The sequence below is a fragment of the Ovis aries genome, chromosome 2, assembly GCF_016772045.2.
Source record: "Ovis aries strain OAR_USU_Benz2616 breed Rambouillet chromosome 2, ARS-UI_Ramb_v3.0, whole genome shotgun sequence".
Classification (NCBI taxonomy): domain Eukaryota; kingdom Metazoa; phylum Chordata; class Mammalia; order Artiodactyla; family Bovidae; genus Ovis; species Ovis aries.
In genome coordinates, this window is record NC_056055.1 from 202,501,623 (window position 1) to 203,019,911 (window position 518,289).

The following is a 518,289-nucleotide window of genomic DNA, read 5'->3' on the forward strand; positions in this document are numbered from 1 at the left end:
AATTCAACTTCTAAACATGGAGGTGAAAGATCAGATTTAACCAAACAGGCTTATCAGGAATTCATGAATTGATAATCATGATTAATGGGAAATCACAGTACAAAACTTGTTTTAATTTACCTGTTCATGTAACTTGTGTTACAGAGAAATGTGAACTTTCATCCGGAGCAAACAAAGAATGTCTAGACTTCCAAATGAATTTTAACCCCAGGGTAAGAAACATGCATTCACTATTTCAAGGATAATCTTAAATGACAGAAAATGGTGTGGCTAAGTCTGGATTATAGCTTTGAAAATATCCTGACCTTGACTCACTGAAAGAGAAATAATTACTCAGGAATGGAATCTCTAGTTATCACCAATAAATGTTTGAAGGGGGAATTTACTTTGAATGGGATAAATTGAACTGCTTGTCTCCATAGATTCTCAGATTTCTACAGAGCTGGGCTATTTTTGAAAAGTGGTCTTTGAAGATAACTGCTTTAGGGTTTGTATTCATCTAAATATTGACCACTTACATGACTCAGAGACTCAGAAGACTGACCTATAATTCATTCATTTATTGAAATAATATTTCTTGAGCAAATATTATATGGCAGAACCTGTGCTAAGGATTAGAGATAAAAATGATGAATAAAAGAAATCTAATCCTTGAGCAACTGGCAGTTCAGTAGGGAAGATAAGACAAGGAAATGGAAATAACTGATAACAGGGTGAGATGTTGAGAAAAATGCTGATGGGTGTATTATTTTGTTACTGTTTTGCTATGATGAGTTCACCAGGGAAGAGTAAAATACAAGCTAGCACAATGCCGTTACTGTGTCTCTGAAAGTCTTGGATTTCCCTTGCAGATCTTCCAAGGGGGCAGTAAGCATTCTTTGTGTTCCTGGCAGGAATGAAAGGGGTGAAACCAGATGAGGCCCATGGTAAGCTGGCGCCAGATGATGCCGGAGTTTGGGCTGGTGTTCTAGTTTAGAAGGCTGGCCTGGAGCAACCCCAGGAGGCAACTTAGAACTGAAAGAAGATGGTAGTTGAGAGCTTCTTAAGAGAGGCAGAGATGCACCCTACTTATATGTAGGACCCAGGAGAGAGTGATGGCTGGATGGTGGGATGGCTATGGGCTGCTTATGGAAACTGGAAATTTAAGTGCTATGACTTAGGATCTCTATTACCAAGTCTTCAGTTCCATGGAAAGAAACCCTGTGAGACAACAGCTTTGAGCCTACCTTGCTCACCCCATAGCATGGCAGCACACACCCAGACAGCAGGGGACCCACACGGGGCAAAGCAATGATGATGGTACTGACACCATTCTCTGGGAACCACTCCAGCACAGACAGCGTATGCCTTCCTGCACACTTTGGGAAACTGTACTAACATGACTGAGATTGAGTTTCTTGCCTGGAGAATCTATTGCTGGGGAGCAAATCATCCCAGGTGTTGTAAACCAGATGCTTTCAGGTACTGCAGGCCCTACAAAGGAAGCTAGTGATGAAGTCGGTCTGGTGTGGTTAAGACACGCTGGAAACTAAGGCTTTTAGAGTGACTGTTTCCCAACTCCAATTTGTAAATTAAATTTAAAAGTGTAGAAAATTATGGGGAGTTGGTAGAGAAGTTGAATTTCGAGATGGGAATAACATGAAGCTGTGAGACAGCAGAGACAATTGAAAAGATGTAGTACCAGAATTTTTGTTTGTTTATTCATTTCTTAGGCAATCAATGGTTTTTGAGTACTTCTCATATAGCAGACCCTGTTCTAAAAGTTGGTATGGATGTGAGGGGGGTGGAAAATGGTGTAGTGGTTAGACTCTTGAAGGATAAAACATTATCTGTCAGAAAAAACAAGGTAAAGGAAAGTGGTCAAGGCAGAAGAAACAGTACCCAGGGAAGGCCAGAGATGAGCATGAACAAGGTATCTCTGCAGAGCCTAAGAAAGTCTACACACCTGGATAACAGAGGTCAAGGGGAAAGCGGTGAGAGGAGGCTAGAGAAGCTGTGAGGGGCCAGGGCCTGGAAGGCCTTGCAGGGGAGTTATACTCATTCTAAAGGCAATGAAAAGTTAATGAAGGATTTTAAGCAAGAGTCCCATGATCAAGTTTGACCATTCAAACATCTCAAGGTTAGAGTATAGGACATAGAAGGGAAGCCCAGATACAAGGCAGTGCTGTAATTCAGCTGAGAAAGAAAAGCCAGGTAGAACAGAAAGACATGGAAAGAAGTGAATGGATTCAAGAAACATCTATGAGATGGGAGGAAGATAAAAGGTAATCAATAAGTAAAGAAAGAAGGAGATGGGGGATTTAAAGGTAAACTCTCCAAATTTCTGAATTGGGCGGTGGGTGAATGGTGGTGTTATTTCTTGAGATAGTAAATTCTGATCTGGGGAAAAAGAGAGAAAAGTAGGAAGGGTGTGTAGAGAGAAAGAAAGAAAGTAGGTTTAGGAGAAAAGTTGATCTGTTTTTTGGCATGTTAAATATATGGCATCAGAGAGACATCTATGCATCCAAACAGAGATGTATAAAAGGCAATTGGGTGTATAGCTATGAACTTAAGAGGAGAGTTTACACTAGTGTTGTAGCTTTTGGTGCTATCAGCTTGTAGCTGGTACCTAAAACTGAGGGGAGAAGACCCTGTTCACTGAGTTTGAGTGAAGAAGATCAGATAACCAGGAGAAGATTTTCTTGGGACTAGAGAGATTTCAGGAATAAGTAGAAAGGGAAACACCGTAAAGACATCTAAGAAGAAGCAGTCAGAGAGGTAAAAAGAAGAATCAGATGATTGTAACTGGAAGACAAGTGGAGAGAATTTTTGAAAACATAGAGCAAAATAACTACTGGAAAATATCCCTGAGATGTAAGACTTTGGAAATTTGGGCCACAGAAGTTTGTGGCCTGAAAGCCCCAAGATAAGGTATACCTTTAGGGATAATGTAACAGGAAAAGTCTGGTTATGAACAAGGAGGGTGTGGTTGCTTGGGCCTTGACTGAAAGGTGTTAGTAGTATGGAATTAAGCAAAGAGATGTGTCTGTGTTTGTATAGTAAGAGGCCTGAGCTTATCTAGATGGGGATTGAAGACAGCAGTTGAGAAAAAAAAAATATAAGAGAAAAAAGGAGCAAACTCCTAGCAGGTGGTAGAGAAACGCATTTCTCCCAGCATGAGTGTTGCTAGTGGGTTTGGAGGTTTGGAGACAGAATCATGGGAATTTTATCCTCATATTTCTTTTCCTATGAATTGGGAAGCAAGGTTATCAACTGAGAATGAACGAAGGAAACAGAGAGCTGGAGACTGGAAGGGACAGGACAAGGTTTGACCGTTCTTGTGGAAAATGAGGATGAGAAGTAGAGTTTCCGGGTGGTGTCAGGAGCCCTGTTGAGACTGGTGCTCAGAGCTGTGCGGCGACGGTGGTCTGCTGCACAGTGATGCTTTCTTTGGCAGAGCTCAGCAGCCCAGACCCCTGGCTACAGGGACAGCAGTGGGGCAGCTGGGGTCCCCTAGTGCTGGCGTTTCACCAAGGGAATATAGCAGAAGGAGACTGGAGCTGGGGGCATGGGGAATCCAAGAGAAAGAGTGACTGAAATGTTGAGGTCTGGAATCTAAGAGGTCCCTATTAATAACATTATAATTTTAAAACTATTATTATTATCACTTATACAAGGCTTCATAAGTGCCAGGCAATGTTCTAACTACTTTACATAAAAAATTCACAACAGTATGACACCAGTACTAGTATTTTTTTTTCCATTTTACAGATGAAGAAACTAAAGCACAGAAAAGTTAATTAACTTGCCCAAAGTCACACAACTAATAACTGAAGAGTTAGGATTTGAACCCAGACGGCTGATTGTAGAGTCCATGTTTATAACTATACGCCATCTGTCTTCATCCTCTGTCTCTCGGCATCTTTTTCTCTGACATCCGTGGAGAAACATTCTTTTCTACTCTAAGGAGAAAACAAATGAGCCAAATAGTGCTACATTATGGTAGGTGTAAAGGCAGACCCAGCCCGGAAATAGGAAGCAGAGTTGGGAAGTTCTCAACTCCATTTTTCTCTATCTAAAATACCTATGGCAGACGACTTGGTGTTCCATCCCAGAAGGACTGGGAGACACCTCTTTAAAGACAATCGCAGCTTTACCCCACACTTAACCACCATCGTCATCCCCACCCACACATGTGGACAGTGCTGGTTGGGTGTCTATCAATCCCTTGAGTCAGCCAGATGGTGAGAAAGGATCACTGCCCCTCCACTTCCCTCCTGCTTTCCTGACATTGTATATCCTTGATGGAGATTTACTTCTTTGCATCCAGCTAAACCCTCTTAAGAGTCCCTTGGACAGCAAGGAGATCAAACCAGTTAATCTTAAATGAAATAAACTCTGAATACTATTTAGAAGGACTGATGCTGAAGCAGAAGCTCCAATACTTTGGCCACCTGATGTGAACAGCTGGTTCATTGGAAAAGACCCTGATGCTGGGAAAGACTGGAGACAGAAAGAGAAGGGAGCAACAGAGGATGAAATGGTTGGATGGCATCACCAATTCAATCGACATGAACTTGGGCAAACTCCAGGAGATGGTGAGGGACAGGGAAGCCTGGCATGCTGCAGTCCATGGGGTCACAAAGAGCTGGCACTCTTTGGCACGACTTGGCAACTGAAAACCAACGAAGTGCACAACTATGTGGAAGTCTAACTACCCACTCGTTATCATCTCATTGTGAAAGTTTCTCCTTTAACAGCTAGAAAGACTTACAGAAAACAAGGTTATAGGACTTCCCTGGTGGTCCAGTGGCTAAGACTCTGAGCTCCCAGTGCAGGGGGCCCAGGTTCGATCCGTGGTCAGGGAGCTAGATCCCACATGCTACAACTAAGACCCAGAGCAGCCAAATAAATAAATAAAATTAAAAAAAGAAAACAAGGTCAGTCAGTCAGTTCAGTCACTCAGTCGTGTCCGACTCTTTGCAACCCCATGAATCGCAGCACACCAGGCCTCCCTGTTCGTCACCAACTCCCGGAGTTCACTCAAACTCACGTCCATCAAGTTGGTGATGCCATCCAGCCATCTCATCCTCTGTCGTCCCCTTCTCCTCCTGCCCCTAATCCCTCCCAGCATCAGAGTCTTTTCCAATGAGTCAACTCTTTGCATGAGGTGGCCAAAGTACTGGAGTTTCAGCTTTAGCATCATTCCTTCCAAAGAACACCCAGGACTGATCTTCTTTAGAATGGACTGGTTGGATCTCCTTGCAGTCCAAGGGACTCTCAGGAGTCTTCTCCAACACCACAGTTCAAAAGCATCAATTTTTTGGCACTCAGCTTTCTTCACAGTCCAACTCTCACATCCATACATGACCACAGGAAAAACCATAGCCTTGACTAGATGGACCTTTGTTGGCAAAGTAATGTCTCTGCTTTTGAATATGCTGTCTAGGTTGGTCATAACTTTTCTTCCAAGGAGTAAGCGTCTTTTAATTTCATGGCTGCAGTCGCCACCTGCTGTGATTTTGGAGCCCCCAAAAATAAAGTCTGACACTGTTTCCACTGTTTCCCCATCTATTTGCCATGAAGTGATGGGACCAGATGCCATGATCTTTGTTTTCTGAATGTTGAGCTTTAAGCCAACTTTTCCACTCTCCTCTTTCACTTTCATCAAGAGGCTTTTGAGTTCCTCTTCACTTTCTGCCATAAGGGTGGTGTCATCTGCATATCTGAGGGTATTGATATTTCTCCCGGCAATCTCAATTCCAGCTTGTGTTTCTTCCAAGCCAGCGTTTCTCATGATGTACTCTGCATATAAATTAAATAAGCAGGGTGACAATATACAGCCTTGACAGACTCCTTTTCCTATTTGGAACCAGTCTGTTGTTACATGTCCAGTTTTAACTGTTGCTTCCTGACCTGCATACAGGTTTCTCAAGAGGCAGGTCAGGTGGTCTGGTATTTCCATCTCTTTCAGAATTTTCCAGAGTTTCTTGTGATCCACACAGTCAAAGGCTTTGGCATAGTCAATAAAGCAGAAATAGATGTTTTTCTGGAACTCTCTTGCTTTTTTGATGATCCAGTGGATGTTGGCAATTTGATCTCTGGTTCCTCTGCCTTTTCTAAAACCAGCTTAGGATAAAAAAAAGAGGAGTGTAGAATGGACAAAACACTGCATACTTAAAATTTTATCTTGCAGCTGATGGTGACCATCAGCTTAGTTATATTCACAAAACAATTGGATTAAAATTTTCATAACAACACTGGGATTTCATCTGGACTGTGATTGACTCCTAAATTAGAAGATATATTTTCAGTGTCTTTAAGATGATGGGATCTTGCTCGGTTTTTGTTTTTAAGTACAGATATTGCATGTACAGCACTTTCATAAAGTGTGGCTTCTTTGAGATCTTTTAAAAGACTCCATATGTATAGAAATATCTCATTAGTGGCAAAAACAAAGCAAGTTTTTTTCTGCTTTGTTTGATCTAACAATGGAGGACTCATCACAGACTAGTGCCTCCCATGCTTATAATAATCTGTGTAAGTTGGGCATTTTGTTATCATTCTTTAAACATTTTGCACCTTCTAGCATTTGTCCAGGTGCTTAGATTTCCTTCCAAAGTCACAAAATACAATATGGGCTGAACATCTGGCTCATAAAAGTTATTTGAAGGCAAAGCAGAATGCCTCTCTAGTCAAAGAACGAGATAAGAAAAAGGCTATACCGGAGGACTCCTACCAGATAAAGCTTTCAGGCTCATCTTGTTCACTGAAAACTGAAAAGTTATTGTCATTCCCGGCTACTTAGCTACCTGCTATTGTTGTCAGAAGGATCCACAAACCCAGCATTCACCCAGAGAAAAAAGGTGCAACCAACCCCATGCCCCAAGCATGAAGTCCGGAGAGGCATAACAAGTATTTCATGCTAACTGTACAGCTGGATTTCCCTGAAGTTGCTATTGACACAGAAACCATCTAAAAAATGAAAGTGCTTCATGGCAAATATATATATATATATATATATATATATATAAAGCTCAGGAAGCAAGAAGGGATACATTGAAGCCTCTCATATGGAAGAATGATGAAAAAACTGTATTTGATCAATCCTCTATGACCTGTTGGAGTTGAGGGTAAGATATAATAAAAAGCTTTCTATTCACTTCACATTACATGTTGGGACAATGGATTTGGCTCAGCCATTCTATACGCAGCCATCATACAATCTTTCAGGGCAGGAATCTTGTCTGTCTTAACCAACACTGGGTCTCTTCTACGTAGTAAGAGGCCTTGCATCCAAAGGGCCCTAGATAATTTGTTGAATGCTTTAAAGTCTGAATTACTGAGCTTAAATCATTCTACAAATTGCCCATGAAACAGTTGTCAAAAACACATATTTGAAGTATGTTATTACTAAGATTTGACCTCTAAACAGATGGCTTATGAAATAGATTTTGTTTTCCTCATCTTTGTCTATGTTTTTTGATGGACATACCCAATTTACTTCACAGATCTTCTTTCAACAGGAAAGAAACAGAAAGATCTTTTGCCTTAAGTAAGGCCTTCCAGAAGGATGTATTGCTTCCAGGATTATTTACTAAATCTCTGCTCTGTGAGGTTCAAATCCTGGACATCCAATTTAGCCAGAAAAGAAAAACTATTGTCTCAATAATTAAAAGGGCAAAAAACTAAAGCCAGGCCCCTACTGCCCAATAAACTTCCAAATTGTGTGACAAACAGATATCGAACAAGCACAGAGCCTAAGAGAAATTCAATAGCATCCACCTCCTGAACAAGCTGATTTTGGGGAGGACAATTATTAAAGGACCAACACCTACCTCTCTTATTTACTGCGGTCAAGTCCAAAGGCACCTCTAAGACACCCTGACACTTTCTCAGCGGTTTTTCCACAGCCTTTATCCTGCCCTCTGAAATTGTCAGAAGCACTAACATTCACAGTTGTCTCTTACTTTAGCTACTTCACAAAGACTCCACAAAGCGCAGATTTCTGGTTCCTTCTCTCCTTCCCTCCCTCCCTTCATTCCTCTCTGTTATTTTGATGGTTCAAACTATGTAGGAAGCAGAAGGCATATGCAAAAAGAAACAGATAACTTGAAGAGAGTTTAAGAAAGGGGTTATGAACAAGAGTAGAAAAGCACAAGGAATGATGCTTCACTGCCACCCGCGCCAGCAGCCACAGGAGTCACCATCCCTAGGCCTGAAGGGGCAGAAGAGCAAGGAATTAATGAGACAAGGTGGGCCATGTGGAGAGGACCTCCTGACAGGACCTTGGATGTTCCTTCCATTTTCAGGGACCCCACCAGGAGAGAACTAGCAGAATAAACACCTGCTTCCTCCCACCCCCTTCTGTATTCCCATTGACCTAAACCAACCACAAGTCAGAGGCAAGGTCAGACTCCTGAAGCATAGACCAGGGCAGAGAGGGACAAAGAGTGGATCTGAAGTGGTAAACAGAAGACACCAGCACAGCCCCCACACTTAGTTTCTAGCTTAATGACATAATTAAGATGTCTTTGAACCCAATTTTTCCCTCCCTTAATTAGATTTCAAGGAATCTTTTTTCTTCTGTCTGCTGAATATATGGCCTATTTTATTTTCATTTCAAAGACTTTGCGTATTTCCCAAACTCCATGATTATTTCAAAAGTCACAAACCAAAATGATCATTTAGAAAACCAGTCTGGTATTTAATGTCAGCAGACAATGATGGATATGCAAACATTCACTACTAGGATTTTAAATATCTAGGGCTTACTTTAACACACACACGCATACTTTTCCTGGCACCTATAGTAAAAGAGTAAAAACTAAAATCCCCAAGTCAGAAGCTACGCTAAAATGCTAGTTCTTTAAAGTTAACCACATAATCAATTTCATGCTAAAATTCATCCAGAGGGCCTTATATTCTTTGTGGAATGGGGGCTCGAATCTGGCTTGATACCTGAAATTCAAACTTGGAAACCATCAAGAGCACTGTACTCGCAAAGATTTTACGTTGGCCACCTCTCTTCCTGTTCCAACACCATAGCACAGGCAGAGATTCCCCTCCACCCCATCTCCCCCTCATATGACCATAATAAAATTCCCCCCAGTTTGGGTTTCCTAGGAGAACAATCAGTTGATGATATCCAGCCAGAGAATCATAAGAACTTGTTTTAAACACAGAATTACTTCAAGTCTCACATGGGTCATTTTTCAAGCATGCATCAGTTTCAATGAGTGGATTTTCAATCAAAACACCATGTCCCTCAGGCTGGCTATTTTGGATACCATATTTTCCAAGTGGAAAAGCAATCGCGGCAAATCAAACCACCTGGCCAGGCACACCTCTCCAGCACTCCACATCCAAAGCGGCCCACTGCCATGATTGAAGGCAGATGTCCGTGGATGTCTCCAGACGAGTGAACGTAAATACACGCAGACACTTGAAGAGCAGACGTTTGACATTATCTCTTAATTTGTTCCACATATCTGGACTCCAACCAGAGTTTCTCAGAAGTAATTTAAGAACTATTGAGTCCACGATAATGCCAGGAAAGAGGAGTCGCTGGCTCTTAACACAGATATACATACATCTGTGTTACTGCAGATTCTAGTTACATTGTACTGAGAGTTAAGGCTGCATTAGATATCTGCATGTTAGATCAAGAATACTTTTATGATAATAATTGAAGTGTCTTCTATGATTATGCTATGCTGTTGTTAAATCCTGTATGCTGTATTAAATATTCTTTGACAGCTGCTCTTGCTCTATAAGTCATGCAATAAAACTTTGGTCAAAACAATGCAATTTTGACCTGCTGGTACACCAGCTTAATTCTCAAGATATCTTTTTCTTTACCTGTTCGTTTGATCCTTTTATTCGGTAATCAGAAAAGAAGCATTTTTCAGGTCCCATCATGTGTAGCACGAGAGGGTGAAAAGAAAATGAACCTTGGAGAGTGTCCCTTACAGGGACCCTTTGGTCCAGAGAAGCAGACAGTCTTCGAGACCCTCACATAGAGGGAGCTGGAGAAATAAATACCCAATCTCACTCCCTTCCCTCTCTCCCTCTAGTTGACTTGAATCTCGTTTTCTCCACTTATCAGTTATGTGGTCTTGGGTAAATTTATTAGCCTCTTTTAACCCTGAATGTTTTTTTTCAAATTTGGGATGATAATAAAAACTTAATCCACTGGGCTGCTGTAATGACTAAATAAAAATGTAAATCCCTTAGGATGCTACCTATAATACTTATTAAGTAAACAATAGCTCCCATCCCTTTCCCCTTTCTTCTCCACTTCACTGAGCCAGATGAAAGCAGCACTTACAAACAAGCTGGGAATCACAGCAGTTTATCCTTCAAAGGGACCCTAGACATCACATCTCCTCCTTCCGAACAGGAGCATTCTCCATCTTCCCACCTTTGCTTGTAATATGCAGAACTCACTTTTTAAATGAAGTCACTCATTTTGTCATTATATAGCTTGAATTGTTAAAGTTATTCCTCACTTGAGCAGAGATCTATCTTTAGGAAACGTCTATGCCTTGGCTACGTATACAATGTCTAACTCTGCTATGGTATGGAGATCTTCCTGGGTTCATAGTGAGAAGATGTGGAGTTTAGGCCTGATTTGGACACTGGATAGCTTTGTGACCTGAAATAAAATCAATTTCCCTGAACCTCAATTACAGTAAGAATTGAGGACAATAACAACGGCCCGATCTCCTTGCAAGAGTTCTGACGAACACGCCCTGGCAGTTCCATCACACTCCTCCTCGCTGGCCACCCTTTAACATTTTGCCATATGACAGCACCCTCTCTTCTTTTAGTGGTTTTTCACTTGAAACATTTAAAGGACATGAAATATGCTGGACTATAAACTGATTGAAGCAAAATGCCAAAGTAGTAATAGTGAGCAAGGGCCTTCCAGACAATGCGCAGCATTGGAAAAGGCTGTGAATATGAGAATAAGTACTCAGGACAAAGAGGAGATGGTTCCTATAGTACTGAGGAAATAGCATGCCCTACTGAGAGTGTGGCTGACATAAGGAAGGTATTGGGGTCCAGCCAAGGAGTTTAAATGAGATACAGTAGAAAAATAGGGAGGTTTTGAAGAGTTGGAAGCCCAAGAAGGAGCATAATACAAGTGTCATTTAAGAAGAAGAAGCTAGCCCAAGAATGCAGTGTAGATGGGAAATGTGAACACTTAGCCTTAGAGATGCTAAATATATATTGTACATGTGCAAGCTGTTAAGAGCCTGCACTGAGATAGTGGTCATGAGATAAGTGGATAAATACACACCAGAGACAGGCTGAGGGCACATTTGATAAGATGTGAGAACTTCCTAGATGGAGAAGCAAGCAAGAGGAAAGGTGAAAGTCAACTCCGCGTACTTGGGGGAATGCCAAGACACAACCAGCAGCAAAGCTGTAAGAGAAAGATCTGTGTGAAGTCCAGACCAGAGACACCAGCCTAAGGGTCGTCTGTGCGCTGGTAATAGACAACATGGAGGTGTGCTCTCCGAGGAAGCACAGACACATGGGAGCAGATGGCTGAGTCTGGCTCCTCTGCTATCACCAACTTGGTTTATTTTGGTTTGTCGTCTTTGAGTCATAGGACTTTTCTTGTAACGCCATCATTTTACTAATATAGTTTATGGGTCTATGTGCTATTATAGTTGTTGCTGTTCAGTCACTGAGTTGTGTCTGACTGTTTGTGACCCCATGAACTGCAGCACTTCAGGCTCCCCTGTCCTTCAATATGTCCCAGAGTTTGCTCAAACTTATATCCATTGAGTCAGTGATGTCATCCAACCATCTCATCCTATGTCATCCCCTGCTCCTCTTGCCCTCAATCTTGCCCAGCGTCAGGGTCTTTGCCAATGAGTCGGCTCTTTGCATCAGGTGGCCAGAGTATTGGATCCTCGCATCAGTCCTTCCAATGAGTATCCAGAGTTGATACCCTTTAGGATGGACTGGTTGGATCTCCTGGCTGTCAAGGGGACTCTCAAGAGTCTTCTCCAACAGCACAGTTCGAAAGCATCGTTTCTTCAGCACTCAGCCTTCTTTATGGTCCAACATCCATACATAACGACATAGTGTACATAATGCACGTACATCTTGTCCTCCCTATCAGACTATAAACTCTTTGAGAGCAGGGATCACTTCTAACTTTTCTTTGTTATCTTCCACTGTGTCTGCAAAAATGCTTACACACAGTAGGTGCTAATTAACACTTGGAATAAGTGAAAGAGGTATGTATGACTGTGATCCAGGAGCTTGAATTGACTACCTGCTTGATAAGATCTTTTACTAAGAGTACAAATCAGGTAAGACTGCTGGTTGGAAACCTGCCACCTCTACTCCAGGCATACATATGAAAAGAATACTTAAAAGAGGACTTCTTTGGTGGTGGTCATTGTGAAGATTCTACCTGCCAAAGCAGGGGACACAGGTTTGATCCCCTGGTCTGGAAAGCTTCCACATGTCTCAGAGAAACCAAGGCTGTGTACCACAATTATTGAACCTGTGCTCTAGAGCCAACTACTTGAGCTCACACTCTAGAGCATGTGAGCTGCAGCTACCAAAGCCTGCATCCCACAGAAGCCTGTGATCTGCTACAAGAAAAGCCACCACAATCAGAAGCCTGCACACCACAACAAAGAGTAGCCTCTACTCATTGCAACCAGAGAAAGCCCTCATGCAGCAATGAAGACCCAGTGCAATCAAAAATAAATAAAAGTTAAATTAAAAAAGAATATTTCAAGAACATGGCTCAAACCATAACCAAAAATTTTCTTGAATATGAAATGAAACTAATTCAAAGCCAGGAGCTGGGAGCCAAGCAATCCACATACAAGCAGCCACAGGCAACGGAGGGTCAACTTCTGCCCCATCATGGGGCTAAAAGGGTCCCATGTCGGGAAGATGAGGCAGGGCTCTTGTATGTACCACAGAATAACAAGCTACCCCAAAACTTAATGGTGTAAAACAACAACCATTTATTCTGCTCATGGATTGTGTGCATTGGGAATTCAGAAAGGACAAAGGAGAGACAGCTCTTCCTTGCTCCACAGTATCTGGGGCCTCAGCTGGGCCAGCTTACTAGACTGGCAGTGATTTGAACGGCTGGTGGCTGGAGCAGCTGGGGCTGGAGAATTCATTTCTAAGGTGGCTTCCTGACTCCCATGTCTGGAGCCTGAGCTGGGATCATGGAAGAACAGGCTCAGCCAAGACTGTATATCTCCCTAGAAATCAGGGAAATGCAGAAAGAAATGAGAAAGATGCAGAAAATAACAAGTGCTAGTAAGAATGTAGGAAAAAGAATATGGCACTGGTTCATCAGTGTAAATTAGTCTAATCTTTTGGAATTTGGGCTTCTTTGGTGGCTCAGATGGTAAAGAATTGGTCTGCAATGTGAGAGACCCAAGTTCCATCCCTGGGTCAGGAAGATCCCCTGGAGGAGGGATGGCTACCCACTCCAGTATTCTTGCCTGGATACTTCCATGGATAGAGGAGCCTGGTGGGTAACAGTCCATGGGGTTGCAAAGAGTCGGACACGATTCAGTGAGTAACACAGAGCAATTAAAAATTCACATTCCTTGTAACCCAACAATCCCATTTCTAGGTAACAGTCTTAGAAATTTTCTTTCACTTAAAATGATATTTCTCATATTAATTAGATTACAGCATAACAACCACAGGATTTCAATGGCATTCAAGAAGAAACATTTCTGGACCTGGTGAATCTGCAGGTTGGTTGACGAGTAGCTGAACTAGGTTGTTCTATTTGCATTAGCTGCGGATGGCACCCACCCATCCAGGGGCCAGTTGCTACAGGCTGGACTTAGCCAGACAGCCCAGTTCTGACCTGCATGGACCTTTCTGTTGGGTCAAGTGAGTAACCAAGACATGCTCTTTTCACAGCAATGGCAGAGACCCAAAAGCCCAACTCAGTCACATAGGTACCTCCCAAGCCTCTGGTCACTTGTGCTTGCTAACATTCCACTGGCCATTGCAAGTCACATGGCCAAACAGAAAATACACTCTGGGGGAGTAACTGCAAAGTCACCTGACAGAGGATGTGGTTACTGGGATCAGAAAAGAATAGTCTATTAATGTAATCTGTGACATTTGCTGCAGAGGTGTTTGTAATAAGACAAAAAGAACCTAAACGTTCTTCAGAAAAGGGAATGGGTAAATAGAGTGCGTGTTTCCATCCATCAGAGGGCTATATAGCAATGGAAATGAATAAACCAGAGCTACCTGTCTAAACATCAAAAACGAAATGTTGATTTTTTAAAAATTGCAGAATAAAATGTAAAGCATAAAACCATTTCTGACGGGTTTTCATATGCTCCAGGCTACAGTGCGTATTGTTTAGAGATATGTACATATATAGTAAACTTGTAAAACAAGGATAAGAAAGATATACTTAAGCCTCAGGATAGTGATCTACTTCTGGAGAAAAAGAGAGACCAAATGGACCGTGGAAGGAGACAGTGGCCTCCTGCAGTATCTGTGATAATCTATTTTTAAGATAAAAGATATGAAGCAAATGTAGGAAAACACTAACATCCACTAACTCTGAATGCTGGATGAGACAGATACTTCTTATATTAATCTGGAGATCTGGTGAGGAAGAGGTACTTATGGTGGCTCAGATGGTAAAAAATCTTCCTGCAATGCGGGAGATCCAGGCTCAATCCCTGGGTTGGGAAAGACTCCGTGGGGAAGGGAATGGCTACTCACTTCAGTATTCTTGCCTGGAGAATTCTATGGACTGAAGAGTCTCGCGGACTACAGTCCATGGGATCACAAAGAGTCAGACGTGACTAACATACTTTATCTTTGGTGAGGAAACAGTTATAAAGAACCAAGCAAATAATTTTGGGCCCTGGGACAGATTGTCCATTACAAAACACCAGGAGATGCCATCATCCTCTCTCCTCCTATCCCATTCCCTGCCCAGATTTGGAAACTCCCTCATAGCTGAGCAATAAAGAATCTGCCTGCAATGCAGGAGACCCAGGTTCGCTCCCTGGGTCGATAAGGTCCTCTGGAGAAGGGAATGGCAACCCATTCCAGTATGCTTGCCTGGAGCAACCTACGAACAGAGGAGCCTGGAGGGCTACAGTCCATGGGGTCTCAAAGAGTTGGACACAGTTGAGCAACTAACACATTCCAGATATGAATGCAAAGTAAATTAGACCAAATAAGATGACCAAGAATGAGCAAATTTCATTCATCTTATTCTGATCACTTGGGGGCTCTGATTTTAAATCCCAGACACACAAACCACTGCTTGTTTTTCTAACAAGTTTGGTTGCCTCATGAGTCAGCAAATCAAGGTACTAGGACGAAGATTCAAGGTGCCTTTGTGGAGAAGACTACAGCTTGGAAGGAGATATTTGCACTTACTTTTTTTTTTTTTTTTTCTTTTTAAATTAAACTTTTATCAGAACACCTCAGAGTCTCTTTCCATCCCTAGGGAAATGAAAAGGACTATTGTGGAAAGAAAATGACACCCAAATTTTGTTAGCGAATATTAGGAAAATTCTAAATTACAGCAGGGAAAAACTGCCCAATGGCCTGAAAGTATAGGGGAGTGTCAATGTGGGGGAGGGGAGCTAGGATGACTGCAAAGCTCTTCACTTGAAACATGTGAATAAAGCAAAAGCCAGAAAAAGAACATTGATTTTTAAGTAATATAAGGTTTGATACATTTTTCCCCCAGCAGAGTTAAATTTTATTTTCACTGTGGTATTTCACTCAAAAGATGTTGGTTTGGAATTGAAATTCACATGCATATGAAAGAGCATATAAAAATTGTACAAGTATAACATCGCCTTTCTAGATGGGCTTTGCTCTTGATCCATGGATGGCTGTATTAGTATGTATTAACAGTAAACAGATGACATGTCTTTGAAACAGCCGCTTAATTGAAGAAAATGGGATTGTTGGATGCAAGGCCACGAAGGGGCTCGCCGGCATATTTTCCAGAGGCACTCAGCTTGAAATGAATGTCCTTGCCAATTTGCAACATTACATTCAACGTTAATCTGAATGGATTTTCAATGAAATAATTTTAGAGTTATTAGCTGTGATTTTGAAGTTGCTTACTGTGGTTATTAATAAAGGGAAAATCTTTCCCCCATCTTCAGCTCCTTTAGAGTTATTGATTATGTGGTTCTACTTTCCAAGCGCATCTTGAATTTGTTCACTTCTCTCCCTACCCACTGTCCCCACCCTCCCACTCTCATCCAAGCCACCCTCCTCTCTCAGAGGACAATCTGGTCTCCCCGTTGCCACTCTAGCCTCTTTCTCTCTATTCTCCACACAATAGCAAAAGAAATCTTTTTAGAATATAAATCTTGTCATACTATTCACCAGGGTTTCCCTGGTGGCTCAGATGGTAAAGAATCTACCTGCAATGTGGGAGACCTGGGTTCGATCCCTGGGTTGGGAAGATCCCCCTGGAGGACATGGCAACTCACTCCTATAATCATGCCTGGAGAATCCCATGGACAGATGAGCCTAGTGGGCTACAGTCCACGGGGTCACAAAGAGTCAGACACGACAGAGTGACTAAGCATACATGCAATTCAACTGTGAAAAAATCCTTCCTTCGCTTGTTTCCTATTTCCTTTAAAATCCTGAATATGGAGAAAATCCCATCTCCTGAGCTGACTCAACTCTCCCCTCACCCAGCCCCATTCTCCTGCCATGGATGAGTTTCCATTCTCAATCCAACTAACAGTACTTGCATATAAGAGAGTTTGAAAGTTCTGCAAAGTCCATCATGCCCCTATTTGGAGAAATGTCACAGATCCCTTTCCCCCAAGCTTCTGTCTGTCCAAGGCAACCACATGCAAGCATTTCAGCTGATCCTCTGGGATTTTGCTCCCACATCTCTAAACACCATGATTTTAAGGCTACTTTTACTTGTATTTTTAACATAGTCTATTGAGTTCTTACTGTGGAAGATGGGAATTTGTTTTCCTCCCCTCCCCTCCAGACCCTCCCTCAACACCACCCAGCCCATTGCTTGTCTTTCCAACATAGTTACCTCCTCATTATCATTGGATCAATACTCTGTGTTTACATCATTTGGGCTATGTAAACATATTTGCAGCTAAGCCATATAGTATCAAAGATTACTTCTTTTCCTGACTAACTTTGAATTTTCCTAGATAATTGTCTTTTTTTCCCACTGGCTTGACTTTCTTATCATTACGTCAACCCTCAGCTTCCCCTCAGGTGTGTGAAAATCTTCTCCCTATTTGCAAACAATGAAATGTATGTCTGTTTGGTATCTGTGAACCTACTATAAAGCACAAAGGCTCAGCTCAGTGCTCTGTGATGACCTAGATGGGTGGGATGGAGGTGGGGGGTGGGTGGGAGGCCCAAGAGGAGAAATATATGTATACATATATCTGATTCACTTTGTCATACAGCAGAAATTAACACGACATTGTAAAGCAATTATACTCCAGTTTTTAAAAAAAATTATACAGGCCCAGAGAAAAAAATTATCTTCTTCTCCTGCTCCATCTTCTACATCTGATGAGGGGCTATCATGCTGGGGTGGCCCTTTGTTTATCGTTTTAGTGGAATCTCAGGAGCAACCGAAGTAAATGCATGTGTCCCATTTGTCATCTTTACCCACACTTCCTGGCTTTCTTTCTCTCTCTCTCTCCATTCGTTTTCTTTTTGGCTGCATCTCATGGCGTGTGGGACCTTTGTTCTCTGACCAGGGCTCATACCCACACTTCCTGCAGTGGAAGGTGAAGTCTTAACCACTGGACCATCAGGGACATGCCCCCTGGCTTTCTTTCAGATCCTCTCTCCTGTGCCCAGGGTCTTCACACAAGCTGTTTTCCTCAAATCTTCTCCCTGTTTCCTCTTTGCTTCATCTCTTCTCATGCTTTAGATTTGAATTTAGAAGTTACTTCTTCAGAGACATTCCCTGATTTCCCAACCCGCCATCCTCATTATGCTTCATAATAATATTCAGTACTTTTTCTGCACAGCACTTCTCCTAAGTGTCAGTACAGTGCAGTAATAACTAGAAATGTGTTTTCTTCCCTCCACAACTTATATATGACCTTTTCCCTAATCAGACACATCCATTTACTCAAGGACAAGTAGAATTTTTATAAAGAGAGTGACAAGAGCAAGAAAAATTTAATGTTTAGTTTTTTGACTTCCAACAGAGGCTTGTGAAAATTAAAAGGGCATGTTGTGAGGACTGGGGTGGAGAGCAGAGGTGATGCTGTCACCTGAGAAGAGATGCTGGGGACCAAGTGAAGAAGAAATATGGGATCAGGGAGCCCTGGGAGGGAGGAGCAACACATAGACGGGGGTGGTACAATAAATATTTGGCAACCTGATACTAGTATTCAGTAGTATATAAACTGATGCAAAAATCAAAAATTAAGAACAGATTCCCTTTTACTGCCTCAGTTATTGAAACTGGAGTATAAAACTATTTACCATGAAACCTAAGTTGCAGCAAAATTCATTTGTTAAACCATTCTAACAATTCCCAAAGCATTTGTTGGGTTACAGCAATTGATGGCATGCATGTGTGTTTGCTGCAGCTGTCGCTGTCTAAGGAAGCTTTTCTGTGCTCCCCCTGCCTCTTCCCCAGGGCCCCGCTCCCCCTGCCACTTCCCCAGGGCCCCTCTCTGATTTCAACTGCAGCTGAGCTAGTTGGTTCCCATGCACACTGTCAGCGTCCCAACACAAGAGCCTGCTAATCTCTCCACTTTTCTGCCTCAGGGCTCTCCCTGATACCCCAGGAGTTCACCCAGCTCATATCCTGGAAATCCCCAGAGAGAACACCACAGAGACAATCTCAGACAATGCTTAAACACGTGTCAACGGGAAACGATGCTCCAGATGCCCATCTTTTGGGAAGACTACTCTGGGAAGGTGTGTTCTATGTGGTTTCTCAAAGGGTTCCCAGCAGAATCGGGCCCCAGTTGTCCACAGTGAAAACCATCCCATTTGCTGGCTTCTGTTCCTTCCCCATCTCATTCTTTCCACTCCTTCCTTCCTGCTCTCTGGGATCACCTTTCAAACAGCCTACCTGTACCCAAGTCCTTGTCTAAGGTTCTGCTTTGGAGAGAAACCCAAACTGAGATGCTCTCTGAATTGTATCCTGTAATGAGTCATGTTTTGATATCAGGAATTGCATCAAACTCTTTCAAAGACTTTCCCATTGCCGTGGTAAGTGTTAGATGCATGGGGAGCCTCTGAGGACCTGAGTGATGGTTTGTGCAGCTGCCCCCATCTCAGCTCAGCTGTGTCCACTGCTCTCTAGGCCTCTTGCCAGTCTCTCTCATGCTAGCAGCAGTAGACAAGCCAGATGGAGGGGTTGATAAGAGGAGGAGAGGAAGAAGGAGTGAGGGGCTGAGCAGTTAGAAGATGCAACACACAGAGAGAGGAGAACCAAAAGAATAGAAGTAAAAGAAAAGAACACACAAATAGCACTTAATTGACAGGTGGGCAAAAGCTTGCCATTCTCGTCGCATAGAGGTGAGTAGGGCTCATGCTGGGGCTTGCTCTGCACATCTGCCCCGGTGAAAGAGAGAGTGGCATCTACCAGGGAATGAGGAAGTGGACTGGTTTCTCTGCTCAGGGGAGGAGAGGTGACAGAGATGACTCATGTCATCACTTATGGGGGCACACAGTTTCCTGGCCAATAAATAGGGTCCTAAGCAGAGCTGTTCAGGAGTAGCTGCCCCCAACCAAAGGATATAGTACCAAATAAAACAAAGGTTTTGAAACCACTGGAGGTGGTATTGCCTACACAAATTCCAGTCTGTGCAACAACCCCCAGAAGGCTATTCAACCTGAACCTGGACCCTGCCTCTCCCCTTGGGCAGAGTTAGGCGTTCCTTAGGGCCTTACAAAATAGGTCCTCCTCAGCTCAGCCCTTTGGTGCTGCCTCCCCCAACAAGGCTTTAGGAACTGGAGTGAGAAATGTGTTCACTAACTAGACAGGGGGAGTCCTTTCACAGCGTGTATGTGTGTGTATCAAGTCATCACAATGTACATTGTAAATGTCTTACAATTTTGTATGTCAATTGCACTTCAATAAAGCTAACATAATGACAATAACAACAACTTTAGAAACTGGAGGCAACCTTTCAACATCTGAAATAAATAACCTAAAGTACATGGCAAGTCCTGCTGATCTGCACTCCCGAGTGCCCAAACCAGAAAAACAAGTCTCAGTTCTACAGTGCAAGGAATTTCTCTGATAAAATCATGCTCACGGTTTTATGAGCTTTACGGTTTTCTCATCACACATGCTGAGATGTACATTATTTATTTAGTTATACTGGATATTGCAATTACTCATATTATTTCCCAACTGGTATGAAAATACTTCCATATTTTGATAACTAGTACAGTCAAACCAGTGAACCTACAGATGATCAGTCCTACCTGCAGTCTTTCAGCTCCATTCCAAGATAGGCCTGAACAGCTCAGTACATAAGCCAGAAAACCACCTTTCCATCCCTAAGGTTGTCAAACCCCATCCAAATTTTAACATAAGGAATTCACCCACCTCCTTCCTTCCAATGTCCTTTCAGAAATAGATGGGAGGGAGGGTTAAGAGAGAGAGGATGGTGGTTTAGTCACTAAATCGTGTCCAACTCTTGCAAAATCAAGCTCCTCTGTCCATGCAATTTCCCAGGCAAGAATACCAGAGAGGGCTGCCATTTCTTTCTCCATGGGATCTTCCCAACCCATGGATCAAACCTCTGCCTCCTGCATTGGTAGGTGGATTCTTCACCCCTGAGCCACTCAGGATTCTACATATACCAGATAAACTTTGTTATACAGCAGAAACTAACGCAGCATTGTAAAGCAATTATACTTCAATAAAAATATTAAAAAATAAATAGAGGTCAGGACCTTGTTTCTGCTGCTGTGTAACAAATCATCCCCAAACGTATGGCTTAAAACAGACATGTATTATTACATTTAATGGTTCTCAGAATTGAGTTTCATCTGGCTAGTTCTGACTTGGGGTCCCTCAAGGGGTTGCTATAGAATGTCAGCTGAGGCTGGTCATCAAAAACTTGACTGAGTGGGACATGCAAGAGGGCTTCTTTACCCACATGATTATTCCCGGGCTGGAGATGCCTGAAACACTGGAGGCTGTCCAGGCACTTCTCTCCCAACCTGGCCTCTCCCTAGAGCTAGCCCAAGCTTTCTTACAGTGTGAAGAACTCAGGCTAATGGCTGGTTTATCTCAGAGTGAGCCTCCCTAAAGACCAGGTATAAGGCTTCTTCTGACCTAGTTTAGAAGCCACACCCTGAAACTTCTGCCATATCCTCTTGGTGCTAAAGAATCCGCCTGCCAATGCAGGAGACATAAGAGATTCAGGTTTGATTCCTGGGTTGGGAAAATCCCCTGGAGGAGGGCATGGCAACCCACTGCAGTATTCTTGCCTGGAGAATCCCAGGACAGAGGAGTCTGGTGGGCCACAATCCATGAGGTCACAGAGAGTCAGACACAACTGAAGTGACTTAGCATGCCTGCATGTTCCTGGTTACAGGCAAGTTACAGGTTAGCCAGGTTGAAGTGAGAGGATAATGCAGAACTGAATCCTGGGAAGCTCAATTCATTGAGGGCTATCTTTTGGGGACTATTTACCAAGGGCCTTGATATTCATGGGGTGAATGGTAGTGAGACAATGTACTTGGGTAAGACCAGACATTAGCAAAACCTACCCATTTTGCTTAAATGTATATTTACTTGTGTGATCATGTGTTTGATTCATTCTGTCCAGATCAGGGGCTGGCATAGTTTTTCTGTAATAATAAATATTTTGTGCCAGATAGTAAATATTTTAGGTTTTGTGCTCCAAGTAGTGTCTATTCAGTTCTGCCTTTCTGGAGTGAAAGTAACCAGAAACAATATGTAAATAAATGGGTGTGGCTGTCAAAATAAAACTTTATTTATGAACACTAAAATTGGAATTTCTTATAATTTTCCTGTATCAAATTACTGTGCTTTTTAAAAAATTTTTTCAATTTTTTTTTTTTTTGACCACTGAAAAATGCAAAAGCTGTTCTCAGCTTGCAAGCAGAGTAGAAATGGGCAGCAGGCCAGATCTGGCCCATGGGCTATAATTTTCCAACCTCTGGTCTAGACTAAGGCAGGGACCATGCCTGCCTTAACCACCCTTATAAACCCTATATTTAGCATGTCATAGCCGTGCTCAATAAATATTTATTGAATGAATGAATAGTTGATTTATAAACAAATTCAAAAACCTGAAATAAAAATTTCTTTGAAAAGCCTTTATTGCTCACCTTGACATCAATCTCTTCTACTTAAAGCCTAGATCAAAAATTACTTTTGCAGCTTCATTGACATTGTTCTGGAAATATAGCAGTATCAGTACACCCAAGTCTCATTTCCCCATGTTAAATGCGACCAGAGTACCTGGAATAATCAGAGATTTCAATACTAAAGAGTGATGGAGGTTTACTGCCTCCTCATCTTCTCACAGCAATGCAAGCACAGGCCGTGAATCAGTGGCATCATAGCTCCTCAGCCACATGCTGCTATTTAAGTGCTGGCAGTGTGACACCATAAAATCCTAGAATCGCCGAGTTGTCCTGGAGACTCTTGCTCACATCATCTTATTTTCCAGCTCTCCTACAGGACATCCCTGAATGGATGCCCTAACCACAGGACTCGGTGCCAAACCAATGGTCTTCCCCTTTTGCATTCCCACCAGCTCTTCCTCTTGACTTCCGTGTTTCTATTAAGGGCGCATCAGTCCTCAATTCCTGAGGCTCAAAACTTTCTTTTTTCTCTCCCTCTGTTATCCTATCTTCTCATTGCTACAGGCCCAGTTCCGATGCCATTAATTCTCATCTAGATCTAGACTAATGTAATCTCCTAGCCATTCTCTCCCCCTACTCAACTCCCCTACCTTTTCCCTCTCTTACCTCCAACACAGCTATAAATCCTAAAGCAGGAGTAACCCTCAGTAACACTTAATAGTTCCTGCCTTGTTTTATTTTTATTTGAGGGGCCATATTCTTCAAGTGTAAATCTGATCACATCACTTGAGTGTTCTAAAACCTTTAACGATCGTCCATTGACAACCTATTTAGACAACTTCCTCAGCCTAACATTCGAGGACTTCTAAATTAACTTCTAACCTAACTTCCAACCTCGTCACTCATATAGAGCCTACATTTTTGGCAAGGCAGGAGTGGAAGAGGCTGTTTGTCTCCCAATATTTATTCTTTCCTTTTTCCTTAGAAATAGCACTTATTTTTTTACATGGACCCAAGGCCACCACATTTCCCAGCTTGTCTTGCCACTAGACATGTCCATTTGACAAAGTTCTAGAAAATAGGATATAAGCAGAAATGTGTGCAACTTGTGAGGAGTACCCTTTAAATGGTAAGGAGTTTGCCCTTTTTCATTTCTTCCATAGAGTTAGGCAGAATGTGGATACAATGGCTGGAACTTGGGCTGCCATCTTGAACTGTAAAAAACCACATGTTAAGAATGGCAACACAACATAATAGAAAGAGCCTGAGTTTTTGTTGTTCACAGAGTCATTCTACCAAAACTGAACTCTCTATTTTTGGACTTCTTTATATGAAAGAAAAGTAAACTTCTATCTTGCTTAAGCCACAAGACTTTCTCAAGCCACAGACTTCAATCTTGTCTGTTTCTGTTGCTTTATCACTTGTAGATAAACCTAATCTTGAGAATTACCAGGGGTCACCCGTCATTTTGTCAGAACACGGCACTCTTCCCCTCAAGCCTCTCTGTTCTCAGTGTTCCCTCTGCCCATCGTACCCACCTCTTCTAATTCCCATAGTACCCTCTGCTATGCAGATCTCTGCCTTTAACCCATTTAACTGTGTGGATCACAATAAACTGTGGAAAATTCTTCAAGAGATGGGAATACCAGACCACCTAACCTGCCTCTTGAGAAATCTGTATACATGTCAGGAAGCAGCAGTTAGAACTGGACATGGAACAACGGACTGGTTCCAAATAGGAAAAGGAGTACGTCAAGGCTGTATATTGTCACCCTGCTTATTTAACTTCTATGCAGAGCACATCATGAGAAACGCTGGCCTGGAAGAAACACAAGCTGGAATCGAGATTGCCGGGAGAAATATCAATACCCTCAGATATGCAGATGACACCACCCTTATGGCAGAAAGTGAAGAGGAACTCAAAAGCCTCTTGATGAAAGTAAAAGAGGAGAATGAAAAAGTTGGCTTAAAGCTCAACATTCAGAAAACAAAGATCATTGCATCTGGTCCCATCACTTCATGGCAAATAGATGGGAAAACAGTGGAAACAGTAGCTATTTTGGGGGGCTCCAAAATCACTGCAGATGGTGACTGCAGCCATGAAATTAAAAGACGCTTACTCCTTGGAAGAAAAGTTATGACCAACCTAGATAGCATATTCAAAAGCAGAGACATTACTTTGCCGACTAAGGTCCGTCTAGTCAAGGCTATGGTTTTTCCTGTGGTCATGTATGGATGTGAGAGTTGGACTGTGAAGAAGGCTGAGCGCTGAAGAATTGATGCCTTTGAACTGCGGTGTTGGAGAAGACTCTTGAGAGTCCCTTGGACTGCAAGGAGATCCAACCAGTCCATTCTGAAGGAGATCAGCCCTGGGATTTCTTTGGAAGAAATGATGCTAAAACTGAAACTCCAATACTTTGGCCACCTCATGTGAAGAGTTGACTCATTGGAAAAGACTCTGATGCTGGGAGGGATTGGGGACAGGAGGAGAAGGGGACGACAGAGGATGAGACGGCTGGATGACATCACTGACTCGATGGACGTGAGTCTGAGTGAACTCCAGGAGTTGGTGATGGACAGGGAGGCCTGGCGTGCTGCGATTCATGGGGTCGCAAAGAGTCGGACACGACTGAGTGACTGAACTGAACTGAACCCATAATCTCTGCAATTAACCCATTTTCATGGCCCATCTCCATCTCTCAGAGGATTTTTCTAACCCTCCAGTTATTAGATTCTCCTGCTCTTTAGAGTCCTCTAGTACCTTTAATTCCCTTCTGTGCTGTCTTCTCTCACAGGCGTCATTCTAAACTAATCTTACCCCAGTATCTCTTCTTCTATGTTAGACAGACTAAGTGTTTGTTGAGACACATTTTGGGTACAGCTTCAGCTCACAGAGGCTCTCCCTTCTTTGAAGACTGCCACAGACCCGTACCCATTTCCATCATGTCTTACTCTGTGACTGTCTATGGCTCTAACTGGTGGACACCTTTCTCAAGCTGACCTAGTCAGGGTCTGTCTTCTGAAAAAAAGGAAGTGGAGTTCCAAGGCAGCAGGTTCCAAGGCTGCCTGTGGGCAGCCATATTTTACCGCAAGGCCTGGAGAAGTGGTAAATGTCAGTCTGCAGTCTAAGAAAAGACGGATGAGAGATGGAGGTTCTGACGACTTGGCAGTTTCTTGACCCAACTCTTCTAGAGGTTGGCTACATCCCTGCATTTGGTTTGATTCTCATCACATGTCCACTTCTAATTTAAACTAATTCTAGCCAGCTTTTGTTCTTTAAAAGAAAAAGGTCAGTATATATCTGTGGAATTTTATTTCACTGACCTGATAGAAAATCACAGACTGTTTAGTGCAAAGTGAGGGAACTTTTTAGCTGTATCAATTTGGTGGAACAACCACATGGGTTAAGAATTTCACACATTTCTTTTTCTTTCGCCCTTGCCCCAAATTGTATCCTCTTTGGGCTTTCTATGACATTTGCTATCTGTGGCCCTCTTGTAACATTTATCACTTACTGCCATATTTGGGCAGTCTCCATGTATAAATCTAGTTTATAAACCACAGTGGGGCATGGCTCCACCTCGCTTATCCTCCTGCCTGAAAAACTGAATGAATCCATTGGTATGTTAACTTTTCTGTATTTGCATTAGGAATACCCTGGACTACCACAGACCAGTTGTTGTTACCCTAATTAGGTTAATACCATGATTGAGTTTATTTGTAATTCAAAGTGGTAAATAACTGAAGTCCACAGATGGCAAAAGAGAGAAAATGTTATATTTTCTTTACCATCTAAAAATCTTGATCTAAGAGAGAAGAAAACCCAGAAGTGAGAATGTTGAAGAAAAATAAGTTTCAACAACTGAGTAACTTTAAACTTTAAAGTGAAATTCACTCTCAAGTGTGCTGTGCAAAGGAACACGTATTCTTCTGTTTTCTGTGTTCAGCAGACAGCTGGAAACTCACACAGGATGCCAAAACTATGTGACCTACATTTGCAGCTAGACAGCATTTGCTAAAATGAAATCTAAGATTTAGAATCTTTTAAATTTCTTTGGAAGTATTATGTGTACTGGATAATGGGGTAACGGGTGCATTCCTTTTTTTTTCTTCCAGGTATTTAAAACTATGTCAATCTCCCTCTCCTTTCTTTAAAAACAAAAATGAAAGCAAAACAAAAAGCTCTTACATGAGCTTTTTTCAGTGTAAGATGTTAATGTATTAAAAATTTAACTAATCATATTTCTGCATCTTTGAAAACAAGGTAGAATCTGAAACAAACCAAACTTTTTGCATTCTGATTTACATTTGCTTCTTGTTGGTGGGATGAAATAAAGCTAAATCATTAACATTGCAGTCAGATTCATTTTCTCCTCATGCAAAAAGTCTGTAAGGACATTTTCAAAAATTAAAAGCAAATGTTTTAAGGGTTATACTACATTTCCATGGGATTCCCTAAATGAGCCAACTAACTCCTTAAAGTGGGCATAGAGTTCATTTTGATAATTGTGGCAATGTTGAGGGTTGGCAGAAGGTCTTTTTCTCTGAGTCTTGGTCCTTGAGGGATTTTTCTTAAAAGTTAAGATTTGTTCTGAACCAAAGTGTTTACATCTTCTGACTCTCAATCTCCACATTGAACAAATTTAGCCTAAACCTGAAGTGACCACATAACCTTGCAGCCTTTGGTATTCACTCACTGTAAAATTTTTATTTTCTCAAATTTTTAGGTGAAATTAACAAGCCATTTCCACATTTCCATGGCTCTTCCTTCTGTCTGGCATGTTTTTCCCACTCTTCTTTCTTATTCTTTCCCTGTTCCCCCCTCATCTCTACTGAAATCTGTCTCAAAGGTCATTTCTTTGGGAAATCTTCACCAACCACCTGAATTAATCATGCTCCCCTTGGTGACACCCACAGTTCTGCTCTGATATCTGCAGCTCTTACAAATAACTCACTAGCAAATAGTTCTGTTCCCTCTCCCAGGGGGCTGCCCCTCCCAGCCCCCTCTTCCAAAACATGAACTCCCTCTGGGAGGCGACCTTATTTCACTCATCTTTGCATCCTTAGTACCCAGCCTAGTCTAACAGAGTTGCAAAATAAAAGTGAATTAGTTGCTTTGGTACATCAATCATGTACTCTCTCTGTCTCCCCTGGCTCTTTTTCCTATGCCTGTAAACATGCTCAAGCGTCTTTATAAACAAACTGTAGTAAATGATTTTAACACTTGGAATGAATGAGAATCCATGAGTCCACAGTGACATGAATGATAAGTAATTTAATAAATGCAGGTGAAGGGAAAGTTCTTCCTTAGACTATGAAGCCAGTTAATAAATGTAGAAGGAATGATGGATTTAGAAAATTACCATCTTGCAACCAATATAACAATAATTGTACCAGGAAATCACCAACAGCTGCTATAACTGGGGTAAAATATTGAAGAGAAACCAGACATTTACACAGTCCCAAAATATCTCCCAGAAGACTATCATTTATTACTTGAAAAAAATAGTAAGTTTACAGTAAAGAAATCTACCAGATACCACCACATTGACCAAATGATTGAACTGACCAAATGACTGAAAAGTGCAAGGACCAGTCAACAACATGCGCCCCCAGATATGATGCACTGAGAAAGACACATCATTTCTACAGAATCCCTGCCAGAAGTGCATTGATCGGAACATATTTAGGAGAAAACAGACTGAACCAAATCAAGAGACATCCTATGAAACAACTGGCCTATTCTCTGCAAAAATGCAAGCGCTTCATGAAGTATGAAGGCTGATGAACTGTTACAGATTAAAGGACACTAAGAGACATGACAACTAGATGCAACATATGAGATGCCGTTTGTTTAGCATCATTCCATTAATGAATGGAATAATTGTTGAAATACTAAATAAGGTGGGTAGACTAGGCAACAGTACTGCATCTATATTAGTTTCCTGATTTTGATCTCTGTGTTGCAGCTAGGTAAGAGAATATCCTTGATTTTTAGGAAGTACACTGAAGGATGAGGTATAAAGCATCATATCTGTGGCAACACTCCCAAATAGTTCAAGGGAAAAAATATGAGAGGGAGGAAGAGAAAGAGAGAGCAAGAGGAAAAACAAATGTGTAAAATGTGATAAAATATTAGCATACAGTATACAGGAGTATACAGGAATTACTAGTACTGTTGGAAATTCTCTGAAATCTAAAATTTTGTTAAAATATAAAATTTTTTAAAAAATCAACCCAACAGCCACAACAAACCAATCAAATTTCATTTCATTTCTGGTCCTCCAATCAAGGTTCTAGAAGGAGGTGCCTGGCAGTCTCTGCACGTTTCACTGACTCTTACCCATGGCAATCCATTAACCTTATCCATTATCCAACTGAAATGACCTTGATTTTCTCTCCAATGATCTCAGTGCCACCAAACCCAATAGCATTTTTGTTCTCTTCCACTTTTCTTCTCTGCAGGGTTTTATTCTCTATACTTTGTCTTTACGAGTTCAACTCCTTAAGCCTAAACATAGCTTCTGGTCTCTTCCTCACCTAACTGTGTAGCTTCCTTCTTACCATTCCCCACAAGGATCCTTCTTTATCATTATCTGAAGTGTAAATAGGAAAAGGAGTACGTCAAGGCTGTATATTGTCACCCTGCTTATTTAACTAATATGCAGAGTACATCATGAGAAACGCTGGGCTGGAAGAAGCACAAGCTGGAATCAAGATTGCCAGGAGAAATACCAATAACCTCAGATATGCAGATGACACCACCCTTATGGCAGAAAGTGAAGAGGAACTCAAAAGCCTCTTGATGAAAGTGAAAGAGGAGAGTGAAAAAGTTGGCTTAAAGCTCAACATTCAAAAAATGAAGGTCATGGCATCTGGTCCCATCACTTCATGGGAAATAGATGGGGAAACAGTGGAAACAGTGTCAGACTTTATTTTGGGGGGTTCCGAAATCACTGCAGATGGTGACTGCAGCCATGAAATTAAAAGATGCTTACTCCTTGGAAGAAAAGTTATGACCAACCTAGATAGCATATTCAAAAGCAGAGACATTACTTTGCCAACAAAGGTCCGTCTAGTCAAGGCTATGGTTTTTCCAGTGGTCATGTATGGATGTGAGAGTTGGACTGTGAAGAAAGCTGAGCACAGAAGAATTGTTGCTTTTGAACTGTGGTGTTGGAGAAGACTCTTGAGAGTCCCTTGGACTGCAAGGAGATCCAACCAGTCCATTCTGAAGGAATTCAGCCCTGGGATTTCTTTGGAAGGACTGATGCTGAAGCTGAAGCTCCAATACTTTGGCCACCTCATGCGAAGAGTTGACTCATTGGAGAAGACTCTGATGCTGGGAGGGATTGGGGGCAAGAGGAGAAGGGGATGACAGAGGATAAGATGGCTGGATGGCATCACTGACTCAATGGACGTGAGTCTGAGTGAACTCCAGGAGATGGTGATGGACAGGGAGGCCTGGAGTGCTGCGATTCATGGGATCGCAAAGAGTCGGACACAACTGAGCGACTGAACTGAACTGAACTGAATATCATCTATGTGTGATTCTTTTTGTGTATTCTATTTTCTTAGCTTATTCTCATCTTCAATTAGCACAATTAAACTCATCCGCCAATGTTAGCTCACATATCACCTCCTTTGAGAAGTCTTCTCTGAATGCCATGTTGAGTTTTGATAGTACTTACATCTTGTGATTCTTCTCCATAACACTTCTCACTATATAATGTAGTTGTCAATTTACTTATCTTTTTCCTTACTGTAAAATCCTGAAGGACAGAGACTACAGCTTCTTCATCTTAATAATCTCAATACCTAGCACAGTTCTTGACACAAAGTAATCGCTCAGTGTGCAGTGGATGAATAATTGATTGACAGAGTGACATGCTGAATCTGAAACAAAAATCTGGGTTTTTATTTCTAGACCTCAAAGAACAAAACTCATTCTAAATCAGAATGTTGTAGCTGAAAGAAGGCATTAGCTCTGGTTTTTTTTGTTTTTTTGTTTTTTTTTTTAAGTAGGCATATTTCATAGTTATGGTTATTTAGTACACTGGGGATATAATACCATTTGTGGAACTACTGTCTGGCTCCTATAAAAATGGACCAAATTGAGAGAGTAAAAGCTTCCTAAGCAGACTTTGCTTGATTTGCAGGTTTTCTCAAGCTTGATGCCAGTTATATTTCTTTTTATACTCTAGTTTCCTAGAGTTTTCCATTTTGGAGAGAAAATGAAGTTTGGCAGAGGGCATAAAATTTGTTCATTAATCTTGTAGTAGTTTCAAAATGATGCTTCAATAATGGTTTATTCTTCTGATACAATATTTGGTTCAACTGTTGAAATAAATGAAATTCTGGAAGAGTTTCACAGAAGAAACTACTTATTTTTGCCCCCCCCCCATAAGAATCCATCCCAGAGACCAACATTCATAATGTCTTCTCCCAAACATAAAATAATTTTAAAAACCCTACAATATTGTTTACATCTAAAACCATGAAGATGAAATAAAGATGACACTTTAAGCCCTTGATGGAGTGTATACCAGGCAATATGTTACAAAATAACAAATTTGATGTTGCCATTCTTTTTTTACTCCATCTTTAATTGGAGGATAATCGCTTTATAATCTTATATTGGTTTCTGTCACACAACAACATGAATCAGCCATAACTGTACATATATCCCCTCCCTATTGAACCTCCATCTCACCTCCCACCCCATCCCACCCCTCTAGGTTATTAAAGAGCACTGGATTTGGGTTCCCTTCATCATACAGCAAATTCCCACTGGCTATCTAATTTTGCATATGGTAATGTGTATTTTTCAATGCTACTCTCTCGGTTCATCCTACCCTGTCCTTCCCCCACTCTGTCCACAAGTCTGTTCTTGATGTCTGTGTCTCTGCTTCTGCCATTCTTTTTTAGCAGTAACAAAACCATTGCTTTTCTTTTTTGGATGGTTATGAGGAAAGGCACATTCAGAGCTGAAACTGGCCTGAAGCCTAGTTTCTTTGGGTTGGAGTTAGTATCCTTCTGTCCTCTTGCTTCCTCTGTTACCTTAAGGAAAACATGGCTTTGGCTCAGTGTGGTTTGGATTTGGATAGGCATTCTGGATGAACAATAACCTACAAAAGCACATAAAAATCTCAGCACCCTGGGAAAGAGAAGAATTGCTAAGAATTCAGAGGTTTTTCTCAAAGAAGAGAAAAAAAAATTAAACTCACACCCCAAATTTAAAATCAAATATCTCTTTTGTACAATACTCTGTACGCAGAGATTCAGTATTTAGTGATGGTGATGATTTAGAATACACAGATTCCAAGCTATAAAACTAGAAGTATAACCAAGCCATCTTTATTACACCACAAGAGAAAAGGAGAAAAGACAACAACAGGACCAGTATGGAAAATTAAGTATTTGAAAACTTTAAAGGAAAGTACAAAAAATACAGGAGAACACTTTGTGTCCTTGGAGAAGGCAAACTTTCTTAAACAGGAAACAAAAATTGTGCTGAGCATAAAAGAAAGATGGATAAATTAGACTATATCCAAATAGAGAAGTCTTGTTTATAAAGAAAAAGAGAATACACCCCCAAAGAGTGGGAGAAAGTGTTATTAGCATAAAGAACTTGAATCTAGAATATTTTAAAAGGAAAAATACCTCCTACAAATCAAGAACAAAGAAAACAGAAAACTCAGTATATACACTGGATATTGACTTCACAAACAAAAACATCCAAATGGTCAATAAACATATGAAATGGTATTCAACCTCACTAGTCATCAGAAAATTAAAATAGTTCAAAGATAAGTGTTTCTGTGTTTGTTCACATGTATAACTAAGCCTCTGAAGATGTGGTTGTTGCTGTTTAGTCATTAAGTTGTGTATGACTCTTTGATCCCATGGACTGTACCTTGCCAGACTTCCCTGTCCTTCACTATGTCCCGGCGTTTGTGCAAACTCATGTCATTGAGTTGGTGATGCCCTCCAACCATCTCATCCTCTGTCACCCCCTTCTCCTCCTGCCCTCAACTTTTCCCAGTATCAGGGTCTTTGCCAATGAGTTGGCCCTTCACATCAGGTGCCAAAGTACTGGGGCTTCAGCTTCAGCCTCAGTTCTTCCAATGAATATTCAGGGTTGATTTCCTTTAGGATTTACTGGTTTGGTCTCCTTGCAGTCCAAGGGACTCTGAAGAGTCTTCTCCAACACCACAGTTCAAAAGAATCAATTCTTCAGTGCTCAGCTTTCTTTATAGTCCAACTCTCACATCCATACACGACTACTGGAATAACTACAGCTTTGACTATATGGACCTTTGTTGGCAAAGTGATGTCTCTGCTTCTAAATATTCTGTCTAGGTTTGTCATAGATTTTCTTCCAAGGAGCAAGTGTCTTGCAGTTTCATGGCTGCAGTCATCATCAACAGTGACTTTGGAGTCCAAAAAATAAAATCTGTCACTGTTTCCATTTGTCCCCCATCTATTTGCCATGAAGTGATGGGACCAGATGCAATGATCTTGATCTTAGCTTTTTGAATGTTGAGTTTTAAGCCAGCTTTTTCACTCTTTCACTTTCATTAAGAGGCTCTTAGTTCCTCTTCACTTTCTGCCATTAGAGTGATAGTATCTGCATATCTGAGGTTGTTGAAATTTCTCCTGGCAAGCTTGATTCCAGCTTGTGATTCTTCTGGCCTGGCATTTCACATCATTTTCTCTGCATATAAATTAAATAAGCAATAAGAGTAACAATATACAGCCTTGATGTACTCCTTTCCCAGTTTCTTTGTCCCACATTTGCTTCTTAACTGTTGCTTCCTGACCTCCATGCATGTTTCTCAGGAGAGAGTAAGGTGGTCTGATATTCCCATCTCTAAGGAGATCCTTTTACTACTTCTATTTTACTTCATTCTGGATTTCATAGAGAAGAATAAAATGGATTCCATGAGGCTAAAGCTCTGTCCAAGTAAAAACAAATGAGTCTTAAAAACAAATCTCAGGTGGTCATCAACAGGCTTCGGAAATAGATCTCTGGTTTCTCTTTTGCATTCATTAGTTTCAAAATCACCATATCTCAGTTACGTCAAACATCTAGATTAAAATAGCCGTCTCAAACTATTCTCTTTTTAAAGTGAAAAGCAAAATATAAACAAATAAAAAAATCTTTAAAGTCTAAAAAGACAAATGATTTACCCAAATTCCAATAACAAATAAGAAAACTTTTGAGTTTAACTATTCAATTATTATTTGATCTTCCTCTCAAAAAATATATATATATAGTCATTTCTTGAGCATCTACTACCTACCAGGCACTATGCCAGAGATAAGGGATATAAACTTGTATGCCAGGTATGATATTTTCAAGTAACTAACTTGAATGAGAACAAATGCAATTTATTTTTTGCGAACTGGATTCAGCTTTTGTCTATCTGATGGCATATTTTTAATTTAGTTATTTCCAAATAAAATCAGTTGTTTCAAGGTCTACTTCCAGATTTTCACTTTCCGTCTTTTCCTTCTCCAGATCATTGGGTTCTGAGTTCGCATGGAGCTGACATAGCTGTTGCAGTGGTAGGAGGACTTAGGATCAGATTGGCAGCAGCTCTCTGTGCTGTTTTCTGCCAAGGTGACTAATTAATTGCTTGGTTTCTCAGGCATGGCCACACCTCCACCTGCCATCAATAAGACAAGTCATGTCTTCAATCCACACTCTCTAGGTCCTTCTCATCCAAATGTTACAAGCCTGTCAATCACTTGCATGACCCTCTTGGAGCCGAAGAGCTTTCAGAAGCTCTCTTAAACCTTTGGAGGAGGTAGTCTCAAGCCTCTCAGTAGGCACATATTATGATGAGCATTTCTACATTATTGGTACTACACTGCTGTAGATGAGATTTTTTTTTCCCCAATTGCTCTTTACCACCTCTTGGGTGTGATGGGCCCATGTTTGGTGAGTAGGACATAGTAACATCAGGGTTCAGAAGAAGTCTGTGCTGGGGGTGGAAGCACTTCTCTTAGTAAATCAAACAATATGTGAATGAAATCTCTCAGAGAAATTACAGTCTCCTAGGGGAAGTAGATCTTTCACTAGTAAGGAAAACACTGTGAGATCTGTATTAGGTAAATATATATAAGGAATTCACTGGAACTCAAAGAAGAATTGGAGAAGGCAATGGCATCCCACTCCAGTACTCTTGCCTAGAAAATCCCATGGACGGAGGAGCCTGGTAGGCTGCAGTCCATGGGGTCGTGAAGAATCAGACATAACTGAGTGACTTCACTTTCACTTTTCACTTTCATGCACTGGAGAAGGAAATGGCAACCCACTTCAGTGTTCTTGCCTGGAGAATCCCAGGGACGGGGGAGCCCTGGTGGGCTGCTGTCTATGGGGTCGCACAGAGTCGGACACGACTGAAGCGACTTAGCAGCAGCAGCAAAGAAGAATGGTAAATTCTGTTAGGAGAAAGGAGTAATTGAAAAGTTTCAAGGAAAATATGATTCCAAAATAAAATTTAAAAGGTGAGTGTGAATCCCCTGGTGATAAGTTTAGATAAAGCCATTCTGAAGAGAAGGAATATGAGCAAAATCCAAGGGCTTTGTCCTAGATACATCCAATTTTGAAAGAAATGTATTAAAATATCATATAATTTTTATTGTTTTTCTTGAATTCCCAATGGATTTTCCTTTATCTCTTTATGTTCTAGGCTGTTTGGTGCATATGAGTTTATAAGTAATTTAAAGTCTTCATAGATTGTGACTTTGATCATTGTACAATTTGCATCTTTGTCCTATTTATCACTTTTAACTTTAAATTCCAGCTTACCTGATATTAACTTTATCCTTCTGCTTTCTTGCTTTTCTTTTATCTTTTCTGGGTTCTTTTTCTTTTTTGTTTCCTTGCTTCCCTAGTGGCTCAGACGGCAAAGCATCTGCCTGCAATCCAGGAGACCTGGGTTTGATCCCTGGGTCAGGACTCTGGAGAAGGAAATGGCAACCCGTTCCAGTACTCTTGCCTGAAAAATCCCATGGACAGAGAAGCCTAGTAGACTACAGTTCATGGGATCACAAAGAGTCGGGCACGACTAAGCGACTTCAGTTTCACTTTCGTTTTGCAATGCCTGCTATTTCTTCCCCCATTCCTTTATTTTCATCCTTCATTGGGAATGATCTTCTTGAAATCAATACATCACTGAGTTTTGCTTTTGTCCTAATTTAATAGTCTCTGTCTTTTATGAGAGAATTAGGTTTATTGCCCATGTACTGTCATCACTGACGTAATATATTTTATTCCTTCTATCTTATATTTATTTTATATTGTCATTTTTTCTTTATTCTCCTGTTTTTATGATTTGATCAAATTGTTTTTCATTATATTTTTCCCCAGCGAGTTTACAATATTTTTCTACTCCATTAAATTTCTACCTCTTTTATCTTTTTCTCATTACTCACCTAATCGTCTTTCTTATTTGAAAACAAAATACTCTATTCACCAACATGATACACTGATTCTCCCATGATAAATTCTGTTTCCCTTCTGTTTTTCTCCTGCTTCAGTAGAATGTGACCTTTAGAATACTTTTATTTCCCTCTTATGCCTCTTATTCTCAGGTCCTAAGTTTTTATCAGACAACTTAGTACTTTAAATTTTGGACTACTTTTGAATTTCACCTGAAATGTGTCACTGAAGTGTTTCAATCATAGGACTGAAATGGTCAAATCTGTATTCTAAAAGAGCACTGTAACTTCAGTGCAGAAGCTGTGATAGTAGCCAGATATTCTTTATAAGTCACATTTTCAGATCATCCATATGCAGAGTCAGTTCAGTTCAGTCACTCAGTCGTGTCCGACTCTTTGCGACCCCATGAATTGCAGCACACCAGGCCTCCCTGCCCATCACCAACTGCCGGAGTCCACTCAGACTCACGTCCATCGAGTCAATGATGCCATCCAGCCATCTCATCCTCTGTCGTCCCCTTCTCCTCCTGCCCCCAATCCCTCCCAGCATCAGAGTCTTTTCCAATGAGTCAACTCTTCACATGAGGTGGCCAAAGTACTGGATCTTCAGCTTTAGCATCATTCCTTCCAAAGAAATCCCAGGGCTGATCTCCTTCAGAATGGACTGGTTGGATCTCCTTGCAGTCCAAGGGACTCTCAAGAGCCTTCTCCAACACCACAGTTCAAAAGCATCAATTCTTCAGCACTCAGCTTTCTTCACAGTCCAACTCTCACATCCATACATGACCACTGGAAAAACCATAGCCTTGACTAGACGGATCTTAGTCAGCAAAGTAATGTCTCTGCTTTTGAATATGCTATCTAGGTTGGTCATAACTTTTCTTCCAAGGAGTAAGCGTCTTTTAATTTCATGGCTGCAGAGACATCTGCAGTGATTTTGGAGCCCCCAAAAATAAAGTATGAACTCAATAAAAATAAATGACACAACCATGAATGAGCTATGTGCAAAAATATGGATATTGTTTCCAATGACAGGCATGTTTTTATATTTTGTGCTTTACAAGTATTCTCTCATAAACTCCATAAAGAAATGGCAGGTAAGATAGAAGGAACTGGTAAAATTCAGATGATGATGGGATCATGAAGTGAGGAACTTAATTTTTCTGATCCTTATCTTTAACTCTAGAATGCTATCAGCTTAGCTCTGGAGCAGAGAAATTAGAGTTGTGGGGGGAGAGAGGAGTACTAGCCTAGAAGTCTAAGGATACCAAAGAGACTTAAATGAAATGTCTGATTTTACTTCTATTTCCTGTGATTTTTGCTTTGTTTTCATGGGATATGTGCATATATGTCCTATGCTGTATTTAAGGGAATCATGAGATATATTTTCTTCATAAAAGACTCACAACTTCTCAGGATAATTCTAATTATCTCTAAGGATAGTAATGATAGTAATAGTATCTAGTGTGTATTGGGAGATTACCATATGCCCAGTGTTGTTCTAAGTGCTTTATGTGGATGTTGTCAAATTGCGTAAGAATCCTCAAAACAAGCATTTCAATTCAAGCTAATTAAAAAATACACTGTGCCTAATCTTCTTTTTTGGAAACTAGCCTAATAAAATGATTCAGAATATGGAAAATACTATTTACATGATCATGACATGGCTTGGAATATGAAACAATAGGGAAATAATTAAGTAAAATATGGCCTATCTAGTTGATAAAATACTAGTCACACATGTTAAATGATCTTACATCTCACCATACTTTTTTGTGATTATCTCTTTATTGCCTTTTTAGAATGTAACCAACCTATAATGTCTGTTTTCTTCCCTACTGTATTCTTGGTGGCTGCATAGTGTCTGTTCATAATTGGTGCTCAATTAAGAAGTCTCCTTTTTCACTTAAGTTTGAAGTAAGGGCTGTCAGCAGAGAGGGCTACAGTAGAGTAGTCCATGCTTCCAGAGTTCATCAAGGCAAGTATTCCTGGTGCCTCACATGGAAAAGAGTGGCCATCACAATCAGTAGCCAAGTATGATCTGTCCTGGGATGACCTCATCCCAAACCTGTGAGCAGTGTACTGCCAGAGGCAGGAACTGTGAGTCACTGCACCGCACCCCTCCATGGGAAACAAAGTGGTGCTGAAAAGTAAGCCATGGGCAACCAGGAAGTGGAGAGTGGAACGTTCTGAGAGGAAGGTCACCAAAGAGCCCCAGGAAAGTGCCCCAGGAGAGAAAATCATCACTTAGACCTCCGCCACACAGAGTCAGACAAGGATCCAGGTGAGAAAAGAGGACCCTGTGTCTTCTCCGCTGAAAGGATTCAAGCACGGTTCAGGTGAAATTATTGGCAGCAGAAACAAAGCTTTAGACTGCATGAAACATGGCAGATTGTGACCTGGATGAAATGGACATGAATTTGAGCAAACTCCGAGAGATAGTGCAGGACAGGGAAGCCTGGCATGCTGCCGTCCGTGGGGTCACAAAGCATCAGACACAACTTAATGTCTGAACATAGCAGTGTTTATTAATATGTGAAAGTGATGGGAAAAAATGACAGGGTTTGCCTTAGCTATCTGTGAGTGATGGAGAAAGGAGAGCAAATAGAGCAGTTTGGGAATATTGTGGTTTGAGAAAATAAAGCTATTTCGCAAGACCATTCCGCAGACCCTACTCACTTATTAAATTGGCTCTACTGAGCAAAAATTACGCCTTTTAATTGTGTGTGTGGCCATGAATGTGTATACGTGTACATATATACAATGTGAGTAGTTGTGATTCTTACAGAAAAACACGAAAGTAAGTAATGGGCATCTTGATTGTAAGGAAAAGAAGGAGGAAAGAAGCCTGTCATAAATCATGGTATAAAAGTGAAAGGAATAAAGAAAAGTTCCAATTACCCAGTATTTACGTATCTTCCTGCGCTAGGACTCCCAGTTTGCTTCTCCAGATCGACTTTGCTTTTCCAGATCTACTATCTACTATCTCTTCCCTTTTCTGAGTCCCAGGAGGCTGACTTCTTGGACAGCTTCACTTGGCCCCTGGCCTTGGTTGGCTCATCCCATTAGAGGCTGTAGTAGTAGATCAATGAACAGGAGAAGACAGATGCTAGAGTATTTAGTCCCTGCCGTATTCCCCAAGCCTCTCCCCGTGAAAGGGTTTAGGCGGTGGTTGAAGTCCCCTAGATTCCTCCAGGCTCTTTCTTTATGGCCTTAGCTTCTCGCAGATGGCTCCTTTTCCAGGACTCAGTGTGCACTGTGTTCCAGTAATAACACTCTTCTTCCCCTTCAGGCTTAGGGGTGGTGTGGATTTCTGCTAATTCTTGTGCATCTTACCATCCCCTGTTGGTTTTTTTTTTAACCCTGCCCACGTCTCTATAAAGAGAATTTTTGTTAAACTCTATCCTTAAGCCTCTGGAGTGGACCTTCTTGTTCTTTCTGGGAATCTAAATAAAACAGTACCTACCCTCAAGATCTCCTACTATTATTCAAGGGGAAGAGACAAGATAATTCCCTTTAAAGAACTTACTTGAAATAAGTGAAGAACAAGCTTACTGATGTGCCTGACATGATAATAGGTCCTGGGGGTGGAAGAGGGGTGTGAGCAACAGAGGTCCCTGTTAGTATAATAGTGAGTTCACGGTCAGAAGACCTGCATTTTGAGTCTCAGCTCCAACATTTGCTGACAAAATAATTACCAAGGAGAAAGAATCCCTACCCTAAATGTTTCATAGGATTGCTAGAGGAAGGAATAAAAGAACATGTCATACACAAGAGTTCTTTGCACTTCGGGCATTAGCATCTTTTCAGCATTTTGCAAGGATATGACCACAGTGCAATGGCTTCCATTGTTCCCTAGTAGGGAAGGAAGCTAACTCTTAGGGGATAGCACTCAAAATGTGGGTGAAATAGCGAGCACAGGAAAACATTCCCATCATGAACTTCTCCCTAGGAAGGCTCAGAAAGGGATAAAAAAGGGCAGGAGGAAGAAATGTGACCTGGATCTTCTGGGCTCAAGCCTTTAAACAGACCCTCCTACAACCTCACCCTATAGAAACCCCCACTCTCATTTCTGTAACCAACAGACTCACCAATAGTTTTGCCTCTACCATCTTTATTCCAGCATTTGAATGAGTTCTCGCTTTTCCAGATTGCCTACCATTTCCAGGCCTCATAGAAACCACAAGATATACAAGTATCTAATGCAGACACCACACATTATAGGCATTTTGTGGACTGTAGGAAACCACTTAGGCAGATGGTTCAGATAGAGAGAACTCCACAGGCACAGCGCTTGATGGGGTTATGTTGCTACCATTCAAACGCTCTAGGCTCTTCTGAAGTTCAAAAGACTTCACTCATCTTCAGCAATCAAAAATGGCAAAGTTCACATGAAGGGACGGTTTCCGAATATATTTATTAATGAGAATTTTTAACCATGTGCATAATTTTAAACCACTCAGAAAATGTTAAATGCTTGTGCTCAAGAAGCTATTAATTTTCCATTGCAATAAACTCAATTGGTTCTGTTGCATGCCTCAATATTTAAGGATTTTGAGGATCAATACATGCCAGCAAGGAGTTGGCTAACTTTTAATTTGCCCTTTAATTTTTAATCTATGTGGTTTTTAAGAAAGAAGTTTGATACATTGATTTGAAATTCTGTTCAGTGAAAAATTAGCTCTCCCTAGGCTGTAGCTTTAAATTAATCATTAATGAGTTTATTGAGTCACTGTGAAGGACCAAAATTTCTGTTATGTGGGTGGTGGCATGTCATTAAGAAGCCTTCTGTCAAGTGAGACAAAGATGCTCTTGCAAAGGGGGATGGGCAAAATGCTTCGAAAATAGAATGTATTTTATTGAAGAGTTGTATTGAGCATGCATACTTAAAGAATGAGGAAAATAAATAACAAGGCTACTTTGTAAAAGAAGAGTGAGTCAAGATGACTGGTAAAATACCATCACTACCCTTTTCATCTGGGACTTCCTTCCCTTCTGAGATTTAAGAGCTCCAATTTTTATGCCATAAGTCAAACCCAATTAAACTTTAGTCATTTAGATAACTTATCCAAATTATATGCCATTTCTTTAAGAGAAATCCATTCATTTATTTAACAAACATGTATCCATCACCTTCAATATAGTAGTCAATGAAGTAATACATACAAAGCACACATAATAAGGTAATTGCTCCATAAATGCTAGTTGCAATGTAAAGACAGTCATCATGATGATGAGACTTCCAGGCACTGTGCTATCTGCAAGACATAGATTTATGAACAAGAAAGATATGGTTCCTGCTCTTGAGTATCTTGCTCTCTGGTTGGGCAAGAAAATACACAGAAAAACAACTGATATAGTAACAGTGGGATAAGTTCTATGAAGCAAACAAATTGAGTGTTTTGATGGAAAAACTAGGAGAGTAATTTTTATAGGATTGTCTTATATGAAGGTTTGAATCGAAGAGTCTGGGGTTGCTTCCTTTGTTAAAATTTGTTGTTCAGTCACTCAGTTATGTCCAACTGTTGGCAACCCAGTGAACTGCAGCACACCAGGCTTCCCTGTCCTTCACTATCTCCTGGAGCTTGCTCAAACTCATGTACATTGAATCGATGGTGCCATTCAACCATCTCATTCTCTCTAGCCCCCTTCTCTGCCTGCCCTCAATCTTTCCCAGTATCAGGGTCTTTTCCAATGAGTCAGCTCTTCACATCAGGTGGCCAAAGTATTGAAGCTTCAGCTTTAGCATCAGTCCTTCCGAAGGATATTCAGGGTTGATTTCCTTTAGCATTGACTGTTAAAATATTCTGCCTTAAAAAAAAAAAAAGTATCATTTGAAACTGAATCTTCCAAGACATTTATTTATACCTCTTAAGAATATCAGATCATTTGCCCCTCTCTTCTTTCGCTTAGGCTACTTATGGTTAGATATATGTTCATTATCTTTATTTATCAGGAACAGAATGTAATCTTTTGAATTATCTTCTGAAAGGGAAACACACGACAAGAATCACACTCCCCCAGCGAAGAACTGAGATATTAGAAATAACAAACACTGAATCAAATCTGTCATTCCAATTCCTTCCTAAAATTAGTCATTGGATTCATTTTTCCTTTTTTTTTTTCCTGACTGTAATCCAATTACTTAATGGTTTAGAAAAAAAAAAATCCTAATGAAGTAAGAGGAAGTTAAAGAGGAAAGAAAATCAAACTCTAAAGTATAACCCCAAAGACTGATGTTATTTTTTCTATTTCTTCGCAAGCATGATGTTTTCGAGTAATTTAATTGGCTCATTTCTCATTTTTTTGTCATCTCTTTCTTGTTTCCTAGCTGAGGGGCAGACCACTGTGCTTTATATCATTGTTTTAGCCTCTATCAAAGGCCTTATTATGCAGACCCCATCATAAGTAATCTCAAAATCCATAATCCTTACCTTCAACTGAGTTAAATATAATTGGACTTAAAACAACCAATTATGTCCTCAATTCAGCTGGTGAGTAAGGTGCAGAATGCAATTTCCCTGGAGGCAGTGGCAACACCCTGACTCTATAAAGTACTTTTAAGGGAATTTTACAATTGTTCCTGTTTCCTTTTGGGCCTGTCTCCCACTGCACTTCCCAGGCACAGATTCCATTCGTGGTATTATCCACCAGATCAGGTCCCCACAACACCCCTCCTCCTCCTCCCCTATCACCTCCTTCCCTACCACTTCCTTCCCTGTGGTGCTTTCATGCCTTTCCTCCTCTGCAGAAGGAATGCCTTTTTCCTCTCCCTGCAATTCCCCAGTTGAAATCTTACTTATCCTTCCAAGCACAGTTCAGTCGTTTCCTCCATCTTAAAACCTCCCTCATCCCCAGAATCATTTCTCCCTCCGGATTTTTTTTTTTTTTTTGCTCCTGTTACACTGAACATCTCTTCTCACCCTGGGCCTGATTTTAGAGATGTTTGTGGTCTCTTCTGTTTCATTTTCTAGATTGTGCATTCTCTTTAGTCCCTCACACGTTGCCTTTGGCCTTTGAAGTTTTCCATAATTGTTTTTAGTGAATGAATAATCAAAACCCTTCTACATTGTCATGGTCCTTTTAGGTTCAGAATCATTGTGGAATGGAATACGGTTTTTCCTTCTCCCCTCAAAATTGCTAATAAGACTTTTTTTTTCTGCTCACGTTTATAGGAAAATATAATGGCCGGTACAGAGAAAGAAGCTAATGTTGGTTTGTTTTTGTTTTTGTTTTCCTTTAGCAAATGCCTGTCTAGAAAAGCATTTTCCTCTAATCATTGCAATGAACATGTAATGTACTCTGGTAAACACTGCTGTCTGATGTGAGCCTCTCCCCATGCAGTCAGCTCTCCGCTGAGGTTTTCATTAAACGTTGCACCATGCTGGGAGCTGTGTCTTGCATGTGCTATGACAAGGAGTCTGAATCTTCTACGGGCATGTATAGGGTGGTTTCAGAGTGGCAGTATTTTCCACCTCTTTAATGATTGAATGTGAAGGTAATTAACATATGTGTATTGGATTGGTAATTTCTTTTAATTAATTCCAGATTCAAGAAGGAGTCTCTTAGAGGATGTTCAGCCCATATGAACTCAGTCTCCAAAATGGAAACGTTGTAGACATCAGGGCATTCAATCCTCTCCCTCCCTAATGTTTGGAAGAAAATATCAGCATGCAGAGCCACACACACACACACACACACACACACACACACACACACACACACACAAGTGTGCATGTGCCTGTTCAATCCCTTCTGTCGTGTCCGGCTCTCTGCAACCCCATTGGCTATAGCCTGCCAGGCTCCTCTGTTCATGCAATTCTCCAGGCAAGAATACTGGAGTGGGTTGCTATGCCCTTCTCCATGGGATCTTCCCAACCCAGGGACTGAACGTGTGTCTTCTGTATTGCAGGCAGATTCTTCACCCACTGAACTACCTGGGAAGTCTCTACACAGACACACACACGCACACACACACACACACACACACACACACATTTTTAAAATACTTGATCAGTTGTGCTAATCTGAAAACAGAGCAGAACATTTGGTTTTTACACATATTGGGCTGATCACCAAACTAGATTAGCTCTCCAGTTAAAGGTATGTTTCCTTAAGAACCAATTTAAGATATGTTCGAGTTATGAAAACATTTGCCATAAGCTCCAACTCCCATTCACCCCTTTTCAGACCCCTCAGAAGGGATTGCAAAGAGTCAGACACAACTCAGCAGCTAAACAGCAGCGGCACACTTCCTTGTGGTGTGGACTAAGTTACCCCCAACTCTGGCTATTAAATTTTCAGACGAACTTTGGATCCCGTTCTCAAGAATAGATCCAGTGCCTATTTGGGGTCTTCTGGAACAAAACGCACCCACGAGGAAGCCAGGTGGTGCCGGCTCACACTCCTCAGAAGGTGGCTCGGGGTTGGGCTCCAGTCGCCCTGTGACACAGCAGAGAACACAGCAGACATTTTTCTGTGAGCTTGAGGCTCCACTGTGTCCAAAAATAACTAGACAGGCCAGGTTTGGATCTAGGAAACTTTTCAGCTCATAGACATATTTAATAATGGAAACACTGGTCTGAAAATTCCTACAGAGACCTCTGCTTTGGAAATGGTTTTATTTATACACAGCTACAAAAATACCATTTTTGAAATAGTTATGTGGGGCCCAGTATTTAATCTTTGTGTGTGTGTGTGATTTCTGGAAAAGTCCTTTCAACTGGTAAAATCAAAAGCACCTCTGTTTTTCCTCAACAGCCACCTCGGTCAATGTAAACAAGGCTATGAAAAGCCAGTGAGACAGAGCCTCTTCATCTGCTTACACTTTGGCACTTCATTGATAAAAACTTTTCCCCCCAGAAAACCTAGGTGTGTTTTGTTCTATTTTACAAGTCCTATATTTAAACATGTAAAAATAGTTGTGGATATTTCACTTAATATTTAACCATGCTGTGTATATTGTCACCATGTGGCTTAAATGTTATAATTCCAAAGGAGTTTTGAATTCCCTGGAAAACCATGTAAAAATGTTTCAGTTCAGTTCAGTCACTCAGTCGTGTCTGACTCTTCGCAAACCCATGAACTGCAGCACATCAGGCCTCCCTGTCCATCGCCGGCTCCTGGAGTTCACTCAGACTCACGTCCATCAAGTTGGTGATGCCATCCAGCCATCTCATCCTCTGTCGTCCCCTTCTCCTCTTGCCCCCAATCCCTCCCAGCTTCAGAGTCTTTTCCAATGAGTCAACTCTTCACATGAGGTGGTCAAAGTACTGGAGTTTCAGCTTTAGCATCATTTCTTCCAAAGAAATCCCAGGGCTGATCTCCTTCAGAATGGACTGGTTGGATCTCCTTGCAGTCCAAGGGACTCTCAAGAGTCTTCTCCAACACCACAGTTCAAAAGCATCAATTCTTCGGCGTTCAGCCTTCTTCACAGTCCAACTCTCACATCCATACATGACCACTGGAAAAACCATAGCCTTGACTAGACAGACCTTAGTCGGCAAAGTAATGTTTCTGCTTTTGAATATGCTATCTAGGTTGCTCATAACTTTTCTTCCAAGGAGTAAGCATCTTTTAATTTCATGGCTGCAATCACCATCTGCAGTGATTTTGGAGCCCCCCAATATAAACTCTGACACTGTTTCCACTGTTTCCCCATCTATTTGCCATGAAGTGATGGGACCAGATGCAATGATCTTTGTTTTCTGAATGTTGAGCTTTAAGCCAACTTTTCCACTCTCCTCTTTCACTTTCATCAAGAGGCTTTTGAGTTCCTCTTCACTTTCTGCCATAAGGGTGATATCATCTGCATATCTGAGGTTATTGATATTTCTACTGGCAATCTTGATTCCAGCTTGTGCTTCTTCCAGCCCAGCGTTTCTCATGATGTACTCTGCATAGAAGTTAAATAAGCAGGGTGACAATATACAGCCTTGACGTACTCCTTTTCCTATTTGGAACCAGTCTGTTATTAAAATGTTTAAATGTCATTAGATCCCCAAATTACCCTTTTTAATCAGCAGAAGGTGCAGCACTCTACTTTTCACATTCTAACACAACCTGAACTAACTCAGCTCTCAGGTCTGCTGTCAATGACCCCTTGTTGGACATAATTTAAAAAAAAAAAAAAAAAGGACTTCTTCATACCACAAAGACAGGAGATGTTTGAAACCAAACCAGAGGATGTAGTGTGAGATATTTACTATGTTCCAGGCTGGCACTGGAAAAACAGCAGCAAACAAGACCTACCCTATATGACATCAGAGGAGAAAAAGGATTTGGACTTGAAAGTGGTGCCACTGAGGTGCTGGCTCTGCTACTGTTAGTGTAAACTTTAAATCACTTAATTTCACAAAGCCTTTATTTTCTCATCTGTAAAATGGGGCAACCCACCAGGATTGTTAGCAGAATTACGTGATGTATCTGACACAAAAGTGCTTTGCAGACTTATGAAGGATCAGAGAAACACAAGATATTACTTTTTAAAAAGAGAAATGAAATGCTGTTTTCAACTAAACCTACTGATTTTCTTTAGATGATGGAATATGTAGTCTTTTATTTTCCTAATTATTTTTCTAATTGCTATTAAGAGGCTATCTTGGCAGAAGAAGGCTTTTCTCTGTATCCTCTAACTTTCTGATGGTTAGACACAGGAAACTAATTGGTATCCAAAAAGTTTTGTCAAACAATTGTCAAAACACAAAAGGACAGAACACATATTCTGTTAGGCCTTTAGCATGAAGGACAAGCACACAGAAATTAGACCAGTAATTCATGTACCTCCAGCTATTGGATGTCTCTGGATTAGTCAAAGTAACACTCTCGTGACAAGCAGACCCTCAACATGTATAACAGCCCACAAGTCAACAGAATTTTATTCCTTGTTCATGTGAAGATTTGAAGCACCAGGTTCCTTCCATCTTCTGGCTCCACCGTCTTCCTTTAACACAGCATTCCCAAGGTTGATATTTGCGTTGAGCTGAAGTAGAAAGGGAAGAAGAGCATGAGAAAACTCACTGGCTTTCCACCTTCAACCCAGAAGTAATCTTTCACTCTGCTTACACTTCACTGGCAAGAACAAGTCATGTGGGCCCACCTGGCTGGACAAAGAGCTAGGTATTATAGTCCCTGGGTCCATAGCCAGGACTTTGTCATGTGGATGGGAGCGTTAATTAGGGTTGACAATTTGTTTGCAGTCTCTGTTGCACTATCACTTACACAACAAGTCTAAAGAATGTTGAGTGTCAGTCCAGTCCTGACTCTGGAAGTTATCTACCTTAGCGTTACTCAAGCTTTTTTGACAGTGACATACAGAATAACATAAATTTTACATCATAACCCAGGACCCCACATGGGTATGTATGTGTGTATCTGAAACCTAAGTTACATAAAATAATACTTTTTCCTCTTATGCATGACACAGATACTTTCCATTCTCTGTTTGATTCTGATTTGTTTTTTAATCACTAATTTCGACACATAACTTGATTTCTCAGCCTAACAGTAGGTTGTGACGCATTAGATCTAGCTCATCTCTTTAGAAATGACGCATATGAAGCTTTGAGGAGTTAAGTGATATAGCTGAGGTCACATGCAGCTGGCAGCCATTTTATACCCACACCTGTGACCACTAGCCATTAGCCCAGGGATTATATTTTTTTGAAACAATATACATTTTCTGGTTAAATTTAAGATCCAAGATTCTTTGCCGGAAAATTTGGAATATACTTGAAGTAGGCAAGTAATTACTTGCAAATTATTATTGACTAGTATGTTATATTCTAAATCTATATATTTTTAAAATTTGAAGATGATCGCCTTTAGATCTATGAGCTATAGTTTCTGAATATTTAGGTATTTTGAATCTTGAGTGAGTTGAAAACCAAGGACTCAATTTTGCTTTTTCTTTTATGCATCTGTCTTAATACTGAACTAAATTTTCTCTCAAAAGTTATTTAAATTCTAAAAACTTCTTGTGTCAGAAATTCTAAGCTTATTTCAAAATCTCCACTCTAAAAAAATAACACAGGTATACAAAACTTTAAATGATATGTGTGCTTCTTTCTTTTTTCACAATGTTATTTTCAAATTACAGAGTCACTTGGAAAGTTGAACTAAAGAGTAACCTTTGGAGACAGAATAGGACTATCCTCATCAGAAACACAGCCTCTTAGACTTAAAGGAAGAATGATCATTAAGAAGCAAACACATCTCTGAAATGAACACACCCTCTTTAAATTCAGTGGTATTTTTATTTTTCTTACATCCTATGCAAGGCTTATGATGTTCTTATGATCTCTTGCCAACTCTTTTGATTAACAAGATTGTGTGGGAGAAAAAAAATGCTTTTTTGAGTACATATCATATATTTTCCTCAAAGAATTGTACTGCACAGGGTAATTAATGTTATAAATAGCAAGTGTTTATTTGTACTAGGAAGCAGCTAGGTGTGGGATCCAGCTGGCTAGGTGAGTGTTTACTCAACTGAGAAATTCACACTGTAGGCACAATAGCGTCCTTATGTTACTTGGGTGGATGGGAGAGAGACTGGGAGACCAAAACAACTCTAGGAGAAGACATTCCCATCATTTCTCCAAATTACCAGGAATTGGCTGATGATCCTGGAATTTGACTTCATTTTCTGGTAGCATCACTGTGGTATTAAGTGGACATGTTCCTTGTCCTGACTCTTCTCCTTCCTGTCTGGATGACTTTGGGAAATTTGCCTAACCTCTCTGAAACCTCCCTTAATACTCTGAAACAGGAGTACCTACCTTATAGGGCTTTATGGGAACTAAATGACATAATGCAAGGAAAGTATTGGGCTGGCCAGAAAGTTACTTTGGGTTTTTCTGTAACATCTTATGGAAAAACTCAAATGAACTTTTTGGCCAACCCAATACTTGGGGAAATGTCTGGTATATGGAAAATGTATGGTGAATGCCATTGTTCAAGTACATTTTTAGGACCTGAAAAGGAACATAGCAAGTATCTATGAGGCTTTTTTTTTTTTAATCTCTCATAAGCAGATCACTTTAGGTTCAGTTCAGTTCAGTTCAGTCGCTCAGTCGTGTCCGACTCTTTGCGACCCCATGAATCGCAGCACGCCACGCCTCCCTGCCTATCACCAACTCCCAGAGTTCACTCAGACTCATATCCATAGAGTCAGTGATGCCATCCAGCCATCTCATCCTCTGTCGTCCCCTTCTCCTCCTGCCCCCAATCCCTCCCAGCATCAGGGTCTTCCCAATGAGTCAACTCTTCTCATGAGGTGGCCAAAGTATTGGAGTTTCAGCTTCAGCATCAGTCCTTCCAAAGAAATCCCAGGGCTGATCTCCTTCAGAATGGACTGGTTGGATCTCCTTGCAGTCCAAGGGACTCTCAAGAGCCTTCTCCAACACCACAGTTCAAAAGCATCAATTCTTTGGTGCTCAGCTTTCTTCACAGTCCAACTCTCACATCCATACATGACCACAGGAAAAACCATAGCCTTGACTAGACAGACTTTTGTTGGCGAAGTAATGTCTCTGCTTTTGAATATGCTATCTAGGTTGGTCATAACTTTCCTTCCAAGGAGTTAAACGTCTTTTAATTTCATGGCTACAATCACCATCTGCAGTGATTTTGGAGCCCCAAAAAATAAAGTCTGACACTGTTTCCACTGTTTGCATTATTATTCTTACTAAACTCCATACTTGTTTAGAAAGGCCTCTATATACAGAATTGACCCTCTCCAGAAATTAATGAAATGACCCTTTATTGGCATCATGTGGCAAAATAATACAACAGATTAATATATATTTAGAGATGAAAAAGATGCATCATCAGAGTGATGTAGCAAGCTATAGATCACATTCCAGAGTGTCATTCATTGAAAAGAGCCAGCCTGTTTCCTCTTGATCACTTGTCCGCCCAGAATCCTTGACAAGAAACTCTCTGGGGATTTTATAGGTTTCAGTACCACACACTTCAGCAGATTCACAGCCCCTGGCTAGGTGATTTGATGCAGTTAATGGTAAATCTCCTTACATTGTTAACAAATTCAGAGAACTTAGCAGCACTAAATAAGTTTTCACATGATCTAGCTTTTCAGGTTATCTTTAAAGACAGAGAATTAAGACAAGTATCTAGATAATCCATAGGTCACATCGGTCTCAGGGAAGGAAATTAGGGCTTTTCTCAACATGATTTCCCTGTCCTTGTCTGGCTGATGAAATCCAGGTTTTTTTTCTGACTCTAAAACTATTTAAATCTTAAAGACGGGAAATTCTGAACTTCAAAAATTATTTTCTATTTAAATGCATTACTTATTTTGAGAGAAGAGTTCATCTATTATAAATCTGTATTAAAATGTGATCTTTTCTGCCTTGGGGAGAACATTGTTTTTCACTCTAGGGACGAAATAATAGCAATTCTATATTTTTTGGTAACTTTCAATTTCTGCATCATATAACATTGGATTGCCCCCATGAAAATACTTTATTTCAAAGGCAATTTCACAGGAAATGCTAGCTTAACTCTTTGGCAATTACTATACCACAGCTTTTAACGGTTTTGCTCACTGCTGCAACTCAGCACCTATAACTGTGCCTACTGCATACTTGGTATAAATAAATGTTAGCTGAATATAATAATAATTTATTAAATCAATCTTAGACATATAATGATATCTTAAATCATAGTTTTAAAATAAAATTTTTATAAGATCATATGGAATCAAAATAAAAATATTGATTGGTGTGGTGTGTGTGTGCTCAGTTATGTCTAACTCTTTTTGATCCTATGGACTGTGTCTGCCAGGCTCTTCTGTCCATGGGATTTTCCAGGCAAGAATATGGGTGTGGGTTGCCATTTCCTTCTCCAGGTGATCTACCCAGCCCATGGATTGAACTGGCATCTCTTGTGTCTCCTGCACTGGCCGGTGGATTCTTTACCACTAGAAATATTGATTATTACTCATTAAAATGAGAACATTAGAATACCTGTATCAATTGTTATGCATTTTTTCCAGAGTCAATAGTGTATGGTTGAACTGAATAATCAGCCAAACTCCTTTACAAAAATAAGTCTTCGATTCTTCAAGTTCAAAGTAAAAAGCATCAGGCAGTATAAACCCTTTTGATCAACTGAAACTATTCCTCCGCTCCAGGAACTGCTCCAACGAACAGAATTTTCTTGTTTGCAATTTTCAGCTGGCAGATGAGAAACGCATGAAGCTTTATCCAAATGGAAAACTCAGCCATTCTTGGTAAAGTAGAAAGGGAAAAAAAACACAACAACTTTCAGCTCTAAGAATTTGTCACTGGGAAGAATATTAGGTGATGCAACTTATTTCTGTGAGCAGGAACAGGCACAGACCAACGAACTCCTAATTTTCACATTTAATTGCACTCTGATCACAATTATCCTTCCTCACAGTTCTGCTGCAGCACACAGCCACCTCCACACACACTCACATCTGGGGACTTTCTAGGGATTTCACGGTGAGATTGAAGGATAGCAGGATTCTTCTCTCCCACGTAAGCTCTCTGCCAGTTTTGTTCAGCCTCGAATTTGTGGAGGAGAGGTTAAGGCAAGGGTGAGTCTGCTGACACTCCCGAGTCAGTTTCCCCTCACCCTCCTGCCTACAAGTTACATGGGAAAGTGCATGCTGCTGATGACTTCAAGGGCCCTCCTGGGAGGAAAGGCAGTGTTTACACAATTATTACTAAGCTGGGGTCCAAACTTTATTGTTTTAGTTGTCTGTTTTAAATCAGAGAGGTGATTAGGAAGTACTTTGGAAACCAACTGAAAAAGAAAAGCGACGTGGACTACTGCAGCGGTTCCCAGACTTTGGGGTTTCATGGACCAGTTATATGTCAAAAATAAGTTGGGAAACGGAGAGACTGTGGGCAGCTTTTATTGGCCAAGTAAGGCATTAAAACAACGATACTATGCCTTATTACCCACTATTACCAGGTTTTCCTAAAAGGAGCAACACTAATAACAAAAAGCAAGAAGAATGTACTCTTGGAATAAAAGACTATTGTGTCCAAGAAAGGAGAGCCAGTAGCCTTAAATAACAGAGTGAGAGCCAGAGAGAGAGAGAGAGAGGGAGGGAGGGAGAAGGCAGACACTGTCAGGAGTTTCTTAGGTCATCTCAGGTCCCTTCAGACACTTCTTTTTGATTCTGTACCATCACCATCCGTTCTGTGCTTTGTTTCTAACCAATTCTACCAGCAGCCTTCTGCAGAGGACCACCCTGGGGCTTCTAGAGTTTCTTTGGGTTCACATTCAGAAAACCAGAAGTACATGGGCGTGCCTGACTCCTGTTGAGTGTGAAAGCCCAGATCCCTTCCTTAGAGGTGGACCTCTCTGATGGGGTGATTTACCTATGACCAGGCTGATGTTAGGGCTCACCCCTGAAGACTTGGCGCTGCCTGGCTTCCCTCCCAACCCACTCTGCTTCCCCTGCTCCTTTCCTGCTTTCTCCCAGGAGCCATTCCTTAATAGTTCACTTGCACATCAACCCTCATTTTCGGCTAGCTTCAGAGGAACTAGGGTAAACACTTCTTCCCAGATCAGCCTCAGCAAGTTCACTGAGGGACCCCTTGAGGGGCCCTCCAGAGACTACAGTTTGGCGGGAGGGCCCATGTTCAAGTCCAAGCTTCACCACCATCCAGAAGTTTGCTCTTGGCCAAGTCTCCTAACCCTCAGATTTTCCCGTTCCACTCATGCTACATGATGGTTGGAGAGAGGATATGAGAGTGAAGTTGGGAACAATTCCACAAGTGCAGGTAAGAAAAAAATAGCTCATTTATCTCCCAGAGCTGTTGCAGTCTCTCATATAAGCCCCTGTTCCACTGTATAAAGAGGACAATCTGAAATTCCAGTCTAGTCAACATTGTTTCATCCGATCATTTAAACAGACTTTAGATAAAACCATCTTTATCAGGCCGGTGCTATTCTTTCAGATGTTCCATTTCTGGTCCAGGAGAACAGGGGAAGATGTGTTTCTTCCAAGTAGCAGAAAAAAGGGGAACTTCCAAGCTGGGCATCAAGGACTCAGACCTGTCAGCCTGCTGCCTGGTCTCTTAGCCCTTGTGCATTGCCTGCAGGGCACCACTGAATGCTAACCTAGGACATAGGAATGGGCAGTGGCTGCCTTGGCTGAATCAGGGAATAGCCCATCCCTCTGCTGTCTGCACACCTCAAGTATCCCTCAGACATTAGGACACCCTGAAGTTCAGCTGTGACTTCCGTTGAATGGCCACCCTGGATGGCGTCCACCCTGGATGGTGTCCACCCTGGATGGCACTCTGTAAAGGTCACTGTGTCCCTGCTGTGGTGTCTCCCTCTGAGAGTTGCCCAGCCAACCCAAGAGCAGAGCGAAGACCAGCACAATCTTCCTCTCTGCCCAGCCACACTGTGACATCACTTTACAGGGAGTACAAGGTACACGCTGTGAGGGGGTATCCTCTACAGTCCCAGATACAATAGGAATGAGGGTAAACACCCTCTTCTGTGGGCTTTCCCATGAACTTATCCAAAATGCCTCACCCTCTGGGATTTCTCTCTGAAGAGGAATGATCGGGATTCACGGTTGATGCTTTCCTTATTTCTGTCTTTCTCTTCCCCCCACAACCCTTTGAGAATCAGAAGGATAAGCTATTTTTTTCCTTCTTCCAATCTAGCAGAGTTTAGCCCTATGTTCCATCAGGGACCACCATGCACAGTCAGAGGCTGTGGTCTTTGCAGGAATGAGACAACAGTAGGATTTGAAATCTAGGCTGCCCTCCACTCACCCAGCAAGAGCCCTGGCACTGGACTGCATAGAGCAAAAAGATCCTTTTTCTCATTTTTACAAAAGAACTACAAGAACTAGCAGCAGCTCCGGTCAGATCTGTTTTTGTTGAGGACATTACTGTCGCTCCCCTGGAGCCACCATGGTTGTTGGAGGACACGATTTACAAGGGAGAAAGATGACACGCATGTTGCTTCATACTTTCAAATAAGAGCCACATTCACGATGCTGAAGCACTTTGCCATGAATCAACCCCGTGCAAAGACTGGGGAGATGCAGGTGGATGGTGGTGGTGGTGGTCTAGTGGCTAAGCCATGTCTGACTCTTACGCCCCCATGGACTGTAGCCCACCAGGCTCCACTGTGGATGGGATTTCCCAGGCCAGAACTAGAGTGGGTTGCATTTCCTTCTCCAGTGCAGGGGGTGGGACCTCCCTAAAGAAGGGAAGCTGGTGTGAGCTGTAGGAAATGATGCAAGAGAGCAGGCGATTAGACAGCAGTGGTGCAGCATGACCTCCCATCCTGGGGGACAAGGGGGAGGGCATCAGAATTGACACAGGCCCATGGGGTCAGGAGAGTCCATCGAAGGCCAACGCCCATGACTGGAACACTGGAGGGGTGGCCCTGCTGGTGTCTTAACCACAACACAACCTGAGTTCTCTTTAGAGATCTTTGTCAGTCTGGGCTTTTCTCCATTCCACCTATCTTTATTTAGTTCCTTAAGAAAATGAAGACAACCTCAGCTCCCTGAGGTAGCTGCTCTTTCTATATGTCCCTAGAACAGGAAGGTTCCTGAGCCTCAGTCATGAGGAATTCAAACACTTCCACAGATTTCAACTTGGTGTGTTTTTCCTGGTTAAGGGAAAAAAAAAAAAAAAAACCTAAACCTGATTATTAAAGCTCTAAGTGGAAAAAACAATGCCAGGCAACTGGGTGTTAAATCCCACCTCCTTCATGTGACCCAGACCTGCCATTTAGTTTGCGCCTTTTCCCTCCCCATGCCTGCCACAGTCTCATAAGATGTGGGGGTGTCTCTGGAAATCTTGTGTGGCCCATGTTCAAAGGATGGACATCTGAGCTGTTAAGGCCAGGTCTCATCTTTTTTTTCGCCTCAGATATATTCCTCGGGCTGTCAAGGGTCATGCTTCCCTTACGCTCTTACTGTTGCCCAAAGGTAATTTGTGTCAATCAGAGCCATCAGTTCACCCAGAGGTGAGTTTGTAATCTGCATAATGGTCCTCCAAAATCTCACGGACCAAGGAAAGGTCAGATCATGTATTTGAACAGGCTGCAAATTCAGGAGATTCACAGAAACTGATGAATGGCTCGTTTTTTAGTGAACTAAGGTTCATATCAACTTTATGTCTATGAATAAATGTACTTCTAAACCTATGTAGTATCTATAAATATTACAAATTGTTTCTAACCAGCAGAAAGAGAAGAAAAATAAAGAATGTTTTTCTGTGTGTGTGTTAGTCGTGTCTGACTCTTTGCAACCCAATAGACTATAGCCAGCCAGGATCCTCTGTCCATGGGGATTCTCCTGGCAAGAATGCTGGAGTGGGTTGCCATTTCCTTCTCCCAGGGATCTTCCTGACCTAGGGATTGAACCCAGGTCTCCTGCATTGCAGGCAGATGTTTTACCATCTGAGCTACTAGGGAAGCCCGACGATGATAAAAAGGTATATTTATGGCCCTTCTCAGAAGATGTTTTGGGTGCTTTTTTCCTGTATTTATCAGAATAGATGCACTATGAAAAAATAATGCTCTACATAAATTCTTGTTATATTAGCATAAAAATGAAAAGTAATCACAGGAAATGATTATAAGTATGCTTATAAATTTAATATTTTTCTTTGTAAAAGATGCAGTTCATGATTTCTAGTGGAAAAAAAGATGTATGTTTCACATCGGAAAATGGACATTTTTTTGGTATAAAAGTGGAAAAACTATCCAGGGTGCTTCACGTGAGTTAATAAAATTACGATTAGTCTGAACAAATCTCCCTACTGCTCTGAAGCACTCACAAAATTTAATAGAAATGCCAAGCCTGGTGGGCTATTAAACGAGAACAGTAATATTCAGACTTGCTGCCCATCGTGCAGGGTGGTTCTGGAAGAGAAATGAGCAAGTAGTATGTACAACAGGCATCCAACCCTGCACCAACACCGAGATTTTTCACATTCCATCACAGCCTCTGGTTGTCAGTGCCTGACACCATCTGTGCATAGGAGGAGGGGTCCAAGCGTCTTGGGTTATTGAAAAGGATGAGAAAACATACAAGAGAGTTTGGCTGGAGCTTAGCAAAGTCTCTGAGGTGTGGCAACTTTCTTCAGATGGGCAATCCAGGGCCACTGTGCAGTCAACTGGGATGAAAGAAATGTACCTCACACTTCAACGTTCAGAGTGGTATTATTTATAATAGCCAAGATGTATAAGCAACCTAAGTGTCCATCAACAGATGAATGGATAAAAAGAGTGTGGTATGTGTGTGGTACACACAAACACACACACATACTTACACACACATATATGTACATTAGACTATTACATAGCCATAAAAAGGAATGAAATTCTGCCATTTGCAACAACATGTACCATGGAGGGTTTTGTACTAAGTGAAATAAGTCAGACAGAGAAAGACAAATACTTTATGTTATCCCATGTGAAATCTGAAAAATAAAAGAAATGAATAAAACAAAACAGAAACAGATTCACAAATACAGAGAACAAACTAGTGGTGAGAGTGAAGTGGGGATTAACAGACAAACTACTCTGTATAAAATACATAAGCAACAAGGATGTGTTATATAACACAGAGACATATAGCCATTGTTTTATAATAACTTTAAATGGAGTTTACCCATCAAAATACTGAATCACTTTTGTACACATGAACTTAATATTGTAAATCAACTGTACTTGAATAAAAAAAGAAACATAGTCCCAGGATCCTGAAACAACAGCTCACATGGCTTTTATTGCTGGCTGACAAGCAGAGCAACGTGCATGACAATGAGCAAAAATAAAGATCGGCATCTTAAGATTTCCTGTCGAAAAAGACTTAGGCTTTTGTCTTCTCAACTTCTTTCTCTCTACTGCTTTACAAATAGCCTTCTTTCTTGGCCAGCCCAGGGTCCAGGTTCTGCGAGGCAGAATCAGGTAATAGAACAGGAGAAAAATAGGACCAGAAATGTAAGAGAAAGTGGAGAGGAGACCAGGGCCATGGGGGCTGAGACTGAGAGAAGAGAGCTGCTAAAAAGGTGAGAAGTAAGAGGTAAGAGAATGAGAAGCTCCTCATCTCTTGGTATTTGAGAAAACTGGAGAGAAATAGAAACCCTCAGAAATGTTAAAAAAAAAAAAAAAAGACTGTGAAAAGACTGTGAAAAACAAAAAAGACTTCTTGATCATAACGTAAAACCATCAATAACCGCATAATAAAATTTACTTCAAAAACACAAAGGTGTGAGTGGCTCTTTGATTACCTTTGGATGCTAGGTTGCGGGTTTTCTTGGATGATACACTAAGTAACATTGTGCCACTGGACGCTGTCGTTTTTCCTCAGCCACTCTAACCAGAGTATCTTTTGGTAGCATATATATTGTCTTAATGATAGCATGTCACAACAAAACTCAAATGAGAAATATAGTGAGATTTTAGTAATGAGACTTACCTCATGCACCTCAAACATTCTTGAAATGACAACTAGAAACTCTTTCAGATCCCCACAAAGATAGGGAAAGCAAAAGATTCTGTTTTACATGAAAGTGAGTGTTCTCAGGATGCAATATGGTCTAGTAGAAATTAATATGTGAGTCATGTGTCTTATTATCTATTTCCAGTTATAACCACAGATTTTTGTTATTTTGCTTTGGCCAAGTCATCCTCTGTTACTCTTTAGAACTCTCCCAAGGATGTAGTAAGAGAATAAATCAGATTATCATTCGTGTCTGTACCATTTGTGTTATATTGAACATTTCAACAAAATGAGCAATAGTATCACAAGGCTAGTCCATTAGTCAGGGTTCTGGGTACTCCACGTGCCAGGCAAGATGACATATAAAATTAACCATCACAGCTGGATTTATAAAATTATAACTAAACAGTATTTTTCATTCGATAGAATGTAGTATGGGATGTGTCTCTGCCTGTTTGTCTGAGAATAGCCAGGACTTCATCTTTTGGGGGCAAGGGCATGCCCGATATTGAAGGAGTCCCCTCACAGATGTTTTCCTACTTCAGCATCTCTGCTGAAGGGGCAACCTTCCTGTGAGTTGAAGCGAATAGATTGCAAAGGCAGAATCAGCAGCAGGGTGGGCGGGGAGTCTGGCAAAGAGCCTCTAAGGGGCTCAGTGGGATGCCTAAAGAGGCTTCCACCTGATATCTTACTAGACACGTCCAGAAAAACCACTTCTTCCCACGTGAAATGCCTCAGACCTTTCACCTCCCTATCACAGGTTCAAGAGCTCCCTTTGTTGGACGCACAACTGAGGGAACAATGAGGTTGTTCAAAGAGAAAACAAAGGGAGCTCATGGTTGATTGTTGACTGGGCTCATGGGTCAGTCCTAGAGAGCTGATTTTTCTGCTTTGCTTTGTCTTTCACGGTTCATTTCATTTCATTTTGCAATCAGAAATACATTGCAGCTTCAAGCCACATCCAAGCCATACCGTCCCTCTTATATTAGGGTGCACCAACACTTCCCAAGGCTTATTTAGGCACTTGTGTGTCTTGCATCCAGATGAAGAATCCATGAATATCATTCTGGCATAATAGCTTCTTTATAATAATGACTTACAAGTAACTTATTACCTTCTCACCAGCCAAAAATATGCACTTCTCTAGGGCATATCTACATGACAGTAAGTAAATATGGAAGGAAAGAATTGACTGCTTTACAAGGAAATGTGCACTAATTTCTCTTCATGCAAACCAACTAGACAAACTGATAGTTCTGCCCTGATTCCTCAATAGGTAAGTTTCTTAGTTGATTAATTCTCATAACAAACAAGACTCTGACATACTGACTTGTTGCTCAGTCCTCCAGCTGGAATGAATTTCTTTTCTTTTTCCATAATATGCATCTGCACATCTCTACTAGGTTATGGGTCTTGTGGGATAATTACTGAAGTTCACAGCTACTCTTTCCTAAGGTAAACTCTTCAGTCTCATCTCATCTTTATGCCTTGCACAGCACTCAGCATGGTACTTTGCTTCTGGTAAGTTCTTTATAAATATAAACAATATAATGAGAATGTATATTTGCCATGCAAAAGCTAACGAACAAGTAACCAGCACTGTGTTATCCCTCTGAAAGCACAGGATCTCCAAAAAGGAGGGATTTATTTAAACATTAGTGAAATGAGAGTTACTAATACCCAGGAAAACCAGATATTTTGCATAGAGGCTATTAATAAGCTACTTTCAGCTTCAGCTAATATAGGCTCCAGCTTAGGAGGCCTGGTGTGCTGCGGGCCATGGGGTCACAAAGAGTCGGACACAATTGAGCAAATGAACTGAACTGAGTGCAAAGACAAATACCAGAAATTGCTCAAAATAAAGGCATCAATACTAAGCAATACACAGTTTTTGTAACTATCACTGCAGTGTATTGAGAAATACTGACTTATATATAGGCAAGTAAAATATTAAATATAACTTAACTAGCAAGATACTTCTGTTTTAGTAAAAATCATATCTGTTAAGAATGAGGGCTTTAAGCTTATTTTAAAGTTCATAGGTAAGAAAAACAAGCAAGAATAGCAGGAGGAAATCTTTTTAAAAGGATCAATTGTAGGGGAACCATAGTTCAATCAGTTGTTAAAATATGTTATCAAGCCTCTATAATTAAAATTGTGTGCCACTGGCACAAGAAGAGAGGGGAAAACCAAGGGAAAGGAAAAGAAAATGCAGAAATAGACTCAATTGCATATGAGATTACAATGTATGAGAAACTTGACATCTTAAATCAGTGAGGGGAAAATGTATGATTTGGTCAATGGTTAGCAAAATGAAAGAATTACAAGAAACAATATAAAATTATGCCAACACCAGGATAAAATCCAAATGGATTGGAAACTTAGATGTAAAAAAGTAAAGGGGGTTTCCTGGCAGTCCAGTGATTAGAACTCAGCCTTCTCACGGCATTGGCCCAAGTTCAATCCCTGGTTGGGGAACCAAGATCCCAAAAGCTATGCTGTGTGGCCAAAATAAATAAATAAAAATGGTAAAAAAAATTTTTTTAATATAAAAAAGTAAAGTCATATAATAATTGGAAGAAAACAGCGTGACTGAATTTAAAATCTGGGAATAGGGAAAACTTTCCTAACCAGAATTCAAATATCCAAAAGCAGTAGGGGAAATATTGATATATTTGGCAATATATAATAAAAATAGCTCTTAAATGGCAAAGTACACTATAAGCAAAATGTGAAGACAAAGGACAAAGTAGGAAAAATTGTGATTTCAAAGGGGTTAATATCCCTACTGCATTTGATAATATAAAGGAATCATTGTCAGATCTTTAGGTGTGATCCTGCTCTTGTGGTTATATTTTTGAAAAAATAGTCTTTACTGTTTAGAGATATTTATTCAAATATTTATGGATAAAATTATAGGTTGTCTTAAAGCAAACCATTCAATATCATGGTAATCCAAGTCTGTGCCCTGAACAGTAATGCTGAAGAAGTTGAAGTTGAATGACTCTATGAAGACCTACCAGACCTTCTAGAATTGACACCCCAAAAGATGCCCCTTTCATTATGGGGAACTGAAATGCAAAAGTAGGAAGTCAAGAAACACCTGGAGTAACACGCAAATTTGGCCTTGGAGTACAGAATGAAGCAGGGCAAAGGCTAACAGAGTTTTGCCAAGAGAACACACTGGTCATAGCAAACACCCTCTTCCAACAACACAAGAGAAGACTCTACAAATAGACATCACCAGATGGTCAATACTGAAATCAAATTGATTATATTCTTTGCAGCCAAAGATGGAGAAGCTCTATACAATCGGCAAAAACAAGACCGGGAGCTGACTGTGACTCAGTTCATGAACTCCTTATTGCCAAATTTAGACTTAAATTGAAGAAAGTAGGGAAAACCACTAGAACATTCAGGTATGACCTAAATCAAATCCCTTACAATTATATAGTGGAAGTGAGAAATAGATTCAAGGGATTTGATCTGATAGAGTGCCTGAAGTGCTCTGGATGGACAGAGGTTCGTGACATTGTACAGGAGGCAGTGATCAAGACCATCTCCAAGGGAAAGAAATGCAAAAGGCAAATGGTTGTCTGAAGAGGCCTTACAAATAGCTGTGAATAGAAGAGAAGCGAAAGGCAAAGGAGAAAGGGAAAGATATACCCATTTGAATGCACAGTTCCAAAAAATAGCAAAGAGAGATAAGAAAGCCTTCCTCAGTGATCAGTGCAAAGAAATAGAGGAAAACAATAGAATAAGAAAGACTAGAGATCTCTTCAAGAAAATTAGAGATACCAAGGGAGGATTTCTTGCAAAGATGGGTTCAATAAAGGACAGAAATAGTATGGACCCAACAGAAACAGAAGATATTAAGAAGAGGTGGCAAGAATACACAGAAGAACTAGACAAAAAAGATCTTCATGACCAAGATAATCATGATGGTGTGATTACTCACCTAGAGCCAGACATCCTGGAATGTGAAGTCAAGTGGGCTTTAGAAAGTATCACTATGAACAAAGCTAGTGGAGGTGATGGAATTCCAGTTGAGCTATTTCAAATCCTGAAAGATGATGCTGTGAAAGTGCTGCACTCAATATGCCAGCAAATTTGGAAAACTCAGCAGCGACCACAGAACTGGAAAAGGTCAGTTTTCATTCCAATCCCAAAGAAAGGCAATGCCAAAGAATGCTCAAACTACTGCACAATTGCACTCGTCTCACACGCTAGTAAAGTAATGCTCAAAATTCTCCAAGCCAGGCTTCAGCAATACATGAACCGTGAACTTCCAGATGTTCAAGCTGATTTTAGAAAAGGCAGAGGAACCAGAGATCAAATTGCCAACATACGCTGGATCATCAAAAATGCAAGAGAGTTCCAGAAAAAACATCTATTTCTGCTTTATTGACTATGCCAAAGCCTTTGAATGTGTGGATCACAAGAAACTGTAAAATTCTGGAAGAGATGGGAATACCAGACCACCTGACCTGCCTCTTGAGAAACCTGTATGCAGGTCAGGAAGCAACAGTTAGAACTGGACATGGAACAACAGACTGGTTCCAAATAGGAAAAGGAGTACGTCAAGGCTGTATGTTGTCACCCTGCTTATTTAACTTATATGCAGAGTACATCATGAGAAATGCTGGGCTGGAAGAAGCACAAGCTGGAATCAAGATTTCTGGGAGAAATATCAATAACCTCAGATATGCACCACCCTTATGGCAGAAAGTGAAGAGGAACTCAAAAGCCTCTTGATGAAAGTGAAAGAGGAGAGTGGAAAAGTTGGCTTAAAGCTCAACATTCAGAAAATGAAGATCATGGCATCCGGTCCCATCACTTCATGGCAAATAGATGGGAAAACAGTGGAAACAGTGTCAGACTTTATTTTGGGGGCTCCAAAATCACTGCAGATGGTGATTGCAGCCATGAAATTAAAAGATGCTTACTCCATGGAAGGAAAGTTATGACCAACCTAGATAGCATATTCAAAAGCAGAGACATTACTTTGCCAACAAAGGTCCGTCTAGTCAAGGCTATGGTTTTTCCAGTGGTCATGTATGGATGTGAGAGTTGGACTGTGAAGAAAGCTGAGCACAGAAGAATTGTTGCTTTTGAACTGTGGTGTTGGAGAAGACTCTTGAGAGTCCCTTGGACTGCAAGGAGATCCAACCAGTCCATTCTGAAGGAATTCAGCCCTGGGATTTCTTTGGAAGGACTGATGCTGAAGCTGAAACTCCAATACTTTGGCCACCTCATGTGAAGAGTTTACTCATTGGAAAAGACTCTGATGCTTGGAGGGATTGGGGGCAAGAGGAGAAGGGGACGACAGAGGATGAGACGGCTGGATGGCATCACCGACTCAATGGACGTGAGTCTGAGTGAACTCCGGGAGTTGGTGATGGACAGGGAGGCCTGGCGTGCTGCGATTCATGGGGTTGCAAAGAGTCGGACATGACTGAGCAACTGAACTGAACTGAACTGAGACAGCATATTAAAAAGCAGAGACATTACTCTGCCAGTCAAGGTCCAGTTGGTTGCCAGTCAAGGCTATGTTTTTTCCAGTAGTCATGTATGGATGTGAGACTTGGACTACAAAGAAAGCTGAGCACTGAAGAATTGATGCTTTTGAACTGTGTTGTTGGAGAAGACTCTTGAGAGTCCCTTGGACTGCAAGGAGATCCAACCAATCCATTCTGAAGGAGATCAGCCGTGGGATTTCTTTGGAAGGACTGATGCTAAAGCTGAAACTCCAATATCTTGGTCACCTAATGCGAAGAACTGACTCACTGGAAAAGACCCTGATGCTGGGAAAGATTGAAGGTGGAAGGAGAAGGGGACAATAGAGGATAAGACGGTTGGATGGCACCACTGACTCAATGGACATGAATTTGAATAAACTCCGGGAGTTGGTGATGAACAGGGAAGCCTGACATGCTACAGTACACGGGACCTCAAAGAGTCAGACATGACTGAATGGTTGAACTGAACTGAACTGAATTTGCTTCAAAATTATCAAGAGAAAGGAGGAAAGGACAAACAAAATTAGCATGGCCATGAGCTGAAAATTGTTGCTGTTGGATGAAAAGCACATAAAGGCTCATTCTACTACAATCTCTCCTTTTGCAGACACTTCAAGTTTTTCAAACTTAAAATGTTTTCCAAAAAACATTTATCTAAAGCACAGTTACCTTCAAAAAGCTCTTATTAGAGTCATGCTCAATACATGCACGTAAATATGAATAGAATAAGAACACGTTCTCACACATTTGGCTTAATAAATCCTTTTCTATTGTATTTTTTTTCCTGTTGTATTTTTAAAACAAAGATCATCTTCCATCAATATGGCTGACTAGACGCTTCAAAGGACTCTTTGGCTGTAAAACAACTAAATTCTCTTGAAGGCACACTGAGACATGACCGGCTTCACAAGAGACAGGGCATGAGTTCAGAAATCTTTTCCCTAAAATCACCTGAGATGAGAAATAGCAGGAACTGGCACAGCTGGAAGGGACAGTATTGCCTAAGACTGGTTGGCCAATGGCATGGCCCACTGTGCCAACAGCAAAAGGAACTTCAGACACCTTATGTGAGCCCAGACCTCCAAGGAGGCTGAAGAAGTGAATTGCATCTGGGCAAACACAGCCATGCCCATTTGTTTATTATATTGTCGGGGGCTACTTTTTGCTGCAGGAGTACTTTTCAATAGTTAACAGAGACTGTTAAGCCCTTACATCTTTGTCATCTGGCCCTTTAAGAGAAAGTTTGCCAAGTTGCTTTAGATTCTTAAAAGTGACACCAATCCCGACTATCATTCCCAGAGGAGTTTTGGAGGCCTCCACTTTGCCTTGCTCTCAGGAAAAAAGATACAATGTGGGAATCATTATAATTGCCATGCATAAGAATTCTAACTATACATTCCAAGACCAAAGAAGTGAAGTGAAATGAAAGTCGCTCTGTCGTGTCTGACTCTTTGCGATCCCATGCGCTATACAGTCCGTGGAATTCTCCAGGCCAGAATACTGGAGTGGGTAGCCTTTTCCTTCTCCAGAGGATCTTCCCAACCTAGGGATCGAACCCATGTCTCCTGCAGTGCAGACGAATTCTTTACCAGATGAGATTCAAGGGAAGTCAAGACCAAAGAAATGACTAAACAGGTGTGCCAAGGGACCTGCTGTGAGTTGACACTGGCCAGGGCGTCACTGACTACCTAGCCCTACTGTGCTTCATGCTAATAGGCCATGCTGACACCTCTCCAACAGTCTTGGGACTATTTGAGTACTTCCCTTCCCCAAGTTACCAGAGTAAATGGCCTTGGGTCCCTGCGGAAAAGCTCCAGGGTAGTGATTCCCATGTGTACTTGTCATGGTATATTTAGTTCTCCCTACTGGGGACCTGGTATTCAGTTTCTAAGTCTGACAATCAGTGAAGGTTCAGACATCAAACAAAGGATTATGACTTTTTATTGCTACTACCCTTAGGCTGTTGGTCATTTATCTTTGATTTTTTTTTCTGACAGTATAAACTAAGTAGCACCCTTGTCAGAGCCCATCTATTTTGCATCTAAGACTGCCATGTTCTATTACACTTCTCTGTAAGTCTTTGTAGGATGATCTCCCTCAGCTGTCCCTTCAACCTACCCAATCATTACAAAAATTGTGTCCAATTGGACTCTTTTATGACAGTCCTTTGTAAGCTACCCAGGAAGCCTTCTGTTTTCATATTTCGCTTTTGAAATTACCTGTTCATCTCTTACTGCATTACATCATCTTTTTCCAGGGCATCAACATTGGGTAGCAATAGCCATCCAATCTCATTGCCCTTAAGGTAACCATTTCCCCATATACTTCTCAACTGCCTGTTATGTCATACCAGCTAGTGAACTACACCCAACTATTACATCATCCCCAGTTCACCTCTGATGAGAATGTTAACCATGGATTGTCACGTTGGGCCAGGGACTATACTTACTCGTCCCACCTCAGTGATGGGGACCTCATTGCCAATAAGTAGGTGCATGGTCTAGCTTCAAACTCTTATATTATCACCCTTTCTCCAACCACTCTGGATATCACAACTGTCTTGATAGGGTTACCTCTGCAGGAGAAATGGAGGCTATATAGAAAAGGAGCAAACCAAGTTAGGAAAATTATAGCTAATGCTCCTATTCTTGGGTGGGTGGCATATTCTCTATTGTTTATTTTACTATTTTATTATTGATTATTTTATTATTATAATTAACATACACTTACTTATAATCTTTGGGCATATCTAACAGCAGTTTTTAATGATAAGAAGGCAAAAAATAAACCAATTATTGTTTATATTGCATAGCATCTTCTGCTACCATAATTTTAAAAATTATGAAAAAATATTACTGCATTTAAATTTTTTCTTTTAGTCTTCCAGATACTTTAAAACAGTATATGTGTTATTTTGTTGTTGTTCAGAGTATACGTTGTCAGTGGGAATTAACCAAGCATAACGGTAGTTCATTATCTTTGTCACTCTTTAATGCAATCTTGATAAATTTTGAATAGAAAAATAACTCAACCTTTAATAATATTGTTTGCTTAGCTTTTAACCAATTAGTGTTTTAAATCTGTTTTGAGATACAAACAGAAATTAATACGTCTCCATAAGAAGTCATGATTTTAACAGGGTTTCAATGTAACTCTAAATGTAATAAAGGGTAGTTTCCTAGGCTAAGTTCTAAAATCTGTGTGTACTGATCTTGCTTCACTAAGTTTCACCTTTCCATAAACTTTGTTGCAATATTATTGTAATGATTCTCAATTATTTGCATGATGCAATCCTTAAATATTGATAAGATTTTTCATAGATCAAAGTTATCAACAAAAACCTTGGATGATTATCTTTTGTTTTTTAGGCAGGGGAGTAGGTACTTGTGTCTATGCTTTGTAAAAATATAAAGTCTGCTGTTCTGTGGACAATAAATAGGAAAGAATAGGAAATAGGACAATAAATAGGAAAGAATGCCGGGAAAGAAAGAGGGAAGCCACAGAGGACACTTGACCAAAGTCAAAGCAAAAAGCAGTGAAGTGTCTAATTTCAGACAGTGACAGTGACATGACAGCGATAATAAAAAGATCGAAACCAAGAAACCATTTGGACATATACTAGGGAAGTACATGTGATCAATTTGATATAGAGATAAAGGCTAAGGACAAGTCAAAAGTGATTCAAAGCTTCCATTCAGGTGGGCTGGGTGGAGACGGTGCCATCAACACATAGTAATCAATGAGGAATTGATAGGTTTTGCAAAGAAAAGATTTGCTCGAGTTTTAGCCATGTTGATTATGAGAAGTCCGCCAGGCCTATAGAGGAAGAGTGAACAGGAATTTTCAAGCAAGGACATTTGCCAAAGGAATACTTTATAAGATTTGTTAACTCTCTTAAAAGTTTTTCTCTGCCATTACTTCAGTTATGCCTTTCTTATTTCCCTAGAGGAAACCAGACAGATCTCTGAGATATGTAGGAAGGGAGAAAAGACAGCTATACAGATAGTCTGAGCTAGAAGCAGCACTAGGCCAATCCTAGTATCATGTACAGGTCCATGGAAGTCTAATGTGGGCTGAATTTTTTCCATATTATTTTAAATTTTACTCTTTTTAAAATCATACCACAAACTATTTTCAAAGTTATGAAAAGTACAAGTTTTCACCTTTGCATCATACAGCTCATGCTAAAAAAATGAATGATTGTATACAAAAAACCACACAACCCATAATTTCCAGTTGAGCCAATACAGAAATAATCAATATATAACAGCAGACGTACCAACTATCAATATATAGCATTACACCAACCAGTCCTTTTATAAATGGAATATGGAAAGCATTAGCAGCAGGCCAACTCGGGTGTTTTATTGGTTTTTTTTTTTTTAGTTGAGTTTAGCTTACCTTTAAATAGATTTGCATTGGGAGAAAGGTAAACGTTTCTCAAAAATAACGCTACTTCATTCAACACAAACCATTAGGAGTGGGAGGTTTTTCTGTTACTTTATATTTCAGTAACACATTAAAAAAGGTTTCACATTAAGTTATTTCTCTGAAATTTTCATAGTCTAGTGAAGTTTATAAATGTGTCTTTGTGTTTAATAAAAATGTCACTGAATGCTGTTGCCTCCTCAAAGCTATTCTCACCTCTGGGATTAGGTTCTTGGCGTCTAGTTTCAGGTGACGTTGTTTCACTGTGATAGCTATCCCTGCAATTTTGCTATCATGCCACAAGATGGCGATAAAAATACCGTGATCAAACTGTAGAGGCTGAGCCCCAAGGATGCAAGATGGGGAGGAAATTAATGGGCATCCTCTCCACCAATGATTTTAACTTTTATAGTCACAACAGTACAAATACATTGTTGTGGGCAAGTTGTAAGCGGGTGAATTTTGTCTTCTGAACCTTCAACTTTCCCATTCAAATCCTTACCACCCTAGGTACTTCTTCCATCTCCTGCCCCATCTATCAGCACCTGTCTCTGTTCCTTCAACAATAACTGTCTAGTTGTTAGGTATAAGATTTTTTTATTTAATAAAATATTATTTCTGCTTTCCTCATATCAGTCTGTAAGACAGGTATTATTATTGCCTTTTCACTGAAGATAACAATGAGGGAAAACTGAGGATCCGTGAAATTAAGTTACTTGCCCAAGATAGCCCAAAGCACTGGAAATTTTATTAAAATTGGAAATTTTTTTACTGAGGCATAACTGACATATAATATTATATCAGTTTCAGGTATATGATATAATGGCTTGATATTTGTATATACTACAAAATGATCACAATAATAAACTTAATTAACATCCATCACCAAACATAGAAAAAAATTTTCTTGTGATGAGAACTTTTAAGATCTACTCTCTTAGCAACTTTTAAATATGCAATATGGTATGATTAACTATAGTCACTATGCTATACACTATATTCCCAGGACCTATTTACTTTATAACTAGAAATTTGTACCTTTTGACCTCTTTTATCCATTTCACCACTGCCAACTCTCCATCTTTAAGAACCACCAAACTGTTCTCAAAATATACCTATGAGACAGTATTTCTCCCTCTGTCTCATTTCACTTAGCATAATACCCTTAAGCTCCATTCATGGTGTGACAAATGACAGGATTTCCTTTCTTTTTATGGCTGAATTACATTCTATTGTGTATATACTGCTTTTTCTTATCCTTTCATTCATCTGTGGACATTTAGGTTGTTTCCATGTGCTGATTATCAGAAATAATGCTGCAATGAACATGGGGGTGCACATATCTTTCCATTCAAAATTTAACATTTTCTTTTCTTCAAATAAATATCCAAAAGTGTTATGCTAGGTCATACAATAAGACACTGGAAATTTTAAAGCCAGGTCTAATCCTCAAAATTCAGCTATCATAATATGCTGACCTCATATGTTACCTGCTTGGGTTCTCTCAAGGTCTTTAGTTAAGGGAATCCTTTTGAAAAAAAATCAGATTTTTGGTATGGAAGAGTTTGAGGGAACTAAGAATTCTCAGAAGATACAGATTCTCCTATTAAACAGACAATATGTTTGCTTACATTATGCAATTCAAAACAATGATCTGGGGTTCCCATGTGCTAGACACTGAGCTCAGTGTTATAGGAAAAACAAAGATAAGTGAAATCAAGTTCTACTTCCGGAGGAGCTCAAGTGCTAAGTCGCTTCAGTCATGTCCAACTCTGTGTGACCCTCTGGGCTGCAGCCTGTCAGGCTCCTCTGTCCATGGGATTCTCCAGGCAAGAACACTGGAGTGTGTTGCCATGCTTTCCTCCAGGGGATCTTCCTGACTCAGGGACTGAACCCATGTCTCTACCTGCGTTGGCAGGTGGACCCTTTACCACTATTTCTCTCCATTTTTGTCTACCAAACATCACTGGATGGCATGTTATCCTAACAGAAGAATTAGGTTTAATGAAAGTAGCAACAACCTGAGTTTTACTAGTTGTAGAGTAATACATAGCACAGGACTTCTTAGGACCTATTCCAAATCTTTACATTTAACAAGGATTATAAATCAAGGAATGCCTTGAAGGGCAGAGGAAGAGATGAGTGGAAAGGAGGAACAGTTGGTAATCTCCCATTTATTTTTAAGACCATTAGAGTTTTACGGATAACTCACATGTTATAGTGGACATTTTTAAAATTTATCTTCATTCCTTCCTTGAAGAATCTACCCCTTTCATACATGGTGAGACCCCAATGGAGCTATTAATCACAACACAGCCCTGCCCCTATTGGCCATAAGAATAGGCACATGACTCCTCAAATCATCCAATCATGTTCTTCAAGGCACTGCGATAGGTCCAGAGATGTGCCTGTGTTCCAAGTAGAGCCAATCAGAATCCATTGGGGCATTGATACATAGACAGAAGCAGAAGCTATTTTGTTTACAGTGTGATTTCTAACCACAGACCAAAACTGCCCACAATATGGAAAGAGTATATAAGTGAAATAAAGCCAGGCAGAGACAAACAGTGCCAAAACTTGGGGAGAGTAACAGGACCCTGATGACATCATTTGAACTCTTGGATATATTTCTTAAACTTTCAGTCATGTGAAACACACACAGACGTAAGCAAAACATTTTGTATGTACTCATTTTTTCAGGGCTTGTTTGATGTAGCTGCAAGTTTAAGAAGCAGCGTGTGTAGTTAGGTTGAAAGTATAAGAAGTTAGACTGAGTATCTGTTGCTTGGACCCAAGAGTCTTAACTTAAAAAAGAAAAAGAAAATCTATACTATCCTTAAACCCTGCAGTTAGTGGAGCTGCAGCCTTTAATCTCTTGAGAGTAACGTGGTGCAAAGTAGAGAGCCTGGTACAGCTGCTCCGCTCTTCATTTGCTGTTCCCAGAAGTACAGCTCTTGAATACCAGTTCACTGTGTTTCCAGGTCTCTTCCAAAGAGATCTGGTGCAATCCCTGCCAGTCTCCTGCAATATCAAGGATGTTACTGAAAGCAGCATCTTGAATCCTACGCAACCAAGGCAGCCTTCGCCTCCCTATTAGCAATTTGAACGGTTTGCCATCAGGTCTTGGGACTTGACCCTTTTTCTTTGCTCTGACTCCCTGTAGATGCTGAGCAATGAATTGAGATCACTGATCTAAGGTTTCTACCTCCACAAACAGAAATATTTTAGCTCATTCCTCCTTGTGATGAATAAATAGACTTCCGACTATGAACAATCTGAAAATAAGCATTTTATGGGCCCTCGCGGACCATTGTTAAATTGGTAAGTCATTAATCAGTTTCAATTACCTGGCAGGACGGGAGGATGAGGTCTGGAAATCATCTTCACAGCTGATAGGCAGTGTGTGGTGCCCTGGTCTGGAATTCGGCTACTGAAAACACATGGAAAAAGTAGCTGAGGTTTCAGCCTCACAAGCTCTTATAATTTACCACTAAAAATAAACATGTGCTCAAGAGACAACTACTATGTAAATACTCCCAGAAAGATTTTTCAGCATCTGCCTACAGAAGCTGCCATCCAATACACAGGGAAGCTGGGGGCACAGCACACAAAGAATGCTTTATCTTTGGTGGGGGGAGAGAGGGGGAGCCAGCATCTGCTGAGTTTGAAGGAAAGGCAGGACAAAGAGTCACTTCTCTTGTTCAGGCAGGGAAATGAAACGTGATTCATTGTTCTGTCTTAAGCAGCCGCACGTTTACTGTTCCACAACCATGCTAAATACTGGAGTTTGCTTTTCCGTGTTAGAAGCATATTAGTCCTTAGTGTTGGTGTCAGGCTACAAAATGCTTCTTGGGAAGCTAAGACATCAACACACCTCATTCTCGCTGAGTGTGCCGTGTACAGCGTATTACGTGGCACTTGGTGGGTGCGTAATAGTTTGTATTTTCCCATTAATAATGTCTAGCGCCCTGTCAATGCTCAGTCCTGTCTAACTCTTTGCGACCCCATGGACTGCAGACCATCAGGCTTCTTTGTCCACTGAATTTTCCAGGCAAGGATACTGGAGTGGGTTATCATTCCCTTCTCCTCGGGATCTTGGACTTTCTTGGTGAGTGAAGGTAGAGAATCTGCCTGCAATGTGGAAGACCTGGGTTTAATCCTTGGGTAGGAAGATCCCCTGGAGAAGGGAACAGCTACTCACTCCAGTATACTGGCCTGGAGAATTCCATGGACAAAGGAGCCTGGCAGGCTACAGTCCATAGACTCACAAAGAGTCAGACATGACTGAGAGACTTTCACTTTTTCTCCTTGGGATCTTACCCACCCAGGGATCCATCCCGCATCTCTTGTATCTCCTGCATTGGCGTGCAGATTATTTACCACTGTGCCATCTGGGAAGCCATTTTTCCATTAATAATGTCTACTTAAGGTAACTATGCTTTGTGAAAATCAAAACATTTTAGGCTGCTAAATTAGAACACAAATACTGCAAAATCAAAGGACTCTTTCCGTTATTACAGGATCATTTTAACTGAAAGTTCCCTCTCTTGGGGTACATTTAAAATGCGCAATTACATCCAACTTTTCCATGATACTTTGAGGGTAAGAAACAGGACATATATTTGTGTGTACCATTTTGCCTCCATCCAGTTTTGTGAAGGAAGGGCTAAAGGAAGAACTGGCTGAAAGAACACTGTTTTGTGAAACAGAAAGCTGAAAACTTAAAAAGCTTTTAACTTAAAATTAAGCTTGGGGATTATCTGAGGTCTTCAAATATTCATACAAATTGTATTCTTCATTATAACAGGTCATGGGAGAGACTGTGTGATGCTTAAGGATTTTACTGCACAGCGTTGTGACAGGAAAACCTCCAGAATCATCAGTTTATGGATTTATGGGGTTTGAATATGAATTCTTGCCACAGATCACAGACTCATCATGATGGGGAGTTGCTTTGGCTGAGCTATGCGAGACATGGAGACCCCTGCCAAGATAAGGAGGGCTGGGGAGCCATATGTGGAAGGGAAAGAACATGTGTTAGTTGATATTCTGCCTTCTTGGTTTGTCTGGAAGTCTAGAAGCCTAAACCTGCCCCCAAAGTAGATCAGCCTTCTTAGCCTCCCAGTTGAGCCCAGTTCCTCACCCGCCCACCCCTGCCCTAGAAGTTGCTATGATGAAATGCTCACTGGAGACGACCGAGACTTGTATTTCTATGGGCTTCTTTCTAAATTTAGCAGATGGTTTAATTTCTTTTCTCCTGTTTTGAATTTGTTTATGATTCTGCATTACCATAACATTACTTAAGGAGGATTGAGGTTTGTCGTGGATTCTGACTACCTGAAGTCTGATTCTTACTTTCAGCATTTACTGAGAAATATTTCTGACTACTAGCTAGGTCCTTCCCATGCTTGCTCCCTACATCAGAATTTATGAGAAATCGTCACCTAATTCTAATATCCAGTAAGTCTGTCATGGGAACTAAATGTCAGAAGATCAGAATTTTAGAAACAGTCTTGTGACTAATTAATTCCATAGGCTTGAGCAAGTCCTGGACTCCAGAATTCTTGTGATGGTTAATTTTATATATTAATTTGGCCGGGCCACAATGCCCAGGTATGTGGTCAAATGTTATTCTGGATGCTTCTGTGAAATATTTTTGCAGCAGTGGACTTTGTATAAAACAGGTTGCCCTCTATAGTGTAGGTGGGCCTCATCCAATCAGTTGAAGACCTGAATAGAGTAAAAAGACTGATGTCCCTGGATCAGGAAAGAATTCTGCAGCAGACAGACAACCTTTAAACTTGAACTGCAACAACAGCTCATCTCTGGATCTTCAGCTGCTGGGACTTGCCAGCCTCTATAATCATGTGAACCAGCTCCTTAAAACTCTCTCTCTCTCTTTTTTTTTCTTCTTTTTAATTTATCAGTTCTGTTTCTCTGGAGAACACTGACCAATACAACCTTATTTTTTTACATTTTAAATTATGGGATAAATTGAATCCATTCTATAGATATCATGACGAGCTAAAGAAATAATGTGTGGAAAAGAAATATGAAATAAATAAAGCACTGAGCAATACATGATTTTTTAAATAATACCTTCAACTCAAGAGTTTGTAGTTAAAATTAGCAGTTTACTTAAAGATGAGCACGAGAAATTTCTTTTTCTGCAAACAGCCCTTGCATGAACTTCTAATCTTCAGTCAGGTCTCCACTATTGGGCTCAGACAAGCCTGACCCAAGTATGGCCCCAAGGGCCTCAGAAGAAGTGGTGCTGTTTTAAGATGAATGTCAAGGTTGTTATCCCTATGTCATTTACCCAGTTATAGTTAGGGAGGGGGGGTCCTAACTAGTCCCCACTCTCTTCACCAAGGCACACAAGGGTTTTCCAGGTGACCTCTGATTTCATGAGGTCTTTACTCACCAGGACCAGACTGATGACACAGTGACTTCTTCGTTCATTGATTAAAAACAAACAAACAAACAAACCTATTCCTCCAACAAGGCTTCATAGAAAATCCATCATGGGCCACAAACAGGTTTCAAATATGATGAAGACATCATTCACATGAAGACACATGGTCCACAGGAGATGATATGAGACTTTCTCAAGTTCCTAAAATCAAGAATATGGAAGTGCCTTTATAGTTTCCCAGCTTTTCTCCTGAACCTTTTTTTTTTTTTTTTTGCTCAGAGTCACATAGAATCTATGAATATGTTCACATCACAAATTAGCCACTTTTTCAACTTCACTAAAGATTAATATTAATATTTTTATAAGGCAGTCACTTTTTTCCTTATAAATGGAAATAATTGCTATGTTTACTATGCTTGCTCCTTTAGCAGAGCAGAACTTTACATGGATCAACAGACTGGTTCAATATTGGGAAAGGAGGACAACAAGGCTGTATATGCCACCTTGATTATTTAACACATGCAGAGTACATCATGCGAAATGTCGGGCTGGATGAATCATAAACTGGAATCAAAATTGCCAGGAAAAAAATCAACAACCTCAGATATGCAAATAATACCACCCTAATGGCAAAAAGTGAATAGGAAATAAAGAGCCTCTTGATGAAGGTGAAAAAGGAGAGTAGAAAAGCTGGCTTGAAACTCAACATTCAAAAAACTAAGATCATCGCATCCAGTCCCATCACTCATGGCAAATAGAAGGGAAAAAAAGTGGAAGCAGTGACAGATTTTATTTTGTTGGTTTCCAAAATCACTGCTGACGTTAACTGCAGCCATGAAATTAAAAGATGCTTACTCCTTGGAAGAAAAAACCTTCCTGTGTGTGTGTGTGTGTGTTGTGTGTGTGTGTGTGTGTCTGTGCGTGTGCGCGCGCGCATGCATGCATACGTGCTAAGCTGCTTTAGTCATATCTGACTCTTTGCAGCCCCATGGACTGTAGCCCACCAGGCTCCTCTGTCCGTGGGATTCTCCAGGCAAAAATACTGGAGTGTGTTACCATGCCCTCCTCCAGGGGGATCTTCCTGACCCAGGGATTGAACCTGTGTCTCTTATGTCTCCTGCATTGGCAGGTGAGTTCTTTACCACTAGCGCCATCTGGGAAGCCCCCATGAGAAACCTAGATGGTATATTTTAAAAGCAAAGACATCACTTTGCTGACACAGGTCCATATGTATAGTCAAAGCTATGGTTTTTCCAGTAGTCATGTATGGATGTAAGAGCTGGACCATAAAGAAGGTTGAGTGCTGAAGAATTGATGCTTTTGAATTGTGGTGCTGGTGAAGTCTCTTGAGAGTCCCTTGGACAGTAAGGAGATCAATTCTAAAGGAAATCAATTCTGAATTGTCCTTGGAGGACTGATGATGAAGCTGAAGCTCCAATACTTTGGCCACCTGATGTGAAGAGCTGACTTGTTGGAAAAGACCCTGATGCTGGGAAAGATTGAGGGCAGGAAGAGAAGAGGGTGACAGAGGATGGGATGGTTGGATGGCATCATCTATTCAGTGGACAGGAATTTCAGCAAACTCTGGGAGATAGTGAAGGACAGTGAAGCCTAGTGTGCTGCAGTCTGTGGGGTCACAAAGAATTGGACATGACTTAGCCATTGAACAACAGAACAACATACCATAATGAGTGGTGAACAGAGGACTCGCGTAATTGATGGGTCGGTAGATTCATAGTCTGTTTCTCATCTTTGTGATTGAATCTACTCTCCCAACTGCCAGCCTCCTAGAAACTCAGTCAAATCTCACTGAAGGATTAACACAGCCTGAAGTGCATCTCTGATCAGAACATATCCTAGAATCGCTCACAGACTAAGGGCTCACTCACTTACATAACAAGTATACATTAATAGTGTTAGTTGTTCAGTTGTGTCTGACTCTTGGCATACATTAATACCTACACTGTGGTAGAAACACAGGAGGGGCACCCCTTGGCAGTTCAAATAAATATCAAATTCAGTAGCCTGGCAGCTGTGTTAGTCACTCAGTCATGTCCAACTCTTTGTAACTCCATAAACTATAACCCACTAGGTCTTCTCTGTCTATGAAATTCTCCAGGCAAGAATACTGGAGTAGATAGCCATTCTGTTCCTCTGAAGATTTTCCTGACCCAGGGATTGAACCCAAGTCTCCAGCATGCAGGCAGATTCCTTACCATCTGAGCCATTGGGGAAGATGAGGGCAGTTGAGGGCCCCACCTTATGGTTCCAGCCTCCTTTTGGGGTGTATCTTCACATACCACACACTCGCCTTCCAACCACAATCCTTGGTTCCAAGAATTCCTTGTACCAGTCTCAACCTCCAGGCAGGTCTGGGCAGGACTGGAATCCCTCCCTGTCTGCAACACCAAAGGGAGAGCCAACCTTTGATCTCAGCCCTCAGGCAGCATTTGTGATGCTGATAATACTGGAGAAAGGTCTTGGAGAAGAATAGGGGAAGCCCTGGGCTGAGAACAGAGAGAGCAGAGTTCAAGACCCTATTCTTCCTCTTATTGCTTTTGTGATTTGAACTAGTCACTTAATCTTTCTGAGCCTCATTTGTATAATAAAGAGATCAAACTAGATTGATCTAAAATCCCTTATGGCCCTATTGAAAACTCCAACCTACATGATTAAAGAGAGAAGAGAGACAGTACTGCTACGTTTGGCTGCATAATGAGCCACAGGGTGTACTGAATGGTTCAGCTACTTTCATTTGTCATTTACTTGGATATAATCTCCTGTGTTGCTTTGCCCCAAATACTGAGTAACCCTGATCTCCATCTGGTACCTATTCTGTGGGCATTTCAGGAACTTTCATTTCCTGTATTCAAGTCTGGAATCCTTGAGAGCCCTAATTTCCATTTGAAGGGAGACATTTCTGAACTTACAAAAGCTGAACATTCTATGATTCACGTCATAAACATATTCACACACAAACACTCATAAAATTCAACTTAATTAATATGTAACACCTATTCTGCCTATTAATAACTGGGATTTTTTTAATTTATAGGTTTATACAATTGAATCTTTATATCATTTTGTATGAGTCTAAAATTTTCAATCATAAGAAACAAATATTCATAATTCTAGGACTGCAGGATTAGTCATTTTAAAATTTTTTGGTTAGAATTTCTGCCAATGATCTAAAAATAGTTAAAGGAGTTCTTTTACTTTTATTTTAAATATGAATTTCTTTTTACAAATCATTTGTCATCTGAGGCTCCCAACTTCCTCTGAATTGAATTCTGTGCATGAATTTATAATCCTAAAAATATTAGTTTAAAATGTTAACATCAACAACATACCCACAATTATGCTCAAGTTAAAATTCTTACTATGAGCGCATGTGATTATGTAATATTTTAAACACTTAAGAACACTAAAAAGATTTTGTCTTCATACAGCTCTAATTTTCCCTGGAGGTTTAATTCCATTTTCAAACATATCTACTTGCTCTTTTAAAAATGGCTAAAGAAAGCCAAGATAAATATGTAAGCAGAAATTTAATGTCTCTTTAAGTATATTAAACAGAGAAAGAAAAGAAACAACCATTTATTATGTACATATGTGTTAACTCATATGCTAGGTACTTTCATATATTTTCTCTCACTTAATTATAGATAAAAAGCTTATAGGAAAACAAAGGAAAAGTAATGAGCTTTGAGGATATAACAGAAGTCTGATGATTCTACTGAATTTACAAAGATTTTTTAATGCCTTATTTATTTATTTATAACTGAAGTATAGCTGATATACAATATTATATTAGTTGCAGAGGTACAACACAGTGATTTGACAAATACATTACAAGGTGACCACCATAAATCTAGTTACTGTTGGTCACCATACAAAGTTTTTACAATGTTACCAACTATATTCTTTATTCTCTTTGTTATTAATACATTCCTGTGACTCGTTTATTTTGTTACTGGAAATTTGCACCTCATCTGTCTCTTCTCTCACCTTCTTTCTGGCAAATACCAATTTGCTCCCCTATGAGCTTGTTTCTGTTTTGTTTTGTTTGTTCATTTGTTTTGTGTTTTAGATACCATGTATAAGTGAAATCATATGGTATTTGTCCTTTTTGACTTATTTCACTTAGCATAGTACCCTCTAGATCCATCCATGTTGTCGCAAATGATAAGAGTTCATTCTTTTTTATGACTGAGTAATGTGCGTGTGTGTGTGTGTGTGCATGCCACATCTTTGCTTCCATATCTCGGCTGTGACAAATAGTGAACATGGGAATGCATAAGTCTTTTCAATCTAGTGTTTTTGTTTTCTTTGAGTAAATACCCAGGAGTAGAATGTATGGTAGTTCTATTTTTAACTATTTTAGGGACTTCCATACTATTTTCCAAAGAGGCTGCACCAATTTACATTCCCACCAACAGTGCACAAAGGTTCCTTTTCTCCACATCCTCACCAACACTTGTCTTTGCTGCTTTTTTATGATAGCAATTCTGACAGGTATGAGGTGATAACTCACTCTGTGTTTGATTTGCATTTCCTTGATGATTAGTGGTGTTGAGCATTTTTTTATCTGTCTGTTGGCTGTCTTTATGTTGTCTTTGGGAAAATGCCTATTCAGATTCTCTACCCATTTTCTAATTGAATTATTTGTTTTTTGATATTGAGTTGTATGAGTTTCTTATATATTAACCCCACATTGGATATCTAATTTGCAAATATCTACTCCCATTCAGTAGGCAGCCTTTTCATTTTGTTGGATGGTTTCCTTCCCTTTGCTGAAGGTTTCAATGCCTACTTAAAGGTCAAGTTGAATAATGAGTATTTATTTGAACTTCCTAAAAATATCACCACTCGTGTATAATTAAAATAAAACCCCCTGGGCTCACCTTGATAACTGAAAATGTGTTCAGCATTTGACTCTCTATTTCTCCTCTTCTGTCATGTTAATTCAATATTAAAATTGCATTTTACTTAGTCCTCCCTTTGTTCGGCTTATTTTCTAGGAAATCTGAGAACAGATTTGCATTAGGTGTGATATGTTCTTCTTCGAGTGTTGTAAAAATGGATTTCATTTGTATCTAATAGACTCCATTGACATAAAGTAAGACATTTTTAGGTTACTTCTAATTCAAGTTTTGAATTGTTAATGAGTGTGTAGCAAAAATAGCAATTAAAAGGTAACAGCACTTATTAGTATCTTTAAAGTGTACTGAAATTGTCCAAGTATGTTACTGTAAAATAGAAATTATTAGTGGGGCAAGATCTTTTTGATCCTGATTGGCAATTAATAGTTACTAAGACAAAAGATTAAAAAAAAAATCCAATCTTCTAAGGAAAAACATATAAAAATATCTGGCCCCTTCTACAAGCAATCTGTGGAAGGTAGAGTATAAGAAGACATTCTTTAATTATCCATAGAGAGAAAAAATATGAATAATATTTTCAAACAAAACTTATAATAGCAATGTCAGTGGCATTTTTATTGATTGATTGAAAGTTGGCATTATGAGAAATTGATGCATACCATTGTAGTTTACTATAGTGGAAATTTAATAAACGGGACTCAAATGACTCAAAAGATTTATGTTATTAATAGCAGTTATTGACATTTGGGAGCAAAGAATCATCACATTATTTTTTCATTTGATTTTTACAAGAACCTAGTAGTTCTGTATCATCATCATCATTCCCTTTTTACTGCAGATACTGAAATAGCGGCAGGCCGAGATAAGAATGGCTGGTCACTTATCTTAAACTCACTATTGGTCCCATTTTCCAAGAGGTTTAATTGAGAACATCAGATGGACACAGTTATTTGCCCTTGTTATGTCTCACCTATATTCAACTCCTGTTAGCTTAACCAAACTCAAGAAATTGTGTAGATTATAGCCCAGTGCTTTTCAAACATAAAAATCACCTAGAAAGCTTGTTAAAACACAGAGTCCCAAAGATTCTGATTCGGTAGATCTCGGAGAGACCTGAGCATCTCAGAAGATGCTTTTGCTGCAAACGGCATTATTTCATTCTTTTTTATGGCTGAATAGCATTCCACTGTATATATGTACCACATCTTCATTCGTCTATTAATGGACATTAGGTTATTTCCATGTCTTGGCTATTGTAGATAGTGCTGCTATGAACATTAGGGTGCATGTATTTTTTTGAATTATGGTTTTCTCTGGATATATACCCAGAAACGGGATTGCTAGATCATATGGCAAAAATTTTCTTAGTGTTTTAAAGGAACCTGTATACTGTTTTTTTAAAGTGGCTGTGCCAACTGATATTCCCACCAACAATGTAGAAGGGTTACCTTTTCCCATGGTCCACTCTTTGAGTTATATTTTACATTCTACTGGTTTTATTTAATGTAGTGGCTAATGAATAGATTACTAGAGCTGCAAGAAAATAGCCAACAGGTCAGCAATAATGGCTTTAGTACTAATTGGGTCATGTGGTGTGAGTGTGAACTGCACAACTCTAGAATGTTCTACTTAGCCTACAACCTACACAACTGTTAGTCTCATCCTTAAGTACTAAATGAGTGTGTTTTAGAAGAAAGAGTGAGAATGGAAGAGGCGGTGGAACGAAAGAAACAGTATTATTTTAACCATTGGATTTTGGGGATCTTCCAGATCCAGGAATATTACCATAATTTGTCTAATCAGGCTGCTTTAGGGTCAGAAAGTTTATCTAAGGAGAAAGTCTTAGATCAATTTTTGGAAGCCAGGTACTAGAGATTAAATATTTGTGTTCCACCATTCCCTAAAATTCATATGTGGAAACCTCGTTCCCAATGTGATGGTATTAGGAGGGTGGGGCTTTTGGAAGATGTTTAGGTCATGAGGGTGGAGCCTTCAGGAATGGGATCAGTGCCTTTCTAAGGAGTGACTTTGTAAGAGCTCCCTCACCCCTTCTGCTATGTGAAGATGTAGAAAAAGACAGCCATCTATGAACCAGGAAGCAGACTCTTATCAGACATCAAATCTTCTGGTACCTTGACCTTAGACTTCCAGTCTCTAGAGCTATGAGAAACAAATTTCTGTTGTTTATAAGCCACTCAGCCTATGGTATTTTGTTTAGCTGTCCAAGAATCTGTGGAGTCTTGAAGTTCATGTAATCCTATTTGGGGTCCAGAGGACAAAAGTCATCACAGAGTTGGGAAGAAAATCATTCAACCCATTTTTTTCTCAGAACACTTGTGGCTTTGGTGGCAGGAGGACTTCAAAAGCATTAGGAGGCAATATCAAGGCATTATCAGTGAGGATACCAGCAGCAGAGGCCATGAAAACCTGCCTCCTTCAAGTGGCTGGCAGACAACTGTCTCCCACCCAAATCTCCCAGAGGCAGGGCCAAAAGAACTGAGCAACCCTGAGATACCAGCTAGGAACTCCCAGGAGGGACCCAGGGGAGCTCAAGGAGATTCCGGTGGAGGGTGGGGCTGAGATCTGAGAGCAATGCAAGGGGGAATAAAGAGATTGCTGAATATTATTAATAAACGCAACTTCTTTCATGTTCTCAGGCTGGTGAATTCCAAGCACATTCAAAGGAAAGAAAATTTTAAAAATTACAGCAATCTTAAGAATGCAGATTATAAGCATGCCCTTTTGTGATGGGAATAGCTTTATTATTTTACTATTAGTCACACACTATAAATAATTCACTTTTCTAATCAATATCAGCTGCTTGTAAACTGACAATTCAACCAACACTTCAGTCTGCTACCAGGTTTTGACACCTGAGACAAACCCACAGGGGCTTCCCTGGTGGTTCAGTTGGTAAAGAGTCTGCCTGCAATGCAGGTAACATGGGTTCGATCCCTAGGTTGGGAAGATCCCTGAAGAAGGCAATGGCAACCCACTACAGTATTCTTGCCTGGGAAATCCCATGGACAGGGGATCCTGGTGGGCTACCATCCATGAAGTTGTAAGAGCTGGACATGACTTAGTGACAGAACCTACCTCCCTACAAACCCACAGCACTGTGAGTGTGAAAACATCGTACGTGTAGATTTTACTGAGCTCAGATTCACTGAGTGGTAGAGATCAGTTTCTCCTCCTCCTCCCAGTACTCCTTCCTTGGCCCATAAAGTCCACTTCTTTGGAAGTAATGGGAAGAGAGCGTCCGTCCTCATTTCACTTCAAGAAATGAAGAGTGATGAATCTACCTGATGGATTTGGGAAAAGGAACAGAACTGTTCCTAGCTTAGTTCGTTCGGCTTTTGGTATGGTGAGTTCTCAGGAAAAAAATCATCCTCTTCTGCAAGAAAAGGCTCACCCTCCATGGGGGAGAATCTTACACTCGTGTGGTGGATCTGAGCGGGTAGTCTAGTTCAAAACCATTTAGCTGCTGTTTCAAACCGCATTCTCCCATCAGGGTCCCGAAACAAAAGAAGCAGATGGCACATTCAAATTGGAATAATTTGAGGAGGAAATATTTACAAAGGGACAATTTACAAAGATGGGAGCAGAGTGTAAGAAAAGTGCAAGGGACTGTGCTAGCACAGAGCTCCCCAGTGTGGGTGGCCACCATCCAACTGTTGAGGACCCGAATAGAACAATAGGACAAAAGAAGGCTGAATTCACTCTCAGCATGAGCTGAACGTCTTGGTCTTCTCTTGCCCTTGGTGTTCCTGGTTCTCAGGCCTTCAGACCCAGGCTGGAACCTACGCCATGGATTCTCCAGTTCTCAGGCGTTAGAACAACACCACTGGCTTTCCTGGTTCTCCAGCTTACAGACAGCAGATTGTGGGATTTCTCAGCCTCCATAATGACAAGAGCCCATACCTTATAATAAATCCCTCCTCCCCTGCCCCTACCTATTGGTTTTGTTTCTCTAGAGAATTCTGACATACAAATAAGCTATTGCAATCCCACTCACATTATCTTGCCATTTTGGCACCACCCATTGCAAGGCATGCTACTCAATAGCTTCTAACGGAAAGCACTGGCAACTCTCTGTCTGATGGATTTCTCAGACCAATAGAATATACTTGACCTGCATACTGAGCAGCTGAAAGTGCCAGACAGATAACGGGTTCTGAAAGCACCCCTCAATCAATGACTGATAGGAGTTGAAGGACAACTGTCTCAGGCTCTTGCTCCTCTGAAATAATTTCAAGGCATCTTCTGTACTATCTCCCAGAGTTCCCCAGTAGGATGGAGTCTTAAGTGTCCACGATGGCAATATGCTTGATTGTACACTATTAGGCTCTTTGTCTCATTTCCCCATTGTCCTACCTATACTTCTAAGGATTACCTCCCAGATAAACTATTTTCCTCAAGTCTTTGACTCATGTTTCCTCTGGGTGCACCCAAATTACACCAGTAGCACAAACAGGGTGGGGCTTCCCCAGTGGCTCAGCAGTTAAAAGAATTCACCTGCAATGAAGGAAATGCAGGAGACGCAAGTTCGATCCCTGGGTTGGGAAGATCCCCCGGAGGAGGGAATGGCAGTCCATTCCGGTATTCTTGCCTGGAGAATCCCATGGACAGAGGAGCCTGACGGCTACAGTCCATAGAGTTGCACAGAGTCAGACATGACAGAAGCGACTAAGCATGCACATATACAGGGTGAATGGATCAATAAATAAATGACTATGCAAGTTTAAGCATATTGTTTAGAAACATAGAGGATTGCACCAGAAGAAACATGTAAAACAATTGAAAGTGATTGCTCTGGGGAGGGGATTTGGGAAAAGCCCTAGGAAACAGGTGGGCAAGAAACAGCTGGTGTTTGTTAAAACTTTGTAATATTATTTGACTCTTTGATACATATACACGTATTTCTTTTATGAAAATAAAGATAATATTAGAACATGCCTTTGACTTACTTTCAGAACAGAGCAGCAAGGGAGTAAAAGAAAAATAAAGAAATATAGGCTGATTAAGCTGGAAGAAGAAAGAAATTTCCTTGGGAAAAAATGGATCTTAGTTAGTAGTTAGGCTAAAAAGATATGAAGAGAAAAATAATATACTAAAGGCCAGACAATCAATGAAGTATGGGAAATCTAACCTGTTAGAAATATGGGAGTATAAAACAGGGTGATGTTTTGGCATTGCTGGTTCTCGAGAGGCCAATGGGGCCCAAAAGAAATGTGAAAGAGAAAGACGCATAATTTCAGGGAGCAAACCAGAACGACATTTCTTGAGAGAATTCCGATGCAAGAAGTACTAAACAGCATTCCCTTAAAGCCATAAATAGGATGCCCATAAAAATGTAAACTGGAAAGTACCCTTTGGAGAATGAAATGGCTCTAATAAGTGGTAACAGAAAACTTGGACAGCTTGTAGAGAAAATGAATGAGAAAAATCAACATAGAATATGCTACCTACATTGTTAGGTATAACAATCTGAAGGTTAAATGAAAGAGGATGGATTCTGGAAAGGAGAAGACACTTAGAAGGATAGAATGGCCTAAGGTGAATTTCCCACTTTTATGGCTTTTAGCCCAGGGATAGGCTCAGTTGACACCATGCAGAGCAGCTAGAACTCTGATAGAAAGCTCAGAACAACTCTGAACAACCAGAAGACAGAGTGCAGAGAAACATAGCTGCAAGAAACAAGAGAATTATCCCAGAAAGCATTTACATAGATGGAGTTAATACTCTCCACACAGAGCTGCCAGACTCCTCAAGTCTAGCTAACAATGAAAGAACTGAACTGAGATTTGAACTGCCATCTAAGGAATAAGAAGTTTGAAGTCTGAGTCAAGCCAAGTCAATTGCCTGATAAACCAAAACCAAGTGAAAAAGAACACAAAGTCAAGCTCTTCTGAAGAATTTAATACAATCCAGTCTCTACAACATAATTTTCACAATGTTTAGGATACAGCCACAAATACCCGCAACATATAAACTCCGAGAAATTGCAATTGAGTCTCAAGAGAAACAACAATCAATACAGACCAAAACCAAAATGATTCCGAAATCAGAATTAGGAGACAAGCGTTTTAAAGCAGCTATTGAACTATTTACAGATTGAAGAAGCTCAGCAAAACTCAAGCAATATAAATATAAGGAAAACTGTACCCAGTACATGAAAATCAAACTGCTTTAAAAAAGAAAATAAAAGTCTTTGAATGTAGCTTGAGATAGAAATAAATACCGCATTTCTTCTAGGTTATTGTTAACATTGTATCTGAAACAATGGAGGACAGAATACAGCGCAGCGACATATTTAAGGTGCTGAAGAAAATTCTATTCAGCAAAAATTTCCTGCAAGAATAAAAACGAAGTCAAAACATTTCAGATTTAAGAAAAAGAAGCCAAGAGTATGCATCATCAGAAGTCCTGTACTACAAGAAATACAAAGGACATTCTTCAGGCTGAAGGAGATAATATCAGACGGAAACTTGGATCCTCAGGAAGGAATAAAGAACATTGGGAATAGCAAAAAGCTAGGTATTTAGAAAAACCTTTTTTTTCTTCAACCTTTAAGGATTCATAAAGCAAAATTATAACATTGTCTTTGAGGACTTACTCCATATGGAGATGAAGAAATAGGGCCATTATAGCATAAATTCCATGGACAGAGGAGCCTGGCAGGCTACAGTCCATGCGCTGTAAGAGTCAGACATGACTTGGTGACTAAACCATAGCATAAAGGAAAAGGCTAGTAAATGCAGTTTCTATGGTTGCAAGGTTTCTACATTTCACATTAAATGATAAAGAAGAACCTAAGAAGGCCTTAAGTTAAGAATGGTAGTTTAATTCCTAGAGCAATTAGTTAAAGCATTTAATGCAAAGAAGTATAACTAGTAGATTAAAAGGGAATTCTAAAATATATGCAATTGATCCAAAAGAAGGCATAAAAGGAGAAACAGAGGAACAAATGATAACAAGAACAAACATAAAATGAATATCAAAATGGTAGACATAAATCCAACCATGTCAATATAAGCTTTTCAATGGTGAAAAGAGTCTTTTCAACAAAAGACCCTAGAATAACAAGATTATACATATGAGGAAAAAAATTGACCCTTAGCTCACATTGGACACAGTTATGAATTTTCAGTGGATCAGAGGTGTAAATATATAAGTGAAAACCATAATGCTTTAAGAAGAGAACCTAGGGAAAAGGTTTCAAGATCTGGGGAGGGATAACATGTTCTTGGGGCTTTGGGATACAAAAGCAATCACTACTCTGGAAAAATGATAAATTAGACTTCACCAAAACCAAAAACTTTTGCTCATCAAAAGACCCTGTTAAGAAAAAGAATAGATAAGCCACAAATTAAAACAAACTGAGATTTACTTGGCAGAAGACTTTTTATAAAAGTGTAGGCAGGATAGAGGGAAACCAAGAGAGATTATTCCAGACCAGAGCTGGTAACAGCAGAGGGCAGGCAACAGTTGCCAGAAACCAGAGAAAGCGAATCATATAGAAAAGCTCACCTTGGGAGTAGCTGTGACCTTCAGAATGCAAAGCAGTGACCTTTGGTCAAGACAGCCAGACTGAGGCTATCCCATAGGAAGGAAGCAGGAGCATAAATAGCCCATATATCACTCTCCTCCATCTCTCCCCTTTCACCATGGCTCCCGCTGGGCTGAATCCAACTGAAAGCCAGAGTCAGGAAAGCTAGTAAATAGTCATATGAGACACTGTCAGGGCCCCACCCACATCACCTGGGCATTTACATTCCAGTGTGATTTTTGTCAAAACCATATTTTAACATTTTTATTATATGATTACATAGGAACTGCCAGCAAGACCATTCCAGAAGTTCCTATAGCCACATGGTCAAACCCTGCCAACTCTCAGCTCCCCATCTCCTAGGATCCATCACCAGTGCAAGGATTCCAGAAAGCACACTGCCTGGCACAGCCCATCCGTGGTGCCTAACAAGACTCCCTTTTGAGAAAGCTCAGAGAGACTTTCACACTTGCAGAGCTTACGAAACAATTGAAGATTTCCTTACCCCCTCATCACCATTCACCGTGCTTTTTAATACCCCCATCTTATTATCTGCCAGGGTGGAGTGGACCAGGCAGATGTCTGGTCCAGATGTTTGCCAGTGATGTTTGAGAGGGGTTCTGGAATTGTAACCAACTGACTGGACTAAAATTTGAATGTGAAATTGAATAGAAGATAATTGGGTAACTGGTAGCATTTGGGGCAGAAAACAGCTAAATCACCAACATAGCTGAGCACCAGAATAGGATTAGACACTAATTTCTGAGGAAGTTAAAAAATTAGATTCAAGCAAGTTCAACTGTTTCTTAAACCAATATTTACTTGTTCAGAAGACCTGCTGAGGCATTGTGTTTTTATCCTAACAAACCTGAGGAGACTTCAACAGATCTCAGTTCTTTGCAGCCTTAAGATATCCCACTATATCTTTCAGTTAAGCGACAGGCATAAAAGAAAAAGGAAACACACTGCCTTATACAGCTGGATAGTCTTGCAGTAGTCAAGTGAAGTTCGATCTAGCAGTTCAATGACACCACCAAGAACTTTTCTTATTGACTGTCCCTTCAGCCCTCTACAGGGCTCGCTTGATTTTCAGGTTTCAAATAGGAGCTTTCCTCTCATGGTGGCAGTGATTTCAACCCTTACAATTTTACAATTCGGTCCTTGGAGGAATAGTGAAGAAACTTCTGGTCGTTTCCATACAAATCTTGGGATTTACTCCCACTGAACCACCTCATGTAATATTCCCATCCATAAACCAATCTCAAGGGCCAGGAACATTGAAAGAGCTAATTTGTCAATGTTCCACACCTGAAGTTAGAAGTGGCTTCAATTTTCATAGAGGTTCATGGCTTCCCAAAGACATTGGGGCCTATGAAGAATTGCATAGCGGAAAATGAATGTTTGGAAGTAACCCAATATCTGCCTATGTCCATTTCCTAGCCTAAATGGCTACCCAAGGATATACCACTTCTGTTGGTTTATTGAGCCCTAGCATTCCAAGCTGAGAAAGCCCTTTGGTTAAGCCTTGGTCCTCTACTAATGTGCAAGTATCCCTTGTGGGATAATATATTCAGACATAATCATAAATCATGGCCAGATGTAGTTTTCAGGAAGCAAGAAAGCACTCGAAAACATGAGAGCCTCGATACCTAGAAAGGAGAAGAAACTACCAAAGGGGAAGTATAGAAGAAGAGACTTAGGATGCTAATGACAAATTATGTCTCATTTTAAACAGTGGATACTTTTTTAATGGTCAAAATTACTTCCCAATACCCACAATAACATTCCTCTCAACTGCACAGAGCCAGTTGAAAATGCCCATTTGTCATCTCTGGCCCAAGAATGGCTTCGGGACTTCATAGACCACTCCAGATATTTAAGTCATTTTTTATTAAACTCTGGTGGGTCATTCCAAAGAGGGAAGATGGGTTTGTCCCAGGATTTTTCTCTTTACTAAACTGAAATAAACAAGATCCATAATCAGCCATTTCCTCCCTGCCTTCTAATAAAATACACAGACACACACGTACTGTTAAAAGTATTCCATTCTTGCCTGAGTCAAAATCTGTACAGGAAAGATGCATCAGGCAATAATCCTAGAGGCTCCTCAATGTGCCAGCTCAGAATTATGAGCATTTTAATGAGGTGTCAATGAGGCACATTTATCCCTACTTCATACTAACCTGCTTCCCATTTATTCCTCTCCCACTCTGAAAGGCCTAAAAACAATCTGGATAAAAACAAGCTTATAGAACTCAAACCTGATAACCTGATAAGCCAGTAGGACACAAGACATAAATGTCAATTTATTCCTTTATAATAAAAATTTAAAAATTAGTCCTATTGCATAGCACAGGGAACTATATTCATGTCCTGTGATAAGTCATAATGGAAAAGAATATGAAAAAATGAAAATACATGTGAAACTGATTCACCTTGCTGTACAGTAGAAATTAGCACAACATTGTAAATCAGTTATATTTCAATAAAATAAATTTTAAACAATTTAAAAGTTAATGAATTAATTCAAAAATAGAATAAGTAAAGACTATGCTTATAAAAACTAGGTAGTTTGGGCACTGGCACATTATTTTTGACTTAAAAATTTTAAAATAAGGACACATTTAAAATAAGGACAGTATTGTAAAGTAAAATTTTAAAAAATTAAAGAAAAAGAAAAAAAAAAGTCACACACACACACAAAAAAATAAAATAAAATAAGGACAGACTCCCCCATAATTTGTTTAAATGTATATGTGTTTCAACAAATTAAATATCCACTTTTGAAATAACAAACTTCAATTCATATCTACCACCATATATAAAAATTAACTCAAAATGGATCATATATTTAATTGTAAAATGTAAACTAATAACATTTCTGGAAGAAAATATAGGATTTTTTTTGGTGACCATTGGTTAGGCAAAGATTTTTTTGAGTATGATACCAAAAGCACAATTCATAAGAGAACAAAATGAACTTCACCAAAATTAAAATTTTCTACTCTTCAAAAGACTAGTTAAAGGAATAAACAAATAAGCCACAGACTGGAAGAAAATACTTGCAAATCATATATATATATATATATATGAGGAACTTATATTCAGGATACATAAAGAACTCTCAAAATACTGTAACAAATTTTTCAAATGGGCAAAAGAAATGAACACCTGAGCAAAGAAGATATGTGGATGGCAGATAAGCCATGAAAAGATACTCAACATCGTTCAGTCAGTTCAGTTCAGTCGTTCAGTCGTGTCTGACTCTTTGAGACACCATGAATCGCAGCACGCCAGGCCTCCCTGTCCATCACCAACTCCCGGAGTTCACTCAGACTTATGTCCATCGAGTCAGTGATGCCGTCCAGACATCTCATCCTCTGTCAACCCCTTCTCCTCTGGCCCCCAATCCCTCCCAGCATCAGGGTCTTTTCCAATGAGTCAACTCTTCACATGAGGTGGCCAAAGTACTGGAGTTTCAGCTTTAGCATCATTCCTTCCAAAGAACACCCAGGGCTGATCTCCTTCAGAATGGACTGGTTGAATCTCCTTGAAGTCCAAGGGACTCTCAAGAGTCTTCTCCAACACCACAGTTCAAAAGCATCAATTCTTTGGCACTCAGCCTTCTTCAGAGTCCAACTCTCACATCCATTCATGACCACTGGAAAACCATAGCCTTGACTAGACGGACCTTTGTTGGCAAAGTAATGTCTCTGCTTTTGAATATGCTATCTAGGTTGGTCATAACTTTTCTTCCAAGGAGTAAGCGTCTTTTAATTTCATGGCTGCAGTCACTATCTGCAGTGATTTTGGAGCCCAAAAATAAAGTCTGACACTGTTTCCACTGTTTCCCCATCTATTTCCCATGAAGTGATGGGACCAGATGCCGTGATCTTCATTTTCTAAATGTTGAGCTTTAAGCCAACTTTTTCACTCTCCTCTTTCACTTTCATCAAGAGGCTTTTGAGTTCCTCTTCACTTTCTGCCATAAGGGTGGTGTCATCTGCATATCTGAGGTTATTGATATTTCTCCCAGCAATCTTGATTCCAGCTTGTGTTTCTTCCAGTCCAAGCGTTTCTCATGCTGTACTCTGCATATGGAAAAGGCAAATCAAGACCACAGTGATATACTACTTCACATCTATTAGAATGGCTAAAATTAAAACTACTTACCATACCAAATATTGTGAAGGATGTAGAGAAATTAGAATATCACAGACTGCTAGTGGGAAGGTACAATAGTACAAAATTTGGGAGAAAGTTTGGCAATTTCTTATAAAGTCAAATATATACCTACCATATATTGTAATGGGCTTCCGTGGTGGCTCAGACAGTAAAGAATCTGTCTGCAATGCAGGAGACTCCAGTTTGATCCCTGGGTCGGGAAGATCCCCTGGGGAAGGGAATGGCAACCCACTCCAGTATTCTTGCCTGGAGAATTCCATGGATAGGAGGAATGGCAGCTACAGTCCATGGGGTTGCAAAGAGTCAGACACAACTGAGCAATGAATATACATATGTATATTATATTCATTCCATTCTTATTTATTTACCTAAGAGAAATAAAAGCATACACCACACAAAGACTGTCCCACAAATGATTCATACCAGCTTTATGTGTAATAGCTAAAAATGGAAATGACACAAAGATCCATCAGTTCAGTTCAGTTCAGTCACTCAGTTGTGTCCGACTCTTTGCGACCCCATGAATCGCAGCACGCCAGGCCTCCCTGTCCATCACCAACTCCCAGAGTTCACTCAGACTCACGTCCATCGAGTTGGTGATGCCATCCAGCTATCTCATCCTCTGTCGTCCCCTTCTCCTCCTGCCCCCAATCCCTCCCAGCATCAGAGTCTTTTCCAATGAGTCAACTCTTCACATGAGGTGGCCAAAGTACTGGAGTTTCAGCTTTAGCATCATTCCTTCCAAAAGAACACCCAGGGCTGATCTCCTTCAGAATGGACTGGTTGAATCTCCTTGCAGTCCAAGGGACTCTCAAGAGTCTTCTCCAACACCACAGTTCAAACACATCATTTCTTCGGCGCTCAGCCTTCTTCACAGTCCAACTCTCACATCCATACATGACCACTGGAAAAACCATAGCCTTGACTAGACGGACCTTTGTTGGCAAAGTAATGTCTCTGCTTTTGAATATGCTATCTAGGTTGGTCATAACTTTTCTTCCAAGGAGTAAGCGTCTTTTAATTTCATGGCTGCAGTCACTATCTGCAGTGATTTTGGAGCCCCCCAAAATTAAGTCTGACACTGTTTCCACTGTTTCCCCATCTATTTCCCATGAAGTGATGGGACCAGATGCCATGATCTTCGTTTTCTGAATGTTGAGCTTTAAGCCAACTTTTTCACTCTCCTCTTTCACTTTCATCAAGAGGCTTTTTAGCTCCTCTTCACTTTCTGCCATAAGGGTGGTGCCATCTGCATATCTGAGGTTATTGATATTTCTCCCAGAAATCTTGATTCCAGCTTGTGTTTCTTCCAGGCCAGTGTTTCTCATGATGTACTCTGCATAGAAGTTAAATGAGCAGGGTGACAACATACAGCCTTGACGTACTCCTTTTCCTATTTGGAACCAGTCTGTTGTTCCATGTCCAGTTCTAACTGTTGCTTCCTGACCTGCATACAGATTTCTCAAGAGGCAGGTCAGGTGGTCTGTATTCCCATCTCTTTCAGAATTTTCCACAGTTTCTTGTGATCCACATAGTCAAAGGCTTTGGCATAGTCAGTAAAGCAGAAATAGATGTTTTTCTGGAACTCTCTTGCTTTTTCCACGATCCAGCCGAGGTTGGCAATTTGATCTCCGGTTCCTCTGCCTTTTCTAAAACCAGCTTCGGGATTTCCCTGGTAGTCCAGTGGCTAAGACTCTGAGCTCCCAGTGCAGGGGCCCGGGTTCAATTCCTGGTCAGGGAACTAGATCCCACATGCCACAGTGAAGATTGAAGATTCTATGTGCCATAACCAAGAAGAAGCTAAATAAATAAATAAATAAAATTTAAAAAATAAAAAAATAAAACCAGCTTGAACATCTGGAAGTTCACGGTTCACATATTGCTGAAACCTGGCTTGGAGAATTTTGAGCATTACTTTACTTAGCATGTGAGATGAGTGCAATTGTGCAGTAGTTTGAGCATTCTTTGGCATTGCCTTTCTTTGGGATTGGAATGAAAACTGACCTTTTCCAGTCCTGTGGCCACTGCTGAGTTTTCCAAATTTGCTGGCATATTGAGTGCAGCACTTTCACAGCATCATCTTTCAGGATTTGAAAAGCTCAACTGGAATGCCATCACCTCCACTAGCTTTGTTCGTACTGATGCTTTCTGAGGCCCACTTGACTTCACATTCCAGGATGTCTGGCTCTAGGTGAGTGATCACACCATCATGATTATCTGGATTGTGAAGCTCTTTTTTGTACAGTTCTTCTGTGTATTCTTGCCACCTCTTCTTAATATCTTCTGCTTCTGTTAAGTCCATACCATTTCTGTCCTTCACTGAACCCATCTTTGCATGAAATGTTCCCTTGGTATCTCTAATTTTCTTGAAGAGATCTCTAGTCTTTCCCATTCTGTTTTTTTCTTTATTTCTTTGCATTGATCATTGAAGAAGGCTTTCTTATCTCTTCTTGCTATTCTTTGGAACTCTGCATTCAGATGCTTATATCTTTCCTTTTCTCCTTTGTTTTTTGCCTCTCTTCTTTTCACAGCTATTTGTAAGGCCTCCCCAGACAGCCATTTTGCTTTTTGCATTTCTTTTCCATGGGGATGGTCTTGATCCATCAACAGATGATAAATAAACAAATGGTGATATACCAATAGAAGAGAATGCTATTCAGCAATAAAAGGGCGTGAACTATTAAGACATGAGACAGAAGAACAATAAAATAATTATGCTGAGTGAAGGAGGCCAGACCAAAAACAAGAGTATATAATGTATGAGACCATTAACTTAAAATTATAGAAAATGTAAGTTAGTATAGTGACAGAAACTGGATCAGTGGTTGCCTAGCGGTGAGAGTAGGGTAAGGAAGACATAAGGAGGGGTCAGAAGGGGCACAAAGAAGAAACTTTGGAGGTTATGACTTTATTCCCCATCTTGGTTGTGGTGAAAGGTATGCACATATTAAAACATCAAATTGTACACTTTAAATATGTGCAATTTATTGTATATCAATTGTATCTCAGTAAATATACTAAATAAATGAAATTTAAATGTTTGTTGAAAATATCCAGCCATGTTGTCATTTGACAATAGTTGCTGAACCCTCTGTGCAGTGAAGATATAAAAATAGGCATGAGATGTAATGTCTATACTACAAAGTCTTTCAAAGTTGATGGAGAGTTCTAATTTTGGACTGGGGAGTGGAGTTGTTTGTGGGACATAATTACATAGATTTAGGATCGAGAAGTCTAGAGCCAAGGACAGAGCTGTAAGCTAAAGATAAAGATATTGGACCTACCATCTGTACAGAGCCAATGAAACAACTTACATGGAGGAGGTAATCTAGAAATATAGATTGAGGAGTGAAATGACCAAAAAAGGACACTAGTAGTAAGAGAAAGATGCCCCAGTGTGAGACTGGAAAGAGACCAACCCGGAACATGGATAATAGCTCAGAGTGGCAGCACAGGGAAGCAGTTCTCAGTCACTCAGTCATGTCTGACTCTTTGTGACCCCATGAACTGTAGTCAGCCAGGCTTCCTTGTCTGCGGAATATTCCAGGCAAGAATACTGGAATAGGTTGCCATTCCTTCTCCATCAGGTCTTCTGGACCCAGGGATTGAACCCGCATCTCCTGCATCTCCTGAACTGGCAGGCAGATTCTTTATGTGTTCTCAAAAGGAGGACAATGTCAGATCATTCAAGGAGGTTGGGGAAGATAAAGGGTGGACACTGTCAACTGAATTGGGCAAATTGGAAGTCTCTGGTGACCTTGGTAGGGAGATACTTCGCGTGTCATTGCAGAGGTGAATGCTCCAGGACACCAATGCTCTAATACTCTTGCCTTGTACTTTGGTTATTATAAAGCAGGCAGAAAAGAAGCAGTTGGGCAGTCATATCATCCCTTCTCAGGACGTTACAGCACACTGGAGCACTGAAGGAAAGACATCTGTGTGTCTAGACTACTAGCTTTCACTTCTCTACTTTGTCTTTCCCCAGATAAACATACTCATATGCCTGATTTTTGTCAGAATTCACAGCAGTCATCACTTTATTCTTTTTCTCCTTCACTCAAGCCCTTATTTCTTTCTATCTCCATCTCTCTCCTTCAAGCTGTTAGAAAGAGTGGTCCACATCCATCATTTCCACTTCCTCAGAATCCTTCCACCACTCATCATCTTCAGACATCCAGAAATTTGGTCCTGATATGATGGGGAGCAGGGAAAGGGTTGTACTGTCAGACCAGGGGTAGCCTAGAGAGTTTGGTCACCAGGCTGTGAGATGCTAAACGTAATTTGATTTTCCAGACAAAAACTACACTGAAATGTCTGAATTCTTCACAACCAATGCAGTTTGCTCTTTAGTATAATGACCTACCTGTTCCCTTGTACTGAGACACGGCACGTCTCTGCTCACAGCTGCAAGCACTTGACTGCTACGGAAAGACCATCTGTTCTTCCGCTTGTGACTTTTGGCAAAAGGGGATGTCTGGTGGAAGCTTTTCAGATTTGGATTTAAGAAGCTCCCCAGTGGCTCAGACCGTAAAGAATCTGCCTGCAATGCAGGAGACCTGGGTTCGATTCCTGTGTCAGGAAGACCCCGTGGTGAAGGGAATGGCTACCTACTCCAGTATTCTTGCCTGGAGGACAAGAGGAGCTTGATGGGCTACTGTCCATGGGGTCACAAAGAGTTGCACATGACTGAACAATTAATACACACACAGCTCTCTTTCAGAGAAGTAGACTTTGAGTAGGGTTGTTAGTTTGGCTTTTATCTTATGTCCTAGGCCTAGTCCTAGTAAGTGTCTTTCCTCCTTCTTCCTCATCCGGTGCTAGAATTCTTGGAATGAAATCCCCACTGTCTTCCTGTTCCTTAGTATCTAGTTTGTAAGTTGGCTATATCAGACAAGAATTTCGATTGGCACAGAGATACGTCTGGTGTGGGGTGAGCAGATCCTCACTCTCCTTGTACGGCATCATCTTCCTCCCCTCTTCTCCTTCTCCGATTAGTCATCATCGCTGTGATAATCCCCTGGATCCAAGTCTTTCATTCCCAGTTTGGCAACTAGATCGCTGCCTTCCAAAATTTCTCCTCTTTGTAGCTTCCTTGGTTCGGGGTCATTTCTGGCTATAAGTCATCAGTCATAGGCTTCATCTCAGAAACTCTGTTTTCTTGACTTTCTCCTTCACCTGCCTGGTCAGAGGCTCGTTCTCATCAATAGCATCTCCAGGTTCTATCTTGAGACTACTGATAAACAAGTTTGTTTATTTCCAGGGATTTGATGGAAGAGGCTTATGGTGGCTTACCAGAGTGAACTGTTAAGTATAAAAATATATTAAAATAAATATAAATAAATAATGTTGTCAAACTGTTGGTAGCTTGAAATTGGCCATGGTAGGAGTATTTATAACATGGAAATTGGTAAATGCTACCAACTGGGGCCATTTTTTCCCCTTAAAGGTGGTATACTATCACACCATTGCTTGTTTCTCCTCCATAATTGCCCCCTGCAGAGCTGCACATGTACACACCACGCACAGGCACTCAGTGGACAGCTCTAATGCCAGATCCTCATCTCTTCAGCCTACATTAGCCTTCAGCCACAGAGAACACTTTCACTCTCACCTAAAACCAGTGATTTTTTTTCTTACTTTAAAACATTCACTTTAAACATTTAGTAATGGAATATATATACATATATATATTTATTTAAATACATCCTGGACCCTAACTGCTGCTACTGCTGCTAAGTCATGTCGGTTGTGCCTGACTCTGTGCGACCCCATAGACGGCAACCCACCAGGCTCCCCCGTCCCTGGGATTCTCCAGGCAAGAACACTGGAGTGGGTTGCCATTTCCTTCTTCAATGCATGAAAGTGAAAAGTGAAAATGAAGTCGCTTAGTCGTGTCTCTTAGCGACCCCATGGACTACAACTTACCAGACTCCTCCGTCCATGGGATTTTCCAGGCAAGAGTACTGGAGTGGGGTGCCATTGCCTTTTCTGGACCTTAACTAGACCTATCCAAAACTACTGACCACACTATTTGAGAAATACTAATGTAGCTAAAGCTGAAGCTCCAATACTTTGGCCACCTGATGGGAAGAGCCAACTCATTGGAAAAGACCCTGATTCTGGGGAAAGATTGAAGGCAAAAGGAGAAGAGAGCTGCAGAGGATGAGATGGTTAGATAGCATCACCAACTCAGTGGACATGAATTTGAGCGAACCCCAGGAGATAGAGGAAGATAGGAAAGCCTGGCGTGCTGCAGTGGCAGAACCACATCAACAGTGTAGTACATCTGTGTCTTCAGAGTGCATTTAATCACATGGAGGAATCATTTTTTGGGGGGGAACCTACTTACTCTGATGTCTCAGTAGAAGGAACTCATATATCAGTATCATAGATGATGCATCACAGGATATTAACTTCTGTGAACTTCAGAGTGGAAGGAAGACCAGCTAATTATTACAGGTATTTCAGAAACCTTGGTGCAAGCCATGCAGTGATAAAACTGCATGAGCCAACCAAAACATCAAGTTGTTTGCTTCTGACAAGATTTTTATGAGATCATGCTGTTACTTCATATTGATCTGGAGCTCTGTCACATATTTCTTTGATTAACAGCAATGAAAAATAAATTATTATTTATCACTGAAGTACTTTAGTAAATAAAATCATTCAATACATGGAAGGTAAAAACAAAAGGGACATTGAATGGCTGGGGACCACTAGACTGAATTTTTAAAGAGCACTGCACATTTTTATTTTTAAAAATCTAATGTTTAGTTGCTATAAACATGTAGAGGTTGCTAGTCAAGTGACTAGAAATACAGACTCTGGAGACAGATGGGCTGGATTTACTCTGGAGCTTTGTCATTTACTATCTCTATGATTTGGGGGCAAGTTACTTAATTTCTCTGTGCCTCATTTTTCTCACCTGTCAAATGGAAATAAAAGCACCTACTTCACATGATTATTGTGAAACCAAAATGAAATAGCACATGAGGTACTTAAAATAATAAATCAGAATTTAAAATATTTGCTTTCAAGTTCATTAATAACACTATTTCTGGAGTGCTTACAGTTTGCTTGGAGCTTACTACATGCTTGATATTCAATCTCTTACTACTCTCTGAGGTAAAAATTAAGCCCATTTTATGAGTAAGGAAACAGACTCTCAGTGAAAAGATGTAACTTTTCCACGGTCTTGTGGCTAGTAAGTGAAAGAGCTTGGCTACCTATATTTTAGTTTTCATTTAAGTGACAGAAAGATGCAAAACTGAAGCTTGTATTGGAATCCAAGCCACCCTGATATTTAATATTCTATCAGGAAATGCTTCCTTCATAGTCAATGCAACTCTTGCTTGCTGTGGCATAAACTATTCTTGTTCTGCCTTCAGCAGAGACAGAAAAACTCATCAACATCCCTGTGTTTCCACTTGAAGACTGTTACTAAGTTGCCCTCCTGACTTGGTATTCTCTTGGTTTTAAAAACCCGCAACTCCCATAGGCCTTCCTCATGAACTCTATTTACTAACCATTGAATAATTTCTACAGCAGCATTTCTGCTTTATCTAACTATAATTTTTAAGTTAGCCTTTAAAGTTCATTATGAATGTAAGCTGGGCGCACTATCCTTTGGCTGAACTTGCTTTGCTTTTGATGCAACTGCATGTAAGGACTCCTGTTTGGGACTTCCTTACTCCACCACCCCATCTAGAAGGTTCTGTCCACAATGTGCCACAATATACTTGGTAAGAATTTTTAAGTTTCTCAAGTTTTCATGTCACTTTGTTTCACAGGGCTGAGTCTGGAGGTACTTATATTTAGTTGTGTGATCAGTAAGACAAATGACAGTGTGGACTGGCCCTCTTTACAAGACAGATGTTGCTCTTCATTCAGTTACCTTGTCTGAGTCAGGCACTGCGCTAGACCCAGGAACAAAAGACATGGTCCCTCCTCACAGCCAGTGTTTATCTCTCACCAGGGAGATAAATGCCTAATTACCTAATTATTACATTAGAGAAATGCCCTGGAATCAATAGGAACCCAAGAAAGGGGGCAGGAAGACTGCTTGGAACACAGAGGTAGGGAGGTCTGATTTTTTTTAAAAAATCCTGGGTAACTAGTCAGACAGCCAGGCTCTGACCCCACTTTTACTGTTAACTTCATTATGTCATCAATTGTGGTTGAATTGTCCCTGCTGTCATGCCCTACAAAAATTTAAAAAAAAAGAGAGAGAAAGAAAAAAAGAAAAAAGATATGTTGGGGTCCTAACCCCCAGTACCTGAGAATGTCATCTCATTTGGAGGTGGGGTCTTTAATATGAAGTAATTTTGCATGCTAAGTCGCTTCAGTCATGCCCGACTCTTTATGACCCTGTGGAGTGTACCCTGCCAGGCCTCTCTGTCCATGGGATTCTCTAGGCAAGAATACTGGAGTGGGCTGCCAGGCCCTCCTTCAGAGGATCTTCCTGACCCAGGGATCGAACCCACATCTCTTACGCCTCCTGTGTTGCAGGCAGATTCTTTACTGCTGAGCCACCATGGAAGCCCATGACATCATCGGGGTGAGCCCTAATCCAATATGGTTGGTGTCTTTATAAAAAGGGTAAATTTGTACATGAAGACCGATGCACATAGACGAGACATGATGTGAACAGACACGGAAAAGTCAGCCATCTATAAGCCAAGCAAAGCCCGGAACAGATCCTTCCCTCACAGCCCTCAGAGAAATCAAGGCTGTTAACACTAGGCTTTCAGACTTTCAGCCTCCAGAACTCTGAGACAATAAATTCCTGTGGTAAGCTGCCCACCCCGTCTCTGGTGCTTTCTTATGGCAGCCCTAGCAAACTAAAACATCATTTCCCTATCACCAGCATATACCATGTTTCAGGCTCCACCCCAGGCAAGGCCAGTCCCACGTGTGGGAAGGGCAAAGGCACTCAGAGTACAACCAACCAGAAAAACGCCCGAATCTGCCTTTGGTTCATTCCTAGGGTGGGCTTTTGTTTATAAGGTAAAAAGTAACAGTCAATAATACGGGGACTTTTGGCGTACAAGCTATGCCCAAGAGATAAAACTTTCTGTTAAGTAACACATCAACATAGCTTTACTTAAATGGTCAATAAACATACATGACATTCTGTCTCACTAGAATCAGACTTCTGACAAAACTACTCTTGGTCAACGGAAATTGCTAATACACATCAGAGAATGAATGAAAGGCCTCCTGAATGAGTGACAACCTATACATCTATAACACACACTGGGGCCATTTGTCTTCCTGTTGGCACAACTAAGGTTGAATGAACCTTGAATTATCTTCCTAGAATACACAGTGACATGGAAACTTTAAAGCCAAATAAATAAATAAGAAACCTTTCTATTAGGTATATATTCATTTCAGCTTCTGAGAAGGTTTTTAACCTAAACAAAATCTGGAGCAATGAAAATATAATATTTAGCACCTGCATAGACTAAGAAAGTTCAGCCAAGGGACATTACTTGGTTTTTGTGTTTCCAACATGTTTTGCCCTTAGGCCAGCAAGGTTATCCTTTCTCTTCTCACCCTAAGTGTTCCTCTTTCCTGGAAAATTTCCAAGCAGAACCCTGGTTCCAGGTCATAACAACTCGGTTTGCTGCCACTGGAACTCCAAGGGAGTGACTCATGCCTGTGGATTTGCCTCCAAAAGTCTACAGCAAGTGTTTGTTCCTATGCCCGTCCACCCTTCAACCTCTCAGCGTTGGCCAGGGTCCACAACGGGCTTCTTTTTCAGTCTCTCTTGACTTTGGTCCTTTCACTTTTTAAAGACACTTTAATTATAAAAATGATATACAAAGAGAAAAAGAGAAGTGTACAAAGTTTAAAATGTTTTCATATGAGGGTTACCAAAGTCAACAGGGTGCACAGCCTTCAAGATAAGTAGATTTCCGCCCTCCTTCCCCTTTTTTTAGAGCACATACTGTACATATTGTTCTGACTCACTCTTATCACTCAAAAATGTCATGAACACTATTCTGTGTCAACACATGCATAGCTCCCTGATTTTTAAACAGTTATTTATTATTCCACAGTGCATATACATTCAATTTTTCTAACCATTCCTCTATTCATAAGTGTCGAAGTGCAGTCTGATTTTTCTCTCTTACAAATAATGCTGCAACAGACATACATGTAAGTACACTCTTGCACACATAAGTATTTCTGTAGGATAGCTTACTTGTAGTGGAAATGCATGGTCAAAGTATATATGCATTTTTAACATTTACAGATACTGCAAACTGCTTTCTGGAAATGTTCATACTATATCATCAATTCATACTACAGTTGGTTGAATATGAAAGTTGTATTTTTAATGTGCACTCACAAACATCTTATATTAAAACATTTCCTTGCCAGTGTAATAAGTAAAAAATGCTGTCTTGTAATTTACACTCTGATCGTTGATGAGGCTGAATATGTTTCCATATGTTCATTAGCACATATTCCTCCTTCTGAAAAATTACTTCTTCATGTCCTGTGCTTGTTTTATTTTGCTGCTTCTCTTTTTTATATTGATTTCTAGAAGCCATTTGGTATTTTGCATATTAATCTTTCCTATTGTGAATATACATTACATTTATTTTTTCCCCTTTAAGTAATATTGTTTACAGTACCTGTCACTGTATAAAAATGCTTGGGTTGTTTATTCTGTAGTCAAATCTGTTTAATCTTTTCTGTTATAGTTCCTGGGGTTTTATCATGATATTTCTAACAAGTTTTACAAAGATAACCAGTATTGTTAAAGAATTTCCTACATTTTCTTTTAGTCTTTTACAATTTTCTTTGCTTATTAATCCATCCAGAATTTTTTCTGCAGTCTGGGATAAGAGAGCATATTAATTATGCTTAACTCATCAGAAGTTTGCTTTTTTAACTCAGATAACATTTCAATGTGTGTGTTCAGCCCGTAAATACCATAGAGGAACTCAGAGACTCAGGATCCCTCCATCCTGTGTTTCTACCCTACACCCTGTGTTTCTACCCTCCACTAGGTAAGAAGTCAGCAAATAATCACCCCGAGGAAATGCGGACCCACTGCCTGTTTTTTTAAATAAAGTTTTATTGGAACACACCATGTCCATTTGTTTACATAATGCTTATGACTATTTTCCTGTAAAACAGCAGATAGTTATGACAGAGAACTCATGACCCACAAAGCCTAAAATATTTACCATATGGCCCTTTATAGAAAAAGTTTGCTGACTCCTGCTCTAGAATCCGTAGTTTCCATGCGGCAGATGGAGATGAGAGATCATGCAGGTTTTCCACAGTGGAGACTGGAGGTGGAGCACAAAACTTTCATCTATATTACACTCGGCAGAATTCAGTCCTATGGCCTCACTTCACTACACAGGAGGCTGAAAAATGTGAATTAGTTGTGCACTCGGGAGGAAAGAGTTGTAGAATTATTAGCCATTCTCAGCTTCGATGCGCCTTGCAGTTATTTATATCTTTTTTCCTCCCTACTTTTAATCAGAGTGGTCTAGATTATACTGCAGAAACAAACAACCCCTAGATCTCAGTGACTTTATTTCCCACTCATGCTCAGGTCCAGTAAGGGATGGTAGGCAGGTATGGCATTCCTTATGGTCGTCATTCACTGCAGTCCAGTAGAGCAGCCACCACAAGTACCTTGCTGGCTAGGTGCTACAAGGAAAAACAGAACAGTGTCATACCTGCACTAGCTCTTAACTTCTGCCCAGAACTGATACTCATCACTTCCATCTACTTTTCACTGGCTGAAGCAAGTCCCAGAGCTACTCTGTCCATTAGTAGGCTTTAGTTATTGTTCAGTCGCTAAGTCGTGTCCAGCTCTTGGCAACTCCAAGGAGCCAGACTTCCCTGTCCTCCATTATTTCCCAGGGTTTACTCAAATTCATGTCCGTTGAGTCAGTGATGCTATCTAACCATTTCATCATCTACTGCCTCTTTTTTCTTTTTCCTTCAATCTTTCCCTGTATCAGGGTCTTTTCCAATGAGTTAGCTGTTGGCATCAGGTGGCTAAAGTATGGGAGCTTCAGCTTCAGCAACAGTCCTTCCAATAAATTTTCAGGGTTGATTTACTTTAGAATTGACTGGTTTGATCTCTTTGCAGTCCAAGGGATTCTTTAGTAGGCTGCAGACAGGCAATCCTCTCATATGCTTTGAAGGAGGTAGAGCTGGAATATTTGTAAACAGTTCTAATGAACACCACACTCACACACAGAGAGCGCATTTATCTCCTCCCCAAAGGAGATCTGCCAGATACCACCCAGTCCCTGCACCTAGTCAAAGTCAAGGCTTTAGATTAGATTAAAGGCTTCTAGATTAAAGGCTTTCCAGTAGGTCTGAAGAGCACTCTGGAGCCCAGTGCTCAGTGGTCTGGAGCCAGGCAACTAAAGTCACTCTCTGTCCTCACTCTTATTTGGATGCCCAAATCCTAAAGACAGCTGACCACGCCCTGAAACAGGCTTCTGGGATCTGAGTGGTGTCCATGTCTGTATGGCCATGCCTAGAGAATCAGGACAATCTAGAAGCTGGAAAATAAGAACTATGGCATTTTGCTGAAATCTTGCAAGGAAAAGGTCAGCCTCCTTGTAGGATACATATTGTTCCCCCATGTTTATAATCAAGCACATCAGATAAAGGCGGTAAGTGACTATATGGAGGGAAGAGGTTAAAGCGTCTGCCTGCAATGCGGGAGACCTGGGTTCGATCCCTGGGTTGGGAAGATCCCCTGGAGAAGGAAATGGCACCCCACTTCAGTATTCGTGCCTGGAGAATCCCATGGACAGAGGAGCCTGGTGGGCTACAGTCTACGGGCTCACAAAGAGTCGGACACGACTGAGCGACTTCACTCACTTCAGTAGATACAGATGAAAAATACCTTTGTGAAAATAGTATACAAACTACTATACTTTGTTCATCTTTCAGAAAATGTTTACTCTTATGATTCTATTTGTTTGCTTAAGGAAAGACTCTCACTTTTCCATTTAGCTTAGAAAATAGTAAAATGAATTATAATCACAGAATCATTCTGAATAAGTCATACTAGCTTTAAACATATTACCTTCTGATTAAACCTTCAAATAATGTAATTTTTCAAGTAAATTCTCAGTATCTGGTGCCAACACCAATACATATCTTTTTCATATTCTACTTCTTTGAATGTTTCTATCTCCACGAAATTATAGGAATGTTAACTCATGTTTTCATCATTTACGCTTAATTCATCAAAATACTGCTTTGTTACTTATTTGATGTCCAAGAAATTTTTACATATTTTTCAATAATCAATTTGAATGCTTATTGAGTAAACCTTCCCTCTCAGAAACAGAAGTTTTCACTTTTCTTTCCCTTAGAGTAAATTAATCTGAGCACCAAAAGGTTGAAGTTTTATTTGAAACTCACTGTGTGTAAACTTTTAAATATTTATCTACTTTGGCTGTGTTGTGGCTTGCAGGATCACCGTTACAGCACGTGGACTTCTTAGTTACAGTATGCATGCAGGATCTAGTTCCCTGACCAGGGCTCGAACCAGGGACCCCTGTACTGGGGAATGGAGTCTTATCACTGGACCACCAGGGAAGTCTTTGTATAAACTTTTTTTTTTTAATTAATTTTTTTTTTTTTGTATAAACTTTTAAAAGTCTAACTTCTTTTGCTAGGTCCCTTAAGTGACTAATGAAAGTTGTAATTATTTTCTTTTACTTTATAATTGTCTCTTGATGGACTAGGCCTCCATTCCCAGAAGAGAATTAGTTTTAGTCTAATTTGTGTTACAGTGGCTACTACTATACACCCATTCTCCATTTATTTAATTTTCATCACATTCAATGCTTTAATATTTTCACTCGCCATACACATACCAGTTACCTACTTTGCCTTGAAAAAAATCCCACGGACAGAGAAGCCCGGTGGGCTATAGTCCATTGGGTCGCAAAGAGTCAGACTCCACTGAATGGCTAAGCAAGTGTGACTACCTACTTACTGAGAAGTAGCCCTTAAAGGTAAAAGGCCAGGTACAGGCCTCTGAAAACCCTTTCTTCCCTCTGGTCATATCCAGGTCGTGAAGGCTTTCTTCTTTCAGACTTTTAAACAAATTGGCTTTGGAGTCCCAGGAGGTAATGAAGTAGGAAAATGGAATGAAAGGACTGAGTTCAATATTATTTCCAAAGCCCTTCCTAGGAAAACAATAATTTATTACTCATTTTGGAATTCTAATTATGAGGAGAAACTCCTCAAAACTTAAGTGAATTATTTTGCCAGAGGACCTAAAAAATGCATCAAATTCCAAGTCAAATTGTTCCAAGTTACCTTTCCATCTAAATTCGATAAGTAGTATGAAGTTTATCCTTTATATTTGCATATAATACGGCTTCTAGAAGCAAACTTTCTTTTCAGTAGCATCGATGGGGACAGACTGTGTAGGTTCAAATCCTCCCTCTACCATTTCTCCTCTCCTTGACTCAGTTTATCTATAAAAAAAAAAACAAAGTTCAAAAATACTACTTATCTGACTGGACTATTTAAAGGAATAATTGAGTTAATACTTAACAAAGCTTTTACAAATTTTTAAAAAAATTCTATGATCCCATACTCCCATCCAGGATAACAAGAACCACAACAAGTTACATGAGAATTTAAGTTCCTCCACTTTCGGCTCCTTTATCCCTTATTAGAATAGTGTTTTGTCAACATGAGCACATTACGTTAGCAGATTTGAGCTTTGCCAGAAAGGTGTTTGTATCTAATTTCAAATTATGAATTCCTGAACATTGGATGATGTACCACTTGAGAGTCGTAAGGAACTCTGGCCTGCGTATGTCTGAGTTTTGACAGCCAAGGAGCCGCTGAGAAAGTTATTGGTATTGAGAAGAAGGGAGGTGAAGTCACCCTGGAAAAAAAAAAAAAAACAACTGAACTGGAGAGCTGCCTGCATTTCACTCTGCTGCCTCTGGAAGAGGTGTGTTATCTGAAGTGCTTCCATCATGAATAATGACGGAGAAACTGCCTTTACTCTCCGATTACTGTACTTTCAGGCAGAAATCCATGGGCTGGTGCCCACGGCATCTATCTGGAACTTGGTTATCACACACGTTTAGAGCAACCAGTACTCAGCGTGAAAGGCAGTGAAAGGGAGGGGCCGTGACACTTCGGGTGAGCAGCGTTTCTAAGGTCAGACCCAACCCAACCCCCCCTACTTTTTCCGCTGCTGGTTCTTCTGGTCATTTCGGAAGTCGGCTACCTTTGTTTACATGTTGAGCTTGGCTCAGCACTAGAAAGCCTTAGTGCTTTCTGAAAAAGAGAAGACTCTTGCGTTTATAGACAGTGCTGGGGGAGCAAAGTTCCTTCTCCTGGGCAGGGGAGGGTGCCTCTCCTGCAACACGTGCCGGTGGTGGCAACATCTCTGAATCGCACAGAGGCAGCTTAAGTGAGGGAGAGGTTGGGGGAAGGCGAGGAGGGTGGTGTGGGGCAAGCAAGCAAAGTGCGGAAGCTGTATGGGGATTCTTCTAGAAAGTGGGGTGGGAAAGGAGCTAGGGAGGGCGTGTGGAGGGAAGGGATCTGTGTCAGAACGTGCGTGTGAGCGGATACAAAACCCGAGAGAGGCGTGAGCAGCGCTGTGTGTGCGAGCGGGAGCGAGGGGCGCCGGCTCTGGGTGTGTGCGCCTGGGTGAGTGACACCGAGGGGCGGGCTGGCCGGCTGGCCGGCGGGCGGGAGCAGCCTGCGAGGGGCGGGAGTGTCCCTGCGTGGAGCGGGCCGACCCGGAGTTGTGTCAGTGAAGGAATCTAGCCCGGGGGCCGAGCCGGCTGCGCCCTCCGCCGCGAGCGCCGGCAGCGCGGGGCTAGCTCCGGACGGCGCGCGGCCCAGGCAGCGGCTCCTGCACGGCCCGCCCTCCGCGCCGCAGGGGCCGCCACCGCCGCCGCGCCTCCCCCCGGCAACCGCGCCTCCGATCCCCGTCCCCGGTCCGGGACGGAGAGGCCGGCGCTCGGCACAGAGGTAAGCCCGGGATCTCCGGCCGCCGCCGCCTCCCGGGACCCACTCCCCGCCCGCCCGCCGGGCTCGGGCCGGGACGCGGCGGGGCCTGCGCAACCGGGACGGTGGCTGAGCCCGGGCCGCGCGATCCGCAGCCTGAGTCGCCCAGCCCCCGCCGCCTCCCGGGGCGCTGGGTGTGGCCCCCGCTCGGCGCCGACGCGGGCTGGCCGCGCGGACCGGACGCGGAGGTCGCCGTCCTGCCTTTCTCGGGCCGGCACTGGCAAGCGAGCCGGCGGGCGGGAGGAGGCGCCGGGTGCGGCGCACATTCGCGCGCCCAGGGCGAGCGTGTGGCGGCGGCGCTCCGACGTGGACCCGCCCGCCCCGGATCTGAATCGGCCGCGGTCCCTCGCCTGCCCTCCCCTACGCGAGCGCCCCCTTCCACCCGCCGGGCGGACGGAGACCGATCCCCTCCCGCCGCCGCGCTCCTGCTCCGAGCCGCCCCTGCCGGCAGCATCACGTCCTCGATCGCCGTCCGGCCCGGGGGCAGCCGGTCCAAGGAAACCCGCTCCCCTCGGTACTCGATGGGAGCCGGGTGCGTTGGCTCCCGGAGCGGGTAAACTCGCCGTGGTAGTCCTCAGGGTGACGGGAGCCGATGCCTGGAGACTTGGCCGCAGGACTAAGCTTTCGCGTTGCCGCGACTGGGCGGGCGGACCCGGAGTCGGCAGACGTTGGCCAGCGCTCGAGACAGCCGTGGTTCCAGAGATGCGAGAGGGTCTTCCCGCTCTATGCCCACTCCCGACTTTTCCGTGCCTCGGAATATCGGTCCCGCTCGCTCGCACTCTGTTTGGTGATTAATACTGCAGACGTGGGAGATGAGGGTTGAGACTTTTACCTGGACAGGGATGCGACTGAAACCTCCTATCTTGTCAGCTTGAGGTTTCCACCTCTTAGGGGGTTGGTGTGTGTGTTTGTGAACTTCCTGAGCTTTTGATTCCCAGTAGTCCGGGTTTTAGCAAATGCCAAGGTTTTGGAGCCCTGACATTTTAAAGATTCTTTCTGTGCAGCATTTTCCTTTGAGTGAGCTACAAAATCTGTAGCTTGAGAACTAGGGAAAAACCTTGAACTTCAAACACAGCCTCTTTCATGAAATGTTATGTGCAATATTTTTTACTTGCTTATTTAATTAAAAAAATTTATATTAAAAACTTTTACCAATCCTCTCGCACATCAGAAAAAAATGACTCAAATTTTAGAACCTATGCAGAAGAAGAGCTTTATGCTAGTATTTAAAAGAGTAAGGTCGTGTGACCTTTATGACTGGTTTAGTTTGTCCTAAAAGAACGATTCATTGCCGCATCTGATTGATTTTGTTTTCTAGAGATTAAGCAGATGTGTAATATGGCAGAGAGAAGAGACAGGAAGTCAGAATTGCTTCATTCTGAAAAAAGAAAAAAATATTATCCAAGTAACAAATCCATTTACTTTGAAATATACTCTGAAATGAAGTCTCCAGTCGCTTTTTGTATTTGATTGGCCTTTATAAAATTATATCAACTAAAATGCAGCGGGTTGTATAGATGGGGTAGGTTTTTTATCAGGTAATTGTAGTATTTTAAAAAAATACCTGTGTATGAAAATATTTGTTCGATCTCTAACTAGGGGAAAATCAACTTTGGGAATGATTTTCTATTTGGACAAGGCAAATGCTGCTGCAGTCTCTAATTAGAGTTTTGGATTAAACTCAAGCTTTGTTAAAAACTATTTTATGGAGCAGCAGAACCAAAAATATGTCCAATTCTTTATCTGTGTGTGGCTTTAAACACATATGCGTGCGCACACACACACACACACACACACACACGGCTAGCTCCAAAGGATAATTTGCATAAAAATACAAGCACTTGAATGCAGACAATATCTAAGAGGATGGTTAGGGAAAAAAAAAAAACGAAACTCAACATCAGGGAAAGGAATATATTAATTGGCAATTTTCTTTCTTTAATCCTTGCCTGTGAAAATATTAAATACTTTTCTAGGAATCAATTTAGTTTAAAGTACTTACTAAGTCAAAATGTTCAAGACTCCTTTTGTATTCATTTTGGTTTAGGGAGCCCCCTAATGAAAGTCTCCAATTGACTGTTGCTGTGCTTGCCTGATTTTCAAGTGGCCTTTGTGGGGATAGATTTCTGTGGGCTTGTGAGGCTGCTCAGCCAATCTCTGTAACGATCAGGAAAAGAAAATGCTTAGGCCACACCATTGCAGTCTTTGATTCTCTGCCAGTAGGAAGCATCTCAAAGACCTACTTTGCCATGCAGATGGAAATACTTTCCATCAGAAGTCAAGCTTTAGAAATGTTTCATTTTTGGTTCTAAGTTTTATCAGTTTCTCTGTCTCTGATGATAGAATTGTGCTGTTATCGATGAATATTCATTTATGGCTTTTGTGTTGAAGGCTCCTAGGTGATCTTCATCCTGTTACCTGTGTTATCTTTACACAGCTTTAGTCAGCATCTTATGAGGCAGGACGAAAACTTTGGGTTACTGTTTGATGGATAAGTGGAAGAAGTTGAGATTGCTCGTGGTATGATCTAAACGGCAACCATGTGTCTCCCCATGTGATTATAGAGTGGAGTGGGTTTTGTGTGACATGGATACTGCCTGCTCACTGCTCCCTTGTGCTTCTTCACTAGTCATCTTCTGTAGACCCTTCACTGTTATTTAAAGGTGGTAATTGAATCAGATGGCTATTACAATGTCTGTACCCAGAACAGTTGCTTTCACAAGCATGACACAGGACATGACGGCAGCTGCATAATATGGGCAGATTTAAGTGATGGAGTCTGTTTATTGATCACTGAATGATTGTGCATAATTCAGCCAATCAATTCATTCCATCACTGTTCTGTCTTAGTGTGTAATCACACAATTAAAATGTGATTTTCATGACACAAACAGTTAAAAAACACCAGTACACATAATTATAGAACAAAAACAAACCTTTCTTTTTTTTCTTCCTTTTTTTTTTTTGAAGTAGTCTGCTGTGAAGGTGTTATTTCCTTGACACATCAAAATGGCTAATTTGGAGTTGTGACGCTTGTTATGTAAATAGGCCATATGTTGAATTTCTACAGAAGTTTATTCATTCAATGCTGTGATAATGGATAGGATCCCCTAAGTACCATAGCTAAGAAAAATAGCCCATGAAGATGCATTTCTACTGTGTATATCATTCCCATTATTTTTGTTAACAGCTAGTGTTTTTATTTTCTAATAAAAATATTCTTAAATGTGATGTTGTCATCTATCCTTATATGTACCAATCATTGTAGTCCTGACTCAAACTCTCTTCTCATTTATGCACTTGTTTAATAGTTTTCATGATTGATGCCCTGTAGTTAGGGCAGAAACTACATGCCTGATTAACTTTTTATATTTTTCTGCTAAACCTCTTCCTTTCACAATGAGCAGACTTTCCTTTTCTTTCTACTGGTAGCGTTTGCTTCATCACTCAGACTCAGACCTAGGAACCATCCTGACTTCTCTTTCATTCATTCCATTAGTAAAGAGAAAGTGAAAGTCGCTCAGTCCTGTCCAACTCTTTTCGACCCCATGGACTATAGAGTCCATGGGATTCTCCAGGCCAGAATACTGGAATGGGTAGCCGTTCATTTCTCCAGAGGATCTTCCCAACCCAGGGATCCAACCTAGGTCTCCCACATTGCAGGCGGATTCTTTACCAGCTGAGCCACCAGGGAAGCCCAAGTGGGCACCACATCTTGTCAACTCTTCCTTTGTAAGAGTTTCTCCGAGCCAGCCCTGACATTTCCTCACTGCCTCCCCCAGTAGCCGAGACCCTCGGCCATCACTGTTCTAGGATGATTACAGTCGGCTACATCCTGTATCTCTGTAATTGAGTTCTCCTGATGTTTCACATTTCATCTTATCAATGTTCCTAAAACTCTGCTCTTTAGAATTCTTATCCAAGGATTGTCTCACGAGAAGACTGAATTGAACTTAGGTTTGTCTGATTCCAAAATTGGTACTCTTTTCACTAGTTCAAATATTTATTATGCCTTTTACCCACCACATTTGGTCCAACCTCTCAACCTGGTTTTAATGTACCTGCTGCTGCTGCTGCTGCTAAGTTGCATCAGTCGTGTCCGACTCTGTGCCACCCCATAGATGGCAGCCCAACAGACTCCTCTGTCCCTGGGATTCTCCAGGCAAGAATACTGGAGTGGGTTGCTATTTCCTTCTCCAGTGCATGAAAGGGAAAAGTGAAAGTGAAGTCGCTCAGTCATTTCTGACTCTTAGCGACCCCATTGCCTTCTCTGTTAATGTACCTGACTCTTGCTCAAATTTTACTTACCAATTTTATTTCCTACTTTTCTAACATGAAGCTTCTATTCCTACTGATTGAATCTCACTGCCCTTCTAATTGGAGAAAGCAATGGCAACCCACTCCAGTACTCTTGCCTGGAAAATCCCATGGACATAGACAGAGGAGCCTGGTAGGCTACTGTCCATGGGGTCTCGAAGAGTCTGACACAACTGAGCAACTTCACTTTCACTTTCATGCGTTGGAGAAGGAAATGGCAACCCACTCCAGTGTTCTTGCCTGGAGAATCCCAGGGATGGGGGAGCCTGCTGTGCTGCCGTCTATGGGGTGGCAGAGTCGGACACGACTGACACGACTTAGCAGCAGCAGCAGCAGCCCTGCTAATTTGTTCGTGCTCTCTGTTTTAGAATGCCTTTTCCTTTTTCCTCTGACCTAAGCACAATCTCCAGGTTAAGTCCACCTGCCCTAATCATGTTACTCTCCTTGGATTCTTCTTCTACCCTTTTGCCTGCATCATTCTTTAGAACACTCTTATATACTCTCTCTTTTACTCCCTTATACCATTGTGTTCTTAATTCTTGCTTTCCCAGCTAGACTGCAAGTCCTCAGAGGGCACTGATGGACCTTGTATGCTGTCTTTGAACCATCTACAAGCCTTGGGCACAGCACACCCTTGATAAGTAGACCTGTAGAATCAATAAATTAGAAAGGTGATTTTTTTTGTTGTTTTTTTAAAAGATGGGCTTTGATATTGCCTATGTACTGCTCATCATTGTGTCTTCAGAGCCTAATTTGCAGCTTGACACCTAGTCATGACCTCAATAAATGTTTGTTAATGTAGAAATTAATGTTGACATTGGATGAAAGGGACCAGCATTTGAAGAAGAGTCTGTCAAGGAGTTTTTTCCCGTTTTTTTTTCAGTGGTTCTAATAAGTCTCTTCATTCATCAGTTGTGAGGATTCTGAGACCTCGGCATTTTCCAGAGTTGAGATAATGATGGAGGCTGGCACTTGTGAGTTAGAATTAAGGAGGCTGTCGTTATTTTAAGGTGGAGTGATGGGTCCCATTAGTGAGCACAAGTGAAAGCACTGAGGCCTTATGCCAGTATTTTATACACAGAGTTATCATTTCTATAAATGGGCTTCCCAGGTGGCGCTAGTGGTAAAGAACCTGCCAAAAAAGACGTGGTTTCAGTCCCTGGGTCAGAAAGATCCCCTGGAGGAGGGCACGGCAACCCGCCCCAGTATTCTTGCCTGGAGAATCCTATGAACAGAGGAGCCTGCCGGGCTACCGTCCATAGGGTTGCAAGGAATTGGACACAACTGAAGCAGCTTAACATGCATGCATGTATTTCTATAAATATTCAGACTAATCGGCTCTAAGGGCTTCCTGGGTGGCTCAGTGGTACAGAATCTACTTGTGAAGCAGGAGACGTGGGTTCCATCCCTGGGTCGGGAAGATTCCCTGGAGAAGAAAATGGCAACCCGCTCCAGTATTCTTGCCCAGGAAATCCCGTGGACAGAGGAGCCTGGCAGGCTACAGTCCAAGGGGTCACAAAGAATCGGACACAACTGTGTGACTAAACAACAGCAACAACAGTTGCAGAGCAACCCAATCATTTCATTTAAAAGCTTCTTGAACATTTAAAAAAAAAATCTGGGAATCCATCTAGGGATGAAAAGCGAGGTAGGGAAAAACTGCCACACCCATTCTGCTGTATCAGGACAAAGTTCAGTTCTTTCAACTTTTAATAAGACTCACTTTGTACAAGGCCCTGTTTCTACCGGGAAGGAGTTTATAGTTCAGCAGGAGAAAGAACATATGCATCCCAGAAACAAAGGTCTAAGAGAGCTCAGAAGGGAAAATTTCCTTCTGCTTGGGGAGTGGTGAGGGCCTTCCAAGAGTGACGGTTGTTTGAGCTGATTATTGAAAGGCTTCGGGTGAGATTTCAGTAACTATATTGGGAATATAGAGGTGGGGAAAGGGCCACAGCATTGGGAGGAGCACAGGGCAGGCATCCCAGGGTTTTTTGACTCTAACATCAGTCCTCTTATATATTTTACTACCACTACACCGAAGCTGAAATGCTTCTAGGACCCTCCTGGGTAGTAGTAATGAAACTTAAAGGATATACGAATACCTGCAACTGTTACTTTTGGTGCCAAGTGCTGAACTGACCATGACATAAAGCGCAAAATAAATCTTGTAAGGATTATAATTGGTGTGTTTCTGGGTAGCATCCAGCTTGCCTAGAATTCCTGAGAAAGATTCTTGCAATGTGGAAACACCACTGAAGGCTGAAACTTTCTTAGTAATGTAAACAGGTCAGCCCTGATCGTGGTCCTAAGTAACCAGGCATCTGTGGGACACTGCGATCCCAGCAGAGCATGAATAAACAGCTGCATGAGTAAACATGCTGTTGTGTAGTTCCCAGGTTCTGATTCTGACCCCATGGATTATGAAGCTAGGACAGATGGGTATGCGTTTCAGGGAGACAGATTTGGGGTCAGGATAAGGAAGATGGTCCTGTAATGGATCGAGCTATTTCACGAGGTGATAAGACTCTGTGACTAAATGCATTCAGGCATGGGCTATACCAGGCAATGTCTACATACATGCATTAGCTCCATCTTTCCTCAAATCAGTACTATTGCCACCTCCCACCTCATTTTACCGATGGGCCATCCTGAAGCCTAGAAAGGCTGAGTGGTGAGTACATTACAGAGCAGGTGTCAACCCTGGCAGTTTGAAAGCAGAGACTGAATATGTACTGGAAGAGGAAAGGGGGCCTCAGATGGCCACTAAGATTTTTAAGGACGATTCCTCACACTAGGATCGAGTCTTAATTCTCCTTTGGGGATCAAGATGCTAATTGTTGCCAAGTACTAATTCATCAACAGCAGCACCCAATTCCTATAAATTCAGAACAAAGAGAATGCAGCCATCACCATCATGATGGCTACCACTCACTGATTTAAAACTAACAGCCCTCTTGCAAGGTAGGGATTATGTATCCTTTTAAGGAAGGGGCACCATAGCTCTGCCAAGTTACATAGCTTGATCAAATCTACAGAGTTGATGAGCAGCTTTTTTCTCATATCACCCTTTAAGGTAATGCATGGTGATGATGTCAGACATATTTACCTATCAGTTCAGCATAGACACCATTCAGAGAGGCCACCAGCGATACACAACACTGTGATTCTTCTCAGAGACGGGAGTCCCTTGAGGTCCTGTTGAGGCAAGGTCTGAAGGGATTCGAAAGCTTGGTAGTTCACCAAGACGACACATCTGGAGTTCCAGAAAACTGTAACACCTTCTTTTTATGTTCAGCATTTATCTGATTTTACACATCAGACGTCTTAGGGATTCCCAGTGACACTAGTGGTAATTCGGGAGACGTAAGGGACGCAAGTTCGATCCCTAGGTCGGGAAGATCTCCTGAAGAAGGGAATGGCAACCCACTCCAGTAGTCTTGCCTGGCGAATTCCGTGGACAGAGGAGCTTGGTGAGCTCTACGCAAAGAGTCAGATACAACTGAGTAACTAACACACACACACACACACTATAATTGTATTTCACACAGATTTCTGAATAAGGAAAAGTAGTTTCACAATGGCACTTTTGTGTTCTCCTTGTAAATGTGTCTTCCTCACTCCTTTTCTTGCTTTTACTTTGCTGTACTCTGAGACCCATCTGTCTGGACACCATCCCCTCTTTCTTCCTCAAGTGTCTCTTTCCATCATCTCTCTTTCCCTCAGGGTCTCAACCAGCCTTCATTTTTGTCTCATAAGCATTCATAAATCTTTCTCATTCTTTAATAACAAGAGACGTCAAACAAAGTCCTCGTGGTCCCTTCCTTGTGAGTCTGGTCGTGTTCCATCTCCCTCCGTGGTCTGAGGAGGCATCTCCTTGAAGAACAGGTCCTCACGCATCACCTTCCCTGCCCCAGCTCCCCTTTATTCTCCACCCTCTACAGCCCTGTCCTCTTGTAACAGCCCCCTCTGTGCTTCAAACTGCCAGACCCGTGGCCCAGGATTCTCTTAGAATTCTTGCCCTGTGCACTGCCTCTGGTGTTGCTGATCTCGCCACCTTGAAACCTTGCCCACCTGTTTTCTGAGTCATTCCTCTCCTGATTTCTTTGCTGTTGCCCAACTGCTCTGTACTAGAGTTCTCTGCAGGCTCCTCTTCTCCTCCAGACCTCAGCACTCTTGAAGGTTCATGCTTCAACCCTGTCTGCTCACCTACTCCTTTATTCTGTTCCCACCTATAGCTGTCGATTCCTCAGTCTGCAACTCCGACCGGGAACTCTCCTGATACCTGTGCCAGGCATCTTAAACTCACTGAGTTCAGAACTCTGCTTCTAGCCAGCCTACTCCTTCTGGGTTCTCTACCTCGGCTAATGAAGCCATTTGATCAGTTTTAAAATCTGGGAGTTGTTACAGGATCCTCTCTCTTACTCAACCCCTATTCTTCATTGATAACTCAGCCATGTAAAAACTATCTTCTGAAACCCTTAATTCTGCCCTCACCTCTCCAGGCCATTACCTCCACAGCTGCCTTGGTTCAAGCCCTCATCACTCTCTCGAGGGTCACTGCCGTAGCTTTGTAACTGGTCTCGCTGCCTTGTCTGGCCTGCTTCCAATCCCTTCCCCACACTGCCGCCTTTCTAAAAGGCAAATTTGATCACGGACTCTCTGCTGCTTAAAACCCTTCTGCAGAGTCACTGCTCCTCCAGGATAAAAATCTAAGCTCCCTAGCCTGGCACAAAAGCTCCTTTGTGATCTGGCTCTCCCTTCGGGTGTGTATCAAAGTCTTCCCTAATGATCCTGGTCCCCACTGACTACCCTTGCCCATAGCATCCCTCCTAAAGGAAATGAGTTGTTACAGGAGAGAAATGAGAGGAGGTATGGGAACAGAGAAGAGATTACAGGGCTGTGGTGTCCTGTACCATGACCACTAGCTGCCTGTGGCTGCCGAGCACTTGAAACACACCTGGTCCAAACAGAGATATGAGTGAAATACATCACGGATTCAAACTCAGCATGCAAAAAAAGAGCGTAAAATAGCTCATTATCAAATTTTAATATTGATCCCATGTTAAAACAGTAACATTTCGAATATAGTAGGTTGAATAAAGCATTATTAAAGCTAATTTCTTTTTATTTTATTTTTTAACATGGCTACTAGGAAATCGTAAACTACCTGTGTTTGGCTTCCCTGGTGGCTCAGATGGTAAAGAGTCTGCCTGCAATGCAGGCATCCCTGGGTCAGGAAGATGCCCTGGAGAAGGAAATGGCAACCCACTCCAGCATTCTTACCTGGAGAATCCCGTGGACAGAGGAGCCTGGCAGGCTTGCTGTCCGCACCTTCACTGTGTGGCTTGCATAGTAGTGCTATTGGACAGCATCAGTGGAGGACAACTCCTTGCTCCCAGGAGGTACATCTTGTTTGAACCACTCCCAAAAGCTTTCTGAATGATTAAGTCAACCCTACAGGTGTAGAGAAGCAGCAGTTGCTCCATTTCGTAAATCCAGAGATACTAAGTTGGTATCGATGGACCGTGCTGCAGTCCATGGGGTCGCAAAGAGTCAGACACAACTGAGCGACTGAACTGAACTGAACTGAGATAGTAAATGCTTTAGATAAGATTCAGTTTCACAGAGACAGATTGTGAAAATTGCAGCAGGGAGCCCCTCGTACCACGTATTCAGGGCTGAAATCCCAAGTCAGGCACATCTGTCTCCCCCGACCCACCCCGTCTCCCTCGGAAGCAGGGAGACTGTGTTGGAAGGAGGCTTTGAGGTAGATAGGAGGAGCAAGGGCAGGGCAAGAGGCGCCCCATTCCCAGGAAGCCTCCTGCTTGTAAGGTGCAGACAGAACACCAGGAGCTACGACCTCTGAAATCCCTCATCCTGCCGTGGATCCCTCCCCAGTCTTGAGTCTCAATAACATGTCCATGATGAAGCCACTGTGCATCAAACAAAATGACCTGCCTAACAGCTGGTAAGTTCTCCTCAGTTGTGCCTTAGGATACTGGGGGCAGCAGTCTGTGGATCATTTGGCCTAAAAGGCTTGGAGTAAGGTATAGAGCTGTCACAAGGACCCGGAAGATAATATGTCCTAACAGATACGCAGAGCTTTCTGTCTTCAAGTGGAAAAGCCAAACAGTGATAGAAAAGCAGAACTTATCAGGTTGGCGCCAGGAGAAACGTGAAGGTAAAGAGAAGAAGCCATGACTCGTAAGGGAAAGGTCCCATGGAATCCCATGCCGGTGAGGCTGATAGGCAGTGGGCCTCAGCGCTTGTATTCTGGTGGTTTGCATGCTGTGTTCTATTGAACCCCTCAGTTCTAATAAGAATGCCCTGGGCAGTTGTTCTGACTTGCCTTTGTATATCAGGCATTAGTATAAGATTCTGGTAGGAGGAAAGGCGGTTGTGTTAAAAGTTTGAAAGTCATACTGTACAGAGACTGGCCTGAGAAAGTGGTGACCACCCAGGTGTGGTGACTGCTCTCCCATTGGCAACATCTGGGACCAGTTCGGGCCCTTGGCAGGGGCTCCAGCTCCTTTCCATCTGAAGCTGAGTGACTCTCCATTGGACTGACCGTGCAGTCTGCCTCCCCTTACCCGGGAAGCCAGAACCGTCTCATTCTCGGGTACTGAATTTCCACTTTGCACCCCAGGTTCTCTCTCACATTCCCAAGTCCCCACTTTGAGTTCTTGTGTAGGAATCCCAAATTGCCTTTGGTAAGGGTCCCATCACTTACCTCCAAGCTTTCTTAAGCCGATAGTCTTGCCTCTGAGCTACAAGCCCTATATAGTAAGTGCCTGCTGCTCCATTTCAAGCTTCTTCAAAACTGACTCCTGCCAGCAAAGGGCCAGAAACTTAGTTTGGCTGCCCTGCTGGTCTCTGTGGTCCCATTTGTACCATAGATGCAATTTGGGAAGAGAAGGGGAAGGCAAGTGTAGGCTGATTTTCCTAAATTATGGTATATCTGCTTCTTTGTTCCCTGCGGGAAAGTTGGTCTTACATGTAGACTAGAAAGGTAGCTGCTGCCTTTATAATGGTGTGATTTCAGAATTCATTCTACTTAAAAGAGCTTTTCAAATATCAATACTTACTCTTCCTTGCTCTCTAATATGCAAAAGCCTGCATTGTAAAAGCTCTGTTTTCTTTCCCAAGACCGATATGGTTTAGAAGAGAAAGAGAGCAAATTTGATGCTTGGAAAGCCTAGTTTTGACTCATGTAATTGACTGGATGTAATGAACTTGAGCCAATTACTTGATCTTCCTGAAGATTAATTTTTCTGAACCTCAGTTTTCTCATTTATGAAGTGAAATTAATAATACCTACTTGCTTTGTTACGATTTTTTTTATGACTAAATAAGGTATAAAGTGCCCAGCAGCAGGGCCTAAAATGCAATGCTAAGGAAGTGGCAACTTATCAGATTTTACAGACCCTTTCCTGAGACTGATAAGGAAGAAGATAAGAAATCTGGATCTAGAGACCCAGAATTCAGCCATCCCTGGGTGAAAAAGGATCAGAAGGAAGTTGCCTTCACATTTTTGCTTAAGGCCAGTCCTGCCTAATGGTTTGCGTTTGTGAAAATATTCATCTGGGATTATGAATGCAGCATGAAGCTATGGGGGAAAAAAAAAAAGACATGTTTACATCCTCTGCCAGGATAATATAAGAATAAACAAAGCAAGTTTTTGAATCTCTGAATAGTCAGGTGCACTGCCATCAAAATAAACTTTTATTTCTATTCTTTGCTGATAAATTATAGATAAAGGAAGCCACTAAAATAACCCAGAAAAGAAAGATTCATATACAAATTAGATACCAGGAACAGGCTTCACACTTTGTTGGAGCCATTCTTTCCTTAACTGTGGGTGTTTGGGAAGTTCTTTTATTTGTCACCTTTGTTGCTGACAAAAAGAGAGAGAAAGCTTTAGTATACTCAGGAGAGAATGGTTTTGATTGGAGGCGTGTTGTTCTCAGTGTGGGCTAACTTTCCTGTATTGTAGTGATTGCTAATACATAACTGAGGAAACCTGTAAACAGAGCTGGATCTGACATACTGCCACTTCTAACTGACCTGTGTTTATTATAGGAATGGGGGCAGTCCTATAATTTTTAAAGGGGAAAGTGGAAGATGTTATGCTGGCTACTGTGACTGCTAGTGTCCTCATCCAGAAGGTCTTTGTCCTTTTTCCTGTGTTTATCCTGTGAAGTCTAAATGATGGACTGGACTCAGTGCATGCAGGGGCTGTCAATGGCTTCCTGGGCCCTTGATGCAATTGATCGCTCCATGGTGATACTAGAGCATCAGTGGAGTGTCGTATTCAACCCATGAACACTCACAAAGAGAGTATAAACCTGCTATCTTTAATGCTGTTAAAAATAATAGCATTAAAAATATTATTTAGTGTTAGTTTGTGGCATTAACATATAAACTCATTTATTGTTCTACTAGTCTTGGAATAAGAACTGTTACAGTGGGCGGTATCAACTGAGGTGGTCATGACAACATTAATTTATCGTTTCCAAACCTTGGTAGGATTTTACCTTCTGAATCTTCTGGATTGTCTGTGGTTATTTCTCATTTGTAAAGGCGAGGCATATTTAGCTGTTCCTTATGGAAATGCACTAGAAGTATCTTCATGAAGGTTGATGAAAATTGTTCCTTTTTTTGCAAATCATTTTTTTCTCTCTATCAAGACATTTTTGGATTCTAACTTTTAAAAATTTAACCTCTCAGTGGTGCATCTTTCACCTGTTTGTCAATTATGCTTTTGAGGAAGGTGTTTCCTTTGTCATTGATAAACTGTGGACCAGGACAGTCCAAAGACAGAGTTCTGTGACTTTCTCCAGGAGACTTCTTGGCATCCACGCATGAATTGTTAGCTGCCTTTTGTTGCTTTGTTTCTTTGAACGAGTTTGATCATCTTGCGCTTGGGTTTATTTTCTTGCCCCCAAGCTCTCTCTAAGAGGGTACAGCCAGGAAAGGCTTAATCAGATGCCTTAGTGATACCGTCATTATTGATCCACTTACTGCCAATCATAGAACCTGTATTATGAAATGCAATGAGATTAATTTGGAGTAGCTTGTAGATTGCATACATTTTTCTTTAGAAAAGTTTACTCAAGAGCATATGTACATGACCCTATTTTTTATTTATTTTTAGAAAATAATTTTGTAAAGTAAACTGATACTTCACCTCTAATTTCAACTCATATGAGCTTGTTTGGTTCAAAGGAATTGCTTTCTTGTGTATCACTCAGTTCTCTTTATGGAATCATTGCTTTGAAAACTAACTGGTGGTGGGGTGGGAAATCAGACCTCGGGCATCACTCCAGCACATCATTATACTCACTCCTCCTGGGGCAGGCATGAATCACACTGAGGCACGTCCGCACAGCGTGCTGGCATCTATGTCAGTGGCTCCACGACAGCTTCACTAACTGTGACCACAACAGAGAGTGCACTGATGGCATCGTGTCCCTAGCGGATGTGTTTTCTCCAAGTGGAAAATTCTGTATTATTTGAAAAAGTGCCCCATCCCCCGCCACCCACCACATAAGCTCTTTGACTTTTTCATTAATATCAAATGTCAATTATACAAACAATATTTATGTGCTGTATTTTGTTTCCTTTGTGTACAAAATAGTCTTCTACATGCTTTTTACCTTGGACTCAATGGGAAGAAAAAATAATGTGAAAGAACAGTAGCACTGAGGAATTCAAACCTGCAATAAAAAGAAATAAACTCTTGCTTCCTAGAAATACGGCTCTTTGGTAGTGCTTTATATTTTACAAAATACTTTCAACAAGTTTTTTGTTTTTTTGCAAAAAACTTTTTTTCTGTCTATAAAAATAATTGCATATCATTGAATTTGGAAAAAATACTGAGTGGGTAAAAGAATTAAAAGTCAGCTAAAATTTCACCATCCAGAGATCATCTTTGTTAGCACCTGGATATGCATTCATGTGTGGTTGTGAGTATGTGCATACATTGTGTGCGTGTGTGTGTGTGTGTGTGTGTGTGTGCTTAAACTAGCTTCATGGTGGACCTGAGAAGTTTGTACTGAACAGTCAGTATGACTTAAAAATGCCTTGGAATCAGACAGTTTGAAATTTTAGACCTGGCTATACTACTTACGTAGTGACTGTAAATTGCCTAAACTATCAAAACTTCCATTTCTACTTCTATAAAATGGGGATAATAATAGTATGCATCTACTAGGTTTATTGCATAAGAATTAATAAAATAATACATATAAAATACTTAGCATGGTACATGCCTCGTAGTAAATGCTCAGTAAGTGTGAGCTATTGTTATTATACAGGTTCTCTTGTCTCTTGTCCTAACTTTATTTTCTAGTAGCAATTTCTCTTGTCAAAAAACATTACTTGAGAAGTATTTGGAATGACTGCATATATTTCAATACATGAATATACCTTAATGTAATCATTTCTCTATGCTTAGACCATTTCCAGTTCTTTGCTGTCACGAAGAGCGCCACAGTTAATATCCTTTACATTCATTTCTGTGCGTAGACAACAAAATGAATTACTAATGGCATTTTACAGAGAGGCAGAAAAAAACGAACAATTGTTTAGTATCTGCTAATGTGCCAGGTGATATGCTAGGGATTTTTTTAATCTCAAAATTCTCATTTAACTCTTCCATAACCCTGTTGAGGTACATCTGTTACCCCAGTTTTTGGATGAAAAACCTCTGATGGGAGACAGGCAGCTTGCCCAAGGTCACAGAGACAGTGGTGGTGGAGACGGTGTTTGAAGCCAGCTGTCTGATTTCAAAGCTTAAGCCTTTCCATTCTGGCAGGCAGCTCGTGCCTATCTGTTTAAGGCTGGCGGGATGAATAGTTACCATTGTGTTTTTCACGAAATGTCACTTGGTGCCACATAAAAGATAGGACACTTGGCTGGAACTCTGAGCTTGCTCAATATAGCACCTCCCATGTGCGTATGTTCTTATATGTTTTGGAATCAAGCCTCATTAAAATAAAGTGTTAACTAAAGGAAATAAAACATTGGTATGATAATTTGATGAAAGCAAACCTTGAGGAAGAAAGCATTTATTTAGTCAAAAAATACAGAAATCGTCTTTGTTTTAGTTGGATGGGCTAGGCCGGAATTGCTTACCTCCCTAGCAATCTGAGTATTTCACACACATCAGTATAGGAATTAAACAATAACAGCCAAAGTAAATGGATGCTGTCAAAAGGGATTATAAGTTTCATTACTTGTATATTAAGGGTTGAAAGGAAAAATCTTTAGCCTTCATTGTAAGATGATATATCAGGAAAGAGCCAAAACAATTGCTATAGGTATAAGTATAGGTATAAGGGAGACATAAAAATGCTGGGACAAACCTCCAAAGAATTATTTGGTGAACTGACAGGTTGTCTTTAAAAAGTCAGCCATTTGGAACATGTATCTTGGCAGCTCTCAAATCTGACTTACAATGTGTAGTGTGGCAGTCAATTTTTGTAGGAAAAATGCATAATTAATACGAAGATCAAGGTAGAAAGTATTGCCAGTCAGTACCTAACACACAGTTTCTTAGAACAAAGGAGCAATTGAAGTTGTCTTTTAATAGGGTAATCCTGGCTTGTCATTTTGTAGGTTTCAGTTCTTAGCGAAAAATGAAAGAGAAAAAAATGCCCTGGTAGTAATATTTCATATCTAAGAGGTACTTTGTTGCTGAGTTTATAACCAACTCTTGTCTAGTCAAGAAAGCTACCTTTGGTTTCTGAGTTCTTGAATTTTCACAGTCCTTGAGCTTATACATTCTTGCCTTATAATTGTCTCAGTTTCCCTTCAGATCATTTTGGTTCTTGCAGGGGAGAAATAATGTCCCTCATAGCGCAAGAACTGAGAAGGTTTTGCATCTTGACACAGCATGACCACCAACTCTGCCTGTGGAGAGTATGTTGCCCATGGTGGTGTAGCAGGTGGGAAGGGCCTGTGAGTTGAGTGTGGGCTCTCTGCACAACTAGTGAGCAGTTACAACTGTGGACAGAGGATGGACTCTGGATCTGCGGAGTGGATCTGAGATGTGGCTTCACCCAGCCCTCGGTAGCTGTGTAACGCGGGATAAGTGCTTTACTGCCTCTGAGCCTTTGCTGCCTCTGCTCTTGCAGGGAGATAATGACTCCTGCACAGTCAAAGGCATAGGGAGGATTAAATGCATTGAGCCAACCGACGGGTTAACTCAAAAGTGCTCTGATGGTTAGCTCCCAAGTTACAAATTAATAGTCACAGGTCCTGCCTCCCAAGGAGAAGCCAGTTTACCATTTTAAATATTTTCAAATATTTGGGAATGTTTGTAAAAATATACCATTCCTGGCGCTAACCTCACTTGACTCTCCTAACTGTTTGCTTATACATTTTGCAATAATAAAGGGGTAGTCTCCATGCCTGCCCAGGAAGCACCTGGCACCCAATGAGCATGGCATCTCTCAGAGCCTGAATGCTCAATCCCATGGCACATCCCTCTGATGGTGGTTCCTTTGAACACAATCTAGACCTTTATAAAAACAGGCATTTAAGTCTGCTGTGTTGTTTCAAGATAGAAGCAAAACTTGTATGTTTGATGCATTATTTTAGCTTTCAATAAAAAAGTTTTATAAAAAAGATATCAGATAGGAAAACATTCCAACAGGGTTGCATTATAAGCAATTATAAGCAGCTCTTTGATTATTAAAGCAATCATTTTGCCAAAGGGGAGAAGGAAAGAGAAGAAGTTAGGAATTTTGACACTGGACATCACACACACTTTTCTGAAGTCTCCCGTGGTTCCCCTGCAGCCCTGGTAATGTTGGCAGTGGCTCAGAAACTGCTTCTCTGTCTGGCTGCCAGAGAGTCCATCTCACCCGTGGGGCTGCACTTACTCCCTTTCCCTGGGATGTTTCGGACTAACCTCCCTGCCCTTTTCTTGCCTCCCGGCTGGTCGTGGTGACCCTTTCAGTCTTTTAGAAGGACAGGATTGGTTCATTGGCCACCAGTTTGAGCTCACCTGAATGTGTTTCAGGTCCATAATGACGGGAGTGTCTCTGTGGCATTCCTCAGGGATGGGGGGCAGGGGAGTGGTGTGAGCCAACTGCTAGATGTTTTATACAAACCCCCATGAACACTTGGCGGTAGAAGGACTTGCTACCCGGGCATGGCTAACCCTGCTTGCTGTACTCATCTCGAATTGGTTTTGAAATTTTGTTTCTCCTTCTATGCGTGTGCCTGCTAAGCTGCTTCAATCACGTCCGACTCTCTGCAGACCTATGGACTGTAGCGCACCAGTCTCCTCTGTCCATGGGATTCTCCAGGCAGGAACACTGGAGTGGGTTGCCGTGCCCTCCTCCAGGGGGGGTCTTCCCGACCCAGGGGGTCTTCCCGACCCAGGGGATCTTCCTGACCCAGGGGTCTTCCCAACCCAGGGGTCTAACCTGCATCTCTTCTGTCTGCTGCATTGGCAGGCGGGCTCTTTACCACCAGCGCCACCTGGGAAGCCGTTTCTCCTTTTATACTGGAAACTATTCTGAACTTCCCTTATTTGCTTTGCTAGTGCATTTCACTCATCTCATTTCTTCATCACCTGTTTCTTGAGTGTCTGCTCTGTACTGGGTACTCTGAGAGGAGCAGAAAGAAATGAAACATTGAAAAGGAGAGAACAGTTCACACCTCAGGTAGAAAGCAAAATATGTCTCCAGGGTTGAGAGAAAGGGAGAAGTTAAGTACATAATGATTTTTTTTTTGAGCTGTATTTTCTATAATAAATTGTGCTACAGAAAAATCTATACCAGTGTTCATTTATGTAACAAATCCAATTATAATATGAAAATTCCTGTTATCTGTGACTGAAGCAAACAGCATTAGAACACAATTTCAATGCAAAAGAAGACTTTGGACAGTCCCTTGGAGTGAGTTGAAATGGGACTTGACCCCTATATCAAGCTTTTCCTCTATATTGTTCATTTCCACGTGTCAACAAATACTTGATTTGATACTAAAGCCAGTTAAATCAATATTTCTTGCTCTAGTGAAGGTACAGCAACATATATCCAAGGGCAGCATATCCCTACCAGCCTTATTTTGTTCACTTTAGTTCAGTGTCTCAGTCGTGTCCAACTCTTTGTGACCCCATGGACTACAGCATGCCAGGCTTCCCTGTCCATCACCACCCACCAGAACTTGCTCAAAAGCGTGTCCTTTGAGTCACTGATGCCATTCAACCATCTTGTCCTCTGCTTGTCCTCTACTCCTCCCGCCTTTAATCTTTCCCAGCATCAGGATCTTTTCCAATGGGTCAGTTCTTCACATCAGGTGGCCAAAGTATTGGACAGCTTCAGCATCAGTCCTTCCAAAGAATATTCAGGACTGATTTCTTTTAGGACTGACTGGTTTGATCTCCTTGCTGTCCAAGGGACTCTCAAGAGTCTCCTCCAACACCACAGTTCAAAAGCATCAATTCTTTGGCACTCAGCTTTCTTTATAGTCCAACTCTTACATCCATACATGACTACTGGCAAAACAGTAGCTTTGAATAGATGGAACTTTGTCAGCAAAGTAATGTCTCTGCTTTTTAATATGCTGTCTAAGTTGGTCGTTGCTTTTCTTCCAAGGAGCAAGCATCTTTTAATTTCATGGCTGCAGTCACCATCTGCAGTAATTTTGGAGCCCAAGAAAATAAAGCCTGCCACTGTTTCCATTGTTTCCCCATCTATTTGCCATGAAGTGATGGGATCAGATGCCATGATCTTAGTTTTTTGAATGTTGAATTTTGAGCTAACTTTTTCACTCTCCTCTTTCATCAAGAGGTTCTTTAGTTCTCAGCTTTCTGCTATAAGGGTGGTGTCATTTGCGTATCTGAGGTTATTGATATTTCTCCCGGCAATCTTTATTCCCTCTTGTGCTTCCTCCAGCCCAGAGTTTCTCATGATGTACTCTGCATATAAGTTAAATAAGCAGGGTGATAATATACAGCCTTGACATACGCTTTTCCCTATTTCAGACCAGTCTGTTGTTCCATGTCTGGTTCTAACTGTTGCTTCTTGACCTGCATACAGATTTCTCAGGAGTCAGATAAGGTGTTCTGGAATTCCCATCTCTTTCAGAATTTTCCAGTTTGTTGTAATCCACACAGTCAAATTCTTTGGGGTAGTCAGTAAAGCAGAAGTAGATGTTTTTCTGGAACTCTCTTGCTTTTTTGATGATCCAACAGATGTTGGCAATTTGATGTCTGGTTCCTCTGCCTTTTCTAAATCCATCTTGAACATCCGGAAGTTCACGGTTCATGTATTGTTGAAGCCTGACTTGGAGAGTGTTGAGCATGAATTTGTTAGCATGTGAGATGAGTGCAATTGCACGGTAGTTTGAGCATTCTTTGGCATTGCCTTTCTTTGGGATTGGAATGAATACTGACCTTTTCCAGTCCCGTGGCCACTGCTGAGTTTTCCAAATTTGCTGGCATATTGAATGCGGCACTTTCACAGCATCATCTTTCAGGATCAAATAGCTCAACTGGAATTCTATCACCTCCACTAGCTTTTTTCATAGTGATGCTTCCAAAAGGCCATTTGACTTCTTTTGTTAAGTACATATATTTTATCATAAACCTACTTGACTGAACTACTTTCACATGAATAGGTTGAAAATAATCCACAAATCTACCATTTAAAAAAAAATAGAAAATTTCTGATCTTGTCCCTCATTCTTCATTTAAGCAATCCCAAATTTATTTAGCTCAATTTCATCATAAGGAATGACAATATGGATAAGATCTTGATTGTGATAGCTATGATTTATTTCTCTTTGCTCTAAAGGGTTCACCTGAACACACTGTCCCATCTTCCGTCCCAGTCAGAGGATTTCTGAACATTCCCACAAAGTGGCAAATACTAGTGAACCCAAGAGTCTCAGATTGTAGGAATCTAATCATCGTGATGGATGGGAGAGTAAGGTGAAAGCCTCTTACTGACTCTTTCTTGGAACTTTTAATTGTTAGAAGCTTTCTGAAAATTACCTATTAAAAGTTCAGTGTTTCCGTAAACAAATGCCCTGAAGCATCAATATAAACATCATCAAATGTATTTACTGTTTTCGGAAAATTGAGCTTCTCTTGCCTGTACTGTGAATAGAAGAGTGACTGTCATTTCTTGGGCTCCTACTCTGTGCTAAGCACTTGCAGTATCTCGTCTCTCATAGTTAAAATGATGCTTTAATGCATGTATTGTTATTTCCATTTCAGGTTCAGTTTCAACTGCTGAATAACTTATCTGAGGGCACCAAGCTAGAACGGGTATAGGCAGGGATTTGAACCCTAGTTAGTCTGATTCCAAACCCTTATTCCAAACCCTTTTCACTTTTTTCAACAGGGGTCTTGAGAATGAAAAAAAAATATTTTTTTTAATTGTTAAAGTTACATATGCTCATTATAGGAAGCCTGGAAAGCAGACAAAATGATAAGAAAAAAAATCACTCATAATTTTTCACCCCAAGGATAATTAGTACTAAATTTTATTTTTCTTTCTAAGCTAAAGAAAGCTATAATTTATATATCTTAGAGAATATTGTTCTTCAGAGTTGTCATCCTTGAACTGTATTCATGTTCTCGAACAACAGTTGCCATTGCTTAAAGCATTTTTAGAACCTTTTTCAGAGCCAATTTAGGTACTAAATTCTCTGTAGATTCCCATGCACTGGGTACTTTGGTAGAGACATAGCAAAGAGTGTATCCATTCCCTAAATACTTGTCAGAATAACACATTTTATGTTCTACCTTTTGTGCCGTCTAAAATTATATGCTGCAAATATTTGACCATCCTGTAAAGAATACCACCATTACCCTCTCTAAGAACCATAAACATCTTCTGCCACTTCTGTTGTGGTAGGAGATGGAGTTTACCAAAATGCTACTTCCTCCCATGTCAAAGATTGATGGACATTTTGGGTTATATTTAAAAGTCTTTATTAAAAATTAAATCTATAAATGTTTACTATCTCATTTGACAACTCATGTTATTTATTACAGAATCCACACGACAATCGTTGCCTTTTGTGGTACATAAAGAAAATCAAAGAATTGTTTTTGTCAAAAGTTTGAAAAAGCACATTTTAAAATCAGTTTCTTTTTAATGGAAGTGTTATACTCACTGAATGATTTCCCTCCAAGGAGCTTCTGTAAAAGCAAATATATCTTAAATGTGATGAACTGATCTTTAAATAAAGTCGGTAGCATCTTGTGTCAAAGTAAATGTTTCTCGAAGCAGGCATGCATGAGCACAGACACACACATATGTAAAAGAAAAGATTGCTATCAAAATGACCGTTGGTATACTTTATTAAAGTGAAGAAAGTCAAGTAGTTGAAGAAGAAAGTCAAGTGCCAGCTGAGTTCTCATCTCTTTGGTTTATTGTACACAACACTGTTGCTTTTAGAAAACAAACCTAACCCTCAACTCAAGCATCTCCCTTATTGTCTGGTTTCTGCCTTATTTTTCGCATTCTTATCTACCCCATCGGCTTAGCACAGCACCCTCTTTCCAGACTGCTGGGCACCTGGGACACCAGGACCCTGGGTCCTAAGATTGGCTCAGAGTTCTTCGGGGCCCCACCCCAAATGGGGGCCCACCGGGCATGCGCAGTTGTCCTAAGGGCTGCGCTCTCCCCTGGTTTTCCGATTGCCAGGATTTCCTGAGACTTCATCAAGCTCTCAGAGCTCATCACAGAGTGTAGGCTTTGTCTTGTGTTGATATCCCGGACACATTCATAGCATTGTGTCTGGCATTGTGTTCACTCAGCGTGTTAGCAAAATGAAGGGTTACGATATATTCTCTCAGAAATGGACTGTTGGAAGGATAAGTTAGTCCGATTGAAAGAGAGTCAGAATAGAATTGTGGATTAGAATCTCAGAGCTTAAAAGAGCCTCTCAGTCAGTCCTCTCACTTAAAGATGAAACCCGGAGCAGTCAGCTGACTTGGAGAAGGTCACCCAGAGAGTTGGCGCCAAGCCAGGCCCAGCATCCGGCGTCCTGAGGTCTTGTGCCGTCCTTCCCGGCTCTCACTCCTGTCATCTTTCCCTGGTTGTTTCAGGGAGGTTGAGCTGACTTTGCAGGATCAGTGACCAGAGCTTTTGAAGCCCCACGCGGAGCTTAACAGCAATGGATGCAGAGGGATTCTCAGGGAAGGCTTGGAGAGATTGTGGACTTAGTGAGTGTTTGCCTGGTTGACTAACCAGCCCAGCAGCTGTCTCTAATGCCTAAGTGGTTACTAGCTGGGCTTGTATGGATATTACAGGCTATCTTTTGGAAAGGAGGCTATCATAGAAACAATAATAACTAACATCTATTTGTGATAAATTAGGCAGGATATCCCTGTGGTCTCGAGTCCAGGCCCTGTGGTCAGATGGTCACAGAATCCCAGCTCCATCACTTGTCCTGTATATTTTTATGAGGCAGGTGCTTTCAACTTTCAGTGCCTCATTTTCTTTATCTGCACAATGCCAGTGGCAAAAGTGATTATCTCAAGAGTACTGGCTTCCCTGGTGGCTCAGAAGGTAAAGGATCTGCCTGCATTGCAGGAGACCCAGGTTTGATCCCTGGGCTGGGAAGATCTCCTGGAGGAGGGCATGGCAACCTACTCCAGTATTCTTGCTTGGAGAATCCCATGGACAGAGGAGCCTGGCAGGCTACAGTCCATAGAGTGGCAAAGAGTTAGACACCAATGAGCGACTGACACTTTCAGTTTCTTTCAGAGCATTGTAGACTTAACTCATGGAAGCCCTGGAACAATACCAAGCAATAAATGTTAGCTATTGTTATTATTAAAATATCACTGCTGTGAGTAGTAAATTCATTGCACAAATTATATACTATCTGGTCTTGCCAACATCTCTGAGGAAGCTGCTATTATTATCCTCCATTTTACAGTTGAGTAGACTGAGGCACAGAGAGGTACCCCACCCACACAGTTTTAAGTCTCGGGTAAGACAGCCTGAGCTTGGGTGTGAGTGTGAGGAAGATGAGCAGTGTGGCTTTAAAACCTGAGATCTGATTTCCCAAATTTCTTTTTTCCCCCAGAGCACTCCAGACCCTGGCCACTTTTAGGACTATCTCCGTGGATTCCCAGGTAAGCAGAGGTGCTCCCTCCCTTCCCTGTGTCGTCCTCCTGCCCACATGGCCGGCTGCCTCTGCACCTGTCGCTGATTCCCAGGGGTTTTTGTCATAGGCTGTCAATCTTCCAGGATTTTAGCACCAGAGCGCTTATGTATGGGTTCACAAGCTGAAGGGCCAAGTTGCTGGTGCTGGGGTGGGAAGTGGGGCGTGGGGGAGAGGAACAGAGGACCGGAAGCACTGCTACCCCACCCACGTACACCTTTTCCACCCACCTCACTGTTTCTGTAGTGTAGTTTCATGCACGTAAAATACTTCAAAGTACCAGGGGGAAAAGTCTTTTATAGAGATCCTTACGTTGTAGAAAGGAATTATGGTTAAGAGTGGCAGGCTCTGGAGCCAAACTACTTGATTTCCCCTCCTTGCGCTGATAACCATGTTTGGTGTTATTGAAAAGCTTGGTTCCGTGAATCTAGAAGTCTGGTTTTCAGTCTTCAGTGTTAACTCAGTGTTGACTTGGAGTGGAAGGACACAGCCTTTTGAGCCAGACAACCTGGCTTGGCATCCTGCTTCTGCTGCCTAGTAACTATAGTGTCTCTGCATGTCCCTGGCTTCTCTGAGCCTCAGTTTCCTCCTGTCTAATATGGAGCTAATTATACCCATCTCTGCAAGAGTTGCTGGGATTTTTCTAGCTCATGTGTGTAAAGTGGACTGCATAAGATTGACATTCAATTCAATGGCAATTGTTATTCTTAGTTATTGATATTTGAATGGGCTCATCACAAGTATTTTCTGGAGGGGAAAGTATGTATTTTTTTTTTAATTCCTCATACTTTCCCTGAAATATTTTCATTTTCTCCACCAGCAGTCTTGCTTGTTTAAAGTAATTTGCTTAGCAAGCCATATATTCATTGTAAAAAGATCATCTCTGATAGAACCTGTCAAATGATTATAAATTCCAAATTGAAGTAGTCCAAAATAAAGAGGTCTTATTGCACCTGAATGTTTCCATGAATATTTAAGCTTGATTCTTTTTCTAAAACCCTGAAACTTCAGGAGTAAGATGACGATAACTTTTTGGAAAAGAGTCACTAACATTGGTGGGAGTTGGTTGTTTTCCATTAATGGAATACAATATTTTACTTCCTCATATCTGAAATCTGAATCACCATAAAAACATTTTCTTTATTGTTGTTCAAAGGGAATTATTATGGAAACTACTGACTGATTTTTCTCTCTCCCTCTCTGTGTCATACACACACACACACACACACACACACACACACACACATACTTCAGTTGTTCTTTCCCTTAGGCAACTGAAGAGTTACTATGTAAATTCTGGCAGCCTTCTCCCCATCAGACGAGCAAGGGCACAATCAATTCCTGTTTTCTTGGAACATACCAAATAATCAGAAACTGATTATTCTGCTTGAAGGCAACAAGCAGCTTGATGGAAAGATGTACCAATTGAAAACAATTCTGATCATATTTTTGTCAAGAGAATGAGATGCCTCCAGCTGTCTGTCACTAATTATATTAGAGGTAGAAAGCAGGAATGTTTTGGCCTGCAAAAGATCACTCTAGTCTCCTGTTGGAACACTAGTTTTACTGGCTGCTTATCCCAGAACAGTGACATTGGGCGTCCATTCTGTAACTCATCTTGCCAATTGGTCACAGTCTGAAACATGTCACATGAGCACACTTAAGGAATTTTCTAATTATAGTTCAAAGGCTTTACTTTTATCTTTTTATGTTCATTCTACAGACATCACTGATGGAAATGATTTCTCCCTCAGCCTAATCCTATTGCCGGCAGTTACAAAAGAACAGAGAGATGGCAAATGAAACCCACAGTAACTGAAGAGGTGTCCGAATTCAATTAGGAAGCGACCTCTCCCATGTGGATGCATAAGCCATATAAATCCATTTTAATTGTGATCTGTGGTACTTATCTGGTCATGTTTATTTTGGATGCAAGTGCCAAAGCTGGATTTAGACCAGAACTCCAGATCTTCAAGCTCTAATGACTAATTTGGGTATCCATTGAATCCCTTAATTCATTTCTTAATTAGTTCTCCCAGAATTAGAGTTGCTTGGTTATAATCATTTTCACAAAATTTTCCAATAAAAACAAGCATACATAGATTTTCCCCCCTCCTATGGTTCACACATTTGCTTATGGTCTTAAAGAATTGTTCTTGTTGTTATCAAAATTATAACTGACTATAACAAAACTAACATGTTGCCGGGCAGTAGAATATGAACTGAGGCACCAGGAACTGGTTTTGATTCCCAGCTCAACTATTTACAGCCATGGGATCTGGGCCAAGTTACTTTCCCTGTATTTCAGTTTCCTTTTGTAAATGAGAGGAATAATAGTACCTACCTCATAGGGTTGTTTTAAGGATTGAAAAGGCATTGCAGGTATGAACTAACATGCAGACAGTCCCTGGCACTATGATAGATGCTACTTATTATGTTTATTGTTGATAAGACAGTAGGAGACTGATGAGCAGTTTGCTGGCGCTGCAATATTATCATGCAAGTTTGTCCCATTTATGTCATCCATTTGGGGATCACTCATGATGGTAATGATACATTGGGGACTCTGAGCTTGGAATTAATCTCTGTTGTTTGTATTTGTACACCTCAGTTTAGCTTAGGATTAACATTTCTGGCTTTCCATGCTTGATCAATATGAAACGTTTTGGTGTAAAATTGCTTTAAAATGTGAATGAACATTTTGTTTTCTCAGTAGGCACAATCCTAGTCCTCATTAAAATGAAAAATGCAATTATGATATGTAAAAAATATATGTGGTGGGGAGAGGAGGCTTGGGGGAATTGACTTCAGTAAATTCATTGGAAACTTTCAAACTATTTTTTAACAGAGTTAAATGCATTTAATGTCTTACTTCAAATTTAATCAGTGTGCAGGAGTAAAAGTCTAGGGAAAGATAAATCTAGTAATTTAATGAGCTTTCCTCATGGCTACATAAGAGTTTATTTTAAAATTGATTGCCAAGTGATTCACTAAAATTACTTTTCTTAAGTTTTTTTCCCCCCAGAAACTAAGGTTGGTCCAGCAGTTCTACTCTCATGCACGCATAGGTATGCACTTATGTGTATATGCTAGAGAAATGTGCAGTCACATATATCCAGAGATGCGTAAGTTGTTCTTAGCAACATTACTTATATTCTTCTCAACTTAGAAACACAGAATAGCCATCAGTTGTAGAACAGATGAATAAACTGTGCTGTAATAATAAGAAGTTATGATTTCTATAATTGTAGGGTGGACTATTATACAGCAATGAAAAAAAAACTTGGAGCTACACACAATAACAGGGATACATCCTAAGACATAATGTTGAAAGAAAGAAGATACAGAAGACTACGTAGCAATCTTATTTCATTTGTGCAAAGTGTGAATACAGACAAAAACTACACTCTGTTGCTAAGGGGTACGGACAAAAGTGACCTGGAGTTTACTGCTGAACAAATCCCTTCTAAAGGAGGGTGTGCTGGGGAAGACAGAAGAGCTGTGGGACTCCTGTGAGTCCTGGCAATGTTCTGGTTTTTGACTGGAGCTTGTAGGTGCATGGGCTTCCCGGGTGGCTCAGTAGTAAAGAATTTCCCTGACAGTGTAGGAGACACAGGTTCAATCCCTGGATCAGGAAGATTCCCTTGGAGGAGGAAATGGCAACCCACTCCAGTATCCTCACCTGGAGAAGTCCATGGACGGAGGAACCTGGCAGGCTACAGTCCATAGGGTCACAAAGACTCAGACACATCTGAGTGGCTGAGCATACGCACATAGTTGCATGGGTAAAACAGTGTAATATATATATATATATATATATATATATATATATATGAGAAAGTGAAAGTAAAGTCGTTCAGTCGCGTCTGACTCTGCGACCCCATGGCCTGTAGCCTACCAGGCTTCTCGGTCCATGGGATTTTCCAGACAAGAATACTGGAGTGGATTACCATTTCCTTCTCCAGGACCTGGGTCTCCCGCATTGTAAGCAGACACTTTACCATCTGAACCACCAGGGAACATTATATATATAGCATATATATATTAATGTTAATTATATTTATATTAATTACATTAATGTTTTATCTGCTCTTCTGGTTGTAGGTTAGAGTTCATAATTTTAAAAGTTTTTTAAAAAGGCAGAATAAACTCTCCAACCCAGGCTGGTTCATCCTTGTCCTGATAGTTTTAGGCCAAGAGATTCCTGTGGTTATAAGTGGCTCTAGAAGTAAACTACTGCCTCCCTGCCTGGCAAAGTGGTCTCTAACATAGAATATGCACCCCAGGGAGCTCTTGAGAAGATCCATTTGGTTGAGGAGGAAATTGATTAGGACTTGCGTTTACTTTCATCTCATTATCATGAAACATTATGATAACAGGTAACTGTATTGACACTGGCATCCTTGCTGAGTCCACGTGTCAGATGTTCAAGTATCACCTGGAGGGAGGGAGGTAAGAGCCCCTCTTCACAGTGGCTTCCCCTCTGGCTCATCTGCCTTGGTTATTTTATGGACTATATCATACCTGGTCACCTGGATTTACAAATTCAATGTTTTACTTTTAACAAACCCTCACAAACTGTCTTAAATAGAGTCTGCAAAGAATTCCCATAAATTGAAGATAATTTTAATGTTGCACGCAAGAAAACGGCAAAGTTTAAAATGAACTTTGTTGGCCCCGGTATGAGGTAATGACTGTGATCAGTCGAATCAGATCTGGCAAGAAGCTGGCCACCAAAATTCTAAATTATCTGAAAGATGTATAGATTTACATCCACTGTGGTTAGTTAATCTTGAACCTTGTCCTGAGTATGTTGTTTTGAGACATCATAGTTAGCAAAATAGTACATCAATTCTGTCATTCTTTTCTATTTTAATCATGTTTTATAAGATATATAACATGTTAGTACAATAACATATATATATGAATTGTAAACAAGGAAACTTTTTTGTTCCAACATCTAGGATGAAAATACCTTGGACTTCACTGCCATGAAGTTCAAAGGTGACTCCTTGCCAACTGTTAAAAGGTGTAGAACAGAGTAAACTTGCTATCCATATCAAAAAGATGCACTTCTTAGCCTTAATTTTTTTAATTGATAAGTACCAACGGTAGAGCAAGGGTTTATATATTTTACTTTATTAAGACTTTCCCCAAGCCCTTGGCTTGCAGTTGGGTAGGAGAAAATGAAAAAAGATATATTCTCAGAATGGCTCTGTTTTTCTGTTTTGTTTATATTCCCTGTAAGATTCCTTTATGATTACATCTATGCATACCCACCGAGGTGCAGTGGACAGGGTGCTTGACCAGCAGTCAGGAGACCTGATTCTGAGCCTGGTTCTGCCAGTAGCCAGCAGCCAGGCCACAGCACAGAGGCAGGATCCTCCCTGAGGGGTCTTTGCCTTTTCTCTATCATGTGGTAGCAACCCTCCCCTGACCTGGCACAGGGATCACATATGAGAGCCTCTTTAAAATGGAGTTTCCTTCAAAAAGAAGGAATTATGGTCCTGTCCCTTCTATTTCGGGCTTTCCAGGTAGTGGTAGCGGTAAAGAACCTGCCTGCCAGTGCAGGAGATGCAGGAGACACGGGTTTGATCCCTGGATAGAGAAGATCCCTTGGAGGAGGGCATGGCAACCCACTCCAGTATTCTTGCCTGAAAAATCCCATGGACAGAGGCGCCTGGTGGGCTTCGGTCCAAAGGGTCACAAAGAGTTGGATGCTGAACATGCACCTGTACTCACAGAATTGAAGGGAGAGTGGAAACTACTGCACAAAGGGCCACCACCAGGGAAGGCTTTGCAGTCTTAGCATAGGACTTTGTGGCCTCTCCTCTAAGGCATTGCTGTCAGTGTGATGGATCGCCGATGACTTCTGCCCTCTGGGGTTCATGGTTCCAAATCTGAGGCTCCATGAAGGGGAAGTCTAATTTATCCAACTTGGGTTGATGAATCGCCTTTTGACCAGTCAGCCTCAGGTGAGGAGATGAGGTCACAGAGGATGGACAAGATTCCTGGGGTCTCTGGCTCTGTATGTCTGGGTCCTCTCAGAACATCAGGCAAACCTGTGAGCTTCTGCCTGCCGTTGGTATTAATGTTTCCATAGTTGCTAATGATTCAACTCTCTTTAAGGGATTTGAATGAAAAGAATCAAAGAAATATTAATACAAGTATGGAAGTATATACAAGTGTTTTTTTCAATAAATGTCAATGCACCTAATTGAGGCTGGGCTTCTCATACATTTCTTGAGGTGAACACTGGACTTGAAATCACTTTCATTAGATGCTGAAGATTCTGTGAAGGTCCCAGGGGGTCCTCCTGCCCAGGCCACTTCTCTAAGGTTTGACTCCATTTCTGCCTTTAGCTACTGGTTTACCTCTTGTTAGAAGAAAGTGAAGTTGCTCAGTCGTGTCCAACTCTTTGAGACCCCATGGGCTGTAGCCTACCAGGCTCCTCTGTCCATGGAATTTTCCAGGCAGTAGTATTGGAGTGGATTGCCATTTCCTTCTCCAGGGGATCTTCCCAACCCAAGGATCGAACCTGGGTCTCCCGCATTGTAGACAGACGCTTTACCATCTAAGCCACCAGGGAAGTCTTTCTTGTTAGAAAGAAGGTATTAAATCAGTTTTAGCGTTCCTAATGCTGATGCTCTTCTCACTGACAGCTTGACTTGCCCTAAAATTTTATGGAATGTGGAAAGAAGGTAAGAGAGTTGCAGAGTCTGTGTACCACAGACAAGTCATCATACCAATCTTGTGAGCCTATCAAAGTATATTTGAATATATCACAGCCATTCCTAGACAGACATAAATAGCTGTCTCACACCCTCACACCAAAAGGGTATTCAGTGCTTACCATTTGTTCTGTCAGGGCTCAAGCAGATACGTGCAATATTCCAATAATGGAAAAGATGAAAATCTTTATATCCCTGAGAAATAAATTTGATATGCTATCAAATATTGCCCTGGCAAGTCCTAAATGGATATTGTCCCCTTAGGAACATTCACTATATAGCTATAAAGAGAGCAGAAACTCTTTGTTTTTTAAGCATATTGACTTAATATAATGATCAAATTTTAGGTTGTTAACACGCAGTTAAATTTTTTAAATCAAAAGACAAGTTCTTTCTTAGAGAAAGAGTACCATAGAAGAAAGAGATGTGGTAAAAACAATCATTATTTTACCCAGTCTCCATTTTCCCAAGTTGCTGAGTTGTAACATAGTCTATGATTTTACTTTTCAAACCAGCTCAGATTACCAACCCAGTGTCTCACACTGGTTAGCTTATAAGGACGATATATTATTCGTCAGATTTTAAATGCTGACCCATGAAATGCTAAAATTGTATTGGCAGCTGTTGTCCAAAGGTTTGCAGATGTCCTGACTAATGCTTTGAAAGTCCAGCATTAGCAATAAATCACAGCATACATAATTTTTCAATAAAGTAATGGAAAGGATTTTGCATTCTAGGTCCTCTAAGCTTTGGTATTTGGAAGTTACTTATATGGGAAATTAAAAGGGTAAAATGTTCTCGGGCTTTAACTCTTGAATTTGGGGCCAGCACAGTCAATAGCTAAAGCATCTTCGTAGCTTTATTCTCCTAACCCTGAGATCTCTTGGCTCTGAGAACTGACAAAGTTGCCAAATATAGGCCTAATTGCATTCCTAGCTACTGAGAAAAAAAAATTCAAAAGAATTTTCCTTTTCTTTCAAATAAATACCTTGAGCATTAACATTTTCTGGAATCACAGAATTGTTTATAAGACTTTTGCAGAGGTTTGTGAAAAGAGAGCTTGAAGAGCCAATTAAGAAGCGTGCGCTGCTCACCTAGAGTAACAAAGAGTTAGGGAAAGGAAACCAACAAGTGAAAAGAGATGTGGCTTTGTCCTCTCAGCTTGCTCTCTGATTAATAAGCTGATGTTCTCTTTTCTTCTTCTCTCTCTATGTTCTACTCAAAGATGTAGCAAAACAGTGCATGATATATTCAGCTAGCCCCATGACAGACCACCAGCTGAGTGTAAGTTCTGTTCGCTAGTATTTCCAGTGCTGTGACCACTACTTGATACCTAAGAAATGTTCAATTAGTATTTGTTGAATGAAGGAATGTATTCAACAGGCAGGTCTGTCTATCATCTGTAAATTGGTGATTTGTATATTGGGCCAGACATCCTGGAATGTGAAGTCAAGTGGGCCTTAGGAAGTATCACTATAAATAAAGCTAATGGAGCTGATGGAATTCAGCTGTTTCAAATCCTAAAAGATGATGCTGTGAAAGCACTGCACTCAATATGCCAGCAAATTTGGAAAACTCAGCAGTGGCCACAGGACTGGAAAAGGTCAGTTTTCATTCCAATCCCAAAGAAAGGCAATGCCAAAGAATTCTCAAACTACCGCACAATTGCACTCATCTCACATGCTAGTAAAGTAATGCTCAAAATTCTCCAAGCCAGGCTTTAGCAATACGTGAACTGTGAACTTCCAGTTTTGTTCAAGCTGATTTTAGAAAAGGCAGAGGAACCAGACATCAAATTGCCAACATATGCTGGATCATCGAAAAAGCAACAGAGTTCCAGAAAAAAACATCTATTTCTGCTTTATTGACTATGCCAAAGCCTTTGACTGTGTGGATCACAATAAACTGTGGTAAATTCTGAAAGAGATGGGAATACCAGACCACCTGACCTGCCTCTTGAGAAACCTGTATGCAGGTCAGGAAGCAACAGTTAGAACTGGACATGGAACAACAGACTGGTTCCAAATAGGAAAAGGAGTCCATCAAGGCTGTATATTGTCACCCTGCTTATTTAACTTCTATGCAGAGTACATCATGAGAAACACTGGACTGGATGAAGCACAAGCTGGGATCAAGATTACCAGGAGAAATATCAATAACATCAGATTTACAGATGACACCACCTTTATGGCAGAAAATGAAGAAGAACTAAAGAGCCTCTTGATGAAAGTGAAAGAGGAGAGTGGAAAAGTTGGCTTAAAACTCAACATTCAGAAAACTAAGATCATGGTATCCGGTCCCATCACTTCATGGCAAATAAATGGGAAAACAGTGGAAACAGTGTCAGACTTTATTTTGGGGGGCTCCAAAATCACTGCAGATGGTGACTGCAGCCATGAAATTAAACGACGTTTACTCCTTGGAAGAAAAGTTATGACCAACCTATACAGCATATTAAAAAACAGAGATATTACTTTGTCAACAAAGGTCTGTCTAGTCAAGGCTATGGTTTTTCCAGTAGTCATGTATGGATGTAAGAGTCGGACTATCAAGAAAGCTGAGCGCCAAAGAATTGATGCATTTGAACTGTAGTATTGGTGTTGGAGAAGACTCTTGAGAGTCCCTTGGACTGCAAGGAGATCCAACCAGTCCATCCTAAAGGAAATCAGTCCTGGGTGTTCATTGGAAGGACTGATGTTGAAGCTGAAATTCCAATATTTTGGCCACCGGATGTGAAGAGCTGACTCATTGGAAAAGTCCCTGATGCTGGGAGGGATTGGGGGCAGGAGAAGGGGACGACAGAGAATGAGATGGCTGGATGGCATCACCGACTCAATGGACATGAGTTTGGGTAAACTCTGGGGGCTGGTGATGGACATGGAGGCCTGGTGAGCTGTGGTTCATGGGGTCACAAAGAGTAAGACACGACTGAGCGACTAACTGATACTGAACTGATACTGATATTGGGCCAGGTATACTCAGAGCTTCCCAGGTGGCACTAGTGGCAAAGAACCCACCTGCCAACTCAGGAGACATAAGAGATCCAGGTTTGATCCTGGGGTTTGTAAGATCTCCTGGAGGAGGGCATGGAAACCCAGTCTAGTATTCTGCCCTGGAGAATCCCATGGACAGAGGGAGTCTAGTGGGCTGCAATCCATAGGATCGCACAGAGCCAGACACAACTGAAGCGACTTAGCATGCACATACTCTAGGCCAGATTAATTCTGATCAAGGACTCAATATCTAAATTTCGTACAGTGTGATTTTCCAATATGATGGAGAATTAAGGGCTTGAAGAAACCAACACTTGGAACAACCTGAATACTCAGGAATATAGAAAGGACTGATACAACCTTCCAGGAGGCTTAACTCTAGAAGTTAGCATATCCAGCTATCGCAGCTTTTCTTAATGTAAATACATTTGCAGAGTTCTTACCATACTGACAGTATCAGTTTCAACTGTATAGAATCTTGCTTTTAACACATCAGTTGGCAAGCACCCAGTTCCAAGGCCAAGGGTTAGCCCTCTGCTTCACTTCCCTTCTCCAAGCTGCAACTTCTCTTGCAGAGCCAGCACAGAGCCAGGCAGCTGTATCCCAAATGTACGCTGTCAGTAACATAGGAAACCAGATGACCCAAAGAGGGTAAATCAGCACAAATTTATTGTCAGAGCTGAGAGAAAGAACCTCAGAGTTAATGCTCTGCTGACTGTGGGTCAGAAGTGTTATCTTTGTGTCTCAAGGACAGAACGTTTAATAAAGATTGGGTACAAAATACACATCACCCTCCAGGCATGCTCAACTGTGTCAACCGGAAAACCATTCCTCAGGATTTACAATTTCCTCTTTTTCCTAAATTAAAAAATGCTAATGTGAACTCTTGACTCTCAACAGCACATGTTATTATTGTATATAGGGCAAAGAGTAAATAAGACACTTGCCTAATGACATAACAGTTCATTTTAACTCAGCAAGCTGAAAGTAATTTTAGCTTGTTTTCTTTTTTTCCATGCTTCTTTATGGAAATAGGCCACAATCATTTTTATTCCACCATTCTTCATTACCTTATGGCATGCTTCCTGTTTATGCTATTAAGAGCTGTTTTTAAAGACCCTTGAGGGATATCCTTTAACACATTCTTTTTAAAAATAATTATTCATCTGTAGTACTGCTTCAGAATGTCTGAGGGTTTGGAAATATAGAAACTTCTTAATGAGATATGCTTAATGGTCTGTGCAGAGTATTGCAATATTTACACCTAGTTCAGTTAATGTAAATTATATTTAATTAGTCATTCTGGGAAAATAGTAGATATTTTAGAATAGATTCAGTACCTAAAACTCACCATTTGCCTGTTATGTATAGTGAGTGTGTGCATGCTCAGTCGTGTCCAACTCTTTGCAACTCCATGGACTGTAGCCCACCAGGCTCCTCTGTCCATGAAAATTTCCAGGCAGGAGTACTGGAGTGGGCTGCCATTTCCTTCTCCAGGCATTATGTATAGTACTTTAGATAAAATTCTATGTGTAATATTTATAGATTAAAAAAAAAGTATTTGCAGTCGTATAAAGCAATGCTTAGGGACTCATAATAATATGAAGAACATGTCTTGTTAGGGTATGAAAAACATCCTGTGGTCCAGACATCTACAAAAAAAGTCTTTATAAACTTTAAAGTGTGGTATGAATGTTATCGTTATCTTTACACTTGTGACACGCAGGACTTCTGAGCTGAATGACAGTCCATAACTTGTGTTTTAATGCTGAATATGTTCCTGTTTCAAGTGAAATTTCCTTTTCACATATAACTCTTGTGTCAGAGACTCCCTGAGTTCCTTAATTGGGTTCCTTCACACAGCACTTGACTTTTGAACACTCCAGACTACACTTGTGCCGGGAGGAGCAGGTTTCACGTGATGGTTTGGAAGGCGGTGTGATTTCTAGGAAGAAATCTCGACTTGCATCACAGCTGCGCTCCACAGATGATGGCTAAGAGCCCCACCATAGCCATTTCCCAGTCCCACTAGAAGTCTACCTGAAGAGGATTGAGAAGTCACTCATTCGTGGCCCTATACGACCCACCTTAGGGTCCTCTGATCCTACTTTTCCAGCCCTTCTCTTCCAGGATGCTCTCTGCTGCTTCGGCATCTCCAGCAGGCTATTCTAGCCATATGTTGTTTTTTCCCTGTGTCTTGGATGTCTTGGGCTCTCCGTCTGTCCTCCCAGCACCAATTCTCTGTACTCCAGCCTCCTTTGGGGTCTTCAGAGCTGCAAGAACCTGGAAGCAAGAAAGTGTGTGCTGGTGCTATTCCTCTGCCCTCTTCCTGGGTGAGATCGCTCTTATCCTTAGCACTCCAGCGTTGCCAGCTGCCTCTTTGTCCTCCTGTCTTGCCCTGAGCTCCAGTGGAGTGGGTGCAGGGGAGTGCTGGGGGTGAGGGGTGCCCGCCCAGAGAAGTGCTTCATTGTCCACACCCAGGGCCAGGCCATGGGAAACAGACTCCCAGACAGTCACCATGGGCTACACAAATATTACTTCCATTTAACTTGACCTTTCATTGTGCTCTGAAATGACTGAAAATACTTAAATGGCATACAGTAATTTTCTGGAAACAAAAATAAATGGGGTTCTTTTAAGAAGCCACACTTGAACTTTTGCCCTTTCCTTCCTTTTCGAGTCATATCCAGTTCAAGGTTGCCTTAATTTAGCATGTCTTTTCCTTTGGTGAGAAATTGCTAATTTCTCTACTGATAAAATGATGAATCATAGAAGCGGTGTAATTGCTAAAGATAAGGATACCTCATCTAGCCTTAAACCCCTTAGCTCTGGGAATTGAGTCTTGTGAACAATTCTTAAGTGCTAACTGTGTGCCACACACCTGCAGACTGAGTAATTCTATAACCTCTTTAATGTACTAATTCAACTATTCCTCACAACGTCCCTGTGAGGTGGGTAGTATCGTTATTTACCTGTGTTCTAGGATGTAGACTTCAAAGCGCAGTGAAAGTAAGTTAGTTGCCCGAGTTCACATAGTTCACAGTGATCAGGACCTGGACTTGAACCTGGGGGGTCTGCCTCGGTGCCCACATTCTCAACTACTGAACTAGCTGCTTAAGTGCCACAAGTACATCATGTAACCCCTGGGAGCCTGATTCCTCATCTCTGAAGTGGGACTGGTGACATCTACCTTACTAAATTGTGGGGAGGATCAAATGAAATAATCATTTGAAAGGGCCCAGTGGATTGTGAAACACTAAAGCCTCGGGGTTAAGTTTGGGCTAACTGTCAATATGATATTTTCTAATAGGTGGATTTTAGTGATTGAATCTGGTCTACACTCCCTGGATGTCCTATTAAAATGCTGAGTGTTTGTCTTGAGGTTTTTTGCTTTTGTGTGAAATTTCAGAAAACCTTAGATCTCACAATGAAAATGATCCTTGTATTCCTCAATGGTGGCATTTGGGAGTGTTTAGAGCAGGGGTCCCCAAACTCTAGGATCTAATGCCTGATGATCTGAGATGGAGCTGATGTAATAATAATAGAAGTAAAGCTCACGATAAATGTAATGTGTTTGAATTATCTCCAAACCATCCCCCCCACCCACCCCCCACTTCCCATCAATCTGTGGAAAAGTTGTCTTCCATGTAACTGGTCACTGGTGCAGAAAAGATTGGTGACCCCTGATTTAGAGCACAGATAGAACTCAGCGTTATGCTTTTAACATGCCAAGTACATTCAGTAATACTTGTTCCCTTTAACCCCTTCAACATTAATGTAGACTTAACACCCCTTGCTTTTTTCCTAAAGCATGCAAAGTTAATTTTCTTCCAAGTCTTCTGTTTACCTCATACCAAGTACTTGTCATAAAGGGTGCTGCAGTGTATAGCGCGGGGTCTGGGACCGTGTCTTTCCAACACGCGGCCCTGACACAGGAGATACCAGACAAGGTTTAGGCTGGTGGAAGACAGATGGACATTGAGTCTCAAGAAGAGGATTTAGAAAGACCATGTGCTAAAAACCCCGTGTTTCAAAGCACAGGACGGGAGACCAACGCCAGACCTCTAAGAGGTCTGACCAGTGGTGCTACAAGGGTGGGAGGGCCTGGGAAGAAACATAAAGTACAGACTCAGAAGAACAAACCAAGCAGGAGATAGAGGTTTCCTGCAACTGGTCTGGGGGAGATGGAGGCTTCTGCCTTCCCCATGATGCCCAGCTGGCTTTCCCTGCCCTCAGGCCCCCTATGCGTTTTAGTTTTCAGGTCTCACAATGTTCTCACAAGTCAATGTTGGAGATCTACATTCTTGGGAGAAGTGAATACGCAAAGGCCTAACTTTGTGTGATGTTGGAGCTTTCACGCATCCTAGAAATGGAGTTCTTCCTGGTTTTTTAATGAGACTGGCATTTTACACCTAGGGCATGCTGTTTGGAGAGGCTTCCAGACAGGAGTCATGATCATAATAAGTTATTTTTTCCTCTTTTCTGGACAAGAACAATATCCTTGCCATTCAATTTTCAAATATAGCAAGTAGTCATGATAGAAGAATATCCTTATGTTAAGAAAGGGGTTGGCAGCCTCGTGACGTGAAATGTCCAATTTAGAAGATACATTTAAAAAGAAAAGCTGCCTTAAGTCCTTTTTTGGAATCAGGTGGAATAAAAATGAGTAAATAAAAAGTTAAAGTACAACACATGGTCTGACAACACGTTCTGCTTCCTCTCTTTAGTCTTGCAGATACTTGTTGATTTTGCCTGAACTTCAAGCGTCATTTTTATCATTTCATTAAACTGTCAGACTCCAAACTGGTTTTGGCATCTAACTGGGAGCATAACTTGGATGATACATTTTCTAGCTGATGCATATAATCAGCACTCTACAAGAATGTTGTCAGAGACTAAGTATCTAGAATCTTTTTAAGAATATTGGCATGTAAAAAGAGTACTTAATATGGGAGGGAGGAAAAGCATCAAATTCCAAAGAAAAAGTCGAAATGGAATGTATAAGTCGGGTATATAGAGAGCTTCTAGTGAAAAGCTTACCTAATTGATTAAGGTGTTTGCAGTAACAAACATCAGAATTATAGATAAAAGCACATCTATTACACTTAACCAGCCCATACCTATAATATTTCTCTTCATGGAGTGATGAACTGATCAGAATACTAGATATGCATGTAACTCAAGTAAATTACACTGTTGACTCAATTTGTAGAAGCAATTGTGTTGTTGTTAAGTTGCTAAGTCATGTCTGACCCTTTGCAATCCCATCAACTGCAATACACCAGGCTCCCCTGTCCTTCATATCTCCCAGGGTTTGCTCAAATTCATGTCCATTGAGTTGGTGATGTTATCTAATCATCTCATCCTCTGCCACCGCCTTCTCCTTTTGCCTTCAATCTTTCCCAGCATCAGGGTCTTTTCCAGTGAGTCAGCTCTTCGCATCAGGTGGCCAGAACGTTGGAGCTTCAGCTTTAGCATCAGTCCTTCCAGTGAACATTCATGGTTGATTTCCATTAAGTTTGACTGGTTTGATCTCTTTGCTGTCCAAGGGACTCTTAAGAGTTTTCTCCAACACTACAGTTTGAAAGTATCAATTCTTCAGCATTCAGCCTTCTTTATGGTCCAACTCTCATATCCATACATGACTACTGGAAAAACCATGCTGCTGCTAAGTCGCTTCAGCCGTGTCTGACTCTTAGCGACCCCATGGACTGCAGCCTACCAGGCTCCTCCGTCCCTGGGATTTTCCAGGCAAGAGTACTGGAGTGGGGTGCCATTGCCTTCTCCGGAAAAACCATATCTTTGACTATATGGACCTTTGTAGGCAGTATGTATTTTTAAAAGATCTTTTAAAATGTGTTCACTGTTTTGTAACAGAAATTTTATTTCTAGAAATGTATGCTAAGGAAATAATCAAAGATATGTGCAACTGTTTTGGCCACAAAGGTGTTAATCACATCATTGCTTATAAAAGGGTAAATAGGAAATTGCTTACATATACCACAATAACAGAGTAGTTGTATATATTAATATGTATATATATTATGTTATAGTGAGCTACTGTTCAGCTACTCTAATGATTTAGACAAATATTGATAATGAAAAGATGTTCATCATATATTGTTAAGTGATGAAATCCTATTATTAAAAAAAGACATTCCCTTCTCCAGGGGATCTTCCTGACCCAGGGATCGAACCCTGGTCTCCTGCATTACAGGTAAATTCTTCACCATCTGAGCTACCAGGGAAGCCCCCATTTAAAAAGCAAAAATTCTTTTAAAAAATCCCTCCAAGTATGCCCAGAATGATCACATTTTTGCTAATATATGGATATATTCTTAGAAAATGATCTGGAAATATATTTGAGGGTTTTAAAAGAGATTCTCTGGGTAGTAAGATCCATGAGCATTTCAAATGTTTTTCTGTGTTTTTTCTGTCTTTAATTTCCTGCTCTAAACATATATTGCTTTTCTAATAAGAAAGAACCAAAAAAGTTTATTTTTAATTGAAAAAAGGAAAATATATGAGTCAAACCACATGATCCAGATGGATCCTAGAGACCTCGTGGTACTTTTCAGTGGAATATATTTGTAAACATTCTTCAGCTGAAAATGCCATGATTCGAGACCAGTAACTGCTCTCTCCTACACTTGATTTAGCAGAGCTTATTAGTTTTCTTCTTAATCTCTGCAAAATGAAGGAACTCAACTTATTAGATTATCTCTGGGGTTTCTTCCTACTCCCAAATGCTAGGTCTGTCCTTTATTCAGAGAAACTGCTGCGCTAATTACAAGCTGCCATATGATGAAGGTGTATGAATAAGTATTCATCTTATCATTTGTAGTACATTCAAACCAACCCACTCTGAAAGACTGTCCTTCAATCTGTCCTCTGATACTTTGGAGAGAGAGACCTCCAAATGATCTAGTTTTTCCATCACATGTTGATTACCCTCGTTTTGAGTGTTTGGGGAGAACTTGTGCATGATGAGGGTCACATAACAGAGCATATAACGCGACTGCTCCAGTGTTTTGGGGGAACATCAGCAGTAGGTGGGAAGCAGTTGAAGGAGACAGTGACTGAGAACTCACTTCCACTAGAAAATAAAAGCCCCGCCAGCTGTTAACCCTGACAGCCTCCTCCTTTGTTATTAAGGAGAGCTCTGTCTGTCCTCGGCCAGGTTTAGCTCAGTGAGGCGCGATGTTGTACATTTTTTCTCATTAATCACTCTGGGTAGATGTCACAGTGTTAGAATCAGTCCCTTCTACCCGTAAACATACAATTTCAGAATGAGTTCACAATCAACATAGAGGTAAATTACAGTACACATCTGGGAGGCTGACTTCCTAATTCTGTAACTCCTGAATGGAAGTTGGAAAGAATATTGTGCCACGAGTTAGGAAAGAAACCTGACTCGGCCATGAACTTGTACAACCTTAGAGGTTTTTTTTTTTTTAGGTCCAAGTTTTTCCTCCTCTCTAAAGTGAGAGGGTTGAATTCAGTGGTTTCCAAGCTTCCTTCCAGCTCTAAAATTATATGAAAATGATCTACAAAGGCCATTTATTGTTGCCTACATGACTCTAGACCGAAAGCAGGGTGTCTGTTAACAATCCGGCTCTTATCTCTCTTGGTGCAACAAACCCTGTTTTCTTGTTTATGTTCCTTTTCTTGTGCCACACTAAATAATTTCCATCTCATTTTAGCATGCTCTATATCTAATGTATGATGTGTCTTTGTGACTAGTGAAAAAACAATTCTTAATAGCAGCTGCTTCTCTAGTTTTTAAAGCTATGCCCTGAGAACTAAATGAGAGCTAAATGTCAATTCAAAGATTCCTATATTTGTTATCATTTCTAACCTAACCTATAGAAGTCTAAGGCAAATCTGAAACAGAAAAATTCCTCCCTTGAGACAGTGAACTCATAGATATGTAGTATGATTTGTCCCTATAATTTAGAAGAAATTAGGATATTTAACATTTTTAGCAACATTTTTTTCACTATATACACTGAATATGCAAAATTGGGCCGCTGCTCATGCTTGCTGATCCTGCATTTTTAATTGTAGATAGCATATTTTAAAATTGAGTAATTATTTCAAATGAATCTACTGTAAAAGGAGAATCAGGTTACCCTAACAAAAGATTTTATAAATCAAACATTTGGGTGTTTTTACTTAATTTCTCATTTGTAGACTCCTGGTAGCTCAGATGGTAAAGAATTTGTCTGCAGTGCAGGAGACCCGGGTTCGATCCCTGGGTCGGGAAAATCCCCCAGAGAAGGAAATGGCTACCCACTCCAGTATTCTTGCCTGGAGAATTCCATGGACAGAGGAATATGGACCCTAAAGTCCATAGGGTCACAAAGAGTCAGACGTGATTGAGCAACTAACACTTTTACAGATATAGGATATCTGTTTTCTGTAGTAAGCACAGGAAACCCAACCGAAACAGGCCACGGTGGAGACTACTTATTGCCCACCCAATGCCCATTCTTTCTTTCGTCCTTAGTAGCCCACTCTGGGTTTATTCAAGGGGAAAGACTACATTTCCCAGCCTCCCTTGCAGTTAGGGGGTAGCCAATGGGGAAATTGTTAGCTGGGACTTTCAGGAAACCTCTTTGGCAGGAGTTGACTGGGATGTGTATTTCTTGACTCTGCTTCCTCTGTGTTTTTCTGTGGACTCTCCTTTCCGAGCTCCATGTGTGCACAGTGCGGCTGAGGACGCTTTGTTGTTGTTGCTGTGCTCAGTCGTATCTGACTCTTTGTGACCCAATGGACTGTGGCTCCTTTGTCCATGGGCTTCTCCAGGCAAGAATGCTGGAGTGGGTTGCCATTTCTTCCTCCAGGGGATCTTCCCTACCCAGGGATTGAACCCATGACTCCTTCATCTCCTATATTGGCAGGTGGCCTCCCCACTGCACAGTGTGAGTCCCATCACTTTCTTCTACTAAAGCCTAGCAGAAAGAAAGTCCAATTCCCCAGTAGCTCAAGCAAAACCCTGAACTGGCTTCTTCTTGACTTGATTCCTCAGTTGGAGTTGTGTTGAACCCATAACTGAGACATACAGAATCACGTGCTGATGGATTCATGGGAGCTCCCAGGAGAAGTGGGAAGGGATAGATACTGGATGATGACCAAACCACACATATTGAGTAGATCATTTGGTTTGCAGAGTTACACTCAATGATGATTTGGTCTTTGGATTCATTTTGTTAAAGAAATTGAAGGCCATACAATAAATCTAGATTAAATATAAAAATATATGTTTTTTAGTTTTCCAGATTAACATCTTGCAATAAGCCATATAACTTCCCTTTTTCATCACTGCCCTATTTATGGCCTTCTAAAAGGATAGAGATCAAAGTTTGCAAAAAAAAAAAATTTTTTTTTTAGACCCCAAATAACTATGTTTCCAACATAGCTTGTTGATGCAGCCGAGGACGTTGTCTCCAAACATGAAGTTATATAACGAGTTACAGCTAAATCAAATTTAAAATGACTTGTGATAAACCCTGAAAAAGTGGTACTTTAAAATAGTAATGTCAGCAAGCTGCCTATTATGTCACCATAATTCCAGTGCTCTGAGTTTAGGTGGAGGAGTCACTGGGCAATGACAGCAAACACCGTGGGCTGCTGTTTTGTAGGAGTGACCACGTAGATGTGATCTGGAAGTGGTTTACTGCAGTCGCATGATGGAACACAGCACACCACAAGACAGATGACTGTGGCCACGGTTCTGAAAATGTTCAGATGGCTTTCAATTAGTTTTGGGCAAGGCTGCTTCTTGCAGAAGCCAGTATTGATTTTTCAGAATGCCCCCATTCTGAAGGAGAAGGAAGGCCTGATCATGTCCATCCTTTGAAGCTACAGGAAAGTATCACTGGAGTGTGGGCTGTAGAAAGCTTTCTTGCAGTGGCCGGGGGACTGGCTATCTGGGCCGAAGATAGTAGGAACGAGAGTGTGGCCCCTGTGATTTAGAGATTTAGGTTTGACACTGGCTCTTCCACATGTACTTAAGCTCTTGGAGCCTCGATTTCATCATTTGTAAGATGGGAGTATTTGAGAATCTAGTGAGAGAAGGTGTTTACATGGTTCTAGCCCAGTGCCTCAGACCTATCCTACTTGCTCAGTAAACATTAACTACTTTTTTGTTTTCAGAGTTGTCCCTTGAAAAGAGGGAAGAGTGCTGAATTTTTCACTCTTTTCTTCTGAGTTTCATTAAGAAAAAAAAAGAAAGTGTGACAGTAAGGCAGCTGAGTTTGGGTCTGCTCCACCTGACGATGCTTTTACTTTGTTATATGGATACGGGCATATTGTAGGTGTTTTAGAGTCCTGTCCTGTACTTCTGATGCAAGTTGGTTGCAAATAGCCTTTTTGGAAGGAGCGTGTCATTGGATCACATCCAGGAATGACAGCCACCTGCTGTGGGAGCTGCAAGGACCTGAGAAGTCAGTGAAGCCTCCGGCTGCATGGTATCTTGTCAGGGACCCCTGAGACTCTATCTGTCTGTCATTTTGCATCTGCTGGGGAGAGTGAGCATCTCAGAGTAACAGGACCCTAGGAATGTAACCCTTCATTGTACAATGAGGGAACTGCAGCCTGGAAAGAGAGAGTAACTCAAAGGCCACACACAGAGTCAGTGTCGCAGGCAGGACCTTAAACCTGAGGTTCCTGATGCCCAGCTCAAGGATGACAGTAGTCCCTAGACTCCTGGGTATCCTCAAAACCACTCTTTCTGGTTTTTTTTCTAATTGCTGGTCTCATCCAACAACTGAAGGACAGGAACTCATTCCTTTCGGCAAGTTCAGTTTGTTAGAAGCCACCTTACTCCCTCCCAGAATGTCAACATCTATAGGACTTCCTATTGTGGCCACGTCATCTCCCACAAACGGAACCTACAGCTCCTACCTAGGGGGTCTAAGAGTAGCCCCCATGCCCACTGTTGAATGGAAGGCCTCACAGTTACTGTCCAGACAGACCCTTATTTCCAGCGTGGTGCCCCATGCTGTCTTCTTCTAATGTCTGGACTCTGGCTCCTTGGGTTCAGTTTCTCTAGAGAATAAACCTCCGTGTCCCACAGGGCTGGGGAGGGATGGCTGCTGGGCTGCCCTGAGTGGTGTGGGCCTGTCCACATCCTGAGCCTTCTGGGCCTCTCTGGGGGCCTCACTGGCTGGCTTCTCATTTGTGTTCTTTTCGCTGGCCTCTGCTGAGTCAGGTACACTCCTCTGTTTGCTCTCTACCTTTTACGATTGTCATGTCACATCTCAGCCACTTTCGTCTCCTCTACCATCTGTGGTCCTTTGGGGTTTATATCTTGTTTATTTCTGTCTCTGTTAATACAAGGTCCTAAGGTGGATCTGAAGCCCAGTGGGTAGTAACTGACCAGAACTGAATGCAGTTTAAAAAAAAATTTTTTTTTTTGAGTGTTAAGGACCTTGGCCCTCAGCAGTACAGAGAATGCATTAAGGAGTTCTTGGGTGTGAGGAGTTGCACTCAGCAAAGAATGCAACATACCTTCCTTCACTGCCGAGAACCTTCTGAAAAACAAATCTTATCAGGTTTTGTGTTATCGCCAAAAATTAACCTCCCAGCGTGGTTCACTATCACGTTTATGGATGTGTTTTGAAAATGAAATGTGCCACTATGAAATCAATGGCTGGGAATCAATGAGAACCACTGAGGGAGAGGTGTGTTTGTGTATTTCATCTGTAGCTGAACTCTTGCTGGGAAGAAGCGCTGAACATCTCTCAGTGTCTTTGTTTTTAGAGGCACCAGCCAGCAAGAAGCTTTCCTCCGCCTGTGTACCTACCAGGACTGCAGAGGAAGAAGTGTTTGTTAAGTGAACAAATTTAATGTATGGTAAATGTTTTTGTGACTCCTGCAATGTGTTTGCAATAAAAACAAGGCAAGATGCTTTTCAAACTCCTGAGAAAATAAAATTAAGTAAATGGCACATATTTTATTTTGCCAAGAACTAAAATTTTCTATTAAAAAAATAAATATATTAGCCTGTCAGTAATTTTTACCCAACTCCTGATGTATTTTAGTTAGTACCCCATTATTCCCAGTGTTCTGACATACATTATTGTTACCAAAGGGGTTCTCTAACATTGTATTCAGAATTGATGATTGATTTACATAGCTGTAAACTGAAGGAGAAGGCATGAGAAATTTTGTATTCACTCCTCCCCCCACCATCCCCAAGGTGAGGGATCACAAATTGAGTTTTATTTTGATACAACTACAGTTCAGCCTTGTGAAACCATGTGCTTTGTTGCTCATTCGTGTCCAGCTCTTTGCGACCCCAAGGATTGTAGCCTGCCAGGCTCCTCTATCCAAGGGGATTCTCCAGGCAAGATACTAGAGTGGGTTGCCATGCCCGCCTCCAGGGGATCTTCCCAACCCAGGGATCAAACCCAGGTCTCCCGCATTGCAGGCGGATTCTTTACTGTCTGAGCCATCCGGGAAGCCCTTAGCTAACAAGAATGTAGAACTTAGTGGTCCTGTGGGCTTCCTTCAGGAAGTACTGGATTCTGGAATTATCTGAGGAGTTTGGTTATAAATCCCTGCCCCCTTGACATAGTTCTTTAAGAGAGGGGTCTAGTTAGTTGTTTAGTTAATGGCTGCTTTCTGTTGTCTCCTAGTGCATTCTGAGAATGCCCTTCATATCTCTTCTCCAGTACATTTGGTCACCTCTCTGGTTTGGGTCAGTGCCTGTTTCAGCGTGTATCTCTGTTTATGTGCTTGAAGGAAGAACCAGAGATGAATGCGCTCCTGCATGTCCCCACCTCTTGCCTTGATGACATGACAACACCTCATGGTTTACAACCCGGAGAAGTATGCTTGTCTTCTGATTTGGTTTTCTCATGTGAGCAAAACTGCCAATTTAAAGATGATGGAAAAGGGCATACACTTAAAGACATAAAATGAGTTTTGCAAGCTCTATGTACAATACAGAACATTTTGGTTTTGATGCCACTGTATAACCAGCAGAAGGTTAAAAACAATAAAGCAAACAGTGTTTCCCTCTGTCTCTCTTAAACATCATCCAGATAACTGGTTTAGCTAGTTTTTTCCCCACTGTATTGATCAGTTGCTCTGGCCTTGTGCAGACACATTACAAAAATGCTCTTGTGAACCTGGTGCCATTTTTTTCCCCCTTAAACCTTTAGCTTTAGAATAGCTGGATTTAATGGCAGAGGGCCTGAGCCTACGTTCCTGAAGGCTCTTTTCCTCCCACTCCCTTGGAGAATGATGCATGATTAATTTTTCCCCTTCTCTTTTGATTATAAGAAAAATTGGTGCCAGCACACCTGAATTCAAGGGGTAGCTCCCAAGACAATTACCCTCTTGTTCCCAAGTCCCATGGGCCTGGGGAGCACTGAGGGCGAAAGGGTAATGAATTCATCTAGGTGGTGATAAGAGCTACATTCCAAGAGGATTAACAGCACAAAACCCCCTATTCTAGGAGGAAAAAAAAACCCCACGGAAAAAGCAGGGGGAGGGGGAACACCCACATTGACACACAAACATAGCTGCACAGGGAACTTTGTAGTGAGTGCTCAAAGCCACACTCCGATTTTAACTGTCAAAAACCGAACTACACTGACAAGAGCATCTACATATTGTACATGACAGAGACAGGCTTTAAAAGGCTGGGACCATCCTTGTTTATAGAGGAAGGGGTCTGGTCGTAGTCTTCACTTTGCCCTGAGAATTAGATCTGGCCCCTATCAACTGCCTCCTTGACCAAGACGCAGAAACATTTCCCAAATACCTTGATTTCAGACTTTTCAACCTAAGGGAGTGAACAGCGGGGAGAAAAAGTCCATGTTATTTGCTAACCACATCTGAGGATGGTTCTGCTAATGGAATTTTGGTCCCATGTAAACTTTCCTAAAACAGCACCATCGCTGCATTGAAATTTAGGATCTTGATTGTGCAACTAAAGTGGAGGTCCCTCGTATGTGTTTGGATGGATATATTTGGTGAAACGTAAAGGCAGCATCATTTCTGTCTGCTAATCAAGGGCCAGAACCAGCCCACACACATCTGCCTAGCTATTCCTCACTGCCTGTTAGGAAAATAAACCTCTCATTTTTCAAAAGAGGTCACTGCCCCTAAAGAGGAAAACCAGAGCACATGACTGTGGTCCTTGGATCTTCTCACCCTCTTCCAAAAAGCCTTCCCCATCCCCCACCCTCAATAGCTACCAGACCCCAAATTTTCAGACTTTAAATCTCAACACCACTTGTCTTGCCACATCCCTTCTTTCACAGAGAAATTTGACTTAGTTTAGCTTATCCCTTAAAAAAAAAAATTCTGAAGGTGTTTGCCACTCAGTCACTTTCTTCTTGAGAAGTAAACACGTAATCGGCACTTATGGAAGCAGTGACTTTTCCAAGTACCGCACCAGAGTCTAAAACAGAAATATACCACGCTATTGTAGGAAATGACAGCTTTTCCATTTTCTTGGCCACACTCTGGTCTTATCTTCATTTGAGAACATTCCACAAATATCAACATGGCCTTCAGTAAAGATGCCTGATCCATATTTTGCATGTCCGAGTCTATTGGAAATGTACCCTCTTGATGTCGTTCAGCCTTAATGAAGTTAAACATTTGCCAAGAGAGTCTGTTTTTGAGAGGAGTTGCTTCGGGAAGGCATGTTGCAGCAGACTGAAGCTTAGCTAACCGTGAATAAGTGTTTTCCTATGTCTATAATTTTAACACTGTAAATCATTACCTCAGACCCCATCTTTTTTCCCAAAGAGGAAAAAATGTATTGGTCAGACCATACAGCTTAGTGAAGGCTCTTTGTTCTTGGTAGAAACAGATACTGAGGCTTCTTACCTTCCTGCAATGAGATGACTTCAGCTTTAGCCGGAGACCCTGGTGGTGGAGCCCTAGGGCTGATGCGGTTAACCAGCCCCAGTATAGTCGTGTGCAGCCATCTCCCTTTGTTTACCTGTTTCAGCCTCTGAGGTCCTCACCGATGTGGGAGGCTACATATGGCCAAGGATTCTTGTTAATGTCTTTTCTTCTCACCTTAAGTAGTTTGTAGAAAATACATGTACCTTTTAACTGTCGGTAGATGTATTTTAAAGTACTTTCTGGGATCTTTGAGAAGATGCTTTCCCATTTAAGAGAAAATAGCCATGAGTTTGGGCTTTCCAGGTAGAGCTAGTGGTAAAGAATCTGCCTGCCAATGCAGGAGATGCAAGAGATATGGGTTCAATCTCTGGGTCAAAAAAATTCTTTGGAGGGGGAAATGGCAACCCACTCCAGTATTCTTGCCTGGAAAATTTCATGGACAAACAAACCTGGCGGGCCACAGTCCATGGGGTTGCAAAGAGTCAGACAACTGAGCATGCGGGTGCACGCGCACACACGCACACACACACACACACAGCCATAAATTTGGTAGTTATTTGCTGTGACCGAACAGACCAGATTTTAGCAACAAAGGCAGTACCTTTGACGCCTTGCCAGGGTTGTGTTTTGTAGCTAAACATGACATTTAGGAAATGTCAACCGTGAATGACTTTTTTAAAAACTGTAGTTAAGTGTGGTTGGATATACATACAATCCCCGACTTACAAGAACTTGACAAACAAGTTTCCAGGAGACCGAAAAGGCTGCCCTTCCTCCACCCTCTGCGTTCTCAGGATCCCTTTCATTTCTCCTCTTTGCCCTTCCACCCCCCTCCCTCCTGTCCTCTCAATGCCAGAGCCATTTCAGCACTGCCATGGAAACTGCCATGGAAAAACTTGGCTCTTTGGAAAAACTGTGGTTTCTAAAGTGGGCAAAGAAGCTGAACACAATGGGCACAATTGGGCCTGACCCCAGAGACAGCTCCTGGGCAGGGCCAGGTGGATGCCCCCATTATTCTCTCTAATGTGGTAGGAGTCTTTTAAGCTCCATTTACTTTTATTCATTTGGACTTTTTTTTTTTTTTTAAGATATGGGATGTCTGTGAGAGAAACGAAAAAGCAGCCTTCTTTCATTTGTATGTTTGTATGAACTGGGTCAGGCTACGATGGCCACACACACCAGCACAGCCCTGGAGTGTCGCTTAGCGTTGTATATCTCACTGTTGACAAAAGGTTTCCCCATAGGCATCTGTTCTTCACAGCTGCTTTGCAAATGGTGAGACTCCTAACTCAGTTTGCAACGTTTGAGATGCTGCAGGCAGGACTTTAGAAACTGCAAATTCAAATTTGGAATCCAGTTCTTGTTTTCCATATCCCACTGGGTGTGTATTTTTATACATGTCTGGGTTTTTGTATATACACGTGATCACAGCTCTGCCTTTTTAAGTGAAGCAAATATGTTTGCATATGATCAGCAAACAATTCAGAGACTCTCAAACCATGTCTGACCTCGATATTCTGCTATTTTTTAAGATCCTTGTACCTGGAAGGTGAAAATTAGATGAGGGGGTCTTATTTCATAAGCATTAGAGATTGAGAGTACTGTGTGTGCCTACAAAACACACTTAGAGGCCATGTTAAGATTTTGCAACTTGACTGACAAATACCTATGTAGTGGTTGGTTAAGAAATAAAATCCATGAATTATATTTCTGTTTACAGACCTAATTCCAACACTGATAGTAAGTTTACATCTGTGGTTTTGAATTACTTATAGTAAGTCAGTCCACTCTCAGTAAATGAGTATTATTTGTAGCTACAAAGTGTATTTGAATTTCATACCTGAGAGCCAGGTTCAGTAAATATTTTCATGTGATAACATTCCTGATCAGAGCCTAAATAACAATTCTGAAACTGAAAATGATAGAACTGCATAAAAGTACACTATACAGGTCGATTTATAGTAATAATAATGATGCGTCTAAACTGATTATCTCACTAGCAGTGAACATACAATGGGAGCGTCATAAGAGGTGAACTAGTGCCACTTTCCGAGATAGAGAATTTTCACATTTTACATAAAGCCAGAAGTAAAAATGCTTCCAAGAGAAAACATGTGTTAAGGATTATAACTGTTTTAACTTAGAAGGAAGGAAAAAATTGGTTTATCGCAAACATTGCTATTTTTTCTCCCAAAGTATAGAAACAGTTTCCATTGTCTGACTCCATGATGTCATGCTCTGAATATGAAATGATGAAGGAAATGGAATGATACACATGAATGCTAAGCTTATAAATTCCATTTAGTAGGAAATGAAAATCTGAAAACTTGATAAATATCTAATAAAACCTCAAGGATCATGGAATTATTATTTGCTAAAATCTTGTTCCTGATTAGAATTGTATAAAGTTCTACCAGAATATTTTCTTGAAAACTGTAATATGTCATCCTCCAAAATTCTTCAGAAATGTTGAAAGCTGTTCCATTCACTTTTATTGTATGGCCAGGTGTTGTTTTGTTTTGTTTTGTTTTAACATAGGTTGATCCTTCTAATATGCTTCACTTGGGTAGGTTACTACTTTTCCCAAGGGTAATTTCGTTGGCAGTATCTGTAGATTTATGCTTTGGGCTCTGCTGGAGTCTTTAGCACTGCTACTTAAGTGAGACCACTGAAAAATTAAGCCAGACCTAGAGTGTGTTGAGAAGACTTTCCCTATCTAAATGTCACAGGAGTTTGCAGGCTCTGACTCTTTCACCCTCTCGCTTTCTTTGGAGACAGGTAGGCAGTTACAGAGACCAACAATTTCTGCCTTTTGATAAACCTGGAAAGAGGAAAAAGGATCATGTAACTGATGTGATTTGTTGTTATTGTTGGTAAATGCCTCTTTTCTTAGTTTAAACAGGATTTGAAAAACCAACCCAGACCAAATTACTTTTCCCTTACTTTAATACACCCTGGATAAATTTTAAAGCACAGGTTGTATTTTATATAATAAGAATAGGGAAACTTTATTCCTATTTTGAATGAAATGACAACTATGGTAATTTGGTTTAAATCCATTTACATTCAAGTAGACCATCATCATGTTAACTATGAACTGGCCCTGGGTTTTAAAATCTTAGTAATTTTAAAGCATCAGTGTATGTACAGGAGCAGTACCTGTCTCAGAGTGCACTGCAGACATCATCTTTGAGAAATGACAAGGATAATCGGTTTGGCTTCATAGCTGACGGCACCCAAGTGCACAGAGCCTGGGAGAGACCTGCTTAACCACTGAGACAAGGAAACTGCCCTCATGTCAAGCAGCTAATGTTCTGTCACTTGCCAAACATTCTTGCTACAGATTCATGTTCTGAAATTTTCATGAACCAACTAGACACACAAACTGTGTGGTCTGGATTAAATAATATCTGCCTAAAAGGAAAGAAGTGAAGTTAGCCAGAAGGCCAGATGGCAGCTGTATTTTCTGCAGAACTCTATTTGGAAAGTGAGCTTTATGTAATTTTTGGTCATTTCTTACCATCTTAGGAGACCACTTTCAGAATGAGTCATTGAGGGATAAAGCACATAGATTTCAAAAAACATGAGCTGCACAAACGTAGGCTCATTGTTTAACCTGTCCACAGAATTATTGCTGTTTGATGAAAATGCTTGGATTTCTTTCTCTTCCAGCATTGTTATAACCTACTCCTCTAGCCTATCCTCTTTTTAAAAAATTTATTCAGCAGGCTGAATTACTGCAGAGCTAAACTCTGTTGCTTACAATACCGTGGAGTTCACATAAAGGAAAAATGTAGCTGAAAAGGTCATGGATTTATTACTAATCTTGTCTTTCACTAGATTATTCGTTTGAGTGTAGAAAACCAACAGTTGACAAGTGCAAATACACATACATGATGTTTCCCTTCTTTTTGAGGCAGAGTGCCATTTCATCTTCCAGAAAACTTGGTACCTTGGACTCATAAAGATTTTAGTTCATGGTCTGTGTTTACGAATTTTACTTTGAGGTTGTAGGGTGAACCCCAAGCTTTTCAATAGGAGCAAAGAAATATCAACCCACACGGAGATTACTTATCATAGCAATTCAAGATAGAGGAAAACATGAAGAAGTCAATTAATGTTGTTCATTTTCCAAATGGTGGAATTACCTCTAGGATTATTTTGTTTCTTTTCTTTCTTCCTTCATATCTCATTGGTTACAACTCTTGATTCTGTTCCCTCTAATAGACTTTTAGTTTCATACTTTTTCTCTCTTTTATTACCTGCATTCCCCTTGACAGACCCTCATGGTTCCTCATTCTAGACTCAGAACTGAGCAAACTAAACAAAATCCAAATTTTGTTCCATCCAATATGCATCCTAATCCCAGTGTATCTTCAGAAAACATTGATGTCATGGTGATGCTTAAAATCAGTCTGTGTTTTCCTGTTTTGTTCTACAGCACATTAGATGTAGATTGTCTCTGTCTAGATTTTATGGTTCAGGGTACCCTGCTACCTTCTCTCTTCTCTCTCTCATTCAATACCTGACTTTATTTCGTGCTTCTCTACAATGTGTTAGTGTTCAAGCCTCTCTTGCATTTCTGTGATGTCTGTACTTGGAATAAGATAGTCTCACTTGGGATACCCTTCCCTTTCTCCTTCTATTAATAGCTTGATAGACACCCACTCACCATTTCCTTCCAGTTCAATTTATTTAACACATACTGACTGAGCTATATATATGTTAGTCGCTGCTATTTGTTAGTTGCTCAGTCATGTCCAACTCTTTGTGACCCCGTGGACTGTAGCCCGTCAGGCTCCTCTGTCCATGGAATTCTCCAGGCAAGAATACTGGGATGGGTTGCCATTTCCTTCTTCAGGGTATCTTCCCAACCCAGGGATTGAACCTGGGTCTCCTGCTTTGCAGGCAGATTCTTTACCATCTGAGCCACCAGGGAAGTCCTGGTAAACACCTGCCGACTGAGAACGTGCCATCAAATTGAAAGTCACCTTACACATGGTATCGTGAGGAGTATAAGGCTGTGTAAAATGGAGTCATACTGTACTGCTTAAGTCTGTCTGGACCACACCAGACTGCCACATCCTCTTCTGAACTTCTAAGTACTTAAAGTCTAGACCAGAAGACTATGGAGTGGAGTGCTCAGAATAACCCCAGGGTTTGGGAGGAATCTCTTGGAACTTCTATTTACATTCTTTTGTATCTCTAAAAATTTCTATTTTGGAGTATTTTATAAAGTATAATTACTACAGAGATACATGTGTAACATTTACAAATAAATAATATACATATATTGGGGAGTCCATTTTAATAATAGTGAGTGATCAAAAAATATATAAAGCCTCAAATTCAGGACAATTGCATTGGGGTTTTCGAAGGTCAGCAGACTGGCCCGTCCAGACCCACTCATTCTCTCATTCAAAACTTGTTTACCCTTCCCCTGCAGTGTGCTGGGCAGCTTGAGAGAAATCAGGAGAGATCAAAGTTTTAGTTTTATTCCTGATAAAAGCTCCCTGGAAAATGTGACTTTAGATCGGGACCGGGATGGTTTGCTAATATTTCTCCCCTGGGGTTAGCAGGCAAGTCACAGGCAAAGTAGAGAGACAGAGGCAGCGCCTTTTCTACCTCCCTCCTTCCCACCCAGGGGTGCACACAAAGCTTCCAGTGTGACCAACAGCAAAGGCTGGTGGCTTCTGACAGAAGGGAGAGGTGGAATGGGGCTGTTTGCTTTATTCTTTCAAATGCACGTATGAGATAGGCTACTCCTTCTTGGGGGAAGGAAAGGAGGTAGCCGGTAGAGAGAGGTGGGCAGTTGTTACTCCCTGCTCATAAGTATGCCGCTGTTGCTTCAGATTTTGAGTGAGTGAGTGAGTGAAAGTCGCTCAGTCGTGTCTGATTCTTTGCGACCCCATGGACTATACAGTCCACAGAGTTCTCCAGGCCAGAATACTGAAGTGGGTAGCCTTTTCCTTCTCCAGGGGATCTTCCCAACCCAGGTATCAAATCCAGGTCTCCCACATTGCAGGTGGATTCTTTATCAGCTGAACCACAACGGACACCTCCTAATAAGATTTTCTATTGTGACCAATCTATCTCCCTATGAAGGAGCACTCCTCTCTTTTACCACAAGAAAAAGCAAAACACATAAATCCCGTTGATCTGATTTTGAATTGTGTGCTTGAAGGTGTAAGATACGCCTTATGTGACCCTGCTCCAGAGTTGATTGCACAGAAAAGAGCCCTGTGTGCCTGTGTATGTATTTCTTTGGAAAGAATCGTGTGGCTGTCCATCTCATCTAAATACATTGTACAACACCTTTCTCAGCTGGACCAGCCCATGCTCCACTGTGCACACTCCGCTCTCTCACCCCCCACCCCCAGCTGTTGCTACTATTAAATTTTGTAGTCTCTGGCACATTGTGGAAGGGAAGACATAGATCAAAGCATGTGGTCATGAGAAATAAAGCAAAGAGAAACCAAAGCTTGTTGCTTCTCATTGCTCATAATCAGAAAACAAATTCGTGTCATGAGGGAGAGATGCATGGAAAGCATCTCTGGTCCCCAGGCGAGGGACCTTGTTGAGGTCATCTAGTCCATCGGCACTCCTTCCTGACTCACAGGGCAGAACTCTTAACGTGATATCCTAGAAGGTTAAAATCTGCCCAGTTAAAATCTGTAAACATCTACAGAGAAAGATGTCAGAACTACCCTCAATAACTAATTAGGATGATTAAGAGTGGTTATATGTATAACTGATTCACTTTGCTATACATCTGAAACTAATGCCACATTGTAAATCAAATATACTCCAATAGACTTTTTAAAGAATAAGAAATCAATTAAATGTAGTTTATACATTAAAAACAAAGATGATTAACCTGGGGCTCAGCAACCGCCATTCTTGAAACTTTCAAGGTTTTCTTGCTTCAGTTTTAAATGGTTTTCTTTCCATAGTGGACAGGACAGTTTATCACCATCCTTTGTCTGATTCAGTGATATTCAATTGACCACTAGATTTATGACTGAATAAACCAGTCCATTCATGCATCTACTTTTGCTTACCTTGACTGTGGTACCTGTCTATATCTTCCCCAATTTGGTTCCCACTTTAGTTGTGGAAACTAAATATAAAGATGATAGGATGGTTTCTATGTGCTTCCATGTGATTCTCCCATGTACTCAGCTTTAAAAACACAGTGCTCACTCAGAACCAGCTCTTTACCTGTCCATTCAGGTTTTTAGGGTATTAGGATTTCATACCTAGGTCTTTAAGACAGAGAAATCTTTTTAATCCAAAAATATGAATGCTGAAAATTTCAGGAAGGCCAGTTCAGAAAATGGTTTGACTAAAATATTAGTTAGGGTTCTGACTTGGCTGCTGTGATAAATACCAGACTACAGCGACTTAAAAACTTGCAAGTTGATCTCTGCCTATGAACAGTCTAAGTGTACAGGCTGATGTGGAGGCCCCACAGTGACCAGTCTTACTATATTGTTGCACTGCCATGCTGTCTTCATGGCTTCCATTTCAAGATCTTATACACCAGCCAGCAAGAAGAAGGGTACAAGGGGAAGTGGAAAGCACCAGTCTTTCTTTTTAAGAGTACAGCCAAGAAGTTGTGCTTGGGTATCCCTTCCTTTCACATCCTGTTGGCCAGAATGTAGCTACATGAACGCTGAGCTGCAAGGGAGGCTGGAAAGTCTGTCTATGACCTGGAGGGTCATGTTCCCAAGTGAGACTGCAAAGTTCTATTACTGGAGGAAGAAAGAAAGATGGATTTGAGAGACAATAGTTAGATCTGCACCTGGCTTGGTAGGGCTAGCCTAGAGAATCATGTTTCAGATCGAGAACCATGACTTCACTAGGGAACTTGTAAGCTGCGGAGATGATACCTAAGGATATGAAGAAGGAGAGAGTCTTGCTGGATGTAGAAGCTGAGACTCCTGGATAAGCTTGGTGTTGCAACCTTGTGGGTTTCAGGCCTGGAGGCATACCTCTCCTGCCACTGGGAGAGAAATTGAAGCTTAATTTCAGAAATGTCTTTTACTACTGTACAACTGAGTTAAAATAGATTTTCTAGGAGAAGTTTCCAGGCTAAATAGGTTCAATACAAAGCCAAGACCCCACATGGTTCCGTTACAGTGATTTCAGGCTATAAAAACCATGCTGCCCTCTTGCCCCTAGGTCCAAATCATTCTCTGAACGGGGCAGTAACATGTATTTGAGCCCTGTCATGATAAAAATACAACTTTTTAAAGTGCTAGCAAGTGAAAAATTTTGAGTTTAACAATTGTAGTACTGCTACCACCCCATTGTAAGGTCTGCATTCTTTAAGAATGTTCTAGGAAAATAATGGTGAAAAAAACACTTTGATGATTACAGTGCTATACATACTCCATCTGGGACTTGCATGTCATATTTGTTTACTTGATTAGCCAGGCGCTTTTTCCTGTTAGTGTCCACATTCATCTTTTCCAAATATAACCCTGGTTTTCATCTTATCCTGACAAGACCAACCTGGATTTTGACAGTCACACTGATTTTTATCTATTTAAACTGCTAGAAGCCAAATCTGATTTTGTCCCTGGCTTTTGTTATTGAGAAAATTAATAAAAAACCAAGGCAGAATTAGATCAGGAACATCCATTATTTTAACCAGGAACAAAAAAGAAATATAATGCTCTAAGTATTGGATTCATTTGAGTATATAGGGGATGTTAAGAATTCCATTTAAGTGTGTTTTTCAGCTGATCTTGTACTTGATATACAAAATCAACATTCTCATTGCCTATTGTATAAATAATAATCAGGTAATAATAAAAACTCATTCGTTGAGTGTTCAATTTATATCTTCCCAGCACCAATTTCTGTGGTCAAAGTTTTAGCCTTGAATCGGTGGCACCCAAACTGTATGGCTGCTACACAACAGAGGAAAGGTTACTTGGGAGCTTTGGAAGAAAGAAAAGCAATCGGTTTCTACTTCAGCACCATTATTCCTGTCTGTGTAGACTGTGCATTCTCAACAGGGGCTGCATTTCCCTCGTGGGGGTGAAAACTGGCGCTTGAGGATGTAGGTGGTAGAGTGAGACAGCTGTGACACGGGATAGTCAGAGATGCTACCATGCCAGCCTCGAAGGTGGGGTGGGGGACACAAGCTGTGGAATGTGGAGAGACTCCAGAACCTGGCAAAGTGAGGGACCAGATCCTCCTCTGCAGTTACCGGACTGTAAGGTAAAAATGTGTGTTGTCTGAAGCCCCTTAGTTTGTGCTCCTTTGTTCCAGCTGCAGTAGAAAATGAATGCACTCAGTTTTCTCTCCTGTTCACTGAGAAGAATAGAATGATACAAGTCACAGGTTTGTTGTAAGCATTACAGAAAATAATCTGTGAGTGGTACTTAGCATAAGGAACATAGTGACCCACTCAAGCCTTGACAGTACTCATACGGGCAACCTCTGTGCCCTCAGTGTACTTTCCCATGCCGAGGTTGCCGAGAAGTGTCTTTCTCTGATTATTTCTGATTATTCTGATTATTTCTCTGATTATTTTGACAACAGTCAGACCTTCAGCTGACTCTGTCACTTTAAAGGGACTTGGTAGATAGCTCCTCAGATTTGTCATGTATTGATTTTATTTTTAAAAATTTTATTCAAGCAGAGTTGATTTACGATGTTAATTTCCGCTGAACAGCAAAATGACTCAGTTTTGTGTATGTACATTCTTTTTCATATTTCTTTTCATTTTGGTTCATCACAAGACATTGAATATAGTTCCCTGTGCAATATAGTGGGACCTTGTTGTTTATCCATGTCTATGTACTTTCAGTTTGCATCTGCTAACCCCAAACTTCCAAGGCACCCCTCATCCTCACCCTGTCCTCCCCTCACCCCGCCTCCCCACCACAGCCCACAGGTCTGCTTCCTGAGTCAGCTTCTGTTTCATGGACACGTTCAGTTGTGTCGTATTTTAGATCACACGTATATGTCATGTCGGATGGTGTTTGTCTTTCCCTTTCTGACTTACTTCACTTAGTATGGTCATCTCTAGTTGCACCCATGTTACCGTAAATGGCGCTATCTTCTTTTTTTATGGCCGAGTAGTATTCCAGGGACGGGGAGCCTGGTGGGCTGCCTGTGGGGTCGCACAGAGTCGGACACGACTGAAGCGCCTTAGCAGCAGCATTCCATTTTATATGGGTACCACATCTTCTTTACCCATTGATCTGCTGATGGACGTTTAGATTGTTCCCATGTCTTGGCTCCTGTAAATAGTGCTGCTGTGAACATGGGGAGGGGATGCATGTGTCTTTTCAAATTATAGTTTTGTCTGGGAATATGCCAAAGAGTGAGATTGCTGGATCATATGGCAACTCTATTTTTAGTTCTTTGCGGAACCTCCATACTGTTTTCCATAATGGCTGCACCAATTTACATTCTCACCAACAGAGTGAAAGAGTTCCCTTTTCTCCACACCCTCTCCAACTTGTATTATTTGTAGACTTTTTAATGGTGGCCATTCTGACTGGTGTGAAGTAGTACCTCATAATTTTGATCAGCATTTCTCTAATAATTAGCAAGAATGAACATCTTTTCATATGCCTGTTGGCCATCTGTTTGTCTTCTTTGAAGAAGTGTCTGTTGAAGTCTTCTGCCCATTTTTTGATCAGGTTGTTTCTTTGTTATTAAGTTATATGAGCTGTTTGTATATTTTGAAAATTAAGCCCTTGCCAGTTGCATAATTTGCAACTATTTTCTACCAGTTTGTAGATTGTCTTTTTTTGCTCTCTTTATGGCTTCCTTTGCTGTACGGAAGCCTGTAAGTTTGATTAGGTCCCATTTATATTTGCTTTTGTTACATTGCCTTGGGAGACTGACCTAAGATAATCATCATGTATTGATTTTCTTTCAACTGAGGGATGTTCTTTTCAGCACCTTTTGAGTATCACTAACTCTTAGGTCCTTCCTTCAAGTAGTTCGACCCCCATTCTTTTCCCCTCTTCTGATCTGTCTGAAGCTTTGGTGAGGTGGTGGAGAAAGAAACTCCCAGCAGTGGTAGTGAGGAGAAAAGGGCCAGCTGCCAAGCACCCTGGTGAGGGAGGGGGAGTCCCAAGTGGGCTGCCATTCCAGAAAGACACTCCAACTTAGAGCCTGACTGTGCTGAGAATAATGAACTTGGATTGTTTTCTTTTTTTAACTTAAAGACTCTGTGTATGTGTGTGTGTGTGTGTGTGTGTGTGTGTTCATTCTTGTATGCTGTTTTTTGTTGGTTTTTTTTTTAATGACTGAGAAAATCCCACTGAAATGAGACTCCTCACAATGTAGCATTCACTGACTTGCTTCATTAAGTCAGTTGGGTTGAGCCTAGTGTGAATGAAGTGAAGGCCACAGGTTTTTCTCTCTTTGTTGAGTCAGTTGTTTTCACAGAGAACAGCTTTTGCATTATCACAGGAAAGGAAACCAGTGGAACTGTATCCCTACTACTTAAGTGCTAAAACTATGTATGTTTACCTATGGTTATCTTTGAGTCTTCACAGCATCATTGTAAAATAGATATTACTACTCTCACTTTGTGCTGAAGAAGGGGGTATATCTTCACAATATCACTCTGAAATAAATAAATAGATATCATGACCCCCATTTCCAGCTGAGGCCCCAGGGGTCCAGAGGATGGCAACTGTATTGGCTTGACTGGGACAGCGATGTGACCCACTGTGTGGGGCTGCTGCTAGCTGGTTGCCTAGGCAAGTCCTTTCCATTGAGGCCTTGTTTCAAAACCTAGTTTTTAGTCTTCCTGGTCCATACACTGGACTTTTTCTGTGAGCTCAGAGATGCTTAGACTCTCTAGTGATATTCTTGGGCTAACATAGTTTTTCTATGTATGATGGATCAGCCAGAAATCTTATGTCTTTATTAATACAGCATTTCTTGTTTCTAAGGACCAGGAAGGACATCCTCTTTCCAAAATCAAGGGCTCTCAGACTCTTATTGCCCTTCATTCCAGTCTGATCCCCTCAGTGTCCCTGAGTTATTCCTGAAATATGCATCCGGCCATTTCACTCCCTTGAAGGACCATTCAGGGCCACCTTGCTCCCCTCTGGTTAAAGCTGAAGCTCCATTACTTAAGTCACAAACCTTTCTCCCTTTGGAGTCATCGCCTCTCTCTCCACTCAGTTTTAGGGATATTGAACACCCCCATCAGCCCTGAATCTTTTTTGCATCTGTGCTTTGGTTTATTCCGGTCCCTTTGCTAAGATCATAGTCTTCCTAGTTTTTCCCTCTTCACTGTGACCCATTTATCTGTCTATTTCAGGCCACAACTTAGACCTAGCATCCATCTGGAAGCCTCCCCGATCCTCCTAATCTCAGTTATTTGCTCCCACCCTCAAGTCAAAGTCATCTAATAAAACTTGCGCTTCCTCTGTAATAGTTTGTGTTGACTTGTGTCCTGTTTGTCTATCTGGTAACCCTCACCAGAATCAAAGTTCTCTGAGGCCGGGTCCATCTTTCATTCACTATTACTTTTCTACCTAGTACTTGTCACAGCCCGCATATTCAGGAGGTGCTTAATAAAGTTTTCTTGACTGAATAGAGAATGAAAGACCTCTGTTGAAGCCTTTGCTTTGCCACTTTCTAGGGTGTGACTTTTGCTTTATATGTAGGAAACTGTAGGCCCTCAGTTTCCTCATTTATGAAAAGAGAAATTTCATTGAGATGATATGAAATTCTCTCCAGTCATGAACATGTGGGGATTGTAATGCAACTCGTTAGCCATCCAGAAGCTATAAATCAGTAGTCAGTCATATCTTGCAAATGATACGTTGGGAGCATTGCCACGGAATTCATTTTTTGAACATGGATTGACTATTTCACTTCATCCACTTATATGTATATTAATAGTCAGTAGATTCATACTTGTTCTTGTGTTGATTTTTCTGTCCTTAACTCAAGGGTTTATTTTTTGCCAGAATACTCTCTGCATCTATACTGATAGAAATATCTGAAAGGAGCCTTTGAAGCCTGAGAAAATGACAAATTCTGTTTATGTCCACAGTTTTGTTCTTATGTCCACTAATTTTTTACCTAGAGGGACTTAATGAAATCTTTTGCTGTAGTAATAATTTCAAGTGAAGGTAATTAAATAAGCCATTATATGAGAACAGCACTATCAAATAACAAAAAGATCTGCAAGTTTTGCTGATTTTTTTTTGGTGAACTTGAGTTGGTAATGGACATAATACCATATATTAACAATGTAGAATATTTAATATGAAAATGAAAGGGGAAAAAAAGAGAACTACCAACATGCCAGCTATAAGAATATGAATATGAAATGTTAATCATTGCAGTGACTCACACGTGATGTCTGCTAGTTTATCCCTTATGAGGGAATCCATGTCAAACTACAAGACTGCATCTGAGCTTAAGGATTTTGGAGGCTGCTTCCATGTACATTCTTAGCGCTTATTATCATAGGAATAAGAATCTTAGCATGTCTCAAGTACTTCTTGCTACTAAATTAAACATGCTTAGGTATTTCATTAATATTTATGTGTAGTAATCTGAAGTAGTAATTTACTAAGAGTTTCTATAGGTGCAATTAATTTTTCCTAAAATTTGTTCTCTGTTTCCTGGTAATTATGACTAATTCAAGACTTAAAAGCTGAATTTCAAAATTCTTTCTTTTTTTTTTTTCCGAGCCTGCAGCACGAACCTCACTCCTGCTGACCCTGGCTGTGCCCTGCTCACCCCTCAAAATTATTTCTTAACATTACTACGAAGCCTTGCTCAATTCAGTGTTATTAAAATGATATACCTGATGGGTTAAAACAGCAATAACATAAGTATTCTAGGTAAACTCACTACAAATACATTTTATTTTCTGTTTTTAACTGAAAGTTATCTTGTCCAATACAGAATTTCTTTTATCTTTGGACAAAACTGTATATGGCTAGTTTATAGGCTAATTACCATTAGGGTTCTTTTCCTCTTACTTTTCTATATTGTTGCTTATGTAGCAATCCATGATGATCTCTGACCTTGTGGCTCAGCAAAGCCTGCTTCCAGGTCAGCTGGCCATGACCTTGTTTGGACAGAGCAGTCTTTTAGCAGCACATCAGGAAAACATCAAAGACAAATGCATTTGTTGTTCCTCTACTTAGAAGTTACTCTAAATCACAACCAGTGAAAATGATTTAATGACTCAAATACTTGGTACAGGAACTTTGAATGAAAATCTATATTTTAAAGAAAGTAAGAGTGTATCTTTATTTCATGTGGAAAATTGTGGTGGTTTATTTGAAACAGCTTTTGCATTTTATTATAGATTACTTAAATTACTTTTCAAAAAGTAGGCTAGAAAAATTAACAAAGTAGTCCTCATATTTACATGTTCTACCCTCCAATACTTTGGCCACCTCATGCGAAGAGTTGAATCATTGGAAAAGACCCTGATGCTGGGAGGGATTGGGGGCAGGAGGAGAAGGGGACAACAGAGGATGAGATGACTGGATGGCATCACCGACTCGACGGATATGAGTTTGAGTGAACTCCAGGAGTTGGTGATGGACAGGGAAGCCTGGCGTGCTGCAATTCATGGGGTCGCAAAGAGTCGGACACGACTAAGCAACTGAACTGAACTGTTGAAAGTGAATTCCAATTTTTATGCTAAACATAGGGTATATGGATAAATAAAGTATAGTTCAAATCTTGAAAGTTACTCATCATTTTGATGATCAACTGAATATTCTAAATTTGGCCATATTCTTTTAAAATGTTAATTATTTCCATCACTAATGTCAGTGATTCTTAATGGTGGGTGGTGAGGGTCTATTTTGTTTTATTATTATTATTTTCAATGAGTGATATGGGTTTTTAATTTTTAATTAATTAATTTATTTCATTACTGGCTGCACTGGGTCTTCTTTGCTGCCCGTGGGCTTTCTCTAGTTCTGGTAAGCAGGGCTACTCTCTGGTTGCGATGCACAGGCTTCTTATTGCAGTGGCTTCTCTTGTTGCAAAACACAGGCTTTAGAGCATGCAGGCTTCAGCAGCTGAAGCGCATGGGCTCAGTAGTTGTGGCTCACAGGTTTAGTTGCCCTACAGCATGTGAAGTCTTCCCAGACCAGGGATCGAACCTGCGTCCCCTGCACCGGCAGGTGGATTCTTTACCACTGGACCCCCAGGGAAGTTCAGGACTGTTTTATAGACAATGTAGTATGCTATCTTGTTAGCTCTGATTTTTTAGATTACTTAATTTGAAATTTCAAATAGCATTATAGGAAAATAAGAAAGGTTTTCATTGTCAGAAGATTGAGAAACCTGTTTTAACTAATCTGCAGTTAAGAAAAAGTTGGTCCATGGCAGAATAAACTGAAGAAAGCTGAGCGCTGAAGAATTGTTGCTTTTGAACTGTTGTGTTGGAGAAGACTCTTGAGAGTCCCTTGGACTGCAGGGAGATCCAGCCAGTCCATTGTAAAGGAGATCAGTCCTGGATGTTCTTTGGAAGGACTGATGCTAAAGCTGAAACTCCAGTACTTCAGTTCAGAACTGAAATGAAACAGAAGGAAATGAGTTGTTCCCACGGAGCAGGAATCCAGACGTGCTATGAGAGTCAGAAGTGTGAATAGCCAAAAACGCAGGGAAGGACGTGTTTGGAGAAGTTAAAAGGAAGAAGGAAAGAATACAGTGCCCAGAACAGTTCTTTGCAGATAGCAAGCACTCAATAAATAGTTTTGCACAGATAAATGAACTTAGACTACACAACCATATGAAGCAGGGGTCTAATTTACTTCTGATATAGAGTACAGAAGTGACACAAAGGTGGTTAGTAGGGGTGTGGAGAGCCTTAAGTTCTTTGGGCATCACTAGAAGTCTTATTCATGTTTAAATGAAGACAAATCTTAGATACCAGTTTGCCTAACTGACGTTTTCATCTTTAGAAAGGTGAACAAGGGTGGCTCAGTGGTAAAGAATCTGCCTGCCAGCGCAGGAGATCTGGGTTCAATCCCTGATCCAGGAAGATCCCACGTGCTGAGCCTGTGCTCTAGAACCCGAGAGCCATGGCCCCTGACGTCTACCCAGCCTAGAGCCCCTGCTCCACAACAGGAGAAGCCGTCGCGATGAGAAGCCCGCGCGTCACAACCAGAGAGAGCCCCCACTCTCTGCAACTAGAGAGGAGCCTGTGTGGCAAGGAAGACCCAGCACAGTCAAGAATAGACACAAATTTTTAAAAGAAAAGAAAGGTAAAGAAGATGAAGGAAATGTCTATTTGGGGATCAAATTTTAACCAAGAAGAGATTGCCTGGTGAAGTGTAAGTGGAAAGAATGTGTGTCCATTTATTCAACAGATATTCAGTGGGCATTTGCCGTGTTCAGGCCCTCGGAAGACAGTGGCCATGATGTCATCTTAGCTTTCGTGATAACCAGGGAGCGCGGGACATACGTGCTGTGGACTTTAGGAGGGAAATTTCACGTGGTCAAAGTAGATGTGATTCTATAGTCTGAGACTCTAAAAGAGAAGATGACAAAGGAAATGAGAAACCCAGCCCTTAAATTCAGATTAGGGCCCTTTCTGTGTGCTCCCAAAGCTCCTCAAAACCCCTTGACAAGTCCAGTGTCAGGGCTCAATCATAATTCCCCTGCACTCATCTCTACTCTGAAGCTTTATGCTTTAAGAACTTCCCTCGTGGCTCAGATGGTAAAGAATCTGCCTGCAATGTGAGAGACCTGGGTTCGATCCCTGGGTTGGGAAGGTACCCTGAAGAAGGAAAAGGCTATCCACTCCAGTATTCTTGCCTGGAGAATCCCATGGACAGAGGAGCCTGGTGGGCTACAGTCCATGGGGTTGCCAACAGTTGGACGCGACTGAGAAACTAACACTTTAAGCTTTAAGACAGCAGGGTTGCATCTGCCAACACTTACCTTTGTATCCTAGCAAATAGGACAGTACCTGGCACAAAGCTTACACTCACATACCCACATATACTCACACCCACAATTCATTATATATGTAATGAAGTAAGCAGTAAACAATAATGAAATTCTGATAATATAATCCTGAGTATTTTTCCAGATTATCAAAGATAATGTATACCCTCGCACACACATTCTAAGTCTAACAGTTCAGTTTTTTGAATGATTAGAATTAAAGGGTTAAAAGTTCTAACTAATGAGAAAAAGAAATGGCTGTGGCTACAAAGGGCATGCTCAAAGTAACTCACAATATAAAAGACCATTTCAAGAAGAATGCAGGGAGAGGCAAATAACACAGAACAAATACCAAAGAGAGAGATAATCCCATTAGAATAGTGTCAGGAAGCCTAAAGTCCAGAGTGAGCTGAAGTATGTAAAAAATTTAACAACAAAAGAGACTTAAAAAGCTGGCAAGGAACAATGCTACAGAAAATGACGGTGACAAAATAAGGCAAACACAGAAAACTGGAATGCTTGTGATGTTCAGCACTATGCCCATTTTTGCTAATGACATAGTTATCATTTCTGTCAAGACTGGGATACTATTTTTTATTGTTGTTTTTTGTTTGTTTGTTTGTTTTTTTTTTTTTGTAGACTTTCATTTTACTTTTGTAGAAAAAAGAACAAGAAATGGATAGGACCTCTGATGAGAAAAACAAAAGGCTGTTCATCTCTTCATATTTTTGCCTTTTAATCAAGGATCATGATTTCTCACCTGGTAGGACAGAACAAAATGTAAACAAGAGGGAATTGAGGCCCACAGCTGTGAAACACCAGATCCTTAGCTGTTTGGTGTGTATCGGGGTCTCCTGGCCCAGGCTGTAGCCTGAGAACACTCATGCCTGTAACTGTCCCACTCCAGCCAGCCATCTTGGAGACATTTGTGAATGGAAAACTCCCCCAAGTGCCTGGTGATTGACAAAAAATAGAAAATATGAAACCCCAGGAAAATTCAAAAATTTATTCTGAAACTTTGAGAACACTCAGAAAAGAAAGAGATAACCATTAGGCACCAAGAAGTCAAGCAGGACTAAATGATTTTCCTGTTCACTAGAGTAACTAGAATGCAAGATGAAAAAATGTGGTAGACATGGTGTATATGGATTTCATCCAGGCAGTTTTCACAACATCTCAAGATCCTATTATGAATTTAATGAGGCAATGGCAACCCACTCCAGTACTCTTGCCTGGAAAGTCCCATGGACGGAGGAGCCTGGTAGGCTGCAGTCCATGGGGTCACGATGAGTCAGACATGACTGAGCGACTTCACTTTCACTTTTCACTTTCACGCATTGGAGAAGGAAATGGCAACCCACTCCAGTGTTCTTGCCTGGAGAATCCCAGGGACGGGGGAGCCTGGTGGGCTGCCATCTATGGGATCGCACAGAGTCGGACACAACTGAAGCGACTTAGCAGCAGCAGCAGCAGCAGCAGCATGAACTGAATAACAGAATAGTCAAGTGGATTCACAGCAAGGTTTGCGTAACCAAGCCCAAGGAGTGCTAAAGAATGGGTCCGTGTGATCACGGGGTGACCTATAGATATCTACTTGTGTTATTCTATAGATCCTTTATCAATGACTTGAATGATGATTACTCTGATAAAAATAATAGAAATAAGAAACATCCGTTGAACTCTTCTGTTACTCTGTATGTATTCATTTATGTAAAACAATAGTCCTATGTAGTTGAGATTTTTATCTCCACTTTACAAATAAGCAGCACAGAGGCTGAAGTAACTTCCTCAAGGTCACACAGTTTTATATACTTCCTTGAGGAACTTCCTCAAGGTCTCAGCAGAACTGAGATTCAAGCCCAGACTGTTGACTTAATGGCATAAGTTATATGAATTATATCCATCAATATGTGGATGACCAAAGTGAAATGTGAGGCTTCGCAGGTGGCTCAGTGGTAAAGAATCCGCTTGCCAACACATGAGACATGGCTTCGATCCCTCAAGTCGGGAAGATCCTCTGGAGAAGGACATGGCAACCCACTCCAGTATTCTTCCCTGGGAAATCCCACAGACTGAGGAGCCTTGCAGGCTGCTGTCCACGGGATCACAAAAAGAGTTGGACACAGCTGAGCAACTAGAAATAAACAACAACAAAGTGAAATGTACGGGTAAATAAACCAAAGTTAGAGCTTTGGTGCCGCCGCCCCCCAAAATAACACTAGAATGGAAAAATTAGCCCAGAGAATAAAGATATAACTAATTTGAGCCAAATATAAACTCATACACTCAAGTTCCAAATAAATCAACTGCAAAAGTAAAGATTGGAGAGATAGGACTTATAGCAAATCAGGAAGTCTTGGGAGTTTCATTTAATATTGCCTCACTATGACCAATGAATAGTGTGATTGTCAACAAAATGCAATCTTAGAGCAAAATTTAAAATCATTGTTCTTCTTCCCATTAATAATTTTCTACCCCGTTTGACTTTTTTTTTTTTTTTAACCAAGTCAACTTTCCATTTTTGATTCTAGTTCTAGGGAATACTAATGTTTTTCAACTTAGTGGAATGAACCCACTAAATAATTTTTAAATGAGTCCCTTTATTTGCATTGAACCAAAACAATGGCAGCAGACTAGTAGAATAAGCAGAAGCTTGGCAGTCAGTCCCAGAGGTTGAGTCCCCTTCTTGCTATTAACTGGCTTTGGGACCTTGGCCTTAAAGTCTCAACGCCTAGTTCCCTCATCTAGAAGATGGCAACACTAATGTCTACCTTGCAGGAACATCCTGAGGACTTGGGAAGTAGACATAAAGAGATAAAATTTTACGGCATGGTGCCTGAGAGGGTTTTGTTTTCTTCACTATTGTAGCCCGAACAAGTAGGCTGGTGCCTGACACAGAGAAGGTGCTAGGAAGTGTTTTCTAAGTGAATACCTAATGAATGAATATGTTCAGTAAAGGATGGAAGTGAAAGTCATTAAGTCGTGTCCAACTCTTTGCGACCCCATGGATAGTCCATGGAATTCTCTAGGCCAGAGTATTGGAGTGGGTAGCCTGTCCCTTCTCCAGGGGTTCTTCCCAACCCAGGGATCAAACCTCCCGAATTGCACGCAGATTCTTTACCAGCTGAGCCACAAGGGAAGCCCAAGAATCCTGGGGTGGGTAGCCTATCCCTTCTCCAGGGGATCTTCCCGACCCAGGAATTAAACCAGGGTCTCCTGCACTGCAGGTGGATTCTTTACCAACTGAGCTATCTGGGAATAGCAGTGTTATCATGAGAAGTCTTTGTAAAGCAACAGACTGATTATTCATAGGTTTGAAGAAGAGGAATGCTTTGTCATAGCTAAATTTATTTTTTCCCATTATACAGCATAGCTTCAGGATTTTTAAAAAACTAAAATAAAACTATGACCTTTAGGTCATCTTTGTAGTGTTTCCTCAGTTCTTACCCCATTTCTTCCCTGAGAAAAATGGGGTAAGGACTTCCATTCTTCTCATTTTGTCCAGTCAGATATTATTTGAAAGCTTGAAACGAAAAATGAAACCAAGTTAAGTCTGGCTGATAGCCATTCAGAAATAGATTTTTTTCTCTAAGTAGATTAATTTTCAAAGACTTTTTCCTCTTTAAGATTTCCTCATTTTTAAAAGAAGCATTTAGTAAAACAACAGGAATATGTTTCCAGTGTCTAATTATCTCTTTTTCAAGGCTGAATTTGGTAAATTACCTGGTATTAGCCGTTGGTCATCTCCCAGGTGAACAAAAAACAAATGACATCTGTAATATAATTTATGACTTTCTTTCCTAGAGCTAAGTGAAACTCGGCTGCATAGCATTTGTTTCTTTGCAGGCCTTTCATGTTAGTCAGATTAAAACTAATGTTTTTACAAAACTGTAAGGACAAAGAATCAAGTTGAACTGGTTTAAAAAAAAAAAAAAAAACTCCAGTGTTTGATTCAGCATTTCAAGAATAGCAGAGAAAATAGAGTCTGGTTTCTGACAGTGGGGTGGGATGCAGAGTTGGGGTGGGATGGGAATGAGAAGGAACTCTCCCATTTGCTAAAAGGAAAACGAAACAAGGATGTTATCTCTTCACTGTTACGAACAGGAAAAGTGTATAATTGAAACCAAAGCACATAACACCTTTTCACATACTGCCTTCTGATGTCATCTAATTACTTACTGCCTGCTAATCTTATCTCCTTCAGGAGCCTATCTTAAAATTACGCTGAGTTACCATTAGCTAAACACATCTCATCTAGCCAAAACACACTGGACTCCCGGTAAATATTTGTTGAGTTTTGTGGACTGTGCAGGTGGGTTTTCTTTCTGGCCTCATGCATGGCTGACTCGTTTATGCCAGAGAGGTTTTGGTTTTACTCTTTCTCTTACCTGAAATGCCATTCACATCATTGGCAGTATTGTCTCAAAGCAGTGCAGAAGAGCACCTCCTCTCCCCTGATTAACCCACCTAAACTGAAGCCATCTCACCCATCGAGAAGCCTGTTTTATAAACATGGTTGTAGTCATTTCAGAATGATTTATGATTCTAATTTCTCTTGGCTCTGGCATCACTCATACCCCTACAGTACACACACCTCAAGAATAGGCATTGAGTCTTATTTCCCACAGCAATACACACAGGCACACCCCTACACATGCAGTGTCCACCCATGGAAAGCACACTCAAAGGACGTGTTCTACAGCTGGGTAATGAAATGTTTAACATTAGTGAAAAAAGCCAGACAGCCCTGATTGTTTGTCTCTATCAGTCTGCCAAGAATGGGTATAAATGGAATCAAGGCTGTGAGAGACGGATTTTTTTCATCAGATAAATGACCAAAACCTAATACATTTACACCTCAAAATTGCTTTAAAGTAGATTGGATGACTAACAGAAAGTCTTTCAAAGGGAAGTAATATATGGTATTATATTTATTTGAGAGACCTGTATAATATTTGAACTACTGTACAAAAACCAGTTTTGAATCATTCAGTCTTTAGAAAAATGATTTGGAAGAGATTAAACTATATATCGCTGTGGCTTATAGACAGTCATAAGCATTTGGTATCTTCGAAACTTCACCCAATGTGAGTTGAGCCATAGGGCAGGCTGGGACTCAGAGCAAGGTGCATACTTTCAGGCCTTTGATTGTTGTATACTAAAGAAATAAGCAGACAGGTCGTGAGAAGGTTTACAAAGAACCCATAGTGTGCATAAGGGTATCAACAGCAATGAAAGTCCATATTTATAGGTGGAGTTCAGTTCAGTTCAGTTCATTCGCTCAGTCGTGTCTGACTCTTTGCGACCCCATGAATCGCAGCACGCCAGGCCTCCCTGTCCATCACCATCTCCTGGAGTTCACTCAGACTCACGTCCATTGAGTCCGTGATGCCATCCAGCCATCTCATCCTGGGTCGTCCCCTTCTCCTCCTGCCCCCAATCCTTCCCAGCATCAGAGTCTTTTCCAATGAGTCAACTCTTCGCATGAGGTGGCCAGAGTACTGGAGCTTCAGCTTTAGCATCATTCCTTCCAAAGAAATCCCAGGGCTGATCTCCTTCAGAATGGACTTGTTGGATCTCCTTGCAGTCCAAGGGACTCTCAAGAGTCTTCTCCAACACCACAGTTCAAACACATCAATTCTTCGGCGCTCAGCCTTCTTCACAGTCCAACTCTCACATCCATACATGACCACAGGAGAAACCATAGCCTTGACTAGACGGACCTTAGTCGGCAAAGTAATGTCTTTGCTTTTGAATATACTATCTAGGTTGGTCATAACTTTTCTTCCAAGGAGTAAGCGTCTTTTAATTTCATGGCTGCAGTCACCATCTGCAGTGATTTTCGAGCCCAAACAAATAAAGTCTGATACTGTTTCTACTGTTTCCCCATCTATTTCCCATGAAGTGATGGGACCAGATGCCATGATCTTCGTTTTCTGAATGTTCAACTTTAAGCCAACTTTTTCACTCTCCTCTTTCACTTTCATCAAGAGGCTTTTTAGTTCCTCTTCACTTCTGCCATAAGGGTGGTGTCATCTGCATATCTGAGGTTATTGATATTTCTCCTGGCAATCTTGATTCCAGCTTGTGTTTCTTCCAGGCCAGTGTTTCTCATGATGTACTCTGCATAGAAGTTAAATAAGCAGGGTGACAATATACAGCCTTGATGGGCTCCTTTTCCTATTTGAAACCAGTCTGTTGTTCCATGTCCAGTTCTAACTGTTGCTTCCTGACCTGCATACAGATTTCTCAAGAGGCAGGTTAGGTGGTCTGGTATTCCCATCTCTTGAAGAATTTTCCACAGTTTATTGTGATCCACACAGTCAAAGGCTTTGGCATAGTCAATAAAGCAGAAATAGATGTTTTCTGGAACTCTGTTGCTTTTTCGATGATCCAGCAGATGTTGGCAATTTGATGTCTGGTTCCTCTGCCTTTTCTAAAACCAGCTTGAACATCAGGGAGTTCATGGTTCATGTATTGCTAAAGCCTGGCTTGGAGAATTTTGAGCATTACTTTACTAGCATGTGAGATGAGTGCAGTTGTGCGGTAGTTTGAGCATTCTTTGGCATTGCCTTTCTTTGGGATTGGAATGAAAACTGACCTTTTCCAGTCTTGTGGCCACTGCTGAGTTTTCCAGACTTGCTGGCATATTGAGTGCAGCACTTTCACAGCATCATCTTTCAGGATTTGAAACAGCTCAACTGGAATTCCATCACCTCCACTATCTTTGTTTGTAGTGATGCTTTCTAAGGCCCACTTGACTTCACATTCCAAGATGTCTGGCTCTAGATGAGTGATCACATCATCATGATTATCTGGGTCATGAAGATCTTTTTTGTACAGTTCTTCCATGTATTCTTACCACCTCTTCTTAATATCTTCTGCTTCTGTTAGGTCCAGACCATTTCTGTCCTTTATCGAGCCCATTTTTGCATGAAATGTTCCCTTGGTATCTTTAATTCTCATGAAGAGATCTCTAGTCTTTCCCATTCTGTTGTTTTCCTCTATTTCTTGGCATTGATCGCTGAAGAAGGCTTTCTTATCTCTTCTTGCTATTCTTTGGAACTCTGCATTCAGATGGGTATATCTTTCCTTTTCTCCTTTACTTTTTGCCTCTCTTCTTTTCACAGCTTTTTGTAAGGGCTCCCCAGACAGCCATTTTGCTTTTTTGCATTTCTTTTCCATGGGGATGTTCTTGATCCCTGTCTCCTTTACAATGTCACGAACCTCCGTCCATAGTTCATCAGGCACTCTATCAGATCTAGGCCCTTAAATCTATTTCTCACTTCCACTATATAATCATAAGGGATTTGATTTAGGTCCTACCTGAATGGTCTAGTGGTTTTCCCTACTTTCTTCAGTGGAGTTAGAGAGTATTTAATGGTGAGGTTAGTGGTTAAATGTGTTCAGCATTGGGCTAGAAACCACTCTTTTTTCCTCATATTCCACAGAAAAGATACATTTTCAGACAGAGCTTTGATGGAGGTGAACTGGAGGGCTAGTCTTACCTGATTATCCTGCATACAAGTCTCTGAATTAAGAAAGTAAGTAGGAGATGTTGGGGAAGTTACCTGGTTAAAGACATGGGATACATGGAGTCCAATATGGGAAGATATAGAGGGCTTCAGTGTCCATGACTGACTAGAACACTGCTGGGTTGGAGATAAGTGGGGAGAAGGAGAAGGAGTGGATTGGAGGGTGTGTAAGTGAGGTGGCTAGAGTGGCATTTGACACTCCTTGTTTTAATGGTGACAATGTTTGTTTTAAGTGATTCCCCAATACTTGATGTTGAAACCTGGGGAATGAATCATTGCAACCAAGAAAGGAAAAATAAAAGTGAGAAGACATTTATTCCTCTTTTTCCACATGTCTTTATTGAACATTTCAAAAGTCAGGACACTCTCCTAAGTACTTTGGAAAAGAGAAAGGAGAAGTTGAATTGGTCAGAGACAGGCTTTTTAAAAGGAAGGGATTCTTTCTGTAATTCATTTTTAAAAGTACTTATTGTCCCAAAACAACATATATTTCAGTTGGCAAATTTTTATTTTTTATTATAGCTAGAAATTGAAATAAAATTTGCTAAGGCAGTGAATATGATGTCTAGAATTTTGAACCTATCAGTCAAAATGAGTTTTATTATCTGTGATTGCATTAGAATAAATTCAAGGACATTAAAATTATGTTAATTATGTCTTTTATCCATCTTGATACAATTACCTAAAATCAGCACGTATCAAAGGAGATTTCATAATTTTTAGGCTGTTCTGTTATTACCTCTAAGGCTTTATTTGAACCTTGTCCTTTCCGTGTTATAGTTGCTCATTGCCCTCTGCAGAAAAGTACCTTGGAGGTGAACTTGGTCACTAGAGCACTGACCACACCTGCCAGCCACAAGGCAGGAAAGTATGATCTGGCGTGGGTTTCTAAGTCATTCTACAAGGAAGGGGTGTTATAGTCTTGGATTTACTTTTGCTTGTGCTGAAATTTTAAGAACATGATAAACAAATGGCTCTGTGGACCCCGAGCCCTTGGAGTTTCTCAAGATGCTGCAGTCAGGCCTCAGCCTTGTGCTGCCACCCACAGCTCCCTGGAATTGCCCTTTGCCTCATTTAAAGTGGCAGCATCCACGGCGAGGGAAGGGTGTATCTACATGAGGGCAACTTGTGGTCAGAAGACTGTGGTTCAAGGACCAGCTCCATCACTGGCCAGATGCATGACAATAGCCTTTTATGGTGTAGTTTTTCACCTGCAAAGTGAAGATGGAGGAAAGCAACCACACATGCTTTGGAGGAATTGATGCGATTATTTAAGTGTTTAGATTTATCTTATAGCACGTAATGTGCCCCAAGCACTGTTTTAATCACTTGAAAAATATGAACTCATTTCATCTTCATTACTACACTCTGAGGTAGTTACTATAAATAGCTTCAGTTTACCTATGAGGAAATGAAGGTGTAGAGAGGTTGAGTAAATTACCTAGGTCCCCAAACTAGCAAGAGGCAGAGTTGAGATTCAAACTTGGTTAATTGCAGTTACTTATTTTCTATCATAAGAAGATAAGGAAGAATCTGAATAGCAGAAAATGGGCAGTGTTTCTTCTTTGTGATCATTTAGGGGACCCCGATTCTGTGGCAAATAGATGGGGGAAATGGAAACAGTGATAGACTGTATTTTCTTTGGCTCCAAAATCACTGTGGACAGTCACTGCCACCATGAAATTAAAAGATGCTTGCTCCTTGGAGGAAAAGCTATGACAAACCTAGACAGCATATTAAAAAGCAGAGACCTCACTTTGCCAATAAAGGTCTGTATAATCAAAGCTATGGTTTTTCCAGTAGTCATTAAATAAGGCTGAGCACCAAAGAATTGATGCTTTCAAACTGTGATGCTGAAGAAGACTCTTGGGAATCCCCTGGACAGCAAGGGGAGATCAAATCAGTCAATCCTAAAGGAAATCAACCCTGAATATTCATTAGAAGAACTGATGCTGAAGCTGAAGCTCCAATGCTTTGACCACCTGATTCAAAGAGCTGACTCATTGGAAAAGACCCAGATGCTGGGAAAGATTAAAGGCAGGAGGAGAAGGAGGACGACAGAGAATGAGATGGTTGAATGGCATCACTGACTCAATGGACATGAGTTTGAGCAAATTCCTGGGGATGGTGAAGGACAGGGAAGCCTGGTGTGCTACACCTCATGGGGTCGTGAAGAGTGGGACACAACTGAGCGACTGAATGACAGACACCAAAGATCCTGTGTGTCTGGTGACTGTGGCACCATAATTAATGCAGACACCCCTGCCACCGGGCTGGCTGACTGCCTGGGAGTGGTTAGCCAGATGATGGGGACCAAGAGAGGCCTGAAGCTAAAGAGAAATAGTGCCTTTCTCAGAATGTGTTGAATTTATGAGTGATTTTTCTTTCGTTCTTTTTTAAAAAATATCAAACCAACAAACAAACATATATGAGACTAAGGTGTCTGTAGGTGGCACAGGCCTGACAGGCAAGAAAGTCTTCTCTCTTCTGAGTTCTAACGGTTATCCCCGCCCCCAAGCTCCTTACACTGGCTTTTCATTGGTAAAATCCACTTTGAAAACTTCATTCCTCTGGGTGACAGCATCAGCCCAAATAAAATGTGTATACCCCTGGACACAGTAGTACCTTATTCATTGGGTGTAAGATTAGCTGGCAGTTGCCTCCAGTTAAGTCTGGAGCCAGGAACAGGTTTTAGAACAGGGAGGAGGTGCAGGGCGAGGAATGTTTGCTGATTGATTGACCTGCCTGTCCTGGTGTCACGGGAAGATTAGAAGCCCTCAACTGACTCACATTCTCAGAAACTGACCTTTGGAAGGATGACTGCGGTCCCACCCGCACTGTCTCTGAGTCCCTGGGGCAGTCGGTGTAAAAGTTGCAACTTCAGTCTTACAGCTCTGCCTTCCCCAAGTGGAGAAGAACGAAAAAACTGAGCATTCGCTAACAGAGGCCTGAAACCCAGGGCACGGGGCAATTTCACATAAAGGAAACAAGCATTTTTGCAGAAGGTGAGTCCCTCCAAGCCTCAGGTGTCCTCAGCCACCATCCCACCCCTGGTTACCCAGCCACCACGCTCAGGATCCTGCTACCTACTCCAGTCTGTGACTCCACCTGAGTCACACTTTGAAGATGACTGGACGCAGTAAAAGCAAGTTGATAAAGGTGGTCAGTTCAGGGGAAAGGCTTATCTGTCTGTTGAGAAAGGCAGCCAAGCTGTGCATGGGAAGCCCTGATTTGGACACTTTACCAAGTGAGTCGAGGTGGATTTTGTGAGAGAGGCTTAGGAGCAATGGTACTGGGTTGGGGAAGGAGGCTTGAGAGGGTCTGGCTGCCTCTAGTTCTCTTCTGCCTCAGTTCCCTAGCATTTCTCTCCCAGCAGATGCTATCATAGCCCGTTTTGATTCAGTCGGTGCCAGGGGCAAACGTTTCAAGGAAGTAGGAGGGACCTGACTTTCTCCGCTACTTTGAGAAAACCGTTCAGTGTTTACTAGGAGGGTGCTGACTTAATGAAGCAGGAATATTGTGAGTTCCTTAGAAGAAAGATTTTTGAAACCAGAATACGCTCTGGAGAGATGGTGGCTTTCTTTACCAGATGTTTATTCCGTGACAAATGAGACTGCTTCCCTGAACTGGCGGTGAAGGTAGAGCTTTGTTTGCCAGGTTTTGTTAGTACTTTTCTTTGCCAGGCCAGAGCTATAGTGCAGAACCACAGCACGTGTTTTCTTTGGAGATGGGTATCAGTGTTTTCCTTCAAGATTTGCTGTAAAAACAAGCCAACTTCCAGCCCACCCTCCCTGCAAGTCTGCCCCTAACCCTCTGATGAGACTGGCCAGCTGGGTTGATCACGACCCCAGTGGTGCTCTGCCCCAAACCTTTAGCCAGGTCACTTCCAGGTCTAATTTCCTGATGCTGCTTTCCTCCCCCAGCTCCTCTTTTCTGTATTTTCACTTGTATATCTATCTCCGTTACATGGTTTAAGCTTCTTTGGGGGCAGGTATTTTTTGGGGGCTCCAGAGTCGCTGCAGATGGTGATTGCAGCCATGAAATTAAAAGACGCTTGCTCCTTGGAAGGAAAGTTATAACCAACCTAGACAGCATATTAAAAAGCAGAGATGTTACTTTGTCCACAGTGGTCCGTCTAGTCAAGGCTATGGTTTTTCCAGTGGTCATGTATGGATGTGAGAGTTGGACTATAAAGAAAGCTGAGTGCTGAAGAATTGATGCTTTTGAACTGTGGTGTTGGAGAAGACTCTTGAGAGTCCCTTGGACTGCAAGGAGATCCAACCAGTCCATCCTAAAGCAGATCAGTCCTGGGTGTTCATTGGAAGGACTGATGCTGAAACCGAAACTCCAATACTTTGGCCACCTGATGCGAAGAGCTAACTCATTTGAAAAGACCCTGATGCTGGGAATGATTGAGGGCAGGAGGAGAAGGGGACGACAGAGGATGAGATGGTTGGATGGCATCACCGACTCAATGGACATGGGTTTGGGTAGACTCCGGCAGTTGGTGATGGACAGGGAGGCCTGGGGTGCTGCGGTTCATGGGGTCACAAAGAGTTGGACACGACTGAGTGATTGAAATGAACTGAACAGAACTCCTGGAGTCAGGAGGTCCGAGTTCAGATCCCAGCTCAGGCACTTGCCTGCAGTGTGACTTAAGGAGTTCACCATTGTGTGCTCACATTTCTTTCTCTATAAAATGAAGGTTAACATACTCCACAGGGTCTTTATGAGAATTAAATGAGTTTATACTTGGGAAGTGCCCAAGTTCATACTTGGGTATACAGGAAAGTGTGTGTGTGTGTGTTAGTTGCTACGTCATGTCCAACTCTGTAACCCACCAGGCTATTCTGTCCACGGAATTCTCCAGGCAAGAAATACTGGAGTGGATAGCCATTCCTTTCTCCAAGGAATCTTCCCGACCCAGGGATCAAACCTGGATTCTTTACAGTCTGAGCCACCTGGAGTATACGGGATGAGTTCCATAAGTGTTATTTTGTGACTATTGCCAGCATTCTCCATAGAGCCCAGCATGTTGTAGGTGTTTAGTAAATGTTTGTCAGATATTAAGAAAAAACTTTGTGTAGGAATTGCCATAGCTGGGTAAAGAGCTGGGGGAAAGGGAAAAAAAAGAAAGAGAAGGTGTGTTATTTCCTTTTCAACATTTGGGGAGTTGGTGTGAGGTGCTTTGGTGCTCAGGGGTGTAAGGAGAACTGTGCTTGATCTTTTGTCTGAATGCTTCTGGGGTTTGGGATATGTTCCGTGGGCAGTAGAGGGGTGGTGGGCAAGGCGGTGTGATCTGTGGGCAGACAGCTTATTATAGCATGCTTGGAGAGAATGGATTTATTCTTCCGAACCTCAAAACGCCGGCCACTTCACCTTTCCCAAGGCATCTCTGAGGATGGGCCTGTTGTAAAGACTTGAGCTGACATCATCGCATCTTGAAAGAACGCAGCATAATTGAATTGCTGATACAAGTGGGTACTTGCACTGGGCCCCGCTCACCCACATCTCTATGGAAACACATGTTTGCTTGAAAGCCCAGCAATCAGAAGCAGAGTCTTCCAGGAGCCAGCATTGGGTCACTTTTAGAAAAAGGCATTTATTTATATTCTCGAGCTGTCAGAGACCTATGCAATGAAATAATTTCAAATTAAATAGAAAAATCAGGCCACAGATGAATGCTAATAGAGCTTGCCATGCACCCTCCCCCTGTGCTCTCAGGGGCCTGAGATCTACGCATTTATTTTAGCTGTCCTTTGCTCTTTTGCTCCTATTTGCATTCTGCTGCAGTGAGTGAGGAGGTGGTTTGGCACTTTATGCAAAAATGGTTAATCTTCATTCATACGCATTTGCCGGTACTAAAATGGAAAATGCAAAGCTGGGCTCGCCATCAAGTCTGCTTTGTGCTCTCCCAGACCACTCTGTGTGCAGCGTGTACAAGGGCGTACAATCCAGATGACTCTGCCTCCTCTACAAGCACCCGGGGCTGTAGAGTCAAGACATTCTCTCAGAAAGGTCTGAAACTTGCATCAGCCCATCTTGCCCTGGATGTGCTCAAGTGATTGGAAGCTTTTATCTGCCTCTAGAAGCAGGATTTTTCAAATAAGTATTGACTGTTAATGACCTGTTTAAAGAAAACATTCAATTTTCTTTCTTCCCCCTACAAAGAACTTAGTAGGCAGTGACATTTCTAAACCAAAGGCTAACCCTGCTTTTCAAAAGAGGCAGAGACTGGGCTTTTAAATGTGAATTTTTTTCCCCTGACATTTGCCCTTAAAATGCTTTTCCGTGAAGCTGTTCTAGTGGGTTTAGTCCGCTGAAGTGTCTTTGAATAAAAATGCAACCTTGAGATCTTTTTCCCCCCCTTCAAATTACACAAAAAAAGTGTATGTTAGGAGTCTTCATATGAAAGTCATATTTCAGTCACCGTTCCCTGTTTCATTGTTTACGTGTCCTCATTCCTAATAATTAAAGCAACTTTCCTCCAAGGAGCAAGGCACTGCACAAGAACCTTTATTAAACTGTGGGAATTAAACCACAAAAGTGGCTGAAGTACTTGGAATATGAGAGACCTCAGTAAGTACAAGACCAGATAAGGAACAGCAAAGGTGGGAGTGAAAGGAAAGAGAGCACAAAACGGAAGAGAGATTAAGCAATGGAAAAGTTGAGCAATGGAAAACCTGTATGTTGTTACATTTAGACAAGGTTCCAGTTTTATAGAGGGAGCAGTTTCCCTCTTGAGCTAGCTAGCATGTCAGTCCCCTTGACTGTGCTTAGGCAACTGGACAGTTAGTTCTTGGCCAGTTTAAAGATGATCTTTGCAGAGAAATAGCCAAATATATGGGAGACAGCACCCATGTCTTTTTTTTTTTTTTTTTAAAGGTAAATTTTCAGCTTTCAGCTGCTCTGGCTGCTCACTGCTCCCATCACCCCGAGGGCCCTTACAGACTTGAGTACCTATGAGCTGAAAAGTGCCACAGAGGTCCCGTGCTCTGAAGGTTAGAGAAGATGCCATCCCAAAACATGGCTGTGGGAGTTCAGAGCATAGTACCCCCAAATATGATGCTTTGGTGTATTTGGTGAGCTATGGGCACTGAAATACAGCAACTACAGGAAGAGACTTTCTTTGAATTCTGCTTTTCTGCTTAAAGATAGATCGTCCAAGAACTCAGTTGCCATAAATTCCCTCCCTGGTTGGTGAAACTCCCAGGGGGTGTGTTGACTCTTATCACAGAAGAGGAAACTAGATTTGACACCACACTCAGCAGACTTTGTCACAAGCTATCATAGCTCCCATGTGCTCTTTTAAGGACCTGTTTGTCTTTTCTAAAAATCATTTACTGTCCCCTCAGAGGCTTGTACCCCCTCTGCTTTCCCTGTTAAGATGGTATTTATCCTGAATTCTAGGCTACCCTGGGGGGAGAATTCTTCGTTTTCTCCTGACCATCTTCCATGTGTCCATGAGACATGGGGTTTCCCTCGTGGCTCAGATGGTAAAGAGACTGCCTGCAATGCAAGAGACGTGGGTTCGATCCCTGGGGAAGGGAATGGCTACCCACTCCATTATTCCTGCCTGGAAAACCCCATGGACAGAGGAACCTGGCAGGCTACAGTCATGGGGTCGCAAAGAGTCAAACACAACTGAGCGATACCATGAGATATACATGTTAATAAGCATGCGTTTGTTTCTCCTATTAATCTTTTATTACAGGGGCCCCAACTAAGAACTCAAAGGGTAAGAGGGAAATTACTTTTCCTCCTCTAGAACTCCATCCTCTTTTTCTGCAGCTGGAGACCTGAGGCCCTAATGCTATACTCTGACAACCTAGAACCTCTGCTCAGATGTTCCACCAGGACGAATGGTGGCCCTATAGATAAATTTGCAGCTTCTCCCTAGATCTCTATCAAAACTCACTTGTCCTGTCTCTCATTCTGTCAGAGCACCACTCTCTGCAAAGGGCCAAATGATGGCAGTAGAGAATGAAATAAAATAACATATGAAGTCACCCTTTCTTCAGGAGATGATAGCATGCCATAAACTAAGTAAGAATGTAGACATCTCTTAAGAGATTTTCTCAGCCTAGGCGTTGGCACTCTGGGAGATCATGGGGCGCTCTGTTTTGACAGAGGCTTTCTGCTACTTTTCCAGTCACGTCACATAATTGATTTCCTCCCCACAAGATCAGGGCTTCCCAAGTGGTGCTAGTGATAAAACAGCCCACCTGCTAATGCTGGAGACATGAGACTCCTGTTCAATCCCTGGGTGGGAAAGATCCCCTGGAGGAGGGCATGGCAACCCACTGCAGTATTCTTGCCTGGAGAATCTCATGGACAGAGGAGCCTGGTGGGCTACAGTCCACAGGATCACACAGAGACACACGACTGAAATGACCTAGCACTTAGCACCACAAGATCAGTCCCGATTCTTCCTCTCTGAGGCAGCCACAAGATGACGTCTCAGGATCTATGTGATCACAACACTGTCAAGGCTGTACAAAAATTGGCTACAGAGACACTTTAATTACTTTAATTTAGAAAGATGTAGTAGTTAAACATTAGACCCTGGAATGTCGTGGCGCCTCTGGGCAACATCATAGAATCAGGGAAGCAGCTTGTTGGCCAAGGGCCCACTAAATGCAGCTTCTAACACTCTCATCAGAGGCAGAAGCCGCAGGAAAACAGCCATCTCTTTGTAATAGGTACATTCCCGCCCATTCCCGTGTGAGTTCAGTGGTTTGCTCTGCAGTCTGTGTGCCCTGTGAATGTATAATACAAGGCATACATCACATCCCTGCCTGACTGGAAAAGGCAGTGGCTGGGACTGGTTTTATTCTCCTTGCAGAGTTCTTCCTGCAGTTCATGTCTAATGCACTCCATGACTTGTTTGTGATGGTTTTGAAGTGTTTCCAGCACAGCGGCTCTGGGCTTCAGAGTCACAATGCCTGTGCCTGAGTCCTGGCCCTGTCACTTACCATGGACTCTGGGTTAGTCACGGAACCTCTGTTGCTCAGCATTCATGTGTATGAAATGGGCATAATTAGTTTCTATTTTATAGGGGCATAAAGGTTAAATAAGCTTCCCTGGTGGCTCAGAGAATAAAGCATCTGCCTGCAATGCAGGAGACCCAGGTTCGATCCCTGGGTTGGGAAGATCCCCTGGAGAAGGAAATGGCAACCCACTCCAATATTCTTGCCTGGAGAATCCCATGGACAGAGGAGCCTGGCGGGCTACAGTCCACAGGGTCGCAAAGAGTCGGACACGACTGAGAGACTTCACACAAGGGTTAAATGGATAAATTTATATCAAGCACTAAGGAGAGTGCCTGGCACAATATTAGTGCTCCATATTTATTGCTATTATTATAATTAGTATGTTGGTGAAATGACCATTCCCTAACAAGGTAATTGGTAGGAAACCACCCTCTAAACTCCCACACCCTGTTTATCTGTCTAGGCTTCTGGAGAGTCTATTTGTTGTGTGTAGTGACTGGGATCAAAGAAGAGCCCATTCTTAATATTCCCAGGCAGTGGATCTCAGTTTAGTCTCCGTGGGTCTGAATGCCCTGGAGGGCAGTTTGGAGCACTGACCACTGTACCCACTCCCAGAGCTTCTGATCCAGCCCTTCTGGAAAAGGGCTGAGAATTTATATTTCTAACAAATTCTCGGATGCTGCTGCTGCTCCTCTGGGAAGCCCACTTGAAGAGCCACTGCTCCAGGACACTAGCTTCTAGCAGATGTAAGCCACATGGGCCATGTAAATTTTCCTAGTAGACACAGTAAAAAAGTGAAAAGAAATGGGTGGAGTTAAATTTTAATGTTTTATTTAACTCAACACATCCAATATTATCATTTCAACACACGATTGACATAAATTAGTATTGAGACAGCTTACATTCCTTTTCTTTAGCATGCCTTTGAAATCCAGGAAGTATTTTACAGGACATTCCAGTTCAGACCAGCCCACATTCAAATCTGGCTTTGCAAGTAAATGACATGAGTAAGTTTCTTTTTTCTGACCTCCACCCTCTCATACCAACTGACATTCTCTATTAGGTTTTTATAAATCATGGGAGGACTTTGCATAAATGACCTTGAAAAAATTGTTAAAATGATTATTAAAATTTTTTTTTCTTATGTTTTTCCTCTGCCTCTAAATTCCATTCCAGAAAAGTAATAGGATACATGAAAACAGGAAAGTCAGTCTAAGAGTAGTAATAGGTTTCAGAGAAACAAAAGTGAAACTTTTATTACTGCCTACACAGTGAAACAAGCGAAACAGAGACTAGGCTTCCCTGGTGGCTCAGATGGTAAAGATTCCCACCTACAATGCGGAAGATCCTGGTTTGATCAGAGTTAGGAGATACCCTGGAGAGGAGAATTGGCTACCCACTCCAGTATTCTCGTCTGAAGAATTCCATGGACAGAAGAGCCTGGTGAGCTATAGTCCATGCAGTCACGAAGAGTAAGACATGCCTGAGCAACTAACACCTTCTTACACTCTGTAACTTTTTATAATTTATATGATTACATGAGATATATTAATATATATGTAATATCTTTTTCAGTTGTTTAGGTTGTTGTATATATTAGTCTTCTCTGAATTGTATTAATTAGAAATGCTGAAACAAACATATGTTCCAGAATTTATACTCTTCGGGTTCATTTTTCATAAAGAATATTTCTCTTTTTTACAAACTAATAGATTTTCTGACTAGCATTAATGCATACTAAGTAAGATTTTTGCATAAGTAAGTTCAGTTCGATATAACTTTGTACATGAAGTGATTGGTGGTAACTATGGTTGTGCATTATTAATTTTACACTGGAGAAGTACATAGATGATATATTGGTGATAAACAGTGAAATTCTTTCCTTGGGGACTGATATCTTTCCTAATAAGTTTTTGACTATGGAACATGCATCTAGACTGAGGTAAGATATTAATCTGAGATTGCATAAATAAAATTTCAACAGTTTCCTTGATCTTTATTTTTCTCTGGGCTATATGTAAAATTGAAAGCCAAAGTATAAAATTACAGGAAAAAATTTTCAAACATTCCTAAGCTGTTAAAATGTTGTTGCAGGATCGGGACTTGTGTTTCTGGTTATCTTCATTTTCTATTGATTAGTTACATGCATGGGATGTGTATGTGTGGGTTTGAATAGTTAGGCCTCAGTCATTGGTCTGTTCTAAGAGCAATTTTAAGTGATAACAGGATTAGAAACCAGGTTCTTTCCCAAGAAGTCAGAGTGTGGGATCATTGTACCTTTCTTTTGGATTTAAAACTCCGAGATCAAGCTTTGTTACTGATAGACCATCAGGGGTGGTGACCAAGTGTGGTGAGAGGGGAAGAAATAGATCTGTTGGCTCCAGACTTCTGTCTCTTATTCACAGCATCCAAGGTTTCTCAGGTTAACCCAAAGGATCTGCAACTTTGAGGGATGGAGTTTCAAGTTGCTGAACTCTGGACCTGTCATTTAGGAGGAGGTGCCAATATATTGTTTCTTAGAGGAAAATTTCCTTAACAACTATACGAATTAAACAAGTCATATTCAGGGGATTTGACTGTCCAGATACAGTTCATAACAGAGAACAGAATCCCAGAAAACAGGGGCATAGCACAATTTCATTTTCAGAGGAGCGAGGGGGTCAGAGGAAAGGCAATGAACACATACGCTGTGCCAGAGTATTCTGGGCAGGCTATCGCCAAGCCCAGGTGTGGACTCAGCAAGGACCTTTGACAATGAAGATCAGCCTTGTACTCGTTGTTCGTCTTTATTAATGAAACCCAATTTAACTATCTAAACTCTTAATTCTAACCACTTAAACTCTTAATTCTTTAAGGCAAACCAGATTTACTTTCTATTTATTTTGAACTCTTTCCTCTAGTTTCCATAACTGGAGCTGTAGCTGATTTTGCAGTCTCTCTGTTACACACCAACCAGTGGAGAGCATTGGCATGCAGAGGCCATTAGAATCCAGCTGGAAGGGATCACCTGTACAGGCAGCCCTTCACGCAAGGGGAAAAAGAAAAAAAGCATAAAATAGACAAAGAACAGCTCCCTACAAATTATTTTTATCTTATCTTCCCATCTGAGGAACCTGTAATAGCCCCATTCTACCCTCACAGTCAGCATTCCCCCCACCCTGCCACCAAATAATATTGTAATTAATCTTACTGGCATCACAACCAAAGAAGAGTCTTCTTTGACTTAGACGCCGAGGTCAATGAGAAAGGAAATTGCCAAGGAAATTGTCTATTTCTATAAATCTAGCTCACCATTCCATACTGCCAGTTATTCAGATCTCAGAAATTTTCTGTGCTCTGTGGAATTCCTCCCTGATTCTTACGTAGATTACAACACTCCAGCTTTAGAAAACGCTGCACACTCAAATCTTAGACATCAAAGCAAAACAAAAACAAAACCCCTTTTTCTATCAGATTTCACACCTCCTTAATGGCAGGAGTAGATGAGTCTGGAAGACTTAGCTAATCTAGTCTAATGAGAGGAAGTGTGGCTCAGATCCATCCTGACAAACAGCCCCAAGTCCTCCTGTATCCTTTAAGCCTTCCTTACTCCATTGTTGCAGCCTGGGTCTCTTTCACTACCTCCCCCAACCTCATTCTCTCTCACACATCCATACACTATCACATGTGGAAAAATCCATGCATAAGCCATGTATGTTTGCATAATGCCAGAACCTCTATTTGAATTCGAAAATCAACCATTCAGATGTCTTCAGATATCATGCTTATCGACCATCTTGCAGGCACTGTGGTAACTGATCAAAGGTTTCACATCTATGGCTTGTTAAAACCCCCCAAAAACTGATATTTGTCCTTATACTTCACATAGCATCTCTATTCACTGTTATGGATAATCAGAAAATAATCCTATTGTCTTTTACTAGTTACTCTCAGGGGCAAAAATATATGAGAATGAAATTCAGACATTATTTGCCAGCTAGCATTATTTACTTTCTCCCTTATGCCAAGGCAGAGGATACAAGATTTATCATTTGGAAGAGTTAGTGAAATGGGAGGTGTATCCAGTGAGATGGGCACTCTTTACAGAGTATATGGAAAGGAGCTGTCTCTCTGGTGATTGAGTATGCAGCGTCTCCCCCACCACAGTGCCCAAATTCGTGTGTTAGTGACAGTATCATTTGGAAGCTTGTAAAAATAAAATTTTACTGTTTCTAACATTAATATTTAATAACAGATAATAGTATATGGATTCTTATTTGAGTGGTGATAGAGTTAAGGTTACGTATTGCCAAGCTCAGCAGAAGGTAATGGATCTGAATTTATGCTTTATTTAAGACCTAAGCTTAAAAGAAAATGGTGGGGAGAAATCAGAATTTTTGCAAGCTAACCTTGAAATGTATCAAATCTAGATACACTCTTGGTTTTTCTAGCTTGGAGGTAAGCTATTTTGTTTCACTTATTTATTTATTTTGGTGTGATCTTAGTTCCCCAATCAAGGATTGAACCTGTGGCCACTACACTGGAAGCATGGAGTCTTAACCACTGGATCGTTAGGGAAGTCTCCTAGATACACTGTTTGTAGCAAAAGTCAAAGAATATAAGAAAGAGCTTTAGTGGTTCTTGATTGACAAAAAATCAAACATTTATAATAAGTAGTTAATCTAAAATGTAAGGCTTAAACAGTATTGAGTACTGCCCTGCTAGAGTTAATTGTATACAGGTTCTAGGTAAAATAAAAGACTTAGGAAAAATTAGAAAAAAAAAGCAAATAGAAAGTAAATTTTGATTGACAAAACATGCAAATTGATAGTATATTGGTATCTTGGCCTATCTAGCTGCTAATTTCCGTGCCAATCTGTTTGTCCATTGTAAGTCATTTGTGCTCAATTTCAGAAAGAGATTGAAACTATAAAAGACTTACAGTCTATCTTCTTTAATAATAGCAAAGGATTTAGACCAGATGAGAAGGTAATGCCACAGCTAGATATTAAGAATAAAGATCTTCTCATAGTGGGCCACTTCTCAAAGAAGATTGGATACCAAATGCTTAAAACCTAAAGAACTTTAGGAGACAATGATTATGGGCAGTTTTAAGAGTGCCTCTGAGACTAGAGATCATGAATTTATAGTCATTAAAAATATGATAAAGGTATATATGTGTAGATTCAGAGGGATATTTCCATACTGATAAGTGAAAATGCAAGTTTTAAAACTGTTATGTGTTTTTTATGTTTTAATCTGAAACCATTTCTCCTGTTTCTTCCTGGAGTGTTTTGGTATAGTTCCATACATGTGGGAAAGACTCAATCAGTGTTTGCTATATTGAGATTGAAAAACATTGAAGCAGTAGAGAGCATGATGACAGTGCTTAGTTAAAATAGGTACACTATTCCTCCTCTCACTGTTTTTTGACCACCATTCTTTTACATAATAAAGAACACAGATTAGGTGCATACCCATCTGATTTTGTCATTTTCTGTGTCAGTACAGTATGAATAAAAGATTTTACGTTGTCATCTGGAATTATTGTAACATGCTTTTAGACCATGTCTAAGACAAGTGCTTAGCTTGGAAGTATTTTTATATTCTAAATTGGTATTTATGATTATGGCAAAATGAAATTGTTTACTATATTGGAAGAGAGCATAAAAAGAACACATTGAGAAATCCATTTTAAAAGTTAATCTTTTTTTTTCCTTCTTGGTAGGGCTTCTTCCACTAGAAGCAAGATGGCCGAACTCAATACTCATGTGAATGTCAAGGAAAAGGTAAGATATAATTATATATTGGTTTGCAGAAACTCCAAATTGGTTTACTCTAGCTAGTAAAAACTCAGTTATAATGGAACAAGAGGAAAATGGTTTCAGGGAGGGGGGCGGGTGGTGAGGGATACATAATAAGTTTGACACAGGAGAAAGCCATTCCACACAATCATAAGTGGCATGTACTGAATGTGTGTGACACCTATTACATTCGTTTCCTCATTTAGTCTTGACTATAACCCCATGTAGTTGTTTTCATTTTACAGAGGAGGGAGTTGAGACACAGAGAAGGTAAGTGCTTTGCCTAAGTTCACATAGCTAGTAAGCAGCAGAGCTGGGATTTGAAGCCAGCAGTGCCATTCTACCATTGATACTCTTATCCGCCACGCTGGGTTCCATCTAAACGCAAGGGTATTATGTTACATCTCCAAAAACAGCCTCATAGGCTTATCCAAAGCGTTACCTAGTGGTCATGCTGGGTGGCCTTTACAGTGTCTTTCAACACAGAGTTCTAGAGTCTGAGAATCCCCCCTCCTCATTGTTTGTTGGAGGCTGATGATATCAGAGTCCTTCCAAATCTTGTCCTCCTCTGTGACTTTCCTCCACTTCGGGTCACAACCCCTCACCTGCCGTATCTGCGCCCTTGCACTGTTAGCTCTTAAACGATCATAAACTGTAGATCATAGGAAATTACGGAGATCAGTTTGTCCAGACCACTCATCTGCACTAGGGGAAATGAGGCCCTCCCAGAGGTTTGTCCATGGTTGCACAGCAGAGTGGAGGAGCCTCCTCTGGAGCTCCCTCCAGCTTTCTACATGGCCGGCTGCCTCCCACCTCCACTAGGCCTTGAACTGCTTGAGGGCAGGAGTTTGTCTTTCATCTCTTTGTATCCTCCTAGTACCTCAAATACTGAATGAACAACAAGAGAAGTAACATTGCTGGAATCCTTAGTAATTTTGCCTCCATTTAGCCAAGAAGTATCAGACGCCTACTTCGTCCTCTACCCTGTTCTAGATGCTGGCAATGTGGCACTGAATGTGTAGATGAGGGTCCTGCTCCCACGGAGCTTGCTTTTTAGGGCAGGGAAACAGAGAGTAAACACAAGAGCAAGTAAATGAACGTGATCGTTTCAGATAATAATGTTACGATGAGAAAAATACAGCAGGGTAGCACAGGTAGGTGGCTACTTAGGTGGGCTTGATCAGGGCAGCTCTCTCAGAGGAGGTGATGCAAGCTGAGATAAAGAAAACAGGAAAGGAACATCATGCAATGATCCAAGGGCAGATGTTCCAGGTAGAAAAGCAAAACCAGATGCCTGAGGAGGACTAAAGTTCATCGTGTTTGAAGAGCAAGTAGGCAAGTGGCTGGTTGACCACAGTGCGGTCGGCAGAGGAATGGTGATGGGAGACGAGATCAGAGAGCAGGTCACAAACCAGTATTGGTAGAATTCTGGCTCCTCACCTGTGTGTTCCTCAGTCTCCACAGCATCCATGAGTGGAAGCCAGGGGTCCACAAAGCTGGATGGGAAAAGATGAATTTTCATCTTTACTCATATCTGAATGAAATTTAAAATTTCCTTCAATCAGGAATATAGGCAAGGAAGAAAAACAACCCACAGGAGTAGCTGGAGTACCTGTGACTTTCACAACTAGAAATCACAAATATCTTCATATCAAATTACATTTGTTACAGATATCCTAAAATGCTATTTGTTCATCTCTGTTGCAACATTGGGGCTTCCCCAGTGGCTCAGCAGTAAAGAACCTTCCTGCAGTGCAGGAGCCACAGGAGACAAGGGTTCCATCCTTGGGTCAGGAAGATCCCCTGGAGAAGGGCATGGCAACCCACTCCAGGAATACCTGCCTGGAGAATCGCATGGACAGAGGAGCCTTGTGGGGTATAGTCTGTAGAGCTGTAAAGAGTTGGCCACAACCCAAGCGACTTAGCACACACTGTAAAATTAACTGTAGTTACAGAACTTACCACCCTATTGTGTTATTTGATGTTGACAGAGAAGCACATATATATTACAGTAGCATAAACTTTTTATTAATGTCAATGTTATTTCAATATGAGTGATTTACTCTGTAATCCTATGTACTTTAGTTAACTATTATTCTGAGAAGGACCCCCAAGGCTTTACCAGACTGTCATAGGGGTTCTGTGCCCCCCAAAATTTAGAACCTGACATAGAAACGTGTAGGGTTTTATTCAAAGGGCAAAAGTATCCACTGAAAGGAATTAAGCGGGAACATGACCTGATACGGTGTATTTTTAAAAGCTCCCCCAGCTTTGTCAGCTGTGCTTTGTTGTTGTTCAGTCACTCAGTTGTGTCTGACTCTTTGTGACCCCATGGATAGCAGCACGCCAGGCTTCCCTGTCCTTCACCATCCCCCAGAGCTTGCTCAAACTCATATCCATTGAGTCGGTGATGCCATCCATCCATCTCATCCTCTGTCGTCCCCTTCTCCTCCTGCCTTCAATCTTTCCCAGCACCAAGAAAAGTTATTTAATATGAAGATCTATAAACAAGTACTACTTGTCTGATGAAGATACAAAGGCTTGAGATAAAGTGATTTGGTCAAAGTCAGACTTTCAGGGAATGTGAAAGAGCACGGATTTAAACTCAGCTCTCTCTGGTTCTGGTTCCTTCTCTTGCTCTTTCCTCTACATTACCACTTCCCAGAGTGTTCCACCAGAATAACCCCAGAGCACAGAAGAACAAACCTCCTACCTGGGGACATGGTTAAAACCAACTTCCACATAGAATTCCTTTGGGATCTTCTGTGTTATCTTAAAAATAGGTGCAAATTTTTTTTATTGTATTCCATATTATATTCCCTATATTATATTAATACAGAACTGTGTTCACTTATTGACCACTGAATGAACAGTGGCAGAAGTCTGTGCCCTTTTATATTGTGGCTTCATATTCTCTGTGACTCACAGTCATACCCTCGGGCAAGAGTGTGTTCCTAATTGAAGAAGCTGAGTTTGGCACCACAGTGCTGACCAGATAATGGCCCCTTTTCAAACATCTGTTGATGGATGGGCTGAACAGCTCTTAAAGTTGGGTTATGAGAAGGAAAAGCACTTTAAAGAATCAGTCATAATAGTTGATTCCCTACAAAACACGGCCAGTGGACAGACCAATATGGTAGGCTCAGCAGATAGAGTGTCTTATTCAAAATAGAGGTAGTGTCGAGCCAAAATGTGGAAGGAGGCTGATCCATCATCTCACAGACAATGGAGGTTCAGTCTGAATGCTCCACGCATTGGCTTAAGCGCCACATTCATCTGTTTGTCCTGACCAATGCCACATGTATGTATGAAGATTAACAGTAGATGGTGTTTTTGCTGTTGCATTTCAGTAACTTATCAAAGTGTTGGCATTATTTTGAAAGCGGGTGATGTTTAAGTTGTAAATATTATCCATCTGCATGACAATGAAAGTAGAGCTCCTCTAACTCAGTTAGTAAATTCCATCTTCCCATATCAAAAGGTTAATAGATTTCTTAGCTCAATAAAATAAATCATAATAAACAACTGAAAATTCTGATCATTTGTAATTTCACATTGATTTATTTTTGCACTTTTATTTCCTTTAGTTATTAGCTTTTATGGCCTTTTTATGATTAGTTTGTTTCCCAATCTGTCACACAGCAGTGACATTTCAGTTCTGAAGATTAAGAATAATAACAACTGTTATGTCTTACATTATAAATTATAAGCTCTTAGGAGATGTGAGAACAAATCTGCCTGGTGTGTTTATACACTATCTAGTCAAGTACTGTGGGAAGTTAACTACTTAGCTAAAGTCTTGCAGTGAGATGAGTTCCTCAGTTATCTCTGGTGGGTCCGCTCATGGATGAATTGGAAAGGAAGAGGTGAGAGCATCATTTCTGTCCTCATGCAGCTTTTAATCCAAAGACATAACTTCCGGTCTCACATCCAAGGCAACTGGCATTTGCAGTTGACACTCTTGAGTGTCCTACCCTTTAGGAATCCTTTCAGGTGCCTCCTTTCTCTGCCCTCCTACCCCTCCTGAATTACTGGCCCTTTGATTGTTCTCCTTTGTGCTTCGGTGGGGTTCTCTGCCTTCTGCCCCTGTACTGTGATGGTTAGTGGTCTGTCGTCCCAAGGGAGATTGTGTGCTGCTTGGGGGCAGGCAGGGGGCCTTTCTTGTCTTCATATTCTTAGTTTTGACACATAGCTGACCCCAAAGTGCGTTAAATAAATGAATGGATGACAAATGAATGAACCTGCCTGCTTGAATTGTTAATGTTCTTTATAGACAAATTTCCCATTCACAATATTTTGCAAAACCTCAAGCGTTCTTGAAAATTGAAATGTAGGTTAATGGAAATGTCATCTCATTTTAGTACTCGCTTTTCTATTAAATAAAGCAAGTTTTAAATCGCTTCTAAAAACAAGCTTAGGTTACTTAGGTTGACTCCCTGTGGTTCTGTAGAAAAGCAGCATATCTTTATGAGATAGTTATCAAATACCGGTGGTCTCAGGTAGGTTTCACTGGTAACAGGTGAGGTCCTTTGGTGAGCAACCAGTCTTATCTCACTGTACCCTTTCCAAAAAATAGGAAGAATATCTCACTTTGTTAAAGAAAGATACCAGAACAAAATCTTCAGGCTAATCAGGGATCTTATGTGCATGCGCAGCTGCATCCAAATCATTATAACCCCATGGACTGCAGCCTACCAGGCTCCTCTGTCCATGGAATTGTCCAGGCAAGAATACTGGAGTGGCTTGACATTTCCTGTTCCAGGGGATCTTCCTGACCCAGGGGTCAAACCTGTGTTGCCTGGGTTCTTTACCACTGTGCCACCTGGGGAACCCAATCAGGGATCTTATATTTAGGGCCAATTCACTTTTTACAGCTCTTTACTAGGTAATGCCTTTTAAAAAGAAGAAGAAAAAGAAATTTAACACTAGAAACTCATAGATGAGTTAAAGATAGGGCTCAGTGGTGACTATTACATTATTTCTCATGTGAAGCACTAGGGTACCAAACTAAATTGATTTATAAAGTTTTAGATGTAATTCTCATCTGAATAAGGAAAGATTATTGCAACTGGCATCCACAAAATAACATTTTTAGTCAGATATTTTCATGCGTTATTATAAATCAGTTTAAATAGAATACAATTCAGCAGTACAATTTGGTGATGGAAAGCCAAGAAGATCCTTGTTTGTAAAATAGGATTACAGATGGAGTTACAAAATAAAATTTGCTGAATGGACAGTTTTGATCTGATAACAAATCCCAGCCAAAAGTGACCCTTAAGCCACAGAGAAGCAAGTATGCTCGGGAAGTGATCTCCAGCCAGGTAAAGTCATAGAAGGAGAATGGATATTGGAAACAGAAGCAGAGCTTATTAGCTCTCCCCAATTACTAGTTGGAGCAAGTCACTTGACTTTTCTGGGCCTCAATTTCCTGATCTGTAGGTGAGACATGAAAATATAAAACCTACCTGACAAAGTCATCAAATACGATAATAAATGTACGGCAGCTTTATAAGCTGTTAATCCTATGAACTGTAGAGCATCCGGGGGAGCTCATCTGTGTATATTATTATTTTAAAAAAAGGAAAAAGAGTTTATGAAAAAGGAGTTCATGTTTTTGTTTGGAACTCAAAGTATAATTCACACAGAAATGAGATCAGAAAGAAAACATCATAAAAATCCCAAATGAGAAAACTGGACTTGACTTTTTCCAAACTTGTATAGCTATTGCTGAGCCTCACAAAAAATCAGTGAGACTAGAAAATATGATGATGTGGAAATGGGGAGCTGCTTAGCCTACAGTATCCTTGCTGCAGTGTCACTTACTGTGAATAGCTTTTTGAGCTGTTAAAGTTATGGAGGTAAATTGGGTTGTAAACAATAATCGTACAGACTCATTGAAATGGAGGAGGAGGAGTAGATAAGAGGAGAGGAGCCTTTGGTCCACAGTGGGAACAGGGAGGGGTCATCTCAACCATCGTGCTGGTGCCTCACGTAGACTCTGTGTCCTGGAGTCTGTCCTCAATAGGCGGGCAGATGTTCCATTTCATTTTCCTATAACTGTCTTGATCTGTGTCTTACAGAGGACTGAAATATGGTTCAAGTCTTTTAGGTGGAGGAGTGAAAGTGTGCAAGTGTTAGTCACTCAGTTGTGTCCGACTCTTTGTGACCCCATGGACTGTATCCCACCTGGTTCCTCTGTCCATGGGATTCTCCGGGCAAGAATACTGGAGTAGGTTGCCATTCTCCTTTCCAGAGGATCTTCCCTACCCAGGGATCGAAGCTGGGTCTCCTGTATTACAGGCAGATTCTTTACTGTGGAGGAGTATTGTCAGAAAAACCCAAGAGTTTGATTAAAGAGATTTTAGCAGGATCGGAGAAAGTACAGAAGAGACCCATCATCATGCATCTTTAAAATATTAACTCCATTTAATAGAGGACTAATTTCATGGGATGTGGACAAGTTTTAATGATAGGTAGTTGTTTTTAAAGACCAAACAATGCAAGCATTGGGGCAAATTTTTATTTCATCCTTTTGTAATAGTGTTTAGGTCAGTTTAGCCCAGTTCTTGGATTCAGGCAGCAAAAACACAAACCACACACACAGCTTGTACGTTTCACCAGGAATAGGTTCTTGTCATCATTTTCTCACAGGAAAGGGTCATTAAATTCCCCTTTCAAAGAAAGGAGAAACACTGACAGTAGTTATTGCCTAATGCTTATGTACAGAACTGCTGTTATTGTTGCTTGGCAACTAGAAGAGATTTGACAAGAAGTCTAAAGGAACTGAATGAATAAATGGAAATGCCAGCATCAGTTTCTGGGGATAAGAAGAAATTTACTATTGTAGGATTAGCATCACATTGCTTTTTCCCAAGCTACACAATCGGAATTCACAGTGTTTCTGTTCTGTTTCTCCTGCCCCTCACCTCCTTCCAGCCTTTCATCATAGCCCCTTTTGCACTGTGGCTGAGAGGTAGATACAAGATAGATGGTTAATGCTAAACGACACAAGAGCATGTAAAAATTAAAACCTTTGGTGGCAGGAATAAAAGTTACCTCTATTGGCAATCCCTTGGAATTTATGGGGACTTTACCAATATTCTAGTTATTTTTCACACACACACAAAATGATAAAATTGCAATGGTTTCTGCTCTTCTGACCTTGAGCATTAAAAATCTGTCCAGATAGATTAAATAGGTAGGTAGGTAGACTGATTGAGTCAGCACTTAACAGCATACTGCTTGTATTATTGTTAAAACCACTTTTTCTCTGAGATTGATCCACAACTTGATTACAAGCCTCTTATAAGCACAAATGGACTTTTATTTGTGTACTCAGTAGCTTCTATAGTAGTAACATCATAGAATTTATGCCCCCCAAATATTTGTTAATCACTATTTAGCTAAATAACTGAGCCAAGATTCTGTAACGGTGATTCTCAGGCAGCAGGAAGAAAGGAAAAGCAAGTGGAGCATGCCTCCCTGTGTTGAGGCAAGCCTTAGAATGTCAGTAAGAAAAAGATGGGAAAAGGCATATTAGAAAAGGCATATTTGTGTTCATTTGAGTCCTCCAAAAGCAGAAGCCAAGGTGGGATTACATGAGTAAGAGATTTCCTGGGGTGGGAAGCAGGGTAGGCAGGTGCTTGTAAAAGAGCAGAAGGGGCAGGCAGGGAGAATTTATAGACTGCCATGCATGCTGGTCCACTATTGTTGAAAGAAGCAGGAGAAAACAAGAAAATAGGGTAGGAAGAGTCTCCCTGGGCAGTGAGTACAGTTCTAAGGAAGTTTGTGCAGGTCTGAGGCATCCTCAGACCCCAGCTAGGGGTCTCCCACAACCCTCATCCTGTAATGGACTTCCACTAGTACCCTGCCACCTACCTGAGCCATCGTATGGTGCATCCAGGTGGAGTGTGGCTTGCGTGCCTGGGTGGGGGGAGTGTAGCTTGGGTGGACCCAGAAGGATGGTAACTGGGCTGTCGGTCACCTCTGTTTCCCACAAAGGGATATTTTTGAGAGGATAACACAATTTTAGATTTACAAAGGAAACTGAAATAACTACTTTGGAGTTGAATCATGTAAGAGAAAAGTATGAGATTTATATGCTTATGGAAAAGAATCCATAAAACATTTGAGAGCCACTGTTAATTAGTAAATTAAAATATAGTTACTAGAATTTCCCTTCCTTTGGCAGATGAGCCATACTGCCACTAGCATAGGGAGTCTTCGTGACTTCTAGGGAAGGGATGATTTAGGAATCTCATTTTCTATTCAAGTATACTCTAACCACATTTAAGGAAACAAAGGAACACATTAATTTTACTGAGAAATTGCGTGTCCTTTGGTACATTGGGCTTTAGTATCCTTATCTGCCAAATGAGGACTCTCCTTCATGTGGAGGAGCTCCAAAATCCTTTCCAGCTCTAATAGTGGATGAATCTATGGACTTTCCCACCTCATAAGCACCATAAAAGACAAAAAGGGGGATTGTACCATGGATCAAAGACCCTGATGGCAGCCTTGGTCCTGATATAAATCAGCGGCCTCCACTGGAGTGTGGTACATAACCTCTCTGGGCTTGCTGGGTGGCTCAGCTGTTAAAGAGTCCGCCTGCAGTGCAGGAGACCCCAGTTTGATTCCTGGGTCGGGAAGTTCCCCTGGAGAAGGGATAGGCTATCCACTCCAGTATTCTTGGGCTTCCTTTGTGGCTCAGCTGGTAAAGAATCTGCCTGAAATGCATGAGACCTGGGTTTGATCCCTGGGTTGAGAAGATCCCATGGAGGAGGGCATGTCAACCCATTCAGTATTCTTGCCTAGAGAATCCCCATGGACAGAGGAGCCTGGTGGGCTGCAGACTATGGGATGGTAAAGAGTCAGACTTGACTGAGCAACTAAGCACAGCAGCAGCACACAACCTCTCTGTACTCAGTTTCTTGTTTAAATACAAATTTGATTAAACTATTTGTAAGCCACATTTATGGTTCACTTGTGTGGCATGTCTGATGACTGTCTACAGATCCTTCAAAACTCTGCTGCTCATTTTTTTTTTTTTTCTAATTGGTGTCTAGTTGCTTCACAGTGTTGTTTTAGTTTCTACTTCACAGCAAAACAAATCAGCTTCATGTATACATATATCACCTCTTTCTGGGATTTCCCTCACATTTAGATCATCACAGAGCTTGGAGCAGAGCTCCCTGTAGTATGCAGTCGACTCTCATCAATTATCTATTTTATACATAGTAGTGAATATGTCTGTTGCTCAGTTCCTGAAGATAATTATCCATAAAAATGTACTGAAATGATGATTGAAGAGCCATGATACACTTTATAAAGTTAACATTTTTCTTTCTTTTATTGCAGTGAGAGCATTTAACAGGAGATTACTCTTTGAGCGTTCACTATTGCCCAGCAGATCTCTAGAACTTAATCAGCTCGCATAACTGAAATTTTCTACCCACTGAACAGCAGCTCCCCGTTTTCTTTCCCCCATTCCCTAGCAACCACTGTTCTTCCTCTCTGCTTCTATGAGTTTGACTGTGTTAACACGATACCTCATATAAATGGAATCATGCAGTATTTGTCCTGTTTCTGACTTATTTCACTTAACATAATGTCCTCAAGGTTTGTCCACACTGTTGCATATACCCAGGATTTCCTTCTTTTTAAAGGCTGAATAATATTCCTCTGTATGTATATATCATATTTTCTTTACCTACTCATCCATCAGTGGATGTTTGTTGGTTGGTTTTTTTCCAGTTTTTCCAATCTATTATTAAATTTAATTTTACTTTGGAGTATAGTCACTTTAAAATGTTGTGGTAGTTTAGTAAGTAAAGTGATTCAGTTATACATATACATATAACCATTTTTTTCCAGATTCTTTTTCCGTATAGGTTTTTATTGACTCAGCCTGTAATTGTAGCTATTTGACTAAGGCTGAATCCACAAACTAGTTTTAACTCTTTTTATCACTTTTAGAGAAAAAAGCAAACAAAATCATAAAATCATTGGGAAAACAACATCTGGCCAGACAGATTATAATTTTTACTGATGTTTAAATCAGAATACCTTCTTAAAATTGGTCAAATCTGTTAAAGTTTTTTTTTTTTTTTTTTAAAGTGTCTGGGTGAACAAATACACTTCTCCTAAAGAAAGGGCATGCTCCTGGTTTCCATGATGGTGAGATGGTCTTCATCCTTCATGCCACAGTGAGGAAATATCCAAGATTAATATAATTTAGAGATTAACTTAACTCCTTTGTTCTGGTATTGACTAAGGGGGTGACTAGGGCTTCCCAGATCGTACTAGTGGTAAAGAATATGCCTGCAGTGCAGGAGATGTGGTTGCAATCCCTGGATCAGGAAGATCCCCGGGAGGAGGAAATGGCAACCCACTTCAGTATTCTTGCCTGGAAAATCCATGGACAGAGGAGACTAGCAGGCTACAGTTCATGGAGTTGCCAAGAACTGAACACAACTGAGTGACTGAGCATGCATGCACAAGGGATAACTAACTTCTTTATTTGGTATTGATTAAGTATAGTAAAGGAGAAGGCAATGGCACCCCACTCCAGTACTCTTGCCTGGAAAATCCCAGGGATGGGGGAGCCTGGTGGGCTGCCGTCTATGGGGTCGCACAGAGTCGGACATGACTGAAGTGACTTAGTAACAGCAGCAGCAGCAAAGTATAATCGTGACTAGTACCTTCATGGTACTCTTTATCTGAAGAGTTTTGTGAATGAGCAGGGGGAAATACCCACAGGGAGAGTAGATTTCAATAATTAACTTCCTCCCTCGAGTGGAGACACTAAGTTCCAAAGGAAGTGAGGAAAGATTTTTTTACTGACTATTCTAAGTTACAAGCAAAAGATAAGTTTAAAATATCTCACTTTTCTATTTTGATTAAAATACCAAAATCAGAATTCCCTGGTGGTCCAGTGGTTAAAACTCTGCACAGGGTACAGGTTCAATCCCTGGTCAGGGAACTAGATCCCATATGCTGCATTGTGTGGCAAAAAAAAAAAAAAAAGGGAGTTGAATCAATTTAAACTTCAAAACAAAACAAAGATGCCTTGTAAAAATAAAATTCCCACTTTCTTTTTGCCTTCACTCATAAATTCAAGTATGAATTTCATCAGAGAACGTTGCTCAAGCTCAACAGAAATATTTTCTTAAATCCTAACACTGTGTGGATATAAAAGGCTGGCTAAAAAAAAAAAAAAAAACTTCACTCTATCCTAAATTACCAGACCACCTGACCTGCCTCCTGAGAAATCTGTATGCAGGTCAAGAAACAAGAGTTAGAACCGGACATGGAACAGACTGGTTCCAAATCAGGAAAGGAGTATGTCAAGGCTGTATATTGTCATCCTGCTTATTTAACTTATATGCAGAGTACATCATGAGAAATTCTAGACTGGATGAAGAACAAGCTGGAATCAAGATTGCCAGCAGATATATCAATAACCTCAGATATGCAGATGATACCACCTTAACGGCAGAAAGTGAAGAACTAAAGAACCTCTTCACGAAAGCGAAAGAGGAAAGTGAAAAAGTTGGCTTAAAATTCAACATTCAGAAAACTAAGATCATGGCATCCAGTCCCATCACTTCATGGCAAATAGATGGGGAAACAGTGGAAACAATGAGAGGCTTCATTTTGGGGAGCTCCAAAATCACTGCAGATGGTGACTGCAGCCATAAAATTAAAAGACACTTACTCCTTGGAAGGAGAGTTATGACCAACCTGGACAGCATATTAAAAAGCTTTGCCAACAAAAGTCAGTCTAGTCAAAGTTATGAGTTTTTCCAGTAGTCGTGTATGGATGTAAGAGTTGGACCATAAAGAAAGCTAAGCACCTAAGAATTGATGCCTTTGAACTTGGTGTTGGAGAAGACTCTTGAGAGTCCCTTGGACTGCAAGAAGATCCAACCAGTCCATCCTAAAGGGAATCAGCCCTGAATAGCCATTGTAAGGACTGGTGCTGAAGCTGAAACTCTAATACTTTGGCCACCTGATGCAAAGAACTGACTCATTTGAAAAGACCCTGATGCTAGGAAGGATTGAAGGTGGGAGGAGAAGGGGTTGACAGAGGATGAGATGGTTGGATGGCATCACCAACTTGATGGACAGGTTTGAGTGAACTCCAGGAGTAGGTGATGGACAGGGAAGCCTGGCATGCTGCAGTCCATGGAGTTGCAGAGTCAGACACGACTGAGCGACTGAATTGAACTGACATTGACATTGACATTGAAGTTGCTCAGTCGTGTCTGACTCTTTGAGACCCCATGGACTGTAGCCTACCAGGCGGCTCCTCCATCCATGGAATTTTCCAGGCAAGAGTACTGGAGTGGGGTGCCTTTTCCTTCTCCAGGAGATCTTCCCGACCCAGGGATCGAACCTGGGTCTCCCGCATTGTAGGCAAGATGCTCTACCGTCTGAGCCACCAGGGAAGACCGAATTGAACTGAACTGATCCTAAATTATGTGCAGGTCTGGTATTTCTGGGAAAATACAAGGAAGAATAAAGTGCACGTATGCAGAACATATGGGTATACACTGAATATATGCTAGAAGCTAAGTAGGTGAAATGAAATGTGTGTTAAGTCCATTGCTTGTCTCAATATAAATTGGTAGGGTAGCTGCTACCAATAGCAACTATTTGAGATACACATCAAACCTATGTGTGGTAGATGAAAGGTGAAACCGGATATAGAAAATGTGTCGTGGACTAAATTAAACATAGACAGCATATTAAAAAGCAGAGACATTACTTTGCCAACAAAGGTCTATCTAGTCAAAGCTATGGGTTTTCCAGTAGTCATGTACAGATGTGAGAGTTGGGCTATAAGAAAGCTGAGCACCAAAGAATTGATGCTTTTGAACTATGGTGTTGGAGAACTCTTGAGATTCCCTTGGACTGCAAGGAGATCCAACTAATCAATCCTAAAGGAAAGCAGTCCTGACTATTTGTTGGAAAGCTGATGCTGAAGCTGAAACTCCAATACTTTGACCACCTGATGCAAAAAACTGACTCACTGGAAAAGATCCTGATACTGGGAAAGATTGAAGGCAGGAGGAGACAGAGGATGAGATGGTATGAGTTTAATGGATATGAGAGTTGGACTGTGAAGAAGGCTGAGCGCCGAAGAATTGATGCTCTTGAACTGTGGTGTTGGAGAAGACTCTTGAGGGTCCCTTGGACTGCAAGGAGATCCAACCAGTCCATTCTGAAGGAGATAACCCTAGGATTTCTTTGGAAGGAATGATGCTAAAGCTGAAGTTCCAGTACTTTGGCCACCTCATGTGAAGAGTTGACTCATTGGAAAAGACTCTGATGCTGGGAGGGATTGGGGGCAGGAGAAGAAGGGGACGACAGAGGATGAGATGGCTGGATGGCATCACGGACTCGATGGACGTGAGTCTGAGTGAACTCTGGGAGTTGGTGATGGACAGGGAGGCCTGGTGTGCTGCGATTCATGGGGTCGCAAAGAGTCGGACATGACTGAGTGACTGAACTGAACTGAACTGAAGAGCAGGTGATGGACAGGGAAGCCTGGCATGCTATATAGTCCATTGGGTCACAAATAGTCAGACACAACTGAGTTGAACTGAACTTAAAATACTTCATCTGAAAAGTGTCTTTTAAGTATCAGATACTCAAAGACAAGTCAACTTCTCAGTCTTATTTCTAGGAATCAGAGAAGTTTTGTAACTTCTTTAAGCTATCGATTTTCATTTAGTATTGTAACTATTGGGGCTTCCCTGGTGGCTCAGAGGTTAAAGTGTCTGCCTGCAATGCAGGAGACCTGGGTTACATTAATTTGCTTTTTTGCCCCTCAAATGCTCAATGACTAGAGAAAGTATAGACCCTGAGTTGATGGAAAGAAGCCTGGGTTGTTGTTGCTTTAACTCTTTGAGCCAGATGGTGTTCTCTAGCGGCTCTAACAGGACCTCTCCTGTTAAGAGGTGGGTCTGTGCCCCCTCCCCTTAAAACTGGGTAGGCTTTGACTGGACTCTGTGTGGCTTTCACAGTGGGTGATTGAGCTTCTTGCTCACTAGTTGGGACACTTGTTTTGAAACTCTGGACAGCCATGTCAACAGTCTAACTATTCTCAGGCCTGCATGCTGTGAGGAAGCCCAGATGAACCCAGAAGAACCACATGGAGAGTGCCTGAGCATAATACATGGAGAGAGAGAGAGAGATGGTCAGCCAGACTCCGGCTGCACCAGTGGCCCCTCCCCTACTGCACCAGCTCCTCTCTCTGTCTGCCTGAAAGACCCCAAGGTAGACCTTCTCAGCTGAACTCCTCTTCAACTCCTGACCCACAGAAACACTGAAATATCATAACTGATTTTTGTTTGTAGCCGCAAAATTTGAGGTGACTTGTTATGCACCAGTAAATAACTGAAATACCTTCTCAGAAAGGAAAACTGTTCTAAACTAGAGCCGATATTTTAAAAATGACACTGTTGCATAAACTATGCAGAAGTGTGGACGAGTAGATAGTAGGCACAGGTAAATTAGTGGATAGGGCAAGCAGTTACACCTCAAAAGAGTTTTTGTCCTAGCCACCTTCTTTTCTCTTGTTTCCATACTCTGCCTTAGCTCTTCATGCCTTCCCTTGCATCGCTCACTCATGCTTTTCAGTTGTGGGTGGACATTAGAGCCACTTCAGTTCAGTTGAGTTGCTTAGTCACGTCCGACTCTTTGTGACCCCCTCGGCTGCAGCACGCCAGGCTTCCTGTCCATCACCAACTCCCAGAGCCACTAGGAAAACTTAAAAAAAAATAATAAATATCCAGGCCCATATTTAATTGCTTGAGGTGGGACCCGAATGTAGGTACATTTTAAATCTCACCAGGTGGTTCCAGTTTGCAGCCAGGGCTGGGAACCACTGTTGGATGCTGCTGCTGCTGCTGCTAAGTCGCTTCAGTCGTGTCCAACTCTGTGTGACCCCATAGATGGCCTCCTACCAGGCTCCTCTGTCCCTGGGATTCTCCAGGCAAGAACACTGGAGTGGGTTGCCATTGCCTTCTCCAATGCATGAAAGTGAAAAGTGAAAGTGAAGTCGCTCAGTCATGTCCGACTCTTCGCGACCCCATGGACTGCAGCCCACTAGGCTCCTCTGCCCATGGGATTTTCCAGGCAAGAGTACTGGAGTGGGGTGCCACCTCCTTCTCCGCTGTTGGATGCTAACAGCACCCACATCTGTACCCCTGGCTCCGTTCTTCCCTGGAGCTACAGGTTCATAAAGTCAGCTGCTTCCTAAACATCTGGAAGTGGAGGTCTCCCAGCCCTCTCAGAATGCTCCATTTCTACCATCACTCCTTCTCTCAGGAAATGACACCACTGTCCACAGAAATGTTCAAGCCAGACGCTCGGGAACCATCCAGATTCCTTCACCTTCCGTCTTCCTCATTCCCTGTGTCTGTGTGGGTATGCTCAGTCGCTCAATCATGTCTGACTCTTTGCAACCCCCCAGACTGTAGCCCACCAGGCTCCTCTGTCCATGGAATTCTCCAGACAAGAACACTGGGGTGGGTTGCCATTCCCCTCTCCAGAGGATCTTCCTAACCCAGGAATCAAACCCATGTCTCCTGTAGCTCCGGCATTGGCAAATTCTTTACCACTGAGTCACCTGGGGGCTTCCCTGCATCTAGTTAAATACACATCAGTTACTTCCACCCAATTAAATTATGAGTCAGTCTCTACTGCTCCATCTTGGTCTACATTCTCTCCCTGCATTAAAATCCTGCCAGGCATCTGTCTGCTCTCTTCTAACTCATCCACATAGAAACCACAGTGACTTTCTTGAATACACAAATAATCACACTCTTCTGAGTAAATCCCTTGAATGGCTACCTTTAGAATAAGACTCAGAATCATAAGATGGCTTGTGATGCCTGGCACACTTTGCCTCATGCCTTTTGGATCAAGCTTCATCTGAAATCCCATTCCTTCATTTAATGCTCCAGCGATCCTGGGCCTTCATTCCCTTTGAACATGCTCCCAGATACTCAGTCCTGTCTGTGAGGAGATGCTGTAAACTCTTCCTGGAATGTTCCATCTCCTTTTCCCTTTCCCTCTCCTGGCTTGGTCTTAATTGTCCTTTATCCTGAGTTTAAACAGACTCCAGAGCCTCAGATAGGGTTTCTCTGAGTCTCTGGTTTAGGTGGGTTCCCCTGTTACAATTGCCCAAAGCATCTTTACTTACCCTTCTGGAAAGCTCATCAAACATCTGCCTTCCTAGACTATAAGCTCCCAGGCAGGTCATGAAATGTGTGCTGCTGCTAGGAGTGGGGTGCCATTGCCTTCTCCGCATGAAATGTATACGTCACTGCATATACTCTGTTCATTGGTGACTGAATGAATGGATAAACAAGTGAGTGTGGATTAAGAGAGCCGTATCAGCTCTGAGGGAAGTTCTTGGGGTGATGTGCTGACCTCTGTGCTTGGCTATGGCCCATTTAAAATTCAGATCAACAATTTGAATAAGTTGTAGAAGACGGCAACTTGTTTTAAATGATATAAAATTGAAAGGATTGGCTAATGTATTCCCTGTGTTTGATGGCAGGCAGAAACCAAGGTTCTAAAACCTAACAGCTAGCTGGAGTGACGGGTCAGAACTTACAGACTGTAATTTAATAAAGGTAAATGCAGTATCCTGTCCTTGCATTCTAGTCACTATGCAAGTATCCAACAGGGTACACTTGCCGCAGAAACAGTCCAGGGTGTGTTAGTAACATAGTAAGTTATGTTTGAGCCAGTACAGTAAGTCCCCTACATATGAGAGCACGTTCATTAAGTCCAATTTGTTTGTAAGTCCAACAAAATTAACCTAAGTACCCAACTAATACAATGCTGTACTGTAATAGGTTTATACTACTTTTCACACAAATAATATGCACATAAAGAGAAAACCCAAAAAATAAAGCATTTTTTTAATCTTACAGTACAATACCTTACAGTAGTACTAGCTACATCACTGCTGCTTTTACACTTGCTTCCAGACATCCTGGTCTTGAAATAAAGATACTGTGCTACTGAGCTACATTCAGTACTGTACAGTAAAGTACACAAAAGCACAGCCACGTGTAGAGGACGCACGCATTGTACGCCAGTCATGTGAACTAATTTATGTGGCGGGACATGCGAATGCAGGTTCGCATCTTTGAAAGTCTTCAACTGAAAGTTCACATGTAAGGGACTTACTATAATTGCTGAGGCTCCTGGAACTGCTCATGCCATCTTAGATGCCTTTAATGGAAAAGTAGAGCCACAGCAAGACAGGGGCAGTTTCCGCAGTCCCCTGCCTTGATCCAGCTATCTCTGGAACAATGTACTTCATTTATGGAACCACATTTCATCAGCATACACTCGAAGGAGTTTGACCAGGGTGGTGAGAGCTAACCTCTCTCGTCTGCTCATTCTCCTGAGCATCTGCTCTGCGTTCTCAACAGGATCTCTCATCCCTTAGTCTGTCCCTAGTCTCTGGGTTCATCATCCCCCTTCATAGACCACAGATGCCTTGATTAAGTACCTTACGATTCTTGGCCCCCGTATCCCTGAGACCTAGGATCTACCACTATGTTTTTTTAGAGTTCATAATTTGGCTCATTCCTTTTCTTTCCTCCTCCATCTGGCATGTTGAGAATTGCTTGGAGAAAGCCAGGCCAGTTGGCTCCATGACAAATCCATACCATCCAGCATTAGTGGCCCGTCAGTCTGGCTCAGCTCTTTCATTCATCTAGGCCATATTCTATCACATTCCCGTAAGGAAGTTCTAAACCTTTTCCCACTTAAAAAAAAAAAATGTATTTATTTGACTGTGCCGGGTGCTAGTTTTGGCATGTGGGACCTAGTCCCCTGACCAGGGATTGCTTGCATTGAGAGCGCAGAGTCTTAGCCACTGCACCACCAGGGAAGTCCCACTTTCCCCACTTTTTAATCCTAAAGCAAACTCCAAAATTCTCACTCAGAAGAAATAGTTTCCTTAAACTTTCTCTTCACAATCTCAGATTTCTTCTCTGTCTTCACTCTTCCTTTCTCTCCTTCCTTCCTCAGAATTCTGAGAAAGAGAAAGAATCTGTCTTTCCTTCCAAAGCTTCTATTTCCACATGGATTTTGATACCATTTTCTTCCATTTCCTCTGGAACTTTGCTTCATAATTTATCTTCTGTATTTTCCTCTCTTCAAATTCTTTCTCAGTGCCAGCTCTCTTACCTCCTCAGTGAACACACTCAAGTGCTTTGTGGAGATTAATTGTGTGGTGATTGTTTTAAGATGGATTGGAGAGAGGAGAAACCAAGCCAGAGAGTTCAATTAGAAGGCTTTTTCTAGAGTCCAGGTGAAAGGCAGAGGGAAACTGTCCAGGGTAGTAAAGGAAGAAATATAGAACAGGTGAGATTCTGAGAGGATTTTGTTGTCAGAATGACCTTGAGTTAGTTGCTATTTATGACTTTGTCTAATTTTCCTGTGGTTTTCTCAGCTCCTTGGGGGCAAATACCGTGTCAGATTCATCTCACAATTTCTTCTCACTTTCCTGCATGAAATGGAGCTTTGAACAAATGCTTAGGATTTCCTTAAAACGTGAGGTGGGGGCAGGGGTAGGGGTGGGGGTAGGGATGGAAGGAGAGCTGGAAGGTATGTTTTTTTAAAAAGAGGATCATCGTTGAGAAAGGGAAAGGTAGCTCCATGTTAGGAAGAAGAGAGGAATAGACCTTTGTTCCTCAAAACATGGCCCATTATAGTGTTTTCCCATTGCTGTAACAGATGGAATTTGCTATTAAAAATGGCCACAGCTTAGTGACTTAAAACACCACAAATTTACTATCTTGCAATTCTGGAGAACGGCAGTCTGAAATGGGTCTCATTGGGTCAAAATCAAGGTGTCAGCAGGGCTGCATTGCTTTCTGGAAGCTCTGGGGAAAATTCGTCTTCTTGCCTTTTGCAGCTTCTAGAAGCTGCCTGCATTCCTTGGCTCGTGGCCCCCTTTCATCTTCAGACCCAGCAATGGCTGGTAGGTCTTTCTCACAGTGAGTCCATCTTATACTCTCTTTATCCTCCTTCTACTTATAAGGACCCTTGTGATTATATTGGGGTCACTGAGATAATCTAGATAATCTCCCCTTCTCCAGGATGACCTGATTAATAACCGTAATTCTATCTGCAGCCTTAATTTGCCAATAACCTTATGTATTCCCTGGTTCTGGGGGATTAGGTGGGGTAGATGGCTTTGGGGCTACTATTCAGCTGCCACATCCTTGGACAGGCAGCATCTCCACCACCTGAGAGCTTATTAGAAATACAGAATGGGGCTCCACCCCCAAGTCGTGGAATCAGAATCTGCATTCTCATTGGATCCCCAGGGGATTTGAATGTACTTTAACATTTGAGAAGTAACTAGTAAGCTACCTGTAAGCTTCCCTCTACTTTAAACTTGCCACAATTTTATGAAAACTGCATTTTTCCCCCACTTTCAAATCTTAATTATTCCTTCTAATCCCGGTTTCCTGCCAAAAAAAAAAGTTAATTTTGATTTACACCCCTGGTGTTAATTCCCCAAAAGCCAGCCATGAAGATGACAACACTTCATGCATATTTTTTACTGGCAGAAAGTAGATGTTAGAAAAGGCAATTAAATTATAAAGTTATCCATGATGCAAAGGTACTGGCCCGCAAAGAATATTTTCTTTCTCAAGAAGATTCATAGGAGAACAGCCTTCATTAGTGTATAGATAATATTAGTGGCCCAGCAAGTGAAGCAAAACGTACACAGATGAGCTGTTTTTAAGGCATCTCTGAAAGGCTCAGCATTTGAGAAATGTGGCCAAAGCTGATTATAAAATTCCTTTCAGAATTGCAGGAATGGCAACCCATAAATAATTGGTTCTCACTGGTGCAAAAACGAAGTTGTAGGCTGTTTCTCCTTTTGTAGGCAAAAAGATTAAGCTCACCTCTAAGATGATAAGTCCTCAAGGTAAGGACCAGCAATGTCTGAGACCTAGGAGGCACTTCATACATTTGGATTCTTTTCACTACCATGCAGTATGTTATGTTGAATCAGAGAGATGCAGTGAAAAAACAAATTAGATAAATAAGAGGGGAATATTTCAATGACCGTCTAACTGGGCTCCCTACTTCCTTTTGTTCATTCATCTCTTTGAACATTTATGAATCATCTACTGAATGGCACCCATTGTTCTAGGCCCTGTGGATATACAGCTGTGATCCCTGTCATTTATGAGCTCACATTCCAGTGGGACAAACAGTCACATAAGTAAATACTTAGGGTGACGTGAGTGCTAAACAAGGTCTGTGAGCAAGGCTCATGGGCCTCTCTCCTCTGATCTGTCCTTCCCATTCTAGCGGACTTATCTTTAATGCTGCCTACCTCTCCCCTTGGCCAATTGGATTAGTTATCTGGCTTTATTACTTTTATTTCCAGCCCTAGTTACTAATGTTGTCTCTAGGCAGTCTTTTCTTGTTCTAGAAAATGAAAACGCTCCAACTAGTGCAAGTGAAAAAGAGGTTACTCTAAAGATGGAGTAGGGACTCATGGGACTTCAGAACAAGTTAAAGAAGCAGAAAAGGCAGGAAGTGAGGCAGCTCCCAAACAACCCTTGTTCACCTCCATTCTGGCTTCTCTCCCTTTGTGTGGAATAGTCCGGACTCCAAGGCAGAGAGCCTGGTTGGCCCACTTAGTCTTTTCAGACAGGCCCCCTCCTGACTGCTGCAATCATTGTCACTACACGCTGCTTCCTTCGAGTCACTCACTCAGCGTAAGCTGTAGTTACATTTTTTTCCATCTGTGTGTTTCACAGCTGTTCTCCTCTCTAGGTTTGGTAGCGCCCGTATCTGTTTTATTTCTGCTGTATCCAGCCATAGTGCAGTATGGGGTATGCACACAGTGTACTGCTTCATCCTGACCACAGCAGGCGTTTAGTAAATAAATACAGGAAAGAGTGAGACCAAGGAAGGGGCGGGGGGGGGGGGGGGGGCAGGCCCGGAGCGCATATTGTTGGCCACCACTCAGCTTGCAGGGCAGGAAGAGATTGAAGACAGCCTTGGGTCCACTGCTCAGCAAGGCTGAGGAGGAATGTTCTTAAGAAGCATTGTATATAGGATGATCTCCCCCAGATAAGTCCTGGTCGCCAGGGTAGGCATACATTCTTTCCATTTCAAAGGCATACCAACCTTTATACCTAGAGACACCCTTCTCCTTCATGGCCCAATGTAAATGCTTCCACACTTTCCTTTTTAAAATTTATTGAGCAGCTAATATATGCCAGATTCTATATCAGACACTTTCCATGCATCATCTCTTTTCATTTTTACTGAGACTCTAGCAGGTAATATCCTCATTTTACAGCTACAGAGCTAAGTTTCAACAATTTCAACCATTCATCCAAGGTCATAGAACTAACAGGTAACAGAGCCAAGGTTAGAGAACAGGTCGGTTTAATTCCAGAGCTGCTTGCGTGATGTTTGGCTGTTTCCTCTCTATTCTCCCCTCCTTGACTGCTCTCTTCTCTGTGACACTCCAGCCTTTCTCATACAAGCAGCACAGTGTTTACATGCTTTCAGGCGCAGATATTCTGGCCGCCCTGCAGTGCTGTCTGTCTTAGGACAGTTGTGTCCTCAGCACCTGGTACCTATTGGAGGTCCAACCAAAACCTGGGCTGAGCTTCGGAAGGATAGGCAGTTACTATGCTATTTTTAAAACTCCACAAAGTACCATGAGTATCTTATTATATAGAAATGTCATAAATATTCTTCCCATCTCTGTTACTGAAATTTAAAGAGCATGTGTCTATTCTCCACAAGTATATAATGCTTAGGTCCCATAACAGTCAGCAGAGACTCACCCGTCTGTTGTCGTGGATGGTAAATGCAGAGTGATGGGATGGTCCAGCACTAGCAGAATGTTCCTTTGACTCAGAAGAGTAGCCTGAATAAGGACCGACTGTAGAGCTCAGGGAACTGTACTCAATATTCTGTAACGGCCTAAAGGGAAAAGAATCTTAAAAAGAATAGGTGTATGTATATGTATAGCTGATTCACTTTGCTGTACACCTGAAACTAACACAAATTCTAAATGAACTATACGCCAATATAAAAAAATGACTTTAGAGGGTAGAGAATGAAGGAGAGCTTTTTAGCATATTTATATACAATTAGCAAAACCCCACTGTAGCACAATAACACATATAAACTAATGGAAAAGTAATAAAAATATTAGCATAACATGTCAAAAAAAGAGCAGCCTGGTATAGCTACAAATTGACATTCTCTCATTCAACAGATTGCTATTAAATACCTACTCTGTGCACATTTGGGCTTCCCTGATAGCTCAGTTGGTAAAGAATCCACCTGCAGTGAAGGAGACCCCGGTTCAATTCCTGGGTCGGGAAGATCTGCTAGAGAAGAGATAGGCTACCCACTCCAGTATTCTTGGGCTTCCCTTGCGGCTGAGCTGATAAAGAATCTGCCTGCAATGCAGAAGACCTGGGTTCAATCATCCCTGGGTTGAGAAGATCCCCTGGAGAAGGAAACAGCTACCCACTCCAGTATTCTGGCCTGGAGAATTCCATGGTCTGTATAGTCCATGGGGTTGCAAAGAATCAGACACAACCGAGCGACTTTCACTTTCATATCCATCTATCTGTGCACATTATTGGTCACTCGGGTGAGCATGGTGAAGATGCAGAAATGACTGGGAGGAGAATTCTGCATTCATGTTCCTTATCATTTAGAATATGCACCTCACACAGACAGGCCTGTGATGTAGAAGGTGCTGGGCTTAGGAGACATCCACTGATAAGGTCTGCGGAAATTGAAAGGAGACAGAGATGACTTATGGCAGGGATGGTGGAGACAAAGAGCTTCACAGGATACCTGGCATTTCAGGTGGAGTATAAAATTTGGGCAAGTGGACACATCTTTTGTTGTTCAGTCTCTAAGTCGTGTCTGATTCTTTGTGACCCCATGGACTGCAGCACGCTAGGCTTCCCTGTCCATCACCAACTCCCAGAGCTTGCTCAAACTCACATCCATCGAGTCAGTGATGCCATCCAACTATCTCATCTTCTGTGTCCCCTTCTCCTGTCTTCAATCTTTCCCAGCATCAGGGTCCTTTGCAGTGAGTCAGTTCTTCACATCAGGTGGCCAAAGTATTGTATCTTCAGTTTCAGCATCAGTCCTTCCAATGAATATTCAGGACTGATTTCTTTAGGATTGACTGGTTTGATCTCCTTGCAGTCTAGGGGACTCAAGAGTCTTCTCCAGCACCATAGTTTAAAAGCATCAGTTATTAGGCACTCAGCCTTCTTTGTGGTCCAACGCTCATATCCATAAAATGACTACTCAAAAAGCCATAACTTTGACTATACACATCTTTGTCAGCAAAGTGACATCTCTACTCTTTTTTTTTTTTTTTGTCTCTGCTTTTTATCAAGGACAAAACTCACATGGAGGTAGGGGTAAGTGGCCAACACTGGGCTTGTGCTCATCTGTAAAGGGCAGAGCAAGAACGGCATTTGGAAAAGCAGATGAGTGCCCAGTTGTCAATGGTCTTGAGTGCCAGGTTGTAGACACTGAATTTTACTCTTAAAGAAGATGGGGAAGTAGTCCTAATTATACTTGAAGAAGAGTAGTCTGGCAACAGGCTCAGGGATGAATTTGTAGGTGGGAGACCAGAAGCAGAGAGAACTGTTATTTTCTGTTTATTTGATAGTACTGGGTCTTTACTGATCACACAGCTGTGTAGGTGGATTGAAAACTTCTGTTAGAACCATTTTTTGAAACTCAGACATAGTCTTAAGTGACTCATCTGTAAGCCAAGGAGAATTTCTAAGGAGTCATCACAGATAGGCTCAAAAAATGCACAGTGTGAATGAAGAAATCTGCTAACAGTTCTTAAGCCAGACAAGTCAGGTCCAGGAGAGGTAAGTTAATGTGGGAAGCTGAAGTAAACCGCATCTGTGAAAGCCCCACTGCCTTGCTGCCTAGTGCCGGCAAAATGCCAGACATAGAGAACAGACCTATGGACGCAGGGAGAGCGGAGGAGGGAGAGGGTGAGATGTGTGGAGAGAGTAACATGGAATCTTACAGTACCATGTGTAAAATAGATAGCCAATAGGAATTTACTATATGAACCAGGGAACTCAAAGAGGGGCTCTGTGACAGTCTAGAGGGATGGGACAGGGAGAGAGATGGGAGGGAGGTTCAGGAGGGAGGGGACATGGGTGTACCTACAGCTGATTCTTGTTGATGTATGACAGAAAACCACAAAATTCTATAAAACAATTACCCTTCAATTAAAAAATAAATAAATTTAAAAAGAAATAAAGAAAAAGAAAATGCCAGCAGGACGGGCCTGAGACAGAATGGGGCAAAACCTGCCACCTTAGATAGACAACCCCAGGGAGAGGAGAGAAAGGGAGATTAGAATGCTTAAGTTAAATCAAAACACTCTTTTAAACGTTTATTTTTTATTGAGATATAGTTGATGTACAGTATTATATGTTACAGGTGTAAAATATAGTGATTCACAATTTTTGAAGGTTATATTCCATTTAGAATTACTATAAGTATTTGCTATATTCCCCACATTGTGCAGCGTTGTACAGTTGTACAGTATATCCTTGTAGCTTATTTTATATGTAATAGTTTGTACCTCTTAATCCCCTACTCTTATTTTGCCCCTGCCCTCTTTCCTCTTCCCACTGGTAACCACTAGTTGGTTCACTATATTTGTGTCTGCTTCTTTTTTGTTATAATCACTTATTTGTTGTATTTCTTAGATTCCATTTATAATGATACCGTACGGTGTTTGTCTTTCTCTGACTGACTTACTTCACTTGCCATTGTACCCTCCAAATCCATGCTTACTGCTACAAACGGCAAAAATCTCATTCTTTTTTATGGCTAAGTGGTATTCCGTTATACATATATACACCACATCGTCTTAATCCCTTCATCTGTTAATAAACACATTGTGTCCATATCTTGGCACTTGTAAAGAATGCGGTTATGAACATTAGGGATGCATGTATCTTTTCGAATTACTGTTTTTGTTTTTTTCAGATGTATACCCATGAGTGGAATTGCTGGCTCATATATACCGTACCATATATATGGTAGATCTATTTTTGGTTGTTTGAGAAACCTCCATACTGTTTTCCACAGTGACTGCACCAATTTACTTTCCCACCAACAGTGTACCAGGGTTCCTTTTTTCTCACATCTTCACCAACATTTGTTGTTTGTATTCTTTTTGATGATAGCCATTCTGGTAGGTGTGAGGTAATAAATAGCTCATTGTGGTTTTGACTTGTATTTCCCTGGTGATTAACGATGTTAAACATCTTTTCATTTACCTGTTAGCCATCTACATTTCCTCTTTGGAAAAATGTCTGTTCAATTCTTCTACCCATTTTTTAATCCGTTTTTTTGTTGTTGTTGAGTTGTATGAGCTGTTTCTATATGATGAATATTAGCCCGTTATTGGTCATACCATTTGCAAATATTTTCTCCCATTAATTAGGTTGTTGTTTCATTTTATCAGTGGTTTCCTTTGCTGTGCAAAAACGTTTAAAATCAAAACGACTATTGAGGTGCAAAAGGCAGATTTGTCAATAGCAAATTGAATTTGCCATTTAAATTAGTAAAAGCAAAACAGGGAACAGTAATTAGGGAAGGTAAAGCAGTTGCTAAATGAACCCCTAACTCATGGTCCAGATTGTGCCCCAGCATCCTGTGCTGCCGCCTGGTCGGCCCCCCAGGAGACTGTTTTATGGTGTGAGAACCCTTGAGGGATGGAGTCGCGTGCAGATTCAAACAGTGGGCTTCAGTGTGAAGCTGCAGCAGCGGATTCACCAGCTTAGGCTGTGGCAGCGACGTAAAGGCTGTGTGTGTGAAGCAGTGCCAGAAACAGCCTTTGCAAAACAGCCACTGCAGGAGAGAATTTTATGAGCTCCCCATATGCAAACTACCATTAGTCACGCATTGATTGATCCATTGCTCCAGGAGCTTCATTTCCTAACGCAAAGGCAGCTTTTCAGCACAACCTCCCTGTAACACTGCCTCTGTCATCCACACCTTACGTTTTAAAGCTCCTTCATAAGGAGACCTTTTTTAGATTTAAATGCTTAGACCCCTTATGACTGCTGCATGTTGGATAGTGACACTGTGAAGTCTCTGGATGCTTATGCATGCATTTTAGTATCTGGATTCCTCCGTCTCTCTCCAAGACATTTTCATAGCAAAACAAATGTAGTGAATTCATAAATAAGAAGGTAGAAAAATAATGCTACTCTCTCACATTAGCCAAGTACTATGATTAAAGCAGAAACTTGGCCGAGAAATTCACTAGAATTCAACATTACTATGGAATATCTAAGAATAGATTTTTTTTTTCCTTTCCTTCCTTTAGTGTCTTTACAACTTGACATTCTTGTTTTAATTAAGTGTCTTCCTCTGGGAACTATTTGTGATATTCATAGTTATATTTGATATCAGAACTCAGTTATTGACAATTTTCTGAGGGTATGTTCAGAGATAGGATATATAAAGTGACAAGGATAGATGTTCTATATTCTACCATGTTGGATTTTTTTTTGTTCTTTTAAAGAGGAACAGGCAAGTGCTGTGTACCTGTTTAAAGAGGAAGTATCTCTATAAGCTATGGTTTATATCATGTTTTGCCTGAACATAGTAAAATAATGTTTTGCAGAGGAGAGTCTGGAAACAGGGCAAACAACCATTTATGTTTATTCCATACTTCTTGATCTTTATTGATCACACAACTGTGGAGGTAGATTGAAAATTCTGTGTTTTTTTAAATTGAAGTATAGTCAATTTACAATATTATATTAGTTTCCAGGTATACAGCACAGTTATTAGGCATTTTTATAGCTTATCCTCCATTAAAAGTTACTATAAGATAATGGCTATAATTCCCTGTGCTGTACAATATATCTTTGTTGCTTATGTATTTTATGCATTGTCATTTCTATTTCTTAATTTTATGCCCTAATCTTGCCCCTCCCTGCTTCCCTGTCTCTATCAGTAACCACTGTTTTGTTTTCTCTGTGAGTCTGTTTCTGTTTTGTTACATACATTCATGTTATTTTTTAGATTGCACTTATAAGTGATATCATACAGTGTTGAAGTCTATGTCTTTGTCTGATTTACTTCACTAAGCATGATATTCGCTGGATCCATCCATGTTGCTGCAAATGGCAGAATGTCATTTTTTATGGCTGAGTAATATTCCATTGTGTGTGTGTATATGTGTGTATGTGTGTATACACACCAATAGCCAAGCTATGGGAGCAACACAAGTGTTGGATATAGAAGGTAATACCATACATACATACGGAGAGAGAGGGAAGAGGGAAAGAGCTATTTTTCTTTTTTTGTAATGTTTTTGTTTTGGTTTTGGCCGCACTGTGTAGCTTGTAGGGTCTTACTTCCCTGACCGGGGATAGAACTCTTGCCCTTGGCAGTGAAAGTGCAGAGTCTTAACCACTGGACTGCTGGGGAGTTCCCAAGAGATATCTTTCTAACATGATGAATGAATAAGAAAGGACAGCATTGAGGGTGGTTGAGGGATGGTCACAAGACCAAAATCTTTTACATGACCTTGTGGGCTACATGATCTGGTCCCTGCCTGCCTCTGGCCTCATCTTGTACTTCTGGAAGCCTCAATCTCTGTCCCACTCCATACTCCCTCTTCATCTGTGCCTGGCTCCTCATTCATGCTGTCCCCTCTAAGAGGCCCTCCCCCTTAACCTCCCAGCCATCTCTTCTCTTTTGTCCATCAGATTTCAGCACACCTATATACACTCAAGTCTCCTTGTCATGATTTATGGCACGTATTGCAACATGTACATAGATATGTATTTGTGTGACCATTTGATCAGTATGTGCATACTGATATGTCCCCTCTAGTCAGTAAGTTGCAAGAAGTTTGGTGCCTTGTCTCAAGGTAGGCTTTCAAAAAATACTGCCTGAAAACAAGTAAGGATTGTGTAGTGCTTTTGTGATCATCGATGTGAATGCCACTCACCTTGGCACCATACGGTATTCTCGTATTTGTCAGTAGTGGCTGCAGTAATCCCCTTGATAGAAAGCAGAGAGAGCCAGGTTTTGCTACAGTGGATAAAGTATCCTGTAGTAATTGCAAGTTCTGTGAGCTAAAGGTCAATGAATTCTATTAGGCAAGAAGGAAATGTGCAAAAGTTGACTAAGAAATATCTATAGGTCATTAAAAATTGAATATTAGCTTAACCTGTTGAAATCCTTAGCTCTCATGTATGTATTTACACTGGTTTAAATGTTTGATTTTTCAGAAGTGTGTTGGGGAACCTTTTCTGTATTATGGCTAAGATTGCCATTTCAAAAACACAATGCCCCACATTTTTATATCTCTATAAACATTAATGGAGTTTCACAACATACTTTCGTGAACTGCAATGTGACTGTCTCCACTGTGGAGATAAGAGAAGCTCAGGCATGAAGCTATTTCTGTAAATTTTCCAAAGATAGGCCCTGAGCTCATGGAGAAGAGAGCCAGAGACAGAGGGCTATCTGTGTGCTCACTGAAAACACATGTTGTGTGCATCTGGAGTCCTGGGCATGGGCTGCGGGGGAGGGGAGTAGGTTGCAAAACCAGAGTTGGCTCTTCAGGCTTGCTGCTCCAGTCCTAACAGGGAAATCTTTGTAGAAATGTGTATTCAAATAAAGAGGGTATCAAGGTGATTACCAGGATTAGCTTTTATGGGTCCAAAATGCCTTGAGTATGCTTGATGGCAAGAAGATAGATTAGTCAGCTTTTTAAGGCCTTTAGAACAGTGTTTTTTTTTTTTTTTTTTTTCTATCCAGTGAGAGATTCATGGATGAAAAACATTCACAATGCTTGCCTTTCTCTTTTCCTCTCCTTTCCAGATCTATGCAGTTCGATCAGTTGTTCCCAACAAAAGCAATAATGAAATAGTCCTGGTGCTACAGCAGTTTGATTTTAATGTAGATAAAGCAGTGCAGGCCTTTGTGGATGGTGAGTATACATGTCCTGTGAACCTGTAGATGTTAGAACTATATATTCTGTGTTTCTTCTTTGAGTGAATTGAATGCCAATTATTTACTAATACTTTATTTTTTATAAAAATATGCTAGGTTTTAAAAACACATCTACATACATTGGTGCTTGCCAGGGTCCTGGAGGTGGTGAGGGATGGGGACTTACGTTTAATGGGGATAGAGTTTCAGTTTAGGAAAGGAAAAACTCAGGAGACGGATGATGGTGAGAGCTGCACAACCATGTGAATGTACTCAGTGCCCCTGAACTGTACAGTTAAATATAGTTAAGACAGTGTGTTTCAGGGGCTTTCCAGGTAGCTCAGCTGCTAAAGAATCCACCTGCAGTGCAGGAGACCCCAGTTTGATTCCTGGGTCGGGAAGATCCCCTGGAGAAGGGATAGGCTACCAACTCCAGTATTCTTGGGCTTCCCTAGTGGCTCAATGGGTAAAGAATCCACCTGCAATGTGGGAGACCTGGGTTTGATGCCTGGGCTGGAAAGATCCCCTGGAGGAGGGCATGGCAACCCACATTAGTGTTCTTGCCTGGAGAATCCCATGAACAGAGGAGCCTGGTGGGCTAGAGACCAGAGGGTCGCAAAGAGTTGGACATGGCTGAGCAACTAAGCTCACAGTATATTTTATATTATGTGAATTTTACCACAGAAAACAGCATTTTAAAAAACACATCTATGTATTAAGAGCAGGATTTGGAAGTTCTTTTTTCCTCATTGGGAAAAAACAGAAGACAGACTATAGATAGTTTGCAAAGGATACCTGTTCTAATGCTACTAATTCCACTGTCGACCAGTCTGTCCAGTCTGTTATTAAACAATGTCCTTTATTTGATGGTGTCCTTGTTAATGGAGGATAATGAACTTCATTCCTGATCTGAAAAGCCTTCTCAACTCTTCAACCAGCATAGTTCTACTTGGCCTTAGGACTGGAATCCTTGAACTTGATGTTTAAGTAGTCTGAGGGAACTGATTTAGTCTTTAATATCCTTAGTTTATCATTTTGAAATTTCCTAATTAGTCAGAATATTAGTTCATCTTATCCACCTCTAGAACGTTTTTGCTGTCTAAAAAAATTTGATTTTTTGAACAGCCCATTTCCAGTGATGTTACAGAATCTAAATTCTCAGGAATGTAGTTATTTTATAAATGTATAACCTACTGTTTTACATTTCCTATAAATTATGGGAAATTCTTCTCTCCTAGACAAATTAAATAAATTTCATTTATGAATAAATATCTTATACCTGTTCTTTGATATCATATATCTTCTGTCCTAGCATTAGTTTCTGTTTTGTTAATATGGACTAACTAAACATAATCTGACCAGAAGTTCAGGGAATACCTTTCAGCATATTCCTCCTTTTATACTAGTTTTGTTTTCTGTTAAACTTACTCAATTTCCTGGAAATAAAACAATCTTCCTAAATTTCTACATATATTATAATTGCATTTCAGGCAAAGTCTTGGAACCAGATAGCACACTCACATTCTGATATCTGCAGTCAGAGTTTAGAGTGCTAATTGAATTAAAAATGATTATCATTCAAAATTGGAGAAGGAAATGGCAACCTGCTCCAATACTCTTGCCTGGAAAATCCCTTGGACAGAGGAGCCTGGTGGGCCACAGTCCATAGGGTCACAAAGAGTCAGACACAACTGAGTGACTAACACACACACACACACACACATCATTCAAAATGGGACTTCCCAGCTGGCGCTAGTGGTAAAGAACCTGCCTGCCAAGGCAGGAGATGCAAGAGACCAGGGTTTGATCCCTGAGTCAGGAAGATCCCATGAAAGAGGGCAACTCACTCCAGTATTCTTGCTTGGAGAATCCCACGGACATGGGAGCCTGGTGGGCCACAGTCCATGGGGTCGCAAAGAGTCAGACATGACTAAAGTGACTTAGCACACATGGTTCAAAATAGACCTGCAAGCAGCCCCACAGTGCATAACTTTTCTGACTGTTCTTCCTGCTTCATGTATGAACAAATATGGAATCTTTATTCGTAAGAAACAAATACAGAGAATGGGATGCTAATCCAGCTTTGCAACATTTGGTACAGTTTGTCTCACAAAAGAAGTTGAGAGGCGCACAGCCTGGCGCAGATAAACTCTCTTTTCAGTTTCACTTGCCAGTGTCACTCACATGGAAAAAAGCTTTAGGAAAGGAAACAGGTTACTATCCCCATGCCTCCCCACCCTCAGCTGGAGTGAGGCCCCCACATTCTCCATCCTGAAAGTTTTTATTATAAAGTGACCCTGATGAGATGCCCAGATGCTCAGTAACTGATGGACTGTCATCAAATCCAACTGTATTTAAATACAGCACCATGCTTGTCCTTCTTGAAATTTTCACCTTGTCAAGATTAAGGTCTCATTTTAAAAAACTCATCGATTGCTGAGATATCATTTTGGATGGGAGTCAATAGGAAAACTTGTTTAAAGATCACTGAAAATGAGAAATAATCACTAGGAATCACTTATGAGGCACACTAAAAGCACACTTCCTGAGTGGCTTAAAAAGCTCCAAACAGGACTTCCCTGGTGGCTCACTAGTCAAGAATCCTCCTACCAGTGCAGGAGACAGGGACTCGATCCCTGATCCAGGCAGATCCCACATGCCCTGGAGCAACTACACCCCCGTGCCACCACTATTGAGCCTGTACCCTAGAGCCGGGGAACCGGCACAACCGAGCCCGAGCCCACGTGCTGCAACTGCTGCAGTCCTGGAGCCCTGGAGCCCGTGCTCTGCAGCAAGAGAAGCCACTGCAAGAAGCCTGCACACCACACCTGGAGAGTAGCCCCCACTGGCTGCAACCAGAGAAAAGTCCCTGAGGCAACGAAGACCCAGTACAGCCGAAAATAAATAAACTAATTAAATTATGTCTATAAAAAAACCTCCAAGCAGTTTTAGTATAATTAAAGTTTAATAGTAACAGTTGCAAAATTGTCTGTAAACACAGGTTCTTCAGAATTACCCTCTAAAAGCTCATGGTCCAAATTGCAAATAGAATTTATGTCCAAATATAAAAATTAGAAGAATAATTGAATATTGCAGTTGAAAGCAGTAAACAACTCGCCCCCTTTCTCTGATTTAAAAGAACCGTCTTCAACATTTTTTCAATTTAATTTTTATCCGGAATTCTGAAGTTGAGCTGTAAGTAAAAACTACCCTAATAATTCTTAGCCACGGGTGTGACTTAGGAAGTAACCTAGTGAAAGTGACTTCCTAAAGTTCTTCGAAAGGAAAATACTATGAAACATTAATTCTCTGGACAAATTAGAAAAAGATCACCCTAGTTAATAAAAAGTCTGAATTATAGCTTACTTTTAAATGCAGTCTTACTATTTCAAGTACATGTAATACAAAAAGCCTTCGAGGGGCATTGAATTGGAAACTCTGAATGGATAGGAATAATTAGTCTTTTTAAACATTAGTGAAAGCAATATGGTCTTCTGCTTATCTAACAGTGACAGTAGACTCAATAATTGGGGCCCTACTAATTTGAAATTTGTTATAAAGACTAGCCTGAAGTTTATCTTTGTTTAGCCAACACACTCATTGTAGAGAGCTATTAGTATAATGAAATGGTATGAGAATGCTTATACCTATTTAAATAAGAACAACTGGTCTGCTCATTACCAATAACTTGTTGAAATTACCCCCAGCAGTTTGGAGTGAGTGTGTGAGTGCATGCTAAGTCGCTTCAGTCGTGTCTAACTCTTTGTGACGCTATGGACTGTAGCCCACCAGGCTCCTCTGTCTGTGGGATTCTCCAGGCAAAAATACTGGAGTAGGTTGCCATGCCCTCCTCCAGGAGATCTCCCTGACGCAGTGATTGAACCCAAGTCTCTAACATCTCCTGCGTTAGCAGGTGGGTTCTTTACCACTAGCACCTTGGAGTGAGTGAAGAAACTTAGATTACATGAAGATACTTATTGTAGCTGACCGCTGGTTAAGCATTTCTTTTAAAATATTTTTAAATTTAATCAAGTTAGACTTTTCCTCTGCATCTGGGCGATGCCACATATGCACGTGAAGAGTATTTCAGAACCTGGGACTCAACTTGTTGTTTAATGAGCTTCTTTTGTTTCAAAGTGGAACCTTGCAAAGACTACATCCTGTCCTTATCCACAGTGACATGAGCAAAACTAACATTGGATCATCTGTCCTTCTTGTCACCCTGCAGGTTGTGAACATAATGAGTAGAGGCAGAAAATGAGCAGAAATAGCCAAACAAAAAGTTAGGATTCACATGGTTAATAATATTCAAAATCCCATGTTTGGCCTAGAAGATTATAGGTATTTTGATTCATATATAAAACAGAACAATTTTAATTCTACCTATGGCAATGAAGCTATCAGAAAATTCTCAAGATATATTTCATTTTCTCTAAGACAACATAATGATAAAACAAAGTAAGCTTCATGTAGTGGGGCTTAATACTTTGATAAAACCAAGATCATGCAGTGAATTAAATGAAAATCTGGAAATAAAAAATGAAACTGGCATTTTTATTAAGGTAGGATGTATCAAAACAAATGAAAAAGCCAGGAAAAAAAATCGCTACCAGGATGGAAAGACAGAGATGAATTTTGTGTGGTGTTTTATTATGTGAATACATGTTGAAGATTCTTTGTCTTTGTCTAGGCAGTGCAATTCAAGTTCTAAAAGAATGGAATATGACAGGAAAAAAGAAGGTAAGATTGATATGGATTGTAAATTAGTAACATCTTCCATCAGAATCTTCGTGGCTGTTATCATTTTAACAAGGGTGCCAATTTTGTGCTTCTTTCAAATATGTTAATATGTATACCCAGGAAGCTTCCAGATTCATGACTTTCTTAAATTAAAAGCCACCCTCCCTACTAATGCCCTTGTTTTCTGTTCAAGTGTTTTTAACCACCAGGTGTGCTTTAGAAGTCCCAGAGTTTTTCTTTTTAAGTATTAAGGCAAGCCCAACCAGAGAATTCAAAGGATTCTAGATGTTAACTTGCCTGAACGTATCCCACAGCACAAAGGAAAACATTAAGGAGCTTTTTAAAGATACTTGAAAAGCTCTAAATACATTTTCACATGTTTTTCCAGCCGAGAGAATCTGTCCAGGGCTGCCCCCAGAAACATTTTTCCTGAATTCTAATAAGCTAGATTTTTAATAAAGGACGTACTTTAAAGCCATAGTAAGTAAGGGACCTGTTTTCCTTTCTTTCGAACCCTGGCAGACTGACTGCTCCTTGTGAGCAGAGGGGAGATTTTAAGCTGCCCCATTCAAGTTATTTTCCTTTCTTGTCTAGTCACACCGTTCCGACCTCTGGGCACACGTGAGGTGTGCTGTACACATACTGGCCTTCCTGGTCTTGTGAGCGTTTATGGGTACTCACTGGCTCCTTGGAGGTGCAACTTCTTGTTCTAGGCCTGTCTTCTGTTTCATTACTTTGACAAAAAGTCTGCTTCTCTTTCCCAAGTAACTTCCCCAAGGGGAATCCCAGTATATACTCTTCCCACTGAGGGAGGATCACCGGCCCGAGGAATAGGTTTTGACAAATGCACGCATGAAAGCAGTATTACTTTCATAAATTCCCAAGATTACTGAAATTACTGGAATGATCCTTTCCTCCTTTTTCTCCTCCTCGCTTCATGGAGACCTGGGAGAATTACGAGGTTTTTTGTTCAACATTTGTGTGCCACCATCTTTGACAATGTCTGCTTATCTTTAATCATAGCTTCCCAGACTTCTGTATGAAATGAAGATGGTTTGCAAGTGATTGAAAGGCAGTATTTATACTTACATGGAGAAATTTGAGATGTATGGATTGGGTTTTAAATTTCTCTGATGTGGAAAAAAAAAGAGCAGACAGCAGCTGCAGACCCAACTCATTACCAAACCTTCTTCTTAGAGGTTAAATGGGAAGATGGTCTCCCCAGCATAGGAGACCCAGGGCTCCTGTGGGAATGGTGCCCCTGGGCCTTCCCTTCACCCAGTCATTGCACTTCTCTCCCCTGGAGGAGCCCTTACACAGAGCCATGCTTGCGGTTTCAAAGGAAAAGAAAGGGAATGGGGAGGAGAATCAAGAGAAAATTGTTTCTTCTTATTTCTTTTCAAACATGTTGCAGAACAAAGCCAGGCTGATGTTTAGCTGGTGGGACACTGATGCCACAGGCAGGCCAGGGTCTGTCCTGACAGGTCCCTTGTCTGTTCTCATTGGCTGAGGCCTGTACCAAGGTCTAAAAAATTTCAGTTACCTAAAATTCGGGGTAGGGACTTTCCTGGTGGTTCAGTGATGAAAATTCCACACTTTCACTGCAAGGGGCATAGGTTCGATCCCTCTTCGGGGAACTAAGATCCTACATACTGCAAGATGTGGCCAATAAATACATTAATTAAATTACTAAAAGATATAAATAAAAAATGAAATAAAATGCATAGTTGTGTTATTCTGAGCTAAATGTAAGAAAAGTCTTACGGTGCTGTTGAGCTAGCAGCCAAGTATTCCAGGGGCACAGAATTCACGTGGGCCCACGTTGGTTTGGCAATGCTTTGTAGTAGTTCTCCACTCCAGCTCGAATGTTCATGGGGATGATCCTGGGACTTCCTGGACAGTGTGGCAGCAGTCCAGGGGTGGCCTGGTTGGGGGGGGGGGGGGTGCCTTTTCAAGACCCAACCTGGACTTTGGGGATTTGATTCCACTTCCTCATTCTGCAAGGAGGTGCCAGCCTCTTCTGTTCCCACCCTCCCCTCAGGTTTCCCTCCTCCCCAGAGGAGCAGAACCTCAGGGTCCTCCCTGCCCTCCACCCACCCTCATGGTCTCTATAAGAAATGAGAACTCTTCTCCAATAGCACAGTAGCTGAATTCAAGTTCCTCCTGGGTAGTAATCACGAGAGTTTTTATTCTATGACCATTCAGATATGTAGGCCCTCAATTTGCTCAAATGATATGTCAGCTATTTAAAGCCATTTCCTGCTGTTTTTTGCTTGTAAAGGAAACTTTTTGTTTTCTATGTTTATGAGGTAAAAGTTTATACAACTCATTGTGGGAAAGAAGCTATTTATAGTAACTTGGGCAGTTAATAAAGACATCAGTGTTTTCACCCATTTTATTTGAAGAGTCAGAAAACAAAAAAAAAAAAGCAAAAGGATAACATATCTTATTTTGCTTTCTCGGATTCACATTCTATTTCAAGGTGCTTGTGCGCTGCATAATATTCATTTCTCATTTGTTTCTCATTCTAGAACAATAAGAGAAAAAGAAGCAAGTCCAAGCAGCATCAAGGCAACAAAGATGCTAAAGACAAGGCAGAGAGGCCCGAGGCAGGGCCCGTGCAGCCACCACCACCCCAGATACAGAATGGCCACATCAACGGCTGTGAGAAGGACAGCTCATCCACTGATTCTGCCAGTGAAAAACCAGCCCTTCCCCCTCGTGAGAAAAAGATCTCAATACTCGAGGAGCCTTCAAAGGCACTCCGTGGGGTCACAGGTCAGTTATTCTTAAGTAAAGTTGCTTAGGAAGACATAGAAGAAAAGGATGGCAGGGGACCCACTGGGACCGTCACTGCTACAGTTGTTGGTGGTGAAAGGAAAAGATTGTCCTGCAACATTGTGCATAGATTCAAATGGTCTTTAGGCAGGATGGTAGGGGCCAGGAGGAAAGTCACAGGCCCAGAGAAGACATGTCTAATCCAGCCCTGCAAAAGTCAGAGGATTGTTTTAATCTAAAAAATATAGTTCTAGTCTCTGTTGGAATCATCAGGAAAATAGAAATTCCAGCTTAAAGAAATTTTTCTTTCTAAAGGCACTTTGGCTAGGAAAAGGGAGGGATAATTGGTGACCAAAGGAAATGTTATTAAAGCGTAGGCCAAATTATTTTATCTCCTGGTATTTTATATCGTGCAATAGAATATAATCTTCCAGGCTGTTAGAATCTGGAATATTCTTTATTTGTGCTACAGCTATATAGTCATCACTCAATGAAAGGCTACTTCTTAATCAACCGTATGACCTTAAGGGCATCATTTCATCTCTAGTGTCCCATTTCCTTTCTGTAAAATATGGCAGCTGTACAGGATTCTACTAGATCTGTGATCTTCAATACTGTTTGGCCCAAAGCTCCATTTTTATGTCAAGTCCTAAAGTAAAATTCATAGATAATGTAAATCTACCTAGAAACAGAACATCAATAATATAAAAATATAAGAAGTTCAAGAATAGCTAAAATAGAAGGCTTAATAAAATGGTCAGATGTTCATACCGTACACTTATCACAAATTGCTTTACACTTACAGGAAGGGAGACAGTAGTCAACTGGATAACATGAATACTGTTTCTTTATATTCAACATGTGAAGTAAAAACTAAATAAGTATATTTTAATGTAGACGTGGGGTCACTGGGAAAGCAGCTGCTACAAATGCAGACTGAAAATTGCTAATTATCCACTCAAATACTGTGACTGCCCTTGTGGTTGACCATGGAATTTTCCAAATGGTGAAAAACTCTTGGTAAAGTTATAAACACCAGAGAGTACAGTTTTCTCTTAATGTATATAGTAGTTGAACCCTGGAGATCCAAGTAAATCTTGTAAATCCATAGGAAAACTGTACAAAAAATACTTTGAGTTTATATGTCACATGTCTGGGAAGACATGAGAAAATTCAGGTCACCGGGCAGTTCTTCGTTGTGTGGGATTCCTGTGATTGTGAGTCATCTAGCATCCTGCCCCCAACACCCACCCATACAAAATTACTTAGATAAATTTTAAAAGTTTTTCAAAACATCTCCTAAAATAAACCAAAGATGAATAAAACAGGGGCTTAAAAAGCAGAGACATCACTTTTCAGACAAAGATTCGTATAGTCAAAGCTATGGTTTTTCCAGTAGTCATGTATGAATGGGACCACTGAACCATAAAGAAGGCTGAGTGCCAAAGAATTGATGATTTCGAACTGTAGTGTTGGAGAAGACTTTGAGAGTGCCTTGGACTGCAGGGAGATCAAATCAGCCAATTCTAAGGGAAATTAATCCTGAATATTTATTGGAAAGACTGATGCTGAAGCTGAAGCTCCAGTACTTTGGCCACCTGATGCAAAGAGCTGACTAAAATTGGAAAAGACCCTGAAAGATTGAGGACGGGAGGAGAAGGGGTGACAGAAGATGAGATGGTTGGATGGCATCACTGATTCAATGGACATAAGTTTGAGCAAACTCTGGGAGAAAGTGAAGGACAGGGAAGCCTGGCATGCTGCAATCCTTGGGGTCACAAAAAGTCGGACATGACTTAGCAACTGAACAACAACCTACGGGGAGAGTTTAGTCAAGCAGAAGAGACAGGTGCAAACAGAAAATCACATGATAACCTGTTCTAAATCAGGGATTACCATGAGGAAGCATGAAATAACTGACACTGTGTAACACACTAAGAAGTTTTCTAATTGCTCACAAAGCTCTACTTTTCTTCCATAAACATTACCTAACAACACTATTAATAGTGCCATAATCCAGAAAATCCTTACTACACGATGGTATTTTATAACAAACAACAAAAATAACCTATTTCTCTTTAGAATCTGGATGTTCCAGTCATCTTTTAATTCAGCTTTTCCTCTGCCTACAATTTTGAGAATGTTTTGATTTATGGTCAGGGCAAGAGAAAGAAATTAAATAATCGAATGGCACATTCCCAACTTTGCCTGTGATTGCTTTCACACGAATTACTTTCAAAATCTAATTACTCAGGTTGCTGTTGTGATATCAATCATACATTAAAAGCCCAGCACATATATTTGTTCATTTACTTATAATTTATACCTTCTTCCTAAAACAATTTCAGTAACTCTATCAAGTATATGACATTAGAGCAAATGCAATATTGAAGCGCTTCACTTCACAGTGGAGAGCTGCCTTGAAAGTTAAATACCCAGCAGATGAGTTCTCTGTACAAGGGGGCTTTTGTGAACCCTGTCATGAAACTGTTGGCAAAGAATACTTTATTGCACAAAGAACCATCCCAAGATCCCTCAGCTTTGTAAGTTTAGCATGAAGTCGTTAAGGTATATCAGTATTATTTGTTAATAATTAATAAAACAAATATATTACTCATGTAAATCTTTCTGTTAAAGAATAAATGACGACAGTGGAAGGTTATCAGAAGTTTTTGCAAAAGGAAGGGAGTTCTTCTGGTTGACCATTAACTTCACCAACAGCTTGTGATCATAAATTTCAAAATGAGTTTATAGCTAGTTAAGTTTCTTTGCAAAGATAATGAAGATTAATCAGGAGGTTGATGCCAAAACTATCAAATGACTTCTGAAGTGCTTTGTTCAATTTTTCAGAAATCCTGAGATCTCTGCTAAATATTTTACAGATGAGTGTCGGATCTTGCATATTACTGCACCCCATTTTGAGTAGACCTTTGAAACTGGGCAGGATGGGAAAGATCCCTTAATCCCCTCACTTTATAGCTGAGTAGACCAAGGCCCCGGGGTTGAAAAGCTGAGAAGATCTATGCCCCAGGGGTAACTCTGTCTGGTTAGCAAAAGCCTGACTCAAATCCATGCAATTTTATGCATGCATTAGAGAGTTATTACTAAAACCACAGGCTCCATAACTCCTGAAAAATGTATATAATTGAAAAATTAGGGAAAAGTAATCATAACAAAACCAGATAATTATATTCTGTACTTGAGTGAGTTCAAAGTATGAGCCTTAAAGAAATCTCCAGTCTGCTGGTGGCGGAACATTTATCAAGCTTTCCAGTGATGAAACTGGCTCAGGGAAGCTTGCCCTGAATGCCCAGTTGGGCAGCAGGCTGTGAACATGTGGAAAGCGTGTTTTATCTTTTATAACACCTTGACATTCAAGATCTCTCTTTCTAAAGGTTTTAAAAAGGATCATTTGCTGGTAGGGGAAAAGTTAGCCTTAAGATATGTGCAGGTGGTTCCGGGGTGTTAGTGTGACTTCCCACATGAAAAATAACCACCAAAGGCATCATCATTTCAGGCTGTAAATATAGTACTGTCGAGTGGGACAATGCGGCAAGTCAGCGTATAGCTCTGAAGTTGGGGAGTTTGATTTAAACTTAGTACAAAATTACTTTTTTAAGCCTTGGAGTAGTTTTTTCTGTATTTCAGAATTTTTAATAACCACTCAAATTAGATCTTTTACATAATGCAATCAAGATTATCTGCATCTAAGTACAAAGTCAGTCAAGGAGTAGATCAAGATTTATTTTCACAGAAGTAATGCCAAGGGTCATTTTTATTTCTAAGGCTCTATCTAAATGGTTAAAGTGCATTATGACCTTAGGTTTCATTTTTCCCAGATGTGGCTCCTACCCTGTTTTCCCTAAGGGTCAGATTGCTGAAATGTCCATATGCTTATCACCGCATGGGCTAGAATAGGAATTCAGATTCCTCTGCTGTCCTTTTCCCCCTGGACACAATTCCCATCCAATAGGAAAGAAGCAGGATTGTGGGCTATCAATTGGCTCCATTGAGATAAGCTTGGGGGCTGGGCTTTCCTTGTCTTCAGCTCCCCTTCCCAGCAGGCTTCCTTTATTTCCTCTCATCTTGTAAAGCATCTTGGGAAGCCAGCTCTTCTGTTACCTGTTACTAGTTTCTAACAGAAGGCCCCATGCTGTGTTCACTGACCTCCAGGGTCTGGGCTTCTGCCCTGTGTGGGAGAACAGGGGCAGCCTCATCCTTTTACCTTTGCCAGGCAGATTCTGCATGTGGCTTGCCTCTGGGACAGAACCGCTTTCTTATTCTCTAGGTGAACTGAAGCAAATGTGAGAGAAAGGGTCCTGTTATTTTAGAATGTTGGCTGCCTGTCCCTCATTTGTGCTTCATATAAAAAAGAAGAAAACAACAACAGACTATTTTACAATATTTTTGTGGTGTGGGGTTCCCTATAAGATTTCCAAGCAGATTTTTTAATCCTGTTGTTGGCCCTAGCTCCAAGATTATCTCCTCTGCTTTTCTAAACCCTATATTGGACCAGAGGATTAGAAAAGATCAACAAGAAGAAAGCAGCTTGCTGAGAACTTTAATAGAAAAGCCAAATGTGTGTATTCCAGGATTTCAGCTGTTCCAGCTCTCAGATGGAAGCAACATAATATTGCTAAGAAGCAGGGCTTTAGCATTAAACATGTTTGGATTCAAATCTTGGCCTCGTCACTTACTAGTTGTGTGACCCCTTCCGTGTCTCACCTGCAAAATATTCTGCAATTGTGATGAGGAGTAAATGAGATAAATAAAGTGATTAACACAGTATTTGACACAGAGTAAACCCTGAAGTCATTTCTTTATCTATATAGGAAGTATTTTAAGCATCTAACATGTGCCAGAAATTCTTCTAGATGAAGTGAACAAAATAAAAGTTTTTGCCTTCCTAGAGTTTATGTTCTTTTGTGGGAATGGGGAGAAGAGAAGCACAGTAAACCAGAATCCACCAAAATGTTTATGTGAAAGTGTTAGTTGCTTAGTGGTGTCCAACTCTTTGCGACCCCATGGACTGCAGCCTACCAGGCTCCTCTGTCCATGGAATTCTCCAGACAAGGATGCTGGAGTGGGTTACCATTTCCTTCTTCAGAGGATCTTCTGACCCAGGGATCATGCCTGGGTCTCCTGCATTGCTAGCTGATTCTTTACCATCTGAGCCGCCAGGGAAGTTTAAATGTTTATAGATTATAGTAAATGTTGTGAAGGCAGCAAGTAGGAGAGAGGCTGGGGCAGGAAGAGGGGTGTGTGTAGCAGCTTCAGATAAGGCCCTGTGTGAATGGGTGAAGGAAGAGGGTATGTGGATGCTGAGGGAGCCCCCGTTCACGTTCCCTGACATCAGGCTATCTTAGTCTAAAAAGCCAATGTTTTATTTAAACCTTACTTAAGGATTGTTTTAGCTAAAGCCCTTGTAGCATTGTAACCATTGGTTTTTAATTAAAGATATAGTGCTTTGTTAGGCTATATAGCTGACATTAAGTACAGTCATGTGAACAGGCATTTTGAAGCATATAGTTTAAAGCACATTTATCATTATTCTCACTCTTTTATTTTGGCATCTAATGCTTTAGTGTTAACTCCCATTTGTAGCTGTGTGTTGTTCAGTGTCAAACTCAGCTTCCAGCCGCACGGTGTCTGAATAGTTCAGGTAATGTTAGAGGCAGCCTTACATTGTGTTTTCCGTGCCTTAGACCTCTGCTTCCTTTCTCTGTGTGTGATAAAGCAGGAGACAGAAACAGACACAAGACGTAGTGACATAAGGACACGGGATATATAAAACCCCTCGGGCATTTTCCTGTCACCTGGAGAGACTGGACTCCAGAGCCCTCTCCCTTCTCTTTCTCATTTGAAAACTACTTTTGCTGCATCTCTACAGCAAAAGCTCAAACCATCTTCATCTCTGAATAGCTGATACCTTCCCAGCTTCCCACTCAAACCTTGATAGCTACAAGGTTTCAGTTATAAACAGACTTAATTAAATGGAATGCACTCCTTGCAAAGAGCAAAATGCCTTCCATTAATTGTTTGGACTGCAAGGAGATCCAACCAGTCCATCCTAAAGGAAATCAGTCCTGAATATTCATCAGAAGGACTGATGCTGAAGCTGAAACTCCAAAACTTTGGCCACCTGATGCAAAGAACTGACTCATTTGAAAAGACCCTGATGCTGGGAAAGATCGAAGGCAGGAGGAGAAGGGGACAACAGAGGATGAGATGGTTGGATGGCATCACCGACTCAGTGGACGTGAGTTTGGGTAAACTCCGGGAGTTGGTGATGGACAGGGAGGCCTGGCGTGCTACAGTCCATGGGGTCGCAAAGAGTCAGACAGGGCTGAGCAACTGAACTGAATTGAATTGAAACCTTTAAAGGTATTAGTGATCTTTAAGACCTTGTAAAGACAATATAAATTAAAAGACTGGTTTCCAGTCAGAATGTTCCCAGCTTGATCTGAGCCAATCCAGTTTTACAGAATGGACTAAACCTATCTAAGTCTTTGTTCCAAAGTTATTGGCTCCTCTGAATTTCTGTTAATTGCCCTGTCACGTAGTGATAGAATGATGTAAGATGCAAATTAAGGTATGCAATAATTGTAATGTGAAAAGAGTTGCCTTGGGGTTTCATCACTATAACATCTTAAGAAAATTATCTTTACTCACTGTCTCCATGTCTTTACCTCTCTCTCGCTTATCAATTTTTTAAGATCCCATCACTCCAAAGAAATTGTTCCCACTGAGTTTACCATTGGCCTCCATGTATTGAATCTAGCAGACATTTTCCCAATCCTTAAGCTACCTTTTCCTTGCAGGACTATTGACCACTCTTTCCTCAACCATCATGGGATCTATGACCTGATACTTTTCTCTGATTTCTCCCCTCCATCTTCATTGCTTCTGTGTTTCCTTTGAGGGTTCTTCTCCTCTAACTGGCTGTTAATTGTTGAGGCTCATCACGGCTGGGTTAGTTCCAAGTCCTTTCTCACATAAAGCTCTCTCTTAGATCATCTCAGTCGTGCTGTAACTTTGGTTGTGTATGCTGGCTCACAAACTCCTCATCCCAGTTGAGGCTACTCTCTGAACTTAGACTCCTACTTGATATTTTCACTTTGATATTTCAAAGCACTCTAACATCACGCTCAAAACAAACTCCTGATCTCCCTTCCCAGTCTTAGCCTTTTGATCTTAGTGTACCATCCATCCATCCTGAAGCAAGACAGAAATCTAGGCATCAGTCAAGACATCTTCCTCTCCCCTGATACTCAATTGATCACCAAGTCCTATTGGTTTTCTTTTTCAAATATTCCCGGCATCCATCCATTTCTCACTATCTTGATCTCTACATTCCCATCCAAACCATCTTCTCTTGTCTGTGCTGCTATAGTAATCCACTCCTCAATCACCTGGCATTCATTCTGTTCCCCTCTAAATCATTCTCTATCCTGTAATCTCTTCAGATAACACATATTTGGACTCTTAAAGATAAAGACCGAAAGTCTTACTCTGGCCTATAAGTGAAAGTGAAGTCTCTCAGTCGTGTCCGACTCTTTGCAATCCCATGGACTGTAGTCTATCAGGCTTCTCTGTCCATGGGATTTTCCAGGCAAGAGTACTGGAGTGAGTTGCCATTTCCTGCATATTCTGGCCCTTGGGTCCCATTCCAGCCTCATGATCTGGTGTGTTGATTCTTGCTCTTTGCTTCAGCCATACTGGTCTCCTCTTAGTCCCACATAGGAGCTGTGTACATCAGTCAGGTTTAAGTCAGGAGACAGAAGCCACACTGGTTATTTGAATAGGTGGAATGTAATAGCAAGAACTGCTAACTAAAACAGTAGGAGGTGGCTAACTACTAATTGGTAAGTGAGGACTCTCAGGGGTCTAGGCTTGTCAAGAGAACAGTTACTGTTTCCAAGAAGGCTGGACAATAAAGGAAGTAGGACTGGGAGATTCCCCTGGTCTAAAACTAGATTCTGGCCTCATCAAATAGAGTGTGTTGTTACCAGTTGTTTGTTGTTGTTCGGTCACTCAGTCGTGTCTGACTCTTGGCAACCCCATGGACTGCAGCACGCCAGGCTTCCCTGTCCTCCACTGTCTCCTGGAATTTGCTCAGACTCATGCCCATTGAGTTGGTGATGCCATCCAACCATCTCACCCTCTGTCATCCCCTTCTCCTCCTGCCCTCCATCTTTCCTAGCATCAGGGTCTTTTCCAATGAGTTGGCTCTTTCCATCCGGTGGCCAAAGTTCTGAAGCTCCAGCTGCAGAATCAGTCCTTCCAGTAAATAGTCATGACTACCAGAGGAACATGCTCGCAGCCTTGTGGTGACAAAAGATCTTGGCATAAGGCCTGGGCCGAGCTGTCCTATAGAAGAAGCCTACCATTTCCGGAGAGTGTAGATGGACTGGAACTGCTCAAAGCCCTTGCCGCCGGGGGAAGTCAGGGAACGTGGCATGAGCGTGCATCCGGAACTCCTCTGCATGGCTGCTGGCTCCTGTAGGGAATAATAACAATGATGAAGGACCAAAACCAGAAGTGTATTTCTGCCCTCATCACCTTGCAGGGAACTCTTTGTTGCCCTCTACTAACAAAGGTAACAATCTACCAATTGGCAAAAGAAAATTGTTTACAGGGTCCACTGCTAGTTATCACAAAGTAGGGCAAACAAGGGTAGATTTAGAGTCAAGAGATAATAATTTGATAACTGCTTCAAACACTCTCTGCCTGGAGTGCAGCTTTCTTCCCTCCTCATCTGATTAGTTTTTTATGTGATTTCGGGTGAGCTTAGTTGTTTCTTCTGTGGAGAATTCATTCTTGCTATCCCTAAGTCACATACATGCCAAGCGTAGATTTCAGGACTGTGCACTTTCGTTTCCATAAAACTTATCAGAGTTGTAATTCTGCATGTGTTTGTGTGGTGGTGTGGTTTATGTGTCTTCCTTTGAGGCTGCAAGTTCTATGAGATGGAAACCACAGATGTCTTTTACCACTGTTGTGTTTTTGGTGTCTAGAACAACAACTGGACATAATAAGCACTCAAGCCTTTTTCATGATTTGTACTGAGTTATTAATATAAATAAATGGATATGTAAAGGTTAATTTGGGGCTTCTCTGGTGGCTCAGATAGTGGAGACTCTGTCTGCACTGCGGGAGACTTGAGTTCAATCCCTGGGTCGGAAAGATCTCCTGGAGGAGGGCATGGCAACCCACTCCGGTATTCTTGCCTGAATTTAAAATGTTTGAGTTCCGATGCTGCTTTTAAAAGATAATTGTGGATTTTGTATTTCCAGTTTTAAAAGACATTTATATTAATTGAAGAGATGTGAAAAATACAGTAAGGTTTAGGGGGGAAAAAGCCTACCTCCTAGAAACAACCACGGTTAAATTTCATTTCAGAATGTTTTAGATTTATAGATATATAGGGGTCATTTTTACAAATGTAATGTAGTGGGTGAACTTTTGTATCTTGCTTTTTACTTAACATGACATTATAAACGTTACCTCATATCATTTTGTTCTTTAAAAACATGACCTTAATAGCTGCGCTGTGTTTTTATGAACTTGCCATTTATTTTAATTATTTCCAAACTGTTGTCCATATACATTGTTTCCCCTTGCTATTACAAGCAATGCTGTAATGAACATTTTTTGTATATAAATCTTTATGAACAATCTTTTTCTTGACATACTTTCTTAGAAGTGGAATTATTGAGTTCAAAGGGTATGAATATTTTTAAAATTCTTAATATATTGCTGTCCAAAAAGATTGCACTAATCTCATTGTTTTATTTAGAAAATTGATTAGTAAGAAAATGGAGCATTTTGCCATGTTTAATTTCCATTTGCATTTCTTCTTTTGTGAATATTTAAGAATACTAAGATCAGTGGTCAAAAATCTACCAATTACTTTATTACTGGTTATCAGAAAACACTATTGTATTCACACAAGTACTTTTAAGGGAATAGTAATGCTTTAAGTAACACAGACATTAGGAATTTTAGGCATTATTTTATAATAGCAAAATTATATTTTATCAAAGTTTTTTTCTTGATAGAACCACTTATAATACTAAGTTAATCATGAGATGCTGTGATTTACTGAAATTACGTTTGTATGGGAGACTATAAAGTCATCTTAACTCAGTGCGTTAAAATAATTATTTTAGAACTACTCTATAATAAATATATCCTTTAATATTTATTTTATTTTTTTAACTGTGCTGGGTCTTAGTTGCAGCATGTTGGATCTAGTTTCCCCACTAGGGATTGAACCCATGTTTCCTGCAGTGGAAGCAAGGAGTCTTAGTCACTGGACCATCAGGGAAGTTCCTTAATACATCCTTTAAATTTAGACTTGAATTCTGTGTACACTTCCTTCAGTCTACCTTTAAGTACAAAAGGCTTTCACCAAAAAGCTAAAGAGACAAGGGAGTTTTCAGAGACTTTCAAATCTGAACACATACATAGTTGTACATATATTATGAAAATCTTTGGATCTAAGTTTATATATTTCTCCCCAAAAGAAGGTTTGTTTTCTTTGATACTGTTAATAGAAAACAACCAACTCTGTTCATGTTTTACTCTGTAAAATAAATCAAGGACAAGTCAAATATGTAAGTAGACACTAAGATATAGTAACTGGAAAATAAATAGTTCTCAGTATTGACAAGAGTTAAGTGTAAGTACAATTACATGCACTACAGTCGAGTGTCAGTGGGTCTAAGTGACTAGAAAATAATTTGGCAAAGCATATCAATAATTTTTTAAGAAAGATAAAGGCAAGAATTTATGTCTTCTTCATCACAAACCCTGCTAAATTATAGTAAAGGAATTTTTAAATATGGAAATGCACAATGATGAAGGAAAGGGAAAAGACAGCCCCAGTTTCTAGAGGAAGAAAAGCAGATGGGAGAGGACTGATGAAGCAGAATGTTGCAGCATAGACTTCAGAGGGAGGGACCTTTGGCAGGAAGGATGCTGACTGCCTGGCAGAAAATGGGGAAACGCTAGATCTAGAGTTGGCTTTTAGGATGGGGGACAAGCCTAGAAAGAGAGGCATAAAGCATGGTAATTAAATAAAGATATTTTAAGGAACAGTCCACTATTCCCTTACCTACTTCCATTCCAGTGTGTTTTATAAGATGTCTAACATTTGCCTTAGAGGTGAAAAGGGAGGGGTGGGAGTAGGGAGAGCAGAAAGTGATAGGCTAGTATTTTAAAGACCGTTAGAATAAAATCCAAAATTCTTCACAAGAAAATAACAAAACCCAGTGTTTCTCAAAGTGTCATCCACAATATTCAGTATCCAGTTTAAAGTATTACTATATTACTAGACATTGCAAGAAGAAAATGTGACCTTTAGTGAAGAGAAAGATTAGTCATTAGAAGCAGACCCATAGACAACCCAGATGTTGAAATCCGCAGACAAGGATTATCAATATGTTTTAAAATTTTGCCCAAAAAAGTGGACTTAATAGGTGAAGGGAGGAGAATTTCAGGAGAGATGGAAAGAATGAAATGACAACACTGGAACTAATAAGTACGGTATTTGAAGTTTTGGGAAGTCATCAGATGCAACTTGGACAGCAATTTGGCAGCAATTTGGACAATAAAGACTAAAGGATCAGTGAACTTGAAGACAGGTCAAAAGAAATTATCCAAACTGAAGAAAAGAGAAAACGAAATGGTGACAAAAGAAGCAGAGCCTCAGTGACTCAAGGGACAATTTCAAGCGTTCTCATAGATATGTAATTGGAATCTCAGAAGAAAAAAGGAGAGAATGGAGAAACAGGGGGACATATGAAGAAACGATGCCCACAGTTTTTCCAAACTTAACATAAAACAACAACGCACGTATCCAAAAAGCTCATCAAAATCCAAGCAGAGTAAATGATAGAAAATCACGCCAAAGCCTGTCACACTCAAACTGCTGAAAGTCAGAAATGAAGATAAAATTTTAAATCAGTCAAAGGATAAAACACACATAACAAACAGGAGACAATAAGAAGAGTAAAGGTTAACTTCTCATCAGAAATGATATGGGCCTTTCATTCTGGAGTTTGAATGAAATCTATAAAGTAATAGGAATAACTGCCAATACGGAATTATATATACATATATATATATATATATATATATATAGAGAGAGAGAGAGAGAGAGAGAGAGAGAGAGAGAGAGAAAACATCCCTCAAAAAGGAAGATAAAGTCAAGATATTTTAAGATAAACAAAAATGGAAAGAGTTTTTCACCAACAGAGTTGCACTATAAAACAAGCTAAAGGATATTCTTTAGGTTGAAAGTAAATAATACTAGATTGAAATTTGAATCTGCTGGAAGAAATGAAAAACACTGAAAATGGTAAATGTATGAATAGAAAGAAAAATGTTTATTTTTCCCTCTTTGTTTTTTTTGAAAATCAATTGGCTGCTTAAAGCAAAAATAATAACAATGTATTCTGAGGTTCACAACAAACACAGAGGTAAAATATATGGCTATAAGTATACAGTTGATAGAAGTGGGTATGTGTAATTATTTATTTATTATTGTATGATTGTTACATTATACATGAGGCAGTATAATATTGATTCAAAGGACACTATGATAAATTAATGATGAAGGAAATGGCAACCCACTCCAGTATTCTTGCCTGGAGAATCCCATGGATGAAGGATCCTGGTGGGCTACAGTCCACAGGGTCACAAAGAGTCGGACACGACTGAGTGACTTCACTTTCACTTTCACTATAATCCTTGGAACAACCTCTAAAAGCAAAGAATGAAGAGTTATCACAAAACAGATAAGACTAACAATTTCTTGAAAACCATTTCACCTAAAAGAAGTAAGGAAAAAAATCAAAGAAACAAAGAATAAACACAACTCAAAATGGTAAACATAACCCAGTAATACCAATAATTATATTAAATGGAGATGGACAAAAGGCTCTAATTAAACAGCAGAGATTGACAGACTGGATAGCAAGACCAGTAGCAAGACCCGATCATATGCTGATTAAAGAAATGCACTTTACACATGAAAGCAGAGACAGACCAAGCCCACAATAGCTATGGGTTTTATCACCGTTTTATTAGTAACTGATAGAGCAAGTATATTAAAAATCTTTCAGAATTTTTGAATAGTGTTGTCAACCAACTTGACCTAATTGACATTTGTAGAACACTACACCTGACAACTTGAAGGACACATGACATTTTCACCAAAATTGACCAATTGCTAGACCATAAGATAAGTTTCAAAAAAATTTAAGTATTAAAATCTTTAGATTATGTTCTTTGACCAAAAATAAAAGTAAAATAACATTTAATAGCACTAAGATATCTAGAAAATTTCCAAAAATTTAGAAATTAATCAACCTTCTAAATAACTCATTGATGGGATATTTCCTGGCAGTCCAGTGGTTGGGTCTCTGTGCTTTTACTGTTGAGGACCTGGGTTCAATCCCTGGTTAGGGAACTAAGATCCTGCAAGCCATGCAGCACAACCAAAATAAATACACAAAAATAAATACTCTATTGATCAAAGGAAAAAAATTCACAAGAGATACTAGAAAATAATTTGAACTGCACCATAATGAAAATACAGTAACCCAGTTACCACTATCGGTAATGAAATCGATTCTGATCCCTCATTTATTTATTTAAAGACTAGCAACAGGATATTATTACAGAATTTTATGCCAAAAGGGAAGTGAACAAATTTCTTTAAAAATATGAGTCACTAAAATGCACATGAGAAGAAATGGAAAATAGAAATAGCTCTAAATCCATCAAAGCAATTGGTAATTAAAATTCCAGGCTGAGGTGGCTTCACCAGTGAACTCTTAATTTAAGAAAAAATAATAGCAGTCTTAAACAAATCTTTATTTCCTGAAATAGTTTAGAAATAGAAGGAAGTCAGCACTTTTCAACTCATTTAATGAGGCCAGTATAGCCTTATCAAAACCTGACAAAAATTATTACAGGAAAAATCTCAGGACCACATTGCTCATAAATAAAAGAGCAAAATCCTCAACAAAATATTAGCAAACCAAAATAAGGACAATATATTAAAAAGTTAATACACTATAACCAAAGTAGTTTTTTTCAGGAATGCAGCATTGGTTTAACATTTTAAAAGCAACCAATGTTGTAACAAAATCAAAGAAAATAACAGCATGATCATCTTAAATCACTTGATAAAATAAAAACTCCCAGTAGATAAGAAAAATTACTGATAAGCATATGAAAATTATACTATATAGCCAATATAATACTTGATAATAAAATATTGAATGTAGTTTTCCTAAAATCAAGAACAATGCAAGAGTAATTGTTCTACATTGTCCTAGAATTCCTAGGCAGCCTAATAAGGCAAGGAAAGATTGGAAAGACAGAAACTACACTTCATTTACAGATATCATTATTGCCTATTAGAAAATTACAAGAAAGCTACAAAACAAAAAACTGATAAGGAAATTAGCAAGGTGTTTTAGGTACAAGTTCAATATATAAAAGCTAAATTGTATTTCTGTATTCTAGCAACCAGCAATTGGGAAATGAAGTTTTAAAAAATTACTATATATACAATGACATTTTGCATGTCATCTAAAATTTTTGTTCAGTCACCAAGTCATGACCAGCTCTGTTCTACCCCATGGACTGCAGCACTCCAGTCTTCACCATCCTGTCCTTCACCATCTCCCAGAGTTTGCCCAAGTTCATGTCCATTGAGTTGGTGATGCCATCCAACCATCTCATCCTCTGTTGCCCTCTTCTTCTGCCTTCAGTCATTTCCAGCATCAGGGTCTTTTCCAATGAGTTGGCAGTTCACATCAGGTGGACAAAGTATTGGTGCTTCATCTTCAGCATCAGTCGTTGCAAAGAGTATTCAGGGTTGATGTCCTAGGAATAAAAACTAAAGATGCACAAGACACTGAAAGCCATAAAATGATGCAACAAATAAAAGAAAACCTAAAGAAATGGGGAGCTATATAATGTCCAGTACTCAATAGATGCAATATCACTGAGATACCAGTTATCTCCGAATTGATTTATACACTGAATGCAAATGCAGTTAATATCCCATCAGATTTTTTTTAAAGAGATATACAAGTTCATTGTTAAATTTATATTGAAATGCAAAGGACCTAAGACCTTGAGGCAATCTTGGAAAAGAAGAGTAAAATTGAAGGACATTCATTATTTAATATTAAGACTCATTATATAGTAATTAGTGAATGAGATAATGTGGTATCAGGGTGAGGAGAAACAATTAGATCTGTGGAATAGAATAGAGTTCAGCAGTAGAACACACAGATACAGTCAACAAATTTTCAACTGAGGTGCCAAAGTAGTTTAGTGGAGAAAGGTCAACTCAGATTTATCATGCTGGAGTCTTATATTCTTTTTTCATATTTTACATACTAGTTGTTAAGGGCAGAAAGACTATGTCCCATTTAACTCCTGCGAATTAGCCAGGGCTAGCACACGATGGTCATTCTATACAGGCCTGTTGAGTTAAATTGGATCAGAAATCAGATCCATACTCAGAAAGCTATATAACATCTATGTTGGGATTTGATAAGTAATTTTAATAAGAGGAAGCTTCGGGTAATAGATTCAAAAACACATAAGCTTCTAGGAGCAAATTTTTAGACACATGGACAAGGATTAAATTCAAATATAATTTTTATTGAAATCTGGGCAGATTGGGCGTTTCCAAAGATAACTTTTCTTTCCAAGAAGTAGCTCCTTTGGTTCAAGTATTTGATGAATATTGGATAAAGACATAGCCAGAGACTCATATCAAACTAGGCTCCCTATAATTGGAAAGGCCCCAGGCATGCAAAGTATGAAAGTAATACTGATTCATTCATTCACCCATCCATTCAGTATTCATCATGTACCCACAAGGCACCAAGCATATAATGATGAACAAGACATACATCACTGTCTCCACTTTTCTCATGTAGAAATTGAAGAGGATATTTTAAGGTTTCACTAAAATCAATACTCTTAGTCTAGAATATAAATTTGTAATGACTATAGATTGTAGGCCAACAAATCTCATGCTTCTTTTGGTTTGTATTAGGGCTCTTCAATAGAAAAATAGTATGAGCTGTACATGTAATTTTAAATTGTCTAATAGACACATTTAAAAAGTAAAACTAAACAGGTGAATTAAATTGAGTAATATATTCTATCTAAATTATATTGACAATCATATTGACATGTGATAATATTTTTTATTGAGCAAAGGAATATTTTTAATTCTCCTTTTTTTTTGTACTAAGTGTTCAATAGCCTCATGTGGCTAGTGGCTACCTTATTGGAGAGTGATATGACTCAGCTCCAAGTCAGCTATAGTCTATTGAAGATTACAAGTGGAGGGACTTCCCTGGTGGACCTGTGGTTCAGAATCTGCCTTCCACTGTAAGGAACACAGGTTCGATCCCTGGTCAGGGAATTAAGATCCCACATGCCATGGGGCAACTAAGCCCTTGCACCACAACTACAGAGCCCATGTGCCACGACTAAAATTCAGTGCAGCCAAAAATAAATAAACAAAATTTCTAATTAAAATGATAAAGTTTACAAGTAGATTTCAGAAAGGTGGAAAACGGATGGTATTTCTAGCTCATAATGTTAGAGGAAAATCACTGTACCCAGGAAAGGACTCTTTATTCTATTGCTAGAAATATCAGCACCTGTGGTCAGAATGAACTAATTCTGTTATAGTCAATAGTTCTCTAACCCTCCACCAATTTACCAGTTTTCATCTGAAAGAATCCTAGCGTTTTACTGTATTTGGAGACAGATTGTACCACCAGTGTGCAAATATACCCAAGTAGTCTTTGAGAACTCAGATCTTTCCGGCATTCAATGACCCCACCGTTGAGACAGCTTTCAGGTCCTAAAAAAAATACTACTATCCAAATTTCTCAATAAACATTTGTTGGATGAATGATGAAATGAACCAGTAGCCCTCATATCAGTTCTCTGATACACAAAATATATTCAGCTCTAGGTTAATAATCCCAAACTCATTTGCATGCTGGTCTTCCATTTAAAATGCTTTTGCATTCAACAGAATAATTTCTTTCTTCTGTTCTAAGGTCATTATTTCCACTAGGCTATAATGGAAATCCCCTTTATTTTCAAGAATAACAGTAATTTACTACACTATGCACAATGAACTGTATTTTAGAGTCTTAATTTATTGAATTTCATCAAGCCTGAATCTCAACTGTGATTTAGAGAGAGTTGGAACCAGCCTATACTTACTCACTTTTAACAAAACATTTATGCAGTCATCAAAAAATTAGTTTTTCATCTTTCACAGTAGAGTTTCTCCCGGTGAGGGTACTACCCAGCTACCATCCAACTCCACCCCAACCGAAACACCTGGAAGCTGAATCCTGGATCCACTTCTGAATCGAAATTTCTGCAGGTGGTGTCAGGGAATTTGCATTTGCAATTAGTACTAGGGGAAAAGTTATGCACACTAAAGTTTGACAACCACTGCCCCTGCAGTGAAGTTCCAAACTTTAGTAAAACTAAAGATAAAATTATATACTATCATTTAAATCTGTTTTATTACTGGAGGAAATGATGTTTTCAGTCCTTACTTACTTTGTTCACCACCTGGGCTGAACATTCCACTGTGTGCTATAATTTCCTTTTAAGTAAATTTTAAGAAGCATTCAATATTCAGCCTATAAAATGTAGGCTGTGCCTTTTTGATATATAGGTAATAAGTGATGGATTCAGCTAAAATCAGATTTACCCATCATAAATGGGCAAACGTCTAAAGCCAAACTGACTAGGACCAAATTCTATTCTTTTGTACTTTCCAAGTGTATTTTCTATAATGCTTGTGACAGTGTCAGGAAAGGTATTCTTTGTTTGTTTCTTTTTTTTTTTTTTTTCCTGTGAAATCGTTTTAAGAGTACTTTAATTCAGTCACAATCCTACAGATAGCTATTGAGCTAGACACAAGTACTAGAGCTTCAAAAATGAATCAGATTTTGCATCCGCCTTTAAGGGCATCTTAGCCTCTGCAGGGAAGGAGCAGACATGAAAACTTTGTGTTGAATTTAATGCACCAGGTTACACCAGGAAGTAGAGAGAGGTGAGGCAGAGGCCGGGCTTCATAGCGATGATGTTGTGCCCTGTTTGGGTATGAGCCATAGTTGGCCAGAGAAATGGACTCATTCATACAAGGTAATCCAGACATCAGGAAGGTCAGAAGTGCCAAACCTACACTCTTTCCATTACACCCAACTTTCTCCAAGAACCTGACCTGCAAAAGCAGGCTGGCTTCCCTTTTTCTCATACCCAGAGCTCTCTCTGGTTGTCAGTAAGATGTTAAGTGTGATACATTTCCTTCTCAGGCCACTGAGGTGCCATTTAATCCACTCCAGCAATAACTAAATAGGAACCTACCTTTAAAAGATGCCGAAAGCAACGTGCTGCTAATTTATTGCCACATCTGTTAAAGCTCCAGAGGGAATCTGACTCTCTAGATTTAAAATATAGTTGAGTTATTGTGATGATGTTTCCTGATTTAATCCTTTCATAAATTAGATGAAATGATCATAGGACCTGTTGTCACTTCATTCTTGCCCTAGCTTCTCTTCTGCCTTCATTAATTCCGAATAAAATACCAAAAGACATTGATGTAGCACTTGGAGATGGGAGGGCTATGTTTTTATAGCCTCAATTTGAAATCGCACTTGAAGACATCTAAGCCTTTGCTGAATAGTGGGGGAACTGTTCATGCATATAAGGCTCCTAAGGACCTTCCTGGGTAGTTATGGGTGAGGAAACTAAGACTCAGAGATAAGTGGCTTGCCTGGGGTCACTCTGTAAGTAATTACTACAGTCAAAACACCCACTGAGGTTTTCTAACTCCAAGAACAAGGCTCTTTCTAGTATATCTTTCATCTTCTGGGGAGTCTATTAAAACAGTTTCTTGACTGTTTGCAGTGAAAGGAACTATTGCCAAGATGTTAACAAAACCCAGAATTGTGGCATCCCCATCAGCTGATCATCAGTGTTTTTAGTTTATCACTTCACAGACATTATTTGGTGTTTTCTTACAGAAGGCAACAGACCACTGCAACAGAAACTGTCCTTAGATGGGAACCCCAAACCTATACATGGAACACCAGAGAGGTCAGATGGCCTACAGTGGTCAGCTGAGCAGCCTTGTAACCCAAGCAAGCCTAAGACAAAAACATCTCCTGTTAAGTCCAATGCCCCTGCAGCTCATCTTGAAATAAAGCCAGATGAGTTGGCAAAGAAAAGAGGTAAAGTGATTTCTTTTGCACAAATGATTCAACATATTTTGCGCACACAGAGAAGTACCTGAATGACAGAACTTTCCAAAAGATGCCGCTTAGTAAAGAGAGTTAGACCTGAAATTGCATTTCTTTCTGTGAGCCACATGGATTGAAAACCAGATATGATTCCTCCGTTGTTAATCAAAGGGCTTGAATGTTTAAGTGGAATTATATCCTCTTTTCCTGCCTCTCTGTGGCCATTCTTCTCTTTCTAGGCATGGATAAATTTGCACCACAAACACTTGGTACCCTAACATCCTATAAAGCAAATGTTAATTCAGGAGCCTCTTTAGCCACATGAATGTTGAATGTTTCCCTGATATACAGGTTCTGAATTTGCATTGACTAAAGATGAGTTTAGAGGCCAACCATGTCTTCTGATATGATGTTCCTCATGTAAATTCAGTTCTGTGTTAGAACTTTCAGACAAAAGACACTGAAAGAGGGTTTTATATTGGACACACTGTATTTTGATTACTTTTTGAACTTTGATATATTGATACTTTATGCATAACTAGTATTAAACATAAAAGGGGCTAAATCGCTTCCTTTCTGATTACCAGAGGATTTAAATAATATTCTCATTCAGGCCTCAGTTGTATCTGATTTCCTTGGCTAGGGTTTGATTATACCTTCTCACTTTTCTTGAGAGAGATTTCTTTTTTCTAAGAAACCATGCCCTTGTTGGGATAAGTACAATTTGCCTATTTGCTCTGCACTATCTGTAAAGCCTGGTGACAGTTTCAGGAAATCAGGCAAGATTGGCACCCACAGAGCTGCTTTAAGTACTGCTGCTATAATTACAGGCCTGGCTCAGGACTGATGGGGCCAGAGCCAGGGTACCTGGCACGGATGCTCTGTCCTCTCTCTAGCCCATCTGTACCTCTCCCAACCTCTATGTCATTTTCCTCTTCCAAAAGCCCTGCTGGCTTTAAACCACACAGAGTGGTGTTTATAGAGAGAGCCAGCAGCACAAATGGTCTTTAGACGTATCAGATTCTAAGAAACCCCAGTTTGTAATAGAACATAATGATCAGAGTCTCTTTGCAAAGGGTAGAGGAGATACATGTGCCCCAAATGGCCCAGCCAGAGAGCCCGCTGGTGAGATCACAGCTTCTCAGGGACCACACAAACCACCCACTCTGGATTTAAAATAATTGGGATTATAAACATCCTCTTAATGGAACTTTTTTTTTTCAATTGAAAAACAAAAGAAGATCTCTTCTTATTAGAAGGGGATATAGTTGCCTCTGTCGTTGTTGTTTAGCTCAGAAGTAAAAAAAATAAACTGATCACTTTAACATGTTCTTTCTTGACATTAATTTCAGGCCCAAATATTGAGAAATCAGTGAAGGATTTGCAGCGCTGTACTGTGTCTCTAACTAGATATCGTGTCATGATCAAGGAAGAGGTTGATAGTTCCGTGAAGAAGATCAAAGCTGCCTTTGCTGAATTACACAACTGGTGAGTAATTTCACTTAGAAACTATCAATTTATGGTACTTGAGCTGTTCCTAGAGGTAAAAGCATCAGATGGAAAAATGTTTATTTAATACATAAACATCACAGAACAACACTTCAGTGAGTTTTCTTAAACCCTGCTGACAGATGCATATCTTGGGAATAGAAAAGAAGAGAAAATTTGAAATAAAAGAGAAACCTGATAGACATTATTCGCTGGAGTTTGAAGTTGGGTCAAAAGTATATGAATGATTTAGAACACAACCTCAATAAAGGACAAAACTTCAAAAACTATATTTTTGACAAGTCTTTGGAAGGTTAACATGAATGCTTACTCAGAAAGAATATTTTCCAGCCTGATGTCATCATAAAATAAGAAAAGCTCCCTTAACAAAATTCAGAAACAGCTTATGTAAACTTAGTGATAGACCCCCATTCTTGGTACCTTGAAGACTGGAATTAAGAAATGGTATGCCAGTGTGGTTTTGGTCCTGCCCTGCCCTGCTCTGCAGTGGATTTTGATGGAAGACATTTCTTTCAGCCTTATACTTTTGCTCATGTCCACAGTCAGAGTGAAATATCTGTTAGTAAAAAGATTAAGTTAATATCAGTAGAAAAATGTTCTCAGTGTATCCATCAGGACACTTTCAGTTTCAAGTGACAGAACCTCAAATCACAGTAGTTAAAGAGAAAAGAGGATTTATTACTGATGTACATGAAAATCCCAGGAAATTCCTTTAGGCAAATTTGGTTCTAAGCCCAGTATGTTAGCAGGATTCAGATTCCTCTCTCTCTCTCTCTCTCTCTGCCTCCTTTCCTTGCCCAATGTCCCCCACAGTCTCCTGGTTCTGCTTATTCTTCACTTCACTCTTAGGTACAGTGTCTCCATGTAGCAGCAAAGATGACACGCTGGCAGCTCCAAGCTTATACAATCTTTAGCCCCATGATCTTAGAGAGGACTTTGTTTCCAGTAGTTCTGATAAAAAAGTCCAGAAGGGCTAATTCCCATTGGCTGGGTTGGGTCATATATCTGTCCATAAACCAATTCCTGTGGCCACAGGGACAGTCTTCCCACTGGCCAGGCCAGAGTCACGTGCCTGCCCAGAGAGTTAGTGGTGGGACATTGGCAGGTTGCGGGGGAAACCCCAGCTGAACTCCATGAACTGAGAGGTGAAGAACCCTAGATCCCTGGAGAAAAATCGTGGTGTTAAAGAGGAAAATAAGAACAAAGAAAACACATGTCCACAATGTCCAGGCTCACATAGCATGTTCCCTATATTGGCCTATCATGATTCCAGAGTTTGATCACACTTTCCACATATTCTTCCCATTCTAAGTCCTTTCTTTGACACTGATGTGCTTTTTTGCTGACTGTAGCATAGTGTGAAACTAAGGATTATGTCAAACAGTAACCTAATGTAAAAGTCTCAAACTTTAAATCATCTGCTACTTAGACTGTGAGATTCCAGGGGTGCATAAGTCAGCAGGGACTTGAAAACAAACCATCTCCTTCAGTTATCATTCAGTGAGGAATCATTTACCCTCCACCCAGTGGAACACTTCTCTGTTCGATCAGATTATAACCTCACTAACTGTTCAAAACAAACTCCAAGAATATGTTTGAAAGTACTCGGAGAAGGTAAAGATGCTACACAAATAAAAAGTGTTATTATTACTATTATTATCATTGATTTTTAAATTTTATAGTTACACGACTTTTCCAATTTATCCTTCAGTTCAGTTCAGTTCAGTCACTCAGTCATGTCCAACTCTTTGCGACCCCATGAACTGCAGCATGCCAAGCCTCCCTGTCCATCACCAACTCCCAGAGTTCACCCAAACCCATGTCCATTGAGTCGGTGATGCCATCCAACCATCTCATCCTCTGTCGTCCCCTTCTCCTTCTCAATTTATCCTTCAGTTCAGTTCAGTTCAGTCACTCAGTTGTGTCCGACTCTTTGCGACCCCATGAATCACAGCACGCCAGGCGTCCCTGTCCATCATCAACTCCCGGAGTTCACTCAGACTCATGTCCATCAAGTCAGTGATGCCATCCAGCCATCTCATCCTCTGTCGTCCCCTTCTCCTCCTGCCCCCAGTCCCTTCCAGCATCAGAGTCTTTTCCAATGAGTCAACTCTTCGCATGAGGTGGCCAAAGTACTGGAGTTTCAGCTTTAGCATCATTCCTTCCAAAGAAATCCCAGGGTTGATCTCCTTCAGAATGGACTGGTTGGATCTCCTTGCAGTCCAAGGGACTCTCAAGAGTCTTCTCCAACACCACAGTTCAAAAGCATCAATTCTTCGGCACTCAGCTTTCTTCCCAGTCCAACTCTCACATCCATACATGACCACTGGAAAAACCAAAGCCTTGACTAGACGGACCTTTGTTGGCAAAGTAAAGTCTCTGCTTTTGAATATGCTATCTAGGTTGGTCATAACTTTTCTTCTAAGGAGTAAGCGTCTTTTAATTTCATGGCTGCAGTCACCATCTGCAGTGATTTTGGAGCCCCCCAAAATAAAGTCTGACACTGTTTCCCCTGTTTCCCCATCTATTTCCCATGAATTGATGGGACCCTAATATGTAAAAGCATGCTCAGGGGCTTCCTTCATGTTCCAGCGGGTAAGAAGCCAATGCAGGGGACATGGATTCGATCCCTGGTCCAGGAAGATCCCACATGCAGTGGAGCAACAAGGCCAGAGCGCCACAGTTACTGAGCCCAAGCACCTTAGAGCCCTTGTTCCACAACAGGAGGAGCCACCACAATGAGAAGCCTGCACACAACTAGAGAGGAGCCCCAGCTCTCTGCAACTAGGAAAAACTCATGTGCAGCAGTGAAGACCAGCACAGCCAAAAATAAATAAATAAAAGAACACGCAACATCCAGACTTGTTCTCTGGAGCCAGAGTCAGCACATGTCGCCTGTAAAGTGCCGGCAGGTTAAAAAACCTTAAGCTTTCCAGGCTGTAAGGCCTGTGTGCTCCTACTCAGGGCTGCTGTTGGGCTGTGGAAGCAGCCGGAGAGCCTTCGGAGGCAGGGGGCAAATCTGGCTCAGCGGGGTCGTGGTTTACCAGCCTCTGTCTGGAGCCTCTGTCTGGAGGCTGCTCACAGAAGACTACTCTGTCTTCTCCTTTGGTGTGGCATTTTAGGATACAATCTTCCTCTGAGGCCCACGTGTGACACCTTCCCTCTGAGTGAGTCACACACTAATCGACAGAGTGTAGCAATGACCTCAAATTACCTCTCTCCTCCAGCTGCTTTGAGTCCTTTTATTTTTTATTTCCTTAGTAAAATGAACATCGCATGGCTCATGAGACACCTTGAGATTTATAACAGATTCTTTGAGTGCTTTACTCCTCAAGAGCGGGAAGTGTGGGGCCAGGAAAGTCAGCACCCAGGGAAGATGCGTATCTTTGCTTGTAATTCACATCGTGTTTTATACCGATGGGAAGGATGGCTTCTGAATGAGCTCTGCCAAAGCAATACGGCTGTTTAAAAGTCACCTCCTTGACAAAAGGACATTTTCCCTCCAAACTGAACAAGAGAACATTTAGACCAACTACTTCCCGTATGGTATTTCTGTGAAAGGGGAAAACACCACCCCTTGTTCTCTGCCCTAACCCTTCAGCAAAACAATCCCCAAATAATTACACAGATGTTAACTTGAACATAAAACTAAAGTATTTTTTATCAACCACAAACATGCATTTATGCCAAAGGGAAAAACTTGGCCTCTATTCAAAATAAGTATGCTGCCCAGGCAACAGGGCGATGTGCTTGAATTAAAGCCTCTCATTTTCTGAGGAGCAAAGGCTGGATCTTAAGGATTGTGGTGCTCTTGAAAAAATAGTAGGTCACGGAATAGAAGAAGGCAGCTTAAAAGCTTAAAAAATGAAACTTCCCTAGTGGTGCTGAAATCACGAACTCTCGGCACTAGAGAGAATTTTGAGTGCGGCGCTATTCATTTAGCACAGTGGAAACCTCAGGGCCGCATCACAGAGTGTATCCAGATTTGGAGGATGTGGCGTCCTCTGGAGATTTCCAGGAGTGCCGGTTCTGAGGCAGATGTTGACTCATGTGGTGCATTAGCAACAGGGGTGTGGGGTACATCCCTCTGCGGCTTCTCCTTCACTTCCTCGGGGCCACCCTGTTCTCTCACCTAAGCACTCAATAGGCGCTGTGTGTAGTTTAGAAATAAATAGACACTCAGTTAAAAAAAAAAAAAAAAACCTTCGTATTCACTTTGCTACCAAAGCACCAGCTTCAGGAGGTGAATCCCAAGTAACTCAATTCCCCCCCAAGCTGGAATTCACCGGAATGAATTGTGTGACGTTGGGAGAAAGCCGTGGTTTGCACAAGCTCAGTACTGAGTCACGGGAGTCTGAGCGAAATGAAGGAAATCCTTGTCCTTCCCAATCTGGCTGTGAAGAATGTTTTGCTCAATATGTTACTGAAGAAAGCCATTAAGTAGCTAACTTATAATATCAGAGCTGGCGCTTAACCAGGACACAGTTGCATGGGGCTAAACGATCATTACATGGCTCCTTCTCATTTTTCCAGAAAGAATTAGGGATTTAAGAGGGGGAACAAAGATGACACAATACCCTCTCAATATGTCTTCACAGAAAATAAATTTTGCAACGTGAGCGTCTGTGTGAAAAGTCACATCAGGAACTAACATGAAGCAGCTGGTTTCTTTCCTATATGATTGGCCCCCTACCACAACTGGAAAATATTCATCCTTTCGAATCATAGCTGCCAGGTTTAATTGCTTTGTGTGCAGACTAGTCTAACTTCTCACAAATCTGTGTGTGCATGGCCAAGTTGATGTTGACGGCTTTAAATGAGCAATAAAACATTAAATTCAAAAAGCGTTGAGGAAGGAGAGTAATACTTGATAGTTTTGCCATATGCTGGGGGAGAAAGGATTCCAAAATAGAGCTGTAAAAAAAATTGTTAGGTGCTATTGTCAGTTTAACATCTAATTAAAAGCATTCCTAAAGAAAACGGAAGATGGTAAGGAGCCAGAGGGTTAGGGTATGTGCTGGGTAACCAGGTTGCAAGGAATGGGGGCTGGAGGGGATAATATGTTTAGGCCGCTTTGCTTTCAAAAAAGAAAGGGAAATCAGTCAAAGCATGCCTCCTGTATAAAGTGGCCAGACGTGTTCCTGGACCTGTGTTTATTTTCTCTTGAAACAGTGCCTGGAAATTGGAAGTAGGTCAGAAGTTTCCCAGCTCCCCCGACCATAAGCCCTTGCCCACCTTCCCTTTCTCCGTTGGCTTTCCCTTAATCTTGGAGTTCACTCCCTCCCTGCAAGGGCAGGTGAGCCTCCTACTGCCCCCTACAGGCCTCACGGCGACCCCAGTCACTGCTTTATGCCTGCGTGTTCAGTTGCTCAGTCGTGAATGGCTCTGTGTGACCGCACTGTGTGACACCCCACCTCCCCGGAATGTAGCCAACCAGGCTCCTCTGTCCATGGAATTTTGCTGAAGCAGGTTGCCATTTCCTCCCTCCAGATCATCTTCCCAACCCAGGGACTGAACCTCTGTCTCCTGGGTTCCCTGCATTGGCAGGTGGATTCTTACCGCTGAGCCACCCAGGAAACCCCTGCTACACTGTAGGACCTTGTAATGGGCTCTCTGTCTCCTTTTTCTTTTCTTCCTTTTAATAACGACTGAAACTCATTTTGTGTCACTGGTAGTCTCATCGTTTTGATGACCATGTGATCCCCCCGCCACCGCCCCCACCAGAGTGACAGATTTGCATGTTAACCAGCTAACAGAGTCTGTTAAAGCTCTCCTCCAGCCGAAAGAATGACTCTAAATGTGAGAACTGCCGGCTAAAGAGAAAGCCACTTCGAGATAAGTGTATCTTATGCATCTCTCAAATCCCCCTCTGAAGGAGGGCTCTTTATCTGCTGCTAAAGCCCTGTGGGTAGCCAAGCAGAACCACACACAGACCACCAGGGTGGTCAGCAGGGTGGCCCCACGCACAGACCAGATATCACTGCTGTGACATTTTAAATGTGTCTTTTTCTGGGATATGAACTTGAGAAGGCCTCCCGAAGAAGAAATTGTCAGTGGGGCTCTTGCATTTCAGAGCAAGCCAGGCAGCAGTCTGTCCCATATTCCCACTTTGCTGCTTCTCGGGTGCCCGAATAACATCAAATTCTTGGAGCAGGCAGCCTTAGAACGGCTTCAGCTTGAGTCCAGATGAGACCATTTGTCTTCACTTTTGCAGATTTATCACATAACAGGATTCTTCTTCTTTGGTTGTTTCCTCCCCTCCCCCTGGTCAAACTCCCCAAACTTTAAGCTGTCTTTTCTATTATCTGGCTCTCCATACAGTGCTAAAAGCTGAGTTTTTCGGTGCCCTTCAGGTTTTTCATTTGTTCTCTTTGTGAATAACTTAGCATTGACTGAAAGATGATGCCTGAGAATTAATATTTACTTCTCTCAGTACCAAAGTACATGTGTGTGTATGCACTATAATTACAAACTCTAGAGCTCTGTGGTCATCCTCTGCTTTGGTACCAGGCCCAGAGATGCTGATTTCACTGGGCATAAGTGAACCCAGAAATAGGGTTTTTGTTTTTAAAGATCCCCTGGGGATTCTCTTATGCATCTGTGGTTGAAAACCACAGATTGAGAGTCCCGCAAAGGAGGGTGATATGTCTGGGGCTAGAGCAGTGTTCCCAACCAGATGAATTTGCTTTCTCCCAGGGAGACAGTTGGCATGTCTGGAAATATTTCAAGTTGTCACAGCTGCAGAGAGGTAGTGTTACTGGCATCTAGTAGGCAGACACCAGGATACCACTATTAATACTTATCCTAGTAAGCACAGGACAGTCTCCCCAACCCCACTCCCCACCCCCACCAAAGAACAATCTAGTCCAAGACATCAATAAGGCTGAGAAAGCCTGAGTGAGAGGAAAGGGAGACGAAAATTACACCGTCCTTCTGCATGGTCTGCTGCAGCTCCTTGGGTGAAGAGTGGAGAGTCCTGCCTTTGCAACCCCCCCCACCCCCGCCACTACCCAGTAGCTCTCTGCCCCTCCTCTAGCAGCCCTCCTAATCCACCACTGCAGACAAGAGGAGGGAGATTTCCTTTCCATGCCCAGATCATTCACATATCCCCCAATGCAGCCATAGTGTTTTCTCTTTTCACAGCAGTGCAGTAGGGAGGCATTTCTCCCATACTTCTGAAACATAAACCTCCTTGCTGTGCATTTTAAAGGTCAAATTACATTTTTGTTTCCTTAAGACCAGCAGAAACAATTACACTGAAGTGTAGAAAATTGAGGACTTTGCTTCTTTGCCTATTTTTCATTATAGAATTCAAGTCAGTCCTTAGGAGAAAATGGAAAAATTAAGAACTGAAAGTTGTAGCTGGAGATAGACCATCACTTTCATTCACCATGCTGTCTCTGCTGATTCTTTTTTTGTTTTTTTTCTCATTTTGTAATAAAACCAAATAACGCAGTGGGGACCCGGATTCAGATGAAGATCTGAGGCATGTAAAGATATATACAGTAGGGAATTGTTCCATTAAGTGTCTGTCTGGGGAAGTATTATTTTCCTCTGGCTTTAGCCAGGCAGCAATATTGTTTGGTGTTTCTGGCTACACATGTTTTATATCCAACTACTCTGGTACCAGTGACATCCTCAGGTGGGCCTGCCCTTGTGCTATTTAAACTGAATGACAACAGAAGGTCTCTTTGCAGTCTTACCGTGCTGTAGTGGTTGGGCAAGTATTTGTGGACCCTCTCTTAGAGAATTACCCTTTTTTAATTAGGAGAATATTGAAATTAAGGCACTCTGTCTACTTTGATAGGTAAGTACAGGAGAAATATATATTAGGTGAAACAGGTCCTAAATCAGATCTGCGCCTCAGAACAGATGCTATGACAACAAGCAAATCTGGCTTTTGAGTTCAGTCACATGGAGGATGTGGATGTCAGTGTGGGTAATGAGTTGAGACTCCAACTGTGTGACTGAAATAGGAAGCATTCTGAGTGCATCGAGAGTGTCTGGGGCAGGGTGTTGGTCAGTAATAAAGTGATGCTTTTCTCTGAGCCCTTCAACAAAGGATGTTTATCACAGGATTACCAATAGGAGGGAGAGCTGACGTTAGGAACCTTTGTAGTCACTTAGTATTGTCACGTGAGGACTTTAACAGGCCTTTGGTTTCCTGTTAAAATATCAACAACATGTTAGATAATTGCTAGATTTTGCCAACTCCTTAGCCTATACACATGATGCAGATAAAACCAAGAGTTTACGTATTTTATGTTTTTTCCAAGAAGTTTAATACAAAGTCTCTACGTCCTTCTGCCCTGCAAGGGAATACAATCTTTTCATTGATCAAAGCTTATCCAAACAAGACTTTCTGACTAATCTCTTTTCTTCTCATCAGATGGTTTTTCCAAGTGTCTACCTGCTAGTGATTTGTGTTATCCTGTGGAAATTAGACAAATCCATGCCTTCTCCCCACACTCAGTACTGGAGATTATGCCAGCATATTAAAAGAACGCACATTATGGAGATGAGCATACACCTGCAAAGGATATTGAGACAGTAGTAGAAGAAGCTAATAAATATATTTATGCCTCAAGAGAGCTGTATGTATGCTTTTCTGTCACTGGCCTAGCTGACAAACTGCCCAAAATGACTCCTTGTCCTTACTCGGCACCAGTCTAATAAACAGAAATCAGTTCCAGGATCCATTTCTGAAACTGTGAAAAGGGTAAATACCTTATACCATGGAGGATCTCAAGGTTCCTGTGACTTTGTGTCTATGGCAAGTCCCCATGGCACAATGCATTTCAAATCTTGCCTTGTTCGTGAATATGTGTGATTCTAAATAGGGGTAGCTCACTCTTGGGAAGCGAAAGCTTCTCTTTTCCTCTTTCCTCCCCAAGGTTTTTCTCCGCGTTAGATGTTTCCCCAGGGCCACTGTAAGGGCAGAGTGAATCAGTCGACATGAAGAAAGAGCAGGCTGATAAATACAAAAAGTACAGAACTGGCCTTTTCAGTTTGGATACGGTCCCCGGGAAACCAGCATAAATAGCACCTCCTTGTATTAATAGCCTTTGTGAGCTCCACATGTGATTACCTCCATACGTCTTGTCAGCGGCACACTTAGCGTTGGAAGTCAACTTTCTTTCACTGCAGCCTTCCTGCAGAATAATAAACCCAGAAGAAGAGCTAGAGGACAAGAAGTTGGTTTTGATTTCATCTTGAAATCTGAAAAGATTTCTGAATCTTTTCAGCAAATGAAGGCTACCCGTCAAATCAGCTTCAGAATATGCTCCCGAATAGGAATCGTTGTTTTTTCATAGAACAGAAATATGAAAAGGAATTAAGCAAAGTGTTGTAACTATACAATCCCAAGAGAGTGTGTATCCTTTGTATGTGTGTGGTTTTTAAATTTAAAATATAATCCATTTGGGGCAATTTATCATCTAGCACAGCAACAAATCATATAAAAGCTGTACCTGAAGCTAAGACAGTAGATTTCCTTACATGTATGTTACATTATTGCTCCAGTGACTGTTACCTTTGGTACTTAATAGGCCATATTGGAACAAAAGTGACATCTTCCTGGGTTTATTAACAACTTAATTAGGAGGCATGAGGTGTGGATTTAGACAGGATAGGATTTAAATCTCCTCTCCACATATTCTAGTACCGAATAGGGTTGAGTTTCCTAACTTCTACTCAGATGCCAAACAGGGCTACTGTCGCTTTCTGGAGTTTTATGAAGATTCATGTACGAGATATGCACTCTGCAGATTATTCTAGAAAATGTCTTGCCTGGTCCATGATAGATGTTCAGTCTAGACCGGTTTTCTTCTCTTTCAGGTAAGCATTTAGTAAATGTCTTTTCCTCTCTACCAAGACACTGGGAGGAAGTGAATCCGTTCCACCTTTCTGTTTACTGAGCCTACACTGGATTGCGGCTATAAGACATGGATATTTCATCACAGCTTTTTACTGTCTACTCCCTGGTGAAGAGAGATGTAAGGCAAAGGGACCCCTGATTCCAAATGGCCACAGTTGTCACCACATCAGGCCTCCTTGCCACGCCTTCTCTCTTCCTTCCCTTCCCTTCCGTCTGCCTTCCCTTCCCTTCTCTTCGTTCATCCACCCAATACAGTAGAACCCCAGGGCTAGTGGGTGAATATAGAAACTGCACAAAGGCATACTGCCTCGGAGCTGGGCCTGGGGGAGGAGAAATCAATAGCACCTGGTTAAGGAAGGGTTGACCACAGAGGCGACATTTGCGCTGGTCTTTGAAGGAAGACTAGGAATTTGTCATCCTGGGAGGGAAAAAGGATTCCATGCAGAAGAAATAACACAAGGAACCAGAAGATAAGAGAGACCACAACATGATTTGAGAGGAGTGTGTGTCCTGGGTCTTACTCCATCAAAGTTAATTTTGAGCACATCCCTCTCAAACCAAAAAAATTATTTATAAATAATTTATGTGCGCTATGGTTAATCTGTATACTGAAGATTGGGAAAGTCTACTTTTTGGAATGAAAAGTAAACACTGGGACTTCCCTGGTGGTCTAGTGGTTTCGACTCTGCACTTCCAATGCAGGGGGCACAGGTTTGGTCTCTGGTTGGGGATTTAAGATCCTACATGCCACATAGCTCAGCTTAAAAAAAAAAAAAATGTGTGTACATGCAGTTTGCTGTATTCCTTATGCCCCTATTCGGGAAAGCATTGGCTGGGGCAGGTCCTGAAGATGAGGGGCAGCAGATGAGCCTGGAGTTGCTGGCTGGTGAGAGCCTTTTGGCCCAAACCAAGAAGTATACATTCTCTCCCCTTCACACAAGAGTCAAAAGATGCAGGAGCCCTCAGGAGGCCAGAGCAGTGGAGGCTAGGCCTGACTCCCTTGGGTCGGAAATGGGCCAGCATTTCTGTGACTTTTTCTGGGCTTATCAATCTCTTCTAGTTTCTGTTCCTGAGTATGTGTTAACTGTGATTCATCACCATGGCGGCTTCTGCCTAGATGCCCTCTTCCCCCCAAGTTGGAGGGAAATGCAACAGTATTCAGAGTGGTTGGCTGTATTTTGGGTATGAGACAGATTTTATTTTGAAATTTGTTTTATCTTCCTTTCTACATTTCCCAGTTTTTTGTTTTCAATGAGCATGTAAAATGAAGTAGAGCTGTAGGTGGCGCTAGTGGTAAAGGAACCTGCCTACCAGTGCAGGAGACACAGGAGACGCATGTTTGATCCCCGGGTTGGGAAGATCCCCTGGAGGAGGAAATGGCAACCCACGCCAATATTCTTGCCTGGAGAATTCCATGGACACAGGAGCCTGGTGGGCTACAGTCCATGGGGTCACAAACAGTGAGACACGATTGAAGTGACTTAGCACAAAATGAAGGAAATGAAGACTGTTACTCCTTAAGTGGTACCCTTGTGCTGTAAGACAATCAACACCACAGATAGAAGTTTGCTTTCTTTTTCATTGATGTAGTTTTGTTGTTCTTTTATTTTTTTAAAAAAGGAGATGGTAGTAAGTCATATCATTTTTATACCTATGCTGCTGCTGCTAAGTCGCTTCAGTCGTGTCTGACTCTGTGCGACCCCATAGACGGCAGCCCACCAGGCTCCCCCATCCCTGGGATTCTCCAGGCAAGAACACTGGAGTGGGTTGCCATTTCCTTCTCCAATGCATGAAAGTGAAGTCGCTCAGTCGTGTCCTACTCTTTGTGACCCTATGGACTGCAGCCTACCAGGCTCCTCCGTCCATGGGATTTTCCAGGCAAGAGTACTGGAGTAGGGTGCCAAGCTGAAATACAGATAAGTTATTTTCCCTGAATGCTGATCTCCATGGAAAGAAACAAAACTAAGAAGTAGTCAGCAAAGATAAGAAATTATATTATTAAATCAAATCAGATGTAAAATTCTAAATAGAAGTATATAAGGAATGTAGATACTTTCTAATTGAACATGTGATGATGTGGGATTTGTAGAATTTGCAGGATTTTGCAACTCTGATGCCATTTCTTAAATTCCAAGAAGAAAAAGGAATCCCTGTCCATATTTGTTTGTTTTTCAATTAACTATTGTGTGTAAGGAACTCCAGGATTTTGTGTTGAGAGTTAGTCATTATGCTTCATCTGCACATGTCTATGCACCTCAGATGGTGTGGTAAAATATTCATCAACTATAATTTAAATCATTATCTAATTCTAATATAAATATGTAGACTAAGAGGTATTAACATTAATGGGTTATGTTACCTCTGATTTTTAAAAAAGGGAAAAAATGGCCTCAACCTGATTGGCAAATGGAGCCCAGCTGCTGTGTTCACTGGCTGCCAGAGTGATGTAGACCTGCCGTACGTGTTAACTCCGATTCGTGCTCAGAGACATTCTACTTTATTTCCCTGAGAGTCACGATTTCTAGGCAGCTGTTCAAAGAGTTGCATCCCAACCCCAGCTGACAGGCTGTAGACATGCATGTTGGGTTTTGTATGTTTATTGCACAACACGTTGGAATTCAGGAAATCTTTAGATCAATTGTCAAATCACTGCTGCATTCAGAAAAAAAAAAAATTCCAATTATAAGAAGAACACGGGTTGTTGTGAAACTGAGATGCAAACGTGGACAGAGTAGAAGGTAAAAGACTCAGGAATCCCAACAGAAAGCTAAATAAATGAGCATAGCCGGCTCCTTGATAATGAGCTGTAGTGGCACACTGGCAAGTGGAGCTGGTTAGGAGAGCCATTTCTGGGATAACTCAGGAGGACCTGATCACATGGGAAGTGGATGAAGGGGTGTCGTGGAAACTGGTGAGTGGTGAGAACAATGACCAGCAGCCAAGGCAAGGAAGGGGGCCAGGATGGACATGCAGGGGAGGAAGAATATTTACCCTCACCCTTCTGGGTTCTTGACTGGGGTCCTGTTATAAAAGACAAATTAACAAGAGAAAAACAAACAAACGTGTATTAACGTGGACACCTCGTACACATGGGAGACACTTAGGGAAAAGTGAAGTCCCCACGGTGGCCTGGAATCCAGGATTGAATACCATCTTAATAGGGAAAGAGGAGAGGCATGTAGATCTCTGAGGGGAGAGTACATGATTTTTAGGAAAGATGAACTGGTCCTTAGAAGAGCAAATGGAAGGCATGCTGCTGCTGCTGCTACTGCTAAATCACTAAGTCATGTCTAACTCCTTGTGACCCTATGGACTGTAGCCCGCCAGGCTGCTCTGTCCATGGAATTCTCCAGGCAAGTATACTGCAGTGGGTTGTCATGCCCTCCTCCAGGGGATCTTCTCAACCCAGGGATCGAACCTATGTCTCTTTATGTCTCCAGTATTGGCAGGCAGGTTCTTCACCAAGAGACAAAGTTGTGTCTCTGCAACCCCATGGACTGCAGCACACTCAGCTAGCACCACCTGGGAAGCCCAGGAGGTATGACAGCTTGTGACAAAGTCTGACTGTGGTGTCAGTTCTAGTCTCTCCTGTGATGAGAGTCAGCAGCCGCCCTGTTTGATGAAAACTGGGAAAGGAGGTGGGTGTATGACAACTGAGCTCCTTTTGGACAGTCTGTCTTGAAGCGGATTGGAGAAAGTGTGTCCCTGCATTTGCTGTTTTTCACTGCCCATAGTGTTCACAGTAATCAATATACCGAAGTGCCGTATTTTGGGGTGGCATATTCTGCTAGTCTTCAGGGAGCAAAAGGGAGAAAGGAGAAATGCGGAATTGGCAGCAATGCAAGCGCATGGGCACCATTTGTAGGTACCTGTTCTCCTGACCCCAGGAATAGAGAACCACATGTAGTCTTGCTGTGTGTGTGACTGTCGGGCCAGGAACACCTTTGGTGACAGCAGCAATCGTTGAGAAATGGGTGAACTGAAACCCCTGGCTAGTTTTGCCCTGGGCCCAAGAATTCTTGGCAATATGTGGGGAGTGGACTAGAAATGGTTCCCGTGGTAATAGTATAGTACACCCAATGTGGATAAAGGGAGGTTTTCTGCCCTCCACCTGGTGGGCACAATCCTTTCTTCCAGGGAAAGGGATGTAGATGCCTAAACTCCTGGGCAGTACAGGTGGTCTCTCCCATCAGCACCTGCTCCCAGCTCAGGGTCCGCATAGCAGCCACTAGCACGACGAGGCTGCCAGGCACTCAGCTAGCCTTCTTCCCATGGTCACAGTTCTTACTCCTGATGCCGCAGTAAGGAGCAGAGCCCAAGATGAGGGGAGACATTTGTACATTACCCTTTCTCTTTAGGGAAAGAAATGGAAATTGTTTATAGAGGAGCTCTGGCTTTATGGCTTCTCATTGACATGCTTTAAGCTATTTGATACAGGCCAGGAAAAGACATGACTGAGTGACTGAGCAACAACAAGGAGAGGTGAAACATCCCCTTTTGTTGTTGTTGTTACAGGTTTAGTTGCTAAGTTGTGTCTCTTTGCGACCCCATGGACTACAGCACACCAGGCTTCCCTGTCCTTCACTATCTCCCAGAATTCGCTGAAACTCATGTCCATTGAGTCTGTGATGCCATCCAACCATCTCATCCTCTGTCGCCGTGTTCTCCTCCTGCCGTTGATCTTTTACAGCATTGAAGTCTTTTCCAATGAGTTGGCTCTTCACATCAGGTGGCCAAAGTATTAGAGCTTCAGCATCAGTCCTTCCAATGAATATTCAGGGTTGATATCCTTTAGGATAGACTGGTTTGATCTCCTTGCAGTCCAAGGGATTCTTAAGAGTCTTCTCTAACACCACAGTTCGAAAGCATCAATTCTTCAGCGCATAGCCTTCTTTATGGCCCAATTCTCACATCCATACATGACTACTGGAAAAACCATAGCTTTGGCTATACCAGTTTTTGTTGGCAAAGTGATGTCTCTGCTTTTTAATATGCTGTCTAGGTTTGTCAATAGCTACCCCCTTAGCATTCAGTAGAATCCTTCCTCCCTAGCTATCTCCTCATTTCTTTTTAAAAATTATTTTTTTATTTTTGGCTGCATCGGGTCTTTGTTGCTGTGTGGGCTTTCCTCTAGTTGCTCCTAGTTGAGTGAGTGGGGGCTCCTCTCTAGTTGTGCTGCATGGGCTTCTCGTGGTGGCTTCTCTTACGGCGGACTCAGGCTCTCCAAGCGCAGGCTTCAGTAGTTGTGGCGCGAGGGCTCAATTGCCCCGCAGCATGTGGCATTTTCCTAGACCAGGGATCGAAGCGTGTACCTTGCCTTGGCAGGTGGAGTCTTCACCACGGGATCATCAGGAAGTCCAGTCTATACAATGTTTTTCTCTCTTAAGGGACCGGCGGTCCGGAGGCTCATCCTCCTGGCGAGCATGGGCTGTGTCTTCTTCCTGAAGCTCTTTTTCTTCCGCTTGGTTCTGCTTGGCAGCCCAGGAGTTAAAGCTCTACATGGAAGCACTTCATCCACCAGAAGGTCGTGAAGCAGAATTGTCTGGGATCAGATGCTCACAAGCAGTTTCTCTCACTACGCGGCCTCCCTGAGGCCAGCACAGGAAGATGAAGTGTGGCCTAGTTTTAACTCTTTAACATCTGACTCCGGCTGCTGTGGGAGATTGATCTTGTTCAGCTCCCTTTGAAATCCTACCTTCCCTTCCTCAGTATCTGCCAGTAGCTTCTGCTCTCCGGCTTCTCACCCAGTGACAGTCCAGTGGCTGCTCCCCATCAGGGCATCTTTATTCATGAAACACACCCCACTCTACATGGCTCCTCCGAGCTCTCAAATGAAGCCGTTTTGTCTCTCTGTGTCTTCACCTCCACATTTAAAGAAGTCTTTCACAGAGAAGAACATGATAAATCTCTTCCTGAGGAAGTGCCTTTCTGATTCTTTTTATTATTGTTATGATTAGTCCTCTATAGAAAGGAATCAAGACAGTGGAAACATTTTTATAAAATGACACTTTATCTCTGTGATTAACTATATAATAAACCCTAAAGCCTCGGCCATGGTAATCTTCCTCTCCTTACACCTTATTGCTTTAATAATAAAAGCTTTTTTACGGCAACAGGATAAAATTTTACTATCTAGGCAGTTTAGATAAAACGAGAAGATGTGTTTTTGGAAGGATAAAGAGCACGTCTGGATATGTGAGGTCAGCATGGGTGTTTTGTGAGCTCAGTTTATGTAGAACATGTTTGATAGTGTCTGTCTTCAGTCTGGTGCCCTCCTGAGGATTTTATCCAGCCATTTAGAAAACTTTCAGTGGTCAGCAGAAAGCTGATTAAAGACTTCCGTGTTTCTTCCAAGTGTCACCTTTGAAAAGCAAATATACCCCAAATCTAGAATCGCAGATGATTAGCATGGGGAAAGTACAAATTTCAATAATTTATTACCCTCCCAATTTGCAAACAGAATCATTCTCTACATGTTTTGATTCTGAGCCAAACCCTGTGAGGTTTTGTGAATATCATTGTACTTTTTATTCATAAGCTTGTGTCTCAAATGATTAGATTCCATCAGTGACAAAAGTTATATAAATTTTTGCATAAACATGATTTATATGCAAGCACTACAATATACCAATTAAGGAGTTTCATTACTGTTATGCTGTAGAAAAATGAATATGCTGTCTTCCCTTCCATTCATCACTATCAAGCCATTTTTGTCGAGCAGCCCACAATAGTCTAAGATCATAAAGTCTAAGAATGGAAGTTTTTTAAAACTCCATCAGAGTTTCTCTGAAGAATGGATGATTAAGCAGAGACCTGAAGGAAGCCACCTTCCTGAAGGAGATGAAGAAAGGCAGGGTTGGGGAGGAAAGGTCTTCCAGCAACAGGAAGGGCATGTGCCAGAGCCCTGTGGTGAGGGGAGAGAGGAGCCCATACCTCCCAGGGTGTTTGTTAGGACGCTTGAATGAACTCACTGTAGTGATGCACTGATGCTCTCCCTAATGTGTGGGGCACAGGGCACACTCTCGGGGTGTAAGTTACAAACAGCTCTCATCTGGAGGCTGCTGTCTGTCTACACACAGTGGTACCTTGAAAGCCCACACGTGACCTTTCTGCTTCTGCAGCAGGGATGGGACAGTGACACTGATTTTTCTGTGGCTCGTCAACTCTCCAGTGCCATTCCTCCCTCCTCCCCTCCCCGTCTCCTAACTCCCCCCTGGATTTTGCCCAGCACCCTCTGCCCTTGCCCAGCCCACAGAGTTGTTTCCCATCAGACAGCCCTTCAGTGTGTATCTCTGTCCTCGTGTCTCTAAGAAATTTTCGTGGGACTTGTGAATGGCACTGATGAAATTGCTCAGAAAGTTAGGCATGACACCAGGCACTGTGGGCATTTAGAAGGTGTTAGGCTCGGGGACTTCCCTGGTGGTCCAGTGGTTAGGACTCTACGATCTCGCTGCTAAGGGCACGGGTTTGATCATTGGTCGAGGACCTAAGATCCTGCAAGCCTCAGAGAGCAGTCATAAAGGTATTAGACACAGCCTTTCCGCTTGGACCTTCCCTTGAACTGGCTCTCAGCGCGCTATGATGCTGTTTCCTTGCTGTCTGACAGCCTGCCAGAGGACTGGCCAGCCTCTACTGTCCCATCCTCCTTTGCAGCTCCCACATCCTCGTCCCTTACTCTTCCCTTCCAGAAACCTGCTGCCTTGAAAGGACAAAAGAATACAGTGGAATTCTCAGGTTCACCTTACTGATTCTCACAGGAGAGGTCCTGGGGCGCTGCCTGGGGCCAGCACCTTAATCCTGCTTTGCATCCAGCTCATATATTCTGAGCAGGGTCCTGACGCAGCAGAGATCCGTTGACTCGCCTTGATGCATGAGTTTTGAAAGCAATCATACATAGCAGTGCTTGAATTACTAAGATGCTTGAGGACAGTCTTTTTGTTGAAATACCCAGAGGAGTGGAGGCATAGTTTGATGCCAACTTCACAGGCTTTTCACATCCTCCAGTGGGCATTAAACAGATTAACAATTTATTGTGTGTGGCCTTCATCCCTGCTGTTGCTAGCCCAGGAGGCCTGAACTAACCGTGGTGTGAATGTCCAGCTTTGTTTAATACATGTTAGACCTAGGGATACAGATTATACCCCAAATGTCCATCTTGTAAACTCTCTGAGCACATAATTATGTTAACAAGTTTAATCAACAAAAATTAACTGTGATCTTATAGCTGATAAAGAAATTAGCAAAGGCCCCTTCCTATACCATCTTCCTCACCCAGCACATGGACAGCCCGCAGGGTCCATGGTCCTGTCTGGGGACTGAGGCCGTGGGGACTGTGGAGGCTGTCGTGGCATTCTGACTGCAGCCTGCCCCATCCTATCCTTTGAAATCTAAAGACACCCCATCTGGTATCACGTGCACCTTGCATTAGCTCAGAACCTGGAGGCTCTAATCTTAGCCTTATGGTTGATGGAGGGTGGGGAATCCTAAGTTCCTCTTCTCACCATTGTCATTTTCTTCTCTCTCCATCTGTATTTCACTGTTTCCCCCATAAGCTCAACAGATCCTCTCGCCTTCTTCCTCTCAGCTCCCACAAAAGAATGTAGGCTCCACAAGGATGACAGGAATCTGGGTTTTTTAATCCACAGCTGTATCCCCAGCCCCACCCTCAGCTAATATTTGGCCAGTGGCTGAATGGTGTGTCAGTCTCTCTACAGACTAGAGTTTCCTCATGCTCTTTGTGGCATATCCTGTATAACCACCCCTACTGGGCAACCCGGCTTCCCAGTGAAGAGAATAGAGCAAGTCTCACATGACCTGCAGCCATGTCAGCAGAGTCCCAGCCCCCTGGACTCCAGTTCCATGTGTGCAGAAAGTCAAGAGCCCTGAGATTTGTGTTAGTTCAGGGATGTGGGGAATCCCCCGCATTCTCACCTGCACCCTGCCAGCAGGCTGTGACCTCTTCGCATCTCCTCAGCCCTGCACTGATGCAGACATGAAACTCAGCCGCTTCCTCAGTCTGTGTGTGCAAGGGTCTGGGGGGGGGGGGTGTGCGTGTGTATCCACACACACTCAGACCATTCACACCAAGTGTGGTGAAGGTCTGGATGCTCCAAGCAAGGCTTACCTCACACACCACACAGTGGACACCTCACAGTTGCACATGTGGTCCTCCTGCTTCTGGAAGCTCCTTTGCTTACCTCACTACCAGTCATTTCTCCCAGCCTCTTCACCTTTACACCGTCCTGGCTGACTCTCTCTCTTCATCTCCCTTTCTGTTGTCGAGCTGTGTCTGACTCTGCGACCCCGTGGGCCGCAGCACACCAGGCTCACCTGTCTTTCTCTACCTCCCAGTGTTTGCTCACACTCATGCTCATGGAGTCAGTGGTGCTCTCCAGCCATCTAATACTCTGTCGTCCCCTTCTCCTCCTGCCCTCAATCTTTACCAGCATCAGGGTCTTTTCCAATGAGTTGGCTCTTCACATCAGGTGGCCAAAGTATTGGAGCTTCAGCTTCAGCATCAGTCCTTGCAGTGAACATTCAAGGTTGATTTCCTTCAGGATTGACTATAAAAATTTAAAGCATTTTCTCAAGCAGAATAGCTTAGCACGTTGTCGTCATTTGGGCTCCTGACCCCAGATCTCTAGGTTCTCACCTAAGCTCCCTACCAGCTTATCCATTACCCTTGTTTTCCTAAACTAGCATAGAATTGCCTGCTCCATTCACTTGGCCTCTATGCAGCTGCATTTGTGAACTTTACAGGATAGCTAAATACCTGATAATTGCAGGAGTACAAGCCTATTGACTTAACCCAGCATTTCATACAATTCATGAACATACGCTGATGTATGATCTCCAGAAAGAAACGCAAGAAACTGGTAGCAAATAGATACCCCCAGGCACAGGGACTGAGTAAACTGGGACAGAGATGGGATAAAGACTCTTCTCGCCATCCATCTTTCTGCATCATGTATTTTCTATATTTAGAACACACTGACATCATATGTACTTAATGTCAATAAATTAGGCACAGTCCTCCTGATATGCTAATTACACCAAAATGGTCATAGCCAGTGACCTTAAGCCACGTGTCTGCGCTTGATGGTTTAGGCTTCAAGCCCAGTTCTGGAGAATTTGCCATTCCTTGTTCACGTCAGCTGTTTCCATTAGGATTTCCTGGTTGGAAAGAGCCAAGCTCTTCAGCAAACAGTCCTTACTCTGCAAGTGCTTAGGTTATACCATTGGTTGAGGAGCCCTAAACTCTTAGACATAGTTACATCCCAGGAACCACTTCCTACCTTGACAAATACACAATATTTTCTCTTAAGGGGAAATAGACTTTCAACACACTTTAAATTTTAAAAGTACTTCTGATGGAGAACAAAAAGTACATCTGTTGGAACAATCTGAGTATAATAAAGTAATAAGGATAATAACTGAAGTGTATTTAAGCACATTAAATATGGCTTCATAATTAAACTATACAAACCACAAAAAAATCATCTAATTGATTACTTTTGCAGGAACCAACTATTGTTTGGAAAACTGATAAATAAAAGGAGAGAACCAAACATTTATCCTGACTCATCTATGCAAACTGTACTTCATGATAACCAAATAGTTGGTAAAGGAAGGTTTCTTTTTAGGGAAGTTTTCAGCAAATAAATGAAAGATTGAGAGAATTCAAATATTCTCATTTTTCAAATCCTGTTGATCTAGGCAATGACCACCAACAGCTACTAATATAATAATCATTAGAGATGTTCATTGTATTTCCTTTACATTTATTTTGAAATGTAGAAGTCTGAGCACATTCAGGTTTTATTTTTTTTCAAGAGGAATATTTATAAGTGTGTCCTGTTATGTGTCTGCTGATAGAAGTATATAACATAAAATAATTTCTCCTGAAATAAGAAACAAATCTGAATTTAATCAAATTTCTATATCATAGCAAATTTATAGAAAATAGAAAAGATTGGGTTAAATAATACCATGGACGTGTAGTCTGCAAAATTAAGACCTTGAATAACTCTACAGGACACATAGCCTGGTTTTTTTAACAAATGAATTTCAAAGGAAAAAAAAATAAAGAGAAATGGGAGGAAATGTATAGATTAAAATGGATATAGGAGACAGTCAACCAATTGTCATGAACAGGCCTCATTTAGATCCTGGTTCAAACAGTTAAGAAAAAAATGTATGGAGTAATTAGGAAATTTTGAATACTGAATATATATCTGATAACATTAAATTACTGTTAATGTTTTTAGGTATTGTAGTAACACTGTGATTACATCCCCCAAAGTTTTTATCTTTGGACTATCTATATTGAAATATTTATGGTTGAGATGAAAACTTTAAAAGTCTGGCATCTCTACTTACATACACATAAAAATCTGTGAGAATATATAAGTGATTTGTGGTGTGTTGATTCTGGAAGGGGAGCAAGGAGTTAGGATGAGAGAGGAACTTTTGGACAGATAATTATTGCTTTTCCAGATCATACCTTTTCAAAGGACTAACCAATAAATATATTAAATATAATGGAAAAGGTTAATTTGACCTTGAAATGATTATTTGGGTGAACAAGAAAGCGTGGATTCAATACAGAACATGTGGATGGATTGACCCAGACCTATGTTTCTTAGGACCCATGCATCAGAACTGGGCCCTCTCTCTCCCTCCCAGACCGATTCTGGGAGAGCGAATCACAGAGACTTTGAGAATTACTGGCCTTGATAACCTGAGTGCCAGCTTTTTAGATACTTATTATATTGTTTTGGAACTTTGAAAATTCATAGGGCAAAAATACTCCCAAATTGAAATTCAAAGCAGTGCAATTCTGAAAGTCTGAAAAGGCTTGTGTTTTTAGATTTGCTGACAATGATTTAATCAGCAGATGTCACTGTGTAACACTGGGAGCATCCCTTCCATGTTGCCTCATTTTTGGAAAGGCAGAGCCTACTGCTGGCATTGTAACATAGAAATATTTATGGTAATCTTGTATTTTGTTTAATGAAAATAATTTTTCTTTTATTTCCTGTGCCTATTAAAAGTTTATCTTTGATTAAGCATTCTTTGCTTTTGTTTTTTTTTCCCCCAGCATCATTGACAAAGAAGTTTCATTAATGGCAGAAATGGATAAAGTTAAAGAAGAAGCCAGTAAGTAGACACATGGTTGTTCGATTAGGAGCCTCCCAATCAGAAATCATCAATAGGTCAGATGACAGTGATACAGATTCTGAATAAAAGTGAGTGTTAGTCGCTCGGTCATGTCTGACTCTTTGTGACCCCATGGACTGTAGCCCACCAGGCTCCTCTGTCCATGGAATTCTCCAGGCAAGAATACTGGAGTGAGTAGCCTTTCCCATCTCCAGGGGTTCTTCCTGGCCCAGGGATTGAACCCAGGTCTCCTTCACTGCAGGCGGATTCTTCACCATCTAAGTCAGATTCTGAGTGGGACCAAAAGGATGGAACAGAAGCACCCACTGAGCAGAGGGCAATGCATGCAGCAAAAAATAGGTGTCACTTGGGTTTATTTAAAGTCCAGGAGACTTTTGTGCCTAAATAGGACTACTTACAATTGACTGGGTTTAAAGTGATATTGAATATTAAATATTTAAAATATAATATTTTGAATTACATTTGTAAATTTAACATAGCTTATTTTTTCAAGCACTTCAGACACCTGAGAAGGCAAACTCACAAACCTAACCAGCAAAGTATTCCAAGCTCATAACCAACACTTACAAGATTAATAATTGCTTGGTGACTCAAATGGTAAAGAATCTGTCTGTAATGCGGAAGACCTGGGTTCAATTCCTGGGTCGAGAAGACCCTCTGGAGAAGGGAATGGCAACCCACTCCAGTATTCTTGCCTGGAGAATTCCATAGACAGAGAAGCCTGGTGGGCTGCAGTCCATGGGGTTGCAAAGAGTGGGACACCACTGAGCAACTAATACTCGCTTTCAGAGATGTACTAAATGAAATTCTCTTAAAACACTCCAATTCTGTTTACAAACTCAGTCGAATTCACTGACACCTACCAACTTAACACTCCAAAAGAAATGTTTTAAATTGAAACCACAAGTGAGACTGCTTTAAGATACAGAATATTCTATATATAAAATAATGAACACACATAGGCAGTCTTGATCATTACAAAATTTTTTCTAAATTTAACTCAAAATATTAGTACTCTGGGTTTGATTTATTTTACTATTTTTACACCTATTTCTAAACCTTTCCACTGTTGTAAAGTTGCTCAACAGCCAGTAGGGTGGATTTGCCATCTCAGATAGGCTGAGATTCATGAGTTGGAAATTTCAGCAGAGACAAGACTGCTCAGTCAAATTCAACACAAGTGGACATGTTGATCCCTCTTTTATTTTTAGATTCATCTGCTTTGTTAATGGGAAACCTAAGACCATATTTTTCAGCTGGGATTTAGTTTTACAATTTTTATCTCCTAGGCATTTTAAATTCTTCATCCTTACCCAAATCTTATCTCATAAATTGGATAAATGGCAATCTGCATCCCCAACCAGCTTTCAGCTAAATTCCTGTACTTTTGACTTCAGTGCTTTTTTTTTTAATCAGTGGAGGATCAGACTAAATTCTTCATTCTTTTAATATTTTTCTTGCCTGGCCCTTGGCCATAATTCAGTAGTCATTTTATGAAAAATAGCTATCATTATTTTTGCTAGATGACTTTTCTAAATAATTTTAAACAACATTTTAGAATCTAAAATACAGCAGGTTTTATGAAATAAAACTAAATATGATCCAGGGTTAAGCTTTGGAATATTTAGATATTTTCACAATCCCTTTTATTGTGAAAGCATTTTATTTTTATGGAATTTGTTGATTTCTTCTGTAGCAGTAGATTACCCCATGACAGGATTTTCCCTATTTCTTGGGTACAGCTTATTTTCAGTTCCATTTTCTAATGACAAAAATGCTAACTTCCAACGCAAACACAAATGTTTCTCTAGCACCAAAATAGAAAGTTACTAGCACATCACTTTCTCAGAGGTTAGCAGAAGGCTTCAGATTTCAAGTGTTCATTCTTCCTCCTTGGGACAATAATATTCGATCCCAAGCCCTGTGGGATTTGGGGCATCTCTGGAGAGCATCCCTATTTTTAAAACTGATTCAGTCAGTGAACATTTACTGTGTGCTCTGTGTGTGCTAAGCACTGGTGGAGAGTGGGACGCACCGCAGACAGATACGTCTGGAACTGCAGACTCAGAACTTTCAGGCTAGCTGAACCAGCGAGATGGGTTCACAGGATACCCCTAATTTCAAGAATCTGTCCTGGTGTAGAACTGGCCAACGCCCTGGAAAAGCCAGCTCACTTACCTTGGAGGTGAACAGAGCTGAAATCACATCCAAGTTCCACCCATTTACTGGCTGTGTGACCTTGAACTATTGTGTGATGTTCTCAAAGCCGGATTCCTTATCAGAAAAGGGAACATAACACACGCAGCTACCAAGCACTTAAAATGTGGCTAGGCTAAATTGAAATGTGCTATGAGTGTAAAATGCACGCTAGCTTTCAAAGACTGAGTATCTTTTTTAAAAAAAGTAAATATCACATTCATAATTTCTGTATGGCTGACCTGTTGAAAGAATGATATATTGTGATATACTGGGTTAAATAGAAAGTTATTAAAATTAAAAATAAAAGGAAAGGGGGGCATGACAGTTGTGTCTATCTCAAATAGTTACTGTAAAGATAGAAGGAGAAGACACATGTCGGACCCTTAGCACAGTGGCTGATGCAGTGTGTCCAAAAGAGAAAGCTCATCTTAGTAAAGAAGTTAGTTCAACCCCCTGAGAAAACAGGGGTCAGAGGGTAAGTTATGCAGCCTCTCTCAGGTGACACACGTTGTTAACCGTGAGTCTTCTTTACGGAGAGAAGAAATCATTAAATCTCTCTATAAAGTACTGAACTGTCTTTGTGCGTGCTAAGTCACTTCAGTCATGTCCAACTCTTTGCGACCCTGTCGACCATAGCCTACCAGGCCGCTCTGTCAATGAGATTCTCTAGGCAAGAATTCTGGAGCGGGTTGTCATGCCCTCTCCCAGAGGATCTTCCTGACCCAGGGATCGAACCCGCATCTCTTGCATCTCTCGCATCGGCAAGCAGGTTCTTTACCACTGCACCACATGGGAAGCCCCAAATTGTCTTTACAACCACCATTTTGAGCCTCCTTATCTATGGTCTCAAGATATTTTCCACATTTTCCATTTCCTGCACATGATATAAGCCACATTTCCCTAATTATAACGTAAGCTTCTCTATTCCTCATGACACCTAACACAAAGATGGGAAGACTGTGAGTACTTAATTGTGTTAAGTGAATCATTATAGTTCATTCAGTATCCATGGGCTGTGGGATCCAGTATTAGTGAGCATTAATGCAACTGCAATAAGAGAGTAGATAAATATATCTCACTTTATTAATAGTATTTTTATTTAGGGTTTTTTAGTATATGAGTCAAAACAGTTCACATAGGCTATTTCATTTAGTTCCATAATAATCCTGTGAGGGGTATACAGTTATTATATATTACAGATGACGAAACTGAAGATGCTGTAGTGCTATGATCTCAAACTTTGGCTGCCCAGGGAATTGGAGGCCTAGACAAGCATGTTCCCAGAGTGTCGAATTTACTAGAAATGGGAAGAAAACATTATATTAATGGAACACAGATTTATTATGAAGCAAAATGCAAAACTCACCAGAATTTTTAAGGAATCAAAAGGATTTCAAAGACACTTTGTGTTTCAAGAGCTACTTCTGCCCCTGCTCCTGGTCCCCTAACCCCCCAGGATTTCAAATACACCCTCTGCTAAGGAGTATTATTCAAGAAGCCCTGAAATTTTCTATGGTTCAGGTAATATGAACAAGCTTCCAATGTATTCCAGAAACTTGAAGGAAAGTATAAATCCTATTGAGGAAATGGATTTCAGCATACCAGATGACTATTTATAAAACTACATAAATAATATTAATCGAGTCTTGAATGCAGTGAAAATCTAAAGCCATATGGAACTGTTTCCTTCTACAAATTTCTGAAAGGATGGTGCTTTCAAAGCACACTTATTCTATTTTAAATTATAGGATCAATGAATTTTAGGAACTGATCTGTTTTGGTTTTGCTTTCTGTTTCTGTCTGATTTTTCTGAGGTGAAAATGTTGACTTCTCCCCCAGAGAATATTGGCTTTTGATCTCAAGTTTTAGGGCTTTTTCATAATGGAAATCTTTGAAATGTTAATGAGACTATATGTAAAACTCATCCCAATACTTGCTGATGCAAAGTATTCATTCCCATGCACATTTGCATGAGTGTAAACTCGGAATTTATTGGTGATCTTGCACCTGCATTCCTATTTTAGGGCCCATTTATATCTATTTCTACCAGATCTTTTGTTTGGTATGAATGCCCAAATTCTACGTAATCAAAAAGAACAATCACCCCTAATTGTCACCAGTCCGACAAATGATCCGTTAAGAAAAGTCAGATCTGTTTAACCATGTAGTCATTCGGGGTCTACTGACCCCTTACTAGCTGCTCGTCAAATCTGGACCTTCAGACTTTCTCATTTATCTCTTGCTAGAGGAAAGTACCTCATTTCATCTTCCTACTCAAGAATCATTTTCTCATTTTCTAGGCTTTAGTCCCACCCATATGTTGAGTTATAATGGGAAATAATTGATTAATCAAAGGTATGCGTGAGTGTATGCTAAGTCACTTCACCTGTGTCCAACTCTTTGTAACCCATGGACTGTAGCCTGCCAGGCTTCTTTGTCTATGGGATTGTCCAGGCAGGAATACTGGAGTGGGTTGCCATTACCCCCTGCAGCGAATTTACCCACCCAGGAATTGAACCTGCATCTCTTATGTCTCCTGCATTGGACATCTTTACCACTAGCACTACCTGGGAAGCCCAATCAAAGATATGAGTCCTAGATATTCTTAAGTGGCCCTGTAGAAAAGGAACTTCTGCCTTTCTTTGCATATTCCTATTAAGTAATGCACTGATCCATTCATGGGAATCTTTCATTCAGCAAACATATTGGGCACCCACTGTGTACTAGGTCCTAGTTATCATAAATACAAAGAACTAAATGCGCAGTTTCTGCCAGAATTGGAAATGCCCACAGGGGCCAGGAAGGTACCATTAGTGAGTCAAACGGTGAGTGAGGGCAGAGGAGCAGTGGACCAGGGCACACTGGATGTCATGCTCCATGTAAAAATGGCAGCGACTCCTCAGCTCTAGTGGTTTTGATATGGGAATGCTTGGCCAACTGTGGCCAGAAATAACAGCCAGAAATCCAGCTTTTGAATGGAATATCTTAATTTTCAAATATGGGCAATTTATTTGTAAAAGTAACGTGTGGACCTGATGCAAAGAGCGGACTCATTGGAAAACACCCTGAGGCTGGGAAAGATTGAGGACAGGCGGAGAAGGGGATAAGAGGGGATGAGATGGCTGGATGGTATCACGGATTCAGTGGACATGAGTTTGAGCAAACTCTGGGAGACAGTGAAGGACAGGAAAGCCTGGCTTGCTGCAGTTCATGGGGGTCTCAAAGAATCGGATACAACTGAGCGACTGAACAACAACAATGTGTGGCCCAAACAAAATATATGTACCCTGTCACCAAAAGTGATAGTAGGCTACCTTTTTGTGACTTCCAGTGTGACTGGGTAACCTGGGACGTCATTCAGTAATACGATGAAAATTCCTTTGCCTCCCATCATCAGGACAAGCTTTCTCCAGCTCCTCTGTATCCTAAAATGCTACCAGGCACAGCTCAGCCTCTGCCCAGATACATGGTATTGTAAATGGGAGGCAGGGGGCATCCCAGTAAATAATCAAAGCATGAATAGAGTAGTCTGGCAGATGATTAGGCTTTATGAGTTACAGATCAGTTATTTTACTGACATCTTGACATTGGTATCAGCATAAAAAACGATGTTTCTCAGCCTGTCTGAAGAATGGTTTATGGTTTGCAGGAAATATTAACTCTTGATTGATTCTGAACATCTTTGGGGGTTTTTGAAGTGACTATTTTGGACATTTATAAATTAAGAACTCTTACAATGGGAAATCACATTGTTTGCTGGGCATGTGCTCTGTGAATCTGGTCTAATAAAGCAGTTGACCTTTGTTCAGCTGAGACAGGAATGTGAATTCCGTGTGCATATCCTATTAGTTAGATGGACTTTTCTTTCATTATAACTCAAAATCTTTGTGCAAAAGAAATGAAGGCAATTCATATGTAACTGGAATGAGAGAACTGCAAGTCTATGTATTATAAAATCAAACTTCTTATTTAAATCTCACCCAGCATATTTGTGTTCATTGCTTTGATTGCTTTGAGCTCCATGATCTTTTGGAGAACATACACAAACATACGAATTAACCTGTGGGCTCGTACATCTACTTGAACCTTTAGTTCAACTGGCAAGTGTGTGAAATGTGATGGTGAAAACTCCTTTTTGTCTTCTCTGTATGTGCAGATGCTAAAGAGTGCACATGAATTCAGTTCAAGCAGGCTTTGACTCACTCTGGAAATTTTTCCATTGTGGACACGTAACAAAAACAAGACACTCTGGTCTGCAACTTCTCTTTGGTTGCAAAATGGAAACAAATCTGCAGAGTAGCAAAAGCAGAGGCATTTTCTAGCTCACAGAAAGCTACTAAAAGAAAACTTTTATGTCATATTTCAATAACACAGCTAGTTGCCCTACATGAATATGTGTTAAGTTCAGAGAGGCCAGTGTTCAAATTTAATAGTACAGCACACGCAGAAGAATGGCTTTTGCTTAGTGGACTCCCGTCTCTGCAGTATCATTCAGATAGGATTTGTATGTTTCTTTTCTTGGAGATTGTTGTTCTGAGTAATGCACAAATCTGAAAGTCCAAATTAAGTAAGTGAGATCAGATGCCAGTGGGGAAAATGAAGAAGACTGTGGGTGTACAGTGAATCAGAAAGGACCATGTTTGGTTTGACGCGTGGTGGATGAAGACATATGGAAATGAGTGGTTGGTGCTGAGCACCCAGGGACAGCCCACCTCAGTGACCAATTCAGAAAACAGTCATAGCCCCACAAAGTGATCAGTCTGCAGACGGAAAACTGATCCAAGAAATTAGGTCATTTAATATGTCTAAATCCTTGGCGTTAATGTATTATTCCTTCTTATTTGGCAGTGGAAATCCTGACTGCTCGTCAAAAGAAAGCAGAAGAACTAAAAAGACTTACTGATCTAGCCAGTCAGATGGCAGAGATGCAGCTGGCCGAACTCAGGGCAGAAATTAAGGTCAGTTCTAAAATATCACAGCCTGAACCCTGAGCCAGAGTTCTGATCCCCATTATGTTTGTTCTGCATCCACAGAGCACTGCTCTCTGAGGATCTAAATCAGACACCCCGCTCTCTTTCACAGGGTTGAAATTGAGAATACAGAAGGGTAAAGAACCACCTAATCACTGTATTTAAATATACTATGGGTTGAAGGGATATAGCATTACAGAGGAGAGGTACAGGCTATTGAAAGTGACCCAAATAAAATGTATTCAACCATAAATTATATCTGGGAAGGGGGATATTATTTTCACCATATGTAATTTATGCATATAAACCACACACATGTGAACACAAAGTATGAACCTAGTATAACAGTGAGGATTCTAAGGAATGCACAATACGTGGCAACTTCTTCCCCGTATCCTTTTCTAGCTTACTTGCCCTTTTATTAAGAATACCACCCACAAATATGTATTTATTGGACTTCTTCAATGGCACACAACAGAAGCTGACTCTGCTAACCTCTGGAACAAGCAGAATTGGAAAAAATAAGAAGGTAGTTCCCCAAAGCAAAGTGTGCTCTGAAGACTCCAGGCTACAACTGGCCAGGAATGTAGGCAGCAGTAATTACCAGACACTCTTCCAGCCACCATCCGAGAGAGTGACCTCCAGATGTCATCACCCCGAAGCGCCTCCATTTGGATCACATCCGCCATTTGGCCAAGAGAGGTCTTGATTGACAGATCCACCAATGCTGTGAATCTTCAAAACTGTGTTGGGGTACAGTTACCAGAAGGAGGAGTTGTCACCAGAAAGGCAGAAAAAGTATCTACAACAAGATAGGAAGTTATAGTTAATAAATTTTCCGTACCCTCTTTTTCTCTAGTATACTCAACATACACATGCACCCCTGCTTCTGATCAACTTCCAGGGAACTGGGGTGCTCTGAAGTCACATTTGTGTGTGTTAGTCACCCAGTTGTGTCCAACTCTTTGTGACCCCACAAACTGTAGCCCACCAGGCTCCTCTGTCCATGGAATTCTCCAGGCAAGAATACTGGAGTGGATTGCCATTTCCTTCTCCAGGGGATCTTCCCAACCCAGAGATTGAACCCGGGTCTCCCGCATTGAAGGCTGACACATTTGCTGCTAGCTTTTTAACTCAGGTTGTCTGCCCATCCCAGCATAAAAGTGGTTGGGGATAGTAGAAAGTGGCAACTGACTCTTTGGTCCCCTCTGTCCTGGTTAGACATGAAAGGGAGCCCGGTGGAGATGAAGACTTCCCCTGAAGCTTCTGAGAAGTTCTAGAGGTCTTTCCCTTCTCACCTGCCCTCCTGGTCTTTGTTGCCTCCAACCAGTCGATTGTAACGGCCTCCCTGACCAGCCTTTCTGCCTCCACTGTCTTCCTCCAGCTCAGTCATCCACCCTAAGACTGGAGTTGTTAGAGCAGATCTGGTCTTCCCCACTGAAGTACTCTTCCATTCAGAACAAAATCCACCACCAGACTCCAGTATATATTATGTGAGCATGTGTGCTAAGTCATGTCAGCCGTGTCCAACTCTTTGTGACCCCATGGACTGTAGCCTACCAGGCTCCTCTATCCACAGGGATTCTCCAGGCAAGAACACTGGAGTGGGCTGCCATGCCCTCCTCCAGGGGATTTTCCCAACCCAGGGATCAAACCTGCGTCTCCTGCGTTAGCAGGCAGGTTCTTTAGCACTAGAGCCACCTAGGAAGTCCCAGTATGTTATGACCATTGCTAATTAGTTTCAGTAGAAGAAACCCTTCATCTTGTGGACACAGATGCACTTCCAATGTCACAGACATTCTCTGGTCGCAAAGGAGATTAGAATAGAGAGTGGGGCTGGTTGGTGAAACCTGTCCTGATACCCAGAAAGACATCCTGGAAGGCAGAACAAATAACAAACACTTATTTTGATGAATATGAAATTGCCAGCGTCCTGCTCTATTGAAATCCACTCATCTTCCAAGTTTCATTTCTACCTATCAAAACCCTACTCATGGTAAAATGGTTGATAGCACAGGCTTCGGAATGCAATAGCCCAGCTCTTGCAAACTTGGATTAATTACATATTCTCTTAGATTCTTAGAACCTTATTTCCCCCTCTGTAAATCAGAGCTAATAACAGTACTGAGTTCATAATAACGTGATCAGATAAAAATGAGATTATCTGTTAAGAATTTGGCCCATGTCTGGTAAGTGTTCAATATTTTTTTAATGTTCCAGCTCAAATGCTTCCTCTTACATAACTGTTTCCCTAATTCCCCTCAGCAGGAAATAATTTCTTTCCCTTTCATATTCCTAAAGCACCTACTACATTCTACCTTATATTTTATTTTATGGTATCTGTCTCTCTTGCCACATGGTGAACTCCCTGCTAAACTCACAGAGGGACTGAGTCATAGTTATTTCTGTATTTCTCCCTCTGTCATCTGCACATAGATCTTAATTTTAAATGAACTGAAAAGTAATCTCTTTCCCACTTCCCTTAACAGCACTTGAAATTCTACCATTCACGATAATGGTTTCTAGTTACTAAAGGCTTTTTGGACTTACTAAGTGTGCTAAGTTGTTTCAGTCGTGTCTGACTCTTTGCGACCCTGTGGACCGTAGCCCACCAGGTTCCTCTGTCCGTGGGATTCTCCAGGCAAGAATACTGGAGTGGGTTGCCACACCCTCCTCCAGGGGATCTTCCCAACCCAGGGATCGAAGCCATGTCTTTACAACTCCTGCGTTGGCAGGCAGGTTCTTTACCACTTCCTGGTCCCCTATTAAAAATGGAGACGGATGTTTAGGAAGGCTGACACACTTTCTCTTGAGGAATGATAGCTGAGCAGGCCATTGGGCAGATTAGTAAGACGGCCAGAAGGCAACCCCATAACTTACAACAGGACAGGAAGTGCCAGAAAGAGGGCATAGGATGCTGAAAGGTTAAGTAGATGAGTCCAGACACTCATCTTGCCTGAACCACAGTTTTGTCTAAGCCCAGGTAGGGTAAAGACAGGACCTGCACAAGTTCCCAAGAACAAGAAGGTGATCGTGCTCCAGGACGAAGCCAAGCCCTCTTGAAAGGCACCTCCCAGCACAGGGTCGCCCTGCCCCCCGCCTGGTGGTGCTCTCACACCGACAGCAGGGGCGGGAGGACAGAGAGAATGGATCAGCAGCATGTCCCAGTCATTTCTGTCATCATGGGGTTCTGTCTCTTCCCCGCAGCACTTTGTCAGCGAGCGTAAATATGATGAAGAGCTCGGGAAAGCTGCCCGGTTCTCCTGTGACATTGAACAGCTCAAGGCCCAAATCATGCTCTGCGGAGAAAGTGAGTTCTGCATACTTGCTAAATAATTCTGTGTGAGTAAGACTGGCGCTGTTGGAGTCAATATGGGAAATGTCAGGTGTGTGGTCCCCCAGGGGGCTAAAGTGAGGTCTAAAGAAGTTTAATGATCTAAGGTCATGACACGAGTCACTAAAAATGTCAAGATCGGAACTTCGAGTCTTCAAATGCCACTGCCCATCAGTAAATCTCCAGGATTTATTAAGCAGAACAAAACAGGTCAACTAGTTTATACCTTTCGCAAACTTTTCTTAAGCATTGCCGGATCAAGTGTCTCTGATTTCAAAAGTCTGGTTCTACAGAGACCTGTTATGGGAAGAGCAAGTCTCCCTAATAAGTCTGGGAACAATGGGCTATTGTCATGAAAGGCCCAGCTCTGTGTGTGTGTGTGTGTGTGTGTGTGTGTGTGTGTGTGTGTGACACACGCACTGCTCAGCAGTTCCCTAGCCTCTCCCTTAATTAGAGCAGTTAACATGCAACAAAATTGGCTGATTCTTTCCCCCCTGCTCCAGCCCACCCACTGAGGGAGGTGGGAACCTGCATTAAGTGGCTCCAAGGACAGTCACAAGGAGGTAGGAAGGACAGATGAAGGACATGGAATATCCACAGCCTCATAGTGAGCTAAGAAATGGAGATCTGACTGCACTTTTTTTTTTTTTTCAAAGTGGAAATTGCATTTTTTCTCTGAGTATAAAAAATACAATCTTGATCTAAAAATTACACAGCTATATTAAATAGAACACGACATTACTTTTGAGGCTCATTCATACTTTTATGCACATATAATCTATTGTGTAAATTATGCAGTGTATTTAATTATATTGCATCTTATTTACTATACTACATGACATACATATATAGTAAGAGAATTTGCTCTTATCATTTCACAATATATGGTTGACATTTTTCCATGTCAATATATTTTAACCCATAATTTACTTAAATATAATTGACATAAACAGTCCCAGGATTGTGGCCATTTAGGTTGCTTCCATCTTCTCACCATTAAAATAACATTGCTGTGAGCATCCTTGTTCACCTGTCTTTGACAAATATCTGAATTTCTGACTGCCTTTCTTTTAAATTATTTTCTTTTTTTTTCTATATACTTCCTCTCTTATGAAAGAATCTACTCCATTTGCCATTCTCCATCCCAAGATTTTGTAGAAAAAAGCCAGACTATATGATTCACAGTTGGAAATTTAACTACGCAGACTAGTTTCCACTTCAGCTTGATAACGGGCGAGCCCCTGATGCCAAGTGACCCCACCATCTGAGGAGGGGAGGGCAGTGCAGCGTCCTCTGCTCTCCTCCAGAGCACACCAGTGCCACCTAGTGGGAGGAACCATCCCTCACCAAATCCCAAGTGTCCACACTGGAACCCAGCCTCCCATGTTGGGAGACAGTGGTCCTCAAAAGGCCCTTTACTTCTGGGCTTTGTTGAGAGCACATTTGAAGCTCACAGCTACTGAACCCTAGAAAATGACCCTAATAATGACCCCTAGAAAACTGAACATTGTTAGCAAAGAGCCACTAAAATCCCCTGGTCCTGTTTGGACAACCCCCAACATGACCTGACCTGTCAGATGAAGGGCCTGGAGATGCATCCGTGTCATTTCCATTTCTAATGTGCTGTGATCCCTACCCACGCTCCAGATCCTCAGGAAGAATGCTGGGATTAAGTCTAAGCCAACACAGGTAGTAGAGAAAATTGCTTTTCAAAACTGGTGACCATTTTAAAGATCAAAGGTCTTGCTGTCCAGACTGGCAGTCAAATTCTGGTGAACTATGACAGGAAGGTCATGAATATATCCCTGAGTTGATTCCCTCCAGCCCCAGTTCAGCATTATCACGTAGAAACTATCCCATCAAAACCACCCCTTTCAGAAACCAGCGGGAGGGGTGATAGCAAACACTGAACAGACCTGCCTGATCCCTGCTGGGAATCTGCCTGATGAGCCTGGGTTGACGTTAGCATTGGAGTTGCAGATTTGCAGTGGGGTTCTAGAGCTGATAACAAATGATAATATAGCTCTAATGGAAGAGAGAAGATGCATCTTTTGGGCTGGCAGGCCTGGCCTTAAAGTTGGGGTGACAAGATCCCTGACACCCAGCATCACTCCATCCCCGTGCTCCCAGCACCGTGGCTCTGACCGGCCAAGTGTGGATGTGCCCCTAGGTTGCTTTTCATCTCTGCAGCGCCCACTGGTCTAGGGATCTGACAAGAACAGCAAGAATGAGTTTGGTAATGGGGAACTCAAGGGGCAGAGTACATTTGTGGACAGGGCTGAGAGGGTACTTTGGGGCTTCATTATCCCTCTTCCCCAGGTGGTTCTCAACCTAAGGAACAATATTAAAGTTGATCAGATTTGTCTCTTTTCCTACAAATGTCTCCCAGCTTGAATGATTATGCTATCCACTGATTCCCACAGAAGACATTTTGTGGTTCCAAGCATCTAAGTGCTTTTTCAAAGACATCTTTAAAAAAAAAAAAAGTCTTTCCTTACGGTTTTTATGAAGTTCCTGCCAACTTCTCATCTCCTAACAGGCTACTGAGTGAGTAAGTGAGCAAGTGAGTGTTGGTTGCTCAGTTGTGTCCAGCTCTTTGTGACCCCACAAACTGTAGCCCACCAGGCTCCTCTGTCCATGGGATTTTCCAGGCAAGAACACTGGAGTGGGTTGCCATTTCCTTCTCCAGGGGATCTTCCCAATCTAGGCATCGCACCTGGGTCTCCTGCACTGCAAGCAGATTCTTTACCATCTGAGCCACCAGGGGAGCCCACTGAGGCACAGCCCCTAACACCAAGCACTTATTGTTGCAGTTACACACCCAAAGAACAACTATTCCTCAAGAACTCCCTGCAGCTCCCTGCTGCCGCTGCTCAGCGCTCACGCAGCCACCTCTGGGAAACAGAGTAACTTTACCCGGAAGTCATCGAGTCACAAGCAGCCCTCTGAAGGTAAAGCAGCAAACCCCAAAATGGCGAGCAACCTTCCCAGCACTGCTGACAGCTCTCACCAGGCCGTGCCAGCTAATAAGCAGGTAAGCCGCCCCAAGGAAGCCACCCTGCCCTGCCTCCGGGGGTCCCGCAGACCCTGGTGCCTTGCCTGGGCAAGAAATCACCCGTTTGCAGCAGAAGAAAACAGCCACTGCTAGTCACCCCAGGCTCCATCTGCCCCCAGCAGCAGCCTGACTTGTGGAACCTCCATGTGCCTGGCCAGCCTCCCTGAGCTCCCCTAGTCCATCTGGTCCCCATCACAGGCACTCTCCCCTGTGGAGGAAGTGGTCTTCACAAACTTGACAGCATTAGCAAAGAGTCCTTCTACATGAGATGGTGTTTCTCATGACTTGAGTGCCACCCAGGTACTGGTAACTGGCCCACACATGGAAAGGACTCACAGACGTGGGAACAAGATTGAGAACCAGGCTACTGACACCATTAGTGAGAAGAAATCTGGCATGTTTTTTAAGATCCTTTAATTCCCATTTATCTTTAATTTATCCATAAGAGGCCAAAGTTAGTTCAAACTGCTCTTTCTTCTCTCGGGCTTTCAGCATGCATTTCAAAATGACATTATTAATTCTCATTACAATGACCCTTAAAAACAGAAATATCCAAAGGACAGTCTTCTCTCCTTCTGCTTCTCCATTATATTCTTGAGAAGTGATCCCTGCGAAATGGCCACGAAATGGGATTTGATGATTCAGAAGTTGGGCATGCTATAAAGATATTTTTCATCCTCTTTCAGAAAGAGAGCTTGAATAATGAGACTTTTTTTAAGCATTCCAAAATGCTGGTTTTCTAACAGATGCCCTGTTGGCTTTTGTGGTCTTGGTCTGTTAGAATTCTCATTAGTGACTCTGACAGGCATTTCTCTAGCCCCAGATGTCTTCATGAACTTTAAAATTGCACTTTGACAAGGAGTGTTTCATACAGTCCTTGATTCAAGATCATAATCAATCTGTTTCACTGTCTTGAAATACACCTTCACAGATTTTGTTCCTTGCTCATTATTAAACCCCGTGCTAAAATTAAGTCCAAAATTTAGTTTGAATTTCTGTCACAATTTAAAAACAAAGGAGGCCAAATTAAATGTTAACCACATAGATACATTTTCAGCTCTTACTGTTTTATCATTTTCAGCAAAGCATTTTAGGTGACAGCATGTTTAAATTTGAAAATATATCTAAGTCCAAGAAAGGCCCTTGTTCTGGGCCCCATGCTTTAGAGTAATCCCTTTTGGCCCTCCCCAGCCATGGCCCATGGCCCTCCCTTCGGAGTAAGACTAAGAGGTGACTACCCAGAATCTACGCTCTCCCTTCTGGAAAGTTCTCCAAATACCCAAGATCCTGGAATTCTGTTCCCAAATGTCCCAAGCCTATTCTCAGGGTCTGTCTGGACTACTTCCCTGGATGTATCATATTGTAAGTTACAAATATATAAAGTTCTTAGTTTGTGCACTGTGATTGGATGGTATTGGTTTAGGGCAGACCCACCGCTAGTAAATCAGGGCCCAGGGCAGGAGTACAAAGGCAGAGGCCCACATCCCATGTGTCTGAATATTGTCTCTTCCCAACTCTGGCTTCATCCCACATTGTGAGGGAGCTGTGCACAGAGATAGGAATAAGCTTCGTCCCCACCTCCAGAGATAATCACCCTTTAGACCTAGGGGTGTGTAAACTGGTAATGTGATCATGAGAATGCATCTATATAGTCCATACAGAATGCCCCAGAAATATGTATGGTAGAGAACCATCATTCCCCTGCCTCTGCGTTACATTTCTTTATTTCAGGTTTATACTTGATGGGTTTTATTTGGCCTGGTTCTGGAATTGTCTGTCTTACACTTCTGTAACCTCTCTTTCAACATCAGCAATTTTCTTGAACTTCCATTTACAAGACAGTCCACCATTCTTTTAAGCTTGAGGGTTTTATCAGCTTGACCTCATTTGCATGTTGTCACATTCTTCTGGGGTGTTAAAAAAAAGGTGACCTGTGACTTAGAGGTTTGGTTTCCCTGGTTTGATGTCACCTGGGGTTTGTTGGCATCTAATATCTACCTCTTTTCTTTCTTTCTTTCTTTCTGTTTATAGAATGGGTCTTCTAGCCAAAGACGAAGATTTAATCCGCAATATCACAACAACAGGCTAAATGGATCTGCCAAGCCCCAGGGCAGTGGTAATGAAGCCGATCCCACTGCGAAGAGCAACAACCGTCACGAACACAGAAGACAGCCACACAACGGCTTCCGTCCCAAAAACAAAGGCGGCGCCAAAAACCGAGAGGCCTCCTTGGGGACGAAGACCCCCGAGGCCCCCGCCCATCCGGAAAAGCCCCGGCGAAGGCAGCACGCCGCGGACCACGCGGAGGCCAGGCCTTTCCGGGGCAACGTGGCCAGGGTCTCCCAGTGCAACCTCTGCCCCACCAGAATAGAAGTTTCCACAGATGCCGCGGTTCTCTCCGTCCCGGCCGTGACGTTGGTGGCCTGAGCGTGGAGAGAGGGAGAAAAAGGCCGTTTTCACTCAGTTTCGGTTCCCTGCCGGAGGTGCTGACCCAATTCGCTGCCAAAAGAGAGTCAATCTGAATACACAAATCCTGTACGGCTGTGTCATCCTCTCTTAATCATTTTTACTAATTCTAATAATCAGCTCTAGCTTGCTTCATAACTTTCATGGCTTTGCTTGATCTGTTGGCGCTTTTTCTCATCAACATGTTGCAGCATTTTAGCCAGGCAGTATTTACTCATTTGTTAGGAAAATCAAGATGTGGCTAAAGATCAGAGGCTCAGTAGCAACCTATGTTGTAGCAGTGATGTCAGTCCATTGATCGTCTTTAGAGAGTTAATGTTGGAAACAAAATTCTTATTGATCAGACAAACATGATCTGCTGAAGACACATGCGCTTTTGTAGAGTTTAACATCTGGTGTTTTTCTGAAATATATATATATATACATATATTGCTTTATTTGAAACAAATTAAAATATGCTGCATTTGACACCTGGCTTGTTTTGTTTTTTTTTTTAATCAAAGCCCACTTATCATAAAATGTACCATGTAGTACTTTCAAGAAAACTTAAGCGGTTGTGGCACAGAGCTTTGAACAATGCTCTTTTCTCTTGGAACAAGGGTCCTTTTGGAAGAAAGAATTCCTTACCATAGCCTTGCCAGTACCTTACACATATACAGATGCACGTGTACCCCAATCATCTTGGACATGACTTGGCAGTTTGGAAACCTTGGTTGCAAGTAATATAAACCTCAACTCAGCCTACTTTAAACAGTAAAGAAAATGATTAATTAGTTCAGTGGCTGAAAAACCCAGCATAAAATTATGCCTTAGGTCCAACTGAATCAGGATTCTAGCTCCTTTCTCCTGATTATCTCGGCTCTCCCTTCCTCCTTAGGCTGATATGTTCAGAATGGGGTGAAATACCTGCCTTGATCCTAAGATTCAGATTCATGTTCATCCCCAACACGGTCTAGAAGTAAAGAGAAGCTCTCCAGGTAGCAGCGGCAAGGAGCAAGTGTCTTTCTCAAAAGTCCCAGAGAGGGTCTTGCATATCATTGCCCCAGATTGCGGGTAGGCTTGTCCCTCAACCAATCAGCAAATGAGATGTGCTAATGGGCATAGACTAATCAGAGTCCACCCCCAAGTTGGGTTGTTGCAGGCTCCCCAAAAGCACAGGGGCTGCCTGGAGCAAGGCTTCTGTTCCCTGAGGAATACAGAGTGGATACCAGGGGCCCACACCCCAAGTAGCCCCAAGTACCCCAGTCTTTGAGTGCAAGGTGACTCAGTTTGGCTACTGCTTCCATCGAACTTCCATGTATCCTGCAGATGTGTTGGCCTCTTTCAAGTGCAAATGCTTCTTTTCAGCTCAATGTTAACATTTTTTCTGGCAGCCCAGGTTCAGTGGGCTTCTCTTCCAAAGAGCAGCCCTGAGCAGCTGAGTCTGCACACCATGCAAGCATCCGTTTCTTCTTTTGCCAAATACAAGGAGGATGTTTGCTCTGTCTGGAGAGAACTTTCTGAGGTCTCTGGGTGTATCCAGAGATTTAATAGGAATTTTAAATGTTAAGTCACATTCCGGGAAGGAAGGAAGGGTTGTTCGTTCAAATAAGAAAGATAAACGTTTGGGCCTGCAGTCTCCATTTAGTCCATCTGAGGCCCTGGATTTATATTTTACAAGACAGAAGGACTTTGCACAAATTTTGTGTACCAAGATTTGGCTCACCACAGAAAATGTCAGCTGAAATAAATGTGGCAGCTTTAAAGACGAGTCAAGTGATTCATGCAACAGGAAAATAATGGGTTTGCCAGGTCAGGAGCACACCTATCTTTGTCAGGGTTGGACCCCCTCTCAACCTTGACACACCCATCACATTGTTCTCAGGGTTAAGAAAGCACAGTCACGTTCCTAAGCACATAACAAATGCTCCAAGTTACTGAAAAGAAACAAGAAAGCATGCTAAGAAATATGCAGACCTGTTTATGTTTTTCCCTAGATTTTGCCTTTCTTGTAGACCCAGGTATGTAAACATTTACCAATGTATATTTTTTGAAATGGTAATTTCAATATATATCTTTGTCTATTCTGATGAAATCATTGGTGTGATTCTAGAAATCTGGGTTAAATTCTGCGATTCTTTTTAGCTGTGTCAAACTTAAAAAAAATTCCATGGGCCATGAGCACTCCAATCTCTTTACTTAAATACAGAGTAGCCAGAAGAATAGATTCTTTTTTCTTAAACATTCCTCTAGTAGAGGTTAGTACTCATGAAGATTGAATAACTTCAAAACCACCTACACTGTATCACCAAGACTCCCATCTGTTAAAGACAAACCTCTCAGTTGGGTTACCAATTACATTCCAAATTTACATTTCATTTGAGAATCTCTCCATACTCCAGCTCAATCATCCAGCCTATTCTAGGGGCTGAGCAAGGTTCAGAGGGTTAAACACAAGTTTGTATAAAATTCATCCTTAATAAAGGCTGTACTTACAAGAGCTGGGGGGAGAGTGGGTAGGGAAAAAATAACACTCTGTATCCAATGTAAAGCTCAGTTCACTAGCAGTTCAATTCTGCTGGCATCAGAAAAAAAGATTCCATTTTAACATTCTTAGCGAAGCAATATCCAATGAGGCCAATGGGGAAAGTTAGCAGGGCAAAGGCAACATGCAGATTTTTGCCAAAGTAAGAGATTTGGGAATTCTGACTCTGAAAGCCTTAATCTCGATTTAACCATGTGAAGAGGTAATCTAGGGCCTGAACAGCTCTTTTCCTAGAGCAAAGTGGAGGCAGGCTTGCGGCAGGTGGGGTGGTTTAGAGGGGAGAAGGGGGAACAGTGGAGACAGAGGGATGCCTGAATTCAACACTACCTTTGACTAAGCTTACTCCTTCCCTCCATCCCTCCCTGTCAATACTGTATCCTCCTTGGCCTGTTTAGAGTGCCCTCTTGTGTCTGGATATGGTAATATTTTCATTTCTCAGCAGATACTCTAATGACAGCATCCATAAAACATATAATGGCACCTTTTTTTTTTTTTTAATAACCACACTAGATTCAGAGCCTATACCTCAAATTCAGGCACAGGTAGGCTAGGATTCCAGGCTGCCCTCGGGTGCCAAACAATAAAGGTGAAAGAAACAGTCACTTGCTCCCAAATTTCCTAAACAAACTATAAAATAGCAAGTGTGTTAGTCACTCAGTTATGTCTGACTCTTTGCAATCCTATAGACTCTAGCCCATCAGGCTTCTCTGTCCATGGAGTTTTCTAGGCAAGAATACTGGAGTGGGTAGCATTCACTTCTCCAGGGGATCTTCCTGACCCAGGGATTGAATGCAGGTCTCCCACAATGCAGGCAGATCCTTTACCATCTGAGTCACAGGGAAGCCCATATCACAGTGAAAGATAATGAAAAATAATAATCATTCAATGACTAATACTTTGCTCTAGCATTTTTCAGAAAGTACTGAGCCATCTTAACTGATCTAATTTGGTGAGAAAAAATAGGAAGAGTTGCTAGCCAGGGTTTCATTTGAAGCACAATTTTAATACTATTCATTGCAAACTATTCAAAGGAATTTTTGTTTTTCATATTTTTGCTTTTCCCAGCAAAGCTTTATAAATCCTAAAGAAGTTTTCTGTCCATTCTTAGTTTCCAAGAACCAGGTCCTTGATCCTTGGAGGCAGATTAGCCCAAATGAGAGTTTAATTTCATTATAGCAGCCCCTCGGGCAAGGCACTCCAGCATGGACTCAGTCACGCTGTCAGAGAAACACACAAGATTCTCACTAATTCTTTCTGGTAACTGATTCTCAGAAGTCCCCTTATCTGTGAACTCTGCTTCTTCCTACAGCTCAGAAGCATTTTCAGTGTTACTATCAAGTTCAGTTTCAGAGCAGAAATAACCACACACAGTTTTTACAGAATACATAAATTTAATGGCAAATTTGTCTACTGTATTTGCCTGAGAGTGTGCATAGATTTCTGGCAAAAAAAAAAAAAATGTATTTTAGTACCATGATTGCAACCATGACCAAAGACACTTCTACAGAAAATAAGCATAAAAAAGACTTCCTGTCAAGAACAGAAAACTACTCTATTTTTAACTTAAGTTTGAGTTAGATTTACCTATTCCTAGTTTTTTGGGGGAACATGTACTTTTCGTAAATTACCATTAAGCTGGCCAATAACATCATTACTCCTCTGCTAGTGCCTGGCACATAGTGGTGGTTTAGTCGCTTAGTCATGTCCAACTCTTGTGACCCCATGGACTGTAGACCACCAGGCTCCTCTGTCCATGGGATTCTCCAGACAAGAACACCGGAGTGGGTTGCCATTTCCTCCTCCAGGGGATCTTCCCAACCCAAGAATCAAACCCAGTCTCCTCCATCTGCACGCAGATTCTTTACCATCTGAGCTAAAAGGGAAGACCTGGCACATCAGTTCAGTTCAGTCAGTCCCTCAGTCGTGTCTGACTCTGTGACCCCGTGAGCTGCAGCATGCCAGGCCTCCCTGTCCAACAGCAACTCCTGGAGCCTACCCAAACCCATGTCCATTAAGTCAGTGATGCCATCCAACCATCTCATCCTCTGTCATCCCCTTCTCCTCCTGCCCTCAATCTTTCCCAGCATTAGGGTCTTCTCAAATGAGTCAGTTCTTCACATGAGGTGGCCAGAGTACTGGAGTTTCAGCTTCAACATCAGACCTGGCACATAGTAAGTACTCAATAAATACAAGGAAGAGAGAGCAACTATGAAAGAATGACCAACTCCAATGCGCTAGAGAATTCTGGAATCTAAATGACTTGTGCAAAATAATCCAGTCTGTCAATTCTAGAGAATATGGGAAGAGGCCAGCAGCTGAAGTCCCAGCCCTGGGGAAGGCTCTCTGGATTCATATCAGGGTCCCATCGCCTCCTGGCTGCCAGTGTGGACACATTTCTAAACAGCTCAATATCTCCATTTCTCCACAGGTTAATGGGACTAATAACCATACCTATCTTGAAGGGTTGCTACACAGATTGAATAAGTTAATATTTGCAAAGTAATAATTTGGAATAATGCCTAGCACTTTGTACAGAGACAGTAACCACAGAGTAATTTGAATGGAGATGCTTTATAAATTTATATGGGGAAGCTTTATAGAGAGAAAAATGTATGTATATATGAAGCTATAAATAGTAATGGGAGTAGCTACTAAAGAAAACAGGAATAGCAGACACTGGGATGGTTACTGTTAGAGCTTGAGGCAGAGGAAAAGGATCAAGTTTGCGAAAGTTCACCACCACCACCCACCAGCCCTGCTCCCAAGGCTGAGATTCTGACCTTGTTGCACAGGGTATGGCTATGGCTCCAGTAGAGGTCAAGAAGCTCCCTGAGGTGCTAACAAGAGAGAAGCTCCCTACAGGGCACTGGAGAACCAAGGAACTTTCCCTTAACAGGCTGGTCAACTCACCAAGGGTCCAACCCCAGGGATGCCAATGAATTCACTGGGAATCCTGCTGGGCACCAGCTAGGAAGCTTCCTGCAGGAAGTAATATTGAATGAACTGTGAAGCCAACAAGGAGACCTGTGGGAACAGAACCTGCTGTTGCTGAAACTTGGGCCCATGGGTTTCCCACACCCCAACTGAGCACTCGTTGCAGGAACAAGAACACAGGAACACTCACTGAACAAAGCCTCCTCTTCCTTCAGGGTCCCTCCAGTGGCAAAGTCAGCTGGCCAAAGGGAAGTGCTTATGGGGTCCAGCTCTAGGATCACAAACAGGACAATGAAGAGTAGATTTGAAATCAAGAGGCAAAGAGTTGATACCTGGCATACCCTTAGAAGGGCTTACCAGCTCAGCTGGTAAAGAATCCGCCTGCAATGCAGGAGACCCCAGTTTGACTCCTGGATCAGGAAGATCCACTGGAGAAGGGACAGGCTACCCACTCCAGTATTCTTGCCTGGAGAATCCTCATGAACAGAGGAGCCTGGCAGGCTACAGTCCATGGGGTCACAAAAAGTCGGACACGACTGAGTAACTAAGCACAGCACCCACATACCCTTAGAAAGCACTAAAAGAGTACCTGATAAATAGATCATAGCTGTGAGACACACAGATGCACTAAGTCCTATCTAGCTCATTTCTGGAAGCAATGTCAAGCTCCTATAAGAAGAGGCCTAGAATAGAGCTGAAAGGCCTGCATGTGACATGCATGTGAATCCTGCTAGAGGCAACGCAGTTTACCAAACCCTTCTGTGCTTCAGTTTCCCCCATCTGAAAAATGGAGATAATAATATGACACCTACATCATAGGGTTGGTGTATTTAATTAAGTTAACATATAAAGGGCTTAGAAGGATACATCTTAGTTTTTATTAGATATTAATAGCTGCTTGGTTATAACAGCAAACAAAAATGTCTTTTAATATTATACTAAAGCCAGAAATGTGAGAACTAACAGGATCGAATTTTTTAATTGGCAGGCCTGGGACAGCCTTCCTTTATTATTCTCCCCCCTCAATTCCCAGGGCTCCATTCCTGCCAGTGTTTGACAGCTCTAAAGTTCCCTTACTCATCCACACCTCCCAATTAGGAGAGGCAGCCACCAGTATTTTGCTCAGGTTAAGTTATTCAACTACTGCAGTGGTTCTCAACTTGGGGTAATCGATTTTGCGTCCACCCTCCAACCCCAGGAGACATCTGGAAAAGTTTGAGAACATTTTGATCGTCACAACTGGGGCAGGGTGCTGCTCAGTACCCCACAGTGCACAGTATAGCCGTCCTCAATAAAGAATTGTCTAGTCCAAAAGTGTCACAGCTGAAAACCCCAATCTGGAGGTTCCAAGGGCTCTGGAGAAAGAAAACAGAAATAGCAGATGAGCAAGGACGTCCTGCCTTGTTCCTCCAGCTGCGCTGAGTTCCCACCTGGTTCAGCCCATGTTACCAAATCCAGACCATCTGGCCCATAGCTGGAATCTCAGTGTACAGTCTCTGATGTCTTTGGGCTATTCATGTCATCTACATAGAAGCTGGGTTCCCACATCTTCCAAACCCAGAAATTAGGGCATAAGTTCTTGAAAGAAGTGCTACTCAAGTTGAATGTCCACATTTTCAAGAACCCTTGGCAGAAAGAAGCAATGTTCATCTTCTTCCAACTTCAGCAAATACATGACCTTTTTCTTTCCATAAAGTGCTCTGTTTAAAATGTTTCACTTCTAAGTTTCAGGCCCTCAAATTTATTCCTGTAGCTGAACAAAATTTTACTAAGGTAATGGAAGTTCTAGGTAAAAGAAGGGAAAAGATGAGAAGCAACATTATAAAATGAAAAGCTGTTAAAATAAATAAGTAGGACAGGGTACCGATTGACAGTTACTGTAAAATTCTGTTTGTCTTAGCCACAGCTTGCATCAGGAAGTGTCTAGCCAGCAAATCTAAAATGCGTATTGGCTGTCTGAGGCAACACATGTGAACAAAGAAAAATTAGCTTTTCTGTAACAACGTAAACCATGTGTAGCTCATGAGGCCGACAGAACTGCAAGTGAAAACGGTCCCTTTGAGGCTTCACCACCAACCAAATTTCGTGCATATAAAATTCTGAAAACAGCTGGAAACCAGTCTTTTTTGTTTCTGTTAGTTATTCATGATGTTTCCTTTCCTGACTGTACTACATGCCTGAAATCCTGCATTTGATTGCATCTGACTGAAAGCTGCAGCCCTCAAGAATCACTCATCCGCTCTTCACTGGCTGAGGAATTCAGCAACTTGTTGACAGTTTTCGAGGGAAGAGTTTCAGCATATGGAAGAATGACAGTATTTTCCATAATTAAAAAGTTCCTGGCTAACTTAGGAATACACATATGTAAATCATTTAAAAATATTTTTCACTTGCTACAGCAGAAGCTCTCTCCCTTCATCTTATGAAGTTTATACTTTCCACTTAGTTTCTAACCAACATCCTACCAAATGTTGATTAAAGCTCAAAGTATATAAATAGGGCGACCCTTTACAAGGCACCCCACATTCATGTAAAGGTTAGCATTTTTGCCTTTACAGCACAGTTTACTACCACAGGGTCTATATGCACATTCAAAATGCTATTTAAATAAAAATTCCTGTATGAACGATTTCTCAGGGAAGGCCAGATATGCTTGATATCAATTCCTTCTTTAGAAATCAAGGTATAGTTGATAATAATTATACTGTATTTAACCCTAGACTTCGAAGTGAATCAACAATTTTTTTCAATGTTAGTACCTGCTAAGGAAGCAATAGGGTTCAGTCTGTGAATGAAAAATTGCATCAGCAATTCTAGCAGGGGCAGTAAGGCAGGAGGGGAGGGGCCAGGCTGCTTTTTTCCTTTCTCAGAAGTCAGGCAGCATCTGTCTGACCTCTCTGGGATCTCATGAGCCACATCTCTGAATTACTTTAAACAACCTGACAAGCTATGTAACTGTAATGATCATTACTAATGATAACTGTGGTCATGAACAACAATCATCAAATTAAGGGACTTTCACAAGCATCTCCTTTGTTCGACAAGATAAATTTTGCAAGGTCAGAAATCAGTTTCTGTACCCCATGAAGACTGCTACCAGATACATTTTATAAAATAATTGGGGTAGAAGAGGGGGTGGGGTGGTTGCCCTAACTGTCAGCAACATACTAGAGGCCTACTATGTACCAGGCATTGCCAGTACAGAGGTGGCAGAGTCCCTCTAGAAGACAGACATGTGAAGTTAGTTACATCTAGCTTTTCCTTTGGTCAGTGATGCTGTGTCAGTCTGTGAAAATTAGATTGTGAAGCTAAAATGTGAGTTGGGAGCAGCGCAGTCATTATTGTACAGTCTTAACTATGTTAACTTCATCCTCCTGATCTTTAAAGGACTAGGAAAGACTAACCTTCATTATGTTGTTCTGAAACTAAAAAGCAAAATAAACACAATGAAATAAAATATATGAAAATACTTTAAAACTATAACATAAGGCAATATTGAAACAGAAACTTGGTATTTAAAAATACAAATGAAACAACTGTTTCAGTAGATTGCTACTGTCAGCCTTAGGCTTTCCACTGCATAACTAACCAGTTTTAATCAGGGCAAACCAGTTTTCAACACAGATTACCTAGAAGGGCATAGTTAATTATCTTTTTTATAAAAAAGATAATGAACAATACTTAAATACCCTAACTCATCCCATTCAGAATTTCTATTGTGTCCTTTGACCCAACAATTGCACAAACCTACTTTTCCAAAGTAATGATACTGAATTACTATTTTATAAAGCATCCTTTCATTAAAAAAAAAATTTTATTTTCCAGGAAAGGCCAGGGGTTATGATGAGTTGCCAACTCGTATGTTTGTAGAGTCTGGTATTAGGGAAAACGTTTCTTCATGTAAAATGAACGCACCACCCCCCCACTCCCCCACCACAATCACACCAAAATAAAGTAATTTTCAAGTTCCAGGAGCATTTTGACTCCTGATATTTATAAGGGAAAGTCTGTACCTTTCCACTTTAGCTGTGCCATGGCCCAGTAGTTATTCCAAAAACTCACCTCTTGTAAAGGCCAAATCTGCTCAATAGATGTCCCTTAAACTACTTGGTGCAAAGAAAGGCAGGCTGTCAACTCAATCAACCATGATTAACTTTCAACATGTTTCCTCTCCAGACAAAAGTTTACTATGTATAAAATACACATCTATTACTATAAAATCTTCTTATATGAATCAGCAATTCAAAATGTCATAGATCAAGCAATACCATTAATATCCTAAATGAAAGGACTGAAAACTCACTATGGTCTTTAATTTTCAGAAGACCTGGATTTTAGTGTTTTTCAAGGTGACTGCATATTTTATATATTCCCCAGGGGACTATCATTCATGAATCTTTAAATATTCACTTTTTCTACCCAAATAAACCATTTATTTTTAAAAGCTGATGGTACTCAGATAGCTATCCAAATTGGTTTAACTATTTCATACATTAACTATACAAGAAAGCAATTTTGTGAGCAGAAACAGATATAAATGAACAAACTTTCAAACTACTAAAGGGCTCCAGGACTTAAAAATAAGTACAGTTACAGAAAAATATCACTTTTTATGGAAAGGTTTTGCTTTATTTAATAGAAAGCAATGTTTTGAGTATATTTACTTTAGTCTTTTAAACCAATGCAAGTACAATGATAAGCACTGAGTAAAAAGTATCCTGTTTTATGAACTTATTTTTAACACACTGAAAACATACTGCTCACTAAAGATAGAAATATGTGATCCAACTACAAAATATAACATGTATGTGTAAACACATACAACTGAACTGTGAAAAAATAGAAGATTAATCAAAATACTGTTTTAAAATATTAAATTCAAATTATGTGGAAATTTTATGCATAAAAACCATATTGTATAATCAGAGTAACTTTTTAATAGTCATTTCTGGAAAAAAAATACTAACTTTAGTTAAAAAGTTGAATTTTTTTTTCTTTTTCAAAGTACTTTGAAAACTTCACGATCCAAATGAAAATAAAATACTTTCACAATTCAGTCCAAAAACATGTTATATAATTCTAAACCCAAGAAATCTTCCTGTGATGTATAAAATAAATCTGCTAAGGGAAAAGAGTAAGAAAAGTATATCTAGGAAAGAAAACTGTTCCATTAAGTGAGAGTCAAAGTGTGATCTCAAATTACTGTTTTTCCCCTCCCCATCATTTCATGCTACCTCTTGAGTCTGAGAGTCACCTGCAGGGAGTTCACCTTGATCTACATTTTCTCTCAAATCTTCCCCATCTGGCACGTAGCACAGGGAAGCACTAAATCACCCTCTCTATTTTACCGGCAGGAAGAGCTAAGCTCAATTTCACTTTTATCTCTCCGCTGAAATGAGTAACATCAAATAAGTGCCTAAAATCTATAATTATTTCAGCAACAACGTAGGCTTCCTAGGTTTGACTTTGCCCAGCTGTTTTGTTGCCTTAATACCAATTAAGCATTAAAAAAATAAAAAACCTACACATTAAAAAACCTGAAATTAAAACTGTCCCTAGACAAATAATTTAAACGTTGGGAAAATGAGAAGTAAACATAGGCCCAACCACTTACAGTCTCCCTCCTCCATTCCTGCTTCACACTAATCATCCTAAATAGAAACGTAAGTGTTCACCTAGACAGTATGGGGAAAGAGAGCTGCTTGTTTGTGTTAACGGGGTTGGAAGCTTGGAGAGGCAAACGGTCCTGAGTCCCCGTTTCCATCACTTGGTCTGGTCCTGCCCATTCTCGGTCCACGTGCCCAGCGGGCTAAGGGCGTCAGGGGACGGTTCTGGGGGACCCGAAGGCCTGGGTGTGGTGCAGGCAGGCAGGGAAGACCCAGTGGCGCACAGGGGAGTTCGTTTCAGTTTGATCACTCGGTGCGGAGTAGTCATCTTGTCCGAGAGCAGAATCTTAGCTGGAGGTAGGTGCGCGGCCCCGTTCTCAGCAGCCCCAGTCCCCTGTGCAGCCTGGGGATGCCCAGGCAGCCCGGTCCCCCCCGGGGTTGGCGCTTTCGACTGGGCAGAGCGCTGCGCTGCCCGTCCTCCTGCAGCCAGGTTTGCTGTTGCTCGGGGCCAGGGTTGAGGGGCACTGGCTGGAGACACCCTGATGGAAGCAGAGTTCTTGACCTTAATTTGGGTGCTGGTGGAAGGACCCAAAAATCGGACTGGCTTAGGTCCGGTCTTAGAGTTCACACCTTCTTCTTCCTCTTCATTGACTATTAGTCGCCTGTAAATACAGAAGTGGGTCCTTGTCAGCATTTACAGGTTTAATAGCTAATGAAAATGTCTCCAAAGTTTAACTTCAAGGTGAACAAAAAGGTTTTCGTCAAGAATTTGAGTCAAGAGGTTTAGCCGTATAACCTACCTACCTCATCTCTCACTGCCCACCAAGGTCAATAAATAAATTAGCAAGGTTGCAGAAGATTGTTTCAATCTAAATACACTCTTTTAAGCTCATGCATAATGATATTCTAACCAATGATAGGTTAAAATCTGAAGTGTTACACTAGAATTATACACTTGTTCTCACAAAGCCTGATGCAATCCAGAGGGTAACCAGGAGTGTCCCAAGTCGTTTTTCCCAGAAAAGCAGCTACAAGAGATTTATTAAGGGAAAAAATGGGTTTCACAAATAAAACTTGAGAAATGCTAAGTGTGTATTTTATTCTATTGAGGTTTTAAACTCTATGTTAACAAAGATTCTATAGTAAAGACACCTATTTAGCTTTGTTGACTCCATTTACCAATCATTCTGTAATGTAACCTTTGGCACCCAGTAAAATTACCATGCTACAGAACACATTCTGGGAATTGCTAGACTAGTAAAACCCACGGTACAGTTCAATGCTTTTCGAATTTGAGAAGTATTGGACAAACCTTCAAAGATTCCTGAACTGAGTTACCATTCACTGTAAAAGGGCTGGTGGACAGGTGATTGTTTCATCTACTGTACAGAAATCAACACAGAAAATCAACTAAAATGAAAAAACTGAGGAAAATGTTTCAAATGAGAGACCAAGATAAAACCTCACCAAAAGACATTAATGAAACATAGATTAAGTAATTTGGCTGATAAGGAGTTCAATAATGGTCATAAAAATGGTCACCGAACTGGGAGAAGAATGAACGAACACAGTGAAAAACTTCAACAAAGATATGAAAAATATAAGGAAGTCACAGAGCTGAAGAATACTATAACTGAACTGTAAAATATACTACAGGGGTTCAACAGCAGGCCAGATGAAGCAGAAGAAAGAATCACTCAACTCAAAGGCAGGGCAGTAGAATTCACCCAATCAGATTAGCAGAAAGAAAAAGAGTGAAAAAATTGAAGATAGCTGAAGGGACTTATGGGACAACATCAAATTAACATCCACATCACAGGGCTCCCAGAAGAAGACAGAGAAGGCAATGGCACCCCACTCCAGTACTCTTGCCTGGAAAATCCGATGGATGGAGGAGCCTAGTGGGCTTCAGTCCATGGGGTCGCTGAGAGTTGGACACGACTCAGTGAATTCACTTTCAGTTTTCCCTTTCATGCATTGGAGAAGGAAATGGCAACCCACTCCAGTGTTCTTGCCTTGAGAATCCCAGGGATGGTGGAGCCTGGTGGGCTGCCGTCTATGGGGTCGCACAGAATCAGACATGACTGAAGCGACTTAGCAGCAGCAGCAGCAGAAGAGAGAAAGGAGAAGTAATCTTGCTTGAATAAATAATAGCTGAAAATTACATAGCTGAAGAAGGAAAGAGACATCCAGATCCAGGAAGCCCAGAGAATTCCAAATAAGGTAAAGCCAAACAGACCTACACTAAGACACATTATAATTAAAATGTCAAAAGTTAAAGGAGAAAATCTTAAAAGCAGCAGGAGAAAAATAACTTGTTATATACAAAGGAACCCCCATAAGATTATCAAGAGATTTTTTCAGCAGAAATTTTGCAAGCCAGAAGGGAGCAGCATAATACAGTCACAGTGGTAAAAGAAAGAAAAATCCAACCAAGAATACTCTACCCAGCAAAGTTACTATTAAGAATTGAAGGAGAAATAGTTTTCCAAACAAGCAAAAGCTAAAGGAGTTCATCACCACTAAACCAGCCTCTTGAGAAATCTGTATGCAGGTCAGGAAGCAACAGTTAGAACTGGACATGGAACAACAGACTGGTTCCAAATAGGAAAAGCAGTACGTCAAGGCTGTATATTGTCACCCTGCTTATTTAACTTATATACATCATGAGAAACACTGAGCTGGATGAAGCACAAGCTGGAATCAAGATTGCTGGGAGAAATATCAATAACCTCAGATATTCAGATGATACCACCCTTCTGGCAGAAAGTGAAGAACTAAAGAGCTTCTTGATGAAAGTGAAAGAAGACAGTGAAAAAGTTGGCTTAAAGCTCAACATTCAGAAAAATAAGATTATGGCATCCGATCCCATCACTTCATGGCAAATAGATGGGAAAATAGTGGAAATAGCGGCTGACTTTGTTTTTTTGGCTCCAAAATCACTGCAGATGGTGACTGCAGCCATGAAATTAAAAAACACTTACTCCTTGGAAGGAAAGTTATAACCAACCTAGATAGTATATTGAAAAGCAGAGACTAACAAAGGTCTGTCTAGTCAAGGCTACGATTTTTCCAGTAGTCTTGAATGGATGTGAGAGTTGGACTGTGAAGAAAGCTGAGCACTGAAGAATTGATGCTTTTGAACTGTGGTGTTGGAGACGATTCCTGAGAGTCCCTTGGACTGCAAGGAGATCCAACCAGTCCATCCTGAAGGAGATCAGTCCTGGGTGTTCACTGGAAGGACTGATGCTGAAGCTGAAACTCCAATACTTTGGCCATCTGATGCAAAGAGCTGACATTTGAAAAGACCCTGATGCTGGGAAAGATTGAGGGCAGGAGGAGAAGGGGATGACAGAAGATGAGATGGTTGGATGGCATCACTGACTCATGGTGATGAGTTTGGGTGGACTCCAGGAGTTGGTGATGGACAGGGAGGCCTAGTGTGCTGCAGTCCATGGGGTCTCAAAGAGTCAGACACGACTGAGCGACTGAACTGAACTGAAACCAGCCTTACATGAAAGGTTAAAGGAACTTCTTTAAGCTTAAAAGAAAGGGCACTAATTAGTAACAAGAACACATATGAAAGAATAAATCTTACTGGAAAGGCAAACATGTAGTAAAGGTAGTATATTAATCACTTTAAGCTGATATAAAGGTTAAAAGTCAAAAGTAATAAAAATAACTATGATTAAAATAATCAGTTAAGAAACAGTATAAAAATATGACATCAAAACATAAAACATGGCATGGGACAGTACAAATATTGATACGTACAAATAGTGGTACAATTTGTACCACTAAAGAAAGTTATCAAACCATAAAGGAAGAGAGCAAGATAACAGAGCAACAGAGAGGAACTACAAAAACAGCCAGAAAGCAATTAACAAAATGGAAATAAGTTTGTGCGTGCTCAGTCTGACTGAGTTATGTCTGACTCTTTGTGACCCTATGGACTGTAGCCTGCCAGGTTCCTCTGTCCATGGAATTTTCCAGGCAAGAATACTGGAGCAGGTTGCCGATTCCTACTTCAGAGGAATTAAGTACATACATACCTATCAATAATTACTTTAAATGAAAACAGACTGCATTCCCCAATCAAAAGAGATAGGGTGGCTGAATAGATAACACAATAGCACCCATCTATAAGCTGCCCACAAAGTACTCACTCTAGATGTAAGGACACACACGGACTAAAAGTGAAGGGATCAGAAAAGATATTCCACAAAAACCAAAAGAAAACAAAAGAAAGCTGGAGTTAGCTGTACTTAACATCAGATTCTTAGAAATGGAATCATAATAGCATACTGATTTGAAAACTGTGAATATATTTGACCTTTAAACTCTACTGAACACAACTGAAATTTTGTAGGTGAAAAATGGTTCTTTGGGACCTCACAAGTGCTGCTAAGTCATCATTATCACCATCTTGACCATGAATCAAAAATAATGCTTAACACAATCCCAGAGGAAAGACAACCAACATAGAGGAGAGCTTCCATAAAGCCCCTTCTGCTTGCTTCGCATTTTTCATGCATCTTCCACTGAAGACTCCAGTCCCGTCTCTCTCCACCTTAGCACTATTGCCATTTGGGGTTCAATAATTCTTTGTTGTGAAGGGCTGCCCTCTGCCTTCTAGGAAGCAAACCTCTAAATGCCAGCAGCATCCTCCACCCTACAGTGTCTCCAAACATTGCCAAATATATCCCCTGGATAACAAAACTGCCTCTAGTTGAGAACCACTGCTCTAGACCCAAATGATATCTGCTCGCTGTAAGTTCAGATGGCAAAAAGAGAACCCTTAATAAAAAAGATCTGTTTTAATAATATAGGATTAATACTAAACACTAAGTAAAATTCTCTGCATTCTGTGAAAGATTCAGAGAGTAAAAGAAAGCAGTATGAAATTTCATAGGACAGAAACAAAGTCTAAAATAGATGATCAAGAAATTAGAACATCAGAAAGCCACGAATAATACCCAGACAATGAAAATGAAATAATTTTAAATGTATGTAAAGCACAGTGAAAGACACAGATGTGCAGTGAATTTAATGCTAATTATTTCATAGAACATAAGAAAATACTACTAAATAAAAATGCTATTAGTATTTGTGGTTACAGAAAAGAATTCAGAGTAAATCACAGGAAGTTTCAAATATTAAGTCTAATACATTTTTTTAAACTATTGCCAATAAAGCCTGAGATTTCACTTTAGTGGGGAAAAATACCACAGCATTCCCACTGTGTCCAGTAGTATTTTTAAAATCAGACTCTCCCCCAAATAATAATAATAAACTATATAACTCAGTTTTAAAGAATTACTTCTACTTTTTACATAGCTCTGGCAACTTTGCATTTATCTAGATTTATATTTTGATGGTAAGTCAGAATATTTATCAAGGTGGTTAGTAAGCCCAGTGAGGTTCAGAACCATTATTTATTCTCCAAATAAAGGCAGTAAAAATAAAGGTGATAGATTAATAATAATAAACCAACAGAGAACGAATAACCTCTTTCGAATTGGAGCCATGTGACTCAGGCTTCCAAGTAAAGGGCGCTCTTCCAGAGTCCAGCATTCTATCAGCTCGTGAGGTACCCGCCAGTAGCTAACACCTGGAAGATAAAAGACAGTTTAGAGAACCGCTGTCCACTGCCAAAGATTCAGCAACATTGTTTTGTATAAAACTGGCCAGGAAAACCTTAAACTTCATGCCTCCTGTTTAACAAAAAGTACACACAGGAAAAGGTCCCACGAAGAGCCAGGGCAGCAGGGACACAGCTCATGACCTGGGTCTACGAAGAGCTGCCAGCCCAGCTCTGCCACTGACAATCCGCAGGCCACTATATAAACTTGGGCAACTGAGTGCATGCTGGTTAAGGCCACAGGCTCTGGAGCCAAGACGGCCTGGGTCTGGATCCCATTTCCATCAGTCGCTAATCATAACACCTTGGGAAAGTTAACAACTTTTCTATGCCCAAATTTCCTCATCTGTGAAATGATGATGAGAATTCAAACCTTAAATGAGAAAATAAAAGCAAAGTGCCTAAACAAGGCCTGGCACAGACTCAGCACTCAAGAGATGTTCGGTACCTTTATCGTAAGTCACAGTGAAAAGACTGGACACTGGGGGTTCTAACACTTGCCCTCTCTACCTCACTAGGTTGCTGTGAGGTATTTATCAATTCAGATAAATTTTGTGAACCACTTTATAAAAAGGCAACCACTATATGAACAGGAGGTGTTAATACTTTATAGGCACCTGTTCAAACAAGAATACTCTGGAGGGGCTTCCCTGGTGGTCTAGTGGTTAAGAATACACCAGCCAGTGCGGGAAACACAGGTTCAATCCCTGGTCTGGGGAGATCCCACGTGCCATGGAGCAACTAAGCCCGTGATCCACAACTACTAAGCCAGCACCCTAGAGTCCTCACACCACAACTGCTAAAGCCCACGTGCCTGGAGCCTGTGCTCTGCAACAAGGGAAGACACCACAATGAGAAGCCTGCTCACCACAACTAGAGAGAGCCCACACGCGGCAATGAGCAGAGCAGAGCCAAACATAAATAAATAAGTCTTTTTTAAAAAAAGAAAAAAGAATGAGTTAATATGGTAAGCCAAGATTCCAGTCAAGTTCACTTAATTTTTAAATCTGCGGTTTCCTTTTAAAATTTATTTTATTGACGTATACTTGATTTACAATGCTGTGTTAATTTCTGCTGTACAACAGTGATTTGGTTATACATATATATGTATATATTATTTTTCATATTCTTTTCCATTATGTTTATCACAGGATTCAGGACAATAGGACCTTGTTGTTTATTCTATAGGTAACAGTTAGTTTGATACATTTCTGATTGAAAGCTGAAAATGTGTTCTTATGAAACTTAAAAACATTATCTAAGTGAAAGAAGCCAGACACAAAAGGTCATATATTATAGGATTCAATTTATATAAAAATCCAGAATATGCAAATCCATTGAGATAGAAAGCAGACTGGTAGTTGCCAGGGGCTGAGGGGAGAGGAGAATGTAGAGGAACTGCTTAATGGATACTGGGTTTCCATTTAGGCTGAAGGAAATGTTTTGGAACTAAACAGAGGTGCTGGTTACACACACTGTTAGTGTAGCAAATGTCACTGAAATGTGTACTTTAATTCTTATGTGAATTTCACCTCAATATTTTAAAAAAGAACCATAAAAATTATACATAGACACATTAGAAAAAGTTTAAAGAATGATGCTGAATAAAAATGGTTTGGCATTAAAAACAAAAGTAATCTTTAAATCCCAAGAAAGAATTTGGCGTTTTCTTTTTAATCATTAAAGGTCCAGTAATAACAACCAACTTAGCAAGGTGAGCCCATAAATTATTATATATATCATGTCCAATACTCAAAGTCTGTGGACCTCATTTTAAGGCAACTTTCTAGAACTGCTTGATCATACTCCCAAACCTACTTAAACACCACAAAAACATCCCTAAATCTCATCCAGTAAGTTTTCACCTCTAAGTCCGGTTTATTGAAATATAACTTACATAAAATAAAATTTACTGTTTTTAAGTACTCTGAGTTTTGACCAGTGTGTACAGTCATGTAACTATGGCCACAATCAAGATATACAACATTTCTATCACCCTCAAAAGCTGCCTTGTGCCCTTCTACAGTCAATGCCCTGCCCTCCATTCCTTAGTTTTGCCTTTGCCAGAGGGTCACATAAACGGAATCATACATGACATATGCAGCCTTTTGCGTCTGGCTTCTTTAGCGTGATGCTTTGAAGATTCATCCGTGTTGAGATACGTATCAATAGTCATTTCTTTTTATTTCTGAGTAGAACTCCATTATATGGATATACAGCAAACTATTTTTAAAACTTTATTTTTTTCTATATAATTCATGCTCATTGTATAAAACTTGGAAAATATATAAAAGTACATATAAAAAATTAAAATCACTTCTAATTAAGGGATTAGGAGTCATGGCTCATGACATTTTGATGTATGTCATTTGAGTCTTTTTTCTATTCATGTGATATGCACATAATTGAAAACATTACATTTAATTTTGTTTCCTACTTTTGACCATTTCTTAATCATAGGCACTCATCAATGTAAAAAGTTATTCAAGGTAATTCAAATAGCTATATCCCATCTATATCCTGTGGATGTGCCAATATGTATTTAGCCCTGTATTATAAACATTTACATTGTTTTTACTTGTTCCCTATTGTGAATAATGCCTAGTTGAACATCTCTGTTCATAAACCTTTTTCTGCATTTGATTATGTCTATAAGGTAGATTTCTGGAAGTAGAATTACTGAGTCAAAAAATATGAATAATATTGATGCTATTGATATGTACTGATAAATTATTTCCAAAAAAGTAATATTAATTTTACTCCTGCCAAGAATGTGTGAAATCTTTACTAATCTGGTATATAAAAATAGTTCTTATTTAATGCATATTTCATTAATAATGAGTTTGAACCTCTGACACATTTATTTCCTTTTCTGGGAATTTTATGGTCATGAATCTTATACCTTTATTTTTAATAGGGTTGAACTGATTTTCTAGTCAATTTAAATAAACTATTTATTGTAAGGATGATCTTTGCTTAACGTAACACTTTCATGCAAGTTTTTAAATTAGTTTTAAAATTTTATTTATAATGTTTTATGCTTTAAAGTTAATACATTAAATACTGTATAAGCAAATTTATCTTTCTATGTTTCATTTTAAGCTTATAATTTCTTTTCTAATTAAGAAATCAGTTATTTGCTTATATCTTACTATAGTTTATAAAAGTTTCATTTTTCATTCATAAATTTACCTGGTAGTATTTTGATAAATGCTGTGAGGTTAAAGTTATGTTCTTCTCCCAAGCATGTTTCTCAAATAACCTATCCTTCTTTACTGGTATTTAAAGCTTTCTTAAGGTTTCCCTGGTGACTCAGACAGTAAGAATCAGCCTGCAATGCAGGAGACCTGGGTTCAATTTCTAGGTCAGGAAGATACCCCAGAGAAGGGAACGGCAATCCACTCCAGTATTCTTGTCTGGAGAATTCCATGGACAGAGGAGCCTGGAGGGCTGCAGTCCATGGGGTCGCAAAGAGTTGGACACAACTGAGCAGCTAACACTTGCATACTTTTTTCACTTTCATCTTCTTTCTTTCAATAGTTCTTTCTCTCATTTCTGTTGCCTGTATTATGGCTTTCCACAGGCCTCCCAGAACTTTCGTAAGATAACAATAATACTTTATAGCATGCTTTCTAAAAAGTTAAAGTCAGTCACACATACATGCTTTGTTAGAGTCAGAGATCCCAGCTTCCTGAGTCAGTGGAGAAGGAATCCCAGCCAGGCCCTCGCAAAGCTTCCTGGGCAGCCTGGCAGTCCAGGGGCACAAAAGGAGACTGAGAACACCAGGGGGGGTGTTCCTCAACTTAAGCCCAAGTGTCTCAAAGTCAATTAAGTCTCAAGTAATAAGCTTAGAGAGAATAGCACTTTGCTCATTACACTTCATCCTATCTGTTTCATGGGCATGATATGAAAAGAAAAAGGAGGAAAAGTGGGGGTTGGCGGGGGACTAAGGAAAAAAGGATTGGGACCAGCATCCTGCCTGAAAGAGGAACAGCTGGTGAAGAGTTTTTATTTTTTATTTTTTTATTTTTTTGATGAAGAGTTTTTAAAAGGCTCTTCCGTTCTCTATTCAGTCTTATGTGACTTGCAATGTCGTCTCTACCAGCTTTCAAGATCATTTGAGGACTAAGATGTGTCTTATTTTTCTTTGGATAATTTTAGGACTTATTACAGTGCTTGCACCTAACAGATATCAATACATGTTCAGTTCAGTTCAGTTTAGTCGCTCAGTCATGTTGAACTCTTTGCGACCCCATGAATCACAGCATGCCAGGCCTCCCTGTCCATCACCAACTCCCAGAGTTTACCCAAACTCATGTGCATCGAGTCGGTGATGCCATCCAGCCATCTCATCCTCTGTCGTCCCCTTCTCCTCCTGTCCCCAATCCTTCCCAGCATCAGGGTCTTTTCCAATGAGCCAACTCTTCGCATGAGGTGGCCAAAGTATTGGAGTTTCAACTTCAACATCAGTCCTTCCAATGAACACCCAGGACTGATCTCCTTTAGGATGGACTGGTTGGATCTCCTTGCAGTCCAAGGGACTCTCAAGAGTCTTCTCCAACACCACAGTTCAAAAGCATCAATTCTTCGGTGCTCAGCTTTCTTCACAGTCCAACTCTCACATCCACACATGACCACTGGGAAAACCATAGCCTTGACTAGATAGACCTTTGTTGGCAAAGTAATATCTCTGCTCTTGAATATACTATCTAGGTTGGTCATAACTTTCCTTCCAAGGAGTAAGCGTCTTTTAATTTCATGGCTGCAGTCACCGTCTGCAGTGAGTTTGGAGCCCAAGAAAATAAAGTCTGACACTGTTTCCCATCTATTTCCATGAAGTCATGGGACCAGATGCCATGATCTTAGTTTTCTGAATGTTGAGCTTTAAATCAACTTTTTTACTCTCCTCTTTCACTTTCATCAAGAGGCTTTTGAGTTCCTCTTCACTTTCTGCCATAAGGGTGGTGTCATCTGCATATCCGAGGTTATTGAGATTTCTCCTGGCAATCTTGATTCCAGCTTGTGCTTCCTCCAGCCCGGCGTTTCTCATGATGTACTCTGCATAGAAGTTAAATAAGCAGGGTGACAATATACAGCATTGATGTACTCCTTTTCCTATTTGTTCCCAATCTGTTGTTCCATGTCCAGTTCCAACTGTTGCTTCCTGACCTGCATACAGATTTCTCAAGAGGCAGGTCAGGTGGTCTGGTATTCCCATCTCTTCTCAGCATTTTCCACAGTTTCTTGTGATCCACACAGTCAAAGGCTTTGGCATAGTCAATAAAGCAGAAATAGATGTTTTTCTGGAACTCTCTTGCTTTTTCCATGATCCAGCGGAGGTTGGCAATTTGATCTCTGGTTCCTCTGCCTTTTCTAAAACCAGCTTGAACATCAGGGAGTTCACGGTTCACATACTGCTGGAGCCTGGCTTGGAGAATTTTGAGCATTACTTTACTAGCATGTGAGATGAGTGCAACTGTGTGGTAGTTTGAGCGTTCTTTGGCATTGGCTTTCTTTGGGATTGGAATGAAAACTGACCTTTTCCAGTACTGTGGCCACTGCTGAGTTTTCCGAATTTGCTGGCATATTGAGTGCAGCACTTTCACAGCATCATCTTTTAGGATTTGAAATAGCTCAACTGGAATTTCATCACCTCCACTAGCTTTGTTCATTGTGATCCTTTCTAAGGCCCACTTGACTTCACATTCCAGGATGTCTGGCTCTAGGTGAGTGATCACACCATTGTGATTATCTGGGTCCTGAAGCTCTTTTTTGTACAGTTGTTCTGTGTATTCTTGCCACCTCTTCTTAATATCTTCTGCTTCTGTTAGGTCCAGACCATTTCTGTCCTTTATCGAGCCCATCTTTGCATGAAATGTTCCCTTGGTATCTCTCATCATCTTGAAGAGATCTCTAGTCTTTCCCATTCTGTTGCTTTCCTCTATTTCTTTGCACTGATCGCTGAGGAAGGCTTTCTTATCTCTCCTTGCTATGCTTTGGCACTCTGCATTCAGATGGGTATATCTTTCCTTTTCTCCTTTGCTTTTCACTTCTCTTCTTTTCACAGCTATTTGTAAGGGCTCCCCAGCAGCCATTTTGCTTTTTTGCATTTCTTTTCCATGGGGATGGTCTTGATCCCTATCTCTAGTACAATGTCATGAACCTCTGTCCATAGTTCATCAGGCACTCTGTCTATCAGATCTAGTGCCTTAAATCTATTTCTCACTTCCACTATATAATCATAGGGGATTTTATTTAGGTCATACCTGAATGGTCTAGTGGTTTTCCCTTCTTTCTTCAAGTTAAGTCTGAATTTGGCAATAAGGAGTTCATGATCTGAGCCACAGTCAGCTCCTGGTCTTGTTTTTGCTGACTGTACAGAGCTTCTCCATCTTTGGCTGCAAAGAATATAATCAATCTGATTTCAGTGTTGACCATCTGGTGATGTCCATGTGTAGAGTCTTCTCTTGTGTTGCTGGAAGAGGGTGTTTGCTATGACCAGTGTGTTCTCTTGGCAAAACTCTATTAGCCTTTGCCCTGCTTCATTCCGTACTCCAAGGCCAAATTTGCCTGTTACTCCAGGTGTTTCTTGACTTACTACTTTTGTATTCTAGTCCCCTATAATGAAAAGGACATCTTTCTTGAGTGTTAGTTCTAAAAGGTCTTGTAGGTCTTCATAGAACCGTTCAACTTCAGCTTCTTCAGCATTACTGGCTGGGGCATAGGCTTGGATTACCATGATATTGAATGGTTTGCTTTGGAAACAAACAGAGATTAGTCCATCATTTTTGAGATTGCATCCAAGTACTGCATTTCGGACTCTCTTGTTGACCATGATGGCTACTCCATTTCTTCTAAGAGATTCCTGCCTGCAGCAGTAGATATAATGGTCATCTGAGTTAAATTCACCCATTCCAGTCCATTTTAGTTCTCTGATTCCTAGATTGTCAACGTTCACTCTTGCCATCTCCTGTTTGACCACTTCCAATTTGCCTTGATTCATGGACCTGACATTCCAGGTTCCTATGCAATATTGCTCTTTACAGCATCGGACCTTGCTTCTATCACCAGTCACGTCCACAACTGGGTATTCTTTTTGCTTGGCTCCATCCCTTCATTCTTTCTGGAGTTATTTCTCCACTGATCTCCAGTAGCATATTGGGCACCTACCAACCCGGGGAGTTCCTCTTTCAGTATCCTATCATTTTGCCTTTTCATACTGTTCACAGGGTTCTCAAGGCAAGAATACTGAAGTGTTAATACATGTTAAGTAAGAAAAAAAGTATTTAAGCATAGAACACTTAACTCTCTGCCATCTATAACAAGTGGTATGCCTCTCTGAGACTTCTTTTCCTTATCAATAAATGGTAAACAGCACAAAGTTTTAGGACTAACAGATACTAAGTGTAAACTACATATCACACTGCATATCAAGTAGGAGTATTATTATCAACCCACATTAGCAGCTTGGTAAAAATGGTCAAATTTCAAAGTGTGCATTTAAAGAATATTTTATTTTCTAAGGGCTCTTTAGCTATCTTCCCAGCATTATTTTCATTTTCTCTCTCTCTCTCCTTTTGCTTATACATTTTATGCTTAATGCAGATGTATCCTTCCTAGGACAATGCTAGGTACCCAAAAGGTGTTACAGGAACTCTTTTTAAATTGAATTAAAAAAGCATAACTAACAAAAGAATATTTTAGGTTATTGAACTATAAATTATTAATAATATCCAGCAATGCATGAGTTTTAAAATTTTTTAAGTAAACTGCCTCAATGTTACTATGAGGTGACAAATACCTGGACCCACAACAAAAATTACATTCTCTAAAACAGCAATGCAGTATGTGACCTTGCTTTGTCTTATTAAGGAAAAGTCTACCTTCTGCCTTGAAATAGAAAAATTGTACTGTACCTTTTCCTTCCCAGGCATCAAAGGCATCCATCATTTTCTTCAATTCTGCTACTGAATAATAGCTCCAAATGTACTGAACATTATTTCCCGCCTCCCTAGAAATATTGCAAAAGGTAATGAAAATATACTACCTAAGTATGAATGTATGTATATGTATACAGCAAATAAGATACTTAATAAGTGCTTATTAATTAAAGGAAAAACATATGTCGGTACTGAGTAGTTGTTCTTCTGTGATCCTTAAGCATATATATACGACATGCTATATTATTATAATATACTAAACTTACATACTAATCTACATTTTATCTCTTTTTACTGTGGCAAAGTATTCGTTAACTCCACAATATAAACTGTGTAGACAAACTAATAAATCTTTAAAATAAGTTTTCTAAAAAATCACCTAACTCCAGCAAAGTTAGAAAAGGTTCAACTTTGACTAAAACTTCTCTAACACTATGCCATGTACTTATACACAAACATCTCTGTCTGTAAAGAATTCAGAAAATGATGATATATTAATTGTCTAAAAAGCAAGCTCATGTGGTCATGCATTAGTCACTAATACGTGACCCAGTCCAATCTCCCAGAGAATTAAAAAAAAATTGCTAGGTGAATTGACCAGCATAAATAAGATTGCAAGGAAAACATTAACAGAATAACCCTTAAGAATTTAACATGCTCAAGGTATAGAATTTTCAAATTGGGATGAGACTGGATGAAAAGCCTTTCAGTTCAGTTCAGTCACTCAGTCATGTATGACTCTTGGCATTTCTTAAACCAGGACACCAAGACACAGGCCAGTCCTGGGTCACTCAGCAGGCCTGCTGACTTCTAGGTCAGGCTTCTGCTCATGAACTGAGCAGGGGAGTACTGTCCAGGCATATAGTCCAGGGGAGACACCCAGGCATATGGCTTTTCTCTTCTTTCTTTTCTCTCCGTATAAGGCCTTTCAGGGGATTCTGGTGACTATTCCCAGCTGAGAACCTCTGTAAGACCAGGTGGATAGCCTATTGCTTCTACAGATAACAAATGGCCAGAATTGCAATCTCTTCATGAAGCAGGCTTATCTCAACAGCTATGAAACTCACTCTGTCTGTTGAGAAGTATTGATGGTCTTCCCTAGTCAACCACATATTAAACTCAATAACACCTCTTAGAAGAGACGAAGATTTATTTTGTTCCTTTTCATATTTAAATATGGACATACCTTTTAAAAATGCTTTTACTGTGAATTCTTCCTCCCAGCTGCTTATCAATAGCATCTGTTCCATCAGTTTTTGTGGAATATACACCAATAATTCTACTCTCACAGCTTGCACCAGATGTGTTAAGATAGTGGAGAACCCAAACTGTTGGTTTATTGCATACTAAACCATACGAATCACAGAAGTCTGTTAAAGCCTGAAGCAAAAAATATATATACCTATAAAGTTTGAATTTAACTCTGGAGCAAAGTAAAAATGAATTTGTTCTATTACTTTCCTGTAAAGCTATCATTTCACTTGGTTGTGAGGGAAATAAAAAGACTAAACATATAATCTACTTTTTATGCCTTTAAAAAACAAAACATTTGTTGAATTTAGGGTGTTGTAGAGGGGGCTTGGGCATTTCACTATCCCAAAATCCAACACCTTTTCATCTAGAGAATCCTTTTCCACTAGGAAATTATGCCTCATTTCCTCCTCCTCTAGACTCACTATCACCATCATTTTAAAATCTTCATAGGATCACTAAAAGTTAGAATTCTTTCTTTTCCCCCAAATTTTCCATTTGACTCAATTTTCTTTTTACCTTCTATTCACTAACCCCATGGTGGATGCTTATTCTGAACTCAAAATCCAACCATGGATGAACCAGATTAACTTGTCTTTCACACTGAAGGATATGAATATATGAAACTAAATGCCTACTATCTGAACTCATTTGGCATTTATCCACCTATTCATTCAGTCACTTGAATACTAAGTGATGTGTGAATACTATGTGCGTAAGGTCCTGGAGACAGGGTCCCAGCCCTCCTCAATTTATAGCTGATGGAGCAGACAGACATTAAATAAGTCATCAGCACACAAGTGAAATAAGTGCTACCTCAGCCTACGAGGTGCTGAGGGGCACAGAGCATGAGGACTTCACCCGGTGGGGTGGCTCAGGCCTTCCCTGGGAGAAATGGCGTTACTGCTGTGAGCCATAATGTTTCGTTGGTTTTGTATCCCAAGTGCCTAGAAAAGGGTCTGACACAAAGGAGATGCTTACTATTTACTGACTCAGAGAAGGAAAAGAGGACCCTAACGTGTGTTGCATTTAATATTGCTAATTCCTGAACTGGCTTTTATCTTCACTTGCACATCGGTGAAAATCATCAACTACATTATAAACTGTTCAAGGGCAAAAACTCAATGTCCCACACAGTCCCCAGAACAGTGTCTTATGTGAAATAAATATGAGTTGGCTGACAGAATGAATGTATGCATCCTCTGTCCTTTGTGCGTACAAATCAGAAATGAAAGACTATAAAGGTGAATGTTAATCCACCCCAACTAACCCTAGTTAGGTTCTTTTTTTAGCCCCACTCTGCAGATGTGACAAACAGTACCAAGAGACTGTTTAACAACTCAGTTTATAAATAACTCCATGCACAACCATGGAGATTCATGCACATTCCCAAAGGGAATCTGGAACCAAATCAACTTTCTCTTCATGCTGCTTTCCTAATAACTATACCATCAACTTGCTCTCCTAAACACTGACGTCTAAGTCAAAAGAATTCAGACCAATTCAGATCAGTTTTCACTATGCACAATTCTTTAGGAAATATATTTTTCTTAGATGCCCCAAAGTGCTAAGTAATAACAAATATGATACTTATTAGTGAGAAAAAAACAGATGAAGCTGTTCAAATCATGTAAACACCTTTAAAATGTGATTTAAAATAGAAGCAGTTTAAAAAAAAAAAAGATTTACTCATCTCAAGGTGAACTAATCAAACATATTTCAACTTAATAATCAACTGCTATACTCAATCAGGTGAAAGATTTTATATAATCTTTTATTTCTCATCACCATCCTTTTAAAATTATGCTTCCCTGGTTGCTCAGATGGTAAAGAATCTGCCTGCAATGCTGGAGACATGAGTTCAATCCTGGGGTCAGGAAGATCCCCTGGAGGAGGAAATGGCAGTCCACTCCAGAATTCTTGCCTGGAGAATTCTATGGACAGAGGAGCTTGGTGGGCTACAGTCCATGAGGTCACAAAGTTGGACATGACTAAGCAACTAACACATTTATCCTTTCAAAATATCATTTTGGGAAAGAAATTATTACCACTATGTCTTTACATACTACAGTGCTGCTCTTAATTTAAGGAGAACTTCAAGAGTATAAGAGTTCTATTTTTAAAAATAAAAAGCCATCAAAAAGTGGTCAATTTTCAACAAGGAATAAAAACTCCAGAAACATTTACGTGGCTTTGTAATATACTTTCTTAGAATAGAATTTTGGCCTAAAAATGAATATTGGTAATTAAGAAACACAACTTCAAAAACTGTAAGATGTAAAACTGTCTTATTTTGGCTTATGTTACAACACAGACTATGCAAAATAACATACACTGCTTTGAGAATAATAAATGAATATTATATATTCATATATGTATTTTAAAGCTTAAGAAAATGCCAAGACCTTTTTAAGTTCTATATTTGACCTTAAAGAATATGTCTCCATTTCATTGGCCAAGTGGTCAGACAGGCTGTATGGATAAGGGATGCCAAAGTAATCAGCTTCTTCCTGCAGAGCAACCCGAGTTTGCTCCTCTGTGGGAATGTGAACTTCTCCATGAAGATAATCCAAAAGGTATTTAAATAGATGTCCATCACGGTCAATAACACAAGCTCCTAGAAAACATTCAGTTCAAAAATTATTGCCTAGATACAATAACCATGATAAAGTTTCAACATGTCAAACTAAAATTAGACTGCAGACCTCTACAAGTAGAAATGTTTCTTTCTCATAAGAAAGTTAATATCATGTGTTCAAGTAGATTTAGTCAAACTTAGGGATCCTCTGTATTCGCACCTACTATATAGGAAAATGTATTCTGTGCTCCATCAGGAATTTTGGATACAATGACCACATTCCCACTGCTGGCCACCACAAAGACCATGAAAGCCTCAGACTGCTGGTAGAATTCTAAGTTCTCCTGGCTGGGCCAGGAGAGGTGTATGGAGTTCTTCCCTAATGAGGGTATGTGAGTGCTCATTACTACGTCTGGCATTCGTATGTCAGTGATCGTACAAATCAACTTGTAGTATCACTGACATAAAAACCCATGTTTCCAAGACCTGGACACATCATATGTTTGGACTTACTAGGCTTGTCCTTTTGTACTAAACTTTAACAGAGAAATGCTATGCGGGTACTACTTTATGAAAAAGGGCTTTTCTTAGACAATTCAGCAGGATTTTTTTTTAAAAATACTTCTGTATGGACAGAGGAGCCTGACAGGCTACAGTCCATGAGGTCATAGTCGGATACAACTTAGTGACTAAACCACCACCATGAGGTTATTCAATAATTCCTTTTCTCCCTTGATTAGTTTGGAATAAAAGGATTAAGAAGGTATAAACTTTGCAGCAGAGGAAACACTCACTTCCCGCTGACTACTTTTTCACCACAGCCTTTCTGTCCAGATGGACATCAAGTCCTGGGCACCACACAACAGTGAGTTTTCCATTCTTTCAACTGCCATTCATCTGGCAAACAAGACCCAGGGATATTAACAGCCCTTTAGGCTCAGAACTCCTCAGTCTGACACAGAAGCAAGGGTGGGTGCTCTGAGCCCCAGAATCCCTAGGATGTACAAAAAGCCCTACTTGCATTACCCCAAAACACTTGAAGCAAAGAGCAGCACTAGGACCCTAATCCTTGCATTTTACAGTTTCTTCTGAAACACCAATTTGCAGTCCTCTCCCATGGGTGACTGATAGTATCACTGCACTGACGTTTTCTATGACATACATGTCAGCCCACACAAGGCTCTGCAGCTGGACTAGGAGTGAATTAACACTAATTCTACACTGGCAGTGCCTGCACTTAGCTATGAAGCCAGCTGCTTTCTCCAAGAAACACAATTTTTAACTTGAAGAACACATACAGAAGCACATAATATATTTTAATCAAGCTCAATACAAAGACCCACTGAGTTGCATAAATGGAACACCTTTCCAAATATAATTAATCTCCCAAATCAGATCCATGGTTGGACTGTATATGGGCTTCCCTGATGGCTCAGATGGTAAAGAATCTGCCTGCAATGCAGGAGACCCTGAGTTCAATCCCTGGATTTGGAAGATACCTTGAAGAAGGGAATGGATACCCACTCCAATACTCTTGCCTAGGAAATCTCATGGACAGGGGAGCCTGGCGGGCTACTGTCCATCGGGTTGCAAAGAGTTGGACAGTTTCACTTTTTGACCTTTATATACATTCACTTTTTTGTCAACTTTTAGCAACAGCATCACATATTCTAGAAACTGGTATTTAATTTCTCCAGGTACTTAATGAAACTCCATACAGTCCTAATGATCTTAGTAATCAGCATACTGAGCTAATACATCCTGTCGTAATTAGAAAAATTAAAGGGAATTTAAACTAGACTATTTTAATGAATATTCATGATCATGCTTATAGACTTGAGGTATTTACCTGATTCATCTGTTTTTAAAGGGAAACGACCACTGAACATGGATGCCAGCATTGAATCCTTAAAGCGGCACAAGGACTCCCGCCTGGCTGTGTAAATACAGCCACCCACGTTCAGTCGAAGAATATCTAACATCTCTTCTTCTGCCTTGTGACCTTCCATTGCTCTCTCCAACACCCAAAGTTTTGCCTTGAAATACCTTCAGAAATTGCAAAACAATGTGGTCTCAGTCCCCGTCTGTAAAAACAAAGGACAATCACCATTGACATTTCCAATAATACATGAAATAGAATAAAAAGTATACAAACAAATTCCTCAGCACTGGCCATATTGAATTGAAGGATTTTATACAACAGAAAAGAAGTCTCAGATATTCTGAGAAGCTGGAAAACTGTCCCCAAGTATGTAAATGATACTAAACTATTATAACCAAATCAAGGTGTTGAGATGACTGCTTAAAGAATTAAACGAGATACCTAATGCATTGTCTGTTACATTTAGAGCATAGGTGAGGTGCACTTATGATCTCCTGTATTCACACATCTTTTTAAACTATAATAAGTCTTAGGGAGCAATGCAGACTTGCAGAGGTTATGAGCATGTACCATGGAATCAGGCTACTAGACGCTACTACTTACTATCCTGGGACCTTAGGCAAACATCAGTCCTCCTTTGCCTGTTTCCCCATGTCTAAACTGGAGGTAAGGATGATGCTTCCCTTAAAGGACTATCACAGGAATGACTGACAGAAAATTTTAAAAATATGTAGAACAGTCTCTGGCTCCAAGTAAGTACTCAATAAATGATAAATAGCATCTATAATGATATAAAAATTTACCAGAAGGTATATACTGAAAGACGTTATATTGGCTCCAGAGATTTAAGGAAACTTAAGAGCAGACATTACTAACAATGGTAATGATAATTCTTAAATTAAGCAAATATAATTTGTCAACTAAGGTTAGAATTCCATGCATACCAACGCACAAACTGGTCTAGAGGAACAAAATGATAACTGTAAATCATCTGGCTTCTTCCCTCCAAAATAGCTGAAGCTTTGGGGACATTTTATAGATTTTATTTCCTAATCCATTCTGGAGATAGGTGAACCACAGGTGACTGCAGTGTTTTATGGAATCTAAAACAATACCATGATGAAAAAGGCACTCCCAATGTATCTGGACCTTTCATAGCAAGTGTAAAATGGCTGCCAAGAGGCTCAACTACACCCATGGCATCCATGGCCATTCACCCATGCCATCACCTATGATCTTTTCCTAGATGCTCCAATTTAGCCAACTTCCAATGAAATAAGAGAAGGAAACCATTAGAGTCTGAGGAATACCATGTGCGTGAAACATAATCAGCAGACAGAAACTATTATGGGCCAACAGTCCAGCCTTCAAAATCCATTTTTCAGTGTGACTTCCTACACTGCCTATAAGTCCAAGCAGCAGCCCAGCAACAAACCATGTGAAAGAACCACTTCTGAGGCCTGGGGTGGAACTGGTTCACGCTGTCCCTGTTAGCAGCTCCCTGGAATCCTCTCTATTCTTCAAATCTGCAGGCAAACCTCATTGGTTACATGAACTTCCCAAGCAACCCCAGTCAGAATCTTTGTTGTCCAGATATACTCTGTACCCCTCTCCACATACTATTCCACTTGACTAAATCTCTGGCTTGGGGGACTATAAATTGCATCACCTCTGTTGTTGTTCTTCAGTTGCTAAGTTGTGTCCTACTCTGAGACCTCACTGACTGCAGGCAGCATGCCAGGTTTCCCTATCTTTCACGAATTCCCGGAGTTTGTTCAAGCTCATGTCCATGCAGTAGGTGATGACATCCAACCCTTAGCGTCACCCTTAACAATTTCCATTTACTGAGTGTTTTGTGCCAGCCACTGTAGGAGTCATTGGGCTGATTTTACCTAATTCACAGAAAAGTCCTACTGGGTAGGCGTTCCTGTCCCTACTGACAGGTAAGGACATTGCTGCTGCTGCTAAGTCACTTGTCGTGTCCGACTCTGTGCGACCACATAGACAGCAGCCCACAAGGCTCCCCCGTCCCTGGGATTCGCCAGGCAAGAACACTGGAGTGGGTCGCCATTTCCTTCTCCAGTGCATGAAAGTGAAGTTGCTCAGTCCTGTCGGTCTCTCCGCGACCCCGTGCACTGTAGCGTATCAGGCTCCTCCGCCCAGGGGAGTTTCCAGGCAAGAGTACTGGAGTGGGTTGCCATTGCCTTCTCCAGGTGAGGACACTGGAGAAAGATATAAGAATGCGCACCCTGCTATAAATGGTGAAGTCTGCCCCAATCCAGGACAGCTGGACCAACTCCAAGTTCTTCCAGCCGCACGCCACACGGCCTCCTTCAGCACTCTCACTAAGGCTCCTGACCCGGGCACGTCACTCACTAAACATCTGTCCATCTGAAGACTCCTGCTGATGACAACAGTAACACAGCAGCACCCTGAGCGCAAGGATTCAAGAGAACCCCTAAGACAGAGGACTACCACTTCCAGGCCAGTCATAGGGCCCCATCCTCAAATGGACCCACTTGGGCTCCCTGCTGGGTCGGAGGGAGTCGGAAGTGCCCAGTCCTCTAAGAAAGCATTCCCAGAGTGCAGTCTTGTGACCACCTGCATCAAAACCATCAAGGGGGCTTGCTGAAAATGCAGATTCCCCGACCACGATAGAAACTCCGGTTCAGAAAGTACGAGGTGGGTCAGGAGTTCGCCAGCGGACCCTACTTTGAGAAACGCTGCTCAAGGGCCTCGAGCTCCTCCCATGACGCTAGACGAAAGGGGAGGGGCTGGGACACCACAAAGCCCCGCCGGGGTCTCCCCGCACTCCGGGGATCCCGAATCTGCCGGAAGCCGAGTCTGCAGCCCGTGTTATCAGCGCGGCCCGGGCCCTTCATCAGGGCGCCGCGCCGCCTCCCGGGCCTGAGGCCCACCCAAAGCCCCGCTCCTCCGGATGAGAGAGGCAGGGTAGGCGGCATCCCCGACTGACCTGCGGCCCGCCTGGCCGTGGGCGCCGCCGCCGCCGGACGCCGCCTGGCCCGACGCGGAAGTGAGCGCCTCCCCTGCTGCTCGGCAACTCCTGTAGAAGCGCGAGCCCAGCGGCGCCCCCGTGCGTCCCGGCAGAGCCTGGGAAAGGAGGCCCCGCCCGGGATACGCCTCGGACGCGCCCCTCCAGCGCCCCGCCCCTCAGCCGCCGCAGAGGAGGCTGCGGAGGGGATGGTGGGAGGTCACCTAGTCTCCCTATCCTGCCGGGAAAAGAAAGGTCACTGGACGGAGACGCAGGCTGGATGCCCGAGGAACGATCTTGACCATTCAGAGCCTACTTTTACACTGGAAGAAAACAAAGCCGAAATTGCAATTGTCCAGGGTCAGTTCATAGTGGTAAGAGGCTGAGTTAGGTTTTCACACCTCTAGATGAAGGCCCTTCCCTCCAAACTGGGCTGCTCAATGCCATGCCAAACAGTGGAATGTTTGTGCTTTTGGATGGTGTTTATGGCTTACAAAGCTGTTTCACACAGAGCGTTCTTGTTTAAATTAGCTGTATGACAGTCCTGTATTATTCTTGTTACAGAAAGGAACACTGAGGCAGGAGCAAACATTTATTGAATACTTCTGTACACCCGAGGTTCTTCTGAATCCTTTGTATGCACTAATTTTCTCTTAACAATAACCCCAAGAGCGCTTTTGGTTTCCAACTGCAGTCTAACTTGTGGAAGAGACTTTGCTAGGTATTTCAAAATGGATAAAACACAGTACTATTCTCAAAGTACTTTCCCGGACTCAATAATAATTGGTTCCTAATTTTTCTAACCGGGTCTTAGAAGGGAATAAGCGTGAGATAAGCCCACCTACCCCTCAGATATTGATAGTATGCAGGAGAGGGAGAAGGTTTGTTCAACCTATAATTATTGAGTGCTAGCTATGAACTAGTTAACTAACACTCAATAAAATATGGTCCGTTGTTGTGTCCAGGGTGCAGTGGACCTGAACTTGGGCAAACTCCAAGAGATGGTGAGGGACAGGGAGGCCTGGCTTGCTGCCATCCATGGGGTCGCAAAGAGTCAGACACGACTGGGCAACTGAACGACAACAACTGAACTATGAAGTAGGCCCTGGAAGTGAAGGACTAAACAATGTCCCTGATCAGTGTCCCTGACCTAATGTCTCATGGCATTTCCATTCTAGTGCAGTTGTCAGAAGACCTTGTCTGTAGATATTTTTGGCTTTGTGGGCCATACATAACTACTCAACTTTGCTGTTGTAGTGTTAAAGCAGCCATAGATAATACATAAACGAATGACAGTGACTCTGTTCCAGTTTTATTTATGGATACTGAAATTTGAATTTCATGTAATTTTCATGTGTCATGAAATAGTCTTGAATATTTCAAAAACCATTAAATATGTAAAAACCATTCGTAGAGTGTGGGCTACCCATGGGTCCGAATTTGCCTACTTTTGTTCAAATGGGAGAAACGGACACGAGAAGCAGAGAACTCTCATTTAAAAAAAAAAAAAAAGATGGGACATTTTAAAAAAGGGAATTTTAAAGGGCTCAGTGGAAGTGTTTGAGAGGAATGGAAAGAGTGGGGGTTTGGCTCAGAGTGATGGACATGCTGGCAATATGGGAACAGAAGTTCAGGTAACAGTGGACAACATGAGGGTTTGGAATTACTGGGAGGATTAAGGTAGACAGGGATGTGAACCATGATGAGAACAGTCCTAATGTTCTGTTAGTTCAAAGTTAAAGCCAAAATCCAGATATTTAGCAGTATTGGATGGCCTCAGTAGTTATTGAGGTCACCCTCTGGCTGCTCCCAATTCTATGGTAAACAGAGTGAATGGGCAGGTCTTACAAGGAACCCAAGCATTAGGAAAGCCTTTGGGTGACTATTCCCTCCACCAGCTCTTCCAGAAGTAAAGGACAATCCTAGCTCTGATGCACAGGAGCTTGAGGAGAAGGGAGATAGGAAGAGCCTGAGTCACAGACCTGATCAGACTCAAGACTATCCTCCTCTTCTGGCTCTTCCTGGAATGGGAAAGATAGGGACTTGTCATGTTTGAGAAGTAAATAACTTTATGTTCATCCTTCAGGAAAAGATTCCCAAACCATAAGCAACCCTCTTCCTCCAAGCCAGGACAAAGTATTGGAAAGAGAATGAGGGGTCTAGTTGCTCCTTTATTTGCAAAACCTGAGTGAATTGCATTGTTTTTCTTTTAAAAATTTCTGGTGCAGAGGGCAGGTGCGTGTGTGCTAAGTCACTTCAGTTGTGTCTGATTCTGCATCCCTGTGGACCGTAGCCTGCCAGGGTCCTCTGTCTGTGGGGTTCTCCAGCAGGAATATGGAAGTGGGTTGCCATGCCCTCCTCCAGGGGATCTTCCTGATCCAGGGATCTAACCTGCATCTCTAAAGTCTCTTGCATTGGCAGGTGGCTTTTTTACCAGTAGCATCACCACACTTCTATCAAAATAACGCTAGGGGTAGAATTCCTGAATAGCCAAGATAATAGCAGCCATTGCAGCGTAAATCTGAACTCATTGTCCATAAAACTGAACACAAAATAGATAACAAAACTGCACAAAACCCATGTCATCTGCATAACTAAAAGAGAATGCCCAAACTTCAGATTATCTGGAAGTAGAAAAATAAACACCAAATCTCAGCAAGCTGTGCCCCTTCTCCTGCTGCAAACTTACACAGAAATAAGGAACAGTACAGAGAAAATGCATAGAAGAGAAGACTACTGGTGGTTATATGATTGGTCTAAGATAACCACAAAAAGGAGAAAGTCCACTTTTGTGCTAAGATACGGGGAAAGAACCCTGGTAAATCAAAACACTTGCATATGTTTTTAAAAAGTAAAGATGGACGTACTTCAAGGGGACAGTGTGTAAAACCCTTGCTTCTGAAATAGAAGGTAAAAAAGGAATGGAGAGGCCCCTTTTGGAATCTGGTGAAGAAGAAAAGAAGCAAAAGGAAATTTTAGGGTCAAGTAAAAAAAAGAGATCTGTGAAAATATGTAATCATTAGCCCATAAGTCCATGAGCTTCCCTGGTGGCTCAGATGGTAAAGAGTTCACCTGCCATGCAGGAGACCTGGTTTTGATCCCTGGGTTGGGAAGATCTCCTGGAGAAGGAAATGGCAACCCACTCCAATATTCTTACCTGGAGAATTCCATGGACAGAGAAGCCTGGTGGGCTACAGTCCATGGAGTCTCAAAGAGTAGGACACGACTGAGCAACTAACACTTTCACTTTAGCCCATATCACTCATACACACGTGCATAGACACATAAGAACCATCCAATAAGAAAAAACTTTCAAAAATCTTTGAAATGAATAGATGACAACTGAGTAAATATACACAAAATGTTACAAGAAGAAAACAGAAAACAAGACAACTTCAACTAATAAAAAGTGCTCCCCCCTGGAAAAAAAAACTACCCCAAAGCAGAAAAGAAAAAAAAAAAAACTACAACAGAAACTCCAAAGAGAATTAAATATCCACCTTGAAATGATCTCCGGTGACCTCAGCCTGCGATGGCTTGGAGCGGGACTTGGGTTCCCAGTCAGAGATTAAGGCTGGGTCACCGTGGTAAGAGCACCAAATCTTAGCCGATAGGCCAGCGGTCAGTAACAAGGGCCCTGGTCCTTCAGCTTTGGAGAAAAGAATTCCCACAAAGATGGACAGTAGTGAAACAAGTACAATATTTATTTGGAGGCAGAGTATACAGTATTTGTGGATAGAAACACAGGTGGACTCAGAGGGAGAGTTGCTGAGTCGTACCCTCATGGCATTTTAAGTTACTGTTATGGGGCATTTCTCCCGGGGTTTCTTTTGGCTAATCATTTCTATTTGCCTTGTTCACAATCCATGTTTAGCATGTCTCAGGATTCTCTCATGTGTGTGCACATATCTCTTAGCCAAGATGAATTCTACTGCAAAGGCCTATGGGTAGAGCATCCCTTGACATCACTTCTCTTTGACTTCCAAGGGGCCTTTCTGTTCACCTGTGGTCAGTGAGGTCTCCTGTCTTTGAGAATGAGAAATATGTGTTTTGTGAGTTTAAAAAATTATGTGTTGTCCTTTAACTGAGAAAAGTATTTCATATTTGCTTTAAGGGTGAATGTAGCAAAGTTTTCTATAGCCAACTGTTATGATAAATATTTAGCTACTTATGGCTCCTGCCTTGGCTGAGAAAATTTTGATTTGATGACGCTATTTGTTTGAGATTATTTACATTCATTGTCTACATTTTTACTTTGGGAGAAATCTGCAATCCACAGTATTTACCTTTTCCCTCTCAAATTCTACAGGGCTTTAGTCAGCCGGAAACCCAGTTTGAAACCAGCGCTTTTTATATTTATTTCTATAACTAATTGTATCTTAAGAGTTCCTAACTTTGTATAATGGTTGATTTGATAACAGCTGAGAGTTTTAGGCACAAACTCTTTCCTTTCATTCTGTTAGAGAAACTGTTTACAGAGATGGGAAAGTTTTGGTTCTTGTTTAATGTCCCTGACCTTAGTTTTTACTAAATTAAGGCATCAAACTGTTTTAAATGTAGAGATGACCTTTTAAGGAAGCAAATGTTTTAAATAAAATGATAGTTAATAGTCCTACTTTTGTATGAATTTGAAAGCTTACAAAGCTCTTTTGCTTTCATACTCATCTATGTCTATGACATCAGGCCTTTCATCTTTTCTTCCAGCTTCAGAGGAAGAGGCAACCCTTCAGCCTATGGCATAGCATCCATGGAAGTCTGCTTCATCACGACTCACTCCTTTCCTGTCATCTGTTCTCTCTTTCTACTGACCTTTCCTCCAGCCTACACAAAGAACACAAACCATCCCTCTACCCTGGGTACCCTGGAGCTATTGTCACTTCTCTCTTCATCCTCAAAGAATCGTTTCCTCTCTCATCTCTGCATCCTCTGTGCTGCATCCTTACTGTTAACCTCTGAGGCTGTTTGCACTCATATCTCCAGTTGCAAAAGACAAAGTGGCTGTGTCCTCTTTGAAATGAGCTCCTCCATGAGGCCTATGTCTCCTCCTCCTCCCCTTCACTGCCTTTTTTGTTGCCCTTTCATCTTTCCTCCCTGTGTTGATGCTCACCAGGATTCTATCTTCTACCCTCCTTGTGCTTACACATACTCTCCCTCCTTAACTGACTCCAACGATTTCTATAACTGTTAACTGCTGACTCCCAAATCCAGACATCTCTTCTAGGCTCCGTGTTTTATACCTGTGTGTCTGCTGGACATTTCTACTTGGATAGTTAACCCAAAGGGACTTGAAAACAGCAGAATTCATTGTTTTCCACAACTGCTATTCCTTTGCATTTGCAGTGAGGAGCAGAAGGGAGAAGGAGTATAGATAAGGAAGTGTGGGGACAGAGACCTCTTGAGATCCAGGGAAATGTCTGCGTGGAGAGAACACTGGAGATGTGGGCTTCAGGGCCCCCACATTGTTGGACTGTACATGTGAATATAAGTCTGTTGGTAAAGCTAGTGACCACAACAGCTGACTTTGCAAACCTTCCCCAAACCTCTAGTTTGTATGGTTTGGATCTGTCCATGGGATTCTCCAGGTAAGGATACTGGAGTGGGTTGCCTTTTCCTTCTCCAGAGGATATTCCCAACCCAGGGATCAAACCTACGTTTCTTACATCTCCTGCGTTGGCAGGCAGGTTCTTTACTAGTGCCACCTGGGAAACCCCAAGTGTTAGTTGCTCAGTCATGTCTGACTCTTTGCGACCCCATGGACTGTAGCCTCCCAGGCTCCTCTGTCCATGGAGTTCTCCAGGCAAGAATACTGGAGTGAGTGATCATTCCCTTCTCCAGGGAATCTTCCCAACCCAGAAACTGAATCCAGGTCTCCTGCACTGCAGGCAGATCCTTTACTGTCTGAGCCACTAGGGAAGCCTTTATCACTGGAAGTCTTTTTTTTTTTTTTTTTTTTTTTTATTATTCTAGACAGGTCACTTGTTTCTCAAAAACCTTTAAGGACTCCAAAATTTCTGTTATATGAATTTTAAAATGGTTAACTTGATCCTCAAAGAAACCTATGATCTGCTCCCAAAAGTTTTCTTTCTTTCTTTATTACCACTTCTTTTCTCCTGAGTTATGATCCAACCAAAATGACTTGCTGGACTGACATGTGCCACACTTTTCCTTTTTACATTCTTTATTGATATTACTATTTTGCTCCCATATAATTATCTTTCCTCTGGCTTCATATGTTCAGTTTGAGCCTATATTCAAAGACCATCTGCTCCATGGTCCTCTGAATTATAAGTAATTTTCGTTTCTCTTCCCCTTTTCTATCTCTTTTATGCCATTATAATTGTTTACTTTATTATGGTAATTGCTATGCATATCTTATGTCCTTTTTTGTTGTTCTTGTTTAGTCCCTAAGTCATGTCTGACCTTTTGTGACCCCCATGGACTGTAGCCTGTCAGACTCCTCTGTCTAGGGGATTCTCCAGGCAAGAATACTGGAGTGGATTGCCATTTCCTTCTCCATGGAAGTCTTGAATAAAGAAATGTTTGAAGCTTTTTGGAGTTTCCTGTGGAGGCACAGTATAGAGGTTGGGAAGAAGATACTGCCCTCACCACTCCCTCTCTCTCAATATGGCCCAGCATGTGGATTAGCGAGGTGTAGGTGAAAGAGGTGCAGTGAGAGCTACTGCTAGAGGCTATGCAGCTGGACAAATGGTAGCCCAACATAACCCCTGAGTAGTTTGTCCTTACTCAGGGAAGCCTCCTTCCATGTATACACATACCCAGATCAGAAAGAAGAATGCTTGGTATTCCTATTCCATATTCCCTGTCCTTCCTTGGGTTTCCCTGGTGGTTTAGACAGTAAAGAATCCTCCTGCAATGCAGGATACCTAGGTTTGATCCCTGGGTTGGGAAGATCCCCTTAAGAAGGAAACAGCTACCCACTCCAGTAATCTGGCCTGGAGAATCCCATGGACAGAGGAGCCTAGGGGGCCACCGTCCATGGGGTCGCAAATACTCAGGCATGACTGAGTGACTTTCAATCACTCACTCTGTTCTTGCCTAAACCAAAGAAATAGTTTAAAATCACCTCCAGCCTCTACTTATGGAAATGTATGGGAATGGATAATCTTCGCATTGTACCCATTCACCTCTACCTCTAGTATAATGCCAAAAGGGACTCCCAAAAAATGTATACTGAAGAAAAAGGAGGCTGGCAAGCAGGTGGCCTGGTGAAATTCACATGATGGACATCATCCCTCGAAACCAAAGTGGCAGATGACAAGTCAGTTTTGCTCTTTCAGAAAGAGGCTTAGGCCAGACTGCCTGGGTTTAAATGCCAGCTGCACTACAGACTAAACTTTACAGAAGTTACTTATATATTCTGTGCCTCAGTTTCCTCAACCATAAAAAGGAAATAATAATAACTACACATGCGATCATTATGAGAATTTAAAAGGCATATAAAGGGCTTGACATAGGGCTTACTGCTGCTACTGCTAAGTCATTTCAGTCATGTCCGACTCTGTGTGACCCCATAGACAGCAGCCCACCAGGCTCCCCCGTCCCTGGGATTCTCCAGGCAAGAACACTGGAGTGGGTTGCCATTTCCTTCTCCAATGCATGAAAGTGAAAAGTGAAAGGGAAGTTGCTCAGTCATGTCTGACTCTTCGCAACCCCATGGACCGCAGCCTACCAGGCTCCTCTGTCCATGGGATTTTCCAGGCAAGAGGGCTGGAGTGGGGTGCCATCGCCTTCTCCGTGACATAGGGCTTAGGAAATGGTAAGCACTTGATAAATGTTATCTGCTGCTGTTGTAATTATTACCTGTCCCTCACCTGGCACAGCAGGAAGTCTTTTCATTAATGAGGATAGAAATAGTGATTGTAGTAAGGTAGTAGGAGAAGGCAATGGCACCCTACTCCAGTACTCTTGCCTGGAAAATCCCATGGACGGAGGAGGCTGGTAGGCTGCAGTCCGTGGGGTCGCTAAGAGTTGGACACGGCTGGGAAATGGCAACCCACTCCAGTGTTCTTGCCTGGAGAATCCCAGGGATGGGGGAGCCTGGTGGGCTGCTGTCTATGGGGTCGCACAGAGTCGGACACGACTAAAGTAACTTAGCTTAGCAGTAAGGTAGTACCAAATATTGAAACAACCTTTTGTCATGCTTTTGGCTACCCAGTTCAAAATGCCCTTCTAAGTCTAGCTGGGAGGCAGAGATGGCCTATCACTAAAAACCTAACAGTGCCCGATACAGGTTGCATGTTCAGGACTCCCTTGCAGGTAGCGTTTGTAGTCTGAGATCCAAGCTGGACCAATCAGGTACACTCAACCCAGGCCTAGCAACAGGAGCTAGTGAAGCCAAGTGGCAGGTATAGGGAGCACTGCAATACAGTATGCCCACTTTTCTCAGAGGTAGTGGAAGCAATGGTCCCAACAGCAGCGTGCAAGGCCACAGCTGGCCATGCAGGATCAGCAGCATCCTCACAGGCTGTGACTGTGGGTAAGTCTTGTCTGCTGCCAAGAGCCCTTGTTCCTGCCTGTTTTCCAACCTTGTAGCTGTATCCTCTCCAGAAATGCTTTAAATAACCCAGTGTCCTTTACTGCTTCTATCAGCTTAGGTTAATTTTTCAACCTGCCAGACTGATAAAGACTATCAGATCAGATAGCTTAATAAAATGTACATACATTATTTCTACCGTTATTGGCTTATTGATTTGCAGTGTGCTCCTGTTCAGGGACTGTTTTTCTTAGATGATTTTTGTTTTAGTAATGCTGAGATGTTTAAGAGGATTGTTTATTGTTGTTGTTTGGTAGGAAGCTTTCCTCTTCTCCCTTTCCCTCTGTCTTCTTTTTTGGTGTGTGTCGGGTGGAGGGCAGGGGAGGGTTTCAGTACAATCAAATTCTAATGGACTGGAATCTACTCTTAGGAAGAGAAAATCAGGCAATCAATGAGTATGAAAATTGAAATAGAGGGAGAGGAGGAAAATCAGTGCCCTCTGCATAAAGTACCACAACACAACTGTGAGCTCATTTAACTGGTTTATTTTATGGATAGGAACTTGCAACAAAGGACCCAAAGGTAATGTGTGTTCAAGATACAACTAACTGTATCTTCACACTCCTAGTCCAGGGCTTATGGTTCTACCTACTTGTCTCCATCCAAGAGGCAAATGACCTAAAAGCAAGGTAAAAGTGAAAGTATTAGCTGCTCAGTCATATCCGACTCTTTGTGACCCTATGGACTATACTGTCCATGGAATTCTCCAGGCAAGAATACTGGCGTGGTTTCCATTTCCTTTTCCAGAGGATCTTCCCAACCAAGGGAGCAAACCCAGATTTCCCACATTGCAGGCAGATTCTTTACCATCTGAGCCACCAGGGAAGCCCCTAAAACAAGCTAAGATCAGGTTAAATTCAGCCCTTTCAATTATACTTTTTGACTTTATGGTTGTGTACGATAAGAATTTGGGCTTCCCAGGTGGTGCTAGTGATAAAGAACCTGCCTGCAAATGCAGGAGACAGATGTGGATTCGATCCCTGGGTCAGGAAGATCCCCTGGAAGAGGGCATGGCAACCCACTCCAGTATTCTTGCCTGGAGAATCCACTGGACAGAGGAGCTTGGCAGGTTACAGTCCATAGGGTCACAAAGAGTTGGACACAACTGAAGTGATTTAGCATGCACACACATAAGTTAAATTTTGAAGAGCTTTTTGTAGTTTACAAAGTGTTTGGTTCATTATGTTCCCTGAACTGTGAAATAAGGTACATATAAGGAGAAGGCAATGGCACCCCACTCCAGTACTCTTGCCTGGAAAATCCCAAGGACGGAGGAGCCTGGTAGGCTGCAGTCCATGGGGTCGCTAAGAGTCGGACATGACTGAGTGGCTTCCCTTTCACTTTTCACTTTCATGCATTGAAGAAGGAAATGGCAACCCATTCCAGTGTTCTTGCCTGGAGAATCCCAGGGACAGGGGAGCCTGGTGGGCTGCCGTCTATGGGGTCGCACAGAGTCGGACACAACTGAAACAACTTAGCAGCAGCAGCAGCAACATATATTAAGCATTTAATGTGTCAAGTATTTTGGACTCTTTTGTTGACTGTGAGGGCTACTCCATTTCTTCTAAGGGATTTTTGCCCACAGTAGTAGATATAATGGTCATCTGAATTAAACTCACCCATTCTAGTCCATTTTAGTTCACTTATTCCTAAAATGTCAATGTTCATTCTTGGCATCTCCTGATTGACCACTTCCAGTTTACCCTGATTCATAGACCTAACACTCCAGGTTCCTATGCAATATTGTTCTTTCCAGCACTGCGCATTACTTCCATCGCCAGTCACATCCACAACCGGGTGTTGTTTTTGCTTTGGCTCTCTCTCTTCATTTTTTCTGGAGTTATTTTTCCACTCTTCTCCAGTAGCATACTGGGTACCTTCTGACCTGGGGAGTTCATCTTTCAGTGTCCTATCTTTTTGCCTTTTCATACTGTTCATGGGGTTCTCAAGGCAAAAATACTGAAGTGGTTTGCCATTGCCTTCTCCAGTGGACTATGTTTTATCAGAACTCTCCACCATGACCCATCTATCTTGGGTGGCCCTACACAACATGGCTCATAGTTTCATTGAGTTAGACAAAACTGTGATCTATATGACCAGTTTGGTTAGTTTTCTGTGATTGTGGTTTTCATTCTGTCTGCTCTCTGATGGATAAGGATAAGGAGCTTGTGGAAGCTTCCTGACGGGAGGGACTGCCTGTGAGGGAATCTGGGTCTTATTCTGATAAGTGGGGCCATGGGCAGGGGAATCTGGGTCTTGTTCTGATGGGCAGGGTCAGAGAATGATCTCTCTTCCTTTCCAAGGCAAACCATTCAATATCACAGTAATCCAAGTCTATGCCCCACCCACTAATGCTGAAGAAGCTGAAGTTGAATGGTTCTGTGATGACGTACAAGAACTTCTACAACTAACACCAAAAAAAGATGTCCTTTTAATCATAGGAGACTGGAATGCAAAGTAGGAAGTCAAGAAACACCTGGAGTAACAGGCAAATTTGGCCTTGGAGTACAAAATGAAGAAGAGTAAAGGCTAATAAAATTTTGCCATGAGAACGTACTGGTCATAACAAGCACCCTATTCCAACAACACAAGAGAAGACTCTACGCAGGGACATCACCAGATGGTCAATTCCAAAATCAGATTGATTATATTCTTTGAAGCAAATCATATTGATTATATTCTTTGCACCAAAGATGGAGAAGCTCTATACAGTCAGCAAAAACAAGACCGGGAGCTGACTGTGCCTCAGATCATGAACTCCTTATTGCCAAATTCAGACTTAAATTGAAGAAAGTATGGAAAACCACTAAACCATTCAGGTATGACCCAAATCAAATCCCTTATGATTATACAGTGGAAGTGACAAATCAATTCAAGAGATTAGATCTGATACAGTGCCTGAAGAACTATGGATGGAGGAGAAGGTGGTGATTAAAACCATCCTCAAGAAATAGAAATGCAAAAAGGCAAAATAGTTGTCTGAGGAGGCCTTACAAATAGTTGAGAAAAGAAGTGAAAGGCAAAGGAGAAAAGGAAAGATATACCCATCTGATGCAGAGTTCCAAAGAATAGCAAGGAGAAAAGCCTTCCTAAGTGATCAATGCAAAGAAATAGCAGAAAACAATAGGATGGGAAAGACTAGGGATCTCTTCAAGAAAATTGGAGATACCACGGGAACATTTCATTCAAAGTTGGGGATAATAAAGGGCAGAAACAGTATGGGCTGGACAGAAACAGTATGGGCCGAACAGAAGCAGAAGATACTAAGAAGAGGTGACAAGAATACACAGAAGAACTATACAAAAGACATCTTAATGAGCCAGATAACCACGATGGTGTGATCACTCACCTAGAGCAAGACATCCTGGAGTGCAAAGTCAAGTGGGCCTTGGGAAGCATCACTACGAACAAAGCTAGTCGAAGTTATGGAATTCCAGCTGAGCTATTTCAGAGCTTAAAAGATGATGCTGTGAAAGTGCTGCACTCAATATGCCAGCAAATTTGGAAAACTTAGCAGTGGCTACAGGACTGGAAAAGGTCAGTTTTCATTCCAATCCAAAGAAAGGCAATGCCAAAGAAGCTCAAATTATCACACAATTACACTCATCTCACAGGCTAGCAAAGTAATGCTCAAAATTATCCAAGCTAGGCTTCACCAGTACATGAACCAAGGACTTCCAGATGTTCAATCAAGCTGGATTTAGAAAAGGCAGAGGAACCAGAGATCAAATTGCCAATATCTGTTGGATCATCAAAAAAGCAAGAGAGTTCCAGTTCTATTTCTGCTTTATTGACTATGCCAAAGCCTTTGACTGTGTGGATCACAACAGACTGTGGGAAATTCTTAAAGAGATTGGAAAACCAGACCACCTTAACTGCCTCCTGAGAAATGTGTATGAAGGTCAAGAAGCAACAATTAGAACCAGACATGGATCAACAGACTAGTTCCAAATTGGAAAAGGAGTACCTCAAGGCTGTATATTGTCACCCTGCTTATTTAACTTATATGCAAAGTACATCATGCTAAATGCCAGACTATGAAGCACACACTGGAATCTAGATTGCATGGAGAAGTATCAATAACCTCAGATATGCAGATGACACCACCCTTACAGCAGAAAGTGAAGTGGAACTAAAGACCCTCTTGATGAAAATGAAAGAGGAGAGGGAAAAAGCTAACTTAGTTCAAAAAGCTAAGATCATGCACCCAGTCACATCACTTCATGGCAAATAGGTGAGGAAACAATGGAAACAGATTTTATTTTCTTGGCCTCCAAAATCACTGCAGATGGTGACTGCAGCCATGAAATCTAAAGACACTTGCTCCTTGAAAGAAAAGCTATGACCAACCTAGACAGCATGTTAAAAGGAGAGACATTACTTTACCAACAAAGGTCCATCTAGTCAAAGCTATGGTTTTTCCAGTAGTCACATATGGATGTGAGAGTAGGATTGAAGAATTTATGCTTTCGAACTGTGGTGTTGGAGAAGACTCTTGAGCATCCTTTGGACTTCGAGGAGATCAAACCAGTCAATCATAAAGGAAATCAGTTGTGATTATTCATTGGAAGGACTGATGCTGAAGCTTCAATTCTTTGGCCACCTAATGAGAAGATCTGACTCATTAGAAAAGACCCTAATGCTGGGAAAGATTGAAGGCAGGAGAGAAGAGGACAACAGAGGATGAGATGGTTGGATGGTGTGAATTTGAGCAAGCTCTGGGAATTGGTGATGGACAAGGAAGCCTGGCGTGCTGCAGTCCATTGAGTCACAAAGAGTCAGACATGACTGAGCGACTGAATTGAACTGACTTGAATGTGTCAAGCTGAGTACACAAGACATAGTGCTAGTTAAACCCTAGATATGCAGAGATTTCTATAATCAATTTCATTTTAAACCACTATTATTGGAGTTTTTACTATAGTATACACTGTAATTTTAGCAGGTGGCCAGTCAGTAAATGCTTTTCTGCTTACAGAAGACTCAGCTGGATATCTTTGGAGACTGATCTTGAAATATATTAAAGATCTAATTCAAAACCATTATTTGCATAATTTATCTAGATTCTATAAAGTAAATGAAAAGTTGTGAGTCTCAAATGTTTCCAAATGAACAAAATATTGACATGGCTATAAGGCTGACTACATCACTGTATAATTAACTAGTAAAACCTAGATTCAACCAACTATTTTCATTTTCAAACTAATACAATACAAAGAGAAAGTTTTATTCTCTGTATAGTTTTTCCAGATTATGAAAGTCACTCGTGAAAGGAAACTAAGCTAATTCACCTGGAACATAAAGTGAATAATACATATTCTTGTGTCATTGTGAATAACGGAAAATGCCCTTCTTGTATATTTAGCTAAAACAAACCATTAGTATAAGAACTAAGTATTAATGAGATCCAGGCAATGGCACCCCACTCCAGTACTCTTGCCTGGAAAATCCCATGGGTAGAGGAGCCTGGTAGGCTGCAGTCCATGGGGTCGCTAAGAGTTGGACATGACTGAGCAACTTCACTTTCACTTTCATGCATTGGAGAAGGAAATGGCAACCCACTCCAGTATTCTTGCCTGGAGAATCCCAGGGACGGCGGAGCCTGGTGGGCTGCCATCTATGGGGTAGCACAGAGTCAGACACGACTGAAGTGACTTAGCAGTAGCAGCAGCATTTCAAATTTCTTTGCTGCATTCCCCTCAAAAAGTTAAAAGAAAAAATGGAGAGGGCTTTTAAGTGGAAACTAAATAACCCTGTTGGGGTCATACTGCAAAGATGCAGAACTGGTAAAATGTGGGCAGGCAGTTTTACAGTAGTGTCAGAAACAACGAAAACTTTCCAACAGGCTTCAGGTGGCTGCCAAGCCTTTTAAATATCTGATTGAAAAACCTAGTTTTGTCAAAGAGGAGTTTCCTTTTTCTTAAACGCATTAGGAGACAGCGAACAGTACCAGCTCAGCGTCCAAGGAAGCCCTTTGCACCCATGCTGGGTGGGCCCTGGCTTGCCTGGCCTCGTCCCCTTCAGTCGCTCACGACGAGGTCCCACCCCTTTCACGTCCCACTTCCTGGTAACCAAGCTGCTTTGCGCCTCCTTCTCAGGACCTGATTGGCTGGTGCGGCGAACGCTAACGGTTACGGAGTTTAAACCCAAGCCCTGGCCGCGAACGCCGGGCTTCGGGAGCTGGGTGCTGGTTCCCCCGACCCTGAAAAAGCGGTAAGTTAGTGGCCTATGACATTTGATGTGAGTCCCCCCGTCTGGCGTTATCCATTCCTTTCCCTAGCCGAACCACTGTGCGCTGCCTTCCGCGGTCTCTGGTCTGCCGAGCCGCCCGCGGCCCCGCCCACTCCGGTCGCAGGATCCGCGACTTAAGCTCCGTAGCCGAGGGGCTTCTTCTTGGGAAAGGCGCTGGGTCGTATCTGAGTGGCTGCCGCGTGTCCTGGGGAATTGAGCGCTCTGTTCTGTGAGGAGGCGAGCCGACAAGCCAGCTCCTGGCAGGAAGGGATTTCTGTCCTTATGACTGCTCTACTGCTTTTAGAACAATATCTGGCTCACTGTGAGCTCTCAGTAAACAGGCTGAATGACTGTTAAGAGACTGCTTACCCGGGTTCTCGGAGGAGCCCTCTCCTTTGGAGCGCTGATTTAGAAGGGAGGCTGACTGAAGGCGAAGGGGTGATAGAAGACTGGAAGAGCTTAGAACTTGAACTGGGTAGGGTCTTGCCGTACAGGTAGGATTTCGCTAGGCAGTATGGACTGTGATTTTTCTACATGAGGAATTAAACTCGGGAGAGTTGGGTGTGGAACCGAGTAGCTCTGCTTTAAAGATAGCCGAGATGCTAGCCAGAGAAATAATACATAGGTAATGTTAGTGAGAGCTGCGTGCTATGTCCAATACTAGGCACTGTATATGCATTGGCTCATTAAGTGCCTACAGTGAGATGCCCCTATTTATATTTTTAATGGTCTAAGTCTGGAAATTGAGACTTGGAGATGCTAGGATCACATAGCTATGAAATATTAGGACTGCGGCAGTAAATGTCAGAACTGGAAACCATCTAACCACTATTTTTAATACAGTCAGTGATCCATCCTGGTTCTGAATCTGCTCATTCAACCAACTGAATCAGTGATGGAAAAAATTGGGGGAAATTCCAGAAAGTTCCTGAAAGCAAAGTTTGATTTTACCAATTGCTGAGCAAATATTTCAGTTCAGTTCAGTCGTTCAGTGGTGTCCGATTCTTTGCAACCCCATGGAGTGCAGCACGCCAGGCTTCACTATCCATCACCAACTCCCGGAGCTTGCTCAAACTCATGTCTGTCTAGTCGGTGATGACATCCAACCATCTCATCCTCTGTACTCCCCTTCTCTTCCTGACTTCAGTCTTTCCAGCATCAGGGTCTTTTCCAAGGAGTCAGTTCTTTGCATCAGGAAGCCAAAGTATTGGATCTTCAGCTTCAGCATCAGTGCTTCCAATGAATATTAAGGACTGATTTCCTTTAGGATTGACTGGTTTGATCGCCTTGCAGTCCAAGGGACTTCTCCAACACCACAGCTCAAAAGCATTAATTCTTCGGCGCTCAGCTTTCTTTAATAGTCGAACTCTCACATCCATACATGACTACTGGAAAAACCATAGCTTTGACTAGACGGACCATTGTCAGCAAAGTAATGTCTCTGCTTTTTAATATGCCGTCTAGGTTGGTCATAGCTTTTCTTCCAAGGAGCAAGTGTCTTTTAATTTCATGACTGCGGTCACCATCGGCAGTGTTTTGGAGCCCAAAAATAGTCTCTCACGGTTTCCATTGTTTCCCCGTCTATTTGCCATGAAGTGATGCAACTGGATGCTATGATCTTAGTTTTTAAATGTTGAGTTTTAAACTAACTTTTTCCCTCTCCTCTTTCACTTTCATCAAGAGGCTCTTAAGTTCAACTTCGCTTTCTGCTGTAAGGGTGGTGTCATTTGCATATCTGAGGTTATTGATACTTCTCCATGCAATCTAAATTCCAGCTTGTGTGTCATAGTCTGGCATTTAGCGTGATGTACTTTGCATATAAGTTAAATAAGTAGGGTGACAATATCCAGTCTTGACATAATCCTTTCCCAGTTTGAACCAGTCCATTGTTCCATGTCTGGTTCTAATTGTTGCTTCTTGACCTGCATACACATTTCTCAGGAGGCAGTTAAGGTGGTCTGGTTTTCCGATCTCTAAGAATTTTCCACAGTCTGTTGTGATCCACACAGTTAGAGGCTTTGGTATGGTCAATAAAGCAGAAATAGATGTTTTTCTGGAACTCTCTTGCTTTTTTCATGATCTAACAGATGTTGGCAATGTGATCTCTGGTTCCTCTGGCTTTTCTAAATCCAGCTTGAAAATCTGGAAGTTCTCAGATGAAGTATTGCTGAAGCCTGGCTTGGAGAATTTTGAGCATTACTTTGCTAGCTTGTGAGATGAGTGCAATTGTGCAGTAGTTTGAGCATTCTTTGGCATTGCCTTTCTTTGGGATTGGAATGAAAACTGACCTTTTCCAGTCCTGTAACCACCACTGAGTTTTCCAAATTTGCTGGCATATTGAGTGCAGCACTTTCACAGCATCATCTTTTAGGATTTGAAAAAACTCAGCTGGAATTCCATCACCTCCACTAGCTTTGTTCGTAGTGATGCTTCATGAGGCCCACTTGATTTCAGACTCCAGGATGTCTTGCTCTAGGTGAGTGATCACACCATCGTGATTATCTGGGTCATAAGATCTTTTTTTGTATAGTTCTTCTGTGTATTCTTGTCACCTCTTCTTAGTATCTTCTGCTTCTGTTAGGCCCATACCGTTTTTTTGTCCTTTATTGTGCCCAACTTTGCATGAAATGTTCCCTTGGTATCTCTAATTTTCTTGAAGAGATCCCTAGGCCTTCCCATTCTATTGTTTTCCTCTATTTCTTTGCGTTGATCACTGAGGAAGGCTTTCTTATCTCTCCGTGCTATTCTTTGGAACCCTGCATTCAGATGGGTATATCTTTCCTTTTCTCCTTTGCCTTTCACTTCTCTTCTTCTCTTGGCTGTTTGTAAGACCTCCTCAGACAACCATTTTGCCTTTTTGCTTTTCTTTTTCTTGAGGATGGTCGCAATCACTGCCTCCTGTACAATATCATGAACCTCTGTCCATAGTTCTTCATGCACTCTGTCTATCAGATCTAATCCCTTGAATTGATATGTCACTTCCACTATATAATCGTAAGGGATTTTATTTAGGTCATACCTGAATGGTCAGTCCATTCTGAAGGAGATCAGCCCTGGGATTTCTTTGGAAGGAATGATGTTCAAGCTGAAGCTCCAGTACTTTGGCCACCTCATGCGAAGAGTTGACTCATTGGAAAAGACTCTGATGCTGGGAGGGATTGGGGGCAGGAGGAGAAGGGGACGACAGAGGATGAGATGGCTGGATGGCATCACTGACCAGATGGACATGAGTCTGAGTGAACTCTGGGAGTTGGTGATGGACAGGGAGGCCTGGCGTGCTGTGGTTCATGGGGTTGCAAAGTCGGACACGACTGAGCGACTGAACTGAACTGAACTGAACTGAATGGTCTAGTGATTCTCCTTCTTTCTTCAAATTAAGTCTGAATTTGGCAATAAGGAGTTCATGATCTGAGCCACAGTAAGCTCCCAGTCTTGTTTTTGCTGACTGTATAGAGCTTCTCCATCTTTGGCTGCAAAGAATATAATCAGTCCGATTTCGGTGTTGACCATCTGGTGATGTCCATGTGTAAAGTCTTCTCTTATGTTGGAAGAGGGTGTTTGCTATGACCAGTGTGTTCTCTTGGCAAAACTCTATTAGCCTTTGCCCTGCTTCATTCTGTACTCCAAGGTCAAATTTGCCTATTATTCCACGTATCTCTGACTTCCTACTTGCATTCCAGTCCCCTATAATGAAAAGGACATCTTTTTTTTTGGTGTTAGTTCTAGAAGGCCTTGTAGATCATCACAGAATCGTTCAACTTCAGCTTCTGCAGCATTACTGGTTGGGGCATAGACTTGGATTAGTTGATATTGAATGGTTTGCCTTGGAAACGAACAGAAATCATTCTGTCGTTTTTGAGATTGCATCTAAGGACTGCATTTCGTACTATTTTGTTGACTATGAGGGCTACTCCATTTCTTCTAAGGGATTCTTGCCCACAGTGGTAGATATAATGGTCATCTGAGTTAAATTCACCCATTCCAGTCCATTTTAGTTCACTTATTCCTAAAATCTCAATGTTCACTCCTGCCATCTCATGTTTGACCACTTCCAATTTGCCTTGATTCTTGGACCTAACATTCCAGGTTCCTATGCAATATTGATCTTTACAGCATCAGACTTTACTTCCATCACCAGTCACATCCACCACTGGGTGTTGTTTTTGCTTTGGCTCTGTCTCTTCATTCTTTCTGGTAGTATTTCTCCACTGATCTCCAGTAGCATATTGGGCACCTACCAACCTGGGGAGTTCATCTTTCAGTGTCCTATCTTTTGCCTTTTCATACTGTTCATGGGATTCTCAAGGCAAGAATACTGAAGTGGTTTGCCATTGCTTTCTCCAATGGACCACGTTTTATCAGAACTCTCCATCATGACCCGTCCATCTTGGGTGGCCCTACATGGCATGGCTCACAGTTTCATTGAGTTAGACAAGGCTGTGGTGCATGTGATCAGATTGTTTAGTTTTCTGTGATTGTGGTTTTCATTCTGTCTGCCCTCTGATAGAGAAGGATGAGAGGCTTATGGCAGCTTTCTGATGGGAGAGACTGACTGATGGGGAAACTGGGTCTTGTTCTAATGTTGTGGGGCCATGCTCAGTAAATCTTTAATCCAATTTTCAACTGATGGACTGGGCTGTGTTCCCTCCCTGTTATTTGACCTGAGGCCAAACTATGGTAGAGGTAATGAAGATAATGGTGACCTCCTTCAAAAGGTCCCATGCACGCACTGCTGCACTCAGTGCCCCCAGCCCTGCAGCAGGCCACCACCGACCCACACCTCCCCTGAGACTCCTGGACACTTAGGGGCAAGTCTGGGTCAGTATCTTGTGAGGTCACTGCCCCTTTCTCCTGGGTCCTGGTGCACACAAGGTTTTGTTTGTGCCCTCCAAGAGTCTGTTTCCCCAGTCCTGTGTAAGTTCTGGTGGCTCTATGGTAGAGTTAATGGTGACCTCCTCCAAGAGGGCTTATGCCATACCCAGGTCTACTGCACCCAGATCCCCTCCCCCTCCAGCAGTCCACTGCTGACCCGTACCTCCTCAGGAGACATTCAAACACAGTTCTGTCTCAGTCTCTTTGGGATCTCTGGGTCCTGGTGCGCATAAGGTTTGAGCCCTCTAAGCGTCTCTGGCGGGTATGGGATTTGATTCTAAATGCGATTTCACCCCTCCTACCATCTTGCTGAGGCTTCTCCTTTGCCCTTGGATGTGGAGTGGCGCTGGAGCGGCAGCTGCAGTGGTGCTGAAGTGACTTTGAGGAAATACCCCACGTCCAAGGGCAAAGGAGCAACTGTTTACATAACATATTGCGCTTACTACGATTTAAATATAAATGCTATGTAAAATTATATTGTGCTTACTACGATTTAGCAAAGGAGTAAAGATATAAACATCTGAATGCAGAGTTCCAAAGAATAGCAAGAGATAAGAAAGCCTTCCTCAGCCATCAATGCAAAGAAATAGAGGAAAACAACAAAATGGGAAAGACTAGAGATCTCTTCAAGAAAATTAGAGATACCAAGGGAACATTTCAAGCAAAGATGGGCTCGATAAAGGACAGAAATGGTATGGACCTAACAGAAGCAGAAGATATTAAGAAGAGATGGCAAGAATACAGAGAAGAACTGTACAAAAAAATCTTCACGACCAAGATAATCACAATGGTATGATCACTCACCTAGAGGCAGACATCCTGGAATGTGAAGCCAAGGGGGCCTTAGAAAGCATCACTACAAACAAAGCTAGTGGAGGTGATGGCATTCCAGTTGAGCTATTTCAAATCCTAAAAAATGATGCTGTGAAAGTGCTGCACTCAATATGCCAGCAAATTTGGAAAACTCAGCAGTGGCCACAGGACTGGAAAAGGTCAGTTTTCATTCCAATCCCAAAGAAAGGCCATGCCAAAGAATGCTCAGACTACTGCACGTTGCACTCATCTCACATGCTAGTAAAGTGATGTTCAGAATTCTGCAGGCCAGGCTTCAGCAATATGTGAACCGTGAACTTCCAGATGTTCAAGCTGGTTTTAGAAAAGGCAGAGGAACCAGAGATCAAATTGCCAACATCCACTGGATCATCAAAAAAGCAAGAGAGTTCAAAAAAAAACTTCGGCTTTATTGACTATGCCAAAGCCTTTGACTGTGTGGATCACAATAAACTGTGGAAAATTCTGAAAGAGATGGGAATACAGACCACCTGACCTGCCTCTTGAGAAACCTATATGCAGGTCAGGAAGCAGCAGTTAGAACTGGACATGGAACAACAGACTGGTTCCAAATAGGAAAAGCAGTACATCAAGGCTGTATATTGTCACCCTGCTTATTTAACTTCTATGCAGAGTACATCATGAGAAACACTGAGCTGGAAGAAGCACCAGCTGGAATCAAGATTTCTGGGAGAAATATCAATAACCTCACATATGCAGATGATACCAGTCTTATGGAAGAAAGTGAAGAGGATTTAAAAACCCTCTTGATGAGAGTGAAAGAGGAGAGTGAAAAAGTTGGCTTAAAGCTCAACATTCAGAAAACGAAGATCATGGCATCTGGTCCCATCACTTCATGGGAAATAGATAGGGAAACAGTGGAAACAGTGTCAGATTTTATTTTGGGGGGGGCTTCAAACTCACTGCAGATGGTGATTGCAGCCATGAAATTAAAAGATGCTTACTCCTTGGAAGGAAAGTTATGACCATCCTAAATAGCATATTGAAAAGCAGAGACATTACTTTGCCGACTAAGGTCCGTCTAGTCAAGGCTATGGTTTTTCCAGTGGTCATGTATGATGCGAGACTTGGACTGTGAAGAAAGCTGAGTGCCGAAGAAGTGATGCTTTTGAACTGTGGTGTTGGAGAAGACTTTTGAGAGTCCTTTGGACTGCAGGAGATCCAACCAGTCCATCCTAAAGGAGATCAGTCCTGGGATTTCTTTGGAAGGAATGATGCTAAAGCTGAAGTTCCAGTACTTTGGCCACCTCATGTGAAGAGTTGACCCATTGGAAAAACGCTGATGCTGGGAGGGATTGGGGGCAGGAGGAAAAGGGGACAACAGAGGATGAGATGGCTGGATGGCATCACCAACTCGATAGACGTGAGTTTGAGTGAACTCCGGGAGTTGGTGATGGACAGGGAGGCCTGGCGTGCTGCAATTCATGGGGTCGCAAAGAGTCAGAGACGACTGAGCTACTGAACTGAAATGAACTACGATTTAGGGCTTCCCTGGTGGCTCAGATGGTAAAGCGTCTGCCTACAATGCAGGAGACCCAAGTTCAATCCCTGGGTCAGGTAGATCCTCTGGAGAAGGAAATGCCACCCCACTCCAATACTCTTGCCTGGAAAATCCCACGGATGGAGGAGCCTGGTAGGCTACAGTCTGTGGGGTTGAAAAGAGTCAGATACGGCTGAATAACTTCACTTTCACTTTCTTTCTTTCATACTACGATTTACAGTGTATTAGGTATTATGAGTAATATAAAGATAATATAAACTATACAGAAGGATTAATGTAGGTCATATGTAAACGTTATGCCATTTTATATAAGGAACTTGAGCATAATGGATTTTGGTATCTGTGGGGTCCTAGAACAAGTACTCTGCAGGTACCAAGGAATGACTGTACCTCAATCTCTGTATGGTAAGTCACCCTAGAATGGGTACTTCAATACAGAGACATGAAGCTGAAGAATACCAGGCATATACTAGTAGCAATTAGATCTTGGTGCCCACTGTGGCTTGAGAAGAATGGACAAGGGGGAGAAAAAGAGGAGTTTAAATTATAGAAATGGGAAGAAGAGTAGATGGTGAAGAGTTTTAGATTCTGTAGATTAATAAACTGTACTGAGGGCAGGAGTGGAAGTAGGGTTGGAAAGAAGCTATTGAAATAATTCAGGTGAGACTTGTTAGTACCTGAATCTAGGTTGATAGCAGTGGAGATACTTAAAAGTAGTCAGAGTCTAAATGAATTGTGAAGGTAGATTGGGATGTGGGGGATTTTTGACCAAGCAACTGGAAGGACAGAGTTGAAGCTCTGAGTGGGGCATGCTTGGGCAGGCCAAGTTTGATATCCTGTTTTAGTTATCCAAGTGGAGTTGTGGAGTAGATAATGATATTAATCCAGGGAAGTTTAGGAAAGAGTTCCAGACAGAGGACATAAATTTTGAAGTTCTTACATCTAGGTGGTATTTTAAACCGTGACTATGAATTCACTGCAAGAGTGAGGGTAGATAAAGAAATCCAAGAAGAGAACCTATTATAGCATAGGTATCTATAAAAGAGACTAAGAAGAAGCAACTAGTTAGCTAGAGGGGAAAAAAATAGCAGGAGTTTGTGGTGTTCTGGTAGCCAACAAAATACCATTTTTGAGGAGCAAGGATAAATTAACCACCCTTAATGCTGATGTTAAATCAAATTAGATGAGGATTGAGAACTGACCATTAGGTTAGCAGTATGAAGGTCATTAGAAACCTTGACAAAAGTCATTTTGTTGGAATAGAGTGAAAGCCTGAGTGAAGTAGAGTTACAAGAAGATTGGAAACTGACTATAGATACTTTTTGTTTTTAAGAGTTTTGCTGTAAAGGCTGCAGAAAATGGAATGCATGTCTGAGGATGAAGTGGGAACAGTCCCCATAGGTTTAGGTATATCTCTTCTGTTCATAGCTCCAAGGTTACACTTCTTACTTTGTGTCACAGTATAGTCTATGCCTACGTTCTGTAACTCTGCATTCCTGTGCAGCCTGATCCTGTTTTCTGTACCCAGTGCCTACCTTAGCTCCTGGCAGGCAGACATAATGATATAGGTTTGAGAGAAAAAACAAAGTCATTTACCTTTTTAGGATTCTACTTTTAAACCATTTTAAAATTACATTCATACTTTCAGATTTTATATGAAGGGTTCTGCAAATACTTACGCATGGCAACCCACTCTAGCACTCTTGCCTGGAAAATCGAGTACTTGCCTAGACAGAGGAGTGTGGTAGGCTACAGCCCACGGGGTCACAAAGAGTCAGACACCACTGAGTGACTTCACTTTCACTTGATGTACAAAGCATAGTATTTAAGTCATAATTTACTTCTTAGAGTGTATTTATCAGTTGCTGTTTTTCCCTTTATTAATTAATACTATGATTTTCTACTTCCTTTCTTTTTTTACTTCAGTGATGGAGTACTCAGCAATGGAAACTAGTTCAATTTTTCCTTCAGGAATTAAGAAACATGTGAAAGACAGAAGAATTTCAAAGACTACTAAGTTGAATGTTTCTCTTGCTTCAAAAATAAAAACAAAAATAATAAGTAAGTGTCATTTGTCTTAAAGTATACTCATATTTTTACTTTTTTCAACTCCTTTTATTTGGGGGTGCTTATGATGATTTACTGTCAGTCATGACAGCTGAATTTTCAGCAGTGAGGCTGGGGGATGGGTGGCCCAAGGCAGCTACCTCCTACACCGCAAAGAAAATGCCAAAGTGACATTTCTGAAAAAGAACTTGAAAAAAGTGATGGATTGTCCTGATAGGTTGTAGCATTTGGATGATGGGTAATCAAGGGGTGGCTGGACTATATAGTGTGCTGTAGTGGGTGAGTTTATATAACCAAAGCTCATCATGAGGGCACTGAGCACTTTGGAGATGGAGTTTCATGGATTCTGGAGCTAAGATGTTGGAAGGCAAAAAAAGAAGGTGAGGAAAGTTCCCCAGAATAAATTTGCATTACTTCAGAAAATTATCTCAATGATTCATCTTCATTTTAGCCTAATTGGGGGAGGATTCTTGCTACTGTAGCACATGTAGAAGGTAATTGTGCCTTGTGAAATAGCCAAGCCTCCTGAGTATCTTTAACTCATAGTTTTGATTCTTCCAAGGTCTCTAGGACCATCCTTTGTATCAAACCACTTTCTGTAGTGGCAGTTTCCTGTTCTCTTTGACAGGACCACTGCACACCCACTGTTATGAAGGAATACACTGAGTTTGAGGAATGTAACAGAAAAATGTTATTATCCTTTAGCTTCTACAAGTCCTGGACTGGTTCTAGTCTTATCGCCCTTTGATTTGTCAAAGGTGGCTGTCATCAGTGAGATATGTTATTGAATGAAAGTGAAAGTGAAATCGCTCAGTTGTGTCTGAATCTTTGCAACCCCACAGACGGTAGCCTACCAGGCTCCTCTGTCCATGGGATTTTCCAGGCAAGAATACTGGAGTGGGCTGCCATTTCCTTCTCCAAGGGACCTTCCCAACCCAGGGATCGAACCCAGGTCTCCTTCATTGCAGACAGATACTTTACCGTCTGAGAATAGTGGCATGTAAATCAAAATTGTGAAAATATAATTATGCTTTAGGTGTACTAAGGGAACACTGTGTAAGGTGAGCCTTACTAAGGAATTCACAATTAAATTTCTTTGTTTTGCTAAAAACAGGAAAGCATTCTGAATTAAATTATATTTACATAGTGCTTGTAAAGAGAAAGGATCAAGTATAGTATGCAATAGATGCATAGAAATAAGAGGGTATTTGAGGTAGGGCTAGAAGGCCCCACAGGGTTTAGATAATCTGTCCAACATTACCGTAAGTATGGCTCCCTTTCACTAGAGGTTTTGAAAAATGAACTTTGGGAGCATTAATGGGTTGAGTTCTGGAGCCACAGAAACTGACTAAAATTTTTACAGATTGGCCTAATTTCACAGATCCCCTAGTTTCTCTGGGACATCTTTAGTTACGGCTTCTCTATCCTGTCTCCTCATCAAAGATAGGATAGAGCAACAAGTAACAAAACTTAGATTTTGTGACTGATCTAATTATCTGGAATGCTGGAATACTGTGTCTATGGGCTTCCCTGGTAACTCAGCTGGTAAAGAATCTGCTTGCAATGCAGGAGACCCCGGTTCGATTCCTGGGTCAGGAAGTTCCCCTGGAAATGGGATAGGCTACCCATTCTAGGAGTCTTGGGCTTCCCTGGTGACTTAGTCAGTAAAGAATCTGTCTGCAGTGCGGGAGACCTTGGTTCGATACATGGGTTGGGAAGATTCCCTAGAGAAGGGCATAGCCACCTACTCCAGTATTCTTTCCTGGAGAATCCTCACGGACAGAGGAGCCTGGTGAGCTACATACAGTCCATGGGGTCAAAAAGAGTTGGACGCGACTGAACAGCTAAGCACAGCACAAACAGCACTGTGTCTATACTAGAGTCCTCTTATTCCTGACTCTCTATTCACAAACATTCTGCATTTCTCTAAACTTTTATTCATCTTGCATCTAGCTTTTATTTCTTCAGTTCCAAACTCTGGGTACATTTTTTTTCAAAACTACATTTGTGTTGTCATTCTCTTCTACCTTCAGCTAAAATTTACAAAGTGAAATCAGTTTTGTTCAAAATAGTTTTACTACGAAATATGAAAACATATTAAGAATTTCAGTATTAACTCTTACAATTTTTTTTTTTTACAGACAATTCTTCTATTTTCAAAATTTCTTTAAAGCATAACAACAGGGCATTAGCTCTAGCTCTTAGTAAAGAGAGAGAGAATTCTCGCATGATTACAACTGAAAAGATGCTATTGCAAAAAGAAGTGGATAAACTGAATTTTGAGAACACATTTCTTCGTCTAAAGCTAAATAATTTGGTATGGAAACTATATTGTGTTTGAATTCTGAAACTGTGTTATTATAGAAGCTCCAAAAATATTTTTTAAATATGCAATTAGTGTAAAAAAGTTACTGAAAGATTGTGCTATATTAATGGACAAAAAATGGGTAATGAAATAGGTGTCTTGAATCTACATTCTGAATGTGTACTTGCTGCTCTTCAAACTAGTATAATACCTTGATCAACATTTGATTGCTTATCATAAGCAAAACTTGATACATTAATATATTTTAAGAAGATTGGATCAATGCAATATGTAAAGCAATTATCCATCAGTTAAATACATTTTAAAAAATTTTTAAAAAGAAGAAGAAGATTGGTATGTTTTCTCCAGTGAATTGAAAGGAGGGAAGTTCTCTCCAGTGTGTTCCCTCAATGGCAACTTTCCACTGGCTACAAGCCAAGTATTAGTAGAGTGAAGATTGTAGTCATTGCTTTTCCTTCCGAATTCCAGCTCTGTCCACAGATAGGGCAGTAAGAGCCAGTGTTCAGCTAGGTTACAACTGTAACTCTTAACTCCATAGTGAGTAGAAATTAAAATGGAAAAAAGACTTACTGTACTTATTGGAGGTGAAATTCCTATGACTGACAGCCTATGGTCACTTGCCACATGATGTATTATTATGAGAAGATTGAAAAATGTAAGAAGGGACTTCCCTGGTGGTCCAGTGGTTAAGACTCCACACTTCCAATGCAGGGGGTGCGAGTTTGATCCCTGGTCAGAAAATTAAGATCCCACATTCCATGTGGTATGGCGAAAAAAAGAGGAAGATTTACAGTTGATAGCTCAAAAGCATTCAAAATATATGTGTGTGTCTGTATTTATGTGTCTGTGTCTATTTGAACTATACAGTGTGTGTCTGTATTTATGTGTCTGTGTCTATTTGAACTATACAGTGTAACACCTTTTTAGCTCAATGTGATCTCCATATTTTTTAAGTCTTTTCAACTGATGGTATTCATAAAAATATAGTAAACTCAAAATTTTAAGTGATTAAAAAGGTCTTTATTTCAGAATAAGAAGCTTATAGAAATAGAAGCACTCATGAACAATAACTTGATAACTGCAATTGAAATGAGCACTCTTTCTGAGGTAAGTAGAATTTATGCTAAATAGTGTAATATTTTTTAACATTGCTGAAGATAATTGAGATTAGTTACATAGCATCAAGGTTAGATTCATATCTTAAACTTTGTACAAAGGAACGGAGATAATGCTAATTTTAATTGGCTAACAGCAGGCTGTTATTTGATGTAATTGGTTATTAAAACTTGTGTAAAAATGAACTGATTAAAAGTAACACAAGACTAGACAGCTCAGTGGAACACAGGATTAAACAGACTCAAAAACATAAAAGATATTAGTAGAAAAGTAGTATTTCAAATTAGAGAAGAATTGGTATTATTTTAGAAGATAGACACAGTTGAAAAACTCTTAGGGAAAAAGGCAGAGGTAGACCCTAGAGCCCCATGTTGTTCAAGGATTAACTGAATATGTCGAAATATTGTGTATGCATGAGTATATATGGGTGTATGCATGGGTATACACGTGTGGATTTATTCATAGGCATAGAATAAAGTTTGGGAGGTTATATATCAAAATACTAGTAGTGATTATCTTTGTATGGCGTGATTAAGGATGAACTGTGTTTAACCTTATCATTTTATTATTCTCATTAAACTACTGAAGGCTGAACACAAGAATTGTTCCATTACTATTAATATCCTTGTATAATTTGGTACTTAAATGACAAACATGATTTAATGAAATTAGAAATTTCATTCATTTTCATTTTCTTTGTTCTTTTCAAAAATAGTTCCATCAGAGTCCCTTTCTACTGCCAAGTAGCAAGAAGAAACGGGTTAGTCAGCAGTGCAAATTGACACGTCTCCCATTTGCAAGGTAACTGCTTCACAACTTGTTTAAATATTGATTTGCACACTTCTGCCTGAATTGGACTTTGAGTAGTTTTTATTTGGACTGCTTCCTTGAAACAGAAAAACATTTAAAAATAAATAATGACATACTGATCAATGTTGTACCAGTGAAAGAAATTAAATATATCATCTAATGGAATTCAATTTTAAACTTTGAAATAATAATGTTCAGCTTTCCCATAGTTTCTGGAGAGGAAAGTGGCACAGGTACACCTTGAGTTACCTGGGTTTGAATTACAGCGTTTGAGAGCACTTAGATTTTCATGTAACAGTCATTGTCTTTGTGTGTCATACAGTGTTCAGGTTGCCTATTAAGGCAGAAATGAAATGGTTTGCGGTATCTCGCTACAGTAGGTTGTATTTGGTCATCTATAGAATCCTGCTATTCTTCAGTTCCTTCTTTTCCTCTAGGTCACCACTGGCCTCATGTTTTTTGTTGGATATATCTGATAACTATTTCTACCTTTACTATCTTGCATACTACTCAGACTTTAACTTTCATCTTTACTATTCACCGGACCAAAATTCCCACTTCTTGAATAATTTGATTATAATCTTAGTATCCTTGCCTGGAGAAATCCATGGACAGAGGAGCCTGGAGGGCTACAGTCCATGGGATCACAGAGTTGGACATGACTGAGTGACACATACTTTTACTTTCCACTATCTTAGTAAATACCCTATTTCAAACCTATCACTTTTAAAGACAGTTATTGAGGTCCAGAGAGTTTAAATGACTCAGTGAGTTAATAGCATTGATCAGAATGGTCTTGTCTCTTTTAAACAGTGTTCTTCTGTTACATAAATTACAGGTTTAATGCATTTATTCAAGTGTACAAGTAAATGCACCTATGTATTGAAGTGGTATCTGTACCATAGTAAAAAAAAAAACAATACTTAAATCTATTGTATCATTTTCTATTCATTCCACTTTGTGCCATTGTTCTCTCTTTTTTGTACTGGTGCCACACTGCACCTGTACATTTTAATTTAGTTTTTAAATGGTACATTTTATTGTCTTGTAGGTGCACAGTTCTTTTTCAAGAAAATTTGACTGTTATTATACTTGCATTATTTCATATAAATTTATGAATTAAGTGTTAACTTTCCCTCCAGAAAATTTTTATTTTTTTAAGTAAACTTTTGTTTGAAGTATAATATATATTTTTTAAAAGTGCAAAAATCTTTAGAGAATGGTGAATGTTCACAGTGAACACTATGGTATAACCAATACTCAGACCAAGAAACAGAATATTGCCAATACCTCAGATATCCTTGTGCCCTTTGCCAATCACTACTCACTACCCACCCAAGGATAAATATTATACTGACTTTTTACATTGTAGATTAATTAATTTTGCCCAGCTTTGGATTTCATGTAATGAAATCATACAGGATGTATGATTTTTGTCTCCGACTTCTTTAGCTCAGCATTGTGTCTGTGAGACTCATCCACATTGTCCTGTGTAGTTGTAGATCAGTCTTTCTTACTGCTGTGTAGTGTGCCATTGCATGATTTTTCCATAATGTTTTCATCCTTCTGGTTCTTTTTATTGTTGTTAGTTTCGGTTTCTTATAAGTAATTCTGCTGTGTTTCTGCCTTTTGATTAATATATGTATACATTTTTTAGGTATATATTTAGGATTGCTGGAGTTTAATATATTTGGCTTTGGAATAATCTGTTAAACAATTTTCTATAGGGATTATACCAATTTATATTTCTAGCAGCAGTATATGAGAATTTTTATTGTTACGTGTCTCCAACAACACTTGTTATTGTCCATCTTTTTCATTTTAGTCATGTGGAAAGTGTTATAGGTATTACACTGAAGTTTTAATTTCCCTGATAATTAATGAAGTTAAGCATCTGTTTATATGTTTATTTTCTTTCTATCAGGTTCTTTTTTTTTTTTTATACAGGTTTGTAATCTTTCTATACACCATGTGTAAATCCTTTCTGCATTTCAAATGTTTTTTACCCTGTGGCTTGCCTCTTTACTCTCTTAGTGGTATCTTTGGATGAATCCAATTTATATATGTATATCTATTTGCACAAAATTCGAGACTCCCCTCTCCACTTGTCCTGTTATTTCTCTCATCACACACACTTTACAGCAGTTGTAGTTGTCCTGAATTCTGACCTTGAACTAATACTAACAAAACTAGATTTCTAACTTTTAGAAAATGTGGCACTGAGGTTTGTAAACACTGGGAAGCTTGTTCTTTTTCCAAGTGCCAACTTCTCTTCTGTATCTAGTTGCTTTTTATAGACTCTCCAGTGACTTCGGGTAGTTTTTTATATTTCTTCTAGAATTTATAGCTTTTATACGGTATCAAATTTATAGTTTGATACGGTTGATTCAATAGTAACTATTTAGCCATTTCGTGAAGCAGAACCTCTCCTCTGTTTATTTTTACTAACTTGTTTCTTTAAGTGGTATAGACATTTCCTCCCAATAGTTATTCTATTAATAGTTGCCTCTAAATATTTAACAAATATTTTCTATTTATTTTATCATCATCAGTAATTTAAAAATATCTATAATTTGGCATATAAGGCAAAATCTTTATCGTTGGAGTCTATTACTCTTTATTCTTTGAATTCAAAACAGTCATTTTGTCTAATTGGGGCTTCCCAGGTGGTGCTAGTGGTAAAGAACCTGCCGGTCAATGCTGGAGACATAAGAGACACAGATTTGATCCCTGCATCTGGAGGAGGGCGTGGCAACCCACCCCAGGATTTTTGCTTGGAGAATGCTGTGGACAGAGAAACCTGGCAAGCTGCAGTCCATAGGGTTGCAAAGAGTCAGACGCAACTGAAGGGATGTAGCATGCATACACACACACACTTTTTATTCTTTGAATTCGAAACATTTTGTTGAATTATTTCTGTAGCTTTCTGTATTTTTCCCCCCATAGATTTAATTACTCTAGGAATATGGCTTTAGTTTACATGGATACATTTTGGAAACAGCAAATTTTACAGCACACAAAACTTTACATGTGATTGTATAGGAAGAGTTTGGGGTTTTCCATAGAATTAATTACAGGAAAATTATAAATATTATACATGTTATAAGTATGTTTGAACTTTATTCATTTCATTAGTATTATTATTCTAATAGCTCAACCAGGGATTATATCATTTATCTCCTTTTGGAACCATTGGAGAAAAGAGGATAAGAAGCATTCCTGTTTTATTACAAGTTCTGTTCTATTAGAAACTACCTGTTTCCTTCCTATAATTGCCTTCATTGAATGCAAAATGGTACCAAGATGTGTTTGTGGATGGCTCTTAAATAAATGGAGTGTAGAAACAACTATCCATGTAATTTTCTAAATAATTCTTATAAAAATACAAAATTGCCCATTCATTCTTACTTGCCCTTAGGGTTCCATTAACTTCAAATGACGATGATGATGAAGATAAAGAGAAAATACAGTGTGATGACAGCACCATATCGAAGACATCACCTGATAGTCCCTCTTTGGTATCAGCAAGACCAGTATCAACTCAGAATAATCTAAGAGTGCTATTTGTTAAAGAAAATGATCAGAATGTTTGTAGTGTAAATGATTCAAAACATGTTTCTTCTGTTGTTGATGTACTTCCCAAAGGTGAGGTATTTTTAAAGTTCATTTTGAGTATCAGTATTAAATAGTTAACATTCATCAGATTTTCTTCTTGAGGGCTATCATATATAAACAGTTAATAAGTTAGATTTCTTATGTTACAGATTTACTAACTTATACCATTTAAAATTTCTGGTGAAAAACTTAATTTAAAAGTAAATACTGACAAATGTGAGGTCCACAGTGGCTAATACTATTACTTTGGAAACAGTATTTCGAAATGAGCTGGCCTAAGAGCTTTTTGTGGTATCTTAGCTTATGAATTAAAAGTATGTTATTTAGTTAAATCCTTTCCTTTTCATAGATATGAAAATTGAGACTTTAGATAGGTGTAGTGAATTTTTCAAGATCATAACCAGTACTGACAAAACAGAAACTTGAGCCTGGGTAATGGTTGAGCAAGAAAAAATGGTGACACATATTTTTATGGTTTTTAAATAATAATCCTGTGAAGTAGTCTGGGTTATATATTTGACATAGAATTTCAGATTGGCCTATGGACCATAACTATATTGAGTTTGGAGTTTGAATTATTTTCCATTCTAAAAATGTATATGAGTGTGTGTATATAATTGTATAAATTTTAGCTGCTTGCTAAGAACATTTTGACAGTAAGCCTTATTAGAGTTATCACTGTTATTTGGGTTCATTTGCTGGCCTCCTCCCACTTAGAAACTTACATTAATGTTCACGGTTTTACTGCTGGCTATTCTCCGCTCTACACTTGAGGCCAAGGCAGAGTGAATTCCCAGTACATATTTTCTGTTGATAGAAATGTAAAATCTGACTTATGCCTACTCCAGTCAGTTCTACTTTATTTTTTATCTGCATAAATTCTTCATAATGTAAGTTATCTAAACAGAATGCATTGCCAGAAATCGTGTCTCTGAAAGTAATAAATTACTTGTTACTACTTATTTCTGAATTTTGTTTCTCTTTATTTTACAGAAAACCATTCCCACTCAGACCAAAGTTCTAGGAGCTCTCTAACAAGTGAGAAGAAAAATGCCCAGGCGATTAGCCACAATAAAGAGAAGTCATCTCCTAGTAATGTGACTAAAAGGAAAAAACGTGCTTCATCTTGGGAGTCAGATAATCCTGCAGACACTCCCTATGTAACAGATTTAGATCAACAACAGGTTTCAAGTCCAATATTAAATTGGAATAATGAGATAAAAGATTATACTAATGAAACAAATACAATGCAGAGAAACATACTGTGCCTTCCTGCCTCATCTGAGTCTGCAAGTGAACCTCCTACAAAAGGCATGGATCCACTTCAGGGTAATGACTTTGAGTTGCAGAAAACTGTGTATGATGATGACATGGATTTAACTGCTAGTGAAGTCAGCAAAATTATTACAGTTTCAACAGGCACTAAGAAGAAAAGAAAGAAAAATCCAGATGATTGTAGAATGAAAACTTTCAGAAAAGTGAAAGATCCAAGCTCTGAAAAAAAGAGAGAAAGATCAAAGAGACAATTTAAAAATTGTTCAGATGCAAATATTGAGGAAAAAATGGAAAGTGGACCAGAAAGAAGATCTGTTGACCTGGATGTTGAAGGGGATTCAAGAGATCCAAATTTTATCTTCAGGACTGAACAGTTGACTCAGTTGAACACACTGAAGAAAATAACCCTTCCTAATGGCTTTGATCAGGGTGACAAACAAAGTATGCAGTGTAACAAAAAGAAGAAAAGAATTCATGTAACAGATGAGCAAGAGGAAACATACTCTTTCTCCCAAAGTTCAGATAAATTCCCACAGGATAGTAAATTTGATTTGTGTCTGAGTTCTCTAGCTTGTAAGAAGAGTAAAGCTTCTAGACAGACATTTGTGATTCATACATTAGAAAAAGATAACTTATTCCCAAACCAAAAGGTTCAAGAAACCACCTCTGAAGACCAAGGTGTCGCAAATGAATTTCAAACAGCTTATCTTTCCAACAAAGGTAATCCAAAGTTATGTGATGATGAGACCCAAAATATGTTTGATTTGAAAAAGCATGTCACTGATACACAACCCACTCAGCAAAATGAATCAAAAATAAATAAGGTTTGGCAGAAAATAAATCGGAAAACAGAAATAATTTCTAAAATGAACCAAATACTTGGGGATAATACTAAAGATGTGCAAGGCCCAGAAAAAGGTAACTGTTCCTTCCAAACCCAAGAGGATAAAGAAACCATCTCTAGAAACCTAGATGTTTCAAATGAGTTTCAGAAATCTGTTCTTTCCACTGCCAATAATGGAAACCTGTGTGATTGTGAAACCCAGAATGTGTTGGGTTTGCAAAAGCAGATCACCGACGCATACCCTGTGCAGCAAAATGAAACAAGAATTAATAAGACTCTTAGGCAGAAAGTAAATCGGAAGACAGAAATAATTTCCACAGTGAATCATTTAGATAACACAAGTGAATATTGCCCAGAAAAGGGTAAAGAAATCATCCCTGAAAACCTAGTGGATACATGTGAGTTTCAAACACCCAGTCTTTCTTCCAAAGACAATAGAGACCTATATGATTATGACACTCAGAATGTTTTGGGGGTGAAAATGTATGTTCATGATATACAACCTGCTTGTCAGAATGAATCAAAAATAGATAAGCTTAGGCAAAAGGTATGTCGGAAGACAAAAATCATTTCTGAAGTCAACCAAATATATAAGAGTGATGACAAAGGCAGGCACGACCCAGAAAAAGGTAACTTACTTTCTCTAATCCAAAAAGATACGGAAATCATCCCTGAAAACCTGGAAGACACAGATGAGTTTCAGATAGTTGACCCTTCCCCCGGAGTTAATAGGAACCTATGTGATTATGAGACTCAAAACCTTTTAGGGGTGAAAAAGTGTGTTAGTGATACTGGGAAGCAAAAGGAATCAAAAATAAATAAGAGACCCAGGCAGAAAGTAAGTCGGAAGACAGAGACAATTTTGGAAATGAACAGAAAAAATGAGTTTAACAATAAAGGTATATGTGGCCCAGAAAAAGGTGACTTCTCCCTAACCCCAAATAACGAAGAAACCATTTCTGAAAACCTGAAAGTCACAAAAGAATTTCAGACAATTTATCTTTCCACCAAAGATGATGGACATTTATATGATTATAAGACCCAGAATACGTTGGAGTTGACAAAATGTGTCACTGATAAGCAACCTACTCAGCAGAATGAATCAAAAATAAATAAGAACCTTAAGCAGAAGCAGAAAGTAAATCGGAAGACAGATATAATTTCTGAAATGTGCCAGATATATGAGGATAATGATAAAGATGTGCATGGCCAAGAAAGCTATACAAAAAATCTTGATTTTAAAATAAATAAACAAAGACCTGAAGGCCAAGCTGTTATTAGTGGATACTGTATGGAAATCGACAGTGATGAGAAAGAAAATTGTGATGAAATTTCAAATCCTTATAAACCAATTAAAAAGCATGGGAAAGAATCGGACAAGGCAAAGAACATTTTGGCAAAAAGTGACAACATGCCTGTTTTGCAGTTGACAGGTTCTTCACAGATCTCTGTCTTAGAACCAGGTTTAAAACATATTACTGATGAGGCAGATTCTGACACTGGAAACCAAATGGAATCACATAGGAGCTCGAAGCTAAGCACTAAAACTCTGAATAGAAAGAGAGAGAGCCACTTTGTGGAGGTGGCGAAGGAAGGAGAGTGCCAGGTCAAAAAAGTAAATAAGATGACATCCAAATCAAAGAAAAGGAAGACCTTCGAAGATCCTTCTTGGGATAGTCATGAACTAATGGAGAGGATATCCAACACCATTCAGGAAGTATCAGTTGAACCTGAGTACACTGTTAAGGGAAAAAAGTTGGAAAATGTGGAAACTGTCAAACCAGACTTCTACACAAAAATGTTGATATCTTTATCTCAACGGTATTCACCTAGCAGACAAGATTCTTCCTGTAACAGTGTTCTTGAGGGTTCAGTGCCTTTGAGTATTTCTTCTAATAAAAATCTGAAAGAAAATTTTGCCCCAGAGAGCTCACCCATCTTTCAAGTAAGTGATGAGGTACATGAGAAGATGAAAGACATGAAATTTAAAGTCGACCAGAGAACACAAAGATCAGAAATAGGTGGGTCCATACCCGAAGTGACAAAGTCTTAAATGATACATATATTCATTTAGCCAGTAAAGCATTTCCTATTATAACTGATTTTTATGGAATTTTAAAATAATATATAACTATGTAGCCTGATCTGTAGAAGCAATATGGAGGAATTTAAAGAAAGCTTAATACTTTAAGGTAACAATGAGAGTGGCTTGGACATTCATGTATTTTGGCCTTTAGCACAAAGTTGTCTGATGATGACATTGGGCAGATGATTTCCTTTTTCATATTTTTGAAGGAAATTGAGTGTTTTAAATGTGGCAGCAGAGGATAAGATGGTTAGACACCATCATCAACTCAGTGGATATATATATATATACCTGCTATATGTTAGTCACTCAGTCGTGTCCAACCCCATGGACTATAGCGCACCAGCCTCCTCTGTGCATGGAATTCTCCAGGCAGGAATATTGGAGTGGGTTGCCGTTTCCTTCTGCAGGGGATCTTCCCAACCCAGAGATCGAACCCCAGTCTCCTGCACTGCAGGCAGATTCTTTACCATCTGAGCCAGTTGAGCAAACTCCAGGAGATGGAGGACTGAGGAGCCTGGTGTGTTGCAATCCATGGGGTCATAAAGAATTGAACACAACTTAGCAACTGAACAACAACAATAATGAACTGCCCTAGTTTGATTTTGCCAAAGACAATTGTAAATTTCTTAAGGACAGGACCATCTCCAACAGCATACATTTAGTATGATCAAAACATTATTCTAGGGACTTTACTGGTGATCTGGTGGTTAAGATTCCACAGATGCCCTGCAGGGTGTACAGGTTTCATCTCCAGTCAGGGACCTATCTTGCATGGCACTGGGTAAAGCCAAAAAAAAAAGTGTTTTAGGGGATTAAAAATTAAGAATACCAGCTCCCTTTCCTCATCCATGTATGGTAAAGTACACTGTTTAAACGTGGCAAATGCTTTAATAAAAACACATATGAAGGGATGTAATGATGGGGAATAGTTTTGGCTAGAGAAACCTGCAGAAGCATCATCAAATACATAGCACTTTAGGACCTAAAAGGATAGAGAGGATTTTTAGGTTTAGTGTTTCTTATTTTCTCCAGTTATTAAAATAATGCTTATTGCAGAAAACTGAAAGTAGAGAATCAGAAAATAGGAAAAACCATCACCCAGAAGAACTGCAGTCAACATTTTGCTATATGCATGCAGACTTGAATCTGTGCATTTTAAAATACATATTTGAAATCATACTATATATAACATTACTTACCTCACTTTTTCCTCTTAACATTTTTTTGTTATTAAGGACTTCCTTGATAGCTCATTTTGTAAAGAATCTGCCTGCAATGCAGGAGACCCTGGTTTGATTTCTGGTTTGGGAAAATCTGGAGAAGGGATAGGCTACCCACTCCAGTATTCTTGGACTTCCCTTGTGGCTCAGCTGGTAAAGAATCTGCCCACAGTGTGGGAGACCTGGGTTCAATCCTTGGGTTGGGAAGATCCCCTGGAGAAGGGAAAGGCTACCCACTACAATATTCTGGCCTGGAGAATTCCATGGATTGTATAGTCCATGGGGTCACAAAGAGTTGGACACGACTGAGCAACTTTCACTTTGTTATTGGAAATGTTGCTATGTTGGACAATTTCCATATCAATTAAATTTTTCTACCAGAAGTGTAACATTTCAATAGATGTATGTAGAACACTAGGATTTTTATGGATAAGACTGTTCCAGGTAAAAGGAATACTGATGCCAAAGAAGTGCAAAGGTCTCGAGTTGCAGGACATTGTAGAGACTGGTGAGCTGTCTTTCACCTGTTTCTCATGTTGCCTTTCGTAGTGTGAGCAGTCACTGACATCGAATTGAATCAAAGAATTTCTGTCCCCCTAAATGATTTTAGTGTAAAAATATTACAGGGTGCTACTTTGATAGTTTGTTTTAAATAGTAAGTCTCTTCCTCTCATTATTGTTAGGAAAAAAAGCTGATTTACAGATAATTTCAGTGCTACTTTTATAAAATTCAAAGTTATAACTTGATTAAATTGAGACATTTGATACCAATCATTTATAAACCAGTAAATATCCTACATATATTTCAATATCTCTATACTATTAAAAATATTTTTGAAAACATACTCTTTTCAGGTGTTAGAATGCTACAAGACTTGACAAATACCAGTTTTGTTTCAAATACTGCTGCTAAATTTGAAAACAAGGTAGAAGACCTATCTTCAGAGCTGCCAAGCCGAAGAAGGAGGTGTACTCCTCTCTCTTTAAAGGAGCCAAGTCTCAAAGGGTGAGTATTTCAATGACGTAAAAGTGATTTCAATGTGGTGCTATAAAATCCATGCTTTTAAAAGGATTCCTGCCTGTATTTGAACAGTTTTGAGTGTGAATGTCATATATTATTGCTGACATGTAATAACCATAGTATGATATGGGTAAGATTTGCCTTCTTTTATTTTAACAGGCTTAAACATTTTTTGTTGCCTATAATTTGCAAACTCCTTGTTAATTGTTACCTCTCTTTATTTTCTACCTTGTCTTTAGAAGAGTTCAGAGTGGTTTATATGTCCTTTAGTCTCAAAGTGTAACAGCCCTCTTTTTTTTTTAAACCTCAAATATACCCTCAAAGAGAGGGAAAAGTCTCCCCTCCCACCCCCCGCCATTTATCCATCCCTCAGCTTTAAGAATTACCAATATTTTGCCATATTTACCTTTACTATCTGTTTTCTGTTGCAGTGTCTTTAAAGCATATCCCTAATATTGAGTCATTTAATTCCTAAAACACTTCTGTGTGTGTATTCCTAGAAAATAAATATATATATACCTAGAGAATAAGAACTTAATAAAACTGGACAACACTAATCACAACTAGAAAAATTATCAATAATTCTTCACTGTCATCTAATAGCAAATCCCTATTCCTGTTTCCTTGATTATCTCAAAAATGTCCAAATGCCTTTTACATATGTTTAATTCAAAAATCCTATTTTTTCCAGGGATAAATAGCTATTTCAGAGAACCTGATCATATTTGGGATGGTATTTTTAAAAGGATAGAAATATCCTCAAATTTTCTCTTTGCATTGTCTCAGTATTTGCTTCTTTATAAAATTAAAGACATTGATTGTTTTAACATGTATTTTTAAAAATAACCAGCAGATGTCAGTCGTGTAAGAGTGTGTGCAAGAGAAGCCAGTCAAATATGAAGGACTAAGGGCTTCTCTAAAAAACAACTTTTTTGAGCTATAGTTCACATTACCATATATTTCATCCATTTAAAGTGTACATTTTGGTGGTTTTTCAGTAGATTGACAGACATGTACACCATCACCACAGTCAATTTAAGAACACTTCTTCATTTCAGAAAGAAACCCCATGCCCTTTAGCTGTCATTGCTGTATCCCTCAGCCCTAGACAACCAACTGATCACCTAATTCCTATCTCTACAGATGTCCTCTTCAGCCATTTCATATGAATGAAATCATATAATATGTGGTCTTTGTGACTGGCCTCTTTCACTGAGCATAATGTTTTCAAGATCCATTCCTGATGAACATGTATGAGTAGTATTTCATTCCTTTCTATGAGTGAATAAAATATTCTACTGAAAATACACCACATTTTACGTATCCATTTGTCTGTTGATGGTAATTTACTTGTTTGCACTTTTTGGCTATTATAAATAATGCTGCTGCAAACATTTGTGAGCTTTTGTGTATATATGTTTTCATTTCTCTTGGGTATATGCCTAGTTGTGGAATTGCTAAGTCATATGGGGTGTGTGTGCACACTTAAATTTTCATGTCCAACTCTTTGCGACTCTTTGGACTATAACCCACCAGGCTCCTCTGTCCATGGATTCTTCAGGCAAGAATACTGGAGTGGGTTGCCATTTCCTTCTCCAGGGGATCTTCCCAACCCAGGGATCGAACCTGCATCTCCTGTGTCTCCTGCATTGGAGGCGGATTCTTTTACTTACTGAGCCATCATGTTTGTTTGAGGAATTGCTAGATGGTTTTCCAAAGGTGCAGAGAAGTATAACTTCTTTCACCCCTACTACCCTATTCCCATTACTCCTACTTTCTACCCTATTTTTATTACCTCCTGTGGATAACCAGTTCCTTTTGTTTCTAGGTTATGTATTTCTTGTGCACAAATAAGCAAATATGTGTATATCCTGCTTTTTCTTGAATAAAGGTAGTAAGTATACCTAGCTGCTTTGGGGAGCTTTGCTTCTTATCAATTCATTCTAGAAATCACTCCATACAATTTGGAGAGATTTTTCTCATTCCTTTCTACAGCTAGGTAATAGTTAATAAATTTTTTTTAAAGAGCTACCTATTCTAAATTAAATATAAAATGCTCTTATGAATTAGTGTTCTATTTTAGTTTAGATCTACTAGGCATGCAGATTATCTGGCAGTCAGTTTAGTTGATAAGTTTTTAAAAAGCAAATAACACAATGTACATCAGGATAAATACTAAGAATGATAATCCAGTTGCCACTTTTTCTTTTTGGACTGGGAATGGCATGCAGCAGGTATATCATAGCTTTTGATAGGCCCCCATGAGAATAAATCCTGATGAAAACTGCTTACAATATGTTATGGAATGGTCATCATAGGCATTGAGAATGGGAGCAGTTATCAGGAAAGTAATACAAATATTTTTTAAAGTCTTTATCTCTTCAGTCCCAAAGAACTGAACATAACAAAGGGGATATTTTTAATAGTAAAAGCCCTAATCCACAAAGAATATATAAATAGTTATGATATTATATACCAAATAGCATAACAACTACTTTCATGAAGCAAAAACTATAGGAGATACATACAGACAGATAGGAATACATGAATAAATTTTTATATACTATTCAATATAAAGCAAATTAAGTGGGCAAAAGATTAGTAAGGAGATGGAGATCTAAACAACATAATTAGTAGGGTAAATCTTACAGTATACATATCAAACTCCATACTCTGAGAACAGAGAATACACACCCCTCTTAACTGTTCATGGCCCAATTGTAAAAGCATATCCAACACTATGCTATGAAAAACATAAACCCACCACGTAAGGTGTATTCCAGGAATGCAAAGTTGGTTTAGAAATGGTTTAGAATGTTAGAAAACTTATCATCATATACCATGTTAATAAGTCTAAGAAAGGCATATGATTTTTTTCATAGATACTGAAAAAGCCTTTGACAAAATTCAGTAGTCACTCATGATTAAAATACTCTAAATAGAGGGACTTCCCTGGTGGTCCAGTGGATAAGACATTGAGCTCCCAATGCAGGTTCAATCCCTGCTCAGGGGACTAGATCCCACATGCCGCAAAGAAAACCCATTGCAACTAAATAACTAAAAATAAATAAATATTTTTAAAAAATAAAATAATAAAATACTCAATAGACATTGAAGGATACTTTTATAAAATGATGAATTGTACTTGCATAACCTAATCCTAAAGCCAGTATCTTGTTTAATGGGGAGACAATAGAGGTATTTATACTCAAGAACAAGTCAAGAATGTCCACTATTCCTGCTAGTAATTCAACAAGGGATTGATGAACTCAATTCAGAATAGTGGTCACTTCTTGGGAGATGAGAGAGCTGTGATTTTGTCTCCCAAAGATAACACTGGGAAGGAGCACACCAGAGATGTGGTAAGAGTTTATTTCTTAACTTGGATATTGGTGTATCAGCATTTGATTAGTTTTAAATGGTATATTTTCATATATTCTTGCTGCTACTGCTGTTGCTGCTGCTACTGCTAAGTCGCTTCAGTCGCGTCTGACTCCGTGTGACCCCATAGACAGCAGCCAATCAGGCTCCACTATCCCTGGGATTCTCCAGGCAAGAACACTGGAGTGGGTTGCCATTTCCTTCTCCAATGCATGAAAGTGAAAAGTCAAAGTGAAGTCGCTCAGTCATGTCCGACTCTTAGTGACCCCATGGACCGCAGCCTACCAGGCTCCTCCGTCCATGGGATTCTCCAGGCAAGAGTACTGGAGTAGGGTGCCATTGCCTTCTCCAATGTATGCTAAAGTTCATAATTAAAAGGAAATATGTAGTAAAACATGTAATGTATAGAACCTGATTTGATTAATTTCTCTTAAACCTCATCTGTAATTCCCCCATCATAGAATATTTTAAATATGTGACACAGCTTGTGGTTTGAGGAATCTGCATTTTATTTTTTTGATGCAGCAATTTTCCTTTCCATACTTTGCAGCAAAAGCATTAGCTTTAGGTGGTTGTTAATCTTCCTTTTTTTCTACTTTGCAGGAAGATGAGAAGATGAGGTGAATTTATACATTCTGGTTTTCCTGAATGCTCAGACGATAGCAGTTCAAAACAGGGATCTAACTAGGACCAAGAAGATGACAAGTTCTGGGTTTTGTTTTTGTTTTTGTTTTTTATCTCCTGCTTTTTTATGGAGTGTTTATTTTTATGTATAGATAATATGCATAAAATAGCTATTTTGTAATATTAAGCACTAAGTTATTTTGGTCATCTTATATCTTATCTTCCTGCTCATTTAATTTCCTTTCAACCAAACAACCTTTAACTAAACAATAGCTATTAACCTTTTAACCGAATAAACTGTATTATAAATACTTTTGCACTGATTATCTTGTTATACACCAAACTACCTTGTTTTATTTTGTTTTTAAAACCATTCAGTAAATGTGAACACCTATAAGATTTTAAAAGTCACCCTCTGCCCTGGCCAGTTTTCTCTCACTCTTCGTTCTTCAACTTTCAAAATTACTTGTTTACTGTCAGCTGCTGCATTACTTCCATTATATGTAATCTGATGACTTGAGAGGGTTGATCTCTCAGGTGCTTTTGAATTTGGATTTTGTAACTTTAAAGACCACTTATTATTCCAGTATTAAAAAGTAGTAAATCCTATTCATATCTGAGATTAACAAACATAGCTTACTGTATTGAAATGATTAATAAAAATCTATTCTGCCTAGATGGAAAAGCTTTCTTATATCCAGCAACTAAAAGAGTGAGCCCAAGAAATCTACATTTTGTTTAACAAACACCTCAGATAATTCTGGGGCAGACTGTCCTGGGAGCAAACTTTGAGAAACAGTTGTAAGACTACAGAGTCCCACAGAACTTACTCATTTATCAACAGTGTCTGTTGAATGGAGGCTACATGCTTTATTAAAGGAACAATTTAGACTGGTTTCAAGCTTAGCACCCTGACAGTTTTTCCTTTCCTGTACTATTATTACTTTAAGGCTTTGAATCTCTGTCATTATCTGGTATTTGGTTTCCTAGTGTTTCTATTTTTTCCTCCTTTCCATGAGGTTTGTCTATTGTTGTTGTTGTTGTTCCCATGCAAATTATTTTTCATTGTATGTATCAGACTTACAATCTTTTATTGTTGGAACTCAGACAAATTAAGAAAGTTTTCCTGTTCCCAGATTAAGAAAGATATTTACCCATGGTTTCATTTTGTTTTGACGTTTAAATTTCTGATTCATGTGGATTTTGTTTTATGGTGAGATATGAACACAATTTTTGACCTTTTCCCAAAGGATCGCCCATTAATTAAAAAGTCCATGTTTTCCACTACTGATTTGAAGTGCCACATTTTTCAATGTTGTATTTCCATATACACTTAAACTTAATTCTCAATTTTCTGTTCCCTCTACTAGTTTCTGTCTTTTTATGCCCCTCTATCGTTGTCTTATAGGGACGTTAGGGGAGTTTCAAAACTTCCCTCATGGAGGTTTTCCACATTTCTTGATGCCTTGGCATTCTTTTTTCCTGGTAATACATATAAATGGAATCTTTGAGTCTCTTTTCTAATCAATTATCACGTATATATATGAAGATCATTGATTTCTGTATGTTAATTACTAAACTTTATTATTGTTTATACTATTTTCCAGATATATATACTTGGAAACTGGGCTGTTTTTCCTCCTTTCTCGCCAATCCTTAGGCCTCTCACTGCTTTCTCTTGTGTAACTGCATGGCTGTCACCTTATATTTAGTGTTAAATAGCAGTGAGAATGGTGGATATCATTGTCTTGTTCCTGATTTTCACAGGAATGCCTCTGGCTTTACCGCATTAAGTAAGATGCTGTGGAATGAGCTGGTTGTGTATGCTTATAATCACATTAAAGTATTACCTATCAATTACTATTTTATTCAGTGCTTTTTTAATAAATTATGAATGAGTGTCATGACTTTTGGTGTGGATGGAGATGGTATTATTTAGGGTTCAGCCAAGACCAAAACCACAATTATCAATTGTTAATCATATTCTAGAGAGCTGAATAAGAACTGAAAAGACAAAGGACTAGTGGTGTATAATATAGGAAGTAACTATGGGAAGCACCCACCGTCTCTGGGGCTGAGGGAATATAAAGAAAAGAATGGAATTATTGAAACATAAAGACTTAGAGGAAGAGTTCCAGGACTCTTAAGGGGAAGGTGTTCAACAGATAACCTACCTTAGAAAAAATTAAATGTGTATCTTTATTAGGGTATACTCTAAAAATTGTAAAGAAATCTTAAACTTTTATTCACTAATGTTATTGCTGTCATAATATTGATGTGGTTGTTTTGAAATAGATCTAAGGACAAGATAAAGCAATTATGTCAAGGTTTTAGAATCATGATTTTTGGCATAAGCAAAAAAGAGATACAATTATAAAACCCAAGAAGTGAAAAAAAATTGAATCTGAATTTAATAAAGGCTTTAGACCCATAGACAAGATACTGGAAGTCAGGATGGAAGAACAAAGAACGCCAGGGAGAAGCAACCAGCCATATGAAATATAGCATATTCGTTCCATAGGACAACTGACCTGGTTTCTTCTTCAACATGTTCAGTTCAGTCGCTTAGCTGTGTCCGATTTTTTGTGACCCCATGGACTGCAGCACGCCAGGCTTCCCTGTCCATCACCCACTCCCAGAGCTTGCTCAGCTCATGTCCATTCAGTCGGTGATGCCATCCAAGCATCTCATCCTCCGTCGTTCCTTCTCCTCCTGCCTTCAGCCTTTCCCAGCATCAGGGTCTTTTCCAGTGAGTCACTTCAGGGGGCCAAAGTATTGGAGCTTCAGCTTCAGCTTCAGCATCAGTCATTCCAATGAATATGTAAGACTGATTTCATTTAGGATGGACTGGTTGGATCTCCTTGCAGTCCAAGGGACGCTCAAGAATCTTCTCCCAACACCGCAGTTCAAAAGCATCGATTCTTTGGCGCTCAGCTTTCTTTATAGTCCAACTCTCACATCCATACATAAGACTACTGGAAAAAAAACCATAGCTTTAACTAGAGGGAAGTTTGTAGGCAAAGTAACATCTCTGCTTTTTAATATGCTGTCTAGGTTGGTCATAGCGTTTCTTCCAAGGAGCAACCATCTTTTAATTTCATGGCTGCGGTCACCATCTGCAGTTATTTTGGAGCCCAAGAAATTAACATGTTAATAGCATTAAAAATGAGGAGTGGGTGAGGAGACTATTTTAGATTTTAAAAGGTTAAAGAGACAACAAGGACATCAAATGGGAAAAGGCATTTTTTTTAAGACCCTGGTAAATTTAAAGATGTTAAAATATTTTGTTATATGTTGGCACTTTGGCTTTGTAAGAAAAAACATTTTAATGCATATTGAAGTATTTAGAGGTAAAATAATGTGTTTGAAATTGGGCTTTAAAATATTCCAGAAAAAATGTGGGAGTGTGGCAAAACGTTAAATGTTTTTAAAGCTCAGTGAGTCAGGTGTATGGGGATGCTAGTTGTATTCTTTTATGTACAAAATTTTAGAAATTTTCACAATAAAATGTATATATTTACATAAATGAGATAGCAAAATGTTCTAGGTATGTTGAAGAGAAGTCTGGGAAAGAGTTTTCATCCATTTGAATTTTTAAAAGGTGTTATAGTACAGATTTCAAAAATATAAAAATAGACCAGAAAGTTAAATTCTAAGTTGTGGACACGGGTGACTTTTATTTTTATGCGTTTCAGTATTTTCCAAGTTTTACTTTTAAAAAAGTCTTTGGAGATGGTTTACATCACTATTGACACCAAATAAACGTTATGGTTATTTACTGGGCAAATTAAGAATAATGATAAAAGTTTAAAAATAGTTTATGTCAAAGTAGCTCCTGATATTAAAAAAAAAACTGCAATAATTATATCTAAAAGTGTGAGATTATAAAACCCTCTGTTGTCCTTCAGTTCCTCTCTTGCAAAACTGGACTGTGTGTGATAGTTTATCAACTATTAAAAGTACAGACTGCGGCAGGCATGGTGGGAGCGGAGATACAAAAAAACTCCTACTGTTCCCGGACTTCAAATTTAGCTGGAAAGCCATTAAAATGTACTAATATACGACGACCGAAGCGACATCACAAGGACCTGCAGTACCTGCTAAGAGGAGGGGGAAGGCAGCACCGACGCCTGGCGCCTAGGGCGAGGAATTCTGAATCGCGTCCAAAGATCCCAGCCAATGGTCTCAGCGCGGAGGGAGCCGGGCGATGACGTTCTAGGATCCGGAGAGAGTTTTCCCCGCAGGGCGCTCCCGGAACTTTGCATCTAAAGTGGGACTTGAGCCCTCGAGGGTGGTTGCACTTTAGGTTCCTTCGACCCGTTCTGCGTTTCGGGGCCCCGGTGCCGGCGACTCCTCCTGGAGACCTTCGGACCCTTGGACCCCACCACCATGGAAGGGGGCGCCGAGCTGCTCTTCTACGTGAACGGCCGCAAGGTGAGCGCGCTGCCCGTCCGGTCCCGCCGGGTCTCCCGGTGCTGGGGCGCCGGGCCCTGGGCTGCATGCGGGTTTGCCTGCGCGTCCCACCTGCACCGTAGGAGCAGGGAAGAGAAGCGTTTTCTAGCTCTGCCTGGATCTTTGAGCCCCCGCCTTCCTGGTGTGCCTTTCCCCTCTCCCTCCTAGACGCAGGGGCTGATTCCCAAGCCCACCCCAACCCATCAACAGGAAGAGAAATGATTGTTCTTATTCAGCAGAGTCAGTACTCCCGAATCTTCCTCTTGTCAAACCTATCAGCAGACGGGAACGTCTTTCGTTAGGCCTCGGTCTTGGGTGCGTTTGGATAAGCGGAGAGCAGTTTGGTGTCAGGACAGGGCCGCAGAGATGGATTCACCAAGACTTCTCATTCCCATCGTCTCCAAAGTTATAGCACCTGGCACCGCTGAGCCCATGTCCGGCTCTGGGGACTCCAGGGTCCTCAATGGGTTCCCTGCTGGCGCGATGGCCGTCCTCTCGGAAGCCAAGCTCGCTCCGTAGATCCCCTGGGGCAGTTCCAGCCGTTGCTGAAGTTTGGAGGCAGCAAAGCCCCCAGAGAATCCTTTAAAACACGCCCACGCACGAAGCCACAGACGCTTACTCTTCATGTTGTCCCAGCACTTTGCAAGGGGGATGCCGAAACAAGAAGGTGAAAGTGAAGTGAAAGAGGCTCAGTCGTGTCTGACTCTTTGCGACGCCATGGACTATACAGTCCATGGAATTCTCCAGGCCAGAATACTGGAGTGGTAGCCTTTCCCTTCTCAATGGCAACCCACTCAAGTGTTCTTGCCTGGAGAATCCCATGGACAGAGGAGCCTAGTGGGCTGCCATCTATGGGGTCGCACAGAGTCGGACACGACTGAAGCGACTTAGTAGCAGCAGCAGCCGCCTTTCCCTTCTCCAGGGGATCTTCCCAACCCAGGAACTGAACCGGTGTCTCCTGCATTGCAGGTGGATTCTTTACCAACAGAGCTCTCAGGGAAGCCCAAGAAGGTGAAAGGGCTTCCTTAAAAGCAAACAATGGGCCAAGGGCTGTGATACCGGCCTTCAGAGCCCCAGTGATCCCTGTGTCTGAGTCAGGGAGAGCCTGACTTTCCCTGACTGGCTCTGGGACTCACCAGGAAGCTAAGGAAAGTCAAATATCACGGCCTCTCACTTGTGAGGCCTCTTCTAAAATCCTGAGCTTAATTTCGAATTTGGATTTTGTATCATTTTTCTTAAAGAGGATTTCCCCAGATCGTGTAAATTCTAGGTCCTGTATAAAACTTTCCTCTGTACCTGCTGCCTGAGTTTCACACTGGATAAGATGAGTTTGTTTTTCCTGAACTTTGCTGAAGGCGGGCCATTAGGATCCCCTCACAGGACTGCTATAAGAATGAACCATGATAAGGATTGGGGTCGGGGGTGAGTTTGAAGTGGTCTTATGGTGTCATTTTTTCTTCTTTTGCATAACTAAATGGTGCAGTCGACACAACTGTGGCCTTTTTATTTGGACAAACCAGGATTCAATTCCAGCCCTAACTCCTAGGGAGACAATATAACCTACCCTCAGTTCCTCTGATAAAAGGAGATAGTACTACTTACTTCACAAAGAATGGTAGTGAGTTTTTAATCCATTGATTTAAGGGCCTGCTCTATGCCCGTATGGCCTTCCCAGGTGGCTCAGTGGTAAAGAATCCGCCTGCTAATGCAGGAGATGGGGATTCAGTTCCTGGGTAGGGGGAGATACCCTGGAGGCGGAGATGGCAACCCACTCCAGCATTCTTGTCTGGGAAATCCCATGGACAGAGGAGCCTGGCAGGCTCCAGTCCCTAGGGTCGCAAAGAGTCAGACACGACTGAGTGACTGAGCACATACATGTGTATGCTAGTGTTCAGTGTCCTCGGGGAACTCAACCGAGCACAGAAATGACCAAGTCCCTCTGGGAGGCAGACAACAAGCATATAAATAAAGGGAAATGTATCATGTCAGGCAGTGATAAATGCCAGGATGAAAAACAGAGCAGAGTGAGGGGACAGAGAATGGATGTGAGCTAGTGCTTCAGGCAGGATGGACGTTTAAGACTGGATGAGAGGCTGATATTTGGGTGGTCACCAGTATGAAGTGAGGAGCAGGCGTCTGAGGGAAAAGCACTCTACACCAAGGAAATGGAGGTGCAAAAATCCTCAGAGACAAGGATTTCTTCATGTTCAGGGGACAGCAAGGAGACTAGAGGGCCTGGAGATGTGGCCAGAGGCCAGATGACTAGGGCTTTTTAGGTGATGGTAAGGGTTTTGGTTAAAGGAGGAAATAGGTGTTTGAGTCTAGCTTCTTCTCCCCCGCCTCCCTCCCCTGTTTCCAAACAAACTGTAGTGGAATTTTTAACATAACAGCTAATAATAGTTTGTACTCTATTGATTTTTAAAAATAAATAAACTGATTCTTATCTGTGGGCTTGTTTTATCTATGGCCAAACATCCTATGATCGTTTGGAACGTGCATATTAGAAATACCGATTTTGTTTTTGCAGTTGCCCTGTTAAAAGAAATTATGTCACCCTTTCTCTTTCCTGCCCCTCCCTTCCAAATTCTGTTAGGTATGTGCTTCAATCCTGGCAAGCAAACCTGATTGCCACATGGATAGAATTAGAATAAAGTCCCTGAATCAGAGAGTGAAGGGCTGTTGATAAAAGAGGAAAAAGCCACAAGGAAGAGAGGTCCTGAAGTCAAACATAACCTCTGGGATTAGAGTCTTGCCCTTGAAAAGAAGCTTTGAAGCCAGTTAGGAGACTGGGTGATGTGACTGCCCTCTGCTCTGTGCTTTTTGTGGTATCCCCCCAAGTCCCTGGGTTTCCCTGGTGGCTCAGAAGGTAAAGAATCTGCCTGCAACGCGGGAGACCCAGGTTTGATCCCTGGGTCAGCAAGATCTCCTGGAGAAAGGAATGGCAACCCACTCCAGTATTCTTACTTGGAGAATTCCATGGACAGAGGAGCCTGGTGGGCTACTGTCCATGGGGTTCCAAAGAGTCAGACACTACTGAGTGACTAACACTGCCACGTTTCATTCCCAAGTCACCAAAATGTGTCACTGGGCAGGGGCTTGGGCCGAGTACGTTGATCCGAGACCTAGTTGCAGAAAGATTTCTGAAATCTTTGCCTATAGCTTCCAGAGTAGGTCACCCAGTTCATTCACCTGGAGTTGAAGGAGGAAGAGCCCATGAATAAGTTATACCCTAGATGCCACATCACAACGTATCTCAGGAACTGGGACAAGTTGTTCTATGAGGCAGTGAGGTGTAGAGATCAAGGATGTGGGCTTTGGAACTAGTTAGGCATGGACTTGAATCCTGTACTCTCTGCTCTGACACTCAGCATTTTTGTGGCCTCGAGCAAATGTCCTCACTGGTCGTCCCCTCCAACCTCTTTGCCTATTCCAAGGCTATGATATCCCACAATATACACCACTTCTGCCCATTTTCCTCCTCTTGGCTTTCCTTATTTTCTGTTCCTTTCTCCTTTTTGTCTCTCTTCCTGATCTTTTTCCTTCCTCTTTCTGCCTCTGTCTTGTGTCTGGCAAGGCGCGCCCTTCACAAGTCATGAGCCCTGCACAGAGGAAGGCCATTTCTCAACTTTGTGTAATGTGAACTTGACATCTCCCAAAGGGCCAGTGGAGATACACAGGGACACATGCTCGCCTTGTAACATGCAAGGTTTTGCTGAGACAAGAATATGCAATGACCCTGACTTGAGAGCTGGTATCAGCTCTCCCAACCAGAGTCAGTAAGGATAACTCCTTTCCTCATTGCCTTCCACTCCCCAGCCACCATCTGAATCCTGACCTCCCTGTTTCACTCCAAGACCTGCCAAGACAGGGTGCATGCCGATCCCTGCCCCACTTCCCTCCTCCAGTGTGGCAATCACCAAATCAAGAAAAATAAACACATTTCAAGTCAGTAGTCCTTTGAGCCAGACTCCAATCTCTTGAGACATCTGTTGGAACAAATACCCAAACAAGCAAAATCTGCTCTTCCATTAATTCCTCATGAAAACGCAAATATTTCTCAAGCCTAAAATGCTCTTCCTTGTTACCCAGATCCTATCTCTCCCTTAAAATTGGGCCTCTGTGGATTCACCATCATATGTATGAATTAGGATTTGTTTCAGCTGAAAATAACTCAAACTCAAAACTAAGTAGTTCAAATAAGGTACAAGTCATTTTTACTTTTACACAAAGGATATCTGGAGAGAGACATTGCATTCTGGGCTGGTTCAGAAGCTTCATGGTGCCATCTGATATCCAAGTTTCTTCTTTTTCCCCTGTTGCCATTAATGTGTTGCCTTAGGGTCTAAAGTAGCTGCTGGCATTCTAACCATTTCATCTTTATTCCAGGCATCAGGAAGAAAGAAAGCCTGCTAGGAGAGACAACTAAAAGTTTCTGCCACCATTATTGGCTCTTCTCCATTTTATTATTTCCCAGCCTGTGAGATATCATCCCTCCCTCCTTAATGTCCTCATAGCAAATTATACATATCAAGTTATTCATTTAAATTAATTAACATTTATTACATCCTTATCATATACCCCCAGCACCTAGTTCAGTGTTAGACATAAAGAAGAGTGGATGGTGATTTCTCTCAGGATCAAGCGAGGCTTATGCATATACAAATAATTGTGATGTAGGGTAACAGGTTCTGTGAAAGATGTGTGGATACTGACCGTGGGAGCGCAGAAGAGGATGGTTGCTTGGAGCAGAGGGTGGAAGGCAAATATTAGATGGTTGCACAGCCCACAGGAGAGAACATCTGAGCAGGGCTTCAAATGGCATACAAGATTCTTACAAGTAGAGAAGAGAGGAAGGACGTTCAGGGCAGTGGGACTCCTATAAGCAAAAGATAAAAGTCCCTGCACTACTAGGACCAGCCGCTTCTGGTTACAGTTCATGTGACCAGAGTTCAAGGTACATGGGTTGAGTGGCAGATGATGGAAGGTTTATCAAAGAAGCCTTATAGCTATGGGAAAGAGTTTGAATTTCTTCCCCTATTCCAGAAGCTGGTAGAAATTCACCTAAGACCCACTCAGTGTATTTCTTAAATATGCACGTCTTCTGGTTCTCTCTCCTGGAGATCTTGATCCGATAAAGGTTTCAATTTAGCAAGCACCCTGAATGATTCAGGAATTCCCAGCACAGCAGTGTGGCGGCCAGGAGTCAATGTTGGATTTAGGCAGACCCAGGAGATGAGCAGATTTGGATTTCAGAGAAGCCACTGTGGTACTGGTATAGAGGGTGGCATCCTGGGTGCCAAGAATGCGGACAGGAGACCTGTTAGGCAGCTGTTACCATTGTTCAGGCTGGAGGTAATAAGAGTGGATTTCAGGGAGTGACAGAAGACGTGAAGGGTGTTTTGAGAATTGTTCTGGAAGTGTAAATGGCCAGTACTTGGTGATGCTGATTGTGGTGGATTGAAGGAAGGGAAACAGAAAATAGCACAGACTTTTTAAGCTTGGCTGACCTAGGAGATGGTGAGTCTATTAAACAAGTTCAGGAAAAGAAGGGAAGAAGTAAGTTTGGGAAATAAAATATAGAATTCCATCTGAGGGCCAATTAAGTTGGGGATACCTCAGGGCACTTCACAGTTTTCTTGTATTGCAGTATGCGCGCGCGCACACACATACACACACACACACACACACAAATCATTTCATCCGTATTATATCACAGTTTCCTCTAGGGTACAGATCCAACCTTGGTAATTGGCACTTGCCTCACTTTGCCCAGCCTATGGCCACTTAGAATTGAGGGTTAGGATGCTTCTATAGAATAAGCATATTTACCCTCTTCACCTACTTTCCAGTAGGGAAAATTGGTATAACATGGGTGAAGGATGAACTCTAGTTCTGAAATTGTGAAGAAAACCATGCTTCTATTTATGAATTTAAAAGAAATCCAAGTTTTCAATTAAGAAAGGGAAAACATGATCACTTTGGGAAACATAACCAACCATGACATTTCAATCATGCCATCCATTAGATGCTGCTGTTTTAACTGCCATGCTGCTAGACTGCCCACACAAACTTGCTCCTTAAGTGTGTCTTCGCTTGCACATATTTGTATCAATTGGCATATGCATTTTATCTTCTCTTTTGTCTCTTAGATTTGGGAGGAATGGATGGTTATGATCTCTTTCTGGAAACTGTAATTCTTTGAATATGATAAACAAACAATTCTTTAAAAAAGAAAAAATCTGTATCAACTTCTTAGAGGTCCAGAAGACTTCCCCTACCTCTCTGTCTGCTATTTTCAGTTCTGCTGTTATCTTTTCCCTCACTTGCTTCAGACTTTGTAGAAGTTGGAGAGAAGTCACTAGTGTTTTGTTACTAGAAACAACCACTGCCTTAGAGAACAGTGATAGTTCAGGACCACGGACAGTAGCGATGGCGTGGTGGGGCTCAAGATTTAGCTATACACTTAAGAGAGATGGCTTGTATATCACAGGTGTTCCACAAATGTTATGTCAAGTTGAGAATATAAGACTTAGTTAATATTAATCTTCATGAAATTAGCATGAGCCACCCATGTAAATATTCTAACTCTCCTAACTTTGTGTGTTAATCTCTTATTTTCTTTTGGTACAGGTGATAGAAAAAAATGTTGATCCTGAAACAATGCTATTGCCATATCTGAGGAAGAAGCGTATCCTTTGCTTTGAGTTGTGTATGTGTGTGTATGTGTATCTGTGTATAACCCCGATCTCTTCATCAAGTGATATTTTAAGTATCTTTTTAGAGCCACACTGAGTCATATCCCCTACTTTGAGAAACTCCTACACCTGAGTTTTGTAGACAGTGCACAGTTGCGCTTATCAGACAATCAAGTTCTTTCTAATCCCTGTTTTGGCATTAAATATATTGGATAAAATGGAGAATAGCAATAGGAGTTAAAGCAACAGATGCTAACATAGCTTAATTTAGCATCCATTAGAATTAAGAGTCACAATATTGCTCTTCTAGCTTCCAGGACTAATCATCATGCCCATTAGAAAAAGAGAGCACAGAAATCTCCTAAAATGGAAGTGAAAGAACAATGGAGAAATTAAACCTGAAAATGTTACCTTGAGAAAACTTCCTAAGTAAATAATCTAAGGAATGGATTCTTATTCTGCTGTTCATGAACTCCAGTGGGCTTCTAGCAGTCTGTGGATCCCTCTACATTGCATGCAAACTTGTGAGACAATGGGAATTTGTACATTTTTCCCCAGAGAAAGTGAAATTCCTCAAAGAGCACAAAACTCAAACAAAAACATAATAACAATTTTCTGGAAGTCATTCAAGGTTTTGGGGCATAAAAGTAATGAATACTAATTTCCTGGTTATCCATGGTACCAGTGTAATGTTTAAGATTTGTTTCATTTGTGAGTGACAGAAAATCCCAATAGCAGTAAATAAGGTAGAAGTTTCTTTCTTTCTCATTGTGTTATTTCAGGTTCTCCGGGAAACAGACACCAAAACATGAGATTAAATATGCAAGAGTTTTATTAGGAAAAATGCCTGAGTGAAATAGAGGGGCAGTTAGAGAAGATTTAGACCTGGAACAAAGAGAGAGAAGGCTGAGTGGAGGAGTCTCAGACTGCATGTAATCCAAGGCAGATTCATCAAAGCCACTGAGGGTGGTTGACAAGGACTCCCACACATCTCCATCACGCAAAGCTGCTAGTGGGAAGCAGCCCATGGGAGTCATGACCTTGATGAAAAATGGGGTGATAGATATCAAAGTGCAGAAGCTGGGTCTCTTGGTCAGTTTTCCTCTATGTTGGAGGGAGTCTCTATGTTGAGGCACATTCTCATGGCTGTGATACTTACATAAAGGAATCCTGCAGGTAGGTCAGTCCAGATTAACAGAACAATGTCACAGCATTATCAGGGGCTAAGGTCTTTCTGTCTTGCTGCTTCACCCTTCTCAGTTTGAAGCTTTCTCCTCATGGTCATAGATGACTAACTGAGGTCCAGCCATCATATCTGAATTCCAGCACAAAGGAAGAAGTAAGGGATGAGGGAGGGTCAACCCTCTCCCTTTGAGGATGTTTCCTTCTTGGAAATTATACAGAGCATTTATGCCTCTATCTCTGTGGTCAACATTGTTAATGACGCCACCAAGCATCAGAAGAGGATAAAAAATGTACCTTTTTTATTCCAGGCAACCACATGTGAAGCTCAAAATTGAGCATTTCTATTACCAAGAAAGAATAAGAGAAAAGATATGGGGAAACAACTAGCAGTTTCCTGCATTGAGAAACAGAAATATAGCAAATGTGGATAACATGACACAAATATTCTAAGAATTAATTACACTTTGACATTTTACTTTGTATATCATCAAAGACACACATAAGGAAAGAACAGATATGCGAGGTACTCACACCTGCAAATCCTCAAGGCCATTGATATGTTTAGACTCTTCCTTCTTTTAAGTTTGGCCCTCTTTTTGGCAACCTGAGGTCCAGTTGTTTTAAAAAGGAGGAGACTAGACATAACACACAAGTGGGGGACTTTCCTGGCCGTCCAGGTGTTAGGACTCCACGCTTCCACTGCAGAGGGCACAAGCTCAGCCCCTGGTTGGGGAACTGAGATCCGTGTGCCCTGTAGTCAGAAAAACAAACAACAAAAAATCACATACACACAAATGAAAATCAAGAATTTATAAGATTATAAATAATAGCAGCTAAGATATACATACATCATTTGATTAATAAGTATCGAACTTAAGTGTACATTTAAGAATGTTTGATGTTGTCTCTTAAGGTCAGAGCTATTTTACAAAGAAAATTATGGAAGACACATTATCTTTAACTATGCTTTTCCAGTCCGACTCACAGGAACTAAATATGGCTGTGGAGGGGGAGGCTGTGGTGCCTGCACAGTGATGATATCACGATATAACCCCATTACCAAGAAGATAAGGTACCTTGCTGCAAAGTCCACGTATGGTTGAATTTTTGTAGCTTTCAACTGTGTTGTTTTCCTTCCTTTGGTAAATATGCGCACCTGCTATGTGACAGGAACTGTGATAAACACTGGGAATGCAATGATGGGCATCAAACCATTCAGGTTCCGGAAAAAATGTTGCTTTCTCAGCCCTCCCTGATCACCTCCCCCATACCCATGCCCCGTTTCACCTCTGCAGCTCCCTGCTCCCTTATTAATGTATTCATGGTGCTTCTCATCGTGTGTGTGCTGTGTGTATGTATTGTCCAAGTACATATGTATTGCCCATCGTCCCTCGGTGAGAAGATATACTCTACATAGGCAGGGATTTTATCTGTCTTGTCCACTAATCAATCCCACTGCCTGGTCACTCTGCCTAGCATATAGTAGGCACTCAATGTTTCCATTTATTTATAAGTGAATAATATCCTTCTAAGGTCTTCCCTGTAGCTCAAACTACGGTGAAGAATCTGCCGGCAATGCAGGAGACCTAGTTTCGATTCCTGGGTCAGGAAGATCCTCTGGAGAAGGGGATGGGAATACACTCCAGTATTCTTGCCTGGAGAATCCCATGGACAGAGGAGCCTGGGGGGCTACAGTTCATGGAGTCGCAAAGAGTCGGACATGACTGAGTGACTAACGCTGCTACTACTAATATCCTCCAGTCTTTCTTTTGTGTATATATTTATGGAAGCATACTGCATGTACAGTTTAGAAACTTCCGTTGCTACACTTCTTAGGAATATCTTTTCAAAATAATAAATATAATTTTAGTGGCTGTATATGTGCTATCATATATATCACCGTCACCAAAAGGTGCTGACTTAGATTATTGTTTGGTTTTCACTATTATAAAGGAGTGGATCAGTGAGCACTCATGGGTCTATGTATATTTATATTTATGTTTGTGATGATTTCTTGATGGTAGATCCATAGAGGTGGAATTGGAGGGTAAAAGGACGAGTGCATCTTTAAATTTTTATGGCTTCCAGCAAGATTCCTCTCAGAACAGTTCAATTTACATTCTTTTCAGCAGTCTATGAATTCCGTTTTCCCAAACCTTTGCATTCTTAGCGCACTACAATTTTTACAAATGGTTGTCATTTTCTTTGATAAAAATGGTTTCTCATTGCTTAATTTGAAACTCTCTTGATTGTTATTGAGGTTGAACCTTTGTTTCACATATTTGTTGGCCATCTGTTCCTTTGTTTGGTAAAGTGAGAACATTTTAGGAGTCCTTTTGAGTTAGATATTTTCTAGCAGATTTGTGGGACTGAGGAGTTCTGTGTTCCACGCTCTGTTTCTTCTTCTGAGGCAAAATATCAAATTAATTCTATGGCCCAAGCAACCCCTGGCCTGGCACCTGCTTGGAAGATGGAATGTGCTCCAGGTGATTGTCACATGTGACTAGAGAAACGAATGTCAGCCCCTCCGTCAACAGAAAAAAAAAAAAAAATTAGTGGAAACTATTCTGGAGTTAGAATTGGAGGCCTAATTTGAGTCCCATCTGACACTCCAGCTGTGATCCTGAGCAACTCACTCTGACCCTCAGAGTCGTCTTCTACAAAATGGCCATTAACTAAGGGCAAAATGTCTATGCAAAGCTTGGAATATCTTATAAAACCTGCCATATTGGAGGCGCTGCTTTCCCACTAGATACAATGTAATTTGTGCTTCTCTTTTTCATATGAAGACATTATCCAGCTAATGCCTGTCTGACGCCCATCTGTTCTCTGTATGGGGCTGCCATCACCACAGTAGAAGGCATAGGAAGCACCAAGACCAGGATTCATCCTGTTCAGGTGAGAGAGGGCCTCTTCTTCATAGGGTTTCTGTGCCTTGAAAATCATTAATCACACGATGAGTTCCTGAAATTAACACAGTAGAGCCGTGGGCCCTGCTGCCTGGGCATAGTCCACAGATGACACAAAGCGGGAGGCAGGAGTGAAACTTGGGACATGTGACTGACTTGTTAGAAAAATACTTTTTAAGACTAGAGAACTCTTTCCTAAAAAGAAAAAGAAAAAACAACTTGACATCACTGGGTTGTTTTCTATATTCTAATTAAATGAGACCTGTCCATTTTATATCTTCCAAACTTATATAGAAAAGAGAGCCATCTATGCATTGGGGGATAAAATCTTGTTTTTTTTTTTTCTATAAAGGGAAATGTAACATGATTTTAAAATTGAATGAAAATCTCAGCTACCAAAAAGATTTGTTGAATTTAGGGCTTATTTGGAAGCTATGTAATGGTAGCTGTCAATGAATTGTAAGGCTTTTCTCCTAAGGATGCTCCTTGTTAGAACTTTGCCTGAAGTGAAAGGACACCTCAGATTCCTGACTCTTTCAATTATTTATATGCTGCCCAGAAAGATGCTCTTGCTACTTGTTTCTGTCTAAGATAATGAGTACCACTTAAGAGGAGAGGAGAGGAAGAAAAAAAAAAAGAGGAAAAGAGAGGGGGAAGATAGTCACAGCGCAGAAAATGGGCAAGCTTCATATTCTTCAGGCAATCTTGGCTTCGGTTTATTTTCTATGAAACCTTGTTACCTAGAGGGAGCAGATTCTGCCTGAATATGCCTGTGAGGCTTGGCTGTTCGGAGGCATGAAAACACTGTCATTTAGTACCTGCTGCCCAGTTCCTGGCAGTAAGGTAGCCAGACAACGGCTTCCAAAATGGGCTTGAACCATTGAAGTTAGGCTCAAAAGAGAAGGCTGGGGTGGGAGGCAGGGAGATTTGGATGAAAAATCAAAGCAATCTTTCATTCTTGACTGTTGTTTGGATTAACGATAGCACTTTGTAAACAAATTCCAATGGCAGCCCACTCCAGTACTCTTGCCTGGAAAATCCCATGGACGGAGGAGCCTGGTAGGCTGCGGTCCATGGGGTCGCTAAGAGTCGGGCACGACTGAGTGACTTCACTTTCTTTTTTCACTTCTATGCATTGGAGAAGGCAATGGCAACCCATTCCAGCACTCTTGCCTGGAGAATCCCAGGGACAGCAGAGCCTGGTGGGCTGCCATCTGTGGGTTCGCACAGAGTCGAACACGGCTGAAGCAGTAGCAAAGCATTAGGGCTATATGCTCAGTTGCTCGGTCGTGTCCGACTCTTTGCAACCCCATGGACTGTAGCCTGCCAGGCTTCTCTGTCCATGGGATTATCCCAGCAAGAATACTGGAGTGGGTTGCCATTCCCTTCCCCAGTTAGGGCTTTACTGGGCAGATAAAGGCACTCAGGAAACACTTGAAGTTTTTTTCAACTTGATGATAATTCAGTTCATTTATTTGAAGGACTTCCTTTATCTCAGAAATTCCCCTTCTGGACTACAGGTTGAAATACTCAGGAATCTTTTAAAAATATGTGTCATTGACCCACCCCCAGAGATTCTGTCAGATAGTTTGGGGTGCTGCTTTAAAGCTTTCCCCTGCAATTCTGAAGGCTGAGAACTTTTGAATGAAGCTCAAAAAGCTGGTGAGGATCAGTCATCATGGCTACCCCAGTCCAAGAAAGGGAGAGATACCAAGGCTGAGAAGGATTTTCTGGGGCCTCTTCTCCAACTTTAATGTGCCTGTGAACCACCCAGGGATCTTGTTTGAATGCAGGGTCTGATTCAGTAGGTCCAGGGTCGAGCCCAAGATTCTACGTCTTAATATTTCTGTGCTTGCAGGAGAGAATTGCCAAGTGTCATGGCACACAGTGTGGCTTCTGCACCCCTGGGATGGTGATGTCCATGTACACGCTGCTGAGGAACCATCCGGAGCCCACCCTGAGTCAGCTAAATGATGCTCTTGGTGGTAGGTTATATGTGTGTGTGCTTTAATTTCTAGTTTCTAATGATGGTGCTGATAATAGCTATTAAACACTTACCAAGTGCCACACACTGCATTAAATGCTGTATAAACAGATCTGCATTTACTCTTTATGATAACTTTATAAGGTAGGCACTAATATTATCTCCCATTTCATAGATGGAGAAACTGAGGTTTAGAGAGAGTAATTTACTAAAAAATTATACCACCAATAAGTAGAGGAGTTAGTTTGCTCAAATCAGGTTTCAGACAAGACCCACATACTGCACTTGGCTGACACATTTCTCAAGTCTCTGTTAATCTATAAGGGTCTCCTCCTTGTTTATTGTTTGCTTATTTAAATAATAGCTACACCACCAGTTTATTCATTTACCCTCCAAGGAATTCAGTTATCTCCAGTTCTCTCCTACCGGGGTGGGTGCTCTCAGGATGGTATTATCAGAGGGCTCCTAATGAACGCAACATGAAATCAAAGAGACGGACATCTCCTGGTGATACTTATTTCAAAGAACTGCCTTTATTTGGAGCTAGTTTATCAAATTCGGGAACTCAGTGTGTGTGTGTGGAGCTGGTACTGGGTCTTGGAGGAGTCTTCATTATCAAGATTCTGAACAATTCAGGGAAGCTTGGCGCACTGCAGTCCATGGGGTCGCAAAGAGTCAGACACGACTGAGCCACTGAACTGACTGAACAGTTCTAAAGAATAAGAGCCTTCCAGATGCTATTTCAGGTGATATCCTCCTTGGCTCTTTGTCTCCTGTCTCCCAGGGACCTTATTTCTCTGCTGTATTACATGGGCCTAAAGCTCATGTGCTCAATTCCTCTGCTGAAGTGTTCCAGGGAAGACAGGACTAAACAAAGTAAAAAGGAGAGATGGTGCATAAGACACAAACTGGACTTATTTGTCCTTTGGTCTTTGGCCTTATTAGGTCTTATTATGCATTTGATCTCATGGCCATTTATGATGTAAACAAGTGACAAGAGGTTCTCAAGTTTTAGGGTGCTTGAGACTTACACGGGAATTTGTTAGGAGTGAAGATTCCTGAGATCCAACCCCAGAGAGGTTGCTTCAGTGGCTTTGTTTTTTGAATGGATGCCAGATTTAGGGGTTGGAGGAGAACATGGGAAATGGACCACTGTAGAGAAACGCTGGCCTAATGATTTATTGTAAATAAATTGTGTACCCGTTGCTTCTAAAGCTTAAAAACTGCCTTTGCTTCTATATAATACCTTTGACCTTTCTAGCAACTGAAGCTTAGCTCGCTCTCTCTTTTTTTTAAATATCAAAATTTAGCTTTTTTACATTTTTACTGATATTGAAAACCAAAATTTTTAATTGAAGTACAGTCGATTTACAATATTGTGTTAGTTTCAGGCGTAGAGCACAGTGTTTGCAGACAACATTCTCTCATAGGTTATTATAAGAAAATGGATAAAATTCCTTATGTTATACTGTAAGCCTTTATTGATTCTGTATTTTATATATTATTGTTTGTCTTTGTTAATCCCATACTTGTAATTTATCCCTCCCACTTCCCTCTCCCTATTGTAATCACAAGTTTGTTTTCTATGTCCGTGAGTCTGTCTCTACTTTGTAGATACATTCCTTTGTATTATTTTCTATTATTCCACATATAAGTTATATTGTATAATGTTTGTCTTTGATTTATTTCACTAAGCATATTATTCTCTAGGTCCATCCACATTGCTACAAATGGCAGTATTTCATTCTTTTTTTATGACTCAGTAATATTCCAACATACACACACCCCACATCTTGTTTTTAACACTACATCTTCTTAATCTAATTATCTGTTGATGACCATTTGGGTTGTGAAAATTAACCCCCAAATATTGCTGTATACCGACAGTTTTTGGCTTGAAATCACTGTGTTCTTTGAACAGCTATCACAAGCAGAGTATATAATAACTGTTTGCAGAGAGAAAATACAAATAGCTGAATTGTTAGACCCTGCCACAAGACTATCAGCCAAATATCCCAAGTTGTTGACAAAAAGAAAAAATTTGATTTGGTGGATTTGGTGGACTGAAATGTCAAACAGCACTTCTTTCTTGGGTGAGGTCCTTATTCCCATCAATCTCTTGGCCAACTGTGCCTGTCTCTAGATTCCTTGATTAACAATACTGGGTTTTTCCCCTTCAGGTAACCTGTGTCGTTGCACTGGATACAGGCCCATAATCGATGCGTGCAAGACTTTCTGTAAAGTGAGTAGAAAGGAACACATTATTGAGTATATTTTTTCCCTGGTTAAATAAAATGGTAGGGGGTAGCAGATGTGATTGGAGAAGGAAATGGCAACCCACTCCAGTGTTCTTGCCTGGTGAATCCCAGGGATGGGGGAGCCTGGTGGGCTGCTATCTATGGGATCACACAGAGTCAGCAGCAGCAGCAGTAGATGTGATTAGAAGAATAGCCCATTGTCACTAATGCAGGAAAACTTATCTCAACGTCTGTAATTGCTGTTTGTTACTTGATCTTGGGCAGGGCGCCTACCCTGGTTCATTGAGCTTGCCCTGGTAACCACACGATAAGCACCTGAGCACTTTGACATTGGCCACTGGTCATTGTTCATTGTGCTGAGGGATCTTTCCTGACCTGTTTGTCTGGGTCAGGTACCCCATCCTGGTGCTCCTGTAGCCCTCTGAGCACACCCCTACAGCAGCCTTGGTTGTATGCTGGTGTAATTGCCCATTTACTCTTTCGTCTTTTCACCAGGAGGTGGTCTGCTTGGTGCTTCACCAATGTGTCAGTTGAGTAGGCACTCAATCAACGATGAATAAACACCATTGAGATGAGGCACATGAGATTAGCTTTGGAATTTACATGATGAAATAGTGCATCGCAAGAACAGAGTGATAATAATAATACTTGTTATTTTTAATAAAATATTTTACCAATAAATAAATTATCAATATCAAGTTATTGATAAATTGTTAATAATAAATTATTTGTTGCTAATAAAATATTAAATCAACCATTGTTGTTATGTGCCAGATTTTGTCATAAGATCTTTACAGCATGGTGGCTATAGTAATAATACTGTGTTGTGTACCTGAAAGTTGTGAAGAAAATAGACACATACACACACACACGCACAAATTTTAGCTATGTGAGGTGATGGATGTGTTAATTAACCTGGTTGTAATCATCATTTAACAAATTATACTTATAATGTAATGTCAAACAGTCACATTGTACACTTTAAATATATATAATTTTGTTAATTATAGCTCAATAAAGCTGAAAAAATATTTAGTAGAATCAACAATAAATTCTTGGTTATTTGTTTTTCTCATCCACTAGACTTCTGGCTGCTGTCAGAGTAAAGAAAATGGGGTTTGCTGTTTGGATCAAGGAATAAATGGATTACCAGAATTTGAGGAAGGAAATGAGGTCAGTGAAATGTAAATTTTTAAAGATTTTCCCAGGACATCAGTAGAGACCAGTTTACTTTTAGGAAGAAAAATGGCTGTGCAAGTGTTTGAGGCGTGTCAGCACGTCCTCTCCCCCATTCTCACTCCATCATCCATCTTAACAACTTCATCCCTCACTCCAGACGTTACTCTCAGTCACTTACCACTATCTGCAGGAGGGAAAACACACTGATCTCTTAGTGTCTCTCAGTTTAAAAAAAAAATGTGCTTCAAGTCTTCTCTCTAGTGGAGATATTAGGGAAAATGGAAGGGCAGGGAGAGACAAGAGAGGTGGCAGGACGTTCAGGGGAAGGTTCTGGTTCTCAGCTGTGTCTGGCCTGCTGCCTCCTCCGCTTCCCCCAGACCCCAAGGAGTATGTGCAGGGCTGGGGGCCCACCGGCAGCTGCACTGTCGCTAGCAACCTGGTCTGTGTGAGAGCCCTTGGCTTAGAGCCCAGGTACCGTGGCTGGTCAGTGGGCTTTTCTGTCTGTCTGTTCTGTGTCTATCTTCATCTGACCTCATTCCACAAAGGATTTAAAGTAGGGAGAACTGCCTGATGACAATAACTTCTGGTACTTTCTCTTTTTAAGACAAGTCTGAAACTCTTCTCAGAAGAGGAGTTTCTGCCATTGGATCCAACTCAAGAGCTGATATTTCCTCCTGAGCTAATGGTAAGTAAGGCAAAGTTGAACTCATGCCAGAAGAATTCATGGTGAAATGTGAAGAAGGATATTTGCTATGGATCCTCTTGAAAGTAGGTAGTATCCATCTGCCATTCTCAGTCCAGTCTAAAGAGTGTGAGACTAAGGGAGGAACAGTTGATTGTAATAATCAGCAGATAGTATCTATTACAAAATGCCCTGAAATGACAGCATCTGGAGGTTTAGACAGGTTTTCTTCTTCCAGTTTTGCTGAGTTTTGTTCTTCCATCAAGTGTTTTGATGAAATTAAATATGCAAAGTATTTTTAAACTTTGAAATAGATTCTTCTAAGATATAAAAGAACCAACAGGAAATATAGTCTCCAGAAGGAGTGAAATATTGTCACATTTTTGTCCCATACTCTGATTTCTAGTAAACACTACTTTTAGGTCACTGTTATTTTATTTTTTAAAAGCTCTCTTTCCTTTCCTTATTCCTATAAAGACAGCAGAAGCAGGTGGAAATGTTATCATGAGATGATCTTGAATCTTTATTGCTTTTTCAATAGACAATGGCTGAGAAAAAAACACAAAAGACCAGGATTTTTGGTAGTGATAGAATGACGTGGATTTCCCCAGTGACCCTGAAGGAACTTCTAGAAGCCAAAGTCAAGTATCCCCAGGCCCCTGTTGTCATGGGGAACACCTCTGTGGGTACGTAGAAACCAGGAGCTTCCTAGAAGAAAACAGGAAAAGGGCTTCAGGGAGCAAAACCTCAAATATGCATGTTCTTGGGAAAAGCAGTCTGAAATAACATTTTAAATCATCTATGCTTGACTTCCCTTGAGGATTGCTCAAGAGACTTGCACAGCTTCTATTACATAAGTGAATTCCTGTCACTCTAACCGGAGCAGTACACAGAGTTGAACCCCAGAGTCCTGCTCTGTAACAAGTCAGCACAGCTGTCCTGTCTTTCCATGTGGAGTCTGATCTGGGGCTGGGATTTGCGATTATTCTGTTTCCTCTCTTAGTGGTGTCTCAATGGATATAGTAGGTTTTCTTAAATTGCAGTGACAGAGTCTTTCTGTTGTGTCCATTGTAAACTCAGTTTGACTACCTGCTTCTTGGAGGAGTCTCCCAGAAGTCTTCCCAAGGAGAATTCTGAATATGCCCCAAGACGACTTGGATGTGTCAGCCAAGTTTTAACGCTGACAAGTCCAGATGGCTCCACAAGTTCAGTGAAATTCTGTCTGTCCTTTTTCTATGTATGTGATTTAGCAATGAACAGAGCTATAGAAAGATATGTCATTTTTATATGTTCTAAGGACATCAGTTTTAATCACAATTTCAAAAATTAAAAGGCAGTTAGGCCCCCCTTCATCCTAGTTTACTTATTTTTTTTTCTAATCCTCAGGCCCTGACATGAAATTTAAAGGCATCTTTCACCCAGTTATAATTTCTCCTGATAGAATTGAAGAACTGAGTGTTGTAAACTATACAGATAATGGTGAGTCCTCAGGATCCCTCCTTTCTTAGTTAAAATGCATTAAACAGTTTATTTCTTTGCTCAGTAGACATGCAGAAGAGATCTTCATGATTATAATATGCAGAGAGATTCCCTTGTAAGGTGATCACATTCTGGAGGAAGTTCAGGGAAGAATCCTCCATGATTAAAAGAGATACTGTCTGAATAGTTAGGTTTTCACTGAAGAACTTTTATGTCTGCCATTCAAGGAACTGTAACAATTATTCAGTGAAAGGTACCATACCAAGTGCTGGATAAACAATAAAGTTGAGAGTCTTTGCTCTCCAGAAACACAGTAGATAACCAAAGCAAGTTTATGTATTATGCAGCTTCCAAACTGGCTTTTCCATTTCAATAAAGGAAACTGATGTAATGACAATGATGAGAGGCAATGAAATGTGAGTTTGAAGTCTGGCTCTGGAGTCCAGTTCCTGACTATGTCATATATTAACTGAAAGACGTTAGTCAAGATACTTAACTGAACCTCAGTTTGTATGGGGTTATTACTATTTCAAATCTTTGTTAGAATTCAAGAAGATTCTGTAAAGTATTCAGCATAGTGCTTGACACAGTGAGTATTCAAAAAATTTAGCCTCCATCACCTCCACCACTATCACCCCCACTGTCACCAACACCATCACCTCCTTCACCACCACCATTGCAACCACTGTTAACTCCTCCTTTGTGTGTATTCAGTGGGATCAGTGGGATCCAACTGTTTGCGACCTGTCAGACTGTAGCCCGCCAGGCTCCTCTATCCATGGGATTTTCTGGGCAAGAATACTGGAGTAGGTTGCCATTTCCTCTTCCAAGGGATCTTCCCAACCCAGAGATCAAACTAGCATCTCCCGCATTGGCAGATGGATTCTTTACCACTGCACTACTTGGGAAGCCCACCTCTGTTACCAACCGCGATTCCTGCCATCACCACCATGACCACCAGTAGCAGGGCAACATGTATCTAGCATAAGGATCCCATATCTGCAGTCTAAAATCTAATGGACATTTCCAGGTCAGCAGTGATCACACTGTGTTCTCTGCAAATAATTCCATTTCAGGGCTGACCGTAGGTGCTGCTGTCAGCCTGGCTGAGATGAAGGACATCCTGTCTAATGTGACCCGGAAACTCCCCGAGGAGAAGACGCAGATGTATCATGCTCTCCTGAAACATTTGGGAACTCTGGCTGGGCCCCAGATCAGGAATATGGCTGTATGTATTTGATGACAGTAATAGCTAGTGTGTGCCCCTTGAATGACCATTCCTATCAAATCGTGACATTGTCATTCTTTGAGAACAGACAAAAAGAATAGTTTTCCAAAGCTTTGATTCTTGTAATAAGCTTGATTCTTATTTTACCACTTGTGTCTTTATAATTTCACAACTGGAGTGAAAATAACCCATTATTTTTAAAAGTCTTTAGGGGGCCACATAGTGAGCAGGCATCCAGATTCAGATCTGAACCCCCTCCTGGCTGTGGGCAACTGTACCCTCAACCTGCTGTCAAAAGGTAAGTGACCCCTCCTTCCTGGGGCTTATTAAATCCTGTTCCTCCTCTTCTTTTGCCTCTCCGGGGTTATAGGAAGTCCAGTTTTGACAATTAGTATTCTTTTTATTATAATTCCATCTCCCTTTTCAGATGCTTGGAAAGTCAGTCAGTTGGGTCTTAATTGTACATGCACCTAACGTCTTCATCTCCTTCCTTTTGAAGGCTTCTGGTAGATATTTTCCTATGCTGGTTGCCTGACCAGTGTTGGTTAGTGTCCTGCTGTAATCTGAAGAGTGACAAGAACTCTAGGCTCATACTTGAGCTGTCATTGATGGAAGCCTGCAAGTCTTTTTCTGTTGAACAGTGGTTGAGCTTCATCCTATACTTTTTTAAGTTTTGTTTTTGAAAACTAAGATTTTTTCATTTATTTCTTTCATTTCAATTTAGTCAACAATTATTAGAAAGATTCAATTGGTCCTCTATAACTCTGTATTTTTTAATTTAAAAATACGTACTAACTTTCTCTTACCTGCATTGTCTAAACCACAAAATTATCTTAATGAAGAAGATGTATATTCTGTTCTAGGTTCATCAGTCGATATTTCTCAATTCCACATAAATGCATTACTATATGATACTGGTTTTTCTCTTTCTGACTTACTTTTTAGCTCACTACAGTTGACTCAAGTTTGTTCCTTTTCATGGCTGAGTAATATTCCATTATATAGATGTACCACAACTTCTTTATCCATTCATCTGTCAGTGGACACATATACACTATCATGTGTAAAATAGTTAGTGGGAAGTTGCTAAATGATACAGGGAGATCAGCCTGGTGCTCTGCGATGACCTAGAGGGATAGGATTGGGGCAGGGGAGGGAGGCTCAGGAGGAAGGGGATATGTATATAACTATGACTGATTCATGTTGTTGTACGGCAGAAACCAAAACAAAATTTTCCACCAATTAAAAAATAAAGTTCTAAAAAAGATGTATATTCAGTTATCAACTTAAGTAACATCCTTTAAAAAAATCATTCATGGAGAATTAGGTTTTGTGATATAAATATAAACATCAAAAGATTCTTAGTTTTTATCCCAAAGTCCTATTTCATTATAGCTTTAAATAGTTCCTCCCTCTGATATATTGATTAAAGAACAGAAATTCTTTAGGTGCTGAGAAAAGATAGAAACAACTAAGACTACATCTCACTAGTATAAAAATTCATTAAAGGCAATTTATTCACTATTGTACTGAGTAGAGTTCTTGATTATACACAACACAATTTGTTGAATGACTTGATTAGAATATCAAAAGAGATATTAATATCTTCTTTCTTCTCACAAATCTCAAAATGAATCGTACTGTTCAGGAAGTGATTCCTAAGGTCCTTCTCTGCCTGACCTCGGGCTACTCACCTAGATATTTTTATTTATAATCAAGAAGAAAAGCAAAATAAAAATAAAAAAGATGGGTTCTAGATGGGATGAAGCACTGCAAGACACCGTTACATGGTGAAAGACTTTTTAAACAAGGGAAGAGCACTTCTTTTCCTGATCAGTTTCCTGTATTTGGTAGAATTATTTCCCAAATTTTGGGAATTTGATTGTTTAATAAAAAACAGATGCCAAGGAAAGTGTTCTTTCTTTCCACAGAAGGAAAACGGCAGATTCCTTTAAATGAGCAGTTTCTCAGAAAGTGCCCAAGTGCCGATCTTAAGCCTGAAGAAATCTTGATCTCAGTGAACATCCCCTATTCAAAGAAGGTGAGACTGTCCTTTCAATTTCTTCATTTTACCTGTGAGCATACAGCTTGTTAATTGCAACATATAAGAGAGTTAAAAAAAAAAGGTATGGAGTGTTTATAGTGGAGAATATGAGGATCTGCAAATATTTTTCACTTGTATTAAGTACTCTCCATCATTCCTAGAATCAGGAGACCTTTAACTCTGCTTTTCTCTCCATCCTTCTCTCTCTCCCTCCCCCCCGTACCTCCCCTCATTGAAACCAAGTTCCAAAGTTACCTTCCTACAAATTTTAAAAAATTTTTTGTACGGTGAGGCTTTGTCACAAGTAAGACTTGAAACTGTTCCTCTACTTATACCTTGAGGTTTTGAAGAAGCTATAAATTTACAATAGAACTTAGTGGTAGGAAGAAGGGCTTTGGAGTCAGACTCAAGAGTGAATCCTAGTTCAGACCTAATGAATCAGTCTGAGCCTTGGATTCTCATCTGTAAATGGGAAGGATCGAGCCTGCCTTGGAAAGTATATGATTTTGCTAGCTAGGGCTGCAAAGAACCACAGCCTCAGTGGCTTAACTACACTCTCACTTCTGGAGGCCAGAAGTCTGATATCAGGGTGTTGGTGGTGTTGATTTTCTCTGAAGCTTCTCTCCTTGGCTAGTAGACAACTATCTTCTCTCTGTATCTCCACATGGTTTTCCCTCTGTGTCTGTGTCCAAATTTCCTCTTCTTATGAGGACACCACCGTGTTGGATTATCGCCCACCTCAATTATCTCATTTTTAACTTAATTGCCTCTTTAAAGACCCTAACTCATAATACAGTCACATCCTGAGGTACTACTGGGAACTAAGACTTCAAGATGTCACTTTTGAGGGGACACAGTTCAGCTCAAGAGAGTGTGGCAAGGAGCCAGTGAGGCAATGCATTCAGACTGCCTGGTGCACAGTTGTCCCTCAGTGTGTTTCTACCGGTGCCACTTCACTTTTGCTTTCAGTGGGAGTTTGTGTCAGCCTTCCGACAAGCCCAGCGACAACAGAATGCACTCGCAATAGTTAATTCGGGAATGAGAGTGTGTTTCGGAAAAGGAGATGGCATCATCAGAGAGTTATCCATTGCATATGGAGGCGTTGGTCCAACCACCATCCTTGCAAAGAATTCCTGCCAGAAACTCATTGGAAGGTATGGAATCATGTCCTGCGATTCCAGGGAACCAAGTGGCTCTTTCTATGGTGACATGTAATTACAAGAAGAAAAATACCACCCTTCTGTTTAATGACTTGGAATTCCAACAAGATTTCATGATTATTTCCATGTGTCTTAGTGAATCCTGAAGTGGGCACCATACAGTGTGTGTGTGTGTGTGTGTGTGTGTGTGTGTGTGTGTACCTATCTCCCAATAGTATTGATATAGAGACACAGTAAACAAAATGAGTAAATCTGGATTCTTTATTGTGAGAGAATAATTTATTGTTATGAAAGATTCATTATGGGAGTTTGTTTTACAATAACTTGCTAAGTGTATTGCATACCTGGCTGTTTATTTCTATAGGTAATAACTTGGCTATAGATATAGCCATTATTTCTTAAGCCTTCACTAGGTATTGATTACCATTCAGAAGTAATAAACTAATGGTTAAAACCATGATCTTGATCAAGCCACACTGCCTGGGTTAGAATCTCGTTTCAACTCCTGTAAATTATGTGATCTCAGTAAGCTTACTTAATCTTACAGTACCACAGTTTCCTTATCTGTCAAAGGGGAATAATCATATCTCATGCCTCATAGGGCAGTTGAGAGGATTAAGTGGGTGAATACATTGTTGTTGTTCAGTAGGTCAGTTGTGTCTGACTCTAGGACCCCATGGACTGCAGCAAGCCAGGCTTCCCTGTCCTTCACTCTCTACTGATATGAATACATAGATGTGAATACATGTCTCCTGGAATCAATACATGTAAGGTGTCTAAGTAAGTAAGTGTTAGCCACTCAGTCATGTCTGACTCTTTGCGACTCCACAGAGTGTATAGGCTTCTGTGTCGATTGAATTCTCTAGGCAAGGATACTGGAGTAAGTTGCCATTCCTGTCTCTAGGGGATCTTCCCAACCGAGGCATCATTGAACCCAAGTCTTCTGCATTGCAGGCAGACTCTTTACAGACTGAGTCAGCAGTAAGCCCCATAAAACAGAATTAAAACAGAACCTAGCATGCAGTCAACATTCTAGTGATATAAGGGGCAGTTACTCCTGGGTTGAGGACTTAACACAAGTTGTCATTTCTTTCTCATGACCATTCCAGGAGGTGAATTCTACCATGATTGCCCTTTTACAGGTGATGTAGTGGTGTGCCCAGGTCAGACACCCTGAGAGTGGTGGACTGTGATTTGAACTTGGATTTCCTGACTCTGGAGCTTGTACTCTTTTTTTCTTTTTTCATTAAACTGTCACTCTTTGTCTTACCTTTTAGCTGAGCTTGGGGTAGTGAGTCCTGTTGGGTTAGGAATCCTCTTTTGAACCTCACAGGCCCTGGAATGAAGAGATGCTAGATGCAGCTTGCAGGCTGATTCTGGACGAAGTCTCCCTCCCAGGCTCAGCCCCAGGTGGGAAGGTGGAATTCAAGAGGACCCTCATCATCAGCTTCCTGTTCAAGTTCTACCTGGAAGTGTCACAGATTTTGAAGGAGATGGTAAGTGGAACTGACCACGTGTTCACTTTCGCAGGCCTGAGGGCCTCTGAGAATGCCCAAAGCATAAAAGGCAACAACCCCTGCCAAAAAGCTATCGAATAGAGTAGAAAAGACAACCCACATTGGAAACTCACGGGCTTGCAGGGCATATGACAGGCCATCTGTTGATGGGGTGTATGTTTGGGGAAAAATTGCAAGTCAAGCACAGAATTGTGTGGGATCTGATTTAACACCACTCACTTATTTTTCTGACCTGTTGTGTGTCTCGATGGTGTTCAGAGAACTTGTTACTGGTTTGAATATATTTTCCCTCAGAAAAGTGTTTCTTCCACTTGCTGAGGTTTACCTTTGTATGTTTGGCTTTCTTCTCTGGGTTCAGCTTTGTTTCTCTCACTTGTAAGATGGTGATGGAAGCCTCTCCATAAGGTTTCTGAGAAATGGGTTATCATGGGAAAAGGCTTCATATGGTCCCTAATGCTTCAGACAACCATGGTGAAGACTGCTTAATAATCATAGTAGTAATCATCCGGGCATTCTTGCACCTGGTCTCCCTTATGACAAACAGTTAAAGTTTACAAGACTGTTGACTAGGAAGGACACAACAAAAAAATACTTATTTCGAAATAAATTTGCTATACCCAAAGGGAACTTGAGCCATGTTGATCACATTAATCCTGAGCTACAGCCCCCAGACCAAACTAGATCAGAAGCCATGAACAATCCTCATGTGGTATAGAAATTAGTATGTATGATAAAAAAAAATAAGTATGTGTGATCATAAAAAAGTATGATCACTTTAAATTAGAGACATAGAGCTCTCTCTTATCATTGCTTCTGCGGGTATCTTCTCATACATGAGAAGAACAAAAAACCAGAACAGTCATATCAAAGTTTTCAGAATAGAAGCTTGAAATCATATCTAAGTGACTTATTGTCACCAGGTTATCCAAAGAGAGAAAATAAAGCCAACTCCTTCAATTAATAGCACACTAATATAATTTATTGAATGAATCAAATGATATAAATGACAACTTCCATCTTATAGTCTTTTACCTTCAATTCAATTTCTTCTATTAATATCACTCTACTAGAGCTGGGTTCGATTCCTGGGTCGGGAAGGTCCCCTGGAGAAGGAAATGGCAATCCACTCCAGCACTCTTGCCTGGAAAATCCCATGGACGGAGGAGCCTGATAGGCTACACCCCATGGGGTCGCAAAGAGTCGGACATGACTGAGCGACTTCACTTCACATTCAAAATAATAGGCTTTGTTGGCTTTAATTTTCTCTTAAAAATTTTATGTTGTAAAAAATAACCATTAGGTGGTACAGATGAACTTACTTGCGAAACAGAAATGGAGATACACAAACTTATGAGTACAAAGAGGGCAAGGGAAAATGGGATGAACTGGGAGACTGGGGTTGACATATACACACTACTATGTATGAAATGGATAACTCATGAGAACCTACTGTATAGCATAGAAAACTCTACTCGGTGCTCTGTGATGACCTGTAAGTGAAGGAAAACCAAAAAAGACGAGATTTCTGTACATGTATAGATGATTCACTTTGCTATACAATAGAAACTAACACAGCATTATAAAGAAGTATATTCCAAAAAAATTAATTTAAAAAAATAAAAAAGAACCATTAGGTGCACTGTTTAAAATCTTGTGTAAGGATCAAATGACCCAGGTTTACTCAACTCTAGAAGTGTTCCTCTTAGACCCTAGAATGCTTCCTGCTGGGAGGCTGTGGCAGAGAGGCAGCCCCAGTATCTTCCCTCCTTCCTGGTTGACCAGGGGATACAGAACGGAGTTTGATACTCATTAGCAATGGTGCACCTTTGCTCTGACCTTTTCCTGGTTTAAGTCCTCTCTTCCTTTCTAATTATTTACTTAGCTTCTACTTTCCTGTTTTATTGGTTTGTAAGTCCTCAAATCATTTAGGAAGGCATGTGAAAGAATCCTAAAAAACATAAAGATATTGGGAGTCAGTGATCTCCTGTACTCACTTAGCTCTTCGTTAAATATCGTCCTACGCATGGATCTTCCAGAGAAGTGTCCTGGAGGTCAGGGAGAACCCTGCTTATACTTCCAGGATTCTGAATTAGGCAAGCACTTAAAAAAGGTTAAACTTCACAGCAGAGCTAAGAACCATGCTATCCTCTCTCCCAAGACCATTCTGGCATATTTTAAATATCTACAATGGTTCTACTTTTCAGGACCCTGTTCACTATCCTAGCCTTGCAAGCAAGTATGAGAGTGCTTTAGAAGATCTTCGTTCCAGACATTGCTGGAGTACATTAAAGTACCAGGTTAGTGACTTTTTTCTTTCTTTCTTTCTTTTTAAATTAGAAAGACCCAGGCTAAAGCTTCTTCATGCGGACATCCCACATATCTCTCAGTGATTCTCATAACTTTTTAGCCTGAACTCCCCTTCTGGTGAAACTACAGCCTACTTAGTGTTGATTAAAACTTCAAAATCAGGGAAGTATTGTGATTAATAATTAAGCTAGCAATGGTTATTTTTTTAAATGTCTGTTTTGAACTGGAAGAGTTCAAATGTGTTTTTGTTCTGTGACTTTGTACCACTGATATGAACAAGCTGCCTGGTCTGCCACATGCCCTTGCCCTTGCCCTTGGCCTTGGCCCTGCATCAGGGCCGTGGGCTGCTTTGATTTTATTCACAGAGCCTTTGGAGGCTGATGAAAATGCAGTAATGTTTTTCGAAAGAGCTGCTGGTTTATTTTGTTTGAATGTGGTGATACTTTGTTCTCCCAGTCTCCCTTCTCCAAGTGTTCTCTCTGTGAATTAGTTTTAGAGCTGAATCAAGCATAAGTTCTAAGAGTTTAATTTCAGGCTCTCCTACTGAAAGCTTTTAGAACAGAATTTCTCATAACCTTCAAATGGAATTTTCAGCTACAATGTCGTAAGAGTATTGCCTGAAGTCATCCTATTGGTCAACTGGATAAGATCACTGTGTTTTCCTTGAAATTATTAGCAAGAAACTTTACCTTGAGGGTTTTATTAAGTGAAGAACATGAAAAGGCTTTTAAAAGATTTTTTTTTAATAGATTCAGTTCATTGGATCTATTGTTGGACTTAGTTATAAAACTTTGCAGTATGTTGTAATGAACAATGAAGTTGATGTATACCTCTTCAGTTTTTAGGTTCAATATGTTCAAAAATCAAATACACCAAACTCCATTGAAAGTGTTGAAAGTGGTCATTTTGAAAGTCAAAAATAGCTTCCGTTTTTCCCAGTGTGAAAAACAGTTACTGCAGTATTTGGCTTATAAATACCTTAACATTGCCTTGACCATGGAATAAACTTCAACAACCACAGGAAAAACAACAAATGAATGGGCTTTCAAATCATTCACAGAAAAGTGATAATCTTCACATAATTTGTTATTATAGATTGCAAGACCAAGTTTTGGAAGCAGTGTATTTCTCACACAGATGTTTTGATTTTGTTTTTGTTTTTTTCTGGGTTTTTCACACACACAAATACCCACTTTGCTAGAGGAACTTCAGCACTCATGACCAGCATTTTTTTTTTCTCCAAATCAGAGATCACCTGTTAGAGGTGACAGTATTCTTTCCTCCATGGTGTCTTTAGCTGTATAACAAGCACAAGCAGGTAATCAAATACATAGTCTTTCATTAGTAGAGTCATTACAACTGGCTTTAATGACATTACATCTTCAGCTAAATTAATCAGTTTCATATTTATATATATTTATATAATATGTTCGTATTGCCTGAATATGTAAAATGTTCTCTCATTTTCCCCCTTCCTCTACGTTTGTGACCTACTAGCCACCTTTAGTTAATGGTACCTAGGCCAAGTTCTAAATTATCTTTATTCATAATCTTCTGCTTTCTAGTTTATATAAAGTCAGGATGAACACACACACAAAAACTCAGCTGATACTAATTTTTTGTGCCTTGTATTGTGGTAACTATGAAATTGAAGTTTACATTTAAGTGAAACAAATATGGACTTTAAAACAATAAATGTTAATCAGTAAACGTATATTTTGCGGTAAAACAGTACATTTTATATGAAATATGAACAAGTTCAGAGCATCCAGGGCTTCCCTGGTGGCACTAGTGGTAAAGAATCCACCCACCAATGAAGGAGACTCAGGAAATGTGTCCCTGGGTCGGGAAGATCCCCTGGAGAAGGGAATAGCAACCCACTCCAGGATTCTTGTCTGGAAAATCCCATGGACAGAAGAGCTTGGAGGGCTACCATCCTTGGGGTCACAAAGAGTCAGACGTGACTGAGCACGCACACACCACTCTAGGTGATAGTGAACATCTCATTTACTGCCAATGTGCAACGTGTAAGCTTTCTCAACTGCACATTCTGGGACTCAAATACGAAAGTACGTACTTTTAGAAAATTTCCCGTGTGTGCGTGTGAGTTGCTTCAGTCATGTCTGCCTCTTTGGACCCTACAGACTATAGCCCGCTTGACTCCTCTGTCCATGGGATTCTCCAGGCAAGCATGCTGGAATGGGTTGCCATGCCCTCCTCCAGGGGATCTTCCCAACCCAGGGATCGAACCCTCCTCTCTTCCATCTCCTGCATTGGCAGGCAGGTTGTCTACCACTAGCGCCGCCTGCCTTAAATGATACTGATTTAGAAACAGCTTCCATGGCTTCTTTTCCCCCCAGGAAAGGTCTTAACCAGTAGGTGCTCTGTTGGCGACTGTTCTCTCTTCCCTCCTGCCATGTGCTGCAATCACTGTGAGCCTCATCTCAAAGAGAGTCCCTGCCCCAACCAGGCTTGGGGTGACCCCATGAACAGCAGTGTAGGACAGCAGGTGGGATGGGGAAGATAGGCCTTTAGCTCCTTTAGTTCTCTCTGGGCCTTACCTTGGCTGACCAACCTCGGGCCCAAGTCTGCTAGAGCAAAGGCTCTGGGCATCTGGCCTCAGCCCTGGTGCCGGTTGAAAGACTGATCCAGTGAAGTGTGGATGGGATGGCTCAGCACTGCCTCACAGGGCAGAACTCCAGGCCTCAGAGCTGCCTTCTCCTTTCAGAGAGTAGCCCTTAGATGGTGGCTGCTTGACTGGCAATTTTTCTGGAATTTCCACCTCCCGCAGTTCCATCAGCAGAACCTGTGGCAACTTTAGCCTTGCCCCTAGTCTCTGAACTTGTTCTGTTGCTGCTGTTGTTTTGCTCGGTCGTGTCTGACTCTTTTCTGACCCCATGAACTGTAGCACTCCAGGCTTCTTCTGTCCATGGGATTTCCCAGGCAAGAATACTGGAATGAGTTGCCATTTTCTTTTCCAGGGCATCTTCCCTACCCAGGGATCGAACCTAGGTCTCCTGCGATGCAGGTGGATTCTTTACCACTGAGCCACTAGGGAATGTCTCTTAATTCTTCTTTCTTCATACTTCCAATCTTCTTCTTCCAATAAGCAACCAAGAAAGCTAACAATTCTCTCATATTTGAAATACTGGAGGAGATGTTGTATTTCTTAATTTCATTTTGGTTAATGAAACAAATGTAAGGTATTTATGGTAGCACAAGGTATTTATAAAGAACAAGGTATTTATAAAGCCAGTGGCAAGACATTTTACTCCATGGGTCTCTAAGAAATAGTAACATTAATGAATCATTACTCAAAATGCAGCTTTCTGTGTCTTCATTCTTTATCAGGATTGTCTAAGTGATGAGTCTTACCATTGGTAAGACTTCCTCACTCAAAACAGAAAATAATAAAAGCTCTTGTGATTGAATGCACTTGATATTTTCTACAACCATGGTAATTAGGCTTTTCTGCAAATAGTACACATGACATGCCTAGCTACAAGAGTAAGATAATTTTGATAATGAAAGTTAAGGATATACATGAGCATTTGTAAAAAGATGTAATTTTATATAATCAAGAAGAAAGATTTATATTCATTTACTTACACAAATAGAATCTGTGTTAAGGATATTTGTGGTCTATATTCAAAATAGTGGGGAAAAAAAAATAAGAACAACACCATGGCTACACATCCTAGTTTGCCTACTGAATTACTGAAATAAGTTTACTGTCCTGGTGTTATTAATAGTGATGTTTTCATTTTCAGAAGTGTTCTGGCTTGAATGTAAATTATGTAGAGCTGTGCATAATATGATAATAAAAATGATATGTTGGTTATCGATTAAACAGAATGCAGACCTAAAGCAGCTTTCTCAAGACCCAATTGGCCATCCCATCATGCACCTGTCTGGTATTAAGCATGCCACGGGCGAAGCCATCTACTGTGATGACATGCCTGTAGTGGACCGGGAGCTGTTCTTGACTTTTGTAACAAGTTCAAGAGCTCGTGCTAAGATTGTGTAAGTGATGAAGTTTTTATCCAACAAACAATAATTGCTTTTGGGGGATAAGTCACGTTAGTGAAAAGTAATTGTCTGAAGAGGTTAGGCTATTCGTTGGCAATGTCCAATGTAGAAGTGAAATGGGGTCGAAGTGTAGGATTTACTACAATTTGTCCCTCCATAGGAAAATTTCATTGTCCCAGAAATTCTTTCTCGATTGTGTGGCATAGAACTATTGTAAGGTTTTTGGACATATCTTCCCTCTCTTGTATCTTATTCTCTGATTGAGCATATTCTCCATGGCCTGCAGGCTGTGGGGCTCCCCTGAGTAGCTCTGTTCTGTGTGTTCTTGTCTAGGTCTATCGATCTGTCTGAAGCTCTCAGCCTGCCTGGGGTGGTAGACATCCTGACTGGGGAACATCTTCCAGGCATCACCACCAACTTTGGCTTTTTAACTGACACTGAGCAACTTCTGTCAACAGATGAGGTACTGCATTTTTGCTTTCTGTTTTAAAGGTAACTTCCTCAGGGACTTCCCTCAGGTCTGGTGATTAAAGCTCCACGTCTCCATTGTAGGGCGTGTGAATTCAGCCCCTTACCGGGAACCTAAGATTCCACTTGCCTCTCGGTGTGGCCAAAAAAAAAAAAAAAAAGTAACTTCCTCAGTTATTGGCACTTCATATTTTCTTAAAGGTAGCATTGAATTTGGCACATCATAAAGGATTCCAATATTCTTTGAATGCTTATTATAAATCACTATATTTTAATAGTGAATTAGTTCAAAAACATTCATATTCCACATAAGTAAAGAAGTTGGCTAGTTATATAAAAGACACTTGAGTGTTTTATATTTTCTTCTAATGGTGGTAAGATCATGTGCTGCTTTCATACTTAGGAAAGGATAAATGAGAGGAGAATAACGAGAAATTTTATTTGCTGTTCTTTTCCCTGAGAATCCTTGGTATGGTTCCAGTCTCAGTGTGTCCAACGTCCAAGTTCAAGTGATATCCCCACTATGAAGCCTTTCCTATCCTTTAACCCAGGAGTTCTCTCCCTGTCTGAACTCACCCTGATTCATTCATTCATACACTGTGTATTCAACAGGCATCTTTTAAGTGAGCACCTGCTGCAGGTGAGCAAGACCCGTGTGGTCCTTGTTCTCACAGAACGTAACAAGAAGGCAAAGTGAACCTGTATTTACGCTTTCTACCCTGTACTGAGCTTATTTATTTCAATGTCTTATCTATTTCTGCTACCTAGTAAAATGTCTGGAGTGAGAGCCCATGTCTGATTCATCTGTAGATTTCACGCTGCTTCCTACAAAGCAGGGTAAATAAGCAGAGGAACGCTGATAGCACTATTGCCGCCTGAAAGTTTCACATGATAAAAAACATTGACTACTGTATCTGAAGCCATGAGGAAATGCAGCCAGGGCAGTGTCCAGAAGGTTTTCTGCTTAACTTCCATTCAGTGTTCACCCAAAAGAGCCTCATCATTTGAAAGAGTCTCTGCCGCTGGCTCTCACTAGGATGCTTAGTTGATAAAAATGAAAGTTTGGTGACTGAGTGTCTGAAGTCAAGGTTGAACTCTCCCAAGGCAGGGCTGTGTGGTCCTGGAAAAAGACGATGAGAACTATGGCTTTTGCATAAATGTTAACTAGACAAGCAAAGCCATCTTGGGCCACACGATAGCACAACTCCCTGAGGTGTGAACACATTGACTCTGAGCATCTCAGGGGCGTGCCTGTGTACCAGGTCATGCGGCAAACCCCATGTGTGTGGAGAGCAGAGAGCAGAGCCATTGTGAATGATTGTCTCTGTTAGTTTCATTCCTAGTTTAACATTTGTCCTTATCATGCTATATCTTTAAAAAATCATTTCATTGCAGAAATTTTAAACACACACAAAGATAGAGAAGGAGAGTACAATGAATCCCCATAAAGCCATCATCCAGCTTCAACAATGATTAACATCTGCAATTCTTGTTTCATTCATCTACCCACTGACCCCACCCACCTACACCCAACAAATACACGTGTGTGTGTGTGTGTGTGCATGCCTAGATTTAACCCTTTTTTACTACCATTTTTATCTGGTGATAAAACTACTATATGCTTACTGTAGAAAAGTCCTAATAATCTAATGTCAGTCTGAAAAATGAGTGATTATGTTTTGATTTGGATCACAATAAAAGGTGTAAAAAAGAATCCAATGGTCCCATGACTTCTTCCAGTCCTGACTATTTCACTTTTCTAGAGCCTTGGTTTCGTGTTTCCCCATCCACTTTCTGCCCTGGTCCCTGGGTGAACTCCTTAGGCCATCTGCCCACCCCACCTGCAGGTGAAATGGTGACCGCTCCCAACTCACTCTTGGCCCCTACAATCATGTCTCTCCCTGAAAAAGCCTGTGCTCCCCAGTTCAGGGCAGAGACCACTGTCCCCTCCCTCCTTCCTCTCTGGGTGAGATGGTCTTGACTTTCTGGTCCTTCTTGTCATGAAGGCAGAAGTCTCCCCTCAGAATGGCCCTGTTCATAGTGTGGCAGCCCCAGGTCAAGCCATGGGACTGACTCTCCTAGGCCAGGTGGCCCTCAAGCATCCTCAAAGCCTGGGTCTGCTCTACGTGAGGCGCATCACACCAGTCCCTCTTCAGCCGCCGCTGCCAATGATGGAGCAAAAAGTCCTCCCTCTCCCAGTGCAGACAGAGACTTCCCAGAGGTCAGCAGGCCAACTCTGACAGATGGACTTCTCTACGGAAGCCTTCCTTAACCACGGCACTGCGCTGACGTCCACTGTGTGTCTAGCTCTGTGCTGGCAGGAGGAGGAAGATGAACAGAAGGAAAGGACCTGCTGCCTGCCCTCCTTGGAACTAGAAGTCTCTTCTGTATTCCAGGTGTCTTGTGTGGGTCAGCTTATCTGCGCCGTAATAGCCGATTCTGAGGTCCAGGCAAGGCGAGCTGCTCAGCGAGTGAAGATTGTCTACCGAGATTTGGAGCCGCTGATCCTAACCATTGAGGTAATGAGTTCAAGGGTGGGGCCAGAAGAGCATATTTAAGTGGTGTATCAGTTAAAATGCCAGAAACAGGAGAGAAAATCTGACTCAAAGTGGCTTCCAAAACACAGGGGCTTTGTTTTTCCTCAAACTCTATCACTATTAGCAAGGAAGCTAGTCTTCCGAATCTCCTCCCTGCTCCCCATGGTCCAGGCTTTGCCTACTGTGGTCATAGGATGGCAGAGAGAACACCATCGACTCAGCACCCCACAAGTCCTGGGACCCAGCGTCATCAGGCATTTAGGTCACATGTCCCTCTCTGGATTCATGACAGGCAAGAGCTGTTGGTTACTGCTGGAGGGTCAGGTTTCTTTGAGGTTCATGGGCTGTATGGGGAGTGATGGAGACCTCAACAGAAATCTGAGCACTCTTTAGAAGGGGCAGGTGAAAAGAATGCCAGATGGGTACCCAGCCATGTCCAGAAGAGGGGGCACACCCAGGGCTCCATATCCACCTTCACCAGGACTCTTTTAGGTATATAGTGAAAACCAACAAGAAGCTCCATGAAGCATATACTGTGACCCTAGTTTTAGACCCTTTAATGCATATCTTAAGTAAGTATGAGAAACAGATCCTATGATGCTGACAGTTATTTTGGCAACTTGAACAAATCGGGGAACTGCATTTCCTATCCTGTTTCTTAAAAACAATTTTGAAATTTATAAAGGTTTTAAGACTCATCTCCATGAAATGATATGAGTATTCTTCTGCATATATTTCATTGGTTCTTATAATTTACAAAGTAATAAAAGCATGAAAGTTGGGAAAACAGCATGAGTAGATTAGATTCAGCACATAGAGACTGAATGTAATCTGGGAATGCAATATTATCTCCACGTCATAATGAATAAATTGTTCTCTAGGTGACTAGCATGCTCTGAGGCAGAAAATAAGGAAATGAGCTGGCCAAGATTAGTGTCTTCAGGAGAACTTGGCCTTGGGTATATTTCCTATCATGCTGCTTTATGCCAAGGAACATAGAGTTTGTTTCTGGACAATGTCATCAGTGTTTTGAAATTTAAAAAGAATCGTGTCAAGGAAACAAATATAAAAAAGTTTAGTTGGAGTCAAAGAGTGATTAGGCTTTCCAAATTTTCTGGCTAGTTTCAAATTCATTCTGTTTCCATCTTAAGCCCTTTTCATTCATACATTGCCTCGTATGCTTGCTGACTTTATACATTCCTTCCTCAACATTTTGTTTTAGAGTTTGAATTCTTAGTAAGAATTTATTTGCGTAATATTTTATCAAAAATTTTGTTTATAATTCTTTGCCAAATTCCAGTGACTAAGTATTTTCCTTTACCCCCACCCTGCACTCTGCTTTCCAGCCAAATAAAATTCCAAAAGCAAATAGACACTACTCTCTTCCCACCCCCACTTCAACCTCCACCAGCATAGCTTGAATTGTCTGCCAAAGAATCCCAATATCAAATACCAAGCTTTGACATTGCGGAGAAGAAATACCTCATGTTTCTATCAAAGGTTAAGCTCTCCGAGATCAATCAACTAGATCAAGAAGAGTTAATCAAAGTGTATAGCAAGGAAATATGCCTTGTTCCTTGCATAATATAGTTCTTTTATCACTTTCCTGACCAAGACATATTCAGGAAATTATCTCTGAGTTACTCAAAGAGCAAGCAGCAAAAGGCCAAACTCAAAGGAAAAAAAAAAAAAAACTGGATGTATGAAACTTAATTTCTGTTTTGAACCTGGAATATCTGAGTCTTAGATTAATAAGAGATCATATGCTTTGTTATACAGCAGACACTAATACAATGCTGTAAAGCACTTATACTCCAATAAAAAAAGGAAAATCATATGAATTGATTCCAGTAGGAAGTATGTTATCAATTAAAACAGGATAAAAACAAATAGATCTCCATCACTATCACTCATGTTTAACCTAGCTTATGCTTTTTTGAATTTTTAATAGCTTGAATGGGGAAATGCTATCAAAACTCTTGGCCCCAAGAGTCAGGCTGATAACCATGGTGAGAAAGCGGTGCTCCCAACCAGAATCTCTTATCAACTGTCACAGTCAACAACGTGACCGTAGGTAACACCTAGAGCTCTCTGTGTGATTACCTGGTTCCAAACAGGTTTCCTACGTAAGTCACTAAATGCTCACAACAATCCTATAAGGTAAAAACTATTATTATCCCCATTCTGATAAAGAAACTGAAAGGCTGAGTTACCCAAAGTCACACAGTTAATCAACACTAGAAGCAATCAACAAACACTCTATCAAAGACCCTGGGCCTCGTGGTAGTAGAAAAAAACCCAACCCACTTTTTGAATGGAGGAAATGGCAGGATCACAACAGCATATCCATAAGGTATATTGATAGGTCTAGACACTTACTGGTGGCCAAAGGGAACCAAAGTTTGGAGAGTCCCTAGCTGCCACCAGGCTGGAATTTCATGGATGGACAATAATCTGATATAGCAATACTCCCAGGAGCTGACATGTCACACTTGCCAAGGACCAAGGGATTACAGCAAGATGAATTCCCAAGGATAGGTAGGAAAACCAACCTAGATTTTTCAGCTACATCCCTGATAATGTGTACTTACTCTTATAGTCCTTCACTAGGCACCCAGGGGAAGCCATTAGGAACCAGTATATAAGTGGATTTGTGGTACCCACTCTAGACTTGGAATCTTACTTCCAGGGCTGGAAGTCCCAAGTGCAAATGCTGGACTCAGTCCCCCAAAGGAGAAGCTTGGGACCAGCAGTCAAGGCCATCATGTCCTTATCACTAGAGTGCCTTCAGGTAGCATTAACAGAACATTTGTTATATGCCATGTAAGCTCATTCATGCCTCATTTTATTTTATTCTTTTTACAACCCTATTGGAACAGTGTGTACAACTCAACCTTCATTTTACCAGTGAGGCTCAAAGAGGTGAAGTAATAGACCCACAGTCAAATAGCTAGTACATCAGAAGATGGACACAACTCCAGCTGGGTCCAGAGCCCAAGATCTAAGTCCCTGTGCCTTGTTACCCTGGCTGCATAACATGGGCTGTGGAATGAGGAGAATAATTGGCCTGGAAACAGTTCCACCACCTTGGTGCTGGGTGTTTTCTAAGCAGTTTTTTTTTTGTTTTTTTTTTTTTGACTCAATGAGGACATTTGCTTTTGCTCCATGGAGAGTCTCTCTGCAGCATGGTTCTTAACCCAGTTCATGGGGTCCTGACGAGACTGCATGTGATGCCAGAGCAAGAGAAGCACTGCCCAGACTCAGATTGATCCAGCACCATATGTGGCTGCTGCTGTGGGGCTGGTGGGGGGCTCACTCTTCTGTTCTCCTTCTAGGAAGCTATACAAAACAAGTCCTTCTTTGAGCCAGAGAGGAAACTGGAGTATGGAAATGTGGATGAAGCGTTTAAAATGGTGGATCAAATTCTTGAAGGTAAAACTATCTTTAACAAATGATGAGAGAGGAAGCGGTCCTGGATCGCCCTTGCCATGGCTCCGGGTGTTAGTTATACAGATGGTGTCTGTTTTCCCAAAGGTCGGGAAACTGAGGCTCAGAGTGGTTAAGGAGCAGGACCACAGTCATGTTAGACAGCAGCCACTACTGCTGCTATTAGTCATGTTAGACAGCAGGCGCCATGAAACACTGCAGATTGATAGCTTTCGTAAGGATTTCCAAGGTCCACGTTTCTTTCTCTGTCATCCGTTCTGATTTCTCCTTCACCCCTCTCCATCTCTGCTTTCTCCTTCCTTTCCTCTCTTCCTCCTTGTCCCCTTCCCTTACTTCCTTGCAGACTTCCTTTCATTACATATGCTGCTGCTAAGTCGCTTCAGTCGTGTCCAACTCTGTGCGACCCCATAGACAGCCTCCCACCAGGCTCCCCCGTCCCTGGGATTCTCCAGGCAAGAACACTGGAGTGGGTTGCCAGTTCCTTCTCCAGTGCCTGAAACTGAAAAGTGAAAGTGAAGTTGCTCAGTCGTGTCCAACTCTTAGCAACCTCATGGACTGCAGCCTACCAGGCTCCTCTGTCCATGGGATTTTCCAGGCAAGAGTACTGGAGTGGGGTGCCATTCCCTCTTGGAAAATAGTTGACTTGAGCTTTCTAACAAAATTCTTGTAACTTTTTGTTTTGAAATAGTTTGAAATTTCAGGAAAGTTGCAGGAACATTAAAGAAACTCCTAATTATCCTTTACTCAGATTCCCCAATAAACATTTCACTAAACCTGCTTTATTGTTCTCTCTGTGTGTGTATATCTCTCTGCCTCTGTCTCTTTGCCTGTCTGCCTGTCTGTCTGTGTCTATATGTATTATATTCCTGTGCCCCTTGGAACTGGAAGATCCAGGGCAGCCTAGGAATCTATTTTTCATGAATTTTAACAGTGCTCTAGGTGACTCTCAGGATTAGTAAAATCTGGCAAACACTCAGTGGTGAGTTTATTTTGTGGGAGAGAAGGCAGGAGCATTTCTGCACAGAGTCCATGGTGAGAGTGTCTTAGAAATACTGATACTGACAGCAGTTCCTCCACTTGCTCCATAATATGTCCATGCCCTGTTTGCTCCATAATATGTTTCTGTGTGAGAATTTGATTATTGTGTTTGTCCTTGACATGTCATTTAATTATTTCATTTAGTTAGGTAAGTTGTTCAATCTATCTCTTTCTTGAATTTTAAGTTGCACATACTCTATAGAGCCCAGCGGTAAAGAATCCACCTTAATGCAGGAGACGTGGGTTTGATCCTTGGGTCGAGAAGATCCCCTAGGAAAGGAAATGGCAACTCACTCGTGTTCTTGCCTGGGAAATCCCATGGACAGAGGAGCCTGGCAGGCCACAGACTATAGGGTCGGGACAAAGCGTCGGACATGACTTAGTGACTGAACAACAGCACAATATCCTATTGATAAGTATAAAAGTGAACAGGAAGCTGTAAAATGGACAATTGTACTGCTTTTAAGTTTTCATTCTCTTGACTCAAAGGGATTTTATTCTTACTCTCCAAATGTTTTGATGAAGGATTTATGACTACTTGTTTCAATGAGAGATAACTGGAGATACTAATCATGATGGTACTTAATCTGCCCCTTAGGAAAACAGATGCCCCAAGAAAAAAGAATATTTAAAAGATGAAATATGTTGAGCATCACATCAAGTCTTGAACTGTGCTCTTGAGGGGAATGATGCCATTGCTGACTTTTACCAACTGTGAAACATATATCTCAGCCTTACATAGTGGCTGTGTCATAGCCCTGGTTGTTGTTCAGTGGCTCAGTCATGGCCGACTCTTGGCGACCCCGTGGACTGTAGCCTGCCAGGTTCCTCTGTCCATGGGATTTCCCAGGCAAGAATGCTGAAGTGGGTTGCCATTTCCTCCTCCAGAGGATCTTCACCACCCAGGAATCAAACCCACATCCTAGAGGGATTTTAAAGAATTTGGTTTACAAATGAGCCCACTAAGGCTGGAGAGACATGAAGTTGACCAGGAATCAAATCTATATAAGTTTCTCACCTCTGAAGTTAACGTTCTCTCCTCTACGTTATGCTGCTTCTCACTCATCTCTGTGAAACCCCACTAGCTGGGGTGGGCTTTACACTGAGAGAGTGGATAACAATCTCCATGGCAGGATTTGCAGGAGAACTCTGAAGCTAAAATGATCTTCCCCATAGCCTGTCCTACTGGGCAGAGTACGGAGAGACTCCTTCATATCTTAATGGCTTTTCGTCTTCAAGGAACTCATTAAAATGTAAATACGCCTGAAGGAATCACTCCTAAGCCCATCCTGGGATAACATTTTATCTCAGGGATTAGTTGAACAAATTGGTTTGCAGCCTAGAGAGTTGTGAGCCACACTGTAGAGTGAGGAGAGGGCACCGTGGGTCCAGGGCTGTGAGGCGGGCAGCACAATGTAACAGGGTCTTAAAATATTGCCCACCTGATGGGTTTAAGCAGAAACAACTCTGTCTAATATTTTTTAGCTCTGTATTTTTTAAACTTAACCACATTAATTCTGGGTGGATAGACGGAATCACTAACATTGTATACCATGGATTTGATCCTACTGACAAATGGGTTTTTGATGTACACTTTCGATAAAAACTTCAACTGAAACTGAGATCCGGGTTCTTGACCTTGTAATCTTTATATGTTATTAAAGAAGTAGAATCTACTTATTCTCCTGTACTCTCTTTATTCAGATTTCAGATAAGATAGGAAGTCCAGATTCTCATATAAAAGGTTTTCTTGGGAATCCCTCTCAAATAATTTACAAATCACTCTTACTGGACACAGTCTTCATTTGTAAAAGTTCTGCTTTCCACCTAACATGATGACCGACACAGTTGTATTCTGTTTTCTTTTTTTTTTACTTCTGTTTTTCATTTTTAGCCCTGTTTTCCAATAGGTTACTCATACACTTTTTAGAATTCTATTTTTATTTATGTATAGTGGTTTGAGTGTGTCTCTTTGTGAATTTCTTTTTTTAGTGGTAGTTCTAGATGTTAAATTTATAGTATATTTGATAGTGACACTTTATTAGTTTAAGTAAATTATAAAAACGCTACCTCCCTTTATCCCTTTACTCTCCCGTATTTATAATATGCATGCATGCTAAGTCACTTCATGTCTGACTTGTGCCTTCCAGAGTCTTCTGTTTCTTTTACTATGTATAATGTCCAGGATAGTTAGCGGCACTTACAAGAAAGAACAGAGAGAGGACTTCTCTTTGCCATAGTATTTTCCTCTGGAAAGTCACATATTCATCCCCAGGACTCTGTGACTTACTGTATTGGCAGATGTAACAAATTCCCCTGCAGAACTCTTAGTTCTCAATAAAAGCTAACTATTGTTATTTGTGGCCCTTCACCATGCAGCCTGCTGCCCAAGCAGAAGCACCGTTGCTGGAATTTCTCCATAATGAGATAACACTTAGGGAGGTGCTATCAGACAGCTTCTTTGATTCTGGTGTATTTTCCTCTAACAGGTGAAATACACATGGGAGGTCAAGAACACTTTTATATGGAAACCCAAAGCATGCTGGTTGTTCCCAAAGGAGAGGATCAAGAAATCGATGTCTATGTGTCTACTCAGTTCCCTAAATACATACAGGTAAGATGGGGCCACATGAAGGGGATGTGGCTAAGTGGTTTCTGCCAACAAGATACAACGAGAACAATTAGAGGTTAAAATGTCATTTTAGAAACTAAAGGAGTTTAGAGTACTAATAGCCATATGCTTTTGGGTGTTAAGATCCATACACCTTTACAACTTTTAAGGTGTTATGAAAGCAGTGGTCTTCTCTTTGTGGACCTGTAACTTTACAACCAGCAAGTCTCTTTTGCTATACTCTTGGCACTGTTAAGACTACAAAAGAAATGATGACACTAGTCAACACAGCTGTATTATATATGTGAAAGTTGTTAAGAGGTAGATCCTAAGAGCTCTTGTCACAGTGAGAAATTTTTTATTTTAATTGTGTCTGTATGAGATGATGGATATTATCTAAACCTACCATGGTGATCAATATATGTAAATCAAGCCATCATGCTGTATGCCTTAAACTTATACAGTGATGTATGTCAATTCATCTCATCCTCTGCCATCCCCTTTTCTTCCTGCCTTCAATCTTGCTTAATAAAACTAAAAAAAAAAAAAATTTTTTTTGACAAAAGTCTGCCCTCCAAAACCTATAGTCACCTAATTCACATGGAGCAATTAGGAAAGAGTATTGAGCAGAATACAGCCAAGTGCTAAATCAGCTAAGTCGGAATTTACAGAGGAGAATTAAGAGAATGGAGGTTCGTGAAGCCCTAGAATTGTCTGGGAAATTCCATGAAGATGAAGTCTTAAGTCTGGATTTACAGTGAGAATGAAGTTTGTCTATAGATGGTGAGGAAAGAGGCCGTTTCCAGGCAGTTCTGCATCAGGATCAAATGTCATGCATGCATTCTTTCAACCATTCGTCCATCCTTTTGGCAAACCCCTTTCGCTGTGTCCTATAGGCCAGGCAGTGTGTGTGTAAAGAGGGAAGAGTAGTACAGACTGCCTATGCTGGAATGGAGGATGTGCCTAGGGGTGAGTTTAAGCATCAGGGTGGAAGTAAGGGGAATTGCCACTGGTGTCTTGATTCAGTAGGTCACAAGGAGCCAGTGTCATTACCAGAGCAAGTGGGAATGTGGAGAATGAGGCCTCTGAGAAGGGCTGGGCAAATTCCACTTCAGTCCTGTTCTGCTCCTCACTCCTTGAGTGACCTTGGGCTTATCACCTCACTCTTCTTGGGCTCCCCACCTACACCAGCCTGGCACTCTGTGACTACCAAGAGAGCTGGGATGGGGAGGTGGTGGGAAGGAGGCTCAGGAGGGAGGGGATATATGTTTATATGATATATATATATATATATATATATATGTATGACCAATTTGCACTATACGGCAGAAACCAACACAATATTGTAAAGCAATTATCCTCCAATTTAAAAAAAAGTAAAATGAAAAAGACTTAATGACCTCAGACATTAGCGTGGCAAGGAAGAACAAGACCTAGATCCAGGGAAGACCTGCTAGCCAACTTCATCCAAATGGGAAGTGAGGGATGCTCACTGTCCAGTAGAGACAGTGATGTGCAAGGAAAAGACCCAGTCTGAGAAAGGCTTGGAAGACCACAAAATCTCATTGCTGCAGGAAAATATCTATAGGAGTCAAGTCTGAAAAGGACACCTTATGTGTAGTTCATGAAGGAAAAAAAATTTTTTTTTACTTTTATCATCACAAAAATATCTCATTGATATTGAAAGGACTTTTTTTTTCTTTCCTGAGTGCATGCTCAGTCATATCCGACTCTTTGTGACCCGTGACCCCTTGGACTCTAGTCCCCTAAGCTCCTCTGTCTAAGGGATTTTCCAGGCAAGAATACTGGAGTGGGGTGCCCTTTCCTACTCCAGGGGATCTATCGGGCCCAGGAGTCGAACCAGCATCTTTTGCAATTCCTACATTTGGCAGGCGGTCTCTTTACTGCTGTGCCACCTGGGAATTCCATTGAAAAGACTATGTAATATAAATGATAGTTTTCGCACTGTCATTACAGCCAAATACTACCGAGATCAGCCTGGATGCCTGCTTAGGTTTTTGGAAATCATCCTATTGTTTAGTACAGCCACAGAGTTTGAGTATTACATACATTAAGCAATCAAAACGTGTAAGAGTGACCCACTCCCTTGCTGCATGGGAGTCAGATTAATGAAAACTGTTATCATTCACAGGACATAACTGCTGCAGTCTTGAAGGTCGCAGCTAACAAAGTCATGTGTCACGTAAAGCGTGTTGGCGGGGCCTTTGGGGGGAAAGTGACAAAAACTGGCGTCCTGGCAGCCATCACTGCATTTGCTGCAAACAAGTAAGTGGAGAAAATCTGTTCGATAGACTAAAAATCAAATGAGGACACGTTGAATATTCTCAACATTGTGGAATCTCAACACTGAGGAAGAAGCTGAGTCAAGGTTATTTAAAATAACGTATAATGTACAAATGCACAAATCGCTGGCTTATTATGACTTCTTTATTTTATAATCTCAAGCTACATAGTATAAGAACAAAAATGAGGATAAGTTACTGAAAAGAATAAAAACCACAGTTAAAAAATGTGCCTGGAGAGTAGACAGAAGCAGATCCTGAAAAGATGAGATTACTTCTCCTTAGCACCTGTATATATATATAAATGTATATATAATTATGCAGGTCAGTTCAACCTTTTGCAGTAGATATTTGTATTGATCCGTGTATCTATATATATTGATATATAGATATATCTCAAAAGGTTCATATATGCATATAATTAGATATAAAATACATCTCAAAATGTGTGTGTATATATATTCCCTTAATTTCAATGGGTGTTTTGCTTTCTTTACACTTGCGTGCATGCTCAGTCGCTTCAGTCGTGTCCAGCTCTTTGCCACTCCGTGGACTGTAGCCCTCCAGGCTCCTCTGTCCATGGCCTTCTCCAGGCAAGAATACTGGAGTGGGTTGCCATGCCCTCCTCCAAGGGATCTTCCCGACCCAGGGATGGAAGCCTCATCTCCCTTGGCTCCTGCATTGCAGGCAGATTCTTTACTGCTGAGCTACCAAGGAAGCCCCTTTGTTATGCTTGCATTTATTTATAGTACCATTTTCCCTTAAGGGTATCAACACATAACCAAAGAAAATTGTCTTTGGAGCAGGCACATGTAGAAGGCTGAATTTCTTTGCTAAGTAATGTAGGTCAACTCTTCTGTCCCATGACACACGAAGACCTTGATTCCAGACCCGCCCTGTCAGGGAGTACTTGGCAGGCAGACACCTCCCGAATTCCTCCATTTGTTCGGTTCAGTTCAGTTCAGTCGCTCAGTCGTGTCCGACTCTTTGCAACCCGATGGACTGCAGCACACCAGGCTTCCCTGTCCATCACTGAATCCTGGAGCCTACTCAAACTCATGTCCATTGCGTCAGTGATGCCATCTAACCATCTCATCCTCTGTCATCCCCTTCCCCTTCTGCCTTCAATCCTTCCCAGCATCAAGGTCTTTTCCACTGAGTCAATTCTTTGCACCAGGTGACCAAAGTATTGAAGTTTCAGCTTCAGCATCAGTCCTTCCAGTGAATATTCAGGACTGATCTCCTTTAGGATGGACTGGTTGGATCTCCTTGCAGTCCAAGGGACTCTTGGAGTCTTCTCCAACACCACAGTTCAGAAGCATCAATTCTTTGGTGCTCAGCTTTCTTTATAGTCCAGCTCTCACATCCATACATGACTACTGGAAAAACCATAGCTTTGACTAGACGTACTTTGTTGGCAAAGTAATGTTTCTGCTTTTTAATATGCTGTCTAGGTTGGTCATAGTTTTTTTTCCAAGGAGCAAGGGTCTTTTAATTTCATGGCTGCAGTCACCATCTGCTGTAATTTTGGAGCCCCCAAAAATAAAGTCTGTCACTGTTTCCATTGTTTCCCCATCTATTTGCCAAGAAGTGATGGGACCAGATGCCATGCCTCCATTTGTAACCATCTCTAATGTGGCCCTGGGACTGTTTGCCCATCATGGAGGTTGTCATCCCAGTGGGAAACCACCCCAAAGCAATACCCTAGAGCCCCTCCCATGAGTAGTGATTGCCAGGCACTGTTCCCCGACCCAGAGGAGGGGAGGCCGTGGTGTCTGCCTGAGAATCGCACAGTGGGGCTCAGGGGGTCACTCTGTTGTTCTGTGATGTGTGTGGCTTGCACTCAGGCTCCTGTTAGGAGTTCCATAAACCCTGGATAATTCCAATTTGGTAAAAGAGTTTACTTCTCCTGATTCTTTTTCTTCTGTGTTAGACATGGTCGTCCAGTCCGCTGCATTCTAGAACGAGGAGAAGACATATTAATAACTGGAGGCCGCCACCCTTACCTTGGAAAGTATAAAGTGAGTTGAGGTGGGGGTGGGGGCTTTGTGTTGAAATATAACATTGCAGAAAGGCAGAGGGCAGCATCTGGCTACTCTAATGGGGATTAACAAGGAGCAAATCAAGAAACTGTGCTTCAACTTTCTCTTCCTTGTGCTCACTATTACTGGCTGGTTCAGTGAAGCTTCTCTGCTTTGCCCAAAGATGTCAGTTTGTAAAAAAATTACTAGCTGGTAATTGACTGCTACAGAGTGCAAAACTGGAAACATAGGAGTATGTACATACTTCCATAAAAGTAGATCTGATAATCACACTATTCCCAAATTTTTATATGTGGGTGGTAAAAATAATTTCCATAACAGTAATGTTATGGAAATTGCAGTTGTTTGCCAACAGGTTTTTCATTTTTCAGTATGTCAAGGGTATTTCCCTGGTGGCACAGATGGTAAAGAATCTGCCTGCAATGCAGGAGACTCAGGTTCAATCCCTGGGTCGGGAAGATCCCTTGGAGAAGGGAATGGCTAACCTCTCCAGTATTCTTGTCTGGAGAATTCCATGGACAGAGGAGACTGGCAGGCTACAGTCCATGGGTTCTTAATGAGTCGAACACAACTGAGCGACTAACACAGTTTTCATTTTGGTTAAACTCTGTCCCAGAAATTCCTAATTCTTAGAAAAATTTCCATAGCAGAAAATAAGTATTCTTTTGCTTTATAAAAATAAGTTTACTTGTCAGAGTGGGCTAACTGAAAACTCTTAGGGACTTAGACCTTTTTTGTGTTAATTGTTGCTCAAGTAACAGCCCAGTGCAATCATTGGAGGGTGCGAGTGGGGGGAGATGAGAGAACTCTGCTACTCATTCACAGACTCAATTATTTTTTATCTAACAATAGCACCATCATCCCCTCAGATTTAAATCTACTAAATTAAATAAAATTTAAAATTCATTTCCACAGTTGCATTAACTGTATTTCAAGTGCTCAGAAACCACCTATGGCTAGTGGCCGCCATATTGGACATGTAGATAGAGAACACTGCCATCATCACAGGAAGTTCCATCAGATAGCACTGCTCTAAATACTCTTTGTCTTCCCCTGGCCCTTCTGCAAAGGATGAAAGACAAGGGAAGGGAAGAGAGGGGGAACAGAAGTGTCATATGGGAGATGTTTTAAGCACCAGGCCTGGAAGAGTTGGTCCTTTCCTTAATCAACATATTAATGGCCAGAACTTTGCCACCTACCTGCAAGGGAGGATGGGAAATGTAGTCTTCCAATGTGCCCAGGATGAAAGACAGCAGGATTTGTTAAACACGTTGCATCATTTCTACCACAACTAGTGTACCTGTTAGAAGGTAATGAATGGATCTTTTTCAACTTATATTCACCTTAAGCTATATTTTGAATTTGGTTTAGTTCAGTTGAAATTAATTGAGGAAACCTTTGTCCTAAAGGAGATAACATTTTAGTAGTTGAGGGAGAAATGAGACTTATACATATGAAATCATTATGAAAGCATAATAATCTCATGTTAAAACTATGGCGAGAGATGAGTATGGGCTGGAGTGTATACAGGATACTTCTTAGAGAAGGTGAAATGTAAATGACCTTTAAGAATGGATGGGCAGAAAGAAGTCATACCAGGTGGTGGGACAGTAGCAGCATAAATGCAGAGGTGAGTTACATGTGGCATGATTATTAGGAACAGGAGTAAGGGGAGAAGGAGAATCAGAACCCCAGAGTGCTTACTGGAAAGTAGTAGAAAGTAAGGTTAGTTGGGTTAGGTGATGACAGTTTCAGAGTGACCTGAGAATCCCAGGATGCAGGTTTAAACTTGATCTCATAAAGAGTGAGACTGAGTAGATCCTTGACCAGTCAAGAGTCATAGCCAAACATGAGTATTTTGGGGGGAAAATAGGATGACACTGGGCAGGATGGCTTAGGGAGACAAGAGAATGAAGGCAGGCAGACCACCAAGAGGCAACTGATGTGTTCAGACATGAAGCAGTTGGGGTCTGAGCTGCGACAGTAAGATGTGGAAAGAGATGGGTCCCAGAGCTATTATGGTATAAAATAAAATAGAATTTGGTGACAGACTTAGCAAAATATAATGGAGAAAAACAACCACAAGCATGACTCAGAGGTTTCTAGAAGAAAGAGCCAAGTTGGATGAGGAAACAGTTTAGAGGGACAGTGATGAGTTTATTTGTGTATTTCAGAAAGAAGTGACCACGGGATATTGTTGTGGGAATGTCCTTCATCGATATGGGACTCTATTGAAAAGACTGGATTATAATTACATAAACTGTCAGCATAGTGGTGATTAAGACCATGAGAAAATAATATGTTCTGATGGAGGGTGGTGTGAGGATAGGAGATGATATTAATAGTATTTATAATAATATTAGTAGTCATTTATATTTGGGAAACTTGCTAGGTTTCAGTCACTTACCTGTGATTTTCTGCATTACCTTATTTACTGCCATGTCACAGATAGTCAGAGAGGTTATATAACTTGCTTGAGATCATAGAGTGGGTTTCATGGCAGAATGAGGACTCAAGCTTAAACTGCTGAATTCATAGTTTCTGCCCTTGATTTTGGTTTGAATTTGGTTCAACAAAAATCATTAAAATGAACTTTACTAAGTTCAGAAACATTGAATACATTTTAAAAGCAAGGAAGATATTTATTAAAAGACCTCTAGCAGCACCAAATGCTGCTGAGAGTTGTGATGAAACTGGGCCCTATATGGGTAAATTGTGTGGAATAGTAATACATTATGTGCAGGACACCAGATTTGGAGATTACAAGATCGCTGACTTTAGGGGAGAAGGTTTTGGTGGAAATATGAGGATGGAAGCTAGAATTCCAAGAACTAATGGCGAAAATGAGAGGTCAAGAAATATGCAGTTGATTTGGAGAAGACTGAACGGTAGTGACAGGTTAAACGAGGGGTTTTTATTTTGCTTTTATATCTTTCTCTACCCTTTCTTTTTATTATTATTACTTTTACTTTTTACTATCTTAACCATTTCTATGTGGTTTTGATTTGCATTTCCCTAGTTATTTGTGATGCTGAACATGTTTCCATGTGCTTATTACACATTTTGTATATATTCTTTGGAGAAATGTCTATTCAAGTCCTTTGTTTATTTTTTAAGCAGGTTGTTTGGGGTTTCTTGTTGTTGAGTTGTAAGAGTTCTTTATACATCCCAGATATTAACCCCTTATCATATACATGGCTTGCAAATATTTTCTTCCATTCTCTGGATTGCCTTTTCACTCTGTTGATGGTGTCCTTTGATACATGGAACTTTTAAATTTTGATGTAGTCCAATGTATCTCTTTTTGTTTTGTTGCCTATACACTTTTGGTGTCTTATCCAAGAAAATGTCAAATCCAATGTCATAAAAAATGTTCATCGATATGTAGACGGTTCACCAGTGACAAAGTAAAGTACACTTTAGAGAGACTTGGCACCCAGCACCAGGATCAAAGGTCCATTCTCTTTCCCCAGGTTGGATTCATGAATGATGGCAGAATCTTGGCCCTGGATATGGAGCATTATAACAATGCTGGTGCCTTCCTGGATGAGTCATTATTTGTAAGTGTTTTAATGAGCAAATGCACATTCTGGAAAGTGTTGCATAAAATGATTTAATTAAGAAAAATGTTCAATGGTTAAATGATATTTAATTATAAAAGCCTAAATATTCTCATTGCCAGGAGCAAGTAGCCACATGTTACTTACTGGTGCCCCCAAAGATATTGGCTAAGTCTACATCTGTGTGTTATCTCCATGTTTCCCAAATTTTAGAGCTCTTTTCCCAAATGCAAGCATTAGACCTTAACCTTGACCCTATTGATATTTTAAACTGGATAATTCTTTGTAGTAGGGGCTGCCCTGTGCATTATAAGATATCTAACAATATCACTGACCTCCACCCAGTACGTGTCAGTGGCTCAGCCACCCTCCAGACTTAACAACCAGAAATATTTCCAAACATTGGCGAATGTCCCAGGGAGGAAGACGGAGAAATTGCCCCTGGTCGAGAACCAATGCATTAGATCAAATATCATTTTTTTTCCTGTTTTTCAAGATATCTTATTCACTACATTCTGTAGACTGAGTTGATGAATGCTTCAAAGACTTTGGAAAGTTTTAAAACCTGGGTGGGGGGGAGATGCATTAGCTCTAATATGAAAATTAAAAAATAACTTTAAAAGAAAAATTATTCAAATCCTTAAAAATCATTTTACAGCAAAAAATGCATTTAATTTGAGACATGGGTCAAGGTTAGTGTGTTTGATATGATACAGAGAAGGTTGTTCATTTCTGGCTTGGTTTTGATCTGAGGTCTCAGGATGGTAAAACAGGCCCAGAAGGTTGAGGGTCTTATGTCAACTCTGGATTTTCCCAGGTAATAGAGATGGGACTTCTGAAATTGGAAAATGCCTACAAGTTTCCCAACCTGCGCTGCCGGGGGTGGGCGTGCAGAACCAACCTTCCGTCCAACACGGCTTTGCGAGGGTTCGGCTTTCCCCAGGCAGGGCTGATCACCGAAGCCTGTATCACAGAAGTGGCAGCCAAATGTGGGTTGCCCCCTGAGAAGGTAATGCTGAATTTGTCTCACAAAGGATAATGAATTTTAGAGGTGGGAGGGCCATTGGAGGTCTTCATGTTGAGGAATTTGAGGTCCACGGGGGCTACATGATTTGCTGGAGTTAACCCAGCTGACTGGTTAATACAGAGCAGGACTCTAGAGTTCAGGGGCCCTTGTCTTACTCAGGTTCCTCCTCAGAAGTCATGGGAGAAGGTACTGAGGCATGAGCGCTGGATTCATTGGTAGTGAGAAGTCTCTATTGGTCGGGGGTATAATTGCTACCAACAAGTTCTGTCAAAGCCTGTTTTCCTCTGCTTCCTTAACATCGCAGGCAGCTGCCATTTGAGTCATTTCAATTACTTAAATGGTCTTCTTTTGGTTCTGAAAGTCTTGGGCCAATATTCATTCACGCGCAAGTTCAGTTCCCTTCCCAGGATCCTGGCATGGCGTTAGGGTGGGAAGACGGTGCACTCTCTGCCCCTTTCACCTCCCCTGTGCCTTCTGCTCAGGTGTTGGGCAGGGAGGAGGAGGAGAACCAGGGCAAACAGACAGCATTTCTGCCACTGGCTTCTCCCAGTAAGCTCTCTGTCCTCTTCTTGGTTAGTTGAAGCCACTCTTTGAGTATGTAATCTCTTGGCTCCCTTTCTGCCAGCTCTCTTAGAAATGGACAGTTCCCTGTGAGAATTAAATTTCCAACTGATCCTGAAGCCCCTGCCTCCTTGCCCGCTGCTGCCTGGAAAGCCCAGGTCCCCAGTGCATCCATCTCCTTCTACCCTCCCCCGGCCCCGCACAGGAGTCTGGGTCCATAGGCCGGAGCCATCGTCTTTCTGCTTTGAACTTGTAGGGAGCCCTTAACCCTCCCTTCCTGGCCGTCTCACCACAGCCTCCTTCCCAGATATTCTGGCACATTGGTAGCGGTTGGAGGAGGATCAGCAAATGACCTCCCTTCACCCCCAGGGAATATAGAGGGGAGAGGAGCCATCCTTGAAAAGACCACCTTCTCTCAACAGCTCACTGACATCCAGCTCTCCTTTTATAGTGATCTGGGAATTTGGGGAGGGGAAGGTGGGAAGAAGATAGGCCTGTAAGGCTCCTGTCAGCTTGGAGAGTGGCCGGCCCTAACTGCTGAGAATGTGATCAGCGGGGAATGTGAGGCACTTGACCTTTTGTTCTCAAAAACTGGTGACTAACAGCCTTCGTTGCCAGTTCCTATCTGGGAATTCAGAAAGAATTCTACTCAGTGCTTCCAACGTCCTGAGATAGAATTTTTTTTTTTATTGGATTTTCATCCTAATTATAAGTTTTAGTTAAACAAACTTTAATATTTTCATGTTTGCAAGTGTGTGGTCTTCTCTTGCCAAAGCATCTGGAAGATATCAGTCATGTGGATCATGTAGGCTGTAAATTAAACTCAGCATTGCCTTTCAACAGACACAAGCACACCTAGAATTAAGGAGTCTACAGCATATCTAGACTGTATTGAGTTATATAAGAAGCATAAAGAAAGGAGTCCTGCCTTTGAACTTACGCAAGAGCAGCTTCAAAAGCATTTAAGTGCTAACACATTAGATAGAAGGTCTGAGTAGAGGAAGAAGGGAATTTTGAGCTCAGTTTGCATTTTCTAGAATGAGCAGAATTTGACTAGAAGGACAATGGGTGGAAGAGACTATGTCGGCCGAGTGCCTCCTCAACCCTTTCGGTTCCCTTCTCTTTTGTAGGTCCGAACAGTAAACATGTACAAGGAAATTGATCAAACACCCTACAAACAGGAGATTAATGCCAAGAACCTGATCCAGTGTTGGAAAGAATGCATGGCCACGTCTTCCTACACCCTAAGGAAAGCAGCTGTGGAGAAATTCAACTCGGAGAATTACTGGAAGAAGAAGGGGCTGGCAATGGTCCCCCTGAAGTTTCCTGTTGGCGTTGGATCAGTTGCTGCTGGTCAGGTGAGTTCTTCACACAGACAAATGCAAAGGTGTTGAGGAAACTTTCCGTGAAGGTAGATATGGTTGTGCTCTCCAGTTGTTAAACTTCTCCAGAGTGGTGCTCTGTCCAATAGGTTCTCTCCAGAGGAGACAAGAGCTGCTTTGCCCACTGTACCAGGTTGGTGACAAGCATTCTTGCTAGGAAATTAGGAGACCTGGCATCTACTCTAGGCCCTGGCTTTAAACAGCTGAGTCAGCTCACTCCAGATCACTTAATATAAAATAAGCCTAGGGACCACCCACTTCCTAGGTGGCACTAGTGGTAAAGAATCCACCTGCCAATGGAGGAGCTGCAGGAGACTCTGGTTTGATCCCTGGGTCAGGAAGGTCCCCTGGAGAAGGGCACAGCAACACACTCCAGTATTCTTGCCTCAAGAATTCCACGGACAGAGGAGCCTGGTGGGCTAGAGTCCATAGGGTTGCAACGAGTTGGACACCAGTGACCCCTAAGACTCCTCTTCAGCTACTCTGATTCTGTGAGGTAGAAACAGGAAGTGAAGTAAAAACAGGAAACTGCAGGGCGCTCAGTGCCCCTCCCCTTTTTGGTGGTGCTCAGTTGCTAAGTCATGTCTGACTCTTTGCGACCCCATGGACTGCAGCACACCAGGCTTCCCTGTTTGAGCAAACTCCCCATCTCCTGGAGTTTGTTCAAATTCATGTCCATTGATGATGGTGATGCCATCCAACCATCTCATCCTCTGTCACCACCTTCTCCTCTTGCCCTTAATCTTTCCCAGCATCAGGGTCTTTTCCAGTGAGTCGACTCTCCCCATCAGGTAGACAAAATATTGGAGTTTCAGCTTCAGCATCAGTCCTTCCAGTGAACATTCAGGGTTGATTTCCTTTAGGATTGACTGGTTTGATCTCCTTGTTTTCCAAGGGACTCTGAAGAGTCTTCTCCATTACCACAGTTTGAAAGCACCAGTTCTTTGGTACTCAGCCGTCCTATGTTCCAACTCTCACATCTGTACATGACTACTGGAAAAACCATAGCTTTGATAGATGGACCCTTGTTGGCAAAGTGATGTCTCTGCTTTTTAATACACTGTCTACATTTGTCATAGCTTTCCTTCCAAGGAGCAAGTGTCTTTTAATTTCGTGACTGCAGTCACAATCAGCAGTGACTGTGGCTGCCATTACTTAATATCTGCCCTCCATAGGAGGTTATGTCTGTCTCATTTCCCTTATCAGAAATTTATTTTAAAAAATAGATTAAAAATAACAGTGATTTCTGAACACATACTATGTTGTAAGTTTTTAGATTTTTATTGCATTCAGCCTTAAGGGCAACCTATAAGATTTATAGTTTTAATTTAATGATGAGAATCTGAGGTTCCAAGAGCTTTAATAACTTACCCAGAGTCCCACAGCTGGTGAGAAAGGTGGAATCTGGGCTAGAACTCAGGTCTCAGAGGCCCCATAAGCTGTGCTTTGTCAGCTACATCAAGCTCTCCCCATCCACATTCCCATAGCATCTTCTGATGGGAACTGAAGTGGGATTCAGCTCAGCTGGGAAAAAATCAGACAACTGCCAGCAGTACAGTTGCATCCTCAAAGGCTTCTGAGAAGCTCCGCCGGCCTCCCCCCTCCCCTCCCATCCTTCCCTGAAAACCAGCTTATGTGCTTAAAACATTAAATCAGGGCTGATTCTTGGAGGTGAATTGAGGAGTTTGGGATCAGACAGGCTGCTTCCTGGAAGCTGTACACCGAAAGCCTCTGTTCTGAAGAAAACCAGAGGAGGGAACTAGAGCCCCTTCTGTATATGCAGCCCTTGGTGGAGTGATTTGCAATTTCCCACTTGATTTAACCGCTGTCTTCTTTCTGTTGGCTGGTGTGGTTCTGTTTCATGGAAGGCAGAGCTGAAGCCCACGAGGTTCACCATCTTGCCCAAGGACATCCAACTAGCGAGTGGTAGAACCAGGACTTGACTTCAGGACTGTGCTCCCGACAGCTGAGGGTATCCAACACCCCTCACTTACATTTATTTATTTCCTAGATGGGGGCACTGAAGCACACACGGTATCTAAAGAACCTCTGTATTCCCAGTGCCTGTATATGGCACCTGGCGCAGAAACAGGAACTGTTAGTTCGCTCAGTCGTGTCTGACTCTTTGCGACCCCATGGACTGTAGCCTGCCAGGCAAGAATACTGGAGGGGGTTGCCATGCCCTCCTCCAGGGGATCTTCCCAACCCAGAAATCAAGCCCAGGTCTCCTGCACTGCAGGCGGATTCTTTCCCACTGAGCCACCAGTGAATCCCACTTGGCCCAAAGGCAGAACTCAAACGTTTGAAAGGCTGAGACACTTTGGGAACCTGTGGGATTACCAGAGTACACATCTCACCAGCACGAGCAGTCCTTGGTGGATGGCTTAAATTTCACAGACTAGGTTCCCAGCTGATATTGGAGAGCCATCTGTTCCTGCACACCAGTTGTGCTGATTTCATAGACGTTGCTTGGCGGAATTATCTTTGTGGCACTCACAATGAACCAGCCATTGGTACTGCTTGGCTGAACCAAATTTGATATGTTAAGTGGCCCAAGAAGACTGCAGCAGCACATGGGACAGATTACTCAGCCATCTCAGATAGAAAGGCTGCCCTGCCCCCAGGGTCACACAGGGAAGAAATGCAGAGTCCTCTGTGATTGTTGCCCAGTCACGTGTACCAGCTACAAATGTCACCCACAAGCAACTTCTGAATTGCTTGCAGAGCCAAGGAGGCCAAATAGAGAATTTACAAGCTTGAGGAACAGCTTGAATGGCTATACCGTTGCCAATTCATTCATCAAACTTTAATGGAGGTACTGTGTTACTCTGCACGGGTACCTTAGGACACTGGGCTTTCCTTCCGGGGGGGGGGGGGGGGGGGGGGGGTTTACATTCTATCAGAGTACAGAGAAGTCCACAGAGTGGAGTCCAGGAGCAGCCACTGCAGCTGGCAACCCTTGCTGTCTGGTGCTCAATCCCCCAGGGAAGCCTGCGCTGGGCACTCTATAGAGGATATCATTCCTTATCTTTGTTGTTTTGAGAATAAATGGCCAGGAGCACAAGACAGTGTTTCCAGGACTGACTCGTCAACAGACAGGAAAACCTGCTCTGTTGTGTCTGCCCATGATTATTATGACAACGATGCCTTTCCTAAGGTTCTAAGTTTCTCCCTTGGGCAGTGAGTGTATGTGCCTTTGTCCTCAGAGAAAGTGCTCCTGTGTCCCCATTTCCTGTGTACATCCCTCGGCTGTTGACCAGGTGGACAGAGCGAGCACACGTTCACTGTCAGAGTGCCTGACTTGGAATGATGATGGCTTCTGAGCATTGTTCACTGGAGTAGTGTGAACCTTCAGATGCCAACGAAGAGGCAGTTCTCCTGGTGGCCCATGGCCCACGGGTGACTATAACAGCCTTTCTGGTGGGCAAAGAATCCATCTAGGAATACAGCCCTTTCCTTGGGCATATCCGATGATTGGGTTGACCCAATTCGTCAACTTTCACTTTTGACCAGGGTTGTTTAGAGTGGTAGAGGACCCACCTGCCAATGCAGGAGACAGAAGAGATGTGGGTTCAATCGCTGGGTCAGGAAGATTCCCTGGAAGAGGGCATGGCAACCCACTCCGAGCAGAGGAGCCTAGTGGGCTACAGTCCATGGGGTCACAAAGAGTTGGACATGACTGAAGCGAATTAGCACACACCTATGAGTAATGTAAGGTTTACTAAAATTTTAGCTTCAATAAATGGAAATTAGCTTGTTACCAGAATTTTCTGAAGACTTGACTTTTCAAATCCCAGACCATTATACCACTCTGCTTAGAAGCTTAGATATTAAGAAATCTAGCTGGTAGCTTTCAGTGACACCTCTCCTCCCCGCAACCAGCTGACCCAGGAAGCAGCTGCAAAGGTGTGCCTTGTAAGCCTCCTGAACCACAATGGAACCACAAGAAGCATTTTCTCTAGGACCAGTGGCTGTTAGTATTGCTGTTACACTGGAGACTCAGAGAAAAGAAGCCTTTCACATTTTTTGCAGTCTCTTGGGATTTCTCAGTCTCCCAAGACATCTCCATAGCCCCTAGTGTATGCACAGGCAGGCTTGGCAAGAAGGCACTTTGCTATTGATTGTAAAATATGCTTAGCTTAGAGCCTGGTGTTCTGATCATAGCAGCCTTTTATTCTATGTTAGCTGTTGTTTCCTTCTGTATCCCTGTGGGCAGCTCTGCAGTTAGATAATATTGCTTCCAAGTTCTTTTCCAATTCTAAAGCCCTGTAATTCTGAGCCAAGATGATTGCAGGCAGGCTCAGCACATTTTGTAGCAAAAAAAGTAATATCTATCTGCCCCATCTTATTTGGATTTTTATTTTTGCGTATCTATTACACACCTACAACTGTAAGGATATGTGTTCACGTAAACAAGTCTTTCCCTTCTCCCCCAAACAATCTATATGTGACTTTGCATTTAAAACAGATGGCCTCTCCCTCAAAACCCCCTAACTTAGATTATTGTTCCACCCTGGGTCAGAGGGATCTTTGAAGGTACCAGGGCCTCAATTGCCCTCCAGAGGAAATAGTAGCGTAAGCAGCATAAACCTGCCCCAGAGTCACAGCCATCCAGCAACAGGCTGGCCCTGCCCTGTACCACTTGCCCTGGCTCTGCTCAGCGCGATGAGGGGTTGCCTATATGTATTGTGGCAGAGATGGAAGGACAGGTTACTTCCCAAGGGAAATATCTTCTATTTGATAAGATATAAGATAATATCAATAAAAAAGATCATAGCAATTGTTTCCTTTTTTTTGCTTAGGCTGCTGCCCTGGTTCACATTTATCTGGATGGGTCTGTGCTGGTGACTCACGGTGGAATTGAAATGGGGCAGGGGGTCCACACTAAAATGATTCAGGTAAGAATGCAAGTCATTGGATGAAGCTGGATGTGTGCTTGTGGATGTGTGTATAAGGGAGAAACGAGGGGTATACATTTTCTATCCCAAAATAAAAAGGATTGGAGACTTTAACTTTGACTGCTTCAACGACTAAGCTCTTCGCAGAAACGGGGTAATCAAGCCAGTTCGGTAACTGACCCTCCTAAAAGAATGTGGCAGAATAGGCTGTGGTTGTCTTGTTGCTAAAGAAGGTCATAGATCATTTGCTGCTTCCCTTTGAATGTATTAACAAATGTGTTGGGGTTTCTGATTTTTTTTTTTTTTGAAACTTTGCTGAGAAATAAAAAGATGTGTAAATTCTGATGCATTGCATTATTTTTTGCCATTTTTATAGTAGGACTCTGAACAACTGGTGATATAAAGCACATTTGATAATTCTAACCAAACTATCACTTTTCTTTTGGCTCAATTATTTTAGAATAAGTTTTAGCTGTTTCTATTTTGATAATAATTATAATATTACAGATTATAAAACATTTGAAAAGGAAACCTTTTTTTTTTTAACCCCGCACACTTTTACCACTTAGCAGTAAGTGGTAAAAGTGTTTTGTGGTTTTTCTAATTTGACTTTTTTTCTTTTTCAATGACTTTGACTTTCCTTTTTCAAAAAACCACAAGCACTCTATTTGCATAATTTTGTATCTTGGTTTTTTCCACCTATCTTGGTATTGAAGGAGCATTTCCTCCTGTCATTAAGAATTTTTTGCAATCATAATTTTTAATGTTGCATGTGGATGTATGTATAATTCACTTAACCATCCCCAGTTGTTAAACACTCTAGTGGACACTTTTGTCCATAAGCCTGTGAGCAAATCAATGACTGTTTTTTAAAATAAGTTGTCAGGAATGGAATTACTAGGTCATAGAATAAATCTTAAATCATTTGGCACTTATTACCAAATTGTTTTCCAGAAAGTATCCATCATATTATACCACTAGCCAACATTCTATGTTACGGACTGTTAAAAAAAAATCCTAGATAATGTGATAGATGAAATTACCTCATTATTGCTTTAATTTGCACTTTTCTGATTATAGGGGTGCTGATTATATATTTTCTTTCATGTTATCACTCGCTTGAGAATTGTCTGGTCATTGCTTTTTCCCTCTCTGAGGTGAGATTTAAGTGTTTTCCTTATTGAGTCACCAGAAACCTGTCTGTTCTAAGCCTATACACTTTCTGCAGACAGTCTTCTGAGAGCCAGTGACAGGGAGGGTTCTGTATACTTATGCTGTTGCCCTAGTTGTTGGCAAACTCTACTAAGCCATACTGCTAGCGGGAAAGAGAATCTGGGACCAGCTGAGACTAGTAGTATGATTTTTGCTCCATCACTAAACGCAAAGGAAGAATGTAACAGCCAGCTAAGTCCTTATGCCAGCCAATGGCACTGGCACCATTTACTTCTGGGATCTCAAGTTGGCACTGTTGCTTTAACAAGGCCATTGTCCTCTTTCTGGAGCATCTCCAGAAATCTGGATAAAGCATCTCCTCTCTGATGAAGTCAGCTTTGCAAGAACTGTGCAGAGGTGTAAGAGAGGCCTCAAAGGTGTTGATTTCATGATGATGAAGTTATAAAGCATTTCTTCCTGCCTTGACTTTGGAGGGCTCACCTCCTCTATAGGGTGCTTTTGTACAAAAGAAAGTCAAAGAAGAAAGTGTGTTCAGGGCTGTAGGGGCCAGACCAGCTGCAGGGTTTTAGACAAGAGGGACTTCTTGTGGCTGGAGGGAATCATGGTCCTGTCACTGGTCTCTGCTGGGTGTGGAGGGCTCCACATACATGCTACCATGGGGTATATGCACAGGTCTATGCCTAACCAAAGAAAAGTGAAAGATCTCTTCTAAAATCCAGGTGGTGAGTCGTGAGTTAAGGATGCCGCTGTCCAGTATCCACCTCCGGGGAACAAGCACAGAAACCATCCCTAATACAAATCCCTCTGGAGGTTCTGTAGTGGCTGATCTCAACGGGTTGGCAGTAAAGGTAAAAATCATTGCAATGGGGCCTAGATCATGAACTCCATCAATGCTGGAGCTCAGATGTTGAGAATCCATCCAGTTCTTGTCTCCTTCTCACCCTTCTTGGGGGAAAACTGAGCCTTCCCCCAGGTTGGGGGCTCAATCAGTATTCAGCACTGGCCATGCTCCCAGGTGGAAAATGCCACCCCCTGTCTCCCTCACTCCCGACAACTCATTGATCCCCACATCCTAATCCATTCTGCCTAGAAATCTCTCTTTCTGGTTCCAGGTAGCAGTATCATGGCTGCTTTGGTTCAAGCTCACGCCTCTTGCCAGGGCCATCACAAGGCTCTGTCTGTCCACCCCAGTTTCCCTGTCTTTCACTCTCACTTCCCGCAGCCAGAGAAAGCTTCCCCACAAAATAAATCTGACCACATTGTGCTTACAAATGGTGGCCAGTAGTTTGCCAACAGTTTTTCTATTAAGTTCTGAGGTCTCAACAGGGCTGTACAAGGCCCCCATCCTAGGTGGTCTGTCTTTAAGACTAGCTCGTGCTTCACCCCTACCCCCATGAGACTTTTCTCATCACCTCTTACAGGGTTGGTCTCTTCCTTCTCCATGTTCCATGGGCCTCTTAAATAAGCCTATGTAAGGTCACTTATCATGTGGTTTTGAAGTTGGTGTTTATGATCATAATTTTAACTGAAAAATTTCCCTAGGATGCTTGTCAGACTCTTCTAAAACGCCTTGAACCCATCATCAGCAAGAATCCCAGAGGCACTTGGAAGGATTGGGTAAGAATTACTGTTTCTGTGTGTAATGTTAGAAAAAAAAAGTAGAGAGAGTGAGAGAGGAATCTGTGAGTCAAATATCAGCCGAAAGGGCACATTAAAAGGTATTACACTTACATTATGATCGAGGCCTTTGGCTTTTGGCTCTCAGCATGTGGAAATCTTTTCATAGGATAATGGCAGAACTCCTGCATCTGGGACGATTCTCTGTTAGAGAACAGAAGGTTCCTCTTGTTTTAAGCAAGAATTAATATTTCTTCCTAAGGAATCTAGGTATTTTCTTGATACTAGCTGTCAATCTGTTCTCTTTTTGGGGGGTTCTATTGTTCCTAAAATTGGAAGATAATACCAGAGTCACTCTGTAAAAGTCATATTAGCACTCATTTAGAAATAGAAAGCCAAGCCATTTGGGTATATATTCAACTGCTCCCTTTGATCTACTTACAATCTAGTTGGACAGGAAGACACATTCTAAAATCAACTAGGAAACCATTCAGAATAATGGGTTTTAAAGTACCAGATGGTGTGGAATGGATACCCACCGAAGACTGGGTGTATTTGTCATACCGACAGTTCTAGGATGTTAAGTCACGTTAAAGCACTGGTCTAGAGGAAACAACATTGGGAAATCTTACTTAGAAATGGTCCTGCTATTCCATAGCGTTAGGACTCATTCTGTAATTCATATTTATGAACGCTCTCAATCCTTTCTGGGCATCTTTATTTCTGCCCTCTGCCCAGTGCTGCCTGAGAGAGTCTGACTGAAGAAAGATGGAGTGCAAGCAAGTCCATCTTCCACCATAATGGAATGCTGCCCTCCATCCCATTTTCTTCTGTGATGGCTGCACTTCTCACCTTTTTCTTTCTCAGACCTAAATTGCATCCTTTTGTATCTTAGCCAGCTGTGTATGCTGCAGAGTCAGGAGAACTTCTAGTGTAAATGGTATGACTCAGCAAGATTGTACCCATCTCTCAGTCTACTATGGACAGTGAAAGTGAGAGTCGCTCAGTTGTTTCTGACTCTTTGAGACCCCATGGACCATACCATCCATGGAATTCTGCAGGCCAGAATACTGGAGTGGGTGACTGTTCCTTCTCCAGGGGACCTTCCCAGCCCAGGGATTGAACCCAGGTCTCCTGCATTGCAGGCAGATTCTTTACCAGCTGAGCCACCAGAGAAGCCCAAATGGGTACTTGATAATAAAATTAAACATCTGACCACCTTTGGTTTCCTGAAAGGTTCCATGTTAATAGGCTAAGTCTTTCCAGGTGACTGGATGAAATTCTTCACAAACAGAACATGTGTTGCCAACAGTAGTCCAGTCTATAAGTGTAAATTACTGTGAGAGTCATTTATTATGGTGATATGCACTGAACAAATGCTGTTCCTATAAGCACTGATCCACAAATTACCTATAGAAGGTGGAAAATGCTGAAAGGAATACATTAATGTTGGTCCTTCCGTGTTTTCACTCCTGATCGCTTTATTTAACACAAAGTAAAATTAAAACGTGAGTCTTGAGTGACTCTTATTTTAAACATCTTTATTGCATCACATTGTACTCTTTTTTTTTTTCCAGGCACAGGCTGCCTTTAATGAAAGCATTAGTCTCTCAGCTACTGGATACTTCAGGTAAATAGTCCTTTTGATCATATGCTATGGAAAACAGCAGTAGTATTTGAAAGGAGAGTTTCATTTCTGTTTGTACTTTGGCAAAAAATGATTTTGTACCTTCTGTTAACCCACTGTCATAAAGAACTTTTAGCTGCTACCTAAACCAGATGTTAGAAAGCCTGGGGAAAAATAGACATACAAATAAAATACAGTTGAATCGATGATTCAAATCATTCAGTTCAGTTCAGTCGCTCAGTCGTGTCCGACTCTTTACGACCCCATAAACCGCAGCATTCCAGGCCTCCCTGTCCATCACCAACTCCCGGAGTCCACCCAAACCCATGTCCATTGTGTCGGTGATGTCATCCAACCATCTCATCTTCTGTCGTCCCCTTCTCCTCCTGCCCCCAATCCCTCCCAACATCAGGGTCTTTTCAAATGAGTCAGCTCTCCTCATCAGGTGACCAAAGTTTTGGAGTTTCAGCTTCAACATGAGTCCCTCCAATGAACACCCAGGACTGATCTCCTTTAGGATGGACTGGTTGGATCTCCTTGCAGTCCAAGGGACTCTCAAGAGTCTTCTCCAACACCACAGTTCAAAAGCATCAATTCTTTGGCGCTCAGCTTTCTTTATAGTCCAGCTCTCACATCCATACATAACTACTGGAAAAACCATAGCCTTGACTAGACGGACCTTTGTTGGCAAAGTGATGCCTCTGCTTTTTAATATGCTATCTAGGTTGGTCATAACTTTCCTTCCAAGGTTTCCCCATCTATTTCCCATGAAGTGATGGGATCAGATGCCATGATCTTAGTTTTCTGAATGTTGGGAAAGCCAACTTTTTCACTCTCCTCTTTCACTTTCATCAAGAGGCTCTTTAGTTCCTCTTCACTTTCTGCCATAAGGGTGGTGTCATCTGCATATCTGATGTTATTGATATTTCTCCCAGCAATCTTGATTCTAGCTTGTGCTTCTTCCAGCCCAGCATTTCTCATGATGTACTTTGCATATCAGTTAAATAAGCAGGGTGACAATATACAGCCTTGATGTACTCCTTTTCCTATTTGGAACCAGTCTGTTGTTCCATGTCCAGTTCTTACTGTTGCTTCCTGACCTGCATACAGATTTCTCAAGAGGCAGGCCAGGTGGTCTGGTATTCCCATCTCTTCCAGAATTTTCCACAGTTTATTGTGACCCACACAGTCAAAGGCTTTGGCATAGTCAATAAAGCAGAAATAGTATTTTTTTGGAACTCTCTTACTTTTTGATGATCCAGTGGATGTTGGCAATTTGATCTCTGATTCCTCTGCCTTTTCTAAAACCAGCTTGAACATCTGAAAGTTCACGGTTCATGTTTTGCTGAAGCCTGGCTTGGAGAATTTTTGCATTATTTTACTAGCATGTGAGATGAGTGCAATTGTGTAGTAGGTAGAGCATTCTTTGGCATTGCCTTTCTTTGGGATTGGAATGAAAACTGACCTTTCCCAGTCCTGTGACCACTGCTGAGTTTTCCAAATTTGCTAGCATATTGAGTGCAGCACTTTCACAGCATCATCTTTTAGGATTTGAAATAGCTCAACTGGAATTCCATCACCTCCACTAGCTTTGTTCATAATGATGCTTCCTAAGGCCCACTTGACTTCACATTCCAGGATGTCCAGCTCTAGGTGAGTGATCACACCATTGTGATTATCTGGGTCATGAAGATCTTTCTTGTACAGTTCTTCTATGTATTCTTGCCCCCTCTTCTTAATATCTTCTGCTTCTGTTAGGTCCTTACCATTTCTGTCCTTTATTGAGCCCATCTTTGCATGAAATGCTCCCGTGGTATCTCTAATTTTCTTGAAGAGATCTCTAGTCTTTCCCATTTTATTATTTTCCTCTAATTCTTTGCATTGAACTCTGGGGAAGGCTTTCTTCTCTCTCCTTGCTATTCTTTGGAACTCTGCATTCAAATGGGTATATCTTTCCTTTTCTCCTTTGCCTTTCGCCTCTCTTCTTTTCACAGCTATCTCTTACAAATAGGCCTTACGCCACCTCAGACAGCCATTTTGCTTTTTTGCATTTCTTTTTCTTCATAGTGGGAAGTATGAAGAGTTCCCTGGGAGTTGCCAAGGAAGGAGTGGTTGACGTTGTGTTGAAAACTCACTGTGTCCCTTAACTTAAGAAATGAAGGAAAAGGGATGCAAATTCAATCTATAGTAAGATAAATACCATTGTCTAGATTGGCAAAAAAATAAGAAATTTAACAGTATCTATGTGTTTGTTGTCAAGATGTGGAACAATTAGAACCCAGAAACTTTGGAAAGCAATCTATCAAGTTATTTTAATAGAGAGTGAAAGACATCAGGGGGCAGAGAGATATAGAGAGTTGCACCTGATTGTCTCTCTTTGCCAATTCTTGTGGGAATCTGAGGGCACTGGCAGGGATAAGCCCCTCCAGGCTAGGAGGAGAGGAGGAGAGAAGGGTAGAAAGTACTGGCCAGCTGCTGGCCTATGCTTCCCTTCTACCATGACATTCATTTGGTGTCCTTAAAGAAGAGTTGGGAACAGAGCAGTCCTTGGCACCTGATGGAGAGACTGGAGTGCTGGCAAAGAATGGGAGCCAGGGGGCCTGGCCCCACCTACAGAAGGCTGAACCCTGGGGCCAGAAAGAGAAACCGACAAGGGTGCACCTTTGATGTAGTATTTGGTATAAAATCCAGTTGGAACTCCCCAAGCCCGATTACAACAAAATTACATGACCCCATATTAACCCAAAACAATAGGATAAATATCCAAACGATCAACAGTTAACTTCCAAGCCTAGGGAGTTGGTGGTAGGGACTGGTTTCCTGTTTTTATCAGACAAAGTAGGTTTAATAAGAAAGAAGTAAATATCTATTCATTCCACAGCTTTACTCCTTATATTATGTGCTGCACATCTTTGAATCACAAGTGTACTACTCTCGTTTTTGCTGGGTGTGCAAACTGGGCACAGCTCCTCATGGGTCTGTTTAATTATTGTGGTCTGCAATGAAGGGACTTGATCGTTTAACAATACTCCTCAAAAATTCTGTTTCCTCCAGGGGTTATGAGTCGAACATAAACTGGGAGACGGGCGAAGGCCACCCTTTCGAATATTTTGTTTATGGAGCAGCCTGTTCCGAGGTTGAGATAGACTGCCTGACAGGTGCTCATAAGGTCAGTACCAATTTGGGAAGGTCTTCGTCTGTCTGAGCACTAGAAAAGCACCACGTAATTGGCTAAGGATAGTTTCTCTGTATTACCAAAGGAAATAGGAGCTCAGCAATCACCTTGGTGCAATGGTTAGAAAGCAACTGGCAGCCTCTCTTCTTTATGTCCTTGCCCTCTTAAATGGGCAAAGGTGTCCCTGCCAGCCTGGCTGGGCCTGCTGTCCTCTTCCTCCTCTGTAAGTTATCAGAGAACTTTTGGTTACCAAGCTGTAATGTTAGATTTAGTCTCTCCTCTGCTCTAAAATTTCATAATCTAAAATGGCAGTTTTTGCTGATGAACGCTGAGTTCTTGATTCAAAAGCTATCACCCAGCCAGCTGGACTCTGAGGGCAGAGTGTGGTGGTGGCCAGAAAGTTTTGCAACAAGGATCAGGAGGGCCATAAACATTTCCTGTTTTCTGCGGCATGTGTTCTTTTTGTTGTAGTGGATTTAACCGAATACAGTACATCCCTCAGCTGGAATCAAAGCCAAGTAAATATTTTTCTCTTCTGTTGTTTGCAAGGAAAAAAAAAAAAGACTACTTAAGCTGCATGAGTCTTTACATAACTTTGAAGTTATACATAATGAACTTTGTTGCTTCTTTTTCCTGAAATATAATGTGTCTCAACTTTGTCTTCCCAAGTTGTATTCATCAAACTAAACATTTTTACTTGATTTTAATTACTAGAACATCAGAACAGACATTGTCATGGATGTTGGCTACAGTATAAATCCAGCCCTTGACATAGGCCAGGTATGTGGAACTAATGTGCCTCTCTCCTTGTTTGTAAAAGTCAACACTGCTGGGGGGTCTGTCAGGAAAACATTCCATTAGCTTATTCATCTTCTTTTTTTAAAATATATATTTATTTGTTTGTTTTCAATTTTTTGTGTGTTTATTTTTAAATATTTATTATTTAGCTGTTCCAGGTCTTAGTTGTAGCGTGTAGGATCTTTAGTTGCAGCATGCAGGGTCTTGTTCCCTGACCAGGGAACAAATCTGGGTCCCCTGCATTGGGAGGTTGGCGTCTCAGCTACTGGACCAACATAAAAGTCCCCAATTCATCGCCTTCTTGTGTTTGTGTGTGTGTGTTAATCACTCAGTAATGTCTGACTCTTTGCAGTTCCATGGACTGTAGCCCGCCAGGCTCCTCTGTCCATGGGATTTCCCAGGCAAGAATACTGGAGTGGGTTGCATTTCCTTCTCCAAGGGATCTTCCTGACCCAGGGATCAAACCCGGGTCTTCTGGACTGCAGGTGGTCTCCTGCATTGCAGGTGGATTCTTTACCAGCTGAGCCACTAGAGAAGCCCACCCATCATTTTCTCATTCTCTCCCTTTAGTCAGAATCTTTCTGTTCAGGACAGCCGTAGAACTCAAACCTCTTATTGTCTAAAAAAGGGAAGGGAACAAAGGTGCTGTAGGTAGTTTTTGAAGAAATGCGCCGTCTGTGACTGGTGAGCTTGAAAGAGCAGCACTGAGCCTAGAGGTAGCAGCAGGAACCCCCCACCTACGGGCTGGAAGTAGGATCCAGGACTTAGTGCTGAGTCCGGGGAAGGTGATGGCCTCTGGCTTCAAGGTTGAGCTAACAAACATCAGATAGTTACAGCACAGCTGCTGATGGGTAGCCTATTTTGCCCACAGATATTTTATAATTTAAATTTGAAATAATTAACAAGATTGAAGAATCACAAGCTGTTTTACATGAATTTTCATGTGTCTAGCATCTCTTGGATACACAGAAAATTTGCCAACACTGGAGCTACCTTTCCCCAAGGAAAAGTCTATTGGCTGCATCTTTAAAGAGTCACATGCTCTCTGGAAGCTTCCCTCACTTTCTCTATCTGCCTTGGCACCAGTGGGCCATTCAGCTTCCTATTTCCAATGGAGGACGTAGTCAGAGGGACCCTCTGATTAGGACCTTGACAGGAGAGTGGGAAGAACTTATGGATTGGAGGAGTCAAAGCAGGCAAAGAATGAGCAGGAAGAGGTATTCTGGGTAGGAGGAAAATGGAGGGAATCAACCTAAAGAAAGAGCTGAGATTCTGCACACCTTGTGTTCAGGGCTGGCAGTGAGGATAAGCTGATGGCAGCAGTCACCTGTGTGACAGGGGCGGGATGTGAGGCTGGAGGTAGGGAGTGAAAGAGGGTCATGTTAGTAGAAACCTCGCGAGACAGCTGGAAGGGACTTGGCCCGGGAAGGGACTTAACAGCTGGAAGGGACTTGGCCCAGGGAGCGGTCTGGAGTGTTAGAAAGACTGTTCTAACATTGTGGTGGAGAAGAACATCTCTGCTAGTAGACAGAAGTGAAGATGGAGAAAATGTGGCTGCAGGAAGGAAGGAAGGGAAGAGAAGACCCCGAAATCAGAAGCCTGCATGGAATGGTAATTTCATCCATGTGCTAACGTCTAAGAGCTGGAGCCTTTTAAAGCTGTAAAGGAAGCTCAGGGAGCACACAGTTCAAACCCTTCATGTTACGATCGAGGAGACAGTCCAGAAATGTGAGGCCAGCCAGCTGATGAGCGAGGGGTTGGGGGTGAGCTACCAGGGTTCCAGAGCCTTGAGAGTCTCTCCTGGGGTGCTGAAGTCTATGGGCAAACTGTCAGAGAGAGTTTCACCTGCCTCGTAGGCAGAAAAAAATCAAGATGTTTGGCTACAGGTTCTCTGAGGGCTCTTCTGGAGCTGCAGCTTTAATGCCAGGCTGAGATTCAAACTCACATTCTTTGACTGAATTTAGCGCTCAAGGGAGATGTTCAGACATGCTCTAAAGTGAACTTGTAAGTAAACTTTCAGAGACAGGCTCCAAAATATGCAGAGGACCCTCTTAAACTACATTTTTAAAATTCAGGCAAACAGCATGAAGTTGAAATGCTGCTATTGGCTGTATTTTCTCATATATGGAATTTTTCTTTTTTGCCTCAGATTGAAGGTGCATTTATTCAAGGCATGGGACTTTATACAATAGAGGAACTGAATTATTCTCCTCAGGGTGTCCTGTACACCCGGGGCCCGAACCAGTATAAAATCCCTGCCATCTGTGACATCCCCATGGAGCTGCACATTTCTTTGTTGCCTCCCTCTGAAAACTCGAATACTCTGTATTCGTCTAAGGTAAGCTGTGCTCCATGAATAAATGAGTGTTTATGTGATATCTGTGCTGGGAGGGAGGGGCTATATTAATCTCTTGGTTGATTGGGTTTTTTTTTTTTTTCTTTCTGGGAGTGTAGGGGGAAAAGCCCAGTTAAACATTTTAACTTTAAAGTAATTAAACGTTATAAATTTCTTTAAAAATACTCCAAATTGTGGACACAAACTACTATTATTATCAGGTTGCATCTGATTTTTCATCTTCATGCCAGGAATCAGCCTCATGCCTCTATCTGCTATCTCCCTTTGGGGTCATTTCCTTCTGCTGGAATGCTCAGAATAGAAATACTGAGCTAAAAGAATGGATTAGTTTTTTAAAGGAAAAAGTTACATATGTAATATTTAATGTATGCATACATGCACATATATATTCATAGATGTGCATGTACATGAGATACATACATTCATACACACACACACACACACACACACACACATACAGAGAAAGAGAGAGAGTCATAATCTAGTTGACTTGTTTCCCTACCAGGGTCTGGGAGAGTCTGGGATATTCCTGGGGTGCTCAGTGTTGTTTGCCATCCACGATGCAATAAGTGCAGCACGACAGGAGAGAGGCCTGCCTGGCCCACTGAGGCTCAACAGCCCACTGACTCCAGAGAAGATTAGAATGGCCTGTGAAGACAAGTTCACAAAAATGGTACGTTCTGCTTCAACGAGTCTGAATTTTTTCCCCTGTGCTTGTAGCTAAGTTTCATTAGCCCACCATGGTGGTTTTCCATGGAAGAAAGGTTGACAGGAATCTGAAGACAACTGAGAGAGACAGCAGCCTGCCTGCAGTGGGGTCATTTCTACACCATTTAAAAAGAAAAGTTCAGTCTTCATTCGGCAATTGTATGCTCCTCCTTAGTTTTGTTCCCTTCCCAGGACACATTAGTCAGAAGTTCAGGAACTATGCTCTGAGCCCAAGAAACCCAGGCCAAGAATATGGGCCACCCCAACATTCTTAACTTCCTCTACCCAAGCCATGGGAGTTTGTGCAGTTCCTGATCAGAACCCCAGAGAGCGAGGGATCCTTTCCCTCCCCCCAGTAGCAAGAATTCCTCCTGCAACACCCTGGTCAAGCAAACATCTCCACTCTCCGTGGGCATTTTCAGTGATGGGATTTTCAACTGTGGGAGAAGGTCATGCCATTCAGAGTGACCCCTTTAACTATAAACACTATTCCTTAAATTGAGGGGTGAGCCCTGTTCTATACAACCTCTCGTGACGGCTCTTCACGATACCCCTTAAAGCTCTTCCAGAGCCCCGGGAATCACCTCTTCAGTCTGGAGAAGCAGACGCTGACTCCACCTGTCCCCTTTCCCTCTTCAAGCCTGAAATGACTCTCCCAGCTGCCCTGCCAGCCCCGCCCTTGGTCTTCTCCTGGACTCCCCGTGTTTCTCCTGCTGCCATGGAAGGCTCTCTCATTGTCCTGGTCACCCTCTGGGTGGTTTTTATCCTGTTTTATAATCTGCTCTTTTTCACATGATGTAAACATCTTCCAAGTTGCAAACATGCAAATTTGTCTTTTTATTCCAGATTCCAAGAGATGAACCTGGATCCTATGTTCCTTGGAGTATACCCATATGAATCAAATACAAACCTCTGAAGAGGGGGTGATTCTTCCAACAAAGCAATTTATCCAGTCTCAGTGCTCTAGTGTGATAGGTCTGAAAGACAAATTTTCACAGTTCAGAAATCATTTCACAGAGTATTGCTTTTATAGGATGCTGATTTTAAATGTTCTAGTTAGAGTCTGATAGATATGCTTAAGCAATTTAGAAACCATATTTTAAATGGCATAAATGCTAACTGATTTCCTCTACAATGATATTCTTTATTATTCTGTCCTTTACTTGGACCCATCCAGCTGAATAGAATGGAAGATGATGATTTGTATGTGATTCATAGTTGTCTTGCATCCACCAACAGAAATTATACTGTTTAGTAAAAGGCAATTTTCTAAATAATTTTATTAGTGTGAAATGTAAAGTTGTCATTTTCTTGTCCCCATTTGCTTTTCCCCATCTGCTGTCAGAATGGATAGCAGGTACTATATGGAACCAAAAATAAAAACAGATAATTTGAACTTCATCAAAACTAAAAGCTTTGGTGCTTCAGAAGACACTTTGAGAAACTGAAAAAACGAACCGCAGAATATGGGGAAATATTTGCAAATAATATGTCTGATAAAGATATGCAGCTGCTACTGATAAATCACTTCAGTCGTGTCCAACTCTGTGTGACCCCATAGACGGCAGCCCACCAGGCTCCCCCATGCCTGGGATTCTCCAGGCAAGAACACTGGAGTGGGTTGCCATTTCCTTCTCCAATGCATGAAAGTGAAAAGTGAAAGTGACATCACTCAGTCGTGTCTGACTCTTCGCGACCCCATGGATTGCAGCCTACCAGGCTCCTCCATCCATGGGATTTTCCAGGCAAGAGTACTGGAGTGGGGTGCCATTGCCTTCTTCGGATAAAGATCTAGTGTGCAGAATATCAGAATATATTTTAAAACGCTTGCAACACAACAATAAAAAGATAAATAACTCAAATTTTAAATGAGCAAAGGAATTAAATAGACATTTCTCTAAAGATATCTAAATGGCCAATAAGCACATGAAAAGAGGCTCAAACTCATCAGTCACGAAGAAAAAGGAAGTCAAAATCACAATGAGGTATCATTTCACACCCACTAGGATGGCTATAACCGACATGATGGATAATAGTGCGTGTTGGCAAGGATGTGGAGCAACTGGAACTCTTATCCATTGCCAGGAAGAAAGAAAATGGTACAGGTCCTCTGGAAAATAGTTTGGCATTTCCTCAAAAAGTTAAACATGTAGTCGTCGCATGACCACTCTTACATATATACCCAGGAGAATTGAAAACATGTGTTCACAAAAAACTTGTGCACAAATATTCATAGCATTATTCATAATAATCAAAGTGGAAACAATCTAACTCTATTAACTGATAACAAAATGTGATAAACAGAATAGCCACACAAGGGAATAATACTGAGCCATACAAAAGAATGAAATTCTGATACATGCTACCACATGGATGAACCTTGAAAACATTATCTAAGCATAAGTAGCCAGACACTAAAGGCCACATACTGTATGATTCCACCTATATGAAATGTCCAGAATAGGCAGATTCATAGAGGCAAGAAATAGTTGCCAGGCCCTAAGGGGGATGGGGCAGTGAAGAGTGAATTTTATGGTATGTGAATTACATCTCAAAAAGCACATATAAAGAGAAAGAGAAAAATGTGGAAAGGATGGAGAAGTTGTGAGAATCACAAGAAATTTATCCCAATGGTCTTTAGTGACAGGAAACCTCAAAGGGGGTTGAGCAGCAGCAAGACATTATCATTGAAAAACCCCATTTCCATTAATGGCAGACAGAAGCATCTGCAGTGACGTATGGACTAGAGACTGGAGTGTAATACCTTCTCCCCGTCACACTCTCAACTCTTGACTCTTGTCCCGGGGCCATGTAAGATGGCAAAGCTTCTTCAGTGGCCTCAGACTAAAGACTAAGGTCATTCTCGCTATGGTGACACTTAGTTACATTACATCCCTTTAAAGAGCAGATTTTCTCATTGTACCACAAATGATTATGGAGCACCAACTATATGCCAGGCACTGTTCTAGTCACTTCGAACATAGCAGTAAATGTAATCAACAAAGATCCTTGCCCTTGTGAAGATTATAATCTAGTCAAGGGAGAGAAACAGAAAACAGTGCACATAATTAAATTACAATGTGATGCCAATGATGGTTATGAATTTCTTCACCTGAAGAAGCCATGTGGTCATGCTATATGACCCCTACCTAAGGAAACTGCAGCAGGTGGATTGCTTTCAAAGGAGGAGCGGAGCCCCCAGCCCCTCACAGCTGCTGGAGAAGACACAATGCAGACCCCCAGCCCTGCCACTGAGGAAGCAGGCGAACCAGAAACCAAGGGGAATAGCTGACGGAGCTTGTTGGGGGTTGGAGGAGTGGGACTGGGAGCTCAGGGAGGCCGGGGAGGGGCTTGGCCGAAGGTGCTTTGCCTTTAAAAATTAAACAAGTCAAAAAGAAAAAAAGAAAAAATAAATTACAGTGTGAGCGATGGAGACAAGTGCGGAGGGCATATTGAAAGCAGAGCAGGTTAAGGCTGATGGATGGTGAGGGTGGCCTGGAGCAGGCTGAGGTGGGTGTATCCGGAGGTGAGGATGGTGAGGGGCTGAGCCAAGCAGGTACCTGGAGGAAGCACTGTCAGCATTTGTAGGCAAAGTGCCATCCACATGGGGAGTGACAGGGGGAGGGTGCCTGCCTACCTGTGGACCTCCATGGTGCCTGCAAGCCTGGAACAGGCCTGGGGAGGGGCAGACATGCAGAGCCTTGAGACCATTGTGAGGACGTGGGCTTTTCATCTGAATGAAGAGAAGTAACCTAAACTGACACATTTAAAGGCTCATCCTGGATAATATCATGACGCAGATCGTATGAGTGCGCATTCTTATGACACACAGCTTCCCAGTCTTCCCCGAGTTTTCTCTTTCTTCTGCTTTCTCCTCTTCTCCTGTTGTACCTTCACCAACCCCTGCTCCAGCCCATCTGAAGACACTGGGATTCCCCAGGGAGCCTCATCTCTCACGCCCTCTCCCTTGCTGGCGCCTTCACTCCTGTGGTTTCTCTCACTCAGGGTCCAGCTCTGAAAACCCAACTTGCCTGTCCCTGCCATTTGCAAGTACACAATCACCTCCAACTTAATGGTTCCCAAACATATCTCTTCATTGCAGCCATCCACAAGATGCTAAGCCAGAGGCAGGGATGGGGGCGGGGTAGGGGGTGGGGATGATGCAAGACGCTCTGTTCCCTCCGTGCAAGAGTCCCGTCAAGCCCACCTGGGAGAAATAACTTACATCTTCCCCTCACTCTATTTATTCCCATGGCAACTATGTTGTTCCAAGTCACCGTTATTTTCAAGCTGACTATTGCAGTAGTCTCCTTAGCTTTGCCCTGCATTTATTTTGCTTCCCTTCCAAACCATTCTGCAGATTAACGCCAAAGTCAAAAGTTATATGTAAGAGTTTGGATACACAGACACATACACACAATATGATCCTTGCCTGAAACTCTGCCATGGCTGCCTTTTCATCCCACCAGATCCCAGCACTGCTCCAGATCCCTAGGGTGGCGAGCCTGCCCTTGGTGACCTGTTGTTCCCTGCCTCTCTCTCCAGCAGTATCTCATGACTCCTCTCTTCTACTACGAGCATTTCCTGTTCTCTTTCACACTTGGGAGACTGACTGTGACCTCTGCCTGGAAGATGCTACCACCTATCCTTTTGTCTGTCTGCTGCTAAGTAGTGCTTCTCTAATTTTAAAATGCACACCAATAACTTAAGGATCTTGTTCAAATGTAATCCAGCAAGCCCAGAAGCAATCAGGTAAGCTGCTGCTATGTCACTTCAGTCGTGTCCGACTCTGTGTGACCCCATAGACGGCAGCCCACCAGGCTCCACCGTCCCTAGGATCCTCCAGGCAAGAACACTGGAGTGGGTTGCCATTTCCTTCTCCAATGCATGAAAGTGAAAAGTGAAAGGGAAGTCGCTCGGTCGTGTCTGACTCTTTGCAACCCCATGGACCACAGCCTACCAGCCTCCTCCATCCATGGGATTTTCCAGGCAAGAGTACTGGAGTGGGGTGCCATCGCCTTCTCCACAGGTAAGCTGAGAGTAGTACATCCAGAATCAAGCACAAGCAGGAGTGGCAGGAACAAGCCAGCTGCGGGGAACCCAGACCACCTAACCCACTACTGTTGCATCAGCATGTCTCCCAGAAATCCCTGTGGCTCCGTGGTGAAGTGAGAGACCCCATATGACAAACTGACGGAAAAGGAAGAGTCTGAGTTTGGTTCATGAGTGGGTGGGCTCGGGCTGTGCCTCCGAGGTAGATATGGTGCTGTCTTCACCACAGCCTGCATCAGACATGGTAGGGGCAGAGCTCGGTGGTGCACTTGAGCATCCACTTGGCAGGGAGAGCAGAATGGCTACGCGGACTCGTGGGTAGTAGGGAGTTGTTTGGCCAGCTGGGTAGAACATGGAAGGGGAAAGATTAGAGGACTAGGGATGAGAGGCTTATGAAGGGGTAGAAGGGAGTGGGTGCAGCGTGTGGAGATTTTCATATCTCATGTTCAAAACATGAACTGTCTTCTAAAGAAATCTAAAAATAACAGTGGAGAGAATGTAAACTTTCTTCCTTCCATTCACAAACAAAACAAGTTCATCTGATTCGTTAGGATGAGACGTTACACCAGAAATAACTGGCCGAATGTTGTGGAGTTGTACACAAAGCATATCTTTACTGTGTCTGCATGAAAGAATGGCCAAACTGATCCTGTGGAGGATGACCAACAGACAGAGGGCAACCCTGAGGGGTGATTCTAGTCTGCCCTCTGAGTGTGTTCCTCTCATCGAAGCATGTGACATGGGATCCACTGTTCGTATCGCATCCGAACCACTCAGGAGCAGCTGGTCTAATAGGACAACAGAACTGCCTAGAGAAGGTCCAAGTGAAACACCAACTGGGAGGCTTGTGAGGTTAGAGCTGCGTCCTCGTGGATGCAGCATGCTTGAAATTAAAGGGCTATAGATGATGTCCCCAGTGAACAATTAACAAACTGACATCAAATATCTGGACATTTATAGCATATTATGTACCCATCGTTTATAATCTTGCATGCATCGTGCACAGTCACGTCCAACTTTTTGTGACCCCATGGACTGTAGCCTGCCAGGCTTCTCTGTCCATGGAATTTTCCAGGTGAGAATACTGGAGGGGGTAGCCATTTCCTCCTCCAAGGGATCTTCCCAACCTAGGGATCGAACCCTCATCTCCAGTGTTTCCTGCATTGGCAGATGGGTTCTTTACCTCTAGAGCCACCCGGGAAGCCTTCAAATATAATAATACTCTTCAAATTGATAGAGTCAAAAACCTAATGGGAGAAAATAGTCAAAGGACAGAAGAATAAATACAAATACTAAATGTATAGCAAGACAGAAAAATCTCATAACAGAAGAAATGCCTCTTATGGACTGAAATCTCCCCCAGATATTTGAAAAATGGTGAGTGTGTATAATACTCACTGCTGAGGAAGGATATGGGGAAATTGACACCCTCTCATGCATGATTCATTTTATTAGTGCACTTTTTGGAAGCCAAGTAAGTTGGACCTAGAAGCATGCATTTCCTTTAACCCAGGAATTCCAGTTCTTAGACTTTATGCAACAAAAATACTTGCTCAAATGTGCAAAGACAAAGCCCAAGGTTTTTTATTGCAGCATTATTTGTAACAGTCAAAAGTGGAAAATAATGCAAACTAATAGGACATTTTAATAAATCATGGCAAAAAGCTTTACAAGTTAAATTTATTAGAACTTACTAGGTGCCAGGTGCTGTTCTAAGTACTTTACATGTATTAGCTGCTCAAATCCTTGTAGAAATCCCCAGAGAGATAGTAGATACTGCTACTATTTTGTCCATTTTATAGGTGAGGCAACTGAGCATAGAACACCTACATACCTTGAAAAAAAGCAAATGTTGAAATAATAAGAATAATTTTATTTCACTTTCTAGATTCATGTATGTACACATATTTCATATATGCATTTGAAAATTCTTTGTGAATACAGAGAAATCTGGTAATAGTCAACTCTGAAAAGTGAAAATTGAAAGGAGAATTTTCACACTTACTTTATACAATCTTGTGGACTTGATTTTAACAAAAAAAGCATTAGATTTATAATTTTAAAACAAGTACATTAACATCTCTGGAGTAGGAAATGGCAACCCATTCCATTATTCTTGCCTGGAAAATCCCATGGACAGAGGAGCCTGGCAGACCACAGTCCATGGCATCGCAGAGTCAGACACAACTGGGCTTGCTCACGTGCGCACACACACACACACACACACATTAACACTTAAGACACACCTTAAGACATTATATCTACATGATTTAGTTGCATTTCACTGAGTAAAGAAGGTTCCTGTTGCTGGCTGTAAGAAGACATTTTTCTTCCTGTAGGTCACCCTTATGAAAGAGTCAATTCCTAGGTAGGTTGATAACTAATCTGGGGTCTCTGAGGAGGAGAGAGGGGTCTGGGGCTCTCAAGGAGGAGATAGGGGTCTGGAGTTCTCAAGGAGGAGAAAAGGACAAACATTTTTTTTCCTGCATTCCTTAGTCTACAGTTCAGTTGCTCAGTTGCATCTGACTCTTTGAGACCCGATGGACTGCAGCATGCCAGGCTTCCCTGCCCATCACCAACTCCTAGAGTTTGCTCAAACTCATGTCCATCAAGTCGGTGATGCCATCCAACCTTCTTATTCTCTGTCTTCCCCTTCTCCTCCTGACTCCAATCTCTCCAAGCATCAGGGTCTCTTCCAGTGAGTCAGTTCTTTGCATCAGGTGGCCAAAGTACTGGAGTTTCAGCTTCAACATCAGTCCTTTCAATGAATATTCAGGACTGATCTTCTTTAGGATGAACTGGCTGGATGTTGCAGTCCAAGGGACTCTTAAGAGTCTTCTCCAACACCATAGTTCAAAAGCATCAATTCTTCAGCCCTCAGCTTTCTTTATGGTCCAGCTCTCAACATCCATATGTGACTAGCTTTGACTAGATGGACCTGTATTGGCAAAGTAACATCTGTCCTTTTTAATATGCTATCTAGGTTGGTCATAACTTTTCTTCCAAGGAGCAAGCATTTTTTAATTTCATGGCTGCAGTCGCCACCTGCAGTGATTTTGGAGCCCCCAAAATTAAGTCTGTCACTGTTTCCATTGTTTCCCCATCTATTTGCCATGAAGTGATGGGATTGGATGCCATGATCTTAGTTTTGTGAATGTTGAATTTTAAGCCAGATTTTTCATTCTCACTTTCATCAAGAGGCTCTTTAGTTCTTCTTTGCTTTCAGCCATAAGGGTGGTGTCATCTGAATATCTGAGGTTATTGATATTTCTCCTGGCAATCTTGATTCCAGCTTTTGCTTCATTCAGCCCCTGTGTGCATGTGACCTTCTTCTGAAGGAGGTCTCCATTATCTTCATTACCTCCACCATAGTTTGGTCTCAGGTCAAACAACAGGGAGGGAACACAGCCCCGCCCATCAACAGAAAATTGGATTAAAGATTTACTGAGTATGGCCCTGCCCATCAGAACAAAACCCAGTTTCCCCCACAGTCGCTCTCCTATCAGGAGCTTCCATAAGCCTCTTAAGTCTTCCCTGGTGGCTCAGATGGTAAAGCGTCTGCCTGCAACGCGGGAGACCCAGGTTCGATTCCTGGGTCGGGAAGATCCTCTGGAGAAGGAAATGGCAATCCACTCCAGCACTCTTGCCTGGAAAATCCCATGGACAGAGGAGCCTGATAGGCTATAGTCCATGGGGTCCCAAAGAGTCGGACACGACTTCACTTTCACTTTCACTTTCCCCCACAGTCAGTCTCTCCTGTCAGGAGCTTCCATAAGCCTCTTATCCATATCCATCAAAGGGCAGACAGAATGAAAACCACAATCACAGAAAACTAATCAAACTGATTACACTGATCACGGCCTTGTTTAACTCAATGAAACTATGAACCACGCTGTGTAGGGCCACCCAAGATAGACGGGTCATAGTGGGGAGTTCTGACAAAACGTCATCCACTGGAGAAGGGAATAGCAAACCACTTCTGTATTCCTGCCTTGAGAACCCCATGAACAGTATGAAAAAGCACAAAGATATGACACTGGAAGATCATATCCAGGTCAGTAGGTGCCCAATATGCTACTGAAGATCAGGGGAGAAATAACTCCAGAAGAATGAAGAGATGAAGCCAAAACAAAAACAATGCCCATTTGTGGATGTGACTGGTAATGGAAGTAAAGTCCGATGCTGTAAAGAGCAATATTGCATAGGAACCTGGAATGTTAGGTCCATGAATTAAGGTAAATTAGAAGTGGTCAAACAGGAGATGGCAACAGTGAACATCGACATTTTAGGAATCAGTGAACTAAATGGACTGAAATAGGTGAATTTAACTCAGATGGCCATTATAGCTGCTACTGTGGGCAGGAATCCCTTAGAGAAATGGAGAGGCCATCATAGCCGACAAAAGAGTCCAAAATGCAGTACTCAGGTGCAATCTCAAAAATGACAGAATAATCTCTGTCATTAATTTCCAAGGCAAACCATTCACTATCACAGTAATCCAAGTCTATGCCCCAACCAGTAACGCTGAAGAAGCTGAAATGGAAATGGTTCTATGAAGGCCTACAAGACCTAGAACTAACACCCAAAAAAGATGTCCTTAGTCTTAGTCAGATAAAACATTTTTGTTTCTCTTTACGCCCAGGGCTGACGATTACACAACAGAACAAGTGAAGTCACTCAGTCATGTCTGATTCATTGCGACACTGTGGACTGTAGCCCACCAGGCAAGAATACTGGAATGGGTTGCCATTTCCTTTTCCAGAGGATCTTCCCAACCCAGGGATCAAACCCAGGTCTCCTGCATTGCAGGCAGACGCTTTAACCTCTGAGCCACCAGGGAAGCCCAACAGAACAACTCAGCTTAAACTCTGTACTAAGGATTATATAATAACAATATGTCCTGCTTGAGGACAGTGTTTCTCCTTCTTGAGAACCTTCTGACTAATCCTTTTATCTTAACATGTATATTATGGGAGTAGGTCTGGTAAGATCTGTTGTTCCATGTCCGGTTTTAACTGTTGCTTCTTGACCTGCATACAGATTTCTCAGGAGGCAGGTCAGGTGGTCTGATATTCCCATCTCTTTAAGAATTTTCCACAGTTTGTTGTGACCCACACAGTCAAAGGCTTTGGTGTAGTCAATAAAGCAGAAATAGATGTTTTTCTGGAACTCTCTTGCTTTTTCAAAGATAACAGATGTTGGCAATATCCCCTTAGCTTGGGATATCTGTTCCTTATGCTGAATATCTGGTTTTCTTTCATTAACAATAATCTCTTGATGTTCAGACTGCCTGTCCTCTGTTGCAAAACTTCTATATAACCTGGCTCCTCCCCTCACCTCTTTGGAGTAGTTCCCTCAAGTTATTTGAGATGCTCTCTCCCAGGCTTGAAGTCCTAAAAATTTGCTCAAAAAAAAACATACCCCTCAGAGGACTATAGTCCACTGTATTGCAAAACGATCAGACAACTTAGCAACTACACAACAATAACTTAACTTTTAGGCTGTGAATATTTTTTACATCTACAGCCATGTTCCTTCTCCTAAGATGGTGGCAAGCCTTCTAGAATCTCTTGACCAACGGGAAGTGGTAGGAGTTGTGCAAATGTTTTCCTGTGGGTGCTGAAATAACCCTATATGTCCCCTGCTGCCAAGGCCTTATTTTCTTGAACTTTTCAAATATGAGTGAAGAACAAAGAAAAAATATGATTTGTAGGTAGTGTTGGGAGTTAAAACCCTTTTATTCAACTCTGTGAACTCAAGAATTTTAAAAGTGTATATTCCATATTTCATAATCTTTTATTATTTTCCTGAAACCAGTGTTGTTTTCAAAAGCAAATCCTTCTTGGTTAGCCTCTGAAACAAACGCAAATATGTGTCCTGCCAAAATAAAGCCAAATGCAATACAGTGTTATGTAATTTCATAATTGCCAACAGTGATGTTTGATCAACTCAGGCAAACAAGATCCACAAACATATTCTTATTATTCAGAAACAGTGAGCTACAGGGAAACTGCCTCAATCTTTAGTATCATTTCCTTTGCCATGGTCACGGAAAGTACTTCCGACCCTGAAGTAAATATATTATTCTACTTCAGGGGTGGGGGGAAAAAAACAAATCATTTTGTTTGAGAAATCAAAGCAAATAAGAAAGTGAAAACTCTGCAGTCTCTCTTGCATTTCTGTAACTGAACAGGATCCTATGGGGCCTTTCCAGGACAGGCCTTCCCCATAGTCTCTGCTTTAGCTCCTCTTCCATCTTTTCTGAAGATAGCTAATAGTATTTGATGCAAATTTTCTGAGTTACTTTGCAGATGTGAAAACCACCCTCACCCCAGCCTCCCGCCCCAACCAACAACTGGAAGAACTACTTGATAACCATTAGCTCATAGCCCCAGGCCTCCTGGCGCCTAAGGACTGATAATGTTAACCCTTGTGACACCACCCTGCTGCCCCACTGTCAGCCAATCAGAGAACTGTGCCCACATGGGTCACAGACCCTGTGACTGGCCCCTCACCTGCCCTCAAAAATGCTTTGCTGAAGCCCTTTGAGCAGCTCAAGTCTTTTCAGGGCATCTCCTTACATGATGATGGTGGTTTAGTTGCTCAGTCATGTCTGACTCTTTGTGACCCCATGGACTGCAGCACGCCAGGTTTCCTTGTCCTTCACCATCTCCTGGAGCTTGCTCAAACTCATGTCAGTTGAGTCAGTGGTGCCATCCAACCATCTCACCCTCTGTCTGAAGTGGGTGGCCATTTCCTTGTCCAGGTCTCCTGCCTTACAGGCAGTCTCCAGCATTTCAGGCAGATTCTGATGGTTCAGTTTGACTTCACTGTGTTGGATGCATGAACTTTCATTAACATTTATGTTTCTTCCTATCATGCCTCATTACAAAACATTTACATCATAGATAGTATTAAGGTAAGTGGCTTGTCTAACAAATGGAATGGTATAAGACAATGGTTCCTAAATTTGAGCAAGGATGATGACCTGGAGATACTGTTTAAAACATGGAATTTTTGAACTCCACTCCCAGACACCTGATTCACTTTGAGAAACTTATGTTTATAGGGACCTTCAGCCTCTTGATCAGTATCACATGTAGCTGAGGGTCATACCTTGGTCTCCAGGGCCAGCCTCCTGGCCAACTGTGAGTATGTGATCACTGCCTACACAGGCCCTCTTTGAAACTGAGAGTTGACCGATGGGAGCTCTGGAGAGCCAGAGATAGCCTCAATTCACCAAAGTGGAGCCCCAAATTTTGGCTGACAGTCAGCCTCCTGGAGGTTCTGATTCCTAAACTTCAATCACAACATACAGACAGGCGCCCCCTGTAGAATGGAGCAGATTTGGAAACCAAAAGAACACATCTATGCCTGCAACCAGTGTCAGACTTTATTTTTTTGGGCTCCAAAATCACTGCAGATGGTGACTGCAGCCATGAAATTAAAAGATGCTTACTCCTTGGAAGGAAAGTTATGACCAACCTAGATAGCATATTCAAAAGCAGAGACATTACTTTGCCAACAAAGGTCCGTCTAGTCAAGGCTCTGGTTTTTCCTGTGGTCATGTATGGATGTGAGAGTTGGACTGTGAAGAAAACTGAGTGCCAAAGAATTGATGCTTTTGAACTGTGGTGTTGGAGAAGACTCTTGAGAGTCCCTTGGACTGCAAGGAGATCCAACCAGTCCATTCTGAAGGAGATCAACCCTGGGATTTCTTTGGAAGGAATGATGCTAAAGCTGAAACTCCAGTACTTTGGCCACCTCATGTGAAGAGTTGACTCATTGGAAAAGACTCTGATGCTGGGAGGGATTGGGGGCAGGAGGAGAAGGGGATGACAGAGGATGAGATGGCTGGATGGCATCACCGACTCGATGGACGTGAGTCTGAGTGAACTCTGGGAGTTGGTGATGGACAGGGAGGCCTGGCGTGCTGTGATTCATGGGGTCGCAAAGAGTTGAACACGACTGAGCGACTGAACTGAGCTGAACTGATTTAGACAATAGCAGCATCATTGCACCAAGACTGCAAGTCTTCTTTCTTTATCACCCATAGTCTTTGCTTTAATATTTAAACACTGCCATAACAGCTACCCTTTACTGAGAACTTTCTATGTACTGGGCACTATTCAAAGGTAGGAGCGTCTAAAAGCTCCTACCTTAGGAGACTTAAGAGACTTAGGAGCATGCTGTCTCTTCAGTCATGTCTGACTCTTTGTGAACCCCTAGCCTGCAGCCCCCCAGGCTCCTCTGGCCATGGGATTCTCCAAGCAAGAATACTGGAGTGGGTTGCCATGCCCTCCTCCAGGGGATCTTCCCAAACCAGGGATCAAACCTGCATCTCCTATGTCTCCTTCAGTGGCAGATGGTTCTTTACCACTAGTGCCAAGTCGTAATGGGGTGTCCTCTAAGGTAGGTACTCTATACCAACTGTGTAGATGATGAAAGTGAGGTACAGAGTGTTCAAGTCACTACCTGAGGTCACTTCACTAGCAAGTGGAAGAGTCAGGGTCGGAACCCAGGTAATTTGTTGTAGAATCCATCTTCTTAACCATCTCATCTAAATCCATTATTTTTCCTGAGACCATTATTTTTTCTGAAGAATTACCAGGATCTCCTTTATTATTATTACTTTCCCCTCCTACTATATCTAGTATCCTCTTTGGTTTCATATTTTTAGGTATCATCTACATAAGACTTTTAGTCTTATAATTTACTTAATTCTTTCTCACATTTATCTAAGCTCCTTTCTTCAAGCTTCAGCATGTACTGTTCTGAGCTGTATGTAGAATCAGTCCAGATCAGAGGTTCTGATTTGGGGCCAGTTAATGCCTTTAGGGGGTCCATGAATTTGCAAAATATTTGTATATTCACACATGATTTTGCAAATATATTCTCAGAACTAGCATCAGATTCTCAAGAAGTCTATGACCCCTTTTCACTGGTCTAGAGAGACACAGAAATAATTATAATACAGACACATCTTGATCAGATCTAAAAGCCATCCCCCCAAACATGCTTTTCCAAACTTTGCAAGAAATGCTCTTCCTTTGTCTGGGACAGTCCTTCCAACATTAAGAGATGTTTTTATACCACCTAGTGACATCAAAGAACTGTAAAGGGTCTGAGATTTTACCCTACTTATTGAACACAAACTAATAAGTTAGCCTGACAGAGTTTGATAGATGTTAGCAGAAGACACAAGACCCCTGGATCAGAGACAAGGGACTTTACCCCGAACTCCTAAGGCAATGTGAGGAGGGCCAGTTGACATGTGGGTGTGCAAGGGCAGCTTTACACAAGAGGAACTCTGACATTAGGAAACTCCAATCTTTTATAATAGGTGGTAAACCTCCCAGAAGGTGACATATTTATCACACTGGACAGGGAGCATTTCTGGTAATTCCTCCACGGGGAGACACTGTCTTTATCTTCCAATACTGTCCATCTACGATCATCCTTGAAACGAAGCTCTGAAACCAGAAAACAGTGGTCTCTAGGGATAGGGAGTTGCTGGAGTGTTGATTACAAAGAAGGAATGGGGAATTTGTAGGGGAGATGGAACCAGCTCATCACTTGTTCGTAGTAGTGGATACACAGTTGTATGAGTTTGTCAAAACTTGCAGAACTGGACACAAAAAAGAGTGAATTTTACTGTATATAAATAAAAATTAAATATCATCATTAAAAAAATAAGAGCAAAAGAAAAAAGAACAATAATGAAGAAAGCGAGACTGGAACAAAAGCACCACTCACGAGATGGGCACATCTCCGGCATGTGACTTGTATGCTTGAGGTTTGCTCAGTCTTTTTGCGCTTTCTTTTCATGGATTCCCTGCTCTGCTCTCTTCCACAGGGTGCAGTCCAGAAGTGTGTCCTAAATGTCTTCTGATGACACTAGTTCAATTTAGAAAAACTATTGGGATTGTGTATATGATCCTTTTGGAGGGGAGAAGAGTCCTAGTTATGAATGAGGGAGACATGCCAAGAGCAGAAGAGTAAGCTTTGGGTAGAAACTTTGTGCATTTCCTCCAAGCCAGGTAATTTATGCCATTCTACTGGCTACAGACCCATCATGGAGAGTCAGAAAAGTTTCAGTCCGGGGAGTATGAAACCGCCGAGAGCTGCAGAGCCAACATTTCTAGATTAAATGGCAAAGCATTACACCCATCATGTGGAACTGGTTTTCAAGGAAAGTACAATATTGCACATTAGAGACTCAGAGGTTCACCATTTGGCCCTGCTCAGTGAAGGCAGCTGGATATTTTTCTCAGAAATACAGACAGGTAGCACCTTAGTAGCTTTTTTGAAAGTGGAGGTTATAAAATAGCATATTCTAAGTGAAAACAGACTAGGCTGTCTTCCACACATCCAGGTCTGTGAAAGGGAGACATAGAGAAGAATCTCTTCCTCACACTGTCATTTCAGCAGCAAATTTTGTGGAGTCATAGCCATAGTGAAACATCTTTCTGAAATAAATGCCTTTGTTCTCTCTGAATGTGATTCCATCTCTGATGAGTACTAATGGTTTATGGGGAAGAGAGGAAAAGCTATTTCCATTTTTCATGCTGCATGAAAAATTTTCACTCTCCATGATGGGTCTGTAGGGAATCAATAGCCACTAAGTATATGTAACATCCATAGAGCTTCCATTTCAGACCCTCCTCTGCCCACTTCTTCCACATCCCTTCCCCTGAAAAACCTATGATAAGTAACTAAGAAAGACTATATAGCATTATTAATTTTAAAAACATAATCTTTTTCCTACAAAGATATAAACTGCAGAAGTTTATATATTCGGGGATGTTTGGATTTCCAGAGGAATGTGGAAAAGTGAGAGAGTTACGATGATGCCAAAAAAGGGGGACCTGTGAGGAACTACATCTAAGAGGGAAGATTAAAGAGTGGATTCAAGTCCTTCACTGATGTCATCATAGACTGGGACCTCAGGTGTCAAGCTCCTCCCAACCCCCAAAGAGCAGCTCTTAGCCACCGCCCAGGCTGAGGGGTGCCGGGGTCCAGCCCCGCTGGAACCAGGGTGATTCAAAGCAGGGACGGTGTAGGTGAGGAAAACTTATTTGTTTATTAATATAAGAATATAAGATTAGATTAGGAAGAAATAGTGTAGTAGGAAAACTTAGTGGAGAAAGAAGGCTGAATAACTTGGCTTACGGGGAAGGCCAATAAAGTTCCAGACAAGGAGCTTGCACCATCTACGTTGGGCCACCGGCACCCACTTGAATATCGAAGGGTGCCCCGCCTTAGGCTCCCTTTTGCGTGGGTCTTAAAAGCCAGGACAAGTAAGTAGACTTGGTGAGCTGCCCCGCTCCAGATGGGAATTCAGCCTGAAATTAGAGTAAAGAGGAGACAAGGAGACATGGGGGAAACCAGTCCAGAGACTGGCCCTGGCCCCTATTGTCTAAGAAGGCCTTTTATACCTTTTTGATTGTACATAGAGATCAATGGGTAATACAAAATTATGCAGTGTTAGCAGCCCAGACTCTTATCAAAACCAGGCTTTTCTCTCTGCATACCTAGTTGTATACACAAGTCTTAGGCGATTTACATCATCTTCCGGCCAAAAGGGCCAATTAACATTTTACAGCCTTTTTTCTGATAAGGGTTTGTTAACTAGAAGACTTATTTGTGTTGATCTTCCCAAAGTCTGGTGCCACTCTCAGAAACCACTAAATAAAGTTACATTTTTACATAGCAAAGATACAGCAATTTATAACAAATAAAAGGAGCACAGTGATTTATAACAAAAGAAAAGTAATTAACTCAAAAGTCTAGTGTTGCTAACATCAAAAGTACTATATATCTTTTTCCATATCCCATTTAAATTGATTAACATCCTCCCAGGTGCCTAAAAGATAAAGAATATGGAGGCCTGGCAGCAATCATTGAGTCAACAGTGAAAACCCATCACTAATATGATTTTTAACTCTTTAGAAAAGGCTCTGTATCTTTAAGATGCTTTTAAGCTTTGTGCCTCTCGCGGTTGGGGGGCTGTAAGCAATTCACAAGCTGTAAGAGGTCCAGAGGAACCTGATAGGCAAGCTAGAGAGCTATCAGAGGGGCTTTTGGATTGAAACACTCATATTATGCCCAGGAGATTTATTATCTAAAAGCTCTAATTTTTTCCAGAAAAAGGTGGTGGGGGGACAGCCCCCTGTTAATGACAGAAGAGTAGGTGGAAAGCATAACACAGTAAAGCAGGCAGACTCTGGTCTTGGGGGGTGGATGCTCAGGAAATTCCAGGGGGAACCCCTGAAGTCTGATCACGTCCTTGCATTTTGTCAGGCTTCCTTCCTCATGACCTTGTCGCCGGTGGGATTCCTCACGCTGGCCCCCTGCAGAGGGGTGAGCTCCTGGCTGTACCCTGGCAGTCTGTGAAAGGAGGGACTAGAGCAGGGACCCACGTGGGCCCTAGAAGTAGGTTTGGGGCTTTCTGGCAGGGAATTCTGAGGTTGTGCGTGCCCACAGCTTGCAGCTAGAAGGCAGGGTACTGGCTAGGAGTGGAATGTCCCTTTGATCCCACGGATGCCTGCCCCTTGGGGAGGGGTGTGGCAAACAGGGGCCAGAATTGAAACCCAGAACGGAGTCCCAGCAATCTGAGCCTAAGGATGAGGCTGGGAATGGACGCCTTAAGCCACATTTGATGCTTCTAGCCTTAACAGAAATATAAAGAAGAATGGGCTTGGGGATGGTAATTCATATTCATTAAAAATAATGTTACAGAAAAATCTAAAACAGTACTGAATCTAACCCCCCTTCTTTCCTCAGCTATAATTTTCCTTACATCACCTCCCTGCAAAGTGTCAACTAACTTTGACACTTTGAAGAGTTGACTCATGTGAAGAGTTGACTTATTGGAAAAGACCCTGATGCTGGGAGGGATTGAGGGCAGGAGGAGAAGGGGACGACAGAGGATGAGATGGCTGGATGACATCACCGACTCGATGCACTGTGAGTTTGGGTGAACTCCGGGAGTTGGTGATGGACAGGGAAGCCTGGCGTGCTGTGATTCATAGGATCGCAAAGAGTCAGACAGGACTGAGCGACTGAAATGAACTGAACGGAACTGAACGGAACCATGTTTAATCCCTGTTAGAACTGGTAAACTTCTCTGTTGTAAACATCCCTGGAACTATAATAGCCAACAGATAGAACTGAATTCAGCGGTTCCCTAGGCCAGCTCTGATTTAGAAAGCCATTTCCAGTTTCATCTGAGACCCGATTTCCTACAATGCTCACACATGGGGCCATGCGGGCAAGTCTGTGCCTCATTTACGATAGCCTCTTCCGTAGGCGCAGACAGCTCTCATCCTCACTCTCCTTTTGCACTCACCCTCCCTGCCCCCGTCCTTTTTTTTTCTCTTCTTTTTTTCTCCATCCCCTGTTACCTCCTCATCTCCTTTCTAGCTGAGTTATTTTCTTGCATTTCTTCACTTAATGTCTCATTCATTCCGGGATTCCAGGTAACATCACCATAAATGATTCCTGAATCCCTTCCTACTTCTGCTCCCTCGCATACCTAGCCCTGAGTTCTCTGCAACCACCACTCTTCTTCTGCTAAACTAGTCTTTCTCCTGCCTTCCATACTTATGGGAAATGGTACCACAATTTTTTGCTTTTTCTCACCCAGAACCAAGGCCTGATGATTTTAACACACATTAGCCTTTAAGCTCACCTACTGCTTTTCCTTTGCACTCATCCTACCCTGATCTAGCCCTTCTTCATTTACATCAAGATCATTACAAGTTCTGCATCTGGTCGCCTTCCTTCCAACATCTCCCCAGTATGACCCTACTCATGGCAGGGTCCCCACATTTTCCAGAATTCCTTAGGAAGCTTTTTAAAAATGTGATGGGCTATTTCCCTCGGTTTTGCTAGAATGGCACCTCAGGCTGTGGGGCCTAGGAATAGCTCTGAATTTTTTACAAAACTCACCAGGGGACAAATGCAACCCATCTGCAGGTCTGGAATCAGGAAACACTGCAAACTGTAAGTCAAAGAAGTCTTCCAGAAATATCTGCTCAGAGATGCCAAATGGCTCTCACTGGCCCCTGATGCCATCTTGAAACTGAAGCCTGAATCTGAAGACTTTCTGCAGTTTGCCTGCTCTGACCTGACTCTCTCTCTCTCTTTTTTTTAAGATGCGTGCTTATTTTTTAAAAAATCTTTTATTTATTTGTTTACTTATTTTTTTGGCCACACAGCATGGCATTTGGGATTCTAATTCCCCAACCAGGTACTGAACCCACAACCCCTAAGTGAAAGTGCATATTCTTAACCACTGGACTGCCAGGGAAGTCCCTCTGAGCTGACTCTTAACACCACCTCCTTCTAATTGCTCCTCTGTGGTCAAGGCCATCCACTTGGTTTTTTCCGCGGATGCTGTGGACAGCTTCCTATCTGAATCTGCGTTGGCTTTATCGCCTCCTCTTCCAGGAAGCCTTTGCAACCACTTGCTCCCTGACCTCCTGGGAAGCCTTGCCATCTGGACCCCACTTCTGAATCGTGGCTTCTGCTGGCCCTAATTGCAGTTCATCTTGCTCCAGCCGGGGCCCCATGTGTGGCACAGAACAACTGCTTGACAGCTGCTCCCGCTGCCTTCCAGCCAGAGGAAAACTGAGGGGCTGGTCTGTCCTCAACCCCTTGGTGTGTCCCCAGAGCCCAGCCCAGGGCCTTTCAAATATGAGACACTCAGTCCTGGGCTGTTAATGGCCACATGCTGTCGCTTCAGTCATGTCTGACTCTTTGTGACCCCATGGACGAGATTTCCCAGGCAAGAATACTGGAGTGGGTTGCCATTTCCTTCTCCAGGGCATCTTTCCGACCCAGGGATGGAACATACATCTCCTGCAGCTCCTGCACTGCAGATGAATTTTTACCACTGAGCCACTGGGAAGCCTGTTAATGACCATGGCGCTTATCAAACTTCAACATTTTTTTTTTTAACCAAAAGACTAAAACACATTTTTTTTTCTTAAAGTTTGCACAAATTGTATTCAGAAGAAGAATTGCAGCCCCTGGACCCAACCCAGGAACCTATATTTTCACCTAAACTAATGCTATGTTCTTTTTTCCTGATTTCTTTCTCTTTTTATGTCAACTGTAGGGGAATAAACAGTCCATCAGCTCATCCTCAGGTGATACTTTCTAGTATCTTTAACTTGATGTCTTAACCTGAATGTCAAACGGGAATAAAACATCTTCATAGCAAAGCACTCTCTTCCTTATAATTCATTCTTTAGTTTTCCTCTCACTAAAAATAGAGCCAGAGTGGAAAAGAATATAGTATCATAGTAAATTTTACTTATTCAAAATATTGACTTAATATCCATTTGCCCTATGGATACCTTTGCAGGAACCTGTGCAAGGCTCCCGCCCTCCTGCCCTACCCTTGGGTGAACATACCTTGTCCATGACCTTTTATCTAGTACAACTCATTTCCTTGTGTCCAAAGCAGGACTGTCAGAGTCTGTTTTGGCATGTAGGATCTTTATTAAAATCCAAAGAAAACCAAGGGTACAAATTATAAGCAGGTGAGCTCCCTGTATCACTTACCTGACAGCTTGGCATAGGTTTAAAGCATTTAACTGCCTCCTTTCCTTTTCTTTTTAAAAACCTGTCTCAAGTGTCTGCTGGACTCATTCGGAATTGTTGCACAAACTTCTGTGGGGAGACTTCAAATGCTGGAGGAGAGCAAGGCCCTTGGATACAGAAATGATCCAGGAGCTATCTCAGAATCTCACAGTCAGATGGAGGGGTGGGATAGATGGGCCCATCACAATTAACAAAAGAAGGTGAGGGTTGTACAGGAAACCTGGGAGCCGGTGTCTGGAAGTGGGGCAGAGAGCAAGAGGTGGAGAGGGTGGACATCCAGAGAGACTTTGCCAAAGAGCCAAGATTGAACTAAAACATGAAATATAAACAGAAGTTATCAAGAAGTAGGCAGGAGAAATGAATGGAACAAGGCGAGGGAATTCTAGGTTAAGTAAAATCACACGCATTGGCTTGTGGCCTTGCAGAATGAAGAATTTTCAGAAAAAGCAGTTTTAAATGATGAGGGCATGGCATGTTGGAGGGTTCACCATAACCCCTGCCCCTCCCCAAAGTGTGGGACTGGAAAGGGCAGAGGAGGGCAGGTCCTGACAGGACTTCAGTGCATATCTAAAGAATATAAATTGCTTGCACAGGTAATGGAGTGTTATGAAAGGTATTCTGATAAGAATATTTACCATTTCAAAACATTACCACGCCTTGTGTACAAAGTAGAGATTGGAAGGGGTCACAGGTGAATGCAGGGTGTCAGGTGTGTATCACACAAGCCAGGAAAGGGACAATGGGATTGAGGATTAGGGTGCTGGTGGTGGAGACAGAGCAAGAGGGCAGATGGGAGAGATGCTTAAGAGGCAAAATCAATAGGATGTGGTGGAGGACGGGGATTGAAGCGTTTGATTTTTGTCTTCTTTTTATTTATGTATTTTTGGCTGTGCTGGGTCTGCATCGCTGTGTGGTCTTTCTCTCTAGTCGCAGAGAGTAGGGACTACTCTAGTTTCAGTACCTGGGCTTCTCCTTGCAGTGGCCTCTCGCTGCAGAGGACGGGCTCTAGTGCACTTGGGCTTCAGAAGCTGTGGCTCCTGGGCTCTAGAGCACTGGCTCAGTAGTTGTAACGCACAGGCTTACGTGCTCCCGGACATGTGGGATCCTCCTAGACCAGGGATCGAACCTGCGTCTCCTGTGTTGGAGGCAGATTCTTTACCACTGAGCCACCAGGGAAGCCCTGTTTTCTTTATTAGTGGAAGAAGCTTGAAGGTTGATGGGAAGAATACAAGTGAAAGGGAGAAGTTGAAACTTCACAGACGGAAGGGGTAGCTCTAAAGCACCGACTGAGGGACACCTTCTCTATTTCTTTCAGAAATCTTTCGCTAAAACACTCTTCTCAAGTCTGAGGAGGAACTCCCCCTCCCTGCGCTTCCTGGAGCTCTGCCTTCTCCTCCAGAGTGTTTTCTATGGGGCTGAGATCCCCTACATACTTGCTAGGTTGTGAGCACCAGCCATCTGTAGAGGAGTGTGGTGTCCACTTCCATAGTGTTCACCCCTGTGGTGTTCACCCCTGTGTCACCATTGATCGCCCTGCAGGATGAGTCTCAATTGTTTGGTCTCCAGACTGATTATGCCCTTAAAAAATGATTAAGGACCCTAAAAAGCTTTAGTTCATGTGGTGGTGGTTGGTTTAGTCCTTAAGTCGTGTCCGACTCTTGTGACCCCATGGACTATAGTCCTCCAGGCTCCTCTGTCCATGGGATTCTCCAGGCAAGAATACTGGAGTGGGTTGCCATTTTCTTCTCCAGGGGATCTCCCCAGCCCAGGAGTTGAACCCTGGTCTCCTGCATTGCAGGCAGATTCTTTACCTGCAGAGGACAGGCTCTAGCGCACTTGGGCTTTAGCTACGATTCTTTACCTTTAGCTACGAGGGAATTAGCTCATGTGAGATAGAGCTATTAACCTTCATAGTATTTGAAATGAAAACTGGGAAATATTTTACATATTTACTTATTTATTTGAAAATACTATGGGTGAACTCATTACACATGAACATGAATAACATGTGGTTGGTGAAGAATAACTCTATTTTTACAAAGAGAAAATCAATGAGAAGAGTGGTGCTGTTTTACCATTTTTGCAAACCTCTTTAATACTGGCTTGAAAGAACACAGCTAGATTTGCATATTCAGCCTGTCATGGTACCAGACATGATGCAACCTTTGGAAAGCTCCAGTGCAACTTGTGAGAGAATGAGAAGGAAGAGGGTAAATAAGACAGTTTTGACCTCAGAACCCTGAAAGGAATCCATGGACTATGCCTTAAGAATCTCTAGCCAAACTGATGAGACAAACATTCAGATTGTTTCATTAACTGGAACTTTCGATCAGTTCCCCAAAACTTCCAACTCTCTGTCATTCTTTCCAACAAAACACATAACTTAAGGCAAGATTTACAGAACTCTTCTGAAAAAGAAATTCTCATTTAGCCAATCTGCCTTTATTGTTCAATCCCTCTCTTTAATCAAGTAAGCAACTTGCACCATAATTTTGTTCTGCGTTGAAATTATTCAGTGTGAAATGATTTATGGAAACACAGAAACTCCACCCGAAGATCTGCCCTTTGGTGGCTCCCACAAAGAGCAAAATAAGTTTTCATAAAATATTTTTAATAAGGTTATCATCAAATTCAATTTCAAACAAATTAACTCAATTCCCTGGAGAAATGGTTTCCTTATTTTTTTAACTAGAGGAAGTTGTTTAAACCATATTTTTCCAGATGTGTGGAACCATTTCAGCTTAGAGGACTCTGGGCAGGGAGCCTGGTTCCCACCCAGGGGATCACGGTCCAGTTCACATTAACCATCTGTGTCACCTTGACCAAGTCACGTCCCCTCTTTCAGCCTCATTGTTATTTCCTTCTATAAATCTAGGCCAGTGGTTCTCAGATTTACTTTGGTGAAGGAGCAATCAGAAGTCAAGGGCTTTTCCTTGAATATCATATACGTTACTGAACATCATAAAATAGTGGCAAATTTAGTTAGGCTGAGTAGAACAGGAACAATTTTAGACTTAGGAAATATGACTGTATTATATGGTCCCTGAAAGGGAAAGTCACTCAGTCGTGTCCAACTCTTTGCAACCCCAAGGACTACAATCCATGGAATTCTCCAGGCCATAATACTAAAGTGAGCAGCCATTCCCTTCTCCAGGGGATCTTCCCAACCCAGGGATTGAACCCAGGTCTCTCACACTGCAGGCAGAGTCTTTACCAGCTGAACCACCAGGAAAGCCCTGGTGGTCCCTGCATCAAGACAAAACGGGGAGCACAGAAGTCCATTAAAAAGAAGAGAAAAAAGAGAAAATGTCACCCAATTAAGCATAGTCTACTATTTGCAAATCACCCTCATAAATACACTTGTTCATTCTATCTTATTGTCACCTATTACGTGCAGAGCTGTAGGTTTTTGAGAACAAAATGGGAGGAAAACTTAAACAAAATTTTGCCCGTTAACTGCTTCTGCTAATTGAGAAAAGTTCAACTTTCAACTGTAGCTATAAACTACCCCCAATCTTGCTTGGGAAACAGTGATGGTCAGTGAAAGGAAGGTTCCTATTGGCTTTAAAAAGCCTAACATTCTATGCTTTTTATCATATTTCAACCAACAGCCAGCCTTACCTCACAGAAGTATGGCCTATGAAACCCCAAAGAGCTTTTAGTCAAATCCCTAACTTGCAGATAAAGTTAGGCCCAGAGAGGTGCTGCTGTTGTTGTTGTTGTTGTTGTTGTTGTTGTTGTTGTGTCCGACTCTTTGTGAGCCCCATGACCTGCAGCACAGTAGGCTTCCCAGTCCTTTGCCACCTCCTGGAGTTTGCACAAACTCATGTCCATTGAGTCAGTGATGCCATCTAGCCATCTTGTCCTCTGTCACCCCTTCTCCTCTTGCCTACAATCTTTCCCAGCATCAGGGGCCTTTCCAATGAGTCAGTTCTTCACATCAGGTGCCCAAAGTATTGGAGCTTCAGCTCATGAGGTTTTCCCAAATTCACCTGGCTTGCTAGTGGCCAGAGCTTAGAACCTGGGTCTCCTGTTTCCTGGGGGACTCAGTGTTTTTGCACTTTGCAAGCTTGCCTGATAATAAATAGCACACACACTCCCAGTGCACATATAGTTAATCCTCTGTTGATGTTCCATCATCACATATAACTTAGCCAACAATTATTTCTTCAGTTGAGAACTTGACGTTAGAGAACACATCCCTGGCACATAAGATCCTTGCTTGTTTATAAGTTAAGATTTAATTAAAATCCACTTAGTTTTTTTAGAAACCAGAAGTGGAAAAATAAATATGCAAAGCAGTGAATTTGATTGTGAATTGATGAGGCCACTGTTTTGTATCTGTCTTTGTTTCGTTATCCATGATGAGTTCCATTCAATCTTGCTCAGTTTGTAAGCTCTAATGAAGTCCGTGGGTTTGTCGCTGACACCAGCATTAAAGTCTGAATTAGGCTGTTGAGGAGAATGGTGAAACAGCCCAGAAGGAAATGTCTGGCTTTCCCTGGATCACTCAAAGAACCATAAATGACCTTCTGGGACTGAAAATAAAGGACCCCAAAGGTCTCCTTGTGATGGGGAACACTTGTAATGGTGACAGCAATGATGCCATAGTTACCACTTTGATTAAAAAGCAAAATTAGGGACTTTCCTGGTGGCAGAGTGGACAGGAATCTGCCTGTCAATGCAGGGGACAACGGGTTCAATCCCTGGTCTGGGAAGATCCCACATGCCACCGAGCAACTAAGCCCGTGCACCACTTCTAAAGCCCTCAAGCTCTGGAGCCTACAAGCCTCAACTACTGAGCCTGTGTGCCCAACTACTGAAGCCCACACACCTAGGGCCGGTGCCCTGCAACAAGAAAGCCGCCAAAGTGAGAAGCCAGTGCAGTGCAACCAGAGAGGGGCCCCCTGCTCTCCTCAACTAGAGAAAGCCCGTGCAGAGCAACAAGGACGCAGTGCAGCCGAAAATTTAAAAATAAATTGAAATTAATGAAAGAAGATCTGTCATGGCATCTACTCACAAATCAAAATACACACCTGGTGATTCAAATTCACTCTTTTGTTCAACTAATAGCCAGGTTGTCACATAATTATCAGTTTGTGGGATCTTAGTTCCCTGACCAGGGGTCGAACCTGCACCCTCAAGAGTGGAAAGCACAGAGTCCTAGCCACTGGATCACCAGGGGATTCCCCAAAATAAATAAATACAAATTGATGAAAGGAGATGTTTCCCTGGTGGGAAGAGGGCTTCCCTGGTGGCTCAGATGGTAAAGAGTCTGCCTGCAGCATGGGAGACCTGGGTTCCATACCTGGGCTGGGAAGATCCCCCAGAGATCTTCCAGAGAGCAACCCATTCTACTATTCTTGCCTTGAAAATCCCATGGATGGAGGAACCTGGCAGGCTACAGTTTATGGGGTTGCAAAGAGTTGGACACAACTGAGCAACTTCATCTTCCATTCCAGTAAAAAAGATGTGTCCTGGCATCTATCCACAAATCAAAATATTTGGTGATTCAAACTCACTCTTTTGCCCAACTGATAGACAGCTTGTTACATAATTAGAATCTCTAAAAAGTGCAGTTTCGCCTCTAGAATGTGGTTGAAAGCAAGTCTCATTTTTCAGTGTTATTTCATTTCGCTTGTTAGGCCTATAATAATTGCTTCTAGGTCACGGTGTTATTTGTGACACGACATCTAGCTGGCTTCTTTCCCACTAATGATAATTCTACCTGTTAGGGCCTGATACAAAGCTTAAAGAAGTTTTCCACCCAATTATTATCTCTCTTGAAAGGATTTTGGAATTATTTATAGAGACTAACACAAAAGATGTGCTCTCTTTTTATTATAACAAGGTTCTTATGTTACAGATGGTTCTGCTGAAGAAAGCTGAGGCTACTTGCCACTAACCAAATCACAGGATCAGGAAGACGGGAGAAATTATATTTTGTAGTGTAATGCTCAACCACATCTGATCTTTCAAAAATTCAGAAAATCTTGCTAAAGACTGTACATTGTCTCTAGAGACTCAACTTTCTGCACAGAGCCATGGCTCAACTGATGTCTGCTGATTCACTCAGAAATTCATCCAGCTGTCCTAACTACTTTCATTATTCAAGGAATGTTTTGTCAGTGGTTTCTTCCCTCCAGCAGCAGATGAGAGCAGCCACTACATTCTCTGCTAAACAGCCCATGGCATTTTCACAGACCACAGTCGTCACCAGGCACATCCTCAGTTTTCCTTTCTCCAAGCAGCCTGTCCCAAAGGTATCCAACAAGGAGAGGCATTTTATTATTATTATTATTATTACTATTTAGAACTCAATTCTTTTTTTAAGTGACAGAGCAATAAAGAATCTCCCAGCCATGATGTGTGGCAGAAACTAACACAATTCTGTAAAGCAAGCATCCTTCAATTAAAAAATGTTTAAAAAAAAAAAAAGAATCTGCCAGCCATTGCAGGAGACACAAGAGATGCAGGTTCGATCCTTAGGTCAGGAAGATCCCTGGAGAAGGAAATGGCAGTATTCTTGCTTGGAGAATCCCATGGACAGAGGAGCCTGGTGGGCTACAGTCCATGGAGTCACAAAGAGTTGGACACGACTGAGCACAAAACAGAACTCAATTCTTTCTTTTTTTTAGGACTCAATTCTTTAGACTGATATTACTCTGTGAAAAGTACAAGTAAATAAAATAATTTGAAACATTCACTAGTCTATCAGTTTTATAGTTATTAAGCACTTACTGTCTGTCAGGCATTGGGCTATAGCTGGTAAATCAAGTCTACTGAAAAGGCACGCTTTCTTTTCTAGGATTCATCATATGGTGGGAAAGATAGACGGAGAAAAAAGTAATTACACCACGATGTAGTAAGTATGATACCCTTTGACTGCACCACATAACCTGTGGGATCTTAGATCCTCAACCAGGGATTGAACCTGAGCTCTAGGCAGTGAAAGTGCAGAATCCTAATCACTGAACTACCAGGGAATTCCCAATATTTTCTTTTTCATCAGTGGAATCTTCCTCTGCAATCTAAGAAGTGCTTTGAAAATAGTTATGTTTTTGGATTACCCCAGTTATGATGATTTTTAAATTTTAGTCAAAGAGAATTTTGGGATTTTTAAGTAAGGAAAAGAGAAGAATAAATATCATTTAAAACACGGCATGCATATGAAACAGAAACAGACCCAAGGACATAGAGAACAGACTGTAGTTGCCAAGGGGGAGTGGAGTGGAGATGGGATGGAGTGGGAAGTCGGGGTTAGCAAATGTAAGCTATTACATATGGAATGGATAAACAACAAGGTCCTACTGTACAGCACAGAGAGCTACATTCAGTATCCTGTGATAAACCATAATGGAAAAGAATATATATATATTCATTGTATGTGTATGTATGAGTGAAAGTTGCTCAGTTGTGTCTGACTCTTTGTGACCCCATGGGCTATAGCCCACCAGGCTCCTCTGTCCCTGGAATTCTCCAAGCGAGAATACTGGAGTGGCTTGCCATTCCCTTCTCTAGGGGATCTTCCCTCCCCAGGGATGGAACCTGGGTCTCCCGCACTGCAGGCAGGTTCTTTACCATCGGAACCACCAGGGAAGCCCATGTACATGTATAACTGAATCAATCATTGCTGTACAGAAGAAATAACACAACACTGTAAATCAACTACACGTCAATTTCAAAAAAAATCATATACATTTATTTTAAAGCTAGACACAGACTTCCAAGCACTAGTTTGAAATAAATAGCCTGTGTTTTTTATGTTCTCAACACTTTTACTACATGTCAATTTTAAAAAAACAGAAAAAATCATATATATTAATTTTAAAGCCAGATACAGAGTTGCAAGCACTAGTATAAAATAAACAGCCTGTGTTTTTTATGTTCTCAACATTTTTCTCTCAATTTCCTATTAATAAATCTGTTTGACTTTGCTAATGAAAAAATAGAATGTTTTCAAATGTTGTTTTCAATCTTGTAGAAATGAGATTAGAATGCAGAATTACTAATCAGATATGTATGATAAGGAAAATTCTGCCTCAGACAGAATGCCTTTTCTGTCATTATTATAGTCTTCTGGAAAACAAGATTGTAGATCACATGCACAAAACCCATCTGTTAGTGTTGCTGGCTTCACCTATGGCTTCAGAACTGCTGAGTCACCTTCATGGTTCTGGCTCTTCATCTAGGAGATTAGTTCATTCTCTCAATCTTTATTTATTCTGCCTTTGACCTTGGCTCATGTGATAGTAAACATTCTTTGAAGTCTAAATAAATATCTGTTTCATAATTTCAAAGGGCAGAGACCTCAACAAGCATGCATTCAGTGTCAAATCACAGTCATGTTCAGTTTAGTTCAGCTCAGTTCAGTCACTCAGTCGTGTCTGACTCTTTGCGACCCCATGAATCGCAGCATGCCAGGCCTCCCTGTCCATCACCAACTCCCAGAGTCTATCCAAACCCATGTCCATCAAGTCGGTGATGCCATCCAGCCATCTCATCCTCTGTTGTCCCCTTCTCCTCCTGCCCCCAATCCCTCCCAGGATCAGGGTCTTTTCCAATGAGTCAGCTCTTCTCATGAGGTGGCCAAAGTATTCAGCATCAGTCCTTCCAATGAATACCCAGGACTGGTCTCCTTTAGGATGGACTGGTTGGATCTCCTTGCAGTCCAAGGGACTCTCAAGAGTCTTCTCCAACACCACAGTTCAAAAGCATCACTTCTTCAGTGCTCAGCTTTCTTCACCGTCCAACTCTCACATCCATACATGACCACTGGAAAAACCATAGCCTTGACTAGATGGACCTTTGTTGGCAAAGTAATGCCTCTGCTTTTCAATATGCTATCTAGGTTGTTCATAACTTTCCTTTCAAGGAGTAAGCATCTTTTGATTTCATAGCTGCAATCATCATCTGCCACGATTTTGGAGTCCCCCAAAATGAAGTTTGATACTGTTTCTACTATTTCCCATCTATTTCCCATGAAGGGATGGGACCAGATCCCGTGATCTTAGTTTTCTGAATGCTGAGCTTTAAGCCAACTTTTCCACTCTCCTCTTTCACTTTCATCAAGAGGCTTTTTAGTTCCTCTTCACTTTCAGCCATAAGGGTGGTATCTCTGCATATCTGAGGTGATTGATATTTCTCCCACCAATCTTGATTCCAGCTTGTGCTTCTTCCAGCCCAGCGTTTCTCAGGATGTACTCTGCATAGAAGTTAATTAAGCAGGGTGACAATATACAGCCTGATGTACTCCTTTTCCTATTTGGAACCAGTCTGTTGTTCCATGTCCAGTTCTAACTGTTGCTTCCTGATGTGCATACAGGTTTCTCAAGAGGCAGGTCAGGTGGTCTGGTATTCCCATCTCTTCCAGAATTTTACAGTTTCTTGTGATCCACACATTCAAAGGCTTTGGCATAGTCAATAAAGCAGAAATAGATGTTTTTTCTGGAACTCTCTTGCTTTTTTGATGATCCAGCATATGTTGGCAATTTGATCTCTGGTTCCTCTGCCTTTTCTAAAACCAGCTTGAACATCTGGAATTTCACAGTTCATGTATTGCTGAAGCCTGGCTTGGAGAATTTTGAGCATTACTTTACTAGCGTGTGAGATGAGTGCAACTGTGCAGTAGTTTGAGCATTCTTTGGCATTGCCTTTCTTTGGGATTGGAATGAAAACTGACCTTTTCCGGTCCTGTGGCCACTGCTGAGTTTTCCAAATATGCTGGCATATTGAGTGCAGCACTTTCACAGCATCATCTTTCAGGATTTGAAATAGCTCAACTGGAATTCCATCACCTCCACTAGCTTTGTTCATAGTGATGCTTTCTAAGGCCCACTGAGAGTGCCAGGTTGGGACGACGTAGGAGCGGCCAAGAGGAGCTATCCCACATCTGAGGTTAGGGGCAACGGCCAAGAGGAGCTACCCCACAGTCATGTTATAGTAAGTCAAATAAGTCCATGCTCTTCAGAGTGCAGTTTAGCACGAAGGTGGACTAGTGGACCGCTGTCTTCTTTCTAGATGAATCTTTGGTCTGCTGACCTGGGAGACCTGTTCCAAGTTAGCCTATTTGACCTGTAAGATAGAACCTTATTAAAGAAAATTCTACCCCAAAATAAATTCATCAGTCACATCTATTTACATATGTAATCAGATGGTCTTAGCTCCAAGAAGTACTCAAAGAAAACGTTATTTAAAATGAGAGTTGCAGCGTTTACTTCTTTTTAAAGAAACTTGCTTTCTGTCCAATTTCCCAAAATTAAAGCATGAGCTCCCTCTGCTGAGTGAATGAATATATGAGACTGAATCTAAAACTTGTGCCATGCCTATGACGCCAGTAACTTCTTAGAAACATAAGCAATTATGAAGCACAAAAAATATTTAACTTTTTAAAATCCATGACTATAATACAGGGTAGAATGGAAAGGTAGAGGAGAGTCATTTACAAGATACAGATTCATTAGTTGAGATTTTTCCCCTATGCCTGACTTCTGCATGACACTTTGTAACCACCATTGATGGGGGCACCAGGAAGTGTATATACACCTACCATATTACCTGGCTTTGATCCTTCATAGCACTGATCATATCTGATTTTATTGTACTTATTTATTCATTGATCTGGTGATGCCTGTCTGTCCCTGCTAAAATGTTGGCTTCCTATTAGAGAAGACCTTGTCTGCGCTCAGCCCCTAGAACAGTGCCAGGCACAGAGTAGGAATATTTGTTTACTGGGTGGATGAAGTAAGGGAGGCAGGGAGTCAGGTCAGCATTTGCTGAAAGTGTCCCCTAGGAATATGATCCCATTAGAGGACAATTCAGTGCCAGTCATGCAGGAGTGGACACAAATTAGTAGGAAATGAGAGAAAGAGAAAATCCCTGAAGGCATAGAGAAGTGGGGTAGATTTCAAGCTCAACCTTAAAGATGGGGAGGGTTTGGTTAAGTTAGACAAGGAAACAAGCACTGTGCTAAGCACTGGGAAGCAATAGTCTTTACAAAAACGCATAGGCCCCACCCTAAGGAAGTCTACAGTCTAAGAGTGAAGACAGATGTAAAACAAATAATCACACAAACTAAAATTTCAGCTGAACAAGTGCTCCAAAGCAGAGGTGCACAATGCTAGAGGAGCAGACAGCAGGATGGTCAGTTTTATAGGGGAGTTAGGGAGGGCTTTTCCTAGCTGAATCGAAGGCTGCGTGCATGCATGCCAAGTTGCTTCAGCCGTATCCAACTCTGTGACCCCATGGACTGTAGCCTACCAGGATCTTCTGTCCATGGGAGTCTCCAAGCAAGAATACTGGAGTGGGTTGCCATGCCCTCCTCCAGGGGATCTTTCCAACCCAGGGATTGAACCTGCTTCTCTCCTATATTGGCGGATGGGTTCTTTACCACTAGCACCACCTGGGAAGCCCAATCAAAGGCTAAGTGGGGATAATCAGGTAATGAAGATGTGCTGTGTTTGCTAAGTTGCTTCAGTCATGTCCTACTCTTTGTGACCCCATGGACGGTAGCCCACTAGGCTATTTTCTCCATAGGATTCTCCAGGCAAGAATACTGGAGTGGGTTGTCATTTCCTTCACCAGAGGGTCTTTCTGATTCAGGGATCTAACGTGCATCTCCTGCACTGGCAGGCGATTCCTTACCACTGGTACCACCTAGTGCCACATATTTCAGGGGGCGGAGATGGAAAACAGTGCCACTGCAGGACCACGAGGGAAGAAGCTAGAGATGGACACAGCACTAGGAGGAAGGGCCCTCTTTGTCCAGAGAGAAGGAAGGGCTCTAATGGCTTCCATAGTTTTTCAAGAATTCTAAGCTATTTTGACTTTCTTTTTCTTATTTTGTTTACAAGAGGGTCCAAAACAAGGGGGCTTCCCAGGTGGCTCAGTGGTAAAGAATCCGATGCCAATGCGGGAGACGGAGGCGATGGGGGTTCCATCCCTGGGTCTGGAAGATCCCCTGTTGGAAGAAATGGCAACCTACTCCTGTGTTCTTGCCTGGAAAATCCCACGGATAGAGGAGTCTGGCGGGTTACAGTCCGTGGAGTTGCAAAGAATTGGACACAGCTGAGCACACACACACATCACAAGTATGTGTTACTTTAATTTTTTTTTAAAAAAGGGTACATTTATGAAAGAGAAAATGTCACCGTATGCCCACTGGAGCCTTCTTTTGCAACTTGCCTTCTTTCTCTCCAGGCCGACAGCAGCTGATGAAGAGATCTCGCTGTCAGGCAGGAGAGCCTGGCAGGGACCACCACACAGTTCCCGGCGTGGGAGGTCGGGGGCAGGGGGTTGAGATGCAGGCGCGATCCACTTGAGAGCCTGGACTGCACGGGAGATAATGGCTCTGTACTCTCTTGGCCTCCCTTTCGAATGTGGGTACCTTAGTGAGGAAAGGTTGTTTCATTCAGTATTGCTGCTGTTTCCCGCTACATCCATCTGCGCTTTCCACGTGGCCAGGCTTCTTAATTTCTGATCTTTGTGGCATAAGTCACTTAAATGACCAGGTTTTAAAGGCGGAGGGGGGCACGATCTTCATGGTCCCCCCATGCAGGCCCCAAATCTTCATCTGCCATTGTCTCGGGCGGGGGGCGGGGGGGGAGTCTATCCTGTTCTGAAAGTCAATATCAACAGTCCCCAAAGGGGATTGGGAAGATCCCCTGGAGGAGGGCATGGCAACCCACTCCAGTACTCGTGCCTGGAGAATCCCCAGGGACAGAGGAGCCTGGTGGGCTGCAGTCCATGGGGTAGCAAAGAGTCAGACACTAGTGAGTGACTAAGCACACAGAGAGGGTCTCTCACTTGCTGCCTTAAAAGGACAACTAGTGGGATTATTGAGATCTGGTAATAAATATCAATGAGAATGACATAATTCATTCAACTTCTTAGGGTAATTCTATACTATAGCAACTACAGTATATCATATATAGCTATAAAATATTAACTATGAAATATAATCTACATGTGAATAACCTACTGCAGAATTACCCTTGTTACCCCTCCATGCCTCTGTATGAAAGAATTGTTGGGTTGTGTCTGCAGCCCACTCTAAACCTTCCTCTTTGAATGCTGGGGCTTTGCATTCCTGTAGGCTCCCTCTGGAGCCTGTTCTGTTCACATTCTACCTGCCTGAGTTAGACTGTCTGTCTGTGAAGGCCTTTAACTGCTGATGGTAATCTCAGTCTATCTGCAATCCACTGTTTAAAGTGAATTCCTCAAAGATGGAATCCTCACCCCTGGCCTTCCTTGGGGGGCAGCTCCCCCAGAAGGAAAGTTGTGACTGTGTGTTGCTCACAGGCCATGTTTTTCCACCCCCGTTCATATCTGACACCCTTGGTCGTTATCAGCTCTGTGCTGCCTGGATCTGCACTGCAGCCGCAGGGAGGGTTCATAGTGCCTTGTTGGGCAAAGTTTTACTATAGTGGAATCCCCAGAAAAGGCTTCATGAGGATCACAAGACATCTTACCTGGTGTCAAGAGCCTTGTTGTTGTTGTTCAGTCGCTAAGTTGCATCTGACTCTTTGCAAAGACATGGACTGCAGCGTGCCAGGCTCCTCTGTCCTCCACTATCTCCCTCAGTGTGCTCAGATCTATGTCCATTGAGTCAGCGATGCTCTCTAACCATCTCATTCTCTGCCTTCTTTCTCCTTTTGTCTTTACTCTTTCTCATCACCAGGGTCCTTTCCAATGAGTCATCTCTTCACAACAGGTGGCCAAAGTATTAGGAGCTTCAGGTTCAGCATCAGTCCTTCCAGTGAATATTCAGGGTTTTTATTTATTTATTTATTTATTAGGATGAGCCATTTTGATCTTGTAGTCCAAGGGATTCTCAAGAGTCTTCTCCAGCACCGCAATTCGAAAGCATTCTTGCCGGGAGCCAACGTGAGGAATTCCACCCGTGACAAGGTCATGTGGCAAGAGCTCTGATGGCAAGGCTAATCAGACCTCAGGTTTTCCCCCTGGAATTTCCTGAGCATCCACCCCCCAAAAAATAAGAATCTGCCTGCTTTTCCACTCTTCTGATATTCTCTGGAAAAAAGTCAATTCAGGGTTTTAGTCTTCTGCATTTGAAAGAGTGTTTCAATCCAAAATCCCCTCTGATGGCTTTCTAGCCTGCCTGCAGGACTCATACAGCTCCGCATGTGATTGTTTGAGGCCTCCTGACCGCTGGAGGCACAGGAAGCTTAAAACATCCTAGGAATGTAGGGGCTTCTGAAGAGTCAAAATCATTAGAATAGGACTGATTAAAGGTTTCATTTGTTGAGCCAATACTTGCCGCCAAATTTTCATATCCTTTTTTTAGATATAGTTGGTATATAGAAAAACAAGTAGTAGACCTGGTATCAGCAACATTAGATCTTTGAGTTAAGTACCTTCTTTGTTATAACCCACTGCGCCTTTGTTCTATAGAGATGTAACTTTACCGCTTTAAGGAGATGCAGATTAAAGAAAAACACTTCAGGGGAAATGAAATTAACATTCATTAAGGAAGAGAGCCAAAAAGTGTTAACAAGCCTTTTGGCCAGAAGATAATGTAAATCACCTGAGACCTTTTGTATACAAAAAGATATACAGAAAGAGTCTGGGCTGCTAACGCTACATAATTTTGTATTACCCATTGATCTCTCTGTATAATCAAAAGTATAAAAGACCTTGAAGAACAATAGGAGAGCCAGTTGCTGGACTGGTTTCGCCCGTGTCTCCTCTTTACTCTAATTTCAGGCTGAATTCCCATCTGGGGCGTGGAGGCTCACTATGTCTACTTACTTATCCCGGCCTTTAAGATCCGTGAGAGAGAGCCCAAGGCGGGGCACTTTCCGATCTTCAAATGGCGCCGGCGGCCTAACGTAGATGGTGCAAGATCCTTGTCTGGAAATTTATTGGCTTTCCAGGTAACCCAAGTTAATCAGCCTCTTCTCTCCACTTAATCTTCCTACTACACTATTTCTTCCTAATCCAATCTTATATTATTAATAAATAAGTTTTCCTCGCCGACTCCGTCCACCCTTCGAATTCCCTGGATCCACCAGGGCTGGACCCCGGCACATTCTTCAGTGCTCAGCCTTCTTTACAGTCCAACTTTCACATCTGTACTTGACTACCGGAAAACCATAGCTTTGACAATATGGACCTTTGTCAACAAAGTGATGTCTGCTTTTTAATACACTGTCTAGGTTTGTCATAGCTTTCCTTACAAGGAGCATCTATCTTTTAATTTCATGACTGCAGTAACTGTCTGCAGTTATTTCGGAGCCCAAGAAAAAAAAATCTGTCACTGCTTTCACTTTTCCCCCACCTGTTTGCCATGAAGCGATGGACTAGATGCCATGAACTTAGTTTGTTTAATGTTAATTTCAAGCCAGCTTTGTCACTCTCCTCTTTCACCCTCATCAAGAGGCTCTTTCATTCCTCTTCACTTTCTGCCATTAAAATGATATCATCTGCCTATCTGAGGTTGTCAATACTTCTCCTGGCAATCTTTATTCCACCTTGAGATTCATCCAGCCTGGCATTTCACATGAGGTACTCTGCATGTCAGTTAAGTAAGCATGGTGACAATATATAGACTTGACATACTCCTTTCCCAATGTTGAACCAGTCAGTTGTTCCATGTCCAGTTCTAACTGTTGCTTCTTGGCCCACATCAGGTTTCTCAGGAGACAGGTTAGGTGGTCTGGTACTCCTGTCTCTTGAAGAATTTTCCACATTTTGTTGTGATCCACACAGTCAAAGGCTTTAGTGTAGTCATCAAAGCAGATGTTTTTCTGAAACTCCCCTGGTTTCTCGATGATCCAGTGGATGTTGGCAATTTGATCTCTGGTTCCTCTGCCTCTTTGAAACCCAGCTTGTACATCTGGAATTTCTTGGGTCACTTATTGCTGAAGTATAGCTTAAAGGATTTTGAGCATTACTTTGCTAGCTGTGAAATGAGCACTATTGTGTAGTAGTCTGAACATTCTTTGGTATTGCCCTTCCTTAAGATTGGAATGAAAAATGACCTCTTCCAGTCCTGTGGCCACTGCTGAGTTTTCCAGATGCCTATTGAATATAAAATACCTAGTTTTATACCAACTTTGTCAGGTAAATTAATTGGAAAAGAAAGTTCCCACAGAACCAGCCTGTGATGAAACTGAAGGCAAAGCATAGCACATATTGTTATAAACTACACAAGAAAAATTGGTCTCTTTTCACTTGACTTTTAACCAAAAAATGTTTTAGCCAATCTTATCCATCAAGCTGGCTTTTGAATGTCTTTAACCTCTTAACATAGATCAAACCCCCTTTGAAGGATAAAAATTTATTGCCACAAAAGCCACAGGTTTTGAAAGAACATCCCCCGCCAAAGTCTCCCCAAATGTCTTGAGGAGGACAGCACTGTTGAGATAAATGTGTGGTCTCTGCATGGAGACTACTTCAGGGAGCATAACATTTAGTAGCCCTTCTGTGGTTCAGGATTTGGGCTGAAAATAATCACTTGCCTTTATAACTGTCTTTCTCTGATTGATGCTGTTTATCCTCATTATTTGTATTTCCTTTGTTCTCATCACTGCTCTCATAAGTAACACACCTGTGTTTACCACTGACCCTCTTGAGATATTTCAACTCTTCCAGCTCACCCACATGCTCTCGCCCTCGAAGTACCATCTGTCTGCCAGGGTTGCATTGCCTCAGTGACTCAGACTGTTCTGCCTGTTAACTCAGCTCCTGTGCCTCAGCAGAGTGCTTCCCAGAAACTGGCTGAGTCCTGCCCTGTTAGCCCAGGTGGAAGGCTGCTTCTCCAAGGCAGGGTCCCAAGATACCTCTGGTGGCAACTGCATCAGTGGAGAGCCAGCATGCTGTGTGTGGTCATTTTCAATTCCATTTTCACTTTAGAATGCCTTTTTATCCTAAGATTACTACTGAGTAATAAGGTGTAAAGCTGTTTCAGTAGTAGACTCCTCTGTCCATGGGATTCTCCAGGCAAAAATACTGAAGTGGGTTGCCATTTCCTTCTCCAGGGGATCTTCCCAACCCAGGGATGGAACCTGGGTCTCTTGGATTGCAGGCAGATTCTTTACCGTCTGAGCCACCAGGGAAGGCCTTTCAATAGTTTACGGTGCCTTTAAATGAATGCTTCTCCCTCAACTCCACCATGGAAGGAACACAGCAAATTCCCTTAAATGATCATTTTCTTGCTGGAGCAATACATGCAAACCTTAAGCCAGGTCAAATCTAGTTCTGTTTTCATTCCTGTCTTTTACAAGGTGAGAGATTATTAAGTTTATGATATCCATTTTCATCTGTTTTGGTTGCTTTATCTTGAATAGGATTCAACATAATAAAAGTAGTGTTTGCAGTAGATACTTTATACATATTTAGGTGCAAACAATAACAGATTAGATCTACATCATTCGAGAGTTCCGGATCATTGCACTATTTTCTTATACGTCTTCTTTCAAAGTTCCAAAAATGTGGGAGTCTTAGCATCACAAATCACGTTATTGAAAGAGACTAATAAACCTATGATATGGGTGAAGAGAGTTAAGGTCCAAAGAAGTGTAATTATTTCAACAAGTTCTCATAGTGAATGGGTGGCAAAGCCAAGACTAAAACTCTCAAATAATAAAACTACTGAAACCGAGTAGCATATTCTTAAATGTTTGAAATACAATGTTTGGGGTTAGCAGAAGCCCACCAACAGAGGGCAGCAGAGACCCTCTCTCCCACCTCTGTATTTCATGGAGAAGGAAATAACAGCCCACTCCAGTGTTCTTGCCTGGAGAATCCCAGGGACGGAGGAGCCTGGTGGGCTGCCATCTATGGGGTCACACAGAGTCGGTCACACAGAGTCGGACACGACTGAAGCGACTTAGCAGCAGCAGCAGTAGCAGCAGTTTGAGAAAAGTGGCTTCTGTGATTTCTGTGGTGACAGAACCAAAGCAGCAGATATGTTGTCAGGGCCTGCCTTAGTGACAATGAGGAATCAGGTGGTGGCTGGCCAGATGCTGTCTCCCAGTCAGAATGCATTCTACCCATCAGAGCCCAGTGGATGACAGCACCTCAGTTCCTAGGTTGTTGTTGAGGGGGGCGGCTATCTAAGCAGGAAGACAGCATTTAAAGCCCTGGTGCTTGAATCTGGAGTTTTTCACTAAGAATTTTTTTCAATAGTCAATAAATTAGAGCAAAGGAGAGCAATGAAACTAAGAAACTGCCCGAAATTCTTATTTGCATTTTCTAAGCAAATACCGGGGCTTCCCTGGTGGTTCTCACGGTAAAGAATCTGCCTGCAATGCAGGAGACCTGGGTTCGATCCCTTGATCAGGAAGATCCTCTAGAGTAGGAAATGGCAACCCATTCCACTATTCTTGCCTGGAGAATTCGGTGGACAGAGGAGCCTGGTGGGCTATAGTCCATGGAGTCACAAAGAGTCAGATACCACTGAGAGACTAACGCTTTCAAGCAAATACCAGCAACTAGAGCTTTATCAGCTGCATGATTTTGGGGGTTGGAACGAGGTGAGAATGGGAGGGGAAGATAAAAGATAAATTCAGAGGGTAGATGTAAAGGACTAGGCTGAATCAGCTCCCTTCCCAGCTTCCAGGGTCTCCACCAGCTCCTCCTCCAGTCAGCTGCCTCCAGTTCTTTCCCATGCTGGCTGCCTTTCCTCCTCGTGTCCTCTCTGCCCTCCCCTGGGCCTCACATTTCAGACCTTCACGTGCTTCCCAGTCCCTCACTCAGGACTCAGACTCCAGCTTCCATCAGTGAAGTAGGTGGGTGAGGGGACTGGAAGGTAGGGGGACTGTACATGTGCCTATTCAGACACTTGTCCTCAGCTCCCACTAAAGAAGTTAGTCCTACAACCAACTCAGCTGACAGTGGAGACAGATTTTATTAACCTACCTGTACTTACTCAGCAACACAGATTAGTTTTCTGGGAGCATTTTTGTTTATCTCAGTGCCTGTACACATGGCACTTCAAGTCACATTCAACTCTTTTGAGACCCCATGAACTGTAGCCCACCAGGCTCCTCTGTCCTTGGAATTTCCCATGGCAAGAATACTGGAGTGGGTTGCCATTTCCTTCTCCAGGGGATCTTCCTGACCCAGGGATCAAACCCACCTCTCCTGCATTGCAGATGGATTCTTTCACCACTCAGCCACCCGGAAAGCCCCTTTAGGGGCATAATAATACCTTTTCTTATCCATCTCCTGGAGTCAGAAGCTGCTGTGTCAGTGGCTCAGACTATAAAGAACCTGCCTGCAGTGCAGGCGACCCAGGTTCAATCCCTGGGTCAGGAAGATCCCCTGGAGAAGGGAATGGCAACCCACTCCAGTATTCTTGCCTGGAGAATTCCATGGACAGAGAAGCCTGGTGGGCTACAGTCCATGGGGTTGCAAAGAGTCGGACACAATTGAGCAACTAACAGTTTCACTTTCGGATGCAAAACCACTTTAAAAATCCTCAGGGAGGTAGGCCCTTCCCTGGGTATAGGACCAGGAAAACTATGGCCTGAAAAATCAACTTAGAATGTATGTGTCTGCATATGCACATACATTTTGTGCTTTCTTTTTATAAAAGTAAGATGTGCCCTTTCACATTTGACAAATATGATAGGACATAAGGAAGAATACTGAAATCTCCTGTAAACCTACCACCTATATATAGCCACGGTCAAAGTATTTTGAAAATATTAAAAACTTAATTCCCTTACAAATCTAAACTAAGCACACAGGAAAAATGTATTTAACTCGTTACTGAGGGAACCAGCAACATGATAAAACTGAATGAAAGTGAATTTGAGAGACCATGTATACAGGCACTGAGATAACAAGGAAGGAAGACTGCTAGATACAGTTGGTTCATATCTTGCAGAGAATAAAATCGTAATCTTTAAGAGCAGATATAACTCGATTAGCTACTGGGGAAAAAATCCACGTGTTGTCATGTAACTTCACAGAGTTCAGGCTCTAATCAGTAGTAAATACAATTGTTCCGCTTATCTGCAGTTTCACTTTTCCAGTTACCCCTGCTCAACCGCACTAGGAAAATATTACATGGAAGTTTCCAGAAATAAGCAGTTTGTAAGTTTTAAAATGCACCAATTTGAGGAGCATGATGAAATATCTTGGAGTCCCACTCCATTCTGGCAGGGACAGGAATTATCCCTCAGCTCAGCATTTCCTTAGTTACTTACTAGCTTTATCATAAGTATTGGAAGAAAACAATATGCTATTATTCAGTACTATCTACAGTTTCAGGCAACCGCTGGGGTATCTTGGAACATATTCCCTTCAGATGAGAGGGAACGACTATATTAACTTAAACAAGGGAATGTTTCCCTAGAGAATCAGATAATCATTGGGCAAGTCTGTAGGGAACAAAGTATAAGGAAGGCTGGGAAGTGCTTGCAAACAAGACTCTCAACCAGGGCTGAACATTCTTGCAAACGGGATGGACATGGAAAGGACATACAGTCCTGCTTTTTTCCAAGTTTTGCATAGTTATTCTTAATACATCATTATGATTTTAATAATTTCCTCTAGTTTTAAGAGTTTTTAGAGTGTATATAAATATGTGAATAAATAAAACATATTTTTCCAAGCAATGATGTTGTGTATATAATCATACCTGTTTCTTATTCTCACTTTACAGTGCATCATGAACATTTTTCCACATCACTAAATATTTTTCAAAAACAATTTTAATGACTATGTTTTTTTATTCAGATATGCTGCAATTTATATAACCAATCCCTTACTGTTGAGAAGAAGTAGTATTTTAATGAATATTCTAGTACACAAATCCTTGCATTCATTCCCAGTTATGTCCAATTCCAATTAGTTCCTAGAAGTGAAGTTTCTGTCCACTTTTTGGGTCCTTATTGACTTTAGAAAGATTATTTCCACTTACGCTTTCAGCAACTGAGTATGATTACATTTATTTCATCACCCCTTACCAAATTGGGGATATATATATATATATATATATATATATATATATATATAATTTTGTTACCTCCCACAGGATATAATACAACACAGGTCATTCATCAGGCCTGAAAAAAAAAAAAAAAAACAGAACAGGAAGCATGGAGGAGGCACTTCAGTCATTGATCAAGTCATTGAAGATCAATTCTTAAGTCCCTCCTCATCATGAAAGTTTTGAAGATACTGATGCTATTTTAATTAATGATGCCACTTCTATAGAGCTTGGGTACAATCAACATCTTAATTCTTCTCATGGAAGTTAGTAAAGAGATGGGCCACCCAGAACATCAGACTCAGAGAAAGAGTGTGAAGTTTTATGAAGGACCTTGAGTCCTTGGTCAAAAATACTACTAGTTCCATAGACCATGGTAGACATTTGAGAGTCTGAATAGGAAGGTGATAGGATCAAAATTTCCCTTTAGTGAACCGGGCAGTGCAGTTTGGATTAAGTGTCTACTAGAAACAAGGTCAAAGGTCCTTACAATATGCCAAGTGAGAGATGGTGGCTGGTACCTTGGAGTAGAGAGGAGAATACAGGTACAAGTCACTGACGAAGAGTAAACAAGAATCAAAGAAAACCTTGAAATTAGAGGTTGGCAAGACATGAGGGTTCAAGGGGCCAGTAAGGTATTTGGGGTATGTCCCCCCAAATTAGAAGTCAGTTAGAAGGAAATTCTGGTGCTTTTGTTATTGAAAGGTGGGTCTTGGTGCTCCACACTCAAAAGCCAATAAATATGCCAAGTTCATGGAGAGGAAAGTTTGCTTTATTTCAGATGTTGGCAACTGGTGGGGTGGGGACTATATGCAGAAACAGCACAGTCATCTCTGAAAGTCATCTTCAAAGTGGTCATCAGTGGTCTGACCAGCGTCATCTTGGTTGTTTTAGGTACAGTTAATCTTCAGTTCCAGGACCCGTTTGTTTCCATTTCTTTGAGGCCAGTTCTTGGAATTGCAGCAGCTTATGTCGTGGATACAGTCTGGTCATCACGTAGTTAACTTCTCCACCTGGTGTTTTAGGATCTGTAAGAGAGCTCACAGGATATGGCTCAGAATATTATCTATAGCCCTTGAGAAATAAAGGTCCTTGACTATGCTTAATGAGTGCGTTGATATTATTTGGTCTCCTTTATTTGGATTATTTTCCTTTTTTTATGCATTTCTCATTTCTCTGATTAAACTTATTTTTCAGCTAAAGTTTTCCACAGACAAAAAGCAGGCAAAGGACATGGGGGGAGTGGGGGCGAGGACCATAGCGTCCTGCTCTGTTTCACTCTGAGAAATGCTAAGGGTGGAGATGTGGTTTTGGGAGAAGCCACGTGAGTGAATGATGTCACCAAAGGAGAGACTAATATCTGAAAACCAATTTTTAAAACATATATCTCACCTCCCTCAGAAACTTTCAAGTAAAAAGACAAATACTTTAAGACCAGAATCTGAAGTAAAGGTGTGGAGAGAAAGGGAATTGGTCCTGTGATGATTAATGAAAATTATAGCCATCAAACTCATGGAGACGAGATGGAGACAGAGAGGCAGAATGAGAGGCCTGAAGACAGGATCTTTGGCACCACTTTTCATTGGAGTTACTGTTAAAGTCACAGTCTTCTATCACAGAAAGAACTAAAATTGGAGAACCTAATAATTTTAGGGCTTCCCTGGTGGATCAGTGGTAAAGAATCTGCCTCTCAATGCAGGAGATACAAATTCAGTCCTGGGTCTGGAAGATCCCCTGGAGAAGGAAATGGCACCTTACTCCAGTATTCTTACCTGGAAAATCCCATGGACAGAAGAGCCTTGTGGGCTACAGTCCATAGGATCACAGAAGAGTTGGACACGACTGAAAGACTAAAACAACGATAATGATAATTCCAGGATACCCATCCTAGACATTCTGGGGTATGAATTCAAAAACCCGTTTATAAATATTTCTGATACCAGGTCACTTTAAAGTTTATGTTGATGGGTTGATCACTAAATGTTTCTCTGATTGCCCTGATACTTTTCTGCACCATCTCCACCTTCTTGAAGGTAAAAAAATTTTTAAATTTCTAATACCTGTGATTAATTATAGATTCCTGAAGTTTTTACTTTGCACTTCAGTGAAATTTAGAAAAAAAAAAGATTTTATCCTCCACTCCTTCCCTCTCCCCTCCCTTCACATACCACATCTATTCTCACAGCTGAGGCCCCTGTGGATTTTAAAGAGGCCTCTTTCTTATTTTAAAATAGTTTTTCTTTATTTATTTTTTACTTTTCATTGAAGTATAGTTGAATTACAATGTTGTATTAATTACGTGACTCAGGTATACATATACATTGTTTTTCACATTCTTTCCACTATGGTTTATCACAGCGTATTGAATATAATTCCCTGTGGTATAAAGCAGGACCTTGTTGTTTATCCACTCTGTGTGTACCAGTTTGTGTCTGCTAACACCAAGCTCCTAATCTAACCCTTTCCCACTAGCCGCCCTTGGCAACCACTCGTCTGTTTTCTACGCCCCCGCTTCTGTTTGTTTCATAGATGGGGCCATCTGTGCCGTGCTTTAGACTCCGCATGTAAGTGATGTCATATGGTGTTTGCCTTTCTCTGACTTCACTCAGTATGAGCATCTCTAGGTCCATCTACGCTGTTGCACATGATATTACTTCATTATTTTCTAAAGCTGAGTAGTGTTCCGCTGTGCATCTGCACCACGTCTTCTTCATCCACTCAGCTCTCAGTGGGCATTCAGGTTGCTTCCATATCTTGGCTATTGTGAATAGCGTCGCTATGAACACAGGGTTGCATGTATCTTTTTGAATTATAGTTCTCTCTGGGATACAGGCCCAGGGGTAGAGCTACTGGATCATGTGGTAATTCTAGTTTTTAGTTTTCTAAGGAACCTCCATACTATTTTCCACAGTGGCTATATCAGCTCACGCTCCCACCAACAGTGCAGGAGGGTTCCCTTTTCTCCACACCTAAAAAGGCCTCTTTCAATGGGAGCTGGTTGTGGTTTGGGGTGGGTTTAATCTTTCTAGTAAATAGATGGAAGACAAACAACTGGTAGGTGTGACTGCTGAAGTGCAAGTTTTTATAGGCTGGGGAAAGCCACCCCTGCCTCCCTGGCAGTTTCATTGTAGAAGTGGATTCATGCTTAGGTGAGAATTATTATTATTATTAGGTGGGAATTCACTCTTAGGTGAGAATTCAAGTAAATAATAATCAGTTTATAGTTCTTGAGAACACACCAATGAAACCAGGTAGGGAAACGGAGCCAAATGTGTCGGAGTTTTTTCAACTGCACTTAATTGCTCAGTTGTCACGTGTATAATAATAGCTGCCTGAGAGGACTTCGTCAAATTAAAATGACTCTTTGTAATCAAAACAGGAAACCAAAGTTTCTCCCATGACCTAGAAGAAAACAATATTAACACTTAGGGCTTCCCAGGTGGTGCTAGTGGTAAAGAATCCACCTGCCAATACAGGAGATGTAAGAGACATGGGTTCGATCCCTGGGTCGGGAAGATCCCCTGGAGAAGGGCACAGAAACCCACTCCAGTGTTCTTGCCTGGAGAATCCCATGAACAGAGGAGCCTAGCGGTCTACAGTTCATAGGGTCGCATAGAGTCAGACACGACTGAAGCAACTTAGCATGCATGCATACACATAGAATTGATGCAGACTGGATACTGGCAAACACTATAGAACTGCTTTAAATGTCAGGATTCCTCTGGATCCCACAGCTCATTGCTCTTCTCATTCTTTAAGGTCTCACTGATGCTCTCACTGTTTCTTATCATTTCTCTATCCTCTCCATGCTAGTAATTAACCAATTCAGCTGAGCTTTCCCATGAAGATCTGACTTCTGTCTCCAACATATTTCATTTGGTTGGGTCATGGACACTTTAAAATCAACAAGATCAAAAGTCAACTAATCATCTTCCTCTTTAAACCAATCTCTTATTCTGTTTTGATCTTATCATTTACCTACTCATGTAAAGCAGGAAGCCAAGTGGCATTCTCAATCTCTTACCTTCACTTCCTGCAGAAAATCCTCCCAATAACCTCTTACATGTTCTTTAAAGACTATTTAACATGCTTCTATTAAGTTTGACTAAATTTTTTTGAAAAATTTCAATCATTGGGAAATGAACACCTGTATGTTCTTTCCCTAGATTCACCAATGATTTAATATTATTATTTAGCTGTATTGGGATTTGCTCTCTCTCTCGCTCCCCTCCCCTCCCTTCACCCTATTCTATCAGTGTTTATTCTTCTGAATGGTTGAAATTTTTCAAAATAAAAAATTAACAGTAAAACATTAGAAGAAAATAAAATGTTAAATACACACATATATTCCTATGGTATTTTCCTTCATAATTACAACACAATCATTCTTGGGAAATTTAACATTATATAATATTTAACTTATATGCAGAGTACATCATGAGAACCGCTGGGCTGGAAGAAGCACAAGCTGGAATCAAGATTGCGGGTGAAATATCAATAACCTCAGATATGCAGATGACAAGCTCAGCATTCAGAAAACTAAGATCATGTCATCTGGTCCCATCACTTCATGGCAAATAGATGGGGAAACAGTGGAAACAGTGTCAGACTTTATTTTGGGGGGCTCCAAAATCACTGAAGATAGTGACTGCAGCCATGAAATTAAAAGACGCTTACTCCTTGGAAGGAAAGTTATGACCAACCTAGACAGCATATTGAAAAGCAGAGACATTACTTTGCCAACAAAGATCCGTTTTTCCTGTGGTCATGTATGGATGTGAGAATTGGACTGTGAAGAAAGCTGAGCGCCGAAGAATTGATGCTTTTGAAATGTGGTGTTGAATGATGCTAAAGCTGAAACTCCAGTACTTTGGCCACTTCACGAGAAGAGTTGACTCATTGGAAAAGACTCTGATGCTGGGAGGGATTGGGGGCAGGAGGAGAAGGGGACAACAGAGGATGAGATGGCTGGATGGCATCACGGACTCGATGGATGTGAGTCTGAGTGAACTCCGGGAGATGGTGATGGACAGGGAGGCCTGGCATGCTGCAATTCATGGGGTCACAAAGAGTCGGACATGACTGAGAGACTGAACTGAACTGAACTGAACTGAACTGAACTGAACTGAATACTATTTCTCTCATGAAAGTGAAAGTCACTCATTCGTGTCCGACTCTTTGCAAACCAATGGACTATATAGTCCATGGAATTCTCCAGGCCAGAATGCTGCAGTGGGTAGCCTTTCCCGTCTCCAAATGATCAAAATTTTCTCCAGCATCATACATTGCATGTCTCTTTTATATCTTTTATTCTAAGACAATCTCACACTTTTTTTTTTTTTTTCCCCTAATGACATAAATATTTGTGAAGAGCCAGGATTCAGGGTAAACATTTTTGGGAGGAACATCAAGTATGTCTTTTGAGCACAACTCATCTGGAGTCACAAGACCATAATGTGGTCCATTACCAGTGATGTTAAATTTGATCATTTTAAAATTAATATGTCAAAATTCATTTTGAATGCTTTCTTAACCCCAAATCTGGAATTGACCTTTCTCCAAGGAACCCTGGTCACCTTTAGTGGGAAATGGCATTTAGAAACCAGATATGCTGTTAGGTATGTTTGTTGCTACTGCAAACCACAAACTCACTACGTTGAAGCTTTCTTTTTATCCTAACAATTGACCCCAGTGAGAATGTATAGCCTGAAAATCAAGTTCAAAATCTACTTGGATTAATGTTTTGTGGTAATAGTATCAGGTCTACATACAGTTAAATTATTTGCTTCTGCTTATATATTCAACTTTAGAGAACTTTCCCCATCTCAATTTATGTAATTTTTATTATATAAAACATCCTCATGACCATTAATGGCTGTATATAGTGCTTCAGTTGTTGATCTGCCTGGATACTGTCTAGATTCCATGCCTGCCTGCTAGTGCAGCAGGTCAGGTGGCACTTTAAATAAGAAAGGGAGTGGGTCTTAGAAATCTTGAGCCCCTGGAGGTCTGCTCAACCATTCGGGGTATAATGAAATCCTATGACTCACAAGATAAAACAAATAGCATTGTAAAAAGGTTAAAGGAAAATGAGAGCTGAATTTTTGCATGCAAACTGATGATGATATCAGTTTGTGAACTAGGATTACAAGTGGGAAACCCTGAAACTGCAGTCTGAAGTCTCTATTGTTTTTATTTCTTTTCTTTTAATGATAATATTGAACTAAGTTAATTCTCTATTACTTCACCTAGAGCCAGACATCCTGAAATGTGAAGTCAAGTGGGCCTTAGGAAGCATCACTACAAACAAAGCTAGTGGAGGTGATGGAATTCCAGTTGAGCTATTTTCAAATCCTAAAAGGTGATGCTGTGAAAGTGCTGCACTCAATATGCCAGCAAATTTGGAAAACTCAGCAGTGGCCACAGGACTCGAAAAGGTCAGTTTTCATTCCAATTGCACTCATCTCACATGCTAGTAAAGTAATGCTCAAAATTCTCCAAGCTAGGCTTCAGCAATACATGAACCATGAACTTTCAGATGTTCAAGCTGGTTTCAGAAAAGGCAGAGGAACCAGAGATCAAATTGCAAACATCAAATTGGATCATCGAAAAAGCAAGAGAGTTCTAGAAAAACATCTGTTTTTGCTTTATTGACTATGCCAAAGCCTTTGACTGGGTGGATCACAATAAACTATGGAAAATTCTGGAAGAGACAGAGCACATCATGAGAAACAATGGTATGAAGAAGAACTAAAGAGCCTCTTGATGAAAGTGAAGAGGAGAGTGAAAAGTTGGCTTAAAGCTCAACATTCAGAAAACGAAGATCATGGCATCCAGTCCCATCACTTCATGGCAAATAGATGGGGAAACAGTGGAAACAGTGTCAGACTTTATTTTGGGGGGCTCCAAAATCACTGCAGATGGTGATTTCAGCCATGAAATTAAAAGACGCTTACTCCTTAAAAGAAAAGTTATGACCAACCTCGACAGCATGTTAAAAAGCAGAGACATTACTTTGCCAACAACAGTCCATCTAGTCAAGGCTATGGTTTTTCCAGTAGTCATGTATGGATGTGAGAGTTGGACTATAAAAAAAGTTTAGCACCGAAGAATTGATGCTTTAGAACTGTGGTGTTGGAGAAGACTCTTGAGAGTCCCTTGGACTGCAAGGAGATCCAACCAGTCCATTCTAAAGGAAATCAGTCCTGGGTGTTCATTGGAAGGACTGATGTTGAAGCTGAAGCTCCAATACTTTGGCCACCTGATGTGAAGAGCTGACTCATTTTAAAAGACCTGATGTTGGGAAAGATTGAAGACAGAAGGAGAAGGGGACGACAGAGGATGAGATGGTTGCATGGCATCACCGACTCAATGGACATGAGTTTGAGTAAATTCCGGGAGTTGGTGACGGACAGAGAGGCCTGGCATGCAGCAGTTCATGGGGTCACAAAGAGTCAGACATAACTGAGCGACTGAACTGAACTAACCATTACTTCTCAAAGTCTTCTCTAACCTGTAATACCTGTCCTGCACCATACACTTTTGATTCTTACCTGGTTACAGTCACACAATGTCAAAATTATTATGTTCCCTTTAGGGTTTCTCACTCCAGGCTCATAAGCTCAGCCCTTATCTTAGTCATCTCTTTATCCCTTTGCTTAGCACAAGGCATTATTATTGCCTGGATAGAACTATATAGATGGCTGGATGAATGGATGATAGATGGTTAAATGCATTGTTACATAAATAAAGTGAAACACTGTGGGTATTGGGTCTTCTTCTGTAATTTTTTTGAAATTGCTACACTAGTTCTAGAAAAATAAGATTGATTGTACAGTCCATCTTACAAAGACACAGTGGAATAATTAGAAAACTACAGAGAAGATACCAGCATTTCGGTCAACAGTTTATTGCTGTTGTCTGTAGATTTCCCAAAGAATATATCCCATCTTGGCAGTGCGGAAGTTGAAGCTAATAATAAACCTTTAAAATCAGTGCCATTGAAATCTAGGTAAGACAGATCCCTGAGAGGCAACGTTAACAGTGGGATTTTAGAACCATTTTTAGATTTATAGTATTGCATGAAATTATTGGGGGAAAGATAAGAATATATAAACATTTCTACAGGGAATGTCCATGGGCTCCCAGTCTAATAGGTAAGACTCTATGAGATATTTACCATGCTTCCAGCAATGGCTTTCCCACCGCTGACCCTGGGAAAGGGAGCAACTCTGATAAGTTATATCACCCCAAACTGGGTCATGTATTTACTTCAGCAATCCTATTTTGCCACTGGATGATTTGGAAACATAATCTCCACTTTGTAAACAGAGATTTCTTCCAGAAATTTTGTGGTTGTAGGTCCCCAGGGAAGACAATGACTAGGTTAATTGGCTTTTTTCTCAATTAATGTATATGTATATTTGTTAACATGCCCAGATGCTGCCTAAATCTGATCTGCTTTCTAATCACACCTGGTCTCCCAGAACTTTATTTACCCCTCACACAATCCACCTGAGCAGGATTCTGCTTGCTTGAGAGAAAATAACCTAAGATTATAGATTTAAAAATTACACTCTGGGGAAGGAAATGGCAACCCGCTCCAGTATTCTTGCCTGGAGAATCCCATGGACAGAGGAGCCTGGCAGGCTACAGTCCATGGGGTTACAAAAGTCAGGTGCAACTTAAGAGACTAAACCACCAGAGAAAGAATACCCTCAATTTGGCAGCAAGTGACAACTGTCCTTAAGATTTTTTTTCCCCTAATAGAAAAAGAAAATACTTGGAAAATGGAAGTAATAAATTTTCTATTCAGATGTATAAATAAATAAATAAATAAAAATTACACTCACTTGCTAAAATTTATATTTTGATGAGGGATTTCTAGAGTAGTGCCTGCCTAAATCTCCATGTTTCCCCCAGTTTAGGGGCCTCCATTCAAGGCCCCATTGAAAAATGCCTGAAGAGAGGATGTCAAGTATCTTTCACATCCAACCACACAGATGGGCGCTGAACATCCCTTCTTCAAAGAAAAACTGTTAACATATATATTTCTGTGGGGATTCCTAAGTACCACTAGTGGTGAAGAACCTGCCTGCCAATGCAGGTGACAGAAAAGACGTGGGTTCAATCCCTGGGTTGGGAAGATTCCCTGGAGGTGGACATGGCAACCCACTCCAGCATTCCTACCTAGAGAATCCCCATGACAGAGGAGCCTGGGGGGGTCTAAAATCCATAGTGTCACACGGAGTCGGACATGACTGAAGCAACTTAGCACACACACCACCTATACATTTTAGTGGCCAAAATTTTTTCCTAATGAAAATAACTTTTATTGCATTTATTGTAATTATATAATATGTGTTTATTATTATTATAAAAAATTTTAATAAACAGTAATGCCCTCTCTTACATTTCTTTATGCATATTTACATGTCTATATACCCTTGGGATCACTTTGTACATGCTGTATCTAGTTGTAACACATTTAAAAAATGTTTTTCCTTTTTTGTTTTGCTATATTTGGTTGAGGGGGTGGGAATGTTGCCTCCTCCAGCACCACTTCCTCTATGTAACCAATGCTGATAGTCTTGTGTCCATCCTTCCATTTCTTTCTCCTTGTTCATATAATAAGTAAACATTTATACACACATATGGAGTTTGGGGTGCAACATCTTAATGTCTTTACGTGAGAATGTTCCTCTCATCTCCCATTTACTATCATTTCTCCTCCCCTAGAGAATAAGTGGAAATTTAGTGTTCACCTGAATGAAAAAATAGTAGCCACAAGGGAACTTTCTTGATTCAGAAAAGATTGAGATGACTAGAGAGGCAATGTACTAAATAGAATCCAAGGGAGGCAGAGTCTTTAGCACGCCAACCCCACCCCTCACTTCATTGTAGTTCCCTTGTAGCTACACCCCAAACTCCATATGTACAGAGAAAAAGAGAGCAAGCTGAGCAGTCAGGCAAAAGGGAAGTTCAATAGAGGGAAATGAGAGGGTGACTGGCTTTTAAGGAGAACCAGTGTCCTCCCTTTCTGACAGGGTCTTTCTTATACCCCTGCCAATGAAAAACTCTCTGAAGGGATGGTTAATTTTTAGCCTGAGTTTGAATCCTGTGGTATGTAGCCAGTGGTCTAGAATCTGGTGGTCTCATAGCTTTGAGAAGGTAGGTACCAGCGAGAAAAGAGAACGTTGTTTGGGCAATTTGGTCAGTCCCAAGGGTTACTGTGATTTTATTCGTTGTTTGTGAGGTCCACATAATGAGCCATTTCAACCATAAGCCCCCATGTATCCCCTATCAGTGGATGTCTGATTATTTGCAAAAGGAATTAGGCTTATACCATCCAGTTCACTCCTGGAAATTTACAGGGAAAACCAATACTTTCCCCTGTAGATTCTTTTTTTTTTTTTTAATTTATTCTTTAATTGGAGGATACAGGAAATTCTTGCATAGAGAAGCTACTAAATTGGATCATGTTTTGAAAGACATCTTCGACTAATTAACAAATATGTGTTACTTTCCACACTCACATTTTACACTTTCATGGGAAAACTGGATAGGTATTCCCTGGGTGGTAGTTCTTGCTCTTCTTTCAGGAATAAAATTTTCAAATTCCAACATGACCCAGATTTGAAACTTGAGGGAGGCAGAGGTTCTGCAAAGCCACATGAGTGCTTAATTAGTGCTCTTTCAAAGTGACTTTGATGCTTCGTGTGAGGCCCTCAGGGAGCAGGGATGGATGGACACAGTGGCAACAACACAGGTGATCTACCGAAGTTGCCCCTTTTTGTCACTTCGATCCTTTGAATTTAGAATTATACTATGTATATTCTAACTATAGCCCAAAATTATAGCTCCACCCTAGGCCCAGGAATGGGGACAGGACAATTTTGCTTAGGGTTCCTGCATTTAAACATCCACTGGAGACTTTGACCTTCAGCACTTTAACAATTGTTTTTCAGTGAGTTCACTGAAACAGTGATTCTGTCTCCTCTCTCACTGACTCAGTGTCTCTTTGCTCTATTTTCTGTTCACTCAGCAAAATGATATTCCCAATAAGAAGGAAAAGGCTGTGAGCCAGCATGACTTTTCCAGCAGAGGAAGTGGAAGGTAAAGGCGGTGAGCTGGGCCATGAGCTGAGCTGGAGGGACCAGATGCTCTCTCTCAGGAGACACCACAGTGACTGGGGAGAAGAAAAGGAAAGGGAAGTGGGCAAAGAGAACCAAGAAAAATGTCTTCTGCTCACTGCCCCAGGAGGCAAGAGGATTCTGTCCAAGGACCTCTGGGACTCGTCTACTGGAGGACCTGCCTATAGGGCATGGGGACACCCAAAGCCCCACATGCTAGGCTCTGCCATCACCTTTTGCTTTTTTTTTTTTTTAATATATTTTTCTATCTCAGCAGTTAATTAGTTCTGGTAAGAGAAACCAAAAACTTGTGCTATACCACCACCTTCTGGAAAACAAAAGGAAGGCTCTTAACTATCAGTCTGTCAGATGGTTAAAGTCAAAATAATCAAATCCTTACCTAAATGAGAAATTTACTACTTCAAATGCAGCAACAGAGGCACCTTTCATCAAACAGCATGAAAAATCAGGGTAATATGGTATCACAAAAGGAAAAAGGCAATTTTCTAGCAAATGAACCAAAGACATGGAATACTGTGATCTAACTGATAAAGAATTTTAAGTAGCTGTTATGAAGAAATTCAATGAGCAACAAGAAAATTCAGGAAGACAATGATGATCTCAGGAATAAGATTAGTGAACAGAAGAACTACTTTACCAAAGTTGTAAATCTGAAAAAGAACCAAACGAAGATTTGGGATCCCAATAAATAAGTTGAAGAATGCATTATAATATGCTGGATATAGAGCAGATGTTATGGAAGAAAGGATTAGTGATCTCAAGACAGGAATATAGAAATGACTCAAGTGGAAGGGGAGAGAGAACTAAGATTTTTAAAAAGTGGAGAAACCTTATGAGAACAATCTGACTGCATTAGAAAAGCCAACATAAGAATAATTGGCCTCCAAGAAGAAGAAGAAGGAGACAAAGGAGAAAGGGACAAAACATATTTAAAGAAATAATAGCTGACAGCTTCTCAAACCTGGGGAAGGAATCGAATATACAAATCTACAAAGCTAACAGGACACCTTATTATTGCAACACAAAAAGACTTTCCCCAAGAGACATTATATTAAAATTGTCAAAAGTCAATGACTTTCAAAGGCAGAGAGGAAAAATTCATTAACCTATAAATATATCTTGGGCTTCCCTGGTGGCTCAGAGGTTAAAGCAACTGCCTGGAATGCGGGAGACCTGGTAGGCTACAGTCCATGGGGTCACAACTGAGCAACTTCACTTTCACTTTCACTTTTCTGTATCTTGATTAAGCTATCAGCAGATTTCTCAGTAGAAATTCTATAGGCCAGAGAGAATGGAATTACATATTTTAAACAATGAAATATAGGGACACCTCTGGTGGTCCAGTGGTTAAGAATCTGCCTTCCAGTGCAGGGGATGTGAGTTCAATCCCTGGTCAGGGAACTAGGATCATATGTGCTGCAGGGCAACTAAGGCCCAGGGTCACAACAATTGAGCCCACACACTCTAGTGTCCATGCTCCACAACAAGAGAAGCGTGTGTGCCACAAGCAGAGAAGCCCCTGTGTGCTGCGACTAGAATGCCTGCCTGCTGCAACAAGGAACCCAGCTGCTGCAACAAAGACCCGGAGCAGCCAAACAAACCTAGCGAAAGACAAAAATTATCAGCCAAGTTATTTTTGGCAGTTTTCCTTCAGATATGAAAGAAAAGTAAAATCTTTCCCAGACAAACAAAAGCTGAAAGGTCACACCACTGAACCTGCCGAGAAATGTTGAAAGGAGCTATTCAAGCTGAAACAAGAAGTACACAGAACTCTGATTAAGGTGATAAATAGTCAGAATTAGAGCACTGTAACTTGTTTTTCAAATACTATATTAGACTGTTACCTATAGCACAAAAGTTAAAAATCACTAAAGAGAACTTATAGCTACAAAATGTAGCTACTACATTTTGGCAGTGAAATTACAGCCTAAAAAGAGACAATTTGTGATATCAAGAATATAAAAAGGGAAAAGTTAAAGGATGAAACTTTAATAGGAGCATGAAAGTAAAATTCTATCAGAAGAAAAAGGACTGCTAAGAGATATTTTCTGTAAACCTCATGATAACTACAAAACAAAAATGAGTAGAGACAGGAAATAGTTTTCAAAAAGAAGACTGAGCAAATCTTCATGGAAAACCACCAACTTCAAAGGTAAACAGAAACAGAAGGACAAAGCAACAGTGGAGAGACAGACTAATCATTCCCTGCCCATCCTGTCAATGCTGATGTCCCACAGAGGGGTGGCTGACAAATACTTGTAAATAGTGATGGCACGGAATCCTAAACTCCCTGACCCCTGCCTTTAAAGTCCAAGACACTGATGTACACATACGTTCATTTTCCTTTCAATCTTCATTCCCAAGCCCTGGTGTAGAATGCTGGGAGCTACGTTGGCATACACAAAGAAATTCCTTTGCACTAACTGGAGGTAAAAGTTTCTCCATAAAATCTAGAGTTTAATCCCCACCCCAGGCCTTCTGGCATTTGGAGAGCTCCCTCAAGGGCGATGTCCCCAGTTCTCATTCCTTAACCTAATGAGAGGAAAAGTCATGGGTGCAAAGAAGAACCAGAGAGGAAAAGAGAGCACACCCTCCCAGGAAATGAGGGGATTAAGACCTGGGGCCCCTTTTTAATATGCATGGGGCTTAGGGGCTTCCAGCCCCTGGAGAATGTAGTCTTCCACTTGATTTTTCATTTTTTTCCAAGTTTTAAAGATTGACATGGCAAGACTAACATCCTTATCCTGATCTCAGTTATGGCCCTGGATATAATTAGCCTAAAGAGGCTGGGTTTATCACCCTTTTAATAACAACACCTTTCAATCAAAGAATTGATCATTGTTTGTGATATGACATCAACCCACACATGGGGTGTTGGAATAGAAAATTTGATAGAGCCAAGGTGATGTTTCTCAGAGCTAATCATTTCAACAGTCATCACCTCTGAATAGCATTTCACTAAAACTGATTTATGGGCTTCCCTTGTGGCTCAACTGGTAAAAAAACCCACGTGTAGTGTGGGAGACCTGGGTTTGATCCCTGGGTTGGGAAGATTCCCTGGAGAAGGGAAAGGCTGCCCACACCAGTATTCTGGCCTGGAGAATTCCATGGACTGCACAGTCCATGGGTTCACGAAGAGTTGGACACGACTGAGAGACTTTCACTTCACTTCAAAACTGATTTATACTTTTCAACCCTATAATTTGGCCTCCACTCTCACCACACTATTAAAATAGCTGTCCCCAAATTCCCCAATATCTCTGTGCTACTTTAGCCCTTAATCTTGACCTCTTAGCAGATTCATCATGGTTGGCCACTCCCACTCCCTCCTCCTTAAAACCCTCTCCTGCCTTGGTTCCAGTGATGCCTCACCCTCCTGGTGTTCCTGTTCCTTCTCAGGCTCTTCCTTCTCTGCTCACTTTTTGTCTGTTTTTGCACATTCCCATTTCTCTGCCCATCCTGTCAATGTTGATGTTCCTCAGGACTCCATCCTGGGCCTCTTCAGTTTCCCTCTATGGGTGTTCCCTAGACAGCCTTATCCACTAGTCAGTAGCTAGGGCATCTAAAGGCCAAGATCTGTGTCACTCATCTTTATCCTTAGTCCCAGACACTCTTCAGGCCTGTGAATATGACCCATGATTCTCAACTTCTACCTCCTCCAGAAGGTTTACGAGAGAAAAAACTAAGAATATACTCCAGGTCCTAAAAATAAAAGTGGAGAAGAATCTCCTTTCCAATGGTGATGATCATTTGAAGTCCTGGAATAGATATATCTGGTACCTTGGGACCATGTCACCTTGCACAGTTTCAGAACCACAAATGGAAAAGGCCATAATGATGCGTCACAATTCTCTTTCAGTGTGCTTTTCCAACCATGGCATAAAGGTTACGAGAAGCCTCTTGACCCAACACAACAAACAGTGTAGTCTCCCAGTTTCCCCCTCCGCTCAACATCATACCCATCTAGGCCATATGTCAGACAGTAGGGAACGGCACTGGAGAGCTGGGACTATCAACCTGTTGTGAAGACCTTGCCTCCTGCCCTGGGGAGCACGTGCATCTCTTCCCTGAGAGATCTTGACCCCTTGCAACTTTTCATTCAGAGGTGCAGGTAGACTAGGCTTCATTACCTGTGTTAGGTGCTGAGTTTCTCCCCTAGTCCAGTACACAGAGGGATAAACAACTAAATTATATAGCTGCCACATGACAATCAGGAGGAATGGGAAAGCCCTCTAAGGAAATAAGGAAAGCTCTGTGCAATAAGGGCAGTGGGCATCTGTAATATCGTTTGATGCAGAGTGCCAGAAAATGAGATGGGGGAAATCCCCACATAACCTGGAAAACTCAGGCCTATCAGCAAACATGACCACACTGCAGATGAAACAGTATTCCCATATCAAAGAGGAGTGTGTCCATAGAAGAGGCTAGTCATGATCAACTAGAGCAAAAGAGTCTCTCAAAGGAAAGACTGTAGAGGCACCTTGTTGAGGGGAGAGTGAGGCTAGATCACAGCACTACACAGCAAAAGTTCTGAAGTGCGACTGAATTGAGTCGTCCTGGCTCCCTCACTTCCTAGCTCTGGAGCCTTGGGCAATTAGTTACATAACTGCTCTGACTCCCACTTTCCTCATCTAAAATGGGAACGATGGCAGTGCCTGCCCCACAGAACTGTTGTGAGCATGAAGGGATGCGACCCACGCAAAGTGCTGGGCAGGTGCCTGCAAAAGGTCAACTGACAATAAGAGTTAGCTGCAAGTGTTACTTGTGTTATTGTTAATGCTAATAAGCCACTTGTCCTAGACAGGTGTTTAATCATATTTATTCATTCAATAAATATTTATATCAAGCACCTGTTATATGGGAGTTCAGGTCACAAACATGACCTGCATGGTCCCTGTTTTTGACTGAGATAGTGCATTGTTCATCAAGCTTCTCAATGGCTAAAGTGAAATATCACTCAAATTTTTCTGCCCGATGTTAAGTTCACTCAAAGCTGTTTTGATCCAAGTTTGACTTGCCCTGTACATTTGCCTGCAGGAAGAGTGCACTGGTCCAACACTGTACAGAATGGTTTCTCCTTGTAAATTAGTGTAATGAGTCTGCATTCGAAAGCAATCCCTGGGGAGTCTGAGCTTACTTCTAGGGGCCAGTCAACACTCTGGAGCTCTGATTCAGTTAGGTGTCTGGTGGGTTAAGCAACAGACCCCAGGTTATAATGAATGCCACCCACCAGGGTCCTGTTTCCCCCCATGTCTTTTCACCCGATGAAACTTCCCAGCCCTGGACACTCTGCCTAGTGAGCTGGCATCTGCCTGTTTTCATGTGCAGACAGCTGAGGCATGGGGCGGCAAAAGCCCTAAGCTTGGACTCTGAAAGTCACTCAGTCATGTCCAACTCTTTGCAACCCCATGGACTGTAGTCTGCCAGGCTCCTCTCTCTCCATGGAATTCTCCAGGCAAGAATACTGGGTGGGTAGCTTTTCCCTTCTCCAGGGGATTTTCCCAACCCAGGGATCGAACCCAGGTCTCCCTCATTGCAGATTCTTTACCATCTGAGCCAACAGGGAAACCCAAGAATACTGAAGTGGGTAGCCTATCTCTTCTCCAGGGGATCTTCCCGACCCAGAAATTGAACCGGGGTCTCCTGCATTGCAGGCAGATTCTTTACCATCTGAGCCAACAGGGAAGCCCAAGAATACTGAAGTGGGTAGCCTATCTCTTCTCCAGGGGATCTTCCCGACCCAGAAATTGAACCGGGGTCTCCTGCATTGCAGGCGGATTCTTTGCCATCTGAGCCACCAGGGAAGCCCTGAGGAACTCCAGCTGAGCCCCAGCTCCACCACACCTGGCTGCCTGACTCTGGGCAGGGCACTCAGATGCAGGGACCTCATTCCCCAGGGCAGTTGACAGGATTCGACAGTAGAATGTGTGTGAAAAGGCACTGGTGGCATCATACAGAAGGCAGGTGGAAGAATCACAACCATGGGATCCCTGCCACCTCCCTGGAGCACTCTGGCTTACCCAGCCTGAGGGAGGGGAGACCTGAGTCCCTCACGCTTCAGGGAAGAACTGACCACTGGTGAGGACAGAGCTGCTCCGCCGTCATTGCTGCAGGACCCAAATGAACCAGTACAAGTGGAGTCGTGAGCCACCTGTTGATGCCATATGAAGGCCCTTGGACCTTTCTTGAGCCAAAAGAACTCCCTCACCTGCCTGTTAACTCCCAGGGTTAGTCACTCACTACTTGAGGGATATCTTAGGTGTATTATATGAATTAAGATATAACTGATCTGTTAGGCCACAGATTAGCTATAGAATACATGAATAGAGAGAAAGCTGGTTTCTACTGATAATCAATCAAACAATTCTTAATGTGATTTCCAAAGCCTTGCACGGTCTGTCCTGCCAGCCTTTCTCAAGGATCTTTGTGCCACAGTTACTGCACCAGGACCACGTGGCCTTCAACTCCTTGAATGGACCCAGCTTTTCCTCCCTCAAAGCCTTTGCACGTGCCACCAGCATCAGTCAGGTTGCACACACATGTGCGTGCTGTACTAAGTCACTTCAGTCATGTCCAACCCTTTGCGACCCTATGGACTGTAGCCTGCCAGGCTTCTCTGTCCATGGGATTCTCCAGACAAGAATACTGGAGTGGGCTGCCATTTTCTTCTCCAAGGGATCTTCCTAACCCTTCCTAACTCTGCTAAGCCAGAGTGCTCCAGGGAGGTGGCAGGGATCCCATGGTTGTGATTCTTCCAGATTGTAGCCAGGTCTCCTGCATTGTAGGTGGATTCTTTACCACTGCACCACATGGGAAGCCCACATGTATATGTGTAGGTATACATACACACACATACCTAAACATGTATACACATACCTGTATAAATATGCCTATATACACATATTGGAGAAGGAAATGGCAACCCACTCCAGTACTCTTGCCTAGAGAATTCCGTTGTCAGAGGAGGCTGGTGGACTACTGTCCATAGGGTTGCACAGAGTTGGACATGACTGAAGCGACTTAGCAGCAGCAGCAGCATACACATATATACAGACACCTACATACACATATTCCTACATACAAACATACACACATATGTGCACAAAAAAATTCTTTTAAGAGACTGGCTCATTTAGTTGTGCAGGCTGTGAAAAGTCCAGACTCTGAAGGGAAGTAACCTAGAAAAACAGGATTTCTGTTACAGTTTTGAGACAGAATAATTTCTTCCTCTTTAGGAAACCTCAGTTTCTGCTCTTAAAGCCTTCAGCTGATTTTGAGGCTCACACAGTGTCAAAGGCTCTCTCCTTTCCTTGAACTCAGCTGATGCTAACCATGTGTATAAAATATCTTCACAGCAACACCTACACAGGTGGGGACCGAACAATGGGCGCCATCACCTCGCCGAGCTGATACACATATGCAACCGTCACACTGCCCCTCTGTATGGGATTTCACCTCCCTCCCTCACCTGACTGGCACCTTCTTGCCTCCTGGATGTCAGTGTAAGCATCACTTCTTCAGGAAACCAAATCTTCCCATCACCATATGTCACAGTTGTTCTGTCTCTTCACACCTTTCATTTTAGTCCTCTGTTGCCCTGATCCAGTTCTAAGTATACCTTTGAGTCTGCTTATTTCCTCACTGTATCTCCCCACCTGATCCTAGCTCCATTAGGGCAAGGCCACGTAGGTTCTGGTTGCCACTGAAGGCTGCTCTAGCCCATAGAGCATTGTCAGGTACCTTCAAAAAGGCTACCTTCCTTCAGGTGGCTGTGCCCCTCACTGGTCAGGGCCTGGGGAGCAAACTGGGCTTCCACTGCCTGAAAGACCCTATGCCATGCAGCCAGGCAGAATGGAAGACAGTGCCTGCATTGAGAAGATAGGATGGATGAGTGTCCCTGACACAGTTGAACAGGGTGTATGTTCTGGGATGCTTAGATTCAACTTGAGAAAAAGACATGTGAAATCATAAGGAACTTAGAGGTGAGGGAGCAGGATTTAGGATTGTGTGTGGGAAGGGAGGTGGGATTCAGGCAGCAGGAGGGGCTTAGTGGGGGTAGACAGAAGATTAAAGGACGAGAGAAATACATCAAAGAGGAGGACTGCTAGTTAGTAGGAGGAAGGAAGGACAGAGTGGGGGTGTCAGTGGCAACTGGCAATTGGAAAGGACACAGAAACATACCCCAAAATTAGAATAGATGCCAGGGGATACCTAATCCCAGAAACCCTCAATGGTAGGCACTGTCCAACAAGAGGACACACTAGAATCCCCAAGAAGGGGCATACTTACTTCATAAAAGCACTGACTTGTTATCATAGTATTCCAAGTTTATACTTTGAGGAAAGCTTTTTAAAACTTCTTATTTTCTTAATTCGAAATACAAAGCATAAATCTTTACATGGGCCTTAGTGGGAGTGTCACTGAAAGCCATGCTGACTTACTGGAAAAGGCTGCATGATATAGTGGCTTCAAAATCAGATTTTTGTTGTTCAGTCACTTAAGTCATGTCCAATTCTTTGCAACCCCATGGCTGTAGACTGCCAGGCTCCTCTGACCATGGGGTTTTCCAGGCAAGAATACTGGAGGGGGTTGCCACTTCCTTCTCCATTAAAATCAGAGCAAATTCCAGCTCTACCACTTAAACTAACTGTGTTTGTTAGCCTTGGGCAAGTTTTTGACATATCGATGCCTCTGCTTCCAAATTTGTTATATAGAGAAAAAATGGTGTCTACCCAGGAGAGGCCCTGCATTAAATGAGCTGAGCTGTAAAAGTGCTTAACAGAATCTGACACCTATTAACAGCTAAATAAGTGCTAGCGATGGATATTATCATGATGATTATAACTCCTACCCAACCAGTCCTTTGTTTCCAGCCTTATGTTTTCTGACTTCTCTAGCCCAAAACATCACAATGGAGACATGAGCAAAGAAAGATTTTTTTGACTAGGTCACAGAAGGGGAAGAATATTGACATCTGAGGTTTGGCAGGAGTGCTATAAACACTAACCCATTATTCCAACTTAGTGTCAGCTGAAACTTCCTTTAGGCACCAGGGCATATCCAAACCTGACCTGATTAAACAACAATACATGTTTTAAATGCCTGTGAAAAAATGTAGTATATTTTGAGAGGGTAACAGGCAGGAAGGCCAGGGGTCTCCAAACAGAGGAAATAGCCTGCAAGTGTCAGACATTTTTATCTCTCTCTTAAGAGGCAGGTGGAAACAAACTAGGGATATATTTTTTTTCCCCTTCTCTATACAAACTTGAAAGGAGGTTTCTCTTAAAATACTGTGTTGCCATAATGACACCTGGTTTCACCTGAAGTTATCTGTTCTCAAACCTTGAGTTAACCAATGCATTTTTCTTATGGAAATGTTTGTCTTAAGCTATGTTAATATACTATGTATTTACCTCAGACTCTGCCTCCACCTAATGGCTCAGAACTTGACAAACCATTATGTTATAATCAGACATTGTTCCCCTAATCTATGTAAATGAAACTATTTGTATGGCAATCTGCCCTTCTACAAGATTGGAGTCAATCATTTTATGGCCCAGGATGACTCGTCTGGTGCCAAGATTATCCCAAAATACATCTTATGGATGAGGGCCCTGGTGCCATTCTCTGAGTTTTAAGACATTCCTTTCTTTCATTAACAGACTGCTAGTGACTATATAACATCCAGCTAAAAATTAGCAAGGGGGTATTCTTTCTGCCCCCTTCTGATGTCTATGTCAGAAGCTTTCCCTATCTCCTTTGTACGTTAATAAAACTTTATTACACAAAAGCTCTGAGCAATCAAGCCTTGTCTGTAGCCCAGGATTCAATTATTCTCTTCCCGAAGCCAAGAATCCCAGCATGCTTTCGTGGTTCAGCAACAACCTTTCAATTTCTACATGCAAAAGGCATCTGGCAACCAGTCAATAACTGTATTGCAGTATTTGTGGTTGACATTGTTAGACTCACTCCTCTTCAGGAGCTAAAGCAAAAGAGGGAGCAGAGAGCAGGCTGAGATGCATTATCATTCTTTTTATTTTTCAACAAATTTTTATGAAGTCCCTAAAAACTCATGGCTAAGCATGTCCAGACTGGAGAAAATAAATCAAAGATCTGAACTCTTGGAGCTTATAATTTAACTATATGTGAGTTTATGATGAAATTAACAAAATAGTAGAAAATATGCCAAATATGACCCAAATGAAGTTGCATGGAAAGAGAAAAGAAATGATATGCAGCTACTGTTGGTAAGACCTAGACAAGTGGCCTTAAAAGAAAAGGAATTCTAGCTGGAGAAAAATGCAAAAGCAAAAGCATGAGGGTCAGAAAAGTATCAGGTACATATCAGGATACTTAAAAATTGGTTTGACTGGAGGGAAATCTGGAGATAAACTTAGAAAACCAGTCTAGAACAAATCACAGAGATTCTAAATATAGGCTAAAGTTTCAGATTGTATTATGTCAACAGTGCAGAACTTTGAAGGTTTTTATGAACGAATGGTATAAGGAAGGTTTGCTCTGACAGATTGTGTAACATTAATTAGCCTGGGAGACAACAGCTAGAATGCTACTACAAAGATGCTGATGCTGGGAAAGATTGAAGGCAGGAGGAGAAGGGGGTGACCGAAGATGAGATTGTTTGATCTCATTGAGGAGTCATCTCTGACTCAGTAGACATAAGTTTGAGCCAACTCAGAGAGAGAGTGAAGGACAGAGAAGCCTGGAGTATGGCAGTTTATGGGGTTGCAGAGAGTTGGACATGACTTAGCAACTGAACAAGTCAGCCAAGGGATTTATCTAACAGGCAGTTAATTCAGGATTGGCAAGAGGTCTGGGCTGGGCTGCAGACAGATTTATGAGTCAGTGCAATTAGTAACTGGATCTGTTGCAGGAAAGGGGACCCCTTCCAGGGCCCGAAACTGGGCTCTTGTCTAACACTTGGAAATGAATTGTCTGAGGGGACACATCTGCTGACAAAGCAAGAGATTTTATTGGGAAAGGGCACCCAGGTGGAGAGCAGTAGGGTAAGGGAACCCAGGAGAACAGCTCTGCCACATGGCTTGCAGTCTTGGGTTTTATGGTGATAGGATTAGTTTCCAGGTTGTCCTTAGCCAATCATTCTGACTCAGAGTCTTTCCTGGTGGCTCACACCTTGTTCAGCCAAGATGGATGCCAGAGAGGATTCTGGGAGGTGGTCGGACATGTGGTGTCTCCTTTTGACCTTTCCCAAACTCTTCCGGTTGGTGGTGGCTTATTAGTTCCGTGTTCCTTAGCAGGACCTCCTGTCGTAAAACAACTCATGCAAATGGTTACTATGGCGCCTGGCCAGGGTGGGTGGTTTCAATCAGTGTGCTTCCCCTAACAGATCCAGGAAACAGCACAAAACTCACTGGAAGGTGAAACTGCAGACAGGGAAAAAAGAAGAAAATGTAGAAGGGGAGGAGAGAGAGGGAAAAAGAAGTAAAACTGAAGGAGAAAGAGAAGAAAGGATAAACCAAGAATGGCTCCCATGGGAAAGGTAGATCTAAGAGGCAGAAGTAGAGGGCAGGAAGTACTGAACCCCTTGGAAGAAGAGGGGCATGCTGGAGTCTGGGCACACACTGGGAGTGTTAGCAAATCACAACTCTGTGCCTGACACACAGTGAGGCCAATCAATACTAAAACATCAGAGTTTGGAACAGAGAAAGGTTTATTACAGATTCATACAAGGAGAAGGGTGGCTCATGCCCTAAGAACCCTAAAATTACTGAAAGCTTTCAGCAAAGCCTCTTTAAAAGCAAAAGGTGAGGGAGGGGTGTGGTTACTTGTTACAAACTTCTTAGTGTCAGATTCTCTGTTCTTAAGGTCAAGTCATGATCAGGTAGCAATGTTTCTATAAATCTCTACCAAACAAATGTTATTCTGCCTTGACAAGAAAGGACAAGGTCCCAAGGCACAATTTTCACCCTTCAAGGTCCCAGTCCTGGCCCAGTGGAGGCAGATTTTGGTTGGCAGCTCTTTCAGGGCCAGGTTCCCACACCCTGCCCAGCTGTCATCTCTGAAAGAGTCAGGCTCTTCAACCCAACTGTGTTCTCAGGCCACAAAAATGGGGTAGACCAGATCTCACCGACTGCCACCCAGGCAGATGGCCACTGCTAATAGGATTCAGAGATAGGGAGTGGGGAGAGATTCATCACTGCTTCAAGGACTGGGCCAAGGCTAGTGGAGGGCCTTAGTGAGGGCTCAGGAATCCTGTAGGGCCTAGTCCCCAGTCTCTGTTCCCAGGGCCCTCTAGCTTACCCACTGGCCCAAGGCTGGGTGAGCTGGAGGGTCTTCAGGAGAAGGCCTGAATCTGCCTCTTACTTCACTCCACCTGATGATCACCACACCACTGACACTTCCCTAATGGTCCCTCACTGACAGTTGCTTGTGGGCAGGGCACACTGTGGCGCTGACCAACAGCTAAGCAGGACAGCTAAACGTGGCTCATTGACAGTTAAATGCTTGTGGGCAGGGCCCACTGAAGCACCCAAGCAATGGCTGAGCAAGACCGATTGGCCACCTGCTAAAGGCTGTGCTCTTCCTGCTCTGTGATAGAAGCAGGAGCACACCCTTAGATAACGCCAGTGCCTGCCACCTGCCCAGGGAGGAGGTGACCACCAGACAGTAGGATTGTAGAGGCCCTGAAAGTCCTCCATTTTATGCCCCTTACACACCTACACACCACAATAAACTTTGGAAAATACTGAAAGAGATGGGAATACCAGACCACCTGACCTGCCTCTTGAGAAATCTGTATGCAGGTCAGGAAACAAGAGTTAGAACTGGACATGGAACAACAGACTGGTTCTAAATAGGAAAAAGAGTACGTCAAGGCTGTATATTGTCACCCTGCTTATTTAACTTATATGCAGAGTACATCCTGAGACATGCTGGGCTGGAGGAAGCACAAGCTGGAATCAAGATTGCCAGGAGAAACATCAGTAACCTCAGATATGCAGATGATACCACCCTTATGGCAGAAGGTGAAGAGGAACTAAAAAGCCTCTTGATGAACGTGAAAGAGGAGAGTGAAAAAGCTGGCTTAAAGCTCAACATTCAGAAAACGAAGATCATGGCATCTGGTCCCATCACTTCATGGCAAATAGATGGGGAAACAGAGGGCACAGTGGCTGACTTTATTTTTGGGGGCTCCAAAATCACTGCAGATGGTGATCACAGCCATGAAATTAAAAGATACTTACTCCTTGGAAGGAAAGTTATGACCAACCTAGACAGCATATTAAAAAGCAGAGACATTACTTTGTCCACAAAGGTCCAACCAGTCAAGACTATGGTTTTTCAAGTGGTCATGTATGGCTGTGAGAGTTGGACTGTGAAGAAAGCTAAGCACCGAAGAACTGATGCTTTTGAAGTGTGGTGTTGGAGAAGACTCTTGAGAGTCCCTTGGACTGAAAGGAGATCCAACCAGTCCATCCTAAAGAAGATCAGTCCTGGGTGTTCATTGGATGGACTGATGTTGAAGCTGAAACTCCAACACTTTGGCCACCTGATGCGAAGAGCTGACTCATTTGAAAAGACCCTGATGCTGGGAAGGATTGAGGGCAGGAGCAGAAGTGGATGACAGAGGATGAGATGGCTGGATGGCATCACCGACTTGATGGACATGGGTTTGGGTGGACTCCAGGAGTTGGTGATGCACAGGGAGGCTTGGCGTGCTGCGGTTCATGGCCTGGCATGCTGCAGTCGCAAAGAGTTGGACACAACTGAGCAACTGAACTGAACTGAACACACCTAAAAAGTAGTCTCCACTAGTCTGAAAAGCACAAGCTCATAACCCTCACATGGATGAAGGCAGTCTAAACCCCGGAAAGCCTCGATTAATGTGTCGCTAAATCCAGGGGGTGGGCTGTGAAGTTCCCAAGACTTGGGTAAAAAGCCATGGACTCTGGTGTGCAGGCTGCTGGGAAAATGTCACCTGGCAGTGGCATGGATGAGGCCACCCAGGTGGGACCTCGTGCCGAAGTGTGACAGAGACTGCAGGACAAGGTCTTTACGGGACATGAGGAAGGGGAGGTCACAGGAAATGACCCGTGGGAATGTCTGGTGATTTGCAGGGAAAACGTGCACAGATTCAGACCATTTATGGCCTAGGAGGCATTTGGTGATGTGCAGCTAACCTGGCCCAGGTCTGAATTCACTGGCCATTCTGACTAGCCTCTGCCGGTGCCCAAATACCCATGCTGCCATGAATCTGAGCCCTCAAAGGCCCTTCCCTGAAAGTCGTTCAGTCCTGTCCAACTCTTTGAGAACCCATAGACTGTAGCCCTCCAGGCTCCTCTGTCCATGGAATTCTCCAGGCAAGAATACTGGAGTGGGTAGCTGTTCCCATCTCCAAGGGATCTTCCCAAGCCAGGAATCCAACCCAGGCCTCTCTCATTACAGGCAGATTCCTTACTGTCTGAGCCACCAGGGAAGCCCACAGGCCTGGCGAGGGCCCCGCCAAAATGCCTGGTGATGAGGGAGCACTGAATGAAAGTTATCAATTCAACGCACACTTCTCCGCTTCCCGCCTGTCATGAATGCTTTGCTTTTCCAGATAAACATCAATGGAGAGCATGATCCTACCCTCCCAAGCTTCTGGAATGCGGAGACCCCGGCGAGGGTGGGGCTGGGTGGGGTCTCAATGCGCATGCATGGAGGCCAGGCATCTTCAATGTCTGTCCTGGAGGGCTTGGGGGCAGTGCAGCAGTTGAGCCATTGACCTCCGGATGTGGGGAGGACCAGGACCCAGACTCAGTGAGCACCACCAGAACCCCGCTCGCAGGGACCTAGGAACAGTGACCAGGCCAGCAGCTGTTGCTGCTAAGTCGCTTCAGTCGTGTCCGACTCTGTGAGACCCCATAGATGGCATCCCACCAGGCTCCAGCTCTCCTCAATTGTACATCCAGGACATCCTTGTGAAAAGCGCACCCGGTATCTTGAGGACCCATGAACACAAGGCGACAGTGGCTTTTATCCTTGTGCTCTGGAGCAAAGACAATTTTAGGCAAAACATGGTGAGGCCAGTTTGGCTTTTTTCTGCAGTAGATTCAGTGGTTCTTGGAAAATATTTTGGTAGGAAACAGACTGAAAACCATACTTGACAAGGGCCGAAGGAAAACGGTTCTGGAAAGAGAAGTGCCTCAAATATTAATCGCTGCAGATACCTTGATGCTTCTGAAACCCACTTGTCAAGCTTTGCAAAAACTAGGAGTAAATCTCACCAGACGATTCATGTCTGTTGTATCAAACCAGGTACAAATGGATGTATATTCTTCTTTCAAGAAGTGGATTTTTCTTCACCTAATGCCTTCTGCATGCAGGGAAAAGAGTTTAATTGAAGCAGACACCTAGTTTCCCGAGTGTAGGAAAGATAAATTTCCTTCCTTAAAACAGCAAGGACAAAAACGTGCCAGCATTTATTTGAGGATTTTATCACCAATATAATGGCCTCCCTGAGAACACTAGGCAAAGTATTTCACTATTGCAGGAGAGTTGTCCTCTTTTTCAGAGAGTGGGCTTGCTATGCTCTGGAAAGAACCACGTAGTAGGCTGGACCTGGGAAATTGGTAAAGGACATGGAAGGAATAGTCTGAGATGTGAGAGGCCCAGGATGGTGAGTATAACTGGTGTACACAGATTGACCCAGTTTGTTACTTAAATTGTTAGCATTATTGTTCTAGCTGGAGACACTGATGAGCCATTTGATAGATCTGTGTGCTTACCACCCTGAAGATACAACATTCAGATTATATTGACTCTTTTTCCATAGCAGCGGGTAATGAACTTAGCAAAATTCTGATCTTTGTGTGTCTACTATAACTTCCTGTATAAGTCACCAGAAAAGAAAACTGCAAATGACTGTCAGCTACAAAATACAGAAAGCCGAGTCTCATCAGCTGGAAATTTACAAATTTGTTTTTCCTCCTTTATATTTTAAGGACTTCACTGAACTAATTACACTAAGGTCACTAATAGTGAAAAAGTTATCTCTAAATGTCTTCTCTTTATCGTGCTCCTTTGCATATGTAAAGAGAAAAGATTTAAATCCAAGAAAATGTCTTTTAAAGTAATTGTGTTATAAAGATGGTATCTTGTGCTTTTGGTTTATCATTAACAAACAGGTACTGAAGAATTCGGGAAATACTATACTGTGCAATAAATACCATACAAATTTTCATTTTAGATAGATTTTGACCCTACCAAATATTAGTGAATTCTGGTTATCTTTATGTAAATGTTCTCTTATTTAGATAAAACATTGTTAAAGAAAGCATTGTATAGTCTAAATATAAAGTCTGTTTCACTTGCTGTGTTTAGCCTTTTGTTCTTACTACATACTGAATCTCCTCAGTTTTCCATATCCCTCCAGTAGGTTCTTGTTTTTAAAAATTACATAATTTCTTGGGTTTTTGTAAACATTTTAACTTTTTTAAAAATCAATTTAAGATAGTTTTATGCTTGTTTGACTTTTAATTTTAGCTTTAATGGCATTTCATTCTTTTTATGACTGAGTAATGTTTTATTGTACGTATATACACCACATCTCAATCCAGTCATCTGTTGGTGGGCATTTGGGTTGCTTCTGTATCTTGACTATTGTAAATAGTGCTGTTGTGAACAATGGGGTACAAATATATTTACAGATTAGTGCTTTCATTTTTTCTGGATATATATCCAGGAGTAAAACTGCTAAATCATATGGTGGTCTTATTTGTAGTTTTTTAAGGATCCTCCATACTGTTTTCTATAGTGGCTACATTAATTTACATTCCCACCAACAGTGTATGAAGGTTTCTTTTTCTCCACATTCTCCAACATTTGTTTTTGGTAAATTTTTTTTATGATAACCATCTGACAGATGTGATACCTCATTGTGGTTTTGGTTCGCATTTCTCTAATAATTAGCAATGTTGAGCATCTTTTCATGTGCCTGTTATCCATCTATATATGTTCTAGAAGAATATTTTAAATAACATTTGTCATTATTTGATATGTTGATTCCCTATTTTACTGCTCTACTGAAAAAAATTTTTTTTTTCTTTTTAGCTAAAGATTGTGTACATTTAGTCTCTGCTCTGGTATGTGAAAGAATTAGGGATCCTTTCAGTTTATCCACAAAAACAATGAAAGAGAGAAAACAAGATTATACAAAAAATTCTTGAAGAATAAATTAAATGTTCAAAAAAGAAACTATTTTGCAGCAAATTATAGTTAGTAGTTTTTTTGTTTGTTTGTTTTTTTACTGTTTTAAAATCATATTCCTTATCTGCTGAATTCTCCTTTTAGATTCCATTTACTGATTCTAAATGCTGTTACCTAAAGTTTGGGGCTTGAGAGCACAAGTTGATTTTCTGAATGATTTTAAGACTTGCAGGTCATTAGCATACACCTCTTCATCTAAAATATATAAGACGCTATCAGTTCAGTTCAATCGCCCAGTCGTGTCCAACTCTTTGCAACCCCGTGGACTGCAGCATGCCAGGTTTCCCTGTCAATCACCAACTCTCAGAGCTCACTCAAACTCATGTCCATCGAGGCTGTGATGCCATCCAACCATCTCATCCTCTGTCGTCCCCTTTTCCTCCTGCCTTCAGTCTTTCCCAGCATCAGGGTCTTTTTCAGTGAGTCAGTTCTTCACATCAAGTGGCCAGAGTATTGGAGTTTCAGCTTTAGCATCAGCCCTTCCAATGAATATTTGAGACTGATTTCTTTTAGAATTGAATGTTTTGATCTCCTTGCAGTCCAAGGGACTCTCAAGAGTCTTCTCCAACACCACAGTTCAAAAGCTTCAGTTCTTCAGTGCTCAGCTTTCTTTATAGTCCAACTCTCACATCCATACATGACTATTGGAAAAACCATAGCTTTGACTAGACAGACCTTTGTCAGCAAAGTAATGTCTCTGCTTTTTAATATGCTGTTTAGGGTGGTCATAGCTTTTCTTCCAAGGAGCAAGCATCTTTTAATTTCATGGCTGCGGTCACCATCTGCAGTGATTTTGGAGCCCAGAAAAATAAAGTCAGCCACTGTTACCACTGTTTCCCCATCTATTTGCCATGAAGTGATGGGACTGGATGCCATGATCTTAGTTTTTTGAATGTTGAGCTTTAAGCCAGTTTTTTCCCTCTTCTCTTTCACTTTCATCAAGATGCTTTTTAGTTCCTCTTTCTGCCATAGGGTGGTGTTATCTGCATATCTGAGGTTATTGATATTTCTCCCAGCAATCTTGATTCTAGCTTGTGCTTCATAGCCTGGCATTTTGCATGATACTCTGCATATAAGTTAAATAAGCAGGGTGACAATATACAACCTTGACATACTCCCTTCCCGATTTGGAACCAGTCTGTTGCTATATGTCTGGTTCTAACTGTTGCTTCTTGACCTGCATACAGATTTCTCAGGAAGCAGGTCAGGTGGTCTGGTATTCCCATCTCTTGAAGAATTTTCCACAGTCTGTTGTGATCCACACAGTCAAAGCCTTTGGCATAGTCAAAAATGCAGAAGTGGATGTTTTTCTGGAACTCTCTTGCTTTTTCAGTGATCCAACAGATGTTGGCAATTTGATCTCTGGTTCCTCTGCCTTTTCTAAAACCAGCTTGAACATCTGGAAGTTCTTGGTTCATGCACAAGATGCTATGTCTAAAAGTTATTTTTATTGAGCTTTTATCATTGCTGCTGCTAAGTCATTTCAGTCGTGTCTGACTCTTAGTGACCCCATGGACTGCAGCCCACCAGGCTCCTCTGTCCATGGGATTTTCCAGGCAAGAGGACTGGAGTGGGGTGCCATTGCCTTCTCCAGCTCTTATCATTAGTCTATGTTAAATATGACAGTATGATGAATGATAGTCCATAATGATTGTGAAAGTAAATACTCTTTAATGCACAAGTTTATTGACAACTTGCTTGACTTTCTAAGGCTCTCAGTTATCAAAGAATTATTAATTCACTCAATAAAATGTGAGGTAAAGCAGAGTCACCTTCTAAAATGAAAGGGAATTTAAGAGAACTATAGAAATAACTCCATAAAATCTGTGGAAATATTTGCCACCATAACTTCAACAAAGTAATTCTATTCATTGACTCTTTTTCCCCTGTGTGTGTGCTCAAAAATGAATATTGATTGTATTCACTACTAAAACAGATCTACTGTGTTAATATGAGAGTGACCGAAATACTTCCAGCCAATATTCTTATAGGTTAGGTTCAAAAGGCATAAACACTCAATATTTTTAATAGCCAAAGCATATTTAAAAATTCTGCAGTCTGTAGTATTCTAACCTAAATGTTCAAATACTGAATAATGCCTAGTATCAAACATTATTCTATAAAATTTCTGTAATTTATACAAACAAGCTGATTTTGCTCATGACATCACCATAAATCCATTCAGCTCAATAAATCCTCTTTGAATTCTCACTCATTTCCTTTCCCTTTTTTCTTTTGAGATGCACTCTTTTGCATCCATTTTCAAAAACTAGAGCTGCCATCTGAGGGTCATGTGAAGAGTGAAGAGGGTGGCAGGCTAAGCAGGAGTTTGAAATTAGGGAGGCAATTTATATACAGTGCAGACAGTCAGGAGTTTTGTTGAAACTATAGCAAAGAAAATAATAACTATAATAATTATAGCCAATATTTGCGTGTTACTGTCGAATTTACAGAGTGTTTTCACATGTCTCACCCACCTTAAGCCTTATAGTTTGCCTCGGGGAATTAATAAGACTCACTTTGTAATTTTTACTGAATCATTCTTTATATCCAGCTGTCACTTTGTGGGAAGTGATTATGTCTTATATTTTGTGAAAATGCACACACACCCTCTGAAAATATATGTTCTTAAGGTGATTAGCAAGTGTTTAAGAGCTTCATGTGGAAGATTTGCTGGATTTTGTGATGAAAGGGTGTTAAGGACATGAGTGACATCATCAGAGAGAACTAACTATAGGAAAATCTGTGGTGAGTGGGCCAAAGTAAGGAGATTGGACACAGGGAGGCCAGGAAGAGGAGAGAAGACTCCAGGAATTCTCCTTGGAAAGATTAATCCTGGACCAAAGTCCTTCATTGTTTTTAATGGCTAATTGTTTTCCATAGTATCTATGTTTCATAATCAACTATTTTTTCCATGAAGTGCATTTGTCCTACTACACGGAGGAGCATGTGTACTAAATTTTTTATAACATAAGCAATGCAGATTTTTAGGCATGAAGCTGAATATAATGGTTATATCCTAGTTCTTATTCCTAATTCTGTTTATTTGAATTATCTCATTTTTTCCCTTGAGCAGACTTGTTAAATATTTAATTACTAGGTTTTCACAAAAAGTTTTTCATTTATCATTTCAACACTTTTCACATTTTCTAAATATTTTTCTGCATTTATCTTTGTTATATCCCTCTCCCTGCTTTTTCTGGATTTATGTTTATTTTTCTACCTTCTTGAGTTGAAAGCTTAGTGCTTTTATTTTCAATCATTCTAGGCTAAAAATAAAACATTTCAAGTTATAGAATTTCCCTCCAATACAGTTTTAGTCACATCTCATTGGTTTTGACATATAACTTTTTCATTGTCATTTATTGTTATGTCTTTATTTTCTGTTTTTAGTCCTTCTTTGAACCTAAGTATTAAGAATTTAATTTTAAAATTTATCTGTGGTTAGATGGCTTTTGTCTTTTTATCATCAATTTCCAATTTGATTGCATTGTGATCACTAATGACTGTTTACAGGGAAAATAAACAGAAAATGAAATAAGAAACAAACTGAAATGGGGGGGATGGGGAGCATATGCATGAGACATAGCATTAAAGAGTAAAGAAAAATAATGAGAACAAAGCACAGATAGGAAGAGGAAGTAAAAGGGCCCAAATGACTGTACAGATTAGAGGACTGAGTCTGTCTGTTACTACCTGGGCAGGAAGTTTGGATTGTTGAATAGGGTACATGATTCAAGTCCGTGTTAGGAGAACAGAACGACATAGAGAGGGAGAGTAAATGCGCAGGCGGCACAGTCCTGCAAGAAAACCCAGCTACTCGTTGGTTGCGAAGGTTCTTTGATGACTAGCAAGAAATGCCTTACTTGATCTGCTCTGATGATAACCTTTTTCTGCCATCATCCCTTGACATATTAGCTTCTTGGGTAGACTTACTATTTCTTTCAGTTCAGTTCAGTCGCTCAGTCGTGTCCGACTCTTTGCAACCCCATGAATCGCAGCATGCCAGGCCTTCCTGTCCATCACCAACTCCCAGAGTTCACTCAGACTCACATCCATCGAGTCCGTGATGCCATCCAGCCATCTCATCCTCTGTCATCCCCTTCTTCTGCCGCCAATCCCTCCCAGCATCAGAGGCTTTTCCAATGAGTCAACTCTCATGAGGTGGCCAAAGTACTGGAGTTTCAGCTTTAGCATCAGTCCTTCCAAAGAAATGCCAGGGCTGATCTCCTTCAGAATGGGCTGGTTGGATCTCCTTTGCTATCCAAGGGACTCTCAAGAGTCTTCTCCAATACCACAGTTCAAAAGCATCAATTCTTCAACGCTCAGCCTTCTTCACAGTCCAACTCTCACATCCATACATGACCACAGGAAAAGCCATAGCCTTGACTAGATGGACCTTAGTCGGCAAAGTAATGTCTCTGCTTTTGAATATACTATCTAGATTGGTCATAACTTTTCTTCCAAGGAGTAAGCGTCTTTTAATTTCATGGGTGCAATCACCATCTGAGGTGATTTTGGAGTCCAAAAAAGTAAAGTCTGACACTGTTTCCACTGTTTCCCATCTATTTCCCATGAAGTGATGGGACCAGATGCCATGATCTCCGTTTTCTGAATGTTGAGCTTTAGGCCAACATTTTCACTCTCCTCTTTCACTTTCATCAAGAGGCTTTTAGTTCCTCTTCACTTTCAGCCATAAGGGTGGTGTCATCTGCATATCTGAGGTGATTGATATTTCTCCTGGCAATCTTGACTCCAGCTTGTGTTTCTTCCAGTCCAGCATTTCTCATGATGTACTCTGCATAGAAGTTAAATAAGCAGGGTGACAATATACAGCCTTGACGTACTCCTTTTCCTATTTGGAACCAGTCTGTTGTTCCATGTCCAGTTCTAACTGTTGCTTCCTGACCTGCATACAGGTTTCTCAAGAGGCAGGTCAGGTGGTCTGGTATTCCCATCTCTTCCAGAATTTTCCAGTTTGTTGTGATCCACACAGTCAAAGGCTTTGGCATAGTCAATAAAGCAGAAATAGATGTTTTCTGGAACTCTCTTGCTTTTTCCATGATGCAGTGGATGTTGGCAATTTGATCTCTGGTTCCTCTGCCTTTTCTAAAACCAGCTTGAACATCAGGAAGTTCACGGTTCACGTATTGCTGAAGCCTGGCTTGGAGAATTTTGAACATTACTAGCATGTAAGATGAGTGAAAATTGTACTATTTCTTTATCTTCCACTAAATTGGGGGATTTCAATATAGACAACTGAGGAACCCATCCCACTCATACTATTTTCTTCATCCAACACACATTTTTGAGTTCCTATTATGACCAGTACTGTAAAGAGTTATCCACTTACAAACATCTAACATTTACAGCCCATGTATGCATTCCAGTTCTCTTTTTGCCAAGCAAAGAGAAGCTGCTCCTACTTGACAAAGAGTGATTGGCTAAGGTTGCAGTTATTTCACAGCCAGAAGAAAATGCCATATACCCACTACCTACCTACAAGACCCAGTCACTGGGGGAGCAGGAGAGGAGACAGATTCCCCAAGCCACTCCCTAATTATTTCTTTCAGTGAAGAAATAATGAAGCTGCCCAGAAATGTCATGGTATCCACAAGGTCCTATGGAGGAATTGGTACTTAGTGGTGAATACTCCTGCCTCAATTTTTCAGACCTGTAAATGGGGATTGTAATAATCCTTATCTAATTGTCTTGAGAATTAAATGAGCTAATGCTTTAGAACAGTGTCTGGCACATAGTGAGCACTCAATAAAATAAACTCTTACTGTTATTCCAGAATGCAGGTACCCTCACCAGTGCACAGTCATGAAGGCATTGCCAGTCCTGCAGAGAGAATGAAGCTGCCAAAGAGAACACAGATAAAAGGATGGTGAAGTTAAACAAAGCCACAGCATCACGCAGGCCTTTTCAATAAAAAATTAAACAGCCGTCCAGAAAGTTGTGAAGCAAACTGGAGAGAAGCCAAGACTTCAGTAGACACTTTCTGATTCAACTAAATTCACTGAAAGGGATTTTATACTTAAAGACTTTTCTTTGAGCAAGTTAGGACCTGTCTGTGATGAGCACTGAAAGCCCTGAGAAAAGACTCCTAGCAGGACAAGAACACCTTAGATCATCCAGAAAAAGGTCCAGAAAGAACTTGGGTTATTCTTTGAGCCACACTGCATAGGCTTATTATCAGTTCTTTAGTAAGAAAAAACAGGATAGTAGTCTACTCTAAAATCTTTAGCATAAAGCTCACTACAGTATGGATTTATTCCTTCTTTTAACAAAAGTATCCTTTGTCTTTATAAAGTCATAGATGAGCTGGGCTTTGTGCTAGACATTGGAAACACATGGTGAACAAGACAGACCCACGTGGAGTTTATGATTCAATAGGAGACACTGACATTAACCAAGTAATCACACAAATGTCATTGCAGGCCTTGATAAGTGCCCAGAAGAAATAAAGTTGTCAATGAAGGTAATATCTGGGACTTTGAGACTTGCGTGTCTGACAGCTCTCTGCGAGAACAACAGCATTGCCACACCCTCAGGATAAGGGGGCATTATCTGGGCAAGAACTGTGGCAGATGGTGCCAGGGAATAGAGAGTGTGCTTGAAGGCTCTGGGGTGGGGCTTTGGCTGTGGGCCAGCAACTGGAAGAGACTTGTGCAGGTAGCATGTCAGCAGGATAGAGAGCCTGCCAGGCAGGCCCAGGTTAGAGTCTTTGCTTTTTTCCAAATACAGGGCAGGTCATTGAAGGGTTTAGGCACACACAGTTGATGGTAACATATTTAGGTTTGTGTTTTCAACGGATCCTTCCAACTGCAGTGTGGAAAGGAGTTTGAGGGACTAAAATGGAAAAGAGAAGTCCATTCTGGGAGACTTACAGCCTGGCCATTAGAGCCAAGGTTATGGTGAGCACAACCAAACACAAAGACCCCTTTACTGAATCAGGTCCCCAAAGGCTCATACCTGTCTGGATGCTCCATGTGCTGGAGAGACACCCAAACTGTAAGAGTCCAGGTGACACAGTGAAACTGTTATTTGGGTAAATTTCATTGAGTCAGAAAGTATCAAGAATAACACTTAGCCATACTGAAGTTCATGAAAATAATGGGTTTGACCCAGCAAAATAAGTAGCTGAGAATGGGAGACTGAAATGATTAGCCAACATGCTGGGGTTTTGAAGAGGCTACCTGGATTCAGAGCAGCTGAACAACAAGAGAAATTAGACAGATGAAGATCAAATTACCAGTTTTATTAAAAGCAGAGTTGAAGAATTTGGCTTAGGTCTATGGGCAAGCCATGTTGCAAAAATTTCACTTCTAAATTCACACTTTGCCTCTCAGAGTGTGCCCTGTAACTGAGAGAGGAGGTGCAGGATAGAGCCTGTTTGGGGAACTTTTGCCTTTTGTGGGCTCCTTCCATAAGCAAACATTAGAAATAATATTTTACAGCTGTATTGGTGCAGAACTATAAGCCAGGGTGGTTTATATTCATTTTTTCTTCTGATTTTAAAAGAAAAAAACTTTTTTGTGGCCCACTAAACTGGGATGCATCAACCCAGCAGAGGGCAGAATCCTGGTGTTGCAGGTACATTGATCCTGAGATGCAGGAAAGGGGACTTAAACTGAAAGAGCCCATATTGGACAGTGCTAACCTTCATGGGATCTGCCCACGGAACATGACTGGTTGTCCTGCCAACAAACCACACTAGGATCCAAAGACATGTTCTGGTCCTGCATGACCAACTTTGTTTACCGGCAGATTCTGGTTCCCTCAGTTCCACGTACCAAGTGGCATTAAATACAGTCTTGGGACTTCCTTGGCAGGCCAGTTGTTAAGACCACACTTCCAATGCAGGGGGCATGAGTTTGATCCCTGGTAGAACAGAGACATTACTTTGCTAACAAAGGTCCCTCTAGTCAAGGCTATGGTTTTTCCAGTGGTCATGTATGGATGTTGAGAGTTGGATGGTGAAGAAAGCTGAGCACCGAAGAATTGATGCTTTTGAACTGTGGTGTTGGAGAAGACTCTTGAGAGTCCATTGGACTGTAAGAAGATCCAACCAATCCATCCTAAAGGAGATCAGTCCTGGGTGTTCATTGGCCGGACTGATGCTGCAGCTGAAACTCCAGTACTTTGGCCACCTCATGCCAAGAGTTGACTCATTGGAAAAGACCCTGATGCTGGGAAGTATTGGGGGCAGGAGGAGAAGGGGACGACAGAGGATGAGATGGCTGGATGGCATCACTGACTCGACGGACATGGGTTTGGGTAGATTCTGGGAGTTGGTGATGGACAGGGAGGCCTGGCGTGCTGCAGTTCATGGGGTCGCAAAGAGTCGGACATGACTGAGCAACTGAACTGAACTGAAGAGGAGCTAAGATTCTACATGTCATGTGCTGTGTGGCCAAGAAATAAAAACAGTCTAGTAGCCAAAAATAATGTGTTTTCCAGTCTTTGTGTCTCTTGGAGAATGTTAATTAAAATCTATAACTCGTCACAACACATCCAGAAAGACTGTTTCTTCCTAATTCTGTCAAGCCCTGCAACTGAGTGCCCTTACAGCAAACCCGCTTATCTGGCCCTAGCCTGGCTTCTTGGTTTCTGTCTGGGTGTTTGAGTTGTTACACATGGACCAGGGGCACATGTGTGTTTCAACACCTGCTACTTTCAAACTCCAGAGAGGGGTTCCATGATGAGGTTTCCAGGCCTGTGATGCAGCCCAGCTCCCAACAAGACCTGCATTTCCAGGGTGGATAAGAAGGCCATAGTCTGACATCTTTGACTAAACAAGATCCACGCCTACTGATAAGGCAAGAGCTTAAGAAATAACTACCTCCGAGGTGTAACTGCCTGTTTTCACATGGTAGGAGAAACCACATCTCTGTATTATTACAAGCTTAAATAGGCTCTGGGAGTAACTCTGTGCTGTTAAATCTTTAAGAACAGTTGATGTTCTATATATGCACATTTCTACTCACCAGGCAGACACTGCAGCTCCATTTGCTTGAAAAAGATGGCAGAATAGCCTGGACCTGGACTTCCCAATACATCTCAGGAGGCTGAGTCTGGGTCTTCGCACCATGCTCCATCAGTGGTGAAACAGCCAACCCAGCCAAGGGTTGGAACACACCCACAGTCAGATGCTCTTACAGTTCTTAAAATTTTGATGGATAAAAGCTAGGGGGTAAATTGCCCTGGCATTTAAGAGCTGCAGTAGTTTCTATTTCACAGGCAGTGAAAACTTTATTACTCCGTTAGGGTAGCGTGGTGCCAGCCTTCCAGGGAAACCAAAACTTATTCTGTGTCTCATAGGAAGTTGAGGAAACAAGCATGTGAAATTATAAGGAGGAATTTCATAGGGCACAGACTCACTTGTACAAAGCATGTTAACTATCTTTCTCTGAGTGCCTCAGATCCTCATTTGTAAAATGGAGACTCTATTCTTACCTTAAAGTTTATCACAAAGATTAAATGAACTAATACAGGGAAGCTTTTCACTCAGCATATACTCGAATACTGAATAAAGGTTAGCTATTACACAACTGTAATATATTTTATATACTCATTTACTAAAAAAATACATGTGTATATATGTTTAAATTCTATCTCAAGCACTGTTCCAGCTGGCAGCAAAAACTCGGTCCCGCAGAGAGGAAACCCAGCAGTACAAAGTCCCTGTAGGAGACTTGGGCCAGTGGCATTAGGAAAGAACACTTGCCTTGGCATCCCTGTCTTTGTTCCTGGCATTTCTGCATTTGTCTTTGCTTCCTGATGTGAGAACCCCACTCTGAAGCCTGGGAGTGTGGCATGGCTTCCCAACACCATAAGCGAGAAAAGGAGTGGCAAGGGGGAGGCACATCAGCTAATATTTCCTGCCGCAGTAGAAATACTCTACAGTTCCCACATAGCTTGTGCTTATCATCTATGAGCTGATGGTCTCCAGTCTGGATGCTTCCTCTGACTTCTAGATTTCTGTACCCAATGGACATGTGCACTTGCAAGTCAAATAAGCAGCTCACACTGAACAGACCCAAGAAAAGACTCTTGGCTCCCTTGCCCTCCTTCCCAGTGTTACAAACCCAGTCCCACTATCTCAGCATATGGCCCCATGGTTCACCCAGCTGCTCAAGCCAGAAACCTAGGACTGATCCTTGAGACCTCTCTTTCCTTTACCCCCACCCATATCTCACCTATCCAGCGGATTCTGCCTCCAGAATTCATACCAATTCTGTCCTTGTCTCCCCATCTCTGATGCCACCACCCTACACTCTAGTCTGATCCTCCATCAGCCCCATCAATAGCTTCAGATCTGGTCTCCATGCTACCCTCTTAGCAGTAATAACTCATTTCTCTATACAGTGGAATGATCTAATATAAACCATATTATATCCCAGCTCAAAACTCTCGATAGTATCCCTTCCCACACAGAAATGTGCAAACTCCTCCCCCTGGCCATGCCATCTTTATGCCCTTCTCTCATGCCGTTTTCCTCCTGCTCTCTGTACACACCCACGCTGGCCTTCTTTCTGCTTTTCGAAATGACAAGTTTATTTCTTCCTTGAGGTCACGTGAGACTCTTTTTGTTGTGCCTTCTCTCAGTGGGTTGGCTTTTGGACTCAGTTCAAGAAGGCACCCTAGTGCTAACCACCCAAAACTAAGCTAGTCTTTCAAGTCCGTTTGTATCACACCCTGCCCCCGTCTTTACCATATCGCTTACCATTCATTTCTTGAAGCTAACTTATTTCTCTAGTTGTTTGTTATCCCATCATATTAGAAATACATGGCGTTTTATCTAGTACTTTACAGTTCACACACACACACATTTGAGATCCAGGAGAACAGTGATCTTGTCAGGCACACAAATATTTTTTAATAAACAAATCATCTTATTTGATACTCATATTCCTCTCACTCATTCTCATGCAATTCATACACAAGGATAAAATAAACTACTTGTAAATCTCTGAAACATAATAACGTCAAACTTCCTTGACGTTACACGGTGGTCCCTCTGCTGAAATGTCCTTTATTTGTTCTTCTATT

At 41.4% G+C, this 518,289-nt stretch overlaps 4 protein-coding genes and 2 long non-coding RNA genes across 28 annotated transcripts; 4 read left to right on the forward strand and 2 right to left on the reverse strand.

Annotated features, from left to right (window-relative positions):
• The first annotated feature begins 105,190 nt into the window (after window positions 1–105,190).
• Window positions 105,191–289,512, forward strand: SPATS2L (spermatogenesis associated serine rich 2 like). Of its 20 annotated transcripts, none has more exons than XM_042244051.1 (14): window positions 105,191–105,400; window positions 129,641–129,689; window positions 189,040–189,239; window positions 193,475–193,535; window positions 222,504–222,612; window positions 227,305–227,354; window positions 229,886–230,132; window positions 249,239–249,445; window positions 250,807–250,942; window positions 272,941–272,999; window positions 280,068–280,177; window positions 283,397–283,499; window positions 286,337–286,557; window positions 288,610–289,512. In XM_042244051.1, exons 3-14 carry the CDS (start codon window positions 189,082–189,084, stop codon window positions 289,003–289,005), a joined length of 1,857 nt encoding a protein of 618 aa, XP_042099985.1. In that variant the 5' UTR covers window positions 105,191–105,400; window positions 129,641–129,689; window positions 189,040–189,081; the 3' UTR covers window positions 289,006–289,512. The 20 variants fall into 20 exon arrangements, with proteins under 20 accessions (XP_042099985.1, XP_042099984.1, XP_011997319.3 ...); XM_042244050.1 differs by having other exon boundaries at window positions 105,191–105,382; XM_042244053.2 differs by lacking the exon at window positions 105,191–105,400 and adding an exon at window positions 105,469–105,656.
• A 9,593-nt stretch (window positions 289,513–299,105) lies between these two features.
• KCTD18 (potassium channel tetramerization domain containing 18) lies at window positions 299,106–322,468 on the reverse strand. Of its 4 annotated transcripts, XM_060410188.1 has the most exons (8): window positions 322,375–322,468; window positions 321,649–321,801; window positions 319,368–319,602; window positions 317,346–317,557; window positions 314,876–315,069; window positions 313,666–313,760; window positions 305,617–305,719; window positions 299,106–300,770 (listed from the first exon to the last, which is right to left on the reverse strand). In XM_060410188.1, the coding sequence occupies exons 3-8, from the start codon at window positions 319,525–319,527 to the stop codon at window positions 300,266–300,268; spliced, it is 1,269 nt and encodes a 422-aa protein (XP_060266171.1). In that variant the 5' UTR covers window positions 319,528–319,602; window positions 321,649–321,801; window positions 322,375–322,468; the 3' UTR covers window positions 299,106–300,265. The 4 variants fall into 4 exon arrangements, with proteins under 4 accessions (XP_060266171.1, XP_004004857.2, XP_042099995.1 ...); XM_004004808.5 differs by lacking the exon at window positions 321,649–321,801; XM_042244061.1 differs by lacking the exon at window positions 321,649–321,801 and having other exon boundaries at window positions 322,113–322,468.
• Window positions 322,469–337,053: 14,585 nt separating this feature from the next.
• On the forward strand, window positions 337,054–366,647 carry SGO2 (shugoshin 2). The gene is made up of 9 exons (XM_012142023.4): window positions 337,054–337,159; window positions 346,329–346,463; window positions 348,611–348,786; window positions 349,825–349,902; window positions 350,627–350,712; window positions 354,140–354,366; window positions 355,330–358,476; window positions 360,620–360,770; window positions 364,770–366,647. Exons 2-9 carry the CDS (start codon window positions 346,331–346,333, stop codon window positions 364,783–364,785), a joined length of 4,014 nt encoding a protein of 1,337 aa, XP_011997413.1. The 5' UTR covers window positions 337,054–337,159; window positions 346,329–346,330; the 3' UTR covers window positions 364,786–366,647.
• A 531-nt stretch (window positions 366,648–367,178) lies between these two features.
• Window positions 367,179–373,145, reverse strand: LOC132659227 (uncharacterized). The gene is made up of 2 exons (XR_009599381.1): window positions 368,888–373,145; window positions 367,179–367,765 (listed from the first exon to the last, which is right to left on the reverse strand). It is a non-coding gene; the product is annotated as an uncharacterized LOC132659227 (long non-coding RNA).
• LOC101104557 (aldehyde oxidase 1) lies at window positions 369,052–438,627 on the forward strand. The gene is made up of 35 exons (XM_004004810.5): window positions 369,052–369,224; window positions 375,873–375,930; window positions 378,098–378,194; window positions 379,912–380,020; window positions 381,890–382,016; window positions 384,196–384,257; window positions 385,357–385,446; window positions 386,057–386,137; window positions 386,676–386,820; window positions 387,521–387,613; window positions 388,690–388,841; window positions 389,046–389,139; window positions 390,773–390,882; window positions 391,855–392,039; window positions 393,379–393,541; window positions 395,767–395,859; window positions 399,723–399,892; window positions 400,232–400,361; window positions 402,763–402,885; window positions 406,239–406,335; window positions 409,878–410,002; window positions 412,152–412,285; window positions 414,236–414,323; window positions 417,818–417,904; window positions 418,722–418,913; window positions 420,623–420,850; window positions 425,677–425,772; window positions 427,665–427,793; window positions 428,488–428,562; window positions 430,140–430,192; window positions 433,244–433,358; window positions 434,079–434,144; window positions 436,312–436,500; window positions 437,024–437,191; window positions 438,073–438,627. The coding sequence occupies exons 1-35, from the start codon at window positions 369,180–369,182 to the stop codon at window positions 438,121–438,123; spliced, it is 4,020 nt and encodes a 1,339-aa protein (XP_004004859.2). The 5' UTR covers window positions 369,052–369,179; the 3' UTR covers window positions 438,124–438,627.
• A 26,069-nt stretch (window positions 438,628–464,696) lies between these two features.
• LOC132659264 (uncharacterized) lies at window positions 464,697–479,953 on the forward strand. The gene is made up of 2 exons (XR_009599484.1): window positions 464,697–464,755; window positions 479,747–479,953. It is a non-coding gene; the product is annotated as an uncharacterized LOC132659264 (long non-coding RNA).
• Window positions 479,954–518,289: the final 38,336 nt, after the last annotated feature.

Bases quoted from the DNA above. Each gene is read 5' to 3' on its own strand.
- SPATS2L (XM_042244051.1), top strand. From the start codon at position 189,082: ATGGTAAAGATTCCCACCTACAATGCGGAAGATCCTGGTTTGATCAGA. The intron at 189,240-193,474 runs GTAAGACATGCC...CCTTCTTGGTAG, and splicing joins AGTCCATGCAGTCACGAAGA to GGCTTCTTCCACTAGAAGCA. The intron at 222,613-227,304 runs GTGAGTATACAT...GTCTTTGTCTAG, and splicing joins AGTGCAGGCCTTTGTGGATG to GCAGTGCAATTCAAGTTCTA.
- KCTD18 (XM_004004808.5), bottom strand. From the start codon at position 319,527: ATGGAAGGTCACAAGGCAGAAGAAGAGATGTTAGATATTCTTCGACTG. The intron at 317,558-319,367 runs GTAAATACCTCA...AATGTTTTCTAG, and splicing joins TTTAAAAACAGATGAATCAG to GAGCTTGTGTTATTGACCGT. The intron at 300,771-305,616 runs GTTATTCGTTCT...CTGTATTTACAG, and splicing joins ATGGCTCCAATTCGAAAGAG to GCGACTAATAGTCAATGAAG.
- SGO2 (XM_012142023.4), top strand. From the start codon at position 346,331: ATGGAGTACTCAGCAATGGAAACTAGTTCAATTTTTCCTTCAGGAATT. The intron at 349,903-350,626 runs GTAAGTAGAATT...TTTCAAAAATAG, and splicing joins AAATGAGCACTCTTTCTGAG to TTCCATCAGAGTCCCTTTCT. The intron at 350,713-354,139 runs GTAACTGCTTCA...ACTTGCCCTTAG, and splicing joins ACACGTCTCCCATTTGCAAG to GGTTCCATTAACTTCAAATG.
- LOC101104557 (XM_004004810.5), top strand. From the start codon at position 369,180: ATGGAAGGGGGCGCCGAGCTGCTCTTCTACGTGAACGGCCGCAAG. The intron at 399,893-400,231 runs GTAAGTGATGAA...GTTCTTGTCTAG, and splicing joins AGAGCTCGTGCTAAGATTGT to GTCTATCGATCTGTCTGAAG. The intron at 402,886-406,238 runs GTAATGAGTTCA...TTCTCCTTCTAG, and splicing joins CGCTGATCCTAACCATTGAG to GAAGCTATACAAAACAAGTC.